Source organism: Pleurodeles waltl, chromosome 5 (genome assembly GCF_031143425.1).
Source record: "Pleurodeles waltl isolate 20211129_DDA chromosome 5, aPleWal1.hap1.20221129, whole genome shotgun sequence".
Taxonomy (NCBI): domain Eukaryota; kingdom Metazoa; phylum Chordata; class Amphibia; order Caudata; family Salamandridae; genus Pleurodeles; species Pleurodeles waltl.
Genome location: NC_090444.1, coordinates 778,094,487 through 778,671,202, shown reverse-complemented (window position 1 = coordinate 778,671,202; position 576,716 = coordinate 778,094,487). Strand labels below are relative to the sequence as shown.

General features: G+C 44.8%; 1 protein-coding gene across 1 annotated transcript; it reads right to left on the bottom strand.

Moving 5' to 3' along the window:
* Nucleotides 1-251,283: 251,283 nt before the first annotated feature.
* CLVS2 (clavesin 2) lies at nt 251,284-560,494 on the bottom strand. The gene is made up of 5 exons (XM_069234757.1): nt 558,939-560,494; nt 435,696-435,870; nt 345,596-345,706; nt 309,369-309,589; nt 251,284-254,264 (listed from the first exon to the last, which is right to left on the bottom strand). Exons 1-5 carry the CDS (start codon nt 559,325-559,327, stop codon nt 254,177-254,179), a joined length of 984 nt encoding a protein of 327 aa, XP_069090858.1. The 5' UTR covers nt 559,328-560,494; the 3' UTR covers nt 251,284-254,176.
* Between the last annotated feature and the right edge of the window lie 16,222 nt (nt 560,495-576,716).

Sequence of the window (576,716 nt, the reverse complement as noted above, 5' to 3'; positions counted from 1 at the left end):
TCCGAAGTGAAGGCAGGGGCCCTTTCCCCAGAGACATGAGCCATTGTTGCTTCCAGACTGAGGTCACAGCAGCACTTGCAGTGTAGGTCCTCTCCTGTCAAAGGTCAGGTATGAAGTGAGTGAACAGACAGAAAATGGCGGTCACGTCTGCAGCGGTGCATACCGTCACCGCCGGCGTACATCGTCATTGGCTCCTGGGACCCATAGGGTCCAATGTTAACCAATGCAGGGTTGCGCTGCGGTCTTCGACTGCCTACTGTGACGGTGTAGAACGCCAGCGCAGTTACCTCATATCCCCTTGTCCCACCTTACAGGTCAGGCAGCCGCCATTTCAGGGGGCCACATGGCATTAATATTAACTTTGTCACACCTATCTAGGCCTTGCATACACACAGTAACAGGCAGATTGCGGATTTACAAATGTTTGCTAATGACATTAAGTAATACCCCAGTGTTGGCTGACTCTCTGCTCGGTGTTTTCCTCTATAGGGCACGTCCGCTGGGGCAGGTAGTGAGATGGCAGCATCCTCCGGTGTACAAACTGCTAGTGGACCTGTCGACAATGGAAGAGAGACAAGTAATAGTCACCTACAGACTTGATCGTGCAACAATCCATGAACTGTGTGCCCATTTGGAGCCAGACCTGATGTCAGCAATCCGCCAGCCCACAGGAACCCCCCTCAAGTGCAGGTCCTATCCATACTCCATTTCCTGGCAAGTGGGTCTTTTCAAACTACAGTGGTCATTGCATCAGGGATGTCCCAGACTATGTTCTCCAATGTGTTGTGCAGAGTGTTGTCAGACCTGCTTAAACACATGCGCAGCTACATCGTGTTCCCTCAGGTGGAGGATTTGCCTACAGTAAAAGGTGACTTCTATGCCCTGAGACATATCCCCAATATCATAGGTGCCATTGATGGGACACATGTGGCCTTGGTACCCCCGCGCGAGTGAACAGGTGTACAGAAACCGGAAGAGCTACCATTCAATAAATGTGCAGATGGTGTGTTTGGCCAACCAGTATATCTCCCATGTGAATGCCAAGTTTCCTGGATCAGTGTATGATGCTTACATTCTGAGGAATAGCAGCATCCCTTATGTGATGGGGCAACTCCAGAGGCACTGTGTGTGGCTAATAGGTGAGGACAAGTACCCTATACTCTGTGGATAGTTGTCTGGGGTTGTCCCTAAGGGTTAGTGTGTGTCTAACAGTTGGCCCTCGACATTTGCAGGTGACTCTGGGTACCCCAACATGTCATGGCTACTGACCACAGTGAGAAATCCCAGGACAAGGGCAGAGGAACGCTACAATGAGGCGCTTGGGCGAACTAGGTGGATTATTGAGAGGACATTCAGCCTCCTGAAAGCCAGATTCCGGTGCCTCCATCTGACAGGTGGCGAACTAGGAGAGTGATCGAAAGTACCTTCGGCCTCCTGAAGGCCAGGTTCCGGTGCCTCCATATGACAGGTGGTTCTCTCTACTGCTCACCAAAGAAGGTGTGCCAGATCATCGTGGCCTGCTGTATGCTGCACAACCTGGCTTTGCAACTACAGGTGCCTTTTCTGCAGGAGGATTGTCCAGATGGAGGTCCTGTGGCAGCTGTGGAGCCTGTGGACAGACAATTGTTAGACCCATCATATATCTGTCACTTTCACCCAGTGTATGGACCTTGACTTGTCACTTTGCCTTTCCATTTCACAGATGTGAGTCCCACTGTGTGACCTCTGCTATATTACCTCATGGACTAGAGCTCTTTACATCGGTATGTTGACAATACAATCGACATTGCTATATTCCATAGTTATTGCAAATACACATTTGTGAAAGCACAGACTGACTCCAGCTTGTTTTGTGATTCAAGGGTGTTTATTTCAGTGCACAATAGTGGAGGGGTTGTAAAATGGGCAGGGGTGATGGTGGAGGATTGTCGATGGCAGAGTCTAGTCTATTTGCTTCACAGGTGCATTGTCCAAAGGGGCATAGGAAGTGGAGCTAGGGCAGTTGATGGATGGACAGGGTGACGAAGTGGGACAGAAGGATGACATTCAGGGGGGTCTCATTTACTGGCGGGGTCTTGGCATTGTTCTCTTTCTTTGTCCTGGATCTCAGGGACCATTTGTGGGGTGGTTCTCCATCTGCAGGGGGTTGGGTGCTGCTGTCGTGGTCCTGTGGCGGTGCCTCCTGTCCACTAGCGCCGGCAGAGGTGGTGGGCTGTTTATCACCCTGGCTAGTGTCAGGGGCCCCTTGTTGTGCCACAGTGTCCCTTCTGGTGTTCACAAGGTCCTTCAGCACCCCTACAATGGTGACCAGGGTGGTGTTGATGGACTTAAGTTCCTCCCTGATCCCCAGATACTGTTACTCCTGCAGCCGCTGTGTTTCCTGAAACTTGGCCAGTACCGTTGCCATCATCTCCTGGGAATGATGGTACGCTCCCATGATGTTGGAGAGGGCCTCGTGGAGAGTGGGTTCCCTGGTCCTGTCCTCCCCCTGTCGCACAGCAGTCCTCCCAGTTCCCCTGTTATCCTGTGCCTCTGTCCCCTGAACCGTGTGCCCACTGCCACTGCCCCCAGGTCCCTGATCCTCTTGGGTTGTTGGGTTTGCCTGGGTTCCCTGTAGTGGTGGACACACTGCTGTTTCCTGAGGGGGGAGGCTCTGTGGTGGCTTGTGCCATTGTCAGGGGAACCGACTGTTCCGAGGTCCCAGATGGGCCGGGCTGGTCATCTTGATCCAGTTGGACAGACCTGCTGTCCTCACTGTGGGCCTCTTCTGTGGAGGGAGTGGACATGTCTGGAACCTCCTGTCCGGTGACGTTGGTTAGGGGTCCTGCAGGGGTGTAAAGGCATGATTATTGCATCTGTGTGTGTCATCATGTGCAATAGGTGGGTGACCCTGTACACCAGTGCTTGCATTCTTGTGTAGGACCTTGTGTGATAATTGGTTTGGGGATTTGTGTGGGCATCTGTAGTGGACATGCTTTGGTGATGGGTGTCCATGCTTTGGCGTTGCATGCAGATGGTGTTGTGTGCCTGTGGATGCTAGTGTTGTTGATGGTGGTGTCTCTCTCTGGGCTTCTTTCTCAATTTTTGTCGTAGGGGTTTGTGGGTGATGTGGGTGCGTGTTTTATATTGTACTGAATTTGTGGGATTGGTGTGTGTATGTGTATCAGGTGTGTGTATTTCAATTTGTCCAATGTGGTTGTGTTTTGTAAATGTCTGTGTATTTTGAGCGCGGCGGTGTGTACTGCCAATGGAATACCGCGGTTGAAAGACCACTGCGTGGATTCGTGGGTCATGATAGTGTGGGCGTATTCCTGTTGGCGTGACGGTGTCAGTTTTGTTATCGCCAGTTTATCACTGACCTTTGGTGTGGCGGACTTGTGTGGGTGTCTGGATTTTGGCGGATTCCGGGCTGTGGGTCGTAATATCTGAAGTGGATTTCCGCCACCACATTGGTGTGTTGGCGGTCTTCTGCACGGCGGTAAACTGAAATTACCACCAAAGTTGAAATGAAGGCCAATGTGTTTGAAAATGCCACTTTTAGATAGTAGGCATTTTCTTTCATAAACCATTCTGTGACTTGTTTGTGGATTCCCTGTCTGGGTCAGTTTGACAGTTGGGCTGTTTGCACCTCTCTCTCTAGACAGTGATACAAAGGGGGCTGGGGTGTAGCCCACATATCCTGATGAACCATCTGTGCTGGAAGGAAGGGGAGGAGTGGTCATTCACACCTGAATGGGCTGTGCTTGCCCTCACACAATGCAGTCTCCAAACTGGTGTGTGGCTGAGGCCTGGCCTGGACAAGAAATGATCTTACAAACACTTGAGACTTTACTTTGAAGTTTGCCAACTTCAAAGGCAAAAAGGGGTATAAGTACTGGACCCAAACACCCAGACTTTAGATTGCTTCTAGGATTCAAGCAGGCCTATGCCTGGGGAAGAGCTGAAGAAAAGTGCTGCCCTGGCATGTGCTGTGTTCAGCTATCCTGCAGTTGCTGCTTCTGCCTGTGCAAGGGGACAGAGACTGGACTTTGTTGCATTCCTGCTTGAGAAGTGACTCCAAGGGCTTGGAGTAGAGCTTGCCTCCTGTTTTGAAGCCTCAGGGTCAGCAAAGGCTTCACCATCCAGACCTGAGTCTACTTGCTGTGGACTCTTGCTTGCCAGAGGGTGCCATTCTAGTTCCTGTACTCCGGGAAGTGAATTCCTGGAGAAAAACAGTCGAACAATGGCGTACAACTTTGAAAAGGATGCCGCTGCCCGGAACCGCGATGGCACTTGCCCCGAGGCCGTGGACCTTGCTTCGTGTGACGAATCCGACGACCCTGTGAGCTGATGCCACTACCCAGAACTGCAACGTCACATGCCATGAGGCCGTGGACCTCGTAGAAGTCCAACGACCCTGTAGGCCTCGCGTCGCTGCAACCGCTGATCCCTCCGAACTTTACTGACACCTGAGTGTCGTTAGACCAACGCCTGTGATTACCTGACGCCATCAGAGCACCTGCGTCCCAGGGATGACTTCTCGATGCCGTGAGGTGGCCCGCAGCATCATGACTCCACCAGACCAGAACCAAGGGACTGACTTTGTATCTGATGCCTCTTCACCTCCACTGCCCTGTAGTCAGGACCCGATACCACTGCGTAACGCCATGTCCTTCTGCCCCCTGGCACCGGAACCGACGCTGCAACGGACTCAGCGAAGCTGCTCTCCCTAACTCCATGCACCAGTCTGTTTTCTACTTGATTCTTATGGTACTGTACCTGGGGGTCAAACGACTCCGTACATGGCGCCATTGGCGTCACATTGTAGGAAACGACTCCGTCACGACGCTGCAAAATACCAACTTGCAATGTTGGTGCAAGGCACTGTTTTCTTGCGTCTAAGTACTAAATTCATATTTTAACTGTATATTGTGGATTTTTATCATATTTGGTCTTGTTTATTTAATAACTAATTACTATTTTTATAACCATGTGTTGTGTCATTTTGTAGTGGTTCAAAGAAATATTGCATTTTATAAATGTGGAAGTGCCAGACATATTACATAATTTGCCCAATGTCAAAAATGCAGCCGCCTAGAGCATTTTGCCTGCGTATTCAAGGATGTTAGAAAAAGTAATGTGTGCCCAGGAGGAAAAGTGTCTTATGTAGGAGATGGAAGGGAACAAAACAAAATGTGTGATTGTGGCAAAATGGAAGGGTGTAGTAAAGGAGTAGTGTTATCTATTAGGAACTTTACCATAATTGAAGGGGACCATGAGATTAAAGCTCAACCCAAGTGTGCAGTGAGGATTTTGGGTGTTGAACTCAAACTCATGGCTGATTCAGTTTCCCATGGACCATTATCACTAGGAAATATTTCCTTGACAAATTCTCTAATGTGTTGGACATGCACCACTTAAAGAAATCAGACATAACAGCTAAGAGTCTTGATGCGTCGACCATTGATATTGTGGGTTATGAATCAGTTGAGTTGGAGTGAAAAGGGAGAGTAGCTCAAGTCATGTTGTATGTAGCTGAAAAAGCTGTGAATGTTCTTCGATGAAGGGATCAATGGAAATTGGGCATAATTCTTAATCCGAGGAGTAAAGAACCCGTGTTGTTAGTTACGGACAATAGCGAAAAAGAAAGTGTGGTTCTTCTGTTTCCAAAGGTACTTATGGAGAAATAAGACAAGTTAACAGATTACTCACACAGGATAAGAATGAAATGAGGAGTAACTCCTGTGAGACAGAAAGTAAGAAATGTTCCCATTAATGTCAGGCAAGAGTTGAAGGAAATGTTGGATGAGATGATGAAAGAGGATATTATAGAAGAAATTGAGTCGTCGGAATGGGTGTCTTTCATCGTCTTGGCATGGAAAGGGGATAACACTTTGGGACTGTGTTGATTTAAGGGCCGTAAATGCCATTATTATTGTGGCTTGTCATCCCCTGCCTAACATTAATGAAGTAATATGCATGTTAGAGAGAGCACTGATATTTTCCACTCTTGATTTAAGATCAACATACCACGAAATTGAATTGATGGAAGACTCCAAACACTTTACTGCATTACTTACTCCGTGGATGCTGTACAAGTTTAAGAGGATGCCCTTTGGTTTGGCCTCTGTGGTGTGAGTGTTCCAAAGAGCAATGTATCACATTTTTAAAGATATGGATACATTTGTAAAGTTTTTCCAGGATGAAATCCTCATATTTTCTGAGGATCAACATGAGCATTTGAACCATCTCAGAAAAATGTATAAAAGCTTAGAAGATTATGGGTTAGCTTTAAAAAAAATTTAAACTGTTCTGTAGTTCTGTGGAGAATTTAGGACATACATTGTCTGGAAATAGAGTGGTGCCTAAAAAATCCTTAGTGGATGCAATTGTAAAGGCACCTGCACCAGACACCAAGGAAAGGTTACTTTAATTTGCAGGAATATGTGAGTACTATAGTAAATTTATTAGAAATGTTGCTACCAATATGGAACCCTTTGTGTGAGTTGACAAGGAAGGATGTTGTATTTAACTGGATTAACAAACAACAACAAGCATTTCAATGAATCAAAAATGATGTTGTGGAAGCTCCATTATTAAAATCTTTTCGCATGGGTAAAGAATGCATAATTACAGTAGATGCAAGTTTGAATGGTTTGGGAGGAGTTTTGTACCAAAGATGTGGGGAAAAAGGAATGGAATGTGGCATTTACATCAAGAACTCTAAATGATGGCGAGAGAAGGTATGCAGTAATTGAGAAAGAGTTGTTGGGATGTATTTGGGCGATTAAGCATTTTCACAATTATACATGGGGATCTGTTAGACTTAATATCCTTGGTGTGGTCTCCCCTCACATTTTGCTTCTGTCTCCCAGGTTGCTGATGTATGCTGGAATCTGTTATTGCTATTTTAGTTACTCTGGGCACTTTACCACTGCTATCCAGTGCTAAAGTGCACGTGCTCCCTTGTAAATTGTATGTGTAATTGGCTTTCCATGATTGGCTTATTTGATTTACTCGTAAGTCCCTAGTACAGTGCACTAGAGGTGCCCAGGGCCAGTAAATTAAATGCTACTAGTGGGCCTACAGCACTGATTGTGTCACCCACATAAGCAGCAACTATAAGCATGTCTCAGACCTGCCACTTCAGTGTCTGTGTGCGCAGTCATGCACTGCCATTTCGACCTGGAAAGTGTACCCACTTGCTAGACCTAAACCTTTTTATACATGTAAGGTGCCCCTAAGGTAGGCCCTAGGTAGCCCATGGGCAGGGTGCAATGTACGTTAAAGGTGGGACATGTACTTATGTGTTTTACGTGTCCTGACAGTAAAATACTTCCAAATTTGGATTTCACTGTTGCAAGACCTATCTCTCTCATAGGTTAACATGGGGGCTGCCTTTAAATGTTATTAAAGCTCAGATTCCCTTTGGAAGCAGATAGAAATATGGAGTTTAGGTTCTCTGAGCTCACAACTTAAAAATACATCTTTTAGTGAAGTTGTTTTTAGATTAAAACCGTCATCACAACCATGGCAGTCGGTGTTGAAGCAGCTGTAATACCGCCAACAGGCCGGCGGAAAAAAAATTGAATCACAACCGTGGCGAAAACTGCCAACATAGACAGCCAGTTTAACACTCCGACTGCCATGGCGGTACAAACAAACAGCACGGAGGTCACCGCCAACAGACAAGCGGAAGACAATGTACCGCCCACACTATTATGAGAGGCCAATCAGCCACCTTTTCTGTGGCGGAACCAACACGAACAAATACACAGCGAAAACAGGACTTGGAAGGGAAAACACTCAACTCGCCACACCCCACGAGGAACCAGGACGCCATGAAGCCAGAACTCCTAATACTCCCTGCGATGGTATTCCTGCTCCTCTATCAGGAGCAACAATGATGGCGGCGACGACCACGGTGAGTACTGCACCTACAACACAGGGGAGGGGGAAGGGAAAAGAGAGTGACACACACATGCAACACATAACACCCCCACCCCCACCCTCACCCACAACAACATACACACAAATAAATGCTGCAACATTACATGTACACCCCCCTTTCAAGTTTGTAAGGACAAAAGGAAATGAGCTGAACGATTGTAATCATGAAAAATCCAGTTGTCAAAATTCAAAATACAGTATATACAATTATGTACACCGACTACACAAGTCCGGATAGTGTACCAATTATTGTCTGTGGACCACTGGGCCCAAAATGCATGGGCGAGGCACACACTAGATACCAGACATCAAACGGAGAGAACACTGCAGGGGCATCAGATCGAAATGAAACAAGCACCTCAGGGGGAAGGGAAGGAGAGCACCTCAGCCGGATGAGTGCACAATGCCACTGCTCCACGAGTGGGCTCCATGCCCACTGATGTATCCTGGGGAGTGCAAAGCCACAGTCTCTCAAGTCTCTCCAGTGGGTGGTTTGCCCACTACTTTATCCTGGGGAGTGCAAAGCCACAGTCTCTCAAGTCTCTCCAGTGGGTGGTTTGCCCACTGCTTTATCCTGGGGAGTGCAAAGCCACAGTCTCTCAAGTCTCTCCAGTGGGTGGTTCGCCCACTGCTTTATCCTGGGGAGTGCAAAGCCCAGTCTCTCAAGTCTCTCCAGTGTGTGGTTTGCCCACTGCTTCATCCTGGGGAGTGCAAAGCCACATTCTCTCAAGTGGATAACAGTCTACACTGGCTCTGGAGGGGGCTTTGTGCCCAGAGTGCTTTATCCTGCCAAGGACAGAGGTAGTGGATGCCTTTCTCCACTGAAGGTGTTGCATCATGGAAGCTGCCCAGGCTCCTTGAACAGACCACCAGGCTCGGTCGACTGACCACTGGGGATGGCAGCCATGTCTGCGTTGGTGCCACTGGGTCAGGACGTCGGGGGGCAGCTGGCGGTGCTTGCGGCGGTGTCAGTAGCGGCGGTGCTTGCGCAGCCTCTGTGGCATTGGTGCTGACAGCGGACTCTGTGGCAGCGGGGCTTGCGGCGGCCTCTGTGGCATCGGTGCTGGCGGCGGACTCTGTGACAGCGGTGCTTGCGGCGGCCTCTGTGGCATCGGTGCTGGCAGTGGGCTCTGTGGTGGCCGTGCGGATGGCGGACTCTGTGGCATCGGTGCTGGCGGCGGGCTTTGTGGTGGCGGTGCTGGTGGCAGGATCAGTGGCGGTGATGCTGGTGGCGGGCTCAGTTACTGCGGTGCTGGTGGCGGGCTAAGGGACTGCGGTCCTGGTGGCGGTGCATGTGGCGGTGCAGGTGGCGGTCTTCTCCGCCGTACCGGTTGGCGTCAATGTGGACAGAAGGTGTGACACTGGTCCCATAGTCGGTGCCACCATGCCCCTCCTGACCTGCCTTTGATTTTCTGGCCCTTCCCCACCTAGGATGGTGGCGCAGCTGTCTTGCCCCTATCCCCTTTTGTTTTCCCTGAGCCCTTGGTGGCAGGTGTTTTCGCCTTCTCCCTCCGGGATGTGGGCAACTTTTTTGCTTTCGCAGGTGGCAGAATGTCCTTTCCATCGCTACGTGGCACACTGGCTGCCCTGATGCCTGGCGCTCTCCAAAAGCTCGCTGTTGCTGGGACCACTGTGCCCGGTGATGTGGGGGCTGAGGTGCTGGGTTGGGACCTGGAAAGCCTGGCCCTAGGGGACGGACGGTGGGGGAGGTGTAGGGAAGAGATCAATGTTAGCCAGGAAATGTTTTTTACACACACTGGGACGGGTAGATGGAGTGGGTTTGGGAGTGGAGGAAGAGGTAGTGGTTGTAGGAGGTGTACGATTGCTGGATTTGGATGAAGGTGCATGGGCTGGAGGCTGTTGTGAGGTGGATGGCTGTTGGGTGGGTGTGTGCCTGCATTTGTATACTTTGGGAGGAGGGCTCACAGACACACTAGTGGAGGACACAGGGGATGTGTGAATGGTAGTGGGGGTGGTGAGTGCACGTGAGCGGTGTGTGGTGATGGGCGTGTTGGTGATGGAGGTAGTGGCTGAAGATGTTGTGCATGCAGGTGTGAGTGGAGACGAGACTGGGAGGGAGGAGGACGACGTGGAGGAGGGGGACACAGTGGAAGCAGTGGATGTTGGCATGTCTGCATGGGAATGATGCTTGTGTGCGTGCCTGTGGGATGTGTGGTGCTTATGTTTGCCAGAGCCACCCTTGTGTGATAAGGTGTGTGCATGCTGATCTGATGGTGTGCTTGGGATAGGACGAGGTACAGGGGATTGGGTCTGGGTGGAGGAAGTTGGAGGGGGAGGCTGGACACAGGGACAATAGCTGCCATCAGTGCTGAGGCCAGAGCCTGAAATGCTCTCTGTTGGGCTGCCTGACCAGAATGAATGCCCTCCAGGTATGCATTTGTTTGTTGCAAATGCCTCTCGACACCCTGGATGACATTCACAATGGGAGTTTGCCCAACAGTGAGGGATCTCAGGAGGTCAATAGCCTCCTCACTGAGGGCAGCAGGGCTGACTGGGGCAGGGCCTGAGGTGCCTGGGGCGAAGGATATGACCACCCTCCTGGGTGAGCGGCCACAGGACACACGCTGAGGGGCTGCCGGGAGGGTGGTGCTGGCAGGGGGGGTGGGCTGTACCTGTTGATACGGGGGCACAGAGGGGCCCGCCATCACAAGGGAGCTCCCATCAGAGGTGGAGTCGCTGTCGCTGTCGCTGATGTCACCTCCTGTCCCTGCCATGGAGCTCCCCTCACACTCCATCCCACTGGTGGCTTCAGACTCCGTTGTCTCGCTCTCCAGGGCCAAGTGGGATGCAGCTCCCTCCTGCTCCGGTGCCACTGCTCCTCCGCCTGATGATGCTATTGCACACAAGAACAGGGAGACCACAAAAAGGGTGGGGGAAAGACAGAAGAAAGACATGTTCAGTGCATGCAATACCATGACCATTGGCTGACACTACAGACACAGCAGCCCTCTGCACTACGCCATGCACTTAGAGTTCCTAGATTAATCACATGCCCATGGGGTACAAGGCCTATGCCCGATTGCTGCACACATGGAAGTCCCAGGAGCCTGACTAGGTGTAGATGGCTCTTACCACTGGTGGGGTTGGGATACCATATAGCCTGCCTCACAAAGGGTCCTTGCCTACAAAGCTCACCCTGGCCTAGGGTAACCCATTGCCCACCTCCCCCACCCAGACACCTCGTGATGCGCGCAGAGTCAGATGGATGTGATGGTACTCACCCCCTTGTGGCTGCTGTGATGCCCTCAAGCGCCCATCCAACTCCGGATACGCCACCACCAGGATCCGGAACATCAGGGGGGTCATGGTGCGACGGGCACCCCTCCCACATTGGGAGGCCATCCCCAGCTGGGCCTCCACCGTCTTCTTGTGCCAGCGGCGAATGTCCTCCCATCTTTTACGGCAGTGGGTGCTCTGTCTCTTGTGGACCCCAGGGTCCGGACGTCCTTGGCGATGGCACACCAAATATCCTTCTTATGGTGGGGGCTGACCTAGAGGTATAGTACAAGGGAAAAGGAAAAACTTTCATCGTCCGGCCCACGTTCCCACCCTTGCCCTGACGCACATATACTCACCGTCCGCACATGCAGGCCTCAGTCCCCCCCCCCATGTAACTTCCATCCACACCACTCCAAACAGGCTTTGCCCATGCAGCATGCTCACAGTGTACTCACCTGTTTGTCTGGAGGACCGTAGAGTAGCGTTTACTGGGGGAGGACCCCATCCACTAACTTCTCCAACTCCTCCGAAGTGAAGGCAGGGGCCCTTTCCCCAGACACATGAGCCATTGTTGCTTCCAGACTGAGGTCACAGCAGCACTTGCAGTGTAGGTCCTCTCCTGTCAAAGGTCAGGTATGAAGTGAGTGAACAGACAGAAAATGGCGGTCACGTCTGCAGCGGTGCATACCGTCACCGCCGGCGTACATCGTCATTGGCTCCTGGGACCCATAGGGTCCAATGTTAACCAATGCAGGGTTGCGCTGCGGTCTTCGACTGCCTACTGTGACGGTGTAGAACGCCAGCGCAGTTACCTCATATCCCCTTGTCCCACCTTACAGGTCAGGCAGCCGCCATTTCAGGGGGCCACATGGCATTAATATTAACTTTGTCACACCTATCTAGGCCTTGCATACACACAGTAACAGGCAGATTGCGGATTTACAAATGTTTGCTAATGACATTAAGTAATACCCCAGTGTTGGCTGACTCTCTGCTCGGTGTTTTCCTCTATAGGGCACGTCCGCTGGGGCAGGTGGTGAGATGGCAGCATCCTCCGGTGTACAAACTGCTAGTGGACCTGTCGACAATGGAAGAGAGACAAGTAATAGTCACCTACAGACTTGATCGTGCAACAATCCATGAACTGTGTGCCCAGTTGGAGCCAGACCTGATGTCAGCAATCCGCCATCCCACAGGAACCCCCCTCAAGTGCAGGTCCTATCCATACTCCATTTCCTGGCAAGCGGGTCTTTTCAAACTACAGTGGTCATTGCATCAGGGATGTCCCAGACTATGTTCTCCAATGTGTTGTGCAGAGTGTTGTCAGACCTGCTTAAACACATGCGCAGCTACATCGTGTTCCCTCAGGTGGAGGATTTGCCTACAGTAAAAGGTGACTTCTATGCCCTGAGACATATCCCCAATATCATAGGTGCCATTGATGAGACACATGTGGCCTTGGTACCCCCGCGAGAGTGAACAGGTGTACAGAAACCGGAAGAGCTACCATTCAATAAATGTGCAGATGGTGTGTTTGGCCGACCAGTATATCTCCCATGTGAATGCCAAGTTTCCTGGATCAGTGTATGATGCTTACATTCTGAGGAATAGCAGCATCCCTTATGTGATGGGGCAACTCCAGAGGCACCGTGTGTGGCTAATAGGTGAGGACAAGTACCCTATACTCTGCGGATAGTTGTCTGGGGTTGTCCCTAAGGGTTACTGTGTGTCTAACAGTTGGCCCTCGACATTTGCAGGTGACTCTGGGTACCCCAACATGTCATGGCTACTGACCACAGTGAGAAATCCCAGGACAAGGGCAGAGGAACGCTACAATGAGGCGCTTGGGCGAACTAGGTGGATTATTGAGAGGACATTCAGCCTCCTGAAAGCCAGATTCCGGTGCCTCCATCTGACAGGTGGCGAACTAGGAGAGTGATCGAAAGTACCTTCGGCCTCCTGAAGGCCAGGTTCCGGTGCCTCCATATGACAGGTGGTTCTCTCTACTGCTCACCAAAGAAGGTGTGCCAGATCATCGTGGCCTGCTGTATGCTGCACAACCTGGCTTTGCAACTACAGGTGCCTTTTCTGCTGGAGGATTGTCCAGATGGAGGTCCTGTGGCAGCTGTGGAGCCTGTGGAAAGACAATTGTTAGACCCATCATATATCTGTCACTTTCACCCAGTGTATGGACCTTGACTTGTCACTTTGCCTTTCCATTTCACAGATGTGGGTCCCACTGTGTGACCTCTGCTATATTACCTCATGGACTAGAGCTCTTTACATCGGTATGTTGACAATACAATCGACATTGCTATATTCCATAGTTATTGCAAATACACATTTGTGAAAGCACAGACTGACTCCAGCTTGTTTTGTGATTCAAGGGTGTTTATTTCAGTGCACAATAGTGGAGGGGTTGTAAAATGGGCAGGGGTGATGGTGGAGGATTGTCGATGGCAGAGTCCAGTCTATTTGCTTCACAGGTGCATTGTCCAAAGGGGCATAGGAAGTGGAGCTAGGGCAGTTGATGGATGGACAGGGTGACGAAGTGGGACAGAAGGATGACATTCAGGGGGGTCTCATTTACTGGCGGGGTCTTGGCATTGTTCTCTTTCTTTGTCCTGGATCTCAGGGACCATTTGTGGGGTGGTTCTCCATCTGCAGGGGGTTGGGTGCTGCTGTCGTGGTCCTGTGGCGGTGCCTCCTGTCCACTAGCGCCGGCAGAGGTGGTGGGCTGTTTATCACCCTGGCTAGTGTCAGGGGCCCCTTGTTGTGCCACAGTGTCCCTTCTGGTGTTCACAAGGTCCTTCAGCACCCCTACAATGGTGACCAGGGTGGTGTTGATGGACTTAAGTTCCTCCCTGATCCCCAGATACTGTTACTCCTGCAGCCGCTGTGTTTCCTGAAACTTGGCCAGTACCGTTGCCATCATCTCCTGGGAATGATGGTACGCTCCCATGATGTTGGAGAGGGCCTCGTGGAGAGTGGGTTCCCTAGTGCTGTCCTCCCCCTGTCGCACAGCAGTCCTCCCAGTTCCCTGTTATCCTGTGCCTCTGTCCCCTGAACCGTGTGCCCACTGCCACTTCCCCCAGGTCCCTGATCCTCTTGGGTTGTTGGGTTTGCCTGGGTTCCCTGTAGTGGTGGACACACTGCTGTTTCCTGAGGGGGGAGGCTCTGTGGTGGCTTGTGCCATTGTCAGGGGAACCGACTGTTCCGAGGTCCCAGATGGGCCGGGCTGGTCATCTTGATCCAGTTGGACAGACCTGCTGTCCTCACTGTGGGCCTCTTCTGTGGAGGGAGTGGACATGTCTGGAACCTCCTGTCCGGTGACGTTGGTTAGGGGTCCTGCAGGGGTGTAAAGGCATGATTATTGCATCTGTGTGTGTCATCATGTGCAATAGGTGGGTGACCCTGTACACCAGTGCTTGCATTCTTGTGTAGGACCTTGTGTGATAATTGGTTTGGGGATTTGTGTGGGCATCTGTAGTGGACATGCTTTGGTGATGGGTGTCCATGCTTTGGCGTTGCATGCAGATGGTGTTGTGTGCCTGTGGATGCTAGTGTTGTTGATGGTGGTGTCTCTCTCTGGGCTTCTTTCTCAATTTTTGTCGTAGGGGTTTGTGGGTGATGTGGGTGCGTGTTTTATATTGTACTGAATTTGTGGGATTGGTGTGTGTATGTGTATCAGGTGTGTGTATTTCAATTTGTCCAATGTGGTTGTGTTTTGTAAATGTCTGTGTATTTTGAGCGCGGCGGTGTGTACTGCCAATGGAATACCGCGGTTGAAAGACCACTGCGTGGATTCGTGGGTCATGATAGTGTGGCCGTATTCCTGTTGGCGTGACGGTGTCAGTTTTGTTATCGCCAGTTTATCACTGACCTTTGGTGTGGCGGACTTGTGTGGGTGTCTGGATTTTGGCGGATTCCGGGCTGTGGGTCGTAATATCTGAAGTGGATTTCCGCCACCACATTGGTGTGTTGGCGGTCTTCTGCACGGCGGTAAACTGAAATTACCACCAAAGTTGAAATGAAGGCCAATGTGTTTGAAAATGCCACTTTTAGATAGTAGGCATTTTCTTTCATAAACCATTCTGTGACTTGTTTGTGGATTCCCTGTCTGGGTCAGTTTGACAGTTGGGCTGTTTGCACCTCTCTCTCTAGACAGTGATACAAAGGGGGCTGGGGTGTAGCCCACATATCCTGATGAATCATCTGTGCTGGAAGGAAGGGGAGGAGTGGTCATTCACACCTGAATGGGCTGTGCTTGCCCTCACACAATGCAGTCTCCAAACTGGTGTGTGGCTGAGGCCTGGCCTGGACAAGAAAGGATCTTACAAACACTTGAGACTTTACTTTGAAGTTTGCCAACTTCAAAGGCAAAAAGGGGTATAAGTACTGGACCCAAACCCCCAGACTTTAGATTACTTCTAGGATTCAAGCAGGCCTATGCCTGGGGAAGAGCTGAAGAAAAGTGCTGCCCTGGCATGTGCTGTGTTCAGCTATCCTGCAGTTGCTGCTTCTGCCTGTGCAAGGGGACAGAGACTGGACTTTGTTGCATTCCTGCTTGAGAAGTGACTCCAAGGGCTTGGAGTAGAGCTTGCCTCCTGTTTTGAAGCCTCAGGGTCAGCAAAGGCTTCACCATCCAGACCTGAGTCTACTTGCTGTGGACTCTTGCTTGCCAGAGGGTGCCATTCTAGTTCCTGTACTCCGGGAAGTGAATTCCTGGAGAAAAACAGTCGAACAATGGCGTACAACTTTGAAAAGGATGCCGCTGCCCGGAACCGCGATGGCACTTGCCCCGAGGCCGTGGACCTTGCTTCGTGTGACGAATCCGACGACCCTGTGAGCTGATGCCACTACCCAGAACTGCAACGTCACATGCCATGAGGCCGTGGACCTCGTAGAAGTCCAACGACCCTGTAGGCCTCGCGTCGCTGCAACCGCTGATCCCTCCGAACTTTACTGACACCTGAGTGTCGTTAGACCAACGCCTGTGATTACCTGACGCCATCAGAGCACCTGCGTCCCAGGGATGACTTCTCGATGCCGTGAGGTGGGCCGCAGTATCATGACTCCACCAGACCAGAACCAAGGGACTGACTTTGTATCTGATGCCTCTTCACCTCCACTGCCCTGTAGTCAGGACCCGATACCACTGCGTAACGCCATGTCCTTCTGCCCCCTGGCACCGGAACCGACGCTGCAACGGACTCAGCGAAGCTGCTCTCCCTGACTCCATGCACCAGTCTGTTTTCTACTTGATTCTTATGGTACTGTACCTGGGGGTCAAACGACTCCGTACATGGCGCCATTGGCGTCACATTGTAGGAAACGACTCCGTCACGACGCTGCATAATACCAACTTGCAATGTTGGTGCAAGGCACTGTTTTCTTGCGTCTAAGTACTAAATTCATATTTTAACTGTATATTGTGGATTTTTATCATATTTAGTCTTGTTTATTTAAATAACTAATTACTATTTTTCTAACCATGTGTTGTGTCATTTTGTAGTGGTTCACTGTATTACTGTGTGTTTTTGTACAAATACTTAACACATTGTCTCTTAGTTAAGCCTACCTTCTTGTGCCAAGCTACCAATGGGGAGAGGGGGGTTAACTGAGTGTGATTCTCCTTTACCCTGACTAGAGTGAGGATCCTTGCTTGGACAGGGGGTAACCTGACTGCCAACCAACGTCCCCATTTCTAACCGGATCTTATTTTCCTCTGAGAATGTATCATTTGCCACTGGTAAATATTTTGTCACAAGTTGGTGGATAGAATGCTACAGCTAGGATTGCAAGACTTAATTCGCGATTGCAAGAGTACAGTTTCAAAGTGGAATGTGTAGAATGGGAAAAATAATGTCATGGCTGATTGTTTGTTCCAGATTACCATATAGTAATGAAGAGGAGAAGAGTGAGAAAGGAGATTTGGACATGATTGCTACTATTAAGGATGTAGTAGAGAGTGAGTTTGAAGGAACTGATGAAGAATTATGGTTGGAAAGTGAAACTAAAGATGATTTATGACAAGAGGTATGCTGTGGAAGGGTGGTCAAAGAAAGAAAGAAAAACTGTCTCCTGAAATAGTACCATTTTGGAAGGTTTTGGGTGAGTTAGAGATACAGGGAGGAATGCTTTTCAAAGATGGGAAGTGTGATCCACCTGCTATGATGCATGATGTTGTTCTTCAACTTGCACACAAAGAACATCTAGGGATGTCTTCCATGAAAAGACTTATTGGTGGAAGTTTTTGGTGACAAGGCTGAGGCAGGAAAGTTGACAGAGTTGTAAGAGAATTAATGAAGGTGTTAGAGGAGAAAGAGCACTCAAGGTGGCTCTGCACCTTTGAAACCAGTGAAAGGCCAGAATTTCCATGGCAGAAGATTGCTTTGGAAATTTCTGTTTTATTTCTTGCCACAAGAAGCTCGGTTTGCTTTGGTACTAATGGATTATCATTCTAAGTGGCCTAAGTTTGTAACGCATATTACCACTAATGTTGTTATTGAGTTCCTCAAGGAAATCTTTGCAAGAGAAGGTTATTCAGAGATGTTAATAATAGATAATGGGGTTCAATTGAAATCTAGGGAAATGGAGGATTTTCTCAAGCACTGTAAAATTCTTCATTTTACCACAGCTTTGTATGAACATCAAGCAAATGGACAAGTAGAGATATTAAATCATGCCTTGAAGGACTGAGTAGTTAATGTGTGGAAATTTGGCAGTGAGTTGAAGAACATTTTGAGAGAGAAATTGTGGATGCATAGACTAACAACTCTCTCTGTCACTGAAGTCAGTCCTTTCAAATCATTAAAAGGAAGGGATCCTATATCTCAATTGTGTCCGTGGTGGTTCAGGAAGAAGTGGATAAAGAAGATTGAAGCTGTGGATGTTAACTGTGTGGTCCAAAGAGTGGAAGAGAAGCAAAGTAGGATGGAAGAATGGTATGACTCCAAGTGGAGAGTGAAGGAACCTCAGTTTGAGGTGGGTGATTGGGTGAGAATTAGATTCCCGGGAATATTGGCTAAAGGTCCACCAAGTGAAGCGATGAAAGTGATAAAAGTTAATACTAATAGTGTGGTTACACAGGATGATAAAACATGGCATACCAAACGGGTGGCGAAGTGTAAAGAGATGAAGATGGAAGTGAGAAAGGAATTGGATGAGAGTTCTTTGGTCAGGATTCACAAGTCTAAATGTTCTGAAGGATGTACTGTAGAAAAACAAAGAGCAAGCAATGCCAAGCTGGTGTTGAGTGAGGAAATAGGTCCATGTGAGTCAGTGGCATCAAGAGTGAAAGAAATAAGTCAGGTGAGACATGCCCCTAGAAAATATAAGGATTTTGTATCATGAGTGTTTTTCTTCTTTCAGGGAGGAAAATGTGTTATATTCTATGTTTAGGTACTTATAGTAGGCATATTTAGAATTGTGTTAAATATAGGTGTAGGCTACTCCCTCTTTGTTTATTTTCAAGTGTACCATACAGTATAGTTACAACTGTTTGGAATGTAGAATGTAGAGAGTGAGCTCTCTAGCAGCTGGTGGGATTCACGGTCTTTTGGATGCTGTGCTGCTAATAAACCTGTCACATACTTTAACTTCTGTTGGATTTCATTAATAATTTTAAAAAAACATAGAGCTTAATTTAATAAACAAAAGAAGATTAAAACAACAAATATCCAAAAGTTAGAAGTTGAGATTTGAATTTTTAAAGATGAAAATGCAATATAGTGTTTAAAGCATAACACACCAACTGGGGACATCTGGTCGCTTGAGACAGGGCTAAATATAAAAGAACAGGCTGACTGCGATGGAGCCCAGGTCAGATAAAGTCCCAGATAAGTCCAACTGAAGTTTTCACCTTCTCAAGAATTGGGCCTAGAATACTGTTCATGGGGAAGAAGCTCGCTGGGAGTAAAGAGGTGGAGCCTGGTGGTTGCGAGTGGCGATGCTTGCTGTGCGAAGAGAGGAACTTGTGCTTGCTAAGTTTCTAAAGGTGGTATTTACAGAACTGCAATTTAAAGTCTTACTTCTCTATAAGTTGTGATTTTAAATTGTGAGTCCAGAGACACTAAAATTGACAAATGTATCTCTTCTAGATTGTGAATTACATATGTAGATGTAATAGATCAATCCCAATGTTATCCTATGGGAGAGATAGGAGTTGCTGTACTGAAAAATGACCTAGGAAGTTTTTTACTACCAGAACATGCAACACTTAATAGTACATGTCCTGCCTTTTAAATACATTGCACCCTGCCCTTGAGGTTGTGCAGGGCCTACCTAAAGGTGACATGTAAGTATAAAAGGGAAAAAGACAAAAGATGTGTTTGCTGTGAAGAGAAACCTGAGTGTGTTTGGAAGACATAATTGACTAAAAAGGGAAGGTTTGGGCCTGGCAAAAGGAGACACCAAACTTGACAAATTTATCTTGTCCAGATTGTGAATTACACTTATAAGATTGAAAGCTTGCTGGTACATGATTTACAATCTCTCATCTGATAGACCTTTTTAAGCTGACCCCAAGGGAGTTAGCAATAATAAAACAATTCAATTTTTTCGTGATGCCCATTTGGCCACGCAAAAAGGACCAGAAATTGGATATTGAATCAAGTAATTTTATTATCAATTAATAATCAGTCCAGTATATATGCATGTCAGGTAAATATTAAAAAGATACAAAATTACAGCTGACAAGCTGAAGCATCGCAATAGGTTCAGTCTCAGTAAAATAAGATACAAAATATTCCCAGCCAGAACAACAAAGAAACTGAGCATTAGAAATAGGTGTTCCTTAAAGAGACTCTGATTCTCTCTCCTAAACATAAATAAGTTCAAAATTCATCTAATCAAGGTTCTAAGTTTAGAATGAGGATGGTTAGAGTGGGGTTTCATCTACAGAACCCTATACATCATCTCCTCTCTTCAAAAATCCTGCTCTGATCCAACCCAGCTATTCTGCTCTTCAGCCTCTGACATTTCCTCCTAAAATCTCTTCACTTCCTTCCCGGTATCATTTGTTGACAACAAAATGTTATATTTGGTCTCACCTTCAGATTCATTTACATATTCAACGTTGAATGTTCATGACCCATGAGCACAGTACCGTGCAACTTCATCAACATAACGATTGCCCACTGTCACATAATCATCAGGACTGCTATGAGCAGGATGCTTCACAACTGCAATTTCAATTTTTACAGACAGCTGTATTGCTTCAAGCAATCTCACGACAAGCTCCCCATTATGGATCGGGGATCCAGATGATGTCATAAATTCTCTTTGAGACCACAGCTATCAAAAGTCCTGATAGACACCAAAGCCATACTGACTACCTGTTAATATAGTTACTCTCAGCTGATCAGAGAGACAGCAAGTTCCAGTAAGAGCTATCAGTTCAGTCACTTGTGCAGAGAACACCCCTGGAAGCCAGGAGGCTTTGACTACTTCTGAAACTGACACACACAGAATAGGACAAGGAGAGAAGTCAGATGCTCCTAGAAATTGTCAAAGCTCCACCTTAATGGGAAACAATGCTGGGGTTTTAAAACTGCCCTCACCCACTAGTCCTGGCATGCCCATCAAACTCCTGAAACTATGCAGACTGCGTAAGCAGTTATCAAGTTTCTTTCATTGTCTCCCAAACATGACCCCTCCAAAAACAGTATGTAATCAAATTCTACTAGTGGATAATTTTGTATATCTGGTCTCAGCTTCGTGCATTGTTCAGTGACATCGAGACAATCATGCTGAACCTCCCCGTCCTCATTTTCATTCTCAGGGAGATGACTTAAGTTGGCAGGATTCAAAGTAACACATCTCTTAAGGATGCCAGTATAATCTGTTCGTATTTTATCAACCAGCTATTTGTCTGTGTGCAGGTATGCGTCAACACAATCTGAACCAAATGTGGCACAAGAACAGTTAGAGGATGTCACATCGCAATACTTTCACCCTATTCTATGCTGACATCAACTGCTGCCAAGGCTTTAGGGCACCTGGGCACTCCTATGACTACAGGATCAAGAATAGCAGAAAAACAAGGCAGAGGTTGTCTTGCATTTCTGTGCAACTGTGTAAGCACTGAGAGAGCGCAGCCCTCCCTCTCACTGCAGGAAAGTGTAAACGCTTTATTGTAATCGAGTATTGCTAGTGTCATGACAGAGACTTTCTCTCAGCTCTACGAAGGCAATCAAGGAGTCATTACCCTATGGTATCAGATCAGACAAATACTTGTGTGCCAGCCCCTGTAAAGGCTTGGAAACTTGGGAAAAGTAGGGGATCCACTGGTGACAGTAGCCCACCGTTCCCAAAAGCATCCTGACTTCTCTCTAGGTGGTTAGGGGATTCATTTTAAGAATAATAAAGATTCTTTCTTGTGATACCTTCCTCGCTCCTTTCTTAATATGATGTCCAAGATACAAAACTTTCCTCGGACAATACTGCAACTTACTCAGGGACACTTTATGTCCATTCTCCACTAAGTGGTTCAGCAACGCAATGGTGTCTCATTTGCAAGCTTCTTAAAAATCAGATGCCACTAACAGGTCATCAAAACACTGACCTAAAACAGAGTTACAGGATGTGATTAGATCCTCAAGATTATTTTTGATGATCTGATTAAAGATTGAGGGACCCTCTGTATATCCCTGTGGGATTATGCACCATGCCAAAACACTGGTCTGGAGCCATTGACTATCCGCATGCAAGGAAACAGAGAAAAATTCCTGATACAAATCGATGACAGTGAACTTGCTCAGCCTCACATGGAGGTTGAAACAAAATCACAGCTGGATTCAGTACCACATGACAACAGGAAACAACTATACTATTAATACTTCTTAGGTCCTGCACTATGCGGCATTTATCGCTAGGCTTCTGCAAACCCATAAAGAGTGAATTACATGGACTCTTCATTGTCTCCTTCAAAATGCCTTGTCTTATCCTTGACTCAATTATTGGAGTAATCCCCAAAACTATTTCAGGGGTCAGATCAATCTGTGGGGTTCTCTGGTACTCAACATTGTGTTTTACTTTGATGCAAACAGGCTCAACTCCCTTTATGAGACCAATGTCTTTTCCTGAAAGACCCCAGACCTCAGGCTACACTGTATCCTTAAGGTACAGTGGTAAATTCTCAGATGTGATTATGGGATACAAACCAACCTCTGGCCCCTGACTCATCAGTTTAAAGTCTTGATCTTAATCATGGGTCTGGAATTCTACTCCTTTCGGGGTACAATAGATAGTGCAGTTTAATTTTCACAATAAATCACATCCTAATAAGCTCACAGGCCTAAAATCACACACCACAAGCTGGTCATTCTCCTCAAAGGACCCTATTTTAACCGGTACTTCTTATATTACAGGGTTTGTCATTTGCTTATTTGCAGCTCCTACCACTTGAATTCTTTTTACAGAGAGGAGTAGGTTTGGATCTTCCACCATTCTTACAGTAGAATGGGTAGCACCAGTATTGATCAAGAATGGTACGGGTGGCCATTCACCTAACCTTCCACAAATGGGCACTCTGGTTTATCTCTAAGACTGTGCCAAGTATGCAATCTTTCTCCCCCCTCAGGCACCGTCATTGGGACTGATGAGAGCCGTAGCACTCAAGCGTGTCAAACATAGGAAAATGCTGAAAGACATTCAGATTTTGGAAGGAATCCTGAATTAAATTTGGGACTTGATTTGAACTAAATTGGAGGCCATTTACTTTTTGCTGCAGTAACGGGGCTTGTGGAACCTGCAACATTTGTACTTATGCCACATTAGAATTTTGCATTCTTGGTCTCAGTACATTCTGTGACTGTACAGAGTGTTTTCTCTGGGGCTGTGTAAACCCTGAATTCTGAACCTGGTTCTCATTCATCATTTAGTTGGAATTAAGATGACATTGCTGCTTCCAATGCACTAACTTGTTGAATCTCTTCAAAGATGCTACGTCAATCCCAATACTCAGGTCAACTGGAACACTACAACCTCTACCTTGTAGAAGGAGCTCATTTCCTCCTTGTATCATAGGAGCTCTCTGCTGATACACTCCTTGCATATAACCAACATTCCCTACAAAAGGTTGACTTTGGCTTCCACTCTGAGCTGCTTTCATCTGTGCCACCATCAACTTCTTCTTCTTCAACCACGTCTGCTTCATTTTACAATTTATCACTACAATAGCTTGCAAATCTTAAAATCTCATCAACCAATCTATTCTGCCAACAGATCAAATGCTGTTGAGTCATCAAGTTATTTCTCAGGTCTTAATCCCATCACAAACTGAGACTGTGTGCCTTAAGCAGCTGCAACAATCTCTCATAATAATCATGCAATGATTCTTTGGACTCTTGAGCCATCCAGTCAACCCTAACCCAATCAATGTCTTCAGCTGGTATTTTTTCCTTTCAAAAAGGTTATCATCTTTTGATTAAGGTGGTCTGTAAACTTCACTCTGCTGGTGGAGTTTGAGGAGTTTGCCCACTCCCTGCTCTGCTTGTAGCACAGAGTTCGGCAAAAACTCCACCACTGCTGTGTGGCAGAGTTTATCGATGTGGTGGTGCCTGCCTCTTTGGCTGAAGCATCGCGCTTTCTGCACTCCATGCACCAAGCGAACTACCAGCTAGTTGCACACGCATGCAGCTCAAAAGCGAGGTGCTTTATGGTCCTGCCTAAGCCCTGGTACTCTTCAGCCTGCTGAAAGAGGAGAGGGCATTTTGATTGGATGAGGAAATCTAGTGCTAGAAGAGGCTAAGTGATCTGTCATCTGATTGGCTAACTTAGAATACTCTTTGCGCCCTTCGTCTGAATACCATTTCATGCACAGGCTTTTGATTTACCCCAGGAGCATGATGTCCATGCTAATGGCTTTACATCATGGACATGCCACTGGTGCCAGAAAGCTTCCATCAGGAAGGATCTCTTAGAAGGAAGCATCAGACGCTGCATAGCTTTTGCAATGCATGGGAAGCACAAAGGGAAAACAAAGTGCATTGGAAATTATGCAGTGGCAGCCATTCTCATTCTTGTGTGTAAAGGTGACGATGTAACCACTTGGTTTGAGCTTGGTGTGAGGCTTTATAATGCTAAATGGAGGTCAGGGATGCCTTAGAATGACAGACTTAAAACAAGTAAGAGTTAATACATTTTATGGACTTCTTGCTTGATAAGTCGATTTGAAAAAAGCAGTCTATGGTGATGAAGCAGAAAATGAAGGTTTTGATTTATTAACGCTTAAACGTAGTGCTGAAATAATCATGTGTGACATTAACCGAATTAATTAAGATTGTACGGGGACAAAATGTGCCCTCAGAGTAGTTTGCCATCATTTATACGCGTGCTTTATATAACGTGGTGAATTAGAATTGCACTAACCCGACATAATCATAAACGTGTGCTACGATTTGCTTGTTTGAAATGTTTTAGCTTAGCATTACTTTAGCGGAGGCTTTGGCCTAGTTGCCTGGTCTCACGGTTTAGATGCTCGTATTTTTCCACTGTGCTAATAAACGTGTATTCTTGCTTGAAGCTGTACTTTTCCACAGAAACTGTTCACATGCTTATCTTAAAGTTAGTGCCAGCCTGGCATATTTTCTCTTTAATTCAAGGTCGACTTGCAGGTGCGGACAATGGAGGCTCTGAGAGTAAGCTAGTTGGGAGACAATGTTGCGATTTGCGTACCCATCTCCAAGGATAATGTATGCTTAAGTAAAAGCTTGAGAACTGTCGTTTTTGATTGGTCAATTTGAAGCTAACCTATGAACCCTCCAATGGAGACCCTACAGGACTTGAACTGTTGTCTATAAAACCCAGGTGCACGAGAGGAATCTCTCTCTATCATCGGACATCCCGCCATTTTGACTTCGTAGCTATTATGGCCCACTTTGCTGCGACGCCATTTTGAGAGACTTTGATTCTTTCTCTAATCGAGAGAAAGAGACTTTGATGATTCTTGCCCTAGAGACTGTAACTTTGATTTGATCCCTTTGCATGAAGTAGTAATTTTACCTTGCCGCCGTGAGGCAATTGCCCCGTCCACCCCTGCCCCTTTGCCCAGTCCCATGCCGATCGAAACGGTACCCACGCTGACCGAAGAACGGTACCTGTGAGACGAAGACTTCCTTGTATGCTGATCGTCATTGGTAAATATGAAAGGAAATTGTAAAATTGCATTGTGTTTCTCTTAGGTAACCAACTGCTGATTTTGATAAGGTCGCTAGTTAGGAGTTTTTCTAAAGTAATGTTGCTAAATTGTTTTCGCATGAAGTCCCACATGCTGATGCTAATTTGAGGTTAGATGAGGATTCCATATGTCGCACGATGCAATTGGAGATCTTGTTATGCTGACTAAATGTATGCCATTAGTTCATTACAGATTATCGTATTAGTGATTTGCATTGCTATTATCGAATGCCTTGTGATTCAAATGCTACATAGATTACACTTGTTTCGACGTTATGGACAGCTATAAATGTTCATATATGTTTATCATTTGGTGTTGAGAAACATTTACATTGTGCTAGCTTTGTTAATATAGGGAAATAAATTCACTAACTTTGCAATAAACTGGTGTGGTTCTTCCTGACTGAAAGGTCAGGGTTCGCCGAAATGTATTCTGGATTAATTGTCAAGTGTTATGTTGTTCAAGGTGTTGCTTATGTTCGTTATTGATTATTGATTTTGATGAGATTGTTCGATTAAGAGTACAGAGAGTTCCCACTAAGTCAAAAGATTCATCGGCCTAAAGAGCGTCCAAAACAGGTAAAATTATTACCACGTTCCGCTCTATCAGTAGATGGTAGCAGAGGACGGTTACGTCTTTTGGGACCCTGTACTCTTAAAGTACATGGTGTTGAATTAGAGAGCACGCATTCTGAGACCCCATTCGAGAAGTTGAATTAGATTTTTCTTGGATAAAACTGATTGACAAAATGATGATGGGCTAGGTCCACCGCGACTTTCCCGTGATCTCGGAGCTTGCGAATGGAGAGAACGGAGGTGTGGAATCAGCGCTGGCGGTACTAGTGATGGTATGAGTGAAGTTAGGGTTTTACGCTTGCACAGCTTATTGCCGCAGGGTGTGTGAAAAGGTTGCGAGGATTTTTTTCTTTTTGAGGATAGCGGAGGTGCGACTCCGAGTGTAGAGGTAGAGAAGTCGTCGAACTTCATAGAGATATCGGAGGTGCGGCTCCGAGTGTGAGAGTAGGGAAGTCGTCGAACTTCATATGTGTCTGGCGCTTTGTGCATAAAAAAAAGGTCCACGTGGTTGTTGTTGTTGAGACGGGCCCTGCGAGGTCAAGAGACTCCGGAGTATGTTGATCCATGTTGTGGTCTGGGCGGTTTAGTAGGTTGATCGGGCGTGGTCAACAAGTCAGTACGTGTGTTAGGGAGTGAAAGGAACTTCGACTTCGGGCTTTGACAAGATTCTAAGTGCACTAGAACAGATCATTGACAAGTTGAGAGTAGGTCTGCGGGTCAGATTTGCTTGCGAATGTGGGGATTGAGAAAGACGGAATAGCGGCCAGAGGCTAGTGAAAGAGTCCCGAGGCTAGTGAAAGGTCCCTAAGGTCCTGAAGCGATTGTGTTACCCTTCCTGTAGTAAACCGACAGATCTGTTTTATTTTTTGGTAGCTCGCAATATATGCAAGAAGTTGTTACGGAAAGAGGTGAGTGAAGGAGGATTAGCCGCGAGGCTTTGTCAGCCGCAGTGTGTGTGAGTGTGACGTCACTAAGAGCCGCGCTGGGATAGGTTGGTTGAAGAGAAGGGTCGCGCACGGATTGGACGCAGTCCGTGGCACTCGATTGGAAGGGGAAAGGCAGGTGAAGAGTATTCCGGGAATTAAAGTCACCTATTGATTACGAACTTTGTGAAATAAAAGTTACCTATTGATTATAAACTTGGTTAAATAAAAGACGAGAAAGATGAAATTTCTTAAAGCATTCAGGAGTGCGATGAAGGGGGAGTCTTACATTAAAGCGAGCGTAGGAGAGGAGACGCCGCCCGAGGGTACACCAGCTTACATTGTAATGGAAGAGAAGGGGGTAGCTCCGTGTCTTTGACTAAAGCAATGGCACAAGTTGACAGAGAAACATGGGAGCGTAGCGTTCCCAATATATGGGACTTTCAATATAAAGGTTTTAGAGAATTTGAGATTCACGATGTACGACATGAAGGTGCCTCCAAGGCCAGCACAGTTTGAGGCTCTAGCAATTTGGGAACTAATGGCCAGACAGCAACAGCAGAAGAAGTTCGAGACCAGAATGAGGAAGGTAGAAAAGACACTAGCGGATGCTAGGTGGGATAATGCACAGAAGGTGTGGAGGTCGGATGTATTGCAGGGGATAAAATTGTTCCCAGCAATTACTAAGGAAGGAGAAGAGACAGGTAAGAAAGCTACCTGTAAGACGGACAGAAAGTGTTCCAAGGATAGAGAGGACGAGGAAAAGTTGAGAAGAGAAGAGGAGTTAGAGGATGAGGAGTTGATAATGCAATTGCTGAACGACCGTCCACCGCCTTATGCAGAGAATGGACAAGGTCCAAGTACCAGTTCTGCCCCTCCAGCACCGGTACAGAACAATGAAACACAGAGTTCAGGAGCGTCATCGGGATCAAAGGACCCGAGTCTGCTGTTCACCCCGCAGATACCGCAAGTTAGGAGAATATATCCAGATGTGCCTGTGTTGAAACCAGCAAAAAGTTATCAGTCACAGATGCCAGGGTACTACAGTAGTGATAACGGTGCAGGAATGATTCTAGATCCAACAGTAAGGGCAGTACAGAATGGTTACAGCCCAACAATGGCACAAGCTGAATCAACTCAGTTTTTGATGCCTCAAAAGCAGATACAGGGAGGAAATGCACATGCTCAAATGACGGGGAGCCAGATGGGCATGCCGACAATGATGACCCATGGTGTGGGAATGAACATGCCACAGAACATGGGGAATGGACAGAACCCAGACGCGATATCCTTGCCCATTACCGTAGGTCCAGCGGTACCTCTGTATAGTCAGCCTAATTCGGGTCTGAGCAGTCAGGGATCAATGCTGCAGAATGGGACAGAAAGAAGGTGCATAGAAAACACTCCGGGGATAACTCCGATAGCGACTCAGCCAAATGGGTCTGGATCCTTGATGGAGTTTAGTCCCGTATGCGCTCAGTCAACACTGGTGAGGTCGAGCCCCCCACTCTCACATCGAACACTGAAAAGCTGCCGCAGCCATCGATGGCAGTCGATGTGAATGCTACACTGATGGGAGTAAATGCGCAACAGCTAACCCAGTGGTTCAACAGTCTAAATTCCACACAAAGTTCAGACAGTGGGAAAGGAGAAGATTACTTGAATAGGATGAGGCTGAACATGGAAGCACAAGAATTGGTGGAAGGGAATATGGGTGTGAATAGATTAGAGTCCTACACGGAAGAAGAGCTGAAGTATCTATGTCCAAAGATCACGAAGGAAGTGAACAAGGTACATAAAAGTCTGCAGGAAGTAGCGGACAGAAACGGGATTGACATAGGCAAGACGAAACATTTGAGCAGGAGCTATAGGTTGGATTTTGGGACCACAGATTTTGAACACATGAGGTCCGCAGGTATGAAAGCACACCTTAAGGGATTGCTGCAGAGTGCACAAGTGTGGAGGTGTTTAGACAAGTGGGAAAGCAGGTGGGTAAAGAGGAAGGATAAGAGGAGGGACAGTGCTACAGAGCACAATGAGAAAAGACCGCAGAGTAGTGATACAGTAACAATGTTACCAATGAGGGAGACAGCAGGGGGAAAATTGGTACATGTACCATGGCACAGAAGCGACATTCAGTCCTTCACGGACGATTTTCCCAAACTAAGAGAGAAGCCGATTGAATGGTATCAGCAGACTGATAGGTTTGTGAAGCTTGCAAAATGTCTCTGGGAAGACCTGAATACTCTCTTTGAGATTGTGGTTCCGGCAGATTTGTGGGAGGATTGCAAAAGAGCCGTAGGTTGGCTGACAAGTGAACCAGAGAGGAACAGGGAGACAGGTGCACCATCGCCTTTGGTGATGAGCTTGTACTACAAGGTGATTGAGCATTTGAAAACGAAGGTACCCGCGAAAAACGTGGATTGGCAGAAGATTGACCGAACTGCCCAAGAGACTAAAGAATCGATTCATAGTTATTATGAGAGGTTGTTGAAGGCGTTCAAAAATTACAGTGGCACGGAAACCATAGAGGCGAAGGACATGCTCCATTTTGTCTTCAGATTTGTGGAAGGGCTGAGGCCAGAGATAAGTCAAATGATAAAGTCGCATTTGATTTGTTGGCAGTCTAAACCGATTGACGAAGTCTTGACCTATGCGAAATACTGTAGCGACGAAATTGAAGTGAAACAGAAAAGGTTGAAAGAGAAGGTGATGATGATGCAGCTTAAGGCAGCTCAAACAGGTTTGCAAGGTCTGCAAGGTCTGCAAGGCTTGCAAGGGATGCAAGGGTTCCAACAGCAGGTACCACAACCGCAGTTGCAGTTGCAGGGAAACATGGCGTTTCAGCCACAGGCCAGAGGCAGAGGCAGAGGAGGTTTTGTGAATAATGGTCCGGATTTGAACACTGTTGTGACAGGTGTGCAAGCAATGAAGAAGGTGATGCCGTGTCATGTGGGCGGAATCGTAGGTCATTGGAAACGCGAGTGCCCAATGGTGGTGCAGGAAGGTGCAGGTGTAGGTGCAGGTGTAGGTGCAGGTGTAGGTGCAGGTGTTGGTCAGCAAAACAATGATGTCAATGCATTTCAGACAATGAGGGGACCGAAAATGAGAGGTCCAAACCCAAATTTTCAGACCATAAATCAATTGCAGGGATTGCAACCTATGCAGCCACAGCAGATGCAGATGCCTCGTATGCAGGTGACGCAAATGCAGCCGATGCAACAGCAGTTACCTATGGTACCTAATCAGCAAATGCAAATACCCTTGGCACCAATGAGTCAGCAGCAAGTGATGGTTCCTCCGCAGGTAACGGGTCAGGTAATGAGTATAAATGGCACCGTACAACAGTTCCCATTACACAGTGAGAGTGGAATAAACAATGTATGGGAGAGTGAAAGCTCAGAAGAGGAAGGAGATTGTGTGCTTGCGGCATCCTTGGAAGTTGATCAAAGGGGTCCGTACGTAGAGGGAAGGGTAATGGGTCATCGTGTCTCATTCTTGGTTGACACGGGAGCCACACGTTCAACTGTTAAGAGCAGTGAAGTACCAAATTTACCACTCTCAGGGAGGACAGTTCAAGTGGTGGGAGTAGCAAACAGGCACCTGACAAACCCAATAACAGATCCGGTACCAGTCAGCATCGGTAACTATCAAGGGGTACATCAGTTTGTGGTATGTGACTCAAGCCCGATAGCACTGTTAGGGAGAGACCTATTGTGCAAATTGGGATGTTCGATCATGTGTTCAAACGAAGGGATAACAATACAGACGAGCAGTGATGGGGAAGAAGAGGACAGTGTAGAGGGGGATGAAATGGAAATGGTCGATGAAGAGTATCCTCTGATTTGTCTTTTCCCAATGATAACTGAAGAAGATATCCCAGCAGAATTACGAGAAACAGTCGGAAAGGAAGTGTGGGACATGACAGGGAAAGAGGTGGGATTGATGAAAGGAGTGGAACCAGTGAAAGTGGCTGTAAAGCCCAATGCAATTTTCCCCAGACCCCACAATACCACATGCCACAAGATACTCTCATGAAAGTTGCTCAACTCATTGACGAATTTGTAAAGCAGGGAGTACTGAAAGAAGTGTTAAGTAGTCCATGTAATTCACCAATAATGGGACTAATAAAGCCAAGTGGAAAAGTCCGACTTGTGCAGGACTTGAGGAAAATAAATGACATCATAGTCAAATGCTGCCCTGTTGTACCGAATCCAGCTGTGATAATGTTTCAAATTCCTTGCGATGCTGAATGGTTCTCAGTCATCGATTTGTCACAGGCATTCTTCTCGGTGCCTCTTCATGAGGACAGCCAATTCCTCTTTTGTTTCAAATTCCTAGACAGAGTGTACAGTTGGTGTCAAATTCCTCAAGGGTTTTCTGAGTCACCGTCAATATTCAATCAGATTCTAAAGAAAGACCTGGAAGCATTAGAATTACCATTCGAGTCAACCCTAGTACAGTACATTGACGACTTACTGGTTGCATCAAAGACAGAAAGTGGCTGCACAGCCGACACCATTGCTCTGTTGAACCATTTGGGAAGGAATGGACATAAGGTGTCTCCTTCCAAATTACAGTTCTGTCAGAAGAAAGTGAAATACTTGGGTCACCAAATAGAGAAAGGGTCACGGAGAATAATGAAGGAAAGAATTACAAGTATACTCCAAATGAGTCCACCAAAGACAAGGAAGGAGGTGAGGAAGTTTTTGGGAATGGTGGGCTATTGTCGCCAGTGGATTCCCAACTTCTCGTCTCTAGCAAAGCCTTTACTGAAATTGACCCAGAAGGATGCCTTGGATGAAATTGAGCTGAAAGGAGATGAGATGGATGCTTTTGTTGAATTGAAAGAATGCATGTGTAGGGCTCCAGCTTTAGGTATGCCTGATTACACGAAGCCTTTCACACTGTTTTGCCATGAACGTGATGCATGTTCTTTGTCTGTCTTGACCCAAGCCCATGGTGGCGTGAACAGACCAGTAGCGTATTTTTCAGCTACTTTGGATCCGGTCGCAGCAGCACTCCCAGGGTGTTTGCGCGCCGTAGCAGCAGTTGGTATCAGCCTCACTCAGAGTGAAGGAATAGTGATGGGACACCCAGTAACAGTCATGGTCCCTCACTCAGTTGAGATACTTTTGACCCGCTCCCGAACGCAACACATGACTGGAGCAAGACTCACAAGGTATGAAACGATAATTCTGGGCTCACCGAATGTGCAGCTGAAAAGGTGCACTACGTTGAATCCAGCAACCTTGCTTCCTGGAGAAAATGCCGAAATTGAGAACGCTGAAGACGTCGAGCATGACTGCCTTCAGGTGACTGAATTTTGCACAAAACCCCGACCGGACATCAAGGATACCAAGCTTGATGAAAATGACCAAATTCTTTTTGTTGATGGTTCATGTCTAAGAGACGGGATGGGGATTTTGAAAGCAGGATATGCTGTATGTACTGTAACAGGTGTCTTGGAAGCGGGATGGCTTCAAGGAGTCTATTCTGCACAAGTGGCAGAACTTGTAGCCCTTACCAGAGCATGTCAACTGTCTGCATTGATGAAAGTCACCATTTACACTGATAGTCAATACGGGTTTGGGATTGTGCATGACTTTGGACAACTATGGTCACAGAGAGGGTTCCTGACTTCTTCAGGATCCCCAGTGAAGAACGGGGAGAGAATAAGGGAATTGTTACATGCCATTCAAGTGCCAGCTGAAGTTGCAGTGGTAAAGTGCAGTGCTCATACGAAAGGACAGGACTATGTGTCTCTGGGAAATGCATATGCGGATCAAGTCGCAAGATTTTGTGCCTTGAACTGTATATTACTGAGAGATGATTGGAACACAATAAGTGAGCCAGAACTCGAACCAGCTGAAGCATTTGCCTTGAAGGTTGTAGATACAATAGAAGAACTAAAAGCATTACAGAATAATGTCAGGGAGGATGAAAGAGATTCCTGGATCAAATCACAATGTATAAAGAGACAAGACGAGTTATGGGTTTCACATGAGGGGAAATATGTTTTGCCAAATAGTCTCTTATCACAGCTTGCGCGGTTCTATCATGGGCAAGCTCACCTAGGGAGAGATGCCATGATAAGATTGTTCAAAACTGATTGGTTTAACCCCAGATTTCGTCAAGCTGCAGAAGCAGTTTGCCATCGATGTGTCACTTGCCAGCAGATGAACCCAGGAAAGGGAACGGTTGTGAGCGCGAGTCACATTGGTAGGGCAAGCGGACCTTTTAGTCGAATGCAGATGGATTTCATTGAGATGCCTGTGCATGGGGGTCTGAAATATGTGCTGGTGATTGTGTGCATTTTTAGTCACTGGATTGAGGCATACCCCACACGTAGGAACGACAGCCTTACAGTTGCCAAGCTATTGTTGAGGGAGTTAATACCACGTTTCGGATTCCCGATCTCTTTAGAATCAGATAGGGGAAGTCACTTCAATAACGAGGTGATAAAGTTACTTTGCGAAGCGCTGAACATTGAGCAAAAGCTGCACTGTAGCTATCGCCCTGAAGCATCAGGACTGGTGAAGCAGATGAATGGTACGCTGAAATCGAGAATGGCAAAAATATGTGCATCGACAAATTTGAAATGGCCTGACGCATTGCCCTTAGTGCTAATGTCAATGAGAAACACTCCTGATAGAAAGACTGGATTGTCTCCGCACGAAATTCTCATGGGCAGGGCTATGAGACTTCCTGCAGTTCCCGCAAACATGCTTTTGAATATTACAGATGATATGGTGTTAGACTACTGCAAAGGACTGGCTGACGTGGTTCGCTCTTTCTCTCACCAGGTGGAAGCGACCACCTTGCCACCGATCCAAGGTCCAGGACACGCACTGAAAGCAGGTGACTGGGTCGTGGTAAAGAAGCACGTGAGAAAATCGTGTCTGGAACCCCGTTGGAAAGGCCCTTTCCAAGTGATCCTGACGACAACTACCGCTGTGAAGTGTGCGGGGGTTCCCAACTGGATTCACGCCAGTCACACAAAGAAGGTGTTGTGTCCCACAGATGAGGAAGTTGAAGCGCTGAAACTACCAGTGCCTGATAAAGCAGTGCCGAGTGCTGGGACAGAACAAAAGCGAACTGAAAGCGAACAGGCAGAAGCAGGAGAGAAAGAGATATTGTTGGAAGGTGAAGAGTCCGACTCACTTGGGGAAGACCCAGGAGAAAGTTCAGACAGCGACGAAGAAGCTGCAGGTGACAAAGAGCCTGAAGCAGCTGAGGGTAGCAAAAAGCCTGAAGCAGCTGAAGGTGACAAAGAACCTAAAGCAGCTGAAAGTGATACAGAACCTGACGAAAGTAACGGTGACGAAGGGCTCGAAAAAGGTGAAGAGCCAGGAGAGCCTGATCAGAGGAGGGCTTTCGCAGAAGCAGACGATACAGAAAAAGAAAAAGAGAACGTGATCGATTCCCCGGAAGAAGGGGATAAGGCGGAACAGAACGAAAAGGTTCAAGCTTCCACAGAAAAGATCGCAGGTCCATCAAATGGACATGGTGCAAAGAGAAGACTAAGCATCTCACCAATAAAAGAAAAGGGTAAAGAAGGTTTGAACGAAGGAGGGAGACCGAAAGTGAAAGAGAAGAGAAAGGAAGTGACTGTCGTGGAACAATGCTCAAGTGAAGTAAAAGACTTGACAAAAGAAGAAAGTACCAGCGAAGCCGAGTCGAAAAGGGAAGCAAAATTGAAAAGAAAAAGGATACCAAATAGGAGGTACTCCGGTCCCGAATGGGCATATGCAGTCAATGATGATTGGACAGACGAGTTTGTATCTCTAAGCATCGAGAACGAGAAAGAAGAAGAGATACCAATAGAAAAGAAAAGTTTCATAGACTCTGTCGATTGAAAGAGTAAATGATATTGCTTGCTACAATATAACGTGAAAGAAACAACCAGCTGAGACATTGTTAAACCGGATGAGACATTTGCTAAACTGATAAAGGCTGAGTCATTGCCAAATTGAGACAAATGCTGCTAACCGATAAGTGACTGGCCTTTTGAAGAAGACGGTATGAACATTGCGCTTGTTCAACTTTGTAACTGAATTGCTGAATAGTTTCATTTATAAGTGCTTCTAGCTCTCTGATTCTATACAGATCATGACACAAAATAATAGAAAGAAATATTGTAAATATGTGTGTATAGGCTTGGTAATTACATGTGTAATAATAATAATGGCAATTGTGTTTGGAATGCATGGAAAGGGTGAAAGTGAGAATATCGAGGCTTCTACTATTGCTCCTGTTACTGTCACTGAACTAACACCATTGAAAAGACTAGCAATGGATGAGAGGCTCTTGCACGATAAGAAAGAGCTTTCGTATAACGTTTTCTATCGCTTACTAACAGAGTATGTTGAAACTATGGATGCGAAGGATTGTTATGTGTGTACACAGATACCGACATCAGTAAAGGAAGGGGTAACTTATCACCACATGCCTCTTACATACGGGATTACATGTAGTATAGTAATGTCTAGGTTTTATGGTCAAACTAACATACAGTATTTTTACTCGAATTATGATGTTACCTTTGCTTATGTTCCTATAATAGCGCAGCTAAGCCAGACCGCAAAATATTGGGATTATAAAATTATGGGGGAATTTTTCGAGCCAATGCAACCTTTTGAAACGGCTCATGCTCATAGGGAAAACCTTACTTGCTCAGTCTCTGCTGTAGAAATAAGCTTTTTGGATCGCACAGATGATAGAAGGGCTCAAATGAAAGCGAAATTAGAAAAGGAGTTACATAAGAGGACTTCAGTAGATAATTATGATTTTGCTGCTATAAAGACACAAGGGAAAATAGCTTTAGATGCTTGGCATGTAGGGAAGTTTTGTATATATCGAGGTGAATCTTATTATGACAATATTTTTGTAGGAGCGAGTGAATGCAAACATACGTTTATTTTTAAGGCCAAATGGACATTCATGATGGACGGACTTGACCCTGTCATTCCAGGTGTATATTACATTTGTGGGCATAATGCCTATTATCGTCTTCCAAAGGGATGGTGGGGGAGATGTTATTTGGGTATAGTGTTCCCAAAGGTTTATCAACTGGATGACGTATCGATGGTTCAAAAGACATCTGGATCTCATAGTATCCAGAAAAGAGAGACCGCAGCTGCTGTGGTAGGTGATATATTTGGAGCCATGATTCCTTCATTGGGAGTTGTGCTGAATTCCATCAAGATACGAAAGTTGTCTACTATAGTGGATAACATGTTGACAAAGTTTTCAGGTGCTATAATCCTGATAGATGCTGAGCTTGCAGCGGAAAGAGCTATGACTCTTCAAAATAGGCTTGCTTTAGACATTCTTTTAGCAAAGGATGGAGGCGTTTGCAAAATGATTGGTGCACGTCACTGTTGCACCTATATACCGGATAATAGTGTGAAGATTAAAACTATGCTTGCTAATCTAACAAAAGAAAGTGCAGATCTGAAGGAATTGAAAGAACCAGGAGTGTGGGAGAAGGTTGGAAAGGGAATAGCTTCAGTGGGACATTGGATTGGGGGAATTTGGAATGGAATATTATTGAAAATAATAGAAGGAATATTAATAGTAATAATTTGCGTATTTGGAATTTGGGGAATAAAAAGGGGAATAATAATGATTATGGAAAGAATTAAAAGAAGAAAGGAAGAGAAAATTATGAAAAGAATGGCAGAAGAATACAAGGCGCAAACAAGGGGTACTAAAAGGAAAAGGGAACTGACAGAATTTTAATGGAATAAAATTTGTGGGCTAAATTTGTGTGATGACAAGTAGTCATCAGAGGATGGATTGATGAAGCAGAAAATGAAGGTTTCGATTTATTAACGCTTAAACGTAGTGCTGAAATAATCATGTGTGACATTAACCGAATTAATTAAGATTGTACGGGGACAAAATGTGCCCTCAGAGTAGTTTGCCATCATTTATACGCGTGCTTTATATAACGTGGTGAATTAGAATTGCACTAACCCGACATAATCATAAACGTGTGCTACGATTTGCTTGTTTGAAATGTTTTAGCTTAGCATTACTTTAGCGGAGGCTTTGGCCTAGTTGCCTGGTCTCACGGTTTAGATGCTCGTATTTTTCCACTGTGCTAATAAACGTGTATTCTTGCTTGAAGCTGTACTTTTCCACAAAAACTGTTCACATGCTTATCTTAAAGTTAGTGCCAGCCTGGCATATTTTCTCTTTAATTCAAGGTCGACTTGCAGGTGCGGACAATGGAGGCTCTGAGAGTAAGCTAATTGGGAGACAATGTTGCGATTTGCGTACCCATCTCCAAGGATAATGTATGCTTAAGTAAAAGCTTGAGAACTGTCGTTTTTGATTGGTCAATTTGAAGCTAACCTATGAACCCTCCAATGGAGACCCTACAGGACTTGAACTGTTGTCTATAAAACCCAGGTGCACGAGAGGAATCTCTCTCTATCATCGGACATCCTGCCATTTTGACTTTGTAGCTATTATGGCCCACTTTGCTGCGACGCCATTTTGAGAGACTTTGATTCTTTCTCTAATCGAGAGAAAGAGACTTTGATGATTCTTGCCCTAGAGACTGTAACTTTGATTTGATCCCTTTGCATGAAGTAGTAATTTTACCTTGCCGCCGTGAGGCAATTGCCCCGTCCACCCCTGCCCCTTTGCCCAGTCCCATGCCGATCGAAACGGTACCCACGCTGACCGAAGAACGGTACCTGTGAGACGAAGACTTCCTTGTATGCTGATCGTAATTGGTAAATATGAAAGGAAATTGTAAAATTGCATTGTGTTTCTCTTAGGTAACCAACTGCTGATTTTGATAAGGTCCCTAGTTAGGAGTTTTTCTAAAGTAATGTTGCTAAATTGTTTTCGCATGAAGTCCCACATGCTGATGCTAATTTGAGGTTAAATGAGGATTCCATATGTCGCACGATGCAATTGGAGATCTTGTTATGCTGACTAAATGTATGCCATTAGTTCATTACAGATTATCGTATTAGTGATTTGCATTGCTATTATCGAATGCCTTGTGATTCAAATGCTACATAGATTACACTTGTTTCGACGTTATGGACAGCTATTAATGTTCATATATGTTTATCATTTGGTGTTGAGAAACATTTACATTGTGCTAGCTTTGTTAATATAGGGAAATAAATTCACTAACTTTGCAATAAACTGGTGTGGTTCTTCCTGACTGAAAGGTCAGGGTTCGCCGAAATGTATTCTGGATTAATTGTCAAGTGTTATGTTGTTCAAGGTGTTGCTTATGTTCGTTATTGATTATTGATTTTGATGAGATTGTTCGATTAAGAGTACAGAGAGTTCCCACTAAGTCAAAAGATTCATCGGCCTAAAGAGCGTCCAAAACAGGTAAAATTATTACCACGTTCCGCTCTATCAATGGTCTGTTCTTGTTTGCACGTTCTCCTGATATGTTTTGTGACAGGTGTGAAAGCATGTTACATCTGCTGTATCCATATATCCGACTGTTCGAGGACTCAATGTGTTGCAGTGCGTGCACATGTGCTGGTGTGTTGCTTTGCTCTACTGTGAAACTATCAGCGAACGGAATGAAGAACAGGTGTGGTGCTCTTTCATCTGTGCAGCAGGTGTACTGCTCTTTCACCTGCCTTACCTGGAAGGTGAAGTCAGGAATGGCGCAATATTGTTTGTGACCTGCTAGATTTCAGAACATGTGTAAAATGTAAAGGACTTTCACTTCCACAAATCAGTGTGTGGCACATTATGCACAATTGTCCTTTGGTGTCGAAGGCGCTAACTGGGGGGGGCACGTCTTTGGTAATCTCATACAGAATAATTTATCACTAAAACCTCACATGCTTTCACTTAAAAAACAACATGGTCAATGTGTTGTTGCCTAAAGTTTGTGGGTGCTGTATAGCGAGCAGATCATTAATCGTCCTCTTTCTATGACCAGTGTTTATTTACAACTGCAAAGCAGAGGGCGTGGGAGTGGGCCAATGCTGCAATCCTCGATTGCTGAGTGTGCCGTCAAGCCTTAACATGCCCCATGGTGCCTTGCGTGGCTGTCGCCCTTCTGCGCAGAAGCGGCAACCATGTTAGTGGTCGTGTTGCGTGAGCCAGGGAATGAGGGGAGCTTCAGTGAGCAATCCATTATCACCCATGTCACGGTAAGGAAAATGGGGACAGCGTTAGCAGAGGACAATCTCAGTTTGGTGGGCTCCCAACTTTCTTCCAATGCTGTCCAAAAATAAAACAAATGCTGGCACATGTGAGACGCTTCCAGCAGTGCTTCAAGTTTAGACAAAAGTGAGGCGGCCTCTGTGTAGTCAGAACTCAGCGGAATCTCACAATGTTTTTATATAACTGCCTCGTTCTGTTGAGTTCAGTTCTGCGAGTTCTGCCCACCCTTACTGTGGATGCTTTTTTATTACCAACGGTAATGGGCATGTGATATCAGATTTAGCTGAGGTTTCTTCTCTGGCCACTCTGCAGCCACTTTACATTCTACCCACAAATAACTCAGTACCATAATGTCAAATAAGTTATTCAAATCCACCCACTAAACTAAAATTGCTCAACCTGTGTATGCCATTACACTGGCTTTTCTCTCAATTTTGGGAAATCATTGGTGAGTTAAGCAAGATCACTCCTACTCCAAAGAACATGACACTTCCCTCCATGGAAAATTTGAAGCGCCCTCTCCATTCATTAAAGACGGAAGGGGCCCTTCCTTTTTTTTTAATCTTTCTTTTTCACACATCTGCCTTCCCACTATCTAATTTGCTCCATTTTCAGATGTTTCTGATTAACCACTTGCATCCATCAGACAGCCAGGAGCCACCCAATGCTGCAGCGCTCATGTGTGTCGGATGGCTCCTGGCCATCCATGCACATGGCACAGGAAATCCCTCAGATGTTGACACCAGAGGGATTTAATATCTGCCAAAAACAGCCTTAGGAGGGGGGGAATCGCTTGCCTAGCTCCCAAGGTGGTTTTTGGGTTTCAGTGAAATTACGATCAGTGCGCAGGGTGTAATGGCATAATTTCACTGAAAACGAGAGTGAAATGAGCCCATCAGCACATTTCTCTCTCACTGCCTAGGTGCAAGGGGGGTTATCTCAGTCCCCCGAGCACCTGGAAGGCAGAAGACGTATCATTGGAAAGAGAATTCAGGCACAGTTTGAGGTTTGCAGGACATTGAGGGTGAAAAAACCTAATGGGATTCATGCAAGTCACAACAACCTGGATTCCCTAGGTGTTTGTTTTAAAAAAATGAACAGGTTAGCTAGGTTCTGTGGGTGCCTTCTGAGCTAGTGTCCAAAATCTAGAGCTACCCACATTGGAAAAAGAGGGTCAGTTTTCGGTGGAAAAATGTGATGCATCAATGCTATGTTTTGGTCTGCTTCATAACGCAGGCACTAGGCCTTCCCACACAAGTGAGGTGCTGTTTTCATCAGGAAACATTGGGGAATGTTGGGTGGAATGAAATTTGTGGTTTGCCGCAGATTTCACAACTTTCCGTCACAGAAATGTGAGGAAACAGAGTTTTTTTAGTCAATGTTTGAGGTTTATGGGGTATTCTAAGTGAAAAAACGTGAAGTGAGCCACGCAATTCAGCCCACCCTGGATACCCCTAGGTGTCTTGTTTTTAAAAATATACAAGTTGGCTAGGTTTCCATAAGTGGCTGCTGAGCAAGAGTCCAAAATATACAGCTGCCTACATCGGAAAAAGAGGGTCAGTTTTCAGTGGAAAATGTCCTAGGCCCATGTTGCATTTTGAGCAGTTTCCTGTCACAGGCAAAAGGCCTACCCACACAAGTGAGGTACCATTTTATCAAGAGATTTGGGGAAATGTCAGGTGAAAGGACTTTTGTGGCTCCCCATGGATTCCAGAACTTTCCATCACAGAAATGTGATGAAACAGTGTTTCTTTAGTCAATGTTTGAGGCTTGCAGGATATTCTGGGGTGCCTAGGTTTCCTTACATTCCGGTTAAGCTTGGATCAAAATATGGAGCTAAGCACATTGGAAAAAGAGGGTCCGTTTTTGATGGAAATATGGAATGTGTCCATTTTGCATTTTGTGCCATTTCTTGTTGCGGGTACTAATCCTACCCGCACAAGTGTGGTACCATTTTTATTGGGAGTCCTGTAAGATCATAAAATATCAGAACATTGTTATTACCAATTGGATTTCGTTGCATTTGTGCCTTTCAAATGTAAGCCAGTGAATACAAAAGATGACATTTTGAAAAATACCCTCCCAATCATATGCTAGCATAGATACCCACAAATTCAGAGATGTAGACATAACCACTGCTCTTAAACTCTATATCTTATGCCCATTTCAGAAATACATAAGTTTTCTTGATACCTACTTTTCACTCTGCCTTTTCACTATAAGAATTGGTCTCAATGAAAACCCTCTGAAGGGTGAACTTCAGTTGTTAATTCTGGGCACCTTGGGTTCTTGGAGAACCTACAAACCCCATATGTCCCCGCAACCACAAGGCTCTAGTGGACGTAATGGTATATTGCTTTTCTCAATCTGCCATTGTGACGAAAAGTTACAGATGAAAATGTTGTCACAATTGTTTGTTGTTTCCTAACCATTTTCAACATTTCTTTTTTCAACAGTTATTTTCCTTGATAAAAAGCTTGAGGGATCTGCACAAGTGACCCCTTGCTGAATCCTGAATTTTGTCTACTTTTCTGAAACCTATAGCTGTTCTGTCTCACCCATGGGTTTCACACTGGTTCCCATCACAAACTGGAAGTAGGTTGAGACCACAAAAAATAGTGAAAATAGGCTACCTCTTAGAAAAATGCTAAAACTATGGTACAAAATTAGGTTTTTTTGATTCAGAATTGCATGTTTCTGAACACTGGGAAGATGGTGACTTTAGTACCGCAAACCGTTTGTGGATGTTGTTTCTGTATTTTGCCTATTTTCTCAATCTCCTCCAGGGGATTCACAAACCCTGGGCACCTTAAGAATTCATAGGAGTTTGGAACAAAAAGCCACACATTTGGCATGGATAGCTTATGTGCACAAAAAGGTATGGAGGCATACGTGCAAACTACAGCAAATAGAAAAATAAAAGGGCTCAGCACTGCAAATGTTATTCTCATCAAACTGTACACAATAGCTTTTCTGCAATAAAATAAAATGGCTTAAATCTACATCATACGTTCGGGACAACTCAAACAATCTATCATGAGCTTGTCCTACATTCTTAGTGATGTCTTTACACATGAATACAAGTTTGTCCTCTTTGTGGGTATTTACTTTCTCTTGGGACCCATTGAAAAATCCAGTTAAATCATTTAGTTCTTAGGAATTAGTGCCATTCTGTACTACAGAGGTACTCAACACTACCCTTCCTATGGGACTACTGTTGATGACACTCTGAGATGAATTCCAAATAGACATGTTAGAATTTTGCTGTCTTTGAGTGGACTCTCCAACAGGAATAAATCCTGTCTGACTCATGATTGATTCTGTAGAGGTAACATAAGTTGGGATTAAAGGAGTTCCTCCCATTCCTGAAATCACAGGAGCATTAGCAGATATATCTATTCCAGTAGGGACTGTCAAAGTATGTGTTGTGGTTCCTGCTGACTAAAATTTATGCAAAGGAACTGTGGGACCAACATTGACCGGAAAACTATTCCACCTGGGGCATTAGGAACAGTGGCGTTGACAGGGGCACTGATCTGTGAACTTTCTCCCATCAGGTTCTGGCCCATATTAACTGCTGTGGTGGCTATTCCATAGTTTCCATTGCCAATGGAGGTGGACGCATTGATAACAAAACATCTCGGAAATTGGAGGCTTCATCTACTCATTAGGTCTTCAGATTTCTTGCCAAGATTTCTCTTCTCAGACCTTACTATCAGTAAACTACTACATAGAAAAATACTTCTTCTCTAGCTAATAAAATCATGAGAATGCACATGCAACAGAAAGAACATGCTAATCAAGCAAAATACATTTAAAAAATAAGGCCTTTAGTCAGGTGCAACATGGTGTAAGAAAGATGCAAACCTTAAGTGAGATTTGTGAAGCCATGCAAGGCCACCATGCATGGCCCTGCAAGGCTTCATAAATCTCGAGTAATCTAACACAGTTTAAATAACTGTATTACATTACTCTGTGCCAGGGATGCATTTCTATGGGTGTTGCATGGGTGTTCCTACACACCATCCATGGATTTTAACATGTTCACAGATTTACAAGAACTTGTAAACCTAAGAATGCGCCAAAAAGATGCTCCTCCCCAGGAGAGGTGTCACGAAGAGAAATATATTTATTTCTCCTCATTTTTTCCTCTTTATATGTGTGCTGCATTCTGCAGCTCACATAGAAAGAGAAAAAAAGCCTCTCAGGAATGTTTTTGTGCAGAAAGGTCTGCCTTCCTGCACAAAAACAAAGCATGGTGCAAGGGTTCTTGCATTGGTGCTAGGCTGCCAAAAGGGCACCAGCACAGGGGGAACTGTTGACCCCCAACGTCTGGCAGGACCAAATGGGACTCTATCCCCCCATGTGCTGTGCGACAGGTGGTGCAATTGCAGGGTGGGCCCAGAAGGAGGTGGAGCCGCCTATCAACACACTCTTAGACCTCCTGACATTCCCGCTGTGTCGAACACGAGCAGGCGCACCTGGGCAAGGCCTGGTCCAGGGTGAGATTGTCCTGCACTCGTCAGCATCAGGAAGAGCCAGGGCAGGGCCACCAACCTTTGTTCCGAAATTAGTCATCTTCAGACACCTGTGGAAAGACCCACCTTCATTGTTTGGGTGGCCTTGACATTCAACATGTGAATGTCTCTCCACTCAGTCTGTGTCTTGCTGGGGCATTGTGCTCCCTGTCCCAAGAGGAGGATGTGTCGGCTGACAGTGGGCCCTGTAACACTGCACTTCCCTGGTCCTGTCTTGGACTGGTGATAGACTATTGTACCGCAAGCTGCTGGCCTTTACCCAGTGTTGTGTATTGGTTTTTCGACCTTTCGTTTTGAAGTACATTCTATAATTTGAGCCTCTCATTCATTTGGGAAGCTGCAATCGACAACAAAGAGTAATGAATGCTGCTTATCCCCTCAACCAGATAAAGGGCAAAATTAATTAAGGGAGGAGAAAACAGTAACAGATCACAGCCACAATAATGTCTAATACAGCTAGCTCAAATGTATGTCTGTTCTCCCCGACAGGATAAAGTGCACAGTGCTTTAAAATTAAAGTAATCAGCAGCAAGGTTGCACTATGTCAGTAGTGCCTGAGTCAATTGATTGTAAGCTCAGTTTTTGCTAGTACACCAAGTTGACGGCAACTACCGTAAGACAGCAAAATGATGTATTGTATTGTGTCTCATTGAAGGATTTGAAGGGCCTCCTTATACTGCTTTGTGCCGAAATTCCAGCAAACTGGGATTAGTCACTTTTCTCTTCTATTGCTGTATGCTGGGCAAACAAAGAGGGCATGTTCTACCATTTCCTTTGTGGTTCCACAAGACTGACCTGCCCACTCCAGTATTCCAGGAGTACAGGCACCCTTGGCGATGAATGAGCGAAGAGGCAAAGACCCATATCTGAACTGGATTTAAAGCTTCCTGGCCAGTGCGGGTTCAATCTCATCTAGATACTGCTCTGCTTTGAATTGAACCTTCATCAGGAGAAAAGTATCTGTTAATGAAACCAAAGACGTCCAAGTCAGGAGAGAGTGCAATTTAGATTGTGCATAATTTCTCTTGAGGTTTGATTTTGGAATGGATGGTACCACCCAAGGACCCTCCAACAGTCTGACATTCCACTCCTTACTCAAGGTATCTCTAAAATACTTAAGCCAAGGGAGATCACATGCCTCTGGGATCCTAAACACCTCCTCAAGCTCCTGACAGTAGTATTAGAGCTTGGGGGTAGCCCAGATACTCCTCCAATACAGGATTGGTCTCACACCAGTCCCATCAAAGATCAGTGTGAGCCCCATATCCAACCTAAGAGGGACCAGTAGAGTTCTAAAAGGAAGTCCTGTCAACTGCTGTAAGAATAGATTCTCAGATAACACCAGAGCATTAACATCCTTGTGCCTCCATAATTCTGTGCCATAACAAATGTCGCCAAGGGCCTGATGGGTGTAAATTTGGACAACTGGTGAAATTGGGTGAAAAAGGTTACCTCGATGAACGTTCACCAACTTCCCAATAAGTTGCATTGCAGTTTGAGCCTTGTAATGTGGGTGTGCCAGTCCAATTGTCCTGTGAGGATGAGCCTGGTATAATCAAAAGTGTGGACCTGTTCCAGCAGGGTTCCCTTGGGGGTGGGGTTTGGTCTAATGGTGTGGCAAGGATTTAACATTATATATTTGGTTGATGTCAGCAAACATTAGTGGTGGAACCTTAATGTGTGCCAACCTAGGGGCATCCCACTCACATTGGTTTAGATGGGGAACCAGATCAAGATGACTTTGTGCACTGCCCTGCACCACAAAGCCCATAAATGTGGGTCCTAGCGGCATAATTATGAGAGCATTGCATCACGTTTGCACCATACAAAGTGGTGCATGCATGGCTTTGAAGGGCCTCATACATTTAGTGTAGGGCAATGCAGTGCAAGTCGCTGCGTTGCACTACTTTACCCTGAATAGGCATTCTATGGGCATTTCAGTGGGTTTTCCCACACAAGGCCCATGGATTTTGAGGCATCCCCAGATTTACAAGATCTTGTAAACCTGGGGATGCGCCAAAACTTTGCGCTTCCCAGGGGAGGTGCAACGAGGAGAAATATCTTTATTTCTGCTAGTTTTTTCCTCTTTGTATGTGTGCTGCACTCCTGTATGTGTTGTTTTTGTGCAGTAAGGTGTCCCTTTCTGCACAAAAACAATGCTGCCTACAAAACAGGCACCATGATGCCAGGGTGCCTACGTTGGCACTAGGCTCCACCAGCACAGTGGGAAAGGACAGGAATGTGCCATATTGCTTAAATAAAGCACATTTCTGCCCTTTCCCTGTAAGTAGCAATGTAACTTGTGGCTCTGCCCTGCACCACATTTCTTGTAAATATGTCCCTCAATGTACATTTTGAATATATGATTATACATGCACACATACAACGTTCATGTAACTTTCAAATAAATGTAGAACATGAACAAAAAAAAAAGTTACTTCTGCAAATACAACTTAAAATGTTCATATGAATAATGAATACATGAAAGCAATTTAAATGAACATTGATGTGCATGTTCATAAAGCTTCAGGTTCTCTATAGTTATATTTCATTACTGTGCTTAAATATTCAAATATGTGAAAATTATTTAAGGCACACAGTAAAAAATAAGGGTAAAAAATAAACTCGAAATTGCACAATGATAATGCGTAAACGATGAAGTCTAAATTTAGCTACTCCACATGCAATAACATAATCCCAATGTTATCCTGAGAGAGAGATAGGCCTTGTTGTAGTAAAAATGACTTTGGGAGTTTTTTCCCACCAGGACATGTAAAACTTAAAAGTACATCTCTTGCCTTTTAAATACATTGCACCCTGCCCTATGGGTTGTCCAAGGCCTACATTAGGGGTGATTTAAATGTATACTCTGGACCTGGTCCTTTTTCCAGGGTCATCCCCAAACCTTTTACCTTCTTCCTCCTATTTTTCTGACCTCTTGTTGTTGGCTCTAGTACTCTGAGCACTTTATCACTGCTGATCAGTGCTAAAGTGCAGGTGCTCTCTCTTCTAAAGTTGGGATGATTGGCTTACACCTAATTGGCACATTTAAGTTACCTGTAAGTCCCTTGTACAGTGGTATCTCTATACCCAGGGCCTGTTAATTGAATGCTACTAGTGGGCCTGCAGCACAGCTTGTGCCACCCACAGAAGTAGTCTTTCAAACCTGTCTCAGGCCTGCTAGCACAGGGCCTGCATGCGCAGTATACTGCCACAGGGACCTGACATCCAAATTTACTTGCCAGGCCTGGAACTCCCCTTTTACTACATATGAGTCACCCCTTTCGTCTTCCCTCACCTGGGGGCCAGCACAGCAGAGCAGCAGCAGACGAAAAGGCCAGGAGCCCTTTAAATATCTTTACAGCTCCCCCGCTCGCGGGATCGCGGGACGCGCCTTTCGTCTTCCCTCACCTGGGGGCCAGCACAGCAGAGCAGCAGCAGACGAAAAGGGCAGGAGCCCTTTAAATATCTTTACAGCGCTCCCGCTCGCGGGATGCGTGCGGGCGAAGCCCAGGCCAAGGGCGGGCCCGTCCGTGCCCGTCAGAGACCGAAGGAGGCCGGGCTGGGCCCCCCCTCTGGGCCCTAAGGTACGGTACCAGCCATTTTAGTACAGGGCAGTATTCCAAAATCCTTTTTCCTCATTGTGTTGTAGTATAATTCCCCAATTGGGAAGCGCAAGGCAAAAGATAGCCCGGTATCGGGCTCTGCCAAGTCTAAAATACCCAAAACCAACAAGGCCACGCTACCCCATACTAACTGTGTCGCTAAGGAAATAGATGATCTGATAGAAGAGGTAGAACAGATCCTAAATAACAAGGAGAGGGTCAAACGAAAGGAGCCCAAATCTGGTACCCTTATTCCATTTTTAACATCCAGACCACACATTGTTTCTAATTCACAATCCGTTGCTTCATGTCACCAGCTGTTAGTATGTCAAGACCCCACTAGTTCCAGTAGCTCCTCTGTTCCCTCTGTACTTCACTCTGACTCGGAAGTATCAAGAGCCTACGCAATACACCCTATAATTCCTTGTTCCAATCGTTTTTCTCCTTTGGCGCCCCATGATCTGGATAATCATCAACCATCCCCCTCAACCTTGCCACGCACAGAAAGTGCCCCCCTGCAAAATGACTTGTTAGCACTGGTGTGTAGCCTCAAGACCGAAGTTGGTGAACTGAGATCATTATTGCTTGAAATTACCACCTTCCTCAAAAATAAACATTCTCTCACTACTAGCGAGTCCAGGCCAAAACCTATGATAATCAAACACCCACTTCCAAAAGGCATTCCGTTAACTGGGCCCCTTCCATCGCCAGCAAGTGAAGTAGATCTTATAGATGACCAGTGTCCTGATAGACAGCACATGCCCTCTTTCGGAAGTAACACTCCTCTTCTTTCTAATGTTCCCCTTAAATGGGATACCACCAAAGCTTCTCGCTATAATTCTAACCCAATCCATAATAATTACATATATATGTGCAATGTTCCACCTCTGCCTCCAAACATGCGAGAAGACAAAGCTTCATTAGTTAACAAGGTCTCGCATTGGCTAAGACACGTCAGAGGCTGTGGTTCAGTCATCCATGACAACATATTATTTGCCGAACGAGCTAATGGTTCCCCCGGTTCTTCTGGACGCAGTGCCTTTATAAGACTCAAACTCATAAACTCCCATCTGGTAGCAGGTCTCCTAGATATGGAAGCACGGACAACAAGCAGGAAGCCCTCAGCTATTTTCCTCACAGTTAGCTGCCCTTCTGTTGGTCACATGCAACCGAATTCTTCCATCAGAACAGCTAATGTGGCCTTGAACCACTCTGTAAACATCCAAGACCTTAGACCACCAGGCTCGAAGAGACCCTTTATCTGGTTTGGCCCCTATGACCAGCTCTGGTCTTGTTCTAAGGGGCCAAGCAGTACATAATCCCAATCTTCAGGGGGCCACATCGGACGTTGACTGACTATGTTTTACTAACCCCTGTATTCCCCTTTTTAGTTCAGACTCAGCGGCTACTGATTTTCCACCTAATCTATCTAGTCCGGGCGCTGTCCTTTCATCGGATCTTCAACCTGAAACTACTAATAAATCCACAAACTCATCTATGGCGAAACCTATTGACAGCCATTCTCTGGATGATAAGATTACGAACCTAAGCGACCCTATTCCCCAGGAAACAGCTAAACTTCTGTCCTGGAACGTGGCTGGCATTAATGGCAAACTCATGGACACTGAGTGGGGGACATTTGTTGAAAAATTTAATGTCTGTATGTTCCAGGAAACTTGGGCCACACATTGTACGTACACACAGGGGTTTAGTTATTTTTTTAAACCTGCCAGGCCTTCTCCAGCAGGTAGGGCAGCAGGGGATTTAATCACTTGGGTAAAATCTACAGAGGTGAGAGGAATAAAGGAGATATATGTGGATTCTTACGATATTTTGGCTGTTGCCATCCATCCAGTCTCAGTCTCCAGTCTCTGTTCTTTGTATAAACATCTATAGTAGGCCGGGACCTTCCAATCATTGTTCCACCACTATCGAGCTATTGAATACCCTAATTCCGGACCTTCGTCTTAAATATCACATCATAATAGCAGGAGATTTTAATGTCCAACTTGAACTTAATGCTGATTACATAGAGGTTATGCAGCTTGAAGATAGTGTATGGAACATCCCTTCTTTTTTGATTCCTCATTCTATCCAGCAAAATTCATATAAATCGTGTGCCAGGGCTTCACAGATAATAGATCTTATGATATTCCACGGCCTTCGTTTTGGTAATGGCCGTTTTCCAGCTGACACTCCTGCCAGACCAACTTTTTTTAGGGGCTCATATAGTAATAAATTGGATTACATTTTCTTTGATTTAAGAACTTGGCATTATATATTAGATGTGGAATTGGGTGACCCCTACTCTAGTGACCACGCCCCTCTCCAGATCACGTACAAGAGATCTCTTTTAGCAGGAGCCGTACTTCCTCCTGCTTCTTCTACCGCTATGGAGTTGTCCAGCAATAGGCGTACGGTAAGATGGGACTCCTTTGCGCAATCAAACAAGCTTCGAGAAAAATTGTGCGCCTTAACATTTTCCCACCAGCTATTTGATGATAGCCTTACCTTTGCTCCAACTGAAGTATTGTCTCTCCATCTGGAACTCTTTGTTACTTTGAAAGAGCTGTTTACCAAATGTCCTAGGCCATTGACTAACTCCCGAACCCAACCTCATTCTAAATGGTTTAACAAGAGATGTAGGGATGCTAAAAATACTTTGGTCAATGTGTTAAGGTCAAAGGATAGACCAGGTATTATTAATGCTAGACGTCATTATGTCTCCACATGTAACAAAAGCAAACTCGAGTATGAAAAGGGGCTTTGGAGCAATTTACTTGAGGCAGCTATGGTTCACGACTCCAAACGGTTTTGGCTTCTGGTTTCTTGTAGCGATCAGAACCGAGCACCTTATTTGGAGTCTCATATTAGTCCTGATGCCTGGCTCTTTCACTTCAACGAACTGTATGGCCCTTTACCGGATAGTGATGTTCCAAGTCTGGGGGTGTCAACAATTTTGAGTGAGCCCACGCCCTCCTGGCCCCCCTTTACATTGAATGAAACTGTGCTGGCCATCACTGCTCAGAAAGCAGCAAAGGCCCCAGGGTTGGATGGGATTCCTTCTGACATGTTTAAAGCGGACCAAAACATCTGGCGCCCATACATCAATAGGCTCTCCAACATCATTTTGACCACTAGAATTTATCCTGAATCATGGAAAGAGGCAATCATTGTGCCCATATATAAGAAAGGAGAGAGGAATTTCCCGGGAAATTATAGACCCATCAGCCTTCTCGACAATCTTCAAAAAATATTTTGCCATCAATTGTTGAGCAGGCTGAGTAAATGGATGGTAGAAAATAAAATCTTAAATCACCTCCAAGCGGGTTTTAGAGAAAAAATTAGTACAATAGATCAGGTATTCCGTTTTATTTCAATCAAATGGAAAGTTGTTGACGTAGACTTAGGTCATTTATATGTAGCATTTGTTGACCTAAAATCGGCCTTTGATCTAGTACCCCGCCACAAACTGTGGGAAGTCCTGTCCAAAATAGGAGTTCCTTGCTCTATTTTAAACATCATTAGAGACCTTTATACTGGCAATTATGGAAGAATCAGATGGGGCGGCCAAGGCGAATTAACTGAAAAATTTCCTACCGCTCGTGGAGTAAGACAAGGCTGCGTGCTTGCCCCTACTCTATTTCTCCTTTTTATAAATGCATGGATTCCTTATCTTATGGAGTGCTCCAATGATGCCCCCAAATTGGGAGGGCAGAAGATTCCCTGCCTTTTATTTGCTGATGACACCTTGCTGATATCCCAAACAGCCATAGGTCTTTCAACTCTGCTCTCGAGGTTCATGGATTTTTGTAATGACAATGGCCTTGAAATTAATCGATTAAAAACCAAGTGTATGGTGTTTGGGGATAAAAAAGGCAGGATGCGACGACCTATCTATCTAGAGGGTGCCACGCTGGAAAGAGTCAGTAACTTTGACTATTTAGGTTTGAAATTAGAAGACTCGCATAAGTGGCACTGCCATATCCAGAAGGCCACCCTGCGATTGAAACAACGGGCAAGTGGCATTGTAAGATTTGCAGCTAGATCCCCTAGCTTTGCCATGACGCCTGCTGTCAAAATCTACAAATTACAAGCAAGAGGGGGGGCCATTTATGGAGCAGAACTGTGGGGCCACTGTGGTATAGATGATCTGACAAAGGTGGAAAATTCCTTCTTAAGGTCGTTGCTAAGAGTCCCTTCCAGCACCCCAATGCTCCCAATCCGAATGGATTTAAATCTGCCCCCCATCAGCCAGATCGTCGCACTTAGGCCCTTACTATATTGGATTCGTTTATGGTCACTAGACTCCCTTGCCCCCTATAGATGTGGGCTTGCCAATTTGATGGCCAACCACACCAGCCCAAAAATCAAGTGGTGTGTATACATAGAACGGACCTTCTCACTACTTGGCTTGGGGTCTTATTGGAAGGACCCGCTATCTATCCCAAAAAATGCAACACAGATATTAAAGGATGCATTTTGGCCCTATGTCCAACTTTTACAACTGTCTGCTGTTTCGCCATCTTCCATGACGGGCAACTTCTCACAATTCAAATGCCACTATGAATTTGCGCAGTATATGGACATCGTTTCTTCACCACATGCACGTGCACTATATATTAGATTTAGGATAGGTTCTCTTCCGCTGCGTACCCTTACATACAAATGGTCTAACGCTAATTGCACTTCTAAGATGTGTCCGATGGGCTGTGTCAGAATCTATAACCCACATCCTCTTTCAATGCCCCGCATACCACAAACAAAGAGTCTGTTGGATTATTCCTTTATGCAGGAAAATGGGTTTTAAAAACTGTTCATTGGCTTTGAGAATTTTTAAATCTGACCCATCTGTTTAAGTGGCTTGCTGCCTGGCAAAATATCTAGATTCAATCTGGCACAATAGACTGAATAGGCTAAAAAAATTAGAGGGAAAGCTATCAATGCATGTGGGGAAAAGTCATTGATGAACCTATTTTTTTATGTATTTATCATTTTATATTGCTCGGATGCATCCTTTTCATTTTTATGCTTAGATACTTTTATATTTTTTAATGGAAATGTCTTATTTTATCTGAAATGTTTGGTTAGGTCTTTATTTGATTCTTAATACCTATTATGTATTTTTATACAATTTTATAATAAGGTATGAATTTCAAGTAGGAAAATGCTTATGTCTAACACCTCTTTTTATGATCGAAAAAAAAATTATGTAGCTTGTTGTTTTGCAAAACTACGAAACTATTAATTGTGATGATGTGCTTTTATGGTATTTACTTTTACCGAAATAAAGCGAATGAATGAATGAGTCACCCCTAAGGTAGGCCCTACCTAGCCCTATAGGCAGGGTGCTATGTATGTAAAAGCAGGAGATGTGCCTGGTTCTGTGGCCTGTCCTGATAATGACAAACAGCCTTTTTGGTTTCTCACTGCTGTGAGTGCTGCCTTACTCATGGAATTGCATTGGAAATGCCCTGCCTTATATCTAGGGGGTATTGTCTGATCTGTGAGGGGTAGCATAGGCATGATTGATATGGCTGTAATGGTAGTGAGAAATTCAGCTTCTTGGTGTAGGTGGATTTTTGTTACCATTATAAAAATTCCACTTCTAGAAAGTGAGCATTTCTCTGTGCTTATGACTCTGCTGTTTTGCATCTCAACTTTAATCCACATCTGGGGCAGAGTGACAGCTGGGCTTTGTGCATACTTTTCAGACAGCTTGCACACAGGGAGGGTGGAGGTATCACAGAAGAGCATCTGTGTGTTGAATGGTCTTCCTGGGCTCAGAGAAGGGGAGGCAGGACACACCTGCATTGTAAAGGCTGTGCCCTGGCCTCACACAAAGGGCTTGTTTACCCCCAACTGATGTCTGGAGCCTGTGCTGGAGGAGAGAAGGGACACTACTGAAACCAGTTGTAACTGGTTGGAACCTCTTCTTCCCCTCTTTGTAACAGTTGTGCAAAACTGAATATAAGTACAGGGGTGTTTCTCCAGGTTAAATGAGACACCTTGGAACAAGAAGAGACACTCGACTGGACACAGAATGCTGCTGGAAGGAATCACCAGGAACCGACATGGACTGCTGCTGTTGTGCTGACCTGTGACCTGCTGGGTCACTAGGAGGAACTGCAACTGATTGCAGTCCCTTGTGCTGGCCTGTTTTGTTTGGGCCCTACCGCCCTGTGTCCCCTTTCTGCTGCCTCTATGCTGAGGCCCCTGTTTCCTGCCTCGCAGTGCAGCCCAAGCGCTGCATTTTCTGCTTCCCCAGCATGAGGGAAGTGCAGCAGTCTGGTTGCATTGATAGCACTATATTTGATGGCCCCCCTAGGTTGGGGCATAATGTGGTAAGAGTGCTGACAGCTGTGCTCTTTCCTCCTACTTACAGCGCAGGAAAAGCGCTGCTTGTAATTGCTGACGGAGAATGAAATCCCCACAGCGACCCAGGTGGGTCATGAGGAGCAAAGCTGAGAGCGTGGCCTAGGTACTTAGGAAAGTGCCCCTGGGGCACGGGAGCCCTTCGAGCAGTAACCCTGGGGCATAGATAGAAGCTGCTGGCTGATGAGTCACTGCTGCAGCCCCAGAGGACTACTGCTGGAGAGGCCTGGAGGAGTCTCTGGTGAGAGTGTCAGATGTGTGCCCTTGCCATCCCGGACATGGCACCCAGGTCGGAACAGACCTGGGAGTACCCAGGAAGGTCCCAGGCTCGCCATCTGCACCACAGGGTCACGGGCAGTTACGGTGGAGCAGGGTGTTGGCACGGAGAAGGCAACACGGGGAAGTCTCCCCCGCATGAGCCCAGACACGCAGTTGTAGCATGTCGGGAGGCCCCGGATGGCATCGGACATGCTAAGATTCTGGAGGAGGAGATGTAGTGAAGTCTCCCTGGTGTTAACCCAGTTGCGCAGTTGTAGCATGCCGGGAGGCCCCGGAGAGCACCAGACACATTAAGATTCTGGGCGGAGGCTGCAAAGAGTTTGCTGGGTGCATGGGGGACCAGGGAGGTCGCCCTGCAGAACTGCACCGTTTGCCCCCTCCCCTGTGTTGCTCATAATACCTCACTGGGGATGTGTATATTTTCTTGCTAATGTCTTGACACACCTGGTGATGTATTTTTTTTACTATGACATGTGCTGGCTAGGAATACTTCCCTGATATGAACAGCCATGTGGGTGTTCCTCATGGCTTGCCATGTTGTCTGATGTTTCTGACATGGGCATTTATGAGTACATGTTTACTATGACCCATGCATGTATGGTGATATGTTTTTCCTGACTTGCCCTTGAGTTCTCTCGTGTTCCTTGTATGAGCCTTTAGGATGGCATGTGTACTAGGGCATGTGCATTTTTGGTAACATGTTTTCTCTGACTTGGTGCATTCATGATGATGTATGTTATTATGACATGGTCTTTCTTTTAGTAGTGTTTACCTGACTACTGCTCATGTTGCAGGATAACCAGTAACCTATGGGTTGTATGTGACTACTGCTGGTATTCGCAGAGTAATAGTACTATGTAATGTTCTGGCAACTGCTTGGGTAGCAGGGTATTACTGACATGTTGTGCTTGGTCTAATAATGTTGTGTACAATACAGTTTATTTTTATATAACATGGTGTTGTGTTTTCTTTGTGGTGGGGATAGTGCGTCACATGTGTTGTGTGTGTTGTGCAATTGCTTTACACATTGCCTCTAGGTTAGGCCTGACTGCTCGTGCCAAGCTAGTAAGGAGGTGAGCAGGGGTTATCCTGGGTGTGTAACTCCCTTGCCCTGACTAGAGTGGGTGGGTTCTGAATGTCTTAGGTGCATAACCTAGCCAACCAGAAACCCAATTTCTAGCAGTATAAAAATAGATGTTTTGGCCCTGACAAAAGGGTTGTTTTGCCAGGTCTACCAGGTAGTGTAAAACTGCACACACAGGCTCTGCAGTGACAGGCCTGAGACATGGTTAGAGGGCTACTTAAGTGGATAGCACAATCAGTGCTGCAGTCCCACTAGTAGCATTTTATTTGCAGGCCCTGGACACATGTAGTGTAGTTAACTACGGAGTTATAAGTGAATTAAATATGCCAATTGGGTATGAGTGAATGGTGTCATATTTAGAGGAGAGTACATGCACTTTAGCACTGGTTAGCAGTGGTACATTGTCCAGAGTACTAAAGCCAACAAAAACGAGGTAAACAAGGGGAGGAGGAAGGCAGTTTGGGGTGACCCTTCAGAGAAGGCTGTTTTCCAGCAATTCTTACAACGTTTATGACCGCATGACAAATGTCTACTGTGCAAAGTAGCTGCAGGGACACCACGCCATCTGGATGTTGTCTCATAGTTATGCTACCCAGGGAAGGAACCAGAAAAGAGGGCAGCACAGTAGAAAGTGATATGTACATTGTTTAGCGACGACATCACAGCGACAAGGAGGTAGATCGTACCTCCTTGACGAAAAGAAAAGAATAAAGAAGAACCAAAGACTTCACAAATAAAAAAAGACCTGTACAAGGACAGTAATGATAGTTACGACAATTTTAGCCTCAAATCTTCTCAAATTTTGGTATCTGTTTGTCCGCTTTACTTCTGCTTGGGAAAAAGATAGACTCACAAAGACAGATACAAAGTAAAGAGTCAAGGAGGGTGATGGACTGCCAGGAAGGAACACAGGAAAAGAGGGGATGGGGCAAAGAGTGTTAAAGATAGATTGGGATAAGGAGTAAAAAGAGAGATAAATAGTGCTACAGCTAGAGAAAGAAGATAGGAACAGATAAAGGAAGAGTAATTAGAGCTGTGAGGGAGAGTGGGAGAGCAAAAACAAGTGTGAGATGGAGGCGATAGAGATTAAGGGAGAAATGGAATTAGAGAAACACAAAGAAGAGAAAGAGATGGAACCCTGATGAATCACTGGTAAGAATGAGAATGTTAACTGGTATTATTTGGTGCATCACTTTATGGTGTTTCCTAACAGTATCGCCTGGTTGAATTAAAAGCCTAATCAGCTTTGCAAATGGTTTTGAATGTGGTCCTCTGCTTCAGTTGCAGCCAGTGTGCAGAAGTCAGAAAAATAACAGTGGAAGCCAGATAAGGGCACACTAACTTTCACTCATCCATGAATGCATATGTGCACACAACCACCTCTCTCAACTAGAAGGTTTTTTATAATTTTAGTACTTATCTGCTGTGCTTCCTTCCCACCAAGATTCCATCTCCTACACAGGATGTCTCCCTCAGCCTCTTCCGAGAATGCTCCCCACAGTTGGAGATGCAGATCCAGGTCCTGTTGACCAAGCTCTATGTTGAGCCCAATACCATATACACTCCTGGGCCCTGGACTTTCAATCACAGTGTGAGTGTGAGATAGAGCCTGACCATTCAAAGGCAGGGAGGCATCATCCGCTTTGGGCCCAGGCTAGAGACACTGACGATAACAGGCCTTAGAAGGCTAAAACCAGCTCCTCAGAGCTCTGAAGCACTGGAGTATTGCCCAGGACAAACATATGGCCTGTCTAGCCTTGCAGGGCATTGTATTAGATAATCTACTGTGTAAACAAACAACTTAATTCATTAATAATAATAATCAGTCCTTCGTGCCAGTTTCAGCACGTAACTTGTTTAATCAGAATGTAGTTATTAAACACGTCATCCATCATTAATCTGAATGTCTTTACAATAAAACAAAGGGGCTTAATCACCAAAGCACTTTAACTGTGCCCAGAAGTACTCCAGTGTAGCTGCTGTATGTATTCATAGATCCTATTTACTAGTATATTGCCAGAGATTTCCACCTATATCTGTCCTATATCTTAAGTGTGGAGTTCTTTGCTAAGTGTGTGGGGAACTCTGCATGTGGAGGGATGTGGAGTACTCTACATATGGCGGTATATGTCTTTGGTGATTATGTGGGAGAGGCAAGTGAGGGATGGAAGGAAAATGAGAAATATCTACTGCTAATTGGGTGGAGTAAATGGAAACTCAACAAATGGCAAAGGAACCCACTGGTAAGTACATAAACACACTGACAAAAGAATAAAGCACTTCTATTCACCAAAGTTACACCATCCGCTACTGCATAAGTACTACTGACCAAAGAGAGTCACATCTATTTCAGCCAAGCCTTGGAGTAAGTCACAAACCACACATGGCCATCACTGGTATTGCAAGGTACTACCATATAAATCAATGCCAACGATAACAACTTTATAAATAATATCACAAGTTTTTGTTGCAACTGAGAAGGATATGCCCTCTTTTCCCATCCATTTTTGATGTCGAACCACAGAGCCTCAAAAGAGGTATAACGGAGCACAAATTCGAAAGTGAAACATCATTGAGTGCACATTTTGTGCCTTATCAAATTGTACATCACAACCATGTGACAAAGCCCACATAAAGACCATCTCCCTGACCTATGGCCCCTTCCGGAGTTCCAGGGGGGAGACTCAGAATAGGGGGTCATGGTGTGCAGGTACATGATCAGCTAGTGACCTCATATTTCAATTGAGCTGCTAGTTTGGTTGCTGCATTACAGTCATTGGACAGAAGTGAGTAGGAATCTGATAATTAGTTTGTCACACTGCAGGACAGCCCAGGCCCACCGGACCAAAGGAGGAATCCCAGACCTCTGGAGCCAACACACAAGGGTCTTGCCTTTGAGCTTTTGGTGGGAAGGGATTAGGCAAAAGAGACCTAACGAGACACAATGTGAAATCACCATTTTGGATTATCCCAGAATACTGTGCAGGATGGTAGGGACATGGGTGGAAGGATGATGTGGCATCCTAGGATAGGCCAGTAGTGCCTGGCTCCTAAAACTTTCCACCCCCACTTAAAACTTAAAAACGTTTTCACATTGAAAGGCAAACAAGAGGAAACTGGATCTGGGAGTGACAGCAGCAAAGGGAAGCTCAGCTGGAAGGGGAAGGCACCTGACATCCTGCTAAGATAGAATGAAGGACTTTCACTTCAGAAGATTCTCAGGGGTCTCTCTAAAATAGGATTGGTCTCTTGAGGATCAGTGATTATGGTTCCCCTAAGAAGCAGTTGGGGAAATGATCCTGCTGCCCCATCCCAATTGACGTAAGTGGACTGTTCATACATTCCACTGACTCACTGGTGCAATTCAAGATGTCTGGAGGCTCTGGAGCAGGGGGACTATGACAATGAGTGTGTTTTGCTGGCTGGTTGCAGAGAGGCTGTGGACTATGCTCTCACCAGCAGGAGAATAGAAGAGGATAGTTCTGCCACACAGACAATTAAGCATCCAGCTCCCCATGCAAAATCCCCTTTACAGGCCAGGATCCCTGAAGAGGATTTTCCTGGTGGCTGGAGCTTGCCTCCAGGAGTACAATGACACCTTCTTCACATTGATTGACCCTACTGGGCCTGAGATAACGTCTTTTAAATTTCAGCCCTGGGAGACTGATCACAGAACAAAAAGCACTGTATCCTACAGACCATTTTCCCCAGTGGAGGGCTGAGCACCTGTGGGTTGGGGTAATATTCACTTTTAATATTTCCTCCGGAAAGAGCTTGTGTGGGGCCACTTTCTGCCCCTACATGACAAATGACCCTGGGTACAGCCCCAAAAGAAAGGGGCCCAGGGACAGCATTCCCTGGTCCCGCAAGGTGAGCTGGATTAGTACGTTGCCCATCCCCATGCCTGTGTCAGGGAAGGCAAGGTAACACCAACCTCTTGTTCCACAGCCCACTAGTAGCATGGACCATGGTGAGTGCATAGCTTCCACCCTTGTGTAGGAGCAGAAGGAGAGCTTGCTCATCCCTGGGTGGAACAGAACAAAAGATCCTGGCTTCCATGTGTACTACAGAGGGCGAGAATACTCGAAGAGCTGGCTGAAGCCATAAGCAGTGGAGCTCCCTTCACAGTTAACATTGAGTGCAGAATAGCCTGTAAGTGCTCCAGTTGTGATTGGGGCAATTGTACAACAACAAAAAAAGACTGTGGCACATTTTCCACTCATAAAATATGCAAACATCTGGCCAAGAAGTGCTACATATTGAGCAGGGGGCCATATTTACATATTTGTTCAACATTGGTGACATAGGAATGGCAGGGGAACCACCAGCACGGCTCAAGCGTGTTTGGGGTGCTGCAGGCAGTGTGGCAGCATTACAGAAATGTTCACTAATAAGTAACCCCATGTCTCCAAGATCATAGGGTACATGACCTGCAGAGACAGTATATCTGCTTTTAAAGCACTTTGAGCCTGAGTGTTGGGTTCTTACGCTTAGGAGTATAGAAATCCTTTGTGGTTGGTCTGATGCCTTTAATTTGTTGCCTGTTGAGAGTAAAGAAATCTTCAGACTCACATTTTTTTGGTTTGAAAATGCTTTATTGCTAATTTTGGTGATGAGCAGTAAAATGTTTAGACTTATAATTGAGTACTTATATTGCTCCTATTTTTTAAATGGTGTTACATTGGCAAAGTAAAATGTGAATATTGTTCTAAATGTGGTGACACACTGACAAAGCCAATAGTGATGCCAAATATATATTCTGATACTCATATTGTTATTCTGTATCTGGGATAGTTGGGGTAATGCATTGTGAATATAGGCTTCAGGAACCAGGCTCCAGGCTTAAGGGTGTAATGTGATATGAGGGTGTCATCAAAGGTATTTTCGTCTACCTGAACGAATGTATACTTCTATTTTAATGCGTACATTACACATTGAAATAATCACTTTTCCTTTTTAAAAGACAAAGCACTGACTGAGCCATAATCTGTTGAACATTGTTGTGTGGCAGCAAATTGAAATTGTTGGCCCACACTATCTCCCCTGAGTAAGCCTTGGACTGCTCTACTTCATTATTCTGAGAGAGTCACTAAAAGGGATACCATAGTTACTAGTAAAGAGACATTTGCAGATGTATTCCTCGAGAAGGACTCACATTCTCTGCAACTAATAAATCAATTACTTACATGCTTGATGAGCACAGAGGTGTGATCATCATGTTATGAGATGTAATGCCCATGTGATGGGGGATGAAGTATAAGAAATGCGCATGCAGTATATGTTTATTGTTAAGCAGGCACATTTGATCAGCTCTGCTGGTCCCTTCATTGTGTTTCAGTGACCACAGTCCTTTAAATTGGTTAACATACAGGTTGTCCATTCCAAGACTGTGTTTATGTTTATGGTCCTGATCAGGTGTAGGTTGAAGGGAAGATGGGCAGCACATATCTGCCAGGATGGAGTTCATTACAATTACAATCATTCTTTATGTGAATGTCATTGTGAGGGTCAAGAAGCTGTCACCATTTGTAGGTTAGGTAGGACATGCAGTGGTGGACTAAATTAGAGTTCTCTAGTGGTCAGATGTATGTGAAGGTTCTCTTCAGTTATTCCATGCCTGCTCAAATGATGATAGATGTTTTTTGCTCTGGGCTGGCACAATATAAGGTGATAGACTGGGTGCTAGGTAAGTGTTTAAATAACAAAAAGTTGCACCAATGTTGAGTATTGCAGTATTAGTATTAGTATTAGTATTAATAATAGTATTAGTATTAGTAAGGGCCAAGGGATTATGCATGAATTTATATTACTATATAATTCCCAGATAAACATGTCTGCCCTTTGTTTCATCCTTCACATTGAAAGCAGCTGCATTCAGTTTGAACCGGAGGGCTGAGAATGTTCAAGGGTTTCAGGCTTTGTAACCCTTTGATTCTCCACCTGTAGTCAAAGTTGTCATTTACATTCCTCCTATGCTCTTTTCATCATGCATCATTGTAGAACATTTCTGAAGTCACCTGCCTGCACCACTAGACATCAAAACATAAGTTATTATTACAAAGATGCTTTTGAACATACATGTCAATGGAAATGTGGAAAGAAAAATGTGAGTGCAGCTTTAAAGGTCTGAATTGAGTATTTTTGCACATATGTTTGAGTGCTTTGAATGTGTAGTGCTACAGTTGTCATTTTACAATTTTCCCCATAGATTTTGCCACATTTCTGTAAGATTTTGGCATCTCATTCGACATATTTGCACTGTTGCTGCGCTTCACCTATTATCAGACTCTAACTGTCATATAGGTGGTCTGAATGCTCTATGGCCTAAAGAACAGAGAGTTTTAAATAATGGGAGTGGTAGCCGTAACCAATGCTTTAGATCAGACCTTCACTGACATCTCCAACACAACCGTTTCCTCATTGGAACTACATGTTGCTCTCATACTCATTAACCCTAAATGGGCTTCTATCGCAGCAGTATCACTGCCCAGGCCACCATCCCTACCTCACTGAAGAATCCTTGAATTCCACCTGAAGACTACACACAACAAAAATGTTCATGGGGTACTCAACTTCTGGGTTGATAAACCTGATCTAAAACCTAAAACAGATCTTACAGACAATTTGCAAGCAATTGGACTCCAACAGATAGTTAGCAGTCTGATATGCACAGCTGGACACACACTGAGACATATTGGCAGCCACAGTCTTAAATCCATTATTAAAGAATTGCACCTGGAGACATGGATTGGTCATGTTTTATGCATGAATAGTGCTGCATTATATCATCGAGGCAAGTATTTCCAGGTACCTGTGAAATTACAACGCTTGTCTTCACTTCTATGAAAGTTGAAGATATATTTATCATCATAGTTTTAAGATATGAAGTTAAGAATAATTCATCTTTACTTACCTATTTACAACTTAACCATAATGCTATAGCATTATGTAATAGTCTGAAGTCAATATTTTTTGGCATGCCAATGTAAAACAAACTTTATACCCTGGTAGTATGTTATCACCATTCCTTCACTCCACTGATCTGATCTTGCTTACCAAAAATGTGCCTGTATCACTAATAGCATTTCCCAAGCCTTTATAAACACTTCAAAACCACCCATGTTAAAGTATTTAAGTTCACTTGTGCCTTAATTAAACCCTGCTTCTATCACACCTACATTCCTGCATAACTTATAACACCTTAACATATCTGCCTAACTCAAACACATCATCCACAACATCAAATACAAATTCAGTTCTCAGTCTGAAGAGCAAAAATGTCATGCAACACACATAGAAACAGCTACCACAGTGTAATCAGAAAAGTTTTAAAAAAGGCTTTCTCACAAAACACCTCACAGAGGTACCAAACAAGTTAAACAAGAGGTTTATTATTTATTATCAGCTTGCTAACCCTGCAATGCGGATTGCTCCCAGACAGTGGAAAAGTGGTATAGGTGTGGGTAGTGTATTGTTTCTTTCATAAAGGCCTGGGGGCTGTGGCCATCCCTAGCATGGGCTTCAAAGGATGCCACCGTGCCACCAGCCGATGTAGCTCACCCTTAGGCCTGACTCCCGTTTTCATTCCTAGACAACATGGCCCCAACCCAAATGGGAGGAGAGAATCTACACCAGAAACAGATTGGAGTCTCAACAGGGGAGGGTTTTCCCATTATCATAACCACACCTCTGGTTGGGGACTGGGACCTCTGACCAGGGAAACAAATATTTTACCATGCTTGACTTAATGAAAGAGGGGTACTGTGGCACAATCTACAGTAAAACACTAAGGAAGTGCCACAAAATTGGAAAAGTCACTCCTGGAAACTTGTGCCATATTGGTTATGGAGTAGCAATGAGTTGTCTCCACTCAAAGCCTGACACTGGGCATAAATGTGTCATCCCTGGTAATCTCCTGCACCTGTGAAGAATGAGGAGAAGGATTGTCCTGCTGCCTGAAGAACCAAAAGAAAGACTGAACCAGCTTGCCTTCAACCCAGGACCCCAGAAGTGACTCCAAGGGTCAGTTGACTGTTTGAACTACAGGGGCAAAACCAGCTTCCAGAAGCCCTTTCCCTGCAACTGCTTAGCTGATGTGTTTCAATTGGACCTATCCTGGACACTGCTGCTGGTCTTTATTGGAGTGAGTCCTAACCCTCAAGTGGTCCACTGCATTGCCTGGACCTTTGGCCGGCATTACAGAGTATACCTCCTGTTAGAAATGGGGTCTTTGGTTGGCAGTCAGGTTACCCCCCTGTCCAAGCAAGGACTCTAATCAGGGTAAAAGAGAATCACCCTCAGCTAACCCCCGCTCACCCCCTTGGTAGCTTGGCACGAGCAGTAGGCTTAACTTCAGAGTGCTAAGTGTAAAGTATTTGTCCCAACACACACCGTAATTTAATTAAAACTCTAAAAAATGACACAACACAGGTTTAGAAAAATATTTACCTAAACGAAACAAGACCAAAATGACGAAAATCCACAATACACAAGTCAAGTTAATAATTAAAAACCAAAAAGAGTCTTCATGTAATTTTAAACACAGGGCTAACGCTGTTAGCGTGGAAATGTACCTGAGTGTGTCAAAAATAACCCCGCACGGGCGTGTGTGCGTCAAAAAGGGCTTGCGATGCACCGATTTCACACAGGAGCGAGACCATGCGTTGTTTCTCCTTCAGTCAAGTCAGCGTGCGTTGTTTCTTCTCTCCGCAAGAGAGCGATGAATCGATTTGAACTACACTCTCGGGTCCGGGCAGGCCTTGCATTGTTTTTGCACTCCCAGCGATGTTTGCGTCAGAAATCCTGCTGCACAATGCTGCAGAAACCACGCAGCACGGGTTGCGATCTCACCTACCTCTGTCAGCGATGCTGCGCATCATTTCTCCAGTTGTAGGCATCGATCTTCTGGTCGCGTTGCAGGCGAGGGTCGATTTTCAGCCGCAAAGCCAGTGGGCGTTGATTTTTTAGCCACGGATCGGAGTTGTGTCAATCTTTTCCCTGCACGGCGGTTGATGCATGGATTTCTCACTCTTGGGCTGCCAGCTTCTCCTTTCAGAGCCCTAGGAACTGGATGGGCACCACTTGGCAGAGTAGGAGTCTCAGCAGAGGCTCCAGGTGCTGGCAGAGAGAAGTTTTTGCTGTCCCTGAGACTTCAAAAAACAGAAGGCGAGCTCCAAATCAAGGCCTTGGAGAGTTCTTCACAAGAAGGAAGGCAACACAAAGTCCAGTCTTTGTCCTCTAGCACAGGAAGAAGCAGCAACTGCAAGAGGGCTCCACAAAGTACAGTCACAGGCAGGGCAGCTCTTCAGCTCTTCTCCAGGCAGAGGTTCCTCTTGGTTTCCAGTAGTGTTCAAAGTCTGTGGTTTTGGGTGCCCTTCTTGTACCCATTTTGCCCTTTAAAGTAGGCCTACTTCAAAGCAAAGTCTCTCTTGTTTGTGAAATACAGCCTTGCCCAGGCCAGACCCCAGACACACACTGGGGGGTTGGAGACTACATTGTGTGAGGGCAGGCACAGCCCTTTCAGGTGTGAGTGACCACTCCTCCCCTCCCTCCTAGCACAGATGCTCATCAGGAAATGCAGACTACACTCCAGCTCCCTTTGTGTCACTGTCTAGTGAGAGGTGCAACCAGCCCAACTATCAAACGTACTTAGACAGGGAATCCAGAAACAGGCAGCGTCACAGAAATGGTTTATGCAAGAAAATGCTCACTTTCTAAAAGTGGCATTTTCAAACACAAAATCTTAAAATCAATTTACTAAAAGATGTATTTTTTAATTGTGAGCTCAGAGACCCCAAGCTCCACATGTCTATCCGCTCCCAAAGGGAATCTACACTTTAATCATTTTTAAAGGTTAGCCCCCATGTTAACCTATGAGAGGGACAGGCCTTGCAACAGTGAAAAACAAATTTAGCAATATTTCACTGTCAGGACCTATAAAACACATTACTATATGTCCTACCTTAACCATACACTGCACCCTGCACTTGTGGCTACCTATGGACGACCCTAGGTGTGTCTTACATGTAAGAAAAGGGAAGGTTTAGGCCTGGCAAGTGGGTACACTTGCCAAGTCGAATTTACAGTTGAAACTGCACACACAGACATTTCAGTGGCAGGTCTGAGACATGATTACAGAGCTACTAATGATGTGGGTGGCACAACCAGTGCTGCAGGCCCACTAGTAGCATTTGATTTACAGGCCCTGGGCCCCTCTAGTGTACTTTACTAGGAACTTACTAGTAAATCAAATATGCCAATCATGGATTATCCAATTACATACACATTTTGTAGAGGAGCACTTGCACTTTAGCACTGGTTAGCAGTGGTAAAGTGCCCAGAGTAACAGAAACAGCAAAAACAGAGTCCAGCACTCTGCAACCTGAGAAACAGAGGAAAAAAGTTAAGGGAGACCACGCCAAGGATGAAAAGTCTCACACCTCCTATCTCCAAACTGCAAGAAGTGGGACCTAGAAACTTTTTGACTACTTTCTTTCTGGAGAACCAGAGAAGACTAAAATCACTGTTGAAGCCACATTCGTTGAATCACCGGTTGGCCTGAGCTTGCTTGTTTGCCCCTCTGAAGGAAATAAATTGGAAAATAAAGGGCTTCATTCAGACCAACTCTGAGCAGCATCCAATCAGTGTTGAGGCCTTTCTAAACATGGCCCTTCAGACTTCACTCATTGGAGCTTTCAATGACTGCACTGGTACCTTGTTCTTCATCAGCCTTGCTTCGGATCCAGCTTGCAGCTTGCCCCTCTCACGACTCGTCGACAACCATTTGTTCTTCATATACATTTCTAAGGCAGAAGGTAAACTTTCTACTGGGATTAACTCAGTCTCTGTATACTACCCACTCTCCATAAAGGCGGGCCTTAACTTTTGACACTGTATAGTATGAACAGAAAACCACAGTAGGTGCTTTGTGCTTTTTGGTGCTATTTTTAATTCAAACGTTAAACATTCATATTTTGGGTTCCACATATTAGATTTTTTTTGTCATTTTGGTATTGTTTTATTTAATAAGTTATTCATTATTTTTCTAAATTGGATGTTTGTTTCCTTCTCTTATGTTTTCACTTTATATTCATTTGTGTACTGCATGAATACTTTACACATTGCCTCTAAGGTAAGCTTCACCTTGTTGTACCAAGCTACTAGGGGGTTGCACACAGGTTTATTTTAAAATGTTTGTGGTCCAACCTGACAAGGATTGTGATTATTATTTGAGATGGGTCTTTACCTCCATTCTACTAATGCTTCATTTTCTTGCACTAACAAATATACTTCATTTTCCTCCACATATCTGCAACATTGACAATGGTGATCACTCCATGTTATTGGACTAGCTACAAAAATGGGCAAGAATAGCAAACCCTACTAAATTCAATCTTGTCTCTTCAACCACAGTAAAAAACATCCATATTGAAACAATATTCACATACCCAGAACCCTGTAGTGTCCCCTAAGATTCTATCTCTTACTTAATATAGGCCTCTTGGTTCAGTTTTTCAAGCAGCATCCATTAAACTTCCCAAATGTATACCAAATGATGTCCAAATCCATTTCCAATTAGGCAGCAATCCTAATAACACTACCAAATTTACCTCGTCTTTAGAGTCTTATCTTGCTTCACTTGTCACAGTCACTACATGAGATATTGCACCTCCATCAATGATGACTGATAACTTGTCAAGGTTTAAATGCACAGAAAACACACTTGCTTTGCCTTGGTCATGCACACAAAGATAGGCTGATTAGTACTTCACAGAAGTGAAGCTTCAACATGGGCACCTGCTTTGCTTGTATCTACAAATGCTTGCCGCTGAGGTTTAATTTCTGTAAAATGAGTATTGTGCCAGAAAGAATCCTGCCATGCATATTTATTCAAGGAGAGGCCATGGTTTTATGCAAAATGTCTACCCAACTGCAATACTTTTCACTGGCTAATTAGTGACTGCTACCTCCTTGGGTAAATGTATAGTGCTAAACTAGCCTACTCTACAGCTGCATAAAGAATGGCACTGATATGTCTCCAGTGACCTTGTGTGTCTGTAGCTTTGCCAAGTGCTCCAAGTTCATCTTGATCAGATAATTCTCAAGGTGGAATTGCAGATCTGCAGTTCCACCTTGAAACTTTGTATTTTTCTTTTTCATGTTTTGGTGACCGCAGAGAGATTCTCGGGGGTAGTGATCTGTATTTGCAATATTGTAACACAGCAATAGCCCACTAATACTACTGCCAATAATCTGGGTGACCATTTCTTATATGTGAGGTCCTGTATTCATCTTTTTTATGGATATGTTATAACACTTTTTTTCTGCAAATTGTAATAGCTTCTAACGCATCATCCATATTAAAAATAAATTAAAGGAAAACGATATCTAAAACAATCTGTTTAAGCTATTCAAGGTCATCAAGGCAAAACTCTTTGCAGAAAAGACTGGGGCCCAGGGTTAGAGCCAACTTTGTTTATGCCGTAAAAAAGTCTCTGTAATGAAGTTGTGTCATTAAAGAACCCCGTCTTTCCAAGATAAAATTACTGCACCTTTTTTCCTTGTTCAAAGCTGCATCGAAGGCTTCCATTAAAATTGTCAGCTACTGGCTGAATTTGTCTACTTTGAAGTGAGTACAAATTATGAGTGGTCTAGGATCACACAAAGAGGAGAGCCAGTCTGTGGCAGAGGAGTGCACTCACCGGCATTGGGATAAAGTAAGCACATTTGGAGCGGATGCTAGCAGGATACTCGAGTTGCAGAATAAATTTGATTCAGATTCATCATCAATGAAGGAATGCCAAAAACATCATATTTCATTCAAATCAGTATGAAAAAGTAATATTTCTAATAATTATATGCAGGTAATGAGGGGTTTTCATGGAAAAGTGAACGTGTCTGTACTGTACACTGGTTTGAAAAGGTAGCTGTTCTGTTAGTGTTTTAGTTGAGTTAATATCTTGACAAGATCTGAATTCACAAAGTAGCATATATTAACCCCTCTATACTTTCTCTAGCACTCTAATCATGGTCTTGCCATTCTCCCTCTCTAATCAGATAAACAACTCGGAGTTATGTCGTTTTATTTTATGTGAGTTCAACCTCGTAGGTGCACGTCAGTACTTCAGAGAACTTCGCAATATTAACAGACTAGCTGACGCTTTTGTTTAGAAACCTATTTGCACTGTTCATTTGCACTTTGAAAGTGCTCCTAGAGTCCTCCTTTGCCTTTCTGCAGGTTTCAGGAAAAATGGCTCAAGATGTGGAAAAATAGAGTTGCATTCACTGATAAGACTTCCAAAGAGTTCAAAAAGCACAAGTTTAGCGCGTGCCTCACAACAGCACGGTGTTTGGTTTGTGTTTACCCCCAGCTGCTATGTAGGTAAACAGAAAACTGACTGTAGGGCTTATTACCCACCTCTGTATCCATTAAAGGCACCTCAGTATGATACTAAGTAAAATAAACACTGGCAGTTCAGGCTATAATGTGCTAACATTAGCAAACCTATGCAAAGACATTCAGAAATATTATTTATATATGTTAGCAGATTAAAGCCAGTCCTTTGGCTTTGCAAACGCTTGGGGTATTTTTTTATGTATTTATCTTGTCCGTCACTTGTACAACTGCTCCATTTAACCTTTTGTCAGTTTGGCATGAAAAACACTTCTTTGCATTCTTTTTTAAAAAAATGGAAAATTATTCATTCACAATGCCATTGTGCAGCAGATTCCTCTGTGGGGGGGCTCTTAGCCTGGATGTTTGTTTCTCTCTGCCCTGGGGACTGAGAATTACTGCACTACAAGATAGATGATAAGCATTGTTCCTTTTGTTCAGTATAAATGCCACACTGGACCTACTTTGCCGGTGAGGGATACAGGAGGATCGAGATCTGAGATGAGTGTCACCTGAATCACAGAAGCGACTATCTGAGTGCATGGCTTTAGGTTCCTGGAGCAACCTGCCGTGCTCCCCTAAATAGCCCCGAGTAGAGGCAACCTGGTAGGCAGCCCTAGAAAATCCCTAAACACATGGACAGCTGAGATCAGTCTGATTCCATGACAAAAGGCCAGGCAATAAAAGAGTAGCATGCAGATTCCCCGCAGTACTCAGATCAAACGATAAATGAAGAATTCCTCCTGCTGGGATTCCGAGAAGTTAAGGGAGCAATACAAATAGTTATGTTGAGCTTGCAACACAAATTGAAAGACCTCAACGAGCTAGGGGACAGTGTGAAAAAAATTGAAAATAGGACTAGACGAGTCAAGTTGACTGACGTGAGCAATTCCAGAGGTGCATACTGACCCTTGAAGAGTAACTTGATATGTGAACACTTTGAGAATTACTCCAGACTGATGAATAGCCACATCCAGGGTATTCCATGAGATGTGCCCAACAAAGATCTGAGATGATATATAAGCGATCTCTTTGAACCCATCTTGGAGTCCACAGACAAAGTAAGACCAGACAGAACACAGAGAGTGGGCCCGCCATCTCAAAAGTGAGATTTGGTCCCTGATGTGTTAACTAGGGTGCACTTCTATTAAGATAAATACGTTGTAATATCTATTGCATGTCAGGGATGAGCAAATGCAACTCTTTCCTTCAGGACTTTTCCTCGCTCTCACTGACCAAACAAAGGTAATTAGAACAAATCACAAATCATCTTCATGATGATTTTCCAGTGGGAAAGTAAACGTCTTTCATTTGTCTCACTCAGGGAAGGCTGAAATGATCAGGGTCTTGATGCTGATGAGGTGGCTTAGCGCCCAGAAGGGAGAAAAGGAGGAGATTGGACAGTCATCAAAAAAAGAAAAGTCACTCTGGTGTGAAGGAGAATGAGGTAGAAAGAAGGTACTGCAGCATCTGCAGAAAGTCACCAGGGATGCATAGGATGGCAACACGTCTAGTAGAGTTGTCCCTAGGGAAACTATCTTGGGTAGTACCTATCTGTAAATGAGAGCCACTCCATAGTAGACTATCTTGACACTGTGTCTGGGATCCTGGGAATCCTGGAGCTATGTAGGGAGGTGGGGTACAGGTTGGGATTTAATACCCATGATTTTGACAGTCAGAGCCAATACCAGTTCTCTTACTGTCGATAACCCGCACTACTTGGAGGAGGCGTGAGTTAGGAAATGGGAAAGGGAAGTCATTTAACATTGATTTTAAAGTTGCAAGTTACAATGTAAATAAGTTTAGTTACCTCACCTAGCTTGTTATAGACTCTGAATGTTTCAAGTGGGAAGTCGGGTGGTGGTGTGGAGGGTCCTGACTGTTCCTGCAGATTAGCACAAACCTTGGTTTGCATGCTACTATGGTAGCCCTACACAATGCAGTAATTACTCACATGTTTTGAGGTCACATCATTCCTTGAAGCTGACACTAATACCTCAGAACATTGGATGCCTCCACACACCAACCAAACTCCTAGGAGAACTACAAGACATTGAAGCAGATATCTGCTTCCTCCTGCAGATTTGCCTTCTTTGGACAAAGCAATATTGTATTCAATCATCCAGCTTTCCCTAACAATATTGTGCGTCAGCACCTTCCTAGATAGCAGGTGTGGCCATCTTACTGAAATCCAGACAAAGGTTTGTGAAGCACAGTGAAAATTCAGATATGGCAGGGAGATGTTTGATGATTAGTGTGCTGTGTGCCAGGCACCCAGCCACCTTAGTACAACTAATTATAATTGAGGAGGGACACCTACACTTTCAACAGAAGGGAAGACTGAGATGGGGGACTTGAGTCTAGTTGACACTTAGCCTCACTGTTACCCACTGTCAACTCATTACAGTCTCACTCCTCAGGCCCAGATATCTGCATGCATTGATCAACATTGCTTGACCAAACTTTTGTACCATTAGTGCAAGATTTGACTATAGGCCTTAAATCAACTTGAGCCATCCAGGTACCAAGGGAAAAAGCTCATGAATAAAGAAACAAGCAGCAGCATTCATAAAATTTCCTTTTCAATGTGTACATCATTTCCCATGTATATTATTACATTGCTATGGTTCTGAAGTTATTGCTTCCTAGGAGTGCTGCCTAAAGCTCTTGATATTTCTCAACATGTGAGTCCAGTCATTTTCTTTTTCATTTCAGCCCTCGGGTTGATTAACTAAACTGGCTCGATAGGTGGTCTAGTAGTAGCCTTGCAGTGGAGAGATGTTTCACCTGATTCTAGTACCTATGAAAAAGTCCTAATCCAGCGCCATCTTCACAAGTAAATAATGTTGTTTCTTTCTACATTCTTGTATCCTCAAATTGCATGCTGTCTCACAAATATTCTCCACATTCCTTAAATTCGGGGTTACAACTAACCTTTTATTAAAACATTTGTTTGTCACATCTCCTTTTTTCATCTTGCTTTCAAATGTCCCTCTCCCTCCATACTATCCTTTGCATGTCTCCTTTCTCTCAGCACAACCTACTCTGACTCATGCATATTTTAACCTATTCTCTATTATTGTATGTTAGAAATGGGGACTTTGGTTGACAGTCAGGTTACCACCTGTTCCAGCAAGGACCCTCACTCTAGTCAGGGTAAAAGAGAATCACCCTCAGCTAACCCCTGCTTACCCCCTTGGTAGCTTGGCAGAGTAGTAGGCTTAACCTCAGAGTGTTAGGTGTAAAGTATTAGTACCAACACATACAGTAACGTAATGAAAACACTACAAAATGACACAACTCAGGTTTAGAAAAATAGGAAATATTTATCTAAACAAAACAAGACCAAAACGCCAAAATCCACAATCCACAAGTCAGGTTATTAATAAAAATTTAAAAAGAGTCTTTAAGTAGTTTTAAACACACTAACACTGTTAGCATGAGAATGTACCTTGGGTGCATCAAAAATAATCCTGCACTTGTGAGTGTGCATCAAAAAGGGCTTGCGATGCATTGATTCGACTCACGAGCGGGACCTTGCGCCATTTCTCCTTTCACCGGGTGGGGCGCATCATTTCTTCTCCCCCCAGGAGAACGATGTGCCAATCCGGTCAGCACTCTCGGGTCTGGGCAGGCCTTGCGTTGTTTTTACACGCCCAGTGGTACTTGAGTCAGAAATCCAGCTGCACGATGATCCGAAAATCACGCAGCGCGGGTTGCAATCTCCCAGCCTCCGTCAGTGATGCTGTGCATCGTTTCTCTTGATCCGTGCGTTGATTCTTCGGTCGTGCTTCTGGCGAGGGTCGATTTTCAGCCGCAGGGTGGGCGGCACGTCGTTTCTTCAGCCGCAGATTGGAGTTGCATCGATCTTTTCCCCGCACAGCACTCTGTGCGTGGATTTCCTTTTCAAAAGGCTGCCAGCTTCTCCTTTCAGGTCCCAGGAACTGGATGGGCACCACAGGGCAGAGTAGGAATCTCTCCAAAGACTTCAGGTGCTGGAAGAGAGAAGTCCTTGCTGTCCCTGAGACTTCAAACAACAGGAGGCAAGCTCTAAACAAAGTCCTTGGAGATTTCTTCTCAAGATGGGAGGCACACACAATCCAGTCTTTGCCCTCTTACTCTGGCAGAAGTAGCAACTGCAGGATAGCTCCACAAAGCACAGTCACAGGCAGGGCCGCTCTTCTTCCTCAGCTCCTCAGCTCTTCAGCTCTTCACCAGGCAGAGGTTCCTCCTGTTTCCAGAAGTGTTTCTAAAGTCTGTGGTTTGGGTGCCCTTCTTATACCCAATTTCTCCTTTGAAGTAGTTTTTTTTTAGACTGCATTGTGTGAGGGCAGGCACAGCCCTTTCATGTGTGAGTGACCACTCCTCCCCTCCCTCCTAGCACAGATGGCTCATCAGGATATGCAGGCTACACCCCAGCTTCCTTTGTGTCACTTTCTAGTGTGAGGTGCAACCAGCCCAACTGTCAAACTGACCCAGACAGGGAATCCACAAACAGGCAGAGTCAGAGAAATGGTATAAGCAAGAAAATGCTCACTTTCTAAAAGTGGCATTTTCAAACACACAATCTTAAAATCAACTTTACTAAAATATGTATTTTTGTGCTCAGAGACCCCAAACTCAACAATTCCATCCGCTCCCAAAGGGAATCTACACTTTAATCATATTTAAAGGTAGCCCCCATGTTAACCTATCAGGCCTTGCAACAGTGAAAAACGAATTTAGCAATATTTCACTGTCAGGACATATAAAACACATTACTATGTCGTACCTTAACCATACACTGCATCCTGCCCTTGGGCTACCTACGGCCTACCTAGGGAGGTCTGACATGTAAGAGAAGGGACGGTTTAGGCCTGGCAAGTGGGTACACTTGCCAAGTCAAATTTACAATTTAAAAACTGCACACACAGACACTGCACTGGCAGGTCTTAGACATGATTACAGAGCTACTTATGTGGGTGGCACAACCAGTGCTGCAGGCCCACTAGTAGCATTTGATTTACAGGCCCTGGCACCTCTAGTGCACCTTACTAGGGACTTACTAGTGAATCAAATATGCCAATCATAGATAAACCAAACAACCATACAATTTACACAGAGAGCATATGCACTTTAGCACTGGTTAGCAGGAAAACTAATTTACAAGATCCGTCGCTCCTCCTTCCTTGGAAAGTCCTACATATGCAATCAACAGTACCTGGTCTTCTCTAACTCATTTATTAATCCCACCAATCATCTACATGAGCTCACACACTCCCACTAATGATCACAACTAACCACCATGATTTAATCCACCACAAAGAAACTAGAATGGCTGCAAGGAATGGTTTGCCTTGAACGTACAACAATAATCCCAGTAACTAATGGTAACCAATAACACTGGACTAACCACTAACCTTCCAGTTCCAGAACAGCATTCTGCCCAGCATAAAATGCTTACACGCCTCATCGTAAGTGCTAAAAAATGCAGTTACAATTACAACAATTTGTTACTAGTTTAATGTTTTTGGTTTTTCATTGGGGCCCTGAACCCAGCTCAACTATTTGTAAATGAATCAATCTATTAATGACTGCCTATAGTGTACCACATAATTATTAAAAGAAAGAAGCCTTACCTTTTTTAAGTATAGACTTCTGCATATTTTAAGAGAAGACAGACTAGAGGAATTGCCCCAAACTGGGGTATCATCACTAAGGGGGAAAGGAGCATTCATAATCTGATGGAAATTGTGTTGAACCTGATAATGATCACCAGTAGAAGGCCCAAGCCTATTAAAAAAAGATCCTAGGTAGAAGGTTACAACAAGGGAAGCATGGTAAAAGACTGAAACATAGATTTTTCCAGAAGCACATGTTGGGCCTTTAGCCCTGGGAAAAAGTACCCCTATAAAATGTAGCTGAGGGCATGAAAGACACCTGATAAAGAAGATAATGTCCCCGTGTCATGTCATGTGTAATATGCTAAAGCTGTTATGATAACACAAGTTTAACCTGGGACCCACAGAATTTAAGCCAGTAGTTAGTGTATTTACTAATAGATTTTCTGTTTGAAATCTATTTTAGAAGGCAAATTGTTACTTCTAAAGAAAGTGAGCACAAGTCCTCATAGACACAACATGAGTGATTAGATACACATTGTTATACCTAACATCTTTGGTGTCATCTACCCCCAAACGTTTGACCTTCACTAATCCTCTGTTGTTGGATTAGATTTGTTTTAGGTTTACCACTCTGTTTACTTTATCACTGGTAGTCAGTGCTAAACTGCTTGTGCTCTCTCCTTCAATCACGATAAAACTGCCCGAGGCCTAATTAGCACATTACATTTACTTGTAAGTCCCTAGTAAATTGTACTACATGTACCCAGGACCTGTAAGTTAAATGCTACTAAAGTATCCTTTAAAAACATGTCTCAGGTCTGTCACTGTGATTTGTGTGCAGTTAAAAATGCCATTTCAACCAGACAAAATAATCCCCTGCCAGGTCTAAACCTTCTTTTTTATTACATATAAGTCACCCCAATAGTAGGCTATAAAGGCCTATTGGGTAGGATGCATTGTATCTAAAAAGCAGGATATGTGGATTTAAGTTTTATAATGTCCCGGTTGTGAAAAACTCCTAATGTTATTTCTCAGTACTGTACAACCTATCTCTCTCATTGTCTAACACTGGGTTACCTTATTGCATTTAATAAGTGGTAACTGAATTGTGAGCAGAGTGACATGCTGCTTAAACTCAAATGAACTGTAATTTAAAACTCTCTTTACTGGTAAAGTTGGATTCTAGGTCACACTTTTGAAAATGGAACTTTTAGAAAGTGTGCATGTTTTTGTCGTCCTGGCTCTGCTATTGAGGTTTGTGTATTTCTCTCAGACACTATCACAAAAGAGACTAGGCATGCAGGACGGCTGGGGCTCAGGTGCCCTGCCACACTTGCAGTGGAAAGGGCTTGCCTTACACAAAGGAGCCTGACACCAGCCTTTTTTTCATCCCAAACTTCTTAGGGGAAGGGAATACTATTCCTGGGTTAGATGTGGGGAAGGTATAAGCGGGTATTGATACCTCTGTTTTTGGGGCCCATTCTGCTAGAGGGGCTATGGCTTCAAAATCATTTGCATTAGGTTCTCGGTTCTCGGACATAATGAAAGCTGCAGATTGGTCTTCAGAAATACTTTTCGTAAGTTTTATCATAAACCTGTATTAGATGTAGCCAGTGTGGTGATGGAACGGCTTTAAACTAGCATAATCGGAGCCTCCGGTCCTGACATAGAATAAAAAAAATTCTAGCTATCGCGTCAAGAATTTTCAATTTTATTAAGGACACGGAGGCGAGGATTATCCCTCCCATGTTATCTTTATGCAATATGTATTATCATTAACTATCTATATCTGATGTGATATTGTCATTTAACCCTCCCATTATTTGCAATTATAAAGTTTGAGATAATGTATTTTATGAGATATTACCTACATGTTTATTTTTATGAGATATTACCTACATTGTTGTTACAGCTTCTGATCAGAAGAACGCCTGAAAATCGCAACTTCAAGGGAAGTTTGAGTGATATGTTCTACCGGTTGTTTCTCCGGCATGTAGCCCCCAAGTTTCGGTTCTTCAGTATGGAGAAGAAGTTTATGACTCCGGAATCGGGGTGGCGTAAGAATATTGAGCTTTCAAGATTTACATTATCTGTTTGAACAAAGAAAGAGGAAGAGACTTCATAGGTCAAAGGATTCATAGTAAAGGACATGGATGGTGATTGGACCATGTGACAGGATAATAGGTGTCCTGGGTATTGTAGTTTTTTCTGTTACTTGTATTTCATTGGCTGCTGTTTAAGTCAGTAAAGAAAGAGAAAGCATAATCGGAGCCTCCGGTCCTGACATAGAATTAGCTCTGCAGCCTAGCAGAGTCCCGCCCATCGAACAGTAGAAATATTTAATTTGCTTCCTTAGTTCAGTCTCCACAACCTCTCTCATTTGTTACTGAACTGCGCCTCGGCTGTTTTTGTGTGCCGTTGGTCAGTGCCGGAGCTCAAATCTCCACAAAAGTCAATGTAACTAATACTTCAAATTGTCTGTCTTTTCTGGGGCCCTATATCATTCCCCTAGTCTTTGCTGTTAATTGTGAGGGTTTTAGATGGGAATTTCTGTTTATTCAATAGCCATTTAGAGACTGTTGCTGGCCTAAATGGAGATGTGAAAGGTGATGTTTGTTGAGTGGCTCTACATACAGGATTGCAGAGAATGGCACATGTGTACTGCTTTTCCGAAAAATATGTGGGTGTAATTTGTATACGTATGTTAATAAACAAAGCTTTAGGTAAACAGAATTGCTGGAATGATGATGAGGGCTACTTAATTAAGGGGTGGTTGGCACAATCACATATGGGGTTGTTTCAAAGGTTGCAAAACAGGTCCTATAAGGCTACTTGATAAAGAAAATCATCTTCATTTCATCCAGGTTTTTGAAGTGTTACAAATACAAACGTATCATTTTCCCTTGACTTGTTTTTCTAAACATATCAATATTTTTTGTTGAAGTAAATCCATGCATATTCCATGTACATTTCAATATTTTTTGTTTTTTGCAGTTTTATATAGTGCAAACTGAACCCAATGGTATTGGAGTGCTTTACATCAGCACCAGTTATATTACACAAGGAAACGTTCATTCATGTTTTTAGGCATGGGTAGATTCAGTGATCTGCCCAGAACCCCAGAATGTTGAGCCGTCGCTGAGACTCGAAACAGGTTACACAATTTCAAACTCGGCAGCATTAGCTATTACGCTACATCCACTTCCCACATACATTTAAATTAATGTCTTAATCCAATCTTCAACCCAAATGTACTCATATTCCTAACACCTGCATCTCTACCCATCCTTCCAAGACACCTTAGTTACCTTGCCATTCATCTATCACTAACTCCACTGAGAATTCTCATCCACTGATGATGTAACCCCTGACACATTGCATGAAGAGTTGGAATGATGCTAACAAGCTGGTCTTCCAGATTCTATGACCAGTCCTGCTTCTCCTGTATGGCACATGTACCACTGAACTCAAATGCCTTTTCACAGTTGTGTGGAACCTGTAGTTCTCAGCCCTTCTAGCACCACCATGCTCTAGAGCTGAGACTCAGGACATGTACAAGCATTGTGCATATGGGAGAGCAAAAGCTTCACAATGATTTAAAGAAACACCTGATTCAACATTAAATGAAGGATGCAAAAGCAAGGTGGAGAAGTGGTTTGTGATGACTAGTTTCAATGACTTGGGCCTAATCATCAATCTGATTATTGCCATGTCGTTCCACTTAAGCTTGCAGAATAAGGCCCTCAGTACAACATTGGTGGTAAGTGCCGCTTACCTCCATGCTGACTACCGCCAACATACCATGACCGCAGCGGTATACCACTACCCGTATTATGACCCACACATAGAAATTCGCCACTATGCACACACACACAAGTCCACCAGCCTAAAGATCAGTGATAAAATGGCGGTACCAAAACCCACACCGTTACGCCAACAGAAATACGCCCACAGCATCATGACCCACGAATCACCGTGGCGGTCATTCAAACACGGTAAAACATTGGCGGTACAGACCGCCGTGCTCAAAATACACACACACATGCAAAACTACACCACATTGGACAATTCACACTACACACACCTGACACACATACACACACCACACCCACACCAATATAAAACACACACACACACACTACCCACAACCCTTTACGATCCAAAGATTTTGGCAAGTGAGAGAGAGAGAGACAAGCCAGGAGCACCCACTGAATCTGAGCCACAAAACACCATCACCCATACACCATCCACGAACCTCACAGCACACACCCCAACACATCACCCCACACACCCTCACACATACCACTCACACTACACCAATGGCACCACAAAGACACCCCAGGTTCTGAGAGGAGGAGCTAAGGGTCATGGTGGAGGAAATCATCCGGGTAGAGACACAGCTATTCGGATCACAGGTGCAGCAGACATTTATTGCAGGGAAGATGGAGCTATGGTGGAGAGTCGTGGGCAGGGCAATGCTGTGGGACAGCACCCAAGAACAAGGGATGACATCAGGAAGAGGTGGAACGACCTACGGGGGAAGGTACGTTCTGTGGGTGCAAGACACCAGATAGCAGTAAGAGGACTGGCGGTGGACCCCCACCTCCTCCCCCACAACTAACACCATGGGAGGAGCAAGTCTTGGCGATCATGCATCCTGAGGGCCTGGCAGGAGTAGCAGGAGGACTGGAATCTGGTAAGTCAAATCCTTACTACTTTATCCCCTACCCTACCTGCATGCCATCACAAACAACAACCCCTACGCTCCCCCCATCACCCCACCACCTCACATACACCCCACCATCACAACCCACCCATCACAGACCTGCATGGACACCCATCACCACAGCATGCACACTACTGACAATCATTTAGCCAAACCAATCACAACTCACACAAGCCATAGCTGCCTTGCTAATAACAACCATAGAGGGAAACATACCCATGCACAAGATGGCACATGCAGAAACAATAACACTGCATTTACATCCCCACTGGACCCCCACTCAACGTCACCGGAGAGGAGGTGCCAGCCACATCCAGTCCCCCCCCAGAAGAGGCCCACAGTGATGACAGCAGCTCTACACGCCTGGATCACGATGACCAACCTGGCCCATCAGGGTCCTCTGCACAGTCGGTTACCCAGGCACAGTCCCAACCCACCACAGAGTCTCCCCGCTCAGGAAACACCACCACAGCACCCACCGAGTGGACCCATCCTTCTGTCCCCAGGAAACGTCAATCAGCAGTGTGTCTACTATTACAGGGACCCAGGCAACCCCACAAACACAGGATGATCAGGGACCTGGGGTTAGTGGCAGTGGGCACACAGCTCAGGGGACAGAGGCACAGGACAACAGGGAACCTGGGAGGACTGCTGTGCGACAGGGGGAGGACAGGCCCAGGGAACCGACTCTCCATGAGGCACTCACCAACATCCTGGGAGCATACCCCCATTCCCAGGAGACCATGGGCCAGATACTGGCCAAGTTGCATAAGACTCAAAGGCTGCAGAAGGGACAGTACCTGGGGATCAGGGAGGAACTGAGGGACATCCACAACACCCTGGTCACCATTGCAGGGGTGCTGGCAGACATAGCCAACACCATGAGGGAGGCAGTGGCACACCAACGGGCCCCTGACACTAGCCACACCGAAGAACAGCCCTCCACCTCCGCCGGCACTAGTGGACAGGAGGCCCTGCCACAGGAACAACAGGCCACCAGCACCCCACCCCCTGCAGAAGGATAACCACCCCGCAAACGTTCCTAGCGATCCAGGCAGAAGCAAGAGAACATTGCCAAGACCCCTGCCAGGAAATAAGACTCTACTGATTGTCACCCTTGTGTCCCACTCTGTCACACTGTCCATCTTGAACTGCCATTGCTCCACTTCCTATCCCCCTTGGACAATGCACCTGTGATACAAATAGACTGGACTCTATCCTGGACTGTCCTCCATCAGCAACCCAGCCCATTGCAATACCCCCTCCACTTATTAGCACGTAAATAAACACACTTGGAACAAATTAAAATATGGAGTCTGTCAATTGTTTGACATATGTATTAGTTTCACAAACTGTAAACATTGCAATTCAAATGTACTGTAACATTTACATAGGTATGACCTGTAGTGGGCAGCAGTAAACACACCAGGAGCCAGAGTGGGGCACAGAGATCTGAAAATAGAGATGCCAAAGGGTACAGTAAGTGGCCATAGAAATAGGGAAATCAGGCTGCCATGTTCAATGTCAAACACAAAACTGCAATGGAAGGTGAAGTTACACTCTCTTACCTGTGTGTCACTGGAAGCACTATTGAATAAGTGTAGTTCTGTTGTCCACATCTTCTTCCTCTGCCTCCTGTTCGTCACTGTCCACAGGCTCCACCGCTGCCACACGACCAACTCCAGCCTCATCCTCCTGCAGAAAAGGCACCTGGTGTCTCAAGGCCAGGTTGTGCAACATGCAACGATGATCTGGCACACCTTCTTGGTTGAGTAGTACAGGGATCCACCTGTCAGATGAAGGCACCAGAATCTGGCCTTCAGGAGGCCAAAGGTTCGCTCAATTATCCTCCTTGTTCGCCCATGTGCCTCATTGTAACGTTCCTCTGCCCTTGTCCTGACATTCCTCACTGGGGTCAGTAGCCATGAGAGGTTGGGGTAACCAGAGTCACCTGCAAATATCGAGGGATACCTGTTAGCCGCACACTCACCCTTAGGGCCAAACCCACACCCATATACCTACATCTACTGGGTGGGGACCATGGGCTCACCTATTAGCCACACCCGGTGCCTCTGGAGTTGAGACATCACACATGGGATGCTGCTATTTCTCAAGATAAAGGCATCATGCACAGAGCTAGGATACTTTGCATTGACATGGGTCCACCAAACACACCATCTGCACATTCAGAGAGTGAAAGCTTTTTTCTATTTCTGAACACTTGTTCATTTCTCCGGGGGGGGGGGAACAAATGCAATATGTGTACCATCAATGGCACCAATGATGTTGGGGATATGTCCCAGTGCATAGAAGTCAGCCTTCACTGTGGCCAAATCCTCCACCAGGGGGAATACGATGTAGCTGCGCATGTGTTTCAGCAGGGCAGACAACACTCTGGTAAGCACGTTTGAGAACAAAGGCTGTGACATCCCTTATGGCATAGCCACTGTTGCTTGGAAGGAACCACTTGCCAGTAAATGGAGCACTGACAGGACCTGCACTAGAGGGGGATCCCAGTGGGGTGACGGATAGCAGATATAAGGTCTGGCTCCAATTGGGCACACAGTTCTTGGATTGTGGCGCCATGAAGTCTGTAGGTCAGGATAATGTGCCTGTCCTCCATTATCGCCAGGTCCACCTGGGGTCTGTACACGGGGGGATGTCTCCATCTCCTATTCATCCTCAGTGGTTGAATTCTAAAGTGAAAAACGGTGAGCAGAAGGTCATGTTCACACACATTTCAACATTAACATGCAATTTTTGCTTTACAGAAACAGTATGTGAACTTGTATATCAGTTGATGTGCCAATGTCTGCTGTGATGCAGTTATGTGCCATGGCCTGTGCCCACGTGAAATGACGGCTGCCTGACCTGTGAGGAGGGACAAGTGGAAATGAGGTAATTCCACTGGCGTTGTGTGCCGTTGCGGTTGGCGGTTGATGACCGCCGTGCAAAACCGCATTGGTTATCATTGGGGCCTATGGGTTCCAGGAGCCAATGGCGATGTACGCCAGCGGTGACGGTATGCACCACTGTGGACGTGACTGCCATTTTCTATCTGTTCACTCACTTGCTACCTGACCTTCAGTAGGAGAGGACCTACACTGCAAGTGCTACTGTGACCTGTGTCTGGAAGCGACAATGGCTTGAGTGTCTGGGGAAAGGGCCTCTGCCTTCACTTCGGAGGAGTTGGAGAGACTAGTGGATGGGGTCCTACCCCAGTACACTTTACTCTATGGTCCCCCAGACAAACAAGTGAGTACACTGTGAACATGATGCGTGGGGCATGAATGTATGGATTGCTGTGTGTGTAAGCCTCGAGTAGGGGGGAGTTTGAGGGGTCCTGGGCAGAGTGCTGCATGTATGTGGTCAATATATGCATGTAAGGGGATGGGGGGATATGTTGGGAATTAGTATAACAATCCGGACGGTATGACTAATACCTTTTCTGCTGTATTTTTTGCTGCAGGTCAGCTCTCATCAGAAAAAGGGTATTTGGCGTGCCATCGCCAAGGAGGTGCGGACCCTGGGGCTCTTTGACAGGCAGAGCACCCACTGCCACAAACGGTGGGAGGGCCTGCGCCGCTGGGCAAGGAAGACGGCGGAGGCCCAGCTGGGGCTGGCCTCCCAACGTGGAAGGGGTGCCCGTCCTACCCTGACCCCCCCTGATGTTCCGCATCCTGGCGGTGGCCTATCCGGAGTTGGATTGGCACTTGAAGGCATCACAGCAGCCACAAGGGGGTGAGTATAGATTCAGAATCATGACTTTGCACGCGTTAAGGTATTACCGGGGTGGGGGATGTGGGCTGTGAGTGCCCCAGGCCAGGGTGGACATGGCAGGGTATGTTCAATGATGGGCAAGCTCAGATGCACTCCAACCCCAAAAATGTTAGTGGGCATCTACTATTGGGCAGGGTGCTGTGGGTTTCAGGTGTGCAGCTAAGGTCGTTAGTCATTGTACCCCATGGGCTTGTGACTAGCATTGTAACTGGTAGTGCACGGCCTAGTGCATAGGGCTGTTCCCTGTGAGTTGTGTACGTCAATGGTAGTGTTGTTGCTGGCATTGACCAAGTATATCCTCTGTCTCTCTCTCCCCCTTTTTGTTTTGTCACTCTGTCCTTCTGTGCATTAGCATCATCTGGTGGAGGAGCAGAGGCACTGGCGACGGGGGAGCTGCATCCCACATGGGCCTGGAGGCCGAATCCACCGACGGTGAGAGCACCAGTGGCACGGAGGGCGAGGGGAGCACCACGACGGAGACAGGATGGGACAGTACCGACAGCGACACCTCCTCCGATGGAAGCTCACTGGCGGTGGCGGACAACTCTGTGCCCACCCCAACTACAGGTACAGCCGCCACCCCGTACCAGCACCGCCCTCCCAGCAGCCCCCTCAGCGTGTTTCCCGTGCCCGCTCACCCAGGAAGGTGGGCATCTCCTGCGCCCCAGGCACCTCAGGCCCTGCCCCAGTTAGCCCTGCTGCCCTCAGTGAGGAGGCTCTTGACCTCCTGAGATCCCGCTCCGTTGGGCAGTCAACCATACTGAATGCCATCCAGGGTGTTGCAGGGCATTTGCAACAAACAAATGCACACCTGGAGGGCATTCACTCTGGTGTGATGGCCCAACACAGAGCATTCCAGGCTCTGGCCTCCGCACTGATGGCAGCCATTGTCCCTGTCTCCAGCTTCCACCCTCCAACTTCCTCTACCCAGTCCCAATCCCCTCAATCCCAGCCTATGCCAAGCACACCTTCAGACCAGCAATCACCCAAATCAACACACACAAGTGACTCAGGCAAACACAAGCACCACACTTCATCTAACAGGCACTCATACAAGCACCATCCACATGCAGACACACCAACATCCACTGTCTCCACTGTGTCCCCCTCCTCCTCCTCGTCCACCTCCCTCCCAGTAGCATGTCCACTCACACCTGCATGCACTACATCCTCATCCACTACCTCCATCACCAGCACGCCTAGCACGACACTCCCCTCACTGGCAGTCACCACGCTCACATCCATGCACACGTCCCCTGTGTCCTCTCCCACTGTGTCTGTGACCCCTCCTCCCAAAGTACACACACGCAAGAACTCATGCAACCCATGCACTTGCACCCACACACAGCAGACACATCCTACCACCACTCCCTCTTCCTCTACTCCCAAACCTTCACCCTCTTCCCGCCCCAGTGTCCCTAAGAACCTTTTCCTTGCCAACATTGACCTATTCCCTAACCCTCCTCCCTGTCCTTCACCTCTGGCCAGGGTGGCCAGAACCCAGCCCAGCACCTCAGCCACCCAGTCCACGGCCACTGTGGTTTCTGCAGCAACTGCAGGTGTGAGAGGCTACAAGGAGGCACCAGTCATCCCAGCCAGTGTGCCAGCACCACCTGCCAAGGCCAAGAAGGGTACGCCTCCTAGCAAGGGCAAGAAGGGGACACCAGCCAGCAAGGGGAAGGAGACACCACCAGCCAGCAAGGGCAAGAAAAAAACTCCAGCTGGCAGAAGCAAGCAGGCACCACCATCTGCCAAGGGCAGGAAGTGGCACACAACACCAGCCATGGCACTGCACCCATCCGAGGCTGCAGGTGAAGGCCTAGAGGCTACCACCACCACTGGCACCACCGCCACCTGCACCGCAGCCAGCACCGCCACCTGCACTGCGGCCAGCACCGCCACATGCACCGCCGCCAGCAGCACCACTGCCAGCAGCAGCAGCCCCAGTAGGCACCCGTCCGAGGCTGCAGGTGAAGGCCTGGAGGCTACCACCACCATTGCCAGCACCGCCACCTGCAGCACAACTGGCATCCACTGAGCAACCGTCACCGCCGCCGAGCAGTGTGTAGTGGTGACTACATGGGCTGCAGTGCATCCTGGCCCCTGCAACACGGTGTGACACACAGTTGAGAGACTGTAATGTTATGTCCGATGGGATGCAAGAATGAAGAGTCTGTTTTATATGTTTTATTCCAATGTCGTGCATATGATAAACAGAGGGCTTCTTGGATCAATCCTCTATATAAACAAATGGGTTTTAGAAGTTGTTTACATGATGAGAGAATTTGTAAATCTGATCCATTCGTATACATAGCCTATCCAGTGGCAAAATTCCTTGAATCAATTTGGCGTATCAGACTAGCGACTTTAAAGAATAAGATTGGGTAGCGGCCTTTTAGTCTTAGATCTTTTTATGCATACTTATTGTATTCTGGCGTATGATATTAGTTGACATTCTGTGGTACTAGAGGCGCTGTTTTTATATCATCAGTTATAATGGGACTTTGGGAATCGTTTATCTGCAGAGAGAACCTTTCCATACTTGATTTATCTGCTTATATAGTACATCCTGTGGTAAAAAAAAAAATGAGATCAATTATGGCGCTTTAGATTAGTGATTCAAAGAATAAGATTGGATGGCTGTTTTTTGGATCTAGACTTCCCCAAGTATATTTATTGTACCCTGGTGTATGATATTAGCTGACATTTTATGGGTTCAGAGGTGTTGTTTTTTATATTATCAGAGAAAGAAACATTTTATGTCTATTCTGCTATGGTTTTAACTTCTCTTCTAAAAACCTTTTTTACTTATCTTACTGTGTTTTTTTATAACCTCTTTTATATACTGTTATGTATTGTACTTTTATGCTATGTTTTTCTTACCGAAATAAAGTAAATGATGATGATGATGATGATGATGATGAGAGACTGTAACCTTGCCCCATCCAGGATGAAGCACACTCAGCACAAGATCCCCTCCAGAACCAGTGGAAGAAGGCATCCACTCAGCTCCTCCTTTCCAGGATGAAGCACACTGGGCACAAGGCCCCCTCCAGAACACGCAGAAGAAGGCATCCACTCAGCCCCTCCTTGCCAGGATGAAGCACACTGGGCACAAAGCCCACTCCAGAACCAGTGGAAGAAGGCATCCATTAGAGAGACTGTGGCTTTGCACTCCCCAGGACAAAGCAGTGGGCAACCCACCCACTAGAGAGACTGTGGCTTTGCACTACCCATGACCAAGCAGTGGGCAAACCACCCACTAGAGAGACTGTGGCCTTGCACTCCCCAGGACCAAGCAGTGGGCAACCCACCCACTAGAAAGACTGTGGTTTTGCACTCCCCATGACCAAGCAGTGGCACACCACCCACTAGAGAGAGTGTGGCTTTTCACTCCCCAGGACCAAGCAGTGGGCAAACCACCCACTAGAGAGACTGTGGCTTTGCACACCCCAGGACAAGCACTGGCCAGTGGTGTTGTACCATCTTCCGGCTGAGGTGCCCCCCCATTCCCTGTCCCCCTGAAGTGCCTGTGTGTTTTCGACCTGATGCCCCTGCAGTGTTCTCTCCGTATTGAGGCAGGAGTCAAGTGTGGCCTTGGCCTATGTGTTATAGCCCAGTGGGCCATGGACATTTCGGAGTGGGCATTGTCCCTCCTTTTGTATATAATGTACATACTGTTTATTGCTTTAAGAATGTATTTTTCAAAATTTATAATATTACACTCAATTTAATCAATTCCTTTTGTTCTTGCGTTATTCCTGAGGGTTACGGGGTGTATATGTAATGTTGTTGCATCTGTTTGTGTGTATGGTGTTGGGAGTGGGAGTGTTGCGTGTTGCATGTGTGTGTCACTCTCTTTTTTCTCCCCCTCCCTTGTGTGCTAGGTGCAGTACTCACCGGGGTTGTCTTCACCGGAGTTCCTGTTCCTGATGTATGAGAAGGTACACCAGCATTGGAAAAAAGTGCAGCTCGGGCTCCATGGCGTCGTGCTTCTTCCTTGAGAGTCGAGAGGTGAGTCGTTTCCCTTCAGGGTTCTGTTTCCGCCGTGCTTCTGATGGCGTTGGTACCACCCCGAAAAAGCTGGCAGAGAGGCGTGTTGTAATGCTGTGGGTGGTACATTGTCTTCCGCCTGGCTGTTGGCGGTTACCATGTTTGTCGCTACTGCCGTGGCGGTCGGTGTGTGAAAGTGGCTGTTTATGTTGGTGGTTTCTGCTGTGGTCATGTTTCCATTTTTTCTTTATCACCGACTGCCAGGGTTGTAATGAGGGCCTTAGTGCTTGAACAAAATATCGAAAAAAGTATTGTTATACAAAAAGATCAGGATGTCAGAAATATTGTCGGCAGGAATATCAAAGATAAAAGTATCATTTTAAGTGTTGTTTTTAATATTGTTGTAAAAATATTTATTTAGAAAATATTGTTGTGTGTATTACTGTTAGTGTTATTTGGTATGTAATTTATTGTAGTTTGCTTTATTCTATATGCTTATTATTTTATTAACTAGTGTGTTTAGTAAGATTATTTATTAATAATAAAATTGTTGAAATTTTGGTATTAAATTGTATACATACAAACTTATTGATGGAATTATAGGCTTTGGGGGAGAGGTTTGAGGAGAGTTTTAAAAAGTGGATATTTTAAATTAACTGTAATGTTAATTATGTTAATGATATGCAAATTAATATTTTGTAAAATTCGTAAAATTATGTTGTTACAATAATAATTATGAATAATACACTTTAAATAATAAACTATATAATAATTAAAATACATGCATGCAATATTTATTTTATTGTAAATGACAACAAATACATTTTAAAACAAAAATACATGAAAAAAATATTTGGACAATTTTGTCATTTTTTAAATTTACATTTTCAAAATTGTTTTTCTTATTTTATGATTGTCAATTTTGGATTATGATTTTATTTTTATTTTATGGTTCTAAGTTTAGGAATGTTAGCTAATCATTTAAAAAATACATTGCTAAATATTAGTGTTACAAAATATTTTATATTTTAATGTATAAATATGAATGTACACATTTGTAGTTTTGGCTAATGTGTTTTTAAAGTGCATTTAGTTTATTCTATATCTCCTAAATTTTGTGTGAGAATGGAGTATTGACTGTGTAAATAAATGTTTTCGTTTTTAGCATCTTCCATAAAATGTTTTAGGTTGTTGAATAAATAGTACATTTTAACTCTTTAGTGTCTAATACTTTCCTGAATTGGCTTAGAGTGGAGTGGAATAGCAAATGTCACCCTTTTAATGTCCACCTCTTCCCTAAATTGGTATGGATTTTAATATGGATAGTAAATGTCACCCTGTTAGTGTCCAGCACCTTTCACAAATTGGTATGGATTGGAATGGGAATAGTAAATGTCACATTTTTAATGTCCAACACCTTCCCCAAAATGGCATAGCTTGAAGGTGAAATAGTAAATGTCACCCCTTTAGTGTCAAACACCTACTCCAAATTGGTATAGATTGCAATGTGAATAGTAAATGTTACCCCGTTAGTGTCAAACACCTTCTTCAAACTATTATAGATTTGAGCAGGGAAACATAAACATCTATATATAAATAAAACACTTTTAGTAGAGTTTTAATATTACAGAAACTTGCAAATCATATATAAATTGTGTTTCATCTTGTACTTTTCCCCCATTGTTTATCTTTTTTCAACTTTTCCTAAATTGTTTTATATACATATTTTCAGCATTTTGTTTACGTTTCTTAGTATATATTAAATATTTGTACATATTTAAACTAATATTTAATTTATACTTTACCATTTTTTTCATTTTTATAGCATTTTTGACATGTTGTACTTGTTTAATATTTTTTAAGTTTTTTTTCATGCATTTTTCCCTTTTTATTCATATGGGAGGTAGTCTTTTTTTTGTTTTGTTTAGTGGGCAGTTTTTTACTGCTGTCTTCTATTTTGTAGTCTATTTTTGTTATTTTTAGTATATTGTCTGGGATCCAATTCACAGTAAAGTGCTGCTGTTCATTGGAATAGGTAAGTACTTTTTAAGGTTTTGCTAAGAGTTTTGAGGGTAAGAGATGTAGATGGGAGGTCCAGAGACTTGTTATAGTATTGTTTGTGGATTTTCTGTACATTTTGTTGTACTACTAGCATTGTTTTGACTAGTGTGTAGTTTGGGGTTTTCAAACACTGTTTTAGTAAAATTTTGGAATGTTATATTCTAGTAGTTTATGTTACATCTTTTATGATAATTAAAAGTAATGCAATTGTATTTTTGGGAATGTTATGTGTTTTGTGGATGGGTTTTCTTGTTTACTTTACAAGTTTTTGTCAACAAATGTCCTATGGGTATTGAGAGTTACTGTTTTATTTGAAAGGAAAACATTTTTGGCTTTTGCTATACCAATAATTTTAGCTTTGATTTCCCTTTTTCAGGTTTTCAGGATTGTTTCTTCTTTTAAACACTTTTTTAGTTTTTTTTATGCTTCCTACATTTTTTGGATTGTTTCAAATGATGTCTATTGGCTTTCTTTTATTTTTGTACTCTTTGCTTGGCTTTTTAGAAAATATTTTTCCTGTTTTTAGAGAATTATTACTTTTGACTACGTGAATACAAAAGAAGATCTGCAGCTACTGAACAGTAGTCTATATTTATTTTTGTTTTTTGGGGAGGGCAATGTTACATTTTATTGTTTGTGCAACTAGCATGCTATTTTTAGTTGGAAATGTGTGATTTATGTGTTGTATTTATTTTGTGTGATGGGTTGAGTTTGTTCTTTGAGATTTTTGGATTGCCAGGGTTACATTTTTCATATAAATAATTAATATAGTATTCTATTATCTCAGGGATGCATATACACCAGATCTGGGAACCAGGAGGACTATGCTGCCCAGAGCGCCTAGGGGCAGGACCCACCATCACCTGACAGTTAGCACCAACTGGTGCGTAAAATTCAGTACACAGGCATGGGTCCATCTGCGCCCATCAGCGGCCAGAAGAGACTAGGATGGGCCACCCCTCTTTCATGTACTACAGGCATGGGTCCATCTGCGCCCATCAGCGGCCAGAAGAGACTGGGATGGGCCACCCCTCTTTCATGTACTACAGGACTTTTGTGGTGTTTAATTTATTTTAATATGGGTAAGTGAAAGGTCCCTGGAACGGTTGCAGGGGGGCAGGAGGCCATAATTGATGGGTTTTTAAATAAGGCTGTTGGGTTCATTTAGGATCAAATTCATCAGGCGGAGCATGGGTTGTCCCTAGTCCAGCCATATTATAAACAGCTTGTTCTAACTCGCCTGCTGGAGAGGCTTAACTGGGGCCTGGGTCTCCAGTGTATGGTGGTGTGAGGGGAGAGCAGGCACTTGTGGTGATAGAACATTTCAGAAGCTCTAATGGTTGCATAAATCAACCTAATGCTTCTATGGTCCCTATGTGGACAAAGGGGGGGGAGGTGGATACAACATGGCAAAGTAGTAGGAAAAAAGGGCTAATCTGGTAAATGAAAGAAGGTGGAATTGGGTGCCAAATCCAAGAGACTATGTACATCTAATTTGGGTTCTAGATTGGTGCAGCAAGTAGATGTGGACCCACAAGCAGGAGGGCCATTAAATGGAGAAAACGAAGCTGAGAGTGTACATAGCCTTTTGAGCTAGGACCAAAAGACCTTTTTGTTGGAGCAATTCAAGTGGATTTCTGTGCAACTAAGAAAAATTGAAGCCAAGTTGGATTGGTTGGGTAACGTGGGTTAAAAATATAAAGTTACTGGTGGTAATGTTGGTACTGCAACTACTGCAGATGAATTGGGTTCTTTGCAAAAGCTCTGTAAAGAGAAGCAAGTAAATAGTGTGACAAATAATGGTCTGAATAGTGGGGGGGACCAGCACAATCAGTGTGGAGCTCTTCCTATGATTAGTAATATCTCCAGATTAATGGACAATTTCGATAGGTCATCTTTCAGTGAAAAACAGAGGAACTTAGGCGTTAATGTAGTGGATAGGCTCCAACAGTGGTTCCAATAGCTTTGGGGGTTTGAGGGAAATGGAAGTCTCCCAAATAATAAAGGGCCTAAGCTGAATACACTTATTCAGTTACCCCCTGAATATACACCATATATGTTGATATTAAAAAGGTCCCAGTCCTGTCACCAGGTGCACCTGAAGATCTTTTTAGCCTCAAAAATAAGACCATGAACTGGTTAACCTCTCATGGCGGGGGGACGGGGACGTTAACTTCCAGTCAGAGATAAAAATGGTCAGGAGGATTGGTCTAAGGCTGAAGGAGGTAGTGGGAGATTGTGTAATTATAAATGTCATGTTCTCACAACTAGTGCAATACCTTCTGAATACCCTGATTGGGAATTTATCTAACCATTCATCTTAAAATATTCAGGCAATCCTGTTAGGTCATTTTCACAAACTGAAGCCTAGGCCACATAATGATTGTTTTTCTTTGACTAACCCTCTGCAAACTGGGAGAATTTCACCCTGCATAGTACCTACTTATAACTATTTGAACCCCTAGATGATTTGGACTAGCGCCAACAAAATAGGTCATCTATTTTAGAGTTTAAGGTTGTGGAAAAGGTATCTCAACATAATGTGAGTGTTACTGGGATGGAGGTTTTCCAGTTGGATAAAATTAACTCCTTCCCCAGTAATTTGGATAATGAGTGTGGCAAGCCAAGCAATGGAGGTAAACTGAGGGATTGTCGAAATATCCCCACTCAATTCTCCATGACCCTACCTTCAAAAAAGTTAAGAATTCTGTCATGGAATTTGGCAGGCATTAATGCCCTCATTAAGACCCTGGCGGGAGGGGGAGAAGTGGCAGTAATACCGCCAACAGGCCGGGGAAAAAAAAAATGGAATTATGACCATGGCGGTTTCTCCACTCCGACCGCCAGGGCAGTGACGACTGCTGGGCTGGAGACTTCAGTCTCCAGCCCAGCGGCCGTTACCAGACCGCTGGCGGTATTAGGACCCTGCATACCACCATGGATTTCGTGTCGTTTGGAACCGCCACGAAATTCATGGCGGTAGGCACTATCAGTGCCAGGGAATTCCTTCCCTAGCACTGATAGGGGTCTCCGCCGCCCCCTCCCCCACCCTGAGTCCTCCCCCCACACCCCTGACCCCCCTACCACCACCCAAAGGTGACAGGACCCCCCACCCCCACCCCCAACATTAACACACACACACCCCTCCCCACCCCGAACATTAACACCCCCCCTCCCCACCCCAACATTAACACACACACACACCTACACGCACACATACACTACAACACATACCTGCACACATACAAACAGACATGCAAAGAGACCGACCCGCACACATTTTCCAGACACACAACATACCCCTTGCATGCATACATGCACTCACATACCCCCTCTACATACTCACACACATACCCCCATGCACACACACAACACCCCCACCCCCTCCCTAACGGACGATCACCTTACCTTGTACAGTGATCGTCCGGGAGGGAACGGGATCCATGGGGGCTGCTTCGCCGCCAGCTCCCCATCACCAGAACACCACCACAGCGAATCCTGGGTTGGGATTTGGTGGGTGGTGTTCTGATGATGGGGCAGTGGAGGTGGAGCAGCCTCCACTTCCCCGCCGACCGCCAGTATGGCTGCTGGCGGCTCTCCATCCGAAAAAGGACGGAGGGCTGCCAGCAGTCATGATGCGCTGCGCGGAAAACCGCCTGCACTGGCAGTCTTCAGCACAGCGGTACCTCGGCGGTCTTGAAAATGAGGCCCATAGTCCAAACTAGATTGTGAGTAGTGTGGGAATTTTAAAGAGTGGTTTGATATCTGTAGTTTTCAAGAGACATGGGCAAACCATTTAGTACATAGGGTTGGTTGTATTAATATTAGAGTTGAAGCATCTCTGTCTTCAAGGGGTCGGCCTGTAGGGGGTAAATGTCAACCTACGTGTGAATTGAAAAGGGTAGATGTTAAATCTAGGGATGTTGTGGCAGTCGAGCTATGTGACCCTAGGATGTTAAAGTCAGTTTTGGTGGGTAATGTTTACTAAAGAGCTGTCTCACAGCATCAGGAGTTGTGTACAATTTCTGTTCTGGTTGATTTATTGGACCAAATTAAGGGATATCATCATCTTTTGGTGGCTGGAGATTTTAAGATCACCTATGAGCCCCCAGAGTTTCTGACTATGGCCTCATAGGAGGAAGATCAGGCATGGGATATCCCTGAGCTGGGGGTTGCTAGTCTGGCTAGACAAAGTTGCCTTTCAAGTCTCATTGGTAACTCTTAAGCATGGATTGCAAGCATGTAATGGGTACTCTAAATTGGATAAGAAGCTTAACCACACATTCAAAAGGATCAATTGAAGTTTGCAAATTGACTACATTCTGTTAGACTTACCATTTTGGAGGTACATGAGAGATATGGTCATTATTGAAAAAACGGTCAGTGATCATAATGCTTTGGCTGCAGATCTGGATGTGGACTTTTTGCAGCCTATGAGTGATACCCCTTTAACAGAAGTAATAACCTTCCCAGTTGTTACAATCAATAATAGAAGGAGGATTAAATGGCCTGTCATTGCGAACAGTGTAGAGGCCATGGCTAGTATTTATGGAGAAGTGGCAGGGGCCCTTACTGAATTAAGAGATTGTGGGGGTGAAAAACATCACGTTGTGTCCACTTTCTGTAAATTGTTGGAAAACATCAAGCCCTCTTTTTTCGATGGTAAAGAGCAAGGGGAAAGGAAATCACTTGAAAAAAATAAAAACAAGAGGTATAATGACTCCTGTAAGGTAGCCAGAAGGTATATGATGGAAGCTTTGAAGACAGGGTGTAGAGAATTGGTGGTCCATAAGAGGAGGTTGTATGCAGAAGCCCAAAGAATAGCTAGAAGGGACAGGAGGAAACTTATTTGAGAGAATTAGAGTAGGCAGCCAATAACAAGGAGGGGAAGTTGTTATTGCATCTTGGAGATAGTTAGGTTTTGAAATTACATTTCAGAAAAGGGCCTTTTCTCACCTGACCACACTGAGGACCTGATAAACTGTCCACCCATGAGGGAGAGCAATACAGGGACATATATCAGTCCCCATCAGACTGACTCACTTTGGGATTGTTGTGCTTTGCTCCTGGTGGTATGCTCCAGCGACCAGGAGTTGTGGACGCCGGCCTACTGCCTTATGATCGTTTTGCAATATCTTGGAGCTTGTGTTTTTTAACTGTTCTCATTCCATTGAGGAAGAGCAAAGGACTTAGGGCCAGATGTAGGTAGGTTTCATTTTGCGAGTTGCAAATTGCGAGTACTAGCGACTCGCAATTTGCAACTCGCAAAATGAAATGCAGAAAGGTGTCTCAGACACCTTCAGCGACTCGCTATTGAGTCGCAAAGACCCACCTCATGAATATTAATGAGGTGGGTCACAGTTTGCGACCCCATAGCGAGTCTAGGCACTCACAGGGATGGTGGCCTGCTGGAGACAGCAGACCACCATGTCTGTGACTGCTTTTAAATAAAGCAGTTTTTTTTCTTCTTTTTGCAGCCCGTTTTCCTTAAAGGAAAACGAGCTGCAAAAAGAAAAAATACCGAAACCATTTAGTTTCGGTTTTTTCAGAGTAGGCAGTGGTCCATAGGACCACTGCCTGCTCTGAAAAATACTTTTTTGTGGCATTCACAAAGGGGAAGGGGTCCCATGGGGACCCCTTCCCTTTTGCGAATGAGTAACCATCCACTTCAAGTGGATGGTAACTGCGAGTTGGTTTGCGACCGCTTTCGCGGTCACAAAGCAACTCAACATCGCGATGCGGTCGCAAATAGGAAGGGAACACCCCTTCCTATTTGCGAGTCAGAATCACATTTTGCGAGTCGGTACCGACTCGCAAAATGTGACTGCATCGCGTAAGGCCTTTTGTGCCTCGCAAACCGCGTTTTTCGCCGTTTGTGAGGCGCAAAAGGCTTCCTACATCAGGCCCTTAGCTACTTAGCCTGTTTTAATGCCTCTTTGTGGCTCCAACACATAGCTGCATTTTATAACAGCAAGAAGTTCTGCAGCACCCCACCCAGGATCTGCTTCTCTTGCTCTGTACCCCTGGTAACATCTTATCCAGGGCTCTTCCTCAGTACCTCCCCATGGCTCCTTAGGCCTATTACCCACCATGCTTACACTCACCAGTTCCATGGGCTCATGGGTACTTGCAAGGTCTACGTGGCCACCTTGAATCACAGGGTCCCCCTGAAGGGCAACTTACTACAGGACCATTCCAGTGAGGTTCAAGGAGATCCCTGTCCTTCATGGTCCCTACCAAAATCCACCTTTTACTGTCTCCAAGAAGAAGTGGAATAGCTAGTGCCATAGACCTTGGAGACACAAGTCCAACAGAGTGAAAGTCAGTACAAGTCCAGAGTTGCCCTTTATTAAAGACAGAGGTCTGTCCACGCAAGGTCCTTCCTTTCTTGACTTCTGCAGTTCCCCAAATTTCTCAGAGTCTATCCCTTAGGCAGGGATTTCAAAGTAGAGATGAAGAGTCGTAGTATGTGGGCACCAGTCAAAAATACACCATCCTTCCACCCCTAGCCAATATCCATGCACACATCTTGAGATTTTCCATGAAGCAGAAATGAAGATGTGGTCAGTAATATGTCTCCAGTGTCTTTAAAGTCACCCTTACTAAGTCATTTCATTCATAAATTAAAACAGGAGCTCTCCTTTGAGTTGTGATAGATGTCTGCGTGCCTCTTTTTGTTTCTGTGAGCACTACACTCTTATAATGAAGCACTACAGACTCACACTGAAGCATAGAATCACACTATAAACAAAAAGAAATGTGGATATTTATTTTTCATGCCCAATTAAACATCAAGGACATTTTACCAGCGCTTACAATGAGCGAGATTCTGTTAATTAGACTAAGTCAAAGCAGAGATGAGGAAATTGGGTGGTCAAAAAGTAAAAGGAAAAAAAGCTATGGCATTAAAGTGAGCAACACTGGACCAACTCTCCCTTAGCCCCACCCCTTATTTTGTCTTCCTCCTTCACCTTTCTCCCAATGACCAAACATACATTTTCGAACTTAGACCAAGGGACAAAAACAACCAACCTACCAGTGGAACCCTGTGTCGCACCATGTTGTATACAGCAGTTTCTACACCCTCCTGCAGCAGATCTCACAAAGTTTAGCCTCTCATTTGTTCTGCATAGATTTGTGCCAGGGAATCTTCTAATATATCAAGTGTTAAATTGGGATATTATTTGAGAGGTAAGTCCCAACCTCAAGTAATACCTTAACCCTTGTCACCCTGAGCTAGACCCCCTGGAAGCTATAGCACAGAGCAGACAGGCTTAATGTAAAGACAATGAAAATTCCCAAACCTATTTACAAAACAGCATTTTAATAACTAAGGGCCAGATGTAGGAAGGCATTAGCGCCTCACAAACAGCAAAAAACGCCGTTTGCGAGGCGCTAATGCCCTCACGCGATGCTGAAACACATATTGCGAGTCGGTACCGACTTGCAAAATGTGTTTCAGACTCGCAAATAGGAAGGGGCGTTCCCTACCTATTTGCGAGTCGCACCGCGATGTAGGGTTGATTTGTGACCGCGAAAGCGGTCGCAAATCAACCCGCAGTTACCATCCACTTCAAGTGGATGGTAACTCATTCGCAAACGGGAAGGGGTCCCCATGGGACCCCTTCCCCTTTGTGAATGCTCACAATAATGTTTTTTCAGAGCAGGCAGTGGTCCTATGGACCACTGCCTACTCTGAAAAAAAAAAAAAAAAAAAGGTTTCGGTATTTTTTTCTATTTGCAGCTCGTTTTCCTTTAAGGAAAACGGGCTGCAAAGAGAAAAAAAAACTGCTTTATTTAAAAGCAGTCACGGACATGGTGGTCTGCTGTCTCCAGCAGGCCACCATCCCCGTGAGTGCCTAGACTCGCTATGGGGTCGCAAACTGCGACCCACCTCATAAATATTTATGAGGTGGGTCTTTGCGACCCCATAGCGAGTCGCAGAAGGTGTCTGAGACACCTTTCTGCATTCCAATTTGCGAGTTGCAAATTGCGAGTCGGAAGGACTCGCAATTTGCAACTCGCAAATTGGTTTCTACCGACATCTGGCCCTAAATATCAAGAAAAGGACAACAATCCAATAAAGGAAACTATGAATTTTTAAAATATAAATATAACAATAGCAATAAAAAGCTTTAAGCTCCACATGCAGTCAACTGGGTTTCCTGACAGGCAGCTAGGCACAAGGCTGACTATAGTGGAACACGGGAAGATTCAGAAACCAGGTTGCAATTTTTGCTTTTAGACCTACTTTCTGAAGTGGAAATCAAAACCATCAGCAAGGCAAGGCAGCAGGCTGTGGCCGAAGAGGGATCCATGTCATCGGATATCCTCTGAGAAAAGCCTCAATGAAGCCATTGACTTTTGGCAGGAAATCACTGAGACGGAGAAATTAGAATTTTACACCCAGAGAAGAACTTCCCTAACTGGATTCCTATGGTGTCTTTGCCCTGTTGAAAAGCCTACCTTCTGAACTTTTGGGGCCTTGGATTCTTCCAGCGGGATAAGGCTGCAGCAGGCTGTAACTGAACAGGGTTTGACAAGGGTGGGTATCTTCTCCGTGGGGTTCAGCTGAAATTGATTTTCAGCTGTGGAAAAGGGAGTGCAAACAACCTGAATCTTTGACCTACCAGCAATGCACTTTCACCTGATTGGCTTGGGGAATGGGGGGGTCATCTTGATGACATACTTGATACAGGGACAGTGTCTTAGTAACTCCCTTGGTTATGGCATTTATTTGTGAATAGTGCACAATGTTCAGCAGCTATCTGCATTTATATGAGAGCTGTTTGCAGTGGTGTCACCAGGCAGTTCCCATTTTGGTGTGTTCACGGAGACATTAGTCACAGTTGTAATCTGTAGATATTGCAGGTATGTTCTTTTGAATGGATGCAGAGTTCTGAGTACCACAGGGATGGAGGCCTGGCATGTAGAATTCAATGCACTGTAATACCCATATGTTCTTTCGCTGGTGTATGTACGAGCATGCAAGTTTACAAGTGTGTGTGTGTGTGTTGTGTCTATGGGTGGGTGCTTCTGTGTATGTGTGTGTGAATGAATATCTGTCTGTCTCATGTTAAAATGTGTGCCTGCCTTGTGGGCGTTCAGGGTTACAAAGGCTGTGCTAGGAGTTCACTTCTATAACTGGGTATCTTTTGTTGCCACTAGACTGAGTGTGCACTGCCTGTGTTAACGTGCAAAACCAACCTAAACATTGTTATTCAATAGAGACACTATGATAGAAATAAAAGTATCATGCAGTACATTGTATTTGGATGCTCAGGCCTTTCCTTGTGCAAATTACACTTCTTATCTGTAGTTATATGTTTCTAATAGTTCCTGTTGGATGAGGTCATTTTTTGTAACTGAATCCCATTGTCAAACCTTTTCTCTGGTTACTAGGGCAATTAGTATCCACATTGGGTACTATTGATGGTCACTGTGTCTCATATTTTATAGATTGTAAAAATAAGCATTCAAGTTTTACTCAAGAAGGCAGCATATGTCTGGAACTGAGTCACTGTATGATCTGGGTAATCACATTCAGTAAACTCAGTGTCCACTCCTAACTAAACCGTTGTAAATGAACAGGTCTTCTGTTAAAAATAAAATATGGCCATTAAAATTGGAACCATGCACAAAACATCTAATGTTGAGATGCAACCCAAACCACAGTTACAGCGCCTATAAGGTAAGGCATTAGGTACGAAAAGCAAAGTTCTGGGGTTCATGATATCACATGGGTACGGGTTTAGGTGTACTCTCTAGTTTGCTTTATTTACTTAATACCATCATTTGGGAAGAGGTACTAGGACAATCGCATAACATATCATGCTGTTGTAATACATTTGCCAACTGTTCTGTTTCTTAATGTCTGGATGTAAGGCTGTATATCTCAGTTTGTGTGCTTCTATTGGACACACAACTAAGGAAAAAGTTCCAAACCCCAACTTATAACAGATCCTGCTGCCCAGAATGAGCAGGATTCTGCCCCAAGACAATGCAAGAGTTTTTGAGAAACTGGCAAACAAGAGTAGGGTCAAATCAGGTGCAAGCTACCACAACCTATTGTGATGGTCCAGAATGGGTTAGGAAAATGCATGATCACTAATATGGAAGCCTTGAAAAGCACCAAGGAGCCATCAACCTCATGGCCGATTCAGCAATACTTGTGCCATTTTCTGACAACTGCAAGACCCTTGTTGTTCCTGCGTGTCTCACTTTATGACAATAACCTCTACAGATAGGCCTTGCTCATTTTAGTATCTGTTATGATCCTACCCATCCAGTATTTGTAACATACTGTGCAGACTCTACTTTTTTAGTTTAAACAAAGTACAGCTATTGAATCGATTTGACTTGCATTTATTATGCTTTGGAGTATTTGTGAAAAGAAACATCCAGTTCAAGCTTCATTTACAATTTACCCACTGAACTAAAGTGGGTAGCATGTACCTTCCGAAAATTTCTGCTGGCTATTTCAGAACAAGAAGAAGGGACTGCCATTAAATGGTCAACAGAAATTGTGTTATGCACTGAATCCCTCAGTACAATAAATTCAGGCAGAATGACATTCAATACAGCATTGTTCCCCAAATCCTATACAGATGTGTGTCCTGACATAACCTACCATTTCCTACCACTGGGTTCTCATCAGAGTATCCTACCCAGTGATGTTTACCCCATGACCGAAGGCCAATGAGCATGCTGTTGCCAGGACCATCAAAATGAGTCAGTGTCATACTCTTCCTCTGCAATCGGTGCCATAATTTCTTATAGTATTCCAGCCCACTCAAAACAATTCTCCTCCACCATATCATTTGTCCGAACCTCCCGCATCCTACATTCCTCTGTCAGTGCCCACTCTCCCATGTCCCTGCTCCACTGCTCATATGTAGGTTCCTTATGTGATATCCATTGAATAGCCAGCACAAGTCTTCAACAATCTTGACATAAAGATTACCAAAAAAATTATACTGTTTCCTAGGAAACAACCTTTACAAGTCATGTAGTAAGGGCAGCTCAGGTACTATTGCTAGGCAGAGGTGGATTTGGCAGTAACGTAATGAGCCCAGACTCATCATAAAGCATTTTACAGGTAAACATGTCCTAAAATAAGACAGCATGCATAGAAACACTCAAGTCTCAAAGGTAATTTGTGAAAAGGCCTTTTCTTCTGAATTTGGCTAGGCTGCCACCAACTTCCCATTCTGGTATGAGTAATAATGTCCCTCATCTAAGTGTGAGAATAATTTGGGAGCACAGCAACTGTTGCTGGTCACAAGTGGTTTTGGTGGGGAAGTGGAAGAATATCCCCTCTGCCCATCAGGCTTCTGAAGAGACTCTGGAAGAAAACCACTGAGTCATCAGCATGCAAAATAAAGGACAAAATAGAAAAGATTAAAGAGAAATTATATTTTCTGCAGGTCTCACTGTGACAACATGCTTGTGAACACAGTCACCCAGCCACATGAATAACGTGGCACACATAAAACGCAGTGTGCCACATATGAAGGAGTAAATAGCAAACACTTGCTGTGGGAGATTGAAGGGATTTTACAAAAGAGATACTGGTATAACATGCCCAGGATTCAGGTGAAATAGTTTGTGCCTGTAAATACACAGAAACACCTGCCACCAATGTCCTAGTTTCTAAATGTCCACCTGTGAGTGTGTCATAACAACTCTTTTTGTGAGTGGTAGAACACTTTGGTTGCACCCAGAGCCAGCAGAGTCTACATGTGAATTCTCCAAATACCATGGACCACCCCCTATGATCACCATACATTTTGAGTCCACTGCTAAACATTGGGAAAAACAAAAAAGGACAGCACAACTTTTCCATGTGAGAGCTTTTGTTCTGATACTAATATACAATGAGAGGCTTGTGGGTGTGGCATTGGGTAATCTATTCTGATTGGTTCATTTTACAGTGAACTGTTCTGCTATCTATTCCTGTACCTTCTCATGTTTCCATATGCTACAATTGGACCATTGAAAGACTTTACTCATTATCTGTTTGCTATTTCTTTTCAGTATCAAAATATTCCTGAAAACTTAGAATAGGCTGGCTCGATTGGTCTTAATGTTTTGATTTCCTCTAAAAATGCTTTTGCAAAATATTTGCAAAGTTTATCTTATACTCGTGCATGTGCTATCAGACATTATAACAAGCTCTCATTGTTGCTGAAAAAAACAGAGCTCTATTTTCAGGCTGCTCATAACATTTGTTAAGAAATCAGTTATTATGTGTTAAAATTTTAGAGAACTATACTTTGTCAGCACTTGATGTAACAGCTAAAACGAGCAACATTGTTTTAGTTTAGACAAGTATACTGGTAGTTACCTTACGTTGAACAATAATATTCACAATACATTGTGGTGCCAGTGTTGATTCACATTTGTAAATAGGGTTAAATTTGGCTATAATCAGATCAACTACATTCAGACTAACAACATCTACTTTGATTGTAAACATATGCTGCGATATACTGTAATGTCCTCCTGTTAAATCAAATTTCAAGAAGTGGACAGACACCAGCAGCAAAAACTAGTTGAATGATCCCCCCAATATGAGGGTTGAGAGTGCATTAACTACCTTACAAAAGCAGAAGTCCAAAACTAAGGTACACAAACTGAGAGGGGCATGGAGGAGCATATCGTTCAGGCAGGAGAACATCCTTTCCAAGGAAGGACCTACTTTTTTGTTCCCCTGGGTCTCTCGAGTGTGGAGTACCATAAATATTTGATTGTCCGTGGGTTTGGGGTGCCTGCAGGCGATAAATCATAACCTTTTACTATTTACACTTAGTTCTTTTCACAGTTCTCTCACTGGATACCAGACTTACCCTCACCTTGATCAGCTGGCCAGCAGCTGAATATGAGGCTAGATTTTCAGCAATTTATTTCTTAAAAACATGGTTGTTCCCTTCAGCTTATCTCTCACAAGAACAAATCCCTTCCAAGGCTTGACCCATGTCTGTATTCTCCTGGGTTGGCTTAGTGGGTGACGTATGTGTGTTTCATCTATTTGAACAAAGATCCAAGCACTAGTCACCAGGCCATGTTTTTGAGGGAGGGAGTTCCCATGAACAATGTCTGCAGTCTGTGGGCACTATTTGGGCGTGAGTTGGCTGACAACTAGTGACACCTGCCATCCCTGGACATTTCTGAAAAGTAGAGATCAAGGGGCATTTAATATGATATGGCCTGCAGGAATTCCATACAATTCTAATACCCCAATTTTTCCCATTCAAAAAAGACAGGTAAAAAACATCAGAATGTCTTCAATTCTCTATAACAAAAAGCTCCAGACCTGCAGTGTATAGCACATGTCTAACCATCCACTGGTCCCATATCTGTTCTAAAAATTTTACCCAACATATGTGTGTCATTCTTTTGCCTGGAACAGGAAGCTTTGACAATGTGAAGACCATACTGACACTACATTGTCTTCACTCATCACAACTTTGGCCTATTCCTGTCCATTACATAAGATCCACCCATATATATATGAGGCACGGGTTTTACTGGTACCACTCTGGCCACGCTAGGTGGCCGGAGGGATCTTTACTGTGAGCCACAAATTCTGAAACTTTCCATCACAGAAATGTTAGGAAATTCTGGTTTGTGAAATAAAGTTTGATGTTTGCAGGGCACTCTAGGCAAGGAAAAGTGGTGGAATCCACATAAGTCACAACCCAGGGGCTGCACTAGGTGATTAGGTTTCAGAAATTTCTGAGGTAAATAGGATTCCATAGGAGACAGCCAAGAACTGGTCCCAATGCCGCAGTGAACCTTATGCCAAAAATCAACCAAATTCCAAGCTACTCCCCTTTTGAGGGTGGACGCTGTAATATCTCTTTTTCCTGTCCATCACAGCCACTCAAAACCTGGCAGTGAGGGACACAAATAAAAACTCTCAAAACCGGGGACAATGCTTCCAGAGTGTGGCAGCATTTTGTTTTCTAAATCAAACTACAACTTTGAGAGTTTTTTTCCTGAAACACAAAATAATTGAAAACGTTTGGTGAACAACTGTTACAATTGACGTCAGCAGTTCACCAAATGTGTTTTACATGGAAAGCCACCACTGTGAGGACAGCTCTGTTCAATGCACAGAGATGGCCCTCCAACAGCTGCCATCTGTAAATTTGATGGACGGTAGGCCTTCAGGATCGAGAAAGTAATGTCCTCCACCACCCTAATGGACAGAGTGCCATCTATGAAACTCAAAATCAGCCCTAAGTCACACTTTTATCCAATCGCTGGTAAAGTTTATTCTGGTCACTCCTGGAGTACTCATGCCCTCATTGCAGGCTGCTAGGCACCATGTGCCTATCCAGGGCCTGTGCAGCTTCTTGTATCTGTCATCACATGGGTCTTGTTGGTGTTGAGACTCTTTCTATTTTTCGTGCTACTGGGGCAAACATAGAAGAGGTCAATAACCTGACCCTTGGAGAGCAGTTCTAGTCCTTAGGTAGCCAGAAAAAGTCAGGACTCTTCTTACTTCAAGGAGGACCTTCTTCTTCAGGTAGTTCCTAGAGTGAAGAATTTTCCTAGGAGGTAGTGGTAATGTGCTAGTATTACCCTGTGCATTAGCCAATGATTAGAGAATATTCCCCACCAAACCCTGTCTATGTTCTCATCCTTTGCAATCTTCCTTTTGTAGTACTTCCTATTTGCCTTTCTGTAAAATGTCCTGGAAACCCTAAATTTAAACAGCTGAACCCTCCTTCTACAAGGAAGATCTCTGGCTTTTTCTAAAACTACTCGCCTATTTAGATAAATTCTCTTCTCTTCAGGGTCCAAACTGCTTCTCTTTTCTGCTAGGCGTCGTACCACAATGTCTAGAAGGGTCATGAATGTTACCAGCCTGACTTGGCAGTGGTAAGACTACCCTTTGTTCTGCCATTGCTTCCTGGTTTCTCCCAAATGGCCAATCCCTGCACTATTAACTGTTTTTGACAACATCCCTGCCTTCTGCAGTCAGAAGGCCATGGTATTGTCCTCTGGAGGGTAGGGTCATTAATTCTCACCAGGGATTTATTTTGACCCCTGGAGGTATGTTGAGGAGCAGAACTGGTTCTAAGTTACTTTTGGCTCAGGCAGCATTTACAGTACATGTTTGGCCAGTTTTCACTAACGTTAGTAGAAATATGATTTTTGCTAGAATTTTCAAAGCAGAGATACAAAATAATACTTTTAATTATATGTATTTTTGTTCCTGGCGAATGAAGCCCTAACCTACACAGTGAGAGCAGCATTTGAGCCTTCAATCATAGTGAAGAAACTTTTTTAAAGTATGTTGTGTAGCACTTTTTATATTTTAGGCATCAGGCACTTCTCTATTCCATGGATGTGTCACTGCCCTGCTTTTAAATAGCAGCCCATCCAGATCACAGCTATATATTTTAATTATATATGTGGGTTATATATGTGGTTAGTGTAATTATAGACTGAAACCCACATATGACATCTAACTTCCACTCTTGAAGTCCAATATCAGCATCATTTACCATGCCTGTAAAGGAAAGGTAAATTAACTGATTGGGTGAGAATAATTTTAACAGTGCTTTTTTAGGGCCAAAGCACATGCACTGTGGTACTGTAAAGCAGTGTTAAAGGACACAAAGTCAATATAGTGATCAGACATGAGGACCAGAAAAGGCAAATATTTGGGGGGGGGGCATGTAGAAAAGACCCACTACATTGTTACACCCCAGTTTCTAGTGATATTTTTCATTATCAGGGGGCATATAGTAAACTATGATTAAAATTGTAAATTATAGCTTGATTACGGGCTCTGTGTATTGTGGGCTTTTGTGGCAGCAAGGAGGGCAGTCTCCGTGCTGTGACAGCTCCTGAAGCCTGATTGGGAGGTGTCCAGGATGTTGTAGTCCTCAATGTGCTAATGGAGCTGAGCGTTGGTGGCCTTTTCGATGACTTTGGCTGGGAAAGGTAGTAGAGAGATGGGGTGGTAATTCTTGAGGTGCAGGGGGCCGGCTGTGGGCCTCTTCTAGTTCAGGCAGATCTCGGCATGATCCATTCCTCTGGGAAGGTTGTCCATCTCTATGGAAACAGTTGAGGGTGTGTCGGACCTCGTGTGCAATGGATGTATTGGCCTTGTTGAAAATGTGGGAAGGACAGGGCTCCATAGCGGCTCCCGAGTGGATGCTGCTCATGATGGTGCAGGTATCGTCTGTGGTGAGGGCATTCCAGTGGTGTAGGGTCTGTGGTGGTTCAATAGGACAGATCTGGAGGGTTGTTGGAGGGCTCGGAGGATCTTGGAAACTGAAGCTGTTGTATATGTCTTTGATTTTCTGGTGGAAGAAGGAGGCTACCCTGTCGCAGAGGTCTTGAGATGGAAGGATGCTTGCTGTTTCAGATTGGGGTTGGCAAACTCTTTGACCACAATGAAAAGCTCTTTGGTGTTGTGAGCGGTGGCACTGATGCGGTCCTGTAAGTCAGCTTTCCTGGTGACTCTGATGAGGTGCTGGTGGGATTTGGTTGCTACTTTGAAAGCCTCGAAGTCTTCAGAGGACTTGCTGCTCCTCCATCTTATTTCTAACCGTCTGCAGGCGTGCCTTGAGTCCTGGAGTGCGGGGGGAACAGCTGGCCTTCTTGCTGTGGTTTTCTGGCTGAGGTCTTACAGAGAGGTGCTAGGGTGTTGGTGCGATCTGAGATCTATTTGTGGAGGTCGTGTGCCGAGATGTTAGCGTCTTCGGTGAGGGGTGGGGGTGCTTGCTGAGGATGTTGGACAGTTGGTCCTCGGTGATCCGCTTCCATTTCCTGCTTGGTGCTCAGAGTGTGTGGAGGTGGATACTCGGTGAGGTGATGGTGAGAAGGATGCAGTGGTGGTCGGTCCAGTGAAGTATGGAGCTTTTGTCAATGGTGATGTTGTTGCTGGTGGAAAAAATGGCGGTGAGCTTGTGTACTGCGATGAGTGTTGGCGTGGTGGCCAGTTGCTTTAGACCTATTGTGGCGAGGTTGTTGAACAGAGAAGCAGTGTTGGCGTCATCGCTGCTGTCAATGTGATAGTTGAGGTCGCAGAGGAATAAGTAGTTTGAGGAGGCGAGAGCAAGAGGAGAAATTATGTCGACGAAGGAGTCGCTGAAGGCTTGGAGGGGGCTGGGTGGCCTGTACATGAGAGTGCTGCGGAACCAGTTGACTTGGGTGTAGCGTGTATCTGTAAATGGAGGTGCTCAATGAGGGGGGAGTGTGTTTCTGCATTGGTTGTCAAGCAGAGGGAGGATTTGTGTATGATTGCCAGGCCACTGCCTGGGCAAGAAGGCTGGTCTTTGAGGAGCACTTTGTAGTCACTGGGGATGGCGATATGATGTACGATGCAGATGCTGCATTTATCCAAGTTTCAGTCAGGAAGGAGTCTAGTAGGTCCCAGAGTTCTATGGCATGTTTGTGGAGGGAGCGAATGTTGAGGAGGATGCAGCTGAGGTGCTCCAGGGTGGTGTTCGATGGCTCCTCAGTGGGAGGGTCCGGTGTTCGGTGTAGGGTAAGGATGCGGTGGCAGTGGAGGCAAGAGAACGATCCATGAGATGGCAGGAGGGCCAGGGATCATCGTGCTGGGTGCTGTCCAGGCACAGACAGGTGAAGATGGGCTTGCCTTTAGCGTGCCAGCGGTGCGGCCACGCAGCGGCTCCCACTAAGAAAGGGAGGGAGGCTGGTGGTCCAGTCAACTGGGAGGCGGGCAGGAGGGTGGGAAAGTGCTTTGCAGGGATGGTATGGGGGCTGGGTCACAGGGGCAGCAATGACGTGGGAAAACGCAGGGAGTGTGAAAGGAGAGAGAAAGAGACAAGAAAGAAAAAAAGAAAAATTAACAAAAAAGACAGAAAAATAAGAAGTAAAAAGCAGTTGTAAAGAGAGACAGCAAGATACTTACATGCAGATGGCCACTAGGCCACCAGGGATGAGGGGCAGGTGGGAGCCTGCGGGTGGAAGTGGGCCTCGAACTGAGAGTCAGGCAGGTTCTCGGTCCACTCGCAGCAGAGACAGTAGCAAACAGGTGGAGCTTCACAGAGGGGGGGGGAACAGATGCTGACCAGGAGGTAGGTGTAAAACCACACAAAGATGGGAAATCATTTTTAATCTTTTTAGAAATTGAAACTCAGAGCCATCCTAAATTTGTTTATGTTAAACAATAATGAATTACACTGACTTAATGGGAGCACTGCCTCCGATTCTCTAGAATAACCTACCTTTCATTTGGGGCCCAGCAAGAGCCTCGCTTCGTTATTATTTACATGGTGTCCCGGAATATGATGATTGATTTGAGTATCATACAAAGAATTGAAAATGACCACAATTCCCGAACTGCATCTCTAAGACTCCCTTATGGAGCCTCCAGTGACCTTAAGGACTTTAGCCACTTCTCTAGCAAAAATGTATCAGTAAAAACAAACTGGGGTAAACAATATTCAAGAAACAAAAAGACAAGTAACTTCTAGAAACCAGTTTGATGGGGGTTGTGAAGGTTCAGCAAACACTCTGCTATGCTGTATTACTTCTGGTGCTTAGGTTAAACACTTCTCAAGGTTGTATGATTCAAATTGGTTGAATTTGTCTAACTGCACCCAAGACATTGATCTAACTACCAACACAAATAGGTTGAAGGATGGCAAACAGTCATCAATGTAACCAACAAAGAGTATTGTATATAATTTACAGAGGAGGAGGTATGGGCTGCTATCATCAGTCAAAAACAGCAGAAGACACCTGGCCCAGGTGGAGTTTCAATTGATATTTACCATGCCAATTTATCAGCCTGAGTTTCCATTCTGACAACAATATACAATATAATGTGGGACAAGGTGGATATACGGGCATCCTGAAGACCAACAGATATAGTACCTCTACACAAAAAAGGCTCCTTCAGTGATCCTGCTTACTATTGTCCAAATTTACTGCTAGATGGAGACGGGAAAAATCTATGGAAAAATGTTACTCAATTATGTAGAAGATTGGGTAGAAGTTAATAAAGCTATTTCACCACTACACACCAGCTTCAGGAAATCACAAGGCACAATAGATAAAGCAACAAGACTGCACAATATTGCCATCAAATATATGCACATAAAAAACGTGAGGCTGTACATAACATCTATCAATCCCAAAAAAAACATTAAATTTAGTGACTATGCTACTACTTTGGCACAATTTACTAGATTTTGTCCTTCCTCAAAAGCGTATGACTGCCATAAAGCTTCTTCATCATGAAAACTCTACCACAGTTACATATGGCTCTGGTGGGGAAATCACAAACAGATTTGGGATTAACGTTGGCATTGGACAAGGCTGTATATTGGCACCAGACATATGTAACACTTTTATCTATGATGCCGAAAAGTTTCTACCGGCCTTGAATCTGGATGGGCCAATTTGTGAGGAGCTAAAGACTCACATTCTTCTGTTTGCTGATGATGCAGTACTTCTGGCCTCCACTGAAAAGTCAACGTATAAATGATTGAGAGGATTCAAAGATTATTGCAAAGTGAAGTACCTAACAATTAACTCAAAGAAGACTAAGGGGCTGATTTAGATTTCGGCAGATGGGTTACTCTGTCACAATGGAGATAGATATTCTGTCCGCCAAAATATAAATCCCATTAATTCATATGGGAATTATATCTTGGTGTATGGGATATCCTTCACCGTTGTGATGAAGTAACCGGTCCACCAAAAGCTAAATCAGGCCCTAAGTTTAAGGTCTTAAACTGCAGATGAAATCTGAAGAACAGATTTTGAAATATATGGTAAACCTTTGAAGCATCTGGGCTACTACGACTATTTGGGCATTAGATTCAACAAGTAATTATCCTAGTCCAAACAGCTGGTATAAAGTGAGCCTATTTTAAATCAACAGGTTAATGCTATCCTCAGACTTATGTATAAATGTGGCCACAGATTAATTACCCCCACCTTAGAAGCATATCTTATGACAGCAGTGGCTGCATGGTCTTATGGGGCAGAGCTGTGGGACCTCAGCACCATCATATGTTGACGAAATCTGAGAACCACTTTCTAAGACGGTTATTGTTTCTGACCCTGGTACCTTGATGGCTGCTCTTAGAATAGACCTGGGCATGACAATTATTGAAGCACTTTTGACATTCAAACAAATTTTGTATTGGATTGGTATATGGACAAAGCCAGAGGATGCTAATTATTTGAGTGAGGTTTACATGTGAACTACACAAAACCAATAGATCATATTAAGGGCCTTGGTATACTTATGTTTGGAACACCTTTACTGCTGTTGGCTGTGAAGAACCTTGGACAAACCAGAGTTAATGTTGCCCTTCAGTGTGCAGCTGGTTAAGGAGAAATACTGGTCCTACATCAGCCTACAGCGGAAAGGCAAATTATTGTTGCAGTTTTATGAAATTAATTCCCACAGCTTATCCGAGAGATATATCCACCAGGTATTGCCAGAATTAAAAAGATCCCTCTACATAAGATTTAAATTGGGTAGATTTCCTGTATTGTCTCAGGCTAGAAGGTGGTCAAATAAAATTGGTGGTACAAACACATGTACTGGAGGGAGTAGAAGAAACTGTTGTACATTTTATGTTACTTTGCACTACATCCCAGCAGGCCAGAGTGTGCTTTCTGAGACCCCTTTATATTAGTCATAATATTAGGCACTTCTTGGCCACAATTGCATTTTGTCTTTGCCCTGGCTCTGATTCTATTTTTGACCTTGGATATGTCATACTCTATAAGTGTATCGGTGGTGAGCACTAAAGCACTATACAGAATGCTCTAAAGTACTATTCGGATCAGCTTGCCCGACTGCCGAAGAGCAGTGGTAGGAACATTTTAGCACGTTACATAAACTTATCTATAGAAATCTAAAGTGAATGCTTGTTTATTAATTTTTGACATTCCCCTGCCTGCACAGATGAATAGGACAGACGTTTATGCTTATAACGAAGATTGTATATGCCTATTATATGAAGCACTTTGATAGTTAAATGCGCAGCCGAGGACATTGAGGATTATTGTCATTTTATATTTAACAATCCTGTGTACACTCTTTATTAGGCTATGCCAATTAGTGTAGCCATACATGATTTAGCATATTTTGCACAGTTATTGATACATAAGAACAGAAACGTATGCTTGCAACAATGATTTCATATGACTATAGTATAAAGCACTTTACTAGTTATTTGCACAGCCAAGGACGTGGAGAATTATTGGCATTTTATCCTTCATAATTCACTGTATATCAATTATTATCAGCCCATGAATTCCAGCATTGTCATATATGATTTTAATACGTAGCACTTTAACAGCCCATTGGTACAGTTGAGGATTGCAGTGTTCCATTTGTATTTATCCTTTTATAATCATTTGTGCAATAAGATGCGGCATCTGTCTCTGCTGTCTTTTAGTAACTAGGCTACATCTATCTGGTTTTATTCGAAATGTAGGAGGTACATTATCAACTTAATTATAACCGTATTTCTTGTTATCATATCATGTTGTTATACCTACAATTATTGCACCCTAACAGTCATTAGTAAAGATGACAATAATTATAATAATATCCCGTGCCCTCCCTTTAAGTTATCCTACTGAGAAAAGTCAGTCATACTGAATGTAAGCTCCTTGAGATTCGCCATTTACTTGTTTATGCTGTAACCTGCAACTGGCATGTTTAGCATGGAAGTATTCTATTGCTTTTTAATAGTAAGAAAAATACTTACAAAGATCGAAATGTATTTAAAACCATTTCTGGAATCGCAAGTAGTTTTTGTATTGTTTCAACGGTTTTTTGGTGTGTTTTGATATACTTGATAAGTTTAATTTTCTGACTAGTTATTGTACGACTTGGCTTCTGCTGGTAAGGTGATAAAATAAAGAAACGGCCTTAAGTGCAATACATTGTGAGCAGAAGGATTAGTGTATCTGTGCCCCAAGAAGAACTAGAGGCTCTAAGGAGTCACACACTTATGTTTTTTTCTAGGGTTGAATAAAAACGGACAGTGGCGGTGTTCTTGTTAATTCCCAGAATTGTGCGTCTGTGCCTCAGAAAAGAACAAGGCAGATTTTCTTTTTGAGGTTGTAGGCAAACTCGTAAACCTGGTCACTGGGTAGCTCCTCCTCTTCCCCCATCCTGCACCTGCCCCTCAATGGACACAGTTTGCTGTGAGGCCCTAAGTACGTAGCCTGAGGATGGCGCCTGCAAAGGGTTGCAGAAGTAAGTTTCCCCCTGGGTCCGAAACAACAATTGACCTCCAGAAGATACAGTGCCTGAGTATATGGTTCGATAAAGCAGCACCGGTGCCCTGTGGTGTAAATCTTAAGAGCTTGTGGCAGCGGCTTCACCATGGGGTCTCCACTACCTGTGCTCAAGTTACGACAACATTGACGGTTGCCTGTGTGTACTGTATCCGTACTGGTTTCTCTGCATTAACTGCACCCTGTAGTGTTGGGGGCCCTAGGCCCTCATGCTGCAATAAGGTGACACGGACACATGGTTACTGGGTTCTGGTAACTGGCCACAGGCACGTGTGCCCGGACCTTTTTATTGTCAGGGTCACCTGACCGGTGATGCCTGTGTTGGATGGGTGTGGGGTGTGTGTGTAAAGCCAGCCCTCAGTCGAGTGGCTGGTGGAACACTAGAATGTATTCAGCAGGACACTACACACCCCTCCTCCCTGCCCATGAACAGCACACTGAATAACTATTTTTTCAGCATCGTGGAAGTGTTTGTTCCAGAGGATTAAAAGGTAAAAGCTTCAGATAGAATTTTCCCAGAACCTGTTGTGTACCTCAAGTTATACGAACACTGGTTGCCCTCAAAGTGGGAGTTAAAATAAATAAAAAAACAAACACTCTTGTAAATCAATTGATTAACTATTTTCTCAGCTGCACTTCTCTGACTCAATACCGCCCCCATCAAATAACAATGAGATAGTATAGTTGTATCCCCATAAACCAAATTGATTGAAAGAGCAAAAGCGTAAGGTGGCAGTCCTGCAGTGCCAGTAGAAAACAAAGTGTGGCAATTGGCGGTGAGGTCAGAAGCTTAAGGACTGTGAAGACTGTTTTAAGACTCGACAAAAGAAGGATTATAGGTGGATGGTGGAACTATATGGTGAAAACACAGTTGAACTGCTTTTCCCGCTGCAAATTCATAAGCACAACTTTGCAGAAAGAGAAAAGACAGAGAATTTAAGAGAGACTAACTTCGACAAAATCCAAGAAAATCCCCCAGATTAAAGTTGGGTCACAGAAAACTGCTCAGATTAGGGCCAGCCTATCTAAAGAGAGATAAAGTATGAAAAACTGTCAATGGCACAAACTCTGAGGTCGTTTCTCTCTCCAAGGTGTCAGTCCATTTCATTTATGTTAGCTGAGCTGGCCACTGCGCATAGTGATGCCCCAGTTGCCTATAAAGATAACAAACAGGGCATGAGCCCAGACAGGTCGGCAAAAGACATTATAGCCCAAGAACCTCCATTGGAGGAATTCACAGGCTGGCCAGAAGATCAGCAGACTCAGATGACCCTCAAAGAGGGTGAATAATGGAAAAAGGTATGAAAGTATTCTCTTTTCTCAAAAATACGAAGACCTGGGGAAGCACAAGTAGACCCGGAGAAGAATCAAGAGGCCAGACCATCTCTCAGTCCAGCGGAAATGAAAATAACTACAAAGGGAGCTACACCCTTAATGGATGTGGAAGTGCCTTTAGTAGGGAATAGAGGACACTGCCAGATTTGACCTGTGTCAAGAATGAATATAGATCTTCTGAGGGCTCGACAAGACTGGAAAACACTAGCTTCTGCAAGATCTAGGAGGTCCTTTGGGGATGGACTCGGGGCAGCACAAGAACTGAGCCAAAAGCCGTCACAGATGCATGAATGTTCACAGGAGTGGTCCAAGTCACTAAGAGATCTGTTGGAGAGCATCTTCAGTGAATCAGGGATTCAAAATGCACACTCAAAGAGGAAATGGCTGTCCTCAGGCAATGATGTGAGAGATTTGAAGAGGCTATTGTGCAACTTCCCAAGAGATTGCGGGAAGCTGAGCAGAGAATTTTAACATTGAACAATAAAGTGAAGGTGCAAGGAGGTAAACTATCAGCTGCTCAGAACGAAATTTCACTGCTGTCAAATAAGATTGAAGATCCTGAAAACTGTAGCAGATGATCCAATGTACACTTTCTAGGTATGCCAGAAGGAGATGACACTCAGAGTGGATGAACAGATGTAATGCAGCTGCTGGAAAAACTAATTACAACATATATTTTACCACATTTTGAGAAAGATTTGACACTCATGCGAGTGCAATGAGTACCTGCTCAGCGCACTCCAAATATGTAATATCACAAACTATCCTAGCAAACTTTAATGACTATAGGATTAAAGACTAGATCCTAGCAGCTGCAAGAAAGCATATGGAATTCTCCATTTCAGAGACGTTGAAACTTCATGTGTTCTCAGATATGTCAATTACTCCTGCTTGAGTACGGAAGGAGATTCTAGGACTCCTGAGCCCATTCAGATCAGGTGGCGCTCAGGCCTCACTGTTCCAACAGTCAAAGTTGACAATTTGCATAAAGAACAGTTCAATATTTTTTGTATGTAGGCGATGCACGTGCGCTGCTGGCAACGGTTCTAAACTCTGCTGACACAGCTATCTGGGGGGCACAGCTAATATAACCTGAATCTGATTTGCTAACTTTATGCAGTAGTTGATAATTATCCAGGCTGCAGAATTAGGGTATTGGTCCACAGTAGGGCAAAGGGTACAAGCAACCTAGGCACAGGAAAAGGGTGCCAGTGAAAAATGGAGAATCCAAGGGGAGCAGCAGGAAGGTCTCCTTTTGGTAGGGATGGGACTCATACTGGGAGGGTACCCGCAGAAGGATGGTCGGGGGGCAGTGAAAACGAAAGATGCAAAAAGAGGAGAGTTAGCAATTGTGAATGGAGACATGAGTTTGAGCACTTGGATACTTTTGGCACGACACTTTAGCATACAACACTTTGAGTTTCTAATGGAATCAGAAGGATATCACAGGAATTACTCCTAGCAACTTCGGAAACTCTTTAAGATAGGTCAGGAGAAGCTTCACTGTGCACTTTTAGAATCTCAACATTTCAAGGCAGACTACGTAGTATAGAAAAAGGGTAGTTTGGATCATGATAGATTAATGCAACACCAAAGGGCCAGGACACATGGATTTGGCTTTAGGCCTCTGGCGAGATTTTTGATGCTGCTTTTTATTTGCTGTTTAGTAAAAGGATAGCAATGAAATGAGACTCCAAAATGAGGACTTGAAAGTTATTTCATTCAATGGCAACAGCTTGAATAATACACAAAATGCTAAAGCAATCGAAGATTGGCTAAGAGGAACTCCTTCAACATTGCCCCAATACAGGACATCCTTTAATAAGGTAAAACTAGAAGACAAGGTTTGGTCTAATGAGGTCTGAAAGCAAATTGTTAATTATTTTATGGTGAATTCCAATACCGCTAGCATAGAAGCTGTCTGGTATGATTTCAAAGCAACTGTTCGCGCCTGTGCAACCTCCAGGAGTAATACAGGAAAAAGGTCCATCAGAGAAAAATTAGTAGGGCTTTAACAGGGACTGAAATTAGCCAACAAAAAATTGCAGAAACCCCATATTAATAAAGAAAGGTTTAGGACTGTGAATTAATCAATATCGCCAATGGTGCTTATTTACAAAAGATGTATAAGAAGAGTGAATATGCCAGCAGATTCTTAGTTTGGCAGGCTTGGGAGAGGCAGGCTCAAAATAAGATCTGGGTTCCTGACCCTAAGCCGATTCAAGATATGTTTTGGAAACACTACGAGCAGATGTAAAATATACAGCAGGGGGTCGTCATGGAACACCTTAGACTCTTTGAGAAAAAATCCCCATTCCTAAACTGAGGCAAAGACATTCACAGGTGCTAGGGACTGTGTTCACCTTAGAGGAAGTTGAGGTAATCAAATCTTTAACTGATGGAATGGCTTGTGGAGAGGATGGCATACCCGCTAAATGTTTTAAGAAGTTCATATCCCTCTTAAAGTTAGAAATATTAAAGCTTGCTAATTACCTTTTAAGCTGGGCAAAATTCCACCATCATTCAACACCTCCATTGCAGTCAGTGATGGAGCATTTCTTTATGCTCTAATTCGAGGATGACACATTGTTTTCACCCTAGCAGACATTTAATTTACAGTATGACCAATTTGGCAACACAATGAAAACCAAATGTGGAAATAAAGGCAAATGGTTCTATTACAAATAAATACACTGGTTAATGTCAACAGTTCTTAAAAAAAGCAATATCACCAACAGGTGACCTAAGCATTGGCCAAATCTTCTAAACATTAATGCTAATCAATTTATCCAAATAGACAAGCTAAAGTAATGGGAAACCCTCCTTAACCACCATGCCTCTAATTGACATGAACTGAACTCGAAGAATTGGGAACAAAAGGTAAAAAGTAGAAAAAGACAAAAAGAACCTGGAAAAAGAACATCTGGGGTTTAAGAAGCAAACTAAAGGAGGCAAAAAGTAGGTAAAAAGGGAAGGTGTCAGTATGTCAGAAGCTTAGTCAGGTCTTCTCATGGGTCAAAGAAAATCTAAGTGCTCTCAGGAAGACCTGGGGAAATGAGGGGCAAGGGAAAAGAGGTCTGGACCTCTCTAAGTCCAAGGGAATCTGCTCTGCAAATAACTAAATCACTCAGTGAAAGTCCTAGTTAAAATGATGAATAATCTACTGGTAATGCCCAAGGATCACGTGGTCCAATCTCCTCACATTACACAACAACTTTGAAACAGTCTTTTAGATTCCCAGGACGATCCTGGGAAAGTAGCTCTCCTTGGTCTCCTGTACGACTTGCAACAAAATGAATAAGGTAGTATTCACAGTCTTGGTCCCTTTGTGTATCATCTCAAAGGTTGCTTTATCAGGCTCTCTATGAATAAGATAATAGCACATCTATTTCTAAACTAACATTTAATGTTAAAACTACTGAAATGACATGTTAGCAGAAATGAAGAACAGTTTCCCACATCAGGGAGAATCTGGCCTTGAAGGCCTAACATGGCTAATCTAAAACAAAATTAGAATTGCACATTTTATTCATTTTCTTTGAGCAGCTCAACTTTTGCAATTCTAAAATGTCAATTGCATTGTCATTTAAACATCATGTTTCAGTTAAGGCAAAACAAAATAAACTGTTAAAATAAGTAAGCAAATTTGATGGCGAACTACATTTCTGTAACATTAGCCTACAACATTTAGTTTACACGTTATGAAATGAATTATCATTTCAAAGGTAGACATTCCCCAGTAATATAAGGATCGTTATAAAATAATAATAAATGGTTACATTTCAGTTAATATGGTTATACCACACACATCTCTTCTCTAACACTACAGTGAATACACTTCAATATGGACTTCGCGTGCACCACTTTCACATAGTTCATCATTTATTCACACATTATACTTCAGTTTTGTTGCGTATAGATCAACATTGTGATGTCAAACGTAGCAGCTAATTCTCTGCTGCAACCTCAGTTTCTTGAAAAAGATGACTACCTGGAGAATATCAATTCCTATAGACCATTTAGGTCCTCATTACAACCTTGGCGGTAAATGCTGCATACAGCGGTGCTGACGGGCACCAACATACTGTGACCGCGGCAGTAAACCGTCATAGGTATTGTGACCCACACAGAGAATACCGCCACAATACAGACACCCACACAAGTCCGCCACACCAAAGGTCAGTGATAAACTGGCGACAGCAAAACCCACACTGTCATGCCAACAGGAACACTTCCACAGTATCACAACCCACGAATCAACGCAGCGGTCTTTCAACCGTGGTAAACCATTGGCAGTACAAACCGCCGCACTCAAAATGCACACACACAAAACCACACCACATTGGACAAATTGAACTACACACACCTTACACACATACACACACCACACCCTCACAGTCATACCACTATAAAACACACACCCACATTACCCACAACCCTTTCGATGAAAAAATTAGAACAAGCAGAGAGAGAAAAGCAAAGAGCACACCTTCCCTCAGAGGCACAGAACACCATCACTCATACACCATCCACGCACATCACATAATACATCACAACACATCACTCACACCACATCATGGCACCTCAAAGACACCCCAGGTTTTCTGAGGAGGAGCTAAGGGTCATGGTGGAGGAAATCATCCGGGTAGAACCACAGCTACTCGGATCACAGGTGCAGCAGACCTCCATTGCAAGGAAGATGGAGCTATGGCAGAGAATCGTCGACAGGGTCAACACCGTGGGACAGAACCAAGAACCAGGGATGACATCAGGAAGAGTTGGAACGACCTACGGGGGAAGGTGCGTTCCGTGGTATCAAGACACCAGATTGCTGTACAGAGGACTGGCGGTGGAGCCCCACCTCCTCCCCCACAACTAACAACATGAGAGGAGCATGTCTTGGCAATCATGCATCTTGAGGGCCTCGCAGGAGCAGCAGGAGGACTGGACTCTGGTAAGTCAAATTTGTACTACTGTATCCCCCCACCCTATCTACATGCCGTCACTAACTCCTACCCCTACCCTCACCCACACCACTCCACCACCTCACATATACCCCACTATCACAACCCACACATCCCAATACCAAGCCCTGGAAGCTCCACCAATGCATGGACCCCCATCACAGACCTGCATGGACACCCATCATCACAGCATGCACACTGGAGAGACTCACCCACCCCACACAATCAGCAATCACACAAGGTCAAGGCGACAGGGAAAGTACAATTCTGTAAGGGAAAGACACCCATTGCACAAGATGGCACACACATATACAATAACAATGCATTTGCATCCCAACAGGACCCCTACCCAACGTCGCCGGACAGTAGGTGCCAGCTACATCCAGTCCCCCCACAGAAGAGGCCCACAGTGATGACAGCAGCTCTGCACGCCTGGATCAGGATGACCAGCCTGGCCTGTCTGAGACCTCTGGACAGTCGGTTCCCCTGCCAAAGTCCAAACCTACCACAGACCCTCCCCCCTCAGGAATCACCACCACAGCACCCCCTCAGCGGGCCCACGCCACTGTCCCCAGGACATGTCAATCAGCAGTGTTTCCACCACTACAGGGACCCCAGACAACCCCACTAACCCAGGACGATCAGGGACCTGGGGTCAGTGGCAGTGGGCACACGGTTCAGGGGACAGAGGCACAGGCTAACAGGGAAGCTGGGAGGACTGCTGTGCGACAGAGAGAGGACAGGCCCAGGGAACCAACCCTCCAGGAGGCACTCTCCAACATCATGAGAGCATACCATCATTCCCAGGAGACCATGGGCACAGTACTGGCCAAGTTTCAGGAGACCCAGTGGCTGCAGGAGGGACAGTACATGGGGATCAAGGATGACCTCACCAAAATCTACACCATCCTGGTCACCATAGCAGGGGTGCTGGCTGATATGGGCAAGACCATGAGGGAGGCAGTGGCTCAACAAAGGGCCCCTGACACTAGCCTAACCGAGGAACAGCCTTCCACCTTTGCCGGCGCTAGTGGACAGGAGGCACCACCACAGGACCAACAGGCCACCAGCACCCCACCCCCTGCAGAAGGAGAACCACCACGCAAACGGTCCTTGCGATCCAGGGAGAAGACAGAGAACATTGCCAAGAGCCCAGCTAGGAAATAGGGCCCTCCTGATTGTCACCCTTTTGTCCCACTCTGTTTCCCTGTCCACCTTGGACTGACATTGCTCCACTTCCTATGCCCCCTTTGACAATGCACCTGTGATACACAAATGTAAGGTATATGTTCATTTACTCATATCAATGTATGACAGTTGTTGGGCAGCCGCAGAAGGCCGAATGGGGTACACAGATCTGAAAAAGGAAATCCAAAGGGAACAGTCAGTGTCCATAGTCAGAGGTTAAGAGGCTGCCATGTGCAATGTCCTAAAGTAAACTGATATGTGAAGAGGAGTTACAGTCTCTTACCTGTGTGTCACTGGAAGTACTGCAGGATGATGTTTGTCCTGTTGTCAACATCTTTTTCTTCTGCCTTCTCTTCATCATTGTCCACAGGCTCCACCGCTGCCACAGGACCATCACCAGGCTCATCCTCCAGCAGAAAAGGCACCTGGCATCTCAATGCCAGGTTGTGCAACATACAGCATGCCACAATGATCTGGCACACCTTCTTGGGTGAGTAGTATAGGGAGCCACCTGTCAGATGGAGGCACCGGAATCTGGCTTTCAGGAGGCCGAATGTCCTCTCAATAATCTGCCTAGTTCGCCCATGTGCCTCATTGTAGCATTCCTCTGCCCTTGTCCTGGGATTCCTCACTGGGGTCAGTAGCCATGACAGGTTGGGGTAACCAGAGTCACCTGCAAATATTGAGGGACAATTGTGAGACACACACTAATCCTTAGGGACAACCCCAAACCCAGACAGCTACTCATACTGTGTGGGGACCTTGGACTCACCTATTAGCCACACCTAGTTCCTCTGGAGTTTGCCCATCACATAAGGGATACTGCTATTGCGCAAGATATATGCGTCATGCACAGAGCCAGGATACTTGGCATTCACATGGGAGATGTATTGGTCCGCCAAACATACCATTTGCACATTTAACAAATGGTAGCTTTTTCTGTTTCTGTACACTTGTTCATTTCTCCGGGGGGGGGGCACAAATGCTACATGAGTACCATCAATGGCACCAATGATGTTGGGGATATGTCCCAGGGCATAGAAGTCAGCTTTCACTGTGGCCAAATCCTCCACCTAGGGGAACACGATGTAGCTGCGCATATGTTTCAGCAGGGCAGACAACACCCTGGTCAACACGTTTGAGAACATTGGTTGAGACATCCCTGATGCCATGGCCACTGTAGTTTGGAAGGAGCCATTTGCCAGGAAATGGAGCACTGACAGGACCTGCACAAGAGGGGGGATACCTGTAGGCTAGCGGATAGCTGACATCAGGTCTGGCTCCAATTGGGCATACAGTTCTTGGATTGTGGCACGATCAAGTCTTTATGTGATTATGATGTGTCTGTCTTCCATTGTCGACAGGTCCACCAGGGTTCTGTACACCGGAGGATGCCGCCATCTCATATGCTGCCTCAGCGGTTGTAGCCTATGAAGTAGAACGGTGAGCAGAAGGTCATTTACCACATAGATAGCACAACTGTGTCTGAACTAATGTTACAGAAGCCGTGTGTTAAATCGTGAGTCAGTATATGTGCCAATATGTGCTTTGACGCAGTTAGGTGCCATGTGCTCCCCTGAAATGGCAGCTGCTTGACTTGTGGGGAGGGACAAGGAGAAATGAGGTAACTGCGCTGGCGTTGTGCAGCGTCACAGTAGGCGGTTCGAAGACCGCCGTGCAACTCCGCATTGGTTATCATTGGGCCCTATGGATCCTAGGAGCCAATGGCGATGTACGCTGGTGGTGACGGTATGCCCCGCTATGGACGTCTTCACCATTTTCTAACCATTCACTCACTTGATACCTGCCCGTCAACAGGAGAGCACCTACCTGCAAGTGCTGCTGTGACCTGAGTCTGGAAGCGACAATGGCTACATTGTCTGGGGAAAGGGCCCCTGCCTTTACTGAGGAGGAGTTGGACAAACTGGTGGATGGGGTCCTCCCCCAGTACACTCTCCTCTACGGTCCTCCAGACAAACAGGTGAGTACACTGTGAGCATGATGCGTGGGAAATGCCTGTTTGGAGTGGTTTGGATGTAAGCCACATGTTGGGTGGTGTCCTGAGTGCTGCATGTGAGGTGGTCAGTGTATGTGCATCAGGGCATGGGTGGGAACTGGTGGGCAATGAGTATGACGGTCCAGACGGGTGAGTAATTACATTTTTTCACTCTGTTTACCCTCTAGGTCAGCGCCCACCATAAGAAGGGTATTTGGCGTGCCATCGCCAAGGAGGTGCTGACCCTAGGGGTCTATCAAAGGCAGAGCACCCACTGCCGCAAGAGATGGGAGGACCTGCGCTGCTGGAGCAAGAAGACGGTGGAGGCCCAGCTGGGGCTGGCCTCCCAATGTGGAAGGGGTGCCCGTCGCACCATGACCCCCCTGATGTTCCGTATCCTGGCAGTGGCCTATCCGGAGTTGTATGTGTGCTTGAGGGCATCACAGCAGCCACAAGGGAGTGAGTACAGTTTCAGAAAGATGACTTTGCACGCTTTAGGAACTAGCTGGGTGGGGGATGTGGGCTGTGGGTGCCCCAAGGCAAGGGCAATCATGCCAGGGTAGGCCCCTTGTTTGCAGGCTCAGAAGCACCCCTACCCTAGTGGTACAATTGGGCAACTAATACTGTGCAGGGTCCTGTGGGTGTCAGGTGTGCAGGTGCTGGCATTAGGCATTGTACCCCATGGGCTGGTGACTACCATAGTGAGTGGTTCGGCAAGGCCTAGTGCATAGGGCAGCTCAGTGTGTGTTGTGCCCACCAATGGTAGTGGTGTTGCTGGCATTGACCATGTGTGTCCTCTGTCCCTCCCCCTTCTTGTTTTGTCACCCTGTCCTTGTGTGCATTAGCATCATCTGGCAGAGGAGCAGAGACGCCGGCGATGCATTGAGCTAAATCCCACATGGCACATGAGGGTGAATCCACGGAGGGTGAAGGCACCAGTGGGACGGAGGGCGAGGGGAGCTCCACGATGAGGACAGGAGGGGATACCAGTGACTCCTCCTCTGATGGAAGCTCCCTGGCGGTGGCAGACACCTCTGTACCCACCCCAACAAGAGGTACAGCTGCCACCCCCTCAACCAGCACCGCCCTCCCAGCAGCCCCTCAGCGTGTTTCCCATGCTTGCTCACCCAGGAGGGTGTGCATCTCCTTTGCCCCAGGCACCTCAGACCCTGCCCCAGTCAGCCCTGCTGCCCTCAGTGAGGAGACTATTGACCTCCTGTGATCCCTCACTGTTGGGCAGTCAACGATTCAGAATGCCATCCAGTGTGTCGAGAGGCATTTGCAACAAACAAATGTATACCTGGAGGGCATTAATTCTGGCGTGGAGGCCCAACAGAGAGCATTTCCGGCTCTGACCTCAGCACTGATGGCAGCCATTGTCCCTGTGTCCAGACTCCCCCCACCAACTTCCACTACCCAGACACAATCCCCTCTACCTCAGCCTATCCCAACCACATCTTCAGACCAGCAGGCACACACATCAACACACAAAAGTGGCTCAGGAAAACATAAGCACCACACGTCATCATACAGGCAGTCACACAAGCACCACACCCATGCACACATAGCAACATCCACTTCCTCCACTGTGTCCCCTTCCTTCACGTCCTCCACCTCCCTCCTAGTCTTGTTTCAACTCACACCTGCATGTACTACATCATCAGCCACTGCCTCCATCACCAGCACGCCCATCACAACACACCGCTCACGAGCAATCACCACCCCACAACCATTCACACATCCCCTGTGTCCTCTCCCGGTGTGTCTGTGAGCCCTCCTCCCAAAGTACACAAATGCAGGCACATACCCACTCAACAGCCATCCATCTCACAGCCTCCAGCCCATGCACCTTCACCCGAACTCAGCAGACTTACACCTCCTACAACCACTACCTCTTCCTCCACTCCCACACCCCCTCCATCTTCCCATCCCAGTGTGTCAAAAAAAACTTTTCCTAGCTAACATTGACCTACTCCCTACACCTCCCCCCCCCCCGGCCTTCCCCTAGGGCCAGGATGACTAGATCCCAGCCCAGCACCATAGCCACCAAATTTGCGTCTGCTGTGGTCCCTGCAAGTCCGGAAGGATCGAAGGGGGCACCCGTCAGAGCTGCCAGTGTGCCACCTACAGATGAGAAGGACCCCCCGATTCCACCACCTGCCAAGGTCAAGAAGGAGCCGGCGTGCAGCAGGGGAGAAGTCACACCACCCACCCAGCAAGGCCTCATCCGAACACAAAGAGGACAGGAGGACAGTGCCAAGGTCCCAGCAGCATCTACTAAGGTGGGGAAGGGACACAAGACAAAGGCCAAGTAACCTCAGGGCACGAAGCCTCCTGGTGAGGGGCTGGTGACCACCATTTCCCCAGAGATACCAGCGACCTGTACCATGGTAACCAGCGCTTCAACGACCGCCACCTGCACCACCGCCTGCACCGCCGCTGCCACAACATCAGTCTGCAGCATCCTCCCCAAGGATCAGCCATCTGAGGCTGCCGGAGATGGTCTGGTGTCTCCCTCCACCACTACAGACACCTGCACCACGGGCAGCACTGGCAGCATCTCTGCCGCAGCCACCGCCACCTGCACCACCATCTGCACCGCCCAGCTGGTGCCACTACATTGGAAGTCAGCAGCATCACCCGTGGGCAGCCGTCCGAGGCTGCAGGTGACGTCCTGGACCCTGAACACACCACATGAGGCACCACCACCAGCACTGGCACTACCAGCAGTTTGCAGCCTAAGTCGCCGCAGGATGGAGTGTGGCTCTGCCTCCAAGGAGTGTCATGCTACCTGTTCCATGTACATCTCATGGCTCAGACACCCAGGTGAGAGAATGTTAACTGCCACACCCCAGGTGCAGCATCACTGGGCACAATGCCCCCTTCAGAACCAGTGGAGAAATGCATCCACTATCACTATCCTTGGCAGAATGAAGCTCTCTGGGCACAATGCCCCCTCCAGAACCAGTGGAGAAAGGCATCCACTACCACTATCCTTGGCAGGATGAAGCACACTGGGCACAAAGCCCCCTCCGGAACCAGTGGAGAAAGGCATCCACTATCACTATCCTTGGCAGGATGAAACACTCTGTACACAATGCCCCCTCCAGAACCAGTGGAGAAAGGCATCCACTCCCCCAAACCTTGGCAGGATGAAGCAGACTGGGCACAATGCCCCCTCCAGAACCAGTGGAAGAAGCCATCCACTTGAGAAACTGTGGCTTTGCACTCCCCAGGAGCAAGCAGTGGGCAAACCACCAACTTGAGAGACTTGAGAGAGACTGTGGCTTTGCACTCCCCAGGACCAAGCAGTGGGCAAACCACCTACTTGAGAGACTTGAGAGACTGTGGCTTTGCACTCCCCAGGACCAAGCAGTGGGCAAACCACTCACTTGAGAGACTGTGGCTTTGCACTCCTCAGGACCAAGCAGTGGGCAAACCACCCACTTGAGAAACTTGAGAGACTGTGGCTTTGCACTCCCCAGGACCAGGCAGTGGGTCTGGAGCCCCCTCGAGGAGCAGTGCCATCGTACCATCTTCTGGCTGAGGTGTCCCCCCTTCCCTTTCCCCTGAGGTGTCTGTGTTTTTTTGTCCTGATGCCCCTGCAGTGTTCTCTCCGTTTTGAGGCAGGTGTCATGTGTGGGCTTAGCCCATGCTTTTTGGGACCACTGGTCCACGGACATTTACAAGGGACAGTGTACGGCCTTTTGTACATAATGTAAAATTTAGTTTATACTGATTATTTAAAATTTTATTGCTATAGCTGAATGTTCCACTATAACACTGGTTAAACTCATTTCCTTTTGTCTTTGCTTTCTTCCAGACGGTGACGGGGTGTATCAGTAATGTTGTTGGATATGTTAGTGTGTATGGTGTTGTGGGTGAGGGGGGTGGTGGTGTTGCGTGCAGCGTGTGTGTGTGTGTCACTCTCATTTTCCTCCCCCCCTCCCCTGTGTGCTAGGTGCAGTACTCACCGTCGTCGCCGCCTTCTTTCGACTTCCTGCTGTATGAGAAGATAAATGAACATGGGGAGGTTCTGCAATTCGGGCTCCATGGCGTCCTGGTTCTTCGTGGAGTGTCAGAAGGTGAGTGGTTCCTCTTTGATGTACTGTTTCCACCATGCTTTTGATGTTGTTGATACCGCCCGGAAAAGCTGGCGGATTGGCCTCTCATGACAGGGTGGGTGGTACATTGTCTTTCGCCTGTCTGTTGATGGTAACCGCTGCGGTGTTTGTTGCTACCTCCCTAACGGTCGGAGTGTTAAGGTGGCTGCCTATGTTGGTGGTTTCCACAGTGGACATAATCCCATTTTTTTACCACCAGCTTGCTGGCGCTGTTACCGCTGCTGTAACACCGACCGCCAGGGTTGTAATGAGGGCCTTAGTGTTTTAAACATGGGTTCAAAAATAGTGATGAAACTCTTCACCAATAGAATGAACACAATGGTTGGTACACTTACTAATTGGGATCAATATGGTTTTATCTCTGGCTAACAACTTTCTACCAATAAGAATTGTTTGCAGGAGGCTTTAGATTTCTTCAGACAAAAACAGGTCCCTGCCCAAAAGTTACTTTTAGCTGCTGGGAAGGCTTTTGATCTAGTTAGGTGGGTGAGGCTTTTTTTAATACTCAAGAAGTTTGGCTACCCAGTGAATTTTATCCAGGTCATAGCCAGAATATATAGGGGAGTGATGGCTTGTTTAATTATAAACTCAGTGGATATAGGCACATGCAAGGTAAATAGAGATACAAGGCAGGGATGGACTCTCTTGCCCATACTATTTGCACTATTTATAGAACAACTGGAGATAGCTATCAGAGAAGATAGGAGCATAGAATCTCCCTTAAGTGGGATGGCGAAAATAAAGCTATACACCAGTAATACTCAAAGAACGGCCCGAGGGCCGCATGCAGCTCTCCTGACATTTACATGCAGCCCCCAGGTCATCAGCAGCACTGTGCTGTGCTGCTGTTTATTTGACTTGGCACCAGCACTAAAAATTGTTAAATAAATGGCCAAGTATTTTTTGGGAGGCTAATTGAAACGGAGTAACTAGGGTGTCCTGGAACTCAACTTTAGAAACACCTTCATTATTAAAGACATCTTGCAGCAAAAATATAAAAGTATGATCTGTTTGAAATTCAAAAAGTGCATTTCATTAATCTGCAGAACCATTTCACCTTAGTACACACGATTATTTCGCAGCTTTGAGAAGTTTTTTGTAAAGTGCTATTTTTCAAACATAAATTTACAGACTTTCATCCCCATTCACCCCCACACCCTGATAACAATGTGAACTGTGAACTAAGAGGCAAGTCAGTTGTTATGTGAACTCTTTGGGAGGGCTGGGTTTCTATTATACATGAACAATATTATAGTTCCTTAAATCAGACCCAGAAGGTTTTATACAGCATACATCCTGAAGACGTATTTCAAGGTTCTTGTATGTGACGATGAAGAAAAAGGAGGTAAAGTGAAATAAAACATTTGCCTAGAATCACACAATTTGGTTAAGTGGAGAAGCCGGGATTTATACCCAAGTTTCTGGTTTCACACTGCGCAATTCAGACACTAGATGTATATGCTTCATTTCCCCTACAACCACTTTACCACTACCCCTCCCCACTCCTCCAACCGCCACCCTGCTGGCATCAATGCAGCCCTCGGTCACATCACAGATCAAACAGTGAGGCCCCTGGAAAAATGTTTGTGAGTACCTATGCTATACACCAAATTTGTAACATTGTTCTTAAAACACAGCGTTGGGATTAAAAAATGCCAGCCTTCGGATCAAAAAAAAGGTTTTTGACATGTTTCAAGAATTCTATTCAATGAGTGCATGTAAAATCAATAGAATAAAAACAGAAATTATTTTATGTAACCGCACGATTGACACTTTACTTTTAGAACTCCGCCACCTCGTAAATTTGAAACCTAAGTGACATCTGGGAAAATATACCACAGAGGACACAAATAACCTATTTGCACTTAACTGCAAACCTCTGATCAGAAAGACTAGGGGCCAGATGTAGGAAGATTCCAATTGGCGACTTGCAAATTGCGAGTCAGAGTCACAAATTGGAATGCAGGATTGTGTCCCTGACACCATCTCCGACTTGCAAGGGGGTCGCAAAGGCCCACCTCATTAATATTCATGGTGTGGGTCGCAATTTGCGACCCTCTTGCGAGTGGCGGCATTCACAGGGATGGTGGCCTGCTGGGCACAGCAGACCACCATGTCTGTGACTGCTTTTAATAAAGCAGTTTTCTTTTTTTTGTAATGCAGCCCGTTTTCCTTAAAGGAAAACGAGATGCATTACAAAAACGAAAAATGAAACGTTTTCATTTCATTTTTTCAGAGCAGGCAGTGGTCCATAGGACCACTGTCTGCTCTGAAAAAATGTTTGCAGTTCCATTCACAAAGGGGAAGGGGTCCCATGGGGACCCCTTCCCTTTTGCGAATGGGTTACCACCCATTTCAAATGGGTGGAAACTGCGATTGCTTTGCGACCGCGTTCGCGGTCACAAAGCAATCTGGCATTGCACTGCGACTCGCTATTAGGAAGGGGACTCCCCTTCCTAATTGCGACTCGCAAACCCGTTTTGCGATTCGGTAACCAGGTTACGAATCGCAAAAGGGGTTTTGTGCATTGCAAAGTGTAGTTTGCACGTCGCAAACCGTGAAATTCGCTGTTTGCGACGTGCAAACAGTTTCTTACATCTGGCCCTAGTTCACTAAGGGCCAGATGTATCAAAGGGTTTTACCTATTCTGTGTCTATGGGAAAATGCGTTGGTACATATGGCCCTAAATCACTAGTCTCAGGGTGGGCTTACTTACCAATATTTTTAAAGGAGCGAATTGCACTGAATTGGATGTTCGTGCTACCTTTGTTCGATTTTTTTCTTCACTGATGACGTTTTTATAAAGAAATAGAGGGAATTTTTTCCACCTCTACTTGAGCCAATCAAATACCCAGGATGGAATTCACATTTTATACAGGCCAATAAAAGAAGGGGGCTTGGCTTTAACTGACTTGCGAGAATACTATTTTGTCAGTTTTACAAATTACTTTTATGAGATTTTTTTAATTCTCAAGGTGTGGAGAAATCTATGGATATTTTTTTTTTAACTTAATCCTGCAGTAAAGTAACATAAACGACTTCCTACACCTCACCAAATGCCCCAAAAAACTGCTGCAATGGCTCCTAAAGCGTAAAAAGCAATTGTTTGGATCTTATTACATAACCGTTATTAATGGCTCACCATGCTCAACAGACATTTTTGTGGAGTTGTACCGCTTTGCAGATGTGCGAGCTGCTCAGAGGTGGGAGACTAAAGGTTATCACAGTATTGTTGATTTGTTAATTCTTTATACATGGACAAGGTGGAGCGATAGTGAGCCCAATATTAGATATTCGAAAATCTCGATTTAATGGTCCTTTTTTGGTGTAAGACATTTATTAATACAAGTAGACCCTGGAAGAATAAAGGCAGGCCTAGAGTTAGTGGAAGAATTTATTGAGTCCAGTACACGTAGACCAGTTAGCTACTGGGTTACCATGCTTTGAAAAATACAAGTTGACGTTTTTAGTAAAGTTAGGCAGAAACGGCTGTCCAAGGAGGGTTTGCAAATTTCGGCAGAGACATGGAACATGATTAAAATGTACAATGTTTTACAGGGTGTGAGTCTCCATTTGCAGTTTTTTTTACCAAATGAATGCTATAGAGAACACCAACCTTCCTAAATAAAATAAGCCCCCAGATACTGGTAAAATGCTTTAAGTGCTCATTGGAGGGTGAAGGCAGCTTTCATTTGGAACTGTGCAAAGATTACGGGGTACTAGATTTCTAAACAGAAATACTGTCTACGTACAGTAATTATCCGTTCTTAAAATGATATGGAGGGAACGTGATTGGGCTTCTCTTTTTTAATGGCAGTATGAAGTCGGAATGTAAGAAAACACGTTTTTGAGGCGCGCTAATTGCTAGGTCTATAATTCCTCGGAACTGGCAGACTGAAGACGTTCCCTCTTTTGAGCACGGGCGCTCCAAACAATGAAAATAAAGGGATTAGAATGCTGTTATGCGTTGAGGTCTGCGTCCTGTAATACGTGTTTGAGGCTGTTGGAAGGTTAGAATAAGGGTGATAGGTTTTCTAATTGTTATTATTTTGGAGAATGAAATGTTGATGTCTCATTAGGACAGGTCGTCAGAACACGAGGAGACGTTTTTATTTCTGCTTTATAATGTGACGTACAATAGTTGTGGAATAAGAATGCAATAGGTGATGTTCTAAAATAAAAAGAAAAAAAAAGAAACAGGCGCTGCTCGGATTTTTGGCCTTAGAAAAATTACAAGCTTCATCTCACTCGTTTTTGGAGTAAGATCTGTGTGTCCATGCTCCAGCAAGGAGCCAAATGTTGTTGGATCTTTTCTTAGCCAAAAAACAATTGAAACAGCATCTGGCTCCTTGCGGGAGTAGATGTCTGTGTCCGCCAATGTAGTCAACTGCTATTGATTTTCATAGGCTAAGATAAAATCTGAACTGTATTGGGGTATTTGCTTATTCATAGAACTGTGTGTCTGTGCCCACGTAATGATCCAACCACACTTTTCATTTTTTCTTAGCATAAGAAAAATCCAAGCGGCATCTAGGTCCTTGCTGTGGTATAGGACTGTGTGCCTGCGCCCCAGTGTGGAGCCAGGCACTTTTTGGATTTTTAGGTTAATAAAAAATCTAACTAGTGTCTGCCTCCTTGCTGCGACACAGTCGCACAACTTCTTCCTCTCACAGTGCTCCTAATGGACAGAGAAGAATTGTGAGATGAAAGAGCTGTGTGAAATCAACATGGACGTGGATACTGAAAGGGGACAGACTAGGAAAAATCCCGGCACTTCACTTTTCAAACCCCACGTCCTTGGCCATTTTGTCTGTTGGTAGGGTCAAAGCACTGGTGTAATTGTGCTACTTTTCCCATTTCCCGTCCCATCTCTCTCCCGGCCACTTCCAGGAAATGCCAATTATAGGAGGCACCTGGAAAGATTAGGAAATTGCTAAAGTTTGCAGGCATCATACTGTCCACCAAGAATCCAGAAATTCTTCTTCAAGCACCAGAAAAACAAGCTTCTTATGCACTGTTCCTATCTAAAAAATTGAGAACTGTCTCCGTTATCTCCCTCTCTAGACATCAGGCCACAGCCTTAGTAGCTATACTTCCACGAGGTAATGAGTCATGATACACGGGCTATGCATAGGAATCATCACAATAGAAGACTTTCACATAATATTGCTGAGTCAGAGCAATAGTGTTAAAACTGGGTCTCTAGTTGGCAGTGGTTTGCACCCTGTCCCAATAGGGACCCTCACTCTAGTCAGGGTAAGGGAGCCACATAGCTAAAATAACCCCTACTCACCCCCTGGTAGCTTGGCACAAGCAGTCAGGCTTATCACTGAGGCAATTTGTAAAGTATTTGTTCACAAACACAGTAACACTGTGAAAACACCACAAAAGTACTGCACACCAGTTTAGAAAAATAGCCAATATTTATCTGAGTAAAACAAGACCACGACTACAAACATCCAACATGCACAAGTCAAGATATTAGTTTTATAAAGGTCTAAATGTGTCTTAGTCCCTAGGAATCCGTGGTTGTACCTTTTTAGCACAAAGTACCTGGGATGTGTCAAAAACAAAGATGAGGCGAGGAGGTGAGGCTCCAAAAATGCAAAGCAATGTTTTGGTTCCTTACTGGCAGGGGAGGTGATGCTTCAATTCTTTTGTTGCAGGAAAGGCGATGCGTTGATTTCTGGACACGAAGACTCGGTTCCCTACTGCAGGGCGCATTTGATGAGAAATTGCCACCAAGGATGATTCATGGAAAATCCAAATGCACGGTGATAATGGATCTGCAGTGAAACAGGCACTGCGTCAATTCTGCAGGCGCTGGGTTGATTTTTTAACCGCAAGACTGGCGCTGCATCGATTTCGCAGGCGTTGCGTCGATTTTTCAGCCGCAGCACGTTGGTGTGTGGATTTTCTCCTTAAGGTCACCAGCTTACACTTCCAAGGGGCCAAAGACTGGAGTTGTCACCAACTGGCAAATCAGAACTCTCAGCAGAAGAGCCCAGATGAAATCTCTGACGTGTCTTAGACTTCAGAACAGGAGGAAAGCTTAAATCTAGCCTTGGAGAGCCTTGGAAAGCAGGATGTTATAAGCAAAGTCCAGGCCTTTCACTCCCAGAACAAAAGCAGCAAACAGTAAGCCGGAGGACCAAAGCAACAGGCAGAGTGTCAGTCCCTCCTACACAATCCAGCACTTCTTCTTGGCAGAATGTCATCAGTACCGAAGTATTTGAACTACGTGGTGTCAGAGGTCCAGTACTTATACCCATTTCTGTCTCTGAAGTAGGTAAACTTCAAAGAGAAGTTACTGTAGTACACAAGACCCTGTTCTTCCCTGCTCTGGCCCCAGACACACTCTAGGGGGTTGGAGACTGTTTTGTGGAAGGACAGGCAAAGCCCTATTCAATGCAAGTGTCAGCTCCCCCCACCACTTTAACTCAGAAAGACACATCCGCCTGGTGATGGACCATCAGGATATGCAGGGTACACCTAAGCTCCCTTTGTGTTACTGTCAAGAGTGAATGCACAAACAGCCCATCTATCATATTGACCCAGACGTGTATTCAGCAGAAATGCAGAGGTACAGAATGATTAAGCAAGAAAATGCCCACTTTCTAAAAGTGACATTTTCAAATGTACAATTCAGAAACCAACTTCATCGAAATATGCACCCCATATCTCTATCTGCTTCTAATGGGAAATTGCACTTAAAAGACATTTCAAGGCAATCCAGTGTTACCCTAGGGAAGAGATAGGCCTTGCAACAGTGAAAAATGAGGTTAGCAGTATTTCACTATCAGGACATGTAAAGTACATCAGTACATGTCCTATCTTTTGAATATACTGCACCCTGCCCATGGGGCCACTTTGGGCCTACTTTAGAAGTGACATACATGTAGTAAAAGGAACGGTTTGGTTTTGGCACGTGGGTGCACTTGCCAGGTCAAAATGGAAGTTTAAAACTGCACACATAGGCACTGCAATGGCAGGCCTGAGTCATGTTTGCAGGGCTAATCATATGGGTGTCACAATCAGTGCTGCAGGCCCACTTGTAGCATTTGATTTATACGGCCAAGGCACACAATGTGCACTGTACTAGGGACTTACTAGTAAATCAAATATGTCAATCATGGAGCAACCAATCAGCAATACATTTTGGACAGAGAACATATGCACTTGAGCACTGGCTCGCAGTGGTAAAGTGACAGGAGTCCTAAAGCCAACAAATACAGGTCAGAGAAAATAGGAGGAAGAAGGCAAACAGTTTGGGGCTAACCCTGCAAAAAGGGTCAGGTCCAACACATACTTAAACATTCATAATATTAACTTGTATTCACACATTATGGCCCTCATTAGAACCCTGGCAGTCGGTGTTAAAGCCAACAGGCTGGCGGTAAAAAAATGGAATCATGACCACAGCGGAAACCGCCAACACAGACAGCCACTTTAACACTCTGACCACCACGGCGGTAGCAACAAGCACCGTGGTGGTAACTGCCTACAGCCAGGGGGAAGACAATGTACTGCCCACTGTATTATGAGAGGCCAATCCGACACCTTTTCTGGGGCCGTACCAACGCCATCAAAAGCACTGCAGAAACAGTGTTCTGAAGGGAATCAACTCACCTCTCGACACTCAAGGAAGAACCAGGGCGCCATTGAGCACGAGCTGCACGTCTTTACCATGCTGGTGTATCTGCTCATATACCAGGAGTACCAACGCCGGCGACAATGACCACGGTGAGTACTGCACCTAGTACACATGGGAGGGGGGGAGGAAAAAGAGAGTGACACACACACGCAACACGCAACACCCCCACCCTCTCCCTCACCCCCAACACCATACACACAAACAGATGCAATAACGTTACATATACACCCCGTAACCCTTAGGAATAACGCAAGGACAAAAGGAATTGAGTCAAATAAGTGTTATATTGGAAATAGTTATAAATATGTTTAGAACTCAAAAGCAGTATTTACAAAATATACAATATTTACAAAAGGCGGGACAATGTCCACTCAAAATGTCCGTGGCCCACTGGGCCAAAACACATAGGCCAAGCCCACACTTGACTCCTGCCTCAATACAGAGAGAACACTGCAGGGGCATCAGGTCGAAAACACACAGGCACCTGAGCGGGACGGGGAAGGGGGGCACCTCAGCCAGAAGATGGGACAACACCACTGCTCTTGGGGGGGTCTCCATGCCCACTGCTTGGTTATGGGGAGTGCAAAGCCACTGTCTCTCAAGTGGGTTGTTTGCCCACTGCTTGGTCCTGGGGAGAGCAAGGCCACAGTCTCTCAAGTGGGTGGTTTGCCCACTGCTTGGTCCTGGGGAGTGCAAGGCCACAGTCTCTCCAGTGGGTGGCTCCTACACTGGTTCTGGAGGGGGCTGTGTGCCCAGTGTGCTTCATCCTGCCAAGGATAGGGTGAGTGGATGCCTTCTTTCACTTGTTCTGGAGGGGGCTTTGTGCCCAGTGTGCTTCATCCTGCCAAGGATAGGGTCAGTGGATGCCTTCTTCTGCTGGTTCTGGAGGGGGCTTGTTGCCCAGTGATGCAGAACTTGGGGGGTGCCAGGTCACAGTCCCTCACCTGGGTGTCAGAGCCACGAGATATGCAGTGGCCAGGATGCATGATACTCCATGGAGGCAGGACTACAGTCCATCCTCCGGCGGCTATGGCTGCACAGTGGTGATAGTGCCGGTGCTGGTGGGGGTGCTGCCAGTGGTGGGGGGAGGCTCCAGCCCTTCCCCTGCAGCCTCGACGGCTGCCCACTGGGGCTGCTGACAGCAGTGCAGCTTGCGGCGGTGCAGGTGGTGGTGCTTGCGGCGGTGCAGGTGGCGTGCTGGCCGTGGTGCAGGTGGCGGTGCTGGCGGTTGTGCTGGTAGCCACCAGGCCTTCACCTGCAGGCTCAGACGGCTGAAGTGCCTTGGCTGGTGTTCTGTCCCCATTCCTGCCCTTGGCAGATGGTGGTGTCACCTTGGGTCTGCCAGCTTTGACGTGGCCTTGCTGAGTGGTTTTAGCTCCTTCTCCTAGCTGGATGCTGTCCTCTTATTGACCTTGCCAGGTGGCGGAATCTTCTTGGCCTTGGCAGGGGTTGGTGGCACACTGGCTGGCATGACGCGTGCCCCCTTATAGCCTCTGACAGCTGCAGAAACCACAGCAGACGTGGACATGGTGGTTGAGGTGCTGGGCTGGGTTCTGGCCACCCTGGCCAGAGGTGAAGGACAGGGGGCAGGGGTAGGGAACAGGTCAATGTGGGCTAGGAAAAGCTTCTTAGGGACATTGGGGCCAGAAGAGGGTGAAGGTTTGGGAGTGGAGGAAGAGGGATGGTAGTAGGAGTTGTCAGTCTGCTGTGTTTGGGTGCAGGTGCATGAGCAGTATGCTGTTGTGAGGTGGATGGCTGTTGCGTGGGTGTGTGCTAGCGTTTGCGTACTTTGGGAGGAGGGGTCACAGACACAGTGGGTGTCAGTGAGGCGTGTGAAGTGATAGGCGTGCTGGTGATGGATGTAGTGGATGAGGATGTAGTTCATGCAGGTGTGAGTGGAGACCCTACTGGGAGGGAGGTGGACGACGAGGAGGAGGGGGACACAGTGGAGGCAGGGGATGTTGGTGTGTCTGCATGGGGATGGTGCTTGTGTAAGCGCCTGTGAGATGAAGTGTGGTGCTTGTGTTTTCCTGAGCCACTTCTGTGTGTTGATTTAGGTGATTGCTGGTCTGACGGTGTGCTTGGGATAGGCTGGGGTTGAGGAGATTGGGACTGGGTAGACGAAGTTGGAGGGTGGAGGTTGGAGACAGGGACAATGGCTGCCGTCAGTGCGGAGGCCAGAGCCTGAAATGCCGCCACGCCAGAGTGAATGCCCACCAGATATGCATTTGTTTGTTGCAAATGCCTCTCGAAACCCTGGATGGCATCCAGTATGGTTGACTGCCCAACAGTGAGGGATCTCAGGAGGTCAATAGCCTCCTCACTAAGGGCAGCAGGGCTGACTGGGGAATGGCCTGAGGTGCCTGGAGCGAAGGAGATGCTCACCCTCCTGGGTGAGTGGGCATGGGAAACACGGCGAAGGGCTGCTGGGAGGGCAGTGCTGGTACAGGGGTGGCGGCTGTACCTGTTGTTGGGGTTGGCACAGAGGTGGCCGCCACCTCCAGTGAGCGTCCATCGGAGGATGAGTCGCTGTATGTAGTGTCCCCTCCTGTCTCCGTCATGGTGCTCCCCTCGCCCTCCGTCCCACTGGTGCCCTCACCATCCATGGATTCACCCTCCAGGCCCATGTGGGATGCAGCTTCCTCCGTTGCCGATGCCTCCGCTCATCCACCAGATGATGCTAATGCACACAAGGACAGGGTGACAAAACAAAAAGGGGGGGAGAGACAAAGGATACACTTGGTCAATGCCAGCAACACCACTACTGTTGGCGTACACAACACACAGGGAGCAGCCCTATGCACTAGGCCATGTACTACCAGTTACACAGCTAGTGACAAGCCCATGAGCTACAATGCCTAACGCAATTAGCTGCACACCTAAGACCCAGAGGACCCTGCCCAGTAGTAGATGGCCACTAACACTATTGGGGTTAGAGTGCTTCAGAGCCTGCCCAACAAGGGACCTACCCTGCCATGTTCGCTTGTGGCCTAGGGGCACCCACAGCCCACATCCCCCACCTGGGTAAAACCTTAACACGTGCAAAGTCAGGAATCTGAATCTGTACTCACCCCCTTGTGGCTGCTGTGATGCCTTCAAGTGCCCATCCAACTCTGGATAGGCCACCGCCAGGATGCGGAACATCAGGGGGTCAGGGTAGGACGGGCATCCCTTCCTCATTGGGAGGCCAGCCCCAGCTGGGCCTCAGTCGTCTTCCTTGCCCAGCGGCGCAGGTCCTCCCACCGTTTGCAGCAGTGGGTGCTCCGTCTGTCAAAGACCCCTAGGGTCTACACCTCCTTGGCGATGGCACACCAAATACCCTTTTTCTGATGGGCGCTGACCTGCACGGAAAAGACAGCAGAAAAAGGATTAGTCATACCGTCCGGACCGTCATACTCATGGCCCACCATACCCCTCCCACCCCCTTACGCACAGACATTGACCACCATACATGGAGCACTCTGCCCAGAACCCCTCAGACCCTCCCCCCTGCATGAGGCTGACTCACACAGCACTCCATACATTCATGGCCCATGTATCATACTCACAGTGTACTCACATGTTTGTCTGGAGGGCCATAGAGTAAAGTGTACTGGGGTAGGACCCCATCCTCTGTCTCTCCAACTCCTCCGAAGTGAAGGCAGAGGCTCTTTCCCCAGACACTTGAGCCATTGTCACTTCCAGGCGCAGGTCACAGCAGCACCTGCAGTGTAGATCCTCTCCTGTGGAAGGTCAGGTAGCAAGTGAGTGAACAGATAGAAAATGGCGGTCACGTCCGCGGTGGTGTGTAACGTCACCGTCGGCGTACATCGCCATTGGCTCCTGGACCCCATAGGGCCCAATGTTAACCAATGTGAAGTTGTGCGGTGGTCATCAACCGCTGACCGTTACGGCGCACAATGCCAGCGGAATTTCCCTCTTTTCCACTTGTTTCTCCACAGAGGTCAGGCAGCTGCCATTTCAGGGGGCCACAGAGCATGGCACCTAACTGCGTCACAGCAGACATTGGCACATCAACTGACTCTCGAATTCACATACTGTTTCTCTAAAGGAAGAGATGCATCATTAATTCAATAGATGTATGAATATGTCCCTCTGCTCACCATTTTTCTCCCTAGACTTCAACCGTTGAAGAGGAATATGAGATGAGACATCCTCCCGTATACAGACCCCTGGTGGACCTGGCGACAATGGAGGACAGACACATTATCCTAACCCACAGACTTGATAGGGCCACAATCCAAGAACTGTGTGCCCAATTGGAGCCAGACCTGATTTCAGCTATCCGCCAGCCCACAGGTATTCCCCCCCTCTAGTGCAGGTCCTGTCAGTGCTCCATTTCCTGGCAAGTGGTTCCTTCCAAGTGACAGTGGCCATGGCATCAGGAATGTCACAGCCTATGCTCTCAAACGTGTTGACCAGAGTGTTGTTTGCCCTGCTGAAACACATGTGCAGCTACATCGTATTCCCCCAGGTGGAGGATTTGGCCACAGTGAAAGCTGACTTCTATGCCCTGGGACATATCCCCAACATCATTGGTGCCATTGATGGTACACATATAGCATTTGTCCCCCGCCCTGGAGGAATGAACAAATGTTCAGGAATATAAAAAGCTTTCACTCTCTGAATGTGCAGATGGTGTGTTTGGCGGACCAGTACATCTCCCATGTGAATGCAAGGTATCCTGGCTCTGAGCATGATGCCTTTATCTTGAGGAATAGCAGCATTCCATATGTGATGTCTCGACTCCAGAGGCACTGTGTGTGGCTAATAGGTGAGCCCATGGTCCCCACCCAGTTGATGTAGGTATGTGGGTGTCCCTAAGGGTGAGTGTTAGAAATGGGGTTTTTGGTTGGCAGTCAGGTTACCCCCTGTCCAAGCAAAAGCCCTCAATCTAGTCAGGGTAAGTCACACACAATCCAAGATTATCCTGTCCCCACCCTCTGGTAGCTTGGCACGAGCAGTCAGGCTTAACTTAGAAGGCAATGTGTAAAGTATTTGTGCAATAAATCATACAATACCACCATATAGCACCACAAAAATACACCACACAGTGTTTAGAAAAATATATAATATTTATCAGGATAATTGTAGGTCAAAAAGAATAAAGTTGCAATGGGAAATTGTAGAGATATCACTGAAAAGTGATATAATGTTTCTTAAGTCCTTCGAATATAAACAAAGTCTCTTTCAAGCACAAGTACCTGGTTTAGAGTGGTAAAATCTCCTCAGAGGGCCACAGAGGAAGAGGTGCACACAGGACTTGCGTCGTTATTTTCCACGTGGGGAAGTCGTGCGTCATTTTCCGGCGCGCGGACAGTCTCTTTCTGTGGATCGCAGGGATTACCAGATGTCCCGGGTCTGTGCGTGGATTTTCCTGCTTGTTCTCCGGCTGCGCGTCGGTCTGCGGGGCTGCGCGTCGAAATTACGATCTTGCGGCAGGCGTCGCGTCGATTTCTCCTCTAGACGTCGGTCTGCGGGGCTGCGCGTTGAAATTACGATCTCACGGCAGGCGTCGCGTCGATTTCTCCTCTAGAGGTCGGGCGGCGTTGTCCTTGCGAAGCCGTGCGTCGGATTTTCGGTCGTCCCAAGAGCGTCGCTTCGATCAGCGTCGGTGTGCGGCGTTTTTCTCGCCGCGGAACAAGTTGCGCGTCGAAATTTTCGGCGCACGGAGCGTCCAAGTGAAAAAGAGAAGTCTTTTTGGTCCTGAGACTTCAGGGAACAGGAGGCAAGCTCTATCCAAGCCCTTGGAGAGCACTTTCACCGCCAGACAAGAGTTCAGCAAGGCAGCAGGGCAACAGCAAGGCAGCAGTCCTTTGTAGAAAGCAGACAGGTGAGTCCTTTGAGCAGCCAGGCAGTTCTTCTTGGCAGGATGTAGTTTCTGTTTCAGGTTTATTCTCCAGCAAGTGTCTGATGAGGTAGGGCAGAGGCCCTGTTTTATACCCAAATGTGCCTTTGAAGTGGGGGAGACTTCAAAGAGTGGCTAAGAAGTGCACCAGGTCCCCTTTCAGTTCAATTCTGTCTGCCAGGGTCCCAGTAGGGGGTGTGGCAGTCCTTTGTGTGAGAGCAGGCCCTCCACCCTCCCAGCCCAGGAAGACCCATTCAAAATACAGATGTATGTAAGTGAGGCTGAGTACCCTGTGTTTGGGGTGTGTCTGAGTGAATGCACAAGGAGCTGTCAACCAAGCCCAGCCAGACGTGGATTGTAAGGCACAGAAAGATTTAAGTGCAAAGAAATGCTCACTTTCTAAAAGTGGCATTTCTAGAATAGTAATATTAAATCCGACTTCACCAGTCAGCAGGATTTTGTATTACCATTCTGGCCATACTAAATATGACCTCCCTGCTCCTTCCAGATCAGCAGCTGCCACTTCAACAGTGTATGAGGGCAGCCCCAATGTTAGCCTATGAAGGGAGCAGGCCACACAGTAGTGTAAAAACGAATTTAGGAGCTTTACACTACCAGGACATATAACTACCCAGGTACATGTCCTGCCTTTTACCTACACAGCACCCTGCCCTAGGGGTTACCTAGGGCACACATTAAGGGTGACTTATATGTAGAAAAAGGGGAGTTCTAGGCTTGGCAAGTATTTTTAAATGCCAAGTCGAGGTGGCAGTGAAACTGCACACACAGGCCTTGCAATGGCAAGCCTGAGACAAGGTTAAGGGGGCTACTTAAGTGGGTGGCACAACCAGTGCTGCAGGTCCACTAGTAGCATTTAATCTACAGGCCCTAGGCACATGTAGTGCACATTACTAGGGACTTATAAGTAGATTAAATAATCCAATCAGGTATGATCCAGAGTTACCATGTTTAAAAAGGAAGAGAGCATATGCACTTTAGCACTGGTTAGCAGTGGTAAAGTGCGCAGAGTCTAAAAGCCAGCAAAACAGGGTCCAAAAAGTGGAGGGAGGCAGGCAAAAAGTTAGGGGTGACCACCCTAAGGCATGTCAGGTCTAACAGTGAGGGTATGTCTAACAGGTATCTCTAGAATATTTGCGGTGACTCCGGTTACCTCAACCTCTCATGGCTACTGACCCAAGTGAGGAATCCCAGGACAAGGGCAGAGGAACGTTACAATGAGGCACATGGGCGAACAAGGAGGATCATTGAAAGAACCTTTGGCCTCCTGAAGGCCAGGTTCCGGTGCCTCTATCTGACAAGTGGATCCCTGTACTACTCACCCAAGAACGTGTGCCAGATCATCGTTGCATGTTGCACAACCTGGCCTTGAGACGCCAGTTGCCTTTTCTGCAGGAAGATGAGCCTGGAGATGGTCTTTTGGCAGCGATGGAGCTGTGGACAGTGAGGAAGAGGAGGCAGAGGAAGAAGATGTGGACAACAGAAGCTCACTCATACAATAGTACTTCCAGTGACACACAGTTAAGACACTGTAACTTCACTTTCCATTGCAGTTTTGTGTTAGACATTGGACATGGCAGTCTGATTTCCCTGTGTCTATGGCCACTTACTGTACCCTTTGGCATCTCTATTTTCAGATCTTTGTGGCCCACTCTGGCTCCTGGTGTGGTTAGTGCTGCCCACTACAGGTCATACCAATGTATATATTGCTGTACATATGATTTGAAATGTTTACAGCTTGTTGAACTAATACAAAATTCAATAAATTGACAGACTCCATTGTTGTATTTGTTCCAAGGGTGTTTATTTAAGTGCTAAGAGTTGGAGGGGATGGGCAGTGGGCTGGGGTGAAGGTGGAGGAATGTCCAGATAGAGTCCAGTCTCTTTGTATCACAGGTGCATTGTTCAAGGGGGCATAGGAAGTGGAGCAATGGCAGTTCAAGGTGGACAGGGTGACAGAGTGGGACACAAGGGTGACATTCACGGGAGTCTTATTTCCCGGCGGGGGTCTTGGCAATGTTCTCTGGCTTCTGCCTGGATCGCAGGGACCTTTTGCGTGGTGGTTCTCCTTCTGCAGGGGGTGAGGTGCTGGTGGCCTGTTGATCCTGTGGCGGGGCTTCCTGTCCACTAGCGCCGGCGGAGGTGGAGGGCTGTTCTTCGGTGTGGCTAGTGTCAGGGGCCCATTGGTGTGCCACTTCCTCCCTCATGGTGTTGGCCATGTCAGCCAGCACCTCTGCAATGGTGACCAGGATGGTGTGGATGTGTTTGAGGTCCTCCCTGATCCCCTGGTACTGTCCCTCCTGCAGCCACTGGGTCTCCTGCAACTTGGCCAGTATCTGGCCCAAGGTCTCCTGGGAATGTTGGTATGCTCCCAGGATCCCTGCAAGTGCCTTGTGGAGAGTGGGTTCCCTGGGCCTATCCTCCACCTGACGCACAGCAGTCCTCCCAGTATCCCTGTTGTCCTGTGCCTCTGACCCCTGAACCGTGTGCCCACAGCCACTGACCCCAGGTCCCTGATTGTCTTGGGTTTGTGGGGTTGACTGGGGACACTGCTGATTGATGTGTCCTGGTGACTGAAGTATGGGCCCTCTGGGTGGGTGTTGTGCTGCTGTTTCCTGAGGGAGGAGGCTCTGTGGTGGTTTGGGACTGTGGCAGGGTAACCGACTGTCCAGAGGTCCCTGATAGGCCAGGTTGGTCATCGTGATCCAGACATGCAGAGCTGCTGTCATCACTGTGTGCCTCTCCTGGGGGGGGGCTGGATGTTGGTGGCACCTCCTCCCCGGTGACGTTGAGTGGGGGTCCTGTGGGGATGTAAATGCAGTGTTATTGTATCTGCATGTGCCATCTTGTGCATGGGTGTGTTTCCCTGTATGGTTGTGATTGTCCTGTTAGCTTTGCCGTGTGTGAGTTGTCATTTTGTGGGCTAGGTGATTCTCTCTAATATGCATGCTTTACTGATGGGTGTCCATGCAGGTCTGTGATGTGTATCCATGCATTGGTGTGGCGTGCAGGGCTTGGTTTTGTGATGGGTGGATTGTGATAGTGGGGTATATGTGAGGTAGTGGAGTGATGGGGGTGAGGGTAGGAGTAGGAGTTTGTGATGGCATGCTGGTAGGGTGGGGGATATAATAGTAAAGATTTTACTTACCAGAATCCAGTCCTCCTGCTACTCCTGCGAGGCCCTCAGGATGCATGAATGCCAAGCCTTGCTCCTCCCATGTTGTTAGTTGTGGGGGAGGAGGGGAGGGTCCACCGCCCGTCCTCTGTATAGCTACCTGGTGTCTTCCAACCACGGAACGCACCTTCCCCGGTAGGTCATTCCACCTCTTCCTGATCTCATCCCTTGTTCTGGGGTGCTGTCCAACGGCGTTGACCCTGTCTACGACTCTCCGCCATAGCTCTATCTTCCTTGCAATGGACGTCTGCTGCACCTGTAATCCGAATAGCTGTGGCTCTACTAGGATGATTTCCTCCACCATGACCCTCAGCTCCTCCTCTGAAAACTTGTCTTTGGGGTGCTATGGATGTGGTGTAAGTGGTATGTGTGAGGGTGTGTGGGGTTCTGTGTTGGGGTGTGTGCTATGAGGTACGTGGATGGTGTATGGGTGATGGTGTTCTGTGGCTCAGAAGAGTGGGTGCTCCTGGCTTGTCTCTCTCAGTTGGCAATCTCTTTTTCAGGGTTTTGGGTAATGTGGGGGTGTGTTTTATAGTGGTCTGGGTGTGGTGTGTGTATGTGTGTCAGGTGTGTATAGTTTGAATTGTCCAATGTGGTGTAGTTTTGTTAGTGTGTGTGTATTTTGAGCGCAGCGGGGTGTACCGCCAATGGTTTACCACGGTTGAAAGACTGCCGCAGTGATTTGTGGGTCCTGATACTGTGGGCGTATTTCTGTTGGCGTAAAGGTGTGGGTTTTGGTACCGCCAATTTATCACTGACCTTTGGTCTGGCGGACTTGTGTGTGTATCTGTATAGTGGCGGATTTCTATGTGTGGATCAAAATACCCATAGCGGTATACTGCTGCGGTCACAGTATGTTGGCGGCCGTCAGCACGGCAGTAGGCGGCACTTACCGCCAATGTTGTAATGAGGGCCTATGTGTGCAAGCAAATTAAAATCATCATGGAACAACAGAAAATGTTCATAATATAAAATCATAAAGTGAAGAACAGAATGCTGTTACTCAACCTGGAAGGAGGGATCACATGCAGTAGGTCATAAATTGTGATAATTGGTGATGTTCACAGCTGGTTTATCAAACTTTCAGGCAAATCAAAAGTACAATGATACAGAAATAGCACCTGTGGCATAAAAATGTGATGTCACGTGGGCTGCGTTGTTGATTTACAACAACCACATGAGTGATTTTAAAATCATGACTAGGCCTCTCATGGCAGATCTAAATACTTGAAGCACAGCTACAGCAAGCATATGCCTATGGAATTCACTTTATGTGTTTATAAAAACTACTTATGATATACCAAGGCCCAGATTTATCAAATTTTCACACAACACAAGGCAGCAAGACACCTTGCTGCTCTGCGTGAATAGAAGAGGGCAGAAATGCACCATATTTAACACTTTATGATGTATTCCTGTCCTCTCCTTGCACTGGCACTCAATGTGCTGCCTTTCGCCAACATAGGCACCTTTGTGCCTTGGTACAAAGGTGTCTGCATTGTAGACAGGTGTTGTATCTTCTTTTAAAAATAAGCATTGACACAATGTTGTGAGTTCATCTTCTTAATTTCCATCCCCCAACGCTTGTCAAAGTGGCTTTACAGTCGCGTCTCCCCAACTGCTCAAGAACATTCAATTTCTTCACATATATAAATATGAATATGGATCACAGAATTATATTACACTTCTGCTTTCTCTGATTAGGTTAACATAGTTTACTTCCCATTAATACACATCTCTCCCCTTTATTAGTATTATTTATTTTTATGTATTCACCCCATATAACACCCAAGACACAACCTAATCATCATTTGAGATGACATCAGTGATGTCAATGATGTGTGTATATGTAGTTATATTTTTATTTACAAATAAATATTTCTAATTTCTTTGGTTCTTAACAATTCTACCTTTTGAAGTTTTTCTTTCATTATCTGCACATTTCTTTGTATTACTGGTAGCGTTTTCTTGCACTCTGTTACTGGACCTCACTTCTTTTCCTTGATCTTTACTATTACACGAGTATGAGGTCCCCTCATAAGTAGTATCTTCATCAGAATTACATGTAGAATTAATTCCACTATTATAATTTAACCACCAGAAGTTACTTTTGCTTGGTTTATTTTTCTTGTTATTATCTTGATCACTTTTAGGCAGTGCTAAGTGGCTCAAATGCCATACTTCCCCATTTTCCAGCAAAACTGTATTATTCATTACTTTAATTATTTTTTGTTGCTTCCCTGAACTTGCTTACTCCTTTAGCAACTTTTCTTTTCATTTTTTACCTGCACCTATTGACCTGCACATAACTTTACTTCTCTGGCACTGTGTTTAGAATGATAAAATAACTTGTTTCTTCTTTAGGAATCTTTTATACACTTTCTTACTTCTAGAACATCACATTCTATCACTTCACTTTTTTTCATCCATCCTGGATTCTTCTTGGAGTATGGTATCCTGCCCTTCATTTAAGAAAATGGGCTCTTCCTTACAGTACCATGAGTCGAGGTTTGGTATGCCCAAACCATTTTTTAAATTTCATTCTCCCAGGAATGGACAGTTGTAAGATTCCCTTGAGTCTCCTGTTCACTCTTTCCACAATACCAATAAAGCAGTGAATTTCTGTTGAATCCCTGACATTTTTAAATAATCTTTCATCTCAAATGATTTTAAACTGTACACCATTATCCAAAAGTATACATGCTGGCAAACCTTTTCTTAAAAATATTTCATCTAAAAGTGAAATTACAGTTTTAGTATTGACCTTGTCCGCTACACTAACTTCTATCCATCTAGAAAATGTATCCACCAGCACCAAAATGTTTTTATTTGTGCCATTGTGCCAATTGATTGATCCCACTTTATCCAGTACTACCTCTTCCCAAGGTAGTTTTGGGTATCCTAAAGAACCTATTGGTGGATTGAAAGTCTTCTGTGTTTTATCAGCTATTTCACATTTCACATATGATCTAACAAACCTTTCAATATCCATGTCAACCTTAGGCCACCAGTATCTTTCTTTCAGTCTGTGTTTTGTATGTGTAACACCAGAATGACCTTCATGGCATAGATTTATGATTTTTCACATAACCCTTTAGAAGGAACTACTTTCTCTACATGTTGGACCAGTGAATCGCATATACTCAATCTCTAACTTCCTAAAAACCTCTTTGTACATCTTTAAGAAGTTTCTTATCCAAATCACCCCATCCACTCATTATTTTCTTTCTTATTTCTTGTAATGTTTCATCTCTTAACTGTCAGCTTCGAACTATTCTTTTTGATCAAAGCTGCTTAGTGAATTGTCAATTTGCTCGATATTGGCTACCAAAAATTAATTTCATGAATTTCTGTCAATTTCTGTTATAGGTAATGCCATTCTGCTCAAGAAATCTGCAGTATAATTTTTTGTACCCGGTACATATTGTATAATACATATATATAGACTTCAGTCTCATAGATAATCTAGCTATACTTGCTGAAGCTTTAATTAGGCCTTCCGTGTTAATAACTTTGTCAAAGATTTGTGGTTGCACCTTAATATGAATTTTCTGTCCCAAATAAACTTCCTAGAATGCTCTAAAGCCAATACACAGGCTAATGTTCCTCTTTCAATCACTGAATAGTTATCTTTTCCTGGTGTAACTGAACATTATGCATATGATATTACTACTTCTTTATTACCTTAGATATAAAACAGCTCCTAACTCTTTGCTGCTAGCATCTGTAGTAACTATTGTTTTGGCATTAGGATCAAATCCTTGTAAACGTGATGCCTTACAAATAGCTTAATTTCCTCAAATGATTGCATAAGTTTTTTCTGAAAAGTTCTCTATGAACTTTGCATAAAATTCTGACAAACCCAAGAATGATCTTAAATCATCTTTGGACTTAGGAGCAGGTGAATTAATTATGACTTTTACTAAAACTTCTTTAGGTTTAATTCCCGTGGAACTAATTTAATGACCTAAGAATGTAACATTTCTTTCAGCAAATTTACATTTGGAAATTTTAACTGTTAAATCTTTTTTTGACAAAATATTAATGACTTCCCTTAGCCGGTTGTTAGAAATGAGGCCTCTGGTTGGCAGTCAGTTTACACTGTGTTTAAGAAGGGACCCTCACTCTAGTCAGGGCAATGAAGTTACACACTCAAGATAACCCCTGCTTACCCACTTGGTAGCTTGGCACAAGCAGTCAGGCTTATCTCAGAAGCAATGTGTAAAGTATTTGCACCAGCACACACAGTGATACAGTGAAAACACTACAAAATGGACACCACACCAGTTTAGAAAAATAGGTAATATTTAACTAAATCAAACAAGACCAAAACGACAAAAATCCAACATACATATGTCAAAATATGAACTTTCAAAAGGATAAGAGTCTTACCCAATAGAAAACAATGGAAAGATTTATTTTACACAAAGTACCTAGTTTGCGTGAAAAATAAACGCCGCACAGGCAATCGTGTGACAGAAAAGTCAGCGATGCATCAATTCCTTACTCAAAGTGAGGACGTGTGTCGTTTCTTCTCTGGTAGGGTAGGCAATGTGTAATTTTTCTTCCTCGCAAGAGAGCGATGCGTCAATTTCCGGACAGGGCACCTAGGATCCACGCAGGTTCACAATGACTTTGACACTCAGAGACGATGCGTGAGAAATACGGCTGCACGGTGTTAAAAAAACTGTGCTGCGTGGGGTTTGCATCATTATCAGTAGCCGCAAGTGGGTATAGCAAAATTTCTCCTGCCGCGATGTGTCAATCTCAATCTCCCAGGCACGATGCAGGTGGATCGTCGATTCCAGCCACAAAGCGGGTAGCACATTGTTTACCAGCTGTGTTGCAAATGGTGCGTTGAAAATATTCCTGCACGGCGTTCTGTGTGTAGATTTCAGCTCTTGTTCTATTAACTTCATCTTTCAAGGACCCAGGGAATGGTTATGGCACCACTTGGCAGGGCAGGGTCTCAGCAAACAGTTTAGGTGCTGGAAGAGGAAGTCTTTGATGGCCTTGAGACTTTAAAACAGGAGGCAAGCTCAGTTCAAGCGCTTAGAGATTCTTCTTCAAGCAGCAATGCACACAACAAAGTCCAGTCTTCGTCCCTTTTCACAAGCAGAAGCAGCAACTGCAGGGTAGCCCAACAAAGTACAGTCATAGGCAGGGGCAGCACTTCTCCTGAGCATATCTCCTTGGCAGAGGTTCCTCTTGGTTCTAGGAGTGATCTTGAAAAAGTCTAAAGTCTGAGGTTTTGGGTCCATTACTTATACCCCATTCTACTTTTGAAGTAGGCAAACTTCAAAGGCAGGTCTCTGCTGTTCACAAGATCCTGCCTTGCCCAGATGAGGCCCCAGACACACACCAAGGGGTACGAGACTGCATAGTATGAGGTCAGGCACAACCCATTCAGGTGTAAGTGACGAATCCTCCCTCCACTCTAGCTCAGATGGGTCATTGGGGTATGCAGGCTACACCCCAGCTCCCTTTGTGTCACTGTCTACAGGAGATTCACAAACAGCCCAACTGTCAGTCTGACCGAGACAGGGAATCCATAAACAGGCAGAATCACAGAATGGTTAAAGCAAGAAAATGCCTACTTTCTAAAAGTGGCATTTTCAAACTAACAATCTAAGAACCAACTTCACTGAAAGATATATTTTTAAATTGTGAGTTCAGAGACACCAAACTCCATATTTTATCTGCTCTCAAAGGGAATCTCCACTTTAAAAATATTTAAAGGCAGCCCCCATGGTAACTTATGAGAGAGATAGGCCTTGCACAATGAAAAGCGAAGTTGGCAGTACTTCACTGTTAGGGCATGTAAAAGACATCAGTACATGTCCCACCTTTAACATGCACTGCACCTTGCCCATGGGCTACCTAGGGCCCACCTTAGGGGTGCATTACATGTATAAAAAGGGAAGGTTTAGGCCTGGCAAGTGGGTACACTTGCCAAGTTGAATTGGCAATTTAAAACTGCACACACAGACACTGCAGTGGCAGGTCTTAGCCATGTTTACACTAATGTGAGTGGCACAACCAGTGCTGTAGGCCTACTAGTAGCATTTGATTTACAGGCCCTAAGCACCTCTAGTCCACTCTACTAGTGACTCACTAGTAAATCAAATATGCCAATCATGGAAAACCCAATCACCAATACAATTTACACAGAGAGCATATGCACTGTAGCACCGGTTAGCAGTGGTAAAGTGCCCAGAGTAGCAAAAACAGGGTCCTGCACACAGTCAAAACAATGGAAGCAGAGGGAAAGAAGGATGGGGAGACCACACCAAGGATGCCAGGTTTAACACCGGTCATCATGAATTATTTTGTTATTACCCATAACTAGTATATCATCCTGGAAAAACATGACTCCAGCATATCACCAAATAGTTTTGTCATCAACCTTTAGAAAACAGCAGCTGCTGATGCCAAACCAAACGGCAATGAACAGAATTGAAAACAGCCAAATGGGGTGCAGAAGGATGTCACATTTCTACTAGAGGGATGTAGAGATATTTGTTGACACGCAGACGAAAGGTCTATAGTTGAAAACCATTTAGCATTTTTTGTGAAGGAAATCTTTGCAGACAGTGCACATTGTGGGAGTGTTGGTGCAACCTGCATCCTACAGCATTACCGCCAGCTTGATTATGAGCTGGAGACAATGCTGTAGGGTGTTTTCTCCCAGGCCAACAGGCAGGAAACTCCTAATGGGCACAGCGGGGAAGTAGCCACTATGCCTGCAACTTCCCAGTCGGACGTTTAGCTGATGGCCTAAACTATCCGCCCAACTTGTAATCAGGCCCATAGTCTTCAATTGTTTCATTTTGTTCTTGTTTACCTAAGAAAAATGTGTCTAGATACAGCAACACACACTGTGGGTGAGTAATGTTCATCAAGATCTGAAATGGCATTGTTAAACACATCAAAATCTCCATCTCTTTCAGATTTTTTTCAGACTTGTGCATTTGCTTATATATTCTAAGACCTTCAGGGCCCAAACAATGTAATTAAATCTTTTGTTTTCCTTCCAGGGTTAGTAATCGACTATTATTTTCTAAGGTAGCAATATAATTCATAAAACACTCTTTCCATTCTTGCCGTTTTACACTAGGTTCACCAGGATTCATAAGAATTTCTTTAGGCGTGTTTAAAGTTATTCCTACATTTAATATGCCACTAGTGCTTTAATCGGTAAGGTTCCTTTCCATGTTCTCGTACTTGAACTATCAACTTAATTATTCACAACAATATTAGTATCCAATATTTACTGTAGAGTTAGGTTAAGTACATTTTAACCTCAACCAGTATTAAAAAAAATACCCCAAATCCACCTAAAGGGATTTAAATAATAATATTAAATACAAATACAAAGTACTATTATTTAAAAAATAAATTAAAAAATATATATATATATATATATATATATATCGTGTGCCTGTCACCGTAATATCATGAAACAGGCGTAAGCTTAATGCACTTTGATCACAAGCAGGAGTCAGTCAAATTGTTTTTTATTGTTAATGGTGTGCCTGTCACCGTAATATTATAAGACAGGCATAAACCAAGTGAAGTTGATGTTCTCCCTTTAAAAAAAAAAAAAGGTGCGCCTGTCACCGTTTTCCGTTTCAATGTTAGGATAACAGGTGGTAAAGTGCCATATTTATCCCCAAAATGGCCGCTGTCCAGGTCATGTAGCGTGACCTTACGTCATTTCTGAACATGCGTGTGACATGGTGGTTCTGGCATGCACCATAAATGCGCACTGTGATGAGGATGAAAGGCAGCACTCACACACATAGGACATGCGCAAATACACGGGGAGAGCGACGGATCCAAAGGTAAACTTTTATAAGGAAATATTTGACGGTACAGCAAATTAAATAGTCTTTAATTTAAATGCATGGCATATGAATGTACATCACCACAGTTTCACTTTCTGCTGTTTAACCCCACAGCTTTATGTATTCTGTCCAGATTTCCAACACGCCAATTCACCATCCAGTGTTTTCAAAGAGTGCAGCAATAAAAACACTCATAAAGGTTCACGAGGGGTCTGGAACCCACTCATCGCCAAAATTCTTGTTGTATTTTCTTTTATAAATGAGCATTGACACGATGTTGTGAGTTCATCTTCTTTATTTCCAACCCCCAACGCTTGTACAAAGTAGCTTCACAGTTGCTTCTCCCCAACTGCTCAGGAACATTCCATTACATCACATATGTACATCAGAATGTGGAACATAGAATTATATTACATTTCTAAATTCTCTTCTACATTCTTTGATTTGGTTAACATAGTTTACTTCCCATTACTATAACAGGCTTGTTTTTATGCAGAAAGGGACACCTTCCAGAACAAAAACAGTCCTCTGAGGCTTTTTCCTCTTTCTATGTGTGCTGAAGAATGCAGCACATGTATAAAGAGGAAAGGGGTAGCATTTTGACACATTCCCAAATTTACAACTCATGGTAAATCTGTGAACGCTCCAAACTCAGTGGGTAATTGCATGGGGGCACCCACATTCTACCCATGCAACGCCTCCTTAGCACAGAGTAACACAAGGCAGTGACTTGCGCTGGTTTCCATTACTCCAGATTTACCAAGCACCACAAGGCCAGGCAAGGTGGTCTTGTGTTGCTTCGTAAATCTGACTTTAGTATTGTGTTGCCCTTCTGTTACCTTTCGTGACGCAAGGGTAAAGCAACACAATGAGAAATCTCCCCCTTAGGCACTAATATGCTGTGCCTGAAAGTTCGCAAAGTCTGGATGCCTAAAGTGCAAACGTGAGAAACACCTAATTGGCATATCACTACAGTGACAGGGTATAAAAGCTTTTTCCTACTGAATAGAAGTGTTTTTTTAATATGATAAAAGCCTACTTGTGGACAAATGTTATCATTTCCATGTCAGGGTGAATAATTGCTGGAGGAATCATCCACACATGGTTTTAATAATTGTAAAAATCTAAATATACAGCAAAGATTATTTTACAGTTTAAATCTATTATTATTGCTTTTATTATTTTGCACAAATAAAGTAAGACAAGTATGCTAACATCATAGACACTGGATCCACATGTGTCTGGGCCTGCAGAGCTAAACAACTAACTAGTAACCAAAGGAAAAACCTGCAGTACAGAAATCCCAACAGTTTCAATCCCTTCCCCCTCCCCCTTGTACTCACAGCCGAATGTTCCCAAAGTTCAGACAGTTTGCACTTACAAGGGTCGAATTCCAGTATTACCTAACAAATCCAGGGAAGAGCCTTCTGAGGTGCATGTGTGCTCCACTGAAATCCGAAGCAAAATTTGCAGATTATTAGGGCAGGTCAATGAATTTAACTCTTTGGAAGGGATGTCCATGCATGGGCCCCAAAGATACTGGTAGGCCTCAGGGTGTTGATCTTCAGCAAGTGTTAATTTCTCCTTGCTTAGAATTGACCATAATCCTTGCAACCAGGTGGTGGTGTGTAGGGACTTTGTTTTAACCCCAAAGGGAAAGGATCACCAGGAGAGATGTTTCTAATGATAGGGCGATTGGACGCCCTTTTCTGGATTTTAGTGGGTAGGTTAGATGGTTAGGAAGGCCAAGCACAGGAATCTGTGCAGTCATATGGGCATCTCTATCCACCAGTAGCTCTTTCCAGCAACAAACTATCATAGGAGACAACCACAGGCTATTTAACAGTATGCCAGTTGCCCCACATTCCCGCCGGCAGCCTTCCCTTTGTGCAGTCTGGTCGGGGTGTGACTATTTTGTGGGCATTGCAGTGCTGGCTGCATTGCATGAGTGTGCAGCGCTCTGTGATACATCTCTCCCCATTCTTTTTGTATGAGAGATCGCCCTATCTATTGTACCCAACGTGTCTGTTCTGGAGTTTTCCAAAATCAACCCCCTGTTACCTATGGGTCATCGTTTGCTCTCTGTGTGAGGCTTCATATATAGCGTGAACAGCAGAGGGGACAGCGGACACCCCTGCCCCATCCTTCTTCAAATAGAAAAGGGCCACAAAAAGGCTCCACTAGCTCCTCAGTATCCAGCTGCAAAATCTGCTCCAGAAGCCAAAATGGTCCAGGGTGGAAATCAGATAAGGCCAATACATCCTGCCAAATATTTTCTCAGCGTTAACTGTTAGGAGTGTTAGCTCTCATCAAGAATGTTTAGCTTTGTCTAGCAGTGGTAGGGTTCTTTTGGTGGTATCCCCACACTTTAGATGTGGAAAGAAGTCCACCTCTTCTGGGTTATCCAGGCTGGCATTAGAGTGTTGAGGCAGGCTGTTAAGATACCTTTGAAGAGTTCGGGACCAAAGTTTTTGAGTGAGATGTATCAGTATGAGCAACATTGGAGCTTGCCTTTCCCGATTTTGAGATTACCATTATAGAAGACTTGCACATGGAATGTGGGAGGGACCCTCTGTCTGCAAAGGAATGAAACTATTTAGTGAGGAATGGAGCTAGGGCCTGGGAAAAGGTCTTATAAAACAGAGAGGAAAAGTCATCCAGGCCAGGGGACTTCTAGGGTTTTAGATGGTTAAATGCTGAAATGGCTTCCTAAATGTAAATGAGTTTGTCTAGAGACACTGCCTGTTGAGGGCTCAGTTGTGTGGTATGTAGGACATGCAGCTATGCATGGCTGTCTGTGTCCCTCAGGCTTTGAGTGTCATATATTGCTTTCTTGAAGGCCCTGAAACAAGCAGCCATATGTGTCTCTTTTAACTTTAGTGCCATTCGGTCTCTGGATAGCTTTTAGCTCTTTTGGCCTGCCTTTTGGCACATCATCTATTGGCTAGCAGCCTGCCACACTGGCCTCCCCCGTGCAGAATTTGTGCTGGATTCACAAGTGTGTATTCTGCCCTTGACCAGGTCTAGACTCCATAGCTGGGACCTGGCGGACTGTAATTGTCTCGAAATCCTAGGGGGCCTCAGCCTGTTTGTGAATAGTTTCCAGCTCTTTGACCCGCCTATCTAACTCTGTCATCTATCCCTTTCACAGTTTGGTTTCAGTTTCTGATATTGATATGAGTTTCTTTCTCATCACTACTTCTAGTGCCTCCCAAACAGTGGCTATGTGGATGTCCCCAGTGTATTTAATAGTAATAAATTTAACCATAACGTGTGTCAGCTTTTAAACTGTGTGTGGTCAGTGTAGTAAGCTATCCCATAGTCTCCACAGACCTGTTATCAATTCTATTCGGAGGATGAGGGAAAGCAAGGTGTGGTCTAATAGCTCCAAGGACTCAATGGAGATCTCCTAAACCCTGGACTGCACAGCTGGCAAGCCTAGAAAGTGGTCAGTGGGGGGAGTAAATTTTGTGGGCATAAGAGTAGTACGTGTAGTCTCTAGGGTGTATATGTTATATCGCCGAGACGTCTCCCAACTCTGCTTAATGCAACCATTCTTCTAACCGTTTGAAAGGGCCCCTGCCAAAACTACAGCCCAAGCATGTCAAGGTCATTGTTCATTACCAGATTAAGGTCTCCTCCTCAGGATTGCCTGGTCAAAGAGTTTCCAGGGCTGCCTTCTTTAAGAAATGCTCATGGTTCTCATTTGGGGCATGAATGGCAGCTATAGCAAGCAGGAACCCTCAGACTTGGATACAAAGAGCCAAAAGTCTGCCCCATATTTCAACTACTCTTTCACTATCGTCCCTTAAGACAAGCATGTTATAAGGATGGCCCACCTCCCTTGTTTGGTCGGGCCATAGGAAACATATTTGTGAGGAAATGGTGTGATATCATTCTATGCTGTCACTAGGTGTGTCTCTTGAAGGAGTTTGCTCTCCCTCTCAGTGCGCTCCAGGAACGACAGCACCACATCCTCTTGAATGGGCTATTGAGGCCTTGTATATTGAAGTTAATAATTACCGTAAGGTTTGCCGAATGTGTGAAGGCGGAATATATGTCGGAACAATGCATGCTGGAACCACGCGTGCCTGAACAACGTGGTCGGAACAACGACCACGTTGTTACCACTAATGCCTTTTCTACTAATGCCTTAACAACGATTTTTCATTGTAAAGCCATGCCTGGTAAAGGCATGTGTGGAACACCATGCATGGTTCCAGCATGAGACCTCCTTACCTCGCCACCCTGTCCATAAAACTAGCCCAACCCCCACTCCAAACCTAAAACTACCTGAACCCCAAACCCTGCCCCTAAAAACTAGAATTACACCAACCCCTCACTCCCACCCCTAAAACTACCCTGACCTCCCCATCCCGCCCCTAAAAACTACAATTACCCGACCCCCCACCCCTGCCCCTAAATGTACCGCAACCCCCACCCGGCCCCTAAAACCTAAAACTACCCCAACCCCCATCCCTGCCCCTAAAACTACAGTGACCCCCAACCCGCCCCTAAAGCCTAAAATGACCCCAACACCCCACCCCTAAAACTACAGCAACCCCAATTCCCACCCCTAAAACGACACCGACCCCCCACCCCACCCCTAAAAACTAAAATTACCTCAACCCCCCATCCTGCCCCTAAAACTACCATGACCCCCCCATCCCTGCCCCTGAAGCTAAAACACCCCGACCCACCCACCTCACCCATAAAACCGAAACTACCCCGACCCCCACCCATGCCCCTAAAACTATCCGGACCCCTAACCCCGCCCCTAAAACCTAAAACTGCCCCACCCCACTCCTAAAATCTAAAATTACCCCGAGCTCCCACCCCGCCCCTAAAACAACTGCAACCCCCTAAAACCTAAAAGTACCCCACCCCTAAAACGTAAACTACCCCTGCCCCTAAAACTACCACGACCGCCCACCCCACCTCAAAACCTAAAACTACCCCAGCACACCACCCCCACCATTAAAACCCAAAATTACCCCACCCTCCACCCCACCCCTAAAAGCTAAAATTACCCCGAAACCCACCCCGTCCCTAAAGTTACCACCAACCCTACCCCAGCCCCACCTCCCTGCCCGTGTCCTCTTCGATCCTGAATCTGTTTTCCTCTGCCTTAACCACTCATGTTCATTGTTCAGGACATGCATGGTTAAGTCAGAGAAAAACAGGGTCATTGTCCAGAAAAACATTGTTCCGCTTTCGTGGACAACGCACGTCACTGTTCAGCTGTCGTTGTTCAGACTGTTTCCCATGAAGACGAGTGGGCGCGTTGTTTTTCTCCTTCCAGGCATGGTTGAATGTGTTTTAGAGGATGATACCAGGACCCAAGTCCTTCAACATCTAACTATGTGATTGACAGTCCATCACCCCTCCACCCCCCAATTGGCTCCATATCGGGAAAAGGGGTTGCTATCTGGTGGTGACAAGCCCCTTATGCTTTAACAGTTCAGGGCTCAGAGTTAGACCTCTTTGGGGCGACCTAGACAATAATTTTAGATTACCGTATGACATGGCGCCACAAGGCTCCTGTCCTCGTGCCATCTGCATGGCTCCTTGAGTGATGCATTGGAGGCATCATCGTCCTGTATGTTCAAGAGGCGTTGTGCAACCACCAGTGTCCTGACGAGGTGTAGCGTACACCTCTATTTCTGAGGAACTCTGACTGGTCTGAATCCTCTGAACCGCTTTAGCGTCAGGGTTCAAAGGTCTTGATACAACCCCAGTTTGTGGCAACTGAAATGAATAGAGTGGGCATCCCTCTCATTCTGCATGATGTTTTCTTTTAGTTGAAAATCATGCACACATGTTATGATGTCCAAGGGTTGTGCACCGGTGCCACTTGGAAGGCCTACTGTATGTGTGCGGTCGAGTTGTATAGATGTTTCCGCGTGTGCGTGCAGGACCTGACAGAAGAGGGCCTGAAAATATTCCATCATGCCTGAACCTTCCGCTCCATATGGCACCACTCCTATGCAGATGTCGGTTCTGCTGAAGCAGTTCTCCAGGTCCTCCTCCTGGGCCTGCAGGGTGGTTTGCCGCTCTTGGAGATAGAGTACTTCTTGTTCAGGTGATCAAGCCTGTCACCCTGTGCTGTTGCACTGTCCTCCACTGTGGAGACTCACTTCTAGCTCTTGTCGCACTTCTCCCAGATCCTGTAATAGCTCTTGCATCACTGTTTGAAGGTCTTCTTGCAGGGAGGAGAAGAGGGTTTCCATGAATGCCCTTGTCAGGGGTGACTCGCCTTCAGCAGCTGAATGGGGCTGCTGGCTCTCTTTTGAACTGGCATGTCCGATTTGCGAATTAGCATGACTTTAAAATTGCACTCTTTTTTCCCATATGTTGCTGTAATCTCAGGGGTCCCTTGTAGAAGTGGGGTTGGGCAACAGTAGCTTTAGCTCAGGCAAATGGGGGTAGTTTATATACGGTGAGTGGGCCCTTCGAATGTGCCCTGTTGATGCACCAGCTGCTGGGGAACCAATGAGCCTGTGGCTCCCTACTAATTAGACAGGTTGAGATCAGCACAGTAGCACCTCCTTGACCGCTAGGCATTGCTGGAGTCCACCCTCGTTTCCCTGTAGAGGGCTAAGATTTATACTTACACATAGCAGATCAGAAATTGTCTTCCTGGATTTGAAAATAAATGTTTTGAGGGTGAACTGATCACATCAGGAGGTAAACCTACTGAAAGGAATACCCTACTGTCATATAAAAGCAGTCACCCCAGGGCTCTGAGAGATTCCTTATTATTGTCACAATTCCTTCGGATCTGAAGGAACTGTTTTTTCAAGCAGGATATTTTTTCGGAGGCTAATTTTCTGGCAAATAAATTGTATGCCAGGGGTTTTCCCCAGAAATTAGTAAAACAGGCCCTAAAGAGGGCATGGTATTGCCCAAGGGATATACTTTTGACCCTGAAAGATAGGGCAAGGGTTGACTGCTTAACATGTGTCACTACCTTCTCAACTGTATCCAATCAGATGAGGAAATGTATCCTCAAATACTGGCTGGTGCTTAATCCTGGTGAAACGAATTTGGAACCTTCCTTGTTTGCATTCTGTAGGAATAAAAACATTAACGATCATTTGGTTAGAGCCAGTTTGCCATTTAAAACCACAAACTCCATTCTTACAGATTTTTAGGGTTTACCTCCCTTGGTGGGACACTTCCAGTGTGGAAATTATGCGTTGTGCCAATTCACTATAGAGTCTAATTAATTTACAAATGGTAATATTAAAATTGAGTTGAAGCAGTTCTCTAATTGTAATTCTATGAAAGTTGTATACGCTATTTTTTGTCCATGCAATAAAATCTACATTGGCCAAATAACGCAAAAGGTGCGCATCTGCTTTGTCAACATCAAAGTCTCCTACGATGTCAGGTTGCTTATACCCCATTGGTGTATCACTTTATGGAGAACGGACACACTGTAAATGACCATGACCATGATTCGTGACTTCTTATGGCTCCAGGCTTTCTTTTCTAATAATTTGCTTGCAAGCTGGCACATGCGTGCACCTTATGCTGTGTAGGTGAGTGATATAGATGGTAACATGGGTTATAAAATGCCGATTATATCGGATGTAATAATTGATTCCCCCCCCCCTTATTTTCTAGACTCTGTTGGTCCCGATGGGGACATCCAGTAACTTGTTTTGCCCTAAGGTCAGTTGGTAACTCATATGCTGCAAAATTGGTTCAGTTGGTGATAATTTGGTAGTAGTTTTTTTGGGGGGAGTTCCAGTAATTACTGATAATTGCCCATTGAGGACCTTGTTTGAGGAACATTTTTGTTTTCCTACTACACTGTTTTCTTACTTACTTTTGAAATAAATGTAGTGGTTTATTGCATGTTTTCCATAGACTTAATTGTGATTCTATGTGGTATTCACATCTATAGTCCTTTTAAATACGGGACCCTTGTTCCTTTATAAAAAAAAACAACTCATAAGCCCTCCCAGCAGGCTCAGAGGGGCTATAGCCTGAGTTTAACTCACCAAGGTGCTAGCCGGGTCTATGTAAGCCTGGGATGTGGCGATATCAGCACCAGTGTGTGGGGCCCCAGTAGCTATGATCTGGTGATGTGGACTCTCTGGAGCTGGGGAAAAAACTATGGAGCTCTCGTCCTTAGGGCTCTGCACCCATCTCCGTCGTAGCAGCCACCATCTTAAATGGGTAGGAGCATAGGCTGTGCACACCAATGTCCCATGCTTACGCAGTTGGTCCCATTGTGCATTTTAGTATTGCCCAGGGCAGTCAGGGTGAGATCCTGCCTGACATCAAGCCGTTTAAAGGCCCGAATCTTCTTCTAAACAACACGCTGAATGGCGGGTTGGCAGAGGAACAGAGGAAGCATCTTACACTGCTGCCATCTGGGCCATGCCTTTGCAAGGACAATTTTAGAAGATCTGCACTTAATAGTGTTTTCCTGAGCTTTACCTACTCCAGTGACATTAAATAGATTTTTTAAGAGATATCAAATAGGTCTAGGACTGCTGACACAGAGGAGTAACTACTGGCTACTTATACTGGATGTGGAAGTATTGAGAGGATAGGAAGCACAGGTGATCCTGAAAAAGAACTGGCGGGAATCTTCTAGAGCAAGATGTTTATGGTACACTATGATATTCTTCTTTTGAAGCTGCCCTGTTCCCAGGCAGGATGCTTCCTTTCACCATAGGAGAGGACCTACGCTCAGAACCAGCAAGGGCTGGCTTTCATGATGTTTCCTAATTTTAATAAATAAATAGTTTCAAAGATCTGCTCACTGTCACAGATATTATGCCATCTTTAAAGACTCACAGAACAGGTTTTTCTGGGATTTTCTCCAGTAAAGTGGACAAGAAGTACTGTAAAAAAGGGTTTGGGTGAGCCATGGGAATTTTCTTAGGCTTGGCTTAGGATGTACGACTAATCATTGGCTTGTAATAAATACAAAAAGGCAACTTATCACTAGCTCTTCGGACCACAGTTGAACATTAGAATATTGGAAGAGGATGTTCCTGCTATTTACCTGCTTGAAGGGATGACTGAGATATTTGCCTACTACCTCTTGATACTCACGTGCAGGATGGGGTTCCAATAAGTCAGACCAGCTGGCTTGTCTTTGAAAGAAACAGCTAACCAGTTGGAAGATGACTAAACTACAGTGTATGGGACCCTTTGCTGAAGTGAGTGGATATGCTTTTCCCACACTGCCACCTACTACCTGGTCCTATGGGATCTCCCAAGAAGGTTGGGAGCTTCAGTAGATGGGATGAAGATACCTGGCTGATTTTTGTACATACATTGGAATGGGACTAGATCTCAAAGCTACATGAGAAACAGGGGGAAACAGTTTGTGTGTGAAACCTATAGCTTTTTACTGTGCAAAAAGGCTTCAGATGGACTTTGGTGAAAATGTTTCCAGCTCCATGAATCCCTGCCTGACCACACCACACTGGTTAGAAGATATTTACCCCAACTGATAATGAAAATCAAGTGTTGAAAAGGGTGGAAAAGTGAGATCAGCAGCTGTGTTTTTCATGTTTATCTTACTCTGAGCTTGTTGGCAGCTAAAATTAAGGTTTCTGTTGACAGTAATAATCAAGTACCTGACTTCACAAAAACTCCTCCAGAAACATTTTGTTTTTAACTTTATCATCCAGCTATGATTGCATACCATTGCTGTCTCACCGTCAACTTGAATTATTGACTTGTTCCCATTCATTCACAAGCACCAATGCTTTACTGTATCTTGGTCCTTTTTATGTTTTTTTGGGATTAATATTAGATTGTCTCTTTATTTTAATGTCACTGCTGTTTAACACATTAACACACATTTCTCTGTGGAAAACCCTGCAGCTTTATATCAGTACTACCTGAAGGTAAGCCTTGGTTTTCTCACTGAAACCATGTATTAGTATAGCACAAAACTAGATTACTAATTTGGTTTGGTTCTTCCCCAACAAATTAATAATTCAGAATCTCCAACTTCTGTTAAACCATCGCGATATCCAATGGCCTTTCTCCAAGTTAGCCTACAACAGCAAGACTATGGAACGGGAGATCAAGATAGGTGCAGAATATAACTATAGTTATTTCTTCATAAATACCAATCTGGGTGCAAGCCAGCAGCATCAGGGTAATATCAGTGGTCTTTTTGGTGTCCTTGTTTGAAAACAAGAATATACAGGCCTCATACTCTCAACCTCGCAGCAACCTAGGACACTGTGGACCATGACGTACCATTGAGCAGCCAGAAAGAGGTAATGTTTCCACCTTGAAAACATTTTGGTTGTTCCTCTCGAAATGCAGCGAAAAGCTACAAATTGGGTCCATGAAATCAACATCTCAGATGGTGCCTATTTACAGAATAATAGGTGTTATACCTTCCATGACAGGTCTTCAAAGTATGCTTGTATTCATTGACACAGCTCCTGAAGAAGCACAAGGTGAACCTACAGATGTAAGCTGATTATACTCAGATCTACTTTTAGCATGAAAAAGGCTGGTGAATAAAGTCAACATATCCACCTATACTGGACCACATATTATTCTAATGAAAGGGGGTTTCTCTTATCTGAAACACCAAGACAGAAATATTGATTGTGTGAGGACCAGAAACCCTTCCAATGCATTCAAGTATAAAAAGTGAGAACTTAGTAGCCTGAGAATGTAATTTGACTAAACTCCCCTTCATTTCCCATATCAATTCAAAGGCTTAAAACCACAGCTCTCCCTACTTCAGAGAATCCTACTACTCCTCCAAACTGACCACCGGGTAGACTTGACCAAAGCATGGAATACAACATGCCATTTCTGTATACGCTGCTGGGCCTCAAATGATGTATAATCAATGGATCCTGCAAAACAGCATGATACTAAGGTAAAGAGCAGACAGCACCCCACATTTTTTAATAAGCCTCAAAAGGACATGTTTAGAGTTGGGTTCTGATGGGAAATAATCTGTTTTGTGGGAGAAAGTCCAACTCATCTGTTGGAAGAATTCCTTTGGTGGACAGTCTATGTATAGAACATGACTCACATAAATGAGTATGATTTCTAGAAAGTCACTGGGCCTATGAAAATCTCTTGATAATTGCTTGTCTGCATACATCAATGAGAAAGGTGGCTAGTATGTATCATTTATCTCTAAAAGTCCCATTCTTTCCTGGATATTAGGATCATACACTCGGGCCATAGAGCATGTTTCTTGTTGAGTTTTTTACACACTTACACCATGCCAACAGTTGTTCTCTACTCTGCAAGCTCTCCTTGCACCTCGTGACAGACTTGTACAAACTATGTCTACAGGAGTCACTGAGTAAGTAAAGGCAAAACATGGAATATCTGTCATATTTCCCTGGCTTCCTTGTTGGTGCTGAGTCTTATTGGGGTTACTGACAGGGTGCATGTGTTTTTTCTTTGAATCTTTTTACCACACAGCCTGCTCTTTCCTGCACCTGTGACCAACAGTGGTAATTGTAACACACTTTGGGATCCTCTGAAGGTACTGCACTTATAGGGGTAATTGAATCACTACTGCTTTTGAAAAGATGAAACATCGCCACACTTCTCTAAACCAAGACAAAAGGGTCTTACAAAGAGAATTAACAGTAAATTACAAGGATGTTTTTCACACAGGGTTCTGAGTATGAAGCTTGAGTTGTCACTCAGAACCTCGAGGTGGAAAAAACATCATCCTCCGAATTCACTGTTACACATCTAGAATTGTATGTTATGTATGGCCAACAAAATAATCTGGCCCTGCTTTCATCTTAAATACAAGCGCAGAGGAGTAATGGATGGGCTATACATTCCATGGCCTATCTTCCATTTTCTAAATATGTCCTCTCCTTCAGAAGCTGTGCTCCGTGGTTTCCAGTGCTTCTCTGAAAGGCTCTTAGTTAGCTGAATGAGAGCAGCCTGGAACTCCTCTGTGTGGCGTAGCAACTGCGGGGAGCAGCTTTGTTAACAACTGTTGCTACGTCATAGTAGTGAGTTACTGGATTTTAATCCAGTTATTCATGCTAGTGGTTCTCTACCAGAGCCACACAAAGCAAATGTTTCACTGACAATATATTATACCCAATGAGATGAATCCTCCAGAGGAGAATTCTCCTTTGTTGAGAGTCTGCCACCACAATTAATTTAAAGTAGGCAGGGATAATTATGATGGCAGATGCTTCAACAATGCAAAACCTGGAAATGCAGGATGTACAGCTTACTTCACAAATCTAAGGATTTCCCATTACGACTTGACTATATATTTCGCCAATCTGTTGCTCTTCCATAAGGACGTTTTACAATCTGTTTGCAAAATGGGGCTTAAACTCTCTCTTGTACGATGGAGTCTCATGTCTAAATCTCTTGATCACTGCTGAAATATAGATTTGGCTTGCACATTGTATATTACATATATAAAAACGTTTTGTGCATATTATAGATTTTTTAAAACATGTATGACAGACGTGAATGGAACGTCTGACAAATAGTTCAGTGACACACCACTCTAATGGAATTAACTCAAATAATGGATTTTCACAATTTTATTCAAGAAAAGTACATTTCCATGCCCCTGATGGTAATTCAGTATGCATCTGAAGACTGATAATTAAGTTTAAAAGTATGCTTAAGTTTGGCTTAAAATTAGGTGTAATCAAATTAAACAGATTTGAAAAAAATGGCCTGAAACTGATTTTGCTATATGGTTAAACATAAAGGAAAAACAGTTTGACAAGGTTTCACATTTGCTACAGAGAAAATGTGAGTAACGATTTTGACATTTAAAAAAACAAAAAAACTTTTTATGTTAGACAACATAACAAACAACATCAACTGTTCTTGACACTATGCACCATCAAAATAGTAGTCTTATGCTGAAGAATCGAGTATTCAGTCAATGCCCCTCCCAGCCTCCATTCCCAACTGTTAAATCAAGGGATGGCAACAATATCTGTATATCTCCTGTGCACATCGGTTTCAGTAGTGTCCACTATGGGCCTGTTCAAGTTGCCTTGGTAAGTGCTCCATTTCCCTCATATTTTAGACCACTTCTGTGGGCAGCCCCTACTTTTGTAAACATCACTCTCTGCCATCATACACCAGTCCATATCACATTTCCATTCCGGTAACAGAGGTACCTGTTCTGCTCTCCATTTTCCGGTGATATTGCGCTTGGCAATTATGAGCTCTAGAGTCATCCAAGCTGTTTCATGGGACCCAGATCAGCGGTATCCCAGATATTGAGAAGACAGCATTTTGCTGATAGTTCCACACTACCTCCACACACCTCATTTAAGCAGTTCACTACACTCCCCCAATATTTTTGCAACACCGGGCAGCTCCATACCATGTGAACGAAAGATCTCTCTCCTACACATCCCCCTGAGCATGCAGGGTAGTTACTATGCCAATTTTGGCTAAGAAAGTACATGAATAGTGAGCTCTGTGCAGAAGTTTTAGCTGCATGAGGTGGAATATTAGTCTGATGGCCACTTCTTTCAGTGAGGCCAGAGCCTCAGCCCATTCATCGGCCTCAGTACCTTGGAGGTCATGTGCTCACCGTTCTCTGAGATGAGTTAGTATATCTTGGGAATTTTTTAGAAAGTTACGATAGATAAGTATCTAAGATACTAAGATATCCCCGTGGGAGCATGTTACGCCTATCAATTTGAATAGCCAGCTCATCTTCTGGTGAGTAAGCCCAGAATTGATTATGATCAGTTATGAGGCCTAGTAATATTTTTGTATATCCAACAGGGCTATCCCACCCTTGTACCAACTTCTGGTTAATTTCTTATAAGCTATGCTGGTGGTACCCCCGTCCCAGAGCAGGGAGTGCACAGTATCCTCTATCGCCTGGAAGTAACTGTGTGGGATAGCGTATGGTATGTTTTGGAGTATGTATAAAAGGGTAAAGCCATCATTTTTTGGAGGGCCGCTGTCCCCAGGAGGGTTAGTGGCAAAGTCCGCCAATGGTGCATCTCGTTACGGAGCAACAGAAGTGGAGGTTTGCAATTGTGCGTGTGAAAAGCCTGGGGGTCGCTAGATAGCAAAATCCAGTTGTCGTGACTTGAGCTGTACAGCCCCTAGGTAGTTGTGGAGTAGAGCCATGGAGGAGGTAAATTAGCAATTTGCCCCAGTTAATTGTGCAAACTGAATGGAGCCGGAAGATAGAGCACATAGAGCAAAATAGAGAGATCCTGTATTCTCAGTCAGCGGACCTTCTCAAACCCCTTACAAGTGGATCCCCTTAGATCCACATAGCCAAAGGCTCTAGGACCAAAAGGGGGGATGAAACCCTGTTGAATGGGACTTGTGCCATCAATTACGAGTGTAAGAGCTGTACCCAGGAGAGAAAGCAGGTGCCAAAGCCCATCCTATGCAGTACCTCAGAGATAAATGGCCATTCAATGGTGTCAAAGGCCACCTGTGCATCCAGTGAGAATACAAGGACATCTTCTTGTATTGTGTCTCCATGCAACTGTCTGAGGTTAAAGGATGTGCTTTTCCCCGGCATGAATCCAGACTGGTCCGGATGGACCAGCCTCAGGAACAACCTTCATAAGTCGCATGGCTAGTAATTTTGCAAGAATCTTGACCTCTGAGTTTAGCAGAGAAATCAGCCGTAGGAGGCGCATTCTTCCCACGGTTTACCTGGCTTGGGGATTACCACTATCGTGGCCAGCCTCTGCTATGGGTGGAGGGACCCTTTGTCTTGGCACTCCAGAAGCATGCGCAAGAGGTGGGGTGCAACTGCTTGAGCAGTGAGTTTGTAGAGCTCGACTGTTAGACCATTAGGGCCCAGTGCCTTGCCAGAGTTCAATGCTCTGATAGCTTGAGTGATCTCCCCTCTGTTATTTTTTGCTCCAGGAGACCTCTGTCAGTATCTAATGGATGAGTCAATTGAATTTCTGATGGATACAACTACCTGTGGATTCCTCACCTGATGAATACTCCCATGGCACCAGCATTCGACGGAAATCTTCTTACTAGTCTCTGCACGTCGACGAGGACGTCACTCTAGCCCACGCGACGCCGTCTGACGTCATACAGGCAATAAGAGGTCCTCGCCGACGTGCCGATGACAGTTCCCTTTTTTTCCGTGCATTCGAAACGGTTATCTTCGAGGGAGCTACTGTTACCTTCGTGGTTACAGTGTATTGTCTGCTGCGTAGTCTTCTCTGCGGTAATAATGTCTCAGAGGAAGTCGGGTTTCAAGCCCTGTCGAGAGTGTGGGGGCAAGATGTCAGTTACAGATCCTCACTCCGACTGTCTATGGTGTTTGAGCTCCGACCACGCCGTCTCGACTTGCGATTCATGTCAACACATGAATCCGAAGGCCCTCAAAGAGCGTGAGGCCAAGTTATTCATGGCAAAGTCAAAGAAGAAGGAGAAACATCATAAGAAGTCTTTTTCGCCAAGGTCTCAACGGCGTCATCGAGACTCCCGGCGCCGTAGAGACTCACGACGTCATTCCAGCAAGGAGTCTCGTTCGAGGTCACCTTCGGCTCGGCGTCGGAGGACTTGGGAGGTCAGCCCCACGGTCACGCCGCATCCATCGATGCCGTTGCCCTCTCCGGCGTCACCGACTTCGCCTGGTCAGGCGTCAGTGATTGAGGTGGTGCAGCCTCTAGTGTTTTCTCCGGCGTCGCAGACGTCGAGGCCGGCGTCGGGGTCGCCCTCGATCCAGGCACCCCAGTATCCGGCTATTCCCACTCCTGGAGCCGATAGTACCGCGTTTCTTAATGCGATGTATACCATCTTTCAGCAGATGGCTCCAGGAGCTGCTCCGGCTGGTCCTTCGGGGCCCTTGGCCTTTTCGTTGGGTGATCCTGCGCCTCTTCGGCCGGCACCCTTTATGCCCTTTCTCCCTTTTGGGAATGTGGGCTCGGCGCCGGTGCCGGCGTCGGTGGCCGCTCCGGTGGCTTCGGATGTTTCGGCCCCGGAGGTTGCCCTTCCGTCGAAGTCAGGATTTTGCCCTGTGACTCCGGTTGGTCCATCGGCTCCAAGACCTCGTCCTCCGGCTCCTACCTCGGCGCCGAAGCTGCCTGTGGCGCCGGACGCGGCGTCAGATGCTTCTGGAGATCGGCGCCGTTCTTCGACGTCGGCGGAGGCCATGTCGACTCCGCGTATCGAGGAGAGACTTCATTCGAGGAGGCGTGCTCTCCGTCTTTTAGAAGAGCGGGAGTACCAGCGAGTCTTAGAGGAGGGAGAGATTGAGGACTCTGGAGACGGACTACATGGTCTGGATACAGCCAGTGGGCTGGACACTTCCCCTGAGTGGGACCTTTCATCTCCAGGGGAATATACGGAGGAGGCTGCTTCCTTTCATGCTGTGGTGAGGAAGGCAGCGAGCTTTTTGGACCTGCCTTTGCCGGTGGCAGAGGCGAAGCAGAATTTGCTGACAGAGGTATTGCATCCGGCCTCTGCTGCAGCTGAGCCTCTCTTGCCATTTAATGAGGCTTTGCTGGATCCGGTGTTGGAGGTGTGGAAGAAGCCGGTGTCTTCCTCGGCCGTTCATAGGGCTGTGGCCAGGAGGTATCGAGCTGCACCATCTGACCCTGGCTTTCTCTCTAGACACCCTACGCCGGAGAGCTTGGTGGTGCAAGCCTCCTGTTCCTCAAAGTCAGCGCCTGGTTCCTTCCCGACGGTGCCTGGAGACAGAGACTCCAAGAAACTGGATGCGCAGTCCAAGAAAATATTTTCGTCATGCAGTTTGGCGTTGAAGGCCACCAACGCAACGTGCATTCTGGGGAGGTACATCCATGCTCTGATGGATGATATTTCGTCTTCATTTACGGAGCTCCCCCAGGGTCTCTTGGATGTGGTCTCGGACGCCCAGGCTGCCGCGACCCAGATTATCCAGTCTGGGCTGGACACGACCGACTCGGTGGCCAGGGCGATGGGCACGGCTGTGGTGGCAAGAAGACAGGCCTGGCTCCGAAACTCAGGGTTTTCGGCGGATGTGCAGTCGACCCTGCTGGACCTCCCGTTTGATGGGGACAGACTGTTTGGAGCCAAGGCAGATTCGGCCTTGGAACGATTTAAGGAGAGCAGAGCCACAGCCAAATCGTTAGGACTGCAAGCTCCTTCTTCCTCTGCCTCTTCTAGATTTTTCAGGAGGTTTCGGGGATTTGGGCGTGGCTCTTCTTCCTCTTCCTTTCGGGGGAGGTTCCAGCAACCCGCCTCTTCCCTCCCCTATAGGTCATTTAGAGGGAGGGGGAGGGGTGGGGCCCGTACCAGAGGAGCCTCTCAACAGCACTCTGCCTCTTCCTCGTCCTCTGGAGGGGTGCAGCAGGGGAAGCAGCCTTAGGCTTCCACCGTTTCCCACTCACTCCTCTCCTGTAGGGGGAAGATTACAGCATTTTCTCCACAAGTGGAAGTCTATCACCACGGACACTTGGGTTCTCGGCATTGTGGGGAAAGGCTACGCCCTTCCCTTTCGGGAGTTCCCGCCCCTCATCCCGCCCCGCCCATCTTATTGTTCAGAAGAACACCTCCTGTTGCTAGAACAGGAGGTTCAAGTCCTCCTTTCAAAGGGCGCGGTAGAGTTGGTCCCAGAGCAGGAAAAGGGTTGAGGTGGTTACTCAAGATACTTCCTGATTCCCAAAAAGGATGGTCAGTTGAGACCAATCCTGGATCTGAGGATCTTGAATTGGTTCCTCAAACAGGAAAAGTTCAAGATGCTGACCCTAGCACAGGTGCTTTTGGCGTTGAACAAGGAAGATTGGATGGTGTCTGTCGACTTGCAGGATGCTTACTTTCATATCCCGATACTCAAGTCGCACAGGAAGTATCTCCGGTTTGTGGTAGGGTCGCAGCACTATCAGTTTGCGGTCCTCCCGTTTGGTCTTACTTCAGCACCTCGAGTCTTCACAAAGGTGATGTCAGTGGTTGCGGCGGAGCTCAGAAGTAAGGGGATAGCAGTATTCCCTTACTTGGACGACTGGTTGATCAAAGCCAAGTCCCCGGAGCTTGTGTCGCTTCATCTGCAGTCAACAACCCAGTTGTTGTTCGACCTGGGCTTTTCGGTGAACGTGCCCAAATCTCACCTGGAGCCCTCTCAGCGCCTCCTGTTCATAGGGGCAGTACTGGATACAACATTGAGTCGAGCCTTTCCTCCGCCTCAGCGGATTCAAGATATTCAGGAATTGGTTCCAATGTTTCGAAATGGAGCGGTAGTTCCAGTCCTCAAGGTCCTTCGTCTGCTCGGTCTGTTCGCCTCCTGCATTCTGTTGGTCACGCATGCTCGCTGGCACATGAGGGCTCTTCAGTGGTGCCTCCGAAGGCAGTGGTCTCAACACAAGGGAGATTTAGAAGGTACTGTCAAGATCTCCAGAGATGCTGCTGTGGAATTGAAGTGGTGGATTGTGGGCAACAATCTTTCACAGGGAAAGCCGTTCGCGCAGTCGCCACCAGTGGCCACGGTCATAACGGATGCTTCCACCCTAGGATGGGGAGCTCATCTGGGGGATCTGGAGATCAAAGGGCTTTGGTCTCCAGAGGAACAGGTGTTTCATATCAATCTGTTGGAGTTACGGGCTGTACGTCTGGCTCTCAAGGCCTTCCTCCCATCCCTTCGTGGTCAGTCGGTACAGGTCCTGACGGACAATACTACCACGATGTGGTACATAAACAAACAGGGAGGAGTAGGGTCGTACCTTCTCTGCAGAGAAGCTCTTCGGCTATGGTCCTGGGCAAAGGACCATCAGATTTGCTTGGTGGCAAATCATCTGGCCGGGGTCTTGAATGTACGTGCGGACAGTCTCAGTCGCCAATTCTCGGCAGACCACGAGTGGCGTCTCCATCCAGATCAAGTCTGTTTAATCTTCCAGATGTGGGGGTTTCCTCGGATAGATCTGTTTGCCACTCGGGAGAACGCGCATTGCCCGTTATTCTGCAGCCTCCAGTATCCGATGCAGGGAGCGTTGGGGGACGCGTTTCAGATAACCTGGTGCGACCAGTTGCTTTACGCGTTTCCCCCCATACCCTTGATTCCTCGAGTGTTGAGGAAAATTCGCCAAGACCGGGCCCAAGTCATCTTAATAGCTCCGGATTGGCCAAGGAGGGTATGGTACTCCGACCTTCTCCAACTCTCACTGTGCCCTCCGCTCCGTCTCCCTCTCAGGGCAGACCTCCTCTCGCAGTCGCAGGGGCAGGTTTTACACCCCAACCTCCAGAGTCTGCACCTACATGCTTGGAGATTGAACGGGGCAACCTGAGTTCCTTCTCTCTCCCGCCTGATGTAGTGGATGTTATCTTAGCGGCCAGGCGACACTCCACTAAATCTATCTACGCTAATAGGTGGTCTAAATTTGTTATGTGGTGTGGAGAGAGACAGATTGATCCCTTACATGCTCATCTGTCACATGTTTTGTCTTTTGCACTGTCTCTAGCGCAGAAAGGTTGTGCAGTGGCTACCATTAAGGGTTATTTGTCGGCCTTGTCAGCCTTCATTTGTCTTCCAGACCAACCATCGTTATTTAAATCCCCTATTGTTCTCAGATTCTTGAAAGGTCTTCTGAATCAATATCCTCCAAAACCATTCGTTATGCCTCAATGGGATTTGTCCTTGGTCCTGACTTTCCTTATGGGGTCCCCTTTTGAGCCTATGCATTCTTGCCCCTTAAGGTATTTGGTTATTAAAACAGTATTCCTGGTAGCTATAACATCTGCAAGGAGAGTGAGTGAGTTGCAGGCCTTATCGGTTAAACCCCCTTATATAACGTTTTATGGGGATAAGGTGGTGTTGAGGACCAAGGCTGCTTTCCTTCCGAAGGTTGTTTCACCCTTCCATTTGGCTCAGACAATCACTTTGTCCACGTTTTATCCTCCGCCTCATCCTTCAAAGGAGGAAGAAAGACTACATCGCCTGGACCCAAAAAGGGCGTTGAGCTTCTATATCGACAGAATGAAGGATATCAGGCTGGAGGATCAGCTGTTTGTCGGATACGTGGGCAAGAGGAGAGGAAAGGCAGTCCACAAGAGAACACTCTCCAGGTGGGTTGTTCTTTGCATTAAAATCTGTTACTCTTTGGCAAAGAAGGATCCGCCTGAGGGCATTAGAGCTCACTCCACCAGAGCTAAGTCGGCCTCTTCGGCCTTGGCCAGGGGTGTTCCTGTGGTCGACATCTGCAAGGCCGCAACTTGGTCGTCCCTTCACACTTTTGTGAAACATTACTGTTTGGACTCTGAGGTCAGAAGGGACGGTCATTTTGCACGGTCAGTGCTGCAGGATTTCTTGGTTTGACCATTTAGGCACCCACCGCCGGGCGTGGTACTGCTTTGGGACTCTATTCATCAGGTGAGGAATCCACAGGTAGTTGTATCCATCAGAAGAACGAGTTACTTACCTTCGGTAACGACTTTTCTGATGGATACAACTACCTGTGGATTCCTCACCTCATGAATACTCCCATGGCGCCAGCATTCGACGGAAATCTTCTTACTAGTCTCTGCACGTCGACGAGGACGTCACTCTAGCCCACGCGACGCCGTCTGACGTCATACAGGCAATAAGAGGTCCTCGACGACGTGCGGACGTCAGTTCCCTTTTTTCCGTGCATTCGAAACGGTTATCTTCGAGTGAGCAACTGTTACTCTTGCGGTTACAGTGTATATCTTGCTGCGTAGTCTTTCGCTGTGGAAATAATGTCGCAGAGAAAGTCTGGATTTAAGCCTTGTCGTGAGTGTGGAGGCAAGATGTCAGTGACGGATCCTCATTCCGATTGCCTTTGGTGTTTGAGCTCCGACCACGACGTCTCGACTTGTGATTCATGTCAGCACATGAATCCAAAGGCCCTCAAGGAACGTGAGGCGAAGCTGTTTATGGCCAAGTCAAAGGAGAAACATCACAAGAAGTCTTTTTCCCCAAGACATCGGCGTCATCGAGACTCCCGGCGCCGTAGAGAATCTCGGCGTCATTCAAAGGAGACTCGTTCCAGGTCTCCGGATCGGCGCCGAAGGACATGGGAGGTCAGTCCCACGGTTACGCCGCATCCTTCGACGCCGTTGCCCTCTCCGGCGTCTCCAACTTCACCTGGACAGGCGTCGGTGATTGAGGTATTGGAGCCTCAAGTGTTTTCTCCGGCGCAGACGCCGAGGCCGGCGTCGGGGTCGCCTCCGAGACAGGCACCCCAGTATCCGGCTTTTCCCACCCCTGGAGCCGATAGTTCCGCATTCTTGAATGCGATGTATGCCATCTTCCAACAGATGGCTCCAGGGGGTGCTCCGGCTGGGCCTTTGGCCTTTTCTTTGGGTGATCCTGCGCCTCTTCGGCCGGCACCCTTTATGCCCTTTCTCCCGTTTGGGAACGTGGGCTCGGCGCCAGTGTCGGCGCCGGTGGCCGCTCCGGTGGCTTCAGAAGGATTGGCCCCGGGGATTTCCATCCCGTCGACGTCGGGATTTCGGCCTGTGACTCCGGTGGGTCCATCTGCTTCAGCTGCTCTTCCGTCGGCGCCGAAGTTACCTGTGGCGCCGGATGCGGCGTCGGTGGCTTCTGAAGATCGGCGCCGATCTTCGACTTCGGCGGAGGCATTGTCGACTCCGCGTATTGAGCAACGACTTCATTCAAGGAGACGTGCTCTCCGTGTATTAGAAGAGCAGGAGTACCAACGAGCCCTAGAGGAAGGAGAGCTAGAGGACTCGGGTGATGGGCTGCGTGGACTGGAGTCGGCCAGTGGGCTGGACACTTCCCCTGAGTGGGACCTTTCGTCCCCGGGGGAATATACTGAGGAGGCTGCTTCCTTTCATGCAGTGGTACGGAAGGCAGCTAGTTTTTTGGACCTGCCTTTGCCGGTGGTGGAGGCAAAACAAAACCTTTTGACAGAGGTGTTACATCCGGCCTCAGCCGCGGCGGAGCCTCTGTTACCATTTAATGACGCTCTGCTGGATCCGGTGTTAGAGGTGTGGAAGAGGCCGGCATCTTCCCCAGCAGTTCACAGAGCCGTGGCCAGGAGGTATCGGACGGCTCCAACTGACCCTGGTTTCCTATCTAGGCACCCTACGCCGGAGAGCTTGGTGGTGCAGGCCTCCTGTTCGGCTAAGTCAGCGCCTGGTTCTTTTCCGACGGTGCCTGGGGACAGAGATTCAAAGAAGCTAGAGGCGCAGTCGAAGAAGATTTTTTCGTCCTGCAGTCTGGCGTTAAAAGCCACCAATGCAACCTGTATCCTGGGGAGGTATATTCATGCTCTGATGGATGACATTTCCTCTTCGTTTACAGAGCTTCCCCAGGGTCTTTTGGATCTTGTCTCAAATGCCCAGGCTGCTGCGACCCAAATTATCCAGACGGGACTGGATACCACCGACTCGGTAGCCAGGGCAATGGGCACAACTGTGGTGGCAAGGAGACAGGCCTGGCTCCGTAACTCGGGCTTTTCGGCAGATGTACAGTCCACATTGTTGGATCTCCCGTTTGATGGGGACAAACTGTTTGGAGCTAAGGCTGATTCGGCCTTGGAACGTTTTAAGGAAAGCAGGGCCACGGCTAAGTCGTTAGGGCTCCAAGCTCCTTCTTCCACGGCCTCTTCCAGATTCTTCAGGAGGTTTCGTGGATTTGGGCGTGGCTCTTCCTCCTCTTCCTTTCGGGGGAGATATCAGCAACCTGCTTCTTCCCATCCCTATAGATCTTTCAGGGGGAGAGGTAGGGTCCGCACCAGAGGAGCCTCTCAGCAGCACTCTGCCTCTTCCTCATCCTCTGGCGGGGTGCAGCAGGGGAAGCAGCCTTAGGCTTCCACCATTTCCCACTCACTCCTCTCCTGTAGGGGGAAGATTACAGCATTTTCTCACCAAATGGAAGACTGTTACATCGGACACTTGGGTTCTCAGTGTTGTGGGAAAAGGCTACACCCTTCCCTTTCGGGAGTTCCCGCCCCTCATCCCGCCCCGCCCTTCGTATTGTTCAGAAGAACACCTCCTGTTGCTAGAACAGGAGGTGCAAGTCCTCCTTTCAAAGGGCGCAGTGGAGTTGGTCCCGGAGCAGGAAAGGGGTCGAGGAGTTTACTCAAGGTATTTCCTGATTCCCAAGAAGGATGGTCGTTTGAGACCAATTCTGGACCTGAGGATCTTGAATTGGTTCCTCAAGCAGGAAAAGTTCAAGATGCTGACCCTAGCACAGGTGCTTTTGGCGTTGAACATGGAACACTGGATGGTGTCTGTCGACTTGCAGGATGCTTACTTTCATATCCCGATACTCAAGTCACACAGGAAGTATCTCCGGTTTGTGGTGGGATCGCAACACTATCAGTTTGCGGTCCTTCCGTTTGGTCTTACTTCAGCACCTCGAGTCTTCACGAAGGTGATGTCGGTGGTTGCGGCAGAACTCAGAAGGAAGGGGATAGCAGTATTCCCTTACTTGGACGACTGGTTGATCAAAGCCAAGTCCCCGGAGCTTGTGTTGCATCATCTGCAGTCAACAACCCAGTTGTTGTTCGACCTGGGTTTTTCGGTGAACGAGCCCAAATCTCACCTAGAGCCCTCTCAGCGCCTCCTGTTCATAGGGGCAGTACTGGATACAACATTGGGTCGGGCCTTTCCTCCGCCTCAGCGGATTCAAGATATTCAGGATTTGGTTCCAATCTTTCGAAATGGAGCGGTAGTTCCAGTCCTCAAGGTCCTTCGTCTGCTCGGTCTTTTTGCCTCCTGCATTCTGTTGGTCACGCATGCTCGCTGGCACATGAGGGCTCTTCAGTGGTGCCTCCGAAGGCAGTGGTCTCAACACAGAGGGGATCTAGAGGGTACTGTCAAGATCTCCAGAGATGCTGCTGTGGATTTGAAGTGGTGGATTGCAAGCAACAATCTTTCACAAGGAAAGCCGTTCCAGCAGTCGCCACCAGTGGCCACAGTCATAACGGATGCTTCCACTCTAGGGTGGGGAGCTCATCTGGGGGATCTGGAGATCAAAGGTCTTTGGTCTCCAGAGGAACAGATGTTTCACATCAATCTGTTAGAGTTACGGGCTGTACGTCTGGCTCTCAAGGCCTTCCTCCCTTCCCTTCGTGGTCATCGGTACAGGTCCTAACGGACAATACTACCACGATGTGGTACATAAACAAGCAGGGAGGAGTGGGGTCGTACCTTCTCTGCAGAGAAGCTCTTCGACTATGGTCCTGGGCAAAGGACCATCGGATTTGCTTCATAGCAAACCATCTGGCCGGAGTTTTGAACGTGCGTGCGGACAGTCTCAGTCGCCACTTCTCGGCAGACCACGAGTGGCGTCTCCATCCAGATCAAGTCCGTATAATCTTCCAGAGGTGGGGGTTTCCTCGGGTAGATCTGTTCGCCACTCGAGAGAACGCGCATTGTCCGTTGTTCTGCAGCCTTCAGTATCCGATGCAGGGAGCGTTGGGGGACGCGTTTCAAATAACCTGGTGCGGCCAGTTGCTTTACGCGTTTCCTCCCATACCCTTGATTCCTCGAGTATTGAGGAAGATTCGCCAAGACCGGGCTCTAGTAATCTTAATAGCTCCGGATTGGCCAAGGAGGGTGTGGTACTCCGACCTTCTCCAACTCTCAATGTGCCCGCCGCTCCGTCTCCCTTTCAGGGCAGACCTCCTCTCGCAGTCGCAGGGGCAGGTTCTACACCCCAACCTCCAGAGTCTGCACCTACATGCCTGGAGATTGAACGGGGCAACCTGAGTTCCTTCTCTCTCCCGCCTGAGGTAGTGGATGTTATATTAGCGGCCAGGCGACACTCCACTAAATCTATCTACGCTAATAGGTGGTCTAAATTTGTTGCGTGGTGTGGAGAGAGGCAGATTGATCCTTTGCATGCTCATCTATCGGACGTTTTGTCTTTTGCTCTATCTCTGGCGCAGAAAGGTTGTGCAGTGGCTACCATTAAGGGTTATTTATCGGCCTTGTCAGCCTTCATATGTCTTCCAGACCAACCATCTTTATTTAAATCCCCTATTGTTATCAGATTCTTGAAAGGTCTTCTAAATCAATATCCTCCAAAGCCATTCGTTATGCCGCAATGGGATTTGTCCTTGGTCCTGACTTTCCTTATGGGGTCCCCTTTTGAACCTATGCATTCTTGCCCCTTGAGGTATTTGGTTTTAAAAACAGTCTTCCTGATAGCTATAACATCAGCAAGGAGAGTGAGTGAGTTGCAGCCCTTATCAGTAAAGCCCCCTTATACAACTTTTTATGGGGAAAAGGTGGTGTTGAGGACCAAGGCTGCTTTCCTCCCGAAGGTTGTTTCACCCTTCCATTTGGCTCAGGCAATTACTTTGTCCACGTTCTATCCTCCGCCTCATCCTTCCAAAGAGGAAGAAAGACTGCACCGTCTGGATCCAAAGAGAGCGTTGAGCTTCTTTATTGATAGAACAAAGGATTTCAGGCTGGAGGATCAGCTGTTTATTGGATACGTGGGCAAGAGGAGAGGAAAGGCAGTCCACAAGAGAACACTATCCAGGTGGGTTGTTCTTTGCATTAAAATATGTTACTCTTTGGCAAAGAAGGATCCTCCTGAGGGCATTAGAGCTCATTCCACCAGAGCTAAGTCGGCCACTTCGGCCTTGGCCAGGGGTGTTCCTGTGGTCGACATCTGCAAGGCCGCAACTTGGTCGTCCCTTCACACTTTTGCAAAACATTACTGTTTGGATTCTGAGGTTAGAAGGGACGGCCATTTTGCACAGTCAGTGCTGCAGGATTTCTTGGTTTGACCATTTAGGCACCCACCGCCGGGCGTGGTACTGCTTTGGGACTCTATTCATGAGGTGAGGAATCAACAGGTAGTTGTATCCATCAGAAGAACGAGTTACTTACCTTCGGTAGCGACTTTTCTGGTGGATACATTAGCTACCTGTGGATTCCTCACGGTCCCACCCGCCTCCCCGTTGCCTTTCTGGTCTTACCAAGTAATCCTTGAGTGCGCTCCTCTTGGTCTTTGAGGGTGCAATAGATGTGTATATAATATATTTATATATATGTATATATGTATATATCTTTGTGTATATACTTGGTGTGTGTATATATTTTAAAAGAGAAAGTTTTATATATATATTTATATAAAAAGATTTACAGTTATTCATACAATGTTGTGTATTTTTACAATATAATGGGATGTTGCCTTGCTCTTTCATTGCATTGCCTGGTTGTTCTCATGCACGTAAAAAATGATTGGTACTGACGTCCGCACGTCGTCGAGGACCTCTTATTGCCTGTATGACGTCAGACGGCGTCGCGTGGGCTAGAGTGACGTCCTCGTCGACGTGCAGAGACTAGTAAGAAGATTTCCGTCGAATGCTGGCGCCATGGGAGTATTCATGAGGTGAGGAATCCACAGGTAGCTAATGTATCCACCAGAAAAGTCGTTACCGAAGGTAAGTAACTCGTTCTTCTGGTGGATACATTAGCTACCTGTGGATTCCTCACGGTCCCACCCGCCTCCCCGTTGCCTTTTTGGTCTCTCCAAGCAATCCTTGAGTGTGCTCCTTTTGGTCTTCAAAGTTGCAATACATTTTGCATATATGATATTTGTATATATGTGTATATTTATATATAAATCTATATATATTGTGTATATACATGATTCGTATGTATAAATATATTTATTTGTTAAAAAAAAAAAAAAAAAAAAAGAAGGTTATATTAAATCTACAGCTATTTTATTGCAATGTTGTGTGATTTACAATATTAAGAGATGTTGCTTTGCTCTTTCATTACATTGGGTTATTATTATTCTCATGCACGTAAAAAATGTTGGTACTGTCATCGGCACGTCGGCGAGGACCTCTTATTGCCTGTATGACGTCAGACGGCGTCGCGTGGGCTAGAGTGACGTCCTCGTCAACGTGCAGAGACTAGTAAGAAGATTTCCGTCGAATGCTGGCGCCATGGGAGTATTCATCAGGTGAGGAATCCACAGGTAGCTAATGTATCCACCAGAAAAGTCGTTACCGAAGGTAAGTAACTCGTTCATCTGAATGTAGGGTACGGATTTCCTTTGCCCGTGACAGTAATTGTATAGGAGTATATCTTAATGTAATAGGTAGCAAAGACTTTTGTAACCTGTTTTTCCTATTATTTTGCGCCCGCAGCGTCTTTAATCATGGAAACCCACCTGTCAGCCCACTGTCTTTTCTGTGTAGCCAGGCCAGAAGCTTGCCGGCCTTGTCTCCTACCTCGTAGAGGTGATGCTGGTTTGCACGGTACCTGGCCCTGGTTGCGTCCATCATCACATCCCTGTATTCTTTCTGTTCAAGGCTAAGTCGATGGTTACAGTCTTCCGGGTCCGATGTGGAAGGTGGGCTTCTAAAGGTAAAATTTAGCATTCAAGCATATCTAGGTGAGCCTTGGTTTCCTTCTTGTACCCCACTATCCGTGTTATACCCTGACCTCTAATGACTGTTTTATATACCTCCCATAGAATTTCAGTTGGGGTTACCGTGTCGTCAAGTATTGCCCATCAGATGGGTCTGAAGGAGTACTTTGTCAGGGATGTGCCTCTTAAGGTAATATAGCACTATTCCTCGCTCGGTTTGTCACCCAAACTATTGACATTCCACCAAAGGATTTTGATAGTCGAGGACAGGGGGTGTGTGTCATTGGGGCTTGGTGTTGTTGCAGGAGTTCTTCAGTACCTCGCACAGGTCTCACCCGAAAAAGACAGATAGAGGGCTATGAAGTAGACAATAGCTGTCAGTCACAATTTAACATCATGAAAATCTATGGAGCTGTTGTGAGTAAGAATCACCTATCTCTAAGGGTCCAGACAGGAGCACAAGGCTTTGTGGTGTGGGCTGTCTCAGTAAATAAAAAGCACAATCAAATAAGAAAACCATAAAACAAGACAATCACAAGCAACATTTCTCTCCCATTCTCCCTCCCTGCATGCCGGACTTGAAACTGCCCACCCCCCCAACTTTGCATAGTGTTTGTTGCCCCGAAACATGATTTCAACTACTGGGGTTCCAGTGCTCCTGGGCCTCACCCTCCCACCCCCACCAATTAAAAACAATAAACTGTTGCCTCCACAGGCCATAGTGAGGTCTGCAGATCTGCTTCCCCACACTGATTGACAGGGTTTCTTTAGAAATTCCCAGCAAGCCAATGCTTAAGCATCTCTGTGTTGCTGCAATTTGCTGCAGCTCGTATTGTGCAACAGCTCTCAGTGTCTCGTGACCGTATTCTAACTTGTGTTTGGGTAGCAGGTAATTAAGGCCTCAGATCCGTGGCTGTCTTCAATGGCCTCGTCAGTCTCCATCCTCTCGCCGATCGGTCAGGAGGGGTTATTGCTGTTGCAATATAAGGTCCTCCACAAAGAGATCTGTCACTAGGCCTTCGGTCTTCTCTGGAACCCCAATGATGCGAATGTTGTTTCGCCTGGAGTGACCCTCGAAGTCTTCCATTTTATCCTCCAGTAGTGCTGCAGTTGCCTGCAGTTCTTTCACTTCATTTTGCAGGGTTTTGTTGCCTTTCATAAGATTAAGGATTGTGTCTTCCATTTACTTTACTCAGACCCAAGTTTCGGAGATCTGCCCTGATGAGGGTGACATCCGTGGCAACAGTGTCTATTTTGGTGTGGACCCCATGAATCACGGCCATACTATCCGTGAGTGAGGGCGTTTCTTGATCTGTGGATGTTTGCCTCATTTGGAGGTGAGGTGTCTCCTCCCCCAGGGGCGATGCCGGTCCCCTGGACTTTACAAAGTGGTCCATTTTAGTTTGATGTGTGCCATGGAAGCCCCTCCCACTGGTCATCGTGTGGGCGTAATCAGAATTAATTTACCTTGTTGTCAAGTTCTCAGCCACCCCTGTGTTTATGGAACTCCAACACGTGGGGGAACACCGTTAAAACAGGAGGCCCTTGTTCCCTCCACCAAAGGTCATGATGTATGGACGGTCACGGTCCACATTAGGATGGATACAACAGCGCACCATCAATGGGCCCCAGCAGGACCAACCTGGTGGGAAAGTTTCAGGCCAGCGACCGATTGATATAGAGTGCCTGGGTGTTTGATTGGGGGCTATTCCAAGTTCAAAGGGGGCTTAAGAAGGAGTCTGTTCTGCCCAAATCAAAGCGCTGGAGGAGCCAGCAGTTGGTCACACTCCCGGTATCCCTGAAGGTTGGTGTGATAGTCTCTTTTGAAGGCAGGCCTGTGTCGTTGTCCTCCCTCAGCGCGCCACTCTCTGCACCGTAGCATGTGTCTTTGGCAGGGCTGAGGGGCCTGTTTCAATTTTCATGGAGTATGGATGCGCATCAGGAGCTCTAGGAGAAGCATGCAAGGTTTCACGGATCTGGCCTCCAGCTATCAGGAGTTGCAGGAATAGAAGCAAGGAGCGGCGCAACTAGAGATCGCTGCCCTCCCTAGAAACAAGCTGTGATTCGGCCCTTGACAGGCCCAGGACTGAATGCAACCACTGCATGTTTCCACCCCCTCCGCTGCAGTCTCAAAATCACTAGTAGGTTTAGGGTGTTTCACCACGCACCACACTCACCATCAATTGTAAGCGTGCCCAGGGGCTACTAGGCCGTGTTCAATTTGATGTGCATTGTCCACTCAGTGCAATGCTATGGCTCACTGCAGAATCCCTTCATGCTGGAGGCCTCATTGTGGGTGCAGCATGTAGGCCCATTTCAAAGTTCATTTCAGGGCCGCTACGGGGGACAGTTGGTACACCCCTGGCACCACTGTTGCCCCCGGGCACTAGACGCTCTGTTATTAGGCCTGGGAGATGGATGGTTGATTGGATGTAGGGAGATTATGGGGCGGGGCAACAGGAGTCACTTCAGAGTGTGGCCATCATAGATGACGGTAGCCACAGCCCCCAGATTTTGACATTGTTGTTCATTCTTCAGGATTTTAAACAAAGGGATGGCAGAAGTTACAAAACATTGTTATCTGAGACCCCTAGCAGGAACAGAAGAAGTGCTCATGCTGTCTGACAAAAACACTGGGCAAACATTACAGTATGCAATCTATCAGACATTATCCACATTCTCTGAGCACACGCATAGTGTCTCACTGAGTCTACAGTACTCACTTGGTTCTAAATGTATCTGTGGACTTTTGCACAATTTGTTTGTGACAACCTGATGTTGCTGCACATGAATGCACCATGAAGGGTATGCACAATGAATGTACATCTTTAAGTCCCATAGACCACCGAAGGGTACAACGGCTCACATATGCCTAACCTATATGGAGACCAAATGCAAACAACTGGACCTTTCACTTAGCTGTGTGCCTTCAAATGAATGCAAGCAATTCATGTCTTTGCTTGTGCAGTGTTAAAATTCCCTCAATGATTTTTCAAATGTTTTTCAAAGTAAGACATGTACTCTTCTTTGCCCCAGATAGTCTTTTTGAATATTTAAAGTCTCTGAATTACTGATAGCTCTAATATCAATTTGCTGATAAGATTTGTTTTACATTTTTACATTCCTGTCATATGTGCCATATTAGATATTTCATGACATTCTTCGTAACCCACAAAAAAATTCCTCCTAAATCATTCACTTTCACAAATCCAAAGAATACAAATTTATGGAGCTGTGATGTAATTTTGAAAACCCATTTGAAGGCAGATTTAAAATAAGGTCAAATTAGATCAACTAAACTGAAGTAGGTCGTCTTGTATTTCAACCACTTTATTTGGTCTACAGATAAACTAATAGTGTTAATTTTTTAATACGTAGCATGAATATGTAAACCCATAGTTTAGGATTTCAAGCTGAGAGAGCAAGTACAGCATAACCAATATATACACCTAACATTAGAGATGGAAGAGTCATCATTATCCAGCTGAAACAGCAGTTAAACACACAGGGCTAGAAGTGATCTTTTCAGGTCTATAGTTGATTAACAATGGCTCCACTTCATTGGTTATTATGAGCTTTCCTGAAGATGCCCTGTATAATATTATATTATTAGAAATCTATAAATGTTCTGATCACTTTCAAAAAATGATTCCATACTGTGAATGTGTAATTATTGCCCCCTTCCCTAAAACCTAAATCATTGAAATTCTATAAAAAATTTCTATTCATAGAACTTGTAAAGCACACAGCTATCCGAGCAGGCTTTCCAGTGCTGGATGGAGAGAAGAGTAGCAGTTTAGGTATAAAGATGAGTTATTAAATGTTTCCTGAAACATTCCTAGGTGAGCTGGATACCTCAGATGATCATCAATTTACTTTTTCCAATTATGGGGATTTCTGAAAAACGTAATTGACTGGCAATCAGATTTTGACTGTTCACCCAGATTTAACCCTGGACATTGATTATCAAACTTGATGCTTAAGGTTAGTACTGAAAAGGTCTGCTATTTGTTCTAATAATAACATATAATTCACATGATATAGTATGATTTGTAGAAAGCTGTGGTTTTATTTATAACTCATGGTTGATTGCTGTGTCTGTATGGATCTATGTGAAAGGTGCACATGAGTTACCTTGTTAAGTCCCCCATTTTCCAGAACGTTTAGATCATACAATGAACATATGGAGCCCATTTCCTATGAATTTCATCACGTTGGTCTCTCTGCTCATAACTGATTCCAGCTCTTTATCACTTCTGGTACCTTGTGATGATAGCATTTACAACTATTCCCAGGACTGAAACTCCATGAGCAAAGGGGAAACATGGTTTATGCCCATCATACTTCCTTAGCTTTCTTTTTAGTACTGAGCCCACATTGTCTTACTGGCAGTGTGCAGGTTTATTTTTACTTTAGAATAAGTGGTCTGCAGCTCCTCCCACCTGGGACCGGACAACATTGGTAATTGAAACATGCCATGCTTTAGGATCCTACAAAGAAACTGTACTTATAGTAGTAATTCAATATTACTATTTATCAAAGGACCTTACCTTACCAGCCTTCTCTAAGTTACAATGTAAGGATCTTATTGAAATTTTACAAACCTCTGTCAGTGGGCCACAGGGACAGCAGGACCTACTTGGCTGAACTGTGGGGGTTGATGCATTTTTTCCCTGGTGTCCCAGGGCCTGACTTACTATAGGTCATGAAAAACTGCTCCAAGTGCCCCTTCAGCATTTGATTCCCAGTGGTAGCTCGGGTTAAGAACTCCAAGGCTTTTCTGGTGGAGGTAGATGCAGGGGGGGAACACTGGCTCACAACTAAAAATATGTTCAATAGCAACAATAAGTTGGTGTTCAGTCAAATACTTGCTTTGAAGAAAAAAGGAGTATTTATATATGAACGCAAAGCAGAATACAGCATGCAGAAATAATGCACACAGTCCTCCTAAGTTCAATACTCTGTGTTAGGGAGATTCCTGACTTCCACCTCCCTCTCTCTATTGGTAGTGGTTAATCCCCATTCATGATAGGTGACATTCACGTGAGGCCCTACCAGCAGTCAGTCACAGGAGTCATATGCCGACACTTCCAAAGTCAAAAGTGTCTAGCATTTAAAGCACTGAGTCAGAACAAGTTCCCCTGGGCACTTCGGCCCTATGATTGATGTTACCTGCTTCTGCAAGGGTTTCTCTACCAGAGTCCCTGAGGTTTGTTCCACACTCGGATAGTGCAGAGGTCTGCAGTGGTTGCTGGCGGTTAGTAGCACTCCTGACTTTGTAAGGGCAGCTGCTGGTATTCCATGGTGCTTCCTCTCTCGACACAGTAAGTTCTTCACATTCTTCTCACAGATAAAGGGACGATTACTTGGGTTCAGATACCTCAGTTGGTGATCGGACAGGAATGGATCACTACAGTGCCCTTTCATCTCGACGTCAGTGAAACTAGGCAAAGATCCCTGCTCTTCATGACGGCCTTCGTGGCACTTGTGGTCACCAACTTTACTCCTTACATAGTTTAGGGCTCAATCAGTAAAGCAGTAATGCAATCATTAAAAAAGAGTGTTTGGACATGGTCATGTAATTGGACCCTCCAATGTTGTGTGTGTATGTATGTATGTATTATTATTATTTATTATTATAGTATACCAGCAGTTGACCATGTACCACAGCTGGAAGTATGAGGAGGATGGCCCCTTTGCATTTGCCAACCAAGACCATATGACCTCCAGTGACCAATTCCTGCACCCTTTTATTTCTCTTCAAAAACTCATATTCATCAATAGCTCTGACCCTCCATTAAAAAAAGTTTTTGTTTGGCTTGACTACCTGGCTTTTCAAAAATTGCTTAACAGCAAAATGCCCACCTGATATTTTGATAGGAGATACTGTAACCGAATTGTAGTGATGTATTGTGGTTGTATTTTGCTATACAAAAGCAATAGGGGGAGGCGTATATGGCATCTAAAATGTGTAATTATCTTTTCTAGCCACACTGACCACCAGTGCTGGGGCCAGCAGCAACAGCGGCAACACAGCAGCAGATGCAGCAGTGCCTGCGGTCGAAGGAGGAGTCTTGGCAGCAACAGTGGTGGGCGGTGGTATGTCATATTGCTTGCTCATTGACAATTAGTAATATACTCACTGCAAGGGTGTACTAGTGTTGACTCACTTGTGAACATCCCACTTTCGCAGATACAGCAGGAGTTGAGTATTTATGGCCTCTTCTATCTAAAACTCAGCAGACAAAGGTTCATAATGAACTTTAACTATGATGGGTTTATGGAAAAGTGAAAGAAGGATGGAAAATGGAAGGATGGGTGAAATATAATATGAGTGAAAGGATGTGTGGGCGAAAGGGTGCATAATCATAAAGGTGGGTGATAGGATGCATGGGTGGGTGAAGGATGGATGAAAGGGTGTACGGGTGAAAGGATGCCTACCAAGTTGGGTGGAAGGGTATGGGTGAAAGAATGCCTGCCTGGATGGGTGAACGTAATCCTCTGGTGGGTTGGATCTTGGATGGGTGAATGGGTCAAAGGATACATGGGTGGATAGTGGGTAAATGGATGTTGATGAAAGGTTCGTTGAGAGCCATATTTGGAATTTGGATGGATATGGATGGTGAAAGAATGGATGAGAGAATGTAAAGCTTAACTGGTGTGTATCAAAGACAATGGTAAAGAATAAGAATTCTAGAAGAGCAATGCAAAGATGAATGGATAAATGCTTGGAATGAAGAAACAAGGGAGCTCTTCTGGATAGGTGTGTTCTTCTCACCTACTTTACTTGCTTGGAATGGTTTTATCAAAGCTTTGATTCAAAGGGTTGGGGTGGTATTTCTGACTAATCCCTTGACTCACAGCATTGTTCAAGCGAGGTAGATAATATGTATCCCATCATCAGCAATCATCACCTCCCTCCCTACCTATGGCATTTCACTGTTGCCATTCATTATGACCTAACATCTACATGTTTCAATTCAGCCGAATCAGCACTGCAATGTTGGCTGTGCAATATACATCTGCTTAAGTTAAGTTAATGTGTCATTTATTTACAAAGTTTTCAATGCATGGCAATGCAAAAACAAGGTGTGCTTCCCTTCCCTCTCAGTGCCCACTCAGTCACTTCCTAGTACTTCACTCCTTTGATCTTTCTTGAGTTCTGAAAAATCCATTCTTTGCTTGTGCCACATTTTTCTAGCCAAGTAATATATTTCGTTGTGGCTTCCACAATGGATTTATGATTTTACTTCTGTTCAGATTTTTCCCTTTCAACATTTGCCAACCACAGTGACTCCCCACTATCCAAACCTTAGGCGCATGATATTGATGATTAGTAAAGCATCTACTCTACCTTTCCAGCCTAATCTTTTCTAACTTACCCTGCAGTAGAGTAAGTTAAGATTCCTTTTGTTATTGCCAAGCAAATGTATTTTGTTGGAAAAAAGTAATTACAAAGTGTGGTGGAGGAGGGTGAGGCCTAAGTAAGTGCCTTGACCTTTGCAGGTGGGATAGTCCCTGATGAGCCAGCCAAATACAATTTATTTATCCCATTCCTTAATCCTTTCCCTGTACTGCAGTGCATCGCTTTTCCCACTGTCTACTTGCAGCAAACAGGCTGTCTGCAGGATTGATTTTATAGTATGTGACATGTATTGTTCATAGTATTCATCTGCCTTGTAGTCAGGGTAAAATTGAAAGGCATTTTGGAGAAGAGCAGGCGCACTGAAAAAGATAATTTTCTATTACAGCTGCCCCAGCTGCAGCCAGTAGCAAAGTACGACTAACAAGTTTGGCTATGGCACCAGTTGAGCTATCATGCCTCTATTAATTTAGCACAACAAGGGAGAGAAGAACACCTGTACTCCATAGTGCATAATGGCTGTGACCCTAATCACATCAAAATCAAATAGCCTGAGGTGACCAGCAAATGTACTGCTTCTGTGCCACTACATAATTTTAAACAAGTGTTTTGCACAGAGTATTGTTTACAATTTGTCTTTTTTCTTTCTTGATAGAGCTACTCCTACTGGTCCACCTTCAAGGCAGAAAATAGTAGCAAAAGAAGCTGGAGGCCATGAGGGCTAAATTTCAGTAACTGGTGGTCCTGGAGAAGGAGGGGGTATTGGTGGCAGCTGCCAACGTCCAGGGTCCCAGCCAGCTCTTAGCACCTCCAGCCTCTCAGCTTCAACACAGGAGCAGTAGTCCACTAGCAGCCGCCCACCACATTTCCTTCTCTGCTGCCTCCCTCAGACAGTGCTTTTCAATGCAGCATCCTGCTAAGGCTGACGCAAGGCAGGCACGCATGGAGGGGCTCCTGAAACAGCTCCTGGCCAGCCATTAATACCCTCTTCTGATCCTTTTATATCTTTTGTTTTGTTGGGTGGGACTTGTTGTTGGTGGATAGGGTGGGAATATGGGTTTTTGGGACCAGTACTGTTGGGCTATTCTCATGGACATTTGAGTTGTTTTTTACATTGGTTGGGGACAGGGAGATTAATTTGGTGAGAGGGGTGAGCTTATATTCTTCTGGTTAATAAATATTTATTCAATGTTATTTATGCCTCAAATCTTTTTTTGGGTGTTTTACTTCACACTGCTGCCTTTTAGAGTAGTGTGTTTTTAAAATCTGCTGATAGTGTATAACAATTAGCTTTGCGGTTAGGTACCCTTGACCTACTACTTTCTTAGTCTCTGCACTGCAGTCTGCAACTCTAATGCCCCACTAGGAGTGGGGTGGGGAGATTTGCCATTGCCCATTATATACATGAAGCAAGGTATGCATGGTTACCCAAGATGCCATGGTGGAGGTAGTAGTAGCATGCTAGTGAACTAATAATGAAGTCATCAGAAGTGAGGTCCCACTCCCACCAAGGTGGCCTCAAATTAAGATCCTGCACACTGAGTTGGTGTTGCTGTCACCACATCTGCCCCACCAAGTGTGTGATTAATTAATGCTGTGAATTATTAACTCACACCTCAATAAATCAAACAGCCGGGGGAAGAGGGTTAGGGATTTGATTAAATGAATTGATCGAAATGGAATTTAGAGAAAGGTGTGACACAAAGACAAACACTTCACCAACACAATATCCATCTGAGCAAAGATCAGTATCCTGCAGTGGTAGGAATAGAAAGGAATGAGAATGACAATTAACTTAAATGCATTGAAAACAGTCTGTCAGCCCCAGAGAGACCCAAGTTATTATGGGGCAGATTTAAGAAAAGTGATGCTGCACCCAGTGCAGCACCACTTTCCTTGCACCCCTTAGCGCCCCATTACCACCACCATGTGAGCGCTGTATGGGGTGTCCTCTTTTTTCTGAGCAGGCATTAAAAATCGTGAAACAAAATGACGCAAAGAAATCTCTTAGATTTCTTTGCGCCATTTTCTCAGCCCGCCTAACGGGGGAACGCCCACCCTTGCTTACATTATGTCTGGTGTTAGCATAATGTGGTACAAGAGGTTACAAAGTGGCACAATGTATACATTGCGCCACTTTGTAAATCTGGTGTGGCGTTTTTGCCATAATATCACCACATTAGCGTAAAAAAGAAATGATGCTAATGTGGTGATTTTATGGTGAAAGCGGTTCTTAAAACTGTCCCTATATATGTAACTGTTCTGTCACCTAGGTTTGAAAAACAGTAAATACAAATAATGTTGGAGTGAAGCGAACACACACAGTTCTGAAAAAAGATTATTAAAAGAAAAATGATGCTGTATTGCCAAATTGGGTGGGGCATCTGCATCCTTCTTGGATTACCCAGTCAATCTTGAGTTCCTGCCTGGCCCCTCTAGTCACCTGCATCAACACGGAGAGAACACTGCAGGGGCATCAGTTGGTAAATAGGCAGGCACCTCAGAGGGACGGAGGGCACCTCAGCCCAGAGATGAAACAAGACCACTGGTTCTGGAGGGGGCAACATGCCCTTTGCTTGGTCCTGGGGAGTGTAAGGCCACAGTCTCTTGAGTGGGTGACTTGCCCACTTGCTCTGGAGGGGCAAGAGATGCCCTGTGCTTGGTCCTGGGGAGTGCAAGGCCGCACTCTCTTGAGTGGGTGACTTGCCCACTTGCTCTGGAGGGGGAAACATGCCCTGTGCTTGGTCCTGAGGAGTGCAAGGCCACAGTCTTTCGAGTGGGTGACTTGCCCACATGCTCTGGAGGGGGCAACGTGCCCTGTGCTTGGTCCTGGGGAGTGCATTGCCACAGTCTCCCGAGTGGGTGACTTCCCCACTGGTTCTGGAGGGGGCATTGTGCCCTGTGCTATTGATCCAGTGGAGACTGGGGTTGGTGGGTGTGTTAACTGGTTCTGGAGGGGGCATCGTGCCCTGTGCTCTTGATCCTGGGGTGGCTGGGGTTAGTGGGTATCTTATCCACTGGTTCTGGAGGGGGCATCGTGCCCTGTGCTCGTGATCCAGGGGAGGCTTGGGTTTGTGGGTGTCTTACCCACTGGTCTGGAGGGGGCATTGAGTCCTGTGCTCTTGATCCTGGGAAGTGTAAGGTCAAAGTCTCTCAGGTGGGTGTCATACCCACTGGATTTGCAGGGGGCAGACCGCACAGCAGTCCATGAAGGCAGGACTACATACCATCCATCGGTGGTGACGGCTGCTCAGTGGTGGTAGTGGTGCTGCTGCAGCCGCTGGTGGGGGGAAGCTCAAGCCCATCTCCTGCAGCCTCAGATGGCTGCCCACTGGTGCTGGTGATGCTGCTGCTGATGGGAGGAGGCCCCAGCCCATCCCCTGGAGCCTCAGATGGCTGCCCAATGGAGGTGGTGGTGTTGGTGCTGCTGGTGCTGCTGGGGGGAGCTCCTGCTCATCCCCTGCAGCCTCGGACGGCTGACCAATGGAGGTGGTGGTGATACTGCTGCTGGTGGGGGGAGTCTCCAGCCCATCCCCTGCAGCCTCAGATGGCTGCTCAATGGAGGTAGTGGTGCTGCTGCTGCTGGTGGGGGGAGGCTCCAGCCCATCCCCTGCAGCCTCGGACAGCTTCCCAATGGAGGTGGCGGTGCTGCTGATGGTGGGGGGAGGCTCCAGCCCATTCCCTGCAGCCTCGGATGGCTACCCACTGATGGTGCTGGTGCTGCTGGTGGGGGGAGGCTCCAGCCCATCCCCGCAGCCTCGGATGGCTGCCCATGGGTGGTGGTGGTGGTGCTGCTGGTGGGGGGACGCTCCTACCCATCCCCTGTAGCCTCGAATGGCTGCCCAATGGAGGTGGTGGTGATGCTGCTGCTGGTGGGGGGAGGCTCCAGCCCATCCCCTGCACTCTCGGACGGCTGCCCAATGGAGGTGGTGGTGATGCTGCTGCTGGTGGGGGGAGGTTCCAGGCCATCCCTGCAGCCTCGGACGGCTGCCCAATGGAGGTGGTGGTGCTGCTGCTGGTGGGGGGAGGCTACAGCCCATCCCCTGCAGCCTCAGATGGCTACCCACTGGTGGTGGTGGTGCTGCTGGTGGGGAGAGGCTCCAGCCCATTCCCTGCAGCCTTGGATGGCTGCCCGTGGGTGGTGGGGGTGCTGCTGGTGGGGGGGGAGGCTCCAGCTCATCTCCTGCAGCCTCGGATGGCTGCACAACCATGGTTGGTGGTGGGAGCTCTGTGAGAGTTCCTGCCCCAGGCCCCTTACCCTTCTTGCCTGCGGGTGCTGGCTCCTTGGTCTTCCTGGCAGCAGCTGGGGCAGGCTCCTTGGTCTTCCTGGCAGCAGCTGGGGCAGGCTCCTTGGTCTTCCTTGCAGCAGATGGGGCAGTCTACTTACCCTTGAGGCTGCCTGGCACAGGCTCCTTCACCCTCAAGACTGTGCCCCAGATCCTTTCCCACCACGAGTGGGTGTTGTGACTACTGGGCCCATGGACTGGGTAGCTGAGGTGCTTGGCTGGGTTTTTGCCACCCTGGCAAGACGTGCAGGATGGGGGTGGGAGGGAAGAGGTCAATGGTGGATAGGATAAGCTTTTAAGGGACATTGGGCCGGGAAGAGGGAGAAGGTTTGGGAGTGGAGAAAGAGGGAGTGGTTGTTGGAGGTGTCTGTCTGCTGATTTTGGGTGCAGGTGCATATGCTGGATGCTGTAGTGAGGTGGATGGCTGTTGGGTGTCTGAGTGCTTGTGTTTGGAGACTTTTGGGACAGACAGTGGGAGAGGACACAGGGGACTTGTACATGGCTGTTATCGAGGTGTCTGCCAGTGAGGTGTGTGTTCTGCTGGGTGTGGTGGTGATGCTGGTAGTGGATGAGGATGTAGTACATGCAGGTGTGAGTGTAGACGGAACTGGGAGGGAGGTGGAGGAGAAGGAGGAGGGTAGACAGTAGAAATTGTGGTTGCTGTTATGTCAGAATCTGGATAGTGTTTGTGTGCGTGCCTGTGGGATGATGTGTGGTGCTCGTGTTTGCCTGTTCCACTCTTGTGTGTTGTCTTGTCTACATGCTGGTCTGCCTGTGTGCTTGGGATAGGTTGTAGTCGAGGGTCATGGGATTGGGAAGAGGAAGTTAGAGGCAGGAGATTGGAAACAGGGACAATGGCTGCCATCAGAGAGGAGGCGAGAGCCTGGATCGATCTCTGTTGGGCTGCCAAGCCAGAGTGAATGCCCTCTAGAAATGCATTAGTCTGTTGCATCTGGGCTACCAGCCCTTGGATGGCATTCACAATGGTTGACTGCCCTACAGAGATGGATCTCAGGAGGTCAATAGGCTCCTCGCTCAGGGCAGCAGAGCTCACTGGGGCAGGGCCTGAGGTGCCTGGGGCGAAGGAGATGCCCACCCTCCTGGGCGAGCGGGCACGGGCAACTCGATGAGGGGCTACTGGAACGGCAGTGCTGGTAAGGGGGATGGCAGCTGTACCTGCAGCTGGGGTGGTCACAGAGGTGTCCGCCGCCACCAGGGAGCTTTCATCGGAGGAGGTATCTGTGAACTGTCCCTTCCGGTCTCTGCTGTGGTGCTCCCCTCATCCTGCGTCCCACTGGTGCCCTCACCGTCCGTGGACTCTGCCTCCGGGTCCTGTGGGATGCAGCTCCCTCCATCGCTGGTGCCTCTGCTCCTCCGCCAGATGATGCTAATGCACATAAGGACAGGGTGAGAAAACAAAAAGGGGGAGGAAGAGACAAAGGATACACTTGGTCAATGGCTGCACCAAAACCTCTATTGGCATACACAGCACACTCACACACAGGGTACAGGCCTACGCACCATGCATTGCACTACCAGTGATATTGCTAGCCACCAAGGCATGGGGTGGGGCACACACTGGCAAATCTAGCACACCTGGGACCCACGCAACCTTGACCAGTAGTGGATGCCTACGAGCTAGGTAACAGGATTATCCCTTCTGGACCCTTGCTACCAGGGGACCTATGCTACAATGTCAGGCATGGCCTTGGGACACCCACTGACACACATCCCCCACCCGGACACCACCCTACCCTGCGTAAGTTGTAATGATGGGTACTGAACTAACCCCCTTGTGGCTGTTGTGATGCCCTCAAGCGCCCATCCAGCTCAGGATAGGCCACCACCAGTATGCGGGCCATCAGGGGGGTCAGGGTTCAATGGGTACCCCGTCCTTATTGGGAGGCCATCCCCAGCTGGGCCTCCACCGTCTTCCGTGCCCAGCGTCTCAGGTCCTCCCACCGTTTCCGACAGTGGGTGCTCCGCCTGCCATAGACCTCCAGGGTCCGCACGTCCTTGGCGATGGCACACCATATACCCTTCTTTCGATGGGCACTGACCTGCAGAGGGAATACGGACAGGAAAATAGTAGTAGTCAGACAGTCCTGCCTGTTACACTTATGGCCCACCATACCCCTTCACATCACCATTTACACACACATGGCCCAGCACACAACCTGTACGCCGCCCAGGGGACATCCACACACACCCCTTACACGAGGCCTTCACACACCACTCCATGCATTCATGCCACATGCATCGTGCCAACAGTGTACTCACCTGTGGGTCTGGAGGCCCATACAGCAGTCCGTACTGGGGTAGGACTCCATCCACCAGTCTCTCCAACTCAGCCGAAATGAAGGCACGGCCCTTCCCAGAGTCACAAGGGCCATGGTAGGTTCCAGACACAGGTCACAGCAGCACATGCAGTGTAGGTCCTCTCCTGTTGAAGGTCAGATAGCAAGTGAGGAATCAGATAGAAAACGGCGGTCACGTCTGTGTCAGTGCATACCCTCACCACCGGCGTACATCAACATTGGCCACTGTAACCCATAGGGCCCAATGTTAACCAATGAGGAGTTGCACGGCGGTTCCCGGCCATCTCCCGCAACGGCGCACAACGTCACTTCCACCTGTCCCTCCACACAGGACAGGCGGATGCTATTTCAGGGGCTGGGGGCAGGACCTGGATAATTACTGTGTCACTGTTTAAATTTGGACATACAGGAAAGTTCTCAGTGACCCATTACAATTTGACAGCATGCATCGTACTGTTGTTGCCCCATTGTTTAGTTTGTGACCAGCTCCTCACTCTTTTGTCCCATAGATTGCTACCGCTGCGGATGAATAGGAGATCGAGACATACCGCCGTGTACAGACCCCTGGCAGACTTGACAACAATGAAGGACAGGCACATCATCCTCACCTATAGACGGGACAGGGCCACAATCACAGATCTGTGTGCCCAATTGGAGCCTAACCTGATATCTGCTATCTGTATCCCCACTGGGACCCCCATCTTGTGAAAGTTCTATCAGTGCTCCCTTTCCTGCAACTGGTTCTTTCCAAGGGACAGGGAGCTTGGCAGCAGGAATGTCACAGCCAGTGGCCTCAATTGTGCTGACAAGAGTGTTGTCTGCCCTGATTAAACACATGTGCAGCTGCATTGTATTTCACCAGGTGGAAAATTTGGCCACAGTGAAGGCTGACTTCTATGTAATGGGACATATCCCCAACATAATTGGAGCAATTGATGGAACACATATTGCATTTGTCTCTCCCGTCAAAATGAACAGATGTACAGAAATCGTAAGAGTTTCCACTCAATGAATGTACAAATGGTGTGAGTGGCGGACCAGTACATCTCCCATGTTAATGCTAAGTATCCTAGGTCGGTGCATGATGCCTTTGTCCTGAGGAATAGCAGCATCCCAAATGTGATGGCCCAACTACAGAGGCACAGGGTGTGGCTAATAGGTGAGCCCTGTTCCCCACTCAGTATATGTTGGTGTATGGGTTTGGTGTGGGCCATGTCGCATAGTGTGAGGCTAAATGTTGTCCCTGAATATTTGCAGCTGACTCTGGTTATCCCAACCTATCATGGCTACTGAGCCCTGTGAGGAATGCCAGGACAAGGGCAGAAGAACGTTACAGTGAGGCACATGGGCAAACCAGAAGGATCGTAGGAAGAACCTTTAGCCTCCTGAAGGCCAGGTTTTGGTGCCTCCATCTAACAGGTGTATCACTGTGCTACTCACCCAAGAAGGTCTGGCAGAAAATAATGGCATGCTGCATGTTGCACAACCTTGCTCTGAGACGCCATGTCCCTTTTCTGCAGGAGGAGGAGGCTGGAGATGCCCGTGTGGCGGCAGTGGACCCTGTGGACAGGGAGGATGAGGAGGCAGAGGATGAGGATGAGGATGAGGACAACAGAACAGCAGTGATCAGACAATATTTCCAATGACACACAGGTAAGACAGTGTTACTTCACATTTCATTGTCATGATTTGGAAATTCTTTGGCACTGACTTGCTGTTATTTCCCACTTCTATACACACTCACTGTACCCTTTGACGATTCATTTTGCAGATGTTGGTGCCTCACAATAGCTCCTGGTGTGATCACTGCAGCCAACTACAGGTCTTTCATATGTGCTTATTTACTGTACAGTTGAATTGCAATGTTTGTACATGGTTAAATGTATACATACTTCAAAAATGGGACATACTCCATGCTTCGATTTTTTCCAAGGGTGCTTATTGAAGTGCTAAGATATTGAGGGGCAAGTGCAATGGAATGGGGTGATAATGGAGGAAATTCCAGAGTATAGTTTCAGTCTGTAGCACAGGTGCATTGTCAATGGGGACAAAGGAAGGGGAGCAGTAGCAGTTCAAGGTGGACAGGGTGACAGAGTGGGACACAGTGGTGACAATCAGGAGAGTCTCATTTCCTGGTGGGGGTCTTGGCAATAGTCTCTGGCTTCTGTCTGGATCGCAGGGAACGTTTAAGGGCTGGTTCTTCTTCTGCGGGGGAGGGGTGCTGATGCCCTGTGAGTCCTGTGGTGGGGCCTCCTGTCCACTAGCGGCAGCGGAGGTGGAAGGCAGTTCAGTTGTCTGGCTAGTGGCAGGGGCCCGCTGTTGTGTGACTGCCTCCCTCATAATATTGACCATGTCTGCCAGCACCCCTGCTTTTGAGACCAGAGTGGTGTTAATAGCCTGCAAGTCCTCCCTGATCCCCTGGCATTCTCCATCCTGCGGGTGCCTGTTCTCCTGCACATTGTCCAGGATCTGGCCAGTCGTGTCCTTCGAATGTTGGTATGTCTCCATCTACTATTCATCCGCAGCGGTTGCAATCTAGGGGGCAAAAGAGTGAGGAGGGGGTCATAAACTGTACATTGGAGCCACAACAGTACAATGCATGATGTGATTGTGAAAAGTATTTGTTGCATTTGTCCAGATTGTACAATTGTGAACTGTGACGCAGTTGTAATCCAGGGCCTGCCCCCCCCTGAAATGGCGTCCCCCTGTCTAGTGTGGATGGACAGGTGGAAGTGAGGTAATTCCGCTGACGTTCTGCACCATTGAGGGAGGCGGTCGTGAACCACAGTGCAACGCCTCATTGGATATTATTGGCCCCTATGGGGTACAGTGGCCAAAGGTGATGTACGCCGGCGGTGCTTGTATGCACCGCCCTGGACGTGACCGCCATTTCATACCTGTTCTCTCACTTGCTACCTAAGCTTCAACAGTAGAGGACCTACACTGCATGTGCTGCTGTCACCTGTGTCTTGAACTTACCATAGCTCGTGTGACGGGGGAAAGGGCCCCTGCCTTCACCTCGGCAGAGTTGGAGCGAGTGGTGGGTGGGGTCCTACCCCAGTACCGACTGCTGTATGGGTCTCCAGACCAACAGGTGAGTACACTGTGAGCACGATGCATGAGGTATGAATGCATGGATTGGTGTGTTTGAAGGCCTTGTGTAGGGACGGGTTGATGTATGTCCCCTGGGCGACAAGCAGCTTGTGTGCTAGGCCATGTCTGGTCAAATGGGGATGGGAAGGGGTATGGTGGGCCATAAGTGTAACAGGCAGGACGGTCTGAGTAATAACTTTCCCTGTCTGTTTTTTGTCTGCAGGTCAGCACCCATCAAAAGAAGGGTATATGGCGTGCCATTGCCAAGGACGTGTGGACCCTGGGGTCTACGGCAGGCTGGGTCTATGGCAGGAGGAGCTCCCACTGTCGCAAACTGTGGGAGGACCAGAGATGCTGGGCACGGAAGACGGCAGAGGCCCAGCTGGGGATGACCTCCCAACGAGCAAGGGGTTCCCGTCAAACCCTGACCCATCTGATGGCCCGCATACTGGCGGTGGCCTATCCGTAGCTGGATGGGCGCTTGAGGGCATCACAGCAGCCACAAGGGGGTGAGTACAGTGCCCATCATTTCAACTTACCCATGGTAGAGTGATATCTGGGTGGGGGATGTGTGTCTCTGGGTGCCCCTAAGCAAGGCCTGACATTGAAGAGTAGATCCCATGTTGAGCAGGATTCTGATCTGATATTACTCCTACCTAGTTAGTAGGCATCCACTACTGGGCTGGGCTGTGTTGGTCCCAGGTATGCCTTATGTGCATTAGCATAATCTGGCGGAGGAGCAGAGGACATTCCACAGGCCCAGGAGGCTGAGTCCACCGACGCTGAGGGCCCCAGTGGAACGGAAGGTGAGGGGAGCACCAAGGCGGATACTGGAGGGGACAGTTCAGACACAGATACCTCCTCCGATGGAAGCTCCCTGGTGGTGGCGGACACCTCTATGACCACCCCTGCTACAGGTACAGGGCCCATCCCCGTACCAGCACTGCCCTCCCAGCAGCCCCTCAGCGAGTTACCCGTGCCTGCTCACCCAGGAGGGTGGGCATCTCCTTCACCCCAGGCACCTCAGGCCCTGCCCCAGTCCGCCCTGCTGCCCTGAGTAAGGACGCTATTGACCTCATGAGATCCATCTCTTTTGGGCAGTCAACCATTGTGAATGCTATCCAGGGGCTGGCAGCCCAAATGCAACAAACAAATGTATTTCTGGAGGGCATTCACACTGGCTTGGCGGCCCAACAGAGATCAATCCAGGCTCTCGCCTCCTCTCTGATTACAGCCATTGTCCCTGTTTCCACCATCCCCCTCCAAATTCCTCTACCCAATCCCATTCCTCTCAACCCCAACTTACCCCAAGCACACAGGCAGACCAGCATGTACACAAGACAACACACAAGAGTGGTTCAGGCAAACACAAACACCACACTTCATCCCACAGGCACTCAAACAAACACCATCCAGATGCAGGCCTACCAACATCCACTGCCTCCACTGTGTCCCCCCCTCCTCCTCCACATCTCTCCAAGTTGTGTCTCCACTCACACCTGCATGCACTACATCCTCAGCCATTACGGCCATCACCAGTAAACCTTTCAGAACACACACCTCACTGGCAGACACCACCCCAACAGCCATGCACACGCCCCCTGCATCCTCTCCCACTGTGTCTGTACACCCCCCCCCAAGGAACGCAAACGCAAGCACTCAGACACCCAACAGACATCCACCTCACAATAGCATCCACCCCATGCACCTGCACCCAAACACAGCAGACAGACACCTCCCACAACCACTCCCTCTTCCTCCACTCCTAAACCTTCTCCTTCTTCCTTCCCCAATGTCCCTAAGAAGCTTTTCCTCTCGACCATTGACCTCTTCCCTCCCCCTCCCCCATCCTTCATGTCTGGCCAGGGTGTATAAAACTCAGACAAGCACTTCAGCCACCCTGTCCACGGGCCCATTAGTGTCCACAGCAACTCGTGGTGGTAAAGGATCCAGGCCACCAGCCTCACGGAAAGGGTACCTGCCCCAAGTGCTGCCAGGAAGGGCAAGGAGCCACCCCCAGCTGCTGCCACGAAGGGCAAGGAGCCATCCACAGCTGCTGCCAGAAAGGGCAAGGGGCCTGCACCAGCAGACAGGAAGGAGAAGGGGCCTGGTGCAGGGCCTCAGTCTGAGCCCCCACCACCAACCATGGTTGTTCAGCCATCCGAGGGTGCAGGGGGATGGGCTGGAGCTTTCCCCCACAACCACCACCAGCTTCACCAGCAGCACCGCCACCAGCAGTGGGCAGCAGTCTGAGGCTGCAGGGGATGGGCTGGAGCTTCCCCCCACAACCACCACTAGCAGCACCGCCACCAGCAGTGTGAAGCCATCTGAGGCTGCAGGGGATGGGCTGGAGCTTCTTCCCACAACCACCACCAGCATCACCAACAGCACTGCCACCAGCAGTGGACAGCTGTCCGAGGCTGCAGGGGATGGGCTGGAGCTTCCCCCCACCACCGCCACCACCAGCAGCAGCACCACTGCCACCACTGAGCAGCCATCACCGCCTGTGGACATTCATTAGACCTGCATCCATGGGCGGTTGTGCGGCCTGCCCCCTGCAAATCCTATGGGTATGACACCCACCTGAGAGACTGTGACCTTGCACTCCCCAGGATCAGAAGCACAGGGTACAATGCCCCCTCCAGAACCAGTGGGTATGGCACCCACTCAACCCATCCTCCCCAAGATGAAGATCACAGGGCAAGATGCCCCCTCCAGAACCAGTGGGCAAGTCACCCACTTGAGAGACTGTGGCCTTGCACTCCCCAGGACCAAGCATTGGGCATGTTGTCCTCTCCAGAGCCAGTGGGCAAGTCACCCACTTGAGAGACTGTGGACTTGCACTCCCCAGGACCAAGCAGTGTGCAAGTCACACACTTGAGAAGCTGTGGCCTTGCACTTCCCAGGACCAAGCAATGGGGATGTTGCCTCCTCCAGAACCATTGGTCTTGTTCCGTCTGCCGGCTGAGGTGCTACCCCATTCCCTGTCCCCCTGAGGTGCCTGCCTATTTTCAAACTGATGCCCCTGCAGTGTTCTCTCTGTGTTGTTGCAGGAGACAAGTGGGGCCTTGGACTTTGTGATGTGGCCCTGTGGCCTACACATGTTGAGTTGATTTGTACATGTGTATATAAATTTAGATTGGATGTACGTATTTTTTATGTATTTATATTATTAAGCTCACTTTCATCTATTGGTGTTGTCCTTGCATTATTCCTGAGGGGTGCGGGGTAAAAATGTTTTCTTGTGCATCTGATTGTGTGTATGGTGTTGAGGGTGGGGTGTGTGTTGTGCGTGAGTATGTCACTCTCTTTTTCCTCCCCCCCTCCCCTGTGTGCTAGGCGGCTGTACTCATGTTCGGTTTTCGTGGTGGAGCAGGACGTAGAAGATCATTGGGAAGATCTGCACCTCGGGCTCCATTGCAGCATGTTGTTGCCTGTGTCTCCAAAGGTGAGTTGTTTCCCTTCTGTGCAGTGTTTCCAACAGGCTTTTGATGTGGTTGGTACCGCCCCGGAAAAGGTGGCAGATTGATGTGTCATAATTTGGTGGGTGGAACATTGACTTCCGTTTGGTGGCTGTTGTTTCCGCCCTGGCGGTCGGTGTGGTAAAGTGGCTGTCTATCTGAGCTCTTTCCGCTATGGTCATAATTTGGCGGTAATTACCGCCTGCCTGTTGCCGGTATTACTGCCACTTTATCACCGACCGCCAGGGTTATAATAAGGGCCAATTTCTCCTTGCAGCCTTGAATTAACAGATAGGCAAAGGATTAAGCTCTCTGTCAACTCCTGCTCATCTGTTTTTTCATCCACATCTGCGTACTTTCAGAGAACTCCTTTAGTTGTTTCTGCAGCATGTGCAACAATGGGATGGCTTAGTCCATGGTACAATCCTCCTTGCTGTCTTCCGATCAAAAGGAAGCAGCATCTCTATCAGGCATTTGACCAGGCTCCATTGGCCCATCTCAATGATCATGCCATTTACACTTGCATGCCCTCTTTGCATGACATTAAATGATCATTCTGTACTGCTCAAACAGATGTTGCAACATGTAATAAGTTGAATTCCAACGTGTTGGCGCTTTCTGTATGAGTGCTTTAATTGGCATTCTATTATCACGCTGTATAATCCTCAACAGCTTCCAGGCTTTAAAAGAATGGCTGAAATTAGTGCAGATTCTTCTGCATGTGGGCAGTAAATTGCTGACTCTGGGTTCTTTTTTGAGAAAGTCCTGTACAATGATGTTGATGCAGTGCGCCAGACAAAGGACCCTGAAATAGCCAGCAACTAACATGGCCTTCACTATATTACTGCCATTGTCCGTGGAAAAAAATCCATTGGCCTACATGTCTGTCCTAAGTGGATTTTGTGCTCAGCACTCTGCTGCAAAGCTTGTGCAATGAATTCCAGCACATCGGGATGTAGCGCTGTAACAGCAACTCTGGCAAAATAGGTCCGTCTGGGAACCTTCCATTTTGGACAGATGGCCACCATAATTCTAGAAAACCCACTCCTTCCACAAATGAAAAAGAGAGGAGGTCCAGCGTAACATTTTAGCCAGCTTCCCATTGTACAAACATGCTGTTGAGTGGTTGCATTTGTACTGCCCCTCGTGCCTAAACATTCTAGTAATAGGAGCGTGGATTTTTTTTTTACTGGTGCCACTGATGCAGGTGTGTTCTTTAGAGCAGAAGGTGGTGGTAGGCTCAATGTGCATCTCAGTGGGGCAGCCACTGTATGTTCTTGCCTCGGTGTTGTGACCTGATTCTGAGTCTTCTTTTGCCATTGAGATGTTACTGATGTGGGTGACAATACTACCGTCCTGCTGTGGACAAGGCTAATTTGTCTAATGAAAGTGTCACCCTCTTCTTCACTTTCACCTTCTACCATGATCGGATCAAATTCCATACTCTCACCACCTTCACCAACAAAACCGGCAGGTTCTGATCTCTAAATTGCACCTTCAAGTAAATTGCTTGGTGTTTTCTCAAATGGGTTGTTTGGCCTCCGGGACCATAGTTTGTACCAAGCTTACCCCCACTAACACTCGCTCCGCAAATGGAGCATATGGCAAGGTTTGGTTCCTTTTCACTAACTATAAAGAAGTCCCAAACTGGGGAGGTCAGCTTTCTAAAACTGGTGCCACTGCCAATGTCGGAAGAAGTGGTGGTAGGTTGGTGTTTTGATGATGTTTGCCTCTCTGCAGTGCCTACTTCTGCCGAGGTGGCTGTGGATGTAGGTCGCAGCCAGGGACTTATTGTAAATATGGAAGCTGGCGGTGGTGGTGGTATCTCTGCCACATCCCTCAGAGTAGGTTTAGAAGATGGGGTAATGTCGGACTGCACTGGGGCTGGGCTAACATCCATGATGACTGGCTCTTTGTTGTCATCCCCCTCTTCTTCATCCATAACTCTAAGGCTTTCAGGAACCTTCCTTTTCTCCCCTTGCCCCTCCTGCCGTGTCTCAGACTGACGTGGCATCCAAGTGGAGTCCTGATCATCAGAAGGGGAGCTTAAAGAAGAAGATTGCGGAGATCTGGAAAACAATGGATCTTGTGAAAGAGGGGCTTCTTCAACTTCCTCAGCATGAAGCTCAATATCCTCATGTGCTCCTACTTTGGGATGGACTACTATTGCTGGCTGCGGCTGTTGTTGTCCACTGAGCTGAATTTCCGGAAATGATTGGGTACTACTTTGAGAAAGTGATAAGTCCAATTCAACATCACTGCTAGTCGGAATTGCCCTGATTAAAGAGACTACCTCTGTGCCAGACATGCACTTGGGCCTAGTTTGGAGTGGGCCGCTGATGCAGGAGTGCTGCTACCCACTTGCTCCTCAGAAGCCGATGCAACAGGCACATGTTTTTCCCTGAAAAAGGTCTGGGGTGACATACCAGTGGTGGGAGCTCCTTCTTATCACTGGCCGCGTTCTTCGTAGCACCTTTCCTTGGGGCCATCTTGAAGCTGTCAGTTGGCAGTACCACTTAGCTTCATAAGCTGAAGAGATGTCCGTGTCATGTGTGTTGTCACGCCTCACATCATGCACAAGCCTCCTGTCTGGCATTACTGTGGGTAATGTCTCTTTCTCTTCTCTTGCACACCTACAAGCAAACATGCAAGAAGAGCATCAGTGAAACGTGGCATTATTGCAGTTGAATTAGTAGTACAACAATATAATTGAGAGGTTACTTAAATTATAAATAATTAACAATACAGTGTACTCATTCATAAAACCACACCAACATAAACTTTCATCATCATGTACACTCAGGAATGATAAGAAACAGCAACAACTACAACATACAGATGTAACTGTTAGCTTTATGTGCATCAATTTGGTATGTGGCACTCAGAGAGGTGCTGATGTCAAAAGAATAACCCTTAATTAATGTTGTGCAGCTGTGCACCAATGGTAGACATAAGGCTGATAGGGAAAATTGTGAAAAATAATACACAAAATATATATAAAAATAAATAAAACATTGAATTAGTTTATTATTATTTTTTCAAAAAATCAACAAATTAAGAAAAAAAATCTAAAAACATTTGAAAATTAAACTAATTATTAATTAATTGTTGTCATTAATTAAATAATATAAGGTTTGTGAAAAGATTCGTAATAAAGTCATAAAAATTAAATAAAATCTAATTGCCGATGTACTAGGGGAAGGGGAATACCGTGAGAAACCACTGGGATTTGGGAGGGAAGGAGTGGTGCCAGTAAAAAATGCAAATAAAATTTTTATATAATATAAAACACTGTTCATACAGTACATTTAGTTATGAGCATTGAGCTACTAGGCCTCAAACATGACACACAAAATGGCTGCCAGTCACATGGTCAACCAACAACCAGCAAGTAGACATGGCCATAACAAAGAACACATGCAGGCCTAAAACCATACTGGCTGCCTACACAAAATGGACTTCAGCCACCTGGTCAAACAGCAACAACAACAACAACCAGCAAGGAGGCAAAGAACATGTGCAGGCCCAAAAGCACACTGACTGCCTACAGACAATGGCCACCAGCCACATGATCAAACAGCAACAACAACAAGCAAAGAGGCATGGCCACAACAAAGAACACATGCAGGCTTAAAAGCACACTGGCTGCCTACACAAAATGGCTGCCAGCCAAACGGTCAAACAGCAACAACAATGAGCAAGGAGACATGACCACAACAATAAACAACAGGTAGGATGATAGAAATGAAAAAACACATTTAGGCGTATCATTGACTATACAAAAAAGGGCCCCTGGCAACATGGCATGGGGAACAAAGATAAATGGCAGCCTATGGCAAACACACTCACGCCCTGGCCAGACAAAGGAGGCATTGGTATGGTAACGCCAGAGGAAAAAAACAGCATTGTCAGCAATTCCAAAAACAAAAATTAAATGGACTAAAAAAATACATTTGAAAACAACAACACACATCGTACAAAGGCATCAAATATATTATCCCACCATACACTGTTTGCAGAAAAGAAACATGAAATACCGCCAAACAACGTTTTGTAATTTAATTATTTAATTCAATGCCATCCATGGTATAAGTGATGTTTCATTTCAACAGACACCACAAAAACAACAGTTGTTTTATCATGCACACATGATGACTAATACTGGGCCTACAACTGGAAGGTCCATTAGCACACTAGGCCACATAGTGAATTAAATGAAGATTGCAAATGTATTGCAAAACATGGAGAAAATGTACTAAACTGTGCAACATTTTTCCTTTAAAGAAGAATAATTAAAAGTAAAACAATAACTAGGTCCCTACGGAAACTGCAAGCCACCCACCACAATAAATTTTAAAAATTGAATAAAAGTGCAAATAAATCCTGGTGCAAATCCTCTATTAAACAAACTAATTGCACAACACTGTTATACAAGTGGTTTTGAACTTAATTGTTGTCAAATCTCAAACACAAAGGGGCTGATTTATGGAAAGTAGCCATGCACCGAGTGCAGCATCACTTCCCTGTGTCCCTTAGCACCCCCCTCCCTCCACCATGTGTGCACCATATTTAAAATACGGTGCAGGGTAGGGGTCAATAGGGTAAATTCTCATGACGCTATCGATGTACTGTGCCAAAATACTGGTGCTACTCCTGCAGAGTACATAGGGCCCCATTCTAAAGAATGGAAGCTCCCTTTGAACCCCCTGCTCTTGGTGAGGCGTTAAATGTGCCATAAAAAATGGTGCATGGAAATCTCATAGATTTCCTTATGCCATTATTCCGGCTCCCCTTACCGGGGAATGCCCCCTTTGCATACATTATGCCAGGCGCAGGCATAATTTAGCGCCCTAGTGTTACAGAGTGGCACAATGCATGCATTGCGCCACTCTGTAAATGCCGCGTGACGATTTCGGCCTCGTTGGGTCACATTAATGTAAAAAATAATGAAGTGTATGTGGCGCAAAGTGCTGCTAGAGCATTATACATATGCCCCAAAGTCCTTAAATTCAATGATGCATCCAGGAGACAAAAAAGGTATCCTTCCAGCTCGAAATCCAAGTGAAAAGTGACAAGGAGATGGACAAAGCACTGGGAGGAGCATGCTGGAGCCTGCTGGAGCAGTGGTCGATCACGCTAACTTGCGCTCGCCAACGTCACAAAAGAAGTGCCATAAGTGGCTGGTGTAGCTGCAAAATCTTGCAGGAACTCGCGGGTGGGTAGAAAATCTTGTTTGTGCTCATGAGTGCCCTGCAAGTCTCTTGCTGCACTTCCCACGCACGCCCAAAGACATCAAGAGCGCGACAACTGGAAAAAAACTGTGCTCCATTGAGGAGTGTGGAGTTTACTGGTAACTCTGCTTTCTCTGTGGAACGCAGAGTTGCCGAATACCGCAAACTCCGCGAGCGGAGTTTTTTGCCCAGACCTTGTTCTATGCCATACATTCTCTTCCCAAGGTCCTGGGAGCGTTAGAAGTGCTCAAGAGAAACGTCCTTGCAAATTTTTAAACATTTGTGGCCTACCAAGATTTCCTGATCTTCAGTAGGATCTTTGGAAAATGTGGCCAATTTTTGTCAGACACAGCTCCAGGCATGTCCCACTGGAGGATTTTGAGCTTCATAAAAAAGGCTAATTCTGAAATATTGACACAACAAAGGTACAAAACCTATCAGCCCGACGAGAGAACCTCAGCAAGCGTGAAATTTAAATTGCTTCCACTTTGACCTTTTTCAGCCAGAACCACTAACTTTAGCGGAACCTTGTCCAATGGCTATCTGGCTTTGAGAGTAATTTGGTGGATACAGCCTGTACCTGGCCCCAGTAGGGTATTTCATCTTCTATTACAGAGACAAAGGGGCATATTTATACTCTGTTTGTGCCAAATTTGCATAATTTTTTATGCAAATTCGGCACAAACTTAACTCTTATTTATATTTTGACGCTAGACCTGTCTAGCATCAAAATATAGGAGTTAACATCATTTTTTGGATGCGTGAAGCTACCTTGCATCAATGAGATTCAAGGTAGGTGTTTCCGTCCAAAAAAACGTCTCTAAGCCCATAGCGCCATATTTATCCTCCTGTGCAAAAATGGTACACGGATGGGCCTAAATAATGGCACTAATCCTGGTTAGTGCCATTATTTAACACCTGGGTCAGACCAGGCGTTAGGGGACTTGTGGACTGATTTCCATGGTCAAACACCAAGGAATAGACCCACAGGTGCCCACCCTAACCCCCAGAAACACCCCCACCCACACCAGAGGGGCACCAGAGGATGGGGGACCCTATCCCAGGTAAGTAGGGTAAGTACTGGTAAGTATTTTTGTTTTTGTGTTAAAGTGCCATTGGGGGCCCAACAAGGGGCCCCCTGCATGGCATTGGGTTCAATGGCCATGCCAAGTGGACACTTGTCCCCTGTGCTGGCCTTTGGGGTGGTGGGCACAGGGTGCAATGGACTTGTCCCCTGTGCTGGCCATTGGGGAGGTGGACATGACTTCTGTCTTTCCTAAGGCAGGAGTCATTTTTTTGGTGGTTGTGCTCCAGGAAATGGAGCTAGTCTGGTTAGAGGGATTTTTTTGCCTCTAACCAGGCTACCGTCATTTTCTGTTGCACAACCCTCTCCTTCCCTACCACCACCCCCACCAGCTAGCATCTTCTTCTAAGATGCTAGCTAAGTTTAGCACCAGCTTCCGGCATTCAATAATCCATCGCCCGGCTGGCGTTATTATATGACACAAGCCGGCGCTACACTTTTTGCTGCAAAAAGTATAAATATAGGCCTAAGGCCATATTACAAATGTGTCGGAATAGGGTGGGGTATATACCACGTGTGGTAAATAACATTACCTGAGGGTGAGGTGTTTAGAATGTGTGTTTTCAACACATACTATTATAAGTTTTTTAAAGGAAAATAACACACCAAATTCAGCATGTTTTGCCTTTTTCTCAGGCCTTTTCCCACCCAATAATTTTCGGCAGGCTAATCTGCAGAATTTATCAACAGAAAACTAAGAGGTTGTAATAATTATCACACAACTCATTATACCAATCCCTATGCAATCACATGTTTGCACTGAGATTGGAATTTTGGCTTTGACTTCTAATGAGGTCCTACATTAAAAAGTAACATTTCTAACCAGGAGGACCTGAATAGTGCAGACGAACCGCATTCCACCATGGTTGGCATGAAATCATGCCTAGCTCCTGATCTACTTGAACAGTGACTATTGACTGGTGCTCGTGTGAGTTGTGTTTGACTTTTTAATTGGTTTGTAACTTCTAAATACTTTACACATTTTCCTAAGTTAAGACTGTTTGCTCTGTCCCGTAAATACCAGAGGGTTGAGCCCAGGTTTAAGGTACTAGAGTGTGTTTTACCTTGACATGTTGGTGGTCTTATTCTTTGTGGTTAGCTCACATCCATCCCAGTGAATAATCCACTTTCTTGAATTAATTCATGGTGGAAAGATCTGACTGATATTTTTAAAAATATTCTCTCCATATGAAGAAAGTAAGAGACATGCACATTTCTTGCGAGAAACCTCTTTCAGGTCAATCTAAAATGACAGAATTGCTAGGTGCTTTGCCAATAAGTATTTAAAAGCAGTATTGTTTAGGTCCACCTCCCATACAACATTGAGCCACCTGTTTAAATGTTTAATTTAAACAAGTATGTTGTACTTAGGTGCAGAAAGTTGAAGATCTTGAGAATTCACAATTGACCCTATTAGGGAATTCTGATCTGCACTCCTGATACCGTGTCAGGTACGAAGAAAGCTGGCCTCCAATGTCAAAGATTGCTTAAAGGAGAAGGACTCTAGTCTTATCAGTTCCTGTAGTGTGAAGATTAGAAGGCAAAACAGAATCCTGGAAAGTTGTTTTGTTTTAGGCCAAGCCACTTTGATAGTTTTCCTGGAAATTTATTGAATCCATCACTTTTTATGTTTATATTCTGCCATGTAAACTATAATCTTCCGGTACAGAAAATCCTCAAAATATACCAGCCTGTATATTCAGGGCATTTTTAATGTGGGTACAGAAAACATACCTTTAGCTGTGAGTACATTTTTATTACATCATTGATCATGACAGTTTCACCTTGTTAGAGAGGCAAGGTGGAATTGCCATAACACAGGTTTTTCAATTGTAACGGCCCTCATCATGCTGGAGGCAGAAATGTTTGATCCACTAATTAGAAAAAACTGGCAGTTCAACTAAGGACCCCTAAGTGATGCCACCACTGATTGATCTTCCGTATCTTTCAGAAGTTTGAGATGTACTTCCAAAATGATGCTGCAGAATATTTAGTTTATACCAACATAAATAACTTGTCTTATTATGAGGATTTTGTTTTGAAGACACATTGCAAATGCAACATGCATAATGCACTATGGGCCCCCTGTACGACTCTTAGCTTTTGTGACTCTCAGACACTGTTTGGCAACTTCAAAATGGGTTGCAAGGGACCTGCTTCATTAAATGTCATAAGGCAGGCTGCAATTTGTGACCCTTTGGGAATGGCCGGCACTCGCCTGTCTGTGACTACTTTTCAAAAAAAGCAATCTTTTTTTTTTTTTGTAATGAAGCACGTTTTTCCTTAGAAGAAAGCAGGACACATTACAGAAAGAAAACTGGGAAGTTTTCTATTCATTTTTTAAGAGAAGCAGTGGTCCATGGGACCACGGTCTGCTCTTAAAAAAATTTTTCACCCAGATTCACAAAGGGGAAGGGGACCCTTGTAGACCCCTTCCCATTTGCTAATGGGTTACCACCTCCTCTAGTGAGTCATCAAAATATGAATGTTTTGCAAATGCATTCCAGTAGCAAAACATTTATACATTCTAATGTGACTCGCTATAAGGTAGGGACGCCCTTTACACGCCCCCCTCCTAAAAGTGACTAACAAATCCTATTTTGCGAGTCGGTAATAGGTAACTGACTCTCAAAATAGGGTTGGTACATGCCATAGAGCATTTTATCAGTCACAAACAGCCCAATGGGCTGTTTGCGAATGGTAAAATTCTTCATACATCTGGCCCTATATGCTTACATTTGCTGCTATTGTTGTTGCTGATTATGTTTCCTCTGTTGCAACCACTGGTGATGAGTAAAATGTACCTCACTTTGACAACATCAGTGATTCCCCATGATAAATCTATTGATCAGGATGAGTTGGGATAGATGTTCCACAATACATGAACTTCCTATGTTTTGACTGTGTACTGGACTTTGTTTTTGCTGGTTTTGGTACTCTAGGCACTTTACCACTGCTGACCAGTGAGAAAGTGTGGGTGATCCCTGTATACATTGTATGTGTCATTGGCTTTTCCATGATTGGCATATTTGATTTATTAGTAAGTCCATAGTAAAGTGCACTACAGGTGCCCAGGGCTAGTAAATCGACAGACCAACACCAAAAAACCTCTGTGGTTCTCTGACACCCTCAAAGAATCAAAGAAAACTTGTCGTGCCCTTGAGAAGGCCTGGCGCAAGGACCACACCGCTGACAACATGACCGCCCTCAAGAACGCTACACGCGAACACCACCACCTGATCCGCACTGCCAAAAGGAACTTTTTCACCGACAGACTAGACAAAAACAGCCACAACAGCAGAGAACTCTTCAGCATCGTCAAAGAGTTCTCCAACCCCAGCGCCAGCGCCAACGCCGTCACGCCCTCACAGGATTTGTGCGAATCCCTCGCCACTTTCTTCCATCGCAAGATCAGCGACCTCCACGACAGCTTCGGACACCAGACCCAACCATACACCACTGAACCCGCTTCCCCGGACATCACCCTCAACAACTGGACCCACATCAACACGGAAGAAACCAAATCCATCATGAACTCTATCCACTCCGGCGCCCCTTCGGACCCCTGCCCGCACTTCATCTTTAACAAAGCCGACGACATCATCGCCCCGCACCTCCAGACCGTCATCAACTCTTCTTTTTCTTCTGCTACCTTCCCCGAATGCTGGAAGCACGCTGAAGTCAACGCCCTACTAAAGAAACCTACGGCTGACCCAAGCGACCTGAAAAACTTCCGCCCCATCTCTCTTCTACCTTTCCCAGCCAAGGTAATAGAAAAGACCGTCAACAAACAGCTGACCACCTTCCTGGAAGACAACAACCTGCTCGACCCTTCACAAACCGGATTCCGAACCAACCACAGCACGGAAACCGCCCTCATCTCAGTCACAGACGACATCAGAACCCTGATGGACAACGGTGAAACAGTCGCCCTCATTCTCCTCGACCTCTCGGCTGCCTTTGACACCGTCTGTCACCGCACCCTAATCACCCGCCTACGCTCCACCGGGATCCAAGGCCAGGCCCTGGACTGGATCGCCTCCTTCCTCGCTAACCGCTCCCAAAGAGTTTACCTCCCTCCGTTTCGCTCAGAACCCACCAAGATCATCTGCGGCGTACCTCAAGGCTCATCGCTCAGCCCGACACTCTTCAATGTCTACATGAGCCCCCTCGCAGACATCGTACGCAAGCACGACATCATCATCACCTCCTACGCCGACGACACCCAACTTGTACTCTCCCTCACCAAGGACCCCGCCAGCGCCAAGACCAACCTACAAGAGGGTATGAAGGACGTCGCAGATTGGATGAGGCTCAGCCGCCTAAAGCTGAACTCTGAAAAAACGGAAGTCCTCATCCTCGGCAACACCCCGTCCGCCTGGGACGACTCCTGGTGGCCCACGGCCCTCGGCACCGCACCGACCCCCGCAGACCACGCCCGCAACCTCGGCTTCATCTTGGACCCTCTTCTCACCATGACCAAGCAAGTCAACGCCGTGTCCTCCGCCTGCTTCCTCACTCTCCGCATGCTCCGCAAGATCTTCCGCTGGATCCCCGCCGACACCAGAAAAACCGTGACCCACGCCCTTGTCACGAGTCGCCTGGACTACGGCAACACCCTCTACGCCGGGACCACCGCCAAACTCCAAAACCGCCTGCAACGCATCCAAAACGCCTCGGCCCGCCTCATCCTCGACGTACCCCGCAACAGCCACATCTCCGCACACCTGAGACACCTGCATTGGCTCCCAGTCAGCAAAAGGATCACCTTCCGTCTTCTCACCCACGCACACAAAGCCCTCCACAACAAGGGACCGGAATACCTCAACAGACGCCTCAGCTTCTACGTCCCCACCCGCCCCCTCCGCTCCGCTGGCCTCGCACTTGCTGCCGTCCCTCGCACCCGCCGCTCCACGGCGGGTGGGAGATCTTTCTCCTTCCTGGCGGCCAAGACCTGGAACTCCCTCCCCACCAGCCTCAGGACCACCCAGGACCACTCCGCTTTCCGGAGACTCCTAAAGACTTGGCTGTTCGAGCAGCGATAACCCCCCCTTTCCCCCCTAGCGCCTTGAGACCCGCACGGGTGAGTAGCGCGCTTTATAAATGTTAATGATTTGATTTGATTTGATTTAAATCAAATGCTACTAGTAGGCCTGCAGCACTGATTGTGCCACCCACATGAGTAGCCCTGTAAACATGGCTCAGCCCTGCCACTGCAGTGTCTGTGTGTGCAATTTTAAACTGCCAATTCGACCTGGCAAGTGTACCGACTTGCCAGGTGCAAACCTTCCCTTTTTATGCATGTAAAGCACCCCTAAGGTAGGCCCTAGGTATCCCCATGGGCAGGGTGCATTGTATGTTAAAGGTAGGACATGTACTGATGTGTTTTACATGTCCTGATAGTGAAGTACTGTCAAATTTGGTTGTCACTGTTGCAAGGCCCATCTCTCATAGGTTAACATGGGGCCTCCCTTTAAATATCTTTCAAGTCAGTTTCCCTTTGGGAGTAGATAGAGATGTGGAGTTTGGGGTCTCTGAACTTACAATGTAAAAATACATCTTTTGGTAAAGTTGGTATTTAAATTGTCAGTTTGAAAATGCCACTTTTAGAAAGTGGGCATTTTCTTGCTTAAACCATTCCGTGACTCTGCCTGCTTGTGTATTCCCTTGCCGTTGTCAGACTGACAGTTGGGCTCTTATTGAATCTTCACTAGACAATGACACAAAGGGAGCTGGGGGGAGGCTAAAGTGGAGGGAGGAGCTGACACTTACACCTGAAAAGGCTGTGCCTGCCCTCACACAATGCAGTCTCCAACCCCTAGGTGTGTGTCTGGAGCCAGGCCTGGGCAAGGCAGGATCTTGTGAACAACAGAGACTTTCCTTTAAAGTTTGCCTACTTCAAAGGCAGAAAGGGGTGTAAGTAGTGGACCCAAAACTCCACATTTTCAGATTATTTCTGGAACCCGGAGGAACCTCTGCCAAGGAGAAGAGCTAAAGAGCTGGAGGAGGAGTACGCCCCTTTGCCTGTAACTGTGCTTTGCTGAGCTGACCTTCAGTTGCTGCTTCCGCCTGGAAGAGGACAAAGACTACACTTTGTTGTATATTCCTGCTTGTGAAGTGCCCCCAAGGGAATGGACTGAGCTTGCCTCCTGTTTTGAAGTTTCAGGGCCAACAAATACTTCCTCTGCCAGCACCTGGACTCTCTGCTGAGACTCCTACCCTACCAAGTGGTGCCACTCAAGTCCCTAGGCCCCTGAAAGGTGAAACTGAGGTGAAAATACATGCACAGGAGCAGTGCAGTGAATAATTTGACCACTACCTGCATCCCGGCTGACAAGACGATGCACCACCTGCATCGGGGCTGAGAAATCGACCCATCACCTGTATCTCAGCTGGTGAAACGACACAACACCCGCTTGCGGCTGCTGAAATCAACCCAAACCTCATGCAACGTGGTTCCTCATCACCGTGAAGCCGGATTTCGCACACATCTTCGCTGGGTGTCTAAATCGACGTGAACCATCCTCGACCTGAGGTGCACATCTGGAAATCGATACATCGCTCTCTTGCAGGGGAGAAAAAGGACGTATCGCTTACCGGACCAGAAAAGAAACAACTCCGGGCCTCACTGGTGAGTAAGGAATCAATGTATCGATGCAGGCTCGCCCATTCTGCTTTGCTTTTTACACCAAACAGGTACTTTGTGTAACATCAACGCCTCTATTGTTTTCGACAGAGTAAGACTCTTTTTCATTTAAAAATTCATATCCTTACTTGTGTATGTTGGATTTTTGTCCTTTTGGTCTTGTTTGTTTTAGTAAATATTGAATATTTTTCTAAATTGTTGTGGTGTCCATTTTGCAGTGTTTTCACTGTATTACTGTGTGTGTGTTGGTACAAATACTTTCTACATTGCCTTTGGGATAAGCCTTACTGCTTGTGCCAAAATACTAAGGAGGTCAGGAGGGGTTATCTTAAGTGTGTATCTCCATTGTCCTGACTAGAGTGAGGGTCCCTGCTTGGACAGAATGTAAACTGACTGCCAACCAGAGACCCCATTTCTAACAATGCCCGTGATGCTTCTAGTTAGTATTATAAGAATCGGCCATTTGCACAATGAACAACACTTGATTGCCATGATCTAGAATGATTTTGGAAAGGCTCTGTTTCTCTTTCAGAATTTGTAAAACTTGCCTCTTTATCGTACTTTTCACACAAAGCATCGGTATTTTTGAATGGTCTTGTATCTTCTACTTATGCCCTTCAGTGTGGAGTTCGACAAGGTTGTCCTTTAACCCCCCTTGTATTTATTCTTGTTCTTGAACCCTTTCTAACCAAACTCCTTAATAATCCAGACATTTATGTTTTTCAAAATGGAAATAAATTATTACAATTTTCTGCTTATGCTGGTGACATCCTACTTTTCATGCAGAAACCAGAGACTTTGTTGCAAGCCTTCCTTATGTAAGTCACCAGTTTTACCTCAGTCTCTGGATATAAATTAAACAAAGAAACATGTGAAATACTCTCCTTAAATAAATTATGTTTTTTATGCAACAATAAAAAACTTTGAAAGTCTCTCAAAAACTTACAAACACAAGTATTTAGGAGGTGTAAATTTCCCTGATTTCCATTTGTATCACACTGCATAATTCATCAAAAAAGCTTCTTATTCATTAAATGAGGATACATCTAATTTATCGCCTCTCTGGGTAGACATGGAAAATTATTTTCTTCATCCCTTCTCTCTTTGAGAATTTGTAACCTTTACACAACAACCTCTTTCACTCTACATTAAGGATCAATTTTTACGCTCCTCAATTTGGCACCGTAAAATGTATTAAAATAAATAATAAAACTATTTCTTGAAAATCCATGGCATGCAAATGATCTAACTTGTATTAATCAGCTTTTTGAAAATGATGGTTTTCTTTCTTTACACAAGTTCAACAATGTTACTCTCCCTCAAATTCATATTCAACTAAATACCTCACACTTATTAACATCATTTAAAAGACCTATGAGACATTTATACCAGATAACATTTCTATTTCTCACACCTCTCAGTTGACGACTTCATTGTTAACCTTCCCTTCAGCGTCACATATTTATCAAATCCTCACTGCTCCCTCTATAGATTGGGATAAGTCCGTACTACAGTTACAATGGGAGCATGATTTGAATGCAACTTTCCCAATACCCTTATGGAATAAAGTTTGGCTCAAGACTAGGAAATCATCTAGAGTGGCTTATATGATTCAAACTCTATTAATATCTATAAAATAGGCTGCTGATTCCTCCAACCTCTCTACATAAAATAAATTCTACAAATTCACCCTCTTGCTGGTCTTGCAATTTTTCACCCTCGGACCTTAAACATATGCTCTTTGAATGTTCCTCCACACATCACTTTTGGTTAAGAGTCTGACCAATAATAAATGCTATTTTATTACACATATCCCTTTTAGTTCCACAAATATATTTTAAGGTAGTCTTGCTCAAGATTGGTCACCTCATCAGGGTAAGATATTTACTTTAGATTTACTTCTTGCTGTTGCATGTCAGCAAATCTCCAAGTCATGGAAGGAAGCTTCAAATACATTGTTTCAAGCTTAGTGGTATGATGTTTGTTATATTCAAAGGTTGGACAGACCTTATGTTACTCCATTGTCTCTAGCTATCAAAAGGGACATCCTTTGGTTACCTGCTACATTTTTTCTGAACTCTTCAGCTCAATATGTACATAATAGTCAAATGCAATAAGTACCCAAACCTCCATGAAATACTTGTTATTGTTATTTGTTTATATCATACCATTTCATTAGGAACAGATAACTATTATTTGAATTCTACCAATGATATTGTATATGAGCAATTTTCGTAGAAGACATTTTTATCCTTTTCTCTCTCTCTTTTCTTTCTTTAAATGATTTTAAAGTTGTTCTTGTCTTAACATATATTTACTGAATGTACATTATCATTTGTTTTCTCTTAAATTATCAATACACTCAGGGTTGAAGTGGCGATCGTACCGCCAACAGGCTGGCGGTACAAATCGCCATATTCACTGCCGGGATCAGCGGTTTACCGCCATGGTTGTCCCGGCGGTCAGAATCCGCCAGGGCAGCGCTGCCCTGGGGATTTTGACTCCCCTTCCCGCCGGCCAGTCCATGGCAGTAGACACCGCCATGGAAAAGCTGTCAGTAAGGGGAGTCGCGTGGCCCTTGGGGGCCCCTGCACTGCCCATGCACTTGGCATGGGCAGTGTAGGGGCCCACAGGCACAGCCCCATCGTGATTTTCACTGTCTGCTTAGCAGACAGTGAAAAGCGCGAAGGGTGCTGCTGCACCCGCCCACCGCCACATTGCCGCCGGTTCCATTAGGAGCCGGCTGCAATGTTACGGCCAACATCCCTGCTGGGTCAGCGGGGATGTCCAAATGCGGCCGGCAGGCTTCCGGCCGCATGGGCGGCTGACTGGCGGTTCAGCCTTGGCAGTCAGCCTCGTCCGACCGCCACGGTTGAAATGAGGGCCTTTATCTTTTAATCTTTAAAAAATACTCCACTAACTCACTCTAGTTTCTACTCTAGTATGTTACTGCTAATTTAGGAACGTTCACTATGCGGTTTGGGGCACAGAGAGAGAGAAGTTTTCTATATCTGGGTGCAGACATTGTTCTAGCACAAGGACAATTTTTGTCACATTCCATTGATTGAGGGAAATACTGGTTTATTGCCGGATTAAATTCATAGGTTGCACCCTTTCACATCCATGTAGCTTATTTGCAATTCTCACTTTTTTCCTTGAAAATATATCCAGTATATCTTAATTAAATTCTGGTGATTCACTGACAGACCTAAATCAGACCCGCTGTTTGACCGCCAATTCATTCAGGGGTAAAATCTATGTATGTGTTCCACAATGGCACGCTAAATTTTAAATGGTAATTCCTAATCTAAGATTTCCCTGTGTATTTGATTGGGAAATCTAGTTTTCTGAGCCTCTAGAAAAACACTAGCCATATTTAATAAAGTGGGTCATTTCATATGTAGATCATTTAAACAAGTAATAATGTCACCATTTCCTGAAAAGATATTTTAAAAAATTATGGTATACTCTGCGGGATATTTTTATTTGGTAGCTCACTTTGTGCATATTAATTAGACTGGGCCCCCAGACGTTCAGTGGACTAAACCAGTTCTCGTGTCATAAGTGAACTCAATCCATGAGTGAACTATTGTGATTTTTCCACTCACTCTCAGGTAAATGCCCAATCTAGAGTTAAATCCAGTTTCCTTTAGATTACATTTATTATTTAGGAGGTACAGCAATGAAAACCATAGTTAAGATCAAAGTCGGTATACAAACACCAATCCAAAGCTTTTTAATAAAAATCCATGGCCAGTCCGAACATTAGATACATATAAAACACAGGATACAGTTCAACAAAGAAACAGATGTGTTAATCTGTATCCCATGTTTTAACTATATCTGTGAGAAATAGGGTTATTAATTGTGGACGTGGAACCCTATTCAAGCAACAACCACAATCCACGACTGGATGAACCCCAAAAAATTACTAAAGTAACTTGTGTTTAACCCTTTGGTTTCTTGGCACAAAAAGCAATCAGGCTTAATTTAGAGGCAATGCGTAAATGATTTATGCATCACTGAAACAGTAATAATGAGAAAACACAACATAAGAAAACGAACACATCAATCTAGACAATTAGAGTACATTTTAAAACATATAGGCCCTCATTATGACATTGGCGGTAAATCCCACTTTCCGCCATGCTGACTGCCGCCAACATACCGCCACCGCAGTGGATTACTGCCACCCATATTATGACCCACACATAGCAATCTGTCACTGTACAACCACACACACAAGTCCGCCAGACCAAAGGTGAGTGATAAACTGGCGGTAGCAAAACCCACACCATTAGGCCAACATAACTACACCCACAGCATTATGACTCATGAATCACCACGGCGGACATTCAATGGCGCTAAACCATTGGCGGTACATACCGCCGGGCTCAAAATGCACACAACCTAACAAAACTACACCACATTGGACAATCCAAACTACACACACCTGATATACATACACACACACACCACACCCACACAGCCACACCACTATAAAACACACACCCACATTACCCACAAACCTTTACCATTACAAACAAGTGCCACAAGAGAAATAGCAAGACCACAGACACACACCACCATCACTTATATACCATCCATGAACCCTACATCACACACCCCAACACAGCACCCCACACATCCTCACCCACACCACTCACAATACACCATTGGCACCGCAACAACACCCCAGGTTCTCTGTGGGGGAGCTAAGGGTCATGGTAGAGGAAATCATCTGGGTAGAGCCACAGCTATTCAGATCACAGGTTCAGCAGACGTCCATTGCTAGGAAGATGGAGTTATGGCGGAGAATCGTGGACAGGATCAACGCCGTGGGACAGCACCCCAGAACAAGGGATGACATCAGGAAGAGGTGGAATGACCTACGGGGAAAGTACGTTCCACAGAAGCAAGACACCAAATAGCTGTACAGAGGACTGGCGGTGGACATCCACCTCCTCCCCCACAACTAATAACATGGGAGGAGCAAGTCTTGGCAATCATGCATCCTGACCGGAGTAGGAGGAGGACTGGACTCTGGTAATTCAAATCTCTATTACGATCACCCCCCTAGCTGCATGCCATTACAAACCCCCACCCTTACCCTCACTCCCATCACTTCACCACCTCCCACATACCCCACCATCACATCCCACTCATCCCTATACCAAGCCCTGCATGCAACACCAATGCATGGACACCCCTCACAGACCTGCATGGACACCCAACACTAAAGCACGCACATTAGAGAGAATCACCTAGCCCACAAAATCACTACTCACACAAGGCAAAACTGCCAGGGCAATATCAACCATACAGGGCAACACAGCTACGCACAAGATTACACACACAGAAAAAATAACACTGCATTTACATCCCCACAGGTCCCCCACCCAACGTCACTGGAGAGAAGGTGCCAGCAACTTTCAGTCCACCACCAGAAGAGGCCCACAGTGATGACAGCAGCTCTGGACACCTGGATCTGGATGACCAACCTGGCCCATCAGGGATCTCCGGAAAGTCGGTAACCCAGGCGCAGTCCCATCACCCCTCAGGAAACACCAGCACAGTACCCACCCAGTGGGCCCATACCTCTGTCCCCAGGACACGTCAATCAGCAGTGTGTCCACCACTACAGGGACCACAGGCCACCCCACAAACACAGGACAATCAGGGAACTGGGGTCAGTGGGCACAGAGTTCAGGCGACAGAGGCACAGGACAACAGGGAAGCTGGGAGACCTGCTGTGCGATAGAGGGAGGACAGGCCCAAGGTACCTACTCTCCAGGAGGCACTCACCAACATCCTGGGAGCATACCACCATTCCCAGGAGACGATGGGCCAGATACTGGACAGTTGCAGGAGGCCCAGCGGCTGCAGGAGGGACAGTGCCTGGGGATCAGGGAGGACTTGAAGGACATCAACACCACCCTGGTCTCCATTGCAGGGGTGCTGGCAGACATGGCCAACACCATGAGGGAGGCAGTGGCACACCACCGGGCCCCTGAAACTAGCCAAACCAATGAACAGCCTTCCACCTCCGCTGCCGCTAGTGGACAGGAGGCCAAGCCACAGGAACAACAGGCCACCAGCAACACCACCCCCTGCAGAAGGAGAACCACCCCACTAACGGTCCCTGCAATCCAGGCAGAAGCCAGAGAAAATTGCCAAGAAACCACCAGGAAATAAGACTTTCCTGAATGTCACCCTTGTGTCCCACTCTGTCACCCTGTCCACCTTGAACTGCCATTGTTCCCCTTCCTATGCCCCCTTGGACAATGCACCTGTGATACAAATAGACTGGACTCTATCCTGGACTTTCTTCCATCATCATCACCCAGCCCATTGCACATCCCCCTCTAATCATTAGCACTTAAATAGACACCATTTGCATAAATACAAGTATGGAGTCTGTCAAATCATTTAACCATGTATTCGTTTAACAAGCTTTAAACACTGCAATATAACTGTACAGTAATGTTTACATAGGAATGGCTGCAGTCAACACACCAGGAGTGATAGTGGGGCACAAATATCTGCAAATAGAGATGCCAAAGAGTACAGTAAGTGGCCATAGAACTGGGAAAATCAGCCTGCCAGTGAAAATGTAAAATACAAAACTGTCCATGTAAAGTGTAATTACAGTGTCTTAACTGTGTGTCATTGGAAGTACTGTTGTATTATAGCACTTCTGTTGTCCTCATCCTCATCCTCTGCCTCCTCATCTTCACCGTCCACGGGGTCCACTGCTGCCACACGGCCATCTCCAGCCTCATCCTCCTGCAGAAAAGGCACCTGGCGACGTAAGGCAGGTTGTGCAACATACAGCATGCCATGTTGATGTGGCACACCTTCTTGAGTGAGTAGTACAGGGATCCACCTGTTAGATGGAGGCAACGAAACCTGGCCTTCAGGAGGCCAAATGTCCTTTCTATTATTCTTCTGGTTCACCCATGTGCCTCATTGTAACGTTCCTCTGCCCTTGTCCTGGCATTCCTCACAGGGGTCAGTAGCTATGAGAGGTTGGGGTAGCCAAAGTCACCTGAAATTTTCAAGAGACAACTGTTAGACACACACTAACCATTAGAGCCCAAACCATACCCACACACCAACAACCCCTGGGTGGGAACCAGGGCTCACCTATGAGCCACACCCGGGGCCTCTGGAGTTGAGCTATTACATATGGGATGCTGCTATTCCTAAGGATAAAGGCATCATGCACAGACCCAGGATACCTTGCATTGACATATGAGATGTACTGGTCTGCCAGGCACACTATCTGCACATTCATGGAGTGAAAGCTCTTTTGATTTCTGAACACCTGTTCATTTCTCCGGGGGGGGACAAATGCAATATGTGTACCATCAATAGCCCCAATAATGTTGGGGATATGTCCCATAGCACAGAAATCAGCTTTCACTGTGGCCAAATCCTCCACCTGGGGGAAAACGATGGAGCTGTGCATGTGTTTAATCAGGGCAGACAACACTCTGGTCAGCACTATTGAGAACATTGGCTGAGACATTCCTGCAGCCAAGCCCACTGTCACTTGGAAGGAGCCACTTGCCAGGAAATGGAGCACAGATAGGACTTGCATAAGAGGGGGGATCCCAGTCGGCTGACGGATAGCAGATATCAGGTCAGGTTCCAATTGGGCACACAGCTCTGTGATTGTGACCCTGTCCAGTCTATAGGTGAGAATAAAGTGCCTGTCCTCCATTGTTGTCAAGTCCACCAGGGGCCTTTACACGGGGGATGTCTCCATCTCCTATTCATCCGCAGTGGTTGCAATCTAGGGGGCAAACGGTGAGTAGCTGGTCAGTATTCCATATTTCCAAACACTACACTACACTACACTACACTGCATTGCATGTTGTGTCTGTAATGCAATATTGTTGTATAGGCCCAAATGGTGCCTATGTGTACTGTAACACAGTTAGGTGCCATGGTCTGCCCCCCCCTGAAATGGCATCTGCCTGTTCTGTATGGAGGGACAGATGGAAATGAGGTAATTCCGCTGACGTGCGCCGTTGCAGGAGACGGTCGAAAACCGCAGTGCAACTCCTCATTGGATCCCATTTGGACCTATGGGTTACAATGGCCAATGGTGATGTACGCCGGCGTTGACGGTACACACCACTGCGGACGTGACCTCCATTTTCTATCTGTTCACTCTCTTGCTACCTAACCTTCAACCAGAGAGGACCCACACTGCAAGTGCTGCTGTGACCTGTGTCTGGAACCGACCATGGCTCGTGTCACTAGGGAAAGGGCCTCTGCCTTCACCACCGCAGAGTTGGAGAGACTGGTAGATAGGGTCCTACCACAGTACCGAATGCTGTATGGGCCTCCAGACCAACAGGTGAGTACACTGTGAGCACGATGAATGGGGCATGAATGCATGGAGTGCTGCGTGTGAGGGCCTCGTGTAGGGGTGGGGGTTGGGGTAAGAGCCCTGGGCAGCATGCTGCATGCATGGTCGGCAATGGGGATGTAAGGGCTATGGTGGGCCATGAGTGTAACAGGCATGACGGTCTGACTGATACCTTTTCCTATGTGTATTTCTCTGAAGGTCAGCGGCCATCAAAAAAAGGGTATATGACGTGCCATCACCTAGCTCATCGCCAAGGACATGAGGACCCTGGGGGTCTGCGGCAGCCAGAGCACCCACTGTCGCAAACGGTGAGAGGACCTGAGACGTTGGGCACGGAAGAAGGAGGAGGCCAAGCTGGGGTTGGCCTCCCAACGAGGAAGGGGTGCCCATCGAACCCTGACCCCCCCCCCCGATGACCCGCATATTGGCAGTGGTCTATCCGAAGCTGGACGGGCACTTGGGGGCATCACAACAGCCACAAGGGGGTGGGTACAGGACCCTGATATACTACTTGCGCATGGTAGGGTGGCATCCGGGTGGGGGATGTGGGCCAGTGGGTGCCCCTAGGCCAGGCCGGCCAGTGCAGGGTAGGGCCAATGTTATCCAGGGTCTGATGTCAACCTCCTCCAAACAAGCTAGTAGGCCTCCACTACTGGGAAGGGGTCTGTGGGTCTCAGGTATGCTGCAATTGGCATTAGGTATCCCTGTCCATGGGCTGGTGACTAGCATTGTGACTGGAAGTGCATTGCCTAGTGCGTAGGGCTGTTCCCTGTGTGTGTGTGTGTTGTGTACGCCAACGGTGGTGTTGTTGCGGCCATTGACCAAGGGTATCCTTTGTCTCACCCCCCCCCCCCTTTTTGTTTTGTCACCCTGTCCTTCTGTGCATTCGCATCATCTGGCGGAGGAGCAGAGGCACCGGTGATGGGAAGGCTGCATCCCACAGGGCCCAGGAGGCTGAATCCACCGACGGTGAGGGCACCAGTGGGACGGAGGGCGAGGGGAGCACCAGGGCGGAGATTGGAGGGGACAGTTCTGACAGTGATACCTCCTCCGATGGAAGCTCCCTGGTGGTGGCAGACACCTCTGTGCCCACCCCAACTACAGGTACAGCTGCCACACCCTTACCAGCACCACCCTCCCAGAAGCCCCTCAGCGTGTTTCCCGTGCCCGCTCACCCAGGAGGGTGGGCATCTCCTTCGCCCCATGCACCTCAGGCCCTGACCTAGTTAGCCCTGCTGCCCTGAGTGAGGAGGCTATTGACCTCCTGAGATCCATCTCTGTTGGGCAGTCAACCATTGTGAATGCCATCCAGGGGCTGGCAGCCCATTTGCAACAAACAAATGCATTCCTGGAGGGCATGGTGGCCCAACAGAAATCAATCCAGGCCCTGGCCTCCTCCCTGATGGCAGCCATTGTCCCTGTTTCTAACCTCCCCCCTCCAACCTCCTCTGCCCAATGTCATTCCCCTCAACCCCAACTTCAACCTATCCCAAGCACACAGGCAGACCAGCATGCACCCAGGACAACACACAGGAGTGGATCAGGCAAACACAAGCACCACCCATCATCACACAGGCACTCACACAAACACCATCAAGATGCAGACATACCAACATCCACTGCCTCCACTGTGTCCCCCTCCTCCTCCTTGTCCACCTCCCTCCCAGTAGCATTTATACTCACATCTGTATGCACTACATCCACTACCGCCTATCACTACAAGCCCCTCACGGGCACCACCCTCACTTCCATGCACATATCCCCTGTGTCCTCTCCCACTGTGTTTGTGCTCCCTCCTCCCAAGGTACACAAACCCAAGCACTCAGACATCCAACAGCCATCTCACAACAGCATCCAGCCCATGCACCTGCACCCAAACACAGCAGACACCTCCTACAACCACTTCCTCTTTCTCCTCTACCAAACCTTCCCCCTCTTCCAGCCCCAATGTCGCTAAGAAGCTTTTCCTCTCCACCATTGACCTCTTCCATACCCCTTCTTCCCCCGTCCTTCACGTCAGGCCAGGGTGAAGAAAACCCAGGCAAGCAGCTCAGCCACCCAGTCCAGGGGCACAGTAGTGTCAACAGCTGCTGCAGGTGGGAGAGGATCTGGGGGCACCAGGCAGCAACACTGAGAGGGTGCCTGCACCTGGTGCATCAAGGAAGTGCAAGGAGGCACCACCAGCTGCGACAGGGAAGGGCAAGGACACACCCCCAGCAGCGTATAGAAAGGGCAAGGAGGCACCACCAGCTGCGACAGGGAATGGCAAGGAGAAATCACCAGCTGCTGACAGGAAGGGCAAGTGGCCTGCACCAGCAGGCAGGAAGGACAGGAGGCCTGGTGCTGGGACTCATTCAGAGCCCCCACCACCAACCATGGTGGTTCAGCCATCCAAGGCTGCAGGGGAAGGGCTGGAGCCTCTCCCTACCACTGCCAGCACCGCCACCAGCACTGCCACCATCACCGCTGCCAGCAGCAGCAGCCGCAGTGGGCAGCCATCCGAGACTGCAGGGGATGGGCTGGAGCCTCCCCCCATCACTGCCAGCACCGCCACCAGCTCCGCCACAGCAGCAGCAGTCCCAATGGGCAGCTGTCCGAGGCTGCATGGGATAGGCTGGAGCCTACCCCCACCACTACCAGCAGCACCACCGCCAGCACCACTTCCGGCAGCAGCAGCCCCAGGGGGCAGCTGTCCGAGGTTGCAGGGGATGGGCTGGGGCCTCCCCACCACCACTGCCAGCACCGCCGGAACCCAGGTGAGAGACTGTGACCTTTTACTCACCAAGATCTGCATCACAGGGTACAATGTCCCCTCCAGAACCAGTGGAAGAAGCCATCCACTCACCCCATCCTTCCCAGGATGAAGCACACTGGGCACAATGCCTTCTCCAGAACCAGTGGAAGAAGCCATCCACTCACCCCATCCTTCCCAGGATGAAGCACACTGGGCACAATGCCCTCTCCAGAACCAGTGGAGAAGCCATCCACTCACCCCATCCTTCCCAGGATGAAGCACACTGGGCACTATGCCCCCTCCAGAACCAGTGGAGAAGCCATCTGCTAGAGAGACTGTGGCCTTGCACTCCCCACGACCAAGCAGTGGGCCAAAAACCCACTTGAGAGACTGGCCTTGCACTCTCCAGGACCAAGCAGTGGGCAAACCACCCACTAGAGAGGCTGTGGCCTTGCATTCCCCAGGACCAAGCAGTGGGCTAACCACCCACTTGAGAGACTGTAGCCTTGCACGCCCCAGGACATCACACAGGGCATGTTGCCCCCTCCAGGACCAGTGGTGTTGTACCATCTTCTGGCTGAGGTGCCCCCCAGTCCCTGTCCCCCTGAGGTGCCTGTGCCCCTGCAGTGCTCTCTCCGTGTTGTTGCAGGAGTGATGTGGGGCCTTTGCCTATGTGTTGTGGACCTGTGGCCCACCGACATTGAGTACTGCCCGGTGTCCCTCCATTTGTAAATATGTATACACGTTTGTAATTTAATGCACATATTCATGTTCTTTAATCGTATTACACTCACTTTCTTCCATTCATTTTGTCCTTGCATTATTCCTGAGGGGTACGGGGTGGATATGTAATGTTACTGCATCTGCTTGTGTGTAGAGTGTTGGGGTGGGGGAGTTGCGTGTCTGTCACTCTTTTTTTCCCCCTCCCTTGTGTTCTAGGCAGTACTCATCGTAGTCGTCTTCACTGGCGTTGGTGTTCATAGTGCAGGAAAAGGTAGACGAGCATGGGAAATATGTGCAACTCGGGATCCATGGCGTCATGGTTGTTCCTTGTGTCTCCAGAGGTAAGTCCTTTGACTTTTGTGTTCTGTTTCCGCCATACTTTTGCTGTCGTTGGTACCGCCCCAGAAAAGGTGGCAGATAGGCTGGTCATAATGCAGTGGGTGGTACATTGTCTTCCACCTGCCTGTTGGCAGTTACCGCAGTGGTGCTTGTTGCTACCGCCATGGCGGTCGGTGTGTTAAAGTGGCTGTCTGTCTGAGTGGTTTCCGCTGTGGTCATAATTTCATTTTTGTTACCGCCGGCCTGTTGGCGGTATTACCGCCGCTTTATCACCGACCGCCAGAAATGGGATGGGGCACCCTTTAACAAAGTAAGGGGAATTGTTTGGAGACAATTGAAAAAAATGTATCAAGACAGGCCAGACATTCGGTCTCATGTGACACAGAAAATGCTTTCAAATGAGAATCCAGCCCAATTGTTCAGCAGAATGAAGGAAACATGGACACAAGAAGTAGGAGAGAGTTGGGATGTGACTGGACAGAATGCAGTACTGTTTTATGCAGGACAAGCTAGATAATATAGTGGCGTTAGATTCCAAACCATAGACAGAGATACAGGCACACATAATACATTTCTGTAAGAAGAAACTGGAAAAGGAAAAAAAGTAGGAAAGGCAAAATAGAGAAAGCAGTTGTTAAATTGGTCTAGCAGAAGTTGACTAAGAAAAGAGAGGGAGAAATTGCCACTGCCACCACCGACCTAGCTGCAGTATCCCTGTGGGTGCCTACTCTGGGCACCCCGATGCCACCCAGCCAGTATGCCCAGAGAGGCAATAGCAGGAATAATGGAAGAGGAGGGCGTGGAAGGTTTTGGGGAAATAGAGTAAGCACATTCCAGAGTGGACAGACACGCCACTATTTCAAGATGCCAGGACATTTCATTAGAGATAGAAGGTTTAAAAAGGGAGATGAACTTAACCAGACAAGGGTGACATATTGCCAACAAATGGCACCACCTGGTGGTATTGTGACACAACCTGCTGAGAGTCCCCAGGGGATATACCTCCTGCAGCTCCAAATGCAATTGCCGCCTCAACCACCGATACCGCCCCAGCAGTTATAGAAGCCCATGCCCCAAATGCAGTATGGGCCACAACAGAAAGTGCAGCCCACCTTGCACCACTGGAACTCACAAAGAGGGGTGACTGTCAGGGGAGGGAATCCATTCCAGCAAAATTGCATTGGAGGATTTGCCCAATGAAGGTGCCCGCGGAGTAGTCTCATGTGTCCAGTCTTATCGGTAACCGTGAAACTTTCACTGTGAAGGTAACCATAAATGACAAGGAGTACACCTTTCTCATTGACACTGGGCCCACTAGGTCCTGCATCTGTGAGAAGGGCTCCCATTGTCAAATTCATCAATTGACACACAGGGGTTCTCCAGGGCTGTGATGAGGGTTCCTTTCACTAAACCTGTGGAGATGGAAATAGGGGGGGGGTATGTTGACAGTTGTCTCTTATTCTCCCCAAATGCCCCAGCCAACCTTCTAGGACATGATCTCATGAGAAAGTTAAACATGACTATTCACTTTGAGGATGGATCTATGATATGTTCTACACCAGGAGTATCTTGCATACGCATCTTGACTATGGTCACACACATTTTAGGCTGTGACGAGGTTGATGCTAGAACCACAGATCTTTTAGCCTTCACTAGAGTAGTGTACAGTATCATAACAGACACAACAGAATCAACAGGGAAATTAGTTCATTTACCTAAGAACTTTCTCTTCTGATGGCAGGACACCTATTCTGAAGCATTAGACCAATACCTCATTCTGGAAATAGAGGCACTGGAAGTGTCTCCCACCTATGGGACACTAATGGCAACTGACCACACCAATGTGATGTGGGCATGGGCTATCTTTCATGGTCCCAACATACCGGTAGGAGACATATGATATGATCAGTTGTTTGTAGATAACCCCAGAATGACAGAGATTGTTTTCCAAGGCAGTATACCCTTATGCACCAGACTGGAGGCAAGGCCTGAGGTAATAATACATTTCCATAGCCCTATCAAAGACAATGATCTTGTGCAGGTACCTTCTAATTTGTGGAAAAAGGGCCTCTATGATATAGGCCTCTTCCGTACAGCAGTACCATTCAGAATAACCCTGAAGGAAGGAGCTATACTGCCAACAGTGAGACAATACCCTCTATCAAAGAAGCTGATGAGGGCATTGCACCCATTATACAGGTACTAGTGGAACAGGGAGTCATATACCCAGGTGTAGCCCCCTGCAACACCCCAACCTACCCCATCAAGAAGGCCAAGGGCACCTTGTGACGTATGATTCACGACCTGTACCTCCATAATGACATAGTGATACAAGAATTCCCTGTAGTGCCCAACCCTTCTGTCATCCTCACAAATGTACCCCAAGATGCTAAATACTTTTCAGTCATAGACTAAAAGAGGGTATTCTTTAGCATTCCCCTGCACCCAGACAGTCACTATTTGACCACGTTTTCCCATTGCGGTTGTCAGTACCTCCATTCTCGGTAGCCTCAAGGATATTGTGAGTCCCCTAGTGTCATTAATAGGACCGTCAAGAATTACCTTAACAATTTTCAATGTGACAGCACAGCGTTGCAGTCGATGACCTACTCATCGGTAGTCAGACAAACAAGCAGTATAGAAAAGACACTGTGTCCCTGTTGTGCTCCCTTGCTCAATGAGGAAACAAAGTGGACAGGGACAAACTACAGTACTGTCAGGAAGAAGTCAATTACTTGGGACAACTGCTGTCAGCCTCTGGCTGCCAGGTTATGCCAGAAAGAGCAGCATCCATCCGACAGATGACATCGCCTGAAACAGTGAATGAAATGCAAAAGTTCCTGGGCTTATGCAACTGTTAGCCAATGGGATTTTGATTACTGTACTTTAATATCCACAATGCTTGCATCTATCAAACAGTCTAAAACACATAAAGACAGGATAACACGGACTCAAGAGATGCAACAGACATTTAGCAAGTTAAAAACAGAGAAAACAACTGCACCAGTGTGTTAGGAACATCAGACTACAATAAAGAGTTTTTCCTTTTTTGCCACTGTAATGGTCAGGTGATGACAGCTGTCCTCACCCAAAAGTATCTTTTAGGCCACAAGCCAATTGTGTATTTTAATGGTCTACTTCATTCTGTCATGAAAGGCCATTACCCTTGAACAAGCGTGAGCTACAACAGCCTTTGCAGTTGAGGAAATTGCCCCCATTGTCATGGGTGCACCTTTGACACTGTACTCTGAACATGCAATGTTTGCAATAATTCAGAAAGCTAAGACAACACTGACAACACAGAGAGTATCAGGCTATGAAATATTATTATCATTGCTGTTAGACTTGGCATCCTTGGTGTGGTCTCCCCTAACTTTCTGCCTCCGTTTCCCAGGTTGCTGATGTTTGCTGGAATCTGTTTTTGCTGTTTTTGTTACTCTGGGCACTTTACCACTGCTATCCAGTATTAAAGTGCAAGTGCTTCTATGTAAAACATATATGTAATTGGCTTTCCATGATTGGCATATTTGATTTACTAGTAAGTCCCTAGTACAGTGCATTAAGGTGCCCAAGGCCTGTAATACAAATTCTACTAGTGGGCCTGCAGCACTGGTTGTGCCACCCACATTAGTGGCCCTGTAAACATAGCTCAGACCTGCCACTGCAGTGTCTCTGTGTGCAGTCTTTAAACTGCCAATTTGACTTGGCAAGAGTACCCACTTGCCATGCTTAAACCTTCCCTTTACGTACATGTAAGGCATCCCTAAAGTAGGCCTAGGTAGTCCCATGTGCAGGGTGCAGTGTATGTTTAAAGTAGGACATATACGAATGTGTTTTATATGTCCTAACAGTGAAATACTGCCAAATTCAGTTTTCAATGTGCAAGGCCTATCTCTCTCATAGGTTAACATGGGGACTACATTTAAATATAATTAAGGTGCAGATTCCCTTTGGGAGCAGATAAAATGTGGAGTTTGGGGTCTATGAACTCACAATTTAAAAATACATCTTTTAATAAAGGTTGTTTTTAGATTGTGTGTTTGAAAATGCCACTTTTAGAAAGTAGGTATTTTCTTGCTTAAACCATTATGTGACTCTGCCTGTTTGTGGATTCCCTGTCTGGGTCAGTTTGACAGTTGAGCTGTTTGCACCCCTCCTCTAGTCAGTGACACCCAGGGAGCTGGTGTGTAGCCTGCATATGCTGATGAGACATCTGTGCTGGAAAGGAGGGGAGGAGTGGTCACTCGCACCTGAAAGGGCTATGCTTGCCCTCACACAATACAGTCTCCAACCCCCTGGTGTGTGTCTGGGTCCTGGCCTGGGCAAGGCAGGATCTTACAAACAAGAGAGATTTTCTTTGAAGTTTGCGTACTTCAAAGGCAGAAAGGGGTATACGTAGTAGACCCAAGACCCCTGAAGATTAGATCACTTCTGGATTCAAGAGGAACCTCTGCAAGGAGAAGAGCTGGAGAGCTGAGGAGAAGTGCTGCCCCTACCTGTGACTGTGCTTTGTTGGGTTATCCTGCTGTTGCCGCTTCTGCCTGTGAAAGGGGACAAAGAATGGACTTTGTTGTGCATTCCTGCTTGAGCAGAATCTCCAAGGGCTTGAACTGAGCTTGCCTTCTGTTGTTGAAGTCTCAGGGCATTCAAAGACTTCCCCTGCCAGCACCTGAACTCTCTGCTGAGACTCCTACCCGGCTAAGTGGTGCCCTATCCAGCCCATGTGCCTTTCAGAGGTGAAGCTGGCAGACAAGAACTGAAAATCCATGCACAGAACGCTGTGCGGGGAGATTTATGACACACCTTCCATGATGTGGCTGATAAACGACGTGCCACCAGCTTTGCAGCTGAAATCGATGCTCCACCTGCATTGCAGCTGGGAGATTGATGCTCGCGGCTGGAGAAACAATGCACAACATCCGCTTACAGAGGCTGATAACAACACAAACCCCACACAGCGTGGTTTTCTAACACTGTGATTTTCCGTGCATCGTCCCTGGGTGTCCAAGTCAACCCTACTCTGCGCGGATCCGAGGTGCCCCGTTTGGAAATCTGCACATGACTCTTTTGCGAAGGAGAAAAACAACGCATCGCCGACCCGACCAGAGAAGGAAACAACGAATGGCCTCACTTGCGAGTAAGGAATCAACGCATCGCTGACTTTTCTGATGCATGCTCGCCTGTGTCGCTTTATTTTTTACGCCAACCAGGTACTTTTTGGAACAACAGCATTCTCACAGTTTTCTAAGGATTAAAGACTCTTATTCTTTTGAAAATTCATATCCTGACTTGTGTATGTTGGATTTTGTCGTTTTGGTCTTGTTTGATTTAGATAATATCACCTATTTTTCTCAACTTGTGTGGTGTCCATTTTGTAGTGTTTTCACTGTATTACTGTGTGCGTTGGTACAAATACTTTACACATTGCTTCTGAAGTAAAGCCTTCCTGCTGGTGCCAAGCTACCAAGGGGGTGAGCAGGGGTTACCTGAGTGTGATTCTCCTTTACCCTGACTACAGTGAGGGTCCTTGCTTGGACAGGGGGTAACCTGACTGTCAACCAAAGATCCCATTTTTAACATTGGTGATCAGCCGTGAGGATTTGAACTTGTATTTGTACTTGACATACAGTGATTAAATGTACACTACTCTTTTCAGTGCAATACTGTTGTGCACCGTCCCCTTTTGGAGAATTTGATACAATCCTTAACACTACCACATTCAGTCGCAGTGATGAAGGGTGCAGGCCACACTAGTGCCCTGGATTTTGTATCCCGCAGAAATGCCTTGGCTGATTGGGCAGCCAAAGATGCAGCAAAACGCCCCCTTAGTGACACATACACCACAGTTTTGGTAGCTAGTGAAACATCAACACCCTCAGATCCTTTGGATGTATCAAGACATTATACTGAGACAGCTTACCTGCACCTTAGAGAGATACAAGAAAGTGCCCCAGAGCATGAGAAACAGTTGTGGGCATCCAGAGGATACATACAGATAGGAACAGATTTAATATACAGACAGATAGCAACAGGAAAGCCTGTCATGCCCCAAGCATTGTTGCTAATAGCCCTAATCCAGTTACATCTTCCTTCACATACTTCCAAAGACAACATGTTCCTCCAAATGCACCAGGATTGGTTTGTCCTTAGCCTATATAAGAGGATTAACATGTACATACACACCTGTATGGTGTGCCAGCAGTATTTACGGTTAAGATAATAGCTTCCACAATAACCCGATCACAAGGACTGTTTAAGGAACTGCACATTGACTACATTGATATAAATGACCGATGCAATAATTGTTCATAGTTGTAGTGTGTCCATTATCAAGGTGGATTGAAGCAGGACCTTGTGTCCACTGTGATGCCAAACTTACTGCTAATTTTATGAACCACAAGGTAATACCCCGGTAAGGCTTTCCTGAAGGGATCAGATACGACAATGGCACCCACTTTGTCAATAATATTTTCTCCCATCTCACCACCTTGTTGGGAATAATGCACAAACTGCCCTCAGCTTATCATCCCCAAAACAATGGTATTGTGGAGCACTTTAATGGCCTCCTCAAGAATATAATAAGTAAACTATTTGTGACATTGATATAGAAATGGCTATACTACCTCCCACTTGCACAGTTTGTCTTGAGAAACACCCCCGGATCAGATCACCATTTGACTCAGCATCAAATCGTGACAGGCAGAACAATGAGCACATTTGTGCTATTAACTAGGCATGAGTTGCAGACTGAGAGTTCACCTGAAGTTGTAAAAACTGAAATGAATGTACATATGTTTGAGTTAACAAAGATTGCAAAGTTCTTCTGCAACCAGGTTACATGTACAGCCGACAAGCGCACCCATGCACCTCCTGTATATGACCAACAGACTCCATTGCCATTAGTTAACATCTGAAATTTTGGGAGTAAGTTGAAAGATAGCAGATTTAATGGACCCTTCCCTATGACCGAGAGCACGATTCAGCGGTCAAAGTTCAAGGCTACAAAGCATGGATCCATCTGACAGATATACACCAAGCCACAACCATGCCTTCCATCCCTTCAGACACTGAGCAGGAAAAAGAGGGTGAGAACAAGAGAAGCAACTGGAGTAAAGCCTACCACTATTATTCCAACAATACACAATACTTCTTTTAAATTGTGTATTTCTTGTTTTTCCTTCCTAGTGCACTATTCTTAGCCCTAGTGCATTTTTATTCCTTTGATCCTACATCAACTATTACACGCATGTGCAGAACTGTTGATAATGATACTGACCATCACCCTCTCCATTACTGCGTTATTTGAGAATATGTGGTACCAGCACATGCATAGTATAGACGCAGCTACATACAACACCAGCTGTTATGTATGCTCCCTTATCCCACATCCTGCTGTAGTAGACAGATTGCATCTCCCTAAACATGTATCCCCAAATATTACACGCTGTCTCTTGCACCTTTTTTTATGTAGAACGAAAGCACAGCTACAACCAACTCATGGTAGTCCTACAACTGCATGAGTTAATATAATTAGATTTGACACCACCCATTTAGTCCTACAAATCCTGACAGAAAAACAACAGATAATGGAAGAGATATCAAGAATGAAGAAGGCAGGGCAAAAGCGGGCTTACACAGAGTGAGAAAAAGGGGTATTACACCGAGGCATGTTTGGAGGGTCTTATATATCATATGAATGTTAGCTCTCTACTCCCTGATTGTGTCAGCAGACCAGATCTTAGCATTACGGGATCCGTATTTGCCCATGACAAATGGCACACCACAGCCAAGTGCACATGTAGAGCAATATCCTTATGGAATGGTACCAAGACAAATGGTCATCTAAGATTTGATAAGATAATAGGCCAGTGTCAAGAAATATGGGATGCAAACATACAGAGATATTCATGGACAGGAATTACCACACACCCTAGAGTAGCAATGAAATTAACACAGATTTCTCTTTGTTTCAGAGGAAATGGGACAGTAAGGGAGGGGAGTAACCTCATCTGCAAGGGCACCACCTACAATGCCGATATGCAGGACGGCACCTACAGCCTGAAAGAGCACTATTGGATGTGTGGGGCCTGGCTCCACATGCAACTACCCCCAAACTAGAATGGCCTCTGCTCCCCTCATGGCTTTATACACCCCCTCCATGGTGATACCAGGTGTGAACATTTCCCAGTTACATGATCATCCCATGGGCCATCCAACAAACTGGCTTCATCAGCACCAGACAAAAAGAAATGTGGAATACTATGGTACTACAGTTTTTAAAGCAGCCCCACAGGACTGTAGACTATTCAACGTTGCCCACCTCTTTTTTGGAAGCATTCAATATTTTTTTTCAGGCAAATTCAACTGCCCAGTGGCTCCAAGTCACGCACTGGAACTTAGTGAAGACAATCAGTGCAACTGAGGATCGATTCAATGCTATCAAGCAAGAACTCTGAGCCCTTAGATGGTAATGCAGCACAGATATGTATTGGACTTAATGACCGTCATAGAAGGAGAGGTGTGTAAGAAGATTGGGTCGGCCTGCTGTACTTATGTGCTGACAGATGATTTGGACGTTTGGACATTGACTAAAGCCATTCAGACATTGCATGACCTACACAAGAAAATAGTCAATGAAGGGAAGGCCCCTGATGGGTGGTTCGAGGGTTGGTTTGAATGGGTGCCATCCTGGATGTCAGAGTTGTTTAAGGTCTTGTTGCCTTTTATAGTGATATTGCTCTTGACGTGTCTTATGTTTCAGATAATAATAGCATGTCATAAAAGGATGACAGCTAAAATGTTAGGAGCCTTTTTGGTTAGGAAAACACTAAGGATGTTGAGGGATAGAATAGTGAGAATAAGTTGATCCCCATAGTAGATGCGAAGGTGGGAAAGGTAGTTGAAGAGAGGGGACTGATGCAGGGAAATAAGGGGGAATTCTGCCTTAGCGCAAGCCTGTTGAGAATATGTTAAAGTCAGGTAGGCTTGGTCTAATGACTTTAAACAAGAGATATGCGTTTGCTATGCAGAAAGGCAAAAATGTTTTTCTATCTTATCTCACCCTATATTCTGTGAATTACAGGCTTCTGCTAAACATGGACGCGTACACAATTCTTGGAAACACTTAAGTATGTTGACAATATCTTATTTGCCTTCTTGCTATTTATGTCATATAGGAACTTGTGACTCGTGGTTTTTGTGACTTTTACAGTATATATACCACTGCTTGTAATCCGGAAATTTGACCTTCAGACTTTGGTCTCTTTTTGAGACTGGCTGATGTTCCCAATTGATTAAAACCATATTATTGTGTAAAATTGTTCTGTCTTACTTTATTGATAGATTTTCCTCCAACAGCAGTACCTTCCTAGAAAGGAGGGCATGTTATGGAAATAAGATGTTTATGCTGTCTGAGAGTAGTAATGGACATGTCTATAATTTCAAGGTGACCACCGGTAGGATTCTTCTTTTTATCCCCCCCCACCAGTTGTCCGTCCACTTTTGGAGTCAGAGAGAAAATTGTGTGGGAACTTGGTAGAGGATTTTCTAACAAAGGTCATCATTTATACATAAATAACTTCTACACTGGTGTGCAATTGTGCAAGGAATTGTTCAAAGTGGACCCTTTTGCATGTGACACAATCCGCTCTAACCATAAAGGTTACTCTAAAGAGCTTGTATGTAAAAAACTTCAGAAGGGACAATGCAGTACCTTGAGTAGTGGTGAACTTTTAACTGTGCAATTTTCAGACAGGAGAGATGTCGACATGCTGACAATCATTCATGATGATAGTACTTTGCCTGTTACTGTTTGCAGTCAGGTTACTGATCTGCACAGACCTGTGTCTATTTTAGGCTACAATAGGCACGCCCGTGGTGTAGATAGAGTAGATCAGAGGTTGGAGCCTTACAGGTCTGTTCATAAGTCATACATTTTGTATAAGAATTTGACTGCCTGCTTGTTTCATTTGGCAACCTTCCATGCTTTTGTTGTATTCAAGGTTTGTTCTCCAGATTCGAAGATGACTTTTGATCAGTTTCACCAGTCTGTGATAGGCATCCTTGTTGTAGTAGAGCAGACATGTATTCCTAGAGGTGGAGTGCTTTAGTATGTGGCTAGATTGAAAGATCACTAGTTTCCTCCCACACCCAAAAAACTTTCCATGTAGGAGATGTACAGTCTGTCCAAAGAGGCATGCAAAAGGAGAGCCTTATTTACTGACCCTAGTGTCCTAATCCTGGGCAACTCGTGTATTGGGAGCAACAGTGAAAGTAAAAGTGAACTGACTGGTCTGTATTGTATCATATTTTTTGCTCAGTTTCACAGTTGGAGGTAGTTTGATGTATTCAGTTAGACCTGTTGTGTTTGTAGTTATTGTTTGTTTTTCATCTCCTTCATACTGGTTTGTGTTTTCTTTTTTTTCTTTTTTATGCAATTACAGTGTGTGTGCGCACTGGTGCTTGGTTGTTGGTGTGTGTGGTCTGGCGCTTGACTTGCGGTGAGTGTGAACTGGTGCTTGAATGGCAGAGTGTTTGAACTGGCACTTGGCTGGTGGTGTGCGTGGACTGGAGCTTGGCTGGTGGTGTGCATTAGTGGGCTTTTGGCTGGCAGTGTTTGTGTAGTAACTTGCTGCTGGTCACTACACACACATTGTCAGCCAAATGCCAGCCCACACACTCCATCAGCTGTCAAGCAGAGGGATTGCTGTGTCAGTTCTGTGGGTATATGAAAGCGATAGGCCATTGAATGGTGCTGATTTTGATATGAGTATTGTAATGTGCTGGGTCCATGGCTGGCAGTGTGAATGGTTTTGTGTGTGTCATGCATGAAAGGTGTCTGAATAGCCTGCAAAACAGTTGGTACCTTGTCTTGGCTATACAGTTCACGAGATGTTAGTCATGGGATACAGAAATTCTGAACTATTGATTATTAACACTGAAATTAATCTTTGTGAAATCTTTTGTTCATAAATTTGACATTTTGAGCTTTTCACTCACCCTCCTGCTTAATCCAACCAGTATGTGTGTTTACTTAAGGAGTAGATGGTTGTGCAGTACTATTTGTCTTTTCTGTCTTTGTCTGTCTTTGTCTGCAGGGTCTCTAGCGAAAATCTGCCAACTCTAGATATTTTCAAAAACTAGACACCAGTCATACTTCAGGGTGGCTTGCGTAGATCCCTCAAAGTACTAGAATTTACTGGGAGCCTCAAACTTCAAATGATAACTCACGTGTGTGGGTGGGCCTAGTGTCCGCAAAAGTGCAGGGTCCAAGAATCAATGTGGCAGCATCCACGAAAGGTGTAGCTGCAGTTTTTGAGCTTGGGTTCAGCAGTCATATACAAAAGCCAACCAAAGCTAGACATTTCTGAGAACAAGACACCCATGGGAGTCTTGGGGGATCCTGAAGATCCCATAAAGATTTCCTACCCACAATGTCCTACAACCCTCACAATGTGACTAAAATCACACATTTCTCAAGAATGTTTGTGACATATTCTTCCAGAATCAGAAGGAATCCACAAAATTCCTACTACCCAGCATTTTCCCAGCATTCCTGTCCCGAGCACACAAGTGGGGCAGCATTTGTACTTGGATGGATGGGGTTTTGTAGAACAGAAATGTGAGGAAAATGTGTTTTTTCTAGTCAACGTTTGAGGTTTGCAAGGGCTTCTGGGGAGGAAAATGTTGTTGGAAGCCATACAAGTCACCCCACCTTCGATTTTCCTAGGTGTCTAGTTTTAAAAAATGGGCAGGCTTTCTGAGTTTCCCTAGGTGCTGGCTGAGCAAGTACCCAAAATCCACAGCTAGGCACATTGAAAACAGGGGTCAGTTTTCAACAAAAAAATGTGCTGTGTCCAAGTTCCATTTGGTACCTTTCTTGGCGTGGCCACTAGCCCTACCCTCCCAAGTGAGGTACCATTTTTATCAGGAGAATTAGGGAAATGGTAGGTGGTAGGAACTTAGGGCCAGATGTACTAGAAAATTACGATGTGCTGTGCCAAATTTCTCAGCGCTATATATCCCCACAACCAGAAAGGTTTAGCAGATGTAATGGTATATACTGTTTTTGTAAATAAGCTATTGTGACAAAAAAATATCAATAAAAACGTTGTTACAAATGGATGATTTTCCGACTAATGTTCCATTTGTTTTTTTATTACAAACACTGAGTTTCTTTGGGAACACCTTGAAGGATTAACACAAGTGACCCCTTGCTAAATTCAGAATTTTGTCTAGTCTTTAGAAATGTGTAGCTTGCCAAGATCCACAATGGGGTTCACACTAGTTTATACCAGAAACTGGAAAGAGACTGTTAGAAATGGGGCCTTTAGTTGTCAATCAGGTTACCCGCTGTCCAAGCGAGGGCCATCATTCTAGTCAGAGAAATGGAGAAAGACCCTTACGTAACCCCTGCTTACCCCCTTGGTAGCTTGGCACCAGCAGTCAGGCTTATCCCGGAAGCAATGTGTAAAGTATTTGTAGCAACACACAGAGTAATAGAGTGAAAACACTCCAAAATGGACACCACACCAGTTTTGAAAAATAGGCAATATTTATCTAAATCAAACAAGACCAAAATAACAAAACTCTAACATACACATGTTAAAATATGAATTTTCAAAAGAATAAGAGTCTTACTCTGTAGAAAACAATGGAAACGTTGAATTTGCACAAAGTACCTGGTTAGCATAAAAAATAAAGCAGCATGGGCGAGCGTGCGTTGAAAAAGGCAGCAATGCGTCGATTCCTTCCTTGCAAGGGAGGCCGTGAGCCGTTTATTCTCTGGTCAGCGATGGTCATTTTTCTCTCTCGCAAGACAGCAATGCGTCAATTTCCAGATGGGGTACCTCGAATTCGCACAGAGTTGGGTTGACTTTGACACCCAGGGATGATGTGTGGAAAATCCTGTGGCACTGTGTTAGAAACCCGCACTGTGTGAAGTTTGCATCATTATCAGCAGCCGCAAGCCGGTGTGGTGCGTCGTTTCCCCATTCGCAATGCGTCAATCTCCCAGCTGCCATACAGGTGGAGCGTCGATTTTAGCCACGAAGCAAGCGGCTTCTCGTTTATCAGCCGCGTTGCAGATGGTGCATCGTAAATTTCCCAGCATTGCATTCTGTGCGTGGATTTTCCGCTATTGTCTGCCAGCTTCCCTTTCAGGGGCTAAGGGACTGAATAAGACACCACTTGGCAGGGCAGGAGTCTCAGCAGAGAGTCCAGATGTTAGTAGAGTAAGTCTTTGATGGCCTTGAGACTTCAAAACAGGAGGCAAATTCAGTTCAAGCCCCTGGAGATTCTTTACAAGTAGCAATATACCACATAGTCCAGTCTTTGTCCCCTTTTACAGGCAGAAGCAGCAACTGCAGGATAGCCCAACAAAGCACAGTCACAGGCAGGGGCAGCACTCCTCCTCAGCTCTTCAGCTCTTCTCCTTGGCAGAGGTTCGCCTTGGTTCCAGAAGTGATCTAATTTTCAGGAGTTTTGGGTCCAATACTTATACCTCTGTCTGCCTTTGAAGTAGGCCTACTTCAGAGGAAAGTGTCTGTTGTTCACAAGATCCTGCCTTGCCCAGGCCACAGCCCAGACACACACCAGGGTGTTTGAGACTGCATTGTGAGAGGGCAGGCACAGCCCATTCAGGTATAAGGGACCACTCCTCCCTCCACTCTAGCACAGATGGCTCATCAGCATATGCAGGCTACACCCCAGCTCCCTTTGTCTCACTGTCTAGAGCAGATTCAGAAACAGCTCAACTGTCAAACTGAGGGGGGCGTAGCCAGCAGCCAATGAAGCTGCACGTGTGAGAGCGGCGCTCCGGGGCTGAGAACGGGACCCAGACAGAATCCTGCTTTAAAAAGCCCAAAAAACGTAACTAAAAGCGGTCCCAATAATTGGGGACCCCCGAGCAGAAGCCTGTGAGGTGATATCGCCCAAGATCAGACATACAGAAGGAAAAATGCGAGCGAGCTACACTACGCGCAAGTCCCAAAATGACGGCCGCATCGGGAAACCAACTCCGCCCCGATGAAACTGCGGAGCACCCAAATTGAGAACCGCGGAACTGGATACACGACTCCCCTTGCTGAACTGGGGAAGAAAAGTTGGCGCGACCCGGAGAACAAAAGGAGCGGAAAAGAAGAACTGCGGAATATATGTGAAACCCAGGTGAGAGCGCAGAGCCAGGCGGACCGAGGGGCAGAGGCAAGGGAAAAACAAAGAGAAAATTAACGCTGAGACAGCGGGTTGCACCGCAAACGACTAGCTCAGGGACACCACCAACCCAAGAACACCCGCTCCCATTGGTGTCCTAACATAATTAAGCGCTCACCGCTGCGGGGGGACCCTATGGCAGAAGGCGCGACGGGACCGTGACCTAGCAGACAACAGGCCTATCACGAGCGAGAGCCGAGTTACCACGCAGCCGGGAGAGCAGGAAGCAGCCGAAAGATCAAACACCTTGAAATCAGAAAAGCGAAAAATAAAGAAAAAAACAACATGCACAAACAAGACTGGGGAAAGACATTAAACTAACACTGGCGCTGTACATAATAAGGGACACAAATTCCTCTTAGAGATATCTAAACCTCCACAAGGAGCCACCCCAGAGAAACTACTACTCGGCTTAAAGCGTTTCAATTACAGTTAGCCGAACCCCACCTCATACATATGAGCCTGCCCACCAGGCTCCACCAGTCGGCCAGGGGCTCGGGAGGCGCGGCGGTCGTCGCCCCCCTGGGCCGCCGGAGATTCGTGCATGGAGGGAGACCCAGCCCGTCGCCAGGTGCCCGGGTTGCGCTTGCGCCCCAGCGGAGAGCCCATCGGCGGGGAGCGGGATGCAGGGTGCTCTCCCCGCCACAGATTGAAATCCCCACCCAATAATCCTCCACCCGACTTAAAACTGCAACATACCTGAACCACCCGGCAACGGCACCCAATCGCCTGGGCCCAGGACAGTCACCGCAGCCGGAATTCTCCTCACACGCCACCCAACGATAAGAACAGCAAAATGGGCAAATCCAAAAAACGAGATGGACAAGACCAAAAAGAACAGATGACCAACAAGATACCCGGACAACCTCCTCATCCGGCCCCCAAGACCACATCAACTCAACAAGAAACAACCCTGGACACATTCCTGTAGGCCATAAGAGAATCTTGTGAAGTTCTTGAACAGAAAATAGATAATCTAACCGTGGATTTATGACTATTACGAGACGAACATCGCAAATTAACAGAAAGAGTAGGAACTGCGGAGAAAACCCTAAACTTGGTGACGTTCACTCAAAAAACTACCGTAGAAACGGCCGAGCTCACAGCACGAATCAAAACACAGGAGGCCAGAGCAGAGGATGCGGAAAACCACTCCTGCAGGAGCATCTTGCGACTAATCGGAGTGCCGGAGTGGTCGGAATCTTCCGCGGCAAATATGGAAACATTTTTAGAAAACTGGATCAAAGACACAGTCCCTTCCGAAGGCTTCTCAGCATTTTTTGAGATTGAAATAGCCCACTGGGTCCCCGGCAGACCCCACCCCCACCGGGATCCAGACCTAGCCCAATTATAGCCAAACTACTGCACTTCAAGGACAGGGACTACATCCTATTGCAAACCTGCACTAAAGGGGAAATAACACTAAATAACCAGCATATTATGATATTCCCTGACTTTACTAAGGAAACCCAATCCCAGAGAGCATCATACAATGACTGTAAACGCACCCTACGCGAAAAAGGCATCAAATACGCAATGCCATTCCCAGCTAAACTGAGAGTTGAATATGAAGGCAAGACACACTTTTTCTCAACCCCACAGCTGGCAGGAGACTGGATGGAAACTCTTAACTTCACACCTCCAAGTACACAGAGTAGATCCTCCTGCACACTTGGCAAAAGATGGGGTAGATCCACTAATAGGGTATTGAACATAGCACCTCCTAGACACCAATCTTTACAGGAAATGCGTGAGGCAATAGACACAGCAGCAGCCCTGAGCAAAGGAACCTTACATCACTCGCAAGCCTCAGGAGACGCCTCAGACCACGAATCAAGCTGTGGGAGCTTCTCCATCTCTTCGCAAGATACCTGCACTAACCTACCAAAAATCACCCCCAGAACAGCAGAAGAAATCATCTAATACCTCTTCAATCGAACACAGCAAACTTAAACTACCCTTTGACCATCACTAACATTCAGCCCTCACCGAGGAGAACTCGACACGCAACTCAAAGTAAATAATAAACTTTGAATAATCCACCCAGGGCAGCAGATATACCTCTACCGGGCCCCTGGAACGGCCTGGAGTGTAAGCTCTCGGCCCTGGCACACCTCCCACCACCAATAGGTCTTAAGATAAGTTAAATGGTTTGGACAGGAAAAGTTTTATTATCCGGTCCTGGGGAGAGAGTTATGGAGGGAACAACTCATGCAAACACAACCACAATAGTTGGAGGAGCTCAAACTAAACATAGGTCACTAAACTAGACCTCACACACCGCAGAGCACACATTTAATCCTGTCAATGTAGTATAGATCAATCAAGACAATGATGACACGGTATAAAATAATAACCTGGAATGTAAGAGGCCTAAATAACATGTCCAAACGATATAAAGTCCACAACTACCTCAAGCGTGGGGGAATCCATATAGCCCTATTACAAGAAACCCACCTCACAGAGCAGGAAGTCAAAGCCCTTAGCAAAAGATGGAGGGGTCAAATAATAGCCACCAAATATTCCGCTCACGCTAGAGGGGCACTGATGTGGATCTGCCCTGGGGTCCCCCTCCAAATACTTCACAAAGAGGGAATATATGTGGTGATAAATGGAAGACTAGGAGGAAGAGAAATAACTATAGGAAGTATATACGCGCCAAATCACGATCAAAGTAAATTCCTAGACAAACTGTCACTAGAAATAGGCCCTCTGCTGGCAGGCACAAATATAATAGGGGGGACTTCAATGTCATAGCTAGCAACAATTTAGACAGATCGCACCCACCAATATCACAATCCCAATCACTGAAAACTGCAAGCAGTTCGTAGAATGGCAACAACACTGGCAACTAATAGATAGCTGGAGAACAACTAACCCACAGTCAAGGGACTATTCATATTACTCACCAGTACACAACCTACATGTTAGACTCAACACCATTCTGGTGTCTCCTGAAATACCGAGCGACATGATAGCAGCTGAATACCTTAGTCGAACGATATCAGATCACAACCCCCTGTTATCTACTCTATCCTGGGGTAGAGAAAAGCCCACAATTCCAACATGGCGCCTTAGAATGGAAATGCTCGAAGACGAAGCGTTCAAACACACACTACACACAGCTATAGGAGAATTTTTTTAATATAATGGAGGAACTGCATCCACTAGATCCATTGAATGGGAGATTTTTAAAATAGTGATCCGGGGCAAGGGCATTGCCGAAAACATAGGTGTCTGAAAATCAATAGAAGCAGAACTTTTACAACTGGAAGAATCTCTTAGAGACCTAGAAAGAAGGCGCCCCACACAGCCCAACTTACACCCCACGCTGGTAGTAACCAGGACAAAAATCTATGCAGCAAGCAACAAACTCGCTCGTTTTGATTACAAACAATACTTAGGCAGACAACATTCAGAAGGGGACAAAGCTAGCGCCTTACTTGCCTGGCTCGCGCAACCCCCCAAAAAACAAACCATCATAGTTGAAATCGAAAACTCGCAGGGCACACAGGTATATACTCAAAAAGAGATGAACGCAGTCTTCCATGATTACTATGCAAATCTATGTGCACCTCCCTCCGAAACATTGACCACCACCCAGTTACGCGAATTGGAAGCCCTCCCCACCCCCAGCCTGACTGCAGAAACAAAGTCATCCCTAGCACTACCTATAACAATAGCCGAAATAAAAGCAGCCATCCAAAGCATGGCAAGGGGTAAAGTCCCAGGAGCAGATGGGCTTCCATTAGAATTTTACCATCAGTACCAAGACCTGCTAGCCCCCCACCTCTGCACATTATACGCAGAAGCATGGAATAGCAATACTCTACCCCAATCGACTAATGTAGCCATTATGATCCCATTGCTGAAACCGGATAGACCCGCCACAGACTTCCGCTCTTACCGCCCCTTATCCATGCTCAATATAGACTATAAAATACCTAGTCGTATCCTAGCCGATAGGCTACTTCCCCACATGACCTCACTGATGCATTAAAACCAATCAGGCTTCATTCCCAAACGCAGCACATCGTAAAATATTAGACGCCTAACATCAATACTTCACTCCTTGCCCCCAAATCTACCAAATGCGGCGATCATTCCGGTTGACATAGAGAAAGCATCGATAGTCTGAGGTGGGACTATCTAGAACAAGCCATGCTGAAAATGGGACTAGGCGAAGGGTTTGCAAGATGGACCAAACTGCTATATGCTAACCCCACCGCAAGAGTAAGAACAGGCAATTACATATCCCCCGACTACAGGTCGGAAGGGGTACCAGACAAGAGTGCCCACTGTCCCCCCTTCTCTTTGCAATTGCAATAGAACCACTAGCCCAAATGGCAAGATCCGGCTCCTACTATAAGGGCATCCCAGTCATTAACTGGACTCACCACATTGCTTTGTACGCAGATGACATGCTACTCTTCCTACACAACTTAGAGATGGAACAACCAGGGGCCATGAGTATGCTAGACAATTACAGAGCTGCTTCCGGACTCCGGATTAACTGGAGGAAGTCATCTATTTTCCCACTGCACGCTGACACCACAGAACCCATCAACACAAGAGGTCTTCCATGGTCTCCTAACACATTTAAATACCTAGGAGTAAGGATCTACCACTCAGTAAATGATCTACTAGAAGGAAACTTTCAAGGAGCACTTAGAGGGATTAGAACTAGCATGCGCTTCTGGGAAACACTACCTCTAATAGTCGCAGGCAGAATTGCTCTCCTTAAAATGATAGTGCTACCTAGATTGCTATACTATTTTTCAACTATCCCACTCGTAATCCCGAAATCAACATTCAAAGAAATAGAGACCATGTCAACAAATTTCATATGGGGTCAGAGCAGACATAGAATCGCAATACGAACTCTCCAAAGACCCACAGCAGTGGGAGGCTTAGCAGCCCCGGACATGGAAATCTTTTACTTGGCAGGCGAAGTACAATGGATTGCAAAACTACTAGGCAACCCGCCAAACACTGCTGAACTGCGCCTCCCCTTAAACTGCTCTATAGACAAAATAATGGGAATACTATTGAACCCCTGGAAATCCAAAGATAGACTTCCGATAGAATGGGAGTCGACCAGACATTGCTGGTCCCAAACCTAAAACACTCTCACATGAAAACCCCATATGCACCGGAAATCCCGCTGTCCTGCCTGACTAATATCTCAGGGAAACAAACCATCCCGGGTCTCAACAAATTGATATCTCACAACATTACTAAATTGTGAGACCTATACAATGGAGGGAAAATGTTCACCTACGCTGAACTACAAAACCAATACAACCTCCCCCCTGGTTTATTTATCACCCACAATGCCATCATCAAAATCGCCCACAAAGCATGGAGAACAGGGACCCTCGAACCCCTCCCATAACAGTTGCAAAATTATTTGCTCAATAGGAGACCAAAAAGAAGTGGTATCAGGAATATATAAAACACTACAAGCTAGCACACGCCTGCCATTAGTAAAACTTAAATCCAAATGGCAAACAGAACTAGGCACCACCTGGGATGAAACGCTATGGGACCAGATCATATCACGTGTCTACCCAGTATCCAGAAATGCCAGGTTCAAATTAATAAACCTATACATCTTCCACAGGGCTTATCTAACCCCACAAATTATCTTTAAAATCTATGGTACAAATAACGCAAAATGCCCCAGATTCGCGGAACCTATAGCAGGCTTCTTACACATGCTCTGGAACTGCCCTCAACTCAACTCATTCTGGGAGGGGATCTTTGCAAAAATATCAGCTTGTACTGAAAGATCACTGAATAACTCTCCAACAGTGGCTCTACTAGGGGATTTTCTAAAACCGTTAGCCCTTAAAATATCCAACATGTTTATAGACCTATCCCTAATCCTGGCAAGACGATAAATCACCACAAACTGGAAGTCCCCAACAGGCCCACAAATGACCAGATGGCAAAACACATTCGAGAAATGGGCGGACACAGAAGGATCAGTTCTATTGCGCGAAGCACTTCGAGAGCAAAGACCCAGAGACGACGCCACGCAATGGGACTCAATTCTGGAAAAAATAAAATCCCCAAACACATCTACCACAGAAGCAAGTGTAACTACCTCGGATACCGATACAGACTCAAACACAGCACTCGAACAATAAAGCTCTGCAAAAGAAAAAAACAGCAGCTAAACCTATTGAGACCCGCCAACAGTGAACTATATCACACAACCGGAGTGGCATGAGGGGAGGGAGGGGGGATCAGTTGTTTAAGTACAGTAATTACTATATCAACGTTATTGCTATGTTTTAACCTGTTCTGTGCCTTGGACGAGATGATCTCGTCCAAGGCTACAGTTCCCCTGTCCCTTGGACGAGATCATCTCGTCCATGGCACAGGGGAACTTGGGGGCGCGCTAGCGTACCCCCGTGCACCCCCCTCCCCCCCCAAGGCGGGGATGGAAGGGGAAGACCTTCCCCTTCCACCCCAACCCCCTCCACCCCCCCCCCCCTGTGATGTCAGCGCGCGAGCGCGCGCGCTGATTTGTCACAGGGGCCTCCCCAATCGCGAAAAGTATTTCCTTCCCTTTGAAGTCTCTCCAAGGGTTTCAAAAGCCGGATTGCTTGCAATCCAGCTTTTGAAACCCCACTAGACACCAGGGATTTTTTTTTTCTTCTGAAATTGTCATAAGGGAGCAACCCCTTGGGCAAGGGTCGCTCCCATGGAGGGCATTTTTTCGGGAAGGCCTTTTCTGCCCCCCCTGGGGGCAGATCGGCCTATTATTAGATTGGCAGAGTTTAGGTCAATCTGCCCCCAAGGGGGCAGAAACCACTAGGCACCGGGGATTTGTTTTTTGGCGCCAATGTCACGCAGGGGGAGTGACCCCGTAGGCAAGGGTTGCTCCCGGGGGGGTGGAGGTGGGGGGGGAGAAATTTATTTTAGGCCATTTCTGCCCCCCCTGTGGGCAGATCGGCCTATTATTATGCCGATCTGCCCCCGGGGGGGGGCAGAAACCTCTAGGCGCCAGGGCAAATTTTTTTTGTGTGTTTTTTTTTTTGTTTTGTTTTGTTTTTTAGAGATGGGGAGTGACCCATCAGGCAAGGGTCGCTCCCTAGGGGGGCAAATTGTATTTAGACCATTTCTGCCCCCCTGGGGGCAGATTGGCCGATTTTAGGTCAATCTGCCCCCAAGGGGGCAGAAACCGCTAGGCACTGGGGATTTGTTTTTTAGCGCCAATGTCACGCAGGGGGAGCGACCCCGTAGGCAAGGGTCGCTCCCGGGGGGGGGGGGGTTGGGGAGGGGAGAAATTTATTTTAGGCCATTTCTGCCCCCCCTGGGGGCAGATCGGCCTAATATTATGCCGATCTGCCCCCAGGGGGGGGCAGAAAACTCTAGGCGCCAGGGGATTTTTTTGTTTGTTTGTTTTTTTAGGGATGGGGAGCGACCCATCAGGCAAGGGACGCTCCCCTGGGGGGCAAATTGTATTGGGGGCAGATTGGGCGATTTTAGGTCAATCTGCCCCCAAGGGGGCAGAAACCACTAGGCACCTGGGATTTGTTTTTTGGCACCAATGTCACTCAGGGGGAGCGACCCCGTAGGCAATGGTCGCTCCGGGGGGGGGTGGGGGTTGGGGGGGCAAATTTATTTTAGGCCATTTCTGTCCTCCCTGGGGGCAGAAACCTCTAGGCGCCAGGGGAAATTTTTATTTTGTTTTTTTAGAGATGGGGAGCGACCCATCAGGCAAGGGTCGCTCCCCTGGGGGGCAAATTGTATTTAGGCCATTTCTGCCCCCCTTTGGGGCAGATTGGGCGATTTTAGGTCAATCTGCCCTCAAGGGGGCAGAAACCACTAGGCACCTGGGATTTGTTTTTTTGGCGCCAATGTCACCCTGGGCACCTTGCAAAAAACACCTCTGTTTTCTGTGAAAAAATATGTTGTGTCCACGTTGTGTTTTGGACCATTTCCTTTCGTGGGCGCTAGGCCTACCCACAGAAGTGAGGTACCATTTTTATCGAGCGACTTAGGGGAACGCTGGGTGGAAGGAAATTTGTGGCTCCTCTCAGATCCCAGAACTTTCTGTCACCGAAATGAGAGGAAAAAGTGTTTTTTGGGCCAAATTTTGATGTTTGCAAAGGATTCTGGGTAACATAACCTGGTCAGAGCCCCGCAAGTCACCCCATCTTGGATTCCCCTGGGTTTCTAGTTTTAAAAAATGCGCTGGTTTGCTAGGTTTCCCCAGGTGCCGGCTGAGCTACAGGCCAAAATCCACAGGTAGGCACTGCTTTTTATAAAAAAATGTGATGTGTCCACGTTGTATTTTGGGCCCTTTCCTTTCGTGGGCGCTAGTCCTACCCACACAAGTGAGGTATCATTTTTATCGGGAGACTTGGGGAAACGCTGGGTGGAAGGAAATTTGTGGCTCCTCTCAGATTCCAGAACTTTCTGCCACAGAAATGTGAGGAACATGTGTTTTTTTAGCCAAATTTTGAGGTTTGCAAAGGATTCTGGGTAACAGAACCTGGTCCGAGCCCCGCAAGTCACCCCATCTTGGATTCCCCTAGGTCTCTAGTTTTCAGAAATGCACAGGTTTGGTAGGTTTCCCTAGGTGCCGGCTGAGCTAGAGGCCAAAATCTACAGGTAGGCACTTCGCAAAAAACACCTCTGTTTTCTTTCAAAAATTTGGATGTGTCCACGTTGCGCTTTGGGGCGTTTCCTGTCGCGGGCGCTAGGCCTAACCACACAAGTGAGGTATCATTTTTATCGGGAGACTTGGGGGAACGCTGGGTAGAAGGAAATTTGTGGCTCCTCTCAGATTCCAGAACTTTCTGCCACAGAAATGTGAGGAACATGTGTTTTTTTAGCCAAATTTTGAGGTTTGCAAAGGATTCTGGGTAACAGAACCTGGTCCGAGCCCCGCAAGTCACCCCATCTTGGATTTCCCTAGGTCTCTAGTTTTCAGAAATGCACAGGTTTGGTAGGTTTCCCTAGGTGCCGGCTGAGCTAGAGGCCAAAATCTACTGGTAGGCACTTCGCAAAAAACACCTCTGTTTTCTTCAAAAAATTTGGATGTATCCACGTTGCGCTTTGGGGCGTTCCCTGGCGTTCCCGCGGGTGCCAGGCCTACCCACACAAGTGAGGTATCATTTTTATCGGGAGACTTGGGGGAACGCTGGGTGGAAGGAAATTTGTGGCTCCTCTTAGATTCCAGAACTTTCTGCCACAGAAATGTGAGTAACATGTGTTTTTTTAGCCAAATTTTGAGGTTTGCAAAGGATTCTGGATAACAGAACCTGGTCCGAGCCCCGCAAGTCACCCCATCTTGGATTCCCCTAGGTCTCTAGTTTTCAGAAATGCACAGGTTTCGTAGGTTTCCCTAGGTGCCGGCTGAGCTAGAGGCCAAAATCTACAGGTAGGCACATCGCAAAAAACACCTCTGCTTTCTTCCAAAAATTTGGATGTGTCCACGTTGCGCTTTGGGGCGTTTCCTGTTGCGGGCGCTAGGCCTACCCACACAAGTGAGGTATCATTTTTATCGGGAGACTTGGGGGAACGCTGGGTGGAAGGAAATTTGTGGCTCCTCTCAGATTCCAGAACTTTCTGCCACAGAAATGTGAGGAACATGTGTTTTTTTAGCCAAATTTTGAGGTTTGCAAAGGATTCTGGGTAACAGAACCTGGTCCGAGCCCCGCAAGTCACTCCTCCTTGGATTCCCCTAGGTCTCTAGTTTTCATAAATGCACAGGTTTGGTAGGTTTCCCTAGGTGCCGGCTGAGCTAGAGGCCAAAATCTACAAGTAGGCACTTCGCAAAAAACACCTCTGTTTTCTTTCAAAAATTTGGATGTGTCCACATTGCGCTTTGGGGCGTCTCCTGTCGCGGGCGCTAGGCCTACCCACACAAGTGAGGTATCATTTTTATCGGGAGACTTGGGGGAACGCTGGGGGGAAGGAAATTTGTGGCTCCTCTCAGATTCCAGAACTTTCTGCCACAGAAATGTGAGGAACATGTGTTTTTTTAGCCAACTTTTGAGGTTTGCAAAGGATTCTGGGTAACAGAACCTGGTCCGAGCCCCGCAAGTCACCCCATCTTGGATTCCCCTAGGTCACTAGTTTTCAGAAATGCACAGGTTTGGTAGGTTTCCCTAGGTGCCGGCTGAGCTAGAGGCCAAAATCTACAGGTAGGCACTTTGCAAAAAACACCTCTGTTTTCTTCCAAAAATTTGGATGTGTCCACGTTGCGCTTTGGGGTGTTTCCTGTCGCGGGCGCTAGGCCTACCCACACAAGTGAGGTATCATTTTTATCGGGAGACTTGGGGGAACGCTGGGTGGAAGGAAATTTGTGGCTCCTCTGAGATTCCAGAACTTTCTGCCAAAGAAATGTGAGGAACATGTGTTTTTTTAGCCAACATTTGAGGTTTGCAAAGGATTCTGGGTAACAGAACCTGGTCCGAGCCCCGCAAGTCACCCCATCTTGGATTCCCCTAGGTCTCTAGTTTTCAGAAATGCACAGGTTTGGTAGGTTTCCCTAGGTGCCGGCTGAGCTAGAGGCCAAAATTTACAGGTAGGCACTTCGCAAAAAACACCTCTGTTTTCTTTCAAAAATGTGGATGTGTCCACGTTGCGCTTTAGGGCGTTTCCTGTTGCGGGCGCTAGGCCTACCCACACAAGTGAGGTATCATTTTTATCGAGAGACTTGGGGGAACGCTGGGTGGAAGGAAATTTGTGGCTCCTCTCAGATTCCCGAACTTTCTGCCAAAGAAATGTGAGGAACATGTGTTTTTGTAGCCAAATTTTGAGGTTTGCAAAGGATTCTGGGTAACAGAACCTGGTCCGAGCCCCGCAAGTCACCCCTCCTTGGATTCCCCTAGGTCTCTAGTTTTCAGAAATGCACAGGTTTGGTAGGTTTCCCTAGGTGCCGGCTGAGCTAGAGGCCAAAATCTACAGGTAGGCACTTCGCAAAAAACACCTCTGTTTTCTTTCAAAAATTTGGATGTGTCCACGTTGCACTTTAGGGCGTTTCCTGTCGCGGGCGCTAGGCCTACCCAAACAAGTGAGGTATCATTTTTATCGGGAGACTTGGGGGAGCATAGATTAGCAAAACAAGTGTTATTGCCCCTTGTCTTTCTCTACATTTTTTCCTTCCAAATATAGGAGAGTGTGTAAAAAAGACATCTATTTGAGAAATGCCCTGTAATTCACATGCTAGTATGGTCACCCCGGAATTCAGAGATGTGCAAATAACCACTGCTCCTCAACACCTTATCTTGTGCCCTTTTTGGAAATACAAAGGTTTTCTTGATAGCAATTTTTTACTTTTTATATTTCAGCAAATGAATTGCTGTATACCCGGTATAGAATGAAAACGCACTGCAGGGTGCAGCTCATTTATTGGCTCTGGGTTCCTTGGGTTCTTGATGAACCTACAAGCCCTATATATCCCCGCAACCAGAGGAGTCCAGCAGACGTAACGGTATATCGCTTTCGATAATCTGACATTGCAGGGAAACGTTACAGAGTAAAACGTAGAGAAACATTTATGTTTTTTTCACCTCATTTTCAATATTTTTCTTTTTCAGTTGTTATTTTCTGTAGGAAACCCTTGTAGGATCTACACAAATGACCCCTTGCTGAATTCAGAATTTTGTCTACTTTTCAGAAATGTTTAGGTTTCTGGGATCCAGCATTGGTTTCATGCCCATTTCTGTCACTGACTGGAAGGAGGCTGAAAGCACAAAACATTGCAAAAATGGGGTATGTCCCAGTAAAATGCCCAAATTGTGTTGAAAAATTTGGTTTTCTGATTCAAGTCTGCCTGTTCCTGAAAGCTGGGAAGCTGCTGAGTTTAGCACCGCAAACCCCTTGTTGATGCCATTTTCAGGGGAAAAACCACAAGCCTTCTTCTGCAGCCACTTTTTCCAAGTTTAAAAAAAAAAAAAAAAAATTCCCTGTATTTTGGCCAATTTCTTGGCCTCCTTCAGGGGAACCCACAAAGTCTGGGTACCTCTAGAATCCCTAGGATGTTGGAAAAAAAGGACGCAAATTTGGCTTGGTTAGCTTATGTGGACAAAAAGTTATGAGGGCCTAAGCGCGAACTGCCCCAAATAGGCAAAAAAAGGCCTGGCACAGGAGGGGGAAAAGGCCTGGCAGCGAAGGGGTTAAAACTTTAATAAAATCTTATTAAAAAACAAAACTGTCAAACTGACCCAGGCAAGCAATCCACAAACAGGCAGAGTCACAGAAGGTTTTAAGCAAGAAAATGCCTACATTCTAAAAGTGGCATTTTCAAACTAACAATCTATAAAACACTTTCACTAAAAGATGTATTTCTAAATTGTGAGTTCAGAGACCCCAAACTCCATATTTCTATCTGCTCTCAATGGGAATGTACACTTTAAAGTTATTTAAAGGCAGTCCCGATGTTAACCTCTGAGAGAGATAGGCCTTGCAACAGTGAAGACTGAATTTGCAGTATTTCATTAGTAGGACATGTAACACACGTCAGTACATGTCCCACCTTTAACATACACTGCACCTTGCCCATGGGGCTACCCAGGGCCTACCTTAGGGGTGCCTAACATGTAAAAAAAAGGGAAGGTTTAGGCCTGGTAAGTGGGTACACTTGCCAAGTCGAATTGCCAGTTTACAACTGCACACACATACACTGCCGTGGCAGGTCTAAGCCATGTTTACTGGGTTACCACCAGTGCTGCAGGCCCACTAGTAGCATTTCATTTACAGGCCCTGGGCACCTCTAGTGCACTTAACTGGGGACTTACTAGTAAGTTGAATATGCTAATCAAGGATAAGCCAATTACACATACATTTTGCATAGGAGCACTTGCACTTTAGCAATGGTTAGCAATGGTAAAGTGCCCAGAATATAAAAAAACAGCAAAAACAGAGTCCAGCACACATCATCAACCGGAGAAGCAGAGGCAAAAAGTTAGGGGAGACCACGCCAAGAATGCCAAGTATAACAGAGACTGAAAGCACAAATAGTAGGGAAATTGGCTATTTCCCAATAAGCTGCCAAAACTGTGATAAATTTGGTTTTGTGAATGAAGTCTGCCTAAACCTGAAAGGTGGGAAGATGGTAATTTTATCACCACAAACCTTTTGTTTGAATCTGTTTGCAGGAAAAAAACAGACACTTCCTTCTGCAGCACTTGTTTCCAATTTCCCCCCCCAAAAAACAAATATATTGCTATATTTTGGCTCATTTTTCAGTCCTCTCCAGGGAAATCCACAATCTCTGAGTACCTTTTGGATCCACAGGATGCTGAAAAAAGATGCAAATATGGAGTGGATAGCCTATGTAGGAAAAGAGGTATGGAGCCCTAAGTGCGAACTATCCCAAATATCCAAAGGCATACCTAGCGAAAGGTTTAATGAAAGCAATGAAGCTCTCAATACTGTCTGTTTTTGGCTTCTTTGATTGTCTGGGTTTAATATGCTAATACTGTTTCTTCATACAGTGGGAAAATTACAACTTAGACCAATTGGCATTGCCAATGTTTATTGTGACTAAATTGGTTTGTTACGGCTGTAACATTGTTCAACATAACTTCTAAAACTAACCGTAAAGGAAAACTAAGGGGCATATTTAAGAGCCCCTAACGCCACAGCGCGTCACTTTTTGTGACGCTCCCAGGGCGCAATGCCCTGCGCCGTATTTACAAGGTGGTGTTAAGCCACTTTTTTTGGCTTAACCCCACCTTGTAAATACAGCCCCTTTACACGCAGCCCTTCACGTGGAAGGGGCGTGCAATGAGTGTTGCTGTGTGTGTGCCACAGCAACACCTATTACATTTTGACGCTGCCTCCGATTTATGAGTTTTAATGAACCTGAGGCAAAGCCAAAATCTAATGCCACCCCAAGGGGTGGCGTTAGCAAGATGCTATGAGGTGGAATACTTTTAATCCTCCTCATTTTTTGCTTTTTCTATGTGTGCTGCATTCTGCAGCACACATAGAAAGAGCAAAAGCCCAGAAATGATTGTTTATGTGTGGGAAGGTATCCCTTCCTGCTCATAAACAATCATTTCAAAATGGTGCTCTGACACTTCTGTGTGTGCTCATTCTGCAACACACACAGAAGTGCCAAAGGGCCATTAGTGGTTGTTTATGTACAGGAAGGGACGCCTTCCCGCACATAAACAATCAAACCCCTCAACGTAGACATCCTTGCACAGTGGTGCAAGGATGACTGTGCTGGCGTTAGGCAGCTCAATTTAGCACCTCCGCAGGGGGAAATGCAGGTGGGCGCTGTATTTTAGTAAATACAGCGCATCCCTGCATTTCTAAAGTGAAAGGGAGCGGCACTGCCAATTTAGGCGCAGCACCGTGCTGCGCCACTTTTTAGTAAATCTGGCCCTAAGTTCTTCAGTATTTATTCGGCTGGAGGATTTTTTTTGTCAAAAGTACACATGTATTGATACCAGCACAAATCTCCAATGCTTTAACAAATCCACATCCATCCAAAGAGAGCAAAATAGGTGAACTTCAGGTGGTAATTCCACAGACAGGTGAAAAAAATGTTTTTCTGTGGTTCGCAGTTAGGGTGGTTTGGGCAGTGCAAGCAGTTTTTCCACCCATTTCTTTAGTTTACCTGCTGGTGTTTTTTCAATTGTGCTTTGCAGATGAACTAAAAACAATGGTGTATTTTGTCAATTTACTCTCCAATAATTTGTTTTACCTAACCCTTTTTCTTTAGGTTTTGGCAATGTGTAATAAAAAAGGACCATACCTTAGAGCAGACTGTGGTTATTTTTCATACAATAAAAGATCATCAGTGGATAAGTAATACAATATAAATACTGGGGGAAAGCTAGAAAGGTAATGCAGTGTGAATCTCAAAATATTGCTTTTTGTGACAATGCTGCACTTGGTGTGCTGCTAAGACACTTACAATTCTGACAAATCTGCTACAGAATTCAACATCTGTCTTTCACCCGACCTATGTTATGATTCCACGACTTATGTCTTGTTTTAAACTGGCCAACATATCAAGTTCAAAGTTCCTGACCTCACCTCTTTTCGCCACCAGCTACTTTCATCATGTTGCCGTGGAGTCATGCTCCAGAATCCTCTATGGACTATTACTGCACATCACTTTGTAACTGTATGGGCTACATTACCTATTTTAAATGATTATTTCAATTATTTTACCGTTTTTGGCTGATTTGATATCATTGTATGGACTATACTACTACACTCAGCTGGCTCTTCCCACTGATGCTACCTGCGGACTTGGCTGACCTTGACAAAACCTCATAAACAAAGAAATACAAAAAACAAACAAATTATGTCTCTGTGGTTCGGATCCAATATTGTTAGCAATTTCATTTATTGTATAGTCTGAAACAGGAGTATTGCTCTGCTTCAAATCTTCAAAAGTTGAAATACTGTTTTCTTTCGGGAAACATCCCTCACTCTTCTCTCGCCCTGTTGTACGTTTCACATGCAAGCTTTCCTTTTTATTTTTTCGTATTAACATTATTATATTAAATATTGTAAATGATACCTAATTTAGCTTTAATGTTCGAATTTCTCAAAACACTACAAAGCACAAGAGCAATAAATCAATAACAAAACGTCTGTGAAGGCTAGGGGTATGTATAGTGTTCTTTTTTATTTTTTGCCAACGCTACGTACATTTTCTTTTCTTTTAAAAAAAAACTGTATTTTGCTGGGGCAGCAGTTTGAACAAATAGATACATCCCTGAAAGAACAAAGAAGTCTAACATGCCTTCTTGAAAAGAAAAGGTAAAAATAGCTTTCTGGATGTTCTTATGAGTGAGAAAAATATTTCCTCTGTAAATTATGCTATGCAATGAAATAAAATACTAACACTGTAATTTCTCTCACAATCATATAAAACGTTAGTGTGTAATAAATAATTTCCTCATACATCTTCTTTAATCTGTTAGCTACATTTCCAAGTTTTCCCCAAAACAAGTTAAGGAGTCAGCTGATTTACAAACGAAATAAGTGTGTAGTGGAACAAAGTGGATATTCTGATTGGCTTCTATAAACATGTTCAAGGATATTGTCATTCAAGTTTACAAATAGCAGCAGAAACGACAAAGTTAATAGCAAAAAAAGGTCTTAGGCTCACCTCATCAATTACTTCTTCGCTGTACCCATAATAATGATACCTACATAATATATAAATAAATAAATAAATAAATAAGCCGATACATATTTTAAAAGTAATGAAATCTATAATTAGGGTAGGCTTTGGGTAGATACAGGCTGAGGGAATTTTCTTCAATGAAGCAAGTAAACAAATCTCCAAAATGGCAAACTGTTGCAGTTCAAACGGATTTCAGTGACAACTGCCATGTCAATGTTTTTCAAAATCAATTTCCTTCTCTTAGCGTTACCGGATTGCCAATGCAATGTCTTCTTAACAAATGTAGCATTTTTAATTTCATAACAGAAACAATAAATGACACCCTTGAGAACACTGATTTTACAAGGTGCATAGCATCAGTCAACAAAGACGAGTGTGCTAGTGCCTAGATATGAGCAAGTACGTTAGTGTGTGACTTCGCAAAGTGATCCAATGCACAAAATTATTGTACACAGTACAACACACAGGAATGTGGTGAATCCACAAAGAAGGAGCATACATTGTCTCTGCTTGGGGGACTGTAGAGCACATAGTTAAATAGAGAATATGAATAATGTGTCACATATTTTGTACAAGAGTTCCATTGAAGTGAGGTGGTGTGTACATTACAGGCTCAAAACTTATTTATATTTTAAAATAATTCTTGAACACGTTTACCTTAAAAGTTGTCCAGGAGGCACACACCCTGCTTTTCATTGCGCCCCAGAAATTAGTCTTCACCCTTTCCTATTAATTTTTTATCTTTTGTCACTGCCACAAAGTGCATTCTGAAGTGTTGTGCCTACCATGACCTTTTACTGAGTTATTTTTTATGTGTGAAGGGAATGTGAGGTGAAAAGTCAAACATATCTAAAATGGATTCCATAAGCAATGACCCGTGACGTAAGAAGGGTAGAATTGACTCTACTGCTAGCGAAATAAGGGGTTAAAAGACAGTCATATTGTGGGTGCAGTGGGCCCTTCACACCTGTTTCGGTTGGTGTCAGTGCATATGCTATCAATTCCTCATTTTCATTTGAAGAACTGAATGTTATGATTTCTGTGTCGAAGTTGTAAAGTCCAGTTGAAGATCCATGCTAGAGTTGCCAAACCGATATCAAATTGATTTTGTTATGGCACTCATTGTGATATATCAGTTGCTGCTCTATATGTTACATTCTTCTCAATCAAAAATTTAAAAAACTAGCATCTCAAATCGAACTAGAAAAAATTGGCACAATATATCATTTTAATACAATGCCCTTTGTTTTATCTTCTCTTCGGCAGCGCACAACCCCATTGACAAAACAGAGTTGTTTCAAAATGGTTCTTTTCTTCCCAAGCCTTCCTACGTGTTGTGACAAATTTCCTTTTAAAATAATCATGCTACCAGTGGACGTTATCTCCCGCTCGAGACATCTGACAGAAAAAATTTGAAATAGCCCACGTTAACAGAGTTACCACTCATGTTTTTAAAGGTTTGTCACAGCACTACTTTTAAACCGTGTAGGCACGCAAAATATGTGGAAATCACATAATCCCTCCTTTTACCCCTTCAGCCCAGTTACTGAATCAACAGCCTGTCTGTTTGACCAGTAAGTTTATTCTCTCTCCTGAACCTTCCCATTTTAATTAGCGCATAACCTACCCTCTCAAGTGTTGTGTTTGAACATTATAACAGCATGAAAAAAAAGAGGAAAAGCCGTCGACAAGTTGCCTGTAACATGGCTTTCTATAAAAGGACATAATGCTCTTAACGTCCTTATGACATTATATGCCACAAATATATCTTTTGAAGGTACATTGTAATACTGTTTTTCTACCATCACTCACATATCCAAAGTGGAGGGTTATATCATATTTACAAACAAGTTGGCACATACATAAAAAATAGAATATTCCCAGCTCAGGGCACCCATTTTGTAGGTTGGCCAAAAACCTGCTGCCTCAATTCATTATGCAACATTAACATGGATAATTATATTTCCAGCTGGTACATTCTCTGTAATGGTTTTCTTGTTGCTGAAAGGCAGAACCTGCCACCCCAAGTCATGTTCACTGCTGACATGCTGCTTGGAAGCTGCTAATCAAGTGAAAGCAGCGGCTGCATGTTTTCATCGTCATTCTTGTCTACGCGTTTTAGTACCCCGGGATCCGCCACTGACTGAGATCTGCAAAAGAACAAAGGCAAATGTTAGGCAGTTCCAGGCAGAAATATGCATAACGTAATGACGCAGATGCTATTGTAATTGTAAATTGTAATTATAAGTGAGAAATTTTTTAATTTGTGCTCTTGAAATTCTTATGTGTTTAGTAGAGTTTGGAGTAGGGATAGAATGATGGGAATGGATTTGAAATGGGAAGTAGGAAGGAGATGAAAGTTTGAGAAGGATGTTTGGGGGTTCATAGAAGTCAGAAAGATTTCGGATGACTCACAGAGGAAGGATGGGACAAAGTTTTAAAGGAGGATTTTTTTTAATAGCAAAACAACTAAAATTATCCTATAAACACATATATGCACATGATACTTGGTAAGGTTTTTATTCTAGCTGGAGATAACCCCTCTATATAAATGACTATATGTGCATAGAAGCAGCAATATATACGCTTCCTATCACACATTTGCTACATCGGCTTTATGCTCATACCACATACAGTGTACTCTGTTGAAGTCTCTATCTTTCATGAAAGAAGGGTTAAGGATCAGAGCGGTTTATGCTCCTCAAGGGGGAGTTCGTAAAAGAGTTTATCATTGGGCTTTTGTGCGTTCAATTTGTGAGGTCAACAAAGAGGAAAATTGCCTGCTTCCTTCTCCGCTGAACTTTAGAAAGGTTGTTAGTGGTATATATCGCACAGCATTCCCCCATCACCAACCCGAATCAGTCAATGACTTTCTACTCACAGACCAAACTAGAAATGAAAAGAAAAGACCTCAGAGACTTTTAGATGGTTATATGAGATATATACAGGTCAATATTGCATCCGCTACAATGTGAAAATAAGTATATTACTATTATTTTTACCTCCACATCGTCTATATAACTATATTTACTATTATTCTTACCTATCATACTTACCTATATTTCCTTTGTAATGCAAAGGTTAGGTCGACGTGGTGAATGCAGTATTATTGTCATATGAAATAATATATGCAATAGAGAAGTAGTATACCCTTTCAGACACACAACAGTGTAATTCTGGGCACATACGGTTTTCTGTGGTTCAGTATTACAGGCATGGAATGAAGCTGACAGCTAGTCACTACATACATACTTCTGCATCTTCTAAAATATTATAAAGGATGGCCATAACAGGTCTGGTACTGCCCGTGCTTTCATTAGAGTGAGAAAAGAAGCGTATTGGGCATGCTATTTTCACGTACAACACTTGCATATGCGCAGACTGTGATGTGCATTTGCAGGTATCTCGTGTGAAAAAGTCATGCATTGGAAGACGTATGGGCTGGCTTATGAGGAAAGCCAGCACATTTGTGGGTAAATCATGCATTCCTGTACAGACTGACACAGGGATACACTGAATTCGGTTAAGTCTTCCTCTGTGGAAGGTCTGACTAGTTGCAGGTCAGGCACAGGACAAAGCACAGGTCAAACACTGATCACATGACACTGCTCGCATGGGATTGCTTTATGGAGTCTAAAATGATATATGTCACATTTTTTAATCCCACGGTCCCTCCCAAACCTACATTTTATCGTTGATAGTAGGTGTTTATTGTGACAATTAAGTGGTATTGATGATTTTGTCGACCTCGGAAGGACGACAGTGTGAGTGGTCAGGCTGGGATTATAACCTGCGACCAACAGTTTAATGGAGGACCCTAAAGTGGCTGCATGAGTCCAGTGAGCCAACAGACTAGCATAGTTTAATTACATCCATGAACTTCTAGAGCACAGCTGAAGAGTAGAGTAGAGCAGTAATGGAAACCAAACATTTAAAAGGGGTTATCATCCTTTTTCATGAATGTATTCCATGCACTGACATGGATGGAGGAAGATCTGCTGATGTTAAAGACATCCATCTTTCCTCCCATAATGGTGCTGTGAGCAAATGCATAAATATAAGGATGTTGTCGGTTACTCATTTTTGAAGAGTGAATGGACCCAGCTCTTTTGCTCTCACCCAGCATCCTCGCAATTCTGCATATGACGACAAACCTTGTATTCTGGCTTCCTTTTGTTGGGAGTGTGCTCTATGGAATATTCATAGCTCATGCCTTTAACAGGAATGTGTGACTCATACCCTAAAACCCTCACTATGACTGGCCTCTTAATTTCAATAGGGCTGCTAACAGAAGCTATCTGCCCATCAGAATTACCAGTTTTTTACTTTCAGCCTGAAAGCAGCTGGAAACGCTAGACAAAGGTCTGGACCAAAATGAGGAATTGGTTGGGGAATTGTCTTCATAATTACTGACTCCTTGATAATTCTTCATTTCTCAGTGGACCCACATGGTCCAACTCATACCCTGTCAGAGTTTTCTCGCAATAGTGTTTACCAGTACCCCTGATATCGGTACCTCTGGGGGTGGGGAAAATCTTGCCCATTTCCTAGGCTACTCAAGGGGAAGGCCTCATTGCCTTGTGTACCTAGCTTAGAAACTCTTCTTAAATTCTTCTTAGCAGCCCATCAAGAGTTAGAAGTTGTTTTACAATGTGAGCTCTGAGGCTACAGAACTTTCCTTGAATTTAACAGAGCACATCTAATGAGAATGCTTGCCAACAAAAGGAAAGAATTCCAAATGTATACTCTAGCAGGAAACAAATGGCCTAACAAATCATTTCTTGTTACAAATACTCAAGAAGAAGCATAAAAGTGTTAGACATTCAGGGGGGAAAGTGTCTTTCTCCAGGAAGATCTAAAAGGGCTTTTCACTCGTGTGTGGCAAAAATTTGGTCCATTGGTCCAGTGTAATTGTGGACTTAGAGGCCTGATTTAGAGTTTGGCAATGGGTTATCGCATCACAAACATCCAAGATATCCTTAAAACCTTATTATAAGCGCCAAACAACAGAATGTACTTCTAGTAAGGTGGACAGGATAGCCATTATTTTGTGATAGAATAACTCATCTGCCAAACTTTAAATCAAGCCCTTTGGTTTAATTATGGAGTGAAATTCTTTCAGCAGGGAGCTCAAAACACTATGGCCCATATTTAAGGAAAATTAGTGTCGCCTTAGCGTCATTTATTTTTACGCTAAAGCGGTGCTAACTTAACTCCATATTTATATTTTGACACTAGACCAATTTAGCTTCAAAATACTGGAGTTAGCACCATTTATAGGAAGCGCCAACCCACCTTGCATCAATGAGATGCAAGGTAGGTGTTCCCTTCCTAAAAATGACGCTCCAGCGCCATATTTAACTCCTGACGTTGAAACAATGCGCAACTAGGAGGCGGACCTAAATAATGGCACTTAGCCCGATTAGTGCCATTATTTAATGCCTGGTTAGGCCAGGAGTTAATGTGCTGGTAGGCCCATTTCCATGGGGAAACACCATGGAGTGGGCACAAAGATGCCCACCCCAACCTCCAGCATCACCACCACCCACACCACAGGGACACTACAGGAGCAGGGAGCCCATCCCAGGTAAGATGCAGGTCAGTGCACATGCGTAAGTGTGGTGTGTCTCTGGGGGCCCCATACATGGGGCCCCCTGGCTGGCACTGGGTATTTTGGGGTTGTCCTGGGGACACTGGTCCCCTGTGGTAGGCATTGGGGTTGTGGTAATGACTCCTGTCTTTACTTAGACAGGAGTTATTTTTCGGCTTCTTGAGCATCAAAAAATGATGCTAGGCTGACTAACAGCAGATATTTTGCCGCTAATCAGCCTGCTGTCATTTTTGACCCACTAGTGCCATTTCCCCTAATGCCATCCATCACCTGCTAGTATTTTTTTTTGATACGCTAGCCATTCCTTAGCGCCATTGTGCATCATTTCTTAAATATGGCGCATGGATGGCGTTAGCTCACGTTAAATTTCATTAACGTGCCAGTGTTATATACAATATATACAGCAATGTGGTTAAAAACAGACAGTGATCTTCCATAAGGCTCCTTCAATCCAGGAGTCTTGAAGTCACTTTATTATTTTTAGATCAATCCACATCAATTTTTTTTGTCGAATGTTTCGACCCTTTATACAGACATAAATCAATAATGGGTCATCATCAGGACTGGAAAATTCTCTATACCGTTAGCACCTATTTGTTCAAAGATTATATACATTATTCCTTAAAATTGTTTCTTGATAGTAGTTACCAACACTATTACTCGTTTTCCTAGGTGACCTCGAAATAATGTGTTTCCTCAGAGATACGCTGGCATCGCTCAAATGTTTTCTCCTTTTCACAGCGGTGGAAGATCACTGTCTGTTTTTAACCACATTTTTGTATATATTGTATATAACACTGGCACTTTATGCACCTCAATATTCACTTTCACTGCGCCTTTATTATAGGAGCACCTAGGCCCATATTTATACTTTTTGACGCAAACCAGCACAGGCGCTGGTTTGCGTCAAAATATTTACCGTTGGTTAACGCCATTCCTACGCGCCATGCAGGCGCCTTATTTAAGTTGACTTTAGCCGGCCCTGCGGGGTGGTAAGAGTAAAAAAAAATGACTCTGACCAGGCAGCGCCGGCGTAGGGGAAAATGGGGGTTGTGCGTCATAAAATGGTGCAAGTCAGGTTTGAGGCAAAAATCATGGCTCAGACCGGACCTGCCGCATTTTTTGAAGCACAACCCACATTGAAATGACTCCAGTCTTAGCAAAGACAGGAGTCATGCCCCCCTGCCCAATGGCCATGCCCAGGGGACTTCTGTCCCCTGGGCATGGTCATTGGGCACAGTGCCATGTTGGGGGCCCAAGTAAGGCCCCCCTATGCCACTTAAAAAAAAAAAATACTTACCTGTACTTACCTGGGATGGGTCCCCCCATCCATGGGTGTCCTCCAGGGGTGGGCGATGGTGGCAGGGGGTGTCCATGGGGGCAGGGAAGGGCACCTCTGGACTGCTTTCATGGTCAGAGACCATGGAAGTGAGCCCAAAGGTCCCTTAATGCCTGCCCTCACCCAGGCGTTAAAAAACGGCGCACATCAGGCTGGGTGCCGTTTTGTAAGGCTCGCCCCCTCCTGTGCGTCAAAATGAAGCACGAGTATAAATAAGGCGCACAGGCCTTAAAGTCATTTTTTTAGGCGGGAAAGCCTACCTTGCATGTCATTAATGCAAGGTGGTTTCCCGCATCCAAAAAATTACGCACACTGAGGATTTTTTACTTCTGTGGGGTCAGGCGTCAAAGTATAAATATGGGGCAAGGTTTGCGCCAAATGTGCGTCACAATTTGTGACATACATTCGGCGCAAACAGAGCATAAATATGCCCCCTAGTATCTAAAAACTATAAAAGGATTTTTTTTCAACATCTATATCTGTTCTGAATGAAAAGGACATATCAAATGTTTTGCAAAAAAATAAAATATTAATTAACTCAAGTATACCATATTGAGTGAAAAGGTTCCTTTTCTCGGTAATTTAACTCTGCTGTGGAAGTCAAGGCATATACTTCCCCCTTCTCAACCAAAATTGTGTCTTCTACTGGTTAAATCTTAGCATGTCTGCTTTGTTATGCTCAGATGACACAGTGATCATGTCCCACACTAATACCAGATTAACATGCTTAATTGATGCTTTTGTACTCTTTAGAGAGAAGATGCTCCAGAGACAAATCTGACAAAAAATTATCATGGTCGGTGGTCCTATGAATTAGCAGTTAAGATGTATCTCAGTTAAAGGCGAGCTCATTCGGAATTTCTGTCACTCTTCATACTTCGTTGTGACCTTCAACACTACTTGTTCATGGACCTCCAGCCTTTCATCTAGGAAGCAATCCTTTTTCCAATCAGTGGGACTGTTATTTCACTTTATATTCCACACTGGCAGTAAGCCTATCCCACATTTGCTAGAAATTTTAAGAAGGAAATACCACCTCATCTTAACGCATGGTTCTGGTATTTGCACGTATAGATGTATACTTAGCCTCCAAGGGGAATAAAATCACTTCTGTTGACACTTTCTTGACCTTCCTCTGAGTAGACCACATTGCTTTGTATATGAAGAGATGGGACTTGGCTTGGTTGAAGATTAGATTAAACTTGATCATTTTTCCTATGGTTATAGATCTGGAACAATTAACATGCATCCTTAAATAGATCAATAATCCAAAATTGTGTTTCCTGTGACCATGGCCTTAATCTCAATGGACCTGGAACCATGTCTGGAATCAGTATTCCAACCATGCGTGCAATAGCTTTTAACCAGATGTAGACAATGCACTAATTATTGATAACTTTCTTTTCCGAAAGGGAAAATTGAGACTGCCTCAATTTAAATTTTCTCTTGCAAAAAAAAGTTTCATCACAGATTTTGATTCACTTTAACTTTTTTTTGTGAGTTTTATCATTCTTTTACACAATGATCTTTGATTCCCGTGTTGACCCTTTGATTGATGTACAGCAGCGTTATGCTTCTCGCAAATGCTCCCTGGTACTGAAGTGTGCACAGCAGGTGGTTAATTTTTAAAAGTTACAATCCGTCATCATAATTCTTGCTATTTTGTCTTGATTCTTGTAAATTTTAAATATGCCAATGCAATTGCGGCTGGTGACTTTTGAAAGCAGTGGGACACTAATGGCAGGGAAGCTGTAATTAATAAACCATTATAACTAATTAGATCATCTTGCGAAAACCATCGCCCGATGTTTGCACATCAACAAATTCAACAATAAATATACCAAGAGCTGCCAGGACTGCTCTAAATAGGCGAAACGTTATGGAGGCAATCTTAATGCTGCATGCACAGCAACAAAGGCTCATTCAGGCCGCTGCACTGGACTCACCAAATGGTGAATGAATGTGTTACGTGTGGACAAGTCACACACTTTCTCTTTGCCCATTGCTTGCACATGTTGTCATTTGGTGTCAGGATACCACACAAAGACACATTACGATACTTTGTGTGATTTTAGTTGACCAGGCTTAGTGTAGGATATTAGGGTTTTTGTGCCGTTCCCTCTACACTTTTGCATGAATTATTGAGTGCTGTGAGATGTAACGCCTTTCAGCACTTCACTTTCATCTAAATTTTCCATAAAAAATTATTTTGCATGCAAAGGTTGATTGATGCTGTCTTTTGCATGATGTTGCGTGGCATAATTAGGCCTGGGAGGAGTTCACAGAGTTCCGCTCCATGGAATTTCACAGAGTTGATTAAAAACTCTGTGGAATTCCTCAGAGGCGGAGTTCCTTGAGCCACAGAGTCCCGATCTTGGAAGTGCTAAGCAGGGTAGTACCATATACTATGGACTCATAAGTACATTTAATAATCCAATCAAATGTATCCCAATTTTACCATGTTGGGAAGGGAGAGCACAAGCATTTTACACCGGTTAGCAGAGATAAAGTGCACAGAGTGCTAAGTCCAAAAATCGTTCAGCTAAAGAAGGCAAAAATCTAGGGGTATACCATGCAAAAGATGGTCCTTTCAAGGACTGATCCCCCCAGCAGAAAGCATGGAGAACTACCCACATCCATGGGAGTTCTTATTGCTAAAGGGGGATAAACCTGGAGAGAACATCGGTAATGGTGTGGTCAGTTTCAGGACAGGATGCTCCAATGTAAAGTCCATAACCTGTAGGAAAAAGGGCCACCTCAACAGTTTAGGATTCTCACCCCCCATTTGCATCTGCAATCTGAGGGGTCTGTGGTTTGTCTGAACCCAGAAATGACCCCCAAACAGGTATGGCCTTTGATACTTCATCTTGATACTGACCCTCACTTTGTCAGATAGCCTGCAAATTTTGTTTTTGACAGGCATGCTGTTCCTTGTGTGTATGTCATAGGTGCACCAGTTAGTGATCGTCAGGGTAAGTGAGAAAATAGAGGTGAGCTGCCCCAACAAGTAGCAACAGTCCCTCTGTTGCTCGGCCTCTGTTGCTCTGGTGTCAGGGTAGGGGGAGGACAAACCCTTTCACTGACCCATCTTCCTCTTTGGAAGACAGGAGGTCTAGAGGAGTTCAGTCTACTCCTTTTCACAACCATCTGTCCCCATGAGTAATGACAATTCAGACTTCTCAAGATGTGGTTTGAGATGATTCACACGCAGTACCCTCAAGGGGTTCATTGATGTTTTGAGGTCCACCACATAGGTGACTTCACTTTTCTCCTTGATTTCATAAGGCTCAGTTGACTGATTCTGTAAGACCTGGAGAGACACAAGCTCCCTGACCCTCACTTTTTGGCCAGGTGTATATTCTACCAGCGTTGTCTTCTGGCCACACCACTGCTTTATCACTTCCTGGGATGTCTCCAGGTTCTCAGGGAGCTCTTTCCAGAAGCACTTAATCACAGACCATAGGGCAAACATGTAGCTTGCTACATCTTGTTGGGGATTCTGGGGAGCTCGCTCTCATCCCTCCTTGACAAGGCTTAAAGGTCCTCTCACAGGGTAGCCAAAAAAGCCTCTCTTCTGGGTTATCTCCCTGGAGGTGAACAGAAGACATGCTAACAAGATGTCCCACTTAAGCCTCATGGATTCTAGGGGAAGCCCCTCTGGGTAAAGATTCCCGTCAGAGGGATAGCCTCCGGGTAATGGGTGGTATCATCTAATAAGACTAGGTTCAACCTGTTGCCTACAGCTGTCTCGAGGTCCAGAGGCCCAACAATAAAAATGCTTGCCGTCTCAAAGGGGGTTCCCACGAAGGGAAAGGTGGCAAAGGAGCAATATGCGTTACCCCTGTCTTGTCATTGCCTTGACAAGTAACACAGGACTGGCACAATGCATCTGTCTTGGCTGTCATCTGAGGCCAGTAGAAGTGGGTGACCAGATGGTCAAAGGTTTTGTCCGCCCTAGATGTCCTGCAAGGGTATCTCAAGAGCCAGCTCCAGGGGGAAGGCCTCATAGCATTGGGGACCACCAACATCTGGGTTGCCCCAGGCTCAGGGACCTTAGGCTCACTATACAGAAGACCATTCTCCAAACAGATGTGGTGATCACCATAGTGTTTTGCATTGACGTGGGCCTCAGCTTGTTACCAAAAGCCCTCAAGAGTGGGGAACACTCTCTGCACTTGTCAGACCTCTCTCTAGGATGATCTTCTTGTAGCATGCAACCCAGCTAGCTCAGAAAGGTCTCCCAGGGCAACAGTGTCTTCCCCGGTAGAATTCAGGGTGCCACCTTCAGGCACAGTCTCCCCCTGGACAGTGGGAACAGCAGGGATGGGGTTCCTGTGCTCCTTGCCCCTCCCCTTCCTGGCAGGGTCCTGGGACACTACTGTCAGGCTCCAGGTCCTTTGGACTCCCTTGACAGTGGGAACATCAGGGATTGTGTGGTCATCAGCACCCACTCAGCCAGCCCCAACATCTCTAGATGAGACCTGAGCTCCACTTTCCTTTAGATAATGTGCTCCATGTCATTCCCTGGCAGGCAATCAATAGGGATTGCAGGACTCACATCTACCATCAGAGTTCCTGAGACCACTCACCCCGCTAGAGGATCAAAAGCCACAGGGTAGTAGCTTACCTGGTTGTCCTCTGTCACAACCTGGTGGACTACACTGTCAATAACCTGCTCTGAGGACACCAGGTGACACCTAACAGAATTCATGCTGGCTCCTGTGTTTCTTAGAGCCTCCACCCTCTGCCTATTGATGTGAGCCACTGCCTGTATTTCTTAATGTTGTCAAGACTGTGAGCTGTAGGCATCATCTCTCACTCACTCAGGGACACTACAGTAACCTCTGCTCACTCCCCCACATAAATTGATGCCACCTGCTCCTGAAGCACTACACTAGCAACATCTGGGGGTGGTCCTCAGTTGGGGACTTTTTCTTGCAGGAGCATATAGCATATTTCTTTTTGTCCTCTGGCTGGTAGCACTCATAGCACTTGAGCTTGAAGGGCTTCTGGGGCCCCTTCCCAAAGCAACCCCCACTTCTTGATGTCAGGGGGCAGTTGGGACTCTTCCCTTGAGACGTCTTTTGGTGGCTTTTAGAGAAATCCTTGTGATTTTCCAGTTTCTTCCAATCCTTCTGTTAAGAGGGACCTGATCCACAGTTCTGGGAGTCCCCCCAGGTACCCTCCTGGACACTCTGGTATTGAGCCAGAGGTCAGGATCTTTTCCTGGCTCTCTGGGCATAGGGAGTTATAATCACTTAGGATCTGGAGCAACACTTTAAAAAAATTACTCAGTATGTGCCCCTTCATGATCAGATTATAAAGTCTGTTGTAATCATTCATTTAGCTGCTCTTCATTTAACCATCCAGTGACTTAACTTTACTTGATGGGTCCACAAAGTACCCAGGACTGATGTGACTGCTTCTGGCTATCCCTATACTAAGCAATTCGCCGTTACCACCAGTGTCATACTGGTGGTAAGCCATTCGCAAAAGGGAAGGGGTCCCCATGGGACCCCTTCCCCTTTGTGAATGGCCCTGAAAACATTTTTTCTGAGCAGGCAATGGTCCTATGGACCACTGCCTGCTCTGAAAAAATGAAACGGACACGTTTAATTTTTTCGTGTGTAATGCAACTAATTTTCCTTTAAGGAAAACGGGCTGCATTACAATTTTTTTTTTTTAAATGCTTTATTTAAAAGCAGTCACGGACATGGTGGTCTGCTGTCTCCAGCAGGCCACCATCCCTGTGAGTGCTGCGACTCGCAAGGGGGTCGCAAATTGCGACCCACCTCATTAATATTAATGAGGTGGGCCTTTGCGACCCCCTTGCGACTCGCAGATGGTGTCAGGGACTCCATCCTGCATCCGGCATTGCGACTCGCAAATTGCGAGTCGCAATTCCGGAATTTGCTACATCTGGCCCTAAGTCCTTGAGAATGTGGACCCATTTACCTCCTCTGAGCACTACTGTGTTGCTGCCACCATCTTCGTTGCACTTTGTAACTCTCTTGGCTTTCAGAGCCAGTTGCTTCTGACTCACTTCATGAGCCAGCAAAATTGTCCTCTCCTCTAGGGCCAGCCTTATTTTCCTCCTGAGCCCTTTTTGCAGTTGATTCTGCTTTCCTTTCTGCCCTGGCCAAGGTTGCCAGTTGTAGACACAGAGCCCTCTCCTTCTTCCTATCCTCCAACTCTTCAGTAGTAAGGCTGTGGGAGGAAACAATGCTCCTAGCACGGGTCCTCACTCTTGTGGGCCCTATTCTCCTCACTGGATATAGGGCTATTGACAATATTTTTTATCCCTTCTTCCCCATGTAGCCTCCCCTTCAGTATCATCATTCTCCAGTGATGTAGGCAAAACTAGGAGGGGCTCTTCCCAGGTCTGAGCGTTATCTGGTACTCCACATTCTTGGAGCATTTTGACAGCTTCAGCTTCTTCTCTTTCTTCACCTTCTTCAGCTTTTCCACAATGAATCCTTCAATGTTTCTCAAATCTCCTTGTATTCTTGCAAAACAAATCACAGGTGCAAAGTATGAGATAGGAATTAAATTAAGAAAAATATAAAAATGCCCAAATAAAAACGAGGTGACTTTAACAATAAATGATTTTGATGTAAAAATTATTAAGAGGGTTTTATTGTTACACAACTCACTGAATGGCACTGGAAAAAGACAAATACTCAATTCCACCTCTGAACACCAATGTAAAAGATTGAATTATTAGTTGGCTGGTGGGTGAAAATGCACATCAAATAATAATCACAATCCTTGTCAGGCTCATCCTCAAAAGCCACTACATAAACCTCTGCTCAAACCTCTGGTATTTTGCAGCCAGGTTTAACTTAGAGGTAATGTGTAAAATATATATGCAATACTTAAACCTGGAGACATGGTTTAAAGGGTTACTTTAGTGGGTGGCATGAGTGCTGCAGCCAGCTAGTAGCTAACGCTAACTCTAATTTATTTCCTCCTTGTGTGGCAATGGAGGGTGTTAGAAATGGGGTCTCTGGTTGGCAATCAGGTTACCCTCTCTCAAAGCAAGGACCCTCACTCTAGTCAGGGCAAAGGAGAAACACACGTGGTTAATCCCCACTCCCCCCCCCCTTGGTATCTTGGCACAAGGAGGCAGGCTTAACTCAGAAGCAATGTGTAAAATATTGGTACAAACACACACAGTAATACAGTGAAAACACTACAAAATGGACACCACGCCAGTTTAGAATAGGCAATATTTATCTAAATCAAACAAGACCAAAATTACAAAAATCTAACATACACAAGTTAAAATATGAATTTTCAAAAGAATAAGAGTTTTACTTTAGAAAACAATTAAAACAATGATTTTGCACAAAGTACCTAGTTAGTGTAAAAAATAAAGCAGCACTGGCGAGTGTGCAGTGGAAAAGGCAGCAATGCGTCGATTCCTTCCTCGCAAGGGAGGCCATGCGTCGTTTCTTCTTCTGTTGTGTCGGTGATGCATTGTTTTTCTCCTTCGCAACAGAGCGATGCGTCAATTTCTGGAGGGGGCCCTACAGATCTGCGCAGAGTCGGGTTGACTTTGACGCCCAGGGACGATGCATGGAAAATCCTGTTGCATGGTGTTAGAGAACTGCGCTGTGTGGGGTTTGCGTCGTTATCAGCAGCCACAAGCAGGTGTTGTGCGTCGTTTCTCCAGCCGTGATGTGTTGATCTTCCAGCCCTGATGCAGGTGGAGTATCGATTTTAGCGGCAAAGCTGGCAGTGCATCGTTTATCAGCCGCGTTGCAGATGGTGCATTGAAAAGTTTACCTTTGAAGGGACCAGGGACAAAAGAAGCAAGGAGTCCCCTAAGTGTAAAATTGTAGTGAATTCTCCGCAGAAGTGAAGGCAGGGGCCCTTTCCCCAGACACTCGAGCCATTGTCGCTTCCAGACACAGGTCACAGCAGCACTTGCAGTGTAGGTCCTCTCCTGTTGAAGGTCAGGTAGCAAGTGAGTGAACAGATAGAAAATGGCGGTTACGTCCACGGCGGTGTGTACCGTCACCGCTGGGGTACATCGCCATTGGCTCCTGGAACCCATAGACCCCAATGATAACCAATGCAGTGTTGCACGGCGGTCATCGACCACCGACCGCAACGGCGCACAACGCCAGCGGAATTACCTCATTTCCACTTGTCCCTCCTCACAGGTCAGGCAGCCACCATTTCAGGTGGGCACAGGCCATGGCATCTAACTGGGTCACAGAAGACATTGGCACATCAACTGACTTACGAGTTCACATACTGTTTCTGTAAAGCAAAAATTGCATGTTAATGTTGAAATATGTGTGAATATGACCTTCTGCTCACAGTTTTTCACTCTAGAGTTTAACCATTGAGGAAGAATAGGAGATGGAGACATCCCCCCGTGTACAGACCCCTGGTGGACCTAGCGACAATGGAGGACAGGCACATTATCCTGACCTACAGACTTGATAGGGCCACAATCCATGAACTGTGTGCCCAATTGGAGCCAGACCTGATATCTGCTATCCGCCACCACACAGGTATCCCCCTCTAGTGCAGGTCCTGTCAGTGCTCCATTTCCTGGCAAGTGGCTCCTTCCAAGCGACAGGGGCCATGGCATCAGGGATGTCACAGCCTATGTTCTCAAAAGGGCTGACCAGAGTGTTGCCTGCCCTGCTGAAACACATGCGCAGCTACATCGTATTTCCCCTGGTGGAGGATTTGGCCACAGTGAAGGCTGACTTCCATGCACTGGGACATATCCCCAACATCATTGGTGCCATTAATGGTACACATATTGCATTTGTTTTGTCCCCCCCCCCAGAGAAATGAACGAGTGTTCAGAAATAGAAAAAGCTTTCAATCTTTGAATGTGCAAGATGGTGTGTTTGGCAGACCAGTACATCTCCCATGTAAATGCAAAGTATCCTGTCTCTGTGCATGATGCCTTTATCTTGAGAAATAGCATCATCCCATGTGTGATGTATCAACTCCAGAGGCACCGGGTGTGGCTAATAGGTGAGCCCATGGTCCCCACCCAGTTGATGTAGGTATATGGGTGTGGGTTTGGTCGTAAGGATGAGTGTGTGGCTAACAGGTATCCCTCGATATTTGCAGGTGACTCTGGTTACCCCAACCTCTCTTGGCTACTGACCCCAGTGAGGAATGCCAGGACAAGGGTAGAGGAACGTTACAATGAGGCACATGGGCGAACAAGGAGGATCATTGAGCGAACCTTTGGCCTTCTGAAGGCCAGATTCCGGAGCCTCCATCTGACAGGTGGATCCCTGTATTACTCACCCAAGTAGGTGTGCCAGATCATCCTTGCATGTTGCATGTTGCATGTTGCACAACCTGGCCTTGAGACGCCAGGTGCCTTTTCTGCAGGAAGATGAGCCCGGGGATGGTCGTGTGGCAGCGGTGGAGCCTGTGGACAGTGACGAAGAGGGGGCAGAGGAAGAAGATGTGGACAACAGAACTACAATAATTCAACAGTACTTCCAGTGACACACAGGTAAGACACTGTAACTTTACCTTCCATTGCAGTTTTGTGTTTGACATTGAACATGGCAGCCTGATTCCCCTATTTCTATGGCCACTTACTGTACTCTTTAGCATCTCTATTTTCAGATCTCTGTGCCCCTTGGTATCTTGGCACAAGGAGGCAGGCTTAACTCAGAAGCAATGTGTAAAATATTGGTACAAACACACACAGTAATACAGTGAAAACACTACAAAATGGACACCACGCCAGTTTAGAATAGGCAATATTTATCTAAATCAAACAAGACCAAAATTACAAAAATCTAACATACACAAGTTAAAATATGAATTTTCAAAAGAATAAGAGTTTTACTTTAGAAAACAATTAAAACAATGATTTTGCACAAAGTACCTAGTTAGTGTAAAAAATAAAGCAGCACTGGCGAGTGTGCAGTGGAAAAGGCAGCAATGCGTCGATTCCTTCCTCGCAAGGGAGGCCATGCGTCGTTTCTTCTTCTGTTGTGTCGGTGATGCATTGTTTTTCTCCTTCGCAACAGAGCGATGCGTCAATTTCTGGAGGGGGCCCTACAGATCTGCGCAGAGTCGGGTTGAATTTGACGCCCAGGGACGATGCATGGAAAATCCTGTTGCATGGTGTTAGAGAACTGCGCTGTGTGGGGTTTGCGTCGTTATCAGCAGCCACAAGCAGGTGTTGTGCGTCGTTTCTCCAGCCGTGATGTGTTGATCTTCCAGCCCTGATGCAGGTGGAGTATCGATTTTAGCGGCAAAGCTGGCAGTGCATCGTTTATCAGCCGCGTTGCAGATGGTGCATTGAAAAGTTTACCTTTGAAGGGACCAGGGACAAAAGAAGCAAGGAGTCCCCTAAGTGTAAAATTGTAGTGAATTCTCCGCAGAAGTGAAGGCAGGGGCCCTTTCCCCAGACACTCGAGCCATTGTCGCTTCCAGACACAGGTCACAGCAGCACTTGCAGTGTAGGTCCTCTCCTGTTGAAGGTCAGGTAGCAAGTGAGTGAACAGATAGAAAATGGCGGTTACGTCCACGGCGGTGTGTACCGTCACCGCTGGGGTACATCGCCATTGGCTCCTGGAACCCATAGACCCCAATGATAACCAATGCAGTGTTGCACGGCGGTCATCGACCACCGACCGCAACGGCGCACAACGCCAGCGGAATTACCTCATTTCCACTTGTCCCTCCTCACAGGTCAGGCAGCCACCATTTCAGGTGGGCACAGGCCATGGCATCTAACTGGGTCACAGAAGACATTGGCACATCAACTGACTTACGAGTTCACATACTGTTTCTGTAAAGCAAAAATTGCATGTTAATGTTGAAATATGTGTGAATATGACCTTCTGCTCACAGTTTTTCACTCTAGAGTTTAACCATTGAGGAAGAATAGGAGATGGAGACATCCCCCCGTGTACAGACCCCTGGTGGACCTAGCGACAATGGAGGACAGGCACATTATCCTGACCTACAGACTTGATAGGGCCACAATCCATGAACTGTGTGCCCAATTGGAGCCAGACCTGATATCTGCTATCCGCCACCCCACAGGTATCCCCCTCTAGTGCAGGTCCTGTCAGTGCTCCATTTCCTGGCAAGTGGCTCCTTCCAAGCGACAGGGGCCATGGCATCAGGGATGTCACAGCCTATGTTCTCAAAAGGGCTGACCAGAGTGTTGCCTGCCCTGCTGAAACACATGCGCAGCTACATCGTATTTCCCCTGGTGGAGGATTTGGCCACAGTGAAGGCTGACTTCCATGCACTGGGACATATCCCCAACATCATTGGTGCCATTAATGGTACACATATTGCATTTGTTTTGTCCCCCCCCCCCAGAGAAATGAACGAGTGTTCAGAAATAGAAAAAGCTTTCAATCTTTGAATGTGCAAGATGGTGTGTTTGGCAGACCAGTACATCTCCCATGTAAATGCAAAGTATCCTGTCTCTGTGCATGATGCCTTTATCTTGAGAAATAGCATCATCCCATGTGTGATGTATCAACTCCAGAGGCACCGGGTGTGGCTAATAGGTGAGCCCATGGTCCCCACCCAGTTGATGTAGGTATATGGGTGTGGGTTTGGTCGTAAGGATGAGTGTGTGGCTAACAGGTATCCCTCGATATTTGCAGGTGACTCTGGTTACCCCAACCTCTCTTGGCTACTGACCCCAGTGAGGAATGCCAGGACAAGGGTAGAGGAACGTTACAATGAGGCACATGGGCGAACAAGGAGGATCATTGAGCGAACCTTTGGCCTTCTGAAGGCCAGATTCCGGAGCCTCCATCTGACAGGTGGATCCCTGTATTACTCACCCAAGTAGGTGTGCCAGATCATCCTTGCATGTTGCATGTTGCATGTTGCACAACCTGGCCTTGAGACGCCAGGTGCCTTTTCTGCAGGAAGATGAGCCCGGGGATGGTCGTGTGGCAGCGGTGGAGCCTGTGGACAGTGACGAAGAGGGGGCAGAGGAAGAAGATGTGGACAACAGAACTACAATAATTCAACAGTACTTCCAGTGACACACAGGTAAGACACTGTAACTTTACCTTCCATTGCAGTTTTGTGTTTGACATTGAACATGGCAGCCTGATTCCCCTATTTCTATGGCCACTTACTGTACTCTTTAGCATCTCTATTTTCAGATCTCTGTGCCCCACTCTGGCTCCTGGTGTGTTTACTGCTGACCACTAAAGGTCATACCTATGTAAATCTTACAGTACATTTCAATTGCAATGTTTACAGTTTGTGAAACTAATACATATGTCAAACAGTTGACAGACTCCATATTTGAATTTGTTCCAAGGGTGTTTATTTAGGTGCTAAGAGGTGGAGGGGGTATTGCAATGGGCTGGGTTGCTGATGGAGGAAAGTCCAGGATAGAGTCCTGTCTATTTGTATTACAGCTGCATTGTCCAAGGGGGCATAGGAAGTGGAGCAATGGCACTTCAAGATGGACAGGGTGACAAGAGTGGGACACAAGGGTGACAATCAGGAGAGTCTTATTTCCTGCAGGGGTCTTGGCAATGTTCTCTGGCTTCTGCCTGGATCGCAGGGACCATTTGCAGGGTGGTTCTCCTTCTGCAGGGGGTGAGGTGCTGGTGGCCTGTTATTCCTGTGGTGGGCCTCCTGTCCACTAGGGTCGGCAGAGGTGGAAGGCTGTTCTTCGGTGTGGCTAGTGTCAGGGGCCCGTTGGTGTGCCACTGCCTCCTTCATGGTGTTGGCCATGTCAGCCAGCACTCCTGGAATGGTGACCAGGGTGGTGTGGATGTCCCTCAGGTCCTCCCTGATCTCCAGGTACTGTCCCTCCTGCAGCTGCTGGGTCTCCTGCATCTTGGCCAGTATCTGTCCCATGGTCTCCTGGGAATGGTGGTATGCTCCCAGGATGTTGGTGAGTGCCTCGTGGAGAGTCGTTTCCCTGGGCCTCTCCTCCCCCTGTCGCACAGCAGTCCTCCCAGCTTCCCTGTTGTCCTGTGCCTCTGTCCCCTGAACCGTGTGCCCACTGCCACTGACCCCAGGTCCCTGATCGTCCTGTGTTTGTGGGGTTGCCTGGGGACCCTGTAGTGGTGGACACACTGCTGATTGATGTGTCCTGGGGACAGAAGGATGGGCCTGCTGGGTGGGTGATGTGGTGGTGTTTCCTGAGGGGGGAAGGCTCTGTGGTGGGTTGGGACTGTGCCTGGGTAACCGACTGTCCAGAGGACCCTGATGGGCCAGGTTGGTCATCGTGATGCAGGCGTGCAGAGCTGCTGTCATCACTGTGGGCCTCTTCTGGGGGGAGAGTGGATGTGGCTGGCACCTCCTCTCCGGTGACTTTGAGTGAGGGGCCTGTGGGGATGTAAATGCAGTGTTATTGTTTCTGCGTGTGCCATCTTGTGAATGGGCATTTTTCCCTCTTGGTTATTAGCAAGGCAGCTTTGGCTTGTGTGAGTTGTGATTGGTTTGGATAAGTGATTGTCACTAGTGTGCATGCTGTTGTGACGGGTGTCCATGCAGGTCTCTGATGGGGGCCCATGCATTGGTGTTGCATGCAGGGCTTGGTATTGGGATGGGTGGGTTGTGATAGTGGGGTATATGTGAGGTGGTGGGGTGATGGGGGTGAGGGTAGGGGTTGTTGTTTGTGATGGCATGCAGGTAGGGTGGGGGATAAAGTAGTAAGGATTTGACTTACCAGAGTCCAGTCCTGCTGCTACTCCTGCCAGGCCCTCAGGATGCATGATAGCCAAGACTTGCTCCTCCCATGTTGTTAGATGTGGGGGAGGAGGTGGGGGTCCACCGCCAGTCCTCTGTACAGCTATCTGGTGTCTTGCAACCACAGAACGTACCTTCCCCCGTTGGTTGTTCCACCTCTTCCTGATGTCATCCCTTGTTCTAGGGTGCTGTCCCACAGCGTTGACCCTGTCCACGACTCTACGCCATAGCTCCATCTTCCTTGCAATAGATGTCTGTTGCACCTGTGAACCGATGTAGCTCTACCCGGATGATTTCCTCCACCATGACCCTTAGCTTCTCCTCTGAGAACCTGGAGTGTCTTTGTGGTGCCATGGGTGTAGTGTGAGAGGTATGTGTGAGGCAGTGTGGGGTGATGTGTTGGGGTGTGTGCTGTGAGGTGCATGGATGGTGTATGGGTGATGGTGTTTTGTGGCTCAGATTCAGTGGGAGCTCCTGGCTTGTCTCTCTCTCACTTGCCAAAATCTTTGGGTCGTAAAGGGTTGTGGGTAGTGTGTGTGTGTGTGTGTTTTATATTGGTATGGGTGTGTGGGTGTGGTGTGTGTATGTGTGTCAGGTGTGTGTAGTTTGAATTGTCCAATGTGGTGTAGTTTTGTATGAGTGTGTGTATTTTGAGCGTGGCGGTCTGTACCGCCAATGGTTTACCGCGGTTGAATGACCGCCTCGGTGATTCGTGGGTCATGATGCTGTGGGCGTATTTCTGTTGGCATAACGGTGTAGGTTTTGGTACTGCCAGTTTATCACTGACCTTTGGGCTGGTGGACTTGTGTGTGTGTCTGTATAGTGGCGGATTTCTATGTGTGGGTCATAATACGGGTAGTGGTATACCGTGGCGGTATGTTGGTCGGCAGTCAGCATGGTGGTAAGCGGCACTTACCGTCAATGTTGTAATGAGGGCCCAAATGTGTTTCCACAATATGCGTGCTTTTTTACGGTAATTCTAACTTTTAATACGGGCACACAAAGTTTCATTAACCCCTTGACGGCCAATGACAGAAACACCCTAGACACCAGGGCTAAGTTTTTTTGTTCTTTATTTTTATTTTTTATATGTGGGGAGTGATCCCTTAGGCAAGGGCAGCTCCCCAGGAGGCCAAATTATTTTTAGGCCATTTCTGCCAACCCCCTAGACACCAGGGATATTTTTTTTGTTTACTTATTTTATTCAAATGTGGGGAGCGGCCCCTTAGGCCAGGGTCATTCCCCGGGGGGCAAAATTACTTTTAGGCCATTTCTGATCCCCTTGAGGGCAGATCGGCCTATTTTTATTAGGCCAGTCTGCCCCCAAAAGGGACAGAAACCACTAGACACCAGGGATTTTTTAAAATATATTATTCAATAAGGGGAGCGGCCGTTCCCTGGGGGAGGGGGGAATATTTTTAGGCCTTTTCTGCCACCGTGGGGGCAGATCCGCCTATTTTTATTAGGCTGATCTGCCCCCAAGGGGGCAGAAACCACTAGACACTGGGGATTTTTTTTTTACCAAATTCACGAAAGTTGAGCGACCCCTTAGGTGAGGGTCGCTCCCCTGGATGGACAAATTTATTTTAGGCCATTTCTGCTCCCCTTGGGGGCAGACCGGCCTATTTCTATTAGGCCGATCTGCCCTGGGGGGACAGAAACCACTTAGGCACCAGGGATTGGTGTGTGTGTATGTGTGTGTTTTGTTTGGGGATGCAGCCCCTTGGGCAAGTGTCGCTCCCCATGGAGGCACATAACTGTTGGCCATATCTGCACCCATTGGGGGCAGATCAGCCTAATTTTGGAAGGACCAGAAAGCCCACCAGAGACCAGGGAAGATTTTTTTTTCAAAATAAGAGGGTGTGGGTATGGCCATACCCCCACCCCAAATGAATGGGGCTAAAGTTGTTCTGCCCACCAGTGGGAAGATGGGGCAATTACCCCCAATCCACACCCCTGGGGCAGAAAGTCTACTAGAGGCAGGGAATTAAAAAATAAATAAATAGTGGGGTGGTGGCTACCAACCAGTATGGGCCTGGTTATGACCCCACCACAACTGAAGGGGGTAATAGTCTTTCAGCTTTCCCCCCACACACTAAAACATCTTATCCCATGGCAAGCAAGAGGACATTTGATTATTTTGGGTTTTGGTTTTACATTTGGGCCATGAGAGCTTGTCCAACTCTCAAAATCGTCCCACTTGGAATTGTGAGGGCTGCACTTTTTGGAAGAAAAATCCACAAGGCCTAGACATATCTGAAAACTAAACATCTGGGTGAGTCCAGGGTGGTGTGCTTCACATGCACCCCGCACCATTTTCTTACCCACAATGCCCTGCAAACCTCCAACTTTGATGGCAATCACACATTTTTCCCACATTTTTGTGATGGAACCTTCCGGAATCTGCAGGAATGCACAAAATTCCTACCACCCAGCATTGTCTCATCTATACCAATAAAATTTCTGCTGCACTTGTCAGCCTAAAAAGGTTTTTTTTCAAACTGCCCTTTTGGACATGCTTTGGTTCCCCCTCAATTTTGACATGTTTTTGGCTCCTCCGTGTCACAGGCAATTCACCCCTCTACACAAGTGAGGTATCATTTGTACCGGGAGACTGAGTGGAACATTGGGTGGTAGGAAATTTGGCCCGGTGCGGTGATCCCACACAGAAATGTGTAAAAAATTAGATTTTTTTAGGTAAATTTGAGGTTTGCTGAGGATTCTGGGTAAGAAAAAATTTGGGAATTCACACAAGTCACACCTTCCTGGACTCCTCGGGTGTCTAGTTTTCAGAAATGTCTGGGTTTGGTAGGTTTCCCTAGATGGCTGCTGAGACCAGGACCAAAAATGCCAGCCCCCTTTGATAATTTTGATGTGTCCAGATAGAGTTTTGGGGCATTTCCTGTCGCAACCACTAGGCCTACCCTCACAAGTGAGGAACCATTTTTATAGGGAGACTTGGGGGAACGCTGGGTGAAAGGAAATTTGTGGCTCCTCTCAGATTCCAGAACTTTCTGTCACCGAAATGTGAGGAAAAAGCATTTTTTGGCCACATTTTGAGGTTTATAAAGGATTCTGGGTAACAGAACCTGGTGAGAGCCCCACAAGTCACCCCATCTTGGATTCCCCTAGGTGTCTAGTTTTCAAAAATGCGCAGGTTTTGTAGGTTTCCCTGGGTGCCGGCTGAGCTAGAGGCCAAAATCCACAGCTAGGCACTTTGCAAAAAAACAGCTCTGTTTTCTTTGGGAAAATGTGATGTGTCCATGTTGTGTTTTGGGGCATTTCCTGTCGCGGGCGCTAGGCCTACCCACACAAGTTGAGGTACCATTTTTATCAGGAGACTTGGGGGAAGGCTGGGTAGAAGGAAATTTGTGGCTCTTGTCAGATTCTAGAACTTTCTGTCACCGAAATGTGAGGAAAAAGTATTTTTTTGGCTACATTTTGAGGCTTGCAAAGGATTCTGGGTAACAGAACCTGGTGAGAGCCCCACAAGTCACTCCATCTTGGATTCCCCTACGTGTCTAGATTTTAAAAATGCAGAGGTTTGGTAGGGTTCCCTAGGTGCCGGCTGAGCTAAAGGCCAAAATCCACAGCTAGGCACTTTGCAAAAAACAGCTCTGTTTTCTTTGGGAAAATGTGATGTGTTCACGTTGTGTTTTGGGGCATTTCCTGTCACGGGTGCTAGGCCTACCCACACAAGTGAGGTACCATTTTTATCAGGAGACTTGGGGGAATGCTGGGTCGAAGGAAATTTGTGACTCCTCTCAGATTCTAGAACTTTCTGTCACCGAAATGGGAGGAACAATTGTTTTTGTGGCCAAATGTTGAGGTTTGCAAAAGATTCTGGGTAACAGCACCTGGTGAGAGCCCCACAAGTCACCCCATATTGGATTCCCCTAGGTGTCTAGTTTTAAAAAATGTGCAGGTTTGGTAGGTTTCCCTAAGTGCATTTCTGTCACTAACTGGAAGGAGGCTGAAAGCACAAAAAAATAGTAAAAATGGGGTATGTACCAGTAAAATGCCAAAATTGTGTTGAAAAATTGGGTTTTCTGTTTTAAGTCTGCCTGTTCCTGAAAGCTGGGAAGATGGTGATTTTAGCACCGCAAACCCTTTGTTGATGCCATTTTCAGGGGAAAAAACACAAGCCTTCTTCTGCAGCCCTATTTCCCAATTTTTAAACAAAATTTGCTGTATTTTGGCTGATTTCTTGGTCTCCTTCAGGGGCACCCACAAAGTCTGGGTACCTCTAGAATCCCTAGGATGTTGGAAAGAAAGGACGCAAATTTGGCGTGGGTAGCTTATGTGGATAAAAGGTTATGAGGGCCTAAGCGCAAACTGCCTCACACAGCCAAAAAAAGGCATGGCACCTGAGGGGGAAAAGGCCTGGCAGCGAAGAGGTTAAAATCAAGAAATACAAACCTTTTTGAAAGAGCATTCATTTTTAATCATCTGGGATAATTCATTATTGATTTTGTTTGTGATGACATTATAACCTTTTTGGTTTGAGCTTTAAAACCTGTGCTTTAAACTAGGGGGCAAATGTGGCAATGGGGATAGTTCCAACAAACAGGAGGATTTATTAATGTCTTCCGAACTGTCACCTCTCGGGAGGCAAGTCATCATTGTTATTTATTAGTAAACTCAATTGCTGTGAGCAGGGCCCGACTGGGAGCCCAAAGCAGCCCTGGCAAATTTTGTCAGACCAACCCCTCCCCCAAGAAAATGTGGGGAAAATGGCAAAACGATGCAATCTACAAACACATTTTTCATTATATATCCAATTGAATTAGTCTTTAAAGCATAATAAATGATGACCTTACAGTGCACCAAGACAAAGCAATCTTTATTGGAGCCTTTCAGTGATTCCCTCACCATCACCTTCTAACAGTGCCTCCCATCTCTCCATTGCCCCTCTCTCACATGTATTTAATTTGTTCTTTAGTGCCTCTCTCTCTTACCACAGTAGGGTGTTGAAGCACTTTACATCACGCACACATAGACGTACAATAACTCAGACATGTGTAAATCAGTGTATAGAAAATGTTACCTAAGACAAAGGGAACTACAAGCTGTAGTATTCACATGTCATCAATGGTAGGCATTTTTTAAGTGTGCTTGTCCGGGGAAGCATCATGAACTCATGATGAAGAACATAACTGTGTTTAGGGTTGACTTTACTAATAACAATTTATTTCTACCCTAACAAACCCTTTTTAGAAAATTTAGGATAAACAAAGACAGGGAAAAACATAACTTTCTAACCCGTACCATGCAGTTTGCATGCAGCTCTGTGATGGCAGTTCATAACCCACTGTGATAGATGATGATTGTAACTTATGAACTGCACAGTAACAAAAGGATCTCTGTGACAAAAGCAGTGACCGACTGAACTCTGCACATAAAATACTTTTCTGTGATCACAATAGTACATGTTCTTTGCAGCAAGCATATTAACCCTCTGCACTACCTTAGATGAGTCAAAACTGCCATTTGACAAAACTCTGATCTCTCTCCAGCAGGTACATTGATCACCAGAGCTATCTGGGCACTTTCATTGTTGCCTGAAAACTTTTGGATATACAAGGAACTCCACAATGCTTTTAAAATTGCTCTGCTACAAAACCGGCCCCCCAGTAACACAAGTGTCCCACCCTTACAGCCTCCCGGGGAAACACCTGATGCCCGGTACAGCCAGTCTGACCTTAGCAGTGAATGACTCGTATACATCGCATAGACTCGCACTGAGCAAGGCTTTAATATTTCTGTAAGATGGGTTTAGCTCAGAGGTAGGCAGGTAGCCAGGCAACAGAACCATCAGTGCCTTAAGTGGGATGAAATAAAATGTGTGTGGGATTGGGGTGGTCTGTAAGAAGGATGTTACCAAAGAAGCGCATGTAGGAATCCTTTCCAAAATAAATGGCCTTTGACAGTGTGCAGTGTGTCCAGTACTTTGGAGTCATATCTCACAACAACATACACATATGGGACACCAGAATTATTACCAATGCTCGTCAGCAGCATCGATAAGTAAGTATCAGCAATGATTTTGGGTAAATAATTAGAATGAATGTGAGAAAACAGGGCTGATTGCAGAGGCCCCCTAACTTTTTGCCCCCATTTTCCACTTTTTGCTGGTGTTTTCCTGACTCTGATGGTGCCATGGGTACTGCTAACCAGTCCCACGGCCAGTGCTCTGTGTAAAATGGATATGCAAATTAGGCTAATTATAATTGGCTAAGTTAACCTACCTATAAGTCCCTGGTATATGGTAGGGCATGTAGGTTTAGGGACCACAGCATAGGTAGTGCACCCATAGGTGCATTGCTGAGGTGCCCAGTGTCATTTTAAAGGCAGGCCTGCCTTGCTGGCTGCTTTTAAATTAAAGTTATATGAAAATTCGACTTTGGAATTAAAAGTAGTTCCAAAGTCTCAAACTACCTTATTTTTACATATGTCACCCCTAAGATGTGCCGTATGTGCCCCTATGGCTGGGTGCCATGTAACTATAAGCAGGGACTTATAAAAATAGTTTTATAAGCCCTGGTGAGGTAAAAACAGCCAAATTCGTTTTTCCCTCATTGTAGTAAATGGCCTTCATAGGCTAGAATGGGGAGACTTTATTTTAATTTTTAAAGTCTCCTTAAATGATGCATACCAAGAATTTGGTATCAAATTAATTGTTGTAATAAATCCCACAACTTCCAGTTGTGGCATTTAATATAACTTGTTCAGGTAAAGAGTTTTAAACTTTACCTGAAAAGTTGCCCATTTCAGCCCTGCATTGTTTTTGCTGCTGTGCTCTGATTGGCCAGCCTCTAGTAGCTTGGCCAAGCTGCCTTGATGAGGTGTGAAGTGGCCTGGCTTCACACAAAGGAATGTGCCTGGGGGAGGGAATCTCCCCTCAGCAGATGGTGAGGCAGGAAGGGGGAGGGCTGCCAAACTGGTCTTCAAAGGCAGAGAAGGACATTTGGAGCAACCAGCAACACCCCAACATCCTGCAACCCCAGACAACTAGGTGCCCCCTTGATTAGATTAGGAGAGGGCAGGAGAGTGGGTGGGCTCAGCCAGGTGTAACCTCCAAAAATCAGATTGAGCCATGATGGATTTTTAGAGAATGTTGCCTCCTGGGATTGATTTTTGCCACACTTCCCAGGAAGTGGTCATAACATGGGGAAGGACCCTGCACCTGATTGGAGAACCAGGACCCCCCTGCTTTTCACCCAGGAGCAAGGAAAAAACTGGCAGACCTGCACCCACACCTCAGTTACCTACCACATCCAACAAGGAAGAACTACAGAAGAAGAAGGACTGCCCTGCTGGACCCCTGGCCTGCACCTGGAACATGCACTCAGAAGGACTGCACCAGCTGCACACTTGGGCTTCACCACAAGAAGGACTTTGCCTGGCTTCAACTGGTTCAAGGAGGGACTCCCTGTTTGCTACAGGTGAAAAATTGCTATCCAGAGTCCCCTGCACCAACTCCTGAAGAAAGCGACCAGCTGACCACTGTCCAGTGGCCAAAAAGGAGTTTGCGCCAGGTGCATTCTGGGAGTTGTAGTCCGTACACCCCAAGGACCTTCTCAGAACTTCTGGACCCTTGGGGTGAGCTGTGGACCCCAAAAGAACCTTAAAAGGACATCTGGGAGAAGCCCCAGAAGTTTGGAGAAGTTTGGACAACTTTTGAAAAAAAGCTCCATAGAGGGACCGACCCGCCGCGGCAACTCTAGCCGGCTTGCCTCAACTGCGACCCGGCCTGATTTACTGGTTCGTCCCGGTAAAGAAAATCTCTGAAAAAGAGACTAAGTCCGAAGGTAAAAAGTTGACCGGGACATCCCAGCCAGCGTATCCGAGGAGGGCTCCATGGACGTCGGATCAAGATCCAGGTTTACCCCGGTCGAAGGATTTTCACCTCGAAAAAACGACCAAGTCCGAAGGTAAAAATCTCCACCGAGGATTCCAGCATCGCGTATCCGGAGAAGGGCTCCAGGAGGTTGGATTGGACTGGCAAGTTCGTCCCGCTGAAGAAAATCTTCGAAAAAAAGACTAAGGTGGTCATTCCGACCTCGGCGGTCTTTTCTCCAGACCGCCGAGGCCGGGGGAGACAGAATACCGCCATTGCCGGCGGTATTCATGCCTCCCTATTCCGACATTTCCGCTGGCCCAGCGGAAATGGCACATCAACATTGCCGCCGGCTCGTAATAGAGCCGGCGGCAATGTTGATGTGCAGTGGGTGCAGTAGCACCCGTCGCGCATTTCACTGCCCGAAATTCGGGCAGTGAAATGCGCGATGGGGCTATGCCTGGGGGCCCCTGCACTGCCCATACCAAGTGCATGGGCAGTGCAGGGGCCCCCAGGGGCACCCCCAGTCCCCTTACCGCCAGCCTTTCAATGGCGGTGTTTACCGCCACGAACAGGCTGGCGGTCGGGGACTCATAATCCCCAGGGCAGCGGTGCTTGCACTGCTGCCCTGGGGATTATTGGAGGGGCCGGCGGTATGACTGTGGCTTTTCCGCCACGGTCAGAATTGCTGGTGGAACCGCCAACATACCGCCGGCCGCCAGGGTCGGAATGACCCCCTAAGTGTGAAGGTAAACTTTTAACCGAGGCCTCCCGTGGCCTGTAGCCGAGCAGGGCTCCATCGCGGTCGGCCTTAAACTTTGACTTTGCCCCGGTCAAGGTGCAACCAGATGACCCGATTGGCGCTTTTTGTTTCTAGGCACTAAAAAAATATCAATTCTTTAAAAATTCATATCTCCGGTTTCCCTTATCCGATTTTATTTGTTTTGGTGTCATTTTAAAGATAAAAATATAATCTATTTTTATAAATTGGTTTTGTATTTTTAAACTGTTTCCTGTGTTTTATTTGAATACTGTTTTGTGATATTTGAATGCTTTACACTCTGTCTCCTAAGTTAAGCCTTGACGCTTGTTGCCAAGCTACCAAGGGTTGAGCTGGGTTTAATTTACTGAGACCTAACTGGACCTTAGTGGAGGTTAGTGGCCTATTGCTAAGTGGAGGTACCTACCTGCCCTTACCAATGACCCATTTTCTAACAATGAAAATATTTCAATTCTGAAAATATTACACTGAATTGAACAATACTAATGTCTGTGGAATAAGTAGTGGTCTTCGAAGTATCTTGTTCACTTCTGTTCTTCCCTTTATTCTACCTTCCTCTATATTCACACAGTCTGTTAGTCTTTCACATAAACTGTAATTTACAATAGCTAAATATGTGAGCTTTGTCATGTCTGCTCTACAGAGAGGCCAAGGATTGTATGATCATATAAAGTGAGCACTACGACCCACTGACCACAGTGTGAGAAAAATGCACTGCATTTAGCCTCAACTACAGGTCTCTCAATCGTACTCAGTCAACATGCATCCACAAGTTATGATTCATCAATATTAGTCGTTTTCATTAGTCCCCGTACATATTGGTGTCCACTCCCCGTGGGCACATTTCAAACGCACGTTTTAGCAAAACATGTTAATACATTTTCTATGCAATATTATTATACATTAGTTTATAAGCATTTCATATTAATATTGATTACATAAGCTACGCTCTCTCAGTCCCTCCTCTGATGACACTCGTCATCACACGAACCTTTCCCTTTCAACCTCTCACTTTTCTCATAACCCTCATTTCAACATCTTGTCCCTTGTGTGAGCTTTCCCAAATTTCATTGAACATTTTCTCCCTTTCATTTTCTTCATTTCTTTTGCTTCGTTTTGTCGAATTTCTTTTAATTCTTTCATTACCTATGCATGATAACCACAACCCCAATAAACAAATTAGAACAATTAATAGACCGACTAATATTTTTGCAAGAACCCCATTTCAAATATTACTAAACCAATTCCCTACTCTAGTAATTCCTTTCCCAACTTTCTCCCAAACTCCAGGTTCCTTCAGGTCTTTCAAATCTGCACTATCTCTTGTTAGGTTAGTAAGCATACTTCTAATCTTTTTACTATTGCCCGGAATGAACGCACAACAATGGCGCTTTTTAAGCATCTTACAGACTCCCCCACTCTTCACTAAAAGAATGTCTAAAGCTTTGAAGAGTCACAGCTCTTTCCGCAGCAAGTTCAGTATCCATCAGGAGTATAGCCCCTGTGAAGTTTGTCAGCATGTTATCCACAATAGTAGACAACTTTCAAATCTTTATGGAGTTTAAGATAACCCCTACTGAAGGAATTATGGCTCCAAATATGTCACCAACGACAGCAGCCGCTGTCTCTCTCTTTTGTCTAGCATGTTGTAATTCAGACATTTTAGGAATTTGCTTTAAGTCATCAATCTGGTAAATCTTTGGGAAAACTATCCCCAAATAACATGTCCCATACCATCCCTTAGGGAGACGGTAATAAGCATTAAGTCCACATATATAATAGATCCCAGGGATCGCTGGATCCTGTCTATTTAACATGAACGTCTACTTACTCTGAAACAAAAACACATGCCTGCACTCACTCGTTCCCACAAATAAAGTGTCATGCTCAGATTTTGGCCTATATATATAAAGCCTACCTACATGTAATGCATCTATAGCTAATTTGCCTTGCGTCTTTATTGCGGTGTAAGCATAATCATTTGCAATTGTGTGTTTTTCTAACCCTTTTTCTAGCCTTTCTTTCAGTGCTTTGCATCTATCATCAGTGTGATCTAAGAAACTCTTCTCTACAGGAGTTAGTAAGAAGGTTAGATTATTGCGGTGTGCATAAGCTGTCCCAAATGTCAGTGTCGGCTCAAAGAAACCCCTAACTAATTTCATGCTATGCTCTTTAGCTAACTTGTTCAAAAACTCAATCACAGGCACAAAAGAAAACACTACATCTAAATTAGAATAAAAATATTGCACATCTTCTTGATTATAGAATCTTGTTAGTAGCAGAGTGCAATTTATCCCGTAGGTTAGCGGCAAGCTATGATAAGTAACCCCTTCTTGTACTGATGAAGGAATCTTTGTGCACACATAACAGTTTTTCGCATCCATAGAATCAACATACTCATTCAGCAAGCGATAGAAGACATTAGCAGAAAGTTCCCCTTTTGAATTAGTTCCTGCATGTAAGTATTTTGCATCCTGCTCAAATTTCTCCCACGGTGTTAGTGTAGCAGTCTCAGAATTTGAAGCATTGTTAGTCACTTTCTTATCTACCAATGGCATTCCCACAATCACACCTATAATTATTATTGCACATATAATACCTATTATAGCACTCAACCAACCACACATCTTACCCTTCTTACTATTACTCTTAGTGTAATTCATGATCTGTTAAGAATCAGATAGCAGAATAATACAAAACAAACAATCTAACTTAGAGGATGATATAAAAGCTCTCTTTTTTTTTTTTTCAATGCAAAGACTCTTTTGTTCAGCAAGTATTTACAGCGTTTCACTCACTCCAGGACCCCTTTTGTCAAATCAGGTTAACAGCTTGTCACAATCGGTTTTTCAGAGTCAATTCAGGTGATCAGTGTCACATCCGGTAATTTATCAATCTCTTTTCTCAGCTTTTCAGCTTTCCACTTTTGATTTTAACACAGTCTTTTTCTAAAGTTGCATTCAGGTACCATAGTATTGACCTGGAACCTCTCGATCAAAACAAAACGCCAAGAACTCTTGCTGCCATTCAGCTGATGTTGCATATGCTCATTCAGGACCGGCGTACCTACTGTTTGCGACTCTTTTTCTTTTTAATCTGCGTTCACTCTGCAACTCTCCTTCACTGAGATCCTCTTTTCTGGTTGTGTCGATTTCTTCCTCCATTGTGTCACAAGGTACCACTTTCCCTCCTGCAGCTTGTGACTTCGGCCAGTTATCTCCTTTATGCGTTTTCTTTCTGCTTGGCCTTTCAGGACGTTGAACAGCACCATCCTCTTGTGCTATGGTGTTTTCTCTTGATGGACCTGCTAGCGGCTCAGGAGGAGTCAGAACACTTTGTCTTCCCTCTGACCCTTCTCCTTCGTCTTCAGGGTCTGTTACAGGCTCGAGTTCAAACCCAAATCCGTCTGCTTCTGGGAGAACCTCTCTTTGACTCGGTTCCCCTGCTGCCTCAGCTGAGATAGGCTCACTGTCACCTCTCTCGAACTTGTTTACTGTTTGAGGGACTAAGCCGTCCTCAGCGGGCTCTCCTTCAGTCTCAGTTCCCCTTTAAATACTCTCCGGCCCTGAGACTTCGTTTTCTGCAGCTGTTGTTTTGGACACTTCAAGTTCCTCGTCAGTTGGGCACGTCACCTTCTTTGTGTGACTAGCATGTATCCAGTTTGGAACGCCTGCACATTTCACAGCTGTGGTTGTTGTCAGTATTACTTGATATGGCCCTTTCCAACGTGGCTCCAAACACAACTCTCTCACGTGCTTCTTGACAACAACCTAGTCATCGGCCTTCAGAGTGTGCGCTGGATCGCTTATCGGTGGCAGTGTAGTAGCCTCCACCTGGTGAGAAAAAGAGCAGACCACATCAGCCAGACCCTTGCAGTAGTCCAACACCATATCATCTGTAATATTCACAAGAGCATTTGCAGGCAGTGTGGGCAATCTCATAGCTCGACCCATCAGAATCTCATGGGGAGATAGTCCTGTCTTCTTGTCAGGTGTGTTTCTCATTGACATCAGTACTAAGGGCAATGCATCTGGCCCTTTCATATTGGTAGCTGCGCACATTTTTGCCATCCTGGACTTCAAGGTACCATTCATTTGCTCCACTAGTCCTGATTCTTCAGGGCGATAGCTACACTGCAACTTCTGCTCAATGTTCAGTGCAGCACACAAGAGCTTAATCACCTCATTGTCGAAGTGTCTTCCCCTATCTGATTCTAAAGAGATCGGGAATCCGAAACGTGGTATTAACTCCCTAAGCAACAGCTTTGCTTCTGTGAGACTGTCATTCCTACGTGTGGGGTAAGCTTCGATCCAGCGACTGAAAACGCACACAATCACCAACACATACCTCAAGCCTCCACACACAGGCATCTCAATGAAATCCATCTGCATCTTGCTAAATGGACCTCCAGCTCTCCCTATGTTGACAGATGATGCACCTGTGGCAGATAAACTCTGCAGCTTGTCTGAATTTCGGATTGAACCAGTCGATTTTGAACAACCTGATCATTGCGTCTCTCCCTAAATGTGCCAGACCATGGTAAAACCTTGCAAACTGTGACAGAAGGCTATATGGCAAAATCATTTTCCCCTCCTCTGAGACCCATAAATCGTCAGCTCTCTCTACACATTGCATTCTCTGCCAGGAGCGTTTTTCCTCCCTGCTAGCACGTCCCTGCAGTGCTTTCAGCTCATCTAATGTGTCAACCACCCTTAATGCAAAGTTTAAGCATGTTTCATTCTCAGTTTCTGGTAACAAGTCCCACTGATCCTTGAACGATATACAGTTCAATGCGCAAAACCTTGCGACTTGATCTGCATAGCCGTTTCCCATTGACACAAAGTCTTGTGACTTAACATGAGCATTGCATTTCACCATGGCAATTTCAAGAGGTAACTGAATCGCATGCAACAAGTCCTTAATCTTTTCGCCATTTTTCACTGGTGAACCAGAAGAGGTCATGAAACCCCTCTGTGACCATAATTGGCCAAAATCATGCACAATTCCAAATCTGTATCTGCTGTCAGTATAGATAGTGACCTTCAGGTTTTCAGGTGCGTGGCATGCCTTTGTAAGGGCAATTAGTTCAGCCACTTGTGCAGAGTACACTCTTTCGAGCCAGGAAGCTTCTAAAATACCGGTGATTGTACACCCGGCATATCTAGCCCTCAGTACTCCAATTGAGTCTCGTAAGCATGAACCATCAACAAACATAATGTAATCATTTTCCTCTGAGTATCTTTAATGTCAGGTCTTGGTTTGGTGCACAGTTCTGTTACCTCAAGACAATCATGTTCTACTTCCTCAGCATTATTAATCTCAGCATTTTCAATAGGAAGTAAAGTTGCCGGGTTCAATACAGTACATCTCTTCAAAGACACATTAGGAGACCCCAGAATAATTGTTTCATATCGGGTGAGCCTTGCATTTGTCATGTGTTGCGTCTTGGTTCGGGTTAACAGGATTTCAACTGAATGAGGGACCATTACTGTTAAGGGATGTCCCATCACTATGCCTTCACACTGAGTGAGGCTCTGACCAACTGCTGCAACTGCACACAAGCAACCTGGTAAGGCTGCTGCGACTGGGTCCAAAGTAGCTGAAAAATAGGCTACTGGGCGGTTTGCACCTCCATGGACCTGTGTTAGGACAGACAAAGAACAAGCATCATGTTCATGACAAAACAGTAGAAAAGGCTTCGTGTAGTCAGGCATACCTAAAGCTGGTGCCCTGCACATACATTCTCTCAACTCCATGAATGCCTCCATCTCTTTCTTGGACTAGATTATGGTACCCGGGTCATCCTGAACCTCTTTACCTGTCAGTTTCACTAGTGGTTTAGAGATAATCGAGAAGTTGGGAATCCACTGACGACAGTAGCCCACCATTCCCAGAAACATCCTGACATCTCTTTTGGTTGTCGGGGGATTCATCTGCAGTATAGCTGTCTTTGGATATTCTCCTGGACCCCTTCTCAATCAGGTGACCTAAGTACTTCACCTCTCTCTGACAGTATTGCAGCTTCTTTGGGGACACTTTATGTCTGTTCTTTCCCAAATGGTTCAGTAAGGCAATTGTGTCATACCTACAGTCGTCTTTTGTCCTGGATGCAATCAGCAAATCGTCAATGTACTGCACTAGTGTCGAACTGAAAGGCAATTCTAACGACTCCAAATCCTTCTTCAATATCTGATTGAAGATGGAAGGTGACTCAGAAAACCCTTGAGGAATTCTGCACCAACTGTACACTTTATCCAGGAATTTGAAACTGAAAAGAAATTGGCTGTCCTCATGAAGAGGCACCGAAAAGAATGCTTGTGACAGGTCCACAACTGTGAACCACTCTGCATCACACGGAACCTTAAACATGTTTACTGCTGGATTTGGCACTATGGGGCAACACTTTACCACAATCTCATTTATTTTCCTCCAATCCTGCACAATTTGAACCTTCCCACAAGGCTTTTTCAACCCCATTATTGGTGAATTACACGGGCTGCTCATCACTTCTTTAGGAACCAATTATTTCACAAAGACTGCAATTATCTGTGATACCTGAGTAAGGTCATCCTGTGCTATGTGGTACTGCGGTATCTGTGGGAAAACTGCATTAGGCTTTACCTGCACTTTAACCGGTTCTACTCCCTTTATCAGTCCCACTTCTTTTCCTGTCAGGTCCCACACCTTCTCTGTCACCGTTCCCTGCAGCTCAGGTGGTAAGTCAGTCACTGTAAGCATAGGGAATAAGGTTATCAAAGGGTATTCCTCATTTACGGTCTCCGTTTCTAGTTCTATAAGCGGATCATCGTCCCCTTCATCATCACTGTTTGTCTGCACCTCAATCCCTTCATTGGAACAGGTAATTGAGCACCTCGTCTTGCACAGTAAGTCTCTTCCCAGTAGGGATACGGGACTAGAATCACAGACCACAAATTTATGTAATCCCTGGAAGTTGCCAATTTCAACTTGGACTGGATCTGTAATCGGATTTGTCAAATACTGATTTTCTACTCCTACCACCCTTATGGTACGTCCTGAAAGTGGCAAATTCAGACCCTCTGCACTTCTGACTGTAGAGCGTGTAGCTCCTGTGTCAACCACAAATGAAACCTTGTGAGCCATCACCTTTCACTCTACATAGGGACCCCTCTGATCTACCTCTAGGGACGCTACAAGCCTGCACTCCCCACTGTCTGAACAATCATCCGACCATTCATCATTTATTCCATCCTCACCACGCAATGGGAACTTTTGTACTGTGTTATTTTGACTCATCATTTGACCTGTGACCTGTTGAGGAAGCATCACCTGTTGCTGTCCCATCGGAGCCAAAGGCACTTGCATTTGCTGTCTAGGTACCATGGGAACCTGCTGCTGCACCTGTTGCATTTGTGCTGGTTGGACACGCGGCATTTGCATCTGCTGCATGGGCTGTAACCCCTGCATCTGAACCATGTTATTCTGAAAGTTCTGATTTTGACCCCTCATTTTTGGACCCCGCGCATTTTGAAATGCACCGACATCATTGCCTTGTTGAACGACACCATCCTGCACCACCATCGGGCATTCCCGCTTCCAATGCCCCACGCCCCCGCACGTGTGACATGGTGACACCTTTTTCATCCCCTGCACATCATTTTGAACCACAACAGTATTCAAGTCTGGACTGCGGTTAACAAAACCTAGACCTCTTGGCTGTGTCTGAAACATGCCATTCCCTTGCGTTTGCTGCTGTATTACCTGCTGTACTCCATTTCCCTGCATCCCTGCTTGCGCTGCCTTAATTTGCATCACCATCACTTTCTCCTTCAATTTTCTCTGCTTCAGCTCAATCTCGTCACTACAGTATTTTGCATACTGCAACACCTCATCAATCGGCTTTGCTTGCCAACAGATCAAATGATTCTTAATCATCTGACTAATCTCTGGTCTCAGCCCTTCAACAAACCTGAACACAAGATGATTCATGTCTTTCGGCTCTATGGTCTCAGTGCCACTGTAATGCTTGAACACTTTCAACAACCTCTAATAGTAAGCATGTATCGACTCCTTGGCCTCCTGTGAGGTTCGATCTATTTTCTGCCAATCAGTCACTTTCTGCGACACTTTCTGCTTCAAAAACTCAATCACTTTATGGTAATACTTCATCACCTCCTCAGATGGTGCTACAGTCGCCTTATCCCTTGCCGGTTCCTGTGTCGGCCAATCCACACCTCTCTTGCACTCAAGCCATAAGTCAGGTGGCACAATAATCTCAAACAGAGTATTCAAGTCCTCCCAGAGACACTTCGCAAGCTTCACAAACCTATCCGTCTGCTGATACCACTCTATCGGCTTCTCCCTTAACCTGACATAGTCATTTGTAAAGGACAAAATATCACCCCTAGACCACATCACATGGACTAGAACACCTCCAGTGGTTTCTCTCATTGATAACATCTTTATTGTCCCCATGTCCGGTGCGGCTTTAGCCTGCTTCTGTTCCGGACCATCGCTTTTCTCCTTATCTCTTTTCTTTGCCCATCTGCCTTCCCACTTTTCTAAGGCTCCCCAGATTTGCGCACTTTGCAGTAATTCTTTGAGATGCGCTTTCATTCCGGTAGACCTCATGTGATCAAAATCTTTAGAATCGAAGTCTAATCTGTAGCTTCTTTTCAAATGCTTAGTATTCTCAAAGTCTATGTCGTATCTGTCTGCCAGGTTTGCCAACCTCTGATGCATCTTGCCCACTTCTTTAGTAATTTTGGGGCACAGATACCTCAATTCTGCTTCTGTGTATGACTCTAATCTGTTCACTCCCATTGTGCCTTCCACTCGTTCTTCAGCTTCTACACCCAGTCTTACAAAGTTTAGGTACTCATCCCTCTCTGTCCTCTCTGTGGTCACTGTAGTAGTTGGTGAAGCGTGGCATTTCCTAACCACTCGTTCAGCTGTTGCATGGAAAAGCATTGCATCGAAATGTTTCCTGACTGCATCAATGGTGCTTGTGATGTCTCTGTACTCATTGTCTGTGGAGCTAACACACTTAACCCTGCTTGCCTCATTGCCTCCAAAGGAGCCCCAATCGGACTAAGGTCCAACAAAGATCTGAGTCCTTCTGCTGCTTGTGCTCTTGGTGACATTGGTCAGGGAGTTCCTGTGAACCCTCCTCTTATTGTATCTTGGGTCCTCACTCCCTGATCACACGTTCCAGGTTTACCTTGCGCATATAGCGGTACTGGTGGACCAACAGTAATTGGTAATGATATGGCAGCTGGTGTCTGACCAGGTCCCAAACCTCGTGGAGCGCTAACACCCAAAGCTTGACTCACTGTGGCGGGGCAGGTAATGACTGCGGTCCTGCCATTGGATTATAACCTGGAATCAGCTGTTGCTGTGGCAGCAATTTCGGAGTTGGCTCAATCTGCACTAACTTTGATCTCGTGTATATCGGATCAGGTGGCACCATCAGACTTGTATTTGTCTCTAGTACTGGGACGTCTGGATAAATCCTCTGTATCGGCGGAGGTTGCAACTGTATCTGCGTGTCTGGTGCAGTGGGTACACTGACACCATTTTGTATCAAAACTGAATCACTTGTCTGCACTGTACTCGGGACACCCTTGCTCTGTATCGGATCCCCAGGACCCGCACTAGTACTTGGAACAGTGTCATTTATTACATAAGGTGGCGGGCGATCATGTAACAACTGATTAAGAAACTCGTTGTCGTCTGAGTCATCTTCATCTACCCAAGATCTCTGAGTATCCTTTGGCTTGCTAGAGCCCTTATCTGTCTTACAGGTGGCTTTCTTTCCCTGCGGCTCATCTTCCTGCGTTATTGCTGGAAACAGTTTGAGTCCGTCCACTATTCCCCTTCTCCACATCCTGCTCTCATTGTCCCATCTAGCCTCCGCTAGAGTCTTTTCAGCCCTTTTCATTTTCCTTTCAAATTTTTGCTGTCTTTGTCGTATGGCCATTAAACCCCAGACTGCTAATGCCTCATACTGAGCTGGCCTCGGAGGCGGCTTTTGTACACTTAATATCCACCTCAAGTTCTCTAAGATTTTTGTATTAAACGTTCCACGCTCAGGAAACGCTAAACATCCCTCCTTTTCTGTTAATTTGCGCCACTGCTTCACCCAAAGACACGGCGCTACTCCCTTTTCCTCCATCACAATATAAGCTGGAGTACCTTCAGGCGGTGTAGGCTCCCCATCACTCGCCAGAATATATGTATCTCCCTTCAAAGCACTCTTTAAAGCCTTGAAAAACTTCATTTTTGCATCTTTTATTTTGTTTAGAATCTGATCAGGAAGGGACTTTAATTCCCAGAACACTCTTCACCCACCTTTCTTAACCTATTGCCTCTCACGGACGGCTGCCAATCCGTGCGCGACACCTCTCTGCAACTGACCTATCCCAGCGCGGCACCACTGACGTCACACTCACACACTCTACGGCTGACAAAGTCTTGCGGCTTGTCCTCCTCACACTGGATTCACACTAAACTAATGCAATATATTGTGAGCACCTTTATCCACAAAAACTCAAATTTGCCGCTTTACTACAGGAAGGGTACACAATTGCTTCAGAACTTTACAGAGATTTCACTTGAAGCCTCGGCCGCTACTCTCTCCTTCTCAGCTCCCGCATACGCAAGCAGAATTCGACCCGCAAATCCTACTCTCTACTTGTCAATGGTTCGTCCTAGTGCACTTTAGAACTTGCCAAATCTCCATCGAAGGTTTCACTCACACAAATTGACTCAAGTTCGACTTGTCAACCATGCCCGATTGACCTATTAAACCGCACAAATTACAACATAAACCCAAGTGTCTCCTACACTTGTCAATATACTCCGGAGTCTTAGACCACGACGGGTCCGTACATCCCCAACCAACCACGTGGATAATTTTGAGCTCAAAGCGCCACACTCACATGAAGTACGCCGACTTCCCTACTCTCATACTGCGGAATACGCCCACTCCTACTAAAACAACATTACCTGGCCTAAACACACATAACCTTCACAAATCACCTGCAATATGCATAAGCGGAGCAAGCGCAAATTCTGCACCACACATGCTAAAACGTTGAGAACGTACCCAACTCACTAAGGCAGGTTCCGAGATTCCGGGAAAGTCATGGGGAATTTAGAAACACATCATACCTCCAATTTGCATTATCTCAGAAAAACAATTTAAACAATATTTCTCCGTCCTAGGGCCCCAAAGGGCCAAACCGTTGCTCTGCTACCAGAACTGATAACGCGTCCCTTTATGACAAATTTATACACATTGGGACTCGTTTTAGGCCGATGAATCTTTTGACCCTGATTGAAGACACCTTAGGACGAGATAGCTAGCCAACATAATAATCAATACGTCAATAATGTCATCAATATTCACAATAACAATGTAATTCACTTTAGTCAAAGACATTAATAAAACTCAGAAACCACCATGACCTTTCAGTCATGAATAACCACACCAGTTTAGTAAGATTTAGTGTTATTTATTTCCTATTGATTACAATTCTAATAGCAAATTTATTAATTTCAATAGCAAAACGCTCATCAACACTGTCATAATCTGACAACTCGAATAAGACTTAATCAAAGCAAGAATTACGATTATTAGAACATAACACGACATCAACATAAATTAACTTCAGCAGAGTGTTATTAACACGTCAATTCAACAAAGCATAGATTCAGTCATTTGTCTATTTGCGTCAGTCTAGTGAACCCCTCTCCTATCCTCTAATTAACATTGGCATGTTGGACTTCATGCAAAACAATTTAGAAAACACCAATTTGGAAAACATCTAGCTATGGTCTCTGTCAAAATTAAGCAGTTGGTACCTAGAAAGGAAAAGCAAAACAAACAATTACAGTTTCATTGTCATAGTTACCCACCACTTGGGTCAGCACATAGGCTCTGTCTTCGTCTTCAGGACATCAGTTGGTTCGCCATCAGTCAGGAACTCAACTCAGCAGGAAAGGGCAAAGGGTACTTCCCTCATAAGGAGGTAAAGTATGAAACGGGCAATCTAAGGACAAGTATGGTTCTAAGAACCAATCTAGCAAGTCACCAAGCAAAGTGACAAAGTGCCTGGATCAAATCAAAATCGCATCAGCATCTCCCTAACTAACTAACTAATTTCCGTGTGTCAAGGGGTATTATCCCTTTTTCGTTGTACATTCCCCTAAAATCTAATTGGCTAAGGTGTTGCACTCCACTATCTCTACCCAATTAACTTCAAATTAGGTCATTGAATTTGTCACCCCATAAGAGTTCTCACAAAGTTTATTGGTCCTTATGATTGACGTCTTCAGGGGGGGAGAATGTCCGGTATGATTTCATCCTCTCGTGGTCTTTTGCACATCTTTTGTCAGTAGCTCCATTGTCTGTACCGGTTTAGGCGACCTTGCACATAACGTTAATCTACACTGTTGCATTTAGCTAAAAAAAATTCTACATGCAGGATGAATTTCATGAGAACGGATCTACTACAATTACATTCAGCTTCTAATTGAAAAAAACAAGAGATCATGTCCTTTAGCAAGTCAGCACAGTGCACGTTGGAAAAATACATTTAATATGAGAGCCAGGCAGCTTAGGCCTCGACTCATGCTAACTAAGGCCTAGTGATTTAATAACAGTACTTTAGCAACTTAACCTATAACAATTAGAGTAAAAATATGTCATAACATAATGATTAATCAATATTAGTCATTTTCATTAGCCCCCGTATATATTGGTGGCCACTGGCCACTCCCCGTGGGCACATTTCAAACACACATTTTAGCAAAACATGTTAATACATTTTCTATGCAATATTATTATACATTAGTTCATAAGCATTTCATATTAATATTGATTACATAAGCTACGCTCTCTCAGCACCAACGTTGATGAAAATTAAAAGTAAAACAGTTGACATAAGCGAGCCGATTCAAAGCACCATGGCCGCCATGAGCATGAGAGTGAAGGAGAGACACAAGAAGAAATAGAAGTTTGCTCACAGTCAAACATCATCAATTGTGCCATTATCCATGTAATAGGGGCAGTCTGCAAGGTGGTAACAAAACCACCCCAAGGTGGGACAAATGTAAAGTAATTACCAATGACATCAAGGGATTTTTGAAAGGCAAGCCCACGAACGAGTGAAAGTGATGGGTATGAGGTGGGCATGATTAAAAGCCCACAATCCTTACAGCAGGTCAAAGCGCTTGTGTGCTCGAACTAAAAACAGTGATGAATACAAAACCATAAATTAAAACCAAAATTAATACAATCATTGGATAAAATCCATCTAAACGTATTGCACAATATAATACTTCAAGCCTATAAGGGTAATACTACCTTACAAGGGAGAACCATGAACCAAGTATGCTAAATCAGGTTTAGTCATGTAATTCAAGCTCATAATGATAGTCCCAGCCTCTTCTTTAGGGTCCAGTGTATAAGTAGCGGCTTAGCGAAAATGTATAACAGGACTAGTGTCCATCAGGAGGATTCTAGTAGCAACTTTGTAATGTATCACACCCAAATTAATAGAGAGCGACCTAATCCATGCCCTTTTATACAATGCACAAAAAAATTATCAACATCCTCAAAGTATCACTGCAAAACATACAAAGAGGAGGTTCATCAGAATTATGCTTTCAGTTTCTGGTAAACTTGCCAATTGTCAGCATAACCAGCCTGACCTTGATAAACAATGTTTTAGCCTGGCAAGGTGTGATAGTTCCCATATACGTTTCCAAAGACAGCAACACTTTTTTGGGACGAAAAAAGACGTTTGTAAGTCTACCAAGTTTGGAACTTCAATGGTACGAATCAATCTTAAGATTCCAAAATGCCTCTTTTATAGAGTGCTTATTGTGGAGTTGCTCCAGCAATTTCATCAATAATCAGTGTGCAATTTTATATGTGAAAGGCAGGGTACAGAGCACGCCTTCAATATTCATAATTTGTGTTAGGGCTGGCCTATAGTATAATAACTCAGGGGTTGATCACAGCCTGATCCAAAAAAAGGATGAGGTTCAAGCTAGCTAAGTCACCAACTCTTTTACGTCCTGTATCAAAAAACTGAGGGATCGAAGGAGTGCTTTGAGGTAGACTAAATAGGGATCTTAAAAGGCTATTCTCCTTAGTGCTCAACCTAGTAGTATTATCCTAATTCCCAGATTTCTACTCCATAAAGAGTTGCAATTATGCCTCAGCACGGTGAACCTCAAGAGCTGGGTAGGTAGATCTCTTCATGACAGCAGAGGGTCTGTGTAATTAGCAATTTCACTTTTCTTTATTTGTGATTTCCAAGAATATGACTTATCTATTCTGACCCCAAAGTAATCAAATCTGCCAACTACTTGCAACAGCAGTCCCTTCACCAAGAACCCTCCTTTGAATGACCTACGGAAGTTAAACACAGTAACCTTTGTTTTTAATGGATTCAATTTCAAACCTTATAGGTCGCAAAAAACAGCAAAATTGTTGAGGAGATTCTGCAAACCCATTGGAGCTTGGGAACCAAAACATTATTGTCTGCAAATTAAAGAGTTGGAATGGGAGTCCTTCCCAATTTGGGCGGGAGGGGGGGTCATGGGTACAGATGCTAATATGTTTTATGACATCATTTATGTAGAGAGAAAACAGAGTGGGGGGCAGTATGGAGCCTTGGTACACCACAAGCTCAACAGGTATGGGATCGGTGAGTTCGCCCTCCCCCCCATCTCACAAGGGCAAACTTATCCTCATGAGGCTTAATCAGAATTCTTAACAAAGTGGGATTAACTACCAGTGACTCTAACGTAGACCACAAGTGTTGCCTAGGAGCAAATCAAGCGCTGCTCTTAGGTCCAGAAGGACCACATATGAGTGGCCCTTGATGATCCTCAGATATTATCACATGTTTTAGTTAAAATAGAAAATCTGATTCATCACGTTCCTCTTTGTACGGAATTCAGCCTGTTAGGAGAAGAGAATCTGAGATTCTGTCATCCACTCTTGCAATTTATCTAAAACTTGGTGGCATAACACTTTCTGGAGGTTATCAATTATGTTAATAGGCAAATAGTTATCTGGGGCAGTCCTGTCCCCTTTTTTTGAATAACGGTAACATTTCAGCACCACACCAGCAATGGGGAATCCTTTCCACCGCCATAATTGTGTTGGACAATAAATTAATATAAAGGCCCTGCACTGCGGGTTTGGAGCGAAATAAATCACCCAGAATCTTGTGGGACCAGGGGCTTTCTTGAGTTGCAAACACTGTATGGCCCTATGAGTATCATCCAAAGAGAAATAAAAAGGGTCATAGCCCATTGGGCTACCACTTTTAGCATGCTTGGAAGGGAGAGCTCACACATGTTACCACTGGTTAGCAGGGATTCAATGCAGAGAGCCCTAAGGCCAACAAAACTGGGTTCAGCTAAAGAAGGCAAAAATCTGGGGGAATACCACACAAAAATGTCTCTCTCTAACAGTCATTTTTATCAGAGTTCATTTTTTGGCATTGAAGGGCTACTAGCTGCAGTGGAATTTCAGTTTGTTTTTATGTTTTGCTTGAATAAAAGAGAAGGAATCCATTATCAGTGAATGAGGAGTAGGAGAATCCAAAATATGAGGTGATGTTGCTGATCAAGGAGGCTTTGAGGAAAAAGAAGTAGGATTTAATGAATTAGCAAGGATGAAGACCATGATAATTTGAAATGGTGACGTACTGAATATAAATTATCAGTCAAGGACAATATGGGGGGAAGATAGAAATGAAGGAACTTCTTGCCAAACCAGCAAGTCTGGAAACCATGCTAAAGTGGTCACAACTCGTTCAGGTGCCACAAATGTTCTGTGCGACCACACACACGGACAGAAGCTTTGCTTAGTTGAATGAAAGAGGGAGGGTTTAACACTGGTGCTCAAACCCCGTTACTTGTTGTTTTTTTTAACTCACTGGATACGGTGTATACCAGGACCCCGCTCCTGCACACACTTTAATGCTGCAGTATATATATATATATATATATATATATATATATATATATATATATTTTTTTTTTTTTTTTTACTAAAAAAAAACGAAGGTTACAGGAACGTTCTTCTTAGGCTCACATTTTAAATGTACAAAACCATAGAAATTCATCTGTTATAGTTAGAGTTATCTCAAGTAACTATAAGTCATGCCCTTAGCTAACTAGGAGGGGTGGTGGTCTCTGGGGTGGTGGGGCCCGGGAATACCCCCACATTCAAAACTCAAAATGCCCCCAAGACCGGGCCCACCCGGGGGCTTTTAAAAAAAACAAGCGCGGGAGCCCGCACTTGGTTTTTTAAACATTTTTTGCCACGGATTCACGAATATCGCAAATGTGCGGCAACATTTGTTTTAGCTAAGGGGTCAGGGTGTCTTTGCCCTTGCCACTTTTTTTGCATTTTTCCTCGGACTCAGCTGAAACTGAGTACCAATATGGCTTCCAACACTTCCTGGTTTGAGGTGTTGGCAGCCAATCAGAGCTGTGTAGTTTCCTGTACAAGCTCAACTTTTTTTGCGGTCATCGTGGCTAGAGATACACAAATTAGCGTCCCCTTTAATATCACCTAAACAACAGGATGGATTTATGCCAAATAGGCAAAAGTGTAATCTGTGTACAAAAAGCTAGCTTTCTGCCAAATTTAAAGTAATTCTGCCCAGTGGTTCGGGCTGGAGCCTTGTTCAAAGGTCCAATAGAAATTAACATGGGAAATGCAACTTTTTTGACCCCCCCTTTTTCTTGGCCCCCACTTGACGAATCACTGGGAAATTTTCCAAGTAGAACAAAAATCACTGGGGCACTATTTTATGAACATTTTGAGAAGATTCACCAAACAGTGCCAAAGCTATAGGCAAGTCAAAAACATTTTTTCTATGGAAATATGGTCCTAACTTTTAACTACCTAGTGGTGAATAATATATATATATATCATGGGAGCAAGACTACTTGTTAATGTGCCTAGATGTGAATAACTTATACTTATACACTTGTATACCACATGATCTGGGCAATACTTTTTAGAACAAGGTCTCTGTCCTATCTGTTGCATACAGAAATGCTCTTAGACATGATCAGTGTATGACTGCTAAACAATTTTGTTATGTTATGACTGCAATGAGCAGTTACTTCACCCCCAGTTACGCCAGGTTGTACCCTGGCTGTTGGGAGGAGCAGATGGTCGGGAACATTGGTCTTATGGACAAACATGTAGTCCTCTGGCTCCGGTACATTGATGACATATTTTGTATTTGGAAAGGGAATAAGGAGTCAGCTCTAAAGTTTGTTAAAATCCTAAGTGAGAATGATTTGAAATTGAGATTTTCTAGTCACATTAATGCTCATATGATTGAATTTCTGGATACACAAATCTCTGTTGAGAGTGGAAAATTGGAGAGTAAGCTGTACAGAAATAAAACAGACAGTAATAGTCTGCCCCATACAAATAGCTGTCATCCTTGAAGTTTAATTAGCAGAATTGCTTATGGGGAACTAATAAGGGCCTGAGGGAACCGTAGTTCTGATACTGCATTTGAAGTGGAAGTTGAAGTTATGACTAAATGATATATTGAAAGAGTGTATTTAAGAATTGACATTAAGAAAGTCTTGGATAGAGTGAGACAGGTAAAAAGAGATGATTTGCTAGTACCTAAGAAAAGACCAAAGGAAGATTTGAATTCCTTGAGATTTGTTACAACATATAACTACCAGGCAACTGAAGTAAGAAACATCTTGTGAAAGTATTGGCCGGTACATAAAACAGACAACACTTTTGTACAGATGTTGGATGATTATCCAAAGATTACGTTCAGGAAAAGCCCTTCACTGAAAGACTCTTTAACTCAGAGCCTAGTCCCACAACCTAGTAATACAACATAAATTCAGTTTTTTTTTTTAAATATTTGAGGGAAATGTAAAGCCTGCAAGCACAGTAAAATCATGTTGAATTCCCCATGGTACCTAAAGCTTTCAACATAACCAGATATTTGACCTGTTTATGCCCAAGATGCCCATGTAATACATTCTATGTGGGGAGCACTATACACAGAGTCAAGAAACGGATTTTGGAACATATGAGGGCCAAACTCTATGAGGATAAAACTTACCCAGTGGCACGTCACTTTAAAGAGTTTAATGAGAAAAGGGTGGAGAAGCTGCAGTTTGTGCTAATAGATATGATCCCCTTAAATGAACAGGGTGGGAATAGGACCCTGGAATTGCAAGGACTGGAATACAAAATAATTATTGGCTATAACACATTGTTTCCCATTGGGTTAAACCTGGATGATCAACTTGAAGTACATTTATGATGACTGCTACCATGATGGTCTAAGTTTGTATATATGGAGTTTTAGTTGTCTGCTGCTAAGGCGTTGGTTTTTGTATGTCATTGTTTTTAACTTCAATGTTGGATTCACTTTGGTTTTAGAACTGAACGGATGGCAAGCTGTCTCGAGTCAGCACTGAGCTGACAGTTTTGGAAAACACACTATTTTGACAAAGGACTATTGTATCCTTTTTCCTGCCTTTTCATAATTTGTACTTTGATGTGGGTATTAAATTGAGTGTAAATTTGAAAGTGATAAATTAATTTTGAAATATTTGTCTACTTGGGCTTGATTGTCAATGTCAGTATAAAAGTTTTTTTAGAGAATATAATAGTATAACCCAAAGAGGTAAGGCGACGCTGGAATAAGATGAAAGTAGATGATTTATTGAATCAAAACTACAATTAAGAAAGTGATTCTGAGAAAAAATGAATGTTAATGTGCTGTATCAGTCAAGAATCTGCATGTCAAAGATGGCTGCCACATTGTGGTGAAGTGAAGGGCGACTATAAGCCATAGTCTGTCTTTTATGTTGTTTTTCACAAGCACTATTGGTATTTAAATGTATGCTACACAAGTAAAAGTTTTATCTGTGATTAGGAAGACATGATACTCAGATACGCGTTGGGTTATCTGTCACCATGGAGGAATAAATAACAGCTGCACTTGAGAGAAATGTGGTTGCAACTGTATCTTTCTTGGTATACCATGGTATTGGTCATTCCCAAACGGAATCAAGTTGTACTGAGAGGAGTAGCATCCCTGTCGTGTTCTGCCTTGCTGTCGACTGAGGTGTTATGCGGCTGTTTGAGTTGGTATATATATATATATATATATATATATATATATATATATATATATATATATGTATATTACCTAGTGGCAGTTTCCGCTAGGTAGTTATAGTTAGGATCATGTCTCCATAGAAAGAGCGTTTTTTTGACTTGCCTATATCTCTGGCATCAATCGATGAATCTTCACAAAATTTTCCAAAAAAAAGTGTGCCTGTGATTCTTGTTGCGCATGGGAAGTTTCGGGGTGATCCATCAAGTGGGGGCCGAGAAAATGGGGGGTGTCAATAAACATGTGTTTCCTATATTAATTCCCATAGGAGTTTTGAACATGACTACAGCCCAAACTGTTGGATGGATTACACCACATTTGGCAGAAAGGTAGGTTTCGGCATCCAGATTACACTTTTGCATATTTGGATCAAATGTGTTCAGTAGTTTTTGAGATATTAAGTGGAAAATAAATTTGTACATATGCGGGTGTGACGACTTCACGAATAATGACGACCTTGTGCACGGAGCTCAAGAGCTCTGATTGCTGCCAACACTTCAAACCGGGTAGTGTTGGCAGCCATCTTGGGACTTGGCTTCAGCTGAGTCCCAGAAAAAAAGTGAGACAAAATGAAGGGGCCAGGGTAGGTACACCCGATCACTTTGCACCGGTGCGGTAGACCTGCCAGGGCAAAAAAGCACTTAAAAAAAAGAATTGCCACAAATTCATGATTACATTTTAAATTCACAGGTGGGCAAGGGTTAGCTAGGTCCCAGTGGCATTTTAAGTTTTGCAAAAGTAAAAAAAAATAAGTGCTTGTTTTTATGAAGCCCCCGGGTGCGGCCTCCACCAGCAGCCTTGGGGACCGCCACCTCCCCGGGGCCTTGATCAAATATAATGCTGGGGGCTGAGTGCCCCCCCCTTGAGGAGCCATACTTGGCCCTGGGGACCCCAACCTCTCAACATAGCTGTTTGTTCTCACCTGGCCGGAGATTTGACAGCTCCCACCAAGTCAGAGCAAACACTCCATTTTCTACAAGTGTGAAATGTCAAACAGCTCCAACCTGCAGAAAGTGAAGTTTTCATCTGTTTTCCTGCACACACATATGAGTGCAGGGAAACAGATGAAAATATTGCTCCCACAAGCAGGAAGCTGCTATTTAAAGCAGCTGCCTGCTTGTGGGAGCAATGACTGCTCTCGTAGGATGTGGGGAGCTGGATAGGACCAGTGGGGCCTTCAGGCTTTCCCCGCGGTCCTGTCACTCTTTCTCTCTCTTCCATCCCATAGAGAGATGGAAGAGAGAGAGAGAGATTGTTATTGTAATGGTCTCGCCATACATTAACTTTAAAGAGTCAGACTAGCAAGCTTTTTGGTAAGAATGTGTTGGAACTGGCCTCTCTGAAGGGTCACCCCAAAACTTCCTGCCTTCCTACTCTTCTTTTTCTGACCTCATTTTTTTCGGCTTTAGGACACTGGACACTTTTCCACTGCTAACCAGTGCTAAATTGCTTGTGCTGCCCCCCCTAAAAACATGGTAACATTTACTTGTAAGTCCCTAGTAAACTGCACTACATGTGCCCAGGACCTGTAAATTAAATGCTAGTCGAGGGCCTGCAGTACTGATTGTGCCACCCTCACAAGTAGCCCCTTAAACATGTCTCAGGCTTGCCATTGCAAGGTCTGTGTGTACAGTTTCACTGCCACTTCGACTTGGTATTTAAAAGTACTTGCCAAGCCTTAAAATCCCCCTTTTCTACATATGTCACCCCTAAGGGAGGCCCTAGCTAACCCATAGGGCAGGGTGCTATGCAGGTAAAAGGCAGGACATGTACATATGTGTTTTATATGCCCTGGTAGTGGAAAACTCCTAACTTCATTTTCCACTGCTGTGAGGCCTGCTCCTTTCATAGACGAGCGTTAGGGCTGCCCTCATATACTTTTTGAGTGGTAGATTCTGATCTGAAAGGAGTAACCAGGTCATATTTAGTATGGCCAGAATGGTAATAGAAAATGCTGCTTATTGGTGAGGTTGGATTTAATATTACTATTTTAGAAATGCCATTTTTAGAAAGTGAGAATTCCTTTGCACTCAAAACCATCTGTGCCTTACAGCCTGTCTCCAATCAACATCTGGTCTGTGCTGGTTGACAGCTCCCTGGTGCATTTCACCCAGACAACTACAAACACAGTACACTTAGTCTCATCTGCTTTCATCTGCATATTGAATGGGTCTTCCAGGGCTGGAAGGGTGGAGGGCCTAACACTTACATTTCAAAGGCCAGTGACCTGCCCTCACACAATAGATTGATCAGCCTCCCACTAGGACCATGGCAGACAGGACTGGACTGAAAGGGGAAATTGTGTACTTCAAAACCATTCTTTGAAGCCTCCCTCACTTCAAGAGCATTTTGGGGTATATAAATTGGGTATATGAGCCCACCAACTCAGACACTTCTGGACCTACACCTCTAAACCTTCAGGAGGAACTGCCTGGCTGCCCAAAGTACTCATCTGGACTGCTTTGTTGAGAAGGACTGCTGCCCTGCTGGTCTCTGACTTTGCTGAGAAGGACTCTGCCTTCCCCAAAAGTGCTCTCCAAGGGCTTGGATTGAGCTTGCCTCCTGTTTTCTGAAGTCTCAGGGTCAAAAATACTTCATCTCTTCAGGAACCTCCTTGTGCATCCAAAATCAACGCACCACCTGCCTGAATCGTCATGAAGCCTGCATTGTGACAGAGAAATCGTCGCACAGCCGATCAGAACAACGTAGCTCGATTTCCGGAACAGAAATTCAATCCACCGCCTGCTTTGCGAAGGAAAATTTGATGCATTGCCTACCAGATTGACGCAGCACCTGTGTCTTCTTATAGTGCATCAAAGATCTTTCCCCGCATCATCCCTGGGCATCAAAATACCCCGATCACCAGTGAGGAACCAAGACTGCACGCCGAAAAATGACGCAACCCCCTTGCACCTTGGAAAGAAACAACGCATTGTTTGTGCCGCGTTGTAGAAATCGACGCGCCACCTTATTTTTCCACGCATCTCCTCCTCTGCAGTCTCCATGTGTCGTTATTTTTGACACATACCAGGTACTGGGTATAGCAAAGACACAACTGTATATTTCCAAGGATTAAGACTCTTTTAAACATTCTAAAAGTGATATTTCAACTTGTGTTTAATGGCTCTTTGTAGTTTTGACCTTATTATATTCAGATAGATAGTATCTATTTTTCTAAAGATCTGTGGTGTATTTTTGTGGTGTTTACACTGTGTTACTGTATGATTTATTGCACAAATACTTTACATATTGCCTTCTAAGTTAACCCTGACTGCTCAGTGCCAAGCTACCATAGGGTGGGCACAGGATAATTTGGATTGTGTGTGACTTACCCTGGCTAGGGTTGTGGTTCCAACTTGGACAAGGTTGTATACCTCTGCCAACTAGAGACCCCATTTCTAGCATTGATGATCAGTGGTGAGGATAGGACTTGTGTTTGTGCACTACCATACAATAGCTACGTGTACACCATCTACCCACAGTTATAGGTCAATTTGATTTGTTCTCTTTTTTTCTACAGTTTCTTTGTTTGACATTCTGTAATCAATCCTATACAATATGTCTTTGGCTGGGTCCACAATTGGAGCTGGAGAGTTTGACCTAGCCAAGCTGAAGGCATACACTGTCAGCCAGCTGAAAGGGTTCTGCAAGGGGATGGGAGTACCTACTGGGGAACCTCCAGGACTGAGGAGTACCAAAAATGTGCTGAGGCCCTGGGCAGAAGCCCGTTCACAGGAGCATGTTGAGTTGGGAGAATAAGTGGATGGCTCTCCCGAGGACTTCCCATCAGTAATAGGGGGTGACACCCCTGAATTTGTGCCCCCTGAGAAAGCAGGGAGCAGTGTCTCAAATCATGGCCTAACCACAAAGGAAAGGCAAGAGGAGAGAGAATTCAGGCTACAGTTGGCCAGACTGCAAATGGATGCAGAAAAAAGGAAGGCTGAGAGGGCCTTGGCAGAGAAGAAACTATTGTTAGCTCATGAACTGAGTATTAAAAAGCTGTAGCTCAAGTCTAGGCAGTCTGAGTCCTGCAATGATGTTGGCAGCATACAGACAGGACCTGCTGGGGACAAAAAGGTTTAAATCCCCAAGGATTTGGTGCCAAGTTATGTGGTTGGAGATGACATTGATAAGTGGTTTTCTGTATATGAAGTTGCATTAAGGGCTCATGGAGTTCCTGAAGAGCTATTGGGGGGTAGGCTTGTGGAAACACGTGCCAATACTTGGGTGGGACACACTTTTTACACTAGAGGCCCGGGGCCACACCAAGTATATCCCTATGAAAGCCATTTTGATTGCCAAATTTTGACTGACCCCTGAAAAGTATCACCAAATCGTCAAGGACAGTAGCAAGTTCCCCAACCAAACCTGGGTAGACTTTATTGATTCTTCTAGTAAGGCATTGAATGGCTGGGTGCAGGGCAGTAAAGTAAATGATTACATGGGTTTGTACAATCTGATCCTGAGAGAGCATATGCTCAGCATTTGTTTTACAGAGTTGCACTAGCACCTAGTTGACAGTAAGCTGACTAATCCCAGGAAGCTTGCTGAGGAGGTGGACCTCTGGGCTAGCACCAGAGTTTCCAAGAAGGTACCTGAGAGTGACCCTAAGAAGGGTGGTTCTGGTTCCCCCCAGCAGAGTGATGGGGAGGTTGAAGATGACCCCGACAAGTGCCAGAGTAAGAGGGGAGGAAAGGGTTCCCATGCCCCATCTGAGAGACAGGGTGGTGGTTCTGGTGGGCGGTGGCCCAGGACACCCCATTTCCAACCCCGCTGCTTTGAGTGCTCCCAGCTATGTCACAAGCAGGGGGACTCTGTCTTTCCAAAGAAACCACCCACTGGTAGGACCTCTACAGGGGTGGCCAATGTGGCCTTAGGGGAAAGTAGTCCCTAAGGGCAGGTCATAGATCATGCCCTAATCTCCCTCAGTTTGGAGATAGACTCAGAGGGTGAGCTGGTGATCCCTGAGGGTGGGAGTCGTCACTTCCACAAGGTGGGAGTGAATAGGGTTCCAGTCACTGCTCTGAAGGACACTGAGGCTAGTCATACCATGATGGTGAAGAGACTACTTTCCCCAAGACAGTACACCGGCCAGGTGTGTAGGGTGACTCTAGCCCAAGGGGAGGATTTTTCTGCCCTATGGCCCTTGTATCCCTGGAGTGGGGTGGGGAAGTGACCCAGAGCAGGGTCAAGGTTAGTCCCCAGATGCCCATTGACTGCATTCTGGGGAATGAGTTACCCCTGGTAGTAGGAGAATTAGAGGGGTGACTCCAAACGGCACCCTGACAGTTCAGTTGTCTGGCAATACCACTCCGCAGAGAAGGTGAGGGAGGACTCACCCCTGTACCCTGTTCAACCTCAGGGTACAGACCCTGGGTTGATTGACCAGTGTCAGGATACCACCTCTGAACTGGTGGGAATTAGAGTGGAGAAGGGGTACAAAATCCCTCGGGTTACTGCCCCCCATTCTGAGATGCCTCGGAGGTCAGAGAAACCTCAGGAGCATATAGGGAACTCCCTGCCAGCCCAAAGGCTGGAGTAGAAGCTTCCCCTATGGCCCCACTCAGGGCCTTCACTTAACAATGGATGGGCTGGGGCCTGGCTCTTGACATTGACAGCTGTAAGTGGCCTCTGTTGGTTGCTGTCCTTGTGGACAGAGTGTTCACTGGGTTGGGACAGAAGTCAGGCCCAAGGAGTGAAATGGGCCACCTCACTTTGTTGGCCATGGTGGTACTGTCTGCCTATTGGGATGCATCTGTGAGCAAATTAAGGTTAGGAGCTTCACAGATGGGGTCCTCAGATGAGGAGAAGGGTTCCCCATGGGTCAGTTCAGTGGCCTCAGGGAGTATAGAAAGAGGAGCCACAGTGAGTTCAGAAAGGCATAGAACTGGCAATTGCCCCTTCAGTAGTGGGCCATTGTCCATGTTCTGTCGCCCTAAGCAGGGAAGCCCATTAAAGTATTGATTAGTCTACCCTGGCTTTAGGCTAGGAGGGGAATAAGTTGGAAATGGCCCCTCTGAAGGGCCACCCCAAAACTGTTTACCTTCCTCCTCTTCTTTTTCTGACGTCGTTTTTGTTGGCTTTACAACTCTGGACATTTTACCACTGCTAACCAGTGTTAAATTGCATGTGCCCCCCCCCCACCTTAAAACATGGTAACATTGGCTCATACCCACTTGCCATATTTAATGTATTTGTAAGTTCCTAGTAATTTGCACTACAAGTGCCCAGGGCCTGTAAATTAAATGCTGTTAGTGGGCCTGCAGCACTCATTGTGCCACCCATATATATATATATATGTGTGTGTGTGTGTATATATATATATAAATATATATATATATATATATATATATGAATATATATATATGTATATATATATATGTGTATATATATATGTGTATATATATATATATATAGAGGCCCTACTACCATGGGCCAAAACTCATCAACCTTATGCTAAAAGAGATTCTCCAATATATATTATTATAAGCATTCTGATTAATTCATAAGAAGCTCTGACTGCAACAAGTAATGTACAACCTTCTACTGTGTGTTTCTTGGTTATGGAACTACCACTGGGTGCATTAAGGACATGAACAGCATGTGAGGACACCACTAAGATTTTTTTTAACTTGGATTGTGTATTTGAAATTTTGACTAAATCACAAAAGCCAATCTCTGGTTATATGCAGAATAAACTTGCAACTATTGAGTCATGTCAATATAGACTTTTTCTTCTTGGCTGTGGAACATTTGCTGTGATTTGCTTGAAGAACCATATCAATGTTTCTGTGTTAGACCCCTATTAAAAGTAGGCATATTAAGTTTTATTATTTTGCTGAAAGTGCTCCCGCCCTGGTAAATGAAACATTTTTGTGGAAAACTACCCATTGCATCAGTGGGGAAACCAAGAATCAAGGGTCATATTTTCAGGCAACTTGCACCACAGGTGCGTCATTGTTTTTAGGCACGGGCAGTGCAGACTGCAGGCCCATATCTACAAGGTCACACAAAGCCACTTTGCATTGCTTTCCATGGCCTTGTAGATGGAGTAAGGCAAGGCATCAAAAGGCATTCCATGGATGTTGTTTTGGGTGTTCCCACGAAACACCCATGGATTTTGACGCATTCACAGATTTACAAGGATTTGCAAACCTGGAAATGTGTCAAAAGCCTACGCCTCCCAGGGGAGGTGTAACGAGAAGAAATATCTTTATTTCTTTTCATTTTGTTCTCTTTCTTTGTGTGCTGCATTTTGCAGCACACATAAAAGGAGGAAAACGCCTCCCTTGACTGTTTTTGTGCAGGAAGGTGGCTTAGTGGCTAGAGCTGTTGACTTTGGAACCTGGGGGTCCAAGTTTAAATCCTGCCCTTGGCACTTGGCTCCACAGTGTGAGATTCTGGACAAATCACTTAGGCCCATATTTATACTTTTTGACGCAAATCAGTGCTAGCGTAGATTTGCGTAAAAAAGTTTACCGCCGGCTAACGCCATTCTAACGCGCCAGCCGGGCGCCTTATTTATGGAATGACACTAGCCGGCTCTGCGGCCTGGTTAGCGTCGAAATAAATGACGGTAAACGGGCAGTGGAGGCGAAGGGAAGAATGGGGGTTGTGCGCCAAAGAATGGTGCAAGTCAGGTTAGAGTAAAAAATATTGTCTCTAACCTGACTAGCGCCATTTTTTGGCACACAACCTCCATGGAAATGACTCCTGTCTTATCAAAGACAGGAGTCATGCCCCCCTCCCCAATGGCCATGCCCAGGTGAGGCCATTGGGCACAGTGGCATGTAGGGGGGTTCAGGTTAAGCCCCTCTATGCCACTTTAAAAAAAAAGAATTATACTTACCTGCACTTACCTGCACTCACCATGGATGGGTCCCCCCATCCATGGGTGTCTTCCAGGGGTGGGCGAGGGTGGCAGGAGGTTTCCCTGGGTGCAGGGAAGGGCACCTGTGGACTGCTTCCATGGTCTCCCAACATGGAAATGAGCCCACAGGTCCCTTAACGCCTGCCCTGACCCAGGTGTTAAAAAACAGCACAAATCCGGCTGGGCACCTTGTTTTAAGGCCCGCCTCCTCCTGTGCGTCATTTTGACACCAGAGGATAAATAAGGCGCATATGCCTTAGAGTAATTTTTTGCACGGGAATGCCTAACTTGCATGTCATTAGTGCAAGGTAGGTTTTCACATACAAAAAATGACTCAAACTCCATAACTTTGGCGCTGGACATGTCTAGCGCCAAAGTATAAATATGGAGTTAGGTTTGCGCCGAATTTGTGCCAAAATAAATGACGCAAATCTGGCGCAAACAGAGTATAATTATAAGGGCCTTAATCTCCCTCTGAATAAATGGATGCCATGTATTTGTGTAAACCCTGCTTGATGTACGGGATCTTGTGGATCATCTCCAAGCCACCACATGAAATGTAGATCACTCTTTTGCTTGATATATAAATATATACACACACAGCCTTGGACCTTTTAAATAGTAAGCACATTTGTGAAATGCTGTGTGTTGCTTTGTACCACATGAACACCCATGCACAATGTTAGTAAATGTTAGTAAATAACCTCCTTAGTCTTTAATAAAAAGAAAACTAATAAAGAAGATCATCTCCGAGGCAGACTATCATTAATCAAAATGAAATTTACAAGATTAGACCTGCACATTCTAATCCAATAAACACCTTCCCATATTATTTTTTTATATGGGATGAAATTTAAAAGATTATGATGATGGATGGCAAGGCTATGCACACACTAGCCTATAAAACAGGACAACAGGGAAGTTGGAACAGTCTCAAACTTGCCTTTTCATGGATTTCGGGGAAAGATCCTTCTCCATTTCTTTTGTTGGCATGTTATAGGAGTCTGAGTTATATTCACTGTCATCATCATACTCATGGTCAAGCAGTGTCCTAGCCCATGTGCCCATGTCATAGGGAGGCAACATCCCTCCAAACTCTGATGGCAGGATCTCGGGATGAATGAGTTGATGCAAGCTGTTCAAGTTATTTCCATGTAAAAATATCTACAAAGTTAGAGCATAACAAATCGTCAAAGACACATCTGCAACAAACAAAGCAAAGATTCTTAAAGAAGTTGGATTAAACGAGTTATAGAGAAACTTTAATATTAAAAACATTTTGTGAAATAGTTCTAGCCCTTTCCGGGGGCGTAGGAATGCCATTTTACAACAAAGGCAAAAAACTCTAAAAGTGTTCGTATTGCTTATTTTTCTTGACGATAAGAAACAACAAGGCAGCCGTTTTTAAAAGTTGACCGCTGAGCTACGAACATTCCAAAGTGCTTTGCTATTTTCACTTCCTCATCGCATTACACCTGTAGGCCAAGGTTCATAGGTCATTGTTTACATCTTCACAGGGGTAAGGATCATTTCTGACTCTTACAGTGAAGCAGAAGGATACACACAAAGCTGCCGCTGAATGAGTTGACATTTATGTAACAATTCAGTTTATTCAAAACAGAACACAGATTGGGCCTTCACTGTAACCTTGTAACCCGGCCTGACAGTCATGTATCGGTATACTTGAATCATTTCTATTTTTTGTCACTTTGAATTTTGCTCAGCGAGTCAGCTCTGTGCAGTTCAGACTGTAAATCTCTCTCCAGAGGCCTGTCTTCCATCTTGAAGTGAGATCTGATCCACAGGGTGCACATGAATGTCAAATCACCAAAATGCTAGGCGTAGTGGAAGAGACGCCACACGCCCTTACACCTTCAATTTCACACACGCATTTTTACAGATACACACATTTACACTACACACATTCACGTACATAAACACATTCTCAACCGCAAGCACACACACAAAATGCACTTAACAGCACATTTTACTTACCTCACCTGCCAACTAATTGTACCCCATTTTTGATACACTAACAATGAATACTGAAAGATTTTTCGCTATAAGTGTAATCAAAATTCTGTTTTCTCTGGTGAGAGAAAACAGAATGGATACTAATCAGCAGATCATTCTTTAGTAATCAGGTAACATTTTAACTGAAGACAAAATGTTAGTGGTTGGGAAGTAATCAGCAGGTCATTTCAAATCATCCTCAAGTCATCGGGAACAATCACATCTTTTGAAGTCATCAGATGCTAATTTTCAAGTCATCCTCAAATCATCAAGCCCAAGTTTCTAAACTCTGCTGATGACTTCAGGAGCTCGATGATGTCTGATGATGTGAAAATGACTTCTATTGTAGTTGGATGATCATCCAATGACTCTGGGATGGCTTCTAAAGTCATCCTGTTTGACTAGGGTAAGAACGAGCTGCCACTGTGTTTCTGGCACTGATTTTGGCACCTCTGAGGCCAGGGGTTGCAAAGACAGTGCCACGTGTCGCAAAGGGCAAGCAAGGTGTCGCAACTGTGACCCATGGAGACCCCTAAATGATGTCCATGGATATGCAGGCATTCTACCTACCCACTGTAGTACTCTTTATCACGATTTCCAGACTATGGAGTGGGGCTATGAGATCACAGCCGGCTTCAGTTGGACATTTCAGATATTGAATTCGAAGCCCGCTTTAAACATGAGTGTAACCCTTGAATGTTCTATGTCCAGATTACTGATAGGTAATCTTCATTATTCAGGTCACCCTGTTTATTATTACAGTACTCGCACAATAGGGTTGAGAGAGAATCAAGAGTGCAGGAAACTCGGCTGTTACCACAAACTGTGTGAAACTGATTTATGGTTGGTTTTGGGTATTTCTTTTCACGTGGAAGAAATGTCACGACATTTCGTGTGATTTTGGCTGCCAGAGACTGGTTTGAGATAAAAAATGCCTTGTTGGAAAACTAAAAACATGACTAAGAGACATTTTCTGCTCGAACCAGTCTATTGCAAGTAACTTGCAATACTTTTGAATTTGACGAGTGCCCTGAAAAATGGAGACCAGGTATTTGTAGGAACTGACCTTCTCCAGTGGTAAATCATTACGAACAAACAGAACTCTCCTGCCCACTTCGGAAAATGCGGCTTGTTGGTCTATCTAAACTAATAGTCAATCTATTTGTCTTTCAATATTCACAAAGGGCTTTGATTTTCCTTTCTAGACCAACGGGGGTATAGTCCACGTGGAAATCATCCACGTACATAAGAAACAGTGTATGGGCCTCGACCACTTTAGAAGATAATTAAATTACTTTGTGTAAAAAGCTTGCAAGGTCAGAAATAAAAAGAACTCAAAAGGCAAGGGAGCTAAAACGCACCCCTGTCGTAGACCATTTTCAGTCATAAAGAACAGGTCTTGAGGGATAATGTAACCCTCCTGTTGGACCTGGCTTTTTGACAGGGACATCCCCAAACTTTTTGCCTCCTTCCTCCTATTTTTTCTGACCTGTTGTTGTTGGCTTTTGACCTCTGAGCACTTTACCACTGCTAACCAGTGCTAAAGTGCATATGCTCTCTGTGTAAATTGTACTATTGATTGGTTTATCCATAATTGACTATTTAATTTACCTGTAAGTCCCTAGTAGAGTGCACTACATGTGCCTAGGGCATGTAGATTAAATGCTACTAGTGGGCCTGCAGCACTGGTTGTGCCACCCACCTCAGTAGCCCCTTAACCTTGTCTCAGGCCTGCCATTGCAAGGCCTGTGTGTGCAGTTTCACTGCCACTTCGACTTGGCATTTAAAAGTACTTGCCAAGCCTAGAACTCCCCTTTTTCTACATATAAGTCATCCCTAATGTGTGCCCTAGGTAACCCCTAGAGCAGGGTGCTGTGTAGGTAAAAGGCAGGACATGTACCTGTGTAGTTATATGTCCTGGTAGTGTAAAACTCCTAAAATCGTTTTTACACTACTGTGAGGCCTGCTCCCTTCAGAGGCTAACATTGGGGCTGCCCTCATACACTGTTGAAGTGGCAGCTGCTGATCTGAAAGGAGCAGGAAGGTCATATTTAGTATGGCCAGAATGGTAATATAGAGTCCTGCTGACTGGTGAAGTCGGATTTAATATTACTATTCTAGAAATGCAACTTTTAGAAAGTGAGCATTTCTTTGCACTAAAAACTTGTTGTGCCCTTCAATCCACGTCTGGCTAGGTTTAGTTGACAGCTCCTTGTGCATTCACTCAGACACACCCCAAACACAGGGTACTCAGCCTCACTTGCATACATCTGCATTTTGAATGGGTCTTCCTGGGCTGGGAGGGTGGAGGGCCTGCCCTCACACAAAGGACTGCCACACCCCCTACTGGGACTCTGGCAGACAGGATTGAACTGAAAGGGGGCTTGGTGCATGTCTTAGACACTCTTTGAAGTCACCCCCACTTCAAAGGCACAACTTAGTATAAAACAGGGCCTCTGCCCTACCTCATCAGACACTTGCTGGAGAAGAAACCTGAACCAGAAACTACATCCTGCCAAGAAGAACTGCCTGGCTGCTCAAAGGACTCACCTGTCTGCTTTCTACAAAGGACTGCTGTCTTGCTGTTGCCCTGCTGCCTTGCTGAACTCTTGTCTGGCTGTGAAAGTGCTCTCCAAGGGCTTGGATAGAGCTTGCCTCCTGTTCCTTGAAGTCTCAGGACCAAAAAGACTTCTTCCTTTCACTTGGACGCTCCGTGCGCCGAAAATTTCGACGCACAGCTTGTTTCGCGGTGAGAAAAACGCCGCACACCGACGCTGATCGACGCGACGCCCTCGGGACGATCGAGACTTCGACGCACAACCTCGCAAGGACAAAGCCGCCCGACTTTCCAGGAGAAATCGACGCGACGCCTACCGTGAGCGCGAAACTTTGACGCACGGCCTCGCAAGGACAACGCCGCCCGACTTCCAAGGAGAAATCGACGCGACGCCTGCCGTGAGACCAAAATTTCGACGCACGGCCTCGCAAGGACAACGCCGCCCGACTTCCAAGGAGAAATCGACGCGACGCCTACCGTGAGATTGAAACTTCGACGCGCAGCCCCGCAGAACGACACGCAGCCGGAAAATAAGCAGGAGAATCCACGCACAGACCCGGGACATCTGGTAATCCCCGCGATCCACAAAAAGAGACTGTCTGCGCGCCGGAAAACGACGCCCGACTTCCCCGCGTGGAAAAGAGCGACGCAAGTCTGTGTGTGCTGAGGAGAAATCGACGCACACACCCCTTTTTCCACGCATCTCTTCTCCTGTGGCCCTCTGAGGAGATTTCCCACCAGAAACCAGGTACTCTGTGCTTGAAAGACACTTTATTGCTTTTTAAAGACTTAAAGACACTTAATATCACTTTTCAGTGATATCTTTACAAATTCGTATTGCAACTTTGATCGTTTTGACCTTCAATTACCCAGATAAATATTCTATATTTTTCTAAACACTGTGTGGTGTATTTTTGTGGTGTTATACTATGGTGTTGTATGATTTATTGCACAAATGCTTTACACATTGCCTTCTAAGTTAAGCCTGACTGCTCGTGCCAAGCTACCGGAGGGTGAGCACAGGCTGATTTTAGATTGTGTGTGACTTACCCTGACTAGAGTGAGGGTTCTTGCTTGGACAGAGGGCAACCTGACTGCCAACCAAAAACCCCATTTCTAACATTGGTGATCAGCGGTGAGGATAGGACTTGTGTTTGTGCAGTGACATACAGTAGCTAAGTATTTCACTACCTACCCACAGTTGAAGGTCAACTTGATCTTTCATCTTTTTTTTTTGCTTTTGGTTCTCTGATGTCCTCCTGGATATACTATTGATATTTTGGACTTTGGATTTTGGTTTTTGCCGGTAAGACCTTGTCAGCAATGAGATTGCTTACCTACTCACTCTTTGTGCCTACTGACCACCTCACTAAGGCTGACTTAAGGAGGCTTTGCAGAAAATGGGGCCTTCCTGTATCAAGGAAATCTACTAAGATGGAAATGCTACATGCCTACGTAGTCTGGGCAGAGAGAGAGGCAGAAAAAAACCAAATGACTAAATACCCCTCAGATGAGGAGGGGGACTACTCAAATGAGGAGGATGACGACTCAGATGAGGAAAGAGATCCAGTGAGAGCAGAATGGCTCCGAGCTCGAGAGCGGTGGGTGGAAGAACTAGATGAGTTTCTTGAAAGGGCTGAGGCAACAAGTCTCTTAGCCCTGGAAGAAGAAAAGATTGCAGCTCAGGAGCTGAGCTGTAAAGAGCTGAAACTGGAGGCCGGAAGGGCTGAGTCCAGTTCAGATGGTGGCAGCAAAAATCTTGCATCCAGTACTGCTGAAGAAGGACACAAGCCCAGAGATGTGGTGCCCAACTTGAAGAAGGGAGTTGACACACCCCAGGTGGTTCAAGAGTATGAGGTAGTTCCCGTTATGCACAGGGTCCCTGAGAAGGATTGGGGAACTGGCACAGGGAGTCATATTCCTACTGGGGGGAGGGACACTTTACTGACTCTAGCAGAGAGTGACAGAGAAAAGGGTTCCCCCCTGGTGGACGTCCTGGATATAGAGTGTAGAGACATCCCAGAAGAGTATGGGTTGAGTGTCAGGGACAGGCAGATACTGTCTCACCAGTCTCAAGAGGGTGACATAGAGTGCTTTTCCAAGGCTGAGTTACTGGGTGGTTGGGTGAAGGGTACTGTGGTTAATACATGTGAAGGGCAGAGTGATGTAATTGCTGGAGAGCATATGTCTGGTCCTTATTTTCCAGAGCTACGCCAACACCAGGTGGAGTGTGAGTTCTCTGACCCCAGGGAACTTACAGTGGAGGCAGACTTTTGGGTGAGTACCAGAGAGTCTGAAGAGGCATTTGGGGGTGCTCCTGAAGGGAGTGGTCTAGGTGGTTCCAGACCAAGTGAGGTGGGAGAGGATTGTAGTGTCCCAGGTAGGTCTCAGAGCCTAACCTGTACCGTAGGGCCACCTTTTGAGGGAAGCCCCGCAGTGTCAGAAGAACTTGGGGGGATGACTGTAGACAGCATCCCAACAGTTCTGGTGTCTGGCAGTACCACTCCTAGTGAGGGGGTGCAGAAGTCCAGACATAGGGTTGAGAGGGGGTGGCAGACCCCAGTGGAGGATCTTGAAAGTCAGGGGTCAGCTCTGAGAGCAGAGCCCCCCAGGAATGACCCAGGTGAGACCGTTTCTGGTTTGGGGGAAACCCAGACTCTGCCGGATGGGCAGAGGTCGGGAGACCTGCGCCAACCAGACTCTTGTGTGGCCCTTGGGGACGGCGTGTCCCTTGTGGGGGGGGAGAGTGCCCCCCAGGAAGTCCTGGCATGCCAGGCAAAGATTCAACCTCAGGGTGGTGACTCTGGGTTGGATAACCGGGTTCAGAGGTTAAACTTTGACCTGGTGGGGGGTAGATGTGCCCCCCAGAAAGTCCTGGAATGCCAGGCAATGGTTCAACCTCAGGGTGGTGACTCTGGGTTGGCTTACCAGGTGAAGAGGTCAAACTCTGACCGGGTGGGAGGTAGGTGTGCCTCCCAAGAAGTCCTGCTGTGCCAGGCAATTGTCCAACCTCAGGGTGTTGACTCTGGGTTGGATGGTCAGGTTCAGAGGTTAAACTCTGACCTGGTGGGGGGTAGGTGTGCCCCCCAGAAAGTCCTGGTATACCAGGCAATGGTTCAACCTCAGGGTGGTGACCCTGGGTTGGAGAACCAGGCTCAGAGGTTAAACTCTGACCTGGTGGGAGGTAGGTGTGCCTCCCTGAAAGTCCTGGCCTGCCAGGCAATGGTTCAACCTCAGGGTGGTGACTCTGGGTTGGATATCCAGGTTCAGAGGTTAACCTCTGACCTGGTGGGGGGTAGGTGTGCCCCCCAGAAAGCCCTGGTGTACCAGGCAGTTGTCCAACCTCAGGATGGTGACCCTAGGTTGGAGAACCAGGTTCAGAGGTTAAACTCTGACCTGGTGGAGGGTCAGTGTGCCCTCCAGGAAGTCCTGGCGTGCCAGGCGATTGTTCAACTTCAGGGTGGTGACTCTGAGTTGAATGGCCCAGTTCAGAGGTTAAACTCTGACCTGGTGGAGGGTCAGTGTGCCCTCCAGGAAGTCCTGGCGTGCCAGGCAATTGTTCAACTTCAGGGTGGCGACTCTGAGTTGAATGGTCAGGTGCAGAGGTTAAACTCTGACCTGGTGGGGGGTAGGTGTGCCTCCCAGAAAGTCCTGGTTTGCCAGGCAGTGATCCAGTCTGAGGGTACAGACCCTGGGCTGGAAGACCAGGTTCAGGGTGTCCCCCCGGACCTGGAGAGAGGGGCTACTGATAACAGTGCCCCTACCCTATTGTCTTCTGAGGAGGCCACTCCTAGTTGGAGGGTGCTGGACCCCAGAAGGGAGGGCAGGGGGAGGGAAGCCTCACCCCGGGCCCTAGTCCAACCTGAAGGTACAGACCCCAGGTTGGAGGGCCAGTTGCAGGTTAACAGCCCTGCACTGGTGGAGGAATGGTACAGGGCGACTTCTATAAGCACCCTGACCATGGTGGACTCTGGGGGTACCGCTCCAGGAGGGAGGGTACAGAGCCCCAGAGGGGAGGACCAGGTTCAGGCTGTCATCCCTGACCTGGTGGAAGGGAGAGTGGTTAAAGGGTGCCCAGCACCTGGGGCTACCGCCCCCCACTCTCCACAGCCACAGTGGTGGGAGAGCTTTGAGAGGCCTGGGGCCTGGCTCTCATCCCTGACAACTGTCAGTAACCACTGTGGCTTGCTGTCCGGGTGGACAGAGTTATCCCTGGGGAGGGGACAAGTGTCACACCCACAGGATAGAATGGGCAACACCACTGTGTTGGTCCTGGTGGTACTATCCTGCTCCTGGGATACATCTGTGAGCAAAGTAAGGTTAGGTGCTGCACAGATGGGATCCGCAGGAAAGGAGAAAGGTTCCCCATGGATGGGCTTAGTGGGCCCTGAGAGTATGGACAGAGGGATCCAATTGGAGTCAGGAAGGCGAAGAACTGGAGCATGCCCCTGCTGTTGTGGGCCTGGGTCCTTGTTCTGTCGCCTCAAACAGGGAAGTACATCAGGATAGTGATTGTTCTCCCCTGGCTTTAGGCTGGTAGGGGTCACGTTGGACCTGGCTTTTTGACAGGGACATCCCCAAACTTTTTGCCTCCTTCCTCCTATTTTTCTGACCTGTTGTTGTTGGCTTTTGACCTCTGAGCACTTTACCACTGCTAACCAGTGCTAAAGTGCATTTGCTCTCTGTGTAAATTGTACTATTGATTGGTTTATCCATGATTGACTATTTAATTTACCTGTAAGTCCCTAGTAGAGTGCACTAAATGTGCCTAGGGCATGTAGATTAAATTCTACTAGTGTACCTGCAGCACTGGTTGTGCCACCCACCTCAGTAGCCCCTTAACCTTGTCTCAGGCCTGCCATTGCAAGGCCTGTGTGTGCAGTTTCACTGCCACTTCGACTTGGCATTTAAAAGTACTTGCCAAGCCTAGAACTCCCCTTTTTCTACATATAAGTCATCCCTAATGTGTGCCCTAGGTAACCCCTAGAGCAGGGTGCTGTGTAGGTAAAAGGCAGGACATGTACCTGTGTAGTTATATGTCCTGGTAGTGTAAAACTCCTAAATTCGTTTTTACACTACTGTGAGGCCTGCTCCCTTCATAGGCTAACATTGGGGCTGCCCTCATACACTGTTGAAGTGGCAGCTGCTGATCTGAAAGGAGCAGGAAGGTCATATTTAGTATGGCCAGAATGGTAATATAGAGTCCTGCTGACTGGTGAAGTCGGATTTAATATTACTATTCTAGAAATGCCACTTTTAGAAAGTGAGCATTTCTTTGCACTAAAAACTTGTTGTGCCCTTCAATCCACGTCTGGCTAGGTTTAGTTGACAGCTCCTTGTGCATTCACTCAGACACACCCCAAACACAGGGTACTCAGCCTCACTTGCATACATCTGCATTTTGAATGGGTCTTCCTGGGCTGGGAGGGTGGAGGGCCTGCCCTCACACAAAGGACTGCCACACCCCCTACTGGGACTCTGGCAGACAGGATTGAACTGAAAGGGGGCTTGGTGCATGTCTTAGACACTCTTTGAAGTCACCCCCACTTCAAAGGCACAACTTAGTATAAAACAGGGCCTCTGCCCTACCTCATCAGACACTTGCTGGAGAAGAAACCTGAACCAGAAACTACATCCTGCCAAGAAGAACTGCCTGGCTGCTCAAAGGACTCACCTGTCTGCTTTCTACAAAGGACTGCTGTCTTGCTGTTGCCCTGCTGCCTTGCTGAACTCTTGTCTGGCTGTGAAAGTGCTCTCCAAGGGCTTGGATAGAGCTTGCCTCCTGTTCCTTGAAGTCTCAGGACCAAAAAGACTTCTTCCTTTCACTTGGACGCTCCGTGCGCCGAAAATTTCGACGCACAGCTTGTTTCGCGGCGAGAAAAACGCCGCACACCGACGCTGATCGACGCGACGCCCTCGGGACGATCGAGACTTCGACGCACAACCTCGCAAGGACAAAGCCGCCCGACTTTCCAGGAGAAATCGACGCGACGCCTACCGTGAGCGCGAAACTTTGACGCACGGCCTCGCAAGGACAACGCCGCCCGACTTCCAAGGAGAAATCGACGTGACGCCTGCCGTGAGACCAAAATTTCAACGCACGGCCTCGCAAGGACAACGCCGCCCGACTTCCAAGGAGAAATCGACGCGACGCCTACCGTGAGATCGAAACTTCGACGCGCAGCCCCGCAGAACGACGCGCAGCCGGAAAATAAGCAGGAGAATCCACGCACAGACCCGGGACATCTGGTAATCCCCGCGATCCACAAAAAGAGACTGTCTGCGCACCGGAAAACGACGCCCGACTTCCCCGCTTGGAAAAGAACGACGCAAGTCTGTGTGTGCTGAGGAGAAATCGACGCACACACCCCTTTTTCCACGCATCTCTTCTCCTGTGGCCCTCTGAGGAGATTTCCCACCAGAAACCAGGTACTCTGTGCTTGAAAGACACTTTATTGCTTTTTAAAGACTTAAAGACACTTAATATCACTTTTCAGTGATATCTTTACAAATTCGTATTGCAACTTTGATAGTTTTGACCTACAATTACCCAGATAAATATTCTATATTTTTCTAAACACTGTGTGGTGTATTTTTGTGGTGTTATACTATGGTGTTGTATGATTTATTGCACAAATGCTTTACACATTGCCTTCTAAGTTAAGCCTGACTGCTCGTGCCAAGCTACCGGAGGGTGAGCACAGGCTGATTTTGGATTGTGTGTGACTTACCCTGACTAGAGTGAGGGTTCTTGCTTGGACAGAGGGCAACCTGACTGCCAACCAAAAACCCCATTTCTAACACCTCCATTTTTCCATAATAAATTATGATTTATCACATCAAATGGAGCCACAAATCCACAAAACAGCAATATAGGCTGTCATCTGCTATTATGGATCTCTTGTCCGCCCACCAAAGTACCATACAATGGTCTATTGAATAATAATGTTCCCTAAAACCACCTTGCTCTATTGGAATGATGCTAGAGATGAACGCCCAAATCTCCAAATGTTTTTAAAGGGTTTTTGCATAAAATTTAGAAATGGTATTCAGTACCGAAATCAATCTATAATTTCACAGCAAGTCCCAATTAATATTTTTTAATCAGATTAATGATGAAACCACATCAATAATATGCCAAAGACCCCCTAGAAGCTACCCTTTTAAAAACAGTATTCATATTCCTGCCCACCAAAGGGAATCAGGCTTAAATAATATCACTTGGAGGCTATCTAGGTCTCCTACTCTTGATAATTTCATGCCTCTAATTTTCTCTGCTATGATACCAACCTACTCAAGCGACATTATATCTGATGTTACTTCACCAAAATATACAATATTATCTTTGGCTTCCAGGAAGATTCTTCATATAATTCTTATATAAATCCATGTCATTGTTCTTTGGATATCTGCACTTCTAAGCTAACTGGGGATATCTTTAACTCTCAGTAACTAACCAGAAAACAATTTGAATTACTTCTCATTACTACATCATTATTTATAAATCAATTACACTCATAAAACCTCTGTTTCTTTTGCACAAGTCAGTCATGATATTGTTTTCTTAAAACACTAAACAGGTGCTTATAAGTATAGCTTTGGGGGGCTGGTGGAGGAGGCATACTGCCGGAGATACTCGACTGCGCAGTCCAGCTACCGCCATTTGGCATGTGAGTGCCCCTACGTCCCGACTACTGGACTACGGTATACAGTGACTTGATTAATATACCAGGCCACTTGCTCCCACAGATCCCCCTGGTCGGCCTTCTGGGCTATTTTAAAGATGTCCCTCCTGGTATCCAATGACTCACTGCCATGTTGCTATCATTGGCTAAATGGCGTGTAGCCCTGCACTGGGGTCGTCGGCCTGCCACCAAAGCTGAAACATGGCTGCAAGATGCAGTATACTGCCAGGAAGTACTCTTCACGTACTGGGACCTCATTCCACCAAGGTTCTGTCCGAAAGACATCTGGGAACCCCTGCTAACCTTCTTGAGACAGACAGAGCTTGCACCCACCCCTGGTGGGAACTGGTTGGGAGACTTTGCCAGATGCAGAAGTGAACTTTATGCCTACTGGAGCCTTGGATACCCCCACACACACACCCCTGAATAAAAGCCAGCAAGTGACAGGAGCTCTGCAGCAGATACAAGGGCCATGCTCACCAGCAATAGCCTCGTAGAGATAGGGAGACATTTGTTTCACTTTCCCTGTGCTGAAATGTACACAATGTCATGTCTTGCTTTTGCCCTTACCTTTCTATGACCTGGTTTGAGGCTGTAGCTTTGTTGTTGTTGTCTCTACAAAATTATGTAAAATAAAATTTCACCCCAAAAAAGCATAGCTTTGGTCTCACTTTTGTAAATCCTCAAATATGTTTTGTAATTTCATCATTTTTGGGTGCATACTATAATTTTAATTACCCACTTTTATACATTTTCTGGATTCTCCTAAGTAAGTAACTTTTCTATAATTTCAGTGTACATACGTAGATCTAGCAACTTAACAAGATTATTGTTCCATTGTATGAAATTATTTTGAACAACTATTTGCAATAGCTTTCCAAGCAATACAACAGTAGTTCTTGATCAAAATCAAATGTCAGTAGACTCCAAATATGTATTATATTAATATTAAAAAGCTGGTCTAGACTGTAAAAAATCCTGCTTTTTTAAAATAGGTAAAATAAATCTTCACTAAAAGGTTCATAAAATTTACAGAATAAGGTAAAGTGCAACTAGGTCTGAAGAAAAACATTGTCACAAGGGCATACAAATGTTTTTTGGGTCAAATTGCATTGATATTATCAATTACATTGATAATATAAATGAAATATTTGCAACAACATTTTTTGACCAAACAACTGTGAATGGCGGGGGTGCAAGTTATAGTTACCTTAGGGCATAAGTTATAGTTACTTGAGAGAACTCTAACTATAACAGGTGCATTTCTATGGTTTTATGTGTTTCAGATGTATGTGAGACTCACTATAACATCCCTGTAACCTTTGTTTTTTCAAGTGACTATGAATATATATATATATATATATATATATATATATATATATATATATATATATATATAATAAGTATACAGATGACAAACAATAATGTATGTCATCACCTAGTTTATTGATTTGTTTTGAGTGTATTAACTATTTGTTTCAACTATCAACTTGTCAGTTCATGAACATGTTTTTTGTTATCAAATATGTTAGTTTCATTTTAGAGTAAAAACGTAATTACTCCTAAACAAAAGTTGTAATTTGCATAAAAACACATCTCTGTATTGCAATTTCAACATTTTGTTTTTAGTAATTACATGACTGGTGCTTAAATGCCAATTTATCATTTTCACTAAGTGCTCATATGTAATGCTGCCACACATGTATACATTCTTCCTTGCATCTCCTTGTATCGCCAGCGTCTCTCATTGATGCCCACTTTATATCAAGCACTTCCACTGTTATGCTAACGTCATCACAAAATACTATTTCTGAGCAGTAGGTTATGGATAAATACAATATGCCAATAATTCTCACTAGGATACAATGGCAGCACTGCTATGCCAATGAGCACTGCTATGCCATGGAGGCCCCCAATATGTCAAGAATTATCACCATTGACTTGTAATCAGAATGCTGTTGAGGAAGCTCAATGCTATTAAGGAAGCTCCAAGAATGTCAATAATTTGTTAGAAAGGCAATACAGTGCACATGTACACACAAACACACTGCCATGCATGCAAGCACACACTCACACATACACCACCACACACAAATTTGCAAATATAGACATACCTGTATTTTTACCATCTGCTGCCATCCTCACTGCAGCAAAACAGCAATAATTCAGTATAGGGAACCAGAGTCATGAATTTTTAAAGATTACATTTAAAAATGCCCTTTCTAGTGCTTTGAAATCAATAGCGTCAACTGGGGACATGTGGTCATGCTTGATCAGGATAAAGTCAAAGTTTGATGGCATCCTGATTGGATATTCTGAGTGGGAGGCTGTGGTCAAAATTTGACCTCACACTTAGAAACGTTTCGGGAGCTTTTCTCTCCCAGCGGTCCTCCTGAGCAAGCCCATTTCGATATAATGTAACTGGACTGCTTTACAGAGGGGCCCCAGTCAAATTCTGAAAGTCTGGAACTCTGAAGCTTTCAGTGGGATGAACGTGAAATCCTGGCTGGGTCACGGTTGAAGGTAGTCAGCATGACCGACGACGGCCAGTCCGTCCACTTATGAAGCTTTTTCCAAAAGTTGCTCCAAAGTTTTGAAACTTCTTTTTGAAGTTTCTCTTACGGGCTCAAAGTGTCCAAAACACACATTCAATGGTCTAGAAGCTCTGAGATGATCCTTGGAAGTTCAGGACCACAATTTCCACAGTGTACCTTGCCAAATTCTTAAAGGTCCACTGGACAAACTCCAGGCTGGGGACTTTTGTGATAGTTGGTGCAGGCAAGGTCTGTTAACCTGTTGCTTTCAGGGAGTCCACTCCTGAGTCCTTTTTGAAGCAAGCTAAAAACCCTTTGACTGTTGTTCCAGTGTGCAATAGGAGCAGTACTTCAGTGTGCGGTCCTCTGGGTTGCAGACCAGGCTTCCAGCAGTGCAGTCCTTCTTCTTCTTGTTTTAGGCAGCGAATCTTAGTTGCAGTGCAGACCAGCTACTTTTATTCAATCATCTTGGGGGACAGGCAGGGAGGCAGCCTGGCTCAATGAGCTGCAAGATGCCACCCAAAAGCATGACAGCTTACTCCAAAGTATGACATTTTCTTGTCCCTTAAAGCACTGCACTTTAACATTCCAAATGGAATATTTTCCTCCAGCGGAGCAAGACCTGGCTAAACCAATCTTCTGATTTGGCTCATTTCCATTAAAACTCCCCCCCTGGACATCTGCAAATTCCTTTCCTGGGTCTGTTTTCTATCTGTGGGGTACAGGGTGAGAGGACGGCCTGGCTGGCATTACTTTTTGTTCTAATTCCTTTGAAGCTTAGTTTGATTTACTCAGTCCCCTTCCTGACCTGGCCTTAACATCTGCCAACCTTCCCATCAGATAACCTCTGCTCAGTGTAGGCCACTTATCACCCCATCAAAGCAGCCTGGCTAACTTTATTAGGGTTGACCAATCCAGACAGGCCACTAGCAGGCTGGAATTTGGCTTGAAGAAAAGAAAGTATTTTTTTCTGTACTAGTTATACCTACATTTAACAATGGCAAGTTGAAGGATTTATCATTACCATTCTTTTGATTCCTTTCTTGACACATTTAGCTCCCTCCTAGGAAAACCTATGCTTATGGAAAATATTTCCATTTTAGCCTGTGGAGCAAAGTATCTACAATGAAAAAAAAATGAAAGGTACAATTTTTTCCCCCTAACCGGGGCATATAAAACATATTTTATAATGCCCCTGCTTATAGTTAAAGGGCACCCCACCCCTAGGGCTTCTAGGGTAGACCTTAGGGGTGTCCTTTATGAAAAAATAAGGTAGACTATCTCTATCAAAGTACCTTAAATTCCAAAGTCAAACTTGAACACATTTTACTTTTTAAATACGGTCTGCAAGGCAGGGCTGCCTTTAAAAATGTCAGCAGGCAACACAGCAGTGCACACTCCAGTACAGGAAATCTACTGGGCGTCTAAACTTCCCTGCCCTATTACATACTAGGGACTTATAGGTAGTTTTAACCCCCCCCTTGTCCTAGTATCTACTATGGGACTCACAGGGGTCTATCATTGCCAATTGTAATTGTGGCACTCCAACATTTATCTTTAATTCAGAACACTGGGCCTGGGCCTGTTTTGCAGAGCCCAGGGTACAGTCAGGGTCAGTTACCACCAGTGTCAGTCAGGAAACATTGGGATGAACATGCTTAAAGAATGCCTTTTCACAAAGATCTTAAACCAAACATAGGCGCCCAAACTTGATTCGCTTTGACGGGTCACTTTGACTAGAAGCAGAATCTGACGGGAGAAAGGACAAAAAGAGGTAGTGGTCAGAGGCAGGGTGTTCTGTTATCCTGTGCATTATGCCATGCTCAGCTGGAGAACTTTCCTTGTTGATGTAAGCCTGAACATGCTCCAAGGGGACCCGTCATGATAGCGGAGTGTGGATATATGGTATAGGCTTGTTTAAACACTCAAGTCTAAACATACAAGATCGAACAGTTATAACCAAATCTATTTCTAACATTCAAATGTAATGGCGGTCTCAAACTGTCTAAGCTAATCTTTGAGCCAAGGATCCTTCCTGATGAGCTCTGCAGTGCTGCACAGACAACAGAACCATTGCATACTTTGGCATAAAGGAAGCAGCAGTGCCATGCACTCAGAAACATAGCTACCAGCACCCAGATCTCAGTTTGGAGATGTGTGACATTGCTATAGGTGCAGTGCAGTGAGCAAATGATTGCTGATTAAATGTGAGGCACCTTGACACTTTATTGCAAGTAGAAAAGTTGTGCCCTGCAGAGATTACCAGGCTACTTTGTTTATCATTCAAAGGCCTTTGGTGTTGTGTTTATAATAAAAACATCAAAACTACGGGTACCAGAATAAAATTAAATACTCTGCTGCTACACACTCATGAAAGCAAAAAAACTTCACTGCCCACACTGCATCTCAACCTTAGCCCAGCTAGTGAACGAAGAGCTGATTACTTTTGGTGCTTGCCCTTGCAGTTGTGTGGAATGGCGCTGGGTACTCTTGGACGTAAAAGGAATTTTACAGCCCACACTACATCTTGGACTTAGACCACCTGTTGGAGTTGGGGCTGATTACTTTTGGCACTTCACAGAGCGCTCTCCTTCCCTGCTGCATGGGACACATGTGGGGCACACCCGAGGATCAGGCCTGGTGAAGCCCAGGCTAAAAGTGGGCCTGTTTGGACCCATCAGAGCCCAAAAAACGTCTGGGCTGGGCCGTTGCTCTTAGTCCCTGCTTTTTACATTTTTCCCAATTTGGCAGAAATGGTGAAAATGGTCAATGGTTTCAGGTGCAAGGAAACATCCACTACACTTTTCCACTGCCAACTTCCTTACAGACACCATCAGGCTATCAATCAAGAAATTGAGTCTGTCGAGGAAAGGATGGACATCATTAAAAAATTCTTTAGCTGTGTCCTTATGTAGCGCAACATCCACAGGCACCTCGGAGTCTAACTCAGGTACTTTGAGTACACCTGATGTAATTGGGGCAAGAGCCAATGGAAAAGCAGTCTGCTTCTGCGTCTCTGACGCAGTTCTCTCAATCACCCCAATGGAAGTAATTGTTATGAATTTGAGAATTGATTTACTGGGTTTACTGCCAACTAAACAGAAAAAGACTCACTATGCCCCTTGCGAACAGAAGATAAAGAAGGTGATTCACGGAAGGTGTTTCACACCAAGCATGCCTAAACTGCCACCCTGAAGGATTGCTTAGCTCCTGGTCATTGTGCTCATGCCTATAGCACATCTGATAGCAATTTTATTCCAAACAAGCCTTGTCCTGATACATCTTTCCAGTCAGCCCAATCTAGCAATACCACAGCTCATACACCATCATTTGTGAAGAACATATTTTTCCTCCTATTGCCTCTGGAAGGAACTCCCTTTGCTATTGTGCTTAAAGGAGTAACCTCGCTTGGACCACTTCAAAGTGAAATACATGAGCAACTTTTGAATAAGGTTATTCCCTATGTTAATGATGATTAGGTGACGTGAATACACTGCAAGATAAGATAAATATGCTCCACAGGATTCCCTGGATTTGAAATGGGCCCTTGACTGAATTTAATCACTGAGTTATTGTAGGAAAGTACCATCTTGCCTGGCATGTTACCCCCATATTTCACTGTATATATGTTGTTTTAGTCTATGTGTCACTGGGACCCTGCCCTGTATGTGTTCCCTGTGTGATGACTAACTGTCTCACTGAGGCTCTGCTAACCAGAACCTCAGTGGTTATGCTCTCTCTGCTTTCTAAATTGTCACTAACAGGCTAGTGACCAATTTCACCAATTCACATTGGCATACTGGAACACCCTTATAATTCCCTAGTATATGGTACTGAGGTACCCAGGGTATTGGCGTTCCAGGAGATCCCTATGGGCTGCAGCATTTCTTTTGCCACCCATAGGGAGATTTGACAATTCTTACACAGGCCTGCCAGTGCAGCCTGATTGAAATAACGTCCACGTTATTTCACAGCCATTTACCCCTGCACTTAAGTAACTTATAAGTTACCTATATGTCTAACCTTCACCTGGTAAAGGTTGGGTGCAAAGTTACTTAGTGTGAGGGCACCCTGGCACTAGCCAAGGTGCCCCCACATCGTTCAGGGCAAATTCCCCGGACTTTGTGAGTGCGGGGACACCATTACACGCGTGCACTGTACATAGGTCTCTACCTATGTACAGCGTCACAATGGTAACTCCGAACATGGCCATGTAATATGTCTAGGATCATGGAATTGTCACCCCAATGCCATTCTGGGATTGGGGGGACAATTCCACGATCCCCCGGGTCTCTAGCACAGAACTTCGGCCAAACTGCCTTTCCCGGGGTTTCACTGCAGCTGCTGCTGCTGCCAACCCCTCAGACAGGTTTCTGCCCTCCTGGGGTCCAGCCAGGTCTGGCCCAGGAAGGCAGAACAAAGGACTTCCTCAGAGAGAGGGTGTTACACTCTCTCCCTTTGGAAATAGGTGTCAGGGCTGGGGAGGAGTAGCCTCCCCCAGCCTCTGGAAATGCTTTGATGGGCACAGATGGTGCCCATCTCTGCATAAGCCAGTCTACACCGGTTCAGGGATCCCCCAGCCCTGCTCTGGTGCGAAACTGGACAAAGGAAAGGGGAGTGACCACTTCCCTGACCTGCACCTCCCAGGGGAGGTGCTCAGAGCTCCTCCAGCGTGCCCCAGACCTCTGCCATCTTGGATTCAGAGGTGTGCTGGCACACTGGACTGCTCTGAGTGGCCAGGGCCAGCAGGTGATGTCAGAGACTCCTTCTGATAGGCTTTTACCTTTCTTACTAGCCTATCCTCCTTCCTAAGTAGCCAAACCTCCTTTTCTGGCTATTTAGGGTCTCTGCTTTGGGGAATTCTTCAGATACCGAATGCAAGAGCTCATCAGAGTTCCTCTGCATCTCTCTCTTCACCTTCTGCCAAGGAATCGACCGCTGACTGCTCAGGACGCCTGCAAAACCGCAACAAAGTAGCAAAGACGACTACTGCAACCTTGTATCGCTTCATCCTGCCTGCTTTCTCAACGGTTTCCTGGTGGTGCATGCTCTGGGGTTAGCCTGCCTCCTTTCTGCACCAAGAGCTCTGAAGAAATCTCCCGTGGGTCGACGGAATTCTCCCCCTGCAACCTCAGGCAACAAAAGACTGCATCACCGGTCCTCTGGGTCCCCTCTCAGCACGACGAGCGTGGTCCTTGGAACTCAGCAACTCTGTCCAAGTGACTCCCACAGTCCAGTGACTCTTCAGTCCAAGTTTGGTGGAGGTAAGTCCTTGCCTTCCCACGCTAGACTGCATTGCTGGGTACCGCGTGATTTGCAACTACTCCGGCTCCTGTGCACTCTTCCAGGATTTCCTTTGTGCACAGCCAAGCCTGGGTCCCCGACACTCTAACCTGCAGTGCACAATCTTCTGAGTTGTCCTCCGGCGTCGTGGGACTCCCTTTTCTGACTTCGGGTGGACTCCGGTTCACTCCTCTTCCAAGTGCCTGTTCTGGTACTTCTGCGGGTGCTGCCTGCTTCTGTGAGAGCTCCCTGACTTGCTTGGTGCCCCCTCTGTCTCCTCATCCAAGTGGCAACATCCTGGTCCCTCCTGGGCCACAGCAGCATCCAAAAACCCTAACCGCGACTCTTGCAGCTAGCAAGGCTTGTTTGCGGTCTTTCTGCGTGGGAACACCTCTGCAAGCTTCTTCACGAAGTGGGATATCCATCCTCCAAAGGGGAAGTTCCTAGTCCTCTTCGTTCTTGCATAACACAAAGCTTCTTCCATCCGTTGGCAGCTTCCTTGCACCCTCAGCTGGCATTTCCTGGGCATATGGCACTCTCGACACTGTCGCGACTCTTGGACTTGGTCCCCTTGTCTTACAGGTACTCAGGTCCGGAAATCCACTGTTGTTGCATTGCTGGTGTTGGTCTTCCTTGAAGAATCCCCCTATCACGACTTCTGTGCTCTCTGGGGGTTGTAGGTGCACTTTACACCTACCTTACAGGGTCTTGGGGTGGGCTATTTTTCTAACCCTCACTGTTTTCTTACAGTCCCAATGACCCTCTACAAGCTCACATAGGTTTGGGGTCCATTCGTGGTTCGCATTCCACTTTTGGAGTATATGGTTTGTGTTGCCCCTATACCTATGTGCTCCTATTGCAATCTATTGTAACTTTACACTGCTTGCATTACTTCCTTTTGCTATTACTGCATATTTTTGGTATTGTGTACATATATCTTGTATATATTTGGCATCCTCATACTGAGGGTACTCACTGAGATACTTTTGGCATATTGTCATAAACATAAAGTAACTTTATTTTTAGTATATCTGTGTATTGTGTTTTCTTATGATAGTGTGAATATGACACCATTGGTATAGTAGGAGCTTTGCATGTCTCCTAGTTCAGCCTAAGCTGCTCTGCTATAGCTACCTTCTATCAGCCTAAGCTGCTAGAAACACCTCTTCTACACTAATAAGGGATAACTGGACCTGGTACAGAGTGTAAGTACCCCTTGGTACCCACTACAAGCCAGGCCAGCCTCCTACAGTTATGATCTATTTTAGGAAATTAAATGTGGTACCCAACCTTCTTATTAGGCTCAATTCCACTCTTTTGAGTCACAGCACAATAAAGGTGCTTCCTTTGAAGTCGTTTTACAGATCTAGTGCTTGCAAAATCCCAGCCGTTTCTGCCAATCTAAAATGTTTACATTGGCCAGCATGACAACGTTGACTGACACACCAATGAGGCTCTAATAAGGTGTTCAATCTATTTTGAGCCCAACTTAACTCCCAATTTCTGATATAGCTCAATCATAAGCGCCCATATCTCTGGTCAAATTTTCTAATGCTCTTGTTGGAGTACTTTGTCTGATAACTGCTTCAAGAGAGGTCCTTGAGGTGCCATCTCTGCCCCCAAACTATACGCCTGTCCCTTGGAATATTGTGGGGCTGAATGCCAAGTTAAATCATTTATAATGGACAAGTTTTATAACAAGGTTTGACCTGATTTGTTTTCAAGAAACATGGGCTGTTTACCTAATGGTTTTACTTCTTATCATAGTCCCACCATTGCAGTAACTTTGGGAAGTGCTAAGGGGGTTGCTTATTTGGTTTTCAGTTTCCTTACCAATACAAATTTAATTCCTTCCATTTCCAACTGTTTTGGCTAGAGTGCAAATCAAGAGTTGTATTAATCAATTTCGATCCTCATTTGATAGATATTGTAAGAAACTGAAGATCATCCCCATTTTTTGGAACTGATAGTGGTGGTTTTTGGACTCTGTACTCTGGAACCCTACTAACCAGAAAATAGTGCATGTGCATTCACCCCTACAAATTTGTTGAATTGGACATTTACCTTACCTATAGGTCACTGGTACACAGTACACCGTGTACCTAGGGCCTGCAAGTCACCTGTCACTATTGGACGGCAGCACCTATTGTTCCACCAATAAATGCAAAGCTCATTTTCAGGCCTGCCCCGGCAGCCTGAGTGTGCAGTTTTATAACTTCAAATCAGTTATATCAAAATAAACCTTTTGGCAGGTTTACGCCTTCCTTTTTAATACCTTTAAACCGACCCCAATGTAGGCTCTAAATACCCATACGGCAGGGTACAAGGTTTTTAAAAAGTAGGATGTAGGATGTGACCAAAAGGGAAGGTTTGTCCATTATTACAGCAACTCCTGTGGGTGAGCACAGGGAGCTCTGCACAAGTGAAGAAAGGTTCTGCTATGTTGCATTTAGCTAAAGAGGGGCACTGTGGGACAGTTTATAGTAAAAAAACACAGGAAGTAAAGGAAAAGTGGGTCAAGGCACCACTGAGAATGTTTACCCCTGTGGTTAGGGAGCAGCCAGGATCTTCCCTCATCCACAGGCTGGCATAGGGAATAAATGTGGCACCCTCAGCAACCCCTTCAGAAGACATGCTGAACAGTGGAAGACAGAAGAAGGATTTCACCTGCTGTTGAACCTGTGGAGAGACATCCCAAGGGCTGAATTGAGGACAGAGAAGTGAACTCCAAGGATCAGTTGGCTAACCTCTTGTTAAGCTACAGTGACAGAAAAGCTGTAAGAAGCCCACCTTCCTAAAGCGCCCATCTGACCAGATCCATCTGGACCTGTCCTGAACTCTGCTAGTGGCTTCTCCTTGAGTGAGTCCTAACCCCTAAGTGCTGCCCCTAATATGCTAAAGGCTCTTGGATAAGTGCCAGAGTGTATTCCTACTGCCTAATCATGAAAAACCTTGGACTTTTTCAAGACTTTGGCGGTCATTCTGACCGCGGCGGTCGGCGGTAGCCGCCCGCCAAGCGGTTCCCACCGAAAGACCGCTCCATTCCGGCTTTCCCGCTGGGCCGGCGGGCGACCGCCAGAAGACCGCCGGCCGGCCCAGCGGGAAAGCCCCTTCAACAATGAAGCCGGCTCCGAATGGAGCCGGCAGAGTTGAAGGGGTGCGACGGGTGCAGTGGCGAGTGCAAAGCAGACACTGAAAATCTTTATGGGGCCCTGTTAGGGGGCCCCTGCACTGCCCATGCCAGTGGCAGGGGCAGTGCAGGGGCCCCCAGGGGCCCCACGACACCCGTTCCTGCCATCCTGTTCCTGGCGGTAATTACCGCCAGGAACAGGATGGCGGGAAGGGGGTCGGAATCCCCATGGCGGCGCTGCAAGCAGCGCCGCCATGGCGGATTCCCTGGGCCAGCGGGAAACCGCCGGCTCCCCTTTTCTGACCGCGGCGGATCAGAATCGCCCAGGAAGCACCGCCAGCCTGTTGGCGGTGCTTCCGCTGCCCTCCGCCCTGGCGGTCATGGACCGCCAGGGTCGGAATGACCCCCTATGTGCCTTTAGAACCAACTGAATTCTGGGACCAACCTGCCAACTCAATCAGATGAAGGTGCATTGCAGCTGGCCCAGAGATTAAGGTTGCTACCAGTATGAGTTTTACCCAGCAGCAAATTCTTCTCAACTGGTTATCGCAGAGAAGGTATCCTGCCCTGTGGAGCCCTGCTCAGCTACAGGTTGCAGTCTTGCCCCTCTGAAGGAATCCGAGCTCCAAAAAGTGACTAGGGACCTGATTTAGAGTTTGGCAGAGGTGACTACTCCATCACAAATGTGACAGATATCCCATCCACTATTACTATCCCATTATAGCCTATAGAGATCGTAATACAGCGGACAGTATATCATTCACATTTATGACAAAGTAACCTGTCTGCCAAACTCTAAATCAGGCCCTAAGTCAGAAGGTACAAATCTTCACAGGGCAAAGGCAACAAAAGTGTCTGGCCAGTGAGGGACATTCCTTGGGCATGACTTTTGAATTTCTTCCACCTGGAGCTTTCTACTCCAAAAGTCAACAGATTAACCAGGACTTCATCCAACCACCATCCAGTCTCATCTCGGCCATAGCCTGCTGCCTTGCCTCGCTGAAAGATTTCTGACTTCCAATTCAGAGACTAACTCAGAAGGCAAAGCTTATGATGGGGATGCACTTGGTCCCTGTAACTGACCTGTGCCCAAACAAGGTAGGACTTAACGTTTGACTTCGACCCAGTCTAGCATGTCCAGCTACCTGCTGTTGGTGCATTTTGCAATGTGTTGCTAAAATGTAATTCAAACATTAAAAATTCACAACTCTGATTTCCCTTTTCGGATTTTTGTTGTTTAGGTGTCTATTTGTTCATTAAGATTTTCTCTATTTTATAGATTGGAGTGGGATTTTTATTAAGTTGTTTTTTCTACATGCTGATTGCTTTAATTCTGATACATGCTTTAAACATCTCTTTAAAGTGAAGCTTACCTCCACTGTGTCACTGCTACCAAGCACTGAGTTCAAGGTTGCATGTTTGAGACATAACTCGACCTCCTACACAATTGTGACATTATTAATTGGTGAGAATTTACATGAAGAGCAACTAATAATCCTCCCTCTCACATGTATTATTACTTCTTTGAGTCAGGAGATTGAAACCATATCGGAGCCTTAGCAATAGCCTGGGTGGGGGATTTTAATATTCATAATTGTCACCTGACAGGTAATCCATCTTGTGGATTTTTTTAAAATACTTCAGGAGAGGTTCCAACACATTTTATGGATAGTGCCTATGGCATAACTGTACATTTGCTTCTTGCCGAGTATCATTTGTAGTTTGCTTCTGATATTACTTCAAATTCCCTCTCACAAACGCCAACATTTACTGGCAGAGGTCATTTTAGCATTATCATTTTTATGTTGTTCGCATTCAACATTACAGTGCACTGCAAACCTTTTTGTAATTGATAATGTGTTTAGTGATCACAATTTATGGTCAATTTTGTTTTGTAGGAGGATTTCCACTGTGCAAACCCTAGCTAAATCAATTCTCTTAGTGTTTGCTCAAAATAAGGGAGTTTTGCTGAAATGGAAACATGTTGATAACCCAGGCTTATTAGCTGACTTAAAGTCAAGTAACAAAGCTAATTGTATGCAATGTTTAGATGGAGATGTGGAGTCCGAGGCCAAAGTTAGCTTGTACTGTGCTCTATGTGGGACGATCAAAGAACTGACGTTTCGCAGAGACGCTATAAGATAAAATGGGTCACATGGTTTGAGTTCAGCTGCTCAAAAGCACATCGCAATCTTATGAACGCATTTGAAAGCAGTACCCAGGAATATAGACAATGTGTGCCTTTGTAGGACGCACTACAAGAGGGCCCTTGGCCATAGGAAAAAGGGTATTAGAGAAAATGAATGGGAACCGAGTTAGCAGCCAGTTCGTTGAGTGATAATCGTGCATTTTGGCAATGTGTACATCTTCACTATTTTACGGCTTCCACTGTGTCTGGTTCAGCCATTCTTATTCCTCCTGGCAAATGGGTGACCCATTTCTCTGAGGTTTATTCATCTCCCATCCCAAAAATGTAACTGCTTTTTTGAGTGGGGATCGAGGGAATTTCTGTGGACCTTAATTTTGATATCTTTGAAGTTGTGGCAGCCGTGAATAGGTGTCCCAAGAACCAGCCACCTGGTCCAGTCAGACCTCTACATTCCTGGTCACATTCTAACATTGTGCCAATTTTCAAGAAGGATGATAAAGTAAAGCCAAAATGTTGTTGTTCAATTTCACTTAGCAATTCCATTGTGAAAATTGTTGGTAGAATTCTTTTGGGCTGGCATAAGGACTGGGCCCAGATAAAATAATATTCTCGTCATCCTTCAGTTTGATATTCATGCCAGTTCAAGCACCAAAGAACAATGTCTCAGTCTGTGTCTATTAATCAATAAATATACTAAAGCTAAGCAGGGATACGTTTAGATAGGCTTTATGGACTTTAGCTCAGCTTTTGACCATGTAAATCGGTTTAAACTGTGGACCGCAATGGCCACCTTGGGGTTAGATGGGCATATTGTGTGTTTCCTTAGGAAACTGCACTACGATCTTATTGCCAGTGTGAGTTATGCCCCAATGGGGAAACCACAGTGCCTTTTAGACTTAAAGGGGGAGTGTGGCAGGGCTGTACACTGACTCCTTTCCCTATTTGTACTTGATATCATTAGGCTTGAAAAATATTTGGTTGACTTAAGTAAAGATTTGCCACAAGCAGGAGCCAGTCCAATGCTGGCCTTGTTATATGTTGATGACACAGTGCTCAAGGCCAGGACCCGCAATGGGCTGCTGAGTCTGCTGGACTGTTTTGCAATTTCATGACTGAATTAGACTTAGCCATTACCAATCTAAAAAATCCAAAACCCATATAATGGTGTAATGCCATAGGAGGGCTACAACCAAGAGCCTATACCATTGGCAACATTAGAATCAGGATAGGCCCTACTTTTTGAGACTTTGGGGTTATGTTTGATGAAACATGCAGCTGGGAAGTATTAAGATGTGTCAGGTCATCTGAATTCACTAGGAGTGCTGTTTAGTTTATCATGTAAATTAGGGGCAAAACCTTTAAGAGAAATGGTGCCTATATATAAGACCAAGTGCTCCCCAATTGCTACCTATGGGCTGGTGGTTTGGGGTTCCTGGAATCAATCTGGTATCCAGAAAATCAGGTGTTCATTTGTGAAGAGGTTTCTGGCAGTTCCTTTCAGTACTTCTTCCAGCTATCTGTACCACTATGAAGTAAGGATTAAATATTTTAATAATTACATCAAATTAATTTCTCTCATGCTGTGGCCGACAATATGGACCAAGCAAGAACCTGTCTTTAACCGTCTGGTACTTAATGATTTCCTAACTCTATATACGACCTTTAGTATTTCCTGCTTAAGCTATATAAAAAGTATGGGGCATAGTGACACTCTGGTGGCGCTATGCACTGCACCGTATTTACGGCCCCTTCACACGCAGCACTTTGCATGGAAGGGCCTTTTGAGAATGCCTCAGATTTACGAGTTTTCTTAAACCTGAGGCAGCGCCAAAATCTAATGTCACCCCAGGGATGGCATTAGAGTGAGTAACAAGGAGAAATGCTTTCATTTCTCCTCGTTTTTTGCTCTTTCTATGTGTGTTGCATTTTGCAGCACACATAGAAGGAGCAAATCGCCATTAAAGATTGTTTTTGTGGAGGAAGGTGCCCTTTCCTGCACAAAAACAATCTCCACCTCAATGCAGCAATCTTTGCACTATGGTGCAAGGGTGGTTGCATGGGTGCACAGCAGCAAATTTTGTGCTGGCGTGGGTGAAACACAGAGGTGCGCCGTATTATTGTAAATATGGAGCATCCCTGCGTTTTGAAAATGACAGTGCGCAACGCTGCCAAATTTGGCACAGTGACGCGCACCGTCATTTTCATTTAAATCTGGCGCTATGTGTACCGGTCTGGGTATGTCTGAGCTCTATTTGACAGCTATGTCCATTTCTAATAAGGCTATTGTAAAGACCATTGCTCTTTACATGCAACAGCGCTAGAGAACGTACTCATTTTCTTAAACATAGCACCACTTATTATATACCGATTACCACGTAATCAGGCATGAAACCATTACAAATGTAGCAAACTCACAGCACAGATACCTTCTTACACGCTTTAGGTTAAACGTCCTACACTTTTTGGTTGCCTTCCATTAGCATGGATTTTTTTTCACTAACCCAGACATAATAAACGGGACTTTATTAAAAAAATACTGAATTAATTTTTAATACTGTTTTTCTGTGTTTGTTTATTTTAATTAAAAGCCTTGGGTCATTTAGCTAGCTCTAGAATAAATTCTTATAATTCAAGTCTGCACAGGAAAGAAGAAAAATATCAGCTTTAAATGATTTTCCTAATTTGTGCGCCATCCTGGACATTACAATACTGGTCAGGCTGGTAAAAAATGGCCATGTGGTTATTCTGTGGTTTTGGTCGATGTAGACTGATGGCTAGATGGTTTTAACTGGTGTTTCAGCACACTGGGCAGAGCTTACTGGTTCAGATTGGGAATTGGGTCTACTGGGTAGGACCAAGGTGGCTCTGATGGGTGGTAATGCAGATACAATGGACTGCACAGGGTTACACTGGTTCTGGTGAATGTGAAAGGGTCTAGAATGTATTTCAAATGGCTGGGCTGACTGATGGATGCAAACAGGGTTAGAGTGTATTGAGCAGCAGTAGATCCGCTGAATGTGTGTAAGGTTTGAACACACTTGGTCGGGCTGACTATTTCTGATACTGTTAATGGAGTTAAGATGGACTGGGTTGTGACAGGCTACTTATCATATAATGGGCATTAATAAGATTAGCATGGGCCATAGAGTCAGGAAAGTGCTTCTTTTTGCACAAAATGTGGAAATTGCTGATATTTAGATATTTATCTAGACTTTGTTGCTTGTGTCACTCAAAATGTTACACTTCAGGTAGTAAAATGTCACTCATAAGGACACTGCAACCATGGAAATGTCACACATAAGCAACCTGAAAACTTGGCACCTATGTACACTTCACTTTCTGTGTAATTTACTTTGTGAGACTCTGTCTTCAATATAAAATACCATAGTGCATGAATTTTGGCTCCACCATAAGTGTTGGGGTTGATGTATGGAGAAATCAATTCCATCTGTTCACCTTCTCTGCCTTCACCTTGTTACCGATCATGGCATAAGGAGATCCTGAGTCAGCCAGCACAAGGAAATTATTCACACCATTTTTAATTTTACATTCAGGCATGATTAAAATCCCACTGTCAACCCCACCATTATTGTCCTTTACACTAAGAACAATCATCTTTGCAATCTCTGTCACCTTCTCTGCAGCTCTTACTCTCTCAGAAGACTTGCAAATTTGAGCATAAAGCCCTTCAAGACCACATGTATGATAAGTAGAGTTTGTCACATAGCAATTGAGACTGTTGGACAGGTGTTCAGGGCTTCACATCTATGTCATTTGGTTTTGTGGTCTGGTAAATCTAAGAAAGATTTGCCTCTAGCCCCACCAGCAGCTACCCTTTGTACAATTCAGTAAGTGTCCAATTGTATATCCTTCTCTTTAACACATAGTATACTACTTTGCACACTAGCTGTGCCAGATAGTGTATGATCATTTTGTATTTTCTTCACCCTTCCAAACATATTTTCCATTCATTCTGCAATGACTATGACTTCTTTAAGTGAAGGATTTCTGTATAGTAATTGTTCTTGCACAAGATAACTATTAGTACATCTTGTTAACTGATCTCCTATTAGTAAATCAGGCAGTTCACCCAATTCACAAGCGTGTGCAAGAGTATTAAGAGAAGCAATACAATTGCCAACTTTCTCTGTTAGTTCTTGAACTCTAGTGAAAAATATATGGCATTCTAAAACAGGATTTGTATGTGAGCACAATATGGGAAAGTATTTGCCTATTTGCTAATGCATCTAGGGTAAGGAGCAGTGGTCAAGGACCATTACCTAGACACTCTCAAGCTGCCCAGCACAGTTCTCAAAGACCAAAGCTATCCAACAGGGACAACTTCCTCTTTGAGACTGAGTTACTAGTTATTTTGAGAAATCTGCAAGTTTCAATGGTTTGTAATGCAATTATGGCTACAAATCATTGGCAGCTATCATTGGAAATCACAACTCGGAGGGGATGCCCATGTCATGCATGATTCTAATTGTGATTGAAAAGAGTTTCAGATCTCCTCTTTGCAATTCAGTAAAGTGTTTCCAAATCGCATAAGCAGTCCAATGCAATTATAAAAAGGACATTTTGTGATCACAAACCCTGTGAGTTTATGAATTGTATGGTTTAGGACCATAAAATAATTTAGTAAACTGGCCCTTGGTGCTGTAATCATCAGTTTTGTGTATCACTTCTATGCCCTGGAGAGCATGGGAAAAAAGAGGTATTTCCATGCTTGGTAAATAGCCTGCCTTAGGTGACTATATTAAACCAGAATAAATTAATCATTCCTGCCAATATTCCATCTGCCACTGTGGGAGATACTGCATCCACCTCTCTGTTGGATGAAAATCTGCTATATTTAACCAACATTGCTAATGCCAATATGTCTGGCTTATGAATGAAAGTCCCTTTGGGGCACCTTATGCACTCTGTCAATTATCTTTGCAATCATGTATCCATTCATAAGTCCAGTGACTCATTCTTCTATTCACCCTCTGATTCAATCTTTAACATATGCAAGCTAACTCAAAAGAACAAAAGAAGAAAAAGAAAAAAACATGCTTACTTCTAAACATGGTGGGCATATGTTTGAAATAACAAAACTAAACATAGCAGGGGGTGCCCTTCTTGCAAAGGTATTGTAAATAGTCTGTCATTATTTTAAAGTTCAAGCATGGTAGACATTTAACACCAACCATCTAGGAATGGTAAAACAATGATACAATATGGACCACAGCATTCCATAATGATCTCATTATTTAGAAAAAGTGACCAAGTGGACTGTGGAATACTGCAGATTAAATGGGTGGCAGGTAAGCAATCCATTAGCGCTGCCTGGGGAGCTGTAGTATCCTTTTCATAAACATAAAAAATAAGAGATAAATTGAGGAGCAAAGAAATGAAAGGGGATCTATAAAACGAGAACATTCAAAACTAAAGGCTGGCTTGTCCAGCTCCGATACTGAGGCACAATCATTTTAGGTGGATGTTAACACATAATCAGAAAATGCCATAAATCACAGGCAAAAGAGCCAATGACTGATGCAGACTGAACCAATACTCCATTTGTTTCGCTGTCATGGATGGAAGTAGAGTTTACATGACATTCAGATAGACCAATAGCAGAGAAGAGTGGAACTAAAAGACGCTCTATGTATCAATATGGAGATATTTTGTCATGTGTGTATGTATTATGTAATGATGTTTTATTATTACAAACTCCTGCCAGACATCTAAGAAGTGGCTCTAGTAAGAATTATCAAAGTGAAAATCTTCTCCTACTAGGGTTTGTTAGAGTGAGTAAACTGCAACAGAATCATTCCTTATAAAGATGATTTCACATTTTGTGCAACAAAATACTTTAGATGTTCATACAGAGAAACAATATTCTACCCTTAAATGAAAGTTGATTTTAACATATATTTTCCACAATCAATATGTCAAGCATAATGTGTTTATCATAACTTTTCATATTAAACAGATCAAACCTAGGGCAATAGAAATATGTTTCGCAGTGAGCCAATCAGGCCTGTTGCTGTTATCAATGTCTTATCACCATAACCAACTGAGGCCTGCTATACTGAGCATCAGCTTTCCCACAAGGCAACCATCAGGCATGCAGTCATAAAATTAAATATTATACAAAATTACAGTTTGCAAAGCAAAATACTATGGCTCCTAAGAGGTCCTAACAAGGATTTTGACTGTACAATCTTCTATACCCACAGCTTGTCTGTGCTTGCCTACTATGATTATCTGTGAGATTCCATGTAACAAAATACCTTTTAGTAGGCTTTAATACAGATTAATAACAATCTTCTCTTAAGGACAATTAATACGTCAAACCTACTATGTTTATCATAACTTTTCATTTTATACAATCAGGCCTATAATCTTTATTAGTGGGTTTGCAGCATAACCAATTCATGCCTACTTTGTCGGGTCTGGTGATGCGCTGTCACAATTTTTGCATTGCTTACCAATTATACTAATGCACATTACATGCTTATATCTGAACTGCTATTTCCATGTTAATTGTGATCATACTTAGAGATACTTGTGTTATAAACAACCATAGTGAAGAATGTTCATGTTATGTAAAGCCATAGTTAATGTAGGCCCCTGTAAAGTACTTCCTCCTAACAATGAAAGTATGCTTTTGGCTGCATGTGTTACCTCATGTTCTCCTTTCATTTCTGGAGCCATGCTAACTGCAGTAGTTTGAACTAATGAGTAGTTAGTTGTTAAGTTTTGATTAGAAAATGTTATTACAGTTAGTTTCACTGTAACTGAATAATTCATTTATGGCACTTCTGTTGGGAACGGCTGGCTATGATGCACCGTTCTGTACACAATGTCTTCTGAAGGCTGTGCAGCTGTAACTCTCCTTTGTATGATGTATGAGAAACAGAGTGATGACACATTATCGACGAAAGTCTGGAATTTGATTGATCCCAACCTTTTGAGAATTGTGGGTAGTGTAGCATTTATTGAATCCCATGTTTTAGTCCTGCATTGCCGAGCTGATTAGTTTCAGATACCCTTATCTACTCTTTCAAGAGCAGATGCCCCTTCTTTCTCTCCGGAGACCCAATTTTTACTTTGCCCATCTCATAAATTTATATTCTGGAGCATGTCTATTCTCCTTTGCCTGATTGAACCTTCGTTTGTTTCTTTCTTAGGAGATTTTACTTGCTAACACCTGCTGCTTAAATTTACCTGCCTTCATTTCAGACCTTTATCAGCATTAGGGAACTTCTGTTGAGGGGAAACTGTATCTTCTTTCAATTTGTTTATGACAATCCTTAAAATAGCCTGTCTTTATATATACTATTTTGATCCATGCCTTGGATTATATTTGTAGGAGGCTGGCCTGGCTTATAGTGGTTACCTTGTGGTACTTACACCTTGTGCCAGGTCCAGTTATCCCTTATTAGTAGATTAGAGGTGTTCTAGCAGCTTAGGCTGATAGAGGTAGCTATAGCAGAGCAGCTTAGGCTGAACTAGGAGACATGCAAAGCTCCTACTATACCACTTATATCATATAGCACTATATCATAAGAAAACACAATACTCAGAGTTACCAAAAATAAAGGTACTTTATTTTAGTGACAATATGCCAAAAGTATCTCAGATGAAAGACTCCCTCAGGAGGTAAGTAATATACATAAAATATATGCACACAAACCAAAATCAGGTAAGTAACAGTTAGAAAAGTAGTGCAAACAATGTAGAACACAATAGAATGCAATAGGGAGAAATAGGACTAGGGGCAACACAAACCATATACTTCAAAAGTGGAATGCGAACCACAAATGGACCCCAGGCCTAGTGTAGTGTGTAAAGGGTCGCTGGGAGTATAAGAAAACACTAAGGGTGTCCAAGATACCCAAGACCCTGAAAAGTAGGAGTAAAGTTACCCTACTACCCCAGAAAGACAGTAAAGTCGAGATAGGGGATTCTGCAAGAACAACAACTGACTGCAAAACACTGAAGACGGATTCCTGGACCTGAGGACCTGTAAAGGAAGGGGACCAAGTCCAAGAGTCACGCAAGTGTACAGGTGGGGCAGGAGCCCACTAAACCCCGGATGAAGGTGCAAAAGGGCTGCCTCCGGGTGGAAGAAGCCAAAGATTCTGCAACAACGGAAGGTGCCAGGAACTTCTCCTTTCACCAGAACATGTCTCACGGCGTCCTGGAGGATGCAGAGTTGTTTCCATGCAGAAAGACTGCAAACAAGCCTTGCTAGATGCAAGAGTTGCGGTTGAGGATTTTGGGTGCTGCTAGGGCCCAGGAAGGACCAGGTGGTCCACCCTTTGGGGGAGGAAACAGAGGGGGCACTCAGCAACACAGAGAGCTCATGCAGAAGCAGGCAGTACCCGTAGAAGCACCTGAACAGGCACTTAGAAGATCTGAGGATGACAGTCGACTCAGAGTCACAAATGAGGGTCCCACGACATCGGAGTCCAACTCAGCGAGTTCGGCAATGCAGGATGGAGTGCTGGGGAACTGGGCTGGGCTGTGCAGGAAGGAAGTCTTGCAAAAGTGCACAGAAGCCCGAGCAGCTGCAGTTCACGGAGTACACAGGATTACTGTCTGGCGAGGGAAGGCAAGGATTTACCTCCACCAAATTTGGACAGAAGGGCCACTGGACTGTCGAAGACACTTGGACCCAGATCCTGTGTTCCAGGGACCATGCTCGTCAGGATGAGAGGAGACCCAGAGGACCGGTTATGCAGAAGTTTGGTGCCTGCGTTGGCAGGGGAAGATTCCGTCGACCAATGGGAGATTTCATCTTGGCTTCCAGTGCAGGGTGAAGGCAGATGGCCCTCAGAGCATGCACCACCAGGAAACAGTCACAAAAGCCGGAAGGATGAGGCGCTACAATGTTGCTGGTAGTCTTCTTGCTACTTTGTTGCGGTTATGCAGGCATCCTGGAGCAGTCAGCGGTCGATCCTTGGCAGAAGTCGAAGAGGAAAGTGCAGAGGAACTCTGGTAAGCTCTTGCATTCGTTATCTCGTGAGATGCTCACAGGACAGACCGTAAATAGCCCTCAGAGGAGGATTGGCTACGGAGAAAGGTAAGCACCTATCAGGAGGGGTCTCTGACGTCACCTGCTGACACTGGCCACTCAGAGCTGTCCATTGTGCCCTCACCTCTGCATCCAAGATGGCAGAGGTCTGGGACACACTGGAGGAGCTCTGGGCACCTCCCCTGGGAGGTGCTGGTCAGGGGAGTGGTCACTCCCCTTTCCTTTGTCCAGTTTTGCGCCAGAGCAGGGCTGGGGGGATCCCTGAACCGGTGTAGACAGCTTATGCAAGGAGGGCACCATCTGTGCCCTTCAAAGCATTTCCAGAGGCCAGGAGAGGCTCTTCCTCCTAGGCCCTTCACACCTATTTCCAAAGGGAGAAGTTGTAACACCCTCTCTCGGAGGAAGTCCTTTGTTCTGCCTTCCAGGGACTGGGCTACCCAGGCCTCAGGGGGGCAGAAACCTGTCTGAGGGGTTGGCAGCAGCGGTAGCTGCAGTGGAGACCCCATAAAGTTAGTTTGGCAGTACCCGGGCTCTATGCTGGAGACCAGGGGATGTATGGAATTGTCCTCCCAATACCAGAATGGTATTGGGGAGACAATTCCATGATCCTAGACATGTTACATGGCCATGTTCGGAGTTACCATTGTGACACTACATATAGGTATTGACCTGGTGTCCCCGCACTCACAAAGTCTGGGGAATTTGCCCTGAACAATGTGGGGGCACCTTGGCTAGTGCCAGGGCGCCCACACACTAAGTAACTTACCACCTAACCTTCACCAGGTGAGGGTTAGACATATAGGTGACTTATAAGTTACTTAAGTGCAGTGAAAATGGCTGTGAAATAACGTGGACGTTATTTCACGCAGGCTGCAGTGGCAGGCCTGTGTAAGAATTGTCTGAGCTCCCTATGGGTGTCAAAAGACATCCTGCAGCCCATAGGGATCTCCTGGAACCCCAATACCCTGGGTACCTAGGTACTATATACTAGGGAATTATAAGGGTGTTTCAGCGTGCCAATAAGAATTGGTAAAATTAGTCACTAGCCAGTAGTGACAATTTTAAAAGCAGAGAGAGCATACACACTGAGGTTCTGGTTAGCAGAGCTTCAGTGATACAGTTAGGCACCACACAGGGAACACATACAGGCCACAAACTCATGAGCACAGGGGTCCTGGCTAGCAGGATCCCAGTGATACATATCAAACACACTGACAACATAGGGTTTTCACTATGAGTACTGAGCCCTGGCTAGCAGGATCCCATTGAGACAGTAAAAACACACTGACATATACTCACAAACAGGCCAAAAGTGGGGGTAACAAGGATAGAAAGAGACTACCTTCCTACAATATTGAACTATGCTTCCACAAGGTGATTTTTGATTTATGATTAATTTGAATGGTTTCTAAGGTTGCTAATATTCTAATAACTGTTAATGGTTTGAAAATCCTCTAAACTCTGACGTTCTTGTGGTGCAAAATGTGCTTTATTGTCCTTGATATATTGTTAAAATGTTGATTTTAGGGGGTTAATTTGAGACAAAGGTTAATCTACTCAAGTGCAGCTTGTACATTACTTATATAGGGGGTCATTCTGACCCCGGCGGGCGGCGGTTGCCGCCCGCCTGGAGGGAACCGCCATTTGGCCGCCCCGCGGTCAAAAGACCGCTGGGGCCATTCCAACTTTCCCGCTGGGCCGGCGGGAAAGGGGCCTGCAACACTGAAGCCGGCTCCAAATGGAGCCGGCGGTGTTGCAGGTGTGCGACGGGTGCAGTTGCACCCGTCGCGCTTTTCACTGTCTGCTGTGCAGACAGTGAAAAGCATGCTGGGGCCCTGTTAGGGGGCCCCTGCACTGCCCATGCCAGGGGCCCCAGGACACCCGTTCCCGCCATCCTGTTCCTGGCGGTAAAGACCACCAGAAACAGGCTGGCGGTAAGGGTGTCAGAATCCCCATGGCGGCGCTGCTTGCAGCGCCGCCATGGCGGATTCGCCCAGCCGGGGGAAATCCGGCGGGAAACCGCCGGACCCGGTTTTCTGACCGCGGCTTTACCGCCGCGGTCAGAATGGGCAAGGAAGCACCGCCAGCCTGTTGGCGGTGCTTCCGTCACCCGCGGCCCTGGCGGTCTATGACTGCCAGGGTCGGAATGAGGGCCATAGTGTTGAATAACAATATAACATATTTGTTTGGCTGCCAACATATGGGCAGAGGCAAAACCCCTGTCCTGGTGATTGTTACATAATTACCTGGTAACAGCTGCAATGTCAAGCCAGACCATAAAAATGCTTGCCAAGCAGCTGTTTTTTTCCCTACATGTGTTCAATCACCATGGGAGGAGATACTGTAAGTAAAAAATGAATTATTGACATTTTACTATGTCCCTGTGGCATGATGGTATTTCTACCATTGTATGTGGAGACCAGAAAAGTGCCCCTAAAAAGCTGAGGTTTGTTATTGCACGTGAGGGACACATTTATTCATGTTTTTGAAATACCATAACTGTTTGCATGGCATTCATTAATGATACCAGACATGGTGGGAGATTGGGCACCCTAGATTGGGTGGCTGATGTGCCACATTAACCAGTAGGGAGCGTGGAGCAAGACTCACTCTTAAGACATGGGCCATTCCCTGCTTTTGAATTATGGTTGCGAAATTCCTGGGGTGCAGGAAGAGAGCTTCGACCGTTTCAACCAAAGCACTATTGCATCTCTCCTCCTATTACCTCCGTCAAAATAAATCATGTATGTTTCTACATCTATAAGAGTTACAGTTACTAAAATAAAATTACCCTTTTCCGTGTCTTCTCCTTCAAGAAAGGTCGTATCACTGTGTACAAAGCATGTATATACCATGGTTGGTTGACAAAATGAATTCCTCCGAAGCGAGCAGGAAAACTGTCCTACAACATAAAAAAATAAAATCATACTTATTAGGGGGAACATTTGAAACAAAAGCAATGCTATCACCACTGATTTTAATTGAGAACAGCTTTAGTGAATTGGAATGGAAATTGGAAGCTATACTGACTGATCTTCAAGAGACGAAATTGCAGTTTTTCCCAGAGTATCCCCAAAAATGTAAAAAAAGAAAGGAAAAAGGCCCTGAGGAGCTCAATGTAACTTCAACTTCTTGAGCATAATGGTTTGTTGAGGTTCCTGTGGAATCAATATATAAGTTTTAAAAAAACACACATTGCAGCGGGGTATCTTAGCCCTCTAGTATGCTCAAAATTAGAGGATGAAATGTATACAGACCAATTAACAAAGGTTTGAAGACTTGCTGTAAGAAAATGTTTGTGCACACATGTTTTTGGACCTCCAATCCCTTTTTGAGCCGCATTACAGTGATGCGTAAAATGTGCCTGTGCCTAAAAGAAGCACATTGTTTTGTGCACCAAGGTCTTTGAAGTTGCTGTTTTTCGCTGATACCTAGGAAGGTTAGATGTTTTTGTGGGGTCTGGGTAAGGCACTTCATTGGGTCTCCCATAGGATGAGCCCCTGTTTTCAAATAAAAAAAAAAAATTGGTGCAGGGTCAGACAAAACATGATAAATACAACATCTGGTGCCATTTAATGGTATTAGCTGACTCATCATTATTAAACAAGAAATTCTTAATTTTATGGCAAGACCGGAGGCGAGTATTATGCGTTTCTTTTCTTACTTTTAATGAATTTCAGCAGTCAAGAACAAACTACAGTTCCCATAAGACAAAGTAAGAAGAGCCAATGGGAACAAAAATGTGTACACAATATATGAACCAATAAGCATGCACATAGGGTATTATGACATCACTTGACTGCGAACAGCCCTCTTTTCTTGCTGCTCGCAGTCAAGTTAAGTACCTCAACAATTTTCTCTACTTATTATACTGTCCATTTTATTCTTAATTGCTTTTACACTCTTTTTTTATTGTTTATTTGCCCTCACGATATTGCGTGTTTCCCCATATTATTTAAGCCAGCAAGTTGCCGCACGCTCTTCCAGAGCGCTGTCCCTCGCACTCGTTCGAATTCTTTCCAACGTCTCCTCAGACGCCGTGCGCTCATTCTTTGCTGCATCTGAGGAAACGCTGCTACCTCGTTCGGCGCTCCCTATTCTGGAGTTATTCTGGAGTTATTTTCAGCGCATGCCTCCAATTACCCACTTTCGGCTTCGCTCAGCGGCCTCTTGCTTTGACATAGTTTTGAGCAAGCGCAGGAGTGATTCAACTGGCCTTACCTCCTTACGCCTCCGGCTGCAGACTCCTCTGTCTCACACACCTCATTTTGTTCACGCCCACAGGCAGAGTTTTCTCTTTCCCTTTGTTTCATTAACCCCTGGATTACCGCTTTCATAATGGAGAGGGATAACTCTCCTTCCAGGCAAAATACATCGTATGACATCAACGATATAAGGCTGGAACTTAGGGCCAGATGTAGCAAAGGGTTTTTCCCATTCTGTCCTTATGGGAAAATGTGTTCGTACATGTGGCCCCTAATTCCTTCATAAAATCTTCAGTACAGCAGGCTGTTTCTACTTCCATACATAAACTATCAAAAAATTTAGAGTCTTCTTTTGCCAATATTATTTCTAAGACTCTATCGGCCCAGGCTGCGGGGGATTGTAGTCAGCGCCTTTCCCCTTCTAAACATAAAAAATCTCAAACAAAGGCGCTAAAGGTAAGTGAGGTTTCCTCACACATGGCAGAGGACGCAGTTCCTCACAGTGCTCCCTCCAGGGAGTATAAACATTTGGAAAATATACAGTCATCCATAAAACACAAATACAAGTCAAAAAATATTGTTTCCCCTATAATAATTTCTTCCATCCCAGATACTGATGACGATATGCCTGATTTGGATTCATATACCATCATATCTGACAAAGATAACACTAGCTCATTATCGCCTCCTCCTTCAAAAAAATAATGCCAAATCAATTCCTCTTTTGGATCCCGAGGGCTTTCCAATGTTTGACCCTTCCCAAATCCTTCATCCCAGTTCCACCGAGTGGGTCCCTGTGGACTATGTAGCTGAATATGTTTCAGCCAGGACAAATTGTCCTTTGGATAAACTAAAGCTAAGCTCAAGTCCAAATGCCCTCGTCCTTCCCTCCCTCATAAGTCTTCTGTCACTCCAACGATGGACCAACCTCTGCTCACATTTTTTACAAACTTGGTAAGGATCCCCGTAAGGGAGTAGACAAGGCGTGGTCAGGTTTCCAAGATAAGCTATTGGATATCCTTGGTCCTCTCACACGTATTTTTGATATTGCTGAGGCTGCCAGACTGGATAGTACCTTTATTGATCCTGAAGAACTTACCTTGTGGGTCCAGCGCTCTTTCTGCCTCCTTGGGAATGCCAATTCGGTGCTTACACACGAAATGAGAAAGGGGCTTTTACTAAAACTGGATTCCAAATTGGTCAACTTGGCCACCATACAACCAAATATAAAAACTGAAGGCTTAATATTTGGGGAATCCTTCATTAAGGATCTGGATAAATATGTGGCAACTTTTACATCACTGGACAAGGCACAACAGTCTTTAAAGAAGATGTTTAATCAACGTGTTTTTGGCATGGCTGGCAGAGGGAGGAACCGCTTTGCCGGCCGCGCATATCACAACAAAGGTTCCAGAGGCTTCAATAATACATCCTACCAAGATTACAGGCTGCAATTTTACCCTCAGAGAGGCAGAGGCTTCAGTTCCAGAGGTTACAGAGGTTTCAGACCCTCCAATTGTTAATTTCTCCCAAAATAGTCAGAAATTACATCAGATCCTTGGGTTCTGAACACTGTTCAAGGTTATATTATCAAACTTTATTCAACCCTGGTTCAACCTTTGCATCCTCCTCTTCCACATTTCTCTACAGAAATGTCAGATCTTATTTCCTCAGAAGTACAGTCCCTCATTCAGGAAAAGGCCATTTCTCTCACCCAACCCGATCCCTCGGATTTTATCAGCTCCATTTTCTTAGTTCAAAAGAAAAACAAACAAAAAGATGCGTCCTGTCATAAATCTCAAGCACTCCAATCATTTTGTAGTTTACCAACACTTCAAAATGGAAACCATCATCCACCTCAGAGATACGATCCTCCAACGCGATTGGATGGTTCGTTTGGACCTTCAAGACGCGTATTTAGTTGTTCCAATTCATCCAGATTCCAGAAAGTTTCTTCAATTTCAGTGGCTAGACCAACTTTTTCACTTTACCTCTCTACCCTTCGGTCTATCATCTGCCCCTTGGTGCTTCACCAAGCTCATGAAACCTGTAGTAGCTTTTCTCAGAGCTCAAGGTGTGAGACTCATCATTTATCTGGACAACATTCTCATAATGAGCCAGTCTCCTCAGTCTCTTTTTTCCCACTTAGCTCTTACATGTTCCCTTCTCTCAGATCTAGGGTTTATCATCAACAGAGAAAAGTCTTTTCTCACTCCGACCCAAGTTATAGAATTCTTAGGCTTTCAAATAACCTCCGTCTCAGCCATTCTTCTGCTTCCTTCCGCAAAAATCAAATCCATCAAATCGGAGATTTTGCAGATTTTACGCAGCTCTCTAATCTCTCTAAGATCACTGGCTCGAATAGTAGGTCTTCTGTCTTCCTCTATCCAAGCAATATTTCCAGGCCCCCTTCATTACCGGTCTCTCCAAAGACTAAAAATTTGTTACCTAAGAAAAGGTCTATCTTTTTCAGACACTATCCCTCTTGATCACGATTCCCGCATAGAACTCCAATGGTGGATAGACCATTTTGACGCATGGAACGGAAGAACTATCTGTGCATCAGCCCCAGATCTAGTAGGGGAGCCCGATGTGGACCAATCTCGACTGGAGGTTCATGGTCTTTAGAAGAGTCCAAATTGCATATCAACTGTTTAGAGATGCTTGCCGGCTCCTTTGCAATCAGAAGTCTTGCAAACAACAAAGTTCATTGTGCTATTCTCCTCAGAATGGACAATATTTCGGCAGTAAGATATATAAATCACCTCGGAGGCACGAAATCCAAACCTTTAGTGGAACTAGCCGTTTTCCTCCTGTCTCAACACCCAACTTCCTCTATTCTTCAGCTGGCGTCCGGATCTGTTAGCATTAGCGTCCGATGCCTTCTTTCAGGATTGGTCAGGTTCCCTGAACTATTCCTTCCCTCCTTTTCTCATGATTAGCAGAGTGCTCTCTCAGCTCAGATGACAACAAGCCTCTTTGATACTTATAGCCCCATTTTGGCAATCCCAAATCTGGTTCCCAACTCTTTTGGAAATGTCAATAGATTTTCCTTTCCTTCTTCCTTCCTTTCCGAATCTTTTGTTGGATCCAATGCATCGTCCTCATCCTCTCATTTTAGACAATCTTCTCATCCTTTCAGCGTGGAAGGTCTCGGGTACTCCCAATCTGGCCCTTTCATTTCGGCAGAAGCTTCCCAATACTTATCGCAATCCTGGGCTCCTGGCACCAAGAAAGCGTACCAATCAGCATGGTCTTTATGGCATAGCTGGTGTCTGGGAAAATACATTGATTGCTCTTCAGCAGATGTGATTTTTATTGCAAATTTTTTGGCTGCCGGAGCTAGTAAAGGTAAAGCTTTTCGTACCATCAATTTATATAGGTCCGCGATTTCTTCCAATCATACCTACGTGAATAGAAAACCAGTTGGAGACCATCCACTTGTTTGTCGTCTTTTAAAGGGAGTAACATTTTCTAATCCACCGATGCCCAAATACAGACAACTATGGGACGTTAATATTGTTTTAAAGTTTGTTTTGTCATGGCCTGATAATAACATGCTTACTTTAAAAATGTTATCGGCTAAGTTAACATGCTTTTATGTCTTGTTTCTATCAAACGAATTTCCGTTGTCAAAGCCTTGGATATTTCTAATCGTCAATTTACTAATACTGGTGCTTTATTTACAATTTTTCGTCGAACCAAAACCAACTTATCTTCTGTTTTTTATCCTTACTTTCCAGATCACCCCAATTTATGTGTTGCACTATATTTAAACGCTTACGAACAGAAAACTGCAAATTTAAGAATCTCCTCTACTTCCCAACTTCTAATTTCTTTTAGAAAACCTTTCAATGCGGTATCAGCTGCTACTTTAGCCCGTTGGGTCAAATGGATTATGTCTCTGGCAGGCATCAATACTTCCATGTTTGGAGCTCATTCATCTAGAGGAGCCATGGCTTCCAAAGCCTTCTGGGCAGGTTCTCGTTTGGAGGATATTCTTAAATATGCAGACTGGTCAAATGATAATGTATTTAGAGTTTTTTATTGTAAACCTGTTGATAACGTTTCATTGAATGTAATTAATATGCTTTGAACTCGCATAATAGGAGCCTCCGGTCTTGCCATAAAATTTAGATTTTCTTAGTCTCTTGACGGAAAGTCTTAATTTTATTAAAGACACGGAGGCGAGTATTATCCCACCACTTTGTTTTAATGTTTGTTTATCTTTTTCCCACCCTTGTTTTAGCCTCAACGCCGGCCATTCAACTATCATCATAAGCCATCATCATCGTCCTGGTGGTCCAATCTCCAATCTTCGTTTTCTCCTACCAGTACTCATCGCTTTATGGATCCTGCTTGCTCCGATCATTCTCCGTTTTCTGGAATGTTGAACTTTTGTTCTGAATTGTTATCTTTTATCATGGCTATACTTATTATTTTTGCCATATTTCCTTTATTTAATTCTGACTGACCTCTCGCAAGAAAAGAGGGCTGTTCGCAGTCAAGTGATGTCATAATACCCTATGTGCATGCTTATTGGTTCATATATTGTGTACACATTTTTGTTCCCATTGGCTTTTTTTAATTTGCCTTATGGGAACAGTAGTTTGTTCTTGACTGCTGCTATTCATTAAAAGTAAGAAAAGAAATGCATAATACTCACCTCCGTGTCTTTAATAAAATTAAGACTTTCCGTCAAGACACTAGGAAAATCTACATTTTAAATCGATAAATAACTTCTGTAGCACAACCGTGGCACAATGACAAAGTATGTGGCCTTTGGAATAATCCCCCTCTCTTCTGAAAGTCCTGATGAACCGTGATTGTTTCAGTGCATCCCCTAAAACCGAGGCAGTATTTTAATCAAGGTTAAAAGTATGACTTCTTTTTATGGAATTAACACTGAAAAACCAGTTTAACATTGATCTACTGTAGAACAGAACATTCATGTAACTTTGCTCCTGTAGGGCTGTGCCAGCATTTGGAGTGAATTTCAGTGACTTTGGAGTGAAGTTCAATCTGTTAATGAATACACACAGGACCCCTTCCGGACACATGAAACAGCAGCAAATTTACAGCAGTTCTTCAGGAATTCACAGTGAATTTATTTTTAGTCGAAGCTGGAACCATTTAGGTACTCACAAGTGTGGTCAGTGCTAATTTATGCATTAATTAACATTGTGCACAGTGTGGCCAAGACAGCTAAGATGGCGGACACGTCTCTCTAACACTCCATCTTCCTGCCCGCCAACCTTCACATAACAAGGCCTCATGCCTCTGGGGCAAGCAAGCCAATGCCTCTGCCCCTCTCCTACAATGCCTGCCCATTGTTAGTGCAGTGTTTTCTCCCCCCAGGTGCCCAATCCGGACGCCCTGCTGGCTCTCGAGCCTACAGGTCCCTCATCTTCATCACTGGGGAAGGCGGCCCGCACACTAGCTCTCCTCTGCTGACTACAGGGTGCCATGGCCCACTATACCTAACAACCGTGCCTGCATCTGAGACTTTCCGAGGTGGTGGACACCTTCTAGACCACCTGGCAGTTGGTTACTGCCTTCCGCCCACATAGCATGCCTGCATTTTGGAGTCCAGATAGAAGCGCATGGGGAACGCAGACCACCGTAACATGCATCCGGAAGGCCCCTATGTGACAACTACAGATGGAGGGAAACATCAGAGACCCAAGCCACATAAACCAGACACCTCTTGCAGACATACACTTGTTGCAAGTGGCCCAGATCCAACACGGTTGGACCTGAGTGCGACCTGAACAGCCCTGACGAGACCTATGAAGGACCCATTGAGCCTCACAGAGCTCCCCGCCTGCTCCCTGAGACCAAGGGCGACACCTGGGGAATCTTTCTCTCTCCAACCTTCCTCCATGAAATCTCCCCAGAGAAAAGTGCCCACGTGCACCCGCCTCAGTGCTCAGATCAGGGTTGAGCACATGGAGAAGCGGGAGACCTGACGGGGCACTGCAAGACAACTTCAGTGGCGGCAGAGGGAACAGCCGGGCCCAAAGGAACATTGGTGCTTCAAATCCCTCCTTGAGACTGGCAGGTGAGAGCCATTACAGCAGTGAGCACCCCACCACCGGATTCCTCCTCTCCCTCTCGTCTTCCTTGCTGGCACCACTGCCTGGTCCAGGCCCCGGAATGGGCTGAGTGAGGTGCTTAGGTGTGTGGACGGATGGCACTACACTGACTCGCGCCACTGTGGAGGGGGACTCCCGCATTGGTGCCACAATCAAGAAGCATGGTTGTGGATGGTGCGGCTGCACCCTGCACATCCCATTCAGACCATCAGAGCACACCGCCCCTCTTCCACTGCACTGCCAGATTCAACCAACCACTCCACTATTTCCACCCACAATGCATGGGACTGACGGGAGCGTACAAATGACCGTCCTTATCTAAACCACTTAGGCACACAATTCTGCAAGCCCCAAATTCTAACTGCCAGTTGTTGCTGCCTGGGGACCTCCTCCGATATTCTGCTTATCTCCTACTGGACAATCACTCTTTGCCCGGTCAGTACACAAACAGTCAACAATGGGGAGGTTACGGTCTGACTCAAACTTCCCAACCCCCACCAAGAACCAAACAAGAGTTAAAGGGTCCAAACAATCCTCCTCCCTTTGACAGCTCCTTCTTCTATTCACATCTGACGAACTAGATAAGGTACCATTGAACAATTCCGAGCCTCTATGAAAACAGATTCGGCTCACTATTAATGAAACTGGGCTTTCTGCAGGACGACCAACGCAAACTAGCAGACAAAGTAATGACCAACGAAATGACACTTGCCACTTTACAACCCCTGACAGTAGACCAATATGCAACCTAACAGGCAGAGTTTCACAAAGCTGGTTCAAATCCTTCACCCAAGACCCTGGAACTCTCTCCCGTTTGCTCCCTGTAGCGGGCACACAGAATGCCGACCCGATGCCCCCCACCTGGGGCACCCACCTATCTCATGTTAGCCAAACTACTGCACTTTAAGGACAGGACACCATCCTTCGAGTGAGCAGACAGCCTGGCCCACTACAAGTGGATGGTGCAACTATCATGCTTTTCCCAGATTATACACATGCAGTCCAGTGCCAGCACCCTGGGCATATTCAAACACACTAAACAATGGCAAGTGCAGACCCAATTCTCATCATTATTACTACTTCTTGCGAAGAACACCCTAACGATGCACTGGCACTCACCCACAACACCCCCGATATTTTCTTGGCACAGCGCAAGTGGGGGCACCAGAGAAGGATGTCCTCCGATACGAGGAGATATGCCGCCTCTGGAACTGCTCACCCAACTAGCTGCATTTCCCTCCTACCCCACTGAGTATGGCTGCTTCCCACACAACAGCTAGCCATTCCAAGTTCAACTTCATCTCCCCTACTTAGGGGCATAATTATACTCTGTTTGCACCGAATTAGTGTCATGTTTTTTTACTCTAATTCGGTGCAAAACTAACTCCATATTTATACTTTGGCGGTAGACCCATCTGGCACCAAATGTATGGAGTTAAAGTCATTTTTGGGAAGTGGAAACCTACCTTGCTTTAATGAGATGCAAGGTAGGTGTTTCCGTGCAAAAAATGACTCTATGGCCTTAACGTCATATTTATACTCCAGTGCAAAAATGGTGCGTGGGAGGGAGGAGGGGTCAAAAAATGGTGCAAAGCTTGCTTTGCCCTGTTTTTTAACTCCTGGGTCAGGGCAGGCGTTAGGGGACCTGTGGCCCTATTTCCATGGTGGAACACCATGGAATAAGCCTGCAGGTGTCCTCCCCAGGCCCTAGGGGCACACCCACCCACACCAGAGGAACTGCGGTGGATGAGTGACACCATCCGAGGTAAGTACAGATAAATACAGGTAAGTATTGCACTTTATTTTTTAAAGTGCCATAGGGGGCCCTGTAATGGGCCCCCATACATGGCACAGGGTCTAATGGCCATGCCCAGGGGATCCTTGTCCTTTCTAAGGCAGGAGTCATGTGGCATGGTGGTTTAGCACCATAAAATGACGCTAATCTGGTTAGAGTAATTTTTTTTACTCTAATCTGCCTAAAGTCATTTTTTGGTGCAAAACCCCCTTCTTCTATACCGCCAGCCCCACTCAATTAAAGTCATTTTTTTTTTTTACTCTAGCCTACCCTTTGCACTGGGTAGCACCATTCCATAAATAAGGTGCCCGGCTGGTGCACAGAAATTGTGCAAGCCGGTGCTAAACTTTTTGGTGCAAAACTGCTTTAGTGCAGTTTTGCACCAAAAAGTATAAATAAGGGCCTTAGTTTGTTGTTGATTTCCCAAAGGAACACAGTACCTCCACTCAACTTTAGACACTACAAGGACCATGTGTAACCATCTCATAAACCACCGTACGTACTTATTTGATGTACATGGAACTCATCTCGCAATCCATCTGGGTCCACGAGCAGTGTTAACATTTGTCTTTGTGTACTCACTGTGAGAAGGTAGCCTCTTTCTAGCCTTGTTACCCCCACTTTTGGCCTGTTTGTGAGTGTATGTCAGGGTGTTTGTCACTGTTTTCACTGTCTCACTGGGATCCTGATAGCCAGGCCTCAGTGCTCATAGTGAAAACACTATGTTTTCAGTATGTTTGTTATGTGTCACTGGGATCCTGCTGGTCAGGACCCCAGTGCTCATAGGTTTGGGGCCTATATGTATGTGTCACTGGGACCCTGTCACACAGGGCCCCAGTGCTCATAGGTGTGCATGTATATGTTCCCTGTGTGGTGCCTAACTGTCTCACTGAGGCTCTGCTAATCAGAACCTCAGTGGTTATGCTCTCTCATTTCTTTCCAAATTGTCACTAACAGGCTAGTGACCATTTTTACCAATTTACATTGGCTTACTGGAACACCCTTATAATTCCCTAGTATATGGTACTGAGGTACCCAGGGTATTGGGGTTCCAGGAGATCCCTATGGGCTGCAGCATTTCTTTTGCCACCCATAGGGAGCTCTGACAATTCTTACACAGGCCTGCCACTGCAGCCTGAGTGAAATAACGTCCACGTTATTTCACAGCCATTTTACACTGCACTTAAGTAACTTATAAGTCACCTATATGTCTAACCTTTACCTGGTAAAGGTTAGGTGCAAAGTTACTTAGTGTGAGGGCACCCTGGCACTAGCCAAGGTGCCCCCACATTGTTCAGAGCCAATTCACTGAACTTTGTGAGTGCGGGGACACCATTACACGCGTGCACTACATATAGGTCACTACCTATATGTAGCTTCACCATGGTAACTCCGAATATGGCCATGTAACATGTCTATGATCATGGAATTGCCCCCTCTATGCCATCCTGGCATTGTTGGTACAATTCCATGATCCCAGTGGTCTGTAGCACAGACCCTGGTACTGCCAGACTGCCCTTCCTGGGGTTTCTCTGCAACTGCTGCTGCTGCCAACCCCTCAGACAGGCAGCTGCCCTCCTGGGGTCCAGCCAGGCCTGGCCCAGGATGGCAGAACAAAGAACTTCCTCTGAGAGAGGGTGTGACACCCTCTCCCTTTGGAAAATGGTGTGAAGGCAGGGGAGGAGTAGCCTCCCCCAGCCTCTGGAAATGCTTTGTTGGGCACAGATGTGCCCAATTCTGCATAAGCCAGTCTACACCGGTTCAGGGACCCCTTAGCCCCTGCTCTGGCGCGAAACTGGAAAAAGGAAAGGGGAGTGACCACTCCCCTGACCTGCACCTCCCCTGGGAGGTGTCCAGAGCTCCTCCAGTGTGCTCCAGACCTCTGCCATCTTGGAAACAGAGGTGCTGCTGGCACACTGGACTGCTCTGAGTGGCCAGTGCCACCAGGTGACGTCAGAGACTCCTGCTGATAGGCTCCTTCAGGTGTTAGTAGCCTTTCCTCTCTCCTAGGTAGCCAAACCCTCTTTTCTGGCTATTTAGGGTCTCTGTCTCTGGGGAAACTTTAGATAACGAATGCATGAGCTCAGCCGAGTTCCTCTGCATCTCCCTCTTCACCTTCTGATAAGGAATCGACTGCTGACCGCGCTGGAAGCCTGCAAACCTGCAACATAGTAGCAAAGACGACTACTGCAACTCTGTAACGCTGATCCTGCCGCCTTCTCGACTGTTTTCCTGCTTGTGCATGCTGTGGGGGTAGCCTGCCTCCTCTCTGCACCAGAAGCTCCGAAGAAATCTCCCGTGGGTCGACGGAATCTTCCCCCTGCAACCGCAGGCACCAAAAAGCTGCATTACCGGTCCCTTGGGTCTCCTCTCAGCACGACGAGCGAGGTCCCTCGAATCCAGCGATGCTGTCCAAGTGACCCCCACAGTCCAGTGACTCTTCAGCCCAAGTTTGGTGGAGGTAAGTCCTTGCCTCACCTCGCTGGGCTGCATTGCTGGGAACCGCGACTTTGCAAGCTACTCCGGCCCCTGTGCACTTCCGGCGGAAATCCTTCGTGCACAGCCAAGCCTGGGTCCACGGCACTCTAACCTGCATTGCACGACTTTCTAAGTTGGTCTCCGGCGACGTGGGACTCCTTTGTGCAACTTCGGCGAGCACCGTTTCACGCATCCTCGTAGTGCCTGTTTCTGGCACTTCTCCGGGTGCTACCTGCTTCAGTGAGGGCTCCTTGTCTTGCTCGACTTCCCCTCTCTCTGCAGGTCCAATTTGCGACCTCCTGGTCCCTCCTGGGCCCCAGCAGCGTCCAAAAACGCCAAACGCACGATTTGCGTGTAGCAAGGCTTGTTGGCGTCCATCCGGCGGGAAAACACTTCTGCACGACTCTCCAAGGCGTGGGGGATCCATCCTCCAAAGGGGAAGTCTCTAGCCCTTGTCGTTCCTGCAGTATTCACAGTTCTTCAGCCTAGTAAGAGCTTCTTTGCACCAACCGCTGGCATTTCTTGGGCATCTGCCCATCTCCGAGTTGCTTGTGACTTTTGGACTTGGTCCCCTTGTTCCACAGGTACCCTCAGTCAGGAATCCATCGTTGTTGCATTGCTGATTTGTGTTTTCCTTGCATTTTCCCTCTAACACGACTATTTTGTCCTTAGGGGAACTTTAGTGCACTTTGCACTCACTTTTCAGGGTCTTGGGGAGGGTTATTTTTCTAACTCTCACTATTTTCTAATAGTCCCAGCGACCCTCTACAAGGTCACATAGGGTTGGGGTCCATTCGTGGTTCGCATTCCACTTTTGGAGTATATGGTTTGTGTTGCCCCTATCCCTATGTTTCCCCATTGCATCCTATTGTAACTATACATTGTTTGTACTGTTTTCTAAGACTATACTGCATATTTTTGCTATTGTGTATATATATCTTGTGTATATTTCCTATCCTCTCACTGAGGGTACACTCTAAGATACTTTGGCATATTGTCATAAAAATAAAGTACCTTTATTTTTAGTATACTTGTGTGTTGTGTTTTCTTATGATATTGTGCATATGACACTAAGTGGTACTGTAGTAGCTTCACACGTCTCCTAGTTCAGCCTAAGCTGCTCTGCTAAGCTACCATTATCTATCAGCCTAAGCTGCTAGACACCCTATACACTAATAAGGGATAACTGGGCCTGGTGCAAGGTGCAAGTACCCCTTGGTACTCACTACAAGCCAGTCCAGCCTCCTACATTGGTTGTGCAGTGGTGGGATAAGTGCTTTGAGACTACTTACCACTCTTGTCATTGTACTTTTCATAAGAGAAAAATATACAAAACAAGGTCAGTGTATATACACATAGCCAAAAAGTTTTGCATTTCCTCTTTTCACTCTTTTCTAAGTGCTGAAAAGTACTTCTAAACTTTCAAAAAGTTCTTAAAAGTTTAAAAAGTTTTTTCTGTCTTTCCAAAAAGTTCTGAAAACTTTTTTCTCTTTGTCTATCACTTTAACTCTCTCTAAAAATGTCTGGCACAGGAAAAAATGTTGAACTGTCCAAACTTGCATATGATCACCTTAGCTGGAAAGGAGCAAGGAGTCTCTGCATAGAGAGAGGTTTGAGTGTAGGGAAGAATCCTTCCTTAGAACTGTTAATTAATATGCTTAGAGTACAGGATAAGGCCATAAGTGCCCAATCTGTAGAAAAAGTAGCTAATGGTTCTCAATCTGATCCAGGGACTCCCCCAGGAAAAGGTTCAGGAAAGAAACTTCTCAGCCTGCCCATTACTAGACAGTCTAGCATAGTTGGTACAGAGGTTGAATCACATCATACTGATGATGTGCTCTCACATTATGCTGGTAGCCAAGCTGTTAGGGTGCCCTTGGTAAGGGACAGGTCTCCTTCTGTTCATTCCCATCATACCTCTGTATCTAGAAATGTCCCTCCCACCCACCCTGATGACAGATTGTTAGAAAGGGAGCTCAATAGATTGAGAGTGGAACAAACCAGACTGAAGCTCAAGAAGCAACAGCTGGATTTGGATAGACAGTCTTTAGAAATAGAGAGGGAAAGACAGAAGTTGGGTTTAGATACCCATGGTGGCAGCAGCAGTATTCCCCATAGTCATCCTGCAAAAGAGCATGATTCCAGGAATCTGCACAAGATAGTTCCCCCTTATAAGGAGGGGGATGACATTAACAAGTGGTTTGCTGCACTTGAGAGGGCCTGTGTTGTACAGGATGTCCCTCAAAGGCAGTGGGCTGCTATCCTATGGCTATCATTTAGTGGAAAAGGTAGGGATAGGCTCCTTACTGTGAAAGAAAATGATGCCAATAATTTTACAGTTCTTAAGAATGCACTCCTGGATGGTTATGGCTTAACCACTGAACAGTACAGGATAAAGTTCAGAGAGACCAAAAAGGAGTCTTCACAAGACTGGGTTGATTTCATTGACCAGGCAGTGAAGGCCTTGGAGGGGTGGTTACATGGCAGTAAAGTTACTGATTATGAAAGCCTGTATAACACAATCCTGAGAGAGCATATACTTAATAATTGTGTGTCTGATTTGTTGCACCAGTACCTGGTAGACTCTGATCTGACCTCTCCCCAAGAATTGGGAAAGAAGGCAGACAAATGGGTCAGAACAAGGGTGAACAGAAAAGTTCATACAGGGGGTGACAAAGATGGCAATAAGAAGAAAGATGGTGAAAAATCTCAAGATAAGCACGGGGATAAGGGTAAAACCAAAGATCCCACTTCAAATCTTAAACACTCTTCAGAGGGTGGGGATAAAACAAATTCTTCCTCTTCTTCCCAACCTGCACACATTAAAAAGCCTTGGTGCTTTGTGTGTAAAAACAGAGGCCATAGGCCAGGGGATAAGTCCTGTCCAGGTAAACCCCCTGAGCCTACCACCACTAATACATCAAGCTCTAGTGCCCCTCGCAGTAGTGGTACTAGTGGTGGGACTGCTGGCAACAGTCAAGCAAAGGGTGTAGTTGGGTTCACTTATGGGTCCATAGTGGAAACTGATGTAATCAGTCCCAAGACAGTTTCTGTCACACCTAGTGGCATTGGCCTTGCCACACTGGCTGCTTGTCCCCTTACAATGGATAAGTACAGGCAGACAGTTTCAATAAATGGTGTTGAGGCCTTGGCCTACAGGGACACAGGTGCCAGTTTCACTTTGGTGACTGAAAACCTAGTGCCTCCTGAACAACACATCATTGGACAACAGTATAAGATTATTGATGTCCATAACTCCACTAAGTTTCTTCCCTTAGCTATAATTCAGTTTAGTTGGGGTGGAGTTACTGGCCCTAAGCAGGTGGTGGTATCACCTAGCTTACCTGTAGACTGTCTCTTAGGTAATGACCTAGAGGCCTCAGGTTGGGCTGATGTAGAGTTTTATGCCCATGCAGCCATGCTGGGCATCCCTGAGGAATTGTTCCCTCTCATTTCAAGTGAAATGAAAAAGCAAAGGAGAGAAGGCCTGAAAACTCAGGATCCCTCTCCATCAACAGGTAAAAAGGGTATCACAGTATCCCCTAACCACCCTACCATTCAGGATACTATTCGTGTGGTGGGAGAAACCTCTCCTGGGGTGGCACCTGTTCCAAGGGAATCATCAGCTGGCAAAGCTGGACTCCCTGAGGTAGAAGTACCTCTCTGTGGGATAACTAACATTGGTGAGAAAAAGAGCACCATTTTAGTTAACATGGAGCATCCCTCCAACCCTCCCAGAGAAACTTTAGTGCAGAAACTCTGCACTGCCTCACAACACTTAGGACAGCATCCCTGCCCTAGTGTGGAGCTGATAGGACAGCATCCCTGCCCTGCTCCAACTCAAGAGAAACAGCATCCCTGTTCTCTCTTCCAGCCAGATGGACAAAGTTTTTGCCCAGCTATGGCTTTTCTGAGACAGCATCCCTGTCTGGCATTTCCATCACTACAAATAGGTTCAGTGGACAATTCCCACTGCTCTAAACTAAAACTTACTGATAGAAACTCTGAAAATACATCTTCACATTGTTGCTTAGCTAAAAAACTTCAAACAGGGTGGTTTACATCCCCACAGGGAAGTAACCATATAGTGGATGATAAAGGGAGTAACCAGTCTATTGCAGAGCTACTCTCTACTTATCACCACTTAGACAATAAAGTCTCAACTGGCCAAGGTTAGCCTTATTGTCCTTCGTTTGGGGGGGGGTTGTGTGAGAAGGTAGCCTCTTTCTAGCCTTGTTACCCCCACTTTTGGCCTGTTTGTGAGTGTATGTCAGGGTGTTTGTCACTGTTTTCACTGTCTCACTGGGATCCTGATAGCCAGGCCTCAGTGCTCATAGTGAAAACACTATGTTTTCAGTATGTTTGTTATGTGTCACTGGGATCCTGCTGGTCAGGACCCCAGTGCTCATAGGTTTGGGGCCTATATGTATGTGTCACTGGGACCCTGTCACACAGGGCCCCAGTGCTCATAGGTGTGCATGTATATGTTCCCTGTGTGGTGCCTAACTGTCTCACTGAGGCTCTGCTAATCAGAACCTCAGTGGTTATGCTCTCTCATTTCTTTCCAAATTGTCACTAACAGGCTAGTGACCATTTTTACCAATTTACATTGGCTTACTGGAACACCCTTATAATTCCCTAGTATATGGTACTGAGGTACCCAGGGTATTGGGGTTCCAGGAGATCCCTATGGGCTGCAGCATTTCTTTTGCCACCCATAGGGAGCTCTGACAATTCTTACACAGGCCTGCCACTGCAGCCTGAGTGAAATAACGTCCACGTTATTTCACAGCCATTTTACACTGCACTTAAGTAACTTATAAGTCACCTATATGTCTAACCTTTACCTGGTAAAGGTTAGGTGCAAAGTTACTTAGTGTGAGGGCACCCTGGCACTAGCCAAGGTGCCCCCACATTGTTCAGAGCCAATTCACTGAACTTTGTGAGTGCGGGGACACCATTACACGCGTGCACTACATATAGGTCACTACCTATATGTAGCTTCACCATGGTAACTCCGAATATGGCCATGTAACATGTCTATGATCATGGAATTGCCCCCTCTATGCCATCCTGGCATTGTTGGTACAATTCCATGATCCCAGTGGTCTGTAGCACAGACCCTGGTACTGCCAGACTGCCCTTCCTGGGGTTTCTCTGCAACTGCTGCTGCTGCCAACCCCTCAGACAGGCAGCTGCCCTCCTGGGGTCCAGCCAGGCCTGGCCCAGGATGGCAGAACAAAGAACTTCCTCTGAGAGAGGGTGTGACACCCTCTCCCTTTGGAAAATGGTGTGAAGGCAGGGGAGGAGTAGCCTCCCCCAGCCTCTGGAAATGCTTTGTTGGGCACAGATGTGCCCAATTCTGCATAAGCCAGTCTACACCGGTTCAGGGACCCCTTAGCCCCTGCTCTGGCGCGAAACTGGAAAAAGGAAAGGGGAGTGACCACTCCCCTGACCTGCACCTCCCCTGGGAGGTGTCCAGAGCTCCTCCAGTGTGCTCCAGACCTCTGCCATCTTGGAAACAGAGGTGCTGCTGGCACACTGGACTGCTCTGAGTGGCCAGTGCCACCAGGTGACGTCAGAGACTCCTGCTGATAGGCTCCTTCAGGTGTTAGTAGCCTTTCCTCTCTCCTAGGTAGCCAAACCCTCTTTTCTGGCTATTTAGGGTCTCTGTCTCTGGGGAAACTTTAGATAACGAATGCATGAGCTCAGCCGAGTTCCTCTGCATCTCCCTCTTCACCTTCTGATAAGGAATCGACTGCTGACCGCGCTGGAAGCCTGCAAACCTGCAACATAGTAGCAAAGACGACTACTGCAACTCTGTAACGCTGATCCTGCCGCCTTCTCGACTGTTTTCCTGCTTGTGCATGCTGTGGGGGTAGCCTGCCTCCTCTCTGCACCAGAAGCTCCGAAGAAATCTCCCGTGGGTCGACGGAATCTTCCCCCTGCAACCGCAGGCACCAAAAAGCTGCATTACCGGTCCCTTGGGTCTCCTCTCAGCACGACGAGCGAGGTCCCTCGAATCCAGCGACGCTGTCCAAGTGACCCCCACAGTCCAGTGACTCTTCAGCCCAAGTTTGGTGGAGGTAAGTCCTTGCCTCACCTCGCTGGGCTGCATTGCTGGGAACCGCGACTTTGCAAGCTACTCCGGCCCCTGTGCACTTCCGGCGGAAATCCTTCGTGCACAGCCAAGCCTGGGTCCACGGCACTCTAACCTGCATTGCACGACTTTCTAAGTTGGTCTCCGGCGACGTGGGACTCCTTTGTGCAACTTCGGCGAGCACCGTTTCACGCATCCTCGTAGTGCCTGTTTCTGGCACTTCTCCGGGTGCTACCTGCTTCAGTGAGGGCTCCTTGTCTTGCTCGACTTCCCCTCTCTCTGCAGGTCCAATTTGCGACCTCCTGGTCCCTCCTGGGCCCCAGCAGCGTCCAAAAACGCCAAACGCACGATTTGCGTGTAGCAAGGCTTGTTGGCGTCCATCCGGCGGGAAAACACTTCTGCACGACTCTCCAAGGCGTGGGGGATCCATCCTCCAAAGGGGAAGTCTCTAGCCCTTGTCTTTCCTGCAGTATTCACAGTTCTTCAGCCTAGTAAGAGCTTCTTTGCACCAACCGCTGGCATTTCTTGGGCATCTGCCCATCTCCGAGTTGCTTGTGACTTTTGGACTTGGTCCCCTTGTTCCACAGGTACCCTCAGTCAGGAATCCATCGTTGTTGCATTGCTGATTTGTGTTTTCCTTGCATTTTCCCTCTAACACGACTATTTTGTCCTTAGGGGAACTTTAGTGCACTTTGCACTCACTTTTCAGGGTCTTGGGGAGGGTTATTTTTCTAACTCTCACTATTTTCTAATAGTCCCAGCGACCCTCTACAAGGTCACATAGGGTTGGGGTCCATTCGTGGTTCGCATTCCACTTTTGGAGTATATGGTTTGTGTTGCCCCTATCCCTATGTTTCCCCATTGCATCCTATTGTAACTATACATTGTTTGCACTGTTTTCTAAGACTATACTGCATATTTTTGCTATTGTGTATATATATCTTGTGTATATTTCCTATCCTCTCACTGAGGGTACACTCTAAGATACTTTGGCATATTGTCATAAAAATAAAGTACCTTTATTTTTAGTATACTTGTGTGTTGTGTTTTCTTATGATATTGTGCATATGACACTAAGTGGTACTGTAGTAGCTTCACACGTCTCCTAGTTCAGCCTAAGCTGCTCTGCTAAGCTACCATTATCTATCAGCCTAAGCTGCTAGACACCCTATACACTAATAAGGGATAACTGGGCCTGGTGCAAGGTGCAAGTACCCCTTGGTACTCACTACAAGCCAGTCCAGCCTCCTACACTCACTTTGCTTGCATGTAATTGCAAACTGAAAAAATAATGAAAATAATGTAAAAAAAAACTGAATTAAGAGGCCACTCGTAATGAGGGCCTTAATCTCCCTGTGTCCAAAACTGTACTGTGATTGCAAGATTCAAATGTAAAATTCAGAACAATGTTTATTCGTAAAAGCTATGTTAATCCGTGGGAATCTTGGTGCTGTATAAATGCTATTGTTACCCCTTCCCCCCAAAAAATGAATTAACATTGTGTACATGTGTATTTGCCCATCCTCATTTTTTTGTTTCTCAACGAGGAAAATTTATTTCTGTGGAGAAATCCCCTTCTTTTTAGAACAAACTCTTAGGCTGTGTCCCATTCTACAAAAGTACCTCTCCCTGAGCCTCCTAAGAATAATACAACCATATCCACCATGAGACTGTGCCTGCCAAAGGTTTGTGAATAAATACAAACACTAAAGCCAGTGGGGGTTCACCACCTTAGAGAGGCAACATCGCCCTGGAACATACACAACTCAAACGAATTTGAGCAAATTTGTCTGCATTTAAAAATAACATATTGGGGGTCATTATGACCCTGGCAGAAGGCGGAGAAGCGGCGGTAAGACCGCCAACAGGCTGGCGGTCTTTTTTTTTGTATTATGACCATGGCAGTTACCGCCATGGTCATCCATCGGTTCTCCGTTCCGCCCGCCAGGGCGGAGACGATTGCCGGGCTGGAGACCTGGGTCTCCAGCCCGGCGGCTGTCACTATACCGCCGCCGGTATTTTGACCCGGCTTACCGCCGTGGATTTCCTGCGGTTGGAACCGTCATGAAATCCATGGCGGTAAGCACTATCAGTGCCAGGGAATTCCTTCCCTGGCACTGATAGAGGTCTCCCCCACCCCCCACCCCCACCCGACTCCCTACCCTACAACCCCACCACCCCTGGCACCCCCCAAAGGTGGCAGGGCTCCCCTCCCCACCCCAACCCCCAACATCACAGAACTCACACACACACGACACGCACGCAGGCATCACCAACACACACACGCACACACACCGACATACATGCCTACATCCACACACACAGTCAGACACGCACACCCACATACAAACATACACGCACACATCCATATAGACATACCCACAGACATACACGCACTCATTCCCAATACAAGCAACACCCCCGCAAGCATACACGCACTCACACACCCCCTCTACATACACAGACGCACACCCCCATTCACCCACACAACACCCCCCCACCCCCCTCCCCTAACAGACGATCGACTTACCTGTTCCGTCGATCCTCCGGGAGGGGATGGGAGCCATGGGGGCTGTTCCGCAGACACCACACCGCCAACAGAACACCGCCACGCGGAATCACAGGACGTGATTCGGTGGGCGGTGTTCTGTTGGCGTGGCGGTGAAGGTGGAGCAACATCCACTTCCCCGCCGCCCGCCAGTATGGCTGTTGGCGGCTCTCCGTCGGAAAAAGGACGGAGAGCAGCCAACAGTCATAATACGCCGAGCGGCAAACCGCCACTACTGGCGGTCTTCCGCACGGCGGTCCCTCGGGGGTCTTGTAAAAAGACCGCCGAGGTTGTAATGACCACCATTGTGTTTCTACACTGAAAAAACAAGTTCAACTTAGGTGGGCAAATGTCTTCATGAGTCACAACCTCAGTGCATACTTGCAACTGATAAACAAAATTCTGTATGAATAGTTAGCTGAAGTACACTATAACAACTATTGGACATATTTAAACTAAACATAGCAGGAATGTGATTTCTGGACCAACTTGAAGTCATTTTGTAATTTTATGCAACTCTGTAACGCAGTTTTTGGAATATTAAGAGACTAAACTAATAGAAATTTTCTGAGAATTTGATTAACAGGTCTCTACAGTGACCACAATTTTGAATGAAATATAGAATCTGATAAGCGATAGTAAAGTTTGAGAATCAGCTTATGCACTTTTAGAAGCTTTGCACGCTGAGTGGGCATAAAAAACTTATTTGCAGTTTTGTACAACAAGCTGTCTGCACACCACAGCTGTCTGCAGAAGCTATGTTGCATTTCATCAACATATACACAGTGAGGGCATTGGCTCCGCCCAGAGTAGTTTTTCTCTTTCAGCACATACAGTTGGCAGTTTTATGTATCCTTCGGTTCCAGAGTGTATTTCACAATATTGATAAAGAAACTTTGTCTGACATAATTATTGTGGCCTACTTCTCGTTTACAAAATCTTTAAAATCTTTATCATTTGGGAGTTGATGTTCTGTTTTTGTAAATTATATTTATGTCAAGATATTTTTTAGATGTTACTTTGGCCACTATATTCTGGTATGTTATCTCATCTCCTAAGGAGTGCGTGAATTGCGTGGTAGGAAGGGGCTATGTTAAATCCAACAGTACATTGAAACACTTACGTTAAATTATTGATCTTATAGATGCGTTGAATACAGAGAGCAATCGTTTTTTTTCCTATCACATTAACTACCAATTGGTAAACAGAGGTGACCAGAGTAGGAACATTGACTGGTGTCAGCGACTAAAAAAAGGGCAGAATTTCAAAAGTAAAATATTCATTGTGTGTAAAATGTCATGTATTACAGGTGTATATATTTTACAAACCAGAGTGCTATAAAGAAAATGCCTTCCTGGCTGATCTTTCGAAAGTCTTTGTTGTGAGATCTCGAAATCTCCAACTTTTATTTAGGTAACCAAACTTAAATCATTGGCTGCGGCACTGGAGAGGATGTGATGCATGTACAGAAATCGAAAGAGAATATAGGGCCAGATACAGGCCTGTGGATGTATTATTTGCATAGGTGGGTGTAACAAAATGGCTATTTTTGCATGATCCTGCCTATTTCGTTTTTGGACTGATGCTTTTGTTTGTTTTTTTGTTTTTTTTACTATGTACACTGGGACTGTGCTAACCACGCCCCAGTACATGTGTTCTGACCCCTAAAACATATCAAAATTGACTGAAATTATAATTTGAATATTCAACGTATCTGTAAGTCCCTAGTATATGGAACAAAGTGTACCCTGGGCGTTTAAGTTAAAGGTCACTAGTGGACTGCAGTACATTTTGTGCTATCACCAAAGTGACAAGGTCAAACATGATTCAGGCCTGCCAGCAGTACCCTGGCTGTGTAGGTGTGAACTGCAAATTCAAAGTGTCAAAATAACCCCTTTTGAGAAGCATAAACTATCATTTTAAATATGAATTAGTCACCCCAAAGTAAGTCTTAATGTCCCATTAGGCAGGTGCGTTAATATTTCAAAGTAAGATGTGTGGGTGCTATATCACAAATTGTCTGCATGATAGATATGAAGAACACAGTGCGGGTCAGGTATAGTGTTGCCCTCAAAAACAGATGAGGTAATGTGTCTCCAGAGATAAGATTCAAAATAGCATTTCAAATGCCAGTCAAAAATAAAAGGGAGTTTTAGGTCAGGAAATTAAAAAAACATGAAAGTGTATTAAAATATTAAAGTGCAATACAAAGGGTAACAATACAGTTAATCAATAATTCAGTCATATGGCTTAGAAATTAATTGCCCTAAATGCTCCTAGCAATTAAAATAGATGCAGAAATGAGAAAAGTCTAGGAAATAGACTAAGTCTAGGGTGTGCAGCAAATCAGTTGAGAACGAGGCAGATTCTCTAGAAGAGACCCAAAAGAATCTGGCTCACCCCCAAGACCAGGGCATTCTGTAATAAATTTTACAATATAAAGCAGTGGAAGTCACACCGCTTCATAGGAGTGCAATTGTATCAATAAAACATTGAATCATATAGCACAGCAATATAAAACATCCTACCACCATTCTAGAACTCTAAATGAATAGTAATACGTTCCCTTCTGACCTAATGTCATCGGAGGTGAGAACAAATCTGGTTACATAAACAATGGTAAGCCTCATAATTTAATCGCCTACATTGAACAAGCAGGCGAAGCTTTGAAAAGTAACAAATGGCTTCTTCAAGAACAGCCTGCCAACAAAAAGAAACTGTGCACATTTTGCTGCATATAGGCGGTCATTCTGACCCCGGCGGGCGGCGGTCGCCGCCCGCCAAGCGGTTCCCGCCAAAAGACCGCTCCGCGGTCAAAAGACCGCGGCAGGCATTCTGGCTTTCCCGCGGGGCCGGCGGGCGACCGCTAGAAGACCTCCGGCCAGCCCAGCGGGAAAGCCCCTTCAACAATGAAGCCGGCTCGGAATGGAGCCGGCGGAGTTGCAGGGGTGCGACGGGTGCAGTGGCACCCGTCGCGATTTTCACTGTCTGCAAAGCAGACAGTGAAAATCTTTGTGGGGCCCTGTTAGGGGGCCCCTGCACTGCCCATGCCAGTGGCATGGGCAGTGCAGGGGCCCCCAGGGGCCCCACGGCACCCGTTCCCGCCATCCTGGTTCTGGCGGTGGACACCGCCAGAAACAGGCTGGCGGGAAGGCGGTCGGAATCCCCATGGCGGTGCTGCAAGCAGCGCTGCCATGGCGGATACCCTGGGCCAGCGGTAAACCGGCGGGAAACCGCCGGCTCCCCTTTTCTGACCGCGGCTTTACCGCCACGGTCAGAATCGCCCAGGAAGCACCGCCAGCCTGTTGGCGGTGCTTCCGCCACCCTCCGCCATGGCGGTCATGGACCGCCAGGGTCAGAATGACCCCCATAGTGTCAATGAAAAATATGAACACACAATTAATAATATGAATGCTCAAAAAACAAAATGGAGTTGAGGCCTAGTTTGGCCAATGTCAGGACAACGTAGTTGTGTTCATACAGCATTATTGGTTCAATTGCAAAAGGTTCCTATTAATAGACAAATATAATTCAAATTATAAATTAATAAAAATAGCTATAACAAACCCCTCTTCTGATGATTACAATCTTCACCAATATCCTACCATTACAATCATAGTACGGTATCACTTTCTGTCTTTTGCATCACTATTCTTCCAATGCCTGGTGTCACATTAGGCTAGTACTTTGATATCTTCCCTTGCAAAAAGGTTGTGTTTCCTCTTGTTTGTAGAAATTTCTGACACTTTCTTCTTACTTCCTCAATTTAGTACCTTTTTCTATAAGATTGCTTCAAATATTTTAAGCAAACAAATATAACCAGTCCTATAAATTATCAAAATACTTAATGGTTTTAATATAGTATGAAGCATACTTCCTCCTGCACTGTCAGGGCACTTACCAACCTTTCCAAATCCATTTCCACTCTCCATAAACAAGGACCTACAGATTCCCCAAAACAATAATTCTCAAGTGCTTTTGCCTCACGAGAAATCTTATTTACATTGGCTATATAAGTATTAACAAGCTTACTGTTATCTGGGATGAAATACCTTCAACACACACTCTTTCACAAGGAAAGTGTCTATCACAAGTCTGATTTGAATTATCATAGCACATATCTCAATTAGTTCTCCATTTATATGAGTTAATATACCAGCAGTGTTAGAAGCTAACCCATCTACAAGTGTCTACAATTTCCTAAATTTCACATCATTCAAAGCCAGATCGATCAACAAAACAGTAGCAACTAATACATCTTAGACAATTTGTTCAAGTCCATGTGTCACTCTTTGCAAACCATAAACATCATTCAAGATAACAGCTTTCCACCTGTTGGGCCTGGGCTTTTCTGTAGGGTCACCCCTGATTTTTGCCTTCCTTTGCTGAACCTGTTTTTGATATTTTTTAGGACTCTCAAAACTAACTCTGCTAACCAGTGGTAAAGTGCTTATGCTCTCCCTTGAAAACATGATAACATTGTATACACCATATTGGTATCTTTAATTTAGTTTTTGGTCTAGATGGTTGGTAATACCTGTGCCCAGGACCTGTAAATTAAGACCCATATTTATACTTTTTTAGCGCCGCATTTGTGCCGCTTTTTGACGCAAAAGCAGCGCAAACTTACAAAATACAATTGTATTCTGTACGTTTGCGCCGCTTTTGCATCAAAAAATTATGCAAATGCGGCACTAAAAAAGGATAAATATGGGCCTAAATGTCATTGGTGAGCTGCAGTACTAAGTGTGCTACCCACGAAAGTAGCAATGCAAAATATGTCTCTGGCCTAGCTCTGCAGCTTGCAGTACACTTTTAATGTGCCATTTTGCTCTGGCAAATACACTTTTACTAGGTCTAACCCTTACTTTATATTACCTTTAGGTCAACCCCCTAGGTAGGCCCTTACGGCTCACAGGGTAGGGTGCATAGTATTTTAAAAAAGTAGGACATGTGCACTTAAGTTTTACATGTCTCAGAAGTGATAAATCTCAAAGTCCTTTTTCACAGTAGTAAGGCTACGACTCCCATAGACTAATAAAGAGTTACCTTATTCACTTAATAAGTGAATGCTTTTATTTTGGAGCAGACAGATAAATATTTCTTCCTCTCATATGAATTATAATTCAAAATCTCATTAGTGGTAAAGTTGGATATTAAGTTACTATTCTGAAAATGCTACTTTTAGAAAGTTGGCATTTTCCTGCCTAAACCGAATATGTCTTTCCGTTAGTGTCCTTAGTCACATTATGGTGAATGGCTCTGCTGTGTATTCCTTCCAGACATGGGACAAAAAGACCTTTGCAGTAGGATAGAGTATTTCCCTCCAGAGCAGGGTGGTCTGGGGGTTGTACTCAGCCCTTCCTGAACTTCAAAATGTAACCAAAAGGCTGTGCTCCCTCCCTTCCTGACTTCTAGGCTTGCCTGCCCTGTGAATGGCAAATGAAGCTCACATCTGGAACTGCTGTCCTTTGTCCCTCTTAGACATATTGGACTTATTAAAGCCAAACCCAGGAAAGGGGAAGGTTAGACAAAGGGGGCATCCCCCATACACAGGCTAGCACTGGATATAAAAATGACACTCTCAGATACTTTCATCAAAACACTCCTGGATTAGTGGACCATTTAGAAGGAGAACTGCCCTGGTATCTGATGAATAAAGACTGGAACTGCTTGCCATGAACCCACTATTCCCAGGAGTGACTCCAAGGGTCACTATATGAGCTCCAGGGATACAACACACTTCCAAGGGCCTTCCCTGCAACTGACCAGCAGAACTGAATCTGCCTGAGCCCTGCTGTTTTCCTCTGCTAGAGTGAGTCCTGATCCACAAGAGATGCCCCTTCAGGTCATGGACCATTGGCTGGCATCAGACAAAACATCTCCTGGTGCAACTGAGCTACAGCTAAAAGTCCAGAAGTTTTGAGTTCTCATCTATCACGAGTGAACTCTAAGTGTCATCAGAGCCTGCCCACATCTCACACCAATGTGAAGCTCTAGAGGCGATGACAACGGTCTATTTGTGGCTCCTGCCAACGGAAAGCTCCGGCTGATGCTCCTCATATGGAACTGGACTGTGTGGGAAGGTAAACTCTTCACTGGGGTGGACCTGGTCACTGTATCCAAGCCACACTCCATGACCTTTTGACTTTGCCCCAGGCCACCATGACCATTACACAGGAGAGGAGTTTTGTGCTTTTTGGTGCTATTTTCACTTGAAATTTTAAAAAAATCATAACTCTGGTTCTGCACTTTGGATTTGTGCTGTCATTTTATTTATTACAATTTACTCTATTTCTCTAAACTGGTTTGGGATTTTACTTGTGTTGTGTTTGCACTTCATTTCTGTTTAAGTACTGCATGCATACATTTCTTCTAAGTTAAGCCTGACAGTTTTTTTTTGCCAAGCTGCCCAAGGACTATACACAGATTTCTTTAGTGGCTTTTGTGGTTCACCTTGACAAAGATTGTGTTCATTATTTGAGTGGAGCCTGATCCCTCTTAATTATTAACCCAATTATTCACACTACTCAAATACTTGGCAGGTTAAAATAGGCAATCCTATCACAAATATAACAGATTTCTCTATGTATTGCTATTCACTAATTGAAAAGTCATCATAAACCACATAACTCCTTCCACACTTGCACTCTCCAACTAATTCTATTTAGTTGGACGTTGAGCCTTCTGTCACACCATACACAACACTCCTTTTCTCACACAGTCCATTCTCAATCTAAGCTGCACATTTGAACACTTTAATATATTTTCAGCTTCTATAAACACCTTTCTGATTTCCAACCTCCCACTTTCTCAGAATTTTTACCCTTATTACCTTCTCCTGCTTAATAAGCCAATGCTCTTCTTACTTCAAAGTAAGTACAAGCTAATTTTTAGTATGTTTAATGTTTGTGTTAAGTTGTGCATTCCACTTCAGTTCTTTGGAAATGATTTCACAATTCCTAGAAATGGCATATTCTGGAGTTTTTTACAAAAAAGCATTGAAGTCCTTAAGATATGACGCCATGAATTAATGATCATTAACAAAAACATTAGAGGACAATGAGTACGAGAGCGGCAATTGCGAGTAGGTTGCCCCCTCTGCAATTGACAATGGTAAATTAGTACAAACAAAGCAATCTTTAGCATTCATAATATCTGTGCACCAATCTAATAAATGTGAGTATAAGTTCTCCTAAGATTTACAACAGATTTATCTCTATGTGTTAACTTCATGACTATCATACCATTGTATGTGGTGGTGAAACATATCCAACTGTACAAACCAAGCAAAATAACAGGCCAACTAAAATAATAATATCCTTGTCAATGAGAATATACTAAAACTTTTGCAGCATCTTTGTCTGCTCTTCCCCATCCTTCAACTAAACAAAAATGAAAAATAATACCTAAACCCAACTTCAAAAGGTTCAAAATCAGCGATAAAGCATCAATTGCTTCAAATATTCAGTTCATTAACTCAGTCAATACAATTCAAGAAATCCTACTGTCTTTGTCTGGATACTTAAGGTGCAAAAATAAACCAACTCTGATTATGAAGTTTCTCATGAGCCACTCTCGAAAGTATCAGCTCAAAAATCCATCATAATATTCTTTTTGTTTTATTTCAGGGTGTTTCTTCCTTAAAAATGAATTTGCAGCAGTTTGTCAAATCATGGACTTCCCCATTCGATTCTTCATCTGAAGTGACTGATGCTAAGTATGTCCATTCAGGATATGCATACTTTCTGGCACTCTCTCTCATGCCAATCTTATGGCTGCATGTGATTCACTTTCACTGTTTTCAGAGTCTACTTCAGTTGTCTAGGAGTCTTCTCTGATTGTCTCTGGCATCTGAATATTCCAGTGCAATATTTTACTTCTTCTCACTGGTTTAGGCTACCCCAAATAAATCCATTCTTGACTTGGTAGTTGGGTCTAGGGGGACTGAGTCAGTCCACTATCGCTGTGTGGCTTTTATAATTGTGATCCAAGAATGAAAGACTAAACAGTGTCCTTTGGAGTAAAGGGGAGTTTGAGAGACAGATATAGCCATTTAGTGGCTGAATTTCAAAATATGAAACCAGATAACATAGAATCAATACAGCTTCCCTTTTTTACCCAAATTGTGTGATCGTTGGAAAATATTTTATTTGACAGAACCTCCTTTTTCTTTATTATAACGCATGAGCACACTTTTAAATACTTGAGTTCAGAATGTGTACTGTACAAGCATCTCTTATGTTTGATTTAATGGAATATAATATTGTTCCATCTATAATAGGAATATAGGCCAAGTAAAAAAAATTACTACTGACTTAATTCATAGTTCACTAATGGCCTTGTCGCTGGGGGGGACAAGCCACAAATGTTTCTAAAAACTATCTCTTTTAATAAATGTCTAGCAATGCAGTGCTATTATCTCATAAACTAAGGTGAAATATTTCCGCATGTTAAAGAAATACACTTATTAGAATTTTGAAGAGATTTTATTATATTGTTTACATTATATTTGTTACACAATATACATGGAAAATGTTTTCAGGGCTTGACTCTTGCTCGTCCCATTAATTCTCCTGTGCACCCTCTTCTACTTACAACTCAGGCTTAGTACTTGGGGTCGTCAGCCTCTTAATAAAATGATTTGTAAAAGGTGAGGACTAGAAACGTGGAGCCATGCCCACATGCACTAATTTTACAGCCCTACCATCAAGGCTTCTTGTAGCAGAGACAAATAAGAGTGTAAGCAGTGAAGATACATCTAAACCTTGACCCCCGGGCAGGGACTTCAGGCTATTGTGCTGTCTGTGACAGTAGTTCTCAGGGAGATCTTCCATGCCCAGGTTGGCGGGCAGGGCTGCGGCTTCAAGGGTGGGACACTCCACAAATGCTTTTTCGGTTTGGTAGTTGGGTCGTGGGGCACTGAGTAAGATCTGTTATGTCTCAGTCAGTTTTTTTCTTTGCTCTCATTTCACTAAGAGATTTTAACTTTTTTAACTCGTTCGACCTTTGGATCGGAATCTGAAATATATATATTGATTTACGAAAAAAATAGTAAATCTGCAACAATAGCAGGGCTCTTTGAATGGATACAAACCTACTACTTTATGGAATTCACAAACATTGGCAGTAGTAAGCTTGGAAAGCTGTGTCAGTTTCAAATTTCCAAGCATAATACTGGTAATCAGGCACCCGAAAGTTGATTGAATGAAATTAGCAAATAGCTAAACCAGTGGCAATCATTCTGGGTAGCATTCCAACCCATTTAATTTTTGTCCACTAAGCCACTCAAGACAGAGGCCCACCTAATTCAAATCTGTACTGACCCTGTTCCTCATGGAAACAATCCATTCCTAACCTTGGTCATCTCACACTTCTACTCTGCAGCCCACTGCTTTAATGTTGGAAACGTTTAGATTCACACCCCTTGAATCTCACAGAGTAAGCTATGCCCCTGCTCCTCAATGAACATTCTCATCTTCCAATTCTTTTTTACTACTGCAGAATCTTCTTCTACTTCACTAGCAACTGGATTTGTGCTCTGACTCACCGTGAGCCACTTTCTTCTGGGGTTCTTGGGATTTCAATTTTCAACTTTACTTTCTCATGAACTGGAGTTTCGCCTATTCTTGCTGTCATAATATTGCAATGTTTCTTTTTATTTGTATTTTAAATTTTATCCAACATCTCTGCATAGTCACCTTCTTCCTCCTCTGGATGCAATCCGCCAACATGTGTTTGACACTGTGAATCAATGGTTGTTGACTTCACTTATTCATTTGCAGTTTTCACTCTCTTCATGTGAGCTGCACGGATCCACTGTGGGATATCCTCACACTTCACAGCAGTGCTAGTCACATTGATTACATTGTGGGGTCCTTTCCACCTCAGCTCTGGGCAATTTTTTTGATGTACTTCTTCACCAGGACACAATCACAAGTTTATAGTGTATGACACAGAACTTGTTTTGTTGATGGTATTGCCAAATGCACCTGATGAGAGACATATTGAACCACATCAGCCAGATCTTTGCAGTATTCCAACACAATGTAACTACATATTGATGCAGGTGCTGCTGAGGGGAAGCAACAGACTATAATAGTCCTTCTCATGAGCATCTCATGAGGTAAAAAAAGCAATCTTTCTATTTGGAGTGCCTTTAAAGCTCACCAACATTGGTGAAAGTATATCCATCCATTCCAAAGTCACCGAGGCACATTCCTAGCAAGTTTGGATGCTATGGTCCCATTCATTCTCTCAACCAAACCCCTGCTTCTGGTCTGTAAGTGCAGTGAAACATCGGCTCAGTTTGCAAATCTGCACATAGTAGCTTCAGGATATCATTCCTACAGTGAGTTCATCTATCTGTCTCAAGGGCATTCTGAATCTAAGGATCACCTCCCTCAATAGTTCTTTGGCCACAGCACTGCTGTCACATCTTCTCATTGAGTAGGCCTTAACTCATTTAGACAAAAGGTAAACTACTGCTAAAATGTACATAAGACCATTATAAACAGGCATCTTGATGTAGGTCAAGTGAATGGTCCCTCAGACTGGTGCATGGGCCCTCAGGCTTCCCTAAGAGACTCCAGCACACCAATCTTCACTTGCCCTGATTAATTTTCTGACAAGTAATGCACCATTGACATAGACTTTCAGCTACAGCTGTAGAATGCATATTTTACCAATATTGCTTGAAAGTCTAACAATTGCATCACTCCCTACAGAATTCTGTTACATCAGTGCAGCCGTCATCAGATTCTTTATCATTTTCATCATCATTTGAAATTGGCAACAAAGGTTCATTATTCAAAGTATTGCACCTTCTGATTAAAATGCTCCCAGTTGGCAATAACATTTGCTCATATTTTGTGAGCTGACTGTTTTCCAATTGCTGAGTTTGTATAAAAGTCAACGAAATCTCAACTGAATGCGGGACTGCCACAATAAGTGTGTAGCTCATCAGAATTCCTTCACTTTGTTCTACTACAAGGCAAACCAGTGCTACGGATTTCAAACAACTAGGAAGAACTGTGGCACATAGAGGAGAGGCAAATGACTGGCCACTTTACCTCACCATTCTTTTGGACTAAGAACAACAATGTGCACCCTTCTTTTTCATGACAGTACAGGAAAAAGTCCTTCTCATAATTTGGCTTTTTTAGAACTGTGGTGCTGCAGAGTTTGTGTCTCAGCACGAGGAAGGCACTCATCTATTTGTCATCAAATGGAACCGGATCTGCTATGTCACTGTGAGCAAGACTTATTATATGCTTTGCAATCAAAAACAAAGTTTTAAATCCTCTGACAGTAACCAACCATTCCCCAAAACATCCTCACTTCCCTCTGGGTTTTCAGAGGATTCAATCTCAGGATAGCAGAAATGTTTTCTTTTGACACTTTCCGCATCCCTTTTGAATGCGGTGATTCAAATAGATCACTTCTCTCAAACAGTATTGAATTTTTGTAGGTGAAACTCCATGTCCATTATATGCAAAATGGTTAAACAGTGTAAGTGTAACTTGCAAATTGCAATCTTCTTTTGCCTTTGAAGCAACCATTAGATCATCTATAAACTGCACCAGCACTAATTTTCATGGCAGCTGCAGATTTTTCAAAATGTTCTTTAGGATCTGACTACAAATTGAGGGACTTTCAATACTGCCTTTTGAAATATGACACTAAATCAGGAATTTATTGAGAAATCTGAATGTGAAATTGTATTGACTATTCTCATGTAGAGGACTGGAAAAGAACACGTGGACCAAGTTAATGACTGTGTACATATTCTGCATCTGCAGGAATTTGAAACAAAATCAGTACAATTTTTGATACCGCCAGAGAACATAGAACTACAATTATTTATCTTTCTAACATCTTGGACCTCCATCCATTTGCCACTCGATTTTTGAATGCCCATCACATGAGATATGCAAGGACTACCAAGCACCTTTTCAGGATACCCTGCTCGATTATCTTCTGTGTTGGGCTTTATTCCCTATTCTTCCTCTGACATGATTAGAGGATAAACTGCATTTGGTTTTATTGTAATCTGAACTGGATCTGCACTTTTATTTAATCCAATCTTTTTGATTTTAAAATCTTATCCCCTTTCTTTCACTGTATGCCATAAATCAAAAGGGAGGTCTTCTTTTGTAAAAGATTGAACTCTTGACTCTTGCAATTCTAATTTGAACTCTAAATACTCATATTGAGTTTGAATTGCAGCGACATTTGATGTATATTAAGTCACACAATTCAGGACTCAAATCACACAATACAAACTGGTGATGGTTTTCTAATAAACCAGATTTTAACCTACGGGTCTATGTAACGATACGCATGGGAGCATAACATCCAACCCCAAGTAGATCGCCTGAATCACAATCTAGGGTACTGGATGACACTACCCTTATCCATTATGTGAACCCCCCATTTATAAAATGGCCATTATGCCTCACTTGCCATATCATTTGCAGAAATATCCTTTCCCTTTGCCACACATCTTTTTCTGGAAGTTAAACTCACTCCTGTGGGACTTCCTGTGGAGCGACTGTACCCCAAGAAAAGCCCTTTCTATCCACAAATGATGGGGGCATTGTGCCCCCGGACATGACCTCTTACTATAAGGTGTCTCACCTTACAATAGTAAATGAATGGTGTTCAACACTGCAGCGGACCCTGCCTTTGCAGCAGAGAAGTGGGTGATGGGGGGTACCCCCATTTTGCACCTGCTGTACGACGGGGCTCTCCCTGGAACTCTTACACTGGCAATGAGAGTGGCACTTCAAATTTGGGGAGACACTCACAAAGCTCTTGGGTGGGCAGGACACCTGATGGAAGAGACTATGCTCCTATATGAGACCCTGCTGCAGAATGTCTCTGCAGTGCAGGGCTTTAAGCCATGAGTCATGATAGACGTTGATAGACATTTCCAAATTGGGTGATGTCATGTTAGGTCTAATGCTGAAATCCTTTACGGAATTAAAGATGGAATATAACCTTGACTGCCAACAATTCTTTAGGTATTTACAGCTACGATGTGCTCTAATGGCTTCCATAACAGGGCTCACAGACACAGAGGACCTCAGCCCAATGGAGACCAAGATTCTCCTCAATAAATTGACTAATCTAAAAATTTCCAAAGTGTACCCCTCCTTGGTGATTATTTACCATCATCATTTGACAGATTGTGGGAGGCTTGGACAGGGGTCTTAGGACAACTCTCCAACAACTGGAGAGAAGCAGGAGCATCTCCCCATGAAACAGTAATAGACTCACAATTTTGACTCATACAGTTAAAATACACATAGAAGGTTTATTATACGTGTGATGGGTGGAGAATTGGGGCTGTGGCCTCATCAAATTGTTTGTGATGAGATATGGAAAAGGGGTACCTCCATACTTAGTTTGGGCATGCAATAATTGATTTTGGAAGGGGGTACTGGCATGCATAGAGCATATGTTGGCCTAGAGATTTTCCCAGGATCCCAGACTCACCCTCCCCATTGTCATGACACAGATAGAAATTGACAGATACTGTGCCACAGTACTATGGTTGAGACTGGTAGTGGCAAAAAAGGAACATTGCTAAGGCCTAGAAAGACACAAAACTTCTGTCTCTGGAGAAGTGGAAATCTGGACTGGGCCGATGCATTAGCTGGGAATCCCTATTGCAAAGCTAGAGGCAGCCCTGAAAAGCACTACAAAATATGGGCTTAGTGGTGCAATATCGGACCATCCCCTTCCAACAAAGTTAGGACCCTTGTTGTTCCCTGGAGGACAAAATCCAAACTTATAACAATAAGGCATAAACAGGGGGACTGGTAGGGGCAGGGCATAGTATTGGTGATATACTGTTGTGCGCTGGTTGAGTGCTGTGTGGGGCTACCCCTGTGATGCCATCTATATGGCTTATTTACCTAGAGCACTTCTGTTTTGTGACTCCATCCCTAATTGAAGTGCTTGAAAAGTAAACCAATAAAATGCTTTATTTAAAGAAAAAAACTGTTTGAATTAATGAAATATGCATTTCATTATAATTATTGGACATTTTGTGACACAAACATTTCATGTCTCATGTATGTTGGTATCCTGACCCCTTCATAAACCAATAGGTCCATTGTTTTATATTTTGGTGTTCTGACCCTTTCACAAAATCAATAGTTTTGCTTTACTTGCAATAATATTTAGCCATGTGTGCCCAAGGAGGGGTTTGGTCACCAGCAGGGCTTCATGCAGGACCTGGCTGGTGGCCAACCCCACAACATGCGCAGCATGGGGTTGGCTTCCCATGATGGGTCAGACACAAGGCCTGTCCACAGGCCAGGTCCTTGGCCAATCCCATACTGCACATAGCCAAAGGTCGTGCAAAGCATGGGGTTTGCATTATCAATGGTAATAAAATCTTTCTTTACTTTAAAAAAAAAAAACTGGAAATTCACTGAAAAAAACACAATTGTTAAAGTGGCATTAAAGTTAGGTATGGTAATATTATCTTACTTTGCATAAAAAAACACTAGAAATTCACTGAAAAAAAACAAAGTTTAAAGGGACATAGTTAGGTGAAAATGTCTGTAAAAACATTCAGTTTTAAACTAACAAAACCACTGTAATTCACCAGTTAAAGTAATCTCAATGAATTATAGCTTGTGTCTTAAAGAAACCAGAACTCACACCCTCAGCATGCACTGCTAATTACCACATATATTACATCACTCATGATATGTTCTATGACATCATTGATAAAATAAATGCAACATCTGAAGTGACATCATTGATGACAAGACTGCATGATGGTTTTGCAAGTTTTCATTTCTTCAGGGCCCTGTGCCAAAGCTAAGAGAGGTTGTGATAAGGATTAAATTACTGAAACCTTTACTGTGTCTAACAAGAATAATTACATTATGACTTGTGGGGGGCTACCATCCGCCTCAATTACTAATCCACAATATCCACTAGGTATTAGAGGAAAATGAATTCCCAGAGGCAAACCTGAGAAATAACACCAGAAAGGGAAGTATCTGAGACTTTGCATGTGGTTCATGTGATCATCCATCACTTTTCAACTGATTATGAGTAGGCCTGCTGGATGCAATGGTTCATATGTCCTGGTAAACCTGACCTTTTCTCTTGATAAATTCAAGCAGGTTTGATTTTCCAGATTTCAACAAAGTCTGTGACCTTTAATAAACTGGTAATTACAATGTGCAATAAAAATCGCAATACTTCTAACTGCGATCTTGAGTAGGAATCACAGTTTAAAAGACCACTTGTAATCGGACGTTATAGCATTTTTCAAAAAGAGCAAACATGTGCAAATATTGTGTGAAAATGTTTTGGGGCTAATTTGAGCTTTAAGGGAACATGGAGTCATAAACCATGAATTGATGAGATTGCAACTGAAACTAGTTACTTAGGTCACTTGGAAGGGTACAATGTCACATTTTCACGTAGAACGTCATTATTGTAAAATGGGTGCAGTTTCTGGTGTTCTGTTAAGTTTCTCCTGTGCATTCCTCCTCCCATTCGGAATTTAACTGCAAAGCCATCTTTCTCATTGTTTCTGCAGAGCATCAAGTGAAGGACATTATTATAATAGCATTGTACACTATTTGTTAGAAACCATTTAGTGTGAATGGGGCTTCCATGATGTACCCAAAGAATCATTTTCAAGGACTTCTGCTAGACGTTCCGTTGGCGATGTGTTGGTGTTAGTTTTATGAGTCACTGTTTAAGGAATATTTCCTTTATTTTATACATCTCCGGAGTGCAGTTGCTAAGTAAGCACATGGAAGAGTCCGCTTACCTTAAGAAATGGGTTAGTGTTAAATAATTATGCAGTTTATAATTTTTACATTGTTGTTTCAGATTTGCCAAACACAACCCTAACCATAAGTATACCATGCTGAATTTGCAGAATCATTTGAGAACTTGTGTGATTTTTTTATAAAACGTCTGGGATTCTGTGTACATTAGTACTTTGAAGTTTTGCTTAGAATATACTAAGTATTATATCATTTTGTGATTTTACATTTATCTGTGTGTTTGTATTGAGTCTTCATGGCGAACCATGGACTTATGTCTCTGTACCGCAATTTTGATTATTCTGTAATAAATACCGTTTTGCTCTATATTTGATCTGGAACTGTCTTTTTTATGACTAATATTTTATTCTATTTGAGCTCTGCTAAATTGTGTTTTCCTGATGAGGAGTGTAGACTCTAACTGCTAAATGAGCTGGTGATTTTGAAGTCGAATTATTTGAGTAAATATTGGGTGATCAAATATTGAGGTTCAGATGATTATTGTGTTTCGGCTGTCATACTGGGCTTAATCGTGAAGCATGATTGTAAGGAAAGTATGTGATGAGCCTGGTCTATATATTTTAATGATGTCTGAGACTGTTGTGTTGTGAACTGTACCCGTCCCATAACTGACTGTCCCTTTCATTCCTAGTTACTCAGTCCTACAAATGCACATAACGACTCTGTTAGAAATGGGGTTTTTGGTTTGCAGTCAGGTTGCCCTCTGTCCAAGCAAGAACCCTCACTCTAGTCAGGGTAAGTCACACACAATCCAAAATCAGCCTGTGCCCACCCTCTGGTAGCTTGGCACGAGCAGTCAGACTTAACTTAGAAGGCAATGTGTAAAGCATTTGTGCAATAAATCATACAACACCATGGTATAACACCACAAAAATACACCACACAGTGTTTAGAAAAATATATAATATTTATCTGGGTATTTTCAGGTCAAAACGATCAAAGTTGCAATATGAATTTGTAAAGATATCACTGAAAAGTGATATAAAGTGTCTTAAGTCTTTAGAAAGCAAACAAAGTCTCTTTCAAACACAAAGTACCTGGTTTCTGGTGGAAAATCTCCTCAGAGGGCCACCGGAGAAGAGATACGTGGAAAACTGGTGTGTGCGTCGATTTCTCCTCAGCACACACGGGCTTACGTCGTTATTTTCCACGCGGGGAGTCGTGCGTTGTTTTCCGGCGCGCGGACAGTCTCTTTCTGTGGTTCGCGGGGAGTACCAGATGTCCCGGGTCTGTGCGTGGATTTTCCTGCTTGTTTTTCCGGCTGCGCGTCGTTCTGCGGGGCTGCGCGTCGAAGTTTTGATCTCACGGCAGGCGTCGCGTCGATTTCTCCTGGGGAGTCGGGCGGCGTTGTCCTTGCGAGGCCGTGCGTCAAAGTTTTGATCTCACGGCAGGCGTTGCGTCGATTTCTCCTTGGAAGTCGGGCGGCGTTGTCCTTGCGAGGCCATGCGTCAAAGTTTTGATCTCACGGCAGGCGTCGCGTCGATTTCTCCTGGGAAGTTGGGCGGCGTTGTCCTTGCGAGGCCGTGCGTCAAAGTTTCGATCTCACAGCAGGCGTCGCGTCGATTTCTCCTGGGAAGTCGGGCGGCGTTGTCCTTGCGAGGCCGTGCGTCAAAGTTTCGGTCGTCCCTAAGGCGTCGCGTCGATCAGCGTCGGTGTGCGGCGTTTTTCTTGCCGCGGAACAAGCTGTGCGGCGAAAATTTTGGCGCACGGAGCGTCCAAGTGGAAGAGAGAAGTCTTTTTGGTCCTGAGACTTCAGGGAACAGGAGGCAAGCTCTATCCAAGCCCTTGGAGAGCACTTTTACAGCCAGACAAGAGTTCAGCAAGGCAGCAGGCCAACAGCAAGGCAGCAGTCCTTTGTAGAAAAGCAGACAGGTGAGTCCTTTGAGCAGCCAGGCAGTTCTTCTTGGCAGGATGTAGTTTCTGGTTCAGGTTTCTTCTCCAGCAAGTGTCTGATGAGGTAGGGCAGAGGCCCTGTTTTATACTAAGTTGTGCCTTTGAAGTGGGGGTGACTTCAAAGAGTGTCTAAGAAATGCACCAAGCCCCCTTTCAGTTCAATCCTGTCTGCCAGAGTCCCAGTAGGGGGTGTGGCAGTCCTTTGTGTGAGGGCAGGCCCTCCACCCTCCAAGCCCAGGAAGACCCATTCAAAATGCAGATATATGCAAGTGAGGCTGAGTACCCTGTGTTTGGGGTGTGTCTGAGTGAATGCACAAGGAGCTGTCAACTAAACCTAGCCAGACATGGATTGAAGGGCACAACAAGATTTTAGTGCAAAGAAATGCTCACTTTCTAAAAGTGGCATTTCTAGAATAGTAATATTAAATCCGACTTCACCAGTCAGCAGGACTTTATATTACCATTCTGGTCATACTAAATATGACCTTCCTGCTCCTTTCAGATCAGCAGCTGCCACTTCAACAGTGTATGAGGGCAGCCCCAATGTTAGCCTATGAAGGGAGCAGGCCTCACAGTAGTGTTTTAAAACGAATTTAGGAGTTTTACACTACCAGGACATATAACTAAACAGGTACATGTCCTGCCTTTTACCTACACAGCACCCTGCTCTAGGGGTTACCTAGGGCACACATTAGGGATGACTTATATGTAGAAAAAGGGGAGTTCTAGGCTTGGCAAGTACTTTTAAATGCCAAGTCGAAGTGGCAGTGAAACTGCACGCACAGGCAGGCCTGAGATAGGGTTAAGGGGCTACTGAAGTGGGTGGCACAACCAGTGCTGCAGGCCCACTAGCAGCATTTAATCTACAGGCCCTAGGCACATATAGTGCACTCTACTAGGGACTTATAAGTAAATTAAATAGCCAATCATGGATAAACCAATCAATAGTACCATTTACACTGAGAGAATATGCACTTTAGCACTGGTTAGCAGTGGTAAAGTGCCCAGAAGTCAAAAGCCAACAACAACAGGTCAGAAAAAATAGGAGGAAGGAGGCAAAAAGTTTGGGGATGACCCTGTCAAAAAGCGAGGTCCAACATGACCCCCCACCAGCCTAAAGCCAGGGGAGAACAATCACTATCCTGATGTACTTCCCTGTTTGAGGTGACAGAACAAGGACCCAGGCCCACAACAGCAGGGGCAAGCTCCAGTTCTTCGCCTTCCTGACTCCAATTGGATCCCTCTGTCCATACTCTCAGGGCCCACTAAGCCAACCCATGGGGAACCTTTCTCCTTACCTGCGGATCCCATCTGTGCAGCCCCTAACCTTACTTTGCTCACAGATGTATCCCAGGAGCAGGATAGTACCACCATGACCAACACAGTGGTGTTGCCCACTCTACCCCAGGGGTGTGACACTTGTCCTCTCCCCAGGGATAACTCTGTCCACCCGGACAGCAAGCCACAGTGGTTACTGACAGCTGCCAGGGATGAGAGCCAGGCCCCAGACCTCTCAAAGCTCTTCCACCACTGTGGCTGTGGAGAGTGGGGGGCGGTAGCCCCAGGTGCTGGGCACCCTTTAACCACTCTCCCTTCCACCAGGTCAGGGATGACAGCCTGAACCTGGTCCTCCCCTCTGGGGCTCTGTACCCTCCCTCCTGGAGCGGTACCCCCAGAGTCCAACATGGTCAGGGTGCTTATAGAAGTCGCCCTGTACCATTCCGCCACCAGTGTAGGGCTGTTAACCTGCAACTGGCCCTCCAACCTGGTGTCTGTACCTTCAGGTTGGACTAGGGCCCGGGGTGAGGCTTCCCTCCCCCTGCCCTCCCTTCTGGGGTCCAGCACCCTCCAACTAGGAGTGGCCTCCTCAGAAGACAACATGGTAGGGGCACTGTTATCAGTAGCCCCTCCCTCCAGGTCCGGGGGGACACCCTGAACCTGGTCTTCCAGCCCAGGGTCTGTACCCTCAGACTGGATCACTGCCTGGCAAACCAGGACTTTCTGGGAGGCACACCTACCCCCCACCAGGTCAGAGTTTAACCTCTGCACCTGACCATTCAACTCAGAGTCACCACCCTGAAGTTGAACAATTGCCTGGCACGCCAGGACTTCCTGGAGGGCACACTGACCCTCCACCAGTTCAGAGTTTAACCTCTGAACTTGGCCATCCAACTCAGAGTCACCACCCTAAAGTTGAATGATTGCCTGGCACGGCAGGACTTCCTGGAGGGCACACTGACCCTCCACCAGGTCAGAGTTTAACCTCTGAACCTGGTTCTCCAACCTAAGGTCACCACCCTGAGGTTGGGCAACTGCCTGGCACACCAGGACTTTCTGGGAGGCACACCTACCTCCCACCAGGTCAGAGGTTAACCTCGGAACCTGGTTCTCCAACCCAGGGTCACCACCCTGAGGTTGAACAATTGCCTGGCACGCCAGGAGTTTCTGGGGGGGCACACCTACCACCCACCAGGTCAGAGTTTAACCACTGAACCCGGTTATCCAACCCAGAGTCAGCACCCTGAGGTTGGACAACTGCCTGGTACACCAGGACTTCCTGGGGGGCACACCTACCCCCCACCAGGTCAGAGTTTAACCTCTGAACCCGGTTATCCAACCCAGAGTCAACACCCTGAGGTTGGACAACTGCCTGGCATAGCAGGACTTCCTGGGAGGCACACCTACCACCCACCAGGTCAGAGGTTAACCTCTGAACCTGGGTATCCAACCCAGAGTCACCACCCTGAAGTTGAACCATTACCTGGCATACAGGGACTTTCTGGGGGGCACCTCTACCCCCCAACAGGTCAGAGTTTATCCTCTGAACCTGGTTAGCCAACCCAGAGTCACCACCCTGAGGTTGAACCATTGCCTGGCAGGCCAGGACTTCCAGGGAGGCACACCTACCTCCCACCAGGTCAGAGTTTAACCTCTGAGCCTGGTTCTCCAACCCAGGGTCACCACCCTGAGGTTGGGCAATTGCCTGGCACAGCAGGACTTCTTGGGAGGCACACCTACCTCCCACCAGGTCAGAGTTTAACCTCTGAACCTGGCCATCCAACCCAGAGTCACCACCCTGAGGTTGAATCTTTGCCTGGCATGCCAGGACTTCCTGGGGGGCACTCTCACCCCCCACAAGGGACACACCGTCCCCAAGGGCCACACAAGAGTCTGGTTGGCGCAGGTCTCCCGACCTCTGCCCATCCGGCAGAGTCTGGGTTTCCCCCAAACCAGAAACGGTTTCACCTGGGTCATTCCTGGGGGGCTCTGCTCTCAGAGCTGACCCCTGACTCTCAAGGTCCTCCACTGGGGTCTGCAACCCCCTCTCAACCCTATGTCTGGACTTCTGCACCCCCTCACTAGGAGGGGTACCGCAAGACACCAGACCTGTTGGGATGCTGGCTACAGTCACCCCCCCAAGTTCTTCTGACACTGCGGGTGCCTCCCTCAAAAGGTGGCCCTACGGTACAGGCTAGGCTTCCCTCCTGGTGTTCCCTCATGGAACCCTCTAGGACCTGGGACCTACCTAGGACACTACAATCCTTTCCCACCTCACTCGGTTGGGAACCACCTAGACCACTCCCTTCAGGAGCACCCCCAAATGCCTCTTCAGACTCTCTGGTACTCACCCAGAAGTCTGCCTCCATTGTAAGTTCCCTGGGGTCAGAGAACTCACCCTCCACCTGGTGTTGGCGTAGCTCTGGAAAATAAGGACCAGACATATGGTCTCCAGCAATTACATCACTCTGCCCTTCACATGTATTAACCACAGTACCCTTCACCCAACCATCCAGTGACTCAACCTTGAAAAAGCACTCTACATCACCCTTCTGAGACTGGTGAGACAGTATCTGACTGTCCCTGACACTCAACCCATACTCTTCTGAGATGTCTCTACACTCTATATCCAGGACGTCCACCAGGGGGGAACCCTTTTCTCTGTCACTCTCTGCTAGAGTCAGTAAAGTGTCCCTCCCCCCAGTAGGAATATGACTCCCTGTGCCAGTTCCCCAATCCTTCTCAGGGACCCTGTGCATAACGGGAACTACCTCATACCCTTGAACCGCCTGGGGTGTGTCAACTCCCTTCTTCAAGTTGGGCACCACATCTCTGGGCTTGTGCCCTTCTTCAGCAGTACTAGATGCAAGATTTTTGCTGCCACCATCTGAACTGGACTCAGCCCTTCCGGCTTCCAGTTTCAGCTCTTTACAGCTCAGCTCTTGAGCTGCAATCTTTTCTTCTTCCAGGGCTAAGAGACTTGCTGCCTCAGCCCTTTCAAGCTGCTCATCTAGCTCTTCCATACACCGCTCTAGAGCTAGGAGCCATTCATCTCTCACTGGTTCTCTTTCCTCATCTGAGTAGTCTTCCTCCTCATTTGAGCAGTCCCACTCCTCATCTGAGGTGTACTTAGTCATTTGTTTTTTTTTGCCTCTCTCTCTGCCCATCTTTCTTCCCCCCAGACTATGTAGGCATGTAGCATTTCCATCTTAGTAGATCTCCTTGATACAGGAAGGCTCCATTTTCTGCAAAGCCTCCTTAGGTCAGCCTTAGTGAGGTGGTCAGTAAGCACAAAGAGTGAGTTTTTAAGCAATCTCATTGTTGATAAGGTCTTACCGGCAAAAACCAAAATCCAAAGTCCAAAATCTCAATAGTATATCCAGGAGGACATCAGAGAACCAAAAGCAAAAAAGATGAAAAATCAAGTTGACCTTCAACTGTGGGTAGGTAGTGAAATACTTAGCTACTGTATGTCACTGCACAAACACAAGTCCTATCCTCACCGCTGATCACCAATGTTAGAAATGGGGTTTTTGGTTGGCAGTCAGGTTGCCCTCTGTCCAAGCAAGAACCCTCACTCTAGTCAGGGTAAGTCACACACAATCCAAAATCAGCCTGTGCCCACCCTCTGGTAGCTTGGCACGAGCAGTCAGGCTTAACTTAGAAGGCAATGTGTAAAGCATTTGTGCAATAAATCATACAACACCATAGTATAACACCACAAAAATACACCACACAGTGTTTAGAAAAATATATAATATTTATCTGGGTATTTTCAGGTCAAAACGATCAAAGTTGCAATATGAATTTGTAAAGATATCACTGAAAAGTGATATAAAGTGTCTTATGTCTTTAGAAAGCAAACAAAGTCTCTTTCAAACACAAAGTACCTGGTTTCTGGTGGAAAATCTCCTCAGAGGGCCACAGGAGAAGAGATATGTGGAAAACTGGTGTGTGCGTCGATTTCTCCTCAGCACACACGGACTTGCGTCGTTATTTTCCACGCGGGGAGTCGTGCGTCATTTTCCGGCGCGCGGACAGTCTCTTTCTGTGGTTCGCGGGGAGTATTGTGAGAAGGTAGCCTCTTTCTAGCCTTGTTACCCCCACTTTTGGCCTGTTTGTGAGTGTATGTCAGGGTGTTTGTCACTGTTTTCACTGTCTCACTGGAATCCTGATAGCCAGGCCTCAGTGCTCATAGTGAAAACACTATGTTTTCAGTATGTTTGTTATGTGTCACTGGGATCCTGCTAGTCAGGACCCCAGTGCTCATAAGGTTGTGGCCTATATGTATGTGTCACTGGGACCCTGTCACACAGGACCCCAGTGCTCATAGGTGTGCATGTATATGTTCCCTGTGTGGTGCCTAACTGTCTCACTGAGGCTCTGCTAACCAGAACCTCAGTGGTTATGCTCTCTCATTTCTTTCCAAATTGTCACTGACAGGCTAGTGACCATTTTTACCAATTTACATTGGCTTACTGGAACACCCTTATAATCCCCTAGTATATGGTACTGAGGTACCCAGGGTATTGGGGTTCCAGGAGATCCCTATGGGCTGCAGCATTTCTTTTGCCACCCATAGGGAGCTCTGACAATTCTTACACAGGCCTGCCACTGCAGCCTGAGTGAAATAACGTCCACGTTATTTCACAGCCATTTTACACTGCACTTAAGTAACTTATAAGTCACCTATATGTCTAACCTTTACCTGGTAAAGGTTAGGTGCAAAGTTACTTAGTGTGAGGGCACCCTGGCACTAGCCAAGGTGCCCCCACATTGTTCAGAGCCAATTCACTGAACTTTGTGAGTGCGGGGACACCATTACACGTGTGCACTACATATAGGTCACTACCTATATGTAGCTTCACCATGGTAACTCCGAATATGGCCATGTAACATGTCTATGATCATGGAATTGCCCCCTCTATGCCATCCTGGCATTGTTGGTACAATTCCATGATCCCAGTGGTCTGTAGCACAGACCCTGGTACTGCCAGACTGCCCTTCCTGGGGTTTCTCTGCAGCTGCTGCTGCTGCCAACCCCTCAGACAGGCAGCTGCCCTCCTGGGGTCCAGCCAGGCCTGGCCCAGGATGGCAGAACAAAGAACTTCCTCTGAGAGAGGGTGTGACACCCTCTCCCTTTGGAAAATGGTGTGAAGGCAGGGGAGGAGTAGCCTCCCCCAGCCTCTGGAAATGCTTTGTTGGGCACAGATGTGCCCAATTCTGCATAAGCCAGTCTACACCGGTTCAGGGACCCCTTAGCCCCTGCTCTGGCGCGAAACTGGACAAAGGAAAGGGGAGTGACCACTCCCCTGACCTGCACCTCCCCTGGGAGGTGTCCAGAGCTCCTCCAGTGTGCTCCAGACCTCTGCCATCTTGGAAACAGAGGTGCTGCTGGCACACTGGACTGCTCTGAGTGGCCAGTGCCACCAGGTGACGTCAGAGACTCCTTGTGATAGGCTCCTTCAGGTGTTAGTAGCCTTTCCTCTCTCCTAGGTAGCCAAACCCTCTTTTCTGGCTATTTAGGGTCTCTGTCTCTGGGGAAACTTTAGATAACGAATGCATGAGCTCAGCCGAGTTCCTCTGCATCTCCCTCTTCACCTTCTGATAAGGAATCGACCGCTGACCGCGCTGGAAGCCTGCAAACCTGCAACATAGTAGCAAAGACGACTTCTGCAACTCTGTAACGCTGATCCTGCCGCCTTCTCGACTGTTTTCCTGCTTGTGCATGCTGTGGGGGTAGTCTGCCTCCTCTCTGCACCAGAAGCTCCGAAGAAATCTCCCGTGGGTCGACGGAATCTTCCCCCTGCAACCGCAGGCACCAAAAAGCTGCATTACCGGTCCCTTGGGTCTCCTCTCAGCACGACGAGCGAGGTCCCTCGAATCCAGCGACACCGTCCAAGTGACCCCCACAGTCCAGTGACTCTTCAGCCCAAGTTTGGTGGAGGTAAGTCCTTGCCTCACCTCGCTGGGCTGCATTGCTGGGAACCGCGACTTTGCAAGCTACTCCGGCCCCTGTGCACTTCCGGCGGAAATCCTTCGTGCACAGCCAAGCCTGGGTCCACGGCACTCTAACCTGCATTGCACGACTTTCTAAGTTGGTCTCCGGCGACGTGGGACTCCTTTGTGCAACTTCGGCGAGCACCGTTTCATGCATCCTCGTAGTGCCTGTTTCTGGCACTTCTCCGGGTGCTACCTGCTTCAGTGAGGGCTCTTTGTCTTGCTCGACGTCCCCTCTCTCAGCAGGTCCAATTTGCGACCTCCTGGTCCCTCCTGGGCCCCAGCAGCGTCCAAAAACGCCAACCGCACGATTTGCGTGTAGCAAGGCTTGTTGGTGTCCATCCGGCGGGAAAACACTTCTGCACGACTCTCCAAGGCGTGGGGGATCCATCCTCCAAAGGGGAAGTCTCTAGCCCTTGTCGTTCTTGCAGTATTCACAGTTCTTCAGCCTAGTAAGAGCTTCTTTGCACCAACCGCTGGCATTTCTTGGGCATCTGCCCATCTCCGAGTTGCTTGTGACTTTTGGACTTGGTCCCCTTGTTCCACAGGTACCCTCAGTCAGGAATCCATCGTTGTTGCATTGCTGATTTGTGTTTTCCTTGCATTTTCCCTCTAACACGACTATTTTGTCCTTAGGGGAACTTTAGTGCACTTTGCACTCACTTTTCAGGGTCTTGGGGAGGGTTATTTTTCTAACTCTCACTATTTTCTAATAGTCCCAGCGACCCTCTACAAGGTCACATAGGTTTGGGGTCCATTCGTGGTTCGCATTCCACTTTTGGAGTATATGGTTTGTGTTGCCCCTATCCCTATGTTTCCCCATTGCATCCTATTGTAACTATACATTGTTTGCACTGTTTTCTAAGACTATACTGCATATTTTTGCTATTGTGTATATATATCTTGTGTATATTTCCTATCCTCTCACTGAGGGTACACTCTAACATACTTTGGCATATTGTCATAAAAATAAAGTACCTTTATTTTTAGTATAACTGTGTATTGTGTTTTCTTATGATATTGTGCATATGACACTAGGTGGTACTGTAGTAGCTTCACACGTCTCCTAGTTCAGCCTAAGCTGCTCTGCTAAGCTACCATTATCTATCAGCCTAAGCTGCTAGACACCCTATACACTAATAAGGGATAACTGGGCCTGGTGCAAGGTGCAAGTACCCCTTGGTACTCACTACAAGCCAGTCCAGCCTCCTACATTGGTTGTGCAGCGGTGGGATAAGTGCTTTGAGACTACTTACCACTCTTGTCATTGTACTTTTCATAAGAGAAAAATATACAAAACAAGGTCAGTGTATATACACATAGCCAAAAAGTTTTGCATTTCCTCTTTTCACTCTTTTCTAAGTGCTGAAAAGTACTTCTAAACTTTCAAAAAGTTCTTAAAAGTTTAAAAAGTTTTTTCTGTCTTTCCAAAAAGTTCTGAAAACTTTTTTCTCTTTGTCTATCACTTTAACTCTCTCTAAAAATGTCTGGCACAGGCCAAAAAGTTGAACTGTCCAAACTTGCATATGATCACCTTAGCTGGAAAGGAGCAAGGAGTCTCTGCATAGAGAGAGGTTTGAGTGTAGGGAAGAATCCTTCCTTAGAACTGTTAATTAATATGCTTAGAGTACAGGATAAGGCCATAAGTGCCCAATCTGTAGAAAAAGTAGGTAATGGTTCTCAATCTGATCCAGGGACTCCCCCAGGAAAAGGTTCAGGAAAGAAACTTCTCAGCCTGCCCATTACTAGACAGTCTAGCATAGTTGGTACAGAGGTTGAATCACATCATACTGATGATGTGCTCTCACATTATCCTGGTAGCCAAGCTGTTAGGGTGCCCTTTGTAAGGGACAGGTCTCCTTCTGTTCATTCCCATCATACCTCTGTATCTAGAAATGTCCCTCCCACCCACCCTCATGACAGATTGTTAGAAAGGGAGCTCAATAGATTGAGAGTGGAGCAAACCAGACTGAAGCTCAAGAAGCAACAGCTGGATTTGGATAGACAGTCTTTAGAAATAGAGAGGGAAAGACAGAAGTTGGGTTTAGAAACCCATGGTGGCAGCAGCAGTATTCCCCATAGTCATCCTGCAAAAGAGCATGATTCCAGGAATCTGCACAAGATAGTTCCCCCTTATAAGGAGGGGGATGACATTAACAAGTGGTTTGCTGCACTTGAGAGGGCCTGTGCTGTACAGGATGTCCCTCAAAAGCAGTGGGCTGCTATCCTATGGCTATCATTTACTGGAAAAGGTAGGGATAGGCTCCTTACTGTAAAAGAAAATGATGCTAATAATTTCCAAGTTCTTAAGAATGCACTCCTGGATGGTTATGGCTTAACCACTGAACAGTACAGGATAAAGTTCAGAGAGACCAAAAAGGAGTCTTCACAAGACTGGGTTGATTTTATTGACCATTCAGTGAAGGCCTTGGAGGGGTGGTTACATGGCAGTAAAGTTACTGATTATGAAAGCCTGTATAACACAATCCTGAGAGAGCATATACTTAATAATTGTGTGTCTGATTTGTTGCACCAGTACCTGGTAGACTCTGATCTGACCTCTCCCCAAGAATTGGGAAAGAAGGCAGACAAATGGGTCAGAACAAGAGTGAACAGAAAAGTTCATACAGGGGGCGACAAAGATGGCAATAAGAAGAAAGATGGTGAAAAATCTCAAGATAAGCATGGGGATAAGGGTAAAACCAAAGATCCCACTTCAAATCTTAAACACTCTTCAGAGGGTGGGGATAAAACAAATTCTTCCTCTTCTTCCCAACCTGCACACATTAAAAAGCCTTGGTGCTTTGTGTGTAAAAATAGAGGCCATAGGCCAGGGGATAAGTCCTGTCCAGGTAAACCCCCTGAGCCTACCACCACTAATACATCAAGCTCTAGTGCCCCTAGCAGTAGTGGTACTAGTGGTGGGACTGCTGGCAACAGTCAAGCAAAGGGTGTAGTTGGGTTCACTTATGGGTCCATAGTGGAAACTGATGTAATCAGTCCCAAGACAGTTTCTGTCACACCTAGTGGCATTGGCCTTGCCACACTGGCTGCTTGTCCCCTTACAATGGATAAGTACAGGCAGACAGTTTCAATAAATGGTGTTGAGGCCTTGGCCTACAGGGACACAGGTGCCAGTTTCACTTTGGTGACTGAAAACCTAGTGCCTCCTGAACAACACATCATTGGACAACAATATAAGATTATTGATGTCCATAACTCCACTAAGTTTCTTCCCTTAGCTATAATTCAGTTTAGTTGGGGTGGAGTTACTGGCCCTAAGCAGGTGGTGGTATCACCTAGCTTACCTGTAGACTGTCTCTTAGGTAATGACCTAGAGGCCTCAGGTTGGGCTGATGTAGAGTTTTATGCCCATGCAGCCATGCTGGGCATCCCTGAGGAATTGTTCCCTCTCATTTCAAGTGAAATGAAAAAGCAAAGGAGAGAAGGCCTGAAAACTCAGGATCCCTCTCCATCAACAGGTAAAGAGGGTATCACAGTATCCCCTAACCACCCTACCATTCAGGATACCATTCCTGTGGTGGGAGAAACCTCTCCTGGGGTGGCACCTGTTCCAAGGGAATCATCAGCTGGCATAGCTGGACTCCCTGAGGTAGAAGTACCTCTCTGTGGGATAACTAACATTGGTGACAAAAAGAGCACCATTTTAGTTAACATGGAGCATCCCTCCAACCCTCCCAGAGAAACTTTAGTGCAGAAACCCTGTACTGCCTCACAACACTTAGGACAGCATCCCTGCCCTAGTGTGGAGCTCATAGGACAGCATCCCTGCCCTGCTCCAACTCAAGAGAAACAGCATCCATGTTCCCTCTTCCAGCCAGATGGACAAAGCTTTTGCCCAGCTATGGCTTTTCTGAGACAGCATCCCTGTCTGGCATTTCCATCACTACAAATAGGTTCAGTGGACAATTCCCACTGCTCTAAACTAAAACTTACTGATAGAAACTCTGAAAATACATCTTCACATTGTTGCTTAGCTAAAAAACTTCAAACAGGGTGGTTTACATCCCCACAGGGAAGTAACCATATAGTGGATGATAAAGGGAGTAACCAGTCTATTGCAGAGCTACTCTCTACTTATCACCACTTAGACAATAAAGTCTCAACTGGCCAAGGTTAGCCTTATTGTCCTTCGTTTGGGGGGGGGTTGTGTGAGAAGGTAGCCTCTTTCTAGCCTTGTTACCCCCACTTTTGGCCTGTTTGTGAGTGTATGTCAGGGTGTTTGTCACTGTTTTCACTGTCTCACTGGAATCCTGATAGCCAGGCCTCAGTGCTCATAGTGAAAACACTATGTTTTCAGTATGTTTGTTATGTGTCACTGGGATCCTGCTAGTCAGGACCCCAGTGCTCATAAGGTTGTGGCCTATATGTATGTGTCACTGGGACCCTGTCACACAGGACCCCAGTGCTCATAGGTGTGCATGTATATGTTCCCTGTGTGGTGCCTAACTGTCTCACTGAGGCTCTGCTAACCAGAACCTCAGTGGTTATGCTCTCTCATTTCTTTCCAAATTGTCACTGACAGGCTAGTGACCATTTTTACCAATTTACATTGGCTTACTGGAACACCCTTATAATCCCCTAGTATATGGTTCTGAGGTACCCAGGGTATTGGGGTTCCAGGAGATCCCTATGGGCTGCAGCATTTCTTTTGCCACCCATAGGGAGCTCTGACAATTCTTACACAGGCCTGCCACTGCAGCCTGAGTGAAATAACGTCCACGTTATTTCACAGCCATTTTACACTGCACTTAAGTAACTTATAAGTCACCTATATGTCTAACCTTTACCTGGTAAAGGTTAGGTGCAAAGTTACTTAGTGTGAGGGCACCCTGGCACTAGCCAAGGTGCCCCCACATTGTTCAGAGCCAATTCACTGAACTTTGTGAGTGCGGGGACACCATTACACGCGTGCACTACATATAGGTCACTACCTATATGTAGCTTCACCATGGTAACTCCGAATATGGCCATGTAACATGTCTATGATCATGGAATTGCCCCCTCTATGCCATCCTGGCATTGTTGGTACAATTCCATGATCCCAGTGGTCTGTAGCACAGACCCTGGTACTGCCAGACTGCCCTTCCTGGGGTTTCTCTGCAGCTGCTGCTGCTGCCAACCCCTCAGACAGGCAGCTGCCCTCCTGGGGTCCAGCCAGGCCTGGCCCAGGATGGCAGAACAAAGAACTTCCTCTGAGAGAGGGTGTGACACCCTCTCCCTTTGGAAAATGGTGTGAAGGCAGGGGAGGAGTAGCCTCCCCCAGCCTCTGGAAATGCTTTGTTGGGCACAGATGTGCCCAATTCTGCATAAGCCAGTCTACACCGGTTCAGGGACCCCTTAGCCCCTGCTCTGGCGCGAAACTGGACAAAGGAAAGGGGAGTGACCACTCCCCTGACCTGCACCTCCCCTGGGAGGTGTCCAGAGCTCCTCCAGTGTGCTCCAGACCTCTGCCATCTTGGAAACAGAGGTGCTGCTGGCACACTGGACTGCTCTGAGTGGCCAGTGCCACCAGGTGACGTCAGAGACTCCTTGTGATAGGCTCCTTCAGGTGTTAGTAGCCTTTCCTCTCTCCTAGGTAGCCAAACCCTCTTTTCTGGCTATTTAGGGTCTCTGTCTCTGGGGAAACTTTAGATAACGAATGCATGAGCTCAGCCGAGTTCCTCTGCATCTCCCTCTTCACCTTCTGATAAGGAATCGACCGCTGACCGCGCTGGAAGCCTGCAAACCTGCAACATAGTAGCAAAGACGACTTCTGCAACTCTGTAACGCTGATCCTGCCGCCTTCTCGACTGTTTTCCTGCTTGTGCATGCTGTGGGGGTAGTCTGCCTCCTCTCTGCACCAGAAGCTCCGAAGAAATCTCCCGTGGGTCGACGGAATCTTCCCCCTGCAACCGCAGGCACCAAAAAGCTGCATTACCGGTCCCTTGGGTCTCCTCTCAGCACGACGAGCGAGGTCCCTCGAATCCAGCGACACCGTCCAAGTGACCCCCACAGTCCAGTGACTCTTCAGCCCAAGTTTGGTGGAGGTAAGTCCTTGCCTCACCTCGCTGGGCTGCATTGCTGGGAACCGCGACTTTGCAAGCTACTCCGGCCCCTGTGCACTTCCGGTGGAAATCCTTCGTGCACAGCCAAGCCTGGATCCACGGCACTCTAACCTGCATTGCACGACTTTCTAAGTTGGTCTCCGGCGACGTGGGACTCCTTTGTGCAACTTCGGCGAGCACCGTTTCACGCATCCTCGTAGTGCCTGTTTCTGGCACTTCTCCGGGTGCTACCTGCTTCAGTGAGTGCTCTTTGTCTTGCTCGACGTCCCCTCTCTCAGCAGGTCCAATTTGCGACCTCCTGGTCCCTCCTGAGCCCCAGCAGCGTCCAAAAACGCCAACCGCACGATTTGCGTGTAGCAAGGCTTGTTGGCATCCATCCGGCGGGAAAACACTTCTGCACGACTCTCCAAGGCGTGGTGGATCCATCCTCCAAAGGGGAAGTCTCTAGCCCTTGTCGTTCTTGCAGTATTCACAGTTCTTCAGCCTAGTAAGAGCTTCTTTGCACCAACCGCTGGCATTTCTTGGGCATCTGCCCATCTCCGAGTTGCTTGTGACTTTTGGACTTGGTCCCCTTGTTCCACAGGTACCCTCAGTCAGGAATCCATCGTTGTTGCATTGCTGATTTGTGTTTTCCTTGCATTTTCCCTCTAACACGACTATTTTGTCCTTAGGGGAACTTTAGTGCACTTTGCACTCACTTTTCAGGGTCTTGGGGAGGGTTATTTTTCTAACTCTCACTATTTTCTAATAGTCCCAGCGACCCTCTACAAGGTCACATAGGTTTGGGGTCCATTCGTGGTTCGCATTCCACTTTTGGAGTATATGGTTTGTGTTGCCCCTATCCCTATGTTTCCCCATTGCATCCTATTGTAACTATACATTGTTTGCACTGTTTTCTAAGACTATACTGCATATTTTTGCTATTGTGTATATATATCTTGTGTATATTTCCTATCCTCTCACTGAGGGTACACTCTAACATACTTTGGCATATTGTCATAAAAATAAAGTACCTTTATTTTTAGTATAACTGTGTATTGTGTTTTCTTATGATATTGTGCATATGACACTAGGTGGTACTGTAGTAGCTTCACACGTCTCCTAGTTCAGCCTAAGCTGCTCTGCTAAGCTACCATTATCTATCAGCCTAAGCTGCTAGACACCCTATACACTAATAAGGGATAACTGGGCCTGGTGCAAGGTGCAAGTACCCCTTGGTACTCACTACAAGCCAGTCCAGCCTCCTACAAGTATCAGATGTCCCGGGTCTGTGCGTGGATTTTCCTGTTTGTTTTTCCGGCTGCGCGTCGTTCTGCGGGGCTGCGCGTCGAAGTTTCGATCTCCCGGCAGGCGTTGCGTCGATTTCTCCTGGGGAGTCGGGCGGCATTGTCCTTGCGAGGCCGTGCGTCAAAGTTTTGATCTCACGGCAGGCGTCGCGCCGATTTCTCCTTGGAAGTCGGGCGGCGTTGTCCTTGCGAGGCCGTGCGTCAAAGTTTTGATCTCACGGCAGGCGTCGCGTCGATTTCTCCTGGGAAGTCGGGCGGCGTTGTACTTGCGAGGCCATGCGTCAAAGTTTCGATCTCACGGCAGGCTTCGTGGTGATTTCTCCTGGGAAGTTGGGCGGCGTTGTCCTTGCGAGGCCGTGCGTCAAAGTTTTGGTCGTCCCGAAGACGTCGCGTTGATCAGCGTCTTGCCGCGGAGCAAGCTGTGCTGCGAAAATTTCGGCACACGGAGCGTCCAAGTGGAAGAGAGAAGTCTTTTTGGTCCTGAGACTTCAGGGAACAGGAGGCAAGCTCTATCCAAGCTTTGGAGAGCACTTTTACAGCCAGACAAGAGTTCATCAAGGCAGCAGGCCAACAGCAAGGCAGCAGTCCTTTGTAGAAAAGCAGACAGGTGAGTCCTTTGAGCAGCCAGGCAGTTCTTCTTGGCAGGATGTAGTTTCTGGTTCAGGTTTCTTCTCCAGCAAGTGTCTGATGAGGTAGGGCAGAGGCCCTGTTTTATACTAAGTTGTGCCTTTGAAGTGGGGGTGACTTCAAAGAGTGTCTAAGAAATGCACCAAGCCCCCTTTCAGTTCAATCCTGTCTGCCAGAGTCCCAGTAGGGGGTGTGGCAGTCCTTTGTGTGAGGGCAGGCCCTCCACCCTCCAAGCCCAGGAAGACCCATTCAAAATGCAGATGTATGCAAGTGAGGCTGAGTACCCTGTGTTTGGGGTGTGTCTGAGTGGATGCACAAGGAGCTGTCAACTAAACCTAGCCAGACGTGGATTGAAGGGCACAACAAGATTTTAGTGCAAAGAAATGCTCACTTTCTAAAAGTGGCATTTCTAGAATAGTAATATTAAATCCGACTTCACCAGTCAGCAGGACTTTATATTACCATTCTGGCCATACTAAATATGACCTTCCTGCTCCTTTCAGATCAGCAGCTGCCACTTCAACAGTGTATGAGGGCAGCCCCAATGTTAGCCTATGAAGGGAGCAGGCCTCACAGTAGTGTAAAAACGAATTTAGGAGTTTTACACTACCAGGACATATAACTAAACAGGTACATGTCCTGCCTTTTACCTACACAGCACCCTGCTCTAGGGGTTACCTAGGGCACACATTAGGGATGACTTATATGTAGAAAAAGGGGAGTTCTAGGCTTGGCAAGTACTTTTAAATGCCAAGTCGAAGTGGCAGTGAAACTGCACGCACAGGCCTTGCAATGGCAGGCCTGAGACAGGGTTAAGGGGCTACTGAAGTGGGTGGCACAACCAGTGCTGCAGGCCCACTAGCAGCATTTAATCTACAGGCCCTAGGCACATATAGTGCACTCTACTAGGGACTTGTAAGTAAATTAAATAGCCAATCATGGATAAACCAATCAATAGTACCATTTACACAGAGAGCATATGCACTTTAGCACTGGTTAGCAGTGGTAAAGTGCCCAGAGGTCAAAAGCCAACAACAACAGGTCAGAAAAAATAGGAGGAAGGAGGCAAAAAGTTTGGGGATGACCCTGTCAAAAAGCCAGGTCCAACAGACTCCTAATGCGCACGGCTACATCTTTAAAACAATTTTGGTATCCGTATGCTCATTTCCCTGATGTGCACCGGATTACATGATGACATTGCCACAAACTCTGCTTCCTGAAGGATTATAATAGTTTTTTCTCTTGTGCTTCAATGTATGTCGTTTACGGGAGGTGGGGGATTGAGGGGTTGTTGATTCATCAAGATATTTAAATTTTGTCTTTTACATTTATGGAAGTGGTTCTAATCGCTTACAAGGCCAGAAAAGAAAAATATTATGGAAAAATACGCAATTGTACCATCAGTTTATGCGTTCAACAATGCAACTACTTTATTGTGTCACTGTTAATTGTATCTGCTAGACAGCCATACTTTACATCCCCATGTCTAATAGCTCATAATTAGAGGTTCGCCTAGCACACACTTGCATTTCTAAATTATGTTTTCGACCAAATTGAATGATCGCAACAATTAAGGTAGTTTGCTGATTCATTTGGCTACTATTTCCCATCTTTCTGTACAAAACATCTGCTAACCATGCTGCCACGGATTAATGTCAAAACAACATTTTAGTCCTTATTCCTGTGTGCAAGACATTTGACTTGAGCATACTATTCCTTATATTTTATGGTGTTTTTAAACACTTAACATTTGTTTAACTGTTTCTACATGGACTTGAAGACTGGCAAACAATAGCATGTTACAAAACGTGGCAATAATATTTTTCAGAACCTTGTCTCCCACTTCTTGATTCCAAGAATATCAATACCTCTAGACTCATAAGATTTTAGAGTAGTTAACCTATGAGTTGTGATCAGCCCACAAAGACACTCAATATTATTGCCCGACTAAATGTAAAGGGCCCGGTAACGGAGATTACCAAACCCAAAAGTTATATGGGTTGAGTGGGAACACAACAGCTCAGTGGTATTCCACGGGGAGACGTCCCTTGCTTGAAGCGGGCGACGTCTCCCATTTGGATAACCTGTGGAAAATATGATGGTCTAAGTGTATTAAAAACCGAAAGAAAGCTATCGTCATAGTACGGGACCTGCAGTGCTAACCGCATCTCTCAGCACAAAATAAAATAAATAAAATAAAAATACATCCATAACCTGAGCTGCTATCTCTTGTACCTTCTCGTTCCTCACAACCTAAACTCTGAATCAGAGGACAAGATAAAAACAGCCGTCTGGTCTGGATATTCATATATGACACCAAACGATTTGTATGTGGCTCAAATCAAAGACAAAATCCTACCAAACAGCCACACACGAAGGGTGGGGGTTGGGAGCACTCTGCCTCAAATCCCAGCACAGTTCGCCCCTTTGCATCCTGGTAAATGCAGTTCACAGTTAGCACGTACTTCAAAATTATCTGTAGTTTTTCACCAAAGTTGGTGCAGACATTGCTGTATATCTCTAGACACATGTTTCTATGTTCAGCCCTTCATCAGTAGAGAGTAGAGAACAAAGAAAATTAATCTGGGGTTCCTGGAAATTCTTCCAAATTCCTCTCAGATCAAGTACCACTCACAGGCATACATGTGCATTTCCAAAGCTTGTCAGCTCACTGGCTCAAGGGAGCCTTTTAAACAGGAAGGGGGGTCAGGTGGGAGCACACTGTATCACATCCCACACCCATTCGCCTATCATGTAGTGTTCTGATCATCAAAAATGTACTTCATCAATTGGCAATGCATATAAAATGCAATTACATTTTGCAACACAATGCGGTATACATTTTTTCTTTTTATGTCTCGGTGAAGACCTTTATATTTCTGGAGAGGTTTTCATTTTTATTAATGAGAGTTTTTACTACATTATGACCCCATCTTTCACTCAGTGTTTAAACAGTATTGACAGGAAGATTTCTTGTTAAGTTTTACAGTCTGTTCAAAGATGTTTTGAATCTGAATATTCACCTCTCCTCACCACACCCATAACACTGTGAAACACCCCAGTAATCAGCACTGCTGCACCATATATAGTGTTATCCCCACGACTATTACACCACTGTAAAAACAACCTAAACCTGCTGCACTACAGATCCACACCTCAGCAGGAGATACCACATGTCAGCACTACAGCACCACTCCCAGTACAAAGACATAACCCGAAAGCAATACAACACCACTTTTAGCTCTGGAACACCATTCCCCAAATTTTCCAGCCCCTCCTGTCTTGAGTGCAACAAATCTCATGGCACAGAAATACAACAATCAGCATCGTGACACCACCCACAGAACTGAAAACTACAATCCCTAGGAGTTAAGCATCAACTTTCAGCACCACAGATACACCCATCAGCACTGTGACGCCAACACCCAACACTGAGGCACCTTGTAGAAACAAAGCAAGCTCCGAACTCTGCATTGCAACACCTCTGCGATGACATAACCAACTTTGACCAATGACCAATTACATCAGAAGTGTGACTTCACGTCTACCACTGTGATACCCCTCCCAAAAAAGCACCACTAGCTCCACCTTGCAACACTACAGCAATGCACCACCTCTGCCAACATCCCAGTATCATCTCGTATCACCGCATACGAGATCCCCGGCTACCACCACACCCACTGTTGAACTACCACCCATGACCACGTGTAGCATGATACCAAATTTCAAAGACCATATCGAAGAATGTGAATAAATAATTTTAACCACTAACAAACAGGAACTAGACTTGGAGAATAAGTGACAATTGTTGTCTGTCAGAAATTGGGTTATCGGTTGTGCTGGATGAAAACCTACTCAAACAACAACCACAGTCTTTGTCAGGGTGAACCACAAAGTCACTAAATTAACCTGTGGTAGCTTGGCACAAAAGCAGTCAGGCTTAACTTAGGGCTAATGTGAAAAGTATTTATGCAGAACACAAATAGTAATAAAGTGACAATACAACACAAGAGGAATCTAACACCAATTTAGAAAAATAGAGTAACATTTAATAAATTATTTGACACCAAAACAACAAAAATTCAATCAGTAGTACCAAAGAAATGCAATTTTAAATATTTTAAGTAAATACGATGCTTGTGTCTAAAAGCACAAAGCACCATTCGCTGTCATCTGGTCCTGCTAGATCTAGGAAAGTCACAAGTTCAGGCTGACTGCAATGGAGAATGGACCGGATACAGGGACCAAGCTTGTCCTACTAATAAAATTACCTTCTCAAAGTCCAGCTCCAAGTGTCCAGTTAATGGTGGAGGAGGCTGCAAGGACCAGGGAGATGTTGTGGATAGTGGTTGCTGTAGCATGAGGAGGAGGCCGGATGTCATGGACGGTCATCTTTGTATTGTGAAGATCCTGTCAGGCATCGCAGACGGTTTTTGCTGGAGCTTTGCGTTGGTGGTCACCTCAGACTGCCAATGCTATAGGGTGAGGTGCAGATGTTGTGTTGCCGGCGGTTGCTGGCGGTTGCTGTAGAGTGAGGAGTCAGGTTCACCGGAGCTTGGCATTATCAGTTAGCATGGGTGGCAAGATTTGGTGCAACCAGGCAAGTTAGCAGTTGTGGGAAGCCCAAAACTTCAGGATTTCTCCCTTTTCCTCCAGAAGAAGCTCAACTGATACCAAACCAAGGGTCCAGGGCCTGGGAGACACCTCTTGGGGCTCAGGGACTCACTCCAGCAGAGGCCAGCAGACCAGGTCCAGTTGCAGGTCTAGTGCAGCAAGTCAGATGGGCAGTTGAAGAGAGGCTTCTGGAACCCCTTATACCCCTGTAGTAATGAACAGGAGGGCAGCCAGTAGCTGTCCCTTGGAGTCACTTCAGGTAGCCTGGGATGAAATGAACAGGTCTTGTCTTCCTTCTCATGCAGCAGGGTAGGCCTGCGGTAGAGGTCAGTCCTTTGGCAGCAGGGCAGGGCTTCTTCTGTAGTATCCATGAAGTCAGGAGTGTACTGAAGAGTTGCTCTGAGTGTCCAATATTTATACCTGGTGCCAACTTTTAAATGGGGGGAACTTTTAGACGTCCCTCCACATCTGGTCCTGGAATTTCCTCCCTCCCTCCCATGGTCCTTGATGTCTGGAGTCACAAAAGGCTAGTGTGCAGTTCTTTTGTGTATGTGTGTGTGTGTCTGTGTGTGTGTGTGTGCACGCATGAACTGAGGCAGCTTCTTCGAAGTGCAATTGTAGTAGATGACTGGTCTGCCCCTCCCATCAGGTCAGGATGGCCTATCCTGCCAACAGACAGTCCCTCTTTGTAATACTGTCTGGCACAAAAGCAAAGGCAAACTGCCAACTACATCTAGTCATATGACCTACAATACAAGTAGCTGGCACAAATTGGTGAGGACAGGAAATTGTCAACTTCCTAAAAGTGTGATTTTTAGAAGTATGACTTCAGTCTGATTTTACCAATAATGAGGGGTTTAAATTACAATTCATAAGAGACCAAAGATGACATTTCTACCTAGTCCCAAACAAAACTTATCACATATTAAATGTAATAAGAGAACCCAATGTTATACTATAGGAGAGGTAGGCCTTATAGTAGTGAAAAATTAATTGAAGAGTTTTTCACTAACAGGGCATGTAAAACTTAAAAGTACATGTCCAGCTTTTAAAGTACCCTGCATAATGGGCCTACCCTACGATGACGTATATGTATTACAAAGGAAGGTTTATTTTGCCAGTTCAAAATGGTGGATGGGGCAATAAGTGCTGCAGCCCCACTAGCAGTATTCCTTTTTCAGGTCCTGGGTCCATATAGTACAACTTTACATGGGACTTATAAGCAAATTATGGCCCATATTTATAGGAAAATGACGCAGTGCGACACTGCAGCAAAATTGGCAGGGCTGCGCTCCGTCATTTTCACATCATCAGGATCCACCGTATTTAAATGAATACGGTGCACCCCTGTGTTGTCCCCTGCGTTGACGTTAAATTTAGCTGCCAATGCAGGCATCCTTGCACCATCATTCAAGGATGTCTGCGTTGAGGGGTGTGATTGTTTATGTGCAGGAAGGTGTCCCTTCCTGCACACAAACAATCACTACTGGTGATTTCGCACTTCTGTGTGTGCTACACACAGAAGTGCAAAAGCGTCATTTTCAAATGAGTGTTTATGTGCAGGAAGGGATACCTTCACGCACATAAACAATCATGTCTGGCATTTTGCTCTTTCTATGCATGCTGCAGAATGCAGCACACATAGAAAAAGCAAAAACAAGCAAAAACAAGGAGGAATAAAGGTATTCCTCCTCATTGCGTCTTGCTAACACCACCCCTGGGGTGGCGTTAGATTTTGGCGCTGCCTCAGGTTTATGAAAACACAGTTTTGTGTAATTTTTCTTAACGCCGGCTAACGCTATTCCCTAGAGGCATCTTAGTGCTATATTTTTTAAATGACACAAGATGGCGCTAAGGACTGGCTAGCATCTAAAAAAAAGATGCTAGTCGACCAGGGATGGCCGTAGGGAAAATGGCTCTAGAGAGTCTGAAATGACGTTAGGCTGGTTAGCAGCAAATAATATGCTGCTAATCAGCCTAGCGTCATTTTATGATGCCCAAGCAGCCAAAAATTACTCCTGTCTAAGTGAAGACAGGAGTCATTACCACCACCCTAGTGCCCACCACGGAGGGCGAGTGTCCCATGGGCAAGCCCAACATACCCAGTGCCAGGCAGGGGGCCCCAAGTTAGGGGCCCCCAATGGCACTTAAAAATAAATATTATACTTACCTAAACTTACCTGGGATCGGGCCCCCCTCCTGTAGTACTCCTGTCGTGTGAGTGGTGGTGTGCTTGGGGTGGGCATCTTTGTGCCCATTCCATGTTGGAACACATGGAAATGGGCCTACCTGCACCCTAACACCTGGTCTGACCCAGGTGTTAAATAATGGTGCTAAGTGGGCTTAGCACCGTTATTTAGGCCTGCCTCCTCCTTGCGCATCATTTCTGCACCTGGAGATAAATATAGTACTAGGGGGTTAGAATCAAGTTTAGGACAGGAAGCCTACTTTGCATCTCATTGACGCAAGGTGGTTTCATGCATCCTAAACATGGCGCTAACTCCAATATTTTGATGCTAGACAGGTCTAACATCGAAATATAAATATGGAGTTAGCTTAGCACGGTTTTAGAGCCAAAATTAATGGCGCTAAAGCAACGCCAAACATCCATAAAAATGGGCCTTCATTTTCTATGTGCCAGGTGTAGTTTTCAGACCCTACACAATGGCTTTATAGTAAAGTTAAAAGTGGCAACTAGGATTTTAAGCCAATCTTAACTTTGTTTTAGGTATTGGAAAACATACACTGGGCAATGGATAGCAGTGCCCAAGTGTCAGAATTTACAGTTACTAGAAGGTGCAGAAATGAAAAACTGAGGGTGCCTATCAAAAAAGGGGTCGCTTTGCAACATACACCATTTGACAAACCTCAAGAAAGCTGTTAAGACATGTTGTTGCTGGAGTGCCATGATGATTATTTGACCTAAGGGATAGGTGAAAAATTGGCAGATGATTGAAGTGCTGTGCGGGTTTCAAAAACCATTCAGAAACCATTTGTTACATTGGACAATGGTACAACAGTCCTAAAATCATGTCCTAGAAAATGTTTGAGGGTATACCAATCTGTCACATACTGAGTAGGGAGTTCTGATCATTGACTTCAAAATTAACCTTCAAGTGAATGGACTTCTTTCACCTAAGTCAGAGCTTGTAGGACTTTTTCGATGGGGGGTAAAACTGCTTGGTTTTGGGTAGCAGCACCCCCGCGTGTAGGTGGCTGAGTCAGTCCCACACCAACTAGAAGCTGTCTTCTCAGCTAGCTAGCAGCATCTCACCCAAACCTGGAAAGTAAAGGTGATTTTTGGCAGCCTGATGTACAACACTCTGACTCAGATCTTACCCCTTTCTCTCGTTTGCACAAGTCTCAAACATGCGAAGACAGACAGAGAAATACAGGGCAGCTTTCCAAGTATTTTATTGAAGCAACTGCATTCTGTATAAAAAGGAATGAGCTGTGATTATTAGGAAAATAACAATCAATACTGTTATTATTGTGACTATTAGAGTAAAACAGATAAACAGTCCCAGCATCCTGGTGTAATCATAAGTCAATTAATTCCTATCTACGCTTCTAGAATCTAACATGAGAGCATAGCAGTGTTAGCCCTTTCTGACGTACTAGTCCCTGGAAGGACCCCTCCAGCCCCTAACCTCTAGAATAAACAGAGCCTACCTGTTGTCTGCTTGCTGTCCTCCCACTTGGCTGGAGAGGCAAGGCCAAGATCAGCAAAACTGCGACAAAGCGGCACACAGCATAAGACTGGCGGCTGGAATGTCCCCTCTAACCTCCTTTGGCCTGTGTGGTGTTTTTATAATGAAATGTGTTGTGTTCTGAGAACAGGCCTGACATGATAATATGTCTAGGTTGGGAAGATTGGCTCCGTAATCTTGGGCCGGCAATACTAAGTAAACTATCATGTAAAGCCTTGAGCAGAGGCACAGAATAAAATGTTGCGCAAAGGAACTAAAAACAATGCTTTCTCAGACAAAGCAGCTGATTAGAAAATAAAACATCCCTGCTAAAAGCAAGCCATGCTAAAATATAATAAAGTGAATACATGAAATGACTTATGTATCTAGATAAAGGGCACAGGTCACAGGCCTGAAGCTAAAATAAATGTGCCTAAGCAAGGCACTAAGATGAACCCATGACAAGCCCTTCTTGTTAAAACATCAGCCAATAAGAAAGGGAACTGATGAAACTGAGGACATGGAGCAACTAGACGTACTAGACATTTAGCCTTTTCAATAAGGGAGACATAACTGCAATGGAGAAGGTTTTCATGATAACGGCAAGGATCACGAGAGGGAATGCCCAATGTCAGCCTTTTAAATTGAGTCCAGAGGATTTTAATGTTTGTTTTAACTGTTTTAATTTGTTTTAGTATTCTGTCATGGGCAAGTAGATTGAAAACAACCCAAAATCATTGATTGGTTTTATGTTTATTTTAAAAGTGAACAATAAATGATTACAAATACAGCATTAACTATAAAACTAACAACCACTGAAAAAAATACATATCTGAAACTACCACACTCAGGAAACACAGAACACAGATGTGGATCAAGCCTTTGCAGGGATATAATTCTGTGTGAAAAAGACCAGAGGGTATTTCCAAGTTTTGGACAAATTGCTACACATCTGACAAAATCAAGTTCATGTTTTGTCTAGGCCAGCCAATCAGGATGAAGCAGGTCTCACACCCTGCAATGGAAAGTTTAGGATGAATAGATAGAGAAATGATTTGTTTGTGGCATTTTTCCATATAGTGCGGGGGACAATACCTAAAACAAACGACAGATACCCTAAAGCAGCATTTTGCTTTCATCTGCTTTCAAAATTTCCAAAATGCACTGCACCCAATTTTTCAACTGTGGGCAGCCTGAATCCATAGATGATCCATAAATGTCTGGCATCTCACATTCAGGAGACTGAGGAATGGAAATATCAGTCAAACCATGGCAGGGATATGTTCCTGCTCAAGAGAAACTGGAAGGAATTGTCATGTTTCAGAAAAAAATGCAGAAAAGCTGCCAAACGTTATGTTTAGCACATTCTCTCAGACTGCCAATAAAGGCAAATGAGCTCTAGATTGCACCACAATATTCCTTTGATTGTATAGAGTTAGTAAATAAATACCTTTTACACTTTACACATTGTTCTGAGTTTGATAGATTCCATCAAATGAACAGTGCAGTATTAATAATTATTATGCCACAGTTTAGTAATCTGCGCTTGTATTACATAAATGACTGAGCAGAATGCATTTCAAAATAAACCACATATATCTTTGGTATTGCCAGACTCAAGTCATTCAGGACACTATTTCCTTTAGTAGCTTTATGTTTGTTATTTTGGGAAATACTGCACAACATTTAGCAAACATACATGCCTCAGTAGCACCAAGCACTAATCAGTGGTCTGATGTCTGGGTTCTGTTGTTGTTACCATTACCTACATTTTAGCAAGACGTCAACTCCCTCAATAATGTCTACAGCAATACTATGGTTGAAAGGACCTATCCTTCTTGAGACAATCTACCCAACAATATTCCTCAGATCTCCTCATGGAAAGTAATGTCATGCAGTCTTCTAGATGTAAATGGTGTCCAAATCACTAACAACTATTTTGAAGCACAAACATTACACAGAAATTATGAGTTTATAAAACAGACCACAAATTCTACATGATATTCCCCATCTATAAATAATGTGTGGTACGGTTGCACAAATTTCTGACAGAAATGTGAAACACATTGTATTTGCATCTTCTACCTTTGTCTCCTGCAGGATCTCACTAGAAAACATTCTGTTAGCTGACTGGCCTTTAAGGAGATATCTCTGACTGTTGTGACTAACTGCACACTTGATAACTATAATGAGTCACCAGACTGTCTTTCAGATTGGTCAGCTCAAGCCCAACTAAATGATGAGCTTGCAGACTGAGATGATCAAAACAGCATTCATTCAATATCAAGTCTTCTTTTCCTAGAAAATTTGTAGCGTACTGTCCAACCTCTAAACCCAGTGAGCTCTTCTCTGTGAATCAATGAATAAGGTGAATACTGCATGCTAAGCCTGCTAAATCTGTCTGCAGCCTTCTACATAGTGAATCATGATGTATAGCCTGAAACCTTCCTGTGACAGAAATTGAACATCTCCACAATGGCTCTGCTTACTTCAGAATTTGGATGCTGCTTTACATTGGTCATTATAAAACACCAGGCCTTAACACAATTTTTCTTGGAGTATGCACAAAGAATCTGGAACTCCATTTTATTTCATATCCAGGTATGCTTTTTAATTTTGCCTTTAAAAACGAACTATGAAAGGGGTTGTTGGAATGGAATAGGTGGCATCTCTTGTGCTCAATCCCTCTCGGCCTGCTAGCAACATTATTTTCAGGTACAGTTAACCCAGCCCCAGAGAAGCCCCAAAGTGCCTACATCGAATGGCAGAGTGAAGAGAGATGGATGGTGGCCGTGGGTGCTGATTAGCAACAGATTGACAGTGGGTAGGCCCAGCATGGAGTTGGAAAGATGACAGATGAGAATGAGATTTAGCAGAGCTTGACTGGCTCCACACAGAAAATCCAGAAGGGTAACTGATGACAGCACTAACAAAGCGATTGAGGCACCTCTACTATGGTCCAAGGGCTGGTTACACCCTAAATAATGAGGTTGAAGGGATAACCGGTTCAATGTGACATGGCACAACTGCCTCCACCTGCGAAAAGAGCAAGTGACCAGCAGGAAGTGTTCAGCTGGGATCCTTTGAATGCTGTGAGCGGTAGGTGGCCTATGGTACCATTGAATCCCCTGCAACCTGAAGAGCAGCAGCAGCCCACACATATATTGCAAAAGAATTGGGAACCTATGGGCCTGAAACAGAGTCTCAAGTGTGCTTAGCCGATGTTAAGGAAGGCGGTCCTTGTGGAAAGCCTAAACAGGGGCCCAAAGAAACTCCCAAAGATGTTTCTGTAAAGGAATGGTCCCTGTAAACGATAACGGGATTCGTACATTGCTCACCAAGTGTATGTATCTGGATGGGTAACTAATTGCATCACAGTTTTGCCTGTAGCCACAGCCCACCCTTCTACAGAGGAGAAGAGCAGGAACAGAAAAGCGAGAGTCCCCAGGATTTGAACTACAAACTGGAAGACCTGGTGAGGGCCTGCACCGTGCTAGAAGAGGACAGTAGTGATGCATGTGATGAATTAACAAGTACCACCGTCACTGATACCTGAAGAAATTGCACTCCCAGGCTTGTATTATGCAAAAAGAAAGTTTAATGCAACACGTTTCGATCTCCTAGAGATCTTCCTCACAGCCAATTTAAACATTAAGTGCACCCCCCCTTTACAAACAAGTAACATTCCTTAATGATAGTAAAAAGACAATTGACCATTTGCAAAGTGAAAGAAGAAAGACAATACAATATATATATAGATATCAATAATCTATCTATAACAACATCCATGTAATAAAAATGACAATTATATCACTACCACATTGCACATCCAAATCGCCAGCTTTCATGGCATATCACCTAAATGGAAAAACAGGATCATGTTTTTATCATGTTCTACTGTCATTTTACAAATATACATGTAATGTGTTTTGGCCAATCGCCCATGTTGCACATCAAAGTAGCTAGTTTTTATGTCATATCACCTAAATTTAAAAAATAGGATCACATTTTTATCATGTTCTACATTCATTTTACAAATATCCATATCCTGTGTTTTGGCCAAGTGGCAATAATTCTCATAAAAAATAACTAGTTTTTATGCCATATCACCCAGATAGAAAAACAGGATCATGTTTTTAATTTCATTTCACAAATACCCACCATCTCCCCTGGGCTCTTTTTTTTTTTTAATGCTGGGAGGCCTGTGCCCCCCCGGCGCCCTAGGGATGGTCACCTCCCAGGGATTGTAATATGCGTGAGGGGGCCTCCAGGCCCCCTCCCGCTGCCCAAGGCACCACCACCTTCCCGGGGCGATCTTGTTATTAAAGCGGGGGGCCTTGTGCACTCCCTGCTGCCCCTGGGACCCCCACCTCCCCGGGGCAATCTTGCAATTAAAGCAGGGGTGCCCTGTGGCCCCCTGCTGCCACTAGGACCACCACCCCTCCGGAGCAAGACTGCAGTTAAAGCGGGGGGCCACATGGCCCCCCCACACCCTGGGGACCACCACCTGCTAGGGCAAATGTTTTAAAAAATAAAGGGGGTCTCTATGGGACCCTCGTCCCCCATGGACCACCACCCCCTAGTTGTATGGGAGCCGCGCGGTCCCACTCAAAGAGCCTCTGATAGCCCTATGGACCATCACCCCCTACGGCCATCTCATGCTATGGCCCGGGGAGCCCACCTTGAGGTCCCACATAGCCCGTAAAGAGCTTTATTATAAAAATTATTATTATTTTTTTTTTTTAAAGAAGGGATCGCGGGAGAGCATTTAAGGCCTCCCCCCAGGGGTCCCTACTTTTTTACATATTTTTTCACTTCAAAGCCCACAAAGGGCTACAGAAATAAAATAGAAAACCCCCATAGCCCAGTGTGATGGGTATTCGAATCCAGCTGGACTCATTTTCCTTTTATTTTTTATCACATTTTTTAAACTTTTTTAAATATATTAAATACATTTTTTGTTAAACCTAACAAAAATATCTCATTCTAAGTATATGAGATATTAAAGCCTAAAAAAAATCTCCCTTTCACTTTCTCTCTATCTGTCTTTCTTTCAATCAATTTGTCCCACTCATACACCCACTTAGACACTTACACACCAACTCACAGACCCACTCAGACACTCACGCACCCACTCACAGACTAACAGACACCCTTATGCAGCAACTCAGAGACCAGCGCACAGACTGACGCACTCACTAAAACACTGATGTATGCACTCTCACACCCAGATAGACAATCTGACAGCCACTCTCAGCCCCAGATACACCCTCTCACACCTTTTCTCACACCCATTGAAGCTGTGGCTAACTCATGCAGCGAATGACGAAAGGGCTGTGCACAGCATGAGTTTGGGTGGTTGGGGAGTGTTGGCCCCAGGGTCCGGTTGCAGGCCAGGTCTTGCGTGCAACCTCCTCTGCGCATTAGTGAAGGGCGTGCATGGTTGGGTGCTTATAGGGGGTTAGAACCGCTGCCATGCACAGCCAAAGTCCGTGCACTGCGGTGGTTGGATTAGCATATACGTATTACCGATAACGTTTTAATAAAACATGGAAATTCACTGAAACAAAGAACGTCCATATAACCATTGTTTTTTTCAGTGAATTTCTTTGTTTTTTTTAAATTCTATGTCCTAATTATAACGCCCAACCCCTAGACTCAACCACGCCTAAACCCATAAATTACCTTTCTCACACAAATACCCTTAACCTCCCTAAACCCTAAAATTAACTTTGTCACTCAAATACCCCTACCCAACCCAAAACCTAAAAATACCCTTGCCACCCAAATGCTCCTACCACCCTAAAATCTAAAAATACATATACCACCCAAATGCTCTTACCCACCCTAAACTCTAAAAATACCCTTGCCACCTAAATGCCCTTACCCACTTTAAAAATATCTATACAACCCAAATGCCCTTACCCGCCACAAACTTTAAAAATACCTACACTACCCAAATGCTCTTACACACCCTAAACCCTAAAAACATCTTTGAAGCCCAGATTGCCTTGACTATCATAAACCCTAAAAATGCACTTGCCTTAATATGTTATTATATGTGAATTGTAATGGACGTGTGGTAACTGTATTGCGAGTTAATGACAGGAAATCTCTGGCAAGACATTCTCCAGAAAGGGGATAGGCAAATAACAGCAAGCCATTCAACATACATTAGCAAGGGACTTCTGTACCTCATCAAAAGACGCTGAGCTCACCAACACGAAAACATTCAAGGAAGAACTTTTTTTTGAGTAGGAGGCGCTTTTACATTCCTAAGGGAGGAGATGAAGCAAAACTATACGAAATTGAAAATGACATGAAAACACTGGAAAACTTAGAAAACTCATCAGGTTCAATAATGTAGTTATCTGGAGAGGGCCTTGATGGGTTGAAGGCAAAGATATTGAAAGCCCCTGACATTCTAACAATGGTGCAACACTTCTAATAATGATAGAGGGCTATAGACACAAGAGATATTGAGAAGACTTGTCTTTGAGATACATCTGATTTCCCAGTTCCAAGATCATTTGCCAGTAAGACTGAAGAACGAGGGAATGGTAAAGGTCGCAAAGCATTGTGAACAGATGGAGTTGCTAGTTCTACTTCATCTCTCAGTGGAAAGACCAGAAGTATAATTGAAATTCTCTTTCTGAAAAAAAACATATTCTCAACTCGACTCACACCCTCAGGTAAACAACCACCAAAGGAAGGGAGCGGGATCTTTGCAGCCAAGATGACGAATAAGAGGCCATCAAGGAAAAAGTGCAGGAAAGCTTTGAGGAGGCAAAAAGAAATGAGTCCCATGGCAGACAGTAGCAAAAAGAGAGCACTGCAGTCACCAGACACCTTCAAGAAACTGTGGGCTCACACTGTGGCAAAGCCTCTCATCCAGAAAAAAAGATGAGACCTGAATAACTCCAGAAAGAGGGGGCACTTCTTTTTGGAAATTTTAAATACTTGCATTAGATGGCGGTGCAAGGTGGTGGGAGGGACAAGGGAAGGAGCAATAGGGGAAAGTTGTTGGGTGAGGCTGCTCACAAATTTCTATCCTGGAAGGCATGGGGGTCGATTGTCACACAGGGAGTTGTTTAGTAGTTCTACAGATTGAAGGAGCACTGAAGGACATAGAAAGGGACCAGACAGAACCAGCTGCAACAAAGGGCCAAGTTCGAAGGAGGCAAATACCTAGAACACTTTAACAGCTCCACCGTGCCTCAATTACCACACATTAGTGTTAGCACCCAAGGAACTCATGATGGACAGGAAGTTGAACTTTATCTCAATCAATGTGTAGAGGCTGAATGCACCACCTAAAATGACATTATATTCCTAAAGGAGGCCCACCTATTGTATTGTGACACTTGATACCTGAGGTCTTGGAGTTTCCCTATACAATATTTCATCTCAGCTAAGACCAGAGAAAAGTGGGCAGGTATTCTCAGAGAACAGTATGTGGGATTCAGATTCAGATGCCAACACAAAGATGGACAGTATTACTAGGTACTCCTAAGCGGGCTGCTCAGGGTAAGGGACATCTCACTATCGACAGTCTACACTCCGAACCAGGGCCAGAAGTCCTTTCTTCACCACACAATCCCAAAACTGTTAGATATAGCAACGGACCCTCTAATTGTTGAGGTGGATTGTAATCTAGTGATCAACAAGAACCTGGACAGGTGAGAGCACAATGGTCTTCTCAAATGAAGGGAAAGATGGCTACCAGAACTTGGTCTGATCAATGGCTGACAATGGTCACACTTGGGAGGAGTAGATTTTTCATACTAGTCAGGTGGCCACAGGCTGACGCAGAATAGACATGATGCTACTGAGGCAGGAACTAGTGAAGGTGATATGTGTTTGCAGCCCCTTGACATGGTGTAGGAGGTGGACACCAAGGTGACTGTGCTGTATATATAGAGAGTAATGCTAGAAAAATTATACTTAGAGCAGGTGGCAGAGGTGGAAAACCCCATTACAGCAGAAGAAGTAATTACAGATGTAGAAAATTGTGCAGACCTCCAAAACCCTGGGGCCACACCTCATCCTTCTACAGATCCCTATGGCCTGCTCTCCTGGGTATTTTAATGAAAATATACAACAAACTGACAGTATCAGCAGTGAAGACACCATTATTGAGTGAGACTACGGTTTGATGCTATTAAAGAAGGGGACAGATCCATAAGAATCTCTTTCAGGCCAATCGCTCAGCTAACCGTCAATACCAAGATCTACTAATAAATATTGCCCCACCACCTGAATCCTTTGTTGCCTCAGCTGGTGCACCACAGTAGGCACAGTATATCACTAAAAGGTAGTTAGGTGATAAAATGAATAAAGTAATCCACCAGCTACACATAGCCAATACGCTTTATCTACCCACTGCTCCTAGTATACTTGAAAACTACTGTGAAGATCTGAGTCAATGGCAGGGATTTTCTAAGGCAAATTACTGAAAGAGACAAGGATGACTTTTGTTACCCCTGATTTTTGTACTGTACTTAGAGCCCCTGAGCTAGAGAAATCAGAACAAAGCCACTATTCAGGGAATAAAGAAAGTCATTCATGAGTTCAAGCTGTACCCATTCGCAGATGGTATCTTAGTAGTACTGGCTGAACCAGTGTAGCCATTATGAACACTTCTCAATGAGGTATAGAAAATTGGTGCAGTGTCAGGGTTTAAGCTAATCATGGCAAACCAGGGCTTTGGGACTCACCATCATTGAGGGGGAATAATACTTGGTTGAGGGTCAATTCACCCTTTGCTTTTAGCTTTCCCAGTCACATTCCTAGTAATCTGCCTAGCAATGGCCTTCCCAGTGATAAATGAAGAACATTTCTTCCCAATGTTAATAGAGGTATAGCACAAATCCTCCTCATCCTGCCAAAGGTTTTGTTCTTGTTTTGGGCAGTTCAAATCCTGTTTGAACTGAGAATACTGAGACAGATACAGCAAACCTGAACGGATTTCATCGAGGGAGAGAAGAGACCGAGATAAGCGTCCAGAATTTCACTTAGATCAATGTTAAGTAGGGACTGGGGTTCCCCGATCTCATTGCGTATTACCAGTACTTGTTGGAGTGGTCCAAGGCCGAACCAGAGTACCAATGGCCCATGTAGTACTTCCCAACCAGGGTACAATGTGGAAGGTACCATGACTTCATCCCAAGCACCATTCACTCAGTTTACATAAATTCACTTTAAAAAGGCAACATTAGAGTATTTAAGTCTACAGGGATGAGAGTGGGACTGATGAGTTATCCTGATGAGTACATACCTCTGCTAGATAATCTGGACGTCAGTCCAAGAATCGATAAGAAACTCATTCAAACATGAGCAACAACGTGATTCTTCAAAATAGGCACCTCTTAAAGTATGGGACCATTAAATCCTTTGAGCAGTACAAGACAGGGCACTGCTTGGAGGGAACAAGAAGGTACTGATGCAGGTTAGACGTTGGTAAGTACTGGAGGACATACACGAGGCAGACAGGTTCTCTCGTACGTCCCACTTACAGCAGGAAAAAATGCTTAGAAGCCAAAGAGATTGTGTTTTCTTTGTGGTAGCCTTGGCACCTTTCCTCCAGAGATTACAATTTTACTTAGTCCCAACTTTTAAAATGACATGTAACTTCATTTTATTGCCTCTACGGTGCTCCAAACTTTCAAGACTGTGAAAATTTCAACATCCAGATAACATGCATGGGTTCAAATTGCAGGTGGTTTCCTCAAAACTTCAGGTTCATTCAAAATCAAAATGTCCATTTCTACTTGCTTCCTGAAATATCTCTCCAGCATCACCAATTATATATTTTTCTGCACTACAGTTGAGGATGTTTAACAGGAAGAAGAAATTTCCAGTTGCAATAGGTCCACTGGGTCAGACCACAGCATTCTATGACCCAGCCTACCTCTGATTCAAACCACATGAGAGGCGTCCCACTAGGACCTCTGTTCCCTTGGCTTCAAGGAAGAGACTAATAACGCTAACTCTTTCAACTGTTTCCTAGTACCAGAAGTGCACGACGAATCTACAGATAAATCACTTCTCATGCTTCTGTCATATAATGCGATCACTTCTCATACTTCTGTCATATAATTCTATAGTAAGGATGCACAGAACCATTCTTGTCTTCTTCAGTCCTTTTCGGCTCCCAGCTGAGAGTGCATCAAGCAAAATTTAAATATTAACATTAATCATAGATTACCTATAGGCATATCAAAGTAAAATTCCTAGGCATTACCCGCCCATCTGCTGCAGTACAATAAACCAGTTGCTGTTGTAGGGATGTGTTTTCAGGCAAGAAGCTCCCCTCAAATCTCCAGAAAATATTTTACATTTTTATCTCTATCTTTCCCCAAAGTCTGCACTGGGGAAGCCCAGATATGCTCTCCAGGAATCCATATTCTTTTTCTCTAAAAGAGAAGTTTGCTGGATTGACTATTCTCAATCAAATGTGACCTGAAACTCTAAGAAGGAATGTTCTCTTCCTTTTCAGGGGCATGCACTGTAGGCTTAATTTAAAGTAGAGTCGTCTGCTCGGTGAGCTGTAAAGGGTTATGGCATGAATATTTACCCTATAGCTGTAATTCGAACAAGTGCACAAATCCACATAAAGAGTTCATTTATCAAAGAGTCCGATGTGCTCGGCAGACCTTAGCTACTCAAAAGGTCATAAATACATGGGCCCTTGCATGAAAGATTTCGCCGGGTCAGCACAGAGCTAAGCTTCTATTTTTATGCACCTGCAGTGCGTAAAATCAATTAATTTAATCCGATATCTGAATATGTATTATTTTAGATAACACAGCTGAGAAACAAGCAAAGTTTGCTAATTGTTTTAAGCTCTAACCGAGGAGAAATATTGGGTTAAAGAATTGAGTGTGCGCATTGCTAGCACATTAAAAAGGTGCTTGACTATGCTCTGAGGCAGCAGAACCAATCATTATAAGGTCTTAGAGAAAAGAATTGGGGGATTGTGGAAAAACTATCTACTTCATTCAAATGTTCTTAGGTCCTGATGTACAAAAGATAGGAAATGCAATTTCCAGATTGCGATTCTTCCTGAATTCCGATTAGGAAATCATAATTCTTAATTTAAGAAAATTTACAACTTGTAATTAGTGATTCTGAGTGGGTTGCAAATCGACCTGCTTCATGAATATTAATGAGATTGGTCACAGTTTTATACCCACTGGGATAGCCATCACAGGGATGGTCACCGGCTTGGTTCAGCAGATCACCCTGGCTTTGATAGCTTTTTCTAAGAAATTGGGTTACTAATTGAGGGGGTGAAACCCTACTCAAGTAGGAACCCTAATTCTTGTCAATGAGAAGTTGATGTGATTCAAAATCTTTATTCAGCACATAGGCCATAAAAGTGCAAATACTTAAAATACTGTATATCATAAAAACAAGATATAAACATTTAAGTATTCATTCAAAGCTTAACAGCATCCAGACATAAAATACTACAGTTGATAAGGAATAGTTTTCCTGATAGGTATTGCTTCCAAAATACACAACACAACACCAAAACATATTGCAGGGGCCTCCATGATACACAGAAAACACATTGCAGCATTATGATCCTTAATACTATGTGCAATAAAAATTGGTTTCGGAAAGTGCTCCCTTAAGTCAAGATAAACAAATCAAAAAAGCCATAAGCAACAAGCACAAGCCACAAGCAATGCTTAAATTAACCTGCGCTCAACCCTTTTGTATCTTGGACCAGAGCATTCATGCATAACTCAGAGACAATGTATAAGGTATTTGTGCAACACTTCAAAGAGTAACACAATAAAAATCCACCACAAAAGGACCCCACATTTTAGAAAATTAGAGAAAAGTTTAATATGTAAAACAAAAAACCAAAACAACAGAATTCTGATCTGTGGAACCGGAGATATGCAGGTTTAAAGATTTCAGTGAAAGTAGCACAAAAAGCATAAAGCGCCATCTATGGATATCTGGTTGCAGACCAGGACAAAGTTACAAGTTAAGGACAGCTGGCTACAGGTGATTGCGCTAGGCATGCTGAACAACAGTACCTTGGATTATGGTTTGTGGCGAGTTGTGAGGTTCCATGCCGAGGATGTGTCATACAGTCTAGGCAATGCATCAGTTCTGAAGTGATGCGGAATGAGAACCTGCATCATCATTCAGGCTGTACATCGATGAGAGAAGCAAAGGCCTACATCAGGAAAGTTTCACATAGGCGGTGGTTCCGATGTGGCTTCTGGGTCGATGCAGAGTCCTTTGCATCAGAAGAACCCTCCCAGCAGAGATGATGTGTCAGTCTGAAGGCAGTGAGTCGAACAGCAAAGGCGATGCACCAGTTCTGCTGGAGATGTACTGCACCGCAAAGCAGATGCATTGGTTCTGCTAGACCCACCAATTGGCTGGAAGAGCAACCTTTATGCCTCCTTCAAGAGTCCAGCACTGGGGTAGCACCACTTGCTAGGGTAGGACTCACAGCTGGCAGAGTACAGGTGCTGAATATAAGATTGTTGTGGCCTTCTGTCCCTGAGGCTCTGAACCGGAGGCCAGAAATCTAGTCCTTGAAGTCTCTTTGAAGTCCTGGGTTCAACAGATAGAGGTTCAGTCCTTTTCCCCCAGGTGAAAGGGCAGCAGCAGCAGGTCAGCACAGCAGGGCAGCAATTCCTTTAGAGCACCAATCTAGCTGAGTGGCAGTCCTTCCAGGAGCACAGCAGTCCTTCTTCCTGTCAGTTATCCTCATGTCTAGAAGTGTACTGAAGAGGTGATGTCTCAGGACCAAGGACCAATATTTATACAAAAAATAAATACTAACTACAGGAGCTATGGGGCCCTTTGTGTGGAAAAGTAACAGAACCTATTCAAGGGTAAGTAGGGCTGTGCCCAGCTCCACCCTTCCATCCTGCCAGTGATGTCCCATCTAGGCACACCTAAGCTCTTTATTTCATGTTGTTGTCTAGTAGGAACACACAAAGCCCAACTATCAGCTACATCCAGTCATGTGACCCAGAGACAGGTTTCAGGCTCTAAATTGCTAAGGCAGGAAAATGCCAACTTTCTAAAAGTGCCATTTTTAAAAATTGTAATTTAAAATCTGAATTCACAATTCTGAAGACACCAAACATGAACGAATTACCTGCTCCCATTTAGAAATTACATCTTATTAAATATAATATGGTAACTCCAATATTATTCTATGTGAGAGGCAGACCTTGCAGTAGTGAAAAAATTATTTAAGAGTTTTTAACTACGAGGGGATGTAAAACTTAAAATGATGTGTCCTACATTGTAAATACACGGCGCTCTGCCCTCTGAGGTGTCCTGGGCCTACCCTAGAGATGACTTATGTGTATTAAAAGAGAAGCTTTGGGAGTGGTGAAAGATTTTTTTTTCCAGGTCGAAATGGCAGTTTAAACTGGCTGCAATGACAGACCTGAGACCTGTTTAAAGGGGCTACCTGAGTGGGTGACACAATCTGTGCTACAGGCCCACTAGGAGCATTTAATTTATAGGCCCTGGGTACATGCAATGTCACTTTACTATGGGCTTATAAATACATTAAATTAAATATGGCAATTGGGGATAAGCCAATGTTACCATCCATTAGGGTGTTAGCACATACACAATAGCACAGGTCAGCAGTGGTAAAGTTTGCAGAGTCATAAGGCCAGCAAAAGACGTGATCAGAAATGGAAGGCAAAAAGATTGGGGAGATACCACCATAAGGCTGACAGGTCTAACTCTTTTCAAAATAGCAATCTTCTTTTAAAAAACAAATGCAGCCAGTTTTACTTAACAAAAACTAGGATGCATTTAGAAAAAAGAAAATTTAACTTTTAAGATTTTTTTTAAGAGCAGGCATTAGTCCCACGGACCACTGTCAACTCTTCAAACATATTGTTGTGTGCATTCTCAAAGGATAAGTGGTGTGAATGGGTTATAACCTCCTTCGACATGTCTGAAAAATATACAAACTACTGCGAATCGGTATTTGGAAGGGATGGCCTATATATGCTCCATCCAAATACTCATTTGCAAAGCCAAATTGCAATTTAGAAAACTGAATCACAATTTGGCTTTTTTGTACATCACAAAGAGCATTTTTGCAGTTGCAAACAGCCTTCTCTGTGATTCGGGCCATTTGTGGCCGCAATAAAGGTTTGACATATGACCCCTAAATGTCTTTACTGAACTTAACAGACAGGGAAGATTGGTAATTGTTTACAAAATGAAGAACAGTTCTTTATATTTAGCTGTGTAAACATGTTTTTTTTAGATATTTAGGTAGCAGAGTCATAGCCCAGAGAAGCAGGGGGTTGCTTTAAATTTAGAAACCACAAAACAAAAGAGTTACCCTATGGCCAAATACAATTAGAAATAAATTACATAAGGGGCATAGTCTATTGAGAAATATTTTTAAATTATAACAGTATTCATGTATACCTAAAATACAGCCATACTGATGTGAGTTTCCACGCTTTTAGTTTGCATAATAAAAGTTTCAACCAAACTCACGAATGCTGGTCAGGACTTTTAAAATATGAGGTCCTCTCTGTATAAAGCAGAAAAAATCCATCCAAATTTGCTCTTGCAGTTTTAGGCATATACAAAAGAAAGAAAGTATGGGGTGCCACATTTATCCTCATTGCCAGCATCTGGGTGGGGGAAACATCTGGCCACTCACTAACAAATGGGGTAAGTTTCCCAGAGGTGCCTCTGGCCACCTTTGCACCACTTCCTTTGTATTTTCATTTAAACTATCCCACAGTGCCCCTCTCTATGTGAAACCAAGATGGCAGAACATGTGGCCCATGCAGAGATATGGCTATAATAATGGAGAAACACTCCCTTGTGGTCACTTCAAATTAGTTCTGGGGTAGCTCCCCTCCACTGAATTTAGAGACAGGTTTGCTAAGAAAATAAAGGAAGCAGGTTTAGGTGGGACCTACATCTGCCAGTGACGGGGGAAGCACTCTTTGACGCTCTGGAGGGAGCTGAGCACATCCCACTGGGCCACCCCGCTCAGGTAGAAAAACATCTCCCCATATCTAAGCCCTTTTTTCAGTGACTGGGGGCAATATATATCTCACCACAGGAGAACCATTGTCAATTAGGTGACACTGAACTTGGCAGAAAGGCATATTTTGCTCTAGTAGGAAAAGGACAACTTTCTAAAAGTGCCATTTTCAAAATAGTACTCTAAAATCTGACATTTACCACTAAATTGGATTTTAAATGGCTATTAAAGTAGTCATTTTTCTAGCTATTCTCAAACTGAAGTTATGCTTTAAGGATGTTATAATGCAACCAGTGTTTTTCTATGTGAGAGAAAGCCTTGCCGCTATGCAAAGTGGCTTTGGAGGTGTCTTCCTGCCAGGATATATGAAACATAAGTAAACTCGTCCTACTTTTCAAATACCATGAATCCTGCCCTGAGGGCATTTAGAACTTAACTTAGTAGTAACTTATAGGTAGTAAAAAAGACGGTTTAGGCCCTGAAAAAGATTTATTTTGCAAAGTAGATTTGGTACTTTCAAAACTACATATCCATGTGTTTGCATTGTCAGTATAGTGGTGTCACAATATGAAAATAAGTCATAAGACTTTCTTTTCTGTAAGCCAAGTTCCAGCCTGCTAGTGGTCTCTCCTGATTGGTCAACCTTAACAGGATTAGCCAGAAAGCTTTGATGAAGTGATAGTGGTCTGCACTAAGCAGATCTTATCTGATGGGGGAGGTTAGCAGATGCTGAGGCCAGGCCAGGAAGGGGGTTGGTTAAATCAAACTGGGCTTCAAAAGGAAGCAGGACAGAAACGAATGCCAGCTAGGCTGCCGTCTCACCCTGTACCCCACAGATAGATAGCAGGCCCAGGAAAGAAATGTGTAGATGTTCAGAGGGGGAGTGTTCTTGTTATCGAGCCACAGAATGTTGGTTTAGCCAGGTCTTGCTCCTCTGAAGGAAAATCGTTGATCTTGGAATGTTAAAGTGCTGTGCTTTATGGGACAAGAAGATGACACCCTTTGGAGGAAGTTGTCTTGCTTTTGGGTGGCACCCTTCAGCTCATTGGGCCAGAGTGCCCCCTGCCTGTCCTCCAGTATGACTGAATAAAAGTGGCTGGTCTGCACTGTAATTTATATCTGCTGCCTGAAATCACAAGAAGAAGAAGGACTGCCCTGCTGGAACCCTGGTCTGCAACCCAAAGGACTGCACATTGAAGTACTGCTCCTGTTGCATACTGTAAAAAACAGCCCAAATGACTTTACCTTGCAACAAAAAGGACTCAGGAGTGGACTCCCTGAAATCGATAGGTTAACAAATCATGCCTGCATCAACTATAACAAAAGTCCCCAGCCTGGAGTGTGTCCAATGGACCTTTCAGAATTTGACCAGATACATTGTGGGTATTGAAGTCCCAAACTTCCAAGGAACATCTCAGTGCTCCTAGACCCATGGATTTGTGTTTTGGACACTTTGAGACCCAAACGAGAACTTCTGGAAGGAGATCCAGCTGTTTGGAGCAACATTTGGAAAAAGCTACACAATTGGGGTGACTCGCCAATCGTGAGTCAAGCCGACTACCTTCAACTGTGACCTGGCCAGGATTTCAGGTTCCTCCTGGTCAAAGCTCTAGAGCTTCAGACTTCGTGGAAAAGCAATCTGATGATGTTGCATCGAAATCTGCTTGGTGAGGAGGACTGCACGACATCAAGAGAGAAAAGCTCCAGAAATATTTCTAAGTGCAAAGGTAAATTTTTGACTGAGGCCTCCCGCTCAGTGTATTCGAGCAGGATTCTATTGTGGTCAGCCTCAAACATTGACTTTGTCCCGGACATGCATGGCAACATGTCCCCAGTTGGCATTATTGATTTCTAACCACTGGAAAGCACATTTATTCATTTATTCTTTAAAAATTCACAATTTTGTTCCCTATATTAAAGATTTTTGTTGTTTTGGTGTCAATTTAAAGATACAAATAGTTGCTATTTTGCTAAATTGGTGTGGGACTTTTATTGTGTGCTGTGTCTTACCTATTTACTGTATTTGGTGCATTTAAATGCTTTACATAACTGTCTCCTAAGTTAAGCCTGCCTGCTAGTTGACAAGCTACCAGAAGTTGAGCCAGGGGCTGATTTTTGAGACTTTGAGCCTAACACTGTCTGTGAGCATTATTGTTAGTGGTAGGTGTGTACTTTCCTCTACTAATAATCAGCCTCCAACAATAGGCATAAAATTCTGTTCCCCTCGAATCCCCTTTTTATTCTTCTCATTGTTAAGTTTTAGCTGCTGCAGGCATAACACAAAGCAGCAATTAGATGTGTTCAGGATGGATAAAAGCAAACACACAAGTTTATTTTTCTCTAAAGTCTAATTATCTTTACAAAAATCCCAGAATAGTTTGCAGCTGAAAGCTACACCTCAATAGCACAGTTACTATCAAAGTATAATTTAAAAAACAGAGGAAAATGTCCAAGTCGCATTGTTAAGGAAACAGAACGTGTTGCATTACATTTTCTTGCCGAGGCGTTATATTTTGTATCTGCCGAGGCAGCCTTAAAAGCCTTAAGAGACAAGTAGAATGTTACCAAAAAAAGCAGGCACAAAAAAACAGGCCTAGTGAAATGGTTTGGACTAATCAGAGATCATTGCCTACAGAGTGAACTCAGAATGCCTCAGTGTGGTGCGCTTGGCATTCCTCACATCGAAATATGTTTAGGCGATTTTCATATTATGGGAATATCACTAAATGCCGAAAGATTTCACAGTCATTACATTTTCCACAACTCCCTGCTAAGTTACCATTAAAATTTAGTGTAGAAAATCATCATAAACTATGCATCTTCCACAGCTCCGTTTCGCAGGTATACAGGGAGTGCAGAATTATTAGGCAAATGAGTATTTTGACCACATCATCCTCTTTGTGCATGTTGTCTTACTCCAAGCTGTATAGGCTCGAAAGCCTACTACCAATTAAGCATATTAGGTGATGTGCATCTCTGTAATGAGAAGGGGTGTGGTCTAATGACATCAACACCCTATATCAGGTGTGCATAATTATTAGGCAACTTCCTTTCCTTTGGCAAAATGGGTCAAAAGAAGGACTTGACAGGCTCAGAAAAGTCAAAAATAGTGAGATATCTTGCAGAGGGATGCAGCACTCTTAAAATTGCAAAGCTTCTGAAGCGTGATCATCGAACAATCAAGCGTTTCATTCAAAATAGTCAACAGGGTCGCAAGAAGCGTGTGGAAAAACCAAGGCGCAAAATAACTGCCCATGAACTGAGAAAAGTCAAGCGTGCAGCTGCCACGATGCCACTTGCCACCAGTTTGGCCATATTTCAGAGCTGCAACATCACTGGAGTGCCCAAAAGCACAAGGTGTGCAATACTCAGAGACATGGCCAAGGTAAGAAAGGCTGAAAGACGACCACCACTGAACAAGACACACAAGCTGAAACGTCAAGACTGGGCCAATAAATATCTCAAGACTGATTTTTCTAAGGTTTTATGGACTGATGAAATGAGAGTGAGTCTTGATGGGCCAGATGGATGGGCCCGTGGCTGGATTGGTAAAGGGCAGAGAGCTCCAGTCCGACTCAGACGCCAGCAAGGTGGAGGTGGAGTACTGGTTTGGGCTGGTATCATCAAAGATGAGCTTGTGGGGCCTTTTCGGGTTGAGGATGGAGTCAAGCTCAACTCCCAGTCCTACTGCCAGTTCCTGGAAGACACCTTCTTCAAGCAGTGGTACAGGAAGAAGTCTGCATCCTTCAAGAAAAACATGATTTTCATGCAGGACAATGCTCCATCACACGCGTCCAAGTACTCCACAGCGTGGCTGGCAAGAAAGGGTATAAAAGAAGGAAATCTAATGACATGGCCTCCTTGTTCACCTGATCTGAACCCCATTGAGAACCTGTGGTCCATCATCAAATGTGAGATTTACAAGGAGGGAAAACAGTACACCTCTCTGAACAGTGTCTGGGAGGCTGTGGTTGCTGCTGCACGCAATGTTGATGGTGAACAGATCAAAACACTGACAGAATCCATGGATGGCAGGCTTTTGAGTGTCCTTGCAAAGAAAGGTGGCTATATTGGTCACTGATTTGTTTTTGAATGTCAGAAATGTATATTTGTGAATGTTGAGATGTTATATTGGTTTCACTGGTAATAATAAATAATTGAAATGGGTATATATTTTTTTTTGGTTAAGTTGCCTAATAATTATGCACAGTAATAGTCACCTGCACACACAGATATCCCCCTAACATAGCTAAAACTAAAAACAAACTAAAAACTTCTTCCAAAAATATTCAGCTTTGATATTAATGAGTTTTTTGGGTTCATTGAGAACATGGTTGTTGTTCAATAATAAAATTAATCCTCAAAAATACAACTTGCCTAATAATTCTGCACTCCCTGTACATCTGTGCATCGACGGTATTTTGGGATCAATTATTTCTGGTCATATGGTTAATCTTTAACCTCTTCTCGAATTTCTCGGTTTGGATTTCATTTGTTGGGCTCGTGCAGTCTAATGCAAGCAATGGGTTTTTTTGGGGGACTGATGGGCATGGCAATTTTCTGACAAGCATTGCAAAGCCAATAGGTATTGACAATTTGAGAGCTAAAGGCCTTGCCAATGTTAATGTGTTTGTGTATGGTGCTGGAGTTGGTGACATTGTCATATGGGTTCTCTGCAGAAGAACGGTTCTGTAGCTGGTCCTGGCCATTATGTCACCACTGAGTGCTAGGGGGTGTGGTTTTGCGCATTAAAATTGAGCTCCCTTACCTGGTTCCTCAACCTGGTGAGTTATATACAGACACAGCTTACATCATGGACATAGAAGAAGGACCAGCATTACATGATGCAGTGACAGAGCAGCTAGAGTTACAGTCTAGAATGTAAGTAAAGAAAAGTATAAAGCAGTGGGAAAAGATAGCAGCTTATTTGTCAGCTATTGGCCGTATCATGCACATACATCATGTTGTTGTCATCTGAAAACGATGTGATAACACTTTTAACTCACATCAACAAAACGTGTAGATTTGTAATCCGTGGAGAAAGATGAAATTCTGGATGCGATCACACCTTGGTGCTTAATCATACTAAAAAAGCAAGCATTGAAATCTGACCTTGCTCTGATTAGCACATTCATGCTATTATTTACTGAATGATGGACTTTTTCTTTACAGAAAATGCATAGCACTAAAAACAATTTGCTCCTCTAATGTGTAGATATCTATTACGTTTAAATCCAACTTTTCCAAGAGGGCCGTTCCACCGATTGGTCTGTGATTGAGTCTGAGGTTAGGCATAGGCTGAAAGTTAGATTTACATATTGGGAGTCCCAAGCTATTATCGGTTTTGATGGTGAAACTAAAAAATGTTCGAATTGGCAGGCTGTATTTCATACATTGTATGTCACAATTGCATCTTTAGTAAATTGCAGCAGAATTCTTCCCCCCCAAAAAATAAATAAATATGTAATCCGTTCAGGCACTAAGTACCTAATATAGATATATATATAACGAAGGGAGATGATAGTTTGGAGAGCAGAGTAAGCTCAACACTAACGTCACAAGCAGAATGCATCTGACACTGGTGGCTTTGGGCAGGTGAGGGCAGATGGGAGGAGAAGGACTAGTAAAAGCATGAGCACTATGTAGAGAGCTGAAAAACAAAGAACAAAATAACTTCCTAATGCAGGTCATAACATGGGAGCAGTGGATAGATGCTTCTACTTGGTCCATGCTCTTGGAAGGCGGAAACCTAAGAAGAGGCATAATGCATTCATGCCATGGACAAATGGGGAGAAACACTATGAGAGCAACAAAGGAGTGTGAAAATGGTAAGCTTATAGGTGGGCTGAGGCTCACAAACTGAATACAACATGTCTTTATGAGACAGTGCATTTGCTGTCTAGCCGGGACTTAAAAAAAGGGAAGAGATACAGTGGGTAATTTTATCATTCCTGAATGAAGAGTAATATTTTGAAGTGTTTGTTTGAGTTTGCTGTGGTCATTAAATAAAAAGGGGAGGGATCCTAGCTGCCCTCCAGGAAAATTAAATCATGCCTCTTGGTATGTTTGTTCTTCAAGAGAGGACAGAAAGAACAATTAAGGCCTGATTTAGATCCTTGCTAGCAGTTCACCATCCATCCACCCACTGCTATGCTGGCCGGACTGGCTATCTGACAAATTAAGATCACAGCCTATGCTGTGCTGATCTCTGTGCCTTTACATTAGCTGCCACCACAGCAGTTCCTCTGAATGCACTAAATGTTCGTTGCACAGTCACCCTCTTTTAGGGGGCTGCACACCAGGCTTCTTTGTTTTTCATAAACAAACTCTAAATCAGGAGTTTGCATCTAAGGAACAAAAAACTATTAATGACACCCCACCCTGAAAGTTTTCTCCTACATTATGGGGTGTTATTATTTTTTTTTCTCTTCGTGACCACCAGGTTTTCCCGAGCGGTGATGGACAAATAACATGCACTTTAGATAGGGGAAGCAAGGTACTCACATTACTGAAAACCATCAGTGATGAAGGAATAAGGCAATAGAAACATTGCAAGGCACAATACGATGAAACAGTCGAAACAGTATGTAACACAACAGACCAGTACTACATAACAACATCACATTGCAATAATGCAGCACAATAACATGGCAGAACAAAAAAAAACACAACACATCACCCCTACAGCAAAATTACAACACAACTACTATGCACAAATATGTGTGTGACACATTACAACCTCCAGACACCTGCTATCATAACATGGTGGTAAAAGGTGTTGATACTAAGTGCATATCGCCAAGGATATGAAATAGCACTAGACAAAAATGTTTAGTGGTCAGGGCCCCTGTTTCATTCTGGCAGGTACTTTTTCATTCCTCTGTGTGCCTTTGTCAATGTTTTCTTATCTTTCTCTTTCTCCATCTTTCGCCCTTTCCTGCTTTTTCCTCGGTTGCTATGGGTGAAAGTCTGTTGATGAAAAATAAGTTCTGACCCACATAAACAGATGTCACTGCCCATCAAAGGCAGCCCCCAGTGCAACTTGAGATATGAATGAGGCCATAATTACTACTCACGAGGGCAGTCTAGTGCCACTGTGATTGGATGTGCCCTAGAAAGGTGTCCACCATTATCCTGCCAGAAACAGGGTAAGTTCACAGTAAGTTCAGTTAAATCGGGAATAACCAAAGCGGTGTGCTAAGTAAAGCAAGGTAAAATTACAAATCAGGAGCGTCATGACCCCCCAGTTTACAGCTACAGTGGGAGCAGGGTTCTTATGGGCCTCTTTTATCTGCAACGTGACAGAAACAAGCTTACAACTATCGCTGAAAGGAAAAAAATAAAGCCTAACGGAAAAGGGAAAGGGGGGTGGGCAAGTGAATGGGTGAATAAGTGGGTGAAAGAATGGGTGGAAGAAAGGATGGATGAATACATGGATGATAGGATGGGCGATGAACAGATAGATGAGTGGGTGAAAGGCTAGAAAGATGAGTGGATGAAACATAGAATGAAGAAAGAATGGAAGGATGAGTGAGAGAAAGGGTGGATGGATGAAAGAAAGGAAGGATGGATGCATAAATGGATGGATGTGTAGGTGAAAGGGTGAGTGGGTAAACAGATGGATGGGTTAGTGAAAGGAGGGCTGGATGAAAGGGTGGATGGATGACTGCATGAAAGAATGGGTGGGTGGGTGAAAGTATGGAAGGGTTAAACAATGGATGATCAATGGATGGGTAAAAGGATGGGTAGATTAGTGGGTGAAAGGATAGGTGAATGAGTAGGTATGATGACGGGTAGATGGGTGGATGAAAACATGGCACAGTAGATGGAAATCTGAGAGGATGGGTGGGTGGATGAAAAGATGGCAGAGTAAATGGAAATCTGAAATGGATGGATGGATGGATGATGGATAGATGGATGGCAATGTAAATGATATCTGAGAGGATGGATGGGTGGGTGAAAGTATGGCAGAGAAAATGGAAATCTGAGAGGATGTGTGGTTGGGTGAAAGGATGTCAGAACAGAGTAATTGATAATTTGAGAGGATGGATGGATGGATAGCACAGTAAATGGAAATCTAAGAGGATGGGTGGAAATGGTGGATGGCTGATTGAATGGACAAAATGATCAATTGATGTATGGAAGGCTTTTTTGATGGATGGATAAGTCAACTGATGGATATTTAGCTGGATGGTGAATGTTGTACGGATGGATGATGGAATGGCCAATGTATGAATAGAATGGGTAAAGATTGAATGATGGATGAAGAATGAAAGAATGAATGGATGAAAAAATTTAAAGGTTTAACGATGCATATCAGAGGGTGGATGGAAGAGTTAAAGGAAGAAATGATCCGTTCTTGGATTGAAGAGACTAGGGAGCGCTTTTAGGGAGCATGTATGGCTTGCTTGCTTCCATCAGAGCTTGGGTTCAAAGTAGTTTTTTTTTTTTTTTTCTGGCTACTACCCTGTGAGGAATACATCTTTTGTTTGTTCATGCGTTTTTCTAAGAGAAATCAGTTGTCACGAGACCCCGCAGCATCTGCGTATTGCTCCCAAAATATGAAAAGCAAACTCTGTGGCTCACACTATCGCAAAGGTTAAATGAAATACTACTGACAGGCAGAGTAGCCTGCGGCCTCAGGTCTGTCTCTGCCGCACTTATGTGTGCACTAGATAATGCCAAATGGATGATGACGGGAAAAGGCTACGGAGAGTCACTGAGACCGGAAAACATCTAAATTACAACCTCAGAATTATTTGACCTTTGGATAAATGCATCAGCGGAGTAGAGAAGGGCAAGCCATCATGTCAAATTAGAAAAAGGTCCGCGCTATCCAACACTGAAAAGAAAAAGTACTAAACAGTTTTAGCATACGTATCCTGCCCTATGAACCTATACCATTTGCAAATGTAGTCATATTTTTAATTCAACAAGCAACAGCATTTATGTTATTTCGATAACCCATGGTATGTTAAAAATCAAATGGTGAACTCTTGCTTAATTTCAAATGACAGTAAATGTAAACGTTGTATATTGACTGATGGAGTTTATAGTTTTGCTTTTAGAATCTACTGTGCAAGGCGGGCATGGATGAGGTTGAGATATTCAAATCCTCGATTGCTAACCTGGAAGGGCATTGTCTGAAGAGAGGACCAAAATACTGATTTCAAAGCAGTTAAGTGGCTAATTACATTTCTTATGGTAGGTAAAGGTCTGGCGCCTATGCTTTGATCACTGAGGCTACTTGTACACACCTATGTTGGTTACTCCAGTGCAAATTATAGGAGACTAATATGTTATACGATAAAACAACACTGCTTCATGTGCAGGTCACAGAGTGGTTTTAGAAGCATAGATTGATTTAAATTTGTAATTTGACTTTGACAATGTTAGACCAATACCATAGAATACTCGTAGAATTTTGACATTTCTTGTCTGTGTGGGCACGGTGTACCTCTAAAATCCTACAACTCAGAGACATCTCAATGGTATGCCCACTTGTGGGGTTATTGGAGACAGTGTTAACCTCAATTTCATGAGGCAATGTGTCCCAAGATAAGGTATCAACCAATATTGAAAAAATACAGTCAATGAGTAAAGGACAGACTCAATAAGGGAGGTCTATGATGGAATGGAAATCTGTAAAGGATTTATTACAAAAATTCCAAGGGTACTATACTGGAATCATAGTTCAGGTGCATAAGATTATTGCCATAAAGGCCATCAGTACAGAAAAATAGCAAGTCAAAGAAAAATGCCACTATTCAGATATGCAGCAAAATTAGGAATGAAATGGACAACATTCCTGGTGGAACCCAAAAAGGTTCTGGCCCGCCCCCAAATTTTAGGGTCTATAGAGGAAATAATCTCTTAGGAAATATTGAAAGTGGAGATTTATCATGGTGTGAGCAAAAGAATACAGTTTCAACAAATAGAAGCACAAAAATATTGAGTGTCATACAGCTGTAAGGATGTTAGTCATTCTTTTTCTGACCTAGTGTCATCCAGAGACTTCAAAACAAACTAGCTACAGAACAACAGTGAACTACTGTGAATGAATGCAATACCACAAGCAAGCTGAATGACCTTGAGAAAGAGTCAATACTAAGCCCATGTTAAAGAGCTTCCTTTGAGAACATTGTCAATAGGAAACAAACAAAGACTGCTTGACTATGAACAGCAGAGATAACAAACAATGGATGTGACATCCATTTTGAAGAATATATCTTTGAAACCTAGCTCATTTAATTAGCAAAAGCCAAGAAACTCCACTTTAACAAGTTGTATTAAAATTGTTTCAAAGGCAATACTATTGTGTCAGTGTATACATATAGAGCCAAGTGTAAAACCACACCTTGCACAAAAACTTTTTGATAGGTTTTGAGGTTGTTCTAAAGGTTCAAGGTTGTGGTACGGTCGATGGGTATGTCTTTATGGGTGCTCTTTGGTCCATGGGTGAAGTCAAGAGAACTTGGGCACAGAGATCCATGTCCCTTGAAAACCTCTACATTGCAGTAGCTGGCCAGACGATACTGGGCTACTGGTCAGGCTGCACCATGGTTGGGATGAAATCCTTAAATGGGGGCTAGTGTCTCTTGGGTGTGACAAATCCAGACTTGGATAGCACTCCTGGGACAGGCAGACTCAGGTGCAACTTTTGTCTGACTCTGATTTGTCTTGTTGTGTGCCCAGCGATTGGTAGCAGCAACACTTCTGCAGTGGTTACCAACTTGGCATTTTGGGCAACTTCAACTCTTGTGTCCCTGAACTTGGTTCCAGGAGATCAGCCAAATGATCCTTGGAGTCACTGTTTTTATTGGATATCTGTAAACAACTTTTCTCTGAGCCAGGAGCTATCCAAACTTTGCTATCCCAAAGGTGCAGCAAGTGCACTCCTTCTGAGCATACACCCTCTCTTTGTGTGGGTTCAAGGGAAGCTGGGGAGTACCTCTTCAGTCGTCTTTCCAATTCCAGTGTGATCTGAGGGTTAGAGTGACAAGAATACCATATGTTTCCCAGGAAAGTATCCTGAGGGGCCCATACAGTCACTTGCAAATAGTTAATGGATGCCAACCTACCTAAAGATGAAGTTCCTGTGGCATTAGGCTATCCCAGAGTGCCACAATCTTGTCCCTTTCAGGATGTCACAACCCTTACTCGACCTTTAGGAGCTTGGTACCCCACCCTAGAGTTGTGGCTGCCATAGGGCTACACGCCCACAGTAGAACTGGTTTGGGGGCAAGTTCCCTCTCCTTGACCCTTTGTGAGGCCACAGAGCTAACTAGAGCACAAGTGTCAACTTTCTAAAAGCTTCTCACCTTTATTAGTGGTATTAAATTCAGCTTAGGCATCAGGTCTGGTTTAATGTCATGTTTAATTTGATACCTTACATGACCCAGTTTGATAGTCCTGTTCAGGAGTTAGCCACATTGGAAGACCAACCAGGTACACTGTGTTAGCCAATGGTGCTACTAACTTTATCCACAGCAAAATTAAGAATTTGGAAGGGTTGCCCTTAGTAAATATAAAACATATATGTATTATTTAACAGAATACAGCTCCCTGCCATAGGGCTCTATAGGCCTTCCTTAGGGGACACTCACATATGGTGTTAAGGGATAGGGTGGCTTTGCCATTGTAGTAAATGGCAAAGTTGAACTAGCAGTAAAAAACATTGTCCTTCCAGTTTGCAGTGGCAGGCTGGTGGCTATTTTGTTCCTTGTCACACACAGGGTGGCAGCTGTGATTGACATGCCTTACATGCCCTGGGTACCCTGGATACCATATACTAGGGACTTTTAAGGAAGTCAGTACTTTCCAACTGGGTATATCCAATTCGACCTGCAATTTATATAGGGTCAGAACACTGGGCCTAAGGTCTGGTTAGCAGGACTCAGTGCAGTCTCATAGTCCACAAATCAACAGCATCAGTCCAAAAATGTGGGCGTGAACATGCAAAAAGAGACATTTCCTCGTAGGATGATACTGTGAGTATCATCAGTGCACATCTGGAATAGGGTAGTACTGTTCAGCCATATCGTCTATGTCTACATTTTGAAACATGGAGGTGAGGATGAAGATTTGTGAAAATATTTGGAAAACAGCCAATTTATTCAAGGGTACGATTGACCCAATTCTAATTTGGTGGCTTTGATTTTTTAGAAACTACTGGCTGCTTTCCATACCAGTGCCAAAGATTGCCAAATACTTTAGTAGCCACTTAAGCAATTTGTAAAGATCTTCATGCCCTAGTCTGCAAAAAGATTAAGAAGCATTCGTTTTTAAATGCTGTCTTCTTTAAGAGTGATTAGAAAATTCCCTCCATCATTTGTCAACACAGGCATAGCAGCAGATTCGCAAATGTTTTGCACATTACTCTTTAATGACCAATACAGTTCTTTTGTAACTTTTGGCCACACTCAACTCAAGAAGCTACTCTTAGGTCCTCTTTACAAGTCACTCTAGTATTCCAATGAGCTTGTAACTCTTTTTACAAGCTCCATTGTAATGACATCAATGTATTTTACCAAAGACCCAGTGTTTTTCTCCTGGATATTCATCTGCCCCAAGAAGGAACATTTCTGTGAGAAAAACCTGGGGAAAAGAAGAATTTGCACGGTAATGGATCACCATATCTGCAATACCCCAGTAATTCTTCATTTTTTAGTAGGACCTCAGGGTCCAACTGATAATGAGCAGCATTTTCTTCACCATGGGAATTTAATAGTACCCTCAGTTTTGGTAATTCTAGAAGAGAAATATCAGCCCATTTCCTGGGCCCTTCGTAATTAGGGCCTACATGTGTATTTCTTGAGACCTTCAGTGTATGTTAAAGGCACAAAAATAGGCATTTCAAGAAAGTGCCATGGCAGGTGATGCTTTCAATATATTGACCATCTACAAAATTATCCAAGCCATTCAGTGTTCCCGTTACAATGGTCATCTTTTATAACAGATAGTCATTACCACATGTGTTCCCTGAACCAGTAAAAGTTAAAACAGGGATGCTGATACAGGAACTACTTGGTCACTTACAATCTCTTGATAATGCTGTGGCACAAATAACTGTCCAAATGTTAATGTCATTCATGACCCATGATCTTACAGACAATGAGATAGCAAATTAACTTCAATGTGAATTCATATAATGTTAAGGACACTTTCACTAATGTGAGACGATATCTAAAATGTTCATAATTTTTTTGCAGCTTTATATAGCCTGAACTCGACCCGAAGATACTGGAGATATTTTTAGTATGACACCCTTAAGAGAAATGGATTAAGGAAATGTGTACTCTCAATACAGCACTGGGATGAAAAGAACATAACTGTGGCATACTAAAAGATTTGCAAAATCGTAATCCCTTACCTGGAGTCCCTCTATAGCGAGTCTTAGCATGCTTGGAGTCAGCTTGGAAGCCTGCTTAAAAGTAAAGTTGCTCCAGTCAATGATCAAGACAAATCCATTAACCTGGAGCTCTGGGTCCTCAATCATGGCTTCCAAAGACAGTAATATGGCACGTAAAATGTCCACTAAGGTGTACCTGTAAGTACCAAACACAAGGAATTTTAATTTTTGGGAATGTCACAACATGAAAGTTATGGCAAGAAACAACAGGTTTACAGTATAATATGTACATTATAAAATGTTATTAGTATCTGAGGTCAATAAAAAAAAAACCACAATTGAAGTTTGCCAATTGTTGATTGGTACTGCTTAGTAATTACATACATGTTTTAAGATGAGTTCAGTTCAGGTGACGAAGGGGTGTACAAAGTGCGAATTTCTAGTGTGAAATGGAGGTAATTAAACAAATCTGCAAAATATATTTTGCCAGTATCTCGGGTAATAGCAGCAGGAGAGCGGTTCAAAGAGAAAATGTCTTGCTTAAGAGAAAGTGTCTCCCAAATAAAATATTCTGAACTTGAGCGTACTGGAGTCATGCTTCAATGTGTAAAAGGTATGCACATTTTTGGGTTCAGTTAATTGATAACAATATTGCACAAAATGTGGGAAATATGCAAAATTACTCTGAAGAAACATTTTAAAGAGACCGAGTGACAACACATCACTGGAGTCTGCTAGTGGCTGGAAGATCAGCCCACTAAAGTCACCCTATCGGATGTTCTCAGACAATCCCACAACAGAATAACGAGAAAAATCCCAAACTTAGAAGACCTTTCCAAGTTCTTTAGAAGAAGCATCTGCGTCAAGTCTGCTTCTAACCCACCTGCCCCACGAGACATTTTAATATAAGTAATTCACTTATAAACAGACTGATTAATAGCTTTCAATATAATTGTGTTTATTTCAATAAAAAACATATAAGCATTTAGCACAGTTTCTTAACATCTTGTACAAAATATACTTCATGTCACAGTTTATAAACACTATAGTCAGTCACGTTTAAAACTATTTTTACATTTAGTTGCAGCAATCATTACACACTTCTAAGATTCTAATCAATCACAATTCCTTATACTTGTTTAATAGCAACTATGAGCATCTTATCCATAGGAGATTTAAAACACAATTCAAGTTCCCCTCCTAATTACGTAAGTTCATACAAAGGCCCTCATTATGAGTTGAATAGGTGGGTGGTAAATCTGAATGCAAAAGTTACATCATCGTGCCGTAGTACTGCACCAGTAGCATGCAATTACAAGTTGAACACCACAGAATGGAGAATTACCACGAGGAACCGGGTTTATAGGCAATAAAACCACACAGCCTAATGCTGTGGAGTTTAATGCATACCTTAATCACCTGCCTTGAGTAAGTGGTAAATGTATGCTGAATCAATCCTCTGTGTGGGAAGTTTGAAGGAGGGAAATGTGGGGAAAAGGGAGGGAAGGGACATTTCAATCAATCAATTAATCATTATATTTGTAAAGCACGGCTAGTCACCTGCTAGAGTCGCAAGGCACTGGGGGTGCAGTGAGTGAGTGGTTTTCGATGAACAGAGGGGATTAAGTGAAGAGCCAAGTTTTGAAGTCTTTTCTGAATTGCAATAGAGTAGGAGATCTTCTAAGGTGGAGGGGAAGGGAGTTCCACGTCTTAGCGGAGTGGTGGGAGAAGGACCTTCCTCTGGCTGTGGCCTTCCGGACACTTGGGACGGCGGCGAGGGCGAGGTTGGTGGAGCAGAGCTGCCTGATGGGCGAGTAGAAGTGGAGTCTCTGCTTGAGGTATTCTGGTCCGGTGTTGTGGAGTGCTTTGTATGTGTGCGTGAGAAGTTTGAATGTGATTCCCTTGTCTATCGGGAGCCAGTGCAGGTCTCTCAGTAGGGCAGAGGTGTGGCTGGGTTTGGGGGCGTTCTTTATGAGACAGTCGGAGGCATTCTAGATGCGTTGCAGTCTTTTCTGTACCTTGGTGGTGGTTCCGGCATAGAGTGTGTTGCCGTAGTCCAAGAGGCTGCTGATGATGGCCTGGGTGACTGTTCTTTTGGATTCGGTTGGGATCCATTTGAAGATCTTCCGGAGCATGTGTATGATGTTGAAACAGGCAGGGGAGACTGCGCTGACTTGACGGTTCATCGAGAGTGCTGAGTCCAGGATGAATCTGAGGTTGCGGGCATGGTCGGTGGGGGCCGGAGCAGTTCCGAGGGCAGTGGGCCACCAGGAAATGTCCCAGGCTGAGGGGTTGTTGCCGATGACGAGGACTTCTATTTTTCCGGTATTTAGCTTGAGGCAACTCTCCTTCATTTAGGCTGCGACTGCCCTTATTCTGTTGTGGAAGTTGGCTTTGGTTGTGTGCGGGACGTTAGTGAGGGAGATTATTAGCTGAATGTCGTCGGCGTATGAGACGATGTTTAGTGCGTGGTGTCTGACGATGGTGGCTAAGGGGCCATGTAGAGGTTGAAGGGGGCTTAGAGAGGAGCCTTGCGAGACGCCACAGATGATCTTGGTGGCCTCTGAGTAGAGGGGGGGGAGTCAGACTTTTTGGGCCCTGTCAGAGAGGAAGGAGGTGATCCATTCTAGTGCCTTGTCTCGGATGTCGGCGTCGTGGCCATTTAAGGTTGGCGGACAAGGCTTGGCTGCTGCAGCAGCTAAAGCCTTATGAGATTTTACCAGGCAGAATTACAGTCCAGTAAAAAAGTTTCTGGTGTTTCAACACCTGAGAAAACCAGGTGCAAGAACATCAGCCACTCATGATCCGTCAGAATGTAATTCCATGTGATAATACCATTCTGCCCGACTCTTAGTAAGAACCAAAGTCATAAACTCCATTAGCATAAGGATGATATTTACCAAATTTTAAATCCTGTTACCCATTAACAGAAAAGATAAAATTATTCACTAAGCCTAAAAGCAAAATTTAAGTATACAAAAAGTGATGGATGGATTTCTTGAATTAATCTCAGCCACTAGTATTTACTAGGGGCTGCATCCAAATCCATTGCTATTTTGCACACCATTCCTCTTGAGTTGGACCCATACAAATGCAAATCAGCATTGACCCAGCCTGAGCTACCAAACCAGGTCCACCCTGAACCAGAACACAAGCAACCCAGGACTGGTTTTGTCCTTATTATGGACTGATCAGCCAGGTATAGCCTGGTTCCAGTGACACAGTCGGCACAGGACACACGTCTGAGCATATCGGTCCCACTTACCCTGCTGCCTCAGCCATCTACCAGCATGTTGCAGGAGCCCGGCATTGCTTCCACCCCGAGGAAGCAGTTATTTATGCTGCTCTCTCCAGGCAGGAGCAATCTGTTGATCTGTTCAGTGCAGGCAGGGACACAGATCAAATGTCTGCGCCAATCTGGCAGAGGCATTTTCAAAGCTTCTGGCTGCTGGGAGCGGACTTTGGGCCTCAGTTATGAGGCCCCTGGAGCAGGGCTGTGGCACAGGGATGTCCAGGAAGTGCCTTTCTGTGCCACCCTGCGCAACCAGGAAAGGGCAGAAATGCACTGTATCTACAAGACACAGCACATTTCTGTCCTCTCCCCCTGGGCTGGCCCACAAATTGCTGCCTAGTGCCAATGCAGGCAACGTTGTATCATGGTACTAGGATGCCCACGTTACAGGGATGATTGGTTTGTGCAGGAAGGGGCACCTTCCAGCAAAACAACAATCACAAGAGGTGTTTTCCTCTTTCTATGTGTGCTGCAGAATGCGAGGCACATAGAAAGAGGAAAAAACGTGGAGAAATAAGGATATTTTTCCCCGTTGTGTCACTCTTACTCCACCCCTGAGGTGGCAGAGGAATCTGACACATTCATAGACTTGTAAATCTGGGAATGCGTCAGATTCCTTTGGGTTCCATGGGTTTTGCTTGGGAACACCCTAAACAACACCCATGGAATGCCGCTTTCACGCAGGTTTAATGCATGAAAGAAGTCCATATTTACAAGGCCATTAAAAGCCATGCAAGGCGGATTGTGTGGCCTTGTAAATATGGGTTCGCTCACTGCGCCACAGTAGGGTAAAAGAAATGACACTCAGTGAATCAGTGTGCCGCTAAGGCCTCGTAAATGAGGCCCTTTGTGTTTTCTCCCTTTTGGCGGGAGTTTTGAACATGTTCCCACTAGTTTGCTGTGTCCTGCGGGTGGTCTCCCCAGGACACGGCAAGTGAGCTGGCCCAGGGGATGAGGTCCCTGAGACCATTAATGGCTCAGGGAGGGGGGCCATGCGACCCCCCTCCCTTTTAACTCAATTACAGGCCCTGGGAAATGGGGTCCCCAGGGTCTTTTAAGGCCTTGGGGGGGCCTCACAGCCCTTCTCCCCTTAAGAAATACAGTGAGCTCCAGACGATGAGGGGTAAATGCAAATCAAAGGGTTGTGCACCCCCTCCCCATATTACTTAAATCAGGCACAGGGCCAAATGCAGCTCGGGGAAGGGGGCACTCACAGCGCCCCTCCCCTTATTAAATGAATTGGGACCCGGGGGACGGGCACCCTGGGGCCGACAATAGCCCAGGGTGGAGGGCACATACCCTCTCCCCTTAATTAAAGAATGTGGCCCCAAAAAACACATCTGTACACCTTTCTACACCTACTTTCACACAATGACACCTCCACTCTCACACAAACAACAGCTCTGTCCTATACCACTATCAAATCCACACATCACAGCACAACACAAGCCCACATTATACAAACCTTAATCCCTTCAGATATACACACCTTGTTCATATAAAACAGCAGCTCTAACCTCTACTCTGCAGGACCTCATTCTATTACCGCTAACTCTATACTTAATGCTGCCTTATATCATCCAGCAACGCACTCCGCCACACATATTACCTATCCATGCTACCACATCTAATACAAACACTTATAACCCCTTTCATCTCCTCTCACACACCACATACACTCTCTTCCAATGCTCATCACCACCCCTTTACCATTCAAGTTCCACTCAATAACAGTACTTTGCTTTCAAATCCTTCACAGAAACTCACTAAATCAATATCTCATCTCGTTACTAACCAAAGAAAAAACATAGAGCACAAACAAACGCATCAAAATCTCTCACACACAATTTCATATCACATTCACAAAATAGAAACAAACACCCACTCCAACCCTCATGACTAGACAAATAACACAGATCCTAAACAAACTTTACACCAAACATTTTCTATCTTCACCAGCACCTACCATAAACAACCCAACTAATCCGCTTCTCATCCATTGTGCACTTGCACAACATAGAGCCTTAAAACACGACCCACATTCTCCACCACCACCCTAAACATATGCAAATGAAATAAACACCATACCTTGCAACACAAATTTGAATCTCCTTGTCTATTACACAACAAGACTACTCTATAAAAACAACACAGCCTACTAACTCACTCTCAACCACCATCTACATTACCTGCATACACAGACCCAACAAAATGCCTTCTAAGCCTGCTGGACAAGGATTACAATTCAATATAGCCGAACAACATTATTGCTATCCTGATGCAGTTAATACCAACAATAATAGTACACCTGCTACACGTTCAGACTATACTAATCTCTCTTCTATAAAATACAGTCGCACCACCAACAAAATACAATCTCTAGAATACCTACTCATAAATGTTTGATCACATTCTAAGAACAAGCACCACATTTACGACCTACTCACTGACACACAATGTGACCTACTCCCCATAACTGAACCATGGTTGTGAGATGTCATGGCTCCAACATTGCATAGAGCTGTTCCTCCAGGCTTTCAAACTCTCATGCAAAATTAAATAAGCAATAGAGGACGCGGACTAGCTGTTATATTCAAGGAAACAATCAAACTCACCAAAGCTGATGACATTTTCATATAAGGTTGTGAGGTCCTCATCATCAGATGCACCCTACACCAACTTCCTCCTGTAAATTCCCCCTTCTTTACAGACCACCACCCAGCAATTCACCATTCTCAGCGATGTTTCTAGACACAGTTTCAAACCTTATGAATCCACGTTTGAATCTATGCATTTTTGGCAACCTAAACATAAAGTTTGACAAACTTAGTATGCCCCATCCAAGAACGTTCATCACTGAGCTGGACATAATGCACCTACAACAGATCATCCATAAACCCAAACACATCACTGGACATCTCCTAGATGTAATTTGTGCAAATCCAGAACCAGTGACCTTTCAAAGGATTACTTCAGTCACATGGCCAGACCAACATCTGGTTGCTTTCCAACATAAAACACCAGAACTCACCATACCCAAAGCCACATTGCATGCAACCACATATTAACTGTGGAACATACTCAGTTTTGAATACAGCTAACTTCCAACACAGATTGAGACACCATAAACTCTGAGTGGCTCCGGGTAGCTTTTGCTATCCTAATACCAATAAAAAGAACAAAACAGGACAAAAGAAAACAAGCACCTTGAATGAATACAGAGTTAAAAAAAGATAAAACAACAAATTGCAAACCTGCATCTCACCTGGCTCAAAACAAATTACACTCAAGACTAACTTCACAACAAAACAAAAACATAATAAACAATTCAACTTTTAAAAAAGTTGAAAAAAGGTACTATTCAAACAAATGTATTCAAAATGCTAAATGTACAAATAAAGACTTTTATAAAAATTCTCACAGAATTTCATAAACCTAACTGCATAGAAGGAACTCATCTCAATTCTCTCAGATTCACTGACAAGCTGGCAAATCATTAAATAGCCACAGTAGACATGTTGGATTCCTATTTAAAACAAAGCAAAACCAACAGCACAAGCTCATTTCCAATGATCTCCTCCAAAGGTAAGCTAACACAGTCTCTGCATTCCTTCAAACAACAATTAGGGACTGAGTTTATGGATCTTGTCAAAACAAGCTTGCCAGCAGCCTGCCCTTCTGACCCTTGCCCACCACAAATCTTCAAGCAACAGTCTTTGAACTACCCTTGGACCACTCATGTTAGAACAATCATCAATAATTCTTTAACAACAGGAGTCTCTCCAGAAGACTTAGAAAAGGTATACATATGCCCATTATCAAAGAAAGCAAACCTGCACCCACATGACTCAACAACTACAGAATGATTACAAATAGACCTTGCCTGGGCAAACTGATATAAAGAGCAGCATTCATCAAGATGTCATATTTCATTGAAGATAACTTCATACTTTCGGATTTCCAAACAGGATTCTGTCCATGAAGTAGCACAGTATCTGCTCTCATCGCCATTTGGGATGACCTTAAGAGTACAGTGGACCAGAATGGGGTCCACTGCTCTACTTCTCCTGGCCCTTTTAGTAGCCTTCAACACCTTTGATCATGACACTCTAATCCAAAGACTCCACAAAGCCGGCATATAATGTACTGCTCTCGTCTGGATCACATCCTACTTTGAAAGCAGAAGAAATGTCATCAATACTCCCGCTCTCTTAACCAAACGATACTTCACAAAAGCAGGGGTCCCTCAAGTCTTCCTCATTAAAATCTTCATGACTTTATTAACAGCAATGATCAATTAATTTCTGCTCACATGCTATCACTACGCAGATGACACATATCTTCTTAAACCGGAAAGCCCTAGAGAGATTGAAAACTCAAAGATCTTCAATTGCTTCTGAGTCGTCGATCAGTGGATAACATGTAGCCATCGAAAACTGAATGTGTCCAAAACTGAAATACTCACATGTAGCGATTGTAAAAATGATGATCTACTTTGCACCTGGCATGCCACTATGGGACCATGTCCTAAAGTATCAAAGGAAGTAAGTAACCTTGGAATGACCATGGACTCCAAATAATCAAAGTGGACAAGTTAGCAAGATCAAGCTTCATTACTATAAAACTCTGCAAAGCATCTTCCCCCACCTAGGATTTCAACACAAGGTTCAAGCTACTGTCCCTCTTGTAATGCCCAAACTTGATTACGGCAACAACCTCTACCCCAAATCATCTTTATCCACTATGAAAAGACTACGACAAATTCAGAACTCTGCTGCCAGACTACTTCTACATGTTAAGTTACAAGCCAACATCTCCCCTGCCTTGAAGGCCTTACGTTGTTTACCAGATGCCAGAAGATCCACCTTTAAGCTGCTTTGCATAACCCACAAACCATACATGGAACATGACTACTTTGCATGAGGAATAAAATTTTCATATAAATACAACAAAGGAACCTCTGCTCCAAATTGGCACCTTGCCTCAAAACCCCAGCACACTAGAATAAATCCATGGGAGGTCCACCTTTCTCTGTTTGAGGAACCAAACTATTGAATTCATTAACCTTAAACATAACACCCATGGATACCTATCTTATCTCCAGAAGATAACTCAAGAGTTGTCTCTTTCCAACATAAACATCATGCTCAAAACAAATGTACAGCATATGCTTGTGTATGCAAACATGAATAATTTGATTATATGTTTATAGCTAGATATGTGCATCTCTTTTTACAAATACAAATACTACTTATGGTTCAAATATATATATATATAGATAGTAGTCAAGATCTGCTCAATATATATATATATATATACTCTGAAAAAACCAAAGGTTACATGGACGTTATAGTTAGGTTCTGAATTTACTCGTACAAAACTGTAGAAATTCTGCAGTTATAGGTACCTTAGCTAACTATAAGTGGCACTCCCATAATGCACTGCTTATGACCTCACATATTATATTACATCACTTATGACATGTTCAGTGACATCACTGATGACATCACTGATGATATCTCTATAACCTAACTATAACGTCCATGTAACCTTAGTTTTTTTCAGTGAATTGCTAAGGTTTTTTTTTATACTATTTCCTAACTATAACGTCCCTGTAAACTTTGTTGTTTCAGCACATTTCTAAGTTTTTTAAATTCTATTTCCTAACTATAACGTCCCTGAACCTTTGGTTTTCTCAATGAATTTCTATGTTTTGTTTAACATATAGTAATTTTAATTACTATACGTTAATCCACGCGGCGATTGCAACCCCATATAAGCACCCAACTGTGCACGTCCTTCACCCATACGCAGGGGAGGTTGACCGCAAGCCCTGGCCAACACTCTCCAACCACTCAAACTCACTCTGTGCACAGCCCTTTCACTGTGCGTGGCAGGAGTTAGCTGCAGCTTCTGTGGGTGTGAGAATAGATGTGAGAGGCTGTATCTGGGGCTGAGACGGGCTGTCTGATTGTCTGTCAGGTGTGAGAGTGCGTACATCAGTGTTCTAGTGGGTGCGTCAGCCTGTGCGCGAGTCTCTTAGTGGCTGCATAAGGGTGTCAGTGGCGTCTGTGAGTGGGTGCGTGAGTGTCTAAGTTGGTGTGTGAGAAACTGATTGAAAGAGAGACAGGAAGAGAAAAAGAAAGTGAGAGAGAAAGAGAGATTTCTTTAGGCTTTAATATCTCATATGCTTAGGATGATATATTTTTGTTAGATTTATAATTTTTTTTTATTTAATATACTTTAAAAAGTAAAAAAGATTTAATTAAAAAAAGGCAGGAAGGAAAATGAGTCTAGCTGGACTCAAACCCCCATTGCTCAGTGGGAAGGTCTGCAACCTTCACACTGAGCTATGGGGATTTTCTAAAAAAATTGAAAGCCCTCTGTGGGCTGTGTAGTGAAAAAAAATATATTTAAAAAAGTAGGGACCGTGGAGGGAACCCTTAAGCGATCTTCCGCGTCCTCTACTTTTAATTTTATTTTTTAATGTATTTAATTTTCATTATAAAGCCCTTTAAGGGCAATGTGGGACCACAAGGGAACCCTCAAGGGTTTCCACCACGGTCCCTACTTTGTTTTTGTTATTTTTTTTAAACAATGTCCTTACGGGCTACCTGACACTGCAGGGGAGACCTTAAGCCTTCCCCCGCAGTGCCAATGCTTCAGCCATCACAGAGCTGCTTTGACAGCAGCTTCCCTGCTTGCTGAAGCATTTCATCTCTGTCCTCTGCAAGCGTGCAGAGGACAGAGATTAAAGCTTTGGATTTTGACAGTGGGACCTGCTTTAAAGGTCCCACTGTCAAAACCTGAAGTGTTTGCTGTGTCTTGGCTGCAGTTCTGCAACCAAGACACAGCAAACAGCTATCCCCGGGGGTTGGCACTCCTGGGACATAGCAGGAGCCAGCCCTGGGGGTGGCGGTCCTCAGTGCTATCAGATGCTCCTCGAGGGGGGGCAACTAGTTCCTAGCCCCGGGGCGTGGTGGTCCCCAGGGTGCAGGGGTACTGTAGGGACCCCCTTTTTAAAAAAAAACATTAGCTGCAGGGGTAGTAGTCCCCAGAATGTGGGGGGGGGCACATGGCCCCCGCTCCAACTACAGTCTTTGCCTGTGGGTTGGTGTTCCCCGGGGCAGTGGGGGGGGCAGAGGACCCCCCGCTTTAGTTACAAGATCACCCAGGGGAGGTGGTGGTTCACAGGGCAGCAGGGGCACCCTGCCCCCCCCCTGCATTTATTACAAGATTGACCCGGGGAGGTGGTGGTGGCGGTCCCCAGGACAGCGGGGGCCACAGGGCCCCCGCATTTGTTACAGGATCGGCAGCGGGAGGGGGCCACAAGCCCCCCCCGTTTAAAAAAAAAGAGCCCCTGGGAGGTGGTGTACCCTGAGGCAGCGGGAGGGGGCCAGGAGGCCCCCCCACTTTTATTTTTAAAAAAAGCCTCCAGGACTTGGCCCATATAGGGGTATTACACTAACGAAGTGCAACACTCTGGTTTTGTTTGTGAATTTACAAGCGGATTCACGGATCCACCTCATCTCCGTCCGTAAAATCAACAAAAAAAATGCTTTTCAGGCCTGGGTCATAACCTGGCCGCTTTTGGTATTTTTAAAGTTTTTTTATGGGACTCAGCTGAAGCTGAATCCCAAGATGGCTGACAACACTCCAACAGCTTCATTGTTGAAGTGTTATCAGCTAATCAGATCTCATCACGAGATCGTTAGGGGTCGCGAATCCTTCGCGTCCCTAGATATACAAATTTGGATTTTCTTTAATGTCTCAAAAACTACTGAATGGAATTACGCCAAAGCAAAAAAAAATAACACTCTGGATCAGAACCTACCTTCCTGCAAAATTTGGGATAATTCCGTACAGTAGTTTTTGCGCTAAAGCTGTTCAAAATCCCTATGGAAAAATGAATGGGGAAAATGTGTTTTGGGACCCCCTTTTTTTCTTGCCTCCCCCCTACCGGACGGATCACCCAGAAACTTTCCAGGCAGTGCTGACAGAATTGGCACATTTTTCTGGATTCGTCAAGCGGGGCAAAAGATATAGGCAAGTAAAAAAATGCTTTTTGTATAGAAAGGTAATCTTACCTATAACTACCTAGTGGCGACTGCCACTAGGTAATATAGACACACATATATATATATATATATATATATATATATATATATATATATATATATATATATATATATATATATACACAGATAGATAGATATATATATATATATAAAGAGAGAGAGAGAGATGCTAATGCTGCCTTGCACCGTGCACCAAATCGAGGGGGCAACTCAGTTACAGAGCCAGCAGCTCATTTGCCCATAGTCATATGCCACTTTCAAACTCCAAAAAGAGGCACCAATTCACTTCAAGGACTGTTTATGCAGTTCATAAATTGTATTACTTTGCCACCATGACAACGCATTTCGGTCGGACACCTCGGCTTGTTCAAATAAAGAGCGCCATTTTGAAACATGCTTTTGTGGTACTCCGTATGAACGTAGTAAACATAGAAACAATACTATAATAAATACTATGAGAGTGCCTGACACATTATCACAAATACAATAAAAATAAGCTGTGATTGAAATCATTATAAATAAACCATTAAGGCACCAGACCACATTGTATATAGCAATTTCACACATTATACGTAAAGCAAATTTTATGCAAAATGTGAAAGAGGAGTAATCAATAATAAAACAAAATCCCCTTTAGAAAGCACTGCTCATCATTGTAACCTCAATGCATCACAAATTCATATCCTGGCAACATTTTTGATCATATAATGTTCGCCCTTAAAATATTTATGATTCTTTCTCTCTTTGAAACCCGCTTTCCCGCATGCGGGTGAAAATGTAACACCTACCCCAATATAATTTATATACTTAGGCCACTTAAATTGCATCTTGCCTGTACTGCACATACTATAATTCAGTCCAAGTGGGCTAATGAGCTCATGCCCGATAGAGTGGTACTCACCCCCTCAGTATAAACAAATTGTGACAAATACGTCAGTCAAAAAATTATTTCCAGAATGACTGTCAGCACATCCTGGACAATTAAAATTTTTTGCCAAAGCTCAGTGAATTGCTACCATGGATACAATCACATATGACAGATACATCTCCCAACTGAAAATTAAAGTGCACTCAAAATCGTGATTATAAAACTGAAAAAACAAAAGAAATGCAGAACAGCTGCACAAGAAGAGTTCTAATGATTCTACATGAAATAATCCTCTAAGTTTGTAAAGCTGGAAGGAATTAAATAAAGTGCAAACATTTTACACAGGTTCTCTTCAGTATTGAGCCCTACTGGAATTTTTCTATTCAAATTCAAAATGTGCTGTGATTCCAATCTTCTTAGTTTTTGTTCTCTAGTCCCACTTCTGATGTTACTGGGCAGGGAGTACAAAATAGCTCAAATCGGTTTGAACTGTTGTGAACTTCCTTAAAGTGTTTGGCCATGGGATAGCTTTGATCTTTGTTTTTTAGACCGCTCACATGCTGAAGAATCCTCTTATGAATTTGCGAGATCGAAATCCCTACCTACAGTTTCTTGCATGAGCACTTGAGAACATATACTACTAAATCACTTTTAGAGTGAAAAGCATCTCGATTTTTTAAATCAAGGCCTGGACAAAGGCATCATGATATCTGTTGTGCTGACCCCATATTAACAGGCCATGCATTTATGGCATTTATTGAAACCTTTGTCTCCAGTGAACCAACTTTTAATTGATTTAATGTCAGGACTGCTACTTGACACTCCCTGTCACACAGATTTGGCTCTTCTGAAGATCAACTGTGGTCTGGCTTGCATGGAAGTCCCAATAACAGGGTCACTTTTAATGAAATACCAGTGCATAGTAAGTAGTTGCCTAATCTCCAAGTGTTCAGTGCAATATCCTGTAATCATCATAATTACATCTTGCTGATCTGCTTTGCAAGCCTTCTTGGGAAATAATAGGGCTTCTTGTTGTTTTATACTGGCCTTACGTTACGCTGCCTGCACAACCTTTTGGCTGTATCCCCTCTCAAGGAACCTCTCTATTAACTCATGTTGTGCTTGTCTATGTTGTTCCTCCTTACTAAAATTATGTGGCATAAGTAAGTTCTCAACAAACGGAACACAGGAAATGTTTTATTTGAGCTTACTAGGGTGAAAGCTATGGGCATGCAAAGTGGTGTTGCCAGCAGTGGGTTTCCTATATTTTTCAGTGTATAGCACGCCACCCATAACATATACAGTCAAATCTAAAAAAAAAGTGACTTTTTGGGTACTGATCTAACTACTAACCCTTAAATTTAAATTGCTCACATTGATTTCCTCAGCAAATCATTTGCCAGAACTCTCATCCCCTATACAAATGACAAACATGTCAATGTATCAGCAAATTGCTGTGCGATTAACTGCTTCTCCCACCAGCCCACATGCAGATTAGCACAACTGGGAGCAAAGGATATACCTTTAGCTGTGCCCCTAATTTGCCTGTAACATTGTTTATTAAACAGAAAGATTGAAGAAAATTGTTGTGAAGGCACCAGTGTTTCATAGACATCAGCATGCATGTATGTTTATACAATGACTAAGGAAATATTTTATTGCCCTCATACTATCTTCATGGGAGATACTAGTATATAAAGATGTCACATTCATGGTTATTAGCACATAATCCTTCTCCAAAGATACATCGTAAATTCTCCTCAGAAAAGTTCCCAGTGTCCTGAATATAAGAGGAAAGATTATATACATAGTCGTGCAATAAAAATATCTTTGCATCATGAAGTACTCTCAAATAAGCCTCCAATGGCTGAAATGATGGGTCTTTCTCGTGGCACAGTAGCATTGTTATGTATCTTTGGATTGCGCTACAGTATAGGTGTTACAGGAAAATGACTTCTCAGAAACTGATATTCCTCTTGAGTGAGCAGCCCTTCACCTTGCCATTGGGACAATTCCATGTGATATGCCACCCGTATACATACATATATATATATATATATATATATATATATATATATATATATATATATATATATATATATATGTATATATATATATAGAGAGAGAGAGAGAGAGAAAGAGAGAGAGAGAGATATTTATAGATATATAGATACACACACATATATATACATATATATAATATATATACTATGCTTAACATGTATATAGGTCAGGGCATAATTTACATATTAAAACAAAATAAGATATAAGGGGGCAGGGTAGCCCTAGACCCCATCACTCTTGGCATTCATTCCTGGCCCTTTTGGGAATCTCTGTGTAGTCATTACTCAGCTGTGAATTGCCCCACCCTTAACGGCTGAGTAATCCTGGAGACAGGAAAAAACACGGTTATTCAGGCCTGCTGTAGATGGAGAAATTATTAGCGAAGGTTGACAATGTGAGATAATCTTCACCCCGCTTCATTGATGCAAAGATTCCACGTTCTCTGAACTTTAAAGGCAGAGGTATTAAGGTTATATTACAAATTACATTCCATTCGCTTATTCATTCTAGAAAAACAAAGTTAGAGTTGCAATATGAGTTGCAATATGTTTTATTAATATGAAATCATGCTAGATCAATGCTTTACTTAACTCCCTACATCAGAAAAGCAGTGAGGCTTCACCAATTCAGATGATAACAGGAACTCTTTAAACCCATTAAAAACGAAGAAGATAAACCAGTTAGGCAAGACCTTTTGCACTTACTTGCATAAGCCCAGTGACAGCGTGACACATGGAGGAAAAAGTAAGTTTTTTACTAGGGAGGCAAATTAAGGCCCTCATTTGGACCTTGGAGATAAAAACCGCCTACCACCGCAACGACTGCCGCCTAAAGACCGTCGCCATGGCTACCTGCTGTCCACCATAATATGACCACAGCCAGATTTCCACCAGAAGGATGACGGAAATCCAGCTGTGGCCATGCCGGCAGATAGCGGTAAGGTGGCGCTGCTTCCAGCAGCAGCGCCACACCAGTAGTCTGCCGCCGGCCGTATTATGAGAATTAATAAAGCCTGGGGGTGTTCTGCTGGCAGACGCTGCTGCCAGCAGCAGCGTCCCATCCCATCTCCTGCCGGAGGACCTCCTGTACACAGGTAAGTGGGTGCTCCGACAGGGGAGGGGTTGGGGGTGTTGTCTGTGTGTGTGTGTTTGGGGGGGGGGGTCTGTATGTCTGAATGTGCGTGTATGTGGGTGTGTGGTGCGTGTTGTATGTGTGTGCATGTTTGGGGGGTGAGTGCGTGTATGTTGAGTTGTGTGAATGGCTGTCTGCGTGTATGTATGTAGGTGTGTGCACCTGTGTGTGTGAATGGATGTATGCATGCACGGATGAATGTGAGAATGGGTGTGTCTATGCGTGTGTGCATGTGTGAAGGGAGGGGTGTGTATGAAGGGGGTCTGGAGAGGAAGGGAAGGTGGGGGGAACCTGTGAAGGGGAAGGGAGGTGGGGAAGACCCCTATCAGTGACAGGAAAGGGATTCCCTGTCACTGATAGTGCCTACCGCCATGGTTTTCATGGCGGTAAGGAAGCCACAAAAACCATGGCCGTAGGAGGGGTCAAAATCTCACAGGCAGTACAGTGACAGACGCCGGGCTGGAGATTGATGTCTCCAGCCCAGCGGCCGTTGCTGCTGTGACAGTCGGTGTGGTACATTGGCGGTTTGGCTTCAGCCAAACCACCAATGTCTTAATATGGAGGAGAGTACCGCCAGCCTGTTGGCAGTACTTTCCTCCATATTAACGCCAACTGCCGGGGTCGTAATGACCCCCTAAATATTTAAACCAAGAGGACCTTGTGGTTGCATATGGTGTATCATTAAAACAATGGTTTTCATGGCGGTAAGGAAGCCACAAAAACCATGGCCGTAGGAGGGGTCAAAATCTCACAGGCAGTACAGTGACAGACGCCGGCCTGGAGATTGATGTCTCCAGCCCAGCGGCCGTTGCTGCTGTGACAGTCGGTGTGGTACATTGGCGGTTTGGCTTCAGCCAAACCACCAATGTCTTAATATGGAGGAGAGTACCGCCAGCCTGTTGGCAGTACTTTCCTCCATATTAACGCCAACTGCCGGGGTCGTAATGACCCCCTAAATATTTAAACCAAGAGGACCTTGTGGTTGCATATGGTGTATCATTAAAACAAAAGTCATTTCTTCTTGAGTTTTGTTTTCAAATCCTTGGGAGAAGATTAGGATGCTAGCAGTGGGTCAATAATTAATGAAAATTGTCTCAAATCATTTGAACAGCAGAAGTTCTCCAGAGAAAGTATTATTTCCAAAATGAAGGGCCTGTCAAGAATGCCCAGTTCTCTTGGCACTAGGTAGGTAAATGAAATTTACTAAAAAGCCACTGCATTATTTGTGTGTATGTAACTCTGCTTTCCATCTTGCTGAACCAACTACCTGACAGTTAATTTATGTTGGAAAGATAAATTATAAACCAACCTGTATGGGAAAGTTAGATATTTGATCTGCATGGGGAATTGCACAATCTGAATTGCAGCTAGTATCACATAGTTATTTTTTTTCATTCCTCGCAAAATTCATAATCTTCCAATAAAGGTGTATGATGAAGAGATTTTAGAAATGGCATATGCTATCTCTGTAAAACAAATGTGGTTCATACTAAACTTTTGATCATGCCATCTATGGAACGCATTATCTATGGTATTTGCTTTCAGAGAACAATAATACGGATACCTTTCAATAGTGAACAATGACAAAATCAATGGGTCTACTGCTGCAAACGTTGTGATTAGTGCAACAATGACAATGAAGTAATGCAAACAGGTAAACTGTTATAATATTATTCCAGATTCACAGATTGTTTTCTACACTTGACTTCCATTTAGAGCTGCACAAAAACATCTGCTGGCAAAATTCCAAAAATTGATTTACAGAGTAATATGTCCACACATGGAATTTACAGTACAGGAACATCTTTAAGGATTGAGGGCGTTTAGTACTCAGAAATTAGGATCATGGGTGGGAAAGTGCATGTGTTTGTGGGTGGGACCATTAAAAATGCATGGAATAGATACATGTCATATTTTCATAAAATCACAACCATTATGCTTGGCCATTTCTAACTTGGAAATACTGTTGAAAATAGTCCACAAATAAGACTTAGTAAAGGTATTTCCAGGGTTAGAAAAAAAAGGATCATCCATTCTTTAAAGGGGTATATTTGAAAGTATTTTGTAAGTGGAGACATGTTTTTTCTCGTGGTGGAATAAAAGTTAAGGGACCTAAAAGGACATTTCCATAATATTTTCACTTCAGGAATGTGTCAATGAAGTCTACTTTCTGGGGTAAATTTAACGGGGGAGGAATACTCACGTAGTCTAGGATTTGCAAATATGACTATGATGTTTAATTCAAGGGATCATGATGTTTAATTCCAGGGATTTCTTCATGCGGTAGGAGTTAACTAGGATAAATAAGTCTCTGAGTTTTATATGACTTCTGACTTGAAAAAAATGATGAAGCTCATCGTCACTTTGTCGATATCTGGTTATGTCACAAACAATGCTAAGAAACATAAATTGCACGAAGTTCCAATACAGTTGCTACCATGGTATGGAGAGGTTATTTATTCTGTAAATTGGGAACTATTTTATGTGATTCTAATTTACTTCACCTTTTCTAAGCTTCAATGTCGGATTAATGTCTCTCGTTGCCGTTTTTTATTCCTATTTGTTTGGTCTTAGCCGTAGGTATACATTTTAATAGTAAACTTCATATGACTGCAAATTATATTTGCACGGTATTAGCAGAAATATACATTATACTTGTTTCGATTACTGGTGCAATAATGTAATTGATAATATTTACTATGTTAATTCGCATGTGGCTTATTTTGAAATGTTCATAATTCAATTAACAACATTTGAACTGAAATTAAACAACGAGCACAGCATCTATCGGAGCTTAAAGGTTTTCAAATCTAATAGAGCATATGGGTAATATGTCTCACTGATGTATTAGTTACTATGTGGAACGGCAAAAACAATTTCTGGAGATGCAGTTAGTGTGTCATAAATCATTTGTCTAAGAATGACTCCTCTCACTTCAGTATTTTACATGTGGAAGAACTAACATCAGCTCCCATGAATCAACAATGGTTGTCCTGAAGTATCTATCCCCACTTTTTCAAATTCTTCATATATAAGAAGTCATGAAGTTAGTGGCTGCTGTATTATAACACATCTGAATATATTTTGTAAACTAAATAAAATTGAATAACTATCTACAAAACGAAATACAACATTCATCAGTAAGTATGCCATGAGAATAAATTCTTTCAGCATTTAAGCGAGAGCCTGCACCTAAGTATGGAAGTCTTAGTGCATCATTCAAATGTAGGCCATCATGCAACCAAAAATATCTGACTCTGTCACACACGCAGTGGCTGAGCCTTCTAATTTAAAGATGTCCACCACTGGGCTCGCAGAAATGTTCCCCTCGAAGTGGACCATGAATATATGATGGGAGTCACTGAAGAGGAAAAATGAAAATGATCCAGGAAAGCAGGTCCATCATGGCATGCCAGCATGGCAGGCTTGCTGTTGCATATTTTATTTCTGGAAGTAGACGTCAAAGTGGGGCTCAGTCTTCAGAAATAACATAGAACATGCTCCCCCATGCTGGGAGTTCCTAGGACATTGAAGACATTGTAAGGATGTTTCGGCCGGATGGAAAGGATGCCAATGAAAATGGAGTGGGAGGGGTTGCCCTAAAACGAGTAGGTAGCTCCACAGATGCTAGTTTCAATGTCTCTTAATGGCTGTTATTATTTTCCTTCCCTACAGTGATCATATGATGGTTAATACCTTTAACATTCAAACAGCCCTCAGTGATTCCCTCTATTCTAGAAAAATCTTGCTTTCAATCACCTTAGATTGCATATGTTGAGCAGTTCTTTTGAAAAATTCAGGGTTGCATGGTCCCACCCTTCCTTAATTCTCTAAAATATGACCAATGTGTGCTTCTTCTACCAATGCCCTTCTACCACACTTGAATGTTGGTCTTCTCCTTGATTTGTTGTTAGACTCTCTGTTTCGTCAATATGTTCACCACAGTTTGTTTCCAGAGAATAATATAACCACTTCCAGAAGAGGGTCTTGGGTAAAGCTGATGATCTGCATAGGTAGCTAGGAATGTAGTATGAGCACTCGCTGACTGCAAACATAGCAAACATTGGTTGTCATCTGTATTTTGCTTTTAGGCTTAGGGTTTGAAATAATGGGCGATGTTAACAGTGCTTGAACGGTGCATTACTTTTTTGTTCTGAAAGGTATTCTCCTTACTCTTTGGTATTTTGTTAGAATGGCATCATTTGGACCATTATTCACACACCCAAAAATAAACTCAAATGTGTTATTTTAATAAAAAAGAGCAAAGGATGAAACCCGTGGGACTTGGTTAGTTCCAAACGTAAAAGAATATGGCCAGGGATCCATGTCTTCCTTGTGTTAGCACTTAAGGCATAGTAACTCTAGGCAGATCTCTAAATGAGGCACCACATACGCGCACCTTGCCTACTTTCTCTTTTAGTAGCTCATCATGCCTAAGAATCTCACGATTTTTCCTCTGCCCCCATGCCTTCCTTTCCTTCAGTGATGTCTGTGCTAGTCTTGGTACTGGGAGTGGTCCTCGCCTATTGCTTGGGAAGGGAGTAAACACCGGGCATCAGGAAGCGCAGCTAGTGGTGGCTTCCAAACGCCAGTACAATGCCAAGCATTATCTCACTCACTGTCATGTTGCTCACTCAGAGGAATCTGCTACAATCATCTCATGGCTCAGTTGCACCCTCTGAAGCATCATTAGTCATATGCCTGATGGCTGTCACAGACCACGGGAGAAACCTATCTCACTAAGCCCTCAATATGTTAAAAAGCATGCAGCAAGCTGTACATTTCTCCATGTGCTTGTGCACAGTGGAATAGATGGGTAGCTGGAGCGGATCTGCGATTGGAAACGTTTGCTAGGTTACCTTTGAGAAACCTATAAAGACATTGGACCTTATTCCCAGGCTGAGAGCAGCTTCTGTCTTTCAGAGCCCACTTCCCCTTTCCCGGCAGTAAGATGGGTAGTAATGTGGTTGTACTCAGGTAACATTGTGGTTTGTTTGCTCCCCTTTCCAATCAGTGGAGTTTTACCCAAACACATCTCATGAATTTCAGATGAATTCCATAACCACGAGTGTTATATTAGTATTATTCTGCTGAAAGATTTGAACAGAATATTGAATAAAAATATCATGTGGACAAAATATTGTCCACGAATATCGAGGACAAATTATTGTGAAGGTAAATTTCTATAGATAAGCAAACATTTTACTATGCTTAACTCCACATATAAGTATCTTGATGAGATATATATCTTCAAGGTACATAGATGTGGCGTTAAGAATAGTAAATCTATACTAATCTCATTGCATTGACATTCTCAATATGTTGGTCCTCGATGTTTTCTACACAATATTCTGTCCACATTATATTTGTTTCCTCAATATTCTGTCAGACAAGCAGTCGGTTCCATATTGAGTGCTGTATGTATCTCTTGGTTTTAAAATGCAGGCCCCTAAAAAAAAGCAATATTTCTTAAGGGGAAGTCAATGAAATTGATTGCCCACAAACAATGAGGTAATTGCTATGCTTCTAATGAGAAAAGTGTCTGACTACGTTTGCTTTTTATCAATTGCTCTTTGAATTAGGGGGGAAAGATATTTATAAATCTGCTGACCTGGTCTAAGCCTGGTCGTATACTCAACTAGCCCATGAACTTTATAAATGGCTGAAACATGGCTGATGGGTTTGTGAGTTAGTCTCCAAGTCAGAGTGACAAATTCAAAAGTCACTTTATTAACGACCGGGTCTGCTCACTAATAAAGCAATAAACACTGTATTTTGTGTTTTGGCAACGTAGGCGGTTTTACCCAAGGGGTGTGAAAAATTGCTATTGCATAATTATGCAAGGATCAAACCTGGCAATTAGCCCTATATATTAGAATACAATGTATCCTTACATCCACAAAATATAGCGCAATAAACACAAGTACCGTGATGAACAGCCACTCACGTTTTGTCAGTCGCTTTGTTCCCTTGGTCCTGCACCAAATGGCACGATGGCATAATTTTTAGAATTTCGAGTAACAAGAGTATGCAAAATGTGTGCACTATCTCAGTGTAACAGAATTTTGAGATGGGTCTATTTCACTGTTGGTCCTAATGCTATGTGTGAAGCAAAAATGATGCTTGGCTCAGAAAAATGGGGAGGAAAAATAAATGATAGTATCTTGAGTCCTTAGCAGGTAAAAGTGAAATGGATAAAAAAAAGTGCAGAATCAGGTCCTCATAAGTGGTTGGTGGTAATTGTTACACCAGATGAAATCTAATGCCCAGAGTTCGGTATTTATTCAGAAACTATCACCTATTAGGCGTTTAGACCTTCAAATGAGGCATAGCATGAAGATTTCTGCACCACGATCTACACGAGTCTCATTAACCATGCCTTTTTCACCCTGCTGAAATATAACTTGAACTAGTGACCACTGCACCTGGGTCGTAAAATACCGGGGCTCGGTATTCGATAGTCGAGAACACAAGACAAATATGGATTGTTACTTTTTGCAGATGATCCCAAGCCTGAGACTTGGGTAGACCAATCTTTACCTCAACGGTTTCCTATTTCAGGCATATATAGCAATCTGGCATGGAAATGTGGCACGAGGACTTTGCAGCAGGCACAAACATGGCATGCACCAGGCACAGCCGGCTGAGTTTTCAAGTGCTCTGTACGGTCCTGTTCACTGTCACCGGAAAAAACTATGATAGTGTGATCAAGAGAATACTGCAAAGGAAGTGGGCAGTAGTGCCCTTACTCAGAGACAGGCATTGGGACAAGATTGCATTGTACAATAAGTTGCAGCTATTCTCTTACAACACCGTACACGGACACAGTAGTCTTTCTCAAGTAGGCTTTAGCCGGCAGCAGGAAGCTAAAATGAAGCATGAGAAATATTTCACATAGTAGATCACACCGCCTGGGATAGATTATTAAACCCCCAGTCCCCAGAAAAGCATCGTCTGACCCAAAGTACAACAGTAGAACACACACTATCTCGACATCCATAGACACCAGTTCACACCCACGCACTCAGCCAATGAAATGGACACACACACACGTGCACATACACAGATAGTGAAAGGGACAAGGCAGCATATCAGACACTCCTCAGAACAAACACACATACACAGTAAAAGAGATGCAGCTTCATGAAAATAATAAAATTCCAACGCACACATATACTCACACACACATGTATACCACAGGACACTATGTACAGCACTGAGCTCTATCTCGAGTGATGTCTGTATGTGAATACCCCAAGCAAGGAACGTCATTCAAATTTGCTCAAACATTTAATACAAGTAAATACCACCTATAAATGTACCATTGTAACCCTTGAATGTATCTTTAAAGACCCTGAAGTGGATTCGAGTCTACCAATATTCCATATACTACATGTAAGCCCACATTGTGAAACCTGCTGCCCACTATGACCCAACATACACAACATCACTTGCAAGGATACCACAAAAATCCAATACAAGGATTACTATCAACGGCAGTGTAATAGTCCCAGTCCCACTTTGACCTTGATTGTATTACAAAAATTTGGAGGGCACTGTTGTAATCCTAGGTTACGTCATGATCCTAATACACTATCGGAAAGGACACAGAAGTAACCCCTGGGTCTACAATGAGCCCACAGACACTCCAATAAGTGCATAGCCGTATCTTGGGGGTTCACTCGGATCCAACATACCACTAACACATATAGCACAAACAAATATCATTCTAAAACTAACTACAAATACTGCCATTTTGCATGGGTAACCCATGTTCTGAAAAAGAGATAACGGTTTCTCAGACCAGCACATAGGTAAAATGAAATCCCTGTGTTTCACTGTCAATGGCAGCCCAACAACACTTAAGCAACATGCACCACCTTGTCCAACTCATTTTCCCACACCAACTCAACAGCCTCACTAAACAACTGGCAGCTCTGATAAAAGCGTGCCATTATGATCATACACAGAATGCTAAATAACCCCTAAAGAGGTAGTGATAGGGCTATAAATGGAGATTCAAGCATTCTCTAGACACGCTTGAAGATAGCCTAGAGAACAATCTCTCTACCACCTGATTTTGGAAATATACATATTGCTCGATGGCTAAATACCTTGGCATCTCATTGTGAGCTTTTGTGTGGCGTTACGCCTCCCTGTAAATAAGGCCCCCTCCGACACAGTTTTCTGCGTCAGAGGGTCATGCAATGGGTGCTGCGGTGGGCGTTCCACGCAACACCCATTGCTTTTGACACTGCCTCATTTACGAGTTATTGTAAACCTGAGGCAGTGCCAAAAACTAATGCCACCCAAGGGGTGGCATTAGTATGGCAAAATGAGGAGGAATGATTTTATTCCTCCTCGTTTTTCGCTTTTTCAATGTGTGCTGCATTCTGCAGCACACATAGAAAGAGCAAAATGCCATGGATGATTGTTTATGTTCAAGAAGGTGTTCCTTCCTGCACATAAACAATAATTCAAAATGATGCTTTGGTACTTCTATGTGTGCCGTATTTTGCAGCACACCTTGAAGTGCCAAATCACCATTATAGATTGTTTATGTGCTGGAAGGGACACCTTCCTGCACATCAGCAATCTATTCTCTCAACGCAGACACCCTTGCACTATGGTGCTAGGGTGCCTGCGTTGGTGCTAGGCAGCTTAATTCAGCTCTAGCTCAAGGGGAAATGCAGGGGTATGCCGTATTCCTCTGCATTACTAAAGTGGTGAAGTTCGGCGCTGCTATTTTTGGCGCCGCACTGCGCCACTTTAACTTAATCTGGGTCTTCATGTTTGCAAAAAAGGTGGGAGGGCTGGACCCTTTTGCCCTTAAGGATGGGCCATGCTTGCTCAGTAGTACAGAGGGGACAAGGCTAACAGATCATCCATACTCTGGTAGCCACTAAAGGCAAGGATGTTATTGTACCGTTCAAAAGGTTAGCACCTTACACCCAGACTGATAGTACATTTGAATATTGAGTACAAGAACATGGTGGCACACTAATATCGTAGACAAAACATCAAAAAGTAAGTGCAGAGAAAGGGGTATAGGCTTACTATTCCTAACTGAACAGCTTTGCACTATGAAGATATACATATATCACCATAGTAGAAATATGTTGAGGTAGGTATAGAAAATCTAAACATGCTTACCTTTCAATATTTTGTCCATGATATTAGTGTCCCATTATCCTGGACTAGATATTGAGGCGCCGCACCAGCCATGAGGACAAAAGTATAACACATATCAAACCATGCATGTAGGTCTGTTGTGAGGTTATTCTAGGAGCTTTTTGTGTACCTGTTATTTCAGCCATAGGCCTGCAGTTTGTGCCCTTTAGCCTAGTAACAATTCATTTTATTTTTTGAGCAGAAGCTCTCTTCTGCGGTGATGTTTTATTTTTCTTTATCTCATACGCTTTCAGCACAGAAACTGTTTTATTTTCTTTTACTGTGGCATTCTCGTTCTGTGTTTTGCTCAAGGCGCTCTCCAATATGTTGTCAGTACAAAGTGAAACTCCACACTCTTTCTCCTTTACTGAGAAACATATGCGTTCTTATGTTAGGGCAGGTTTCTCAGAACACCAGCTATTTTATTATAAAACATCTTGCCAGAAAATTGCCACTGCATGCTGTCGCTTCACTGCAGCTGTCTGCTGAGACTTGACTTCTTTCTTGCCTACATGGGAAAGGACTCTCAGTAGACCAACACCCCTCTTCTCTATTACCATATTCAGGTACAGGGATGGCATCTTCCTAGGGATCCTGAAGGGCGGATTAGGGCTAACACTGCTGTAAGTAGGATTTCTAACCAATAGCATTCTGACACTATGGAAGGACTTTTCTTATGTTTCATTTTTCTTGTCACCACATTGATATTATTATGTTTTATTATCCTAATCATTACAGTACAACCTACTTTGTCTAAAACACAGTTGGTTCAATAAAACATATTCAAATGATTTCTGCTTCTGTTTGTCTTTGCATATGTGAGACGAATGTAACAGAGAAAAGGCTGAGATCGGTTACACCACAATTTCCCTGAGAAATCAGAATGTCATGCACACGACTGCCACAAATCACCACCACGTTCAGGTGCGGTGAGATACTGCTATCTGGCAGGATGGGGTAGGCCGACAGTTGTCACACGGTGTGGAGTTGGACTCAGTTACCACAACCTGGTGGTGCTTCCGCCTGAATCCAGCAGTCTCATACGTATAATGAGAGCCACCACGACATGGTGGCGCCAACGTTTAGTTAGGAAATGAATTATGTATCTCCCTGAGTATCTCTGTCTCACTATATACTAAAGGCACCCAATACTATATATGTAGACATCTGTGGTATTGAAGATTTCCCCCTCAGCTAGAAAGTTAGCATCTTTTTAAGACTGAAGGTTGTTCATGCTTGAGATTTAAAATGATTCATCTCCAATTGGTGTCCTTGTCTCTGAACCACTACATTTACTATGGCAATCCCACAGTGGGTGGTAATTGCAGTAAATATGAGGCCTCCCCTCATAAATCATGTATTAAATAATAGCCTCACAGCCCAGAGGGGTGCTGTTACATTTGTGGTTCAGGCTCATCCAGCCTATAGATCAGGCATTTTCTACTCTTGGGTCAATTTTCCAGCAGTTAATGGGAACACTAATACATTTCATCATTATACACATGCTATTGCACTTGCACAATACAGAGGATGCGCATACATAGAGATACCTTTATCTTTTCAAGACCACTAGAACTGGCTTGATGGCACCCTACCACATACAAAATTACATGTTAGGTCCTCTGAGTAATGATGGCCCTACCTGGCCTCAATTCACCACATACACACCGCATCCTGATGCTGGCACCATGGTGGTAGCTGAGGTTAGCCACTTATATATTGAACTTGTAACAATATATAGGGGGTCATTCCGACCCTGGCGGTCCAAGACCGCCAGGGCCGGGGACCACGGAAGCACCGTCAACAGGCTGGCGGTGCTTCCCAGCCCATTCTGACCGCGGCGGTAAAGCCGCGGTCAGAAAAGGGGATCCGGCGGTTTCCCGCCGGATTTCCCCTGCATGGGCTGAATCTCCATGGCGGCGCTGCAAGCAGCGCCGCCATGGAGATTCCGACCCCCTTCCCGCCATCCTGTTTCTGGCGGTTTTTACCGCAAATGAACAGGATGGCGGGAACGGGTGTCGTGGGGCCCCTGGGGGCCCCTGCACTGCCCATGCCACTGGCATGGGCAGTTCAGGGGCCCCCTAACAGGGCCCCATAAAGATTTTCACTGTCTGCTTAGCAGACAGTGAATATCGCGACGGGTGCAACTGCACCCGTCGCACCCCTGCAACTCCGCCGGCTCCATTCGGAGCCCGCTTCCTTGTTGCAGGGCCTTTCCCGCCGGGCCGGCGGGCGCTCTTTTGGCGGTCGCCCGCCGGCCCAGCGGGAAAGCCAGAATGGCCGCCGCGGTCTTTTGACCGCGGAGCGGCCATATGGCGGTAACCGCGTGGCAGGCGGAATGACCGCCATAGACTCTTAGTATAGTTAGTAGTGCAAATGTTAAATACAAACCCAGCACGCGCTGCTCCAGCACAACCGCAAGCAGTCACACCAGGCATTAACTCTGTGACGGTGCATTCGACCATGAGTAAACTGCCAGCAAAACGTAAATAAATTCTGTTTTGGCTAGCTCAGGAAATAAATGCACTGGAAGCTGTGCTTACCCTTACAGGACATTAAGATAAACACAGAATTCTCACTATGTGCTTGCCATTAGGAATGGTTCCCACCTTGGATAACTGCAACACTTGGGGCACGATATTTACAATGCTCTGCGGTACCGCACACAGTACATCATCCATACTTGCCAATCTTCCGGAAGTGTTAAAACAAATTCAAGATGAATACAGGCCTCGGCCCTGGATTTGAGGATGTAATTAATGGGCAATTTTGCCACAGTATCCTCAATAATATTAAGTAACCTTAAAAGGGAAGCTGTAGCAATAGCAGTGCGCATGAGACTCAGGGATTTTCCTGCACAGGATCAAGAACGCAAGCTACCTAAAATTATGCCTGAAACCTACTCAAGTGTAGGTTGGGATAGATTGGAAGCCAAACCTAGTAAACCATAATTACAAGGTAACTCCAATAAGGATTCTACCAAGCAAGCAGACAAGGGTTTTAAAAAATGCAGGGATAAACAAACATTTAAAAAAGACAGGGGTGAATCGCCATAATCAGAGACCCCTGAGAAACAATATATCTCAAGAAATAGGGATAATATAATAACTCTTAATAGATATTAATATACTGATACACGCCAATCTTGTTTCTTCCAGGACTCAACCAATAAACGTAGTGAGAGAGGTGGGGAATCAGAACAACAAACAGAGTACGTGAAACCGAAAAAATATTCACAACACTCAGCAGAAGTTTAAGGTAAAAAGAAGAGAAACTTTCACATCATAAACCTGAATTTAAAAGAAAGAAGGTGGCAGCTATTTCTGCACGAAATTCCACACAAAATGAGAGTTTTATTAAAGAGCAGGAACTGGGTAATGGCTCTGCTAGGCAGCGCAGCTGGACACCCAACTTGTTTTTTCACACAGTCATACTCAGACCCCTTCTTCACCAACATTAGGACCATGCCTTACAGTGGTAGCCAATTGGATGAAATTATCTTTTTTTAAAGTTGAATGGGAAAAAGACTGAACTTTTGATTCTTGATATCCCTCCTTCACCACAGCTTGGCCTGGGATGACCGAATATACTGGGCTCTCCACCCATCCCTAAGCCTGCTGTAAAGAGTTTGGGTTTTTGGTTGGATAAGACCCTGACCATGGATCTTCAAGCTACAAAACTAGCAGCGAGCTGTTATGGGCTCCTCAGATCACTGAGGAAAGTCCTTTGCCTTCTACCTTTTTCATCCAAAAGATTAGCCACTCAGGCACTTGTGCTGTCTCAGTTGGATTGCGGAAATTCCCTTTACTTGGGCACGCATAAATCCCACCCTCCAGGTGGTGCAAAATGCTGCTGCCTGCCTACTCTGTCATGTTCCCAGACATTTGTCTGCCTAGCCTGCTCTTAAATCCCTGCATTGGCACCCAGTGACACAGAGTATCAAATTTAAATCTCTCTGTATCACCCGTAGGGCCTTTATGGGCACTGGACCAATACCTTATAACCCCATATGAGCCGATCAGGCCCCTACATTCATCTAAGGCCTCTTTCACCACTGTTCCTTCTACTAAAAGAATCAGGTAAGGAGGTTATTCATTCCAGTTCATTGCAGCTAAGCTCTGTAACTCTCTGCCTCCTTCATGAGGTCCTTGGAGTCTGAACTTTAATTCTAGAAGCATCTAAAAACCTGGCTGTTTACTCAGTCATCTCATTGACCTCCCAGTTGGTAGTTCGCCCCTCAATGAATGGCGTTGCTTGCATACTAGAGTGCTGGGCTGCCTTTGGGCAGACACATGATTTACAAAAACCCAAATCAAAAAAAGGTCACAATAGTTTGCTGGAATCTTCTAGAGCATCTAGAGGTGAAAGCAACTTACAACTTCATAGAAGTCGAGACTGTGGACATGCGCGTCTCCACCCCCGCAATGGGGTATAAAACGAAAATACAATCAGAGGGAGACATTGAGCGCACAATTGATATAATATTCTGGAAATGACTGACTGGTATTTATGACATTTTATTGGCTGAAAAAGATTGTCTGCTAGAATTTGTCCGTGAAGTCCTGTGGGGGGAAGAGATCATTAAGCCTTCCTTGTCGTTTCTGGTTCTTATAGAATTCATAGAGTCATACTAATTTGATTGGGCACTGGCACAGGCCCAAGGGCTGTATGGCAATCATGGAGAATGGGATAAAGATTCTTCCTACCATCTAATACCAATTAGGTTCCAACCACAGCCTCAACCTCAGTATCCTGTTAAGCATGCGCCTAAAACACCTGTGAGACAAATTCTCTCCCAGTTAGTGTACCAGGGTGTAATTGAGTCCTGTGTCCCGCCAATGAACAATCCTTTACTTCCCATTGCAAAACCAACCATTCATATAGAATAGTCTTAGATTACAAGCATTAAAAAAGTCATAAACACACATTTGCTACCCAAAATACAAATAGCACAGCACTCATCAACAATATAGTCCGCAAAAAATACAAAACAATGCTGGATATTTTTAACGGCTTCTTCTGCCAAAATATAGCTCCTGAAAACCAGGATCTAACAGCATTTAGCACCCAAGGCTTGCAGAAAAAATTGTAGGCTCCCATAGAGGTATAAAAACAGCAACTGTAACATCCATTTTATATGACATTGACCCAGAGGCGTTGTCCTATATTGATGATATCTACCTAATGAATTATGATCATATTTACCACCTGAAGTGGGTGGGCTGCATTGTTGTGGGATTTGCTAAATTCAGCAACAAATTCAATTCTAGGAAGACAAAAAATGTATTTGTCAGTGCCCTATTTTTGGGATAGGAGTTATTAGATGAAGGCAAGAGCTTATCTCCCCACTCTCTAGAAAAGTGTGAACAATTGCAGCCACCAAATACCATAGAAAGCTGGGCTTTTTAAACTTTGGCAGAACTTACATTCCAGATTATGCACAACGCATTAAACTGCTAAATGATTTAATACTCCCCGACTTTTCAAGCAAATATTGGACAGTCTAACACACATGCATTCTCAGAGCATTACAACAAGATATGCTCGCAGCAAAACATTTACATACAAGGGACAACAACACACATTTGGTCATCAGAGTAGTTGCTGGTGCCATCCTTTTTCACTGATGTAACATTTAATGAGGGTGATACTGTCTCTACCGCATACAAATCACACGTGTACTCATTATTCTGACTCCTGTTATGATGGCTGTCATTAAAGCGAGACCTCTGGCTCAAGAGAAACACATTATTGTTGTCTCTCTGATCTCAGCTCTCAAGGCTGTCACAAAGGCCAGCGTCCCGAACGTTAAGGGATTACTTCCACGTTGGATCCAATGGGTAACGTCTCTGACAGCAACTGATGTTGACAATATTTTCAACCCAAAATTACAAACTCAAGAATTCCTTCAATGTGAAATGGAATATACAATACCGGCAAACATGTTGCCAATTGATCAATATCAAACAATTATGTACACTGATGGATCAGCCGAACCAGCCAGAGGCACAAAACATCAATACTCCACCACTTGTGTGGCTGTGAGTGGTTACATGAAAGATGGTGAGTTCTATCCACAAAACACTTAGATGAAAACCTTAGGGGACTACACTGCACAACTAGCAGAGCTCAAGGTTCTTGTCATGGCAATGGAACACACGAATCCAGAACAACTAACATTGATAGCCTGTGATTCATACAACAGTGTTCAGTCCTTCCATGAACATCTGCATTACTGGCATCAGAATGGGTTCAGAGATTTGACAAGAAACACCATCAAACACAGATTGCTGTGGGGGAAAGAAGCAGATCTGGAGGAAATGCTACCCAATACCCATGTAGTTCATACATTGAGACATCAACGTGTAGGATTACACACTGCAGGCAATACCTTGGCTGATGAAGCGACCATGTCAGCAGTAGCTACAGCTTCTGTTTCTGCAATAGCTTATTCACAAAGGAGGTTGGATGATGAAATACTTGCTGCTGTGAAAGCTTCAGTTAATGGCAAGCTATTACCAAAGGCATATCTTGCCAAATATGCCTACCATTTATTTAGAATAAAAACTGCCTTGATAACAATATCAGGGGTGGGTGATTGTGTGATCCCCAACCAAGATCAAAGATCCGAGTTGATGAGAGCGGCACATGAGGGAGTTGCTTCTGCCCATGCAGGTGTGGCAGCTACTATTTCTTTATTTCAAAAATGCTATTGGCGCCCAGGTCTATAAAAACAGACAAAAGAATATGTCCTTTGCTGTGACATTTGTCAGCAAATGAAAGGGTCCACCGTTAAACACCCACACATACACTGCTTCTAATTTCAAACAAACCACTACAATGTGTGTACCTGGACCATTTTGGTACCCTGACACCTTATGGTGCATACAGATATATTCTAGTCACTGTCGACTCATGTTCCAGATTTCTATGTGTATGGTCACAAAGATCCTCTGACGCTCTAACTATTATTAAAGATTTGCAAGTCTTTATCGGTTTATGTGCAGGTGAGGCTTTCCAACTGGACCAGGGCTCTGCTTTCACCTCAAGGGCATACAGGAGCACCATGGCTTCATTAGGGGTCCAACAACATTTCTCGTCCCCCTACAATCTCCAGGGTAACAGTGTAGTGGAGCAGAAAAATCAAGATTTAAAGGAATCCTTAACAGTGGGAGTATTAGGCACGGGTCGTAGTTGGCTTGCTCACCTGTATGGAGTCCAGAGAGCACTTAATAATCTGGCCAGAAGGTCCTCTGGATGGTGCACCCTGTTAGACATGACAGCCTTAGGGTGGTCACCCCTAACTTTTTGCCTGCCTCCCTCCACTTTTTGGACACTGTTTTTGCTGGCTTTTAGACTCTGCGCACTTTATCACTGCTAACCAGTGCTAAAGTGCATATGCTCTCTCCCTTTAAACATGGTAACCTTGGATCATACCTGATTGGACTATTTAATTTACTTATAAGTCCCTAGTAATGTGCACTATATGTGCCTAGGGCCTGTAGATTAAATGCTACTAGTGGGCCTGCAGCACTGGTTGTGCCACCCACTCAAGTAGCCCCTTTACTTTGCCTCAGGCCTGCCATTGCAAGGCCTGTGTGTGCAGTTTCACTGTCACCTCGACTTGGCGTTTAAAAGTACTTGCCAAGCCTAAACCTCCCCTTTCTCCACATATAAGTCACCTCTAATGTGTGCCCTAGGTAATCCCTAGAGCAGGGTGCTGTGTGGGTGAAAGGCTGGACATGTACCTGTGTAGTTTACATGTCCTGGTAGTGTAAAACTCCTAAATTTGTTTTTGCACTACTCTGAGGCCTGCTCCCTTCATAGGCTAACATTGGGGCTGCCCTCATACAGTATTGAAGTGGTAGCTGCTGAACTGAAAGGAGTAGGAAGGTCATATTTAGTATGGCCAGAATGGTAATACCAAATCCTGCTGACTGGTGAAGTTGGATTTAATATTACTATTCTAGAAATGCCACTTTTAGAAAGTGAGCATTTCTTTGCACTAAAATCTTGTTGTGCCCTTCAGTCCACGTCTGGCTAGGTTTAGTTGACAGCTCCTTGTGCATTCACTCAGACACACCCCAAACACAGGGTACTCAGCCTCACTTGCATACATCTGCATTTTGAATGGGTCTTCCTGGGCTGGGAGGGTGGAGGGCCTGCCCTCACACAAAGGACTGCCACACCCCCTACTGGGACTCTGGCAGACAGGATTGAACTGAAAGGGGGCTTGGTGCATTTCTTAGACACTCTTTGAAGTCACCCCCACTTCAAAGGCACAACTTAGTATAAAACAGGGCCTCTGCCCTACCTCATCAGACACTTGCTGGAGAAGAAACCTGAACCAGAAACTACATCCTGCCAAGAAGAACTGCCTGGCTGCTCAAAGGACTCACCTGTCTGCTTTTCTACAAAGGACTGCTGCCTTGCTGTTGGCCTGCTGCCTTGCTGAACTCTTGTCTGGCTGTAAAAGTGCTCTCCAAGGGCTTGGATAGAGCTTGACTCCTGTTCCCTGAAGGACCAAAAAGACTTCTCTCTTCCACTTGGACGCTCCGTGCGCCGAAATTTTCGACGCACAGCTTGTTCCGCGGCAAGAAAAACGCCGCACACCGACGCTGATCGACGCGACGCCTTCGGGACGACCGAAACTTTGACGCACGGCCTCGCAAGGACAACGCCTCCCGACTTTCCAGGAGAAATTGACGCAACGCCTGCCGTGAGATCGAAACTTTGACGCACGGCCTCGCAAGGACAACGCCGCCCGACTTCCTAGGAGAAATCGACGCGACGCCTGCCGTGAGATCAAAACTTTGACGCACGGCCTCGCAAGGACAACGCCGCCCGACTTCCAAGGAGAAATCGACGCGACACCTGCCGTGAGATCAAAACTTTGACGCACGGCCTCGCAAGGACAACGCCGCCCGACTCCCCAGGAGAAATCGACGCAACGCCTGGCGTGAGATCGAAACTTCGCCGCGCAGCCCCGCAGAACGACGCGCAGCCGGAAAAACAAGCAGGAAAATCCACGCACAGACCCGGGACATCTGGTACTCCCCGCGAACCGCAGAAAGAGACTGTCCGCGCGCCGGAAACAACGCACGACTCCCTGCGTGGAAAATAACGACGCAAGTCTGTGTGTGCTGAGGAGAAATCGACGCACACACCAGTTTTCCACGTATCTCTTGTCCTGTGGCCCTCTGAGGAGATTTTCCACCAGAAACCAGGTACTTTGTGTTTGAAAGAGACTTTGTTTGCTTTCTAAAGACTTAAGACACTTTATATCACTTTTCAGTGATATCTTTACAAATTCATATTGCAACTTTGATCGTTTTGACCTGAAAATACCCAGATAAATATTATATATTTTTCTAAACACTGTGTGGTGTATTTTTGTGGTGTTATACTATGGTGTTGTATGATTTATTGCACAAATACTTTACACATTGCCTTCTAAGTTAAGCATGATTGCATGTGCCAAGCTCCCAGAGGGTGGGCACAGGATAATTTTGGATTGTGTGTGACTTACCCTGACTAGAGTGAGGGTTCTTGCATGGACAGAGGGTAACGTGACTGCCAACCAAAAACCCCATTTCTAACACACCCCATATGAGGTGCTGTTTGCGACACAAATGTATGTTCCAGATCTTGATGGCTCTGGCGTGGAAGTGGCAGACACACTTTTTGACATAAATGAATGTGTCACTATCTTGCAGGAATTACAACAGTTCCATGATGAAAATGCGTCTGTCTGTGCCACCTTCTTGGGACTAAGGGATGCACCAATAACATCTACTGGAAGGATTCCAAAGGTTGGGGATCTAGGGAGAGAAAAGACTGCTGTGAAAAAAGGAGTTTGGTCCATCATATTGTGCATCAGTTCCAGTCCTTGGAATACACAGCACCACAACAGGTTTTGAGCAGTAATGCTGACACTTCCCCAAGCTTGGAGAGGGTGGAAAATGATCTTTCATCAGTATCACTATCTACATCTGCAAAAAAAAAACGATCAAGGTGATGAGCACTATTACTCAAATACAACTCAAATGGATGGCATTGTTTACTACGAACCACCAAAGGAGACTTCCGTTAGTTCTCCACGTCCTAACACGGCTCTAGCTTTTGTACTAACTGCTTCTGGATATTTTGCCAATCAAGATGATTCCTCTTTTGACTCATCCACTCCTTCTGCAACACCAACTTCAATATCATGTCAGCTGATAAATTGGTTTAAACAAAACTACCTCATTCATCCATGGAACTATCTGTGGCTTTTTTTTTAACTGTACTTGCCTTTCTTCTTTGGATTGGGCCTGCCATTGTCTTTTTCTTACCGATACATGGTCATTACCTTCCTGAACGCTCTGCAGTCGAATTGGTGGGAGAGGTCCTAAAACCACATTTTTCTCACATAAGGTCCAAAAAGACTTTTCTCTAGTGAACATTCCAGCTTTACCAGTTTTCGATGGGATTGTTTGGGATAAAGTATCTTTTGATATATTCAGTCTGACAGAAGTTCTGCAAATGCCATATGTTTTTAAACTTTCTGTAAATTAAGTAATAATACCTGGGGTTGTTTCTGATGACTGGGATGTAAAAACTGTTGATTACATGCTATCTGAATTAGAGTGCTTTACTGTATTTGAAGGTGAAGACATTTACCAAACAAAAGAAAATTACAGTGATATGCTCTGTTACAATTATTATAGACATCATTTAATTCATAGAGCAAGTACCCGAAAGACTATTTTTAGTTATACACAATGGGAATATTGTCCTACCCCCGCCAGTGGGGAGTTGTAAAACATATATGGATAAGTTTACATATTTTTCTGGGCACAATGTTAAAGATGCTGCCTCCTATTATTTTAAATTGCCCTCAAAGGAAATGCACAATGTATTGTTGACTGACAAAAAATTGATTTATTCTGATTCCTTTGTTTCTCGGTTGGCCATAGAAGGTTATGAATATTGGATGAAGTCAATTTACTTACAACGTGTTTGGGGAACCAAATATTGGCAAATATAGGGAAGGGAAGCTTTATTTAGAGCATGCTTGATACCTTTACAAATTATATTTTTAAATGACAGTGCAGCAGACAAGCTGGTTAGGCTTAGCAAAAATTTAGTAATTAAATGCGCCCACTATCCCCACTCCCGCAAATTTTACAAATGGCAAAAATGCATCAATAAAACTGAAGAACAACTCATTGAGTGGGTCTGAAATGGGACATTCAACACAACACTTTCAAGTCCTGGTGCGTGGTTATTGTGGCCAGTGGACACAAATGGTTGTCATGCCCATTTTGTAAACTCCACTGGGGTTTTCGAGCAAACAGACCAGACCATCACTATGTGTCACCAGAACATTTGGGTATTGTGACAACACACAGTGTGGGAAAATTATGCCAGCAATGGTTAGATGTTCCTCACTATATGATGTAAAAGAACACCTCAGTCTCCTGTCTAATAACACAGACTTACAAGACTTCCTGTTAGGCTCCCGAAAACAACGTAAAAAGTGCTTCTTCTACACAATTCACAAAGACATTTGGAAACTTTCAGAACAAGAAGTAGCAGCCCGGTAAAAGGCGAATACATCAAGAAAACTTACAGAAAGCATTAGCCGTTGTAGATAATGGGGTTAACACCTTGTCCGACTGCATGTACATTCTTAACAACATAATTTCTTCTGCAATCAATATTATGCAATCTTTACAACATGGACAGTCAACTTAGGTCCATTATACAGTTATGTTGAACACTACAGACATTGAAAAATGGCCGCATTCCATGGCATTATGTCAAGGCTAAGGACCTGGTTGCAGCATTTAATTTGATGTGACAACAACAAATAATAGCTAAGAAAGAAGTTACTTATATTGTGCTGAACATAAAAAAAATCAGAAAAGTTGCCTTTTACTGTGGTGGGAATACCATCTGCAATCTGGCTTATTCATGGAGGTATCACTCTGCCTATTTCAACACTTCAATTCACATCCTGCTTGAAAAACATTCCTGTATGCTGATATGAAAGGCTAGGCGATAGTTCTATTCATGAGGTGTGGGAGCTACCCTTTTCATAAAATTGCTCCAATGGCATGAAAGAGGTCTTTCTTAGTGGCAGCGAATGCAAGACTTCTGTGAGCCATTCGATGGTTTGCAAATAGCTTTCTTGCATGGAGCGTGTAGCACTTCTGTAGCGAATTTGGCCTGCTATCTGAAAGGTGTTCCTGTCCCCTTCATTCGACCAGTATTCCAGGTGCTCTCAAAAGGAAGTTATGTCCTTCTAAACACCGAGAGCCGGAATTGCCTTTGTAGTTTTGGTCTCCCAAATTGTAACTTGTTGCGGTAACGCCCTTTTTCCTCCTACACAACAGACAAAAGTAGCAGACATCTGGCATCATATTGCTACTTGTAATGTAAATTTTAACATGCTGAGCAGGCTAAAAGCTATATGTTTTCAGAAACATGTAGCACTGACATCTGCATTAGAGACCTACGTCCTCAAAGTAGCAAGGTCATTCGCAGAAACAGTCTCTTTTAAATGCACATTTTCTGAGACACTTTGGTGGGCTTGTGGGACGAATATTTAATGTGTCCAGTACTGCTGGGATTGTACACTTTTTAAGGCTGTTAGTTCTGAGTTTGTCAGCACCTTGTCATCTATATTTGGCATAATAGCTTCAGCCATACACTCAATATTTTCAGGCATTTTGGGGTTATTACCAATTACTTTGGCCTTAAAGGTGGCATTTTGCTGTTGCTGTTTTTTATTCGCAATGGCTGCCCCCTCTCAGCAAGGAGGAGTAATGGTGCTTCCACCAGCACAACTGTGTCATGAACGCATAATGCAGTATTTCGGAGCACCACTCCTTGAGGAACTGGAGTTCAACTGGTCTCTGTCATTCATAAGGGTACTGAACTGTGTGCAGCCCATGTTTCATTGCCTTTGGTGCCTTTTCGAACGTGCACTACAACTGTGTCTTGCTACATGGCACTGACTTTCATTGGATGCTGATCTGTTGATGTTCTCGATGAGGGCTCATTACCAGAAATGTGCGTTGAGGGCGCGTTTCGTACAGGAAGCCTCCTATGAGCTGCCCTTTGTGCATCAAGTAGCTCTGCGCACTTCAACATCTGGCATGACACGGAATTCTGCAGCCTCGGCTGGAGCTGAGTTTCTGGAAGACAAGTGCTTTTTGGGGTCCTTGGTACCGATTTGGTTACATTAACATCTGCCGAAGTGGGAACTTTCCTTGATTCAGTTGTCCTGGATATAATTGGCACTTTTGAAAATGACAATGGTTTCTAAAATATGACATTCAGCTTTTAATACCAACATTGGGGGTCATTCTGACCCTGGCGGTCTTGGACCGCCAGGGCAAGAATGACGGAAGCACCGCCAACAGGCTGGCGGTGCTTCATTCCCCATTCCGACCGCGGCGGTAAAGCCGCGGTCGCACCGCCGGGGCCGGCGGTTTCCCGACGATTTTCCCCCGGCGGTGATAATCCACCAGGGCAGCGCTGCAAGCAGCGCTGCCCTGGGGATTATGACCCCCTTACCGCCAGCCTGTTTCTGGCGGTTAACACTGCCAGGAAGAGGCTGGCGGTAAGGGGTGTCCTGGGGCCCCTGGGGGCCCCTGCACTGCCCATGCCACTGGCACTTTCAGGTGCTGGTGAGGTACTGCTAGCTGCCTGGAAGAGTTAGGCCAACAGTTGTCACATGGTGTGGAGTGGGACTCAGTTCCCACAACCCGGTGGTGCTCTCACCCAAATCCAGAAGTCTCATTAGTATCATGAGAGCCAACACTACAGGCCTTACTATGAGTGGGGTGTACTGGCGTGATGTATTTACAGGATGCAGTAAATGCTGACATACGCCTCCTATTACAGATCTTTCTCTGGAAACTGTGGAAATACATAAGAAATGTTATGTTTTATGCACCAAGTTCCATATTGAATGTACCACATGTTTTCCCCAGTATATTTTGGCAGCTTTAATTTACCAGGGGAAAATGCAAAGCATTCAGTCACAAGTGAGAAGAAGGATACAACACTGAACACCCAGCAGTACTTTGCTCTTAGGGTTACAAATTCTCACTGCACCCCCATTGTAGAATTATGAAAGGCTGTGGGCAGGGCTTAATTTGTAAAATAATAAGTGCCCAAAGATTTCTCAGAAGTCACTCTCATGCCACCAATGGCGTAGGAATCTAATGCATTCCCAGACTTGTAAATCTGTGAATGTGTCAGATTCCTTCGACATGGGTGGAACGTACCTTTCACACATTGTTATGCATCAAAGGGATTCATATTTACAAGGCCATGAAAAGCCATGCAAGGTGGCTTTGCATGGCCTTGCAAATATGGGCTGGCACACTGTGCCACCAGAGCGGCAAACAAAATGATGCAGGTATGATGCGGCAGTATGCAGGTGGGGCCCCGTAAATGAGGCCCTGCATGTCTTGGCAGGCAAAACATTTTAAGAAAACGTTAAGCAAATATTCAGTACTGGAAATAGCAGGCCTTTTCTATTGTTACTCAAGTAATGCTGCAGATGGATTCTCTGTCTTAGATCCTTATTACGAGTGGCCCAGTAATTAAGCGTGATATTTATCATCCCTAGGAAGTTTCCGTTTTTGGAACATAACAAGTACATTTTGGTGCTTACTATACCGAAATTCTCATGGTAGAGTTAACACTAGACTGTTTTCCCCAATTAATATTGGCAGGTTTGACATATCAATAAAAACCATATTTGCAATATATATATATATCAATCACATCCAGGAGTTCTGCACTTCCATGTCACACCAAAGAAAGACTGAGTATTGTGAAGAGGTTACTCAGCACTATCTTATTCCATCGACAATGTTTCCAATACCCAAATAAAATAAATCTCTAAACCTGAAACGTGTTTCAAGATCTGGGGCAATCTGACTGGCATTGTGTTTGCCTCTCTTCTTCCTGTAAGTACTAGTTGTTTGTAAACCATTAGGCACTTTTGGGAAATCAAGGTTATTGTTTTTGGATTCTATTTCACCGATTCAAGTAATTTCACTTATTAATTGAAGGGATGGAGAAAAATGAAATTTCAAATAGTAGGCTCTGTGAAGTAAATAGTTTCAATTGGTCATCTGGAAAGGAACAGGAGGACATTATGACACTTATGAACAACCATGCTTGTGAGAGTTATTATCACTGTGTAGTACGGAGGTACCGTTATCAGTTTTCTTGTCTAGTGTAGTGAACACGGGGACACAGAGAGTATGAGCACCGGCTTCTATTTTATTCATTTGAGTCACTACCACTTTCCTTTCTGTTGTTTGGTGTAAGCACAACACTTTCGACATTTTGCAATTGTTTACGTAGGTATATCTCAGTGTGGTATCAGCCTCATTTCTCCTGCAATTATTTTTTTGGGGCATTCCTCTAGGAAATGTTTCCTCTGATGAAGGTCTTTGCCCAAAATGCATTGGGTTATTGATCTCAATAGTTTGAAGAATATTGAGTTGTGAGCATGATGAAACAAGAGGTTTTCGCTGTGATTCATGTTGGATTTCACCTTTAATAGACATGGATACTGCAATAAATGTATTCTTTGACCTTTGTTTTTCAAATGGATAACCATTTTGTTTACATTTTGATGGTGAACACGTGATTTTTTGGAGAGTGCATAAGGGGGATGTCCCCCAGGTTAGAGGGATGCTTTCTTGTTCTATTTTGGAGCTTACACCCCGTATAAAAGGGCGATACCCCTTTTGCACCCAGTAAATTGAGCAATTTCAGCCTTTATTTGATTGAATTGATTACATGTCATGAATCAGAGTGCAGAGTTCTTTCCCTTTTCCTGAAATCCTAGTGTCTGCCCACACCTAACACTAAAGTTCAGTTTATGGCAGCCAGGGTACCAGCATATCAAACACAGAAACAGAAGTCTGGTAGGACAAAAGAACCTTTTTTACGGCAACCACACAGTAGATGCACATGGATTGTCTTGGCACCCCATTCTGTTTCCTGCCTTTTAAGTGCACCCCTGGTATTATTTGTAAAACCCAGGGACAGAAGTCTGGTAGGACAAAAGCAGGGTTCTTCAGCAACCAAACAACAAATACATTAGAGTTGTCTTGCCTGTCATCTTCTTTTTTCCCTTTCAAGTGTGCCCCATCCAAGCTTTGTATGTAAACCCCAGCAGTCCTGTGAAGCTGGATTTAACACTCCAGCCACATTTGAAAGCACTATGTCAAAAATGATGCCCAAAGCCCCCACCTTGCATATTCTGTAGGGCTCTGAGGACTCATTGTTGCCCATTCAGGTCGACCTACTGTGTAGCTCTGTGGATGAATTTCATGCCTCATTTACACCTATTCAGAAACTAATCACTGACTGGGAGAAGTCGAGAAGCAAATGGAAATTGACCTTCAGCAACCTCAGAAAGGGAAAAGGTAACTTTGTAAAAAGTTATTTTTCCTCAATTTATATAAAAAAATCTTACTTCACCATTGAATTGGATTTGTATTTACTATTAAAACTATTTATTATTATTTTCCAGCTAGTTCCGTTCCTGAAACATAGAATTAGGATTTTAAACTGTCCTCTGGTTTTCTACATAGGCTAGGCCTGCAACAATAAAAAATAGCTTTTTGGTGCTAGTCAACATTGAGATTCTACATGCCTACTTTTTAATACTATGCACCCTGCCGTACGGGCTAAATAACCTACATACAAGTGGTTTACTGATACTTAAAAGGGCAATTTTGACCTCTTAAAATGGTTCATTTTTACAGGTCGAAGTGCAATTTTTATACTGCTACAGACTGGCTATAAAGTTTAGGCCCGAATCCTTGCTTGCACTGCCATTGTGGTGGATGGCACGATAGGTGCTGTAGTTCACTGGTGGCATGGTGTTTGAACAAAATATAGGGTAAAAAAAAATTGTATCATGAATATTGAGGACAAACATACCCTGAAGGCACATTTCTATGGGTAAGCAAAATGTTACTCTACTTAACTCCACAGATATGTACTTTGACAATATACATATCTTATAGGTAAGTAAATTTGGAGTTAAGAATAGTAAATCTTAACTTACCTATTTGTACTTCTCAGTATTTTGGTCTTCCTGACTTCTGACATGATATTCTGTCCACACAATATTTTTTGTTTCGCTATCAGACAACCAGTGGCATTTAGCTTCCAGGCCATGGGAACATTTTCTACTACATACTATACTACTTGTTAGCAGGGGTAATGTTCCAAGGTCAGCAATTAATAAGGTCCAGCAAAAGGCGAAAAACCTGGTGTAACCATGCAGAAAGGGTAGAATTCCTACATCTTCTTTTCTGGTTCTCTTGTTGTCCTCAAACCCTCGTGTGCTGCCTCTTGGTTACAAGTTAACAGATTTAATTGGGATAATGTGTTGTCATGCTTCTTTCCAGTGCCAAGTGAATGTTATGGCTTTCTCCAGCATTGCTGCAGCTGACTTTCTTTAGACTGTCCTTTCTTCCCAGGCCTGGGCACTTTTGGATAAGTGAAGAACCCTCTTTTGCTGTGTGAGTTTAAGAGCAGAGCAGGATCCTGGCAATTTGGATAGGCTTTTAGAGTAAAACTCTGATACAGGAAAAGAAAGATATAATCCTAATTTATTTCCAAGGAAGACAGGAGCTTTCTGCAACAACATTCTCATTTTTCTCTTCTGTTTTGTTTTGTGGATCAGAGCAGCTCTCTGTTTTCCAAGTAGTTGAACCAGTATTTTATAATGTTAACTCAGTATTGGCTGATGAATTCATATACGGCCAATACAGATAAATTTCCATAGAACTGCCTCCTATCTTTCTTAGCACTTCCTGTGACTTACAACACAATTCATCGCTTAAAACAATATTAACCTGTTTTTCCAAAATGCTGGAAGAGAGCTTTGGCATGGATTAACTCTCTGGGCCCTCTAATTCCATCCATGTCCTTCAATCCTAGCACTTTCCAGATCAAAAGGAATCCAACCCCTTCCAGTTACCCACCTAGAATCCAATCCATAGACTGAGGTGTCTAGATGTCTCTGGGGTCACCTTCTGGGTATTACTTGTTATAGAGTGACCTGCTAAATGTATTCTTCTTCCTCTGCCATGTTTTTACTAAACATAGGCAGGTTTGACCTGTCAGCCCTTTGTGACCACACTACTTTAATTAACCTTCTGTCATAGCTGCACACAAGACGACGATAGAGAGCAATGAATAACACTATTCCTAGAAATTGTTGTCAGCCACTTGCATTTTCGCATATAATTCCTGAATTCATGAAGATTCCACAGAAAGCCATCACTGTTGTTCTGCGGGAGAAAAGCTAGCAGGAGCAGCTGGCAAATTGGTTTTTACTACTGGTTTAAGAAAGGCAGTGAGTTAGCAGTATTTCTAGAACATATTATTGTGACATTTGTAATAAAAATATATATTCATCAATGAGTTTTATTTTTACAATTTGGTAAGATATTGTGAGAAGCAGGTTTCCAAATGCTTACAAGACAAACATTTTAAAAAGTGGCTTTTAAAAATACTCAGACACATATAGTATCTGCTGGACATTCCACAGAGCATGTGGGACTGCAACTCATGTTTTTCTCATGTCTCTTGCACAATTTTACATGTTTAAAATCTGAACATTCAGCTAGACCTTGTTGTACAAAAGCGCACACACGCAGACTTATCTAAAGTCGATTTGATAACTAAGTCTCACAAACTGATTCAATTCGGCATTACAACAGCAAGGCCCAAGCCACATTAGTAAATAACTGTATCTCAGTCCATGAATTTGGTTTTGTTTCCACACGTGGGTGGCAAAATGGATGGTGTGAAATACACTGGTATTTAAATGTTACTTCATTTTCAGAGTTTGTGCACACTTTACAGTGGACTTAATCAGGAGAAGGCCATGTCAATTAGCCTGTTTTTAACAAATCCCATGTCTAAAGGGAAATTCACACATCTTAGCAGTTAATTAGCAGCTTCACATTTCCCATGCTTCTAAATGGCAACAATCTAGGTCCATAAAAGTAAATAATCTGGGGACAACTAGGGATAAAGGTGGATTTCCTTTATTATTCATCTAAAATTGTTGGATGGGGACCCTCTTTTTACAGTGCTTGTCATAATTTAAATCCTATATTTGCAACAGCACAAGTATGGACATGTTTTATGCCACTTTCTCTGTGCTGTGTTTTTTTAATTAGATATTTTTCTGCTTTCTGTTGTTTTTTTGTGAGAATGCGAAACATGCTGGTATAGGAATTAAAATGTTTAATAAATACTATTCCTTTTTCACCAAAGTTTGTACTCTCACTTAGTTATCTGGTAGGTTGATATGTGATTTTCATTACCCCTGAGTATGATAGGTTATGTTTTTGTGACCATGTTATGATCTCTCAACCTAGGTAGCTGCAACATTCTCCTGAAGGAAGCCTACATTTTAACATTTTAACATTTTAAAATAGTTTCGATACCTGATCTGTTCTCTGGGATAAAAATGTTAGTGCAGCGAAGGCAAAGGAATTTTGAAGTGAAAGAAATGCAGCCATATGTTGTAGCATAACCTGAAAAGAAGTGGCCTATTATATACAAAAGTTACCATAATGACATAAGCCTCAACGAACACTTAGGCCCATATTTATACTTTTTTAACTCTGCATTTGCTCTGCTTTTTAACGCAAAAGCGGCGCCAACTTACAAAATACAATGGCCCATATTTATACTTTTTTAGCGCCGCATGTGCGCCGCTTTTTGACCCAAAAGCGGCGCAAACTTATAAAATACATTTGTATTTTGTAAGTTTGCGCCGCTTTTGCAAAAAAAAAGGCACAAATGCGGCGCTAAAAAAGTATAAATATGGGCCAATTGTATTTTGTAAGTTTGTGCCGCTTTTGCATCAAAAAATTGCACACATGCAGCACTAAAAAAGTATAAATACGGGCCTTAAAACTTTAAAGAGCAATAGCCGTAGAAATAAGAATGCTGATGCGTTGTGCGGTTGATATCTTTAAGCAGGATGCGGCGAATATTAAATAAAGGGTTCAGGCGAATTATAATCTTGGTCTGTTACTTCGCATAACCCTATTAGTTCTATAACATGTATTGTACAGCTCAACCCTACTTCTCGAGCTTCTATGTCGTTTTCCAGAACAAAGGACATAATCGCAGACCGCAGGAATTACCACAGCCCAGTTTAGAGCAATGAATGAGGGAGTCAATCTACTATTATGAAGTACATATTGAGGCCTTCCGATTATTTTGCCGATTATTTTGCCTAAATGGTAATAGGTTTTCCAGTACTTTCAAAGCAGTCTAGGTATTAGATCCAGAGCATCACAGATTTTGGCTTTTCTGATATTCTGGAAAGAGTGAAAAAAGTAGGACTGAAATATATTGTGAACAAAAAAGTGGTCTATATGTTTGAACTAGCCAGAGAGGCAACTGGGACGTTTCCTCGGGGCCTCTAGACCTGGATATGGTTTGAAAGCCAACCCAGCTGCAAACTGGAGCGGAGGGAGAAGCCGGGACTGCCAGGGAAGTTTTAACTAAATAATAATTGTTTTTTACAAATGTCTTCTAGAGTTTTTCAAACTATATCACTCATTGTTTCGAGTTGATGTTCAAAACGTTACCGTTCAAGCCATTATCAAGGACAATAAAGCCCAGATTAACGCTCTGACGGATAAATCTAGTTTCTGGGACCTCAACCTGCACAATTAGTAAACAAAGCATAATTGATGCCTAGTTTTGACATAGTAGCATAAGCAACAGCTCTGCTCTCCTGAGCACCGAGCAGACTGCTTCCTCCACCTCCACAGTGCACAGAAAGCACAGAGCTGGTACAAATAGCTTCCCCGTCCCAGTGGTGCGTCTGATAGGCTTCCATGGGTAGACAATACTGGAAGGGTTTAACAGCATCATCGGTAGGCTGGTACAAGGGAATATTTTTTGCAAACCACCAAATTATAAATGTTACTACCCAGGACTGCTTTAGAAATGCCGATATATATTGTGCTTGAGTCCTGGCTTTTTATGACAAAACCATGGTCTATTCAAGGACGTAGATTCTGAAAGTATCGTATGTTTTTTCGCACAGAAATTCTTAGGAACTGTTGAATGGGACCAAAGGAGAAATCATTGTACCTCAATCTTCACAATCATCTTTTGTCTAAGTTTGATATAGTGCGAATTGCCGTGGTCTGCCGTAATTATTTTGTGGAAAAATAAGTACCAAGACCCAAGATATTTCTGAAGAGGCCACTGCAGCTTTCAATTCCCAGTCTTCCAGAATAAAATGTTCATACTAATTTAGAAATACTGAGAAAACTTAAATGTGCAAGAACCACTAAAATGATCAAAATCAGATGAGAGAAACCACAGTTATGAATTTTTAACAATTTAAGTCCAAAAACATCTGAACAATAAAAGTGCCAATTAATCACAAATCAGTGCACAGCTGACCTGGACCACAAATAGGCTACATTTTGGAGGTCTAAGCCTTCCACTGGGACTAAGTACAAGGCCGAATCTAGTGATTGGATACATGCATGTTCCAGATGAAGCCACTGATTTTAGCACAAAACTCCTCCAAACAAGACAAAGCTGCATTTAAAAGCCGCTCAGGTCGTTACCCCACTGGGACATCGAGGTTCTATTAAAACCATTTTCAGAGTGACAAAAAGGTCTGAATGCGACCAACCTTGTTTTCTTGTCTGCCTCTGGTGCATTCTCCCTGGGAAAGACTTAGCGCTTTGTCCCAGTCATTATGACATGAAGGCGTGTCCCTCCGATTTGTTTTCTACTGCTGTGAACGTTCTTTATGATAAGTGCATATATTGTTTTGAATGTATCATCAAACATGATTTCTATGTATTAAATTGTATTGCAGCCCTGAAGAGGTTCACTCTTGTGGATAAAACGTGTAGGCTGAGGCTGTAGCAGTTTGAACATAAATGATGAGAATACAAACGCTAAATGGAATATAAAAAAAAGAAGAAACATCCAAAATTTGACATAAAAATGTGACCTTTTTCATTTATTATTGTTTCATTTATGAGCGAACTACTATATTTATGAAACGATGGTCAACCACTTAAGCTGCCGAGAGCAGTTCAAGTCCATGGATGCTAGCAGGAGCCAGGTGTCCTTGAGTCCTCTTCTTCCAGCAGAGACTTCTTTCTATAAAAGTAGTCTCAGATGTCCAGGAATGTTTCGAAGAGGTGATGGTGAAGCACCAATGTTATCACCAAAGAATGGGGAATTACCACCAATCGATGCTTACTATTTTATCACCACTTATCCACCTCCTTTTAGAGCACTTCCTCTTTGGTTTACTTCTAAACATTCCTAGAAGCCCTAAATCCAAAATTGGAAACCTATTCTTCAGTCTGAAGGACCTCTGGCTCGCCCCTCGTCACTCCTCTATTTAAATGATGTGTCCTCCTCTATGTCAGGGGCAAAAACTGGTTTCCTTCCTGCAATGGTTGGAGGCAGAAAGTCTAGAATGCACCTGGGAATAAATGAAAGCAGATCCTGCCAACCCAAATTCAGAATTAGCAAGTCAGAAGAAGAAGTGCGGAGGCTGTCCTTTGCACTGCCAACTGTTCATGCTCCTTTCCAGTTATTGACATGTTGAGACTGGCTTATAATGTTATCAGGCAGTGACCGCAGGGCTGGTCTGTCAGATCAGTGTATGGGCTGCTTTTTGGCTGTTTGTGGGCCAGTTTTATAATCTGGTGGGCCAGTTTTTATTGTTGATTTCTCTGGTATTACAGCAAACATCGCCTGCAGCAAGCACAAATGCATACAGTATCTGTCCCTGCTGCCGCATCTTGGGCAAGCATCTGAGCGAAAAGAGGATACCCGACGCAATCCTCTTGACGTGAGATACGTCCTGTGGGGAAAATTCTAATGGACCAATTTAAATTAGGCATTGCAGGTGACAGTATGGGTGAGGGCATTGACACGAACCCAGTCCCCTTCTGAAAGAGGGGTGTTAAACTCTAGGTCGCAGGCCAGATCAGCCGGTGGTGGGCTTTCAGTATCTGAGCGCATAGCTTTGAACAATAACGAGATCAAATGACTACTTCCACCGCAGGTCAAGAGCAGAAAAAAATATGAGTTATATTTGGGGGCAGTTATTTTTGGCCAAGTTTCCCTTGCTATTTTCGCCAGTCCCAGGTGATGCATAAATTGGCCTGGTCGAAGGGAAAAGGCATCCTGAGCTTACTCAAAGGCAAGGAAGATTTATATTTGTTTGGCTATAAGTCACCCAGCTGTACACACCCTTCTCTTGCCATTGTTAGAAAGACATATTATTCATCATATGTCTGACCGGTTTCAGTATCCACAATGGGAGTTCACGATTAAAAGGACCTCTCCTTAAAACAATACGTATGAACCTGTGGCAGAGCGTTGCAGTCTACCTAACTATGTATGGGGCATCTTGTGTGAGGGTCTCATCCTCCATAAGGAGTTCAGGAGTTCAGGCAGACGTTCAGTGCCCACCGTGATGGAAAACCAGCATTTTTCCCAGTTATCAGCTGAGTCCAGCCATCGTGTCAATTGTTGTATGTGAGCAGAAAATAATACAAGTCCAGCCATGGGGCCTCCAGCCCTCCCTTCTCATACTGACAAGCCAACTCTAGATCTTTTTCCTGCCCATTATAAAGAGATAAGAATAGCGTCCAACTGTCTGAATAATCTGTGAGGGATGATAGCCAGGGAGTTCTGTAGCATGTACAGGCACCTTCGGAGCAAGCCCATTTTGGTAATGGCTAAGCAGTTCATCAAAGAGAGTGGTAAGGTGTTCCAGAATTTAACCGATTTCTCCAGGCCCTTAATTACCCTCCCCAGATTAACATCAATCTGCAATTTGCGAGTGTGTGCAACTATAATCCCCAAGTGTCAGAAATGGGATGTCTCCTATTGCAGCCCCACTTCAGGTAGTTGCCCAAGTAGGATTGAAGCCAGAGTGCCAAGTGAGAATACCAACATTTTGGCCCTGTTTAGTCGTACCCCAGATATGTTCCCAAGCTCTTTTAGTAGTCGTAATAGTGCTGGGACTGCTTCACAAGGGGAGGACAATTAGAACAGTGCACCATCTGCATATATATAACAAGATGACATGGAAGTTGGTCACTGTTTATATCCCACCGCTCTGCAACTCTTGTCGTGTCCAGATTGCTACGGGTTCTATCGCTAATGGGAATAGAAGTGACTATGGTTCTGAAAGGTACCTCCTCACCCACATCCAGGCACTAGCTCAGAATATTAAATGTAGGAGGTTGGCCTGGTTTGTACTGGGTACCTAAGGTACTTACACCTTATACCAGGTCCAGTTATCCCTTATTATTTAAATGTAGGCAGTCTAGCAGTTTAGGTTGTCTAGAGGTAGCTGTAGCAGAGCAGCTTAGTCTGAACTAGGAGACATGAAAACCTCCTGCAATACCACTATAGTTACACAGTACTTATACACAATAAAAGACAATACTCAGCGTAACCAAAAATAAAGGTACTTTATTTTAGTGACAAAGGCCAAAAGTATCTTGGAGGCAATACTCATTCTGGCGTTAAGTATTATATACAATATGTACACTAGTAACCAAAATCAGGTAAGTAAACGGAAATAGAATAGTGAAAACAGTAGAAAATACAATAGATTGTAATGGTCCTAGGGGCAACACAAACCATGTACTAAAATAGTGGAATGCGAATCACGTATTCCCCTCTAGGCAAGTGTAGTGTGTAGAAGGGTGCAGGGAGTGTAAGAAAACACCAAAGGTAAGTAATGTTTCCCACCCTAGAGCCCAGGAAAGCAGGAGTAAAGAACAGCAAGTTTCCTCAGGACACACTACAATAAGTGATAAGAGATTTTGCAAGAACCAAGCAAGACTGCAATCAACAAATGATGGATTCCTGGACCTGATGACCTGTGAAGAGAGGAGACCAAGTCCAGAAGTCGAAGAAGAGTCCAGGAAGGACAGGAGCCCCTACCAACCTAGAAAATGATGCAAAAGTGGATTCCCTGGTAAGAAGAAGAGTACAGAAGAGCACCAAAGAAGATGGCTGCAGGTTCCTGCTTGGTGCAGGCGATGGCCCACATGGAGTTGTTGGATGCAGGCTGTTTGCATCGCTGGATTCTGCCAACAAGCCTTGGTACACACAAGTACGCAGTTTCCGTCAAAATAGAGCAGCCTGGACCCAGGAAGGACCTGGGGGTCTCAACTCGGACTGAGGAGACAGAGGTGGCTCTCAGCACTTCAGAGAGCCCACAGAAGACCAGGCAGAGCCCACGGGAGTCACAAACCATGGGGAGAAAGAAGATGTAAAGTGTGGTCATCGCAGCACAACAAAGGAAGGTCCCACGCCGCCGGAGAACAACTCAGCGAGTTATGCATTACACGATGGAGTGCTTGGGACCTCGGCTAACACCCTCCTTCCAAAGGAAATGCATTGTTCTGCCTTCCTTGGATTGAGCTGCTCAGTCCCCAGGAGGGAAGAAACCTGTCTGTGAGGTCGCAGCAGCTGGGGCTGCAGTGGAAACCTCAGAGAGCTGGTTTGGCAGTACTGGGCATCCATGGTGAAGCCCCCAGGGTGCATGGGATCGGCCACCCAATACCAGATATGGGATGGGGGGCAATTCCATGACCTTAGACACCTCACATGACCATATTCAGAGTTATCATTGTGAAGCTACATATATATATTGACATAGATGTAGTGCATGCGTGTAATGGTATCACCTGGGAATTGGCCCTGGACAATGTGGCAGCACCTTGGCTAATGCAAGGGTGCCCTCACACTTAGTAATTTTGCACTTAGCCTTCAGTAATTGAAGGTTAGACATATAGGTGACTTATAAGTTACTTAAGTGCAGTAAAAATGGCTGTGAAATAGTGTGGGCACTATTTCACTCAGGCTGCAGTGGCAGCCCTGAAGATAGGTTTGTCTCAGCTCCTTATGGGTGGCAACAGAAATGCTGCAGCCCATAAGGATCTCCTGGAACCTCAATGCCCTGTGTACCTAGGTACCATATACTAGAAACTTATAAGGGGGGTTCCAGTGTGCCAACTGGAATTGGAATATGTAGTCACTAACTTATAGTGACAAATTTGGTAAGTAGAGAGAGCATAAGCACTGGAGTTCTGGTTAGCAGAACTTCAGTGACACAGTTAAGCAAACTGACAACACACATAGGCCACAAACTATGAGCACAGGGGTCCTGGCTAGCAGGATCCCAGTGATACAGGCAAAAACACACTGAGAAATAGGGTTTTAACTATGAACAATGGGGTCCTGGCTAGCAGGATCCCAGTGAGACAGTAAAAACACCCTGACAAACAGACCAAAAATGGGGGTAACCATGCTAGAAAGAGGCTACTTTCTCATACTATGTTTCTGAAAGGTACCTCCCCACCCACACCCAGGCACTAGCTCAGAATAATAGAAGTTCACCCATCCATTCAACTGAGGGCTAAATCCCATGATATCCAATACCTCCAAGAGGTAACCCCAATCCACGGTATAAAAGGCTTTTTCCAAATCAGTAGCTACTAGAACCATTTCCTCCTACAGGTGTTGGACTTCTTATTATACATTAGTCAATCCATGCGGTTGAAGACTGTAGTACATCCTGTATGAATCCGCACTGGTCTTCAGGCACCAGGGAGGACACATGTACTGATAGGTGAGTGGCAAGTGATTTGCATAGAATTTTGTGTCCGAGTTGAGCATTGTGAGGTGTCTGTGGGCAGATGGATCAGATTCATCTCCACCCTGTTTGAGAAGCATACCAATTTCCCCTTGTCTGGTGGACTGTGGTAATCTACCCATTTCACAGGCCTCCAGGAGGACATCCAAGAGCTGCTGCGTTAGTGATGCAGCAAACATTTGCTAGTACTCGGGTGAGAAGCCATCCCCGCCAGGAGCCCTTAAGTGCGGGAGCAGCTGCAAGGCCACCCTAAGATCGTCCAGTGTCATTGGGGCTTCCAATGTCTCAGAGACCACTGGGTCCAATCTTGGGAGATCCACAGCAGTAAAAAAAGGTGCATATCTATGATATTATGATCTGCTGCATAAACGTGCTGTAGGTGTTGCTGAAACGTGTAGACTATATCTGCCCTAGATATGATCCTACCTCCCTCATTAGTGGTTAAGTGGGTGACATACGGTGGGTTTTGCTCTCTGCGCAGTATCCATGCTAATAGTCTGCCAGATTTATCCCCTTCTCTATGAAGATTTTGACGGTACTGGCGTAGTGTGTATTTGTCAAGTCGGTCCCAATGTTCACCCAGTCATCTACGACTCCGTACCTCCCACCCTTGTGTGTCCAGAGTGGCTCGGAAAATACCCTGGGGCATATTTATACTCCATTTGCGCCAGAATTGCGTCGTTTTTTTTGTACGCAATTTCGACGCAAAACTAACTCCATATTTATACTTTGGCGTTAGACGCGTCTAGCGCCAAAGTCCATGGAGTTTGCGTCATTTTTTTTGCGTGGACACCTACTTTGCGTTAATGAGATGCAAGGTAGGCGTTCACGTCTAAAAAATCAACTCTGAGGCATGTGCTTCGGATTTATACTCCCGGGCAAAATTCACGCCCAGGAGTGGGCGGGTCAAAAAAAATGACGTACGGCCGCTTTTGTGCCGTTTTTTAGCGCCTGCAAAAGGCAGGCGTTAAGGGACCTGTGGGCTCTGAAGGAGCCCAGAGGTGCCCTCCCTTGCCCCCAGGGACACCCCCTGTCACCCTTGCCCACCCCAGGAGGACACCCAAGGCTGGAGGGACCCATCCCAGGGACATTAAGGTAAGTTCAGGTAAGTGGCTTTTTTTTTTTTTTTGTGGCATAGGGGGGCCTGATTTTTGCCCCCCTACATGCCACTATGCCCAATGACCATGCCCAGGGGACAGAAGTCCCCTGGGCATGGCCATTGGGCAAGGGGGCATGACTCCTGTCTTTGCTAAGACAGGAGTCATTTCTATGGGGGTTGGGAGTGAAAAAAAATTGCGCAAATCGGGTTGAGGCGAAAAAATTGCCCCATTTCTTGACGCCCAAGCCCCATATCCCCCTACGCTGGCGCTGCCTGGTGTACGTTGTTTTTTTCCATGCACACCAGGCAGCGCCGGCGGCTAACGCCGGCTAACGTCATTGATTAAATACGGTGCCCGCATGGCGCTTCAGAATGGCATTAGCCGGCGCTAATTTTTTTTACGCAAAACTGCGTTTTTGCGTCAAAAAGTATAAATATGGCCCCCTGTATCCTAGTCACCAGCCTAAAACAACTTAGGTCAGGATGCAGTTTGACTTGCGGAAGGTAGAGCACAACATACAGGAATCACAAACAGCTTTTAAGGTAAGATTTTTTAATGCTGTAGAAAAGAACAACTTTTAGCAATAACACATTGTTATAGATTTTGGTACTGTTTTTTCACAACTTTACATTTTGTTTAGCATTTTGGTTTAAGAAAAAATGAAAAACTGTCTGGCAAAATATGCAAAGAATTGAAAACACGAAATAAAATATTACTTTCTGAAAAATCTTACTTTATCAAATACAGTACAGAAATCTCAAATTAATGTCTCTTTTTGCCTTTGCCTTCTGTAGCAGGATCAAGACTTACTTTTTTCAGGCCTTTAACTTCTGAAGTACTGCTCCTTGTTCCATTCCTCTTACTAGGCCTTGGACAGGCACAATCCACAAACTTGAAGCCTCCTAACTTTCACAAGCCATTACTTGTCCCCCTGTGGCAATGCATGCTGTTAGTAACTCCCCAAGAGTATTGGTCATCTGGACTAACCACCTGGTAAAATATCCACTAAAATGTCCCATCTTCTTCTGGAGATTTAGAGCATGCCTAGAATTAGAAACTGACCAGCCAAAGCCATCCATTTGATTAATTAGATGGCACTACCTGTGCCTTTGTACACTGCATTCCTGACATTGAAATGTAGATATGTTCATAGTAAATGACTGAAAGCCACTATTTAAGGAACTACAAAGTGTTAGATATACATCTTTTAATCCAGTGCTTAGTTCAGGAACTCTTTTACCTGTGTGAGGACACACTTTATTTTAATGATCTCAAGAACATTTAGAGATATTTTGCCAAAGTATTTATAATTATGCAGGGAGTATTACTTCACCACAATTTCAAATTTCTTTTCTGAGAACTTATGTTTTCTTGCACTTTCCTCCCGGAATGGGTTGTGACTGGCCAGGATGTATTTAGATTGAATCTTCCTTCTCTTGGACTCCTCTGGTTTTCGTAATTTTCACGAATTACAAATCACTAGTTTTAGCCTTGATTCATCCAGTCTTTAATTCCTTGCACAATAGTAAATATAAAGCTGTTATAGATATTCTTATGGGGGGCTGAATGATGAGTTACCCCTGAAATGATTCCCAGACTTGCAGTCTTTTATACTCATTATGCATTTACCTTTTTGGGGCTGGAGTAATGCAGATATGGTTTATGACACATAATTGCCTTACATCGTATTTGCTCCAGATCATTGTAATTGATTTGCTTTTATTGTTGCTTTGGTGTCTTTTGGTGAAAATTACTGTGAATACATTTTGGGAAATTCAGAATATAAAACTGCCTTTGTGTCACAGTAACCAGGACTTTAGGTGTTTTTTCTAGAAAGGTAGTAATTTCGTGGGACACACCTTCCTCAATATAGCAGCCAATTTGTCCACATGAAGAACTGCTCAATGGAAGTGGAGAAGAGAATAGTATCTATTAAAAATGGGATGCCACTCAGTCTGATTGTAGTGTATAGTGCCTTCCGCCACTTTGGAAACAGTCAGCTCTGGCCTAGTTGAAAAGTCTGCAGGAGCTATGCAAAGAATTACCCTGTGTTTTTTGCTCCCTTTGCTTGTTGTATGGTCATGTACAAGTGGATATCGAGCAACCACAACCTTTCAATGAATGTGACATACTTGGACATACAGGACCACCAGGCTCGCAGTGAAGGGCGGACTGCTGAAACTGTGGCGGTTAGACAGCCACATTACAACCATGATGGGCAGACCTATCAGCCGTCATGCCAGGAACATGGTTCCTGGTGGGTCGATGGTTGTCGGAGTTGTAACCAGCCATGGCGGTGCTGAACTCAGTGCCACCTGGTTGAATACAACCCCACTTTCTGGCAGGCTTTCCATGACAGGGACCCGCCATGGAAAGGCTGTCGGAAAGCCAGTGCAGGGGGACACTGGGGCCCCCCTGCACTGCCCATGTCTATTGCATGAGCAGTGGAGGCCCCTCCTCAGAAAGCGCACTGTCTGCTTTGTTTTTTTGTGAAAGGAAATAGCGAGTCTCTATTAGGGAATCGTTAATAGTGACTCATGAACAGGATATGAGAATGAGTTGCAAACAGGGAATAGTCACTATTTAGCCCATTTGCACATGCAATTTATCAGCAATTTAAATCACATCGTAACTGGGTGCAATCTATAAAATCTGTTCCAGAGTGCACCATGGCTGTCCACAATGGCTGCCTCGTACATCATAGCAAGGAGAATGTGCATACTGGCTGATCATCAGAGGAGGAGATGGAGACAAGAGAGGATATTCCTAGTGAGGCTGACCATTTTTGACCAAAGAGACGAAGAGATATATGACAAATACAGGCCAATTAGCACTGTCGTTTTGGAGTTAATTGCCCTCTTAAAGTCACACCTAGACAGCAGTATTCTGTGCAGCATTTCCATCACCAAACATGTCCAGGTGTTGTGCACATTACACCTATTAGTCACTGGTAGTTACCAGGATGTGGAAGCTGTGGCATGTGGGGTGTCTCAAAGTGCCCTTTTGCGTTTCTTCCTTTCTTTCCTCAATACCATGCTTCTCAATATCCACCACCACATACACATGCTCAAGAATGATGAGGAAATGCAGATTACCAGATTCCAATTTTACTGGATTGCAAAATGTCCCCAGGTCACAGGGGGTGTATAGATGTGCCCATGTGCTCCCCATCCCATCTTGAATACCTTTTTAGGAACCAGAAAAACATGCATTGCCTTAATATACAAGTGGTTGGCAATGCACACAACATAACCACTGATATCATACCACCATATCCAGGGAGTATCCATGACTCTTACATGTTCAGGCACATCGTAATATACAGATGACTGGAAAGTGGGCGGTTTGATACTGAAAAACAATGTAAATGCTGATATGTAAGTGCTCAATCTGCACAAAATGTATGTCCACTCACATGTATATATGTGTTTTAGGTGAGAGGGCATATGCCCTATGTCCCTGGATCCTCATACCCTACCTTTCTCGCACCACCCAAAACAAAAGGCGAAACAACATAATACAAACCAGAAACCGCTTGTAGCAACATGTGCCATCCTACACAATGTTGCCTGCAGGGGAGACCTACACATTTAAGTGTCCGAATTTGATTCAGAGAAAGAGGATCATGGTTCACCTGTTCAGCAGCCAAAAGAGGAGAACATAGCTTTGGAGGGGAGAAAGTACACAGACCACATTGCTAAAGATTACTTCACAAGGTAAGACATTCTCAAATCCACAATACTGTTAATGAATGCTATCACACTTGATTGATTACTCAAAGCAAAGCTACAATTTATGGCAGGTGTTACCAAACAGTTAACACACACGCTGTCAGGTTGGTTACAGCACCGACAACAAAAGGAAAACAACTAAAGCCACTCTTTGATTGGCACCATTCATTTATTTTATGAGAGTGTGCCCAGTAAGTGATGTGCCACCATGTTGAGATGTAGGAGTGCGACTGGTTCTGTGACGCAGTACACCTGTGGCAGAGATGCTGCTGACACTGAACATCTTACTGTCAGGAGCCTCTGCACCCACACTACTAGCAATATGTGCAGTTTGAATTTCCACTTGAGCTGTTATCTGCCCAAGGCCCCTCAGGACAACCCCACTAAAGTGGCCCATCTCCACCTGTAGCATCACAGTATGCTTGGATAGGGTAGTGGTGGCCTGTGCGAGTCTCCCAATGGCCCTGGTCATGGCATCCATGCACACAGTACTGCTCCTCTCCCTGTCCTTTGAGTGCTCCTGTCCTCTGACATCTCAGTGCAAAGTTTTTCTAGGGCACCTGTAAGTTTGGCCATTTTCATGTCCAAGAAGGCCTGACTGTCTGCCAACTGATTGGCCACTGTGCTGAACCCCACTGTTGCATTGTCTGCAATTTGCAGTTTACTATTCTCATCTGTTTGTGCAGCAGGTGCTGAACCTGCAGCATCAATGCTTCAAGCCTACCAAACACCTCTTGTTGTTCAGCAGTCAGCTGAGACCCAGAAACCTGTGATGTTTGACGGCGCATACAGGCATGCAGAGTGGAGTACTGCTGTCAGGACCTGTCAACTGGCTGCAGGGCTGGGTGGTTGTAAGGCATCCTCACCCTCTACTAATAGTGGCTGTGCGGGGATGGACACGCTACTGGATTGGCCATGAGATGCAGTGGGCAGACTCTCAATTACTATTGTTTCTTCTTCTTCAATCTGTGACTGTTTTTCACCCTCTTTTGTTTGGCCAGCAATGTCTTCCCCAGGTGTATCTAATTGGATAACAAAGATACCATTAAAACCATTATGTGTGAAATGCATTCCCATTGGTCGTACAAATTCTACAAATTCCTGAAACTGACTACATTGTTTCTGTATATGACTACAATTCCCATTACGCAATATGTGGGATATTTTGGACATGGAGTTATCCTATCCTGATATATGTGTTTAAGTTTGTTTATGATGCATATGGATACCAGGTTGCCATAATTACATTTTAGCATTTGCTTTGCTATAGTCCAGGTTGGCAAACCAACAGCAGTCTCTGGCGCCAGGGTGCTCTCCACCATTGCCTCCAGTGTCGTGGGTGGGGGTGCAGTAGAGGGTCCGCCTACTGTTGCGTGGGACTGGCTCAGTTGTGTTGCACCCTTTTCCTTTGTACCAGAATGGAGGACTTATTCACCTCTTACATGTCTCTTTGACAGAGCGCTGTGCCACACCCACAGCATTCATCTTCTACTGCATCCCCTTCCATATCTTGTGCTTCTGTGTCTCTGGAACCTACCCAAGGCCCTAAAAAAATCCTTGCCACCCAAAATCCAATCCCCACCCTAAATCCTAAAAATCCCTTACCACCCTAAAACCCAAACCCAACCTATACCCAAAAAACCCTTGCCATCCAAAAACTCAAACTCACCCTAGACCCTAAAAACCCTTTACCACCCAAAAACCCATACCCACCCTAAACTCTAAAGAAACCCTTAGACCCAAAAACCCATACACAACCTAAACCCTAAAATTACCCTTGCCACCTAAAAACGATGACATCTTTGATAACATCATTGAAAATGTCACTGTAACATCTGCAGTAACATTATTGATCAGATAACTGTGCAAGACGGGGCTGCGAGTTAGAGGATCCCCGGGGCTGGAGCCTAATTATAACGTCACTGTGACTTTCATTTTTTTAAGTGAATTTCCATGTTTTTTTAATTCTATAGCCTAACTATAACGTACATGTAACCTTTGTTTTATTTCAGTGAATATATATATATCTATTTCTCTCTCTCTTTCTCCCTCTCTCTCTCTCAATTTGTCACTCAGAGGGGCAGAACGACAGTTGGGGCCGTTAGGGACTGTATGCCACAGCCCAATGCGAAGGAGTTATGCCACATCCCATTTTTTTTAAAACAAGATGCATTCCCTAGTGGCTACTCGGCTTTCAGCACCCTTCCCAGACAGGCCAGATTGGGCGGCAGCAGGATTGTTTGGGCATTTAGGGTGGGATCCAGACCCAATGCCAGGATTGGCTGCCCCTTGCCTATTATTGTAAATACAATCTCTGGTGGCTAGTGGGCTTTCTCCCCCACACTAGTAAGGGCAGATTGGGGGTAACACCTAAGGGATGATTATGGGATGTGAGAATGAATTGATTTTAGAACAGGCCACCCACCCTATTTTAAAAAAATCGATTCCTTGAACCCAAGGAGATCAAAAAGATTGTATGAGCCATTAGGAAGTGAGGACATGGGCCACTGCTAGGGTGGACCCTCTCACACAATTAAAGAAATCTCTGGTGGCTAGTGTAATTTCTGTTTTCTCCTCCCTGAGAGGGCAGACTGGAGTAAACACCCAATATTCCCAAGGAGAGCAGATAGACTGCCAAAGAGGCCAACCTTACCCCATTAAAAAAAAAATCCCCTGGTTGGCTAGTTGGCTTGCTGCCACCTATGAAGGAAGAATGGGGATAAGAACCCCAATCTGTAGAACATTGTTGGGGCGCTAAGGGGCGATGAGTCAGGCTCCATGTGTGGCTGGGTCGTTCCTACCCCAATATTTTTTAATACATTATCCCTGATGTCTAGTAGGCTTTCTACCAATCAAACCCCTGGTGTAGTGAACAGAAAACTATGGACTTATGCCCAGATCTCTGACTGGGGTAAATGTTTGACACTGTTCAGCGTTCTGTTCATCATCTGTTGGTTTTGCATTTCTCATCCCTGGGGAGGGCAGGTTAAGGTAAGCCCCCAATCCACAATACAATGGACAGAAAACTGGTGGACCCCTAGGGCGGGGGCAAAGCATAATGCAAGGGTGATGCATCCCACCCCTTTTGGTCAGTATGCTTCCTGCCTCCTTGGAGGGCACACTGGAAGTGAAACTACCAATTTGCCCCCCCAGTTGTCCTGCCTTGTTGGAGCATGGCCCGACCCCATTTAAAAAAACAAGTACATTTTCTGGTGGCTACGGGGCTTTCAGACCCATCATGGGGCAGGCTGTGGGTAAATCCTGGGGGGATGGAAAGGCAGTTTTTCTATCTTATATTTGAGGGAGCATTGGGCCGTGCCTGGCATCGAATCCCCTCATCAAGCATTACCTGTTCCCTACTAGGTAGAGTCCTGCTTGGTAGCTCACGTTCCTGTGGCAATCTGAAAAACAGACATCACTGGGGAAAGGACATTATCCCCTTTCCAAAGGTACGTCTCTATCTTAATCAGTGCTTAGAGGCTGGAATATGCTCCTCTGTAAACTGATCAAAATCAAAACTGCCAGCGCCAAATGGCCCTTACACCTTTCATTTTCAATCGATCTGAAGTCAACACACCGTGCACATTGCTCATGATACTGATCAAAGCTCTTCCCTCTCATTTGAAAGTCTGATTACACACACACATGAATCAAGTTACCAATGCAAGGTATTCACAAGAAGGCAACCTTACACTTGTTAATCCTTTGTTTCAGGGCAGGATGACTGAGTGATATTTTACAAAAGTAAATCCTTCCTAAGGGGTGTGGAGTGGGATATCCAAGGTAGGGTCTCCGGAAAGTTTGCAAACATGCACAAAGTTGAGTTACTTGATATTGTCAAAGGGCTCTTTAACCATTTCCCAACCCAAGAATAGTCATGGATTTCGATCAATCAGTCAATCAGGCTGTATTTCTAGAGTGCTGCTTGTCCCCTGGGTAGGTATCCAGGAGCTGTGGGTCCCCTGCTAATGACACACATAAGACCAGTTCTGGAAGATCTGAGTAGGTCTCTGAAATAAAGTAACAGAGGCCCTTCGTGGACCAACAAATCTTCTGTTTATTTGGGATATTAGTAAACGAAACACCCCAGCCTGCAGATGTGCTCCCGGTCTCTCTTCCCTTCTTCAACGCTCTGATCACCTTGGTAACCACCTCAAGATTCTTAACAAGTGTATTCTAAGCATAGAATGCCACACATCTCCCTCTCATCAACAAAAATATATGAAATTCAACAACTACATCTATTTAGAACATCTCAGTAATATAATCGATTACACCAATACTTATTCCACAAAGTCATCTAGAATTTTAGGACGTCTGATAATTCTTGAACACTTTCATAATATCATGTGATAATCATCATATTCCCTTCCTCCTACACCATTTCTCACAGATTTATTTTCCCCACTTCCAGTTTTGATTTTCACCACCCTTCCAATGTTCCACATCTTATGATCTTCAGTCCTTACACCATTCCCCAGAACTTTTATTACTTTGAAGGGAGCAGAAAGCTTTGAATGATCTCTTGAAAGACCAAGACGAGGATTTCTCAGTCTAACAAGTTCACCAACTCGAATCACTAATTTCTTTACTGCCTTCCGTCTATCAAACCTGATCTTCCTTCCAGAGACCTTCTTGAGTTCCTGCTCACATTTCCGTTCATCAGTACTCAAGATCTCTGATTTTGAACCTACTTTGTCACTTACCCACTGAGGACACACCAGTGTGTTAGGTTTTCTTCTCCTGAATAACTCAAATGGTGAAAACCCTGTAATCGTATGTGGAGTCAAACGATAATTCTTAACCTTGCACAATACCTCTTCCTTCCAACACATATTAATTGCTAAAGCCATTTGAATAGTTTCTTTTAGCACCCTATTTAGTCTCTCCACCATACCATTTGTTTCTGGATGGTAAAGAGAAGCTTTCTTGTGCTTAACGCCCCTGTCACTCAGATACCGTCCATGTTCTGTGAAACAAATTGTACACCATTATCATTGAGAATAGAACATGGAAATCCTTCTCTGTCAAAAATGTTATCCAAAATGTCTATGACATCACGTATTTCTACAGAGGTAGTAATCCCAATTTCAGGCCACCTCAAATACATATCCATTAATACTATCACATACTTGTCAGTACTGAAATGTCTAATCGGACCCAAAATGTCAAATGACATTTCTTGCCAATGTTCTTTTGGTAATTCCCTCACTTCAATAGGTTAAACCCTACAAGTTAATGCCTTATCAGCCCTAGAACACTCCACGTATTCTCTAACACTCCGCTCAATCTGAACATCCATTACTGGCCACCAATACATGAGTCTCAACCTTTCCTTGGTTTTAGAAATTCCAGGATGACTCTTGTGAACTATAGAGATTAACTCATCTCTCAACTTCCCTGGTGGAATAAGCCTCGTCCCTCTCAGTACCAAGTCACTATGTGAGGATAATTCATCTCTGACTCTCCAGAATCCACATAATCGCTGATCATTCTTTTCAGCACCATCCCATCCATTTCTGATTTTTTCGACAACTTGTTGCGAAACCTCATCACCGATCAACTCCGTCAACCAATCACTTTCTTTGATTATCCCTTCTCTGATCACACATATACCAAAATCATCTCCACCACGCATAAACCCATCCTCAGGTTCCAAAACATAATTTACTAATCTTGAACAACAATCAGCAATGTTGTTCTCTACTCTGGGTATATACTGGACTTCAAAACAAAATTCCTGCAATGCCACTACCCACTTTCTAATCCTACCAGATACAGCATCCAAACCCTTTGTCTCAAAACTTTCATTTAAAGGTTTATGATCTGTTCTTAACAAAAATGTACTACCCCAGACAAACATCTTTAGCTTGTTCACTTCCCAAAACACAGCTAATGCCTCTTTCTCAATAACAGAATAATTTAATAATGCTCCCTTCAAGCACCTTGATATGAAGAGTATTGTTCTCTCAAATCCATTTTGGGTTTACATCAAAACAGCACCAAGTCCCTTGGCACTAGCATCAGACATTATTACAGTATCTCGGCCAGGTTCAAAACTTTGTAAACTAGAGGCAAACCTCAAGCTTTGTTTCATATTCAAAAATTCATCTTCACATTCTTTGCTCCGTGCAAAGGTGACACCCTTTCTCACTAGTTCTATCATAAATTTTGTTTTGTCTGCAAAATTGTCTACAAATCTACTATAAAATTCTGCCATGCCAAGAAACTTTATCACTTCATCCTTTGAAGATGGACTCACAAGATTGACAATTGTGTCTACTAAGTCTTTTTTTGGTTCAATACCTCTAGAAGAAATCCTGTGTCCAGGATAGTCGATCTCATCAAGGTTAAATTTACATTTTTCTGCTTTCAACGTTAGACCACTCTCCTTCAGTCTCCGAAGAACTTCACATACTCTTTCATTGTGTTCATTTTCATTCTTGCCATGCACTAAAATATAATCTTTATATATCTTGATTCCTTGAACTCCTTCCAGCACTCTTTCCATGGCACGATGAAATACAGCCGAAGCTGAAGCCAGACCAAAGGGCATGCGGATAAACTTAGAAGAACCAAAAGGGGTAATGAACACCGTTAAATCTTGAGAATCTTTATGTAATCTAATCTGGTGGTAGGCAGAAGTTAAGTCTATAGAAGCGAAACATTTTGCATTCTTTAGTAAGGATAGCATTTCATTAATCTTAGGCAAAGGGTAATGATCCACTACCACACATTTATTCAACTCCCTCAAGTCAATGCATAACCTCGGCTCACCGTTAGCCTTTACAGGCATAACTATCGGGGCTAACCATTCGGTGGCTTCCACCTCTTCAATTATACCATTCTGTTTCAACTTGTCTAATTCTGCTCTCATTTTCTCTTTGACCATTAAAGGTACACTCCTTACTCTACTGACCACAGGAGTGACCCCTTTCTTCATCTTTATCTTATGCACATAACCCTTCAAAGAACCAAGTTTGTTCTGAAAAAGATCTGCAAATTCTTGTTCATACAGTGGTCTGAAGCTGTTCACAGTATCAACACACTCTTTATCTTTCGGCCATACTGAAGGGAATTCATTAGGATCAAGGTATACTCTTAAATCCTTCTGATGTAACCAACTAATGAGAGAACCCCCTTTTATGGAGACACAGATCTTCCCAGCTATGAACCTATCCTTGAACTGAATGGAGCCCATAAAATAACCCAACAACTTAATAGGTTCTCCACCATAACCCTTAGGAGAAATATCAGGTTTGAAAAGTTTTACTGAAGCTTTAAGATGTTTTTCAAATAAATTCATAGGAATAAGTTTAATTTTTGCCCCAGAATCAAACATCATTGGAATATGTACTTCATCAATGTGTACGACCTTTACCAGACCACTGATACCATTTTTGATTTGCAAAATAAATTCTTCAGGAGATTCATCATCCTCAAAAGTTACTTCTTAAGCTCCTTTTTTTAAATTCGTACTCCTGTAACACGAAGTAACATGTCCCTTCTTACCACAATTTTTACAAAAGACTTTCCAGCCATCACAACCCTTGAAATTAGCATAGTGACCAAACTCACCACACCTATAACACTTTCCTTGCAGAATTGTTTTTCCTTTGCTATCTTTAAAGTTCTCTTTCACTATTTTCTGAGATTTCATTTTCTCTTGAAAATTTCTCTCTTCACTAACAAAATGTACTTAATTCCCTTTATCACTAGAACTAGTCTTCCTTATTTCTTCAAGACTGGTTGAACTATGTTCATACATCTTAGCAATCGTTATTACCTCATTAAGAGAAGGATTGTCTTTATTCCAAAAAGATTCTCTTGCCTTATCAATGTTGCAGCCTAACATAAACTGATCCCTCAACCTTTCCTCTTTACTACCACCAAAGCTACATGTTGACACCAGTTTCCTTAGAACAGTAACATACTCCTCAACAGATTCCCCCGACTTTTTAATCCTTTTCCCAAAGTGATACCTCTCCAAAACTGTAGAAACTTTCAGTAAATAGTGTAAGTCAAGTTTTTTATGCAAATCTCAAAATCATTGAGATCACCAGCATCCTCAACAGAGAGTTCAGGACGATTTTCAAAAACTTCCTGTCCTTCATGGTCCAAACAATGCAACAAGAGTGACATTTTCCGCTCAGCACTCAATGATGTATCACAAACCCTTGCATAGTGTGCAAAGAAGCATTTCCATTTTTATCAAGGTAGTTGCAGTTCCCCAGGAGAGGACAAGAAAAATGGAGGACGCGTTACATTCTGCATCTTTAGGTCAATTAGATAACAGATTGTCATACGTTAAGAAATGCTAAGTGAAATGAGCAAGGAAAAATACATAAACAATTTGCAGAGCAGTAAAACACATTGCAAAAGACAGTAAAACATCAAAGCTGACAGCCAACAGATGAATAGTGTGGCTGTCACTGAAATGAAGGCACTCTGTTAAAATCCCAAAGTGTGCCTGTCACTGAACTTTAAGTAGGTGAAAGCACTCCATAAAAAACTGGAAGAAGTGTGCCTGTCACTGAACTTTAATTAAGATGAAGGCACTCCATACAAAGTTGGAAGAATTGCACCTGTCACTGAATTGAAGGCACGCTGTTAAAATCCAAAAGTGGGCCTATCAATGAATGAAGGCACTCCGTTAAAACTAAAAGTGTGCTTGTCACTGAAAAACTCCAAAAACACTTGAACGAGAACGAGAAGGTGTGCCTATCACCGTAATACTTATCAATAGGCAAACATTATGAAAAATGTCCCAATGAAACAGAATGGCCGCCGAGATGTGAAGACGTCAGTTTCTACAGGAATTTGTGCTTTAAAATAAATGTGGGGATGCACACGAGTACTCACTCATGTCAGTGAATAACGCACACGAGACCAGAGCAGGTGCGCGAGGAAGACAGTTCGCCGGTCGTTAAGTTTAAAAAATGCGCTCGTGCATCAAAGTGAGTGCTTGTACTTATGCATGTCAGTGAATGACACACACGAGATTGGAGCAGAGAGCAGGTGCGCGAGGAAGACAGTTCGCCGGTCAGTAAGCTTCAAAAATACGCTTGCGCATCAAAGTGAGCACTCCCCTGTGCACCACAGCAAGTCATTTGTCAATAAATGCAGAAGTTGGCCGAGAGGGTAACAGCCGCAAAAACATTAAAACAAGTTAATTAAAGTACATACAGTATGATGAAAATTAGTTGGGGTGTTCATATCTCCATATCTCCTGAACATCCACGATGGGTTCTTCCGACTCTCGTCGCCTGTGAAATAAAGTAACAGAGGCTCTTCATGGACCAACTAATCTTCTGTTTATTTGAGATATTAGTAAACGAAACACCCCAGCCTGCAGATGTGCTCCCGGTCTCCCTTCCTTTCTTCAACCTCCCTGATCACCTTGGTTACCACCTCAAGATTCTTAACAAGTGCATTCTAAGCATAGAATGCTAGAGTCTCATCTCCCCGATAGGAGTCCCTCATATTCATCATGAAAGTGCAACACATACCCTCTCAATGAAGAAGTTTGCCATGCAGTACTAGGCTCTGTGGTTCATTTGAACAGGGAATAGGCAATTGCTCAGGCAACACCAAGCACCAAGTCAAAACTCCTTGGTACAACAAAAGTGCACCTGTGCACAACAAGCAAACTTTGAACAGTGAGTGGTGTACTCACCAGTGAAAAATCAACATTAAGTACATTTACATTGGTAGATCACTGGTTTTTGGGTAGCTCTCCTCTGGAGAAAAAGAGAGGCAGTGACATTGACCTGACTGGGGCTTCAGCGCAGGCAGCTCAGTAGCAGCAGTTAGGCAGGCCAGCAAGAGTTCTAATCTCAATGAAATGGGCAGCACAATGCTCTCTGGTCATGAAATATCATAGCAGTGTCTATGCAGATCTCACTCAATGTAGACTTTCCATAGTCGCCAGTTTATGTCCACTATCTTTGGCAATCACACAGCAGTACAACTAACAACAGTTCACCCTACTCATTTCAAATCTCAATAACAGGCTAGAGATTTTCCATCATCAGAAAGGAGGTTGTATAGACGAGGCCTTGCCCTGCTCCCAGAATGTTTTGAGGGGACTGATGCCTTTGTGACACTGAACAGAGACATATACCTTCTCCTGAGTTTGCTCCGGTAGGAAGCCTTGTGTATTCACTACAGACATGCAAGGGAGACAAAAAAATCATAGAGGGCAAGACGTGGCAGATGGGACTGTACTTCTTCTTTTCTTCTCAGCAACAGCCGTTTTCACCATCAAAGGATAACTGTAATAGCTGGTGCACTGAAGGTAATCACAATGAGTCTAATGCTTGCAACCATTATTGCAAAGCAGGGGCATAAGACATGTGCCCGCAGCTCTTGGGGCATGGGGGCCCTCACCACTTCAGGATGACCCAACTCTTCAGGGGGCTTAATTCAGGTCAAGGTCATTGAATAACTATGAGATAAGGGTGACTGAGGGGCCTCTCACTACATTATGTGTGAGGTGGGGGACAACAATCATTGTGTGTTATGCCACTGTTGTGATAAAATATAATGACTGAACTTAATGTACACAGAGAGGACAGTAGGCTTTTGCTTCCAAATCCTGTAATAGCTGCCTTCAACCAAAGTATGTTCAGAGATAATGAGGGGGTAACCACTAAGAATGCCATGGTGGGACACCAATTCAGGAGTTCCTCTCCCTAAGGGTGAACCTCAGGTGACTCTAACAAGAACTAGGTCTGACGTTTGGGGGTTCTAGGGTGTTGGAGGCCACAATAATTCAGCCAAAAATGGATAAAGATATGGTGAAGGACTAAAGATAAAAATTGTGGTGAAGGAAAAACTGTATAATCAGCTTTAGAATGTCATCCCTGCACTAGTGTTTAACATAGGTTACTTTCAGCTTTTTAAAGTGTTCCTATAATCAATCCAATACTGTAATTTGATAAATGTTCCATTAGATGTCTTTGAGGAAACATTTAATTAAATATAAAAAAGTGTGCCAGTACTAGATTTTGGCTTCTACTATTTCTAAACCTGACCAGGCAACCAGGAAGCCTTAATGACTAATTGACTTTGAATTATATCCTAAAATGTCAGCTCAGTCTTTTCTGCTACTTTTGAAAATTGTTATTTTCCGCTACTTTTGAAAATGGTTTTGAATATAATCATATGTTAAGCTTAGAAAACTATAATAAATGATCCAGTAAGCCTTTTAGGCTGCTGTTCGTTGAAATCCACCATCTTCTATGTGGCGGTGTGGTTAATGATGGGAGATGGGGTACATTGTGACTTCAGCTGCTCAAGTAGTGAGCACCTGCAAAGCCAACACATCTCTCCTTGTCCAACCTATTGCCACTGTCAGTGTTTATTCCCCCCTATGACTGCCTTGTGTGCACACTGGATTGACCACCTTGGAATCCTTTTTCTTAAAACTTAAGAAAAAGCATTCCACTTTGGCTAACTTCCCTCCCCCCAGTCTACCAGCTAAACTTCAAAACCCAAGAGAAGATAACTGGGCAAAGAAGTAGTCGGAATTTGAAATGCTCGTTTGACTTATTGGTAATTAAATTCTACACAGAATAGGAGCTGCTATCAATCTGGAGTGGGCGGTGAACTCCACTCCTTTCGCAGAGTTTTCCCACTCTACGCTCTGGTTAGAGCGCGGAGTTCCAGAAAAACTCTGCGTAACGGAATTTTTCCTCGCTCACCAATGTTAAGTTGGCGAGCGAGGAAAATCTTACTCCACACTACCTCCTAGCGTGATTTCTCAACGCAGGCGGTCGCAGATGGTTACTCCCGCTCACATTGAGAAACCTTCCGTTCACATTTATGAAGCTGCTGCTCAAGTAGAAAATCTACTGGAATGGCAGAAAAGAAGTAGTGCCCTCTTGCACTGCGCGTGGTGCTGTTCATACTGATACCTTCCTGCACAAAAACAATCACAAGAGGTGTTTTCCTCGTTCTATGTGTGCTTCAGAATGCAGCACACATAGAAAGAGGAAAAAGTGGGGAGAAGTGAAGATATTTCTCCCTGTTAACTTATTCTTACACCACCACTGAGGAGGCGTAAGAATCTGACGCATTTCCAGACTTGTAAATCTGGGAATGCATCAGATTCCTTACAGTTCCGTTGGTGTTGTGTGGGAACACCCCAAGCAACACCAATGGAACGTCCCTCTCATGCAGTGTTATGCGTGAAAGAGCTCTATATTTACAAGGCCATGAAAGGCCTCGCAAAGTGGCTTTGAGTGGCCTTGTAAACATGGGCTGGTACACTGCGCCACCGGTGCATAAAACAAAATTATGCTCTAGTGGCACATTGTGCAGCTATGGCCTCGTAAATGAGGCCGTTAGTGCAATGCGATGTTGCTATTCAGTCTCACAGCCCTTTAACCTGAGGTAAAATTGGCTACACCTAATCTGTTTATTGTATTTCTCTGCATAGCAAAGTAAGTTGGAACAAAAAAGCACCAGAAGCTTGTAAGTTAAATATATCATGTGGGCAGCAATGCATATTTACAAATGCAACTGGAAAAACATGGCTCCTAGATAAAAAATGTGGCTGGCTGCAGGGACATCTAAAGGCTTTTCGGGGCCCTGAACCAAGCATATTTTATGGGGGCCCTGTTCAGATCAGCTTTGAATGTATTATCCAGTTTCATCCCTTTCATATCCTCTTTGCCAGGGTACTGACACTGCACAGGGACATTGGTTCAGATCCTAAACTTGTTTACATCTAATATTCCAGGGAAGTGATGTGTGTTTTCAATATTATATTACAGCAGCAGCTAGCTAATATTATTGCAAAGAATATTTGTGAGCTCTCTCATTTCTCAAAATATGAATTCCTGCTTTGCTCTAAAATATTTTTTTTGTATGGATGTTACAAGGTGTTGAAAAACAAGCATTTCTCTTCAAAATGTCCGTAATAAACTCCCATAAATCACCCACATTAAAAATAAACTAAAGGAAAACTTCATTTAAAACAATCTGTTTAAGAATTATTCACGATCATTAGCGCAAGACTCTATGCATAGCAGGACTAGCTCTATCTGGGGGGCCACTAAAAGGGTTGGGCCCCGGGCCAGGGCCTTCTTTTCCCATGCCTCAAAACGTCTCTGTCGGGCTGACAGCAGCCTAAAATCCTGCGCTAAAACAAAAGAAAAAAAGCATTGTGTTACATGCTGAAAAGAACCATTTCCTACATTCAATAAGTCCCTCAGCCCTAACTGTGCCTTGTACCCACAAGGGCTAGGTGCTTAAAGTATATAACTTTATCATGCCAAATATTAAAGAATTGTATGTCATTACAGCAGACATCTACTAACTGTTGTCGACAAAGTGACATTTTTCTATGGCGTGGCATTGACTGAATAAAAGTTTAGTTTTACAATTTCATCCACAAAATTATTTTAAAAAACTGCACAAGTAATAAAGTTAGTTATGCTGGACATCCCTGTGGACACAGGCTAAGCCTTGATGACCCATGAAAAGCTCCTCCGCAAGTGAAACAATAGGACTGCCTCTGAGACCAGGAAAGATGGGGAACGATAATTATTAATTACTCATGTGAGAATATTACACTTGGGGGTGGACAGAAACTGGTGGCCAATATTCTTATAACTGGTGAATTGAGTTTCAGAAGCCTTCTATCATGGGAGCCCTCTGAGACTATTGTCTCTGCTCCAGCTGGCCTGAAACCAGCAGTGACTCCTCCGTTATGACAGAGGAGTGCCGCCCCACTGTTGGAGACAGCAGATAAATACATGTAAAATAAAATGATAATAAAGCAATTAATAAAACTGCTTTATTATCATTTTATTTCACATGACTAAGCTGAGTCTTGAGGACGTAGCCATCCCTCACCAGCAGCAGAAGGAGTGGTGGGCACAGGGAACTGCAAGTGCGCATGGTGGTTTGGCAGCTGTTTTAGGATTGCCAAACCGACATGCGCACTTAGATATTTTCAGTCTTGTTGAATGGAGAATAGCAGGCACAGGCTTCCACTCCCTGTTGGAGAGTGAAACTAGCCTTCTCTGCCCAGTCCCAGTGCTTCTCTCATGCTGGGTCTTTCCAGATCAAGAAGAGGGGTGGCTCCTCATCTCCTCATTTTCATAAGGTAGGCCCTAGGATGAGTGAGTTGTACCTGACTCTGTCATCTTGGAGAAGGACTCATGTCATAGCTCACAGGCACAGTAGACAGGAAATGCTGCAAACATGGAATATTTCTTGGTGTGAATTATTGAATCAATAATATTATCAATCACTGTCTAGTTAACAGGATAAAAATCAGCAAGCAGGATGAGAAATGTTTGTTTCACCCACTAAGCTCTGAGGACAAGAGGACCACAATGAATGAAAGCATTTGAGTGTACCAGTGTGCAAGGTAACTGACTCTGTACCTGACTCTGCCCCCATCAGGGAAAACAGTTTAGTTTTCTGGTGAGTATTTCTTGTGTTTTGGTACAAGAGGGTCTACTTTTGGTTGCTTTTGGTAATGTTCATAGACCAATTTTGACTTTTATGGCACCATTATTTCTATGTGACTTTTCTGACACACAAATGCTTTAGAAATTCATATCTCTGATTGTCTTAATCTGATTTTCTGTAATTTTATTAGATTCCACTTAATTTATCTAACATGGTCTGGGTATTTTATTGTGCTGTGTCTTGACTTTAATGTTGCTGGGTAATTGTTACGCTTATCATTCATTTCTATGAGGGAACAGTAGGTTGCCTGTACCATAGCCACCAGAGACTGAGCAGAGATGTGTCAGTGAACTCTCCTGGACCTAGCAAAACATTGTCCTATTACGTTCGTGGGGTACTGCTCTCCCAAATTATTCATTTAAAACCTCACGCATAGGAATTCAATGACTCTCCAGTTTTTATCACGATGTTTCACCTGTTCTAACGTAGTCTTAATCCATAGACCTATGAGTATGGATCAATTTCTCTTCCAGAGGAAGCTTTAATACTGCTCTTATATTCCCCTCAGATGTATTGCTAAACATTATTTGAATAATGGATTTTAACTGGGTACACATCAACCTAACTAAGATAAAAAATATTTTGGAGTTAGCATTTTGATGCTATCTAGGACTAAAAACATCCTCTATTTTTCTCTTTCTGGCCTGCTAGATGTTTTTCAACCTTGCTATGGATCCTTGAGACCCACACGGGTGAGTAGCGCGCTTTATAAATGTTAATAGAGACCTCAACCAGTAGGCTCCATTTATAATGATGCTACTTTCCCAACTATTATAGGCTCAGTTTACATGGACCTGGTCTGACATTGCATAAAGTCACCAGGATAACTATGTGACGTTCAGACAGTTAGCTGTAAAATTATAGGGCCTCCCCTGTCTAGTTACCTATGCACTGTTATGCAGCTCTGAAGGGTAAATATCTTTATTGCAGCCATATAACATTGATATGTTATATGCCACACAGCTGTATCTCTGTTGTAAAACTTATGTAGCTTACACGTAACTTCTTAAGCCAGAAGCAGCTAATAATATTATTTTCCAAAGGTTTTAATAATTTAGGTCGGAAAGCTAAATTTGACAGTGAATTTCAATTTTTTCAGTTGGCTCCGCAATTATGAAAGATCTAACAATTTATGCATCCTCCAACCAGGAGAAGCCTAAATTATAATTAATTACACCCCTAGGCAGAGGAGATAACAACATTTAGTTATGCACATAATCCTGCAGTGACTATCTGTTGCATCTTAATCTTAATTTCTTGGAGAACAATATTGTGAGATCAGGGTGAAAATGTCCTAAATGTATGTGACATTGGGAATCCGCTATCAACATGTTGATGCTCTGCCATGCACAATTTTCTCATCAATAGATCAATAGTGTTACTGCAACTATTACAGTGATATATATATATGTATATATATGTATATATATATATATATATATGTATATATGTATATATATATATAATATATATGTATATATTATATATATATATAAATAGATATATATATACATATATAGTAGTGATATCATCAATGATGTTTTAAAAGATGTCTTAAGTTCTGTAATATCTCTGCACGGCGAGGGCATGAGTTATAGTTATTTGAAATAACTCTAACTATAAAATCAGAATTTCCATGGTTTTATAGGTTTGAAATGTGAGCCTATCTATAACGCCCATGTAACCTTTGTTTTTTTTAAGTGAATTTCTGTGTTCTTTTTTAAAATTCTATTTCCTAACTATAACGTTCCTGTAACCCTTGGCTTTTTTCAGTGAATTTCACTTTACATTAATCCAACCACAGCTGCGCACAGCCTTTGAATATGCGTGGCGTAGTTGGGGGCAGGGCCTGGCCTGTGGCCAGGTGCTGCTGTCAACCCTCTATAACCACCCAACCCTGCGCAACGCACAACCTTCAGCCGTGCACAGAGGCCAGTTGGTCGCACACCACACATGCATGCCTGCGGGCAGGGACAGAGATGAAATTTCTACTTTCAGCAAGCGGGAGCATTTTTAAAACTCCTGCTTGCTTAAAGCAGTGTTTGCTTTTGCTTGGCGGAAGCTGTCACAGCTTCCGCCAAGCAAAAGCACACAGCTATGTCCCGAGGGTGGGCATCTTGGGAGGTAGCAGGAGCCAGCCCTGGGGGGGTTTGGTGGGAGCTGCGCAGCCCCCTTTGTTTTATCTGCAAGAGCTTGCCCCAGGGAGATGGTGGACCCCAGAGGCGTATATGGCCTCCCTCCAATTAAAAAAAAAAAGTTATAGACCCCGGGGACGTGGTGATTTCGGGTCCCAGGGAGTCCATGTGGCCCCCTCTTTTTTTTATAAAATAGCTCCCGGTCGGTGGCCAGGGTCATTTTCAAAACTAAAGGGGAGCAGGGACCCTTGCTGAGCTGTTATCAATCCCGGGGAGCCCATCCCCTGGGGCCACTTATTTGAATAAAGGGGAAGGGGGCCAACCCTGAGCCGTAAAAAGGACCTGGGAACCCTATCCCTCAGGGCAGTGTATTTTTTAATGGGGTGAGGACCCCTTTCCCAAGCCGGTCTTGGCCCTGGGGACCCCATCCAGCAGGAACCAACTCTGTAAAAGGTGGGTGCCCTGGTGCCAACCCAGCACACCCACAATACTCTAGTTGGGGGCTGCAGGGGGAGCTTGAAAGCCCCTGCACCCCACCCGGCTCCCCATCTGCAATGAGATCTAGCATTGCTCCTGCCCACAAGGAGCAGTTAGTAATGTTGTTCCCTGAGAGTGGGAGAAATAATTTGATCTCTTTCCCTGCCTGCATCAGTGCAGGCAGGAAAACAGATCAAAGTCTGCTCCCAGCAGGTGGAAGCATTGTCAAAGCTTCCGTCTGCTGGGAGCGGACTTTGTGTTTGCTCCTGCTCAATAGTAGTTTTGAAAATGCTCTGGCTAAGCAAGACTAAACATAGATTTCCCCACCCACACTGGTGCAGGCAGGGGAACTGCTATTTACCCGGGATGGACTCCAGGTGACATAGCATCTTCCTGGCAGAATGTCCTTAGTTCAGAAGTGTCCTAAAGTTGTGGTCTCAGAAGTCCAGTACTTATACTCTTTTCTGCCTTTGAAGTAGGCAAACTTCAAAGTAAAGTCTTTGTAGTGCACCCAACCCTTCCTTTTCCTGCCTGGCCCCAGGAACTCTCTGGGGAGTTGGAGACTGCTTTGTGTAAGGACAGACACAGCCCTCTTCAGGGGCCTGTGTCAGCTCCTCCCACCACTCTAGCCCAGGAAGACCCATCAAGATATGCAGGGCACACCTCTGTTCCCATAGTGTTACTGTGTAGAGTGAATTCACAAATAGCCCAACTGTCATCCTCACCAAGATGTGTATTCCAGCAGACAGACACAGAATGGTTAACCAAGAAAATTTCCACTTTATAAAAGTGGCACTTTAAAACTTTCAATCGAAAAAACAAATTCACTCAAAAATGTATTTTTAAATTGTGAGTTCAGAGACCCCAAACTCCACATCTCTATCTGCTCCCCATGTGAAGTTATACTTAAAAAATATTTCAAGGCAATCCCCATGTGAACTTATGGGCGAGATAGTCCTTACAACAGTAAAAAATGAATTTAGCAGTATTTAATTATCAGGACATGTAAAACACACCAGAAAATGTCCTACCTTTTAAATACAATGCACTCTGCCCATGGGTCTGCCTTGTGCCTACCTTGGGGGTCATTTACATGTAGTAAAAGGAATGGTTTGGTCCTGGCAAGTTGGTGCACTTGCCAGGTCGAAATGGCAGTTTAAACCTGCACCCACAGACACTGTAGTAGCAGTTCTGAGAGATGTTTACAGGGCTACTCATATGGGTGGCATAATCAGTGCTGGAGGCCGACTAGTAGCATTTTATTTTCAGACTCCGGGCACACATGGTGCATTATACTAGGGACTTGCTAGTAAATCAAATGTGCCAATCATGTAGAAACCAATCACCAACACAATTTACACAGGGAGACCTTGCATTTTTGCACTGGTCAGCAGTGGTAAAGTGCCTAGAGTCCTAAAACCAGCAAAAATGTAATTCACCACAGAATCAAAACAGGAAGTCAGAAGCCCAAAAGACAGGGGAAACCACACCAAGAACTGACAGGTCTAACAGGTATCCTCTTGCACCCAGAAAGACATGTATAAATAAAATAAGAAAACAGAAGATAAACTTTATCTTGGCTCTTTCCCTTTTCATCCGCCAAATTGCCCAAAAATGTTTTTTTGGGTGTGCAAGGATCTGCAGATGTTCCACGGCGTTCAGTGTGGGCCCCCGTATGAATCTGTGACAGATCCCTACTCCAATTAAACACAAATACACCCATTCACAGCACCACTAACACAGTCACTCACAGACCCATTCTCACACATCTACTCACAGACCCACAAAACCATTACCACACCCTCTCACACACCCACACAGCCACTCACCCACCCATACAGCCATTCACAGACACACTCACAGAACTACAAAACCACTTACACAATCACACACAGACCCACACAGCCACTCTCACATGCACTCACACACCCACACATCCACTCACACATCCACTTACACACCCACAGAAGAACACCTAGTCACAGGCCTATTCAGCCATACACACACACACTCACGGACTCGTAGGACCCTGAGCCAAACCAAAGGCTGTGCATAACATGGGGTTGGCTGCCTGCAGAGAAAAGGCCTAGAGAACTCATGCCCTAATGTACCTATAACACATGCCTGCACCATGCACTGCTAATTACCCCAAATATTGCATCAGTCATTACATCTTCTATGAGATCATTGATAATATCACTGCAATTTTTGCAATAACATTATTGATGAGAAAAGTATGCATGGTTGGGGCAAATACCAGTGGCAGCTGGTGACGTTTGAAAGTGGTGAGACGTAAAAAAAGTCTGGGATGAGTGCTCTGTGGCGAGCATATGTAGCAACTGAGCCAGGCTGTCAAAGGGGAGTTTGGGGGGGTTCTCCCCCATGGAAAAGTTTGAAAAAACAGTGGGCAGATGCTGCATTTTAAAGCAAATTTGAGATAGCAAGAAATTGAATATAGCAAATGTGAAATCACAGTTATGACATCAATAAAGATGACCTAGGTATCTGCTTATTCAGTATAACACTGCCTTATAGCTGGAAAATCATCGGAAGTTAGGCATCAGATAGTCTTAAACATGCCATTTGCCACTAGTCATTATTCTTAAATTAGGGGCATAATGTTACCTCTCAGTTTATATCACATTAAAAGTTTGATCAGCATATATTCCTATTTTTATAAAATTCTATGAACCCGAAATAATGATGACAACCATATAGAAGCTCACAGTGGATGTGCTACATTTAAGGTTAATAATCAAGTGACACGTGTTCATAAACAGAGTATTAGATTAGAATTCAGCTGCACTGAAGACAATTCAAGAAACATTTTTCTGCAAATGTCACAGGACTCTCACAAACTATGTTTAGAGTACCATCAGAATACCCTGATAATGTAAAAAGAAAATGATTCCATGCCCTAAAAACATCGATCATTCAACAAATAATAACAATAGATTGCCCATAAACCCAATAGAGGATACCATGCTTTAATCATGTTCCTTTCAATATGCATTTCATTGGTACCAGCTGGCACAAAAAGTATTGTTGGAGCTAGGATTAGCAGTACACAACTGGACTTTATTATGCACATTTAAACTTTATCTTCTCTGACAGCATATAGACATAGTACAATAGAAAAACTGAAATGCACAAAAAAAGGGGTGGAGCTTCTGGGGTGCTAGAGAGCTGGCGAGCAAGATGGCACACTCGTGTAAGGCTCTCGCGCCCAGGCACACAATCCGATATAATCCTGTCCAAAAGGAATGCACTGCTCCCTGATCTGATATCCGGAGGAGGCCAATAATGGGAGTGAACCCCAAGAGTCACCCAGAACAAGACGAGGAACACTGGTGCATGCCTGTTGTGCGGCGGCGGGCCTACCTGGTCGACTGAGACCTCCGAGTGACCCCATCATGGGGCACTACACAAAGTGGCAAGGCGCTGACTACTTCTCCCGGAGTGGGACCACAGGGAGTCCCGGTGATCATCCGTCCCCGGTGGGGGTGGTGTGCTGACTCACCAGAACCGAGTGGGCCGCAAAGAGCGTCTGGGCCTGGCGTGGGCCCAAGCGCCTGCGCTAAGGGGGTAGACCGAGTGCTGTGACTGAGGGCGGCGGAACCGCTGTAGAAGCAGTGATAGAGACAGTCACACATGAGGTACGGCGCGGCTGAGTGCCGGGGGGTGAAATAGCTGGCTAACTGCGACCCCGTGCGGGTGCTGAGAAGCCTGCGGTGGGTGGCTGGGCCTGGTGGCGACACACAAAGCTGGCATCGGAGTGGAAGACAGGGGTGCTGTGACTGGCATTCCGGCGAACCCCGCCGCCGCCGCCGATAGAAGCGCAGCGGTGGAGAGCAGCAACAGGGCTCAGTGCTGGCGGGTGGAATAGACGACGGGCCTGATCACTGACCTAGAGCTGAGGGAACAACAAGCTGAACTTGCATTGACCAGTGTTGTAGGCCAAAGCAGTTAAGCAGCGAGAACCGGAGCGGCTCCTGACTGTGAACAATAGTCCCTGTTGCCAGCCAGAGGGATGCCCCCCTGTGAAAAAGTCAGGCGTGGGCCGGGTTGTCAGACACGGGCACCAGCATTGGTGAGATAGTGGCTGTGGAGCGGGGTGGGGGTACTGATTGGGTTCCTGTCCCCTGCGCCACAGCAGGTGCGCCATTGTGGTTCTGGCCTCATGATCGGCTGGCATGGGGAAATCAGATACCAAGCAGTCAAATCTACAGTTTGGGCCAAAAAATCGACCAGGTCACCTGCAGAAGCCATGGACAATAATTGCACCCAACCAACCCAGGGGAAGAAATCAGAAATAGGAGAAATGAAGTGCTACTGCTTACAATGCAGTCCAGCCTATCATCGAATGATAGTAAAATGGACAATATGACCGCCAGACAGGATCTGCTAACTAATAAGCTGGAAAAACATGATGAGCGAATATCCAAGACGGAACAATGTATTTTTCATGTCGAAGACACAATGCATGCAAAAAGCCACTCCTGTAAATGGACAAACTCCTCAAAATCATTGTGAAGAAAAATGAAGACTTGGAAGCCAGGTCAAGGAGAAACAACTTACGCATAGTGGGCCGGAGTCCACGGATACTGGGTGCATGGAACAATATGTGGAACACATGCTCACCACTCTGTTCGGCGAGGAAGCCTTCTCCAAGATGCTGGTAGTGGAGAGAGCGCACAGGGCCCTGACAGCGAGGCCTCCACCCGGGGCTTCGCCCAGGCCAATAATTGCCTGCCTGCTGAACTATAGGGACAGATACACCTCGCTCAGGCTGAGTCGTGAAAGAAACCCTCTGCAGTTCGTTGGCAATGAGATATCGATCTACCCTGATTTCACCATGACATTGCAGGAAGCCAGCAAAAAATACGCCACCAGCAAGCAAAAAATGAGACAAGTGAACATTTCCTATGCAATGTTGTACCCAGCTTGCCTAAAGATCACACACAAAGGGAAAAGCCTAATCTCTGCCACGCCGGAACAGGCCAGTGAATACCTGAAATGCAACCGCAGGCGGGAGTCGCCGAGGAGGCACAACTGCACAGATCCAGAACAGACTCTTACCCTATCAGACCAAGACTGATTCTATCATGAATTAAAGCTGGGCATTCTTGGCTCAAACAACGGTGGCTTCCAATTTATGCCTAGGGAGCAGAGTGCCCCCCAAAGCACTTCCACACATCCATTAAATGCTGCCTGTGAAAGCCAACTGAATGACATGCATCACTCTGGGAACAATGACTAGCTAGCCCAAAGTAGGCTATCCTGGGCACTTTCCAAGATGCCCGGGCTCCCTCTGTCAACTGAGGGGTGCTTGCATGGCTTCCTGACTGGCCTCCCACTGGGACGTTCCCCACTATCCTCAGAGATTCTGTGTTTAAGTTTGTAATTATGTCTTGGGATTTGCCCGCCGAGGTGGGAGGGAGGTGGGAAGGGGAGTTCAAGTGTTACCCACGGTCACATCAATACATATCCCAACTGCAAAATGCAAGCATTACCAACCAGCTGCATGTCGCACTTCCCCCAGAAAAAATCCAGCCCATAACAGCATCTCTAAATGTTAGCCACCAGAGGGGAAACGCAATGGACTACAGGTGGGCACACACTCAATTGCCTGATATGGAACGTGCGGGGACTGGGTGACCCGCGCAAGAAGTGACACATCCTAGCATACCTAGAAAGACACAACATACATATCACACTCCTACAGGAGACCCACTTTGCGCCGGGGTCGCAGGTCCTGTTTGCGACTCGCTGGTCTTCATATCACCAACCTGCCACCTATTCCTCCTACTCGCGATTTACAGCAATCTTAATACTCAGGGGCGCCCCATGCATTCTGCTGGGTGCCAGAAACAATCCACAGAGTAGATACACAATTATCTTGAGCCGAATAGCGCAACGATCCTTCACAATAGTTAACTGCTACGTGGCAAATGTAGACAAGTCTTCTGTCATTGACACAATATGGAGCCACGTGGTGTAAATTGGATTTAAATATCTTGGATGGGTTGGAAACTTTCATCTGCTCATAGACCCCTCATCGGATAGGGGGACTGGGGCTGTGGAGTGGTTGAGAGTGGACATTGTGGTGCACGGGGTGGTTGACGGCTGGCGCTGGCTGCATCCGCAAGACAGGGAGGGCACATTCTACTCTGCTGTACACTCCAGCTGGTCCAGGCTGGACTATTGGTTCATATCCCAATCCATGGTGCCCTGGCATACAGAAGTCACACACCTAGCCCGCACATACACCGATCACTCCCCGGTCGTACTCCTCAAGCTGTCACTGCCTGCCATACCTGCCCCCCTCGCTGCCTGGTGACTATCCCCAACCATGCTGTTGGTTGGCTCCTTTCGCGAGAAACTGAAAAGGGAGATGGTGGACTTCTTTGACAGGAACAAGTGTACGGTGGCCAAAGAGGGTGTTAAGTGGGAGGCCTTCAAGGTCACATTCAGAGAATTTTGCTTTGCAGAAGGCATCGGAATCCTCCAAGACATATGTTCCACAATTGCCCTCCTGGAATCACAAATCAAAGACTTGGAAATAGAACAGGCCATAATACACACCGTGGATGCGGGAAAGCACCTCCGGGAGACATTGACAGACTATCAGGAGACTGCGGAGCGTGAGGTCTTATTCAGGGGAAAATACGCTTGTGCGCGTTCCTATGGTGAAGGACCGAGACCAGGTGGAGCTCTAGCCAACACCATCCGTGCAACAAGACCAGAGAACACCGTAATGGAGATCCTGCGGCCCCTCTAGCAGCATCCTTAGGGACACCCCTGAAATACTCCAGGCCTTTGTCAACACCTATACTCCTCTACTAGAGAAAACTCCCTGGATATAGATGGATACTTAGAAGATGTAGCATTGGCCTGGCTTAGCGACACGCAACGGGAATTCCTTGAAGCTGAACTCGAACATGACGAAATCCGTGAAACCATAATGCAGCTAAAGTCAGGCAAGGCCCCAGGGCCCAATGGCATACCGGCCGACTTTTACAAGACCTACGCAGACATACTCATTCGATGGCTTAAGGAAGTCTATAATGAAGCCAAACAGGAGGGAGCATTCCCCCCTCCATGAGAGAGGCTCTTCTAAACACTTTACTAAAACCAAATACATTTTTGGCTACCAACTGCAAATTATACTGACTACTGTCGCTTATCAATTGCGACGTAAAGGTTCTGGTGAAGGTGCTTGCCAACCGACTAAGGGGGTCATTCTGACCTTGGCGGTCCATGACCGCCATGGCGGAGTGTGGCGGAAGCACCGCCAACAGGCTGGCGGTGCTTCCTTGGCAATTCTGACCACGGCGGTAAAGCCGCGGTCGGAAAAGGGGAGCCGGCGGTTTCCCGCCAGTTTCCCGCTGGCCCAGGGAACCAGCCATGGCGGCGCTGCTTGCAGCACCGCCATGGGGATTCCAACCCCCTTACCGCCAGCCTGTTTCTGGCGGTGTCCACCGCCGGAACCAGGATGGCGGGAATGGGTGCCGTGGGGCCCCTGGGGGCCCCTGCACTGCCCATGCCACTGCCATGGGCAGTGCAGGGGCCCCCTAACAGGGCCCCACAAAGGTTTTCACTGTCTGCTTAGCAGACAGTGAAAACCGCGACGGGTGCCACTGCACCCGTCGCACCCCTTCAACTCCGCCGGCTCCATTCCGAGCCGGTTTCATTGTTGAAGGGGCTTTCCTGCCGGGTCGGCCGGCGGTCTTATGGCAGACGCCCGCCGGCCCAGCGGGAAAGCCGGAATGACCGGTGCGGTCTTTCGGCGGGAACCACCGACCGCCGCGGTCAGAATGACCGCCTAAGTCTCTTGATGACTTTCTTGACTAGGCCAGACCAATCTGGATTTGTCCCAGGCAGATCTACATTGCTTATTTGCGCAACTTCTTCGCCATCCAACAAAGCATAGGCCCTGAAACTCCTGCTGTTGCTACCTTCCTAGAGGCCACAAAGGCCTTTGACACCCTTGAGTGGGATTATCTAATGGTGATACTGAAACGCATGGGGTTCCCACTTGCCTACGTGGCTTGGATTGCATTATTATTTTCTGGCCCATCAGACACTGTGCAGATTAACTGAACTCGAGCCACGACATTTTGCATAGCAAGAGGAACCAGGCAGGGATGCCCCTTCTCGCCACTGCCATTTGCCCTGGCGATGGAAACACTGGCGGCCATACTCTGCCAACATCACAATGACTACGCAATACTTACCCACAACAGGCATATCCTAATTTTTCTCTATGTGGATGATGTAACGCTATATCTAAGGAACCCAGTTATGAGCTTAAATCCCGTATTACCGGAATTCATCTTATTTGGCCACATGTCAGGAGTCTAAATAAACTGGGGAAAATCACATATATATCCATTAACTGTTAATACAACCCGCTTCTGTCCGGACTTACCCCTCAGTGTACATACACCAATCTCCGCTACTTAGGCAAAGAATTTACATATAATAAGCAAGAACTGATGTGAGTAACCTATGGGGTGGTGTTAGATGATATACAATCTAAAGTTACACGCTGGATTGCTCTGCCCCGCTCGATGGCGGGCCACATATTGCTGATGAAAATGATTGTACTCCTCAAGCTACTCTACATATTTTTAAATATACCAATCCCACCAACTAGACATTTTTTTGTAAATGTTGAAAATGCAGATGATTCGGTCAGCATGGGCCGGCAAACAGCCACGTCTAAAGTGGGAGATCCTCGTTCAACCTTTTGCAAGTGGGGGCTTCGAGGCTACCGATCTAGACTTATACTACCACTGTGCACAAGCACATTTTGTGCATTACTGGTACCGCCCGCCTCCACATATCTGGCAGTAGAACAGGGATACATGACCCTGATACCCCACTCCGCATATTTGAGACCAGATATGGTAATCACCTCCCCCTGAGACTCTACAGTGGCTTGCACGCAGAGAGCCTGGAGAAAAATAGCTAATTGTGCAGGAAGTAACCTATTATACTCACCGGACGTGCCATTATTGAAACAAGACGCAGTATCGATTACATGCAAAACAGCAGGCACAAATTTGCTAACGAAGTTGAACCTCCTTAAATGGGGAGATCTTTATGTTGGTACCCGCTTCCGGGAACCAGACACATTCCCCCCAGTAATGGGCTACAATCCTCGCTAGATATTTTCTGTATCTACGCCCAAGCGCTCCATCAGAGACCACACACCATCCTTCCCCTTAGAACCCTCTAGGGTGAACACATTCCATGCATTGCTGGAAGCGAACTCACCGCAACACTTGGTTTCTGTTCTCTATCACTCTATGCAGCAAGAACAGACGATCATTTAAGGGAGAGCATGGGAGGGCTGGGATGAAGAGTTACAGACACATTTATCAGAGATATAATGGACATATTGCTGCCAGCAGACTGGTTGAATCACAGCAGGCAGTAGATTGAGAATTATACACTATAAATACTTACACCGATTGTACCACACTCCTACGAAACTCTATAGACACAACCTCAGGTCAGATGCCAACTGCGCCAGGTGCGGGTGGAAAATGCAGATTTTTCACACCGGGCCTGGTCATGTCCCCAAGTGTTGAAATATTGAAAATAAATTGAGAGGACACTATCCACAATGATCTCCACTCCGCTAGTACTCACATCACTAATGGCCCTACTGGCATACACTGAAAAGATGGAGGACAGGCATCGCAGATATGCAGACTTTAGCCTCCTTCTGGCCAAACTGAGGGTGGCATGCGAATGGGCCAGAGGAAGGGCGCCCAAATTTAAAGCATGGCTCTCGGACTTACTATACAGTAAAATCCATCTGGAGACTTATGCTGAGCTACAGACCCCCTTGTCGCACCCTAAAGACATCTGGGATCGGTTGAACACGTTCCTACTCCAAAATCCAAAAAATATCTCAATCACAGCATCCTGAAGATCAATCTAGACTAATTGGAAATTTGTGGGCCCAGCCCTGTACACCACACCCCACCCTCATGTCTCAAATCCATTAGAATATATCCCATATTAAAGGGAACTACTATGACATCCAAAATACTTCACTGGGGGAGAAGAGAAGAGGATGACATAGTAAGTAAGATACCTCTGGCGCAGCGATCTCTGCTACAAGACCTAACCGAGAGAGGGGACGCGTGCAGACACCAAGTTTACTGGGTTATTAATATGTGCATCAAGTAATATCAAATGAGATTGGGATGTGACTTGGAAGGGTTGTTAAATGTTATGCTCTTGTTTCTGCTGTACCTCTTGTAAAATCAATAAACAGATAAAAAAAAAGGAGTGGAGCTTTGTTGAAAACATTGGCATGAAGTAGTAAGTCCCTTTGAATGGCACGCACTGATGGTCCTAAGATTTCATTGTGGTGTGGTGCCCTTTCATAAACACCTACCCACAACCTCAAGTCACCCAGACACATTGAGGCATATCACAGTATGCACTATGCAAGAGTCATATGTTGCTTGAAAAAAAATGGAGAAACGCAACAACTGGAAAAATCTAATAATGTTAGGGATGCAAAATGAACTAAAATGTGAAATATACACAGACATTGTGCTGTGGAATTTGATGCTCTTCAGGATGTTTGTAGTCCTTGATGCAAAATAAATCAGTGTTTTGCCTGTAAAGATAAGGATATAAATATAGGACCCAACAGAGACCCATTTCAAAGTTGTTTTTTAATTACTGCTGAGACTGAGAGATGTCAGGGTATGGTCAATTTAAAGCCTTGCTCTCAGGACTCCTGGTCATAGCGGAAGACACAGGGACCCTGCATGGGTGTGCTTGAGCAAACCAGAAATGTCCTCCGCACAGCTATAGGTCATATGGAGCTATGCAGCAGGAACCACATGCGGCGGTGCAGAGAGCTCATAAGGAAGTGGTGCATAGGAAGCACTGCAGAGAGCACAGAGGGTGCGATCATAATGAGAGCTGCAAAGAGATGAGCACAACTCACTGTAGGGAGCTTAAGCAAGCAAACTACAGAGAGTTCCTGGTGCACTGCAGAGAGCTGTGCAGAGGGTCTTCAGAGGGGCGTGCAGGAGTACTGTAGAGACACTGTGCAAGGGTCATCAAAGGAAACTCTGCATAGTTACTGTAAAGAACGCTACAAGCAGAGCTTAATTTGTAAATGAAAACGTGCCGGTGCCCAAAGCTCTCCTTTGGAACACGAGGCTGCTGCCATTAAATGTGCGAGCACGGAATTCTGAGGCAGCATAATCCTGAAGCCATTCCAGGCCTCTTTAATCCATTTACAGCCACTCCCTGTCTCTTCAGCTTACTCTAGCAGGTTTCTGCTTTTATCTTTTCATCTGTCTTTCCCGTATGTGTCTTTTGGTTGAGGCAGAAAATTATGCGCCAGCCCTCAAAAATAAGTGCTGGTGCTTTGCACCGGAAAGCAGCGGTTCAAATTAAGCACTGGTTACAAGGCTACGGCTAGTAATGGCAACTCAGCGTCATACAGCTTTTCAGCCATATACAACACAAGCACATAACTCCCCCTGCCTACTTGATTTGCATAGTGTTGCCAGGTTATTTCTCCCTGCTCCACTCCCATGCAGACCTAACATTGGATTGGTTTTGATGCAGCACCATGCCTTCCGGAGTGGGAGCTGCGCAGCGCAAACAGGCTGCAGACTGCCCACGTGCCACCCCTGTGCTTGCTGGATCTGTGTGTTCTGATCATGTCTGGAGTTAGGCTTCCTGTTCCCTATCTTCACATCGAGTTTCTGGGACTTGTACTGAGTGGGCAAGGAGGCAGCTTATCAGGACCGGCAGTGAGGGGAGATGGGATCGGGTACAGTCCCTGAAGTCTGTGAATTACCAGGGATACGTATGTTATCTAGGAAAGTGACCATGTGTGTCATTACCTGATAGCTCTCAATAAGTGAAAGAAATAACACAGAATGACAATGGACAATGAATAAATCAATGCCCACATCAAGAATAGACAGTTTACTACATATTAATGTATGTGCTTCACAGGATGCACTAGACAATGGACACTGCCGACTAACTTTATACAGCTGCAGAGATGTTTTAATGAGGCATATTTTCCATAACACAACTGACTCACCGTCCGGTGGCCCAGTCTGTTTCAGAGAAGACCACTCACCGTGATGTTGCCTCTGGGCACGTGACCACCAGCTTGGCCCTCGATCCCGAACCCTGCGACTCCCTAGCCAATCTAGATGCAGCTCCCTTGCTGTAAACAGCATGAGAGCAGCACAAGGATTGGCTCAGTCAGGGGCTCCCAACGCTCCTTTTGAGACTTGGGGTCTGTTAATGTAATTCCACAGGTCTCGTAGCATTGCAGGTAGGCGAGGGTTCAAGTGCGCATGTCGGGCTAGACAGATGAAGGCACCCGTCCAACTTCACATGCGCCCTTCAGTGTTGCCAGATTGGGCGATTTCCCGCACAAATGGGCAATATTTTTCCCATTTGTGCAGGAAAAAAACCCAATTGCGGGAGGCTAATTGTTGGGCTATTATTAGCCCACTGTGCGGAAAAATGTTTGCGGGGTGGCGCCGCCGCCACAGCAGCAGCAGACATGCACTGCCCCAGTCCCGCCCGGCGCCTGCCCCACCCCAGTGACATCATCACTGAGGCTGAGCCTGCTTGCCTGTGCGGCAGCGCGGGCTGCTGCCTCTAGTCTGCGACTGCGCGGCGCGCCACGCACACAGAGCCTCTGAGCCACACAGAGTGGTACAAACTGAGTGCCATCATTATGATGGCGGGATTGGGCCGTCAATCTAGTAGTGCGCGAAAGCGCTACCAATTGACGGCCCAGCCACAAATGATTGGCCTGCCCCCGCGGCATTATTTAAAATGCCTGCGTGCGTGACAGCATCACAGTCAGTCAGCGAGTGCGCAGCGCACTGTGCACTGTCTGTTACTCACTGGCTGCTGCGCTCGTGGTGGTGTCTGTGTGGCTCTTCTCTTGGGCCCCGCTGCGAGCCTCAGCCTGCGCAGGTGTGGTGGTGGTGCCCCCCCCCTGGAAAAGTCTCTCCTGTTGTGCTCTTGGAGTGGACCCCGAATTAAAGCCAGCTCCAGAGTGCGAGATTGGGGCCCGGGAGAGGGGAGACACCCCCCTAGCCCCTCCCTGTTGTGTAGGTGCAACCTACTACACTGACGTGCGGCCGGTTGGTGCACAGCTGCGGAAGACAAATTAAGTGTCCTTCAATTTCTGCCTTTGTGACTTGTGAGTAGATGTATTCCTTATTTTTAATATTCAGGGGCTAACTGTGGATTGTGAGCACATAGGATCTAAAGCATGGCAGGATTGAATAAGAATGAGTGGCATAGCCAGTGCTTAATTTGTAAATAAAAACGTACCGGTGTCCAAAGCTCTCCTCTTAAACACACGGCTGCTGCAATTAAATGTGCAAACACGGAATACTAGGGCAGCGTAATCCTGAAGCCATGTTGGGCCTTTTTAGTCCATTTTAAGCCATTTCTGCTCACTCCTGCAGCTTTCTGCTCTCTCCCTTTCTCACGCTCTTTTTCATTTTTGCATTCCTCCGTCTTTCCCATATGTGTCTTTTGCTCGCAGTAAATGCTTGAGGCAGGAAAAAAGAGTGCCGTCCTTCAAAAAAAGTGCCAGTGCTCTGCACCGGAAACAACAAGCACAAATTAAGCACCGGATCGAATCACATGAAGGTTGGTGATGACAAAGAGTTATTGTTTTCAACTCGTAATGCAAGGGGGTTACCAGTTGCGCAGTGCGTGCTTTGCAGGGCAGTTAAATAAAAATAAATCATTCAGTTTGGGTATTACTTAAACCATTGTATCTGAAACCTTTTTGCACGTTTGGTAGCAGTCTATCTTATACTGCCAGTAATGCAAGTTTAACTTAATGACTTACATTTGCACAACACAAAATTGTCCATTGCAGGACTTCATTCGGTGGCTTTTTGGTTATACACAGACCTTTCAGTGCATTAACTAATAGAGGTTTCATAATATACAGTGATTAACTTAACTTTATTTTTTATTTTAAGGCATGAGTTATGTATGTGGCTACCTTAAAGAGAATATTTTGTTTTGTTTATAGCCACACGTTTAACCCGCCCCATTGCATGCAGCATCACTGTTCCCATACTTTTTTTAATGCATTGTGAGCTGTGTGCTCAGCCGATTTATTCATTTATTTCACTCCAGTTGCAGGCAGTGCAAGCACAAATGTGGTCTCATTGGCTGAGCTAAGCGAAATGAGGGTACATAGTCAGTGCACAGCCTCACTGCATGGTTCTGTTTGTGATCTTAGTGCCTAAATTATTGACATCACTTGTAGTCATGCTCTGCTCAGCGTAGCCATTGCTTGCATTTCACACAAAATACTAGCCTTTACCAATAATTTAAGTTCAAGTTCACGGAGTTTGGGTCACTGTTCTGGCCTCTGGTAGCAATTTGCAGAAGGGTGTCTATCGCCTCACACAAACAGCCTTTTCCACCTCACACAAGGATGTATTTTTCTGCAGGGCCCTGTTGACCTCCACTGTCCAGGGTAGTGCCTGAGTACTTCTGAAGGAGGCAGGAAATGAGTGAAATGTTGGTCTTCTGCCCATTTAATGAAAAGTCCAGAAAGTAGAACAGTAGTAGAGCAGACTGCAGATACACACTGGGAATGCTAGATGGCTACTTGCATTTCACCTTTATCTACTGTGTGCATCTGAAAGGCAGTGAAAAGAAGAAAGGTTGTGCTTTGAATCCATTTGGGGGGGGTGTTGATTATCATAGGTTAATGACGGAGCTAATGTCTACAACCAAAGGAAAATGATCTTCCTGCTACAAAGGGCTCCAATGCCAAAACTGGTGTCAAAAGGACTGCTGTGAAGTTGATGAAAGCGATGTTCAGCCAAAAGCTGTGAATGCTAGAAAGGATCAAACCGTATATGAGTGAATGAACCATTCGCAGTTTCACTTTACCAGCCATGTTTACTTACCGGTGCATGCCTCGCACTCTGAAACAAGCATCTTGCGGCCTAGGAAGTGGCTACTGCCCTTGCTTTCTGTCAGCAACCAAAGGAAAATGATCTGCCTGCTACAAAGGGCTCCAATGCCAAAACTGGTGGCAAAAGGACTGCTGTGAACTTGATCAAAGCGATGTTCATCTTTCTGTCACCAAACAAAAGAAAATAAAGTAGTTGCTACAGGCTTCAATGTCAAAAGGTTTGTCAAAGAAGGACTGCTGTGCACATAATCAAAGATTTACGACTCTCGCCAAGTCCAGATTTACTACTTGTTCCAATTTGCTGCTCATCATAAGAAGTGAGTGACCATTTTTCCATGTTTATTGCCATTTTTAGTGTGTAATGCAATGAATAATCTAGGCACTGTGAGTTTCACATATTTGCTTACAATAGAAATTTGATTTATGCTTTAAAATGTTTGCTGCAGCCTACGTTTGCATTAGTTCAGTGTTAAAAGTTTGGGCTACTTTTTGGGCTGGGACCGGTTCATTTGGGCTTACTTTGGGCTGGTCGTTCAACAGCTTTGGGCTATAGAGGGCTTTTAAAATCTGGCAACACTGGCGCCCTTAACCACAACGATGCCCGGTAGCTGACCTGTCAATAATACAAGCTCCCAAATCCCCCGCCCTCCCACTACCGCGTCAGACCTCCCTCCGTCACTTGCCCGTAAAAAAGGCGATCTTTGCCTAGGCCTTGCCGCGCACTGCAGCTAAAATAAAATTTTAAAAACGTATCAAAACTGATTTACAGTAAACATTCAATATGCGTCAGCAAAACAAATAGTGGGCAACGCCCCGAAGCTCCAATTAAGAAACCGCCACTGATACAGATACAAAATGAAATGTAGAAGGGAAAAACAGGTATGTTGGAAAGTGCAGTGTCTGTTTTTCTTTCTGTGTTGCCACTTGGCAGAGACGGTGGTGGGGCCAGGGGGAATGGGGCGGAGTCAGGACAAATAGAGCTGGGGCATAGGCTCTATCTTCCCCCTTTAGTCCCACCACTCATAAAGCAGCATTTCGACCTGAAACAAGTTCAGAGCATATAATAATTACGTGTTTTCTAATTGTATGTTTCCAATACAGATGACCTATGGATCTTTTAAGGGCTCCTGGGTATGATTGATTAATGCAGTTGGATTCATTTAGGCTCTCTCATTATGTTGTCTATTTCTAACCAGTGCTCAGTATGTAATTTTTGAAAATCACTATGAAGCATGATTTAGTGTTATTGGCAATATACAATCATTCCAGGCATAAATACATTCTCAAGTGCTAGAGTTGTTTAAATTCACACGGGTTTGCACAGGATCTGAATACCACTGCACTAATCATACACGCAAATACATTTCGTCAGTTTTACGAGTATAATAAAGTCATACTGCATACAGCCAGATTTACTTGCCGTGACAAGTGCCATAAATGTACAGTCCCATAAACATAAAACCACACAAGAGGCTTACACAACATTTTATGAGGAGCATGGGGCACAGCATAAAAAAGCATCAGCATTTCTCGACTAAGGCAAAACCTTCAATCTCTTTTTATTTCCTCTCACTTGTAAAAAGAACGTGAAAATCACTGTCTTTTGTCATTTTTAGTTTGGTATACTACATAGAGAAATCAGCGTTCATGCGTTCACCGCCACAAAGGTAACGAAAATTAGGAAATTAGGACAAAGGTTATACTAATGGCAGTACATTGTTAAGTACTAATTGTGTTCTTTGCTACACGTGTTCGCGACATCGACATTGTCCTCCAATTAAATTAGCAAAACTTATTTTTGTGGTAGCAAAAATGCTTAGTCGAAAAGTCAATGGGGTGTGAGGGATGGCGGAAGAGAAACTGTGAATATTATTGTTCCATTTGGATTACCCTATGTAGCTGCTGGTAAAGGTGTCGTCGCTCTTTTCTCCACGCCAACAGAAGGGACTTTGCCACCAAGGGCAGTATGCCTGAAATAACTGTCAGGATTATGTGTCGCTAAACGGATTATTTATTGCCACCAGCCTTCTGTTATGTCACCCCTTAGCAAACCCCAGAATCTAAATGTTACAGGCCAAACCAATGCAATGTCCTCACTCTTATATCATTAAAGACAATGCTCTATCTCACCATTGCCTGAACGTTTGGCCAGCACCTTAAAGCAGGTTGTGACAATCCAAACTCAAATAGATTTCTTGTTCCAAGTATTTTTCCTCCGACCTTATATGCTTTCGTTTGCCACATCACCACAGGCAAAACCTAGTACGTCCTGACAAGGATGAAGGATGAGCGAGGCTGGTCTCTCTCACCCTTCTTCTATTACGGTTGGCTTCTCCTGTCAATACGGGCACATTGGAGGAGTAGCTACTGGGGCTGAAACTACTAAACAAATTGATCAAAATTATGTCTTTACCATGAATTTCTACACTGATGGAGATTTATTCTCTTCGCAATATGTAGTAGACCATAATAATCCTCTTTTCATTGGCAAAGGTCTTCTTTGTGAGGCAAGGCCCTATAACGAGGGAAAGAGCTTTAAATTACCCTTATAGCCCGAGGCATCAGGTTATTATAATATACATTACGAAGAGGGTACATCTCATTGACGAGTCCACCCACTGATAGAATATTCTTGAATAAAAAGGGAGAAACAGAAAGGCAAGTATTATAGTGTTGGAGCAGAATGTCTATACCGGCTTTATCGATCCTGATCCAAACTATCATCTTCAATGGAGCACTTAATATTTAATTCTTCTAAATATGTAATATTATAAAACAAGCATTTGCAATGCAAAGGGTCTCGCGTTTGCTCGAGTAAGAGCTATCTGCGTCGTAAATTCCGAACTGAACATTTCTTGCCACATGAATTGAAAATAAAAAGTAAAACAGAATTTCGCTCGCAGTCAAAAGTATTTTCCGCAAAAATGCAATTATCCATGTAACAGAATCTATGTGGTGTAAAGCGCTCGACTACCGCCCAGCGAGGTTGTGCTGTGTAGGAAAAATATAGAAAAAAGTAGTCTCGAAACAATATGGAAAACTCAGAGACTCGTATGTTTTCAATAGTTGTCCGGTGCACTCGAGGATGGCTAAACACGGGAAGAGGCATGACTTATGCATGCCTTCCACTATTGAAAGGAAGCAAATTTTTAAAGGCAAGCCTACAAACCAACCAAACTCATGGGCATGAGGTGGATGTGGTTTCAAGCCCATAGAGAGATTACTGCAGGGACAGAGTTCTTTGTGCTCCACCCTAAAAAGAGGTCATTTCTAAGTAGATTTTGACTTAGGGTGGTGCAAGGAAATGCCTTCTTTTGCATGATCACCCCCAAAGTTTTGGACTGATGTTGTTGGTTTTTTTACTCTGAGAGTCTGCTAACCAGGCCTCAGTGCCAGTTCTCAAACCCCTAAATGGTATTTGTCTGACTGGCTCACCCACAATTGGCATAATTTACCTTGCTTTTAAGTCCCTATTATGCGGCACCAGGGATACCCAGAGATTGTAAGTCAAATTGTAACAAAGCAAAACAAGACTCCCATCCTGCCTTTGCTGGCTGGCAGAGCAGTTTTCAAACCACTAACTTGACTTTTACATGTAGAGTATTGGAAAAGTCCAGACCTTCTTTTTTAGTATATACATCACCCTTAAGGTAGGTCTATCAAGCCCTAAGGTAGGGTGTTGTATGTTATAAAGTAGGACATGTGTTCTTATATGCTCGAACAGTGAAAAACCCTAAATTGCGTTTTTGCTGTTGAAAGGCAAGTAGCCCCATTGGCGAGTGCAGGGTTACACACTGACAACTCATCTGTGTGAACTACAGAAAGGGACTACTACATTTGGTACTAAAAGTATCAAAATAATTATTAAAATAAACGTGATATGATCCTCCAGTCAAATTTAATGTAACTTTGAAGTCAATGGCAATTTTAGAAAGTTGCCATTCTGTTGCCCAAGTTTTCCAGAGACTGGTTACGGTTGGTGGCCATGAGACAGCCTTCTTCCCTCCTTTTCTCAGATCACATCTTCACTGGAGAGAGATCAGAAGAAGGACTGCCCTGCTGTTCCCTGGCAAAGAGAGAATGTACTGTAGTGAATCCTAGTTTGTTTTAATGGGATAACATGAGTTAGCTTAGCCTTTGGCTTGCAGACTCGTGCCCCCGTCACCTAGTGACCTTTAAACTACTTAGCTTGCTCTGTCTTAGCCCATTTAATTATTTAATTCTTATAAGATGACTGCCTTGTTTATAGTTAGCCACTTGTTATGATTTGCATTATCAGTGCCACTGCGTCAAGGCGTCAAGATCAAGTGACAAAGACAAACAAACTGTAGGTGTTCACACTTAGGGACTTTCCCTCTCCATGCTTTCAAGGGAATTGTTTATATTAATTGCCGCCCCAAGCATGCCTGTTATCTATTGTTTGGGAACACACTTACGTCAGGGGTCCAAGTAGATCTGTATAAATACGTCACACTTTAGACAGATAATCAGAGGGATTTCGACCAGAGGGCATCACCACCATCGCTGATATCGATGCTGCACGTCGTCTTGACGCTGACCCAGTCTTCGTGTCCCTACGGAGTCTGAGATAGAGACCTCATTTCAAGGTAACGAGGTTTGGGGGGCTCCTCTCATGGACATGGCATTGGCAGATTAGGTTTAACATACCCAACTCTCCTTTAGGTAGGAGGTTAGGCCTATCATGATAGGGTATTAGGACATATTACACATTTTATGTCTTTTCATGTTATTGCAAGATGGTGGGGTTCTTTGTAATAATGACTCTTGTCTTTACAATTCTGTTCCTTGCACTATTCATTATCCTAATCATTGCAGCCCATGCAACTTATCGTAGATTGCAGTTGTGTTAAATAAAAACTATTGAAACTTCACTGCATCTTCGTTATTGCCTGTGTTTGTTTGAGACACAATATCTCTGGGAGAAGGGGTTAATCTCCGTTTAACCACGACACTCCCTGAGATGTCATACTCTCGAGTCCATGTGTAAAGGCTGCCACAAATCACCTTTTACTATTCGGATTTTTGGTGAGGTGCTGCTACTGAGCTGGAAGGGTTGGGACAACAGTTGCGATTTGTTGTAGGATAGGCATGGTCGCCTACAAACATAAGTACTGCCATCCTTAGGCCAGCAGTCTTGCCTAGAGCAAGAGTCCAAACTAAGACAGTACCAAAGGCTGGACTGCACCTCCTGGGCTAGCAAAGAGAAGGCTGGGCCTGCTGTGACCTCCTTGAGGAAAAGACATCCCCAAGCCCCAAACAGAAGTGACTCCAAGTGTTAGTTGGCTGACTTCTTGTTACAGCTACTGAGCAACAAAAGCTGACGAAACATGGCTTGGCGGTTGGTAGTTACTCTTGCTTAACTGCCACTGACAAGCACAGCCTGGGACACGAAGTCTTAACACTCCAGGTCCAAGTTTCTCAGACCAGGGAATGTTGTCAGAGTGCAGTTTGGTCACCCAAGACATACACCAGCCTCAGTTAAAGGGAACCACTGTTTCTTTCTCTAAGCAGAGAATATTAGACCAGTGGCAGCTGGCTTTTGATTGAACCTAACTGGACTTTAAGGGACAATGACCCCAGGCATCCCCTGTGTTTGTGAACTTAGGAGTGGCCCCAGGAAGACCCACATCACCAGATCGGATTCCACAGCATACTTTAGCATCTTCAGCATCCTGTACCCCTTGCATTAGGACTGTTCAATTGATCTCTGTGGCAGTTCACCCATACCCCCTGGAACTGGACTGAAGACTGTTTGACTGCAAAGTAAAAGACCTGGCATGCCTTATTGGCCCCTGTGTCTTGCTCCATGTCAGACCTTGTCACCCAAGGAAGGCCCAAAGTAACCAAATACCATTTTACAAAAGTTTTCCTAGTAACTGTAAACCACAATAATTAACAAGGCTTGTCTGACTGAAAAGCAGTGATTTTTTATTTGCTTAATAATGTATATGTCCAAAACCCTCTGGTGGATGTTGTTCATTTTGTGTCTAAATATTCATTAACATAAGTGCTATTTGTATGAATGAATTAGTGTAAAATTTTGTATTGTGTTTCTTCCTTGTTCAATTGTTTTGGTACCTCTTAATGCTTTACACATGTTCCTCTGATGAAGTCAGACTGCTAGAAGCCACGGATACCCTGGGTTAGGTTAAGTTCTTGAGAACAAACCTGACTGGACCCAAAATGGGTGTGTGGGTTTGCATGACCATAACATATAATATATCATTTTCCTCACTGATTGAGTCAAAGGGCTTGAGTCGCGGCCATAGCCCTACTGCAATCTGGTCCGTAACTACTTGGTGTGCCCTCCCCTTTGGATAGTATTATTATTGTAAATCAAACCTCATTAATTTTGGGTGCAAAATAACTAATAGATGGTATGTTTTTCAGGATACTACTTTCCTCAAAAGTGAAATGAAGCATACCTGTTGGAATTTTTGAGTGACAAGGCTTTGCCATTTTGTGTCCTTTTGAAGTGCTCTGTAATGAATGCCTGGATTTGAGTGTCAGAAAAGTAGCACATAGATAGTCCTATAGCAGATTTTAGGGGTCCACAAGCTCAATGAGGACAGATATCCCATATGTTCACAAACATCTTTTTCATCCATGTTAGAAAAAACTCTGTCATGCTGAGTAAAACATGTCACTACAACAGCAGTAGCAGCCAGTCAGTTAAGTTTCCTGTGTACTGGAGCTCCAGCACAGAGTGCTAATCAGCAGCTAGAATGTTAACATTCAATTTTCATGGCAAAACTGAGGCACACATTGATGCCTTGTTATTATAATAGGAGCTATACAATTGAAACCATTCCCTATATAGAAAACAGCAGTAAATGAACAAAATGAGGGTTTTTATTTTGTCATGGAAGCATGGTTAGTGTTCCAGAAAGCTAAAATGAGGAGACATTTTCTATCAATTCTCAAACATCTTCCTCATCTATGTTAGAAAAAGGTCCGCATGCTGAGCAAAAGACGTTCTATTACGTCTTCATCGCAGCATTCTCGTGAACAACTGGAATGCCAAAATGATATTTTCAAGACAAAGATGAGGCACTCCTAAACATAATGTTGCTGGAAAGCCTTTGTATTTAAAGCCTTTTCTATGAAACAGACAGAAGTAAGTGAGCACTGAAAAGTTAATGCAGATATGCAACCAGTTGTTTGTGAGTGGAAGTATACACATCATTTCCTTATGCACATTCATCCTTCTGTACCAGAAGGTGAATGATTCTAAAGCAGCATGCCTCCCATGACAGGCACATTCTGTGAGCTAGGTGAATTAGGACCTAATTTATATGTTGGTGGAAAGGGTACTCCACTGCAATGGTGACAAAGTGCTCTTTCGGCCAACATAATGGTCTTCCTACCTGATTTAAACGCGGTCGGATCTTTGGTGTAACAAAAGCAGAGGCTACTTCTGTCTCCACCATGGTTATATCTCTCTGAGGCCCGACAGAGTAAGAACCGTCGGAGGTTGACCTGTATGTCTGCCCAACTAATTTAGATAGGCAGACATGCAGGTTGGTTTTCACTGTCCATCTCTGCCAGGAAAACCTTAGCAGGAAAGGGCAGTGAAAACTGCAAAATGCTCCCATTGTCATGGGAGGGGGGACAATCATTTTTTTTATTTTATTTTAAAAACAAAATCCCACTTTGGGTTTTTCTTTTTGAAAAGTAAAAAAAAAAAAAAGAACTTTGCTGTACAGCTCCGTCATGGTTGATGGAGCTATACAGAAAAGTTACAATACATTGGCAGGAACTGCCTTGACGGCAGTTCCAGTCAATGTATGAAATGTCTGCCCGGTCTGAAAGAAATTAAAATATTTGGAAATCAGGACCTCCACCATGGTGACAGAAAAATGTACTCCATCACCCTGGCAGAGGATCAACCAGCTGGAAAATGTTAAAAAGGGCCCTTAGTAAGGTCGAGCCTAGACAGCGCGATTGCGCTGTCTGCAAGACCTGTTGGATGGAGTATAGGACTTTGCATCCACCTGCGGCTGCCTGCCGCGTATTATAGGTTGAAGGCAGTGTTGCTCTTGCTTTGCTGCCTCCTAACTGGTTTGGCAGCCAATACTTGGCTGAGGAGCACCGGCCAAGTACAGTTTAATTAAGGCTGGAATGTTTTTCTGTTGTTTGGATGGACTATTTTTCTTTGTCTCCTGCCTCACATGTTTGTCAGTAAGCACTCGTCTTTATGCGTGCAGTTCGTTTTCTGCGTTTGCCCTTTACTTGGTCCTTACTTTACATAATCAGTAATTTGAAGTAGTTGTGTCGTGCAGGTGTTTTGTACATTTTTTTGTGGCTTTATATAGCATGAAATTGACCCAGGAATGAATCCTCAACAGAAACGATAGTACAATATTCACTGCACTTGGGAAAACTCACCCCATAATGCTTTGCAGGCATTCCTTTTTCAACACATTTTTGCCCATAACTCAGCCTAATGGGACCACCACCAAAACATCCAGAACAATGTGCTTTTTTTGTCCATCTTGTGGGTGACACTAGGTTAGAGTGGGCCCAGCGCTGCAGGGGGACAAACGAAGAAAGAGCAGTAATAATGCTGAGGCGCTAAACTGGTCACACGTTTCCCCTCAACTGCCAGTCAAAATGGCCACCGCACGTTGAGGGGAAAATCAGTGAAAATAGTAAGGAACACTGGACGCTAGGCGGTAAATGCGGCTACATGCCGTCTAATGAAACACAAACGTGCGAAATGCAAAGCACGTGTTACAAACCAAAGCAGAGTATGCAATACACATCAAAAGTTTTGTAAAGTAAGGGAAATAAATAATACTTATCTTGACTGCAAGCAGCAAGAAAAGAGGGCTGTTCTCAGTCAAGATAGGTATTATTGGGTCAGCTCGATGGTTATTGGTGTATTTTGGTGCACTACTCTTTGTTTCCCATTGGCTACTGTAGTTTGCCTTATGGGTTTTGTAGTTTTGCTTGACTACTAAACGACTAAGCATAATACTCGCCTCTGTGTCTTTAATAAAAATTAAGGCTTTCCTTCATAACTTACTAGGGAAATCCACCTTAAATGCTACCAGTGAAACTACAACACTAAATTTACTACCCACCTAGGTAGCTCTTTAAACATGTGCTAGGGCTGTCATTGCAGCCTGTGTATGTAGTTGACGCTGCCATTTTGATCTAGCAAATTAAACCTTTCGCCAGGTCTAACCCCCTGTTAAGCCTGGCATCCTTGGCACAGTTTCCCCTAATGTTTTGCCTTCAGACCTCCTGTTTTTGCTGACTTTGTTTTTGCTGGCCTTAGGATTCTGCACACTTTACCACTGCTGACCAGTGCTAAAGTGCTTGTGCTTTTTCCCTAAAATGTGGTAACCTTGGTTTAAACTCTCCATTGACATATTTAATTTACTTATAAGTTGCTAGTAGACTGCACTACATAAGCCCAAGGCCTGCAAATTAAATGCTACTAGTGGCCCTGCAGCACTGATTATGCCACCCACTTAAGTATCCCTTTAAACATGTCCCGGCCTGCCACTGTAGAACCTGTTTGTTCAGGTATAAGCTGCCATGATCAGCTGGCAAAGTAAATCTTTTGCCATGATAAAGCATTCCTTTTTTAATACATATAAGCCACCCCTAAAGTAGGCCCTATACAGCCCAAGGCAAGGTGCAGAACATTTAAAAAGTCGGATATGTACCTTTAAGTTTCACATCCTGCTACTGAAAAACTCTTAAATTCATTGTTCACTACTGCATGGGCTATCTCTCCCATAGGATAACGTTAGAGTTACCTTACAACACCTTCTAAACATAATTTCCTAAATGGGAAGAGATGTCCCTGGAACCACACTTTAAAATTCTGCTTTTAGAAACTCTGCATTTTCTTACTTTAGCCATTTAGGGGCTCATTTATAATCCCTTAGCGCCACCAGAGCATCACTTTCAGCGACGCTTCGGTGGTGTTGTGCCCTTTTCCATATTTACAAAATGATGATAAGTCACTTTTTATGGCTTAACACTACCTTGTAGTTATGGCCCCTTTACACGCATTTACAAAATTGCATGTGGCACCGAGCTGCTCCATTTCCTAGTAAATGTGGCCTGTCTGATCATATGTCTGGGGTGGGGTGACAGGTGGGCTTTGTGTATTCCTCCTAGACAGCCACACACAATGGGATCTTAGGTGTGACCTGATGTGCCTTGATGGGCCATCCTTAGGACCTGGGCAGAGCCTCACTTACACATAGGCTGTGCCTTGTCCACACACAAAGGGTTGCATATCCCCCTGCCTTAAGTCTGGAGTCATGGCAGGAAGGGCAAAGACCCTCAGCACTTCAATGGCATATCTTTAAAGTCTTCCATACTTCAAAGGGCCAACTGGGTATAACTACTGGACCACTGATACCACCACTTCAGTATACTTACGGACCTTTGCATACTCTGCTAGGAAGAAGGGCTGTTGTGCTGCTGAAGGACTGCTGCTTTGCTGGATTCCTGCTTTCTTGTGCTGACCTGCTTACTGCTGCCCTGACAACTGGACCTGAATCTCTCCAACACAGAACCCAGAGTGACTCCAAGGGCTAGCTGGCTGGTCTCCTGATCGGAAGTCTGAGGAACATACAGGACTTCCAATCACCCTGTTCCTGTACCTGGTCTCTGCCATCTGTGAATCTGTCCTGCCAAGCGGTACCACCCCAGTGCTGGACCTTTGGAAGTGAGCCTAGGGTGTCTGATTAAGTGGAACAGATGCATTTTGCTCTTTGGGTGCAGAACTGATGCATCACCATTGTTGCGAAGAACAGAACTGACACATCACAGCTACTGCATGGGTCGGAACAGATGATACCAGTCTCGCTTTGCAGCTGCACCCCACATCTTGGGACTGATGCATCACCATCAGAACCACACCACTGTGCGACACTATCCCTGATGCAAGCTCCTTGCATCCCTCATTGAATGCAACCTCAACAGCGAAGGTAAAACTCTGCATTGCTGCTACTGCGCCGATCAGAACCAATGCATTGCCTTGACTGCATGCCGCATACTTGACTTTGGTGTTTGCATCTCAAGCACCGTCAACAGGATCCTTTATGTCGATGCAGCAGGACCTTGCCTCGCAGCCACGCTGCTTACCAGAAAAGACACATAGCCTCGGCTGTACTAGGCATCCCTGCTTCGGATTCATGCAATGCTCTGCAACCAGGATTCAATGTACTTTTGTTCAAACGGCTTAACTGGGTCCGTGCAGCTGGCCTGCACTCCATTACAATCAGCCTGACCCTTTGACTTTGTCCTGGTCGAGCAGCCTAGATATCCCTGGTTGACGCTTCTTGCTTCTAAGAGCTATTTGACAGTTTATTCTTTAAAAATTCATATCTCAAGTTCTCCTTGTTGGATTTTTGTTGTTTCGGTCTTGTTTCATTTTATTAAATTGAGTTTGATTTTTCCTAACCTGCTGTGAGATCGTTTTTGTGTGGTCCTTTCGCTGTTTTACTGTTTGGGGTATTGCACAAATACTTTACACATTGACTTCAGATTAAACCTGACTGCTGTATGCCACGGTACCAGAGGGTGGGCACAGGTTAATTTGGGGTGTGCTTGTGCCTTACCCTGACTAGAATTGTGTGTGCTGCTTGATCAGGGCTCACACCCCTGTCAACCAAGAAATCCATTTCTCACACCTCTGTTTTTTTTGTGGTTTTTTTTAAAGTCATCCATAGGTTAGGCACCAAACAGCCCTAAGGGCAGGGTGCAGTGTATTTAAAAAGTTAGAAATGTACTTTTAACGTTGACATGTCCTGGTAGTGAAAACAGTTTTTTTACTACTACAAGGCCTATCTCTACCAGAGGTATACAGTGGGTTAACGTACTACATTTATTAATTGATAACGTTAGATTGGGAGCAGATAAAAATGCTTGTTTGGTGTCAAAATAATTGTAATTTAAAACCCGTTTTAAAGGTTATGTCAGATTTTAAGTCACAGTTCTAAAATTGTAAATTTTGGAAGGTTGATATTTTCTTGTCTTAACCATTTGATGCCTGCAGTCTGTATCCTGGGTCACATGACTAGGTGTAGCTGCCAGTTCATCTTCGTGTACTGCTCCCAAATAGTGAGACAAAGGGGGGGGATATGTGTTAGCAGAATGCAGCTGGGGCCCAGCAGGCAGTCCTTTCAGTGCAAGGCAGCAGAGCAGTCTTTCTCCTAAGTTATCTACAGGTCCAGAAGTGATCTGATGAGTGGTTCAGGAGGTCCAATATTTAAACCTGAAGCCAGCTGTGAAGTGGGAAAAACTTCTAGACTTCTTCCACCACATCCGGTTCTGGACTTTCCTTCCTTCCCATCCCTGGTCCCAGGATGTCTGGAGTCACAAAGGGCTAGTATGACTTCTTTTGTGATGGCTGAGGCAGCTCCTTTGAAGTATGATTGTGGTAGATGACAGCTCCCCATTCCAACCAGGCCAGGATGTCCCATCGTGCCAACACCCAACACCCAGTCACTCTTTGTGACACAGTCTGAAAGGAATACACAAAGGCCAACTGACAACTATTCCTAGTCATATGACCCAGGATACAGGATGCAGGCATCAAATGGGTAGGTCACGAAAATGCTAACTTTCCAAAAGTGACACTTTAATAATTATAGAATAAATTCAACTATACCGTTAAAGAGGATTTTAACTTACAATTCTTTAGAGACCAAACATGGCATTTCTGCTTGCTAGCAAGCAAAGTTTATCATTTATTAAATCTAATAAAGTAACCCAATGTTATCCTATGGTAGAGGTTGGCCTTACAGTAGCAACAACTGAATTTAAGAGTTTTTCATTATTAAAACCTGTAAAACTTAAAAGTACATGTCTACTTTTTTTAAAAACAGAAAGCATCCTGACCTACCTTAGGGGTGCCTTACATGTATTAAAAAGGAAGGTTTAGACCTAGCAAAATGTTTATTTTGTCAGGTCAAAATGGCAGTTAAAACGTCACACAGGCTGCACTGGCAAGCCTGATACATGTTTAACAAGGTTACTTAAAAGGGTGGCATAATAAGTGCTGCAGGCCCACTAGTAGCATTTTTAATTTACAGGCCCATGGTTAAAGGGTTTGCTTAGAGGAGAAAGCACAAACACTTTAGCACTGATTAGCAGTGGTAAAGTGCATAGAGTCCTTTACGCGAACAAAATGGGTTCAGAAAACAGGAGGAGCGGAGTAAAATGTGTTGGGTAACCTTGCAGAGAGGGCTATGTCCAACTATACTTATCAGCCATTTTTGCTTGGAAGGAATGCAATTGTTACCCCATGCCTGGTCAATGGCTCATTTTGCTACAGACTACAGATAGCAGTGTATCCCTTGGTAAATCAACAAAATTGTGGTATAACTGTTAAAAGTGGAAAGAAGCTAAAGCCTCAGTCTTCCAATACAAATATTTATTTTCTCAAGTCCATAGTCAAATGCAGGCAGCTGGCCACAATACGTCTAAGTTTCACAACTGTCTTCTTTCAAGTCTCGCTCCTCTCACTCTCTACCAAATCCTCAATGACATTCCACATTTCGGTGGGGAGCTAGCAGAACGAGCCTGAGGACTTCCCTCCTAGTCACTACACATCTACCTTTTTTCCCCACAGAAAATATCAAACATGAAAAATAACAATCAAAATATAAACATTGTAGTAATTAAATGAAAATAATAAAGAAAGGCATAACTTATAAAGGACATGGTGGTTCCATTTGCCAATTCTACAAGAAAACACATTAGAACAAATGAGAAAACCTAAAACAGGAAAACAGAATTAATCAAGAACAAAATCTTTGATTTTTTCCTAGTAATTTGCAACTATGTTCCCCTCTTGAACAAACCTACTAAGTTTTACCAGTTAAGGCAAAACCACCTCTTTCACCATTTACAGGTGTAACCCCAGACCACTTCACCTTCACTACATGTACACCATTTCACCATTGCTCCTTTGCCAATTCCAAAGCACTACCATCCTTATTAACTTCTGATATCTGATACCTGACAAGGTGCATCAAATCTCTTTCACCACCATAAAATCCATTCATTTCACACTGAACCAATCATCTCTCTCAAAAGCCAGAACTTTAGTGCCCTTGACTATGTCATATCTCTCTTTGCTTATTTCTTGCCTTAAACAAATATGTTTCCGCATCTTACCAACATATTGATTATGTAAACAAATAGTTGACAATCTTGATATATTACTTGACTGGGCCAACCACACATGATCCTGAGTGATTCTACCTCTCAAAGTGCAAAAGGAGAAACATCAGTCACACTATTTGGTGAATTTGATATGACCATAACAATAGTGAAAACAGCATCCACCACTTTCACACCAACCAAGACAGCTCCCCGGACACAGTCACCCTCCATTGTATTGGCTCTCTCAATTTGCTTATTAATATGGGGATAACAGAGACTACATCTCCTCTGTTTGATCCCTGCCCCACACAAGACCTCTTTCATCTAAGGTGAAACAAATTGCACATCATTATCAGAGATTAATTCTGAATGAAAAACATTAGTAAGAAACATGATCAAACTCTTGGTATTGGGCTCCCGAACACATTTAATTCAAGCCACTTTACCAAATGATCAATCAAGACAATAGCAAAGCACTGAACATTGGGCAACACATTGAAAGGACCAAAAACAATCTTCAATCACTCTTTCTCACACTCTCTATGGAGTCTATGAAACTATCATGGGCGGCATGATCCATTTAAGACACTTGTCATTGTTTGTACATGTGACACATTTTTCAACCCACCTCTCTGCCATTCCTAGCCACCAATAGGTTTCTGTCAATGTTCTCTCAGTGATGGTCATGCTCAAATGGTCCTCATGACCTATGTTCAACGGACTATCTCTAATCAGTGGGACTGAAAATTTTATTTTCCTGGCTAACCCTTCCTCACATATTCAATAACATTACTCAACCAGAAATACTGACTAAGGGTGCCTTTCCAATCATCTTCACTGACATATTTAATATCCATCCTAAACACACTAGCAACTAGGCATTCAACATCTTGTTGTTCATTCACATCTTCTTCATCTTCCACACCTGATGTGAGGAGATGAGAAAGGCAACCAGCTTTTTTATTCTTCCCATCAGCTCAATATACAACCCAAAAATTACATTTGAGTAGTTTAACACTCAATCTTGTGAGCCTAGCTGTGACTTTTGCTGAATGCACATTGAATTAACTCAAAATGGGTATCAAAGTTTTATGACCAGACCGTAAGAAAAGCTTGTGCCCCAAATGTACACTTTAAAACATTCCATGGTCCAAACCCATGTAAGTATTTCATGCTTGATAGTAGAATACTGCCACTCCTTTAATCTGAGTGTATGTGAAGCAAATGCAGTGATGTGCTCATTCTTCCCATGGCCCTGAAAAAAAAACAGTCCCAAGTGCAACACCACTGGCATTAACAGTTACAGTCAAACATTCCCTATGAGTATATGGACTGAGCAATGGTGGATTCAAAAGTCCAGTTTTTATTACCTGAAAGGCTAGCTCTTCTGTTTCACACCACACAAACTTAGCATTCTCTTTAAAAACATAAGAAGGGGCTCTGCTTTGGTGGCAAAATCCGGACTAAATTTAGCATAAAACTCACACATCCCTAAGAAAGCTTTAAGGTGTTCCTTATCAGCCAGAACTGGCACTTCTTCAATAGCTTTTAGTAACCCTAGGTGTGGACAAATACCGCTACCAGAAAGCACATTCCACTTCATGTGCTACAAACACACATTTATCCTTTCTGAGTTTCAAACCCTTTTCACACAAAGTGCACAGTACATCATTCAATCTGATTACAAGCCATCTCAATCCTTTTAATAAACCAAAATATCATCTGGAAACACCAACACACCCTTGATGCCGTTTAACACTTCTGTCATAACTCCCAGAAAAGCTGCAGAAGCAAGTCCGAACGGCATTCTGTAAAACTGAAAAACACCACTAGCTTAATAAAAGCAGTTATATGCCTGGACTCATCTGCCAACATCTGATGGTACACAGATCTCATATCAAGCTTAGGAAACATGTGTGCACCAGCTAGGGCATTCATCATTTCTTCAGCCTGGGCGACTGATGACTCTCTACCCAAAAAGCTTGGCTTAAACTCCTGAGGTCACTGCACATCCTCAGTCTGTTATTCTTACATGCAAGCCACAACTATAGGTGACAACCAAAAAGATAATTCCACAGATTCAATCACACCTTCCTCTCACAACTGGTTCAGCAACTCATCAAGGCCCTCCTTCACACTCAAGGGAACAGTACCCAATTTATGTGTAATAGGAATGCTTCCTTCCTTCAGTTTGATGACATGCCCAAAACCCTTTAACCTAGTCAAATATCCACTTTACACAAGTTCATTCTTCTGCAATATGGACTGCAAAATATTCAAAATATTATCCACACAATCTTCAGTAATACTTAAAATTTGTTGAACACACCATGGTCTGAGAACAATCACTGATGATGTCAACCCAAAATGTGTGGTCCACAATCTGAAACATAAACCTTCATTTGCACTTGTTGGCCTTTACAATGTATCATTGTTTCAAAATACCCCACCAAATCCATGTGAATGTCATTGTAACCTTGTGGAGTAACTTCAGGTGAAAATAGTACTTCTTTTAAACTCTTGTTGGTAAACGCCTATCTGAATAAGATGGTGATTTTTGATTGAGAGTCAGTTAAGAGAAGAATTTGTACATCTCCCACCATGAATACCGCCACTGAATCTTAAGACTTGGGTACACCATCCTCGTATACCCTAACACATAATAAATGATTGTTCGTATCATTCGATTATTTCTGGTCACCATCTTCACACACTAGATTCATATTCTTCTTCCTTATATTCATGTGCACCACCCTTGTGAAATTACCAGTAACACCAAACATATTACATTCCTTTGTGACAGCAGGCCACTACTTGAATGATGCCACATGGAACTTGGAGCCACACCGGTAACACATATTGCCCGCAAAAGACTTTTCTTTTTGTCAGTGAACTTGTTAGTAGTGACCTTTCTTTCTTTGACCAGCAAAATTGAATCAATAGCCTTGTCATGTTCTTTGGAACATTTTCTTTTTAACCTTGAATGCTGTTGGCAATGTCAATAGCTTCCCCTAAGGGTGGATTCTTGCAGCAGAGCATCCTTTCCTTTATCTTCTTTTTATACCATCGAGTCACTAGTTGATCTTTGATTAACTCTTCAATGAACTTTCCGAACTCTCACTTGCGGCAAAAACATGTACAGATGTGACATACATATCTACTGATTCAGTTGCAGATTGTTCAGTGGAGAAGAATTTATATATCCTCACAATCAAATTTGGTGGTTTGCAGAGCTGGTTCCCCAACCTTCTGATAGCCTCCTCATGTTCATCGAACTCCTCCTCCAGTACAAAAGGGGGAAGACATGCAAACAATTCTTCACCCTCTATACCCAATGAGTGTTCTATTTCTTCCTCTCAGTTTTAAACTTAAGACCATCCATCACACCAAGGAATGCATTAAATGCTTAGAGCCATTCCTTCCATGTAACAGTAGGTTACTCTGTGATTGTAGAAACAGTGGTGGAAGGTAAATAGATCCCATGTTTATGGGGTAAATCAATTTTATTGATGGTTAAGCAGAATGTGTTCAAAACAGATGTAGCAGGGTTGAGGATTAGTTGTACTTAGAGCTCCACCCCCAGTCACAATGTTAATAACAGGACAACATTTTGCCCAAAACATATGAAGCACAAAGATTTTGTAAATATATGTATATATCTTGCAGACACTGTTGAATGAATGAACGGCTTAATTTCAGTAAACTGAACGCCACCAGATACAAATTAGCAGTACGCTTGACTTGGTTTCTGGACACTACAGGTGATTACAAAATGTCTGCTCACAAATAAATACTTTAGAAATATACCTGACCAAGTTTCTGGACACTACAGGCACTTATAAAATAGCCGCTGGATCTGCTCATAGTCGTCAATTGCCAATGGACAGGAAATCAAGAGAACAGAAGATGCCGCCTTTAAATGTTGCGGGGGAACTGCTTTTAAGGCCGCTGAGAAAGAGTGGAACAGCTGCCTGCGACTGAGTGGCAAAAACAGCAAGATGATCAGTTTCCCAAGGTCCAACAGCTGACATCTCAGAGAACGGAGCACTAAACAATAAGTAGCACTCGCCACAGAAGAAACTGCAAAGTCACAGTGAGTTCATATAGTGTTAAATGAGGAAATAATGTGAAACGGCTGCCTTCCGATATAATTTTTTTGGTCAAATACATAGGGAAATGCAGGCAGTTGACAACAACACGTCTCAATCCCACAACCGCCTTCTCTCCAGTCTCATTCCTCTCATTCTCTACCAAATCCCCAACAACATTCCACACTTTGATGGAGAGCCAGAGGCATGAGCCACAGAACTTGTCTCCAAATCACAACAATAACCTCCCCAACACCAACTACAGCTCCTGTAGGATCACTTTCTAATATTTCCCTATAATGAGACAATCTCAGATTGTATGCAAGAACGTTCTCTGCCACATTGCATCTATAGTAGTTGGGGCTCTGTGCTCAACATATTTCAAACAATCTATTTTAATTATATTAAGTTCTGTGTAAATTCTTTACCAGGATAACCTGCAGTCTGGCCTTTATTACAATCTCTCTTGAATACATCAGTGCTGCCTCCCAATCCAAGTCTTCCAGGGATCCTATATCTGATGGCCATGTGAGTTTAAGTTTCTTCAGGAAGTCTGGTTAATTGTTTATTGTGGCTTGGTATATAAACGATACAACCTTGGAAGTTCCAAATTGAATTTGTGGACTACATCTTAGCTATATGCTACTGATTGTTGCCCACTATTTCAGGCTACTTCAAGCACAACTTAACCATGACAGAGGGAAAGTCTTCCCCCTTTACTGCTTACAAAACATCACTTTCCTGCACTATTTAACACCAGACACTATGCTCCTCCAACATTCCCCCAGAACAGAGGTGTTCATGATGACCGAATTTCACTATACACTACCAAATCTCTTACAGATACTCAGTTATGACCTTCTAACATACATCACATTGTATTCTGGGACTTGAAATATTGCTGTTAACATCTTAACTATAGGCTCAACATCCCCAGCAGTGAAAGCACAGTTAGGTAAAAAGCCAGTATTAGCTGAAGGTATCACACATAACAATGACACACCTTGCAGCTATGAATTTTGTTGGTCTGCGGAAAGGCTTGGCCAAATTTTCACTTCTATATCATGTGCTTGGTGACAGCATTCTTCTCCCACATGTACCTGTCCCTACACCTTGCAATAACTATTTAATGCCTGGAGTCTTTGCCAGGTGGCCTGCTATCAATACTGACATTTTAGAAAAGGGAGGCTGATGTATGAAAGAGTTTTTCCCATTCTGAGTCTGTGAGTAAAAGTGACAGCACATACTGTTTAAGATTCTTATGAGCCAGCCTTTTCACCAATCACTAAAAAAATTAAACACTGCCAAAAGATCAATTGTGATTTTAATGTTCCCAGTTTTCTACAGTATATAAAATAATTAAATGAGATGCACCCTTAATCCATGCATACAGCACTAGAGGAAACAAATGGGAAATGGATAATAGTTTAACAATGTGACTAAACATCAAACCTCAAGCACTATAATCTTAGACCTGCTTTTCTAGCAGTTACTGTGTACAACAAAATGGCATTGTGTTGAGAGAAAAAAATTACTCATTCCCGCTCACTTTCTTTCCTTTGAATGGTATTTTAGTTTGTGGTTGTGCAAGTCTTTATCAGTGTATATATCTTTACACTGGTGACGGCTGTTTCTCTTTCGATGGTGTTCTATCAGTTAGTATATGTAGAAACCTAAAACAGGATAGCCTGAATATTACATATGTTTATTTCAAAGACGATAACTACACAACAGCAAACCTGATAAATCCACGCAAACAATATCAGGAGAGAACATGGTTTATAGCATTCTCAGATACACCCATAGACTCTGGGGAAGAGAAGCCAGACCCATCGAATGGGGGACACTTCATACAAAATAAACAACAATTTTTTTGTGAGAAGAAGCAAGAGAGGCAGTTGGATGTACACACAAATGCACAATCTGGGTGAGATCCGAACCCAAACCAGGTATGGTGACATTAGAAAATGAACACGTTATAGCATCTCTAAGCATTAGCCAATTAATGCAGAACACAATGTAATCAGTCAGGGACTACCCTTTGTCCAGACTACAGGTAAGATATCCAATTTACATTAAATTGAAGGCACTTCAGTTCCTTAGAAAAATAAGGGAAAAGGTTAAACATATTTTTGCTGACACAGAATCTAATACAGTAGCAAATACCACATGTTTACATTATAAGTCTACATGTTGTCTGCCCATTCACCACTATGCCACAACAAGGGAAAGTATTTGAATAATGTATCTTATCTCACTTGGATGGGTTTAACAAAAAAAGAATAACTATGGTAAACCAATCTGACTAAGGATAAGTTTAGCACAAGAAACATGGTCACCAGCAATGATGACATAAGAACAACGCCAGCAGACAAAGACAGAGTCATCATCAAAATGAACACCCAGGATAACAAAAAATGAAATAGAAAGACAACTTGAGAATATTTTACGCCAAAGAAAATTGTCAAGTGACTTCTCTTCAGAAATAAAAAAGCAGGACATTGAACACTTTACAAAATGATTTAGATTAGGGATGGCCAACCATGAAGAAATGTGACTTCCTTAACAGAAGACGACCAATGATGGCAGTCATATGAATACAACCTAAACTGCATAAAAACAGTCAACTTCAAAGGGATGTCTGTTAGTATCTGGATGTGGGTTTGTTTTAGAACAGCTCTCTCAGTAAATCTACGTTTTTCTGGAGCCTTTTGTGCTAGGAACACTGACATATGTGAGGGATTTCATGCACCTTCTCATTGTGACAGAAGCAACACAGAGTGCTATTTTGGTAAGCCTCAATGTTGAATGATTACATATAAACATATGACAAGAGGAAGCAGTGGAGGCCATAAGGTATAAATTGAACAAAGAATATCAATCCCAAGACATTTTTCCAGATTTTCACTTCAGCACAAATTGCTCTAACAAATATGTATTCATGTGCAAAGAAAACTTCTTTCTGCAAGTTAAAGATGAAGCAATGCAACATGTGTTTGACCCAGAAATGGCAAAAACTATTTTCAACATAAATTAGTTTGTGGTGATCATAGCCCATTGAAGATTAATACAGAAATTAGTCTGGCTCATTTGTTACATTTACCCAATTTCTACAGATACTTTGGAAGCTCTAAAATAGTTCCATGTTTGGTTTCACAATAGGTCCACAAAACATATGTTAATGAATAATCAGGTTAAGATACCACTAAATATTTGGCATCTATGGAGGAAATTAAACTGTGCATGTATCCAAAACAAACTGACTGACCATAAAACACTGCTGCACTTCTGTACTTATCATCTAGGGAGTCTGAAGATAATTCCTTCAGATAAGACATACTTTTGAAAAGGAAAATACATCATAAATGCTACCATCATAAAGAAGAAATTGGTTCACACAGCTACTCAAAAAGACTAGTGAGAAATACCCTCAACAGAGCTTGGTACACCCGCAGAGAAATTTATTGAAACCAAAAGAGAAGAAATTTGATATTTCTTTACCATGTACGATGATCTATAATCCATCTGCTCATATGGGTAAATATGAAATAAAAAGCACTGGAATAGGAGGAATATGTGTTTGCCTTCCTAGAAGGCAAATAGATTCCTTTTTTAGACCAAGGGAACCAAAGGAGGCTGAACCTCGGATATTTAAATAAATACAAATCCTTTATAAAGTTAGACAATGTAGTGCTAGGAAAATTGGCCTCTAACACAAAAGAAAAATCCCTCAGGGTGCGAAAATCCTTTAAACACAACTTTCGCATTCTGTACAAGAACAAATATAATATATCATTACATGTCCATGCTACCTGACACACATAATGAAAAAGCATGAAGTGAAGTGCATATTTCAACATAAATCATAAATCATGGTTGTTAGACCTGGCCCTTTTACAGGGTCATTCCCCAGACTTTTTGCTTTTTGCCTCCTTATTTTTCTGACCTTGTTTGGCTGACGTTTTGACTCTGAGCACTTTTTTACTGCTAACCAGTGCTAAAGTGCATGTGCTCTCCCTTACAAATTTGGTAGGATTGGATTAGTTTAGTTTTAAGGATTTATAAAGCGCGTAGTGACCCGAAGGCATCCCAGCGCTAAACCTAACCTGACCAGTGCTAGCAATAGGAGAATTCAGAGAGCTACCTACAGAAAAGAATGGTCTTAAGTTTTTTTCTAAAAAGCAGTTCTGAGTGTTCATGACGGAGTTCAGAGGGAAGATCATTCCAGAGACGAGCGGCCTTGGTGGAGAAGGAGTTGGCCCCCCAGGCTCTCTTAGACCGCAAGATGGTCACAAGTCGAGAGGAGGAGGACCTTAGACTTCGAGAGGGGACATAAAGATATAGCCGCTTTCTGAAGAACATTGGACCCTTATCTTGCAGGGCTCTGTGAACAATGCATAGGGTCTTCAAATAAATACGCTGCTTAATAGGGAGCCAGTGAAGTATGGAAAAAGCAGGCTTAGCGGATAAATGTCTGGGAAGATTGACAAGAAGCCTGGCAGCTGCGTTCTGGACTGTTTGCAGCCTTTTTATGACATAAGCCGGGGCGCTGATAAAAAGTGAGTTCCCATAGTCCAGACGGGAAAGGATCAGAGTTTGAACAAGGATTCTTCTGGCCATAGGGGGAAGAAGATTAAAGATTTTCCTAAGGACTCTTAAAATGCCAAAGCATGTAGAGGAAACTCTTTTTGCTTGATAATCCATGGTCAGGCGAGAATCCACCCAAAAACCAAGGCTTTTTACCTGGTCCTTGGGAGGAGGAAGATTGTTGAAGGCCTCAGAGTATAGTGAAAGGGGAGGGGCTGGGGGGGCATTGCCTAGTACAATGACTTCTGACTTTCCATCATTAAATTTAAGCTTAGACTGGATCATCCAAACTCCAATGTCTTTCATACAACACGAAAGGTTGGCTGCCGACGAATCCCCAGAACTACATAGTGACACCACAAGTTGAGTATCGTCGGCATAGGTGACCAAAGACAGATTGTAGGGAGCGATCACTTTAGCCAGCGGGGATAGATAAACATTAAAAAGAGTTGGACTCAGGGAGGAGCACTGAGGAACTCCACAAGTCAACGGAAAGATATCAGAGAAGTAGGCTCGGTCCAGGACTTGAAAAGATCTACCTTTGACGAAAGCGGACAGCCAGGACAATGCTAGGCCTCCTCTCCCTAATTCAGAGAGCCTACAGCAGAGAAGGTTGTGATCCACCGTATCAAAAGCTGCGCTGAGATCAAGTAGAATCACGGCTACATGAGACCCTTGGTCCAGAAGTTGCCGGGCTGACTCCGTCACTGTAAGGAGGGCTGACTCCGTGCTATGATGGGCTCTGAAACCCATTTGAGTGGGGTGAAGGAGTTCATGGCTCTCTAAGTAGCTGGTTAATTGGTGGTTAACATGTTTCTCCAGAATTTTTGTTGAAATGGGAAGGAGAGCAATGGGTCTATAATTCTCTAACAGAGATGGGTTCAATTTCGTTTTTTTTAAAAGAGGCTTAATGATGGCATGCTTAAAAAGAGGGGGGAGGAAACCTAAGGATAGGGAATGATTCAGTATTTTTGTAAGGGGAGGTACAATAATATCTGAAACTCGCGAGAGGATGGAAGGAGGGGCGGGGTCTAGGGGGGAGCCCGATTTAATTTGAAGAAGAAGGTTGGTAGTAGCGGTGTCAGTGAGAGGTACAAAAGCGGTTAATGTGCTTCCGGAGAGGGAGGGATCCATCGTTTGGTACTCTACTGTACCTGGGGGAGGAGAAGAAGGGAACCCAGAGTATATCTTGATGACTTTGTCATTGAAGTGAGATGCCAGAAGATTACTGTATTCAGTGGAGGGCTCTGTGGGAGGAGAGGGCATAGGGGTTATGGTTAATTCCTTAAAAATCTGAAAAATTTCCTTTTGTGAACAGGAGGAGTTTTCTATTCTTATTCCGTAGTAAGAGGACTGGGCGGCTTTAATGTTTTGGTGGTAGAGTCTGACAGATTGCCTATATATTTCTCTTTCGGTGGGACTGTAATTCTTTCTCCAAGATCTTTCTAACCTTTGCACTTTTTTCTTAATTCTAACAGACAAGGTGAGAACCAAGGTTTAGCCTTATGGGGGGGCTTTTTAGATCTTAATTTGATGGGCAGAATACTATCCAAAGAGGAGGAGATCCACTCATTAAATAAATCTGCGGAGGTGGAGGGGCTGCTGACCCCAAAGGAGGTCTGGAGAGCAGCGCGCCATTCCCCAAGAGCCAATTTTGACCAAATGCGACCAAAGGTTAAGGAGGTAGACGGCACATCTGAAGTAAACTTATAAGGGAAAGAGAAAGATAAAAGGCAATGATCCGTCCAGGTTAGGGGCTGGGACGGCAGGGTTGTAAGAACAGGGAGATTACTGAATAGGAGGTCCAGCGTATGGCCTTTGGTATGGGTAGGTTCTATTACGTGTTGAGTTAAATCAAGCGCAGAGAGGGACGCAAGTAGAGACCTGGCGTGCGGACAGTTTTCATTATCAAGGTGGATGTTAAAATCCCCAAGAATAGTAAAGTTAGGGGATTTACAGATAAGACTAGCTGCGACTTCCGGCAAGGAATCTAAAAAACGAGTGCAAGGTCCTGGGGGTCGGTAGAGAAGCATACCGGAAAAGGTAAAAGTGGGGGAGAGATAGAGAGAGAAAATTAAGCTTTCACACTCCGGGATATCAGAGGGGAAGGTGGTACACCGAAAGGTATTTTTGTAGATAATGGCTATACCACCACCTCTTCCATGGAGTCGATCTACATGCGCCATAGAGTAGGTGGAGGGTAGAGAATTGCAGATATCTACTGCTGAGTCATTGCCCAACCAGGTGTCGGTAAGAAACAAGGCGTCAGGGGAAAGATCTTCTATGAGGGTATATATGTGAATGGAGTGCGCTGGTAAAGAACGACAGTTGAGGAGCAATATGTTGCTCGTTTGGGATGGGGGGGGAGGGGGGGGGTGAAACAGCCTTAGAGGAACTAGGGCAGGCCGGGCAGAAAGAAGAGGCATAGGACCCATAGGACCCAGGGGGTACTGAGAGAGGTGGGCCAGATCCTGCCCCGCGTAAAGCTGCAAGGGAGAGTAGACTAACCTGTCTGTAGTAAAAAGAGCAGCATTTCTGGGCTCTGGGCGCTTTAGGGCGCGGACGGGCGCAGACGGGCTTGCCTTTGGCGCGCCTTCGGTGCGCCCGCTGCGCGCGTCTGCTGCACGGCCGGCATCCTTCCGGCATTAAATGAGCCGGGGGAGCCGAACGAGGCTCAGGAGCCTAAAAACAACTAGACCGCTAACAAAAATGGCGGTCTAGTCGGTCCCAACCAGGAAGTAGGGAGGAGAGAAAAAAACAAGCAACCGGGGACCACTGAACACGGGCCCCGAGGTTGCTATGAGGTAGAAAACCAAGTTATACCCCCAGAGACACACACAGAAACAAGGATGTGCCCCCAATACATGTGAATCCTGCAAAGAAGGAAATATTCGTTTTTTCCAGTCCCTTATATTTTAAAAAGAATTTCCCCCCAAAAAAAGAGTGAAAGCCAAAAAATGACCTTCAGAGGTTAAAATGCCCAACAAACAATTTAAAAACATTCGTTTCTTAAAATTTTAAAAGATGCTTACACGATCAAATCAGGTGCCAGGCCGGCGTCCTTCCGGCATTAAATGAGCCGGGGGAGCCGAACGAGGCTCAGGAGCCTAAAAACAACTAGACCGCTAACAAAAATGGCAGTCTAGTCGGTCCCAACCAGGAAGTAGGGAGGAGAGAAAAAAACAAGCAACCCGGGACCACTGAACACGGGCCCCGAGGTTGCTATGAGGTAGAAAACCAAGTTATACCCCCAGAGACACACACAGAAACAAGGATGTGCCCCCAATACATGTGAATCCAGCAAAGAAGGAAATATTCGTTTTTCCCAGTCCCTTATATTTTAAAAAGAATTTCCCCCCACAAAAAGAGTGAAAGCCAAAAAATGACCTTCAGAGGTTAAAATGCCCAACAAACAATTTAAAAACATTTGTTTCTTAAAATTTTAAAAGATGCTTATACCTAATTGACATATTTAATTTACCTATAAGTCCCTTGTAAAGTGGTATCCCTATACCCAGGGCCCGTAAATTAAATGCTACTAGTGGGCCTGCAGCGCTGCTTGCGCCACCCACTGAAGTAGCCTGTCAAACCTATCTAAGGCCTGCTAGCACCTGTGTGCGCAATTTCCTGCCACAGGGACCTGACATCTAAATTTACTTGCCAGGCCCAGAACTCCCCTTTTACTACATGTAAGTCACCCCTAAGGTACGCCCTAGCTAGCCCTTTGGGCAGGGTGCCATGTATGTAGAAGGCAGGACATGTGCCATGTTGCGTTGCCTGTCCTGGTAGTGACAAACAGCATAACTTGGTGTCTCACTGCTGTGAGTGCTGCCTCCTCATAGGATTGCATTGGAAATGCCCTGCCTTATGTGTAAGGGGTATTGTCTGATTTATGAGGGTTAGTGTAGGCATGTTTGGTATGGTTGTGATAGTGGTGAGAAATGCTGCTTACTGGTGTATGTGTATTTTTTATTACTATCACAGAAATGCCACTTCTAGAAAGTGCGCATTTCTCTGTGCTTATGACATTGGGGTTTTACAGCTTGTCTCCAATCGATGTCTGGGCAGACTGACAGTTGGGGCTTTGTGCATACTTCTCAGACAGCCTGAACACAGGGAGGGTGGAGGTGTCACAGAGGTGCATCTACATATTGTAAAGCCTTCCTGGGCTGAGAGAAGAGAGAGGCAGGGCACACCTGCATTTGTAAAGGCTGTGCCCTGGCCTCACACAATAGGGTTGTTAACCCCCCACTGATGTTTGGAGCCTGTGCTGAAAGGAGAGAGGGGGCACTCCCAGAACCAGTTGTAACTGGCTGGAACCTCCTCTCCCTACCTTTGTAAAACACACTGTAAACCCAGTATAAGTTCAGGGTAATTTTCCCCACAATTTGAACATTCTTGGGACATGAAACTGGACACAGAACTCTGATGAATGGACTCACCAGGAAACCACCTTGGACTGCTGCTGCTGTGCTGACCTGTGACCTGCCTGGTCACTAGGAGGAACTGCCACCATCTGCACCCATTGTGCTGGCCTGTAGCTGGGCCCACCAGCCCTGTGCTCCCTTATGCTTTAGCTTGTTCCCAGGGGCAGGGTGCTGTGGCCCCTGACCCCTGCAACGATCCCTACAGATTTGTCCCAAAGCGCTTTGAAAAAGCACTCTCTTAAATTGCGGAAGAACGATCACCGCCGCAGCCCGGGAGCATCAGAGTGCCCCTCGCACTCTTCCCGGCACCTCTTCTCTGCTGGGATCACCGCCGCAGCCCGGGCTTGGAACAGAGCCCTCGCGCTTTCCTAAGCGCGCTGTGTTTCATTTGCCCAACTCACCGCTGCAACCCGGGCGCTGCATGTTGTCTTTAGCGCGAGGATCGAGCTGATGCTAGTGCCCCCCGGGCACCAAGGAAGGAGGACAGGAGCGAGCGTGCTCCAAACAGTGCCCCCGGGGTAAAGTGCGCTTCTTGACGTGCCCCCGGGGCACTTGCACGCACCATCCTCGGTGCCGGCTTCTCGCACCAGCCCCATTCAGGCTGGGAAGCGGCTCCCGCACCAAATTGGGTGCGGACGCTGGCCGAAGCAGGAGGAAAGCCTCATCGGAGGCTCCTGCTTCCTTTTTTCTCCATTTTGGGCAGCCGCACCGTGGACAAGGGCAGCTGCCTAGTCCTAAGCAAGACACGGGGAGAAAAGGGAATTCCCTTTCCCCCAGTCACTGCGCTAGGGGCACGATCACCCCATACTGCTCTAATCGAAGCAGCGGAGTGAGATATGTTGCGTCGTTCGTGCTGATTTTTAGTGCCGGGGGTTTGTCCCAAGCTGAAAAATCAGCACGAGGGCACTGCTTCTTTTCTGCCACTTAAGTAGATTTTCAGCAGCTTCCTCAATGTAAACCATTCGCGACCGCTCGCATTGAGAAATCTCACTGGGAGGTTGTCTGGAGTAAGATTTTACTCGCTCTTGTCGACAACTTAACGTTGGTGAGCGCAAATGAGGAAAAAACTCTGCTATGCTGAGTTTTTAAGAAGTCAGCGCTCTGGGTGGAGCGCTGAGAGTGAAAAACGCTGCAAAGTACGAGAGCGGGGCAGAGCTCACTGCCCTCCCCTAGCAAAGACTCACACGATGTGAAGTTTGCAGTGGTTCATTTGATAGCTACTGGTGCCATATTAACGTTGCGTTTACATGCTAGGGTTAAAGGGCCTGTTTTCAAATTAAACTGTTGTCTTTCACTGCCGATTGGTTCATTTTCCAGAAGCCTTATATTAGTTAGTGAATAGGCATTTGTTGTGCATTATACAACTGATAGTGACTCTGAGGTTCTCACTGGGAGCAGAGAAGATGGCAGGAAATGTGACTCTTGGGAAGAACTGCCTGAACCGCAAGATGTGAGCAACGTATAATTTCAAGGACATAATTCTGTAATCTAATATGAAGATGTGAGAACCTATGGAGTTTACCTGCTGCCATAGTTTAATGAGAATTGATTGGAAATTGGGTATGGGAAATGTATCAAATGTTCCAATTAAGTTTTAGTTGACTTATATTAGTGTGTGCTCTCATAGGAGGATAGAATTCTCTCAAGAGAGACCCCAACTGAGCCTTTCCCGTCTCTCACTTATGGGGTTGTTACATCTGCTGACTTATAGCTGCGAATACTTTTTCAGCATTTGGTAATCTCCGTTACTTACATGCTAAGACTTCATGCCTATGGATTTCCATTTCTCTCATCAGAACCCTTACTTTGAATTTCTGAAATTGACACCTTACCTTGCTCATTGAAGAAACTGATTTCAAATGCTTAAATTTCCATTTACGTGGATTATGGATTCCTTTATGGAACACTGTTGCTGTATTTTCTCTATTGTATTAGTTATCCTTGCTCATGTGGAATTTTATCTTGTTTTGAAATAAACAATAATGGATTCTTTGCATCTATAATGGTGATGACTGAAGTTTAAGACTTACTGATGAAATAAATCAATTTGAATTCATTTGTTAATAAAATCTTTTAACTCAAAGCAACTGCAAGCGCGAGATGGACTTTACAGTTCATGGTGTTTGCTGTAAATGATTGCTCCTTCTCAAGTCTACTTTTCGACAAACAAAGGTCCATACTACGAATGTCTGGGGTTATTTAATGATTACACTCACATACTGGGATACAAAAATCCCCACTCCGGCACCAATAACATTGAATTTGACACTTTCATTGCATTAATAAATGTGTGAATCTGCTTACAGTACTCAGTGCTTACTGTCAAAAATAATGAGTGCTGGTGCCCAAACTATTCTTTAGAAGCCTGTGGCTAGTGCTAATAAATGCAGGGATTTCTGAATACCAGGACTGTATAGTCATGGTTTCAATGTATGCCTCCTAACTCCAACATCCTACACTTCCTGTCTCTTTATCTTACTCTTGTAGGCTCTTTGTTGTGGTTTTTCCCTTTCACCTTTTTTAGCTCTTTTGTATATTTTGTTCTCTTTCTCTGAGTGAAACTCTAATGAGGATAAATAAGAGTTGGTCCTCAAAAATGAGTGCCTTTAGGCCCCACCTGTAAACACTAGCTCAAATTAAACACTGTCAACAATGCACTTTTTCGAAAAGAATGCTTTTTATGCAACATTAACTTTCACTTGGTGTGCTTAGAGGATTTTTTTTAGGTCTGCTGTATTTTCACTAAGGTTCATGCTGGGTCAAGCACTCTTTGCTCAGTGCTTAACTTATGATGGAGCAGGTGGTGGGCATCAGCATATATTTTCGGGGACCTAATCGATTCTGCATCATCACATTTTGACCTACATACAGCAAGAGAGAGAAAGGCAGAACAGGGTGAAAAGGGTGAACGCAATGAAGGAGGGAAAGATGTGTAGGAAAACAGTGACAAGAAGAGAAACCAGGGATTAAAAAGTACTCACAAGATGGAGGTAAAGAGACATGAAGTGTGGGGTGGTGGAAAAAAGAGGCCTGAGGTGAAATGAATCAAGATAGATCACTTTGGTATTCGGCAATCCTAGCATACGGCAGCACCAGCTGCGAGCTACTAACAAAACCTTTTGCCCCCCTGGAATTTTTTTTTTTTTTAATTCAACACTGACCTTCCCGCATGTATTTCAGTATCATATTTCTTGACTTGCTAGTAAATTCCTGACTAAAGTGGCAGTGGGTACAAGGTATATGTGGCTTTCTTTGATCTGCATCCATCTGCACACTTCAGCTTTTGTTTGAAGAGGACTGCGTCACAGAAGCTGCTGGTGGAAATGTAATCAGCCCGGAAGTGCTCTCACCAGAAACGTTTCCAATCATTTGTTTTTCTATAGAAGCGGGTGGCACAGTATCATCAACTAATTGCTGTTTGCCAGTTCTGCCTTGAATGGTTGAATCTGCACAGCAGCTTTCGACTGGGTCCTCCGGCCTCCCCATGTCAGAAAGGCTCACATACAACATCACTCACTTTCAATCCAGAGGGCTCAATCGTCAGCACGCGCATATCAATCAGTTGGCGATTAAAGAAAAGGCAGAACTTTAGACATACTGGGATCCTGCTAAGTGCTCTAAGCCACAGAACAGTGAAATGCAGCCAGCAACACTTAAGTTAAAATGTACAAATGATTTCATTAATAATAATGTATTTCATGAAGGTCTAAACAAAACAATATCAGCTGTCTGAGAGAGGTCAGCTTGTGTGTACAAGCCACTAGGTACAGTGGTTACGGACAATATATTATTTTTCTGCAGTTTAAGTTCAATTTTCTGACATACCAAAGGATTGGTGGAGCTTGGTCTGAACTAGGGCGCTGACACAACTGTGGCACCAGTTTGTTACTAAAAGCAGCAAAATTAGTCCATAAGCCAAAGAGAGGAGCAGAGGAGGCGGAAACTTCTTTTGACTAAGCCGTCAAAATTGCCAGCACCATCCTTGCCAGAAGCTGATTCTGAGTGAACAGATAGACTCTGACACTGTGAGAACAGGTAGCAACAAGCAAGAGTCTGGCATTGACTACCTTAGATAAGATTAGACGTTCCACCTGCTTTTCTGCCATGGTGTCAGTGGCGTAACATAAACCCCTGCAGCCCCCTTGGTGCGGGGCCTGAGCTCCAGGGGGCCCCCTCAGCAAAAGTGGTAGGTGGAGGGCCAGGGAACGGGGGCCTCCTTCATATACTTTGCAGGGGGGCCTCAGGTTTTGTTACGCCATTGATGGGTGCGTTGGAGTTTTCTGAGAATGGAAGGTGGTAATTTAGAAGGTATTATGGACTACAGTATGCTAAAGGCAAGACATGTGGGCAAGAACTTCTGCAAGCACTTGCAATAAAAAATGACTCATGTCAGTTCTACCCAGTACCAGTCATCTTCCTGATGTCAATCAGGGTCATCGCAAGGCTAATGGTGAAGTGTTGAAGACGTGTGGCAGGTCATTGCAGAATATATTTCTAGAGAAGTTGGTGCTAAATATGAGTAATGAAGCCCCCATCCCCTTTTTTTTATATCCTAAGTATGGTCACCTGCAAACTTATGGGCATGACTCACACATACGACAATGCTTACTGCATTAGACCAAACCAACACAAAATCATTTACCTCTGGCATTCCCACAGGCGTGTGGATATTTCTGACTGCGACAGACTGCTAGGCACATCTAGATGCCTGCCTGCTGTGTGTGACACCACAGACCAGTCTTACTATCTGTATCTATGCTTCATCCCCTGTGCTTGTTCGCTAACCATGAAGGTCAATTCACCAAAACTTCAGGGGTAGCAGAAGTGACATCACGGCCTTTGACCTTCAACTTCAGTCACACACACACATGCTTACACATACATCCACATTCACATTTACGTACACTCGCTCTCTCATGCAAATGCGTACTCACCCACAAGCATGCAAAAAAATACATTTAAAAGCATTTTTTACTTACCTCAGCTGGCAGGGAAGGCCATTCCAGCGAATTGTACTCCATTGTTTTTTTAAACTAATAGTGAATAATGAAACATTCATAATTAGTGTAATAGTAAATTGAGAAAAACAAAGACAGTGGAGCTCCAACAGACTTCAAGCCACTGTGTTCCTGGCACTGATTTGCCACCTCAGAGGCCATGTATCGCAAACACAGTGGCAGGGGTCGCAACGGGCAAGCCAGGGGTCCATGACAAATGACGTCCATGTCCCTAACAGTAATGTATGATATGACTGGCTTACCACTTCACATGTTACTCAGCCTAAGAAGCATAGCTAGAAGAAACATCCACTTAAATATACTGTTGGTGCATGAGGTTTTTCAAATAAGTTTCGTCATTGTGTTGGTTGGTTTTCTTTAAGAAGGCCCCTAACGTGTTTTCGCCACATCTAACCCACTTTAATTCTATTAGTAGCCTGTGTGCAATGCTGAGAGTGGCTCGGCCAATCGGAATGCTCAGCCTGCTACTCTAACTGCTGCTGTGCTCATTTACGTCTGGGCCTAGGGCACTGACACGAAGCAGAGACAAATAGCACTTTTACAAGTCTATGTTGGGCGACGTTTAACACTTTATTGCCCGTCTGCTTTCCGGCATTAAAACATGTCAATCGCCTTTCACTTTATTATGCAGCCTTGGCTTCAGGTCAAGCCAATACCTGCATGTGGGTAATGAGCAGAGCTAATGACCTCTAGAGAGGGCAATAAGGGTTCGATATTGAGTGCCACCAAGTTCAAGTGGGTTATTTAAAAAAACGGTTTAGTGATATCCGACAACTGACCGTTTTGATTACTTTTCGTCCATATTGGCGGAGGTCAAATGTATACTAGAACCCGAACGACATTCTTTCCAGTCGAATGAATCTCGTGTGTATCGCTCAGAGGGCTGTAACTTCAATCGCCTGATATACCAGACCTTTGCCACTGAAAGCAATCTAGCGTTTTTCCTGGTCTGACACCTCTTCCTAACTACAAAACAGTTACGTTCCTCCAACTTGGGAATGGAAGAAGTGAGCAATCATAACAAATAAGTAATTAAATTTTTTTAAGGATATCTTTTCACCAAAACGCAGCCACTAGAAGTTGGAAGACCTGAAGTTATCGAGGGATGCCCCGTTTTACCTAAAGGAGGGATCTGAAGGACCACTGTTTTAAAACATCTTATAGAGACGCAAGTATTTTGTACGTCTGTCAAAACTTATCATGTTTACAGTGTGCTTCATATCTTTATAACACTGATTACACGGGTGGGTAGATGTTGAACTACTTTGTTGACAGTAGAGCTAGAAGAAATAGGGCGATTCTTTGAAGAAAAAAAAATCGTAATTGTATCCCATATTATTCTATTACCCATGTTCCTCTGAATATTTTCTTCGGCTGCCTCTGCCTTGCTTTCCTTAAATGCCAACATTAACGCCTCTTCAAAATAGGCGAAATGTTAATATTGATTACGTTCCATTCCAATATGTTGGCATGCTCGTGGCTATGTCATTGACAGTTACCGAGGAATGGTTCTACTTCGAACGACATGTGACACCAAAGACGACGAACGCGTTCCATCATTTACAGATTTTAGAAGCATAGGGCAAGCACAGAGGTGCAAAGGGCAAGCAGAATGTACCTGTAGCTGCTCGGTAGAGCACTGTGAATCCTTAAAATGTGCGTGTCATCGCTGCACATACGATAACAGAATAACATACCTCATGTCTGTCTGAAGTAGGTGAATCCCATAGCAGGAGACTGCAAATATATGTGTTTTCATTTGACTGAACGAAGGCTGCAGAGTACATTGCGGGTGCTTAAACCAATTCCTGTCACCTTTGCCATCAAAAGCTGTTGGTATTTTACAATTAGGACTTCATTGGCGTCTGCGCTGTACGTCATGGAAACCAGAAGGAAAAAGCATCACTTCCAGTAAATTATTGAGTAAGAGGAAATATGGAAAACTAAGCAGATTGGAGAACGCCAAGGGAGACTTACAGTGGCTGGCTTAAAAGGCCTACAATGTGAGAAAAAAAGAGAAAAACTGACAAACTTCAGCAACAAAGATCCAATTGGCACCCACAAAATTGCAGCAAAATGCCTGTTCCTTTGTAATGAATAAGTCGTAAATAAATATGATAAGAATTCAGACAGCTAATATGCGTGCCTAAAACACAGCTTTGATCTACAGGCCACCTACATTTGCACACGGCCTCAACTAATACGGTTTGCAGCACACGTCATTCTCAAGGAAACTAGACCTTACACAGCCTTGTCAAGAGACAGTAGAATGTACCATGTACGCTCAGAGTAGCTTCTAGACACTAAGCATCTTCCTTCATGTTAGAGACACCAGGGCCCACGTGGTACAGTCGCCCTTTCCCATCCCTTCATTGTTTACCATTCAAAAGGAAAGAAGGAGGAGTCGTGGCCAAGTGCGCTAAAGCTCTGCCCTGGAACGAACGGCCACATGACACCAGTGTTAAAAGCACTGCATCTTCCAAAACCTGTTATTGTTTATAAAAGGGTCTTGTCTGACCTTGGCACCTCTATTCAGTGAAATCCGCTGCTAAAAGAAGGGAGATATGTTAATCAGCCTATAACATGAAGTGGGAAAATGCAAATTTTATCAAGCAGAAAGTGGAAAAATATATGTCGAAAGTATTATACCGCCCACAAAAAGAGCGAACGTGGATGAGCAGCCAATTTGGAATGTAAGGCAGAAAGTGTACGTCTGTCACTGGGAGTCAGCGGTTTTACCTGGTCTGGTCCCAGTTTGCAGCAAAGAGCACCAAGATCTTCCGTCCATAGTGGTCCAGGTGGGAGAGAACCCCCGGGAAGCCATCCTTCAGTCCCTGCTTGATTCCGGGGTCGGTAGCCTTGAAGTTTTTGAACATGTCCAGGTTCTGCTGGCGGTACTCGAAGTACTGTGCCAGCAGACGGAAGGCCTCGAAGTGGTTGAACTTCCTGGCCCGCAGGAACCGCAAGATGAAGGCGTCGTCGGTGCGCAAGAAGCCGATGTCCGGCCGGGTGATTACCATGTCACGGACCTCCTGGATATCCTGGTGCAAGGTGTCCGGGTTCTCGTTCAGCTCCAGTCGGGCTTTCTCCAGGGTCTCGGGCGAAAGGCCCGCCTGCAAATGGGTCATCCTGGAACCTTTTAGGGCCCAGCGTCCTGATGCCTGGAGAGACGCACTGCCCGGGGCCGCAGTCAGTGAGCAGCAGGCACAAAAACGGATCCCAGCATAGGGTCAAAAGGTGGCTATCCCTAGGTCGTGCAGCAACCCAAACCACTTATTACTCCTACGGATGCATTGTTTTCCTCAATGACGGAAGATGTTGCAGCTGCTTCCACCCTCCTTGCTTTTGTTAGATTTTTGACATCCTTCAATCAGCGCATAAGATTTATCCAGTCAAAGGGCTGTCTCGTTTTCTTTGTAATGAATACGTCTTGTGCAGCGTTTGGTTTTAGGACTCTTTTCCATTTTAAGCACATTTAACAATAAACCGCAACGAAGTAAAACCCGTCCAAGCTGTGTTTAACAAAATGCAGCGATGGCTGAATATGGAGACGTAGAACAGACGGAATGGGAAAAAAGGGGCACTCCTACTAGCTCGTAGTCAGGCAATGCGGCAACCTGCATCAGCAGCAGCTCCTCTGGTGGCGAGAAGTCTTCGAAGGCAGAAGGCGAGCATCACGATGTGAAGACGGGACCGAGAGGAGGCAGGAAGCGACCTTGCATCTGCTAACGGGATGCAGTCCCTGGAGCGCGAGACCCCCCACAATAACCGGCAACCCTTTGGAAACGGGAGGAGCCGAAGGTGGGGCTGAGAGTGTGTTACCAGGCAGCTGGCAGCCTGCGAGGAAAGCCGACGGACAGCTGTGACAGAGCTGATGCTATCGAGCTCTGCCTTTGTGTACTTGGAGGGTCTCCGTGTGGGGGGTGACTGGACCTGCTGCTTAGCTCTGACTAGAAGGAAGCAGTGTCCGTCTGTTCGCTCGTGTCTCAGTGAGGGTTGTTCGTCACGTGACGTCACCGCAGGCTGCGCCCTGGATTTGAGCTGCTGGTGCTGAATATTTCTGGCAGCTTTATGCCAAACTCCTTGCACCCCACACCTACACATCGCACCCAGTCAGCCTGACTTCAGTCTCTCAATGAATAAGCCTCGTTTGGCGGTAGATTAAATCAGTCTTCCGTCTCCTTGTTTCTTCTGCACCTGCTGCCACAGGGAGCTCTCCCACTGTCCGACAGACATTGCGACTTGTCGTCAGTATAATAACATGTGTGCTATGAGCCCCAATGCAAGCAATGAAATGGGCTTCTGTACACTGGTTCGGGAATAAAAATCAACTGCAATTGGAGTGTAGTCGATCGCTTAAGCTAATGGGACCAAGTGCAATTGCGGTCCTGGTTGCTAGCTAATGCCATTCCGTGCAGTGCTACCAGAGGTCAGCAACTGCTTATTGTCTGCATTAGCTGACCCACATGAAAAGCCTAAGCTGCATATCTTTGGAGCCCAACAAAAGTAAAAACACAACAGAATCATTTAACTGCACAATGCACACACACTCTTCTAGGTGTTTGCGGGTCATGCACTGCAGGACTGTGCGAGCTGCCAACCTCAAGCTTCAGGCACCACCTGTGGCGTGTGTCTGTTCGCACATCAGTGAGAAGGCGCCCACAAGCCTCTATGTGAAGTCACCACTAGAGCCTCTGTCTCCCTTGGTGCCCAGCCCACAGCGTCCATCTCTATGGTGCGCTCTCAACCTTTGGTTCATGTATGTTTCATACAGCTCCCACAAATCCCTGCGAGAAGCCTTCTCTATGTTGAATGAGAATTTCAGAATGCTAATCACAACAGCCATGTCTACTGTACACGCCTAGCCCTTAGTGCATGTTTGGGGCAAGAAAGTTGCAAGCCTCTATGCAGAGCCGATTTACTGGATGCAGTTTCAACCAAGTGCTACCAAATCTCCAAAGGCCTTTATTAGCTTCCACCCCAGGGTGTATTTTCTACTACTTATGCATGGTTATCACCAGACACCAACCAGTCTCTATCCAGAGAAGCACCCAAGATTCATTCTATGCCTCTGGAGTCTATATGTGAGACAGCCCCGAGTACTCTGTGCTTCTAGCCCTCATAGTCATTAGGGCCTGTGTGGTGCAAACCACAGTAGTCTCGGATTCTAACCCATCAAAAAATGAATTCTCAGCATCTGATGCATGCATGTGACGACATCCCTTAACCATCTGTGCTGAGCCATCTCCATGGTGTATGCTTGCCCTCTAAAACGTGTATATCAAGACTATACAATCTTCTTTGTGCTGTCATTTGCACAATGCATGGTCATTATGTCACACAACCACACACGTCTTGAGGCTGCTACCTCTAAGATGTTGACTGACTCTTTGGTGTCTTTATCTTACCTGACTATGTTCATCACAAACTATGTGTGCTTCCACCTCCAGCATACAGGCTTAGTCTTTGGGGGCTTGTGTGATCAGACTGCCAAGAGCCTCTTTTGGAAGAACATCCACTGTTCAAACTTAGCACCTTGTTCATAAGAGTGACAAGACATCTTTAATTTCCCAGAAAATTACATTTATTACTTACATTATGCTTGGGTGGTTGTATCTGAGAAATTTGTACTTGTGATATTCCTCCCAGTACGAGAGTCTTGCAATATATCGTCTCATTATGTGGCGTATTTGGTAGCCATCAGCAAGAAAAATTTAAATGATTTATGCCCTCTGTTACATAAATCATGCAAGATACCTCCTTCATTTATTGAATGATTGCCTCCTGAGACATTTTACTCAAAGCAGTTTAATATGTACAACAATTTCATGAAAAGAGTTGGCATAGCTGAAAAAAACAGTGCAAATATCAAAACCAAAAATTTGGAATTTTTGAAAGATTAATCTTTTGTAAAGAAAAAATATCCGGGCCTAGAACCCACATTAAATAATCCACTCATCCTCTTGTGCATATATGCAACAAGAATTTCCGAGTATCAGTCCGAAATCCCCCACAGGATACATTCTCAACTTCTGAAATACATGTATGACCAGACTCCCGCCAAAGTATCTATGTGCATCCATCTCGAAGGTGCTGATTGAGCTTCTGATGCACATGTGACCAGACCCGACAAGATGGCCCAATCCCATCGCCACAGTTAAGACTTAATTATGTTGAAATACCCTTCCTCTCTATATGCAGCACCCTCCAGGGTTCAAGATCACCCTCTGGCGAACAAGTGTCAGCAGGCTCGCTGCTCACCTCGGAGAGCAAGTGACTCAAGGGTCATTCTCACAGCCTACCGGCCATTTGTGACCAGACTTCTACAAACCGCGTAGTGTGCCATATGAACAGTGCAGGCTCACAGTGTGGAAGAACAGTAACAACATTCCACATGTTTTTTTAAGCTTATCACAATTATCTGTAACATTTTATCTGGGATTCATTCAATAATGATTAAAAAGAGAGCTGTGTTTGTGTAATAGCAGAATGTTTGTTTAGGCTTTCATAACCCCTGCAGTGCGGGTGTCCGCCACTGGCTGACACCCACACTACCTCCCTGGTGCGGGTCATGACCAGTGGCCGACACCAGGGAGGGGGCTAAAAAATCCTCCAATTTTTTCTAAAAATACCCCGTGTCTCCCCCCCACCCACTCCTTTTTGCTGACGTCACTGTATTGAAAACAGCCCCAAACGGACTTCCTGACGTTCGGTTAGGCCTCATTTGAAAGGGGAGACTCGAGGGCCAGGAAACCCCACTCGACATCAGGAATTTGACTTGGGGGGTCGGCCTCTTAGGCAAATGGGCCGCCCCCAGGGGCCATTTATTTTACAAAAAAAGGTAGGTCCCCTGGGGGACGCGATCGTGCCCAATCTCGTCCCCCAACGGCTACATTAAAAAAAAAAGATATTGACAGGGGGTCGACTGTGAGCAGGGCGACCCCCTGTGGGGGGCAATCATTTTTTAGTAGCTGTATGGTTTCCCTGGGGGCCACTATGGCCCCCAAGGAAATCATACAACTAATAAAACAATATATAGATCTATATATATATTTATATATATATATATATATATATATATCTTTCTCTCTCTCTCTCTCTCTCTATATATATATATATATATATATAGGTAGATAGGTATATCTATCTACATAGGTAGAAATATCTATATAGATATATATGTGTGTATATATATATATATATATATATATATATATATATATATATATATATAGATCACTGTTGTCAATGCATGTGTGGTTTCCCTGGAGTTTGCTATCGGCCCCCAGGAAAACCAGACTCACATATAAAAGTGATCTATATATATATATATATATATATATAAATATATATATATATATATATATATGTATGTATTCGCCACCAGTTGTCTTGCAGTTGCAGCTTGCGTCTTCAAAGCAATGCACATACTTCAACTGACGCATTTCAACTGTAGCTTTTAGGCAGCAATAAAAAAGTCCAGTAAGTCTTGTGATTATGTTTCTTCTACAAAAGGATCAGACTTTTGTCTAGTGGCAGTTTTGATGCCATAAAGTAGCGCAGAAGGTTTATATGCCTGCTGCAAAAAGCCAATCTGTATTTTATGTAAATAGCTGAGTACATTAGTAAAGTCTGTCATTAGCTGTGCTATAATACAAATGAAATGTATGTGTGGGGGGCTATGGAGAGATGAAGGGCACTTTTGCTGGGTGGTAGTGAGGGAATCTGAGGAGGAGGTCATGGGAGTGGGAGCACCAATAATGATTGCTGGACTTGGCGCTAAAGGTTCTGAAGACTGTGACGAATGGTATGTGACAAGGTGTTTATTGACTGTCTTGAAAGAACGTGCTGATTGAGGGAAAAAGCGAAGGTAAGGAGACCTCTACTGTTGCACGTGTCACAGACACACACCCAGCAGCAATTTTGCGACTGTCTACGAAGGCTAGTATTTTAGAGCAATAGTTTAGCCAGTAGCTGCGACGGCATCTCGTTGGATGACCGCTGCTTAAGCCCTCATTCGGGTTATAGAGGACAGCTCTGACATAGGATCAGAGACTGAGACAGCAGATACTGAGATAGCATCTGAGGGATAGGACAATGGCACAGACCCTGGGAGTGATTTTTCAGTGGGAGGAGTCCCATTCAATAACTCCTTGTCCAGTAATTATGAGGGAGTGATGAGGACAGTCCTGCTGTCTCTTTGCAAGCACAGTCTGTGCAACGGGACAATAGCGGGTTAGCCCAACCCAGAGAGCAGGTGCCTGGGGTGGCAAGCACAGAGAGAGGGTGCTCTCTTGGGAGCTCCCCAATTTAGTTCAACCCTAAAGTCAACCACCCAAATCATGTTGTGGAGACATCAAACTTATCTATCACAAAACAAACTGGTTTTGTGAGGCAGGCACCTTTGTTTTTGGTCCTGGGCTCGGCGGCCATATAGGGAAACATACTAAACCCATACATTTCTGGGAACTAGACATCCGGGGCAGTCCACAGAAGTGTGACTTGTGTGGATTCCCCAAAGTTTTCTTACCCAGAATACCCTGCAAAGCTGATAAGTTGACTAAAAACTAAACTTTTTCTTGCACTTCTGTCACACAAACTACAGGAATATGCTGGATCCACAAAATTCCTACCACCCATTGTTTCCCCACCTGTCCTGATAAAAACACTACCCCACTTGAGTGTCTGTACCTAGTGCCTGCGTCAGGAATGGATCACCCCGGGGTCAACAGTTGCCCTAATGTAAGGACCAACATTGACTGTTGTGTGATCTATTCCTGTCGCGGACACTAGGCCTACCCACACAAGTGAGGTACCATTTGTATCGGGAGACTTGAGGGAATGTTGGGTGGAAGGAAAGTTTTGGCTCCTCTCAGATTCCAGAACTTTCTATCACCGAAATGTGAGGAAAAAGTTATTTTTTTGCCAAATAGTGAGGTTTGCAAAAGATTCTGGGTAACAGAACCTGGTGAGAGCTCCACAATTCACCCCATCTTGGATTTCCCTAAGTTTCGAGTTTTAAAAAATGCAAAGGTTTGGTAGGTTTCAATAGGTGCTGGCTGAGCTAGAGGCCAAAATCCACAGCGTGGCACGTTGCAAAAAACAGCTCTGTTTTCTTTGGGAAAATGTGATGTGTCCATGTTGTGTTTTGGGGCATTTCCTGTCGCGGGCACTAGGCTTACCAACACAAGTGAGGTACCATTGTTATCGGGAGACTTGGGGGAGAACTGGGTGGAAGGAAATTTGTGGCTCCTCTCAGATTCAGGAACTTTCTGTCACCGAAATGTGAGGAAAAAGTGTTTTTTTGGCCATATTTTGAGGTTTGCAAAGGATTCTGGGTAACAGAACCTGGTGAGAGCCCCACAAGTCACCCCATCTTGGATTCCCCTAGGTGTCTAGTTTTCAAAAATGCACAGGTTTGGTAGGTTTCCTTAGGGGCCGGCTGAACTAGAGGCCAAAATCCACAGCTAGGCACTTTCTAAAAAACATGTCAGTTTTTAATGTAAAAATGTGATGTGTCCATGTTGCGTTTCCTGTCGCGGGCATTAGGTCTACCCACACAAGTGAGGTACCATTTATATCGAGAGACTTGGGGGAACACAGAATAGTAGAACACGTGTTGTTGCCCCTTGTCTTTCTCTGCATTTTTTCCTTCCAAATGTAAGCCAGTGTGTAAAAAAGACGTTTATTTGAGAAATGCCCTGTAATTCACATACTAGTATGGGCACCCTGGAGTTCAGAGATGTGCAAATAACCACTGCTTTTCAACACCTTATCTTGTGCCCATTTTGAAAATACAAAGGTTTTCTTGATACCTATTTTACACTCTTTATATTTCTGCAAATTCATTGCTGTATACCCGGTATGGAATGAAAACCCAATGCAAGGTGCAGCTCATTTATTGTCTCTGGGTACCTAGGGATCTTGATGAACCTATAAGCCCTATATATCAACCAGAGGAGTCCAGCAGATGTAACGGTATATTGCTTTAAAAAATCTGACATCTCAGGACAAAGTTACAGAGTAAAACATAGAGAAAAAAGACTGTTTTTTTAGCTCAATTTCAATTTTCTTTTATTTCAGCTGTTATTTTCTGTAAAAAAAAAACCTTGTAAGATCTACACAGATGGCCCCTTGCTGAATTTAGAATATTGTCTACTTTTCAGAAATGTTTAGCTTTCTGAGATCCAGCATTGGTTCCATACCCATTCCTGTCACTAACTGGAAGGAGGCTGAAAGCACAAAAAGAGCAAAAATGGGGTATGTCTCAGTAAAATGCCAAAATTGTGTTGAAAAATGTGGTTTTCTGATTCAAGTCTGCCTGTTGCTGAAATCTGGGAAGATGATGATTTTAGCACTGCAAACCCTTTGTTGATGAAAAAAACCACAAGCCTTCTTCAGCAGCCCTTTTTTCAATTTTTGTGTGAAAAAAGCAAACTTTTTGCTGTATTTTGGCTAATTTCTTGGTCTCCTCCAGGGGAACCCACAAACTCTGGGTACCTTTAGAATCCATAGGATGTAGGAAAAAAAGGACACAAATTTGGCATGGATAGCTTATGTGGACAAAAAGTTATGAATGCCTAAGTGTGAACTACCCCAAATAGCCAAAAAAGGGCTCAGCACTGGGGGGGGGGGGAGGGGGGGAGGGGAGAGGGGGAGGCCCAGCAGCTAAGGGGTTAATCTTGTCATAACCATTTAGTATTATGGACAAGATTGTTGTATTTGTTCGGAGTGATGTGATGGCACACAACAATTACATCAAAGAGTGGAGGCAGCACATTATATTGGTGAGCATGGCATGTACATTAAAATATAGGAGGAACATATTAGGTGCACAGAATTTATCAAGATACAAAGGTTTGAAAATATTAATTACAATTATAATAATTAATAAGATTTATAGGTGTCGACGCCTCAACTCCATAGGTCTTGATTTGAAAAAGGCTATCTCCAGGGCTGGCAGATGGAGACGTTTAGACATGGGACCATTGTATTATGTTGAGTGTGATGTGTATAGTGAGCCTGTCAACAAAATTTTCATCATCTGTCAGTAGAAGTGAGAGTTACACTGAGCAGGTATCCTCTAGCACAGGAAGTACCAGGAGCAAACAATAATTCATTCCAGTTGATGTAGACAATTGTGTGACATTTTGGAGGTTGTAATTGTGTGTATTCAAAGAGGAATTCAACGTGAGAGTGAGTTTATGTGTAGTGTAAGAAATTGTGTTTTTGGTTGAGGGGAGTGGAAAACCCACTCAGGCAACTACCACAATCTTTGCTAGGGTGAACCACAAAAAGTCACTAAATTAACCTGTGCTTAACTCTCTGGTAGATTGACACAAAAAAGTCACATTCCACTTAGAGGCAACTTGTAAAGTATTCATGTAGCACACAACGGGTAATAAATTTAAAACACAACACAAGAAAAATCCTCAAGGAACTTAGAAAAATGGAGTCAATTTAAATAACCAGAGTGATATCAGAATGGAAAAAATCCTATCAGTAGAACTGGAGATATTCAATTTTGAACTTGTAAGTGAGAATAGAGACTAGAAGGACAAAGCACCAACTGTCGATATCTGGTTTCCCTGGACTAGGAAAAAGTGAAAAGTTAAGGTCAACCATGATTGAGTGCAGGCCAGATACAGGAACGAAGGTAGCCCCACTGAGAGTTGTACCCTATTCCCTTGATGCAACACTTCGCATCACTCAGCGTCGGTTCCGACCAGGAGCTGCACTGTGCTGCAATGCAAAGTCATGCATCCTGTTGTGGTGCTCTTTCAATCAGGAACTGCGAGAGATGCAATGTGAGGTCCTGCGTCGATTGCATCATGCTGCATCAGTTCTGATAAGGAGCTGCAAGTACTGCAATGCAAGATCCTGTGTCATGTTGCTTTATGCTGCGTCAGTTCCAATGAGCTCATCAAACAGGAGCTGCAAGGAGCTGCAATGTGAGGTCCTCTGTCAAATTGTATTACCTTGCATCAGATTTGATGGATCTCAAAGTTAGACAGGGAAAAGTACACTCTGATGGTAGCCAAGGGTCCAGGAGTAGGGGAGTATCCACTTGTGGATCAGGGACTCATTCCAGCAGAAGCCAGCAGCAGGGCTCAGTCAGTCCTAGTTGTAGGTAGAGGCAGGTCTAGTGCATCAGGTCAGCTGGGCAGTTGCAAGATGGCATCTAAAGCCTGTTGTGTTCCTCCAGCTCACACAGGCCAGCTGACCATTGGAGTCACTCAACCTGGGATGAAGTTTGGCAGGTCTGGTCTTCCTTCTCAGTCATCAGGGCAGTCCTCAAGCAGCAGGGCAGCAGGGCAGTACATCCTCTGTAATGTCCACAGGTCCAGGAGTGTTCAGAAGAGTGGCTATGAACATCTAATATTTATTATACCTGGTGCCAGCCTTTGTGTGGGTAGGAGGCAAATCCCTGAGAAATGCTAGTCTTTCAAACTCGGTTTTCATTTGATACACTTTTCTTTCAGTGACTCATCTAATATTTTCACAAGCCCAATTAGAACCTCCACCATACAAATCTCACTTTCCTTCAATGTACTTCCCAGTCTTTCACTAAGGCCAAATTGAGCTCTGCTTGATAGTAGGAAATTATCCTAATTCTAAGCCATCAGGAAGTCATTTTGTTTGCCTGGAGTGAGGTTAGTGACGTGATTCCCATCAATTGCTGATTTCATGATGACTAGGTCTTTCCATCAGCTTAATTTCTCTTCTACCTCATCTTGCCTCTCACATAGGCCCGTATTTATACTTTTTTAGTGCCGCATTTGCGCCGCTTTTTGACGCAAAAGCAGCACAAACTTACAAAATGCAATTGTATTTTGTAAGTTTGTGCCGCTTTTGCGTAAAAAAATTACGCAAATGCAGAGTTAAAAAAGTATAACTATGGGCCATAATGTGTTGAGATCTGCTGAACTAAGCGTATTACTATCTACTTTGCTTAAGATTATTGTTGCTGATTTATACCAAATGGTAAGAATCCAAAATAACCAATTTTCTTTTTTGTTAAATATACGTATCATTGACAAACTTCTAAATCGCCCTTCAAAATGTTATTTTAAACAATTGATGGTAATTACCTTACTTGAATAAACTGATGGGTGATGTAACATGAAAGGTGAGGGAAATCAAGCAAAGTAAAAAGAAAACTGTAACTTTAGAGTACTAGAACACGAATGAATCAAATACCAGAGATGCTTGCAGATTCTATGCGTGACATAAAGAAAAGCTAATTGTGAAAATAGAGGAAAAGAGCATTATTAGAAGATAGCACATCCGAGACAAATTTACATTGGAGTTCCCAAAGTACAATGCAATTCACATATGGCCTTTAGCCAGGTTCTGTAACCTGCCCAACAGTTGCAGGGCTTATGTGTTAAAAGAGTTTTTTTGGAGTTTCTAGAAGGAACCATATATATCTGTCTTGCTCTGGAGCACTAGAGAAGGTCAAGGGATTTTTCCTTGTGGTACCTCAGCGAGGGCATTCTGAAACGTATATTTGAGCAATATTATCCTCTGTTTAGGTCTCCTGCTTTCCAGGAAATAGCGTATATACCTCCTTTTGCCAAGGAAAAATAAACTTTTTGATGTGATGAAAGGTTAGAGGAAACCTGCAGCCATCCATGAAAAGCTCAGAATTCTCTTTAACGTGGGAAATAGCCAGCAGACTCAGCCAGAAGCCTGCAGACTATGGAGAAAGTCCTTCCTTCATTGCTGGCATAACAGTCATGTTTTTAAAAAAGTTCAGTACATTATTAACATCCCTTAAAATTCAATTTGATGCTAGCACACTCCTAATAGACCAATTATGAGGACATAATATAATTATTAAAATCCCAATGGTGCCTAAATGTATTGGTATGTTGTGGGCCTAATTTTGAGTCAGCACATAGCAAATGGCACTCATATTCCGTGAACTCAGTACCGAGACACAGACAATAGAAAGGGACTTACAGAGACTGTTGCACTGGATTCTGCCCCAGAAGTACGTCGGCATTTTTTTGCATTTTTGACCACCCGTTTTTTGGACTTTTTACTGTGGGTGAGCTTCACTACCGGTGTCTCGACAACGGCAATCACACAGTAAATGGACTGCACATGATTACCACCAGTGTCTGCCTTTTAAGATAAGGCTCCTGAGACCCAGCAAGGGCATGGAGAACTTGGTTGGTTACACATGAACACTCATGCACACGCATGTGCACATGTGTGCGCCTGCACATGGGAGACGTCTGTCGTGCGCAGTCTGGTCACAGCGCACAGGAATCTTGTCGCAATGGGGACTTTGCAGTGTTGGAAATGGCATTTTCTGTTGGGTGCTCCCCAAAATTTTGGACTTTCTCCTCCTATTTTTCTGACCCTCTCTTTGTTGGCTTTAGGACTTTACCATTGCTGATCAGTGCTAAAGTGCATGTGCTCTCTCCCCTAAAACTTGGTATGATTGGCTTACACATATTTGGCTTATATAATTTACCTGTAAGTGCCTTGTAAAGTGATATCCCATATTCCTGGGGTCTGTAATTTAAATGCTGCTAGTGGGCCTGCAGCACTGAATGCTCCACCCGCAGAAGTAGCCTCTCAAGCCTGTCTCAGGCCTTTCACTGCAGTACTTGTGTGCACAGTTTAGTGCCACATTGATTCAGCAATTCAAACTGCTTGGCAAAGCTTAAACTCCCCCTTTTACGGCACCTAAGTCACCTTAAGGTAGGTCCTTGGTAGCCCTATGGGAAGGGGGCGTATATGTGAAAGGTAAGACATGTAGTTATATGTTTTACATGTCCTAGTAGTGACAGTCAGCCTATTTAGTTTTTCCATACAGTGAGGGCTGCTCCTCTCATTGGTTGGCATTGGGAATTCCCTTATATGTGTCTAAGCGGTATTTTCTGATCTGTGAGGAGTAGCGTGGGCATGTTTGGTATGTTTGGAATGGTAGTGAGAAATCCTATTTCTTGCAGTAGTTGGATTTTACATTACTATTTTAGAAATGCCACCTTCAGAAAGTGGGCATTTCTCTGTGTTTAAAATTTTAAGGGCGGTGCTGCGCCAAAATTGTCAGCGCCACACCGCGTCACTTTAGAAATGCAGGGATGCGCCGTATTTAAGTGAATACAGTACACACCTGTGTTGTCACCTGCGCTGGCGCTAAACTTAGCTGCCAGCACCAACGCAGGCATCCTTGTATCATTGTGCAAGGATGTCTGCGTTGAGGGGTGTGATTGTTTATGGGCGGAAAGGTGTCCCTTCCTGCACATAAACAATCACTAATGTTGCTTTGGTACTTCTGTGTGTGCTGCACAATGCAGCACACACAGAAATGCCTGAGCATCATTTTCAAATGATTGTTTATGTGCAGGAAGGGACACCTTCCAGGAAATAAACAATAATTTCTGGCATTTTGCTCTCACTATGCGCGCTGCAGAATGTAGCACGCACAGAAAAAGCAAAAAAACGTTGCGCCCTCCTAACGCCACCCCTGTGGGTGCAGTTATATTATTGCGCTGCCTCCGACTTACGAAGTTTCATAAATCTGAGGCAGTGTCAAAATGCAATGGGTGTTGCTGTGGCATGCCCTCAGCAACACCCATTGCACGCCCCCTCCATGCACAGTGCTGTGTGGGAAGGGGCTGTATTTACAAAGTGATGTTAAGCCACAAAAAGTGGCTTAACGCCTCCTTATAAATACGGCGCAGTGATCAGCGTCTGTTAGAACTGGGGTCTTTGGTTGGCAGTCAGGTTACCCCATGTCCAAGCAAGGATCCTAACTCTAGTCAGGGTAAAGGAGAATCACTCTCAGTTAACCCCCCCTCACCTCCTTGGTAACTTGGCTTAACTTCAGAGTGCTAGGTGTAAAGTATTTGTACCAACACACACAGTAACTCAGTGAAAACACTACAAAATGACACAACATAGGTTTAGAAAACTAGGTAATATTTATCTAAACAAAACAAGACCAAAATTACAAAAGTCAACCACACACAAGTCAAGTTATGAATTAAAAAGCAAAAAGAGTCTGAAATCCTTAGGAAACAGTGCTAACGCTGTTATCATGAAAAAGTACCTGGGCTGCGTCAAAATAACACCGCCTGGGCGAGTGTGCGTGGGAAAAGGCCAGCGATGGGTCGATTTCTCACTCGCAAGCGAGACCGTACATCTTTCCCCACATGCCAGTCTGTGCGTGGATTCTCAGTGTTGGTCTGCAGCTTCATCTTTCAAGGCCTCAGAAACTGCACCACTTGGCAGGGCAGGAGTCTCATGAGAGAGTCCACATGCTGGCAGGGGAAGTCTTTGATGGCCCTGAGACTTCAACAACAGGAGGCAAGCCCAGGACAGGCCCTTTGAGATTTCTTCACAAGCAGGAATGTACAACAAAGTCCAGTCTTTGTCCCCTTGCACATGCAGAAGCAGAAACTGCAGGATAGCACCACAAAGCACAGTCACAGGCAAGGCAGCACTTCCCCTCAACTCTTCATCTCTTCTCCAGGCAGAGGATCCTCTTGATTTCCAAAAGTGATCTACTTTTTCAGGGGTTTGGGTGCTCTTCTTATACCCATTTTGGCCTTTGAAGTAGGCCTATTTCAAAGGAAAGTCTCTCTTGTTTGTGAGATCCTACCTTGCCCAGGCCAGGCCACAGACACACACTAGGGGGTTGCAGACTGCATTGTGTGAGGGCAGGCACAGCCCTTTTAGGTATAAGTGACCACTCCTCCACTCCCTCCTAGCATAGATGGCTCATCAAGATATGCAGGCTACACCCCAGCTCCCTTTGTGTCACTGTCTAGAGAGAGGTGCAAACAGCCCAACTGTCAAAGTGACCCAGACAGGGAATCCACAAACAGGCAGAGTCACAGAATGATTTAAGCAAGAAAAATACCTACCTTCTAAAAGTGGCATTTTCTAACACACAATTTCAAAACCAACTTTACTAAAACATGTATTTTTAAATTGTGAGTTCAGAGACCCCCAACTCCACAAGTCCAGCTGCTCCCAAAGGGAATCTACACTTTAATCACATTTAAAGGTAGCCCCGATGTTAACCTATGAGAGAAATAGACCTTGCAACAGTGAAAAACGAATTTGGCAGTAAAACACATTAGTATATGTCCTACCTTAAACATACACTGCACCCTTTCGATGGGGCTACCTAGGGCCTACCCTAGGGGTGTCTTAAATGTAGGAAAATATAAGGTTTAAGCCTGGCAAGTGGGTACACTTGCCAAGTTGAATTGGCATTTTAAAATTGCACACACAGACACTGCAGTGGCAGGTCTGAGCCATGTTTACAGGGCTACTAGTGGGGGTGGCACAACCAGTACTGCAGACCCACTAGTAGCAGTTGATATACAGGCCCTGGGCACCTCTAGTGCACTGTACTAGGGACTGATAGCGCGTCCAGTCTTTATTAATTACTTGTACTTGGACACGCCGGAGGTCGGTGAACCTTTTGACCGAGTTGGGTTCTCCTCATCCAAGAATAGTCGGATCACTCAAATCAATAATCAATAACCATTTATTATCAATGACCAATACTCAATTAATAGATCAAACAACAAATTAGTTAAACAGAAAATCATTAATTAGACACACCATGACCTTTTAGTCATGAATAACCACACCTGTTTATTAAAGGTTAATGAGTTTATTTCCCTATATTAACAAAGCTAACACAATATAAGTAAGTCTCAAAATCAAATGATATACGTATACGAACATTACTAGCTGTCCATAGCGACGGAAGAAACACAATCTACGCAAAATCTGGATTATAATGCACTCGGTTATAGCAATGCAAATCACTAATATAAGTAACTGAATTTGACTAATTGCATACATCGGTCAGCATAACAAGATTTCAGTTCAACATGGTGCATCAAATGAATACCTCAACTAACCTCTAATTAGCATCGGCATGTGGGGCTTCATGCAAAAACGAATTTAGTCAACACAAATTTAGAAAACGTCTGGCTTGGGCTCTGTCAAAATAAGCAGTTGGTAACTAAGAAGGAAAACACAATGCATAATACAATTATCCTTTCATAATTACCAAATACAATCAGCATTCAAGGAAAATCTTCGCCCTTCAGGTACCGGTTCGATCAGCATGGGGCAGATTTCAGAGGGGCAAAGTTAAAGCAAATTTTCCTTGCGGCAGCAAGGAAAATGGGGGGACAAAAGTTATTGCATGGACAAGACGGGGCAAAATTAAAGTCTCTCTCTCTGCGACAGAGAAAAAACATCAAAGGGTCATCAAAATGGCTTCTTGAATCTTGCCCTCAAATGGCATCAAAGAAAATTTTCTGACTTCTCTTTGTCCGATGGGTTTAAGTAAGAAAACGTTCCAAATTCTTCAGGGTCTTCCATTGGAGGGTTCATAGGGTGGCTTCTTTTTGACCAATGAATAGTGTCTTTCTCTTAGTACTCATTTATGCATAAGGTGTCCTTGGGGTTTTGGAACACAAGTAGCAACAAAGTTTGCCAATTATTTCTGTATCAGTGTCTTTATTGTCTGCACCTGCAGAAACTGACCTTGCTTCAAAGGGGATGAAACTTGCCTAGCACAAAACCTTGAGATAAGTGTATTAGTCATTCTACTGGAAAAATACAGCCTTAAAGTTTAAAATAAGTTTGTGTTAATACAAGTGAAAACCACGCAGTTAAATTTGAGACCAGGCAACTAGGCCAAAGCCTCCACTAAATTTAAGCTAAGCATATAACAGTTTCAACAAAAATCATAGAATACATTTGCAATTATGATGGATTACTACATTGTCAATTCTTCATGATTAATTAAGCTCGTTTATAATAATGGCGAACTACTCCGTGGGCACATTTTCCCACATACATTATTTTTCTTTGCTAAAATCACACTATATATGATTTTGTTACATGATATATGAATGTTTGTTAGTCTTTCTTTTTCTGCTTCATCAGGACTTACCAGTAAATCAAATATGCCAATCATGAAAAGCCAATTACATACACATTTTATATAGGAGCACTTGCACTTTAGCACTGGAGAGCAGTGGTAAAGTACCCAGAGTAACAAAAACAGCAAAAACAGAGTCCAGCCCTCACGAACAACCTGGGAAACAGATGCAAAAAGTTAGGGGAGACCACGCCAAGGATGCCAAGTCTAACCTCGCCACAGGAGCATCACGAAAAGTGATGCTTCTGTTTCGCAAGGGGCCTATAAATACGTCTCTAAGTGCTCTGCAGCCTGACTCCAATCAACATGTAGGGCGGGCAGAGTGACAGCTTCACTTGGTGCATACTTTCCAGACACTCACAGCACACGAGGGGCTTGGTGTGACAGAAGAGGCATATGCATACTGATAGTCATCCTGGGCTGGGGAGAGGGAGGACCGTTCACACGTTACATGTCAATAGGCTGTGTCCTGTCCTCAAACAATGGGCTGAATTACCCCCTACTGATGTCTGGGGCCAGGACTGGATTGAAAGGGCTTGTGTTACACTTGAAAGGGATCATTTGAAGGCACCATTGAACAAAGACATTTGAGTATAAGTACAGGGGCCCTGACCCTATGATTGGAGTGCACTTTTGGATCTGGGACTGAACCTCTGTCAGAAGGACTGTTGTGCTGCCAAAATAACTCAAATGGATTGTTCTTCTGTTGTTGCTCTGCTATCTGCTGGCATAAAGGATGCACTGGATTGCTTCTCTGCTTGTTTCCCTGCTGCCAGCTGCTCCCTGACTCCCTTCTCTTAAGGCCCTGTGGGACTACAAGAAGTGATCGCCCATAAGACTGCTGGTTTTCAGGTGCTGGTCTCCCTGCCTGATGCACTTCCTGGGCCCCACTCTACATGTTCTCCCAGGGGTGGTGGGCTTGCCCGGCGACTACTAGCCAACACAGCTGGAGTGTGTTATCTCTTTTTTATTGCCCAACGCTTGAAGCCTGAGATTGTTTTAGTCTCAGCATGTGGTAAAGCACTGGTTATTCACCTCTGGAAGCGTGTTACGTGCCCTCGGTGCCACCAGGTCCAGCGCCTCGCCAAGGACTGGCACTGCTCTGTACTGAAGGGTGTTCCCCTAAGGTACTGAGGAATGGTACTGTTGCCAGGTATGTTGTGCCCGTCCGATGATCCATGCCACACAGACAGCACCAGAGCGAGTCGAGGAGTCGTCTTTTCCTCTGATGCATTGTAAGGTCAGGGGATGGCACAAGAAAGTTACATTTCACACGTTGGGGGAGACACGGTGTGTGGTGCCCCCTCCAGAAGTTTCCATCTCACCTGCAGACCGAGTCCCCTGGGCAGACTTATGAAAAAGGGGCATCCCCAGACCCCCCAGCACCGCAGTACGTGGGGAAGTACCATCTCACTTTCCCATCGGAAACCAGAGGGGCACAGGTTCCCACCCTTGGGCCCCTTAATACAGTGGGAAAAAGCCACCCAGGCACACGTCTGCCGGCTGAACGGGCAGGCACATTGAAGGGTTGCTGGCTCCCACGACCACACGCAGGAGTACGGGCTGTGTGGGAAGCAGCGAAG

Bases quoted from the DNA above. Each gene is read 5' to 3' on its own strand.
- CLVS2 (XM_069234757.1), bottom strand. From the start codon at position 559,327: ATGACCCATTTGCAGGCGGGCCTTTCGCCCGAGACCCTGGAGAAAGCC. The intron at 345,707-435,695 runs GTAAGGGATTAC...TTTATGTTGTAG, and splicing joins TCGCTATAGAGGGACTCCAG to GACAGTTTTCCTGCTCGCTT. The intron at 254,265-309,368 runs GCAAGTTTGAGA...GTTCTTTTGCAG, and splicing joins TCCCCGAAATCCATGAAAAG to ATCTCAGTCAGTGGCGGATC.